Below are 576,716 nucleotides of genomic sequence, written 5' to 3'. Positions count from 1 at the left end.
AGTGCACTTTGGTACCGTTCTTTAAATTTAAATCGGAGAACTCTGTGAATAGTTCATTATTATTCGAGACGATGAGATAACTGGAAGTTGTTTTAACTAAGCAATCTTAATAAAAGAAGTCACGTATGCTTCTGAAGTGGCTGCTTGCTTTTTTTTAAATCATTCTTTCTCTCTTATACTACTCAAGACAGGAATCGCGTCTTATCAACAACGCGTTTATGTTTAACAGGTTACTTCGAGGGATTTGCCGAGTCTTAAGTACACTGTTATGTAGGATTAGCCAACGCTCAAATTCTCGCTGAAGGAGCGTTCTGACTCTTGCTGTCTGCCTTCTCAGAGCACCACTTATGCACTAGAACACTATTTGGGGTAGAGAAAGGGCGAGAATCAGAAAGGCAAAGGACTCCCGACCAGTCTTAAAGTGAAGCTGGCTGAACACGAAGACCTCGTGTTTATTACTATCTCCACTTTATATTTAACATCTTAACCAGTTTGGAAGTATATTTTGTATAAGAGAATCGTGTTTGATGGAAATAAAAATGGCATGAAAATAATCATTGTATAAAATGTTACCAAAAGTATTGGAACACCAATGACTAAGCGCATTTTATGTAAAAGGTTTTTTGACTCAAATAATCTAGACGGCAGTGCGGTAGCTCTGAGACTTGGTAATTTGGAATCTCCTCTTTTCGATCTTCTCTGGCTTAAAATCTCTCTACCTCATTGTGTCAAATTCATCTGTTGTCTCTACCGTTCTCCCTACTCCACTAATCACTTGGAACTCTTTGACTTCCTCTTTTTGCAACTTGACTTTCTCCAGTCCAACTTTCCTGACAGTGAGGTAATTTTCCTTGGTGATTTAATGTTCACAACTCCAGCTGGCTTCCGTTTTCTAGTCACACAGACCCAGCCGGTCGAGATGCTGTGGATTTTGAAATTATTAATGGCCTCGCACAGATTGTTCATTTACCTACAAGAATACCGGACAATCCTAACCATACAGCCAACACGATTGATCTTTTTCTCACAAAAAAACCCTTCTAAGTACACGGTCGAAGTTAGAGGTCCTTTAGGCACCTCAGATCACAACTTGGTGACTGTCTCTTCTCCAATGGAGCCTTTATCTCATGGCTATTCCCAACCTCGTATTGTTTGGCATTACAAGAATGCAAAATGGGATGACCTGCTAGATTTCTTTTCTTCTTTTCCTTGGTCGGATTACTGTTTCAAAAATTTTGATGTTAACGTTTGCTGATATCGTGTCAGTGAAATTAATCTTTCAGGAATGGAATCCTTTATCCCATACTCCACTTTAAAATCTCGTCCTTTATCTAACCCTTGGTTTTCCAATAAATGTGCTAAGGCTGTTCAAGAGAAGAACGTTGCATATAGTAATTGGCTTGTTTCTGATTCTTCAGTTTCATTTTCTGCCTACACCAAAGGTCGCAACAATTGTAAAGCAGTTATTAATCAGTCCAAACTAGAGTTTGAACAGGCTAAGAGTAGAAAACTTGCTTCTAACCCTAATGGTAGCCGAGCATTCTGGTCTCTTGCCAAAGCTATTGGCCGTAACTTTTGCCCATCTCTGCTCCCACCTCTGTCAAAACCAGATGGTTCTATTGACACTTCAGCCAAGGATAAAGCTAATCTACTAGCATCCCATTTTATTTCCAACCCATGTATTATTGATCTTGGTAAAACACTTCCCACCATTCCCAACATGCTCCATTGTCTCCTGTGGTCTTCCGTCAAAACGATGTCAGAAGGATTTTGACGAATCGTGATGCTAAGAAATTTCCAAGTGCTGATGGTATTTCTCCACTTGTTCTCAAAACCTGTGCTCCTCAGCTTGCTTCTGTTGTTTGCCGCCTTTTTTCCACTTTTTTATTCCAAAAGGTGTTTTTTCCTTCAGCTTAGAAATTTGTTCATATCCAGCCAGTTCCTTAAAAGGGTAACAAATCCCTCCCATCCAGTTATCGTCCCATTGCAATTACTTCTACTCTTTCTAAAGTAATGGAAAAATCAATCAACCGCCAACTCTTAAACTACCTAGAAACCTTCCGTCTGATCAACGATCGCCAGTATGGATTCCGTCAGCGTCGATCCACTGGTGATATTCTGGCTTATGTTACCCATTTATGGAAAATTCAGTGGAAAAGTTCGGTGAAACACAAGCAGTTGCTCTTGACATCTCAAAGGCTTTTGATCGTGTTTGACATAAAGGTCTTCTAAACAAGCTTCCATCTTATGGTTTGCCAACTATTTTTTGTAATTGGTTATCCAGTTTTCTCTCTGATCGCTCACTGAGGGTGATGGTAGATAGCTTTGTCTTCTAACTTCCACTAATGCTGGTGTCCCCCAAGGTTCAGTTCTTTCCCCCACTCTTTTCCTCTTGTATATTAATGACCATCTTCAAATTGACCGGAAATCCTATCCATAGTTTCGCCGATTATAGCACATTGCATTTCACTTTCCATTTTGAGACACCTTGCTCTACTAAATCAGCTTCAACTTCTCGAATATCCGCTACCAATTCCTTAAATGCCGATCTTCAGGTAATTCGCCAGTGGGGCAAAGACAACTCAGTTGATTTCAATCCTTCTAAAACTCAGTCTTTTTTTATATCTCGCAAAAATGATTCTTCTGCTCCTATGCTTATCTTTGGTGACACTCCAATTTCTAGGCAAAATGATATATCTCTTTTGGGGATTGCCCTGCCTTCTAATCCCTCTTGGCACAAGCACATTACAAATATTCCTTACTCTGCATCTAAAAAACTTGGTTTTCTCTTTCGCTCTCGGCGTTACTTTTCTTCCAAACAGCTGCTCACTCTGTATAAATCGCAAATCCGCCCTACCATGGAATACTGTTCCCACATCTGGGGTGGTGCCCCCAAACCTCTCTCAGGCTTCTAGATTCCATTCAGAAGGGGGCAGTTAGATTAATTAACGACTCGTCTCTAACAGAGTCTCTCCACTCTGTCTCGTAGACCTGCTGTTTCTGCTGAATGCCTTTTCTACAGATACTTCCATGGGCACTTTTCTTCTGAATTGGCTTCTATAATTCCCGCTCTCTCTTTCAAAACAGTCCAAACACGTGCCACCACCAGCCAACATCCATTTACTGTCCAACTTGAAACTCACAGAACCAACTTTTCATATTCCTCATTTATTCATTCAACTGCCGTTTTCTGGAACAACCTTCATTCATACATATTTCCTGAAAATTAAAGTCTACAGAAGTTCAAGTCCAATGTCAACAAATATCTTCTTTCGTCTTCTCAACCTCCAACCCATGCACTGCACTAAGTATTATAGGTTCTAATACCTCTCGTGTTTGGGGTTTTCATAAAAAAAAAAAGAAAAAAAAAAAAAAGCTCACTAGTATACGCTATCCTTCCAAAATTTGAAAAAAATTGTGGTCACCCTATAAAGGTGATTATCCCTAAATTCAATCAAACGAGTATGCTATAAAATGAGAACTGACAGAATTTAGAAGAGAGCTATATAGCTGTAAGACGGGAATTAAACTTTTCCAAGTCGATAACTGGAGCGGCCAATTACCCATTAACAAGACCAGTTGCATGTGAACGTTTGCCATTCTTTACATATTCCTGGAAACCTTAAACGAAATCAACAGAACTTCTCTAAGGTGAGTAGACGCGTGAACGTGACCGGATGGAGTCGTTGGGGGGGGGGGATTATCGTTTATATCTCCAATGAATCACTCTGTTTTAAGTAGGCTTATCAAAAGGACCATATGTTGTAGATAACTGGCCGATTACGAGAATCCTATCAGAAAGTGATAAAGAAAAGCTCTTGAAGTGACTGACAGCCAAAAGTTACACCGAACACAAACACTTCGAATGAAAAAAACCACAAGCCGTTTTAAAGTCTAATTTGAAAAGTCTGCCATGCGTTTCTTTAAAAAAAAAAAATGCCTCGATTTCTTCTTCCACATTCTTTCTTCACCTTTCTGAAATATGGCAATGGTGGCTGGAGTGAAGTTATCGCAGTAAGATGTCTTATACGATTCCAACTACACTGGATTAGCTTTTGTACCAAGATAATTGCGGCAACTGACAATGACGCCTTAAAATAAAAATAATGTGGATTTTTTTACTGGTATGATAATGAGAGCTTAATGATTCTCCGTTTGTCCCCGTTTAGAAAATCATAGGACTGCCAGTGGTCATTGTAATTTGTCCAAAGATTGAATAATAAGAGTTTTCTGAAGTAAATTCTTCCTTGAGACTGGCCCAGAAGATGTACAACAAAGTTTTCTTCGGATGTTATTAAAGGGCCATGAATCCTTGTCCTAAAATCGAATCACTACGGTTCCATAAAAGTTTGCTACACTATTGGGCCAAACCCGCGAGACCGACTAACTGGGCCACCGTATTATAAAAACCCATAAAAAAGTTCCTATCATCAGCCACGGAAGAACAGCAATGTACTGGACATACGGGGAAAGATATGTGATGAATCAGAACTCAGAACACACAAGAAATGTATTGGAAATCTTAGCTCGTAATCTTACCTTGTAAATCTGCTTACAAATTCTTATAAGACACGCAACGATTTCAGCCTTCAGAAGCAAACTATATAACTGGGAAATTCAAAAAGGTCCAGATTTCTTAATACAAGAAAACACTAAATTTAAATCATCGTGATTTAATTAGCCATAAGCATCTGGTATCTACTCCGATAGATCACCCTTTACTGACTCACCAAACAAGTTAGCAACCCTCAAAACCTTCGCACTTAAATATGCTTTCCGATAGGAAAAGTTGAAAGAAAACTGCTCCTGCACATTCAGCGGATCGAATATTACAACTTTGTGATCCCTAAAGAAACGGCAATTAAGATGGAATCCCTTCGAAAGAGCTTACTCATCCAATGGAACAAAAAAGAAATAAAATAAAATGGTAATGAAAATCATTTTCTGACGATAAAGTATTCTAATGAGGTCACCCTTTTCATATGAATCTCAAAGAGCCTTCCTGAAGTCATCCAATTATGAGAATGATCACTCGCTCGAGAGAATATCAAAACATTATCTTCTCATTAAATCTGCCATAACTGTCGATAGAAAGACCATTCTCCCAGAATGCATCGCAACAAAGTCAGCAGACGAAAAACAAATCTAACTAGCTGTGGTGCTGGTCCACAAACGGGCCCGTTCATCCAGACAAAAGGAACACCCGCCGTTTACTGCAGGAGTCCCCAAATTTCTGTGGGAGTTTCCTGCGCTGTTCTGCCATGACGTCATCGCAGACGAAGTTCACCCCGCAACCGAAGGCAGCTGGAGGTTAGCGGCGAGACACTTCTCCACACTCTGTCCGCAGTCGTGCTGCGATCATCGACCCGTCAACTGGTCCTCATCTTTCATTCTTCTCCGGAGACAGGGTGTAGCCTACCAGCCATCGTAATCGGCCGCAGATTTTAAGAGCAGACGTATGCAGCTCCCCAGGAGAACACTTGCCTATGACAGACCTTAATACGCAGCTATTGTGGCTCGCACGCCGTCCCTGCCAACTCCGTTAAGTTAGTTGCGCGTGTTCATTCTGCGCACTGACACTTTCGAGACATGACAGGTCCGCACATACTTCGCATTCCACCGAGATAAACACGCACGATTCGAGCACACAGCTGACACCGGCAAGGTCTTTACGAGACCCTTCTTGAAATTCTACCACCAAACATTCCCGCTTAGCAAAAAAAAAGAAATGGTAGAGATTTCCTTTGAGTTGGCTCCTGCGAAAATGAAACTTCGTACCACGTTTCCGGCATTTGCAATTAAGAAAGGTCAATAAACAATGCTCCGAAATTATTCACCGTTGAATTTTAGAACAAGAATAAATAGCGCTTCATAATTACTGAAGAATACGCAATTGGCAATATTTGTACAAAAGCGATTAGCAGGAATCTATCCGGGCCTGCAAATGTAGGTCATTGAAAGTCAGACAACGAGGAAGAATTGGTTAAAAGTGTTTACACTTTGGAATGTGTTCCTTTGTAATGTTCAGTTGCAATTGAATTTCAGTAATCCTTCATTTTTACTACTGAATTAGGTATCTAACTGAATTTTAGAATTAGGTATCTAAAAGCAACTTATAAATAAAAAAAAATAGTAAACTGCAGCCATTATCAACCCATTGCAAGAATGGAAGACTCCTCAACAATTCATGTTGAGGGAAATCTGCCACACTGGTCCAGTGCGGGTTGGCAGATCGACCGTATTTAGCAGTCAGGGGTTAAACACCCGGTCTACTCAAAAGAGCGTGTGCTACTGCACTCCCGCCCATAACCACTCGGCTACAAAGACACGCCGCTCTCGCTGACAAGTTGATACATCGGAATTTTCGTAGTGCCAATCGCAAGAAGACAACCCGAAAGACTGTCATCTTTCACAAAAAGTCATCTTACACGATGATATGATATTAAGAGTAGCAGATCTGAGGATTTAATTAACAAATACAGAGTAATGATTAGAAAAAGTCGCGAGTTAGAATCGAAATTGAAAGTGTTTGCAATTTTGCCCATGAGGAGAGCCTTGTCAATCATTACGGTTCTGGAGAGATTGTGCAAGGCTTATGGAGTAGAATTTTTCGCAGCGTGATCTGTTCTTGTTGAGAGAAGAGACTGTTTTTTACAGGAATGGGATACACTTGAATAGAAAGGGTGCATGAATATTTGTTGATGCTATAGAGGCAGTGATTATTAGGGTATCGATTTTATGAGGAAATTTATTTCCAAACCATCCCAGATGACAGGAAGTCCACTGCATTACCATTCAGAAGAGGCCTAATAAATTGCCCATGTCTGCATATATGCTATCCAATAATGGACACAATGTATACCTTGAGCATCTGGGAAATTCCAACGAAATCACTGCTATGTACGTGTCACGTGTCCAAGATGTGCGTTATCTACACAATGTTCAGACAGCACAAAGCTATCAGGGATCAGACGTCTTTTAAACTCCCATAAGACCAAACAAAACAAATCTTTCTCAAATTTTTGGGATAAAAAATAAAAATGCCCATACATGTCAGAGTTTGTCTTCGGCACCGGTATGACATTTAGGGAGAAGTGGAGGTGATGGGTTGAATGAGAGAAAGAGATAGGCATAAAGACATCAGTATATTGCGTGTGTTTTGGGGATGAAAAGCCAAAGGTTCCGGGAGATACGCCCACACCAAATATAAAAAAATGCTTCTCGTCCAGACGGAATGCTCCACCACACACAAGGGACACTTCGCCAAACAGTTTCTCTCTGTAAGAAAAAAAAAACTATTTTCTGCTGCAAGTTGGTTTTCAGAAGAAAAGTGGAACAAGCAAACACAATGCTGAGGCGCGGTGGAATTTCTCCGTCATGTTTGTAGTGCAAACATACTTCGGCCTTGGAATGTAACCAATCCAGCCCTCGTGTTGATGAGTCAGCAGCACGTGCCAGTAGGCTACTCCCAGCCCTGGAATAGCGCCAGGCTATCTTAGCGATTCGGAAATAACAGCAGAAATCCACCAATTATCCAATCCCACTTTTATTCTTCGGTTTTATTAACGAAACTGTGCCAATGAAGGATACACCTTCCACGTCAGAAACCCCCTGGTTCGTTCGCACATGACAGCAAAACTGCGTTTGTACAAGCTGACATACTTTATCAAATGGGCCCATTTGTTCGGCGGTCTGTTCTGACATTGCCAACAACGGCAGCCAAAGTGCCAGAAGTTCGGGGTTGAATTAACAAGGCAAGGTTGGCACTAATGATGCCGCGTTGAAAACATGGTTGACAAATGGGAACAGAGAAGGGACTGTCGTGGGAAGAAAAGGGGGCTGTCGATTGAGGTTCCGTTGGACAGCCTCAATGCTATGTGGGGGAGAGGGAACGGGAGCTAGAAAGGGCATTAACGAGCAACGAGTGCCTTTCTTTTACAGTCGCTGTCAGATGAGATGGAGATAACGAATGTATTATCGATGTGACTTAAATGAAAAATGTGCGTCCAATCAATCTTTTCGTAGACATCCGATTACCCACAAAGGCGGTAAAAAGCTTCGTGACTAAAGAAAACACGAAGATAATAACAGAAGCGCGTGCGTATTGATGCCATATCGGGACTATAAAGCGGGGATTACATTCGAGAAAAAAAAAGGTAAATAAAAGTTGTTCTTTTCTTTATGAAAAGAAAAGAAAAGTTATTCATGCATTTGATGTACTCGGCTGCATCAAATCCATTAGAGAAAAAACATTTGTGGCTTTTTTTTTTTTTTTTTGTAAAACAAACCGTAAATACTGCTCTCCGAAATGTATTGACCTTTCTTTTCTTTGTTTTCAGGGCAAGGAAAATACCGATCTGAAATTAAAACTTAGTCGATTACTAGATGAAATTGGGTCACCGAATAAGAGGATCGATGCCCTAGAGAAAAAAAAAAAAAAAAAATCAAGGAACTCAGAGGCTCAATGTATCAAGTGACTTGCCAGGTGACACCCTTCCCCCAACTCGAGATCCACTGCACTCCGTGAGATATTGTTATTAACAGAGTCCTAACATTATCCCCAGGGGCTCACATCTGGTGAGCATGGGCTTGGCACACCCAGGGTCCTGAGCTGGATATCATCATTCTTTTCTTTCTTCGTGATTCCCTTATACAGTACTTCTCTCTGTCTCTCTCAGGGTAACGCAGATTTTTTTTTTTTTTTTTTTGGCTGGTACAGCATAAGCCTCAGTCTTCCTTACACCATTATGGCTAAATGTTTAAACAAGTACATGAAGAAGTTTTTCATGAGTAAACACAAACCAGAAATATATATATATATATATAAATCGGTCAACTACTGAGTGCCGGGCACTCAGAATGAAGGGTTTGTAGTCACGAATTGTCGTTAGTGTGGTATCTCAAATAGAGAGCTTTATGGCTTAAAAACGTTTCTAGTACCCCGGCTTAGCCTAAAACTAAGGAACTAATGAAAACGTTGTCTATTTGAGTCTTTCCAGTTGTGAATGACAAGGGTGGGAGAAGCGACTGGCAGGTGAGGGCTGTGCAAATCTCCGCGCAGGCGCCTCCCCACCACCGGCGCCTCAACACTGGCTCTCTGAGTACCTCCTTGCCGGGACAACTCCAACTTTGAAAATTGTTAAAAATACTTCTAGTCGCAAAATTTATAAATTACCTTTATAGAATTATTAACTAACTATTTAGCAACCTTTTGTCACCAAAAGGAGAGTTACTTAGTACAAAGAAGCGCGCTATCGAAGTGCAATAAAAAATTGGTTTTTTGATTGTAACACAAAAAGTAAATGATAGATTTCAATAGAATAGTTTTCCCTTGATAAGCATCGAATAACGCATAACTAATTTTTGTACTGTATTGTACATTCATGTCGCTAGGTGGCTCCCAGACATACATCTCCACCTGTGTACTCTGTTGGGCAAAAGAAACTCAGTATTCTGACCGAAACAGTGTAAATGTGTATGTGTAGGCGTTGTGTAGTGTAGTGTAATGTGAAGTTATGTAACTTTTCCACCGGGGGGGGCAGCCCCCACGTGGGTAAATGCAACCCGGAGCTCATCCCTGGCACGTAAAGCCAGACCTGGGCCTAATAAATCTGCAGTGCAATTTAGCACTATAATCCCGCACCCACTAGCAGTAGTGCAAGGCTGGTGGGTGCCAGCAATCCTGCTCGCAGGCTGCCCAGACCTGGGAGAAAGCAAAAAAAAAAAAAAAAAAAAAAAATATATATATATATATATATATATAAAATAATAATAATCCCACATCAGCAAACTTAGCTAATGCCAGCAAAAAAAAAAATAATAAATAATAAAAAAATAAAATAATAAAATAAAATAAATAACAATAAGAAGTAAGAAAAAAATAATAATAAAATATCCCACGCAGGGGAATGTAATCCCGCATCAGCAAACTTAGCTGATGCCCAGCAAAAAAATAAAAAAAAAAAAAACACACAGCTAATATGGGACAGGAAAATTACTCACATTTTTCTGTCTGGCGCCGCCATTTTTAATTTTAAAAATATTTTAAAATTGTATTTTAAACCTACTCGTTGAGCTGTTTCCAACAGTTTATAATAAGCTATAGGTTGTCGACAACATTTTTTGTCCTCCCACATTTCTCATACGAATTTTTATTATTATAATTAAATCAGTTTATTGCCCAAGAAACCTTGGGTCACCCCGGGACGGCTCTGCGCCAGAAGAGTGTGAATATTTACAGACTAAGGTGCGAGGAACACAATGTACAATAAACAAGAGTACATGCGTGCTCGACCCGAGACATTTACAGGATTAAATATACAATAATACACAAAATATATGATTACATGAAGACAAAACGTTTGTCATATACAAATAGGCAAGTTAAAAAAAAAAAAAAAAAAAAAAAAACAGTCTGTCATGTCCAGGAGCAGGTGAGTATTATAAGTTCATTATCTGGTAGCAGTTCTTGAGGATTTCCTTCCTGTAGGGCTTGTCTTCACAGAACCTATCAGGGTGGATCCTAAATTTATTGAAGATCCGAAGACAATTGGCTGGAAACATGTTCCTCAGGGAATCAATGCTTGACAGCGTAAGACGTAGAGGGAGACAGGAGTCGGAGTGCTCCCCTCTTGCCCTCCTAGGGCCAGAGATTAATGTGGATACCGATGGAGCATCAATTCGCCTCGTTATAAGCCGTGCAAGCGTGAGGACATTTTTTGTCATGATGATATGTCTCCAGGGAGTGGTGCCCAGATTTGCTTGTAGGATAGATCTGGAGATAGTTACGGGGGTGGCTACCACCCTGTTCATCCATCTAAGCAACCAGTACTCTAAACTGAGATACTTCTGAAGGTATGAGGCAGGGGCAGATGACCAAATTTCTGAAGCATAGAGAGGAATCGGCGTAATACACCTCAGGATGTTCCGAACAAGCAGCGCTGGCTGATGCACACCAACGAGCTCTTCACGCACTGCCCAAAGAGCAGCGTACATCTTCTGCCTCATCCTGGCAAAGTGAGGCTGAAATGTGAGCCCAACGTCCCAGGTGAGGCCAAGACCAGTATGAGAGGTCACCTTTTTTGCACCGGTTCCCCACTAACAAAGATTTGGATATCATTTTTGACTTTCTTCTTGGTTATCGTCATTTTTGTCAACAACGATCAATATGGCGTTATGTTGGCCCACATGATGTACAAACCGATGCAAAATTTCAAGTCAATAGGTTGAGCGGTTCCAGAGATACAGTACAATGCTGGGACAGACGGACGGGCAGATAGACAACCGAGTGACGTCGTTAGACTACGGATCCTAAAAATAGATCGAATCCTTGCAGAACGTCTTAGATAATCCAGCTGATGTTGCTGATTAACTGAACAGGTATTTCGCATCGATCTTTACAGACTAAAGGCCATTCATACCGAGGACTGACTGAGAGATTGGGGCTGAGCAGCATGAAATTAGTGATACTGAAATTACACGACTGTTTAAGAAAAACTTTCGAAACTAGAGGCAAAGTAATGCTCCTGAAATTGATGGCATATAGCCAGTAATCTTGAAGGGGGAAGACAATGCATTCAACTATTAAGATTAATTAAAAAGACATCGTTTCACTCAGAGGAAATTCCTATAGATTGTAGAAGTGCGAAACATTTGGAACTCTGAGCGAAACACAGCATGGGAAATTCATGTTTGACAGAGTCACTGCTGAGCTGGATTTAGGAAATATAGTTTTCACATTTTTTTACCTGGATTTCAGCTCAGACTAATACTTACCTATATTTTAAACTCCTGTTTGTCACACGGTTTTAATCTTTCTGCTTTTACAAACACCAATGTCTTCTGATTGTCTAAGAACACAGGTAAGAAATTTGTTCCTCGTAGTTATCGGAGAAAGTCAACCTCTATTTGTGCAGATTAATGTTATATATAGCCAAAATCTTTAAGGCAGCTATTTTTTAAAAGTTAAGTTTATTTCTACTGCCTTCGTGGTTAGCATAGTTGGTAGGATCGCCGTCCTCCCCACACCGGGTAGAAAAGACCCGAGTTCGAGTCCCGTCGATGATGTGAGGAATTTTTAATGCACCTTTTTTCACAACGTGGCTGAGTTAGTGGGTCTCAGGATCGGGTAGCAAGGTTTTTTCTCCCGGAAACTCGGGTTTTTCGTCCAGTGAACAGAAAATCGACCACAGAACACACGCAATTTATAGACAGTATAAATGGAGCAAATTTAGGGACATCAGCCTTAGTCGCTGATGCCCCTAAAACCATAGTACTATACAGCCTTTCATCCAAGAATTTCTCTTTGATTTTATGTTTCGTAGATCTACATGTTCAATCTTGTCGCTCTATTTTTCAATTTATTCGTGTAAATCTGGACTTGGGTCGTCAGATCCCTATATTTTTAAATATTACTCATGCTTTTGATTCTGTTCATTTAGAGATTTTAAATAATACACTTTTATTGGGAGTGTCCTCGCATTTATCTCATCGGCCTGCGTTAGTAGTCACTGAAGGCATCCAGTCCTTTACATTTACTTCTTTGTGTGGTGTCCCTCAAGGTTTTTTGTTTGGACCTCTGTTAGTCTTTATTTACTTTAATGATCGATCCGCTCTATTTTAATCTGCTGATGTTGTGTGCTGATGATTTGAAAATGTATTATTAGTAGCTTCATTCGTTGTCTGATGTATGGCTGATGCAGTCTCTCTTAGCCAGTATTTCGAGCTGGATCCAAGAGAATAATATGACATTTAATCAGAGGAAATGCAAGTTATGTGGGTTTTACCTTAAGCCGTAGCAGATCATCGATACTATTTAATTATTTAGTTTCGGGAAGAGTCCATTGAATATGATATGTAACGTTAGGCGTCTTCTTTTAGACGGCACTCTATTTTGATGCTATACAAGCAATTTATCTTTCCTATACTAGATTACTGAGACGTTGCTTGGTTTCCCAACCAACAACATTTGTCTGAAAATGTTGATTGAACCCAAATTTCATTCGATAATTTTATTGAATCTCCCACTCGCTTTTTCAAGGTGAATTCTTTAGAGCCCAACTCGAGATTTCATTGTACATTTTCTTTGCCTCTTCTTCATATTAATTATTCTTCTCCTAGACTTTATTTCATTGTTTGTAGGCGCATCAGAAACTTAAGCCATATTGAGCCGTATATATAAATAAGAGCAGCAACTTCACCGTCCACTAATTAAGTCTACCTTTCACCACATTCATTCATTTCGCCAACTCCTTTCTGAGGTTTCGAAATTCCTCCACCGCCGTCTGCTAATTAGAAGTCTTCGAAACAACCTACCAAGACGCAGTCGCTCCTCTAACAGTAATCTATAATACAGTATGTTCCTTTAGACCCACAAAACATGGTCTAATTAATGCCCAGAAAAGATGGCAGAAGGAAAAACCTGAAGAAAAGGATGTGCCCGTTAGATCTGATGCGTGCAATAGTCTGCCTTTTTTGAAGCATCGCTTTATAAATCAGTATTTCGTTTTCGCATTTTATCGATAAAGTTGTGGTTACAGAGATAAGAAAAAATTATTTCACAATAATTTTCATGTGAAAGATTCCCCCCCCCAACTTCCCTTTTGACAAGAGAGTTGTTTATTGCATTTTAGGCGCGACTTAAGCTATATCGAGCTGTATATGATATGTCTGTAAATTGGGGTTGTTCTGTGGTCGATTTGCTGTTTACTGGATGAAAAAACCCGAGTTTCCAGAAGGGAAAACCATGCTACCCGAGCCTGAGACCGATTAACTCAGCTACGTTGTGAAAAACGGCCATTGAAAATTCCTCGAGTCATCGACAAGATTTGAAGTCAGGTCTTTTCCACCAGGTAGGAGGACGGAGATTCTACCGACTGTGCCACCCACGAGGGCTTGACAAGAAAGAGTTTACGCCTGAAATGTTAGAAGATCAACTGAAGTAAAGTAGCATAATTTATCTCAAACGCAACTGTAATTAACAGGCCGATCCTTACGGGAGGGAAGAACTCAGTTGATGTAATGCACCGCGCCCTAGATTGAAAAGGATCCCAAATCCCAACAAAGTATTAGTTTTCCTATTAGCCATAGAGTGCAAGAAAGCTTGGATAACTTGGCCACTTCGATCTCTCTCTAAAATGGAGTCATGTGATGTCTCAAAAAAATAAATAAATAAAATGAAAAAGAAATAAAAAAGTTGGTACCACTAAAACTCCTCAAAATTATTTTCCTTATCGAAAAAAAAAGAAAAACAACCCAAAAACATTCTGGTTAAAATGGGTTAATCTGTCTCTCTCTCTTCGAAACTCACTCCATCTGAGAAGTGCAGTATACAGGGTGTTTCAGTTAAACGTTTCAGAACTTCTAAGAGGGGTAGGGTACATCCTGACAACTCGAAATCATATAGCAATGTGGGGTCGGAAATGCTTTCCTGAAGCGGTGTTGTACACAGAAGCACCATAAAGAAAAGAGACCGTAAGTGAGAAATCGTTTTAATAATACATGAAAAGAAGCAAAAGGTACATGGATTAAAGTAAGTGTTCGAAGTTTCTTCCACGGGCTACAATGCACGCCTCACATCTCCGACGCATGGACATCCGAACATTCTGGAATACTCCAGGCGAATTTCGAATTTCTTCGGCAGCTACTGCGAAATAAAAATCAAGACATGATAGGTCGGGTGACCGAGCAGGCCAACGCACGGGACCACCACGTCCGATCCACTGTTGACCAAATGTGACATCCAGGTAGTTACGAACATCTCCGCTATAATGGGCAGGGGCTCCATCGTGTTGGAACCACATTGTCTGTTGCGTCGATGCAGAAATCTGTTCATCTCTCAAAAGTTGTGGCAATACTTGCTGCAGAAAGATCAAGTAGATAGGTCCGGTTAGACGACACGGTAACAGGTAAGGTCCGATGAGGTGATCTCCCATAATACCGGCCCATACATTGACCGAAAATCGAATCTGTGCTGCACGACGTCGTATTGCATGCGGGTTCTCGACCGCCCAGATATGGTCGTTATGCGTGTTGAAAATTCCTTCCCTTGTGAAGGATGCCACATCGGAAAACAACACTTCAGCAGGAAAAAGGGGATTTGTAGCACATTTTCCAAGGTACCACTGTGCGAAAGCAATACGAGGTGCATAATCCTCCGGTTGCTGTGTCTGGTCACGCTGCACGTGAAACGGATGCATGTCTTGTTCTCGGAGAATCCTCCAGACGCCGCAATGGGAAACCCCGACTGCGTTTGCTAGACTTCGTGTACTCGTTCTTGGATTCCCCTGTACATGCTGCAGCACATTCTGTTCGACGGCTGGAGTCCGTGCTGTTCTTACCCTGTCCCTGTCAGCTCTTTCAAATGAACCTCTCTCAGCTAACCTCTGGTGCAGTCTTGCAAAGAAATAATGACTGGGAATACGCCTCGTCGGATATCGTTCCGCGTACAAACGCTGTGCGGCTGGCCCACTACAATTTGCAACCCCGTACGCCAAATGCATATCGGCTAACTCTGCGTTCGTGTAATCATCCATCCTACTAACTTGGCGTTCTTGTTCAAGAAATTCGAAATTCGCCTGGAGTATTCCAGAATGTTTGGATGTCCATGCGTCGGAGATGTGAGGCGTGCATTGTAGCCCGTGGAAGAAACTTCGAACACTTACTTTAATCCATGTACCTTTTGCTTCTTTTCATGTATTATTAAAACGATTTCTCACTTACGGTCTCTTTTCTTTATGGTGCTTCTGTGTACAACACCGCTTCAGGAAAGCATTTCCGACCCCACATTGCTATATGATTTCGAGTTGTCAGGATGTACCCTACCCCTCTTAGAAGTTCTGAAACGTTTAACTGAAACACCCTGTATAGACAAAAACGCTTAGTATGTCAAGCTCCTCAGCATAGAACAATGTTCAATGAATGTGGTCTGTCACCGTCCAACGTAAGAAGCTGAAAGCGTTATTAAAACGTCTATAAACAGGCATACAAAATACGGTTAGCAAATGACCATCGAAGAATATGCAATGATTTTAACACACATAAGGTGACATTATGCATAACTGACTGACTTTGGAAAGGGCCGCATTACCGATTGACCATCAGAATACGGATGGTAGCAAACGTGGTAACGCAACCGTCTTCACCATGTCCGTCCATTCGTCAGCATGTAATAACTCGACTTACAGACAGTTAATGGAAATTTAGATTTGGTTCTTTTCGAAAGAAATGTCGAGCCATCCCAATTTTCAATTAAATCGGAACAACAAATTCTGCAATTATAATCCTTTTTCGCCCATATAACTGAAGCGCCGAATATTATGTTTTTTGCTGGGAGCTCATTGGAGGAATAAACGGGCAATATGGCGTCGTACTGCCCATTTATTCCAGAAATGAAAGATTAAAATCCAGGAAGAAAGAAATAAACAGCGTGACGAAAGCGTTAACGGTATACTAACCAAGTTGTTGTCCTCGTTTGGGGCCGCGACAGAAAGGAAGGACACGAGTCAAATAAATTTTTTTCAGCGAAGATTTTTACAGAAAAATATGTTCAATAAAAATGCGCAGATTATTAGATTGTACTCTATTCTTACCGTTGTTGTTGCGCAACTTCCATAACACGCTGCTCCCAGTCACTTTGGGCCGGGATAGAACTGGACGCTGAATGAAAATCGCGGCTTTAGATTTGTTTCTCCTGGAAATAGACTATTAGCGAAATTGCCGGTGGCCTCGATGATTTAAAGCCTCTCTGGCGCCGAACTACTTACAAAAGAGTTTTCATTAAATCTAAATAGCGGCAGGTGCCGCCAGCGAAATCCGGGTAACCCCACGAATACGAACAAATCTTTTCTGTTGAGCAGAAGCGAAATTTGTCTCCATCTTTCCTTTCCGCGCAGTGTCTTTTATGGTAACGTACCACACAGGAAAAGCCTTAACTTAAACTCGAAAATTGAACTGCCGGTTACAATGATTCTGGAGCCTACCCTCTAGCTCAAAGCTTTTCAAGCCGTGTTCTGTCATTCGTATTCTTCTCTAACCGTTGAAAACGGTTAGAGAAGCACTGTAAGGCCACAAAATCACTGTAGGCACTGTAGGCCACAAAATCTCTCTTTTTATCATGATTTTTTTTTTTTTTTTTTTTTTTTTTTTTTTTTAGCTAAATTCATCGTGGAAGCCTGAGAACCACTGTGCTGGGATAGGCTATTTGCACCAAGGATGGTTACCTTGATGCAAAGTTGAGTCAAAACTTTAAAATTTTAACTTAATAAAAAGTTTAAAATTGCGTTATCTTTAGGCATAATTTTAAAACGAACTTGACTGGAGTTATGACTTGGGAGTACAACTTCAAGCTTTTTATCTTGAAGAGGAGGAAAAGATAAAGACGAGCAAACATTTGAATTGTCCAAGAGTCATTCCCTTTTATAATAAGCTCAAAATATAATTTGGTTTTGGAGTGAATAAATCTCTTAGTCCTCTGGTAGTCAAATTTAGAACTAACTTTTTAGTTTTAGAGGTATTAAGTTTTAAAAATACCCTGCACGTAGAATCAATATGAGTTCTATGAGTTCAAAACAGGTTCCAGAAAACGATATCAATATTTATGCAGAAACATCAATTCTTGGGTTGAATTGAACTGATTTTACCGAGAAAATGGCCGCCAGCCAGAGAAGCTAATCTAGTCAGTACTGGCCATACGGCCCTCGTGGGTAACACAGTTGATCGAATCGCTGTCCACACCGAGAAGAAAAGACCTGAGTTCGAGTCCCATCGATGACGTTAAGAATTTTTATGGGCCTTTTCACAACGTGGCTAAGTTAGTCGGTCTCGGCTGAGGGTAGCATGTTTTTTTTCTCCCGGAAACTCGGGTTTTTCACCCAACTGATAGAAAATCGACCACAGAATACACGCAATTTACAGACAGCATATGCGAGGCAATATGGCCTTAGTCGCTAATGCTCCCAAAGCCGAACTATAACAACTGGCCAAACCTTTTGCATAGTTGTCAAGAAATCGCGAAACTGTGTTGAGGCTATATGTATTTAAATATATATTTCTTAGAAAAATCTTATCAGCTGGTCTGAAGACCAAACAGGACAGACTTTGGAGACGTAACTCCTGACAATCTCTTAATGATATACTCATTTTATTTTGCTGCTTAAATGTCCGATGAATTTGACTTGGTATTGAAATGAATAAAGCATACTGGAATTAAGTGTCGAAATTACTATTATCATTAAAAATACACTCAATGTCAGTAAAACTACCAATACCCTAAAAGCATAGATTAAGATTAATTTGTGAATGATTCGGTATATAAATGGTATAAAGTCAAAATTTATCAGTACTAATTACAACTCCCTCTGACTGACAGATTTTAATTTTTCCTCTATTGGTTAATTTTTACGTTAAACCCCTAGCATCATCGCTGTTATGGGCATTGCATCAGGCATCCATGTAACTATTCACTGATTGCAATAAAGATATTACATATGCTTACCATGGGGAGTCTTGATAACGAGTCAAAAAGTGCCTGATATTCCCGTGAGGAACATCTTTCCGCGCCTGGATTAAGTTCTCTTAAAACCGCTATGGTTTAAGCTAGTTGAGGTGTGGCTCTAAGATTCTATTCAATCATGACAAACGTTTAGGCCACCTTTATGGTTTCTGGAATATTGGGACAGGAGGTACCCATATATCGGCACCATATAAGATTGTCACAAGATCATTCTTTTAATGAAAATAATTTTGTGCTTTTTAAAGGGAACAAAATCTGTTTGCGAAGGCGGTTACAGAATATTTGGACAGTTGCAGCTATTTGGAAACACTAATGAACTCATTCCAGATATATAAAGAAAAATGGGATCATAGAATGCATTAACGGAAGCTCTGATCACAATTTATGTTTTAATTATATACAATCATCAGGGGAATGGCGAATATATCTTCAATGCACCATTCTCTGCCCGATGTTTTCTCCAGACGTTGGCTGAATCCCATACAGAGTTGTGCTAGTTGGAAGCAAAGGTCAAAGTTGGTGTGACATCGTAGCATGCGAGTTCATATACAACATGATCCCTACTTCCGCTGCCCTTTAAGTAATGACAGGGGTGGAGTAGGTGGTCGTGTTGCCTTCAAGGACACAAAGTTCTCTCCTCCTCTTAAGTCATCATTTACTTCATCACAGTCGTTTGTTAGCTATCTACTTCGTGTTTTTATGGTTGATTAAACCAACCGACCAACGCAGACAGACGGCTCGTCCATTGAACGTGCCTCGAAAACAGACGGCTTTCGTTGGTATATTGTTTCTCCCTTCCATTCCAGTGGGTGTTTTTTTTTTCCTTCCTACTATTAACCCAGTTTGTCGAATGTCGTCTCTCGGCACTTCCAAAGGGAAGATGCTACAAAAATCTGGGTTTAGAAGTCGTTCAACATGTTTCCAAGGTAACAGTTTTTATTCAGTTTAGTGCACAATGAGTATTTGTGGTCGGTTAGAAGAAACTTTTTATATGAGGCTATTTTTGGAAGGTGGATTCGTTTTTGAACAGCACTCCATACTTTGGCTGCATATTTCGTGGAGTCTATCTACAGCGTGGAGATATAATTTAATTACTTCGACGTTCGAGTTGCACAGGCTAAAAACTATTTGAAATAAAAACTGTTTGATACTGGTTCGTTTGCTATTTGGATCACAATTAACTGTTCCAGTAGAAACTAGTTGCTCTGCTTGATAAACATCATAAAGCCTTAAACGGAATTCTTTGCGAAAAAGTGTGAGCAGCAATAAGAAAAATCCAAAAGAAAAAAAGATATTCCAATGTAAACTGAAATACATAAAGCAACTGGAAGTAGATTGACTGTTTTGAATTAGATTCACAGAACTAAGGCCATGAGGGGCGATTGTGTTGAGATTGTAAATCTTACTTGACTTGAGATTGTAAATCGTAGGAAATGAGACAAGGGCAGGGCTGGTAGCTCTCAGTCACAGACGCTTTCAATAATTTTGGCCTCATCCGAATCGCTTATTATGTCATAAAAACTTGAGCCACAATTATTTAAAAATCATAGGATGTTCACAGAACTTACTCCACTAATTTCTAATTTCTCAAAGACCAATTAGAGGTTTCTTTAATCAAACTGCTGAGATATACCATTACAGACAGATTAATATCTTGTTATTTTCAGTCAGCCATTTTGAACTGCGAAATAACGTTTGCACAAGCCTTTATATTAACGCGAATAACACAAGACTAACTGCAGGTGGCGTCAGGGCCGGGACGTCATGGGTTGAAAGGGTGCACTGCACCCGGGCGTCAACGTTCAAGGGGCGCCTGAAACGTACATACACATGTGAAGAAAATTTTAAAGAGAGGCGCCAAATTGCGATTGGCACCCGGGCGCCACATATCCTAAGAAGGCCCCTGGGTGGTATAATAAGACTGGAAGTACGAGGTTATCAACAGATGTGAGCCACCTCACTGACGATTCGCAACTTTCCAATGCTTAAAAAACACATCAGTCTCAGAACAGTTTCATACACCGCTGTCAGGTAAAAAAAAAAAAAAACACATTTGCGACCACAGCTCATTTACATAAGTGTATCGTGATTACTATAATTAGGTTCATAGGCGTTTTCAGTTAATTTTTCAGTAGTTAAATAATAATAAAAAAAAAACTAATTATTATTTTTAGGCGCATTAGTGTATATGCGTAAAAAGACTCCGTCCATCCGTCCGCATGTAATAACGACTCCTATTGCATGGATTTTCATTGTTTTATATTTTGCTCTTTTAGAAACAATTTTCGAACTATATCGAAGTTCATTAAAAACAGGCCATATTTGCCCCTCTGCGTGTAATGACTCTACTCTCAGTGAATGGATTTTCATAAAATTTTATGTTCGGCTCTTTTTGTCAAACCTTCTCAGCTTTTATTAAAATTTCTCGCCAATAAAAATCGGTCAATTATGTATTATTTTTTTCTTACACGTCACGTAGAATATCCATATACCGTATATTATACCTAAAGTAGTGGATATTGGCACTCGTGGGTTGACACGAGGGACCAATATCCACTGGCGCGGGGAATTATGGGCTTTTTTCACTATATGGCTGAGTTAGTCGGTCGCCGGCGAGAGTAGCATGGTTTTTTCTTCCGTTTTGTTTTTTGATGTGAAAACATCTTTGGCGGTACCTATTAAATATTTCGGACTGAAGTAAAACCGATTGGTAACGAAAATGCGAGAAGTGACGTCACATCCTAAATAGGAAGCAACGCAAACGACGCCACTTCCTGAATGTTGCTAACTCAGTCACTAACGTCGATTCTGTAAACTAAGTAGCGGGATTGAGCATAAAACGTGTCATAACTTCGGTTCTAACAGTTCAATTTTAAAAATTTAAACGGTTTTCATTTTCTTTCATCCTCTTCTATCGAATTTTAAAAAAGTGTTGAAAATAAAATCTCAAGTTTATATTTCCTAAGGATGTTTTTATATAAAATAAAACATCAGAAACTACTCTTGCAGCCTGTGAGCACTGCTCAGAAAATTTCATATCTGACTGACGAGAAAAGATATGAAAAGTTCATAACTTTTCATTCTCCATTACTCAGAGTAGTAGGGGTAACTGGGGGTAATTGCCCAGTCAGATATGAAGTTTTCTGAGCAGTGATGACAGGCGGGAAGAGTAGCTCAGGGTGTCTTGTCAATGATATACAGGAATTTTGCTAGGAGGAATAAAGAGGTGATTATCCCCTTGTATAAGGCAATGGTCAGGCCACACCTTCAGTACTGTATACAGGTCTGGAGGCCTCATTTTAATAAGGATGTAGAGCTGTTGGAACGAGTACAGAGAAGGGCCACGAGATTGGTGAATAGAACAAAGGGTTGCTGTTACCAAGAAAGGCTTCAGTTCTGCAAATTGCAGCGTCTGGAGACTAGGCACCAGCGAGGTGATCTGATTGAGGTGTATAAAGCCTTGAATGGTTTGAGCATGCTCAATGCCGATGGGATTCTGCCTCTTGCTCAGAATAATCACCTGAGAGGGCATAAATTCAAATTGAGGAAAGACAGATGTAGGATAGACGTGAGGAAATTTGCCTTTAGCCAGCGGGTGTTTGGTTGGTGGAACAGACTTCCATTCCTTGTTGTGGAAGTTGATAACCTAAATAAATTCGAGAAAGAACTAGATAAACATTTGGAGTGAATGGATGGGTGAAATAGGAAGGGTTTTTTTTATTTGGCTGATGCTAAATAAGCTTGCTTTTCTGCATCATGCCTCTACTACTGCTAAAATCTTTCTTGCGTACAGGGTATAACAAGCTGGTTTTTTTTATTATCATTATAAATCATGAATTATTACAATTTGCGAGTGCCTGAAATGTAACGACTTTGTTTGTTTCCTTTTGATTTGTAACACCAAATAAACAAGCAGGTGTCGATAAATCACCAGTAAATCAAAGATACTGATGCAAATCGTGTGTGGGGGGGGGGTGTCACCGATGCTCTCCACAAATTCGAAATCAAGTCGCTCGCCATACTCCATAAAGATTTCTCCCGGCTTATTATCCGACTGGAAATGAGGTTATCTCCCACCGATTCGAGATGGGAAAGAAACGATCTCCGGTTTAACATTATTTTCCGTTTGGCAATAAAGAGTAACCGACGCGATCTTCTCCCATCAAACGCGAGAAAGATAAATTGCGTTCTTCAGACGCATTTCCGCGTGCAGCCAGCCGAGCCATAATAATCATCGCTCGTCCATCCGAATGCACTCTACGTGACTATCTCAACAAATCCAAGAAGGCCACCTTTCTCCGATGAATTTGTCTACCTGTAGGTCTTTCTTCGAGAAGCCGTCGCAAACAATCCGCTTTAAATTTCCGCCGACAAGTCTTCGGTCAACTGTTACTGACTCGGAAGACGCGAAACAGCGAACGAGAATTTTCGTAAGAGTGCGGTGGATCCAGGTCAAAATAAGAAACATCCACAGACGCCGAAGAAACGAGTTTTATCGCCCAATCGGTGTCCCTCTCGGTGGTCGTCCATCAAGGCGACCGTTATCGCCTGGTGTTCCGATATGACACGAAATAAGAGAGAAAAAGGTCAGAAGTGCGCTTTCATAGCCACCGCCTGCGATCGCCACACTTCGCCGAGCCATTCACCTCTCGGCATCAGCGGGAAGTCTTTTTCCACGTCCGTCATCGGCCTGCGGCGTTTCGAGACGTCAAATGTCAGGTGCCGTAATAACTGGTCGGGATAAATGACTTTCCCCCAACTAAGACGACGTCCACGAACTACGAGACTTAATTAAAGCGAGTTTCGTCCTTCAGAAGACGGCTCGGAGGAGGAGAAAGGGCACCCCGCGCAAAGGGGTAATGAGCTTCGAGGGTGGCTGATGATTTGGAGGTCAACGGCGAATGTATCGGGCGGCGAATAAAAGCTTAATGAGCACTGGCAGCGCGCAATCAGTCTTCGCCGGGTTAATGACAATAATTAAATATGTAAAACCGAAGCGTTAATTGGCGTGACACCTTGTCACGCGCGCTTTGTTCACCGTCTGCCTTTTAGGCATTCTCAAAAATAAGCCAATCGGATTAGTCCAAGTTTTCAAAATGGGGAAAATATTTTAGAAAAGCGGCGCATACTCGTAATGATTTCAGGATTTGAGGTAGGAAAATGCAAATCTCTGGACAAAACGAAACAATTATTAAAAACACGACCCGGCCATGATCTCATTAAAGTGGAAGAAGCATTGCATACGTATTCTTCCAGCTTCGTGCCACTCTCACATCGCACGTTCAGTACGCTTCTCAGTCTCTTTCTTCTGTCACGCAGTCATCTCGAAACTACAACGATTTAACTTACTAATTTGCATAAATTTAGAATATATTCGTCTTCAGAACTGCTAGCTCCATACTTAACGGGAGCTCACTCGCACAAACCATTACTGGTAGGAACTGCCACACGGGATACTTCTCAAATGCTCCTCATTCAAGAAACCAATGCTTGGCTTCAAGTTCATCAAATATCAGCGAAACAGCCGATATCTGATAAACTTCTTCAAAGCAGTTACCAATTGCACTGACCAACGCCACATCTTGATCCATCTTTGCAGCTCAACCCAAAAACATTCCAAGAGACTTCCTTGTTGTTGTTCTTCCACGTATATTTTCTGTAAATTGCGTGTGTATTCCGAGGTCAATTTTCTGTTTTCTGAATGGAAAACCCAAGTTTCTGGAGAATGCCTCGTAGGTAGCACAGTTGGTGCAAAAGAACTGGTTCAAAACAAGCAAAACAAAAGAACTGGTTCAAACAAAATTTTTATGGGTATTTTTCACATTGTGAAAAATGGGTATTTTTTATGGGTATTTTTCACATTGTGAAAAATACCCATAAAAATTTTTGATTCTCAGAAATTCCGGTTTTTGTCCAGCAAACAGATCACGCGTACTTTACAGACATTATATCCCGTAAGTTGCTGATGCGCCTAAAACTCTACAACTACAACATTCCAATGGACTCTCCCAACCAGTATCTGTAAGCCTAACTTTTTAAATCAGAGCTACCCCCGTTTAGAGTGGAAATGGAGTCCTCCTGCAAGGTCCATTTCCATAGAACTGGAAAAATGTAGGTAGCAAAGAACTGTCTAATAAAAGAATCGTTGTTGCATTCATAAAACGCCCCTTCTGCGGTGATATTTTTTGTGTTGGTGATATTATTACAAGGTTCTAAATATGGCTCGACTGAGTGGTTTGAAACTGTTTCAAATTCTTGGAATACATTTTATCACCTTTCTTTCCGAACGTTGCAATTTAAATTTATATCATGCAAAGTCGGTGCTCTCGTCCTCTCTTTGCATACATATTTTAAAACAGGGACTATGCAACTCGTGCAAATAATGCCCAAAAGAAAAATATTATCCAACCTACCGAGAAATAAAAAAAGAAAGGATGAATGTATAATGAAAAACGAAAGGCTCTTTTTATCTTTGGTAAACAGTTCATATCAGAAGTTCATCTAATTCCAATCCGCTTTTTCAGAGAGGCACCAAAGAAGTTAACCCGCAAATCTGAAGTGGAAGTCGGTTCAAGTACTTAAATTAGGCGTAATTAAATATTCTATTAGCGGTAATTGTTCTGCGGGATTTCTACAGTGAGGTCGCAGCCCACGTGCACGCAGAACAACCAAGGGCACCTTAGTCCAGTCGATTACACTGCCAAGTAAGAAGAATCGATAAGGCTTCTTCCTCCTACGAGAACAATTCCCTCAACTTTGCTAGGTTTCAGAATTAATGGGCATCCCAACAGCGGTTCTCTGTCATCTAGCGTCATCGCGATGACTTAACGAAGACTCCAATCTCGAAGGAAGCTTGCTGGAATGTTCCAGAAGTGTTCGACCCTTTGTACAGTTTGGAGGCAGCGGATGAAATTAATGAACTGCTCAGGAGAAATATTGGAGTGTTGGATATTTCGATATTCCAGCATCTTCTTCCATAACTTATAATTTAATAGAAACAAGATTTAGGTTACCTACAAGTAGAACTGCATATCTGGTTTTTCTCATTACTAACCAAGACGCAGGTGATCGTCTTAAGTGACACACGTATCAGTGCAAACTTCGTGCTCGCAACTCTGTTCTTTCTGCATTGCTGACGTACCCACACGGTAATAGGATATTCCAGGAAAGCAAAGACATCGACTGTACAAAATTAATATGAACGAGCACTCTAATACATATCAGAGAAATCTTCTCTAATTCTCCCCAGCCCGGGATCCAATCAAGTATTTGCTCGATGCTCGATTGGATCCGGTTCATCAAAGCTTTATCAAAGAGAGGCAATAGATTCCGAGAGATATAGACATTTACACGGCATCCTTAACAACGCCAAGAGCAAACTCTGTAGGCTCAATTCCAAGGAGGACTACACTTCTCCTTGCAGCTAATAAACGTATTATCTAATACTTTATTAATAAAGTGTATCTATTCTATGTTACCAAAAGTATTTGTCACGTTGAAAGAAATGGAAAATAAGCTTCATCAGTTCCACTTAATTTTGTCACGATTTGGTTTAACCAAGGCGCGACTCTTTAAGAACAAAGAAGTGCGCAGATGCTCCCATGAAGTCAATTGTACAAACACCGGCATAAAGAATAGAGAAACTTTTAGATTACTAATAGTAAAATAAGCAAAGCGCTCTTGTCTCAAAACAAATACGAGTCTTTGGAAACCTTGAAATCCGGAAAATGGAAATGGAAACCTTGTTCCATTTCCATTTTCCGGATCATTTCAACTTTCTCCAACTGGAAGACCGGATTTAATCCTGCTTGGCGAGCGCGTGCAGTCCCTTTGAAGTTGATGGACGATGCTGTGAGAGTCTATTACGTTTTCTGAAGATAATAACAACGTTGTAAAGCAAAAACTTTAAATGCGGGTAAATAAGTCTCCTTAGTCTATACTACCATTACGTGAGACGCCTCCGCCCACCACATACGTTTCTTAAACCTGTTAACTTAAGTGGCTTTTAAGGCTGTTCTCAGTAATTCCATTCCGCTGTCTGGTCTTGCAGTAACATTTGTGAAAAATCGCCAAAATGCGAGCAATTACTTGAAAAGCTTGGCAACACCATAATATAGAAGTGGGAAGTATTCCATGTTCCCCCTCATTCTCACAAAAAGTCAATAGAAATGATAACCAGTACCAAAAGAAAAGAAAACAGTTGGTGCAGCAAGGGTTATTTATAGCTTTCAGCTCATTAAACTTGCACTTGTAATTTCTCTCAGATACGTCCTTAAATTTGTCATGGCTGGAGCTATCGCTAATTTTGTCACACTCAAATATATGCGAGTGGTATATACACGTTCACCTTCTGTGAACATTGTCTGAAAGTTCGTGACAACATTGGGGTGTGCACATTATTAAAGCATTTCATTCTAAAATGATAAGCACGTAGAAGCCCTCGCGGGTAGCAAGTGGATATAATCGCCATTCTTCCACACCGGATGGAAAGCACCTCAGTTCGAATCCCGTCAATAAAGCGAAGAATTTTTGGGACCTTTTTCGCAACGTTGTTGAGTTAGCTTGTCTCAGACCAAGGCAGAACGGCGTTTTCCTCCCTAAAATTCGGGTTTTTCGTCCAGCAACAAGATAAATCTACCAACCACACAACACACGCAATTTACAGTCATTATACAGTATAACAGATACCGGCAAACAGTTTTTTTCCAATGGAAAGGACAACTCAAAAAGTTAATAAATTTCCACATGGGCATGGAGGGTTTACAGTTTCACGCCAAGTGTTTTCTAGGATTTGAGGAGTCACGGAAGCGATTGCATCAGTGATTCGTTCGCGAAGTTCATCCAGATTTGCACTGGGCGTAACATATACTCAATCCTTCACATCCCCTAGAAAAAAGTTCAGTAGGGTTACAACCGATGAGCGAGGGGACCAGGGAATTGGCGCTCCCCGTCCAATCCATCGGCCTGGAAAATCTCACTGAGAAATTTTATCACAGTCAAAACCCAATAACGAGGAGAGCCATCTTGATGAACCATAATGCTCGGTTGATGTTGTGCCATTCTTAAAATGCCTCTAGCATTTGCAGCTCTTGGTGACATTTCAATCAGAGAGATTGATTATTTTAAGGACCGCACATCCTTGTTTTACATACGGTAGTTTCAACAAAGTAAAATGGGCCAATCAACTGGTTATGCGAAAGGGCGCATCAACACACACACACAATTTTGGGGAATCTCGTTCATGCTGCCAAAGACATGGGGGATTTCGCTCCCTCAATCCTGCAGTTGACCTTACCGGACAGGTAGAAGATGGACCAGTCACTAAATACAACTTTGTTCAAGAAGTCGACATTTTCAATCCCATTGAGCATATCCACAGTTTAATGATTATTGTGAGGCACAACTGTTATTAGCACTAAGGATCGTGTACACGATGCTATATAAAACTCTTTGAGGCTCTTGCAAATGACATAAACATGACCGGGGTTCAAGCCCGCCCTTGACTGCTATATACGGTTCTCTTTCTTGTATTCTCTCTATCTTGTAAACTCCTGTGACCGTGTGGTCATCCCGGAATATAAACAGAAAATCAATAATTTATGGACACCCTGTAAATGTACAAAAAAATACTTTGCAACAAAAATCCTTTGTAATTACAAACCCAGAAAATAAATGAAACGAAAATGATAACCTGCAATATGAGACTGGCGTCGTGGCTTTAGTTTTCTAAAAATGCGCTTGTTTTAGTGATAGCACATGATGGGGTTCGATTACCTTCGCCTGAGACCGACCAACTCAGCCACGTTGTGAAAAAGTCCATAAAATTCCTCACGTAATCGACGGGTTCGAACTTAGGTCTTTTCCAACCAGTGTGACGAGGACAGAGATCCTATCAACTGCAAGGAGTAGTGCGAGTTTTCACTGATTCATACTCCTACGCATTAGAAATTAAGTAGGGCAGGACTCGTGGGGTTTTGTCAATGATATGCACAATTTTTTCTAGCAGGGATAAGGAGGTTATTATCCCATTGTACAAGGCAATGGTCAGAAGACATGTTGAGTACTGCATACAGGTCTGGAGGCCTCATTTTAGAGAATGTAGAGTTGACAGAATGGATACAGAGAAGGGCAACGAGATTAGTGAGGAGAACAAAGAGTTGCTCTTACCAAGAAAGGCTTAAATTTTGCAAATTGCAGCGTCTGGAGATTAGGCACCTGCGAGATGATCTGATTGAGGTGTTTAAGGCTTTCAATGGATTGAGCAAGCTCGGTGCTAATAGGATTCTTCCATTTGCTCAGACGAAACACATGAGGAGACACAAAGTCAAATTTAGGAGGTACAGTTCCAGGATAGATGTGTGGAAGTTTGCCTTTAGCCAGCGGGTAGTTGATTGGTGGAACAAACTTAAATAAATTCAAGGGAGAAAGTGACACAGTACTGGAGGGAATGAATAGATGAAATGGGAGGGGTCTTTTTTTATTTCTTGGCTGATGCTGTATAAGCTTGCTTTCTTGCATAATTTGCCACTGTTGATGCTAATATTAAAAGAAAGCATGACTCGAAAACAAAAGTTATATAAAATGTGGTTTTATGAGAAGAAACTATTTGCAGAGAGATAAAAAGTCGCTTCCTTCTTCGTAAATTATTTTCTGCATAGGGGATCTGTATTTTCACGAAAGTACAAAGAATTCGCAAAAAACTAGATAAAACTGGGGCCCTTAAAGTGAAAAAGGAAGTTAAGATGAAGTGAAGAGAGTAAAGCGAAAAACTAAGGATTCAGAATTTCACAACCAATTTTTGTTTGCCCACACTAAAGCATTGCGATTGAGTTAAAATGTGAACATTTGCCGCTTTTCGATCCACCATCGCTGAAATTGGGTCTCTCCACGTGAATCGCACATTTTAAGAGTTCACTTCAAGCGATGGCTTTGCCGGTTTTTCCAAGGGATTGTTTCTTTTGAACACTGGCGGTGAAGCAGCTGGTACTGACGAAGAGTGGTGCGATCCACTTGCCCGGAGATTATGAAAGCAAAAAACGCCCGGGTCATTTTTATCATTCACCGACAATATTTCGTCCGCAAACGGTAAAAATAGAGACGCGAATGGCAAGCGATGAATAGAAGAGTGTTGCTTATATTATACAAATGAGGTGCATGCTGTGCGGAAGGAGGAGATTTGAAATACAGTCTCTTTTATCTGTTTTCGATTTTTACGTGTCATTGTTTCTTCTTTTTTCGGATTAATTATGACAAAGTACTGACTCCAGAAGAGAAGTGAAAAAGAAAACGTCTTCGGGCCCGTTTATGCGATCCTGGAATAGAGTTTTCTGGAAAGTATCTCCCAGTTGGTTCTCTCACTTAATTATCTACCACGGAGAACTTTGGCCTTATCTCCTTGACCAGAGAAACAGAAATATTATTTCATTCCTTATTTGCCATGAAGAGTGGCATTAATCAGGTGACTTCTTAGTGGCAGATGTACAGTAATAAATATGATCTTTATTTATACCCTTCACGCTAGGGGTTAACAAGTGGCAGAGATATCATCTCGCTGGAAATATAATATAGGATAAATAACATAGAGCAGATTGCATTTAGTTAAAAATAATAATAAATCAAATTAAAATAACACCGGATAGCTTTCTTCCATTCAAGTTTCCCTGAAATTCTTGCCGAGCTGGAGAGATCTCACATCGGTAGATGGTTGTAGAACACTCGTGCAGATCTAGGATGAGCCATCTATACTTTTTGTCATCTACGATTTTGCACAGGTAGGCATCCAAGGACTGGGCTAGATGGAAATTCTGAACTAACTAAACTAACTATTATTTTAAGGCCACCCGAATAATGAAATTCATCTGCCGTGCTGTGTCTGTTAATTGCGTGTATTCTGCGGTCGATTTGTCTATTTTGCTGGACGAAAAACCTTGCTATCTACGCCTGAGACCGACTAACTCAGCCAAGGAGTGAAAAAAGTCCATTAAACTTCCTCTCGCCGTCGACGGGATTAGAACCCAAGCCTTTCTCACTGTCACTGTCCTCCCCACACCAGGTGTGGGGAGGACAGTGACAATACCACTGTCCTACCCAGGCAGACTGAAGATTCTGAAAGACGAGGAACCGATCTTTAAAATGTAACATGTGGACATGTGTTCTCGTAAGGGGCTGCTCCTAGAACGTGAGCTCATCTCCGTCTCGTATCTCTGTAAAGAACAATATCACTACAAATGGGCCAGATGTCTGTGACGTAGGTTGTGCGTATTACGTGTGTTCTGTTCTGGCCTCTTGGCTACCCAGAAGCATCAGTCACCTGGACAGATGATTCTGGGTACTCGTCCACACCACGGGAAGATGGGCCAGTCCCAATGGAGCACGTACTGTCTCGATACGAGACTCTGAACCACCTGATGTTGCCAAAAGGTAGGCCAGATTTCTTTGGGGGCCCACTCCAGAGAAGGTGGAAAAATAAAAAATTCCAGTTGTGCGAAAAAAAGATGATAATAATAATAAATAAATAAAATCCCAGGTAAAAAATAAATAAAATCCCAGGTGAAAAATAAATAAAAATAACATTAAATTAAAAAAAATAATAAATAAATAAATAAATAAATAAATAAATAAATTTCCTGTGATAAAGAAAAAAAAAAAAAAAGAGAGAGAGAGCTGTCTGGCACCAGTGACAATCCAAGTCCCAGGTGTCAGAACAGAGCGCGAGTAAAAAAAAAAAAAAAAAAAAGCTAAATAAATGAAAAAAAATAATAATTAAAGAAATAATTTTAATCCCACACCCTGGCTACTGTGAAGAGGAAGATGTAAGTCGGGGTGCCAGCAGAGAAAGAGAGAGAGAGTAAAAAAAAAAAAAAAAAAAAAAAAATGGGAGAGTGGTTTTCTATTCTGCACGGGACAGAATGAGAAAGAAGAAAAAGTGAGCTAAGGCTGCTCCTAGTTCCAGAGCAGGCCCCGGAAACAGTGCAGAACACAGGTTAGAGGGGGGAAAAAATTGCACTGAAGTAACAGTCAGTAAACGTAGTGACTTTCAGTTGGCATTGGTAATTATTGGGATTTCCACGTTGGTGATTGGCTTGGCGATCAGTGTCTTCCTCCAGGCAAATACCTCAGCTGCGAAGGTCTGGAAGGCTTCGAGGTTATTCTAGGTACATATCAGTTAATGCAGATCTCCTGGGGGGGGGTATTTTTTTTTTTTTTAAATGTAACCTCAACGAAGCTTGTGAGTGGAGCGGAGTGCTGGTTGGGGGATCCGCCAGCACACGGGATCCCAAATATTGGGCGCTGAATTTCTTCCAGCGATCATTTTGATGGTGAAGATTCATTAACGCTGCGAATCTGGTTTAATTCAGTGCTTTGGCCATCGGTGTTGTGTGAAGTTGTGGTGGGAGATGACACTTCCAGGTAGCCCACTTCAGGAGCCGTATTCTGCGGCGTTCAATGGCCGAGCCCTGCGAGTAGGCCCACCTTTCGCCCGGATAAGGGCAGTCACCCAATACTTGTGGAACGCTTTCGTGAACTAGTTTTTCTAAACTAGAACGCTAGTTTTTCGTGAACTAGAACGCTTTCGTGAACTAGTGGACTCAATGCTTTGCATTGAGTCCACTAGTTCACGAAAGCGTTCCACAAGTATTTCCATCCACACTTGCTGCACCGCTGTCCACAGTTCCGTGGCATTCCTTTGGTGCAGGATCCAAAGCTCGAGCAGACCTTTCCACAGCATCACAAAAATGCTCCACAGGGTTCATGTCCGGTAAACGGGGAGGCCATTCCATGATGGTAAAATCTGTCGAATGCTCTTCAAACCGTGTTCTAGTCACCCCGGCTCAATGGGGAGGCACACTGTCCTGTTGAATGAGTCCACTACCCTGTGGGTGCATGAAGGGATGCAGTTGGTCTGCAAGAATGGACACGTAATCTGGACCGTTCAGAGATGCGTCTAGACGTACCAGAGGTCCCAACGTGTGCCAGTTGAACACCCCACACCATTACCGACAGTCCACCTGCCTGTTAACAGTTCCTTGTTAACATGACGGGTGCAGAGATTCGTGTGATTTCCGCAAGTTTTCGTCCGCTCGAAATAAAACGGGACTCATCGGACCAGTCTCCAATCATCCAAGGTCCAGTGCCGATGTTGTTTCCTCCGGTTGAGGCGTAGAGACATGTGTCGTGGTGTTAGCGATGGGACTCTGGTGGGCTCCCATAACCTGTTGCGGCTAATGATCGCCTGATGGTCTTGGTAGAGACGTTTCTCGAACTTCCCTCGTTGAAGTCGGCGGTGATTTGTGCCACTGTCGCTCTCCAGTTGGTTGTAACAATGCGAGACAGATGGCCACGTTCATCCACCACCTTTCTCAGGCTACAGCGCTGTCCACGATGAGATGTTATTCCGAAAATGGCGTATGATACTGTCGAACGGGGATAGTGCAATTCTGTACCACCTCCGCGATAGCGATCCATGCGTCGGGCACCCACTATCATCCGTCTTTCAAAGTCGGTTAACTCACGACATTTATCCATACTGAGATCGAATTACCGTCTACTTGAATACGGCGCCTCCGTAGCCAGGAGCAGCAGTGGTAGCACACGCTTCTTGATTAGACCGGGGTTCGAGCTCGTGCCCACCAAATGCGGAGGATGCGGAAAGGTCAGGGAATGACCACAGCATATCCCCGGGGAAATATGGCCTTAGTTGCTAATGCTCCTAAAAACCAAATAAGGAACAAACAAACGTGAATGCAGTGCATTATATACCTGCCAAGCGGTGGGTTCGTCCACTAGCGAGAGGGATGACAGCGTCGCGTTGCCTAGGAACCAGGTATTCCATAAATTCTGTCCTTTCAGTGTACTTTAGTTGTCCGATTTGAGCTTACAAAAGTAAAAATTGAATAAATTCTGAATTTCTGTTCTATAAGATGCTGGATCGGGTAATATGTAAATGGATCTAAACTTAGTGCATCAAAACAATAAAATTTTTTATTGTTTTTTTTTTTTCTGATACCTTTGATTAATTTCTAAAGTATTTCGGAGTTTAAAAAAAAGAAAACACTTTTGGTAAAGGAAAGTCTTGAAACATGTTTTAATGAAAATCTGATCAAGGAACTGCTGTACCAGGCACTGCAATTTGCAGAACGGAAGTCTTACGTGATAAAAGTACCCATCTGTTCCTCTGACCAATCTCGTTGCCCCTCTGTTCTCCATTCCAGCAGATTCCTACCTTTCTTAAAATGAAGCTTCGTAACCTTATCCCTATAAAGTACTCAAGATGCAACCTAACTACTGCCTTATACAATCACATCCTTGCCCCTGCTGGCAAAATTCCTGTATGTAATTGACAGAATCGCACAAGTGTAGACAGTGCAGCCTGTCTACACTGCTCAGAAAACTTCGTGTCAGATAATACAATTACAGTTTGACACGAAGGCTTCTTTCGTTCTCCACCAACTTGAGTGTGGTATCACTCAATTTGTATGTTATTCTAAGATTACTGCTGGCCATATGCATTTATCAACATTTATCCTTCCATCATCAATGTTAAATTTCAGATCCCTGCAACCAACCTTGGTAATGGTTGGTTGCAGGGATCTGATGGAGGCGGTATCGTGGTATGGGTTCGTTCATACCGTTAGAAGGCCGTGCTGTCCAATTATATTACCATGGCTCAAAACATTTTTGTAATTTCTTTTGGAGCTGATTTAAGAACATACATACATTGCATTCTTTTCAGTATACTCAATGATGAAAAATTCCTTTCGTGGTTATTTCAAATTTTGAAAATATCCACAAGATCATTTGGAGCCAAGTTCAATGAACCATACGAGCCAAGAGGATGACGGGTATGGATCATTGTTCCCAATTCCCCAGGGCGTTCGCATTTTGGCAATACAGTGTATAGAATTGTCTTCTGTCCTGTCACTGGGTTACAAAATATGAACTTTCTACCGGAAGATAAAGTAAAAATAACATTAAAAGTTAAATTATAAATAATTCCAACAAGATCCTCGTAATGTTTAATTATTACGAAGATATTAAAGGTTGTCTGTTGCCTACAACTGCTTAAAAAACTGCCTTCCTCTTCCAAATCTTTCATAACATTGTAAGGTCCAGCCATCAGATTACGCTGATTAGAAGGGGTAACGCCACCAGTTCCTGCAGTCTGACATTTTCTTCTGAGGTCGGCAACAAAAACAAGCCCGATGAAGACGTGCTGATGAAAATGATGAATGCTGCCAGGCAGAAATACTGCTCGTTTGTTTCTTCGGTGTGGGGATGTCTAGTGGGTGACGCTCGTGTACGATGCATGTATCTTCGGTGCGGCCCTGATTCAGTTTGAGAAATGAGGGAGGGAAGAAAAAACATTCTTATAATCTAATTGTCTGCCTCCTTAACTTTCGCATAGTAGCTGGCCTTCTACGACGCTTACATACAAAAAAAAAAAAAAAAAAAAGAAAGAATACGTAATTCAATTTGTCAGACACAAAAGGTCATGAATATTAACACTGGCAGCCCTGAACAAAGAAGGATATTCTGCACGCTTTTTCCTTTCAAAACAAACACGAGGCCTCAGTCTTTCCATAGAAGAGCATTCGCTTTCAATAACTATCAAAAATCTTCTGAAAGTCGAAAAGGCTGCCTTGATAAAAAAAAGAAAAAAGTGCTGACTTATTTCAGCGTACTTCGGAAGGAAAAAACGACTTAAATTCAAAAGTCTTTTCGATTCTGGCTGGGTGAGAGGGTCTCAAATGGAGATGAAAGTTTCCACCGGCCTAAGAACACACACAATGTATAATCCTGATTCATAGTCTTCTTCTTTGCTCCCCTCCCCTTGAAAGAGGGCATAGGGCAAACTTGAGTAGAAATAGTTCAAATCAAATACGTATATCCCTTCCAACGAAACATTCCTTGATGGCATTATTTACTCTGCCATTAGAAAATGGTTTCCCCTCAGACTTCAGCTACATTTCTTTCATGAAGTTGACGCACACCCAGGGTCCTGAGCTGGATATCATCATTCTCTCTCTCTCTCTCTCTCTCTCTCTCTCTCTCTCTCTCTCTCTCTCTCTCTCTCTCTCTCTCTCTCTCTCTCTTGGCTGGTACAGCAAAAGCCTCAAGGCTTCCTTGCACTATATGGCTAATTATAATAATAACGTTATTATGCCTGGATTCGTCTTCAAAGTCGACAGTTGAAGTTTCCGACTACCGTGAAAAACTAATTTATATTATAGAATACTACGCTATCTCTGAGGCGTGGGTGTTTCAAGTTGTATTTGCAAAGGGTCAAAGGTTGCATTTGTTGCTTTGAGTGTTACTAAGAAATCAGTGACTGATGAGGAAACACTCCTACATGCCCGCAACAACGGATATTTGCGGAGCAAATAAAGTGACGAAATCTGCCACAGCTTCCAAGTTTATGATCCGAATAGGTCAAAGATGAAGAGGGTTTAAAAGTTGTTAATACAAGAGACAACTGTTAACTGTAATTAGCAGTTAGGTATGAAGAAGCAATTTGTTCTACACAAATGCGAAACAAATTGTTTTTATACGATTTCATCGGAAGTATACTGTGTGTGTGTGTGTGTGTGTGTGTGTGTGTGTGTGTGTGTGTGTGTGTGTGTGTGTGTGTGTGTGTGTGTGTGTGTGTAAACTGAATGCATTCTGTAGTCGATTTGCCTGTGTGCTAGCCGAAAAACTCCGAGTTTTCAGGAAAAAAACCAATACAACTGTCGCTGAGACCAAGTAACTCAGCCACGTGTGAAAAAAAAAAAAAAAAAAAAAAAATCCCATAAAAATTCTGTGCGTCACTGACGGGATTAGAACTTAAACATTTTTGGGTTGTGGGGAGGACGGTGATTATATCCAGCGTGCTACTAGCAAGGTTCTTACTATTGTCAGCTGACTTAATGAAGACCTGAGAAAAACAGCCTCAGCAGACTGCCTGTCCCCTCTATTCCTCTTTTTTTATAATTTATGACAGTGGTCCGAGTTCCCTATAAGACGTCCGGGCCCGGAAAGCTGACCCATTTCTCTCATTCCGATGTTACCGGTCAAAGTTATCGCGATGGAGAAGAATTCAATTCCGGTTAACTCAATTTAAAATCGATAAAGGCGTTACATAACATATTTCTATTTACTTTCGCCGGAAGTGACTATGAATAAATAATCACTTTGGGCGATTTCAGCTTAAAAAAATTATAAAAATGGCAATCTTTTCGGGGTCGTCGAGTGGTATTTTATTATTATTATTTTTAATGCATTTTATGTTCACTTTTAACCTTTCCAACTGAAGTTAAATTGGAATTTTTTTTTTTTTATAAGTTCCTAATTCAAAGGACTGCAGGAGCGAGACTGTCAAAGATTACCACGGAATAAGGCTCACTACGGATCCCTCGTAATTGCAATATTTGTCGATAATTTGAGACTATAGGCAGTTGCCTCCATTGGCGTCACATAAATCCGACCTGGGTGCAGCGCGTGTGCTTTCGAACGACTTTTCGCTCATTTGCTGACAAGTAACTAAGACATCAATTAAGAAATGTGAAAAGAAGTCACAGATTCGATCTAATTCACTGATAACAAAGATTAATACGGAAATAAAATGTAACGACCACGCTAATCCCACAAATTAACAAAATTTTGACTTTCCCAAACATGCCAGATGGCGCTAATAGTTGCTTCTGGCACAGAGCCAACTTACAGGTTATTGTTGCTGCGAATTATAGCCATCGAAAAATAAGCGAGTTTAAATAAATATCAATATACAGTATTTATTTCGATATAAACAATAATATAAATAACATCGATATAAACTGATTATAAGCATCGGGAAAATATACTCGATCTAATTCGGATAAATCGAACCTCCATTCGTCGTCAAGTTACAAAAGGGGTGAAAAAATAAACCTTCTTTGAATAGTGAAAGAGCACTTAGTTCTTCAATCATTAACTTCGGGTATGTGGGAGGGAAAAGTCGTCTCGCGAACTGCCCTCACCATAAATAACGTGCGTTTCATTCCGACATTCTTCTTGCGCAACTGGAAGCGGTATTCGCTGGCTGGAGGCGGAGAAAATCCTCAAGTGTCGTCCTGTCTCATGATTTATTTGTCCTGGTTCCATTACGATGGCTTGTCGACATTCCTCTCGACGTTCAATCCTTTATCCTTTTAGCTGGTGCGATGACAAGTACATCAAAACTCCAATAGGGGCACCAATCTCAACTTCCAAGGACATTCTGCATCTGCAGCGACATAATGTCGACTGCCTCGCACGTTCGCCTATCCACTCATCAAGATAGAGATTTAAAAGAAAAAAAAAAAAAAAAGTTCACATGACCGTCTGTGGAAGCCCTCTATCCCCTTACGTTGTAACTTAACCAAACAAAAATTCCCAGATTCTCATAACACCCTTGAAATGACCTCCGCCAGTCGAAAGATCAAACAGCAGACGATCCATCATCCCTAGTAGCAGGCGATCTGGTTTTATTGTCCTCTCCATTGGCTCTACTTCGAAATGAAACTAGGTTTATGAATATTAACACATCATCTTCGGACACAGTGATGCCTGCTTAAGGCGCCACCTGGCGCACAGCTATTGACACACACATCAATATAATACAAAGAATTTTTGTATTCTTAAGAACTTCCCCCCCCCTTTTATTTGTTTTTGATTTTATAATTCGAATTCGATAGGAAGAAATAAATCTAATTAATCTGAAATTGCACGAAGATATTTTTTCTTTCGTGTTCTTTTCTATATGAAAAGAATGGGCATCTGATTCGCGATCAAGAAGAAGATCCCCGTTATTTTCGGGACGGGTAATGATCACGTGACACTGAAATATTTATGCACGGTCCCGAAACTCGACATAATGCCACTATCCGTAAAACATTGCAGCTGGTCGTGTTCACATCCACGTCTATATTTTATCCGCACTGACACTACTGATGGATGGCAACAAAGTGCGGAAGTGGCAGACGACGCATGCACTGGCACACGTGCGAACGAAAGGCTACGCGCGTTGGGCAGCTCGTCTGTCTACGCGTCTTCTGCGCTAACTGAACAAAATTGTTTAGAATTTTTTCCGAAATGTTAATAAGTCATAAAAATTTAAGGGAAAAAAAATCTATTTCTTTCTTTCTTATTATTTTTTTAAAGTTTAGTACAACGGCCCCTTTTCTTTAATTGATAAGTTTTCTCCCACCAAACAAAATTCTCTTTCTCTCGGTCTTGTTACTTCGAAAAAACAGTGCCAGAAAAAAAGAAAGAAAAAATAATACATTCTAGCGAAGTTAATTGACCTGTTCACCACTGCTGCGACAGTTTGCACGAATGTGTAAAAATAGCACTCGTCGCCATTGAAAGCATCAATAAAAGGTGACGGCGAACAGAAACCAATCGATTTTTAAAAATTCAAAATTCGCCGAGAAGATATGAAAGGTGAAGAAAAAAAAACCAGGAAATGCTAGGAATACAGTTCACGGTTCTTAAAGAAAAATACAAAGATTCGTTACTTTTAATACAATGCTTAGCACGCGGGTGTAGAATTCTGAAAGGAGTGGTCGAATACCAAGAAATTACAAACATATTTGCTGATTTTTTTATATATTAGGATTCATTCAAAGAGTTCTAACATGAAATGGTGAAAAATGCAATGAGAAGTTATTGTCTCAAGATGATGACAGGATGAATTTATTGCGATGTTGAATTTATTCCCGGTTACGAGGCAACAAATTCAACCGGAAAATCATTGATTGCATCTAATGAACGCAAAACTACGAATAAGTTTCCCGTGAATGCATATAATCGGCAATCCGTGACCTGTGATGGGCGAAGCATTGAGGAAAGCGTAAACCAGAAGCTGATGGCGATACGGAAAACAGTATCTCAATACTTAACCGGCGAACCGCAAGTTTTCACTGTATTTCGATATTAATAAGTTTCGATATGATAGTAAAATGCAGTTTTGAGAACTCACGATGTATTATGTTATTTGGGAGTCTCTCCTCTGTAACTCTGGCAGCCCAGAAGACTGGCAGCGTGTTCTTTTCGCCTCCACGTGTCCTTATTACTTGGATCTTCGTCAGCCTCTATCTGTTGTGTGTCAACCATTTTCTTCAGGCAACGAATCATCTCTCTTGGACTCCAAAAATCTTCTGCGTGATTCTGCACATAAAGCCTTCATCAGAAGTGGGCAACTCACCACTACTATTCCGGCCCCACCTTCAGTCCAGGCTATCTCCATTCCGTTATACCACCACTATCACCGTCTTTAGCTCAAGTAACCGTCTTCAACACCATCTGCGACTTGGACGGTTCCTAATCATAGTTGAAAAATGCTGAACGATATCACTGTGTCATGTCTTTTCCTTTCGTCCGTCTATCAAGTGTTTACTTTTAACTTTTTATTCTTCCTCCGTTTCCTGCTATTCTTTCTTCCACTGGTGTGGTTTTTTTTTTTTTTTTTGGTAATTTTCTATCAATATATATATATATATATATATTTTTTTTTTTTTAATGTTTTGGACATTCAGTACGTGACACTAGTTGTTTGCTCCCGTTCGCACTCAGTTCTTGCCGCCTCCTATTGGCATAGACGGGTACCAGGATGCACCTTCTTGACACCTGGTAAAAAAGTGGCCAGAAATAACTTAACATCATTTCGGGGCTTTCTGCAGAGTTTCTGTATCATCACAGTGTACCACGGCGAAGTTTAACAAGCGTTTGGGAGCAAACCTACATAAGACACTGTACACGTCTACATATTATTTGGGAGGGATCACGGGTTCCTGATTGGTCTGTTTTCGGTTATACATAGCATAGTCAAAACTTATTACGTGTATTGTATTATTTTAAAATTTTAAGCATTATCCACGGCATCAATTCATGGGTAATGCTTGAGAAAATTTTCTTTTAATATTTTTGTAGTTATATATGTCCTGGCTAAAAAAAAAAAAAAACACGATCGTTTTGCGAATGTGATGCGATTTCTACCCCTCCCTGTCCCCGATACTAAATTATGTTGAGGACCTTGTTAACAAGGAACCCTGAACTCTAAAGGGTGGAGAAATTAATGCAATATTAATGTAACTTTTTATGTAGTAAAAACAAATTCTTTTAGACAACCCAGGGGTTTACAAGATAGAGACTATCACTAAATTTAGCAGTCAGAACTAGAGTCAATACCCACACGTTTGACCGTGGCTTTTCCCTGGCCACTGAGAACGACACGTTCTTAGTTGATTAACAGGACCTTAAAATTCTTGGCGTGGCCCTGTTATTTCCAATATTTGATAAGAAAATTATATAAACTGAAGAAATTAAATATTTCTGTGCATTTGAAAGATAATTCTCTCTCCCGGTTGCGAGTAGGGCCGATTATCAGAATAAATACATTCGTCTGTTCATAATTTACTGCAGATTGCTAAGTACCACAAAGAATTTTGGTGGCAAACCATTTATTTATTTATTACTATCGATTTCTCACCGTGGTTAATCTAAGTGAATTTTGAGATGTTGTTTAATATCTTCGATTTTTGCTTCGGCTACAAAAGTCTTGTGGTCTCTAATATTCTTCTCCTCTCTACCATTGCCATTAAGGTCGCTGTGGACATACCAGAAGTCGGATAAAATTTCACTTGGGAAAAGATAATGACAATTACCATTTTCCCCAGTTATAACTTACAAAACACTGAATTCAGTTATGACATTAATGATTACCTTTTTCGTTCCTGGGCTAGATTTATTTACGGCAGGAATTTATATCACAGCCAATTAGAGGCGTTTCCACTAAACACCATTTTAGAGCAGACGATAAAAAAAAAAAAAAAAAAGCAGACGATTACCGCATCAAAAACTTAAGCCTAAGAGCAGACGGAAAAGAATTTACAAAAAAAATTAGAGAATGAATTATGAGAACACACACACCACAATCTGCTGTATAATTTATTACCTTTTTGTTAAACACATTTTGTAAACGTGTTAGATTACGAAGGCGAACATCGACGACATAAATATTTCAAGCAATCCGACAGAGACAAAAAAAAAAAAAAAAAAAGGAGAGAAACTACAAATGCTCGTATTTCTACCAATTAACTGCTGATGAATGACAGAGCTGGCACAATTGTGAAGCACGTGACATGTATATTTATGAATTGGAGTGCCGAATATCAGCGAGATCATTTATTAGATCTGATAAAGTATTTAATGCGAAGTTTTTGTTTTCTGAAGCCAGTCTTATTACTAAGCGTAATAAAATATTAAGTTGAATTTAAAAGCTCTCCCCGGCTGAAAGTCAAGACAATGAGTGAAAAATTGCTGGGGCTGTTATGGAAATTTAGAATCGAATTAATGAACAAAGAAAATTATGCCATAAAGCGACGCTTCATTTTATTATTTGTTAGTAATCGGCAAGAATTACGTCATTATAATTCTTTTAATCATTATTTTATTAATTGCCGTCTATTATATTCGATTATATTTGTTTATAATATTTTGACCATCACTGTATACACGCAGTTTCCATTATTATCAGAAATCTATATTTTCTGTAGCTCATGCGCGCGCAGACTGTCATTTATTTTGACCGAGCAGACATGAAACCGTTATTTACTTATTTTTGCAACTGGAAACTCGGCATGCACGCTGTTTATAAAACAGCGTGCCCACCAACTTTATACAACTTTGTGTACGTACAACAATTCTGCCTCAGCGCTGTCCATTAAACAGGCTCGAGCCTGTCGGCTTCACCCGAAGCAGTCGGTGGTTGCACCACAGTCTCCTCTTCGGCAGCTGTCAAAGTAATAAGCGCGAACTTAGTGAAGTGCATAGCGGTGTGAAGAGAGAGAAGGAAAAAGAAAAAAAACAAAATCTGACAGACAAAAGTGTTTAGGCAAAAAGATTTAATCCCATTACGCAGAAAAATAAAATGTCAAAGGTTACGTCACGCGGATGTTTACATGTTTGACGTTCTCAAATCAGACGCTCGTGCTACTTTTGCAAACGACATTAAACGTCACGTACGAATTAATTCCATCTAGCGGTCGTTATTATCGCTAATTAAGATAGAAAAAATTCTGTTGCGGATTCAGCAGTGGAGACTAACGTCCAATGCACTCCCCGTGGCACGTTTCTAACTACTGTATTACTTTTGACAATATCTCGATAACGGCTTCTACTTCAAAATACAAGGCAATCTCCTGATGATTTTATGTAACGTTCTGAAGAAAAGGCGCCTTATAATCTGTCATGACGATTTTATTGCCCATTACTCCATTTCTCAGGGAGGCGTTCTCTCCTCACTTTTATTTGCGGCAGCTCTGTAACCATTTTTTACTTCCCATAAAGACAACTTTATTACATATGCTGATGACCAGAAATTGTTCGTCAAATCTAAAGATCTACAACAAGTTAGGCAAACAAATCAACGAGTCAATAACACAATAAATGGACTGGAGTCCATTTATTGATGGACTCCAGATGAAAGACTGTATTGAACTACATTTAAACTCAAGCAAGCCTGCCTAGATGACAATTACAAAGCAAAAGAGCAGGAACAATATCTCTATGCTGGCAAGGGGATGCGAAGTTCGAAAGGTTAAATTCACGTACACCTTGGCCTAAAATGCGATGAGGATCCAGCATTCTCCGAAATTTGATTATATCAAAGCAAACACATGCAGAGCTCTGGGCTGCCCAACAGGAGTTAACCGGCATTAGAAACCCACATTTTGTTAAAAAGTAAAATCTTGAAATGTATACTTCCCATCCCACTGTATGCTTCACACATTTCGTCCTCTGCCCCACCGAACAACCTGTAAGCTTTCCTCAGTATTGAATACTGGCTCTTGAGATGATCGAACAGGATCTCGAATCACCCATTTATTATCTCTAGAGCCATCCTACTTTCTAATCTCAGTATTCCTCCCTGGAAACAGACAATTAATGCAGGAAACATTTTCACGTTAGCCCAACTGCTAACAGGAAGATTAGACACTCCCAGCATTGATGGTTTATTCTCATTGAGAAGCCCCCAGGAATGCTGAAACAAGACAATCCTCTTCAAAGCAACTTAAAACACCTGGACAGCCTAAGTCGCTTTTTTTCAGCAAACACGATATAACTCTTCAATCAACTAAGAACTGAACCGGGAAAGCTCTGTAACGACAACGCCTACAGGTTCCAGGTCTTTGACGCCTCCTATCGCCTCGTGCAACTTTAGTGCACAGCCACTCGTCTCAAAACTGCGTTTAACTTTTGATACCTTTTAACTATATATTCTCAGCAGTCTAGATGTCAAAATTTGAAACATTCTAATACACAATCACAGTTCCACATGTATTTCGAAATTTTGTATTCAACTTTTCAAGGGAACGTCCCGTGGACTTTAACCTTTTTGCTCACGGGGTCCGCTTCACACCTCAGAATGGAACTCACACCCTTCTAGCCAATGGCTGTCCCAGGAGTGTCTCAACAGAGAAATAAAATGATAATGATAATATTCGATCAACACTTAATACCAGCTAGCGTTCCTGCTACTCTCGTGCCCAACAGGCGCCTCAACAAACTGGATTTTATGTTTGTCTCACTGAAAGTGTCGTGATAATAACGTGCACGGTCGTGTGGCTCTGATACAGCCCGGCGGGATTAATTAAACGGAGTTGTAGGTAGTGTTCGATACAAGTGACACGATACGGAAATACCGTTGGCTTCCTGTACACATTTGTCGGCGCGAAACGCTACCTCGTGGCAGGAATAGCGGCCCAAAGGTTGTGTCAGGACGTCCGCCACCGTAAATAACGATAACAAGAACGGTGAGGTGGATTTAAGAAGTGTATATTCCCGGTCGCATTAAGTAAACGACGCCCACAGGAAAGGTTAGCCGTAACAAAGCCGCGGACTCTCCGATCGTCTGATTGTTCGCTGCACGAAGTAACGCATCTACGGCGCCGCTCTGCGCAACGTAGGAAGCTATAAAAGTTGCAAATCATTACGGTCCCGGTAATAAAACAAGGTTGACATGGAAACGAAGTACACAGCACGTGACAGCGGTACACGTGCTGTAAATATTCGTCCCAATCTTTGTTTGAACGCGGAATATGCATCGCCGAGCCATCATCGCTAAAATTCTCCGTATTTATGCGGCTGATTAAGTCTTCGGGGCCGCCAGTTTATCTTTAATAGCTTTTCCGCAGAGGTTTGCGAACAATGCGACGCTTTAATACATTCAAATCTTTCTGGAAGATCGCGTTTGGTACAATTGCATATCTTGCACAATATGACTTTACTTAAATCGGAACGTTTGGCGCATAGTAAACATTTTTCTTCATAACGTAATCGCGCTATCTAGAAATAAATCTCGGCCCTACGGAACTTTATTTTGCAACCACTTCTGCGGGAATCGGACCACGGTGGGAAAAGAACATAAGTCGTCTTTAAAAATAAAGAAATCCGCTCGCAAACTATTCGCAGTATTTAAAATTTCGACGTGTTGACGTGTGCGTGCATTATGTAACCGCCTATGATGAAAGACAACGTTTCCCAACTATCAAAAATCGTAAAGGAATAAAGCTTCCGGTTATAACCTCTACGAAATACGTTTTATCAATGGGGAGGATTAACGAGTCTATCATTACCTCACCTATATGATACCATCTCGTTTGGTGGCTATTATAGCTCACCCACGTTAGTTACTCCCATGGATGGCAATGCGCCAGGAATATTCCATTTTTCATTTCAGTAGTAGGCGAAATTTACACTCACGGTCTTGTGTTGTATGCACGTGGTTATACACTTGGAAAACTTATACAAGCTATTCTGGACCAGTTTGATTGCGCAGTGAAAATGTAAACAGTCAAGGTTTGTTACATTTTTGGTAAAAAAAAAAAAAAAAAAAATTAAAAGAACTGTGGTATTAGGGCCACCCGAGAACTGTCCACATTCTCTAAGCTGCTCACCCATCAGCTGATGCCCCATCGATAGAGGATATTATCTCACTTCCCAAAGCAAGCAACAGAAACCACCAGAACGGGAAACGTCCACTTAGAATGAAGTTCACTACCCTGGACTCCCTAAAAGGAATGTTCCCGTGTAACATGATCCAACACTTCAACACCTTCTCCCTAGACCCAAATAAGTTTGGAGAAAATAGAAGCCAAATTATGGACGAAATCCGGACCAAATCACCACAACTACTATAAAATCTGAGTTTTATTTATACCAGAAATGTAAATAATTTAATGCAAAAATATATTGTAAAAGCTAAAATTGCAATGACAATTACAGAAATGAAATGAAATGTAGGTCAAGCTGTGTGTAATATAATTACAATGTCAATTTAATATCAATTTTATTTTAAAGTTACTGCTATTAAGTAAATATAATTTACTAAGAATTTAGTAAATTATTTACTAAAAATTCAAAGAATTTTTAGCTACGAGAAACGATAACTTTCTGAAGAATTTTGCCATTTTATTGACCTAATTGTCATATGAAGCTTTATAGTCAGGCACACCCGTTATTTTATTTTTTAATTTACCATCAGTGGTAAAGGGAAGGGTTTTTGCTTTAGTAAAGGTGACTACAGTGGTCTCAGATAATATTTAAATTCTATACAGTGGAACCAACATTATGATACCATCAACCCCCAGAGCTTGATCATCAGGCTGATTCGGGGTTTTAGGAGCATTGGCGACTAAGGCTATGTTGCTACGTGTATAATGTCTGTAAATTGCTTGTCCATTTTCTGTTTGCTAGACGAAAAACCCGAGTTTCCGGGAGAAAAATCCATGCTACCCTCGTCTGAGACCGACTTACTCAGACACGTTGCGAAAAAGACCCATAAAAATTCCTCACATCATCGACGGGATTCTAACTTAGGTCTTTTCCACCAGGTGTTGGGAAGAAGGTGATCCTACCAACTGTGCTACCCACGAAGGCGATCATCAAGCAACCCAGAAGCCGGAATGCGCTGGTCCTACAGGAGCTAGTTGCTATCGACAACTCTATTGTCAGGGAAATATGTTGTGCAAAAATGATAGGTGGAATAGGACCAGGAGATGTCTGCAGAGGCAAAAGTTGGGCGTTGTAGAGTAGATGTCACCTTTTAAGGGCATAAAAGGTGATGTTGTTGTTGTAAACATTGGCACTAATGACATTAAGAGTAGGAGACCGCCGGAATTATTTAACAAGTAGAGGTCAATGTTTAAAAAAAGCCATGAGGTTAGGGTTGAATTTAAGTGTGTCTGCAATTCTGCCCAGACACGATAGGAGGGAGTATTTGATGAGAGCCCTGTCAATCAGTTCGGCCATGGAGAGCTGTGCAAGGCGCATGGGGTACAAATTTTCTCATCTTGGTGTGAGCTTGTTAACAAGAGAGACTGCTTTTACAGGAATGGGATACACTTAAATAGAAAGTGTGCAAGAATATTTGCTGATGCTATCGAGGCAGTGTTAGGTGGGTCGGAAAACTGCTAGATTGGGGCGATACAAGGACTAATAGATTAACAGTAGCCACTGGCAGAGGTGAAAGCGATTCTTGCACTGCTTCTATTGGAATGAGCAGCAGCCTGGAAAACAAGGTGCTGGGAATTTCAAGAACCGTTGGAGTCATCATGGAATGAGTAAATACATGGGCTGTGTTAGGGTAGCACAGAGCAAAAACAGGTGCATGTGTACTTTTTTTTTTTTTATGAAAATCCCAAACACGAAAGGTATCAAAACCTATAGTATTTAGTACCGTGCATGGGTTGAAGGAGAAGTATGGGGGGGGGGGGGATGCTGGAAACTTTGCTCTAGAGACTAAACATGGGTTTCACCACTTCAAGCCTCCAATAAGCAAAGTGGTGGTATTTCACAGGTGGATGAAAGTCATCAACCACCTATGTACACAAATGCTAGGAATATAGTAAATAAATTTGATGAATCTGAAGTGCTAGTCAAGGCATCAAATGAGGATACTGTTGAGATATCAGAGACGTGGTGTCACTCAGGCATAAGGGATGCAGAGTTTGAATATGGGGAGGAGTGCAACGTATACAGAAAGGAGAGACAGGATAGGAAGGGAGGAGCGGTTATGCTGTTAGTTAAGAGACACAAAATCTAAGGCAATGTATCTGGTTGACATTGGTGGACAATGCAATGTTAAGTCAGTTTGGTGTGAAATAATCACACTGGAAAAGCAAAAATGAGGGTAGGAGTGTGTTATAGTACTAATGACTCTGATGAGTACAATGAACAACTCTATACGGAGAAATAGTGGGTCAGGAAATCAGATTGTCTTATAATGGGGATTTTTAACTTCCTAGATATTGACTGGAACTTTCGGCTTGGTCACTCGCACACTAGCAAGACTTTTGTGAATTTGTTGGATGACTGTTTTCTATAGCAGCATGTTAGATAGACAACCAGAGGGAGTAATACTTTCGATCAGTTTATCAGCAGTGATTATTCATGGATTAAGAATCTGCAGATAAAAGAACCACTAAGTGGCAGTGACCACAGTGCATTGATGTGCGATTCATTTAAAGATGAAATCACCATCAAGGGGAAGGGATTTTGCTTTCGTAAAAGGTGCCTACAGTGGTCTCAGACAGTTTCTAACTGTATAGTGGGACAAACTCATGATGTTACCATCAGCAAATTCTAAATGGGGAAGCATTCAGGAATGTAATCGTAGAAGCTACTAGCTTTTCATACTTGAAGGGTATTTCTTCGTTGGTATAGGCCTATCAAGGTATAGGCCTAAATGGATGGCAGATGAACTAATGAGACTCGTAGCAGAGAAGAAAAATGCTTGGGATGCATATAAATTATCGGGCGACACAGAAGCCTTTGGTAGATATAAACTAGTCTGTAATTAAGATACAAACGAAGTCAGGCAAGCGAAGGCAAATCACGACAAATCTTTAGCGAAGGATGCAAAGGAAAATAGCAAAGACTTCTTTGCTTATGTAAACACTAGAAGAAAGCGGATGAATCAAATTGGTCCATTCGATATAGATGGCTTGAGTGTTGGTGATCTTGCTCAAGTTGCTGACGAACTGAATGAGTAATTTGCGTCTACATTCATACATGAGCACTTCTTTAGAGAAGGGTATGCTAGAAGTTTATCAAGCTCTAACAGGAAGCCAAATGATTTTGCAACTGAGAGGGAAATGGAAGAGAAATTGCTGAAGTTAAAGATAAGAAAGGAACATTTGGTGGATGGGATATATCCAGTTATATTAAGGAAAGCAGTAAACAAATCCTCAGCCATAATTATGAGAGCATCGTTGGATTCAAGGGAAGTCCCTGCGGACTGGGGATGTGTGAATGTATTCCCACTTCACAAAGCGGAATCAATGACAACGGTATCAAAAGCTTTGCTAAAATCGAAGTATATATCAGAATTTTTTTTGCATCCAGTTCCTTTGTGACCACATCGTAGTATCCACATCGATTAAAGTGGATAACCAAGATTTCCCCTTAACAAATCTATGCTATGTTTGAAGTACACTGGTGTGCAAAAATTAAGGACCAACACTATTTCTAAAGGTTACAACCACAAAATCAAACGAAACAGCCTGTGGCGATTTGCGTAACTGTGGCCGTTCAGTAGAAAGCTGGTGCACATGCAAAAACTTGAATCGTGATGAGAGGGCTCACATAAACAGATAAAAGCAACAGTTCAGCAGTTATGTGCAAATTACCGAATGGTGAGCACGATTGTTACAGACGTTCGATTGGTTTCATACAGTGCTACAGACAACGAAATGGCCAGTAGACAACGTCTGGATGACTATACCCGAGGTCGAATAATTGGGAAGCACACGGAAGGTCGAAGTGAGAGGAGTGTGGCTACAGAGTTCGGTATCGCCATAGCATCGTCTCACGTGCGTGGGCGTCTTCACAATGACAGGTACAGCTGTTCGAAGGACCAGTGGTGGTCGTCCACGAAAAACAACGCCCAATGATGACCGCTATATACTCCTACAGGCAAAGAGGGATCGACACCAGACAGCGGGATCCACTGCAAACCAGCTGCACAGGATATCGCGGTTTACTGGCCAGGCGACTCCACAAAGGTGGACTGTTTGCCCGACGGTGTGTCCCTTTAACACGTGCCCATCGGAGACACCGTTTCCTGTGGTGCATTGAACACAAGGACTGGACACCAGCGCAACTGGGTAAGGTTCTCTTTATTGATGAGTGTAGATTCAGTCTCAGCAGCGATTCTGGACGTCAGCTAATCTGGTGAAAGGTTGGCACGGTATCACCCCGCAAACATCACTGAAAGGGATCGATATGGCGGTCGAGGTGTTCTCGTCTGGGGAGGCGTTATCTTGAATGGACGTACACGCCTCCAGATACTGGAAGACAGTACTGTAACCGGTGCACGCTACTGTACTGAGGTAATCCTTCCCCATGTGTATCTGTTCAGAGGTGCCATTGTCCCCGAGTTCGTGTTTATGGATGATAACGCCACACCCTATCGCACTGCAGCTGTTGATATGCTTTTGAAAAGTGAGTACATTGTTCGTATGGATTGCCCTGCCCGATCTAAATCCCATCGAAAACATATGCGACGCTCTGGGGAGACGCCTAGCGGCACGTCCACACCCGCCAGAAAATGTTCACCAGCAGAAGATGGCGCTGACAAAGGACTAGAAGATGTTAACGTAAGAACTTGTCAACAACATTGTTCTAAGTATGGACAAGCGGTGCAAAGTGTGCATCGACATTAGGGGTGGCCATATCTCACTGAAGACCACCTCTTCCCTTTGTTCCATCTTTGGCAGTGATGCATCTGTATCATGGCAGCCAGTGCTATGTTGCCATTTTTGAATAAAGTCCCTCTGTACCGTTTTGTTTCCATCATCATTTCTGTACCTCACGAGGTTCCTTTGGTATGCTTTTCCCATATCCAGGCCACTCCTATGAGAAGCTACAGGTGAAAACCTGACCGGTCCTTAAGTTTTGCACACCAATGTATAGTATAATTGTGGCCTTGTCTAGATGATATTGCATTACTTTTTTTTTTTTTTAGCGACTCCATTATTTTCCTTGGAACAGAATTTAAACTAACAGGCCGCAATTACTCGTGTCACCTTGCATGTGAAGGGTGACACGAGTAATTACAGACCTAATAACTGTACATCCATTAGGAGTACAGTTATTATATAAGGGACAGACAACAGACAGAACACGCAGAGAGAGAGAGAGACGGACGGACGGACATGTGAAGCATATGTGCTAAAAATCGTTATTTGCTGACAGCACTGAAGTTAGGGTATTAAGCTTAGCCTGTTTTCTCTCTTCACAGGTATACGAGCTGTGACTGAAGAAGCAGAGGTTTCCACAATGAAAGATGATGCACAGAAAAGACTCAGTGGGCAGAAAAGTTAAGGGATGGTGTGAGTTGAAATCAACCAGAAATTAGGGGCAGTACTAAGGTCGAAAGCCTGTGCTAATCACATAGTAGTTAGAGACGATTTTCACATTTAGTTAACGAAAAACGTTTTCAAACAAGACCAGAATTGCAAACAGTTAACTAAGGACGTTGTCAGCCAATTTTTGGGAGAACACCGCTAAAAGAATTGTGTAATATATCTGGCATAGGTTCTCCTTATAAAGACCACCGTTAACAGCTACATATGAAAAAGCCCGGCTGTTATAAAGCTAAAAGGCGTAAAAACTGGGCTGTTCATAATTAGAAAGTTATCAAGTGGTGGGACGAATCCAAACTTTGCCCGTACTTTGATGATTCCACACACAGAGTTCGCAGGACAACCAATGAAGCGTTTTATCCAGTGTGCAAGGTGTAGTGGGTGGGTGGGTCAGCGACGCTTTGTCCACTTTAACAATAGACCAACTTTAACAGCAACTGAGCCTGACACTCGTCGATTGAGACATAACCTGTGTGTTCCTATATTTGACATAGTTTAGTTTTCCATCACACCTTTTAAAAAATTCTAAACAATTTTGGAATCGCGTTCATGCCCCGACTTGCACTGCCATTCTAAAATGGCTGCTATGGGTGGCAAAAGATCACTTAAAAGGTCATTGTTTGACGTGCGCTTCCACTCGAAGTACACGTCGCCTTATTGTCGTGATACAATTAGGACCCTCCGTTTTGATGAAAGGCCCCGCTACACAACACATCCATCAAGATAAGGTCACGTCTGAAGGTGGCTTTTATTTGCTCGCTGCGAACTAGCCGAGGTAGCGATGCCAAGAGAGCTCACGCTAAAATGCAATCGGTTTCGATGTTAGTTTAAGGATTGTTTCGTCTTTTGGCGATATAGCGTGAGGCACCAAAAGACTCACAAGTGGTAAACAAATGCCCCAAATGGTGAAAGCGGGTGACCGAATGACGCAGTGTTATTCAAATATCGATGGAATTTTGTTCTCGCCTCCAGTTTGTACTTTGAAGAATTTCTCCTACCCCCAGCAACAAAAAATGCAACTTTAACTCTAAACTAACGCAGTCAACAGCCGGCAAGATATGTGCTGAGATCGTTAGAATAAAGGGTTACTGTTCACTACTGACACAAGCACTTGAAAATGTTTTATGTTTTTTATATTGTGCATATTCCCTTCCTCCCCTTTTGATCTGAACAAAGCCACTGTTCATTCGAGCCTAAAACGTTGAAATGGTGATTCCGATATGTATGCACCTAACGGCATCTTCCATCTGCGCACTAAATTACTCGATCAACGAGACTACAGTTAGGAATTATTCTCATATTTAGTACTCAGTCAGGTAAGCTGTTGCGAGAAAAAAAACTGCATTACTTTTAGTCAGCTGAGCTGGCTGAGTTATTTCGGAATCGAAGCTGACCTTGCTTCTCTTTCTTTAACGAACAAAAGTCTGTCAGTCTCCGTGTGCGGGCTTCTTGCTTTAAATATCAGGAACTAGTCCGTTGCTAGGAGACAACAACATGTCGTCTGCTACGTTTCCAAAGGAAGCGCCGGCGTTTCAACAAAAAGCTTTTCATCCAAAATGCTGTTTAGTGTAAACAACAGAATAAAATGGTAAATATTTAACCTTGTATCGGCATAAAGGTAGCTAACAGGCTTGCAAGAGACTCTAAAATGGCCTCTGTTACCCTGGTAGAAGTATAATTCTTCTAATTTCAAGGTAAAATGAATTTAAAGAAAAAAAAAAACCCTTTTTTTTTAGCGGTTAACTCAGAATTAAAATCAATGAATATGATAATCATCGCGCATAACAATAAAGGGTTTCATTAATATTTAGTAAGACCAAGAGATGCAAAGAAGCAGGGTCTTTCTGCCTTAGCCCAATAATATATAATAATAATATCCATATATTTTCACAATACCAAAAGATAACCGGAATTAATGGGGGAATTCTGCTTTGAACTTAGCCTAACCTAACCTATCATCCGTATTGGCTTAGTTTACTGAACTCGAGGATAAACCCCTTTACTAATTTTAACAGCATATTAAAATTAGTAAAGGGGTTTACTAATTTTAATATGCTATTAAACCAGTACAAACCGATAGTCGATCCAGTTAATCGAGCCCAAGAAATATCTCATTCCATTCCAGTCCCCTTTGTTGAAACTGCTTTATCTTTGACCACATACGTTTTCTTTAGATAAAACCTATTTTATGGCATCTGTGGTCACTGCCTACTATCGTTCCCCACTCTCCATCAAGTTCTTTGATCATTTTTAACACTGTTTTGATCATTTTAGTACAATACAGGAATTTTTAATCAATACTGCATGATTTAAGGCAAACGAAAATCACAATGACTTGGACCCTCGCCTGTAGCATAGTGCATATAAGCCCGCTCTCCCTAAACCGGGTCGAAAAGATCCGGGTTTCGAATCCCTTCAATGCCGCGAGGAACTTTTATGGGCTTTTTTAAACGCGGCTGAGCTAGCTGGACTTGAGAGGGGGTTCACGAAAACCCGGTTTTTTGTCCAGTAAACCGACCACAGAACACAGATATTTTATAGGCATAATATATCTGGCGCAATATGGTGCAAGTCGCTGATGAACCTAAAAAAACCCTACAACAATTGCACAATATACGCAATTTATATACATGACACGAGATTTCAGTCTTTGCTATATCCCCTAATTTCAAAAAACCCATCCAAATTCGTAATGAATTCATAAGAATGTTCTCCTTTATTATACAATAATATTTTACATTTGTAGATTTTCAAACATGGTACCGAAAATTGGCAAGTAGATCAGAGTCTCTTATACACTCATTTGGCTTTGCACTAGCAATACCTACCTAATACCTGGTTGGTCTATCTTTTACCAATAACACAGCCTGTACACATACTGGCATGGACACCGCAAGGTGTCGGTAGTGCTACCCATGTGTTGCTCAATGTATCCAGTAATGCCCGCATATTGTCAGGTTGTTGGTCGTAGCACCGAACATCTTTTCTAGTTTGTCCCAACCATGCTCAATTGGGTGGAGAATTCATTGTCATGTTCTTGCAAATATTATCAACATGCTCGGCCTTGTGATATGGAGTGTTGTCTTGTTGACAGATGCCACAGTTGTCTGGATATACTGTCATTATGAAGGGGTGTAGTTGGTAGGCAATGATAGAAAGGTAAGCGTTCACATTGAGCCACTGATTAACGATGATAAGTGCACCCAGGGCATGTCACGAAAACAGTCCCCAAACCATAACACCATCGCTTCAAGCCTGCCAGAACTAACAGACATCCTGGTGTCATGGCTTTGCTTTCTCCAGTCTGAATGTGAATCGTGTTCATCAACCTGTAAAATTGGAAACGGGATTCATCAAACCAGAAGACATTTCCACATGTCGGTGTTCCACTGCTGGTGCTGATGTGCCATGAAAGGCGCAGTTCCTCGTGTCTCGGCCTATCACGGCCGTCAACTGCCATAGCTTATACGAGCTAATATCCAGCGCAAGGTCCACGTGGATATCTTCACAGTAGCACAATGGTTATAATCACCGTTCTTCCCACGCTGGGTGGAAAAGGCTCGGGGTTCGAATACCATCAATAACACGAAGAATTTTTACGGGCTTGTTTCACTCTGTAGCTAAATTTGTCGGTCTCAAGCGTAGGTAGCAAGGTAGAACACAAGCAATTTATGAACATATTACGCACTGGTATGTAAGTTCTTGGGTGTCCCTAATATAACATTTTTTTTTTTTTTTCCAAGTCCATTGATTACACGTGGCTGTCCCACGTGTGACCTTTGGTTGGTTGTTCGACCTCTGCTGAGCCAGTCACGGTACACTCGCGACTGGTGTCACACTGAAAGGGTGCACTTAACCAGGTTGGCTGAAGTCAAGATACTGGCTCCTAAAGTGGGCCAACAGGAAGCACAACCTTCCAGCTCTGATTCGTACCACGCAGCTTGCCAACTCTCTCGGGATTCCACGGCTTCCCACCTTAGTCGACGACCAACGCCTCCTAGCAACAGTCAAGATGATAACAGGCGTAATTGCTACACCTTCATTCTGAGATACCTGTGGCTGGAGGATCCCCCCTGCTGCCCTTAGGGCCAATCCCGAGCTCTACTCGCATTCAGCACGACTCCATCTCTCGGACAAGTTCCTCCCTCAGCAGATGTTCAAGCAAACCCAGGCACTTGACACCGACCTGAACAAATTCGCTGTTGACCGGACTTACCGGAAAAAAATTATGACTAGTAGGACTAATGAGCAATGACTGATGTGTACCTTGCATCTGTTCCTGTCTGATTGAGCTGGTGCTCTTATCTCGATGTTAAGTCAGCTCAATCAAACTTAACTCTCGTAAGGAGTTCTCTCCTTTGTATCAAAATGTTTTCATTTGTAAAATTACCTTTTTTTTGTAAATAATTGTTAGATTTTCCCGGAAGTTTCGGGAGGCTGTAAAAATGTAAACCCCTGGCTTTTTGGCCGTGAAGGGCATTAAAGATTATCTCTCTCTCTCTCTGGTACCTGCACGTTTTGCTCCTATGTTCATTCTTAATTTTGAAGTCGGAAAGATCTCGACGCCAACATATTCTTCCTCGCAGACAGTCAAAAATTGATCGCCACTTGTGCGAATTACAATCTTATATCAGTTATTCCCGACTTTGAGCTTTCACCAGACCAGACCACCCCGACACAAGGGAGTGTTATTAATACAAAGCCAACCCAGTGTATATTATGCATTTTTATAAAGTATCTACAGAGGTGTTTAGGTCTTAGTTTGCGCAAACAGGAGGATCCAACTGAAAAGTTCGATTTACTAATTGAACTGAATTTGCGTATAGATCAAGTAATTATCTGAATTTCTTGGGGCTGTATAAAATGAAATATAATTTGAATTAATTGAAATTTATTTTGATTTTAAAATGGGACTGTGTCATTTAGTTAGATTGTGCATGAATATTAAGGAAGTCTTAGGAACTTGTAAGGGTCTAATGGCTCAGAGACATTGTATTAGTCATTTGTTGTGGTGCAGAAGATTCATCCTGATGGAAGCGAACAAATCACAGTTAGGGGTTGCAAGAATTTTGAATGTGTAATCAAATTTTATGTCCCAATTGGGAAACAGCACCAAAAGACAGGAGATGTTGCCGTTTGTTTTTGTGCCAAAGAAACTAAGACTGTGAGACGTCAGTATATTGTGTCTCAAAATTGCGCCTATTCTGTGGTCAATCTTTGTTCTTCTGTATGATGAAAACCTGACTAATTGGGTCATGTTGTGAAAAAAAAGCTCAAAATTCCTTGTGTGGAAGGTGTTCGAACACAGGACAGTTCCACAGTGTGCAGAACAGCGATCATAGCCGATCTGTATACCCATTAAGTTAAAAGGGATCAGTTATGGAGGAGGCTGTAGTCTAATGGTCTGAGCAGACAAGTGTTCGAACTGGATTAGAAGGCACCAGTATGGCGTTCCAGGTGAAGATTTACTTTTGAAAAATAACTTTTTTTAATTACAGGTATTTGTTTCAGTTGCCAAATTTTCGCGTTCCAATTATTAAAATAATAAAATTCAAGCAATGGGGTTGGCACGAGCTTGGCCGGCGGATGACTGTTTAAGATGAGGATATTTCCCGACTGGGAAATACAAGTGTCTTCCACACCTGAATCCCACTAAGCAAATAACGGATGCTCTGGACAGATAAAACTCGGAGTCGTCAACGCCTCCAGAACTTTACATAAGTTACAAATTACTCTCGCGAATGAGTATGCTTTAAAATCGCCAGGATCCTTGAACACGCCCCAATATACAAAAGCGAACACCCGTTGTAAGATTTTCCCAAACTGCTGAGGAAAATCAAACCCTCCTATTACCGTCTACAATTTACTATGCTTCGTAATGGCACTTAATTAAATAGTCTCAACTATTCAGCATATAATTTGCATGACACATAAAGCAAGAATTTAGTCCAAATAAAAAGATGGCTGGCATTAGTTTTATCCTTAAAGGACTACTTCATTACTTCCGATTTCGTTCTCTTCTGAATCTCTTTTTTTATCGAGCTCCTTTCAGTTTTCGCTACATTAATCCAAATTAAGTGTATGTTCCCGAGATAAGGGCAGTTGAGTTAATTAGTCCTTCAACTTTCATTCCATTCCATCCCGTCCTATGAATATACGACATCAGCAGTGCTCTTCAACCGACACGATATTTTTATCCGCTCTTTTCGAAAAAAAAAAAAAAAAAAAAAGGCCAATAAAGGGACTCGGCATGCCTCCAACCATATGCAATATGCTTTTATCTACCATTAATGCTGACTCACTGCATATCGACGTGATATCTCGCCAGGAACTTTGCCAAATTACATCCACGCTAACGAATATCCCTTACTTTGCATTCGTCGAAGTCCTACAAATAGAACGTGGCACCCGCATGACTCTTCGATCATTCCAGCGAACAAAGACACCTGCTTATGTACAGGTATTGTCCCACCTCTCATCACCAAGCTTCAGACATAATGGCGATTTCCCCATGGCAACGAAAACCTCTCTCACCGGAATAATGATCAATTAATAACAAAATCTTTTGTAACGACTCATTAGCTTTCTAATGGTGCACTTAGGTATCGCCCTGTTGATATCAAGTAATACCGTGCCTCGTGATACGAAAGCAAGATACTGGAGGGAAGAAAAACTTTGTGAAACGTACCCTTGCTAGTGCCTGAAGATTATACGGTGACAGATCCGTCCAGTACCAGATTACACGGCAAGATTGATCCTTGGATAGTGGACTTCTACGGTCTTCAAATAAGTCAAAGTAAAGACAAATTTTTTAAAAAAAATGGGGGAGGGGATTTCAACTCACTTCCGATAAGGACTGCGTAGCCTTAATATTTGTTCTAGTACCCTGATCCCCAGAACTTTAGGATCGGCAATGTTCATCGATTCTTATATCGAGAGAAGCAATGCTTCTCTCGATATATCCCAGTGCCATAGAACTGAAAGAATGTACTTATCAAACTGACTATATATGACGCCTAGCGCGGGTTTTTGGCAGCGAGCTGCCATCTCAATGTGAACTACAAGAACCACCACAATCTCTCCTCCGGCCACAGTTGTAAGTAACGTAGCGGCATCATTTGGGCATTCTCTCCAAACCTCCATTCGACCGCCAGACAAGAACATTGATTTTGGCTCTTCCTTCCACGGGATCTCCTTCCATTGTTTCTGGGTCCATAAATGACGAGTAATACATTGCTAATATTTTTATGTAAAACATTAATAGTAAACTTAATCCTTTTGCTATAGACCTACTAGGCTGAAGAACGAGAGAGTATAAGTATCATTCAGGAATGCCGTTGATCTCTTATGTGATGTCATTGCAGCAACGAGTTGCATTAAGGGCAAATGGCACTTCCTTGTCGAAAGGCATTATAATCTTTTACTCGGTGCTACCACAAAAGGTTTTCGTTCGAACCCACCAGGAGAACTCCTCGCAGTGATTATAATCGCTGTCCTACTAAGTCGGATGGGAAAAGCATGAGTTCGAATCCCATCAATGACACGAGACGTTTTTAGGGCTTTTTTTCACAACGTGGCTAAGTTAGTTGGTCTCAGACGAGGTTTACACTGTTAAATTTGCTGAAGAATACAGGAATTATAAGCACAATATACTGACACCTCGCAGCCTTAGTTGCTTTGGCGCTTAACATATATGAATTCCATTTACCTGGAATTCATAAATACTTATTTTTTCCTGTGGCAACCCCTCGATTACACAGGAGTTACAACCTTTGCTTTTGCGTTAACTTGTAATAAGCAAACTGAATAAAATATTTTAAAAAGTTCTTATTATTCCATTTTTTTTTTTTTTTTTTTTTGGCTAAAAAAATTCACTTCCCTCCTCTTCTTGTTCAAATTGTTTTCATTGAGAAATTTAAAGGAAAAGATTTCTTGTCGGAACACATGAATGATTTTTCCGAGACTAATTTCAGGGAAAGCTTAGACGGAGGAGTCATTTTTAAATAACAGAACATCTCAAAGAACTGACTGCGATACATGTGAAACCCAATGGTGAGATTAATTAAACGCTAATGGGACACTAGAGAATGCCATAAAACAGTTCTGTCTTCTAGATGTTGAAAAAAAGGGAAGATCCTGAAATGGTTCTATTATTCTGGAAATATTCCAACTTATAATGAATGAAATCTTTTTTTTTTTTTTTTTTAGGCAGTAGTTCAAATCCAGACAGCTGGATATGTGCACATAAGGAACAGATATACATTGTAAAGTGCAGGAAACACCAAGCAAAAAATGTCAGTGGATTGATTCGCGGTAAGGCATCCATGGAATTCCGAAGCGGGTAAAGTTCTTCGTTCCCATGGTTTTAATTTGTTGGTATCTGTTCGAGGAGACTACTTTCACTTTCCGGTTGATTTTATGAAAAGATGGTAGGACAGTATATCATTCAAATTGATCCACACAAAAGGTTACATATTTTTTGAACAATGGATTGTAAAAGACTGCTAGTACCATTGAGTTGGTAACAAAAAAAAAAAGAAAAAGAAAAAAAGGCAAAGTCCCACATCACTGTGGGACATTTTTCCATGCGTGATGTGCTTTAAAGTAACAGCTTTGGCTGGCCAAAGCATGGAGGTAAGTTTCATAGCATGTCTCAGATGGATTCCATCAAAGACAAGTTTGATGACCTTGCAGCCAGATATTTGATTTCTAGCATTAACATTATTAGGGGCAAATGACGCAAGAAAGCTCGCTAATACAGCAAAAAAAAAAAGTCCCATTTTACCAACCACCCCCTCCAATAGTTTGTCTAGATATTCCTTTATCTATTCAAGCTATCCATTTTCACAACAGTTTGTTCCAGGAATCAACCACACACTGGATAAATGCAAACTTCCCCATATCTATTCTCCAACCGCTCCTACTCAATTCGAATTTATGCCCCCTCATGTGCATAGTCTGAGCAAGAGGAAGAATCCCAGCAGCATTGAGCTTGTTCAATCCATTCAAAGCCTTAAACACTTCGATCAGAGCCTCAAACATCTCAATCCCCCCCCCCCCCCTCACCAACCTCGTTGTCCTTCCCTGTATTCGTTTCAGCAGCTCTACATCCTTCCTAAAGTGAGGCCTCCAGACCTGTATGCAGTACATGAGGCCCGACCATTCTGTGAAGTTATCCATGCTGCATGATTCTCTATTAATACAACTATGCAGCGAGGGAAGGTGACTATCATACAAGTCATTCTCAAATTTTTGGGACTCGTGTGTATAAATCAAATAATAAAAAATTCGTAAAGGCAATAACTGCTAGCATACCTGCAAAGCAAAATTAAACACCATAAAGTATAAACAGATATGTCATTTTAGTTATAATTGGCATTGTAGAAAGTTTCTAGTACTTCACGATAACAGCTTTACTTAAGAGATAAATAGAAAAAAATAATTGGAAAGAAAAAGCCAACATTTAAATCGAAGACCAGAGCGAAAAGGCAAAAATAATGAGCACAGTTTTGTCTGTATAAAACATACGAGTGTGGACAACATTAATATCAAACACGAAAGACGCCTAAATGGAATAAAGTTAATGGGGTCATTGGAAGGCGTTTTGACAAACAAACATGAATATTGAAATGGAAAAGCCTTCTTGATTAGTAGTTATGCATTTAAAATTCATGATTTATAACAAAAAAAAAAGCAAAAAGCAACGACTTTTGTGTGCAAACAGAGAACATTTCATTTCTGCGCATCAGTCATGCTGCCAATTCATCCTTGCAATCAGCGCACGGCAATAATATCCTGTAGATGGATAGCTTATATGATATAAAAAGATGGATAGCTTATATGATATGTATATATAAAAAAAGAGAAATAATAATTGGCGGATTTCTATTGGTCCAATTTTAGTGAAATTTGGGAAGACTCGTCAAATCGTTCTGAGAGATCCAAATATAAAATTTCATGAAAATCCATTCACTGGGAGTCGAATATTACATGCGGACGGACGAACGGACATGGTGAAGACAATAGGCGTTTTACGCATATGTGGTAACGTGGAAATTATAAAATTAAGCGAATAGTGTGAACAGACAACAAAAGGTGGCTTAATCACATCACATCTTAAACATATTAGGCAAAAGAGGGGGAGGGAAATCGTGATTTTTGTTTTCTTCGATAGAAAAGGTCAAATTAAACCGATAACTCGGCAGCTGCCTGTGCCCACAAGATACAAAACTTTAATTTTATTCGCTAAGTTTTAATTCTAATAAATATTGGGCATTTCTCTACGAATGCAACGTTTTGAAACTTTATTCTGATGCATAGTTCTGTCCCTTTAAAATAAGCCCCTTTCTGCGCATACTTTAAACATACTAGTTCTTAACGATCCCTGCTAATAACTCACAAAAAAATAAATATTGAAGTTGGTTTTGAACATTCATCAAAAATTCATTACGGCTAATTTAAAAAAATAATAATAATCACTTGCCAATGAGGCCTTTGATCAGAACACCTCTTAATCTTACCTGATACTCTCGTTTTGTCCTAAATATTTCCTCAGGCCCAATTTCCACTTTAAGCTTGCCCAACATGTTAGGATATATGCGGTGACCAATTAATTATTCCAGTGGAACAGTAGCGCTACCGGTTTCTAAGCTGTTCGTGGATATAATGGGCACAATTGCCTAAATAAATAAGGTAAACTCGCTCCAATGAGGTGGAGGTGGCTTCAAAAAATAGAATATTACTTCCGCGTTTGTATTACTTTCCTTATTTGCTTACAGTTTTGGGCATGAACTTTACAATATTTCATAAATGTAGAACAGAGAATGCGAAGAGAAAATGAAAAGCAAGCTAGTAATTTAATAAATAAGCGATATCTAATTCAATATACTTTTAAAGCGATACAAAACTCGGTAAACTTCTGTTCATCCTATCTAGAGGAGTAGATATCTTTAATGACCAAGTGTAATTCAGAATTTAATTTTAAATTCCAATTTAAAACTCATTAACTATAGAACTGTGCTCGTGTTACGTACTATTAACTTCTCTTTCTATACAATTTTATATAACCGAAATATGTATCCTGAAACTGGATTTTGATACTGAAATCCAAAAAGTACCCATTTTATTTAATGATTGAGTTTGTTTGGGGTCTAATTGCAGAAGGTGACTTTTGCATACTAATAAGCTACACTGCTTGACAAATTTAACAGAAGAAAAGGATTTTCATAAATATTTTATTGTGAACAGTGTCGCCGCAGGCGAATATCTGATAGGCATCCTAGCATGCAAATTCCGAGTAAACAAGGGAAATCGATACACCACCTTACAGAGCCGCACATTATGCAAATTATTCATGCCTACAAAAACACGAGTTGCGGCAACAACACTTCATTCCCGTTTCTTTGGTTTGTTCAGTAGGATAGCCACATCTCCAGTACTCAGGAGGGTAAGTCATCGTTCAGATGATTCTTTGGGATGCGGGCCCTTGGATGACTTGGAGCCCTGACAAATGGGATACAGTTCTGTTCTCTCAAGAGCCCCCATTTTGCCTACATACAGAATCTATACGTTATTTCATCTGCAGACAACGAGGTACCATCCCTCCAACATCAGAGACACACGGTGGAGGTGGTGTTCTCGTGTGGGGCGAAATAATGATCAACGGCCGCACCCCTCCATGTTTTTGAACCCTCTGTGGGACTTTTTAGGGGTACGGTTGGTCCAGATTTTCTTTTCATGCACGACAACGCCGGGGCAGCATAAGCCTCAGGCTTCCTTGCACCACAACAACTTTAATATACGCTATTGGAGCTGGAATTACCGCGGCTGCTGGCACCAGACTTGCCCTCCAATAGATCCTCGTTAAAGGATTTAGAGTGTACTCATTCCAATTACGAGGCCTCAAAGTAAACGTGCCGGTCACCCAAGACACTCGGTGAAGAGAATCAAGGAAAACCGGCGAGATTGTTCAGGCCGGGCAGTAGCCACCGGGCGGTGGACCACCCGTCTGGAACTAAGATCCAACTACGAGCTTTTAACCGCAACAACTTTAATATACGCTATTGGAGCTGGAATTACCGCGGCTGCTGGCACCAGACTTGCCCTCCAATAGAACCTCGTTAAAGGATTTAGAGTGTACTCATTCCAATTACGAGGCCTCAAAGCAAACGTGCCGGTCACCCAAGACACTCGGTGAAGAGAATCAAGGAAAACCGGCGAGATTGTTCAGGCCGGGCAGTAGCCACCGGGCGGTGGACCACCCGTCTGGAACTGAGATCCAACTACGAGCTTTTAACCGCAACAACTTTAATATTATTCCTTGCACCATATGACTAATAATAAATCTTTCGTACTTACTAATATTCCACGTAATTATAAAGCACACAATTTGAGATAAAAATGTGTTTGATTTTATTTAAGTAAAATTTTAACAATAATGAAGTAATATCTATTCCAAATTATAAAAATTAGATAACATATAGCTTAACTACTGCGCATTTAGTTTAATTAAAAAGTTATTATAAATAATAATTAAAATTAACTTAAGTGTAGTTTTTAGTTCAGATAAAAATATTTGTTTTGTTTATTTTAAATTTTTCTTAATTTTTGAAGAAAGAATGATTTGGCCTAACCATCTCAATAAACAAAATGTCAAAAACAGTAGAATTTTCTGAACAAAACACAAAAGGTAAAATTGTAATTACTGAGCGTGTTAACGCTTTTAATTACCTTTTTTGTTATGAATGTTCTACAACAAACCACTCCATAAAAAATTCCATAAATAGATTAAAAATATATAAATAAAAAATTTCCATTTGCTTGAAAGTAACAGGTGTAATAAATATTACATTAAAACTTCGCTAGAAATAATAAATTAAAATATACACAAAACATTACTTGGATACTGGAAGAGAAAGATTATGAAGATCAGCATCAGCTGAACAGGGTTCATCTTTTCCATGCGTGCGGGAGGACGGTGATTATAACTTCTATGCTAACGCGTGGGCTTGATACCCCCTAATAGAATCAAATCCGGTATGGGACGAAGGAAAGGAGACTACGACACGAAACGAATCGTTTCCATAGTAACGTTCTAGGTTGTAGGTAAATAACGATAGGGAAAAATTATACTGTACTTGCATTTTTTCTGATGAAATTTGCTATTAAATATCGTTGAATTGCAAGGATTCAGTGAGCGCGCGCACACATACGCATTTGCGCTAGATCTTGAGATTTTTCTCTGGAGCTTCTCTTCCGGTTCCATGAAAGGGGATGTAACTTTAAAAGACTAGAAGTAGTGTTAGGGTAACGTACATAATCAGCGATAAATGTCTGTACAACTATATAATATCGGTGTAGATACACCACAGTTTACCCATAAGTTAAACTACACATGTAGTGTTAAGGCGTCGTTTTTTAATTGTATCTCATATTGTGGCTACCTTCACAACGAGATACCAGGTACTGCACTACTTCGAATAAGTAACGCTTCTCTAGTAGAGAAGACTGCCGTTATTTATTCTCAGTGCATACCAACACCCAGACGGTCACCGTTTCAAAGCTGTTGGCCTATCATCGGTGGGTGGGCAGGTACCCTGATAATGCAAACATGCCATCACAGTTGCGAAGTGGTTCCACACTTGTACAACACCACAAAATTCGTGGTTCATTGTTAACTATGCGCAGTTACATCGACTGCCATAAATATAAATTTTCTTTTTACATGAAATTGTAAACTCCACTTGTTTTGGGGAGTTTACAATGTACCAGAGTATGAAAATAAACGAAAAAAAATGATTTTTTTCCCTTCTCATTTCAAGACAAATCGGCCTTAGCAACTCACCAACACCTATATAACTTTTGTAAGGAATGTTTTGAATTCCTTCAATGTAAAACGCATGTACATGGTTCATCATCATCGGTTGCCAACCCATCTGGGATTGGCGATCAGCATCAGTTGTAAACATTATGAAATAATTGTTTCACAGTTTTGCCTGTCCATTCCTTCAAATTATCCAGCCATGATATTCTTATTCTTCTTCCTCTCACCATTAATTCTTTCAGTCAGAATGAAGTATACATTACTATCAGCATTTTCGAGATACTGTTCACTGAAACTAATCCAAAATAATGAACAATTCCCTTAATGTCCTCCCAGAGGTTCAGCCACTTCGTTAACAAAATGTTTTGCTAGCCTTTTTCTGTGCAAATGTTAAATTTTGTAAACAAAACTCAATTTGGGTAAATGAAAAAAAAAAAACAAAACACTGTCGGAGGCACTTTTTGAGATTGAGGCCCATTCCAATTTGAACAGGCAAAATACATATTAAAATTGTTGCCTGTTAGGTTATGTGAGTGGTAAGCGCCGGTGGTTCAATCACGCCATATTTGGGTTCCTGATTTTATTGCAACCCGGATCGTTAAAAATAGTAGATAATAATTAAAATTTCCTTTCAATTCTGAGGCGAATGTGTTCTTATTGCTACGTTGTTATGTTTTGTTAGGATATATAACTCTTGAAACTATTTAATATTTTTAATACTATAGACGTATTCTTCACACACTAGGTGGTAGCGGCCATTCCTACTACATCAGCTACTTAAAAAATAAATAAGATCACGATATCGACTATCACATTTTTTTTTACAAGTATATCTCTAGAATTTTAAATAAAATAAGTAAGTTATAAAATTATTATGACATAAAGCACATTAGATAATTACAGTAGTCACATAAATATGTGAAGTAAACTTAAAAGGCCCTCATGTTCCCCCTTCCTCCGATAGGCCTTGATTCTGTTTGCTAATTAACAGAATTTAAATAATCCACAAATCAACTGATTAATCGAAAAACACGTTTAAGAATAGTTAAATATGAATATATCATCTCAAATAAATAGAGAGCAAAAGAACAGAAGGTATCTCAAATTACTAATTACGAAAAAAAAAAAAAAGCTGGCGATCTGCTTTATCATCCTCAAAATGAACGTTAATATCATTAATCTTCAAATATAAAAATAAATATATAAATACAATACATATATTTCCACACCGAAGTTATCAAAAGCCAGGAGAATGATGTGATAAGAATAGTAAATGACAAGGGAATTTGTTTTAAAAAATAAAAGACATCTCACCATAAAATAGAAACTGATGGGTCAGCTCAATTACATCATCATCATCATCAAATTTTTCAGATGGATGTTATCCACTTATGTTGAGTGATAAATTGTTAATTCTAAAATAAATTGATGACTATAATGATGCACTATCATTACAGTGTCATTAACCACGAGTTGCTATAAATCTAATATTACTACAAAATAATTAATCGTCAATAATTCATAACTAAGGAGCTTCAAGAAAGGAAAATACTTGAAGTTAAAGCGAAATCTGTCAATATTCACACTGGTAAGCGAAATCACAAATTATTTATTTATGACTTCACTGTTTTCGTTGTTTAATTTTCTCTGAATGCTCAAATTCTGAAATAAAAAAAATCATATTGTTTTCTAATACTAAGTGTTCAGTAAATGTACGATTACTAAGTGTTCAGTAAAATAATGGCATGTTTATTTTTATCCATATCGTTCTGTGAAATAGCAACTGATGTGATGGTGATGTGATGTTGCTAAATAAAACGTAATATGTGCAGCACATATTAATTATAAATAATTAAAATCTATTTATAATTCATATAGATGCGATTAAGCTAAGTATCGTAAATAAATCTGAAAGGTAAACTACAAGGCCAAGGGCGAATTAAGCTCCAACTTTATGTATAAATTACACAAATTCACAAAGAAAAGAGCGCAATAAAAAAAAAGGCTCAAACAAATTTATGCAAAATAATCACAGGTGGCGCTATGTATGCTAATACTATTCAGCATATTTCATTATTGAGAATGAGAATTTATTTATACAATCATCACAATCATTTTGACAAGTATTTACAATGTAATTAAAATATTTACCATATCTGAAAATATCTATTGTGGCCGATTAATCACGTAAAGCACCAAAATAGTAATAGCAGTTTTAAGCATAAAAGAATATGTATTACCAATGGTTCAAATATATTTATATCCTTCAAATACATTCTAACTATATTCAGATATCCTCGGTTACGATTAATTATATTTAAATTAAATAAAATTGTAATAACTAGGCTGAATTAAAACGTGCATACCTAAATTTTAGATGCCTAAATCTTCAGTTTGTTGATCCTCCAGAAGAGACTTAGATCACGAAAAGAGCCATCACGAACGGCGTTCTTGTTATCTTGCCTTCCGTATTTGATTACAGCAACAGAGTTGAATAAACTTTAAGTGAACAAATAAATGTTGAAATTATAAGCAACGAAGAGGCATGAAGCTGCAGCCGCAGGAGTTGCATACGAGTAGTAACACCGTTGTCTGGTATATATGGCATACGTTTGTTATTTAATTTCCTTACAGTTAATTTCGTCAATGTAACAACACCAACAGCCCAACCTCCAAATCCAAACCTTCTCGGTCTCCTCTCTTCTCATCATTGCTCTCTAGCTTTAAGTAGTATTGCTCTTAATAGAGGGCGCTTTAGAAATGATTCTTTCAATCGGCGCGAGATGTCACTGTAATAGTGGTGAGGTAATTGTCACTGTTGTTCTTCGTGTTATAGCAGAGTCTTGTGGTTCCGGATTTGTCCTTTATTTTAGTGGTTTACGGGTTTAATAAGTTTCAGGTGTTCATTAAAAATGCCTTTATTCGGTGGTATTCCTCCTGCAGCATCATCTCAAGGTAAAGTAGTCAAAGAAATATACTGAGTCGTGTAAAGGATTTATTTAAAAACTAGTATGTATGTGTAACTTCACAAGGGGACTGTTTTGAAGAGATAAAGTTCACTGATGTATGCCAATAAAGGTATGTTTATTATAAAATTAGCCCCATTACTCGCTTCTCGTAGTTACTTCATACAGAAGTATGGAAAAATGTTAATTTGACAATACAGATTTGAATTTGTGAATGTACTTTTTTTTTTTTTCAGTGTAATTTTAATCCTAACTCAGCTCTAGCGATGTTCATATGTGAAGGTCCACACTATATGGCATTTAAAAATGAAGTTATCTAATTTATTTATAATGGCGTATCAGAAACATGACGTCAAAGGATGTTGACAGTTAATTCCTAGACACAAATCGGAAAGAACAAATAATCTATGTATAATTATCATTTTATTATCAGCGCATTTCACGAAACAGATATAAACAAACTGAAATAGCACAAACATGCTTGGTATGAAATTATGATGTTACCTAGCTTAATGAATCGGTGAATTGTCTTACATTCACCTTCCTTAAAGTATTTTGTTGCTATCTTAGTAATGAATGCATTTTGACTGTTGTACTACAAGAAGTTTTTTGTAAATTTAAAAGAAAAATGACATAGTCATATTGCCATAATGTGGCTTTATGTTTAAACTTATAGTATTAGTATGATGCCTGAGAAGCATATCAATTCCCTCCTACCCTCTTCTGTCATTATTCCTCTGAATTTAGGAGTGGGATCATAGGCTCACACATGCCTTCTGACTGACTGATCATCTCAAAATGAGTATTTTCTGTTTTATCGTCACTTTACTGCATAATTTCTTCTGCTGACTCAAATGAGTGCTTTATATATTTTTATAATTGCTTGAATGTGACAGATGCTAATAAGTTAACGTTCTCTGATAGGTGGGTGGAGGAATAAAGGAAGAGACCCTCTATAATTGGACCCAGTATGTGTATTTTTTCAAATTGTATGTCACTTCCCCATTCGTAAAAGGAAAACTGCAGTAAACGACAGAGAAGGATTAAAAAAAAGATATAGCACACAAAATTCCAATTTCAAATGATGAAGATTAGTAGAAAATTGTTGTTTTTGAGATTTGTAGTGCTATTGCCATTAGTAATTAGCCTAAATAATCTCATAAGTATTTAAACTGAATAGCTAAGTTAGGTTACCTAACATAGGTATGATATATGTGTGTGTGTATATATATATATATATATATATATATATATATATATATATATATATATATATTTTTTTTTTTGGACAGTAACACAAGGCCACCATAGCCTAGTGGTCAGGCACATGGGTTCATGAGGACACATGCCTTGAGCGACCAGGGTTCAAGCTCATGACTGCAGAATACGGTGCTGTATCATATTCTGTCTACCTTGTGAACTCCTCTGACTGTGTGGTCATCCCGGAGTATAAACAGAAAATTTATTTAGATGACCCAAAGAATCTTTGTGTCAACAAAAGATGAGCACATCTAGCTCTGCCCCCTGCTTCATACTAATTGTACGATCTATTCCTTTGCATAATTTTGTTTCTTTAGTTAAAACGAGCAGTACATTTCCTAATAAACAGTTTAGGGGTTTTCTTCACTCCCCCTTACCACTGTTGTTTAATTGGGAAACAAAATTGTGTGAAGGAATAAATCATTCAATCACTGCAAAGCAGTAAGAGCTAAACTTATCCATTGCTCTGTGTTGCAAAAATCCATAGGTAAGAGTCTTATTCTAAAGTTTAATCCTTTTTTTTTTTGTATGAAATCAATTAAAGAATTTAATTTGATCTATATCCATTACAGAACTATTCCTGGGATAATCTCTTTTGACTGAGCAAATCAGATTGGACCCCCTTACATAATGGATATAGGAAAATCACTGATCACTCAGCTGATGAATTGAATAGGTACTTTGCATTGATCTCTAAATCCTAAAAAAAAGAAAAAAAATCCCTAAAAGTCAAAAAATTATGCTACAAACCCAACCATTGAAAATCAGTAAAATGGTAATTACAAAGATTGAGTGTTACTGGAAAACGTTTTGAGCCCAAAGACAAGCAAGACAATTTTTTGACAATAGATGGCACATAACAAGCTATTTTAAGGGAGGTGGCAGGTGATTGAAACCATTAAGTTTAAATTATGATGCTTTCATTGGACTGAAGGGTGACTCCGTATATGGGTGAAACACCAATATATTGCTGGTTTGTTAAAGGTAGTTCTGAGAACAAAGTGAATAATACAGATTGGTTGGTCTGACTGAAGTGGTAGGAAAATAATGAAGGTGATGATTAAAAATGCAATACAGGTTCATCTAAATAGAAATGATTGATGCTGCTAAGGGGAAATCTTGTTTAAATAACATGATAAACTATTGACAATGTCATATATGAGTTGAATGCAGGATATAACTCTGATATTGTTTCTTTGGATCTGTGATCAAAGTATATTTCAGCTTAGATTATACTTAGATATTATTATATTTAAGTATAATATTTCAGCTTAGACATTACTATATAAACTGGAACATGTTGGGATCAGAGGTATGAATTGAATCATTTCCATCTTTAGATGGACGTGATGCAATTCATGGCCTTTAAGGCCATTGGCCGTATATAGCTAATGTGCAAGTTTTACTGTGTGTTAAAATAATGCCTTAATGCATTACTTTGTAAGAATTTTAGCTGGATTACTGGTTACTCTTTAGGGCTAGGTTAGAAATGGGGACCTCAGAGATTGGCACTGGATCTATTCCTGTTTCTGATTTAAATAATATTGATGAAAGGATGCAAAGCATAATATTAAAATTTGCAGATAATGCAAAGATTGGGAGAGTAGTAAATGAACAGTGACAGGGCTTCAAGCAACTTAGAAAGTGGTAGCTATGTTTTAATGTTTGAAAATGCAAGGATTTTTGTCTGTAAATGTTACCCTAGGAAATAACAACCCAAAAATAACTTATACATTTGGAGGAATTGAATTAAAAACAGTAGACGAAGAAAGGGATTTGGAGTTCACAATCCAGGCAGAGGTGTAGTATAATCTGTGCTATAAAGAGGTAGGGATGTATAATAGGGATTCCTTGTATAATTCCACTATACAAGGAATTGTGAAACCGCACTTGGAATCCACGTACAGGTATAGAGGTCACTTGCAAAAAAAGATGCAAATAATAAAAAGATACTTCTCAAAAAAAAAAAAAAGGTCCAAAGATGAATGTCTAATTATATTGACATTCATCTTTATATTAATGACTGCCTAATTATATTGATAATATAATATAAACTTTATTTGATGAATTATTTAATTGCTAATTAATTGATGAATAGTCTTCTGCCTGTGTATTCCACAGTGAGACATTTTCATGTACAGAAGTTTCACTTTATGTCCATTGTTCTTAAATAAATGCATAAAAATGACCAATGTTGAAGACTTCGGTGCAAATACGAATTCAATTAAATTTCTCCATCTTTTGTTTCAAAGAGAATAACTTGAATTTAAAAAATTAAAAAAAAACAGTTTATGAATGATTGGCCACATTTGAATGAAGATACCAATTAGTAGACCTTTCCTTTTTTGAAAATATAAGTTATCAAGCAGTTTCAGTGAATTTAGAACATTACTATGATATGCTTTGGTAGTTCCAACTATTTTAAGAAATTGTTCAGCCTAGTTCAAAGAAATTGGTAACATAGACAAGATATGGTATCAATATGATGAAGCAGCAACCATACAGCAAGGGAATGAGAATGAAGTGTGCACACAGTCTTTCTAGACGGGCTTATTTCTTTCTTTGGAGATTAGTATTTGCCATTAGTATAAGCAAGTCCTGGGCTTTTGCTGCTTCCCTCTTTGAATTTAGCTGAAGCTGTCATCCTCAACTACTAACAGAGGTAATTTATTCCAGTAATAACTCGCTGGCTAAAGGAAAACTGCTTACAATTCAGTCCAAACATCTTCACCTGTAATTTGAATTTATGGTTCCTAGTTTTAGTATAATTTATAACTGAAAATTTCACCTTCAATGATTTTGCTATTCCCCTCAGAGACTTGTAGACCTCAATCAGATCTCCTCTCAAGTGTGTAATTATCAAGATCTGTAGCTTGCATATTCAGTCTTTCTTTATATTTGGGGGTGCCCTTTTGCAGATCTTACCAAGCAGTTGCCTATTCTTTGGACCCTTTCAAGAAGCTTTGTCTTTTTTTTTTTTTTTTTTTTAGGTGCAGTCTTGCAGATGTGCCATTTCTGCCCTGATCTTATCACTTGACTTATTTTTATAAGGAATACCTCAAGAACTGTGTATTTAAATATGACAAAATGTTTTGTGTATATACTTATGATAAATTTCACTCAACATAATCAAAGGTCTCTAATATTGGAGGATGGCACATTTTATTTTTCACAATAAAATTCCAAAATATGAAAAATGGATATGTGCAAGTGATCTCCTGCATTCTTTCAGTGAAAAATTGTGTCAGTTGCTTCTGATGGATCCAGTGCATACAGGCTCCATCAGAAGCAACTGACACATTTTGACTGACATATTACATGTACATTTAGCATTAGCATTAGTAGAGGCATTTGATGCAAGAAAGCAAGCTTATGCAGCATCAGCCAAAAAAAAAAAAAAAAAAACCCACTTCCACTTCACCCCTCTGTTCGTTCAAAATACCTGTCAAAATACCATTTGAATAAAGATAACAGCATGAATAGTTATACATGACACTACTTTGCTCATTAATCATCAGTAGTACATTGACGAAATTTAGCATTAAAAAAAAATTTTTTTTAAATGCTAAATTTCGTTGTTCTGACTTTTGATCTGCATTATCATTTGTCACAATATGAAAAGTATTTTTACTGAGACATACGGTTGTAATTTAAAGAAGGCATCTTTCTCCAAGATGCCTTCTTTCAATACAACCAACTTTATGAAAATTAGGTTTAAATAAGCAATTTAAATAATGTTAAAGTAATGAGGAATGATCTCTTTTATTTAAAACTCCTTTTTTTTTTTTTTTTTTTTTTTAAGATATATGAATGGTATATAGTGTACATTCTAATGCCTGCCTAAATAACAATTTTTAATCAAAGAATGATTTGTCATTGTTAGCAATCTCTGTTGCACTGTTACAATTTAAAAAAAAAATTTTTTTTTGTAATTGTATAGTTTATTTATATATTTAGTATAATAAATAGCATCACAAAAAGCACAGTTTAAATTATTTCGGGCTTTTTTGGTAAAAAAAAAAAGCTAGAAAGAATTTAATCACTACATCAGTTTGTTACTGGCATTGCATTTTTGATGCACCTGGTTAAGATTAAACTAGATTATTGATGAGTCAGGATAAAAATTTTTACACATTTTTGATTCCAATCAGCTTCAGTACCTAAAGTAGAATGTTGACATTTCTGAATTCCTTGTTGAATTTTGTTCTTTGTTTTTATTCATTTTCACAGTGCTTATTAGCTTGGTACAATTTGTGATTTTCAGAACTCAGCTTCTGTACCAATTGCAGAGTTCAGTAAGGAATTCAGAAACACAAGTTGATCTAACTTAGTAGCTTGCCACGTTAGACTTAAAGTACTGCCTTGCATATGGATTTTTTTGAGACTACTAAACTTATAACTATATTACTGAGTCCTAACATTTAACAGCACATATCAAATACCTTTTTAATAAAGTCAAATTTTCAAAAATATTTTATCAAATTAAAGGTCAAAAATAAGGCTCTGATTTAACTTTCAGCAGTTAGTTTATTTAATCATAAATTCCCTTCCTGGTGACATGCCTTTTTATTTATTATTGCTCTTTTATTGTTCAATTTTTCAGCCAAAAGAGATCAAGGAATAGTTGGGGGGGGGGGGGGTCCTCCATCTGGATTTTATCATGTATACTTGAAATTAAAAAACACAACTCTTTTATCCTTTACTAGTTCAACTGTTTATAATATTCTGATTTTCACTGTCAGTTAGCCATTTGTATAAATTATTTATTATTTAATGTCCTATTTAAAAACGAACTGATTAAATATATCATAAACTCAATTTCTGGTTGAGATTTTTTTTGAATTATATATGGTTTGTCTTTGTGGATGCAAACCTTGAGACTAGTATCATGGAAAAACATATATCCAAGAATGGTTTAATAATGTATAATGAATTGTTATTTAATTTAGATATTAAGATTAATTATTGCAAAAATATGTAAAAATTTTATCATGACTTACCATTCAATCTCATATAATACTCATGTCAAGAAGTATATTTTTTGAAACTAACTTAGTATGCTGGTGCGTGTATATTACCACATCCTAATTAGGGATGCAGGACCTAATTTATTTGAAAACACTTTCCATATATTTCATAACATCACTCTTTTGTCTTACGGACATAACTAGAATATAATAATTTATATTTAGAAATGCATTCAAAAGTTCAAATATCAAGAAAATATAATAAATGTGCTGTAGATGGGAGAGTGCAAGGCATGGCACCCATATTGGATATGCTCATCTGGAAGTAGTGTACTATTATAATATCTTAAAGTAGTAATAGTAATATCTAGTAGTGTAATATCTTAAATATTTAGAAGTGAATGGGTGGGTTGCAGTTTGTATTTTTTACATATATATTGGTAAAATGCCAGTAATAGAATGGCATCAATGGAATGGCAATGGCATCATCTGTGTTCCAAATTCTGTGTGCTATCAAAATATTAAAACTGCATTTTCTACGCAGCAGACATACATTCATTTTAAAGAATAATAAATCAGTTGATCAATTCCTTTGAAAGCAGTTACATATGGAGTGAAAATATTCTTTTTTCTCTTTTATAAAGTTAAGCAAAAGACACACACACACAACAATTTGGCAAGTACAGACCATAGTTGCACATTAAAATTACCATCATGATTTAGCATTAGTGAAAGTTATACTAATTATTAAGTTAGGGCTTAAATGAATTATAAGGAGACATACTTTCTAATTCATTTAAGAATGTTTATACAGGCATACTTTGCACACTTTTGTTTGTTTTTTTTCTTCACCGATATGTATCAATTATCAGTGTGCAGTGTCGGATTAAGGCACGAGCTAGCAGTGCCCAGGGTACCATTCTTTAAGGGGCACAAAATTTTAAAAATCATGAAAAAAATATATATATATTTATTTCTAAAAATAAATAAATAAATAAATAAGGATATAAAAATATATATCATTAGTAAAGGGATGCCAAAAAATCTTTCTGCCTGGGGTGGGAAAATCCTTGGTCCGGGCCTGTCAGTGTATTGCTGAATTTAATTATTAAGTTGGAGAAATACAGTGAAGTATTGTGCTTCATTGTCTTTATGCCAATTGGAGAGAAAGTTAAACTTATAATTTTTATATTCTAAACTCTCAAGTTAGGAGTTGGTTGTAGTAGTAATATTAGCAGTGGCATGCAATGCAAGAAAGCGAGCTTATAAAGCATCACCCAAAAGGGAGAAAAAATTCCCACATCATCTGGCCAACCCTCCAACAATTTATCTTGCTCTTATTTAAATTTATTCAAACTACCCACTTCCACAACAACAGATGGGAGTTTGTTCCACCAATCAACCACTCGCTGGCTGAAGGCAAACATCTGCACATCTATCCAGAACCATCTTTTCTGATTTGAATTTATATCCCCTCGAGTGTAGTCTAAGCCATTAGCATTGAGCTTGCTCAATCCATTCAAAACCTTAAACACCTCAATAAAATCACCTCATAGGTGCCTAGTCTCAAGGTGCTGCAGTTTACAGAACTGAAGCCTCTCTTGGTAAGACCATCCTTTCGTTCCCTTCTACAGTCTTGTTGCCTTCTCTGCACCCATTCTAGCAGATCTACAACCTTCAAAATGCAGCCTAACCATTGCCTTGTACAATGGGATAATCACCTTCTTATCCCTGCTATCAGAGTTCATGTGCATCAGGAGTGGCCAACAAGTTGATTGTGGCTTTAATTTTGGTCGATCACAATGAATTTTAAATATATATAAAAAATAGATTAGTCAAAATCTAAATGTTATTATTATTATGCACTCCACTGCCTATTCTTATTACAAATCCGTTGAACCATCACGTGACTACTCTTGTCGCCATGCAGCCGCTAGGATTCTCCAATGAAAATTCACACAGTTACGTTGTGAAGAGCATAGTGTATGTGTCAAATTCTTATTTAGCTTACATAATATTAATAACTGGACAGTACTTATACGTTAATTTGATACCCTTTGATTTAAAATGAATGCTACAAAAAAAGAGTAAAATGTATCATTTTCATCAAGAGTGGGAACTAGAAGGCTTTTTTGTATGATAAAAGAAAAATGTTGTTTGATTTGCAATGCTTCCTTGGCTATACCCAAAAAAGGAAATTTAGAAAGTGCACTTCAATGCACTCCATGGTAAATACCAATCGGATTTTCTGCCTAATAGTGGCCTTAGAAAAGTGTTTACTGTGATGCAACGCATCGAAAAAATGAGTAAACATGTGAGCGAACAATTGCGTGCTCATACTACTAATTGTGTCCTTTTCTTTACAACTGGATGAATCTACAGACATCAGTGATACAGCTCAATTGCTCGTTTTTATTCATACGGTTTTTCAATGATTCTGCCACTAGAGAAGAACTGCTGGGTATGGTTTCATCAAAAGAAAGAACTAGAGGTCTTGATATATTTAATGCATTCAAAAATTTTATTGAAAAAATTAAATTACCCCTATTTAAACTCAGTTCAATAACAACAGAAGGAGGTAAAGCAATGACAGGACATCTTAACAGATTCCAAAAGGATGATGATTTTCCAGATTTTTTGAGTTACCACTGTATCATCCACCAACATGTGTTAGCCAGCAAAAGATTAAATACTAAGAGTGTTATGGACATAACTTCCAAAATCGCAAATTCCATCGGACGACAATTTCTTCAACGGAAACTTTTCAAAATGCAACTCGATGAAAATCAACCAGATCTGATATTACACACAGATGTGAGGTGGCTGAGTCAGAGTAAGTTTCTACAGAGATTTCGAAATTGGCTGAATGACATTAAAAAATTTGTTGATCAAAGGGGAGATTATCAGCAGCTACAAGGTACGGATTGGTTGTGTGATCTAGTTATTAGCATTAGTAGAGGCATATGATGCAAGAAAGCAAGCTTATGTAGCATCAGCCAAAAAAAAAAAAAAAAAAACATTTCGCACATCTATTCTACAACTATCTTTCCTCAATTTGAATTTATGCCCCCTCAGGTGTGGAATCTGAGCAAGAGGAAAAATCCCATCAGCATTGATCCTGCTGAAACCATTCAAAGCCTTATACTCCTCAATCTGATCACCTCTCATGTGCCTAGTCTCCAGATGCTGAAACTTGCAGAATTTAAGCCTTTCTTTGTAAGACCACCTGGAGTTAAAATATTACTTGAAATGGAAAATTATTACATTGCAAAACAATATCTTCCAAAAAAGCCAGATCATCAGAAAAAAAGACTTGGAAATATGTTTGCTGAGAAAAGTACCCAAATGTAAAAAAATGCAGTCAACTTTTAAATTCCTGTTTTCGTTTCACATATCTATGTGAATCAGCCTTTTCGTATTTGAAACAAACAAAGACTAAATTCTCTACTCTACAATGACAATCTCTCTACTTTTATGGACTTGCATAAAGAAGATTCTTTATGAATAAACTGTGACCTTATCACAGTATATCCCCGATTTTGAAACCTTGGCAGATGACATGAAGACACAAACTTCACATAAATTAAAAATTTAAATATGTATGAATTTAAAATAAGAATTCTGAATTGTATTTAATTTTTAAATTTATAAACAACATTTTTCAATATGCGTTGATTAACATTTTTAACCACGTGCAATGTAATTCTTGAGATGGTAGATCGCGGCACATTTCAAAGAAAAAAAGTAGATCGCATCACAAATTAAGTTGGCCACCCTTGCTGTACATCACTGACAAAACCTCATGAGCTCTCCTGGCAGCCTGTCTGCATTGCTGAAAGAACTTTATATCTAACTGCACAATTGCCCCCTGGTCTTTTTCATTTTCCACTACCATGACTGTAGTACCACACAGTTGGCTCTACAGTCTGGGATTACTGCTACCCATGTGCAGTATCTTGCATTTGTCAACCAACTACCATTTTTCAGCCCGTGTGTCTAATTTTTTTTAGACCTTGTGGCGGTAGCATTCCTCGATTACTGTCATTAACCACTCTTCCATTATTTTCTTTGCATTTCATAATTAAAATATCTATTAGTGTTGATCATGTGAATTTTAGTGTTCCTTTTGTATAGGTTTGACTTTTGATCTGAATCATTAACTGTGGTGAAATGCAAGAAGTAACGATGTAAAAAAAAAATCAGTTTTCTTTCTATTTGTGTACAAAATATACGAAACATCTTAGCCCACTCATATAACTTATTTGGAATGACCAACTTTAATAAAAAATAAATAAATAAAAATAATGAAGAACAAATAGTTTTATTGAACTATATACAAAGTATACCACTTGTTGTCTACTTATGTATTTTGTACCTGCAAAGGCAGTTGTGTAGTTGTTGGAACTTTGTTGTATTGCAGTAGAAAATATTTATATAGGTTCTTTCTCTCTCTCTCTCTCTCTCTCTCTCTCTCTCTCTCTCTCTCTCTCTCTCTCTCTCTCATTGTTATAATAACAGATGCAAGTTACAAAACACAGTTTTAAACTGTAAACTATTTTAGTCTTTATCACAAAAAACAAACTGGATAATGAACACTGTCCATCAGTGCAGTGCTGCTCATTGACTTTTTTTTTATATACCCACCCACCCATTTTAATATGTAAAACAGAAGATATACAGTAAAGGGATTTGCTTTCAAAATATTGAAAACTTATCAAAATTTAAGTCCTTATTTTTCAACATTCATATTAGAAATATGTGCATAGGACAGCTACAGAATTTTTTATTAAACTGTTGTGAAAGATTTTGATTTTTGAAATATTGATCAGAAAGAGAAAATGCAGCTGTGTTTATTTCCTAGCAAAAAATAGATGATGCTCTTTTCCCTTTTCTTTCAGTAGTCACATTCAGGGTACTTTAAGCTTAACTTTAAAATGAATGGATTGTATGTCCCTCCCCCAACATGTGGGACAAATACCTTTGGTTTCACTGTCTTTCCGTGTGCTTATTTAAAAACTGTGCAAGAAATCCGTATGTAGAAAGACAAAACTAAAAATTGGCAAGTTTTTAAACATTTTACAGTAGACCATATTATATATTTTCTATTTTATGAAATAAAATAGAAAACATGTAGTGTTAAAATAAAAACATTTACTAATTTCAGCAATTTTTGCAATTATAGCTATTGATGTGAATATACTTTTTTATTATTATTTTTAATAGATAATCGACCTGAACTCTACGAAGAAGTAAGACTGTACCGAACAGCTCGGGAGAGAGAGAAGTATGATTTTGATATATTTTATATAATTAAACAAAGAAATTTAATTGCAATTCATTATTTGTGATGGTCATTACCTTGTTTCATGTGCCATATATCTTTGATCTCCTGTCTTAGGTCCATGTACTTCCTGATTTTTTTTCCCTTGTGGGTTTCCTGGAGGTTGCCAGTGTTGGGAACTGCTATATCAATCAGATAGGTAGCCTTTTCCTTTTTGTCTATAACAGTTTTATGTCCAGTCTGTTGTGCAGGATTGTCTTATCCATTATTATGGGTTGGGGTCTCTAGTACGGCCTGGGGTTCTTACTTGTAATATGGTACACTTTCTTTGATCAACTGTTTCCTTGCTAGTCTCTGATGTATTATCGTGGCTACCTGGTCGTGTCTACAAGTGTACTCAGTCTGGGTGATCACCTTCCATCCTGCAGTGATGTGCTGGATCATTTCTGAGGCTATGTGGCTTTATCGACATGTGTTATCTGACACTCCGGGCTCCTTGGCAATATATTTTCACTCTGTAGTTACTGGTGTTGATTATCTGGTCTTGGATGGCAAGCACAAATCCTTCAGTCTCGGGGAAGAACATACCACTCGTGATCCATGCATTGGAATCCATTTTATCTATGTGGCCTTGATGGAGGTCATTGTAGTGTCTGCCATAGAGTGTCTTCTTTTCCCATCTTTCTAGCTTCATTTGTGCTGTCTGGGTGAAGGGAACTCCTCGCTTAGGTTGGGTGGGGTATACTTGTCTGTCTTCCTTATGGCCTGGTAGAATGCTGCTGTGTATTACTAAAAGTAATCCTTCAGGTTAGCTATCGCTGTTTTCAGTTGCTCGATGAGGTCTATCATGCCCCTTCCTCCCTCTTTCCAAGCTATTGTCAGTCTCTCCACAGCTGACTTCAGGTGGTGTTGGCGGCTCTTGGTCACCATTGTCCTTGTCCTTCTCATGATATCCTCCAGCTCGGTGTTAGTCCAATCTATGATCCCGAAGGAGTATGTTAGAACTGGGACTGCATAGGCGTTTATGGATTTAACGGTGTTCCCTCCATTCAGCTTTGCTTTCAGCAGGCTTCTGAGTCTCTGGTGGTATTTTTCAGTCAGGCAGGCCTTGATTTCCTTGCTGAGTCTGCTTCATCCCCAGGTATTTGTAGGTCTCTCCCTCTGTCATGGCTTCAATGTCTTTACCAGTCTGCAGCTGGTAGTTTCGGCTGACTAACTTCCCCTGATGCAATCCATGGGTCTTGCTTTTGTCTAGACCAAATTCCATCCTGATATAATTTCTGAATTCTTCGGTGATCCTTAGTAATTGCTGGAGTTGCTTCTTGGTTGCCACTTAGAGCTTGATATCATCCATGTACGTCAGATGGGTGAGGGTGTACAGGTTTTTCTTTCCTTCTTTGAGGTTATATCCATACTTTCTGCTGTTGAGCATGGTGGATAACGGGTTGAGTGCTAGACAGAACCACAGTGGGCTCAGGGCATTCCTGAAAGATTCCTCTCTTGATGGGGATCGGTCTGGTTGGTGATGTTATTGACCTTAATGGTGGTACTCCATTTTGCCATTGTCGCTTCTAGGAGGTTTGTCACTGTCAGATTGACTTTGTAGATCTTCAGTGTCTCTATTAGCCTGCCATGAGGCATGGAGTCGAAGGCCTTGCAGTAATCGATGTAGGCTGTGTACAGGTTGTGCCGCTTCTTGTAGGCTTGCTCTGTAACTGTGGAATCTATGGTTAATTGCTTCTTGCATCCTTTCTGCTGTTCAGCCATTATGTTCTCGACCTCCAAGTGGTCTGATATCTTCTTGGTTATGCAGCTGGTCAGGATCTTGTACAGTGTTCTCCCCAGAAAATTTTGCCAGCTGGGTGGCATTATGAAGTAGCCGTGTGGGGAAGTGTAATACTTTGCAATATTATAAAATTTTCTGTTATTTATAAATGTGACTTAAGCAATCCAGAGCAAAAATTAATTACATAATTTAACATTATATGCTCCTGTCGCAGTGATCTCAATCACATAGTATGTTTGAATTAATATTGATCGAGATCAGCGAGAATTGCTTAAATTTTAGCTGGGCGGTCAGGTAAATTCATCAGGTAGTGTGCCCATTCAGTAGGTGATCACCTTCCATCCTGCAGTGATGTGCTGGATCATTTCTGAGGCTAAAATTTCCTTCTCAGGAAATGATCATTTCTGATCATTTCCTGAGAAGAACACTGTTATACATCGTTGGGAAACAGGTGATTGGCCTGTATTTTAGTGGGTTTCTTGTATCTTGGTCTTTAGGCTTCAGATATATGATTCCTTGAGTGAGAAAATTTGGGATTGTCTATGGGTGCCTTATCATTTTGGTGAACTGCTCTGCTAAGTGCTTGTGTGTGCAAGTAAGCTTCTTGTACCAGTAATTGTGGACGTTATCTATTCCTGGTGTTTGCCAGTTATGGGAATTCCTGATTGACTGTTTTACTTCCTCCTCCCACTCTCTCTCATATCTTGTACGTCCTTGGCTTTCTTCAATTATAGTTTTATCCAGGGAGCTCGGCTGTTGTCTTACTTCACTGCTCCATATGTTTCCCCAGAACTCCTCGATTTCCATTTCCATCTTTCCCATCTTTTCCAAGGCTCCTATAGAAGGCTCTTTGGTCCTCATCAGAGATTCAGTTTATTTTCCTCTGGGAGCTCTCTTTATATCAGTGTAGTGACTTGCTGAGTGCAATTACTTTCTGCTTCAATGTGTCCAAGTGTTCTCCTATTCTCTGATTTTTAGTCACGTGTTTGCTGTCTTCCATTACTCCTAGTTGTGTTGCTGCTATGGCAGCACAGTATATAGCTGTGTGGATGGCCTCCAGTGTTGCACCATTGTTGTCGAGGTAACGTGATATTTGCCGATTGACGTGGTCTGTGGCTCTCCACAGGATTCTATTGTGCCTCTGCTTCAGTATCACATGGGTATTTGTGAGGTCCATTCGTTCGAGTTCTGTTAGGGCCTTCTTCCACTCATCTTCTATTCTGGATACCATGACCTTGTCTCTTTCCACTTCAGCTGCTCTTGGTTGCATTTCTTTTTGATCTGGTTCCGTGTTGTCCATATTCTTTGTTCTTTTTTGTAGTTTATTGCTCATGTCCTGCTTGATTTTTTCCAAGATTGCAGGAGCTATTGGATTCTTTGTGACGATGGTCCTCTGGTCTACTATTATTTGCTGTTCAGTGACCTGATCTGGGAATTGTTCTAACCACTTGGTATGTAGTCCGTGATGCAGTATGTACATTGTCGTATCAGTCTCTAGTTTTGTTATTTCATAGTATACGTGCATGATGTATGTATTCATTTCGATGCTCCACTTCATGTGTTGTTTTCTTCCTTCCTGGGTGGTCAGTTGCTCAGGAAGCACTTCCAGTTGGTGGGGCTGGATGGTCTTGCCCTTCTCTTGTGGTAGCCATACAGGAGACAGTGTCACTTGCTCCGCTGTCTTCCTCAAGAGACTTCTCCGACTTTTCGAAGTGACCCCTCTACCTAAGCCCTGAATGTGAGTGACTTTATCCTGCACCACACTTGATGCAGTATGAATATTATTTCTCTTTGACATCATTCATCTATGGAGGTGGACCTGTTTCGCTTTGGCTTATGTCCAGTGGTTGTTAGTGCTTGGGAGTGACACCAGACGGCACCACTATCTGCCTGAGCCATCACTCCAAAATAAACTAACAACTATTTATTCTCCTAAGGGAATTGCCCTTAATGGGGTGTTTTTACATACTGAGGCTTCAATTCAAACTAACAATTTTAACAAATGGAGATTAATATTAAAAAACATTTGATTATGTTTAAGATAACTATGTTCATTATTTACAAAATATATTGCACATTAATTTATACAATCATAATTTCTCCTCTAACAGCCACTGTGAGCTGGAGGCAATGTCTTCATGCTGACTAGATTATGATCTAATTTTGTTATGTTTACATAACCTATATCTGTAAATATACATTTTCAAAACTTTCTTTCCTGTATGCTTGACTTGTGCAGAGCTTTTCTGGATCATCATTAAGGTTATTGAACATCATTATTGTGTTTGACAAAAAAAAAACTTTGTTGACTGTCTAATTGATGACTAGATTATGTATACATGAAAGCAATTTGAAATTGTTCTTCTGTAACGCATCTTTGCTTTGTTCTTTGTGTCCAGTCTTCCTGTTGGGCACCTGTCAAGGTGTTTTGCCCAACTTCTAACTGGAAAGCCTTCCCCCCCTTCCCATTATCATTATTTGACTCCAAGGTGTGATTTCCTAATTGCTGTAGAGAATAGCCGTTGAGATCATGAAAGGCTTAGCTCTGATTCTATTGAGCCATCTGAAGAGCCACTATTTTAGGCTAAGAAAAGTTCTAATTTCTAAAGTCGTAACAGGCGGATCGCCTAATCCATGAAGGAAGACAAGACAAAAGTTCTAATGCTGCTTTTGGAGGCTGATGACTAGACTTGTGATATGTATAACACAATGGGTTCAATAGAGTCACAATTTTTATTATATTGCTTTATGATATTGGAGTTTTTTTTTTTTTTTTTTTATGCCAGTGAGTTCCTGTCTTGTGGTTCAGAGTCCCACATGAAGACATTTAGTGCTTCATTTCATTTGAGTCCCCAAGTCCACATGAGATTTTACTTTTTTGGAATAAGGTTCCATTCACCAATACTGATATATTGTTTTGGTTTTACTTGTTAGTAAAGACCATTTGTGCAGTCTTATTTTCATTAAAGTGTAATCCAATGTAGTACAATCCAGGTATCTTTTATCCTGTTATTTGCTTCTTTATTACAATACTCATTTGATTGCTGATCTAATAAAAATTCATAACATCCGCATAAGTGATTAACTGTTTGCAGTTTGCTGCTGAGAATGTCCCATTTATTGATGTGTGGTGTTCTTGTTTCCATTCGTCATTGTAATTTATCTATCCTGAAGAATATTTGTTAAAATTTCGAGATGTTTTTTGGCTTATGAGAAAAGTATGATAGTGATAGAAATATTGTTGTAGGCAGATGTGTTATCTTAAAATATATATCAGCTGCTTTCTGATTTAGTACTTTCTGGATTCATAGCAAGGTTTCCATTAAGTTTGTAATGGCCAACCTCTTGATTATGGAGTGCAAATATTCTGGTCCATGCCTAAAGCACTGTTGATTAATGGTGTTCACGATTATTTTTTCAAAGACTTTTTTGTAGTGAGCTTCTGATAGCAATTAATCTGAAATCTTTTACACATTTATGGTATTCAATTTTGTATCTTTGTTTCATGTTTGTCTTCATTATAGAGTCCAACTCAGTTTTTACATCTCTATGTTTTGGCATTAGCATACTAAATTCTTCTGTTATAATTGTATCTATACCTATACTTGGGTTTGAGATGAACCATATGAAAGGTTCACTTATATTTTCTTTACTATGCTCTGGTGGTAGATAAATTAGGCATAACTGGATTTTACCCTCCCTCTCGTGAACAAGACAATGGGAACTTATTTTCTGGGTGATAGCTATGTTTATTAGTTACCGCAAGATCATTTTTATATAAAATCATTATTCCCTCCTGTTTTTTGTTGCCTCTTCTCTTTCTAGTGAATTTATAATTTGACAGGTATGGCAAAGTGCCATGTTTCAACTAAGCAGGCATAACAGGATCATCTAGACAAGACTGCAGCAATAATTCAAACACAGCATGGGTTTGTTAAGGGAAAGTCTTGTCTCACAAATTTTATTGGTTATTATGATGTGGTCACAAAGGAACTGGATGCAAAAAATAATTTTGATATCATATACTTGGATTTCAGGAAAGCTTTTGACACTGTTGCGCATGGAAGACTACTGTACAAATTGGAACAGAATGGTATTAAGGGTAAATTGCTACAATGGATAAAAGGATGGTTAAGTGGGAGAAGACAGAGGGTGGTAATCAATGGGTGCTGCTCTTCGTGGACTAATGTTATTAGTGGAGTCCCACAGGGTTCGGTGTTGGGTCCACTGTTGTTTTGTGTATTTATCAATGATATTGATGAAGGTATATCAGGCTTAATGTCGAAGTTTGCAGATGACACAAAGGTTGGCAGGGTTGTTAATGACAGTAATGGCAGTGTGCTACTGCAACAGGATCTAGATAATTTGGGCAGATGGGCTAAGAAGTGGCAACTGAAGTTCAACCTTGACAAATGCAAAGTACTGCATATGGGTAGAAGTAACCCCAGAGAAACGTACCAGCTGTGTGGTACTACAGTTAAGGTGGTAGAAAATGAAAAAGACCTGGGAGTAATTGTGCAGTCAGATATGAAGTTTTCTGAGCAGTGCAGACAGGCTGCTAGGGCGGGTCATGGGGTTTTGTCAATGATATATAGGAATTTTGCTAGCAGGGAAAAGGAGGTGATTGTCCCTCTGTATAAGGCAATGGTCAGGCCACGCCTTGAGTACTGCGTACAGGTCTGGAGGCCTCATTTTAGGAAGGATGTAGATTTGCTTGAGCATGTACAGAGAAGAGCAACATGATTGGTGAGGGGAATGAAGGGATTCTCTTACCAAGAGAGGCTTAAGTTCTGCAAATTGCAGTGGCTGGAGACTAGGCACCTGCGCGGTGATCTGATTGAGATCTATAAGGCCTTGAATGGGTTGAGCACGCTGAATTCTGATGGGATCCTTTCACTTGTTCAGATTACCAACCTACGGGGACATAAGTTCAAATTAAGAAAGGACAGATGTAGAATAGATGTGCGGAAATTTGCCTTTAGCCAGCGGGTGGTTAATTGCTGGAACAAACTTCCATCTGTCGTTGTGGAAGTTAATAGGTTAAATAAATTTAAGGAGGAACTGGACAGGCATTTGGAGGGAATGGTGTGATTTTTTTTTTTTTTTTTTTTTGGCTGATGCTGCATAAGCTCCTACACTTGCTTTCTTGCATCATGTGCTACTACTACTACTACTATTCCCTGAGTTCAGCAGCAAACTTTCAAACTTTCTTTTGTCAGTTACTTGTATTTCTGTTAATTTTTCTTCTAATAATTTTTAGCCTCTGGCATTTTAAGATTTTATTTAAGATTCTTTAAGATAATTTTGTAAGATTTCTAAGATTATTTAAGATAATTTAAAGATTCTGCTCTCTTAGATAATTATTTTCCCTCTGATATTTCTCAAAGGATCTTATGCATCAGGAAGAAAGAGTTCTTTTAAGAGTTTCTCCATAGCTTTGGTTTGTTTCCATTTCCATGTTTTATATCTTTTCTCTGTTATTCATGCATTTCCAGTGGGAATTGTGTTATTTCTGTCTTGTATTCCTACCTCTAGTGTCTGACGTTCAACAGTTATCTTGGCATGCTTTAAACCCAAGGATCATGTTTTTAAGCTCAGTTATTCATCATCTACAGAGCCATTTCTAGGAGAAATGTCAGATCAGCATCACTGTACTCATCTTTATCTATTTTATTTCTTGTTCTTTTTTGACCCTCATTTTTGTTACTTTACAAAGGAACTTTTCTGTATACTGCGATTCAGCTAAAAAATGCCCAAAGGGAGAACAGCATTACAGCCTATGCATTTAATAATACAGTTATTTTCTTTCTGACACAGACTACATGTTAGTTTCTAATGTTTGTTTTTCCATTCTGTGTATAGATGTTTTTTACTCTTTCATATTAAAATTGTTAATTCCCATTGTGGAAAACAGCATCAGCAATCAGTTGCATACTGTCAACAAAGGTTTGGGTCAGCAGGCAATATGATTTGAGGTGGCTTAGTAGGGGCTGAGCTTACTATCTCCTTATTAGCATTAGTAAAAGCATATGATGCAAGGGGGGAAAAAAACCCTCCCATTTCACCCCTCCATTCGTTCCAAATGCCTGTCCAGCTCAGCCTTAAATTTATTTAGGCTATCAACTTCCACAACAAAAGATGGAAGTCTGTTCCACCAATCAACTACCCACTGGCTAAAGGCAAATTTCTGCACATTTATTCTACAGCTGTGTTTCCTCGATTTGAAACTGTGCTCCCTCAGGTTCTTAATGTGAGCAAGAGGAAGAATCCCATCAGCATTCAGCTTGCTCAACCCATTCAAGGATTATACACCTCGATCAGATCACCTCGCAGGTTCTCCAGGTGCTGCAGTTTGCAGAACTTAAGCCTTTCTTAGTAAATGCACCCCTTTGTTCCCCTCACCAATCTTGTTGCCCATCTTTGTACTCGTTCTTGCAACTATACATCCTTCCTAAAGTGAGGCGTTCAGACCTGTACACAGTACTCTAGGTGTGGCGGAACTATTGTCTTGTATAACAGGATAATCACCTCCTGTCCCTGCTAGAAAAATTCCTATATAATCATTGACAAGACACCATGACCTGTCCTGGCAGCCCATCTGCACTGCTCAGCGAACTTCATATTTGACTGCACAATAACCCCCAGGTCTTTTTCACTTTCCACTTCCCTGAGTGTAGTACCACACAGTTGGTACTTTTCTCTTCGGTTATTGCTACCCATATGCAGTATTTTGCGTGCCTGCCTGGCAACCCAAAGGTCGCGGGTTGGAACCTGCCTTGGGCTTGGATCAGAGTAAAAGGCAAAACCTTTGGGAGGTGCATTATGGCCACAGAAGCCGATGCGCCAACAACTAACACAAAAAAAAAAAAAAATGCAGTACTTTGCATTTGTCAATGTTAAACTTCAGTTGCCACTTCTCAGCCCATTTGCCCAACTTATCTAGATCCAGTTGGAGTAGCATACTGTCTTTACAACCCTGCCAACCTTTGTATCATCTGCAAACTTGGACATTAAACCTGATGTACCTTCATCAATATCATCAATAAATATACAAAACAACAATGGGCCCAACACCAAACTCTGGGAAACTCCACTAATAACATTTGTCCATGAAGAACAGTGTCATTGATTACCACTCTCTGTCATCTCCCACTCAACCATCCCTTTATCCATTGTAGCAACTTACCCTTAATGCCATACCTTTCCAATTTGTACAGCAGTCTTCCATGTGCAACAGTATCAAAAGCTTTCCTGAAATCCAAGTATATGATATCAAAATTATTTTTGGCATTCAATTCCTTTGTGACCACATCATAGTATCCAATCAAATTGGTCAGATAAGACCTCCCTTTAACAAACCCATGCTGTCTTAACTATTACTACAGTCTTGTCTAGATGATCCTGCAGTGCTTCTTTAACCAGTGATTCCATTGTTTTCCCCCAAACACAAGTTAAATTAACAGGTCTATAGTTACTTGTGTCATCTTTTGATGAACCCCCTTTATGAATTGGTGATACATTTGCACACCTCCAGTCCATGGGGACCTCCCCTGAGTCCAATGAACAGGGGTGGACTTTGGCTTAGGCAGACTAGGCAATTGCCTAGGGCCCGTAAAATGGTTTTATTATACATTTTTTCCTTATTTTATTTTAAATAAATTTATAATGTTCTGCTTGTTTCGTTCCGATCAATCAAAGCATCTTTGCACGCCGCTGTCTGATGAATCATCGTGTATACTGTGCCAGGTGCAATATTCATGATGATTCACCAGATAGCACTAGTCGCAAGTTGATTAGGTAGATTTAGTTACTTAATCAATGCCTCTGTTGTACATTGGTATGAACTATTTGATTTAAGTTGGCAACTTCAATAATAGAGTTCAAATGTATTTTTATATTTAATAATAGAAGACCTTTTTTAATCCATTCAACTGTGTCTTCCATTACAATTTCTGAAAGGTGGCAACCCGAGGTGGGTCCCGAAATGAAAATCTTGCCTAGGGCCCAATTTTTCCTTAGTCCGCCACTGCCAATGAAGCTCTCATAATTATGGCTAAGGGTTTGCTTACTTCCTTTGCTGCCTCCTTTAATATAACTGGATAGATCCCATCCACCCCAGGCCTTTCTTTTTGTTTAACTTGAACAATTTCTCCTCCACTTTGCTCTCAGTTATTACAAAATCACTTAGCTCCCTGTTAGAGTTTGATAAACTTCTGGCACTCCCCTCATTGAATGACTCCTCATGTGTGAATGTACTTGTTCAGTTTATCAGCTACCTGAGCATGATCATCAATAGTACCCATCTATGTTAAGTAGTCTAATCTGATTCATCCCTTTCCTTCTAGAGTTTACATAAGTAAAGAACTCTTTGCTGTTTTTCTTTGCATCCTTTGCCAAAGATCTCTCGTAATCTGCCGTCACCTGCCTAACCTAATTTGTGACTTGATTACAGACTAATTTATATCTGCCATAGGCTTCTGTGTCACCTGATACTTTATATACATCCCATACATTTTTCTTCTCTGCCACGAGCCTCATTAATTCATCTGACATCCATTTAGACCTAAACCTTGAACAGTATTTCTTAGTTGGAATGAAAAGCCTAGTAACCTCCAAAATTAAGTCCTTGAAGGCTTCCCATTTAGAATTCAACATTGGTAATATCATCAGTTTATGCCACTGTACAGAATTTAAAAACTGTCTGAGACCCCTGTAGTCACCTTTGCGAAAGCAAAAGCCCTTCCCTTTAGCCTTGATGGTAGTTACATCTTTAAGTAATTCCCACATCAGTACATTGTGATCACTGTCATCCAGTGGTTCCTTTATCTTCAAATTCTTAATGCATGAATAATCACTGCTGATAATCAGATCAAGAGTTACTCCCTCTGGTTGCCTCTCAAACATGCTGCTGTAGAAAACAGTCATCCAGTAAATCCACGGAAGTCTTGCTAGTGTGCGAGTGACCAATCCACAAGTTCCAGTCAATACCTGGAAAGTTAAAATCCCCATTATAAGACATTCTGATTTACTGGCCCACTCTATTTCTCTGCACAATTGCTCATTATACTCATCAGATTCACTAGGCCTATAAAAAAACACCTACTCTTATTTTTCCTTTCCCAGTGCTTATGTCACACCAAACAGATTTAACATGCATTGTCCACCAACATCAATTGGATGCACTTCCTTAGATTTTGTGTTTCTTAACTAACAGCATAACCCCTCCTCCCTTCCTGTCCTGTCTATCCTTCCTGTACACATTGTATTCCCCAAATTCCAATTCTGCACTGCTTATATCTGTGTGACACTGTCTCTGATATCCCAATGATAGCTACCTTTTATGTCTTGACTAGCACTTCAAACTCATCAAATTTATTAACTATACTCCTAGCATTGGTGTCATGCATCTGTTATTACTCTTAGTTACCCTAACACAGCCCATGTATTTACTTGTTCCACTATGACTCCCAGCAGTCTTGGAAATCTTCATTACCTTGCTTTCCAGGCTGCTGCTCATTCTAATAGAAGCAGTGCAAGAATCACTTTTGCCTCTGCTTGCCACCACTGTTACCCTTTTAGTTTGTGTATCCCCCCAAGCTAGCCGTTTTTTGACCCACCTAACACTGCCTCATTAGCATCAGCAAATATTCTTGCAAACTTATAGTTAGCTTTCTTTAAATCTATTCTTACATGTAGCCATTTAGAAATTGCATCTTGCTAAATTTGATAAAATATGATTTACTTGCTCAGTTTTTACCTTGTAATTATGCCTCTTTATTGGAGCCACCATCAAGCTATCAATTCATTAAATACTACAAATAAATATTACTAATTCCAGATTAGATTCCTAGATTACACTCATTCTATATTAAATTAAGCAGTAAAAAAATTGGAGTAGAAAATTAAGCTCTTTGCAAACTTCTGCTACCAGTGATATTCCCCAATCTCTTCTGAAAACCAAGCCTTTGCTAAAGTCTAAATAAACAGTGTCACAATTATTTCCTGTATTTAACATTGCGATAATGGTTTATCAGGTTAGTTAAACTGTGCTGCCATCACTTGAGGATACCATTTCTATCTAGATGATGCTGTTTTATATTGTTAATCATTGTTGCCACAAATTTCTTTACCATCAAAGTCAGAATATCCAGTCTGTAATTATCCATTTCATTCTTTGAACTGCATTGGTGCTCGTTCCATCTGACAGACACAGAGAGAGTCACACCCAAGTCCGACAATGCCTTCATAATTAACATTAATGAACAAAAGAACAGAGAATCCTTTCTTTTGTGGATGAGAAGTTTTCTATAAAATAATAAGGGAATGTAATTTCCATGTTGCTGATTTTACAGTGCTCAGATTCACTAGCAAACTTACTCTTTGCTGTAAAGAGACTCTCTTCTCTAAAGATTGATGTGAGGTATACAGTACCTATTTGACACATCAGCTGGGTTGCCAGTGGCTTTCCTGCAGCCATTATATAAGGAGCCAAACTGATTTATCCCCCCTCCTTTTTTTTTTTGTATTTCCATACACATAAAACTTCTTTTCTGCTCTTTTGGCTAGCAATTTCTCATATTCAGTCTTTTCCATACCCAGTCTCTAGCCATTTATTTTTTAAAAATAAAAATAAATTTACTATTACAGATATAATAGTTAGAACTATTATATGCTTCACTCTATAACTCCCATGCTGTCTTTTTTTTTTTTTTTTTTTTTTTTTTGTTCTATTAAAATAGCCAATTCCTAATTCATCTACTCAGAGGGTCTTGTGAGTGGATGAAGTAGTGTATTAAATGGAGAAGAAGTCTGCCCATTAAATCAACTTGCCTGTTAAACTTGAAAGAAATATTCTTTGATGTTGCCAAAATCTCATGATAAAATGCTGCACTCTATTGCACCACAAAATTCCAAGCTTTTCTGCACCAAACAATAAGCACAATATTTTACGCACTTATTGTGTGGAGTAGAAAATCTTTGAATTTTAATGGGTCATATAGTGGCAGTAAAAATGCTGACTAAAGCTTATTTGGAGTCTGAAAAGCTGTTGAGTATTCTCACTGGAAAACTGATGCCTGATGTACTCAGCAGGCCTATTGAAGATAATGGTGAGGAAAACTCTATCTACCTGTCACTCTACTTTATTGTGAAAATATTTTAGCTGGTGGATAATACCACCAGTGGTGTCAATGTGATTACACATTAACATCACTTCCACTCTCTTCAATAGTGTATTGATCATCTTTTGCTATTGTGACACACCCAAGTAAACTTTCCACCAAAGAACAACAGACTACCGGTTGAGCTTCCATGGAATATTTTGGTCTGGCCCTCACTTCAGCGTTCCACTTCATTCCATAGGGTTGAAATTGGGACTCTGAGCTGGCTATTCCAGCTTTTGTAGTTTCATAGCCATGAACCATTTTTGAACAGCAGTGATGGTATGGCTTTGTGCATTAGGACTGCCATAACCGTGTAGGCAAGCATGAGGGTACAAAAGTACATGTGCTGGAACAATCACTTTTTCAAGCTGCATGACTATGAAATATGGCAATGTTCTTATGTTCTCTCTGTGTGGTAAACTCATCTTACCTTATGTGGTTGCCCCAGATTATAAACTTACTTACTCCATGTTGTTTGGGCCATGAGGGTCCTTGACAGCTAAATTCCACAACTCTATCATGTGCAAGCTCCCTCCAGTTCACCTCTCCTCCAAAAATTACACTAATATCTTTCTTTATACCTTCCTTCCATCTCAGGGGTGGTTTGCCAGCTTTCCTTTTCCCAGTTGGGATTCCTGTAAGGATTTGCTGGATGTCTTTCATCATCAGTATAGATAGCATGTCCATCCCATTTCAATTTTCTAACCTTTATGATTTGAATTACGCTTCCACTTTCATATTTTTCCTTTAGTTCATTGTTATGTAGTCTTCTCCATTCTCCAGTGATATCATCATGTTTTGGTCCAAATATTGTGCTTAGAATTGTATTTTTGAATAATTTTAGTCTGTTCTCTGATTGTTTAGGGAGTGGCCAGGTTTCACAACCATAGGTTATGGTAGGTAATATTATCATTCTATAAATCTTTATTTTCAGGTTCCTAGATACTTAGTTTTGAAGTTAGGAGTTTCTGAACTTCAAAGCATATATTTCCATTTTGAATTCTAGAATTAATTTGTTCTGTGATGATATTGTTGCAATCATTCAGAATGCTTCCCAAGTACTTGAAGCATGACACTTCTAGACTGTTTGATTTCCAATGGTGATGTTGGGGTCCTCATTATTCTTATTTCTACTAAGTTTAAGGTATTTTGTTTTATTGTTTATTTTTAGGCCAATGAGATTAGCTTCTTTTTCTGACACTATTAAATTATGTGTATCATCACTGACCAGGCATGTCATCTGCATATGCAGTCTTGTGTAGTCCATTCAGATGCACTCCTTTTCCCTGTCTCTTCCATTTTTCTTATCACTTTTTTTCAAGGCCAAATTAAAGAGCAAGGGTAAAGTGCATCACCCTGTTTTAATTCTGTCATGATTTCAAAGGAATCCAATATTTAATTTTTTATTTTAACTTCTCCATTGTTTATCAGTTCTGTCATGCATATTTTTTTAATTTTATGGTGACTAATTTCTTGGGGATTCCAAATTTTAACATTGTATTCCAGAGTTCATTTCTTCTACTATCATATGTCTTACTGAAGTCATTAAAGAGCATGTGTATGTTCTGGTCATATTCATATTTTTTTCTCCACGAGTTGTGTGACTATAAAGATTTAATCAGTTGTGGAGTGGTTTTTCTTAAAACCAAATTGGTAGTCTTCTATCGTTTTTTTTTTTTTTTTTTTTTTGTGTTCGAAGTGCAGTCCGAACACATACCGCAAACAGTCAACATCGTTTTACCGACCAACTTCAAACTCGCAAAACCACTTTTCTTTTTCCTCACTTATTCATTCAACTTCCGTTTTCTGGAACAACCTTCCTTCATACATATTTTCTGAAAATTATGATCTGCAGAATGTCAATAAATATCATCTTTCATCTTCTCAACTATGCACGGTGCTAAGTACTATAGGTTCTACTACCTCTTATGTTTGGGATTTTCATTAAAAAAAAAGTTGGCCTTCGTAGTATGATATTTTACAGAATTTTCTATGAAGTGTTTAATAGATAAATCCCTCTGTAATTATTACAGTCTGCCCTAGATCCTTTCTTGTGAATGGGATATATTGTGATTTCTTTCCATTGGTCAGGTGATTGTTCTTTTCTCCAGATTTGTGTTATTAGGTTGTGAATGGCTTTATGCAGGTTTTCACTCCCTACCTTGAGTTCGGTAGGTATATTATTGCTTTCAGGTGCTTTGTGATTTTTCAGTTTGAGGATACTGGATTTTACTTCTTCTCCCAGAGTATAAAACAGAAAATGATTTTATATATCTTTATTTTTTTTATCCTGTTGAAAGAGACATAGGTCCATACAAAGAACTGCCACATCATAGGGAACAAGGGATTGTTCAAAATATTAAGGTAGATATCTGCATTTGTGCTCAATCACCCGAAGTATCAGGCCACAGCATGAGAAATAGCTGCACACCATAATCCACTCTCCTTCGAACTTTATTCTTAGCACAATGCACCCTGACAGCAGACATTCTCCAGGCATCCTCCAGGGTTGCATATATGATCAGAATAGGGTGTAGCAAGTCACTCTGTAGAACTAATTTCCACTACTTTATGGACCAGTTATGTTTGTTTTACCATGTAAGACAAGGCCACTAATTGAGGTTGATATTTTGGCTTTATGCACTCTCCCGTGAAAACTAAAGGTCTGTGGAGGTCTGTACAAACACAAATAATTGTGTTTGTACAGACCTCCACTACCGTTGATGCCTTAGGTTTCTACTATGTTTTGCAGGGGTGTCTGAAAGATTTTGTACTATCCTTCCAAGTATCCTTGTCATGTGGAGTAAGCTCCCATGGTCTTTCTGTCATTGCTGGATTGTGTAGTCTATCAGCAATTGCATGAATTGACAAGCCAAAAGTGTGACTTCTGACTATAGAATTCCTCACAAAATTAGTCACCTCAGCTCTATGTGACAAGAGCAACTAACTTGTGTGATTTGCATTCCTTTCTTTATTATTATTATTATTATTATTATTATTATTATTAGCCATATGGTGCAAGGAAGCCCAAGGCTGATGCTGCACCAGCCAAAGAAAAAAAAATCTGAATTACCCTGAGAGAGAGAGCACAAGAATCAGAAGTAGAAGGGAATCACCAAGAAAGAGAAGAATGATGATATCCAGCTCAAGACCCTGGGTGTGCCAAGCCCATACTCACCTGCTGTGAGCCCCTGGGGTTAAGAATAGTTCCCATGCCGGGAATTGAACCCGGGCCTCCTGGGTTGAGGGCCAGGTATCCTAACCACTAGACCGCATTATGTACTTATTTACTTGTTTATCCAGGAAGGACCAATGAACTTAGAATACAGGAGTGACAAAATATATATATATATATATATATTTTTTTTTTGGAGAATAACATCCCTCCAAACAGTATCCAGTGAACCCTAGTTCATTTTAAAATTTTATCCTGATGGTGTGTTTCCCTTTGCTCCATGAAGCAAATGGGAGGAAAACTCATTCAGTGAGCCAAATGTTAATCTACCCTCTCACCAGCCACTGAGAGGCAGATCAATACATCAGTTGCCATAATGTTAAAATAAATAAATAAAATAATCCTGGAAGGCCTCCGTTTTTTTTTTTTTCAAAACTATAATTTTATCATGACCAATATATCATATAATTAAAAAAAAAAAAAAAAAGAGCAACAGGCCATCTAGATTCACTTTGTTTAAAAAAAAATGTCAGTGACACTACAGTAGAGTTACACTGCTTGAACGATAAAGTGAACTGTGATTAAAAAACGAGGCACAAATACTGTCTCATGGTGATTGACATGTTAAAATTGTGCATGACAAAGCACTTTCATATACTGGCCATCCCATTTGGCACCAAGAAAAAAAATAGTTGTAGCTGTTGCTCTGTCCCAGGATGGGCTTTCTACGTGTGCTATCGCTGATAAAATAGGCTGCCACCAGTCAACAGTATCCCAGGTGCTGAAATTAAAGCGTGAAACCAGTGATGTGAAGAGAAGACCTGGATCAGGTCGTAAGAGAGTGACTATGCACTCTCTTACAATATTTGAAATGGCTATGCCTTTGTAATTGCCATGCTAGTGCTCCTGATCTAAAACTGGACTTTGAGATGGCCTCTGGTGTTGAAACAATGAACGAACTATCCAAAGATGGCTTTTGGAATGTGGTCTGCATGCCTATCAGCCCAAAAAGAAGCCTTTGTTGACCCAACAAATGAGGAAGAAACAACTCAAGCAAGTTGTTGGGCTAAAACGCATTTCGTGGACAAAAGAGCAATGGGACACTGTCATCTTTTCTGACAAATTGAAATTCGACCTGCATGGCTCAGATGGGAAGTGATATGTCAGAAGACAAAAATCGGAGGCATACCATCCTGACTGCATAACACTGACTATAAAGTTCCTCGCCGGTCAAATGGTCTGGGAATGCATAACAAGCAAAGGGGTGGGGCAAATTAAGTTTATTAATGGAACGGTGAATGTAGAAACCTACACTACTATCTTGGAGGAGTGCCTGAAACCCGTTATTAGGGATCACCACACAGACGTCCAAAACTGCATTTTTCAACAGGACTCAGCACCATGCCACACAGAAAAATTTGTAAGTTATATGCTATTTAGATTTAATGATGAGTTTGTCTTCTTGTCTCACAATGCTTAAAACATATACCAATGTTTTCCCTCATTTTTCTCCCTTAAGGTGCAGTCATACCTCAGAAAAGAAAATGGGATTACAGTGTTGGACTGTCCTGGCAACAGTCCAGATTTGAACCCTATTGAAAATTGCTGGTACATAATATCGTTTAAGATTGCTCAGAAGAAGCCAACAAGTAAGATTCAGCTGCAAGAGGGCATTATAAGGGTGTGGTACCACGAAATTGGGCAACCGTATGTCCAAAAGTTGATTAACTCTATGCTAGATCGTTGCAAGGCTGTAATTGCAGCTCAAGTAGGAATAACAAAATATTGAGGACTTATTTTGCTGATTTACAGAACATAATACTATTACATTAACTTGTCATTTCAGTTTGTACACATAAATGCAATAAAATGTATGTTTGGTTGTCATGATTGCCATTTGATGATTTCTCATATTTCCACGAAATTAATTACACATTTTACCCTTTGAGCAGATATTTATGGCAATTAGGTATATCAGGTGGAGTCTTTTTATTGGATTTCATTCACAGAGCTATATATCCCATCTAACAAATGCATTTAGAACATTTCTGCAACCCAAAATGTAATGCTAGATCGTTGCAAGGCTGTAATTGCAGCTCAAGTAGGAATAACAAAATATTGAGGACTTATTTTGCTGATTTACAGAACATAATACTATTACATTAACTTGTCATTTCAGTTTGTACACATAAATGCAATAAAATGTATGTTTGGTTGTCATGATTGCCATTTGATGATTTCTCATATTTCCACGAAATTAATTACACATTTTACCCTTTGAGCAGATATTTATGGCAATTAGGTATATCAGGTGGAGTCTTTTTATTGGATTTCATTCACGGAGCTATATATCCCATCTAACAAATGCATTTAGAACATTTCTGCAACCCAAAATGTAATGCAAAACACATTATTTGCAAAATTCACAAGTGATGCAGTTTTTTTGTCTGCCACTGTATATACATAATTACAAAGACTTGCATTTCACTGAGAACTGCAGGGACATCTTTGGCTGCTCATAATTCGGCAGTTTAATTTTGGTTCACAGTGAAATGTTTCACAAAATTTCCACATTACCTTTGAAAACAATGTATGGATTGCAGTTAAAACTTATTATCTTATGAATTAAGTGATCTAAATGACATGGATTTGCACATAAATTAACACACAGCATAGGTGTAATCATGAGGAGGCACGCTTAGGTTATACAGGAAAGGTGGGATGTGAAGAAAAAGAAAAAAATGGAGAAAAAAATTATATATAGGCAGAAGCTGCCTCAGTATTTCTATTAAATGTGGTAATTCAGATGAGGGATTCAAAACATTTTTATACCCTGTGAGAAATGAAGAATGAAACGGCAGTACAGTACAGGATATAGGACCTTTACTCAGCAGAAAATTTTTCTGGTTTCTTCAAGAAAGACAGTTGAAGGGATCATTCTGTAGTATGTTTGAGGAGGGACCATCTACATCTAATTAATTTTATAGTTATTAATGTTGGCATTTTAATTGGCGCCTCCGTAGCCAGGTGGGAAGGAGCAGCAGTGAGTAGCACACGCTTCTTGATTAGACCGGGGTTCGAGCCCGTCACCACCTACGGGAGATGCGGAAAGGTCAGGGAATGACCACCACATATCCCGGAGCAATATGGCCTTAGTTGCTCATGCTCCTAAAAAACCAAATAACAAATAACAGCATTTTAATTAAAGTTTATTATTTAAATCATATTATTTATGTTCTATTTGATTCAAACTCTGTTTTCAGTTTTAGTTCAATTTTTTTTTTCCTTTTCTCATACTTGTCTTAATATTATCTAAATTGAAATTTTTGCTACATTATGAATAAATACATTTTTTGAACTACAACTTAAATATTTATATATGAAATTCAAACTCTTCACTAAATCTGACTTCTTCCCTGTTACTCTAAATTACCAAGGATTTAATATAGATAATTTAATGTAGATTTAATGTCGATGAGCCAAAACATTATGACCACCTACCTAATATGATGTTTGTCCTCCACATGCAGCCAAAACAGCTTGTACCTGGCAAGGCATGGATGCTATAAGATTTCTAAATGTGTCTTGTGGTATCTAGTACCAAGACGTAACCAGCAGATCCTTTAACTCCTGTAAAGTCTGTGGTTGAGACACCGCAGATCGGAATTGCTGTTCCAACACAAATGTTCCAACACAAACCACAGATGCTCAATGGGATTGATGTCTGGAGTTGTTTTTTTTTGTTATTTGGTTTTTAGGAGCATTAGCAACTAAGGCCATATTGCTCCGGGAATATGCGGTGGTCATTCCCTGACCTTTCTGTATTTGGTGGTGACAGACTCGAACCCCGGTCTAATCAAGAAGCGTGTGCTACGCACTGCTGCTCTTTCCCACCTGGCTACGGATGCGCCTTGATGTCTGGAGAATTTGAAAGTCAGGACAATACTGGAAGTCTTCCTCATGTTCTGCAAAACAGTCTCGAACAACCGGGTGGTGTGGCATGGTGCATTATCCTGCTGAAAGACGACATCACCAGAGGGGAAGACCGTTGCCATGGGCGCCTCCATAGCCAGGTGGGAAGGAGCAGCAGTGCGTAGTACATGCCTCTTGATTAGACCGGGGTTCGAGTCCGTCACCACCAAATACGGAGGATGCGGAAAGGTCAGGGAATGACCACTGCATATCCCGGAGCAATATGGCCTTAGTTGCTAATGCTCCTAAAAACCAAAACAACAACCGTTGCCATGAAAGGGTGTACCTGGTAAGCAATGATGTTTAGGTAGATGGTAGATGTCATAGTGCCTGGCACATGGATGACTGGACCCAGGGTATCCCAGCAGAACATTGCCCAAAGCATGACATCACTGCCATCGGCTTGTTTTCGTCCCACAGTGCATCCAGATGCCATCACTTTCCCAGGTAAACGATGCACACGTACCCAGCCATCCACATGGTGCAACAGGAAACGTGATTCATTGGACCAGACGACCTTCTTCCAATCATTCAAGGTCCAGTTTCGATGCTCTCGTGCCCATTGTAGGCACTGTTGCTGGTGAACTGTGTTAGCATGGGCACTCGGAGCAACCTGTGGCTACACAGCCCCATTTTCAGCAGGGTTCAATGTACTGTGTGTTGTGACACATTACTCCCGTCACCAGTTCCAATTACCAGCAAGCTGTGCCACAGTCCTTCTGTTGTCACGTACCATTCGGGAGAGCCTTCGCTCTCACCTGGAGCATCAATGAGCCGTGGTTGTCCAACACCTCGCTGGCAGTAGGTACTGACCATCAGCATCCTACCAGCCGTGCCATTTCAGATATGCTCTGACCAAGTCGTGTGGCCATCACAATTTGGCCTTTGTCAAACTCACTTAAGTCTACTGCCTTTCCCATCTGAAGAACAAGAGTAACACTGATTAATGGAGCTCATATCAGGTGTTTTTTATACTGTGTTCCAACCCACACCGTAGTTCACCTGGAGTTGCTTTGATTTGCATAACGACTCGCTGGTCATAATGTTTTGGCTCATTGGTGTATAACCAGAAGGATAATTACATCACCTCCTATAGAGTTATTGCAGTCTCTACATTTAGTTTCAAGTGAAATAGAATTAAAATTAGATTTGTTCAATGAAGTATAATGTTTGAATAACATGTATACAGGTTATCTTGATCAAATTACTTGAAATGAAAGCATTTTACCTGTGTAAGCATCAGAATCTATCTACTACTAGAATTTGGAAATTATCTGTGAATGGATGTTTTCTCCTCTGCTTCTTCAATGATTGCAATCCTGCAGTTGTACCATCACAGAAAGTTACTTGGTCCTTTGGTGTTTTCATGGTGATGAAACTGCAGGATTACAATCATTGAAGAAGCAGAGGAGAAAACATCCAGGAATTGTATGATCGCTAGACTCTATTTGCTATGATATGCAATGAAGTGCTTTAATTTCAAGTAATTCAGCATGAGTGTGCATATATATTATTATTTTGTTTTATTTTAACTTATTTATTTTTTGTTTGTGTAGAGTTGTGTATATAAATACCTCCTTGGTTTCCAATTTCATAAAGAAAAGTCACAAACCAAAAATGCTTTTGGGAACCAGGAGCTAAAGTGGTAGGGACAAAAAAGGAAACAGCAGGAAGAATATATTAGAAAACAAAAGGCACTTTATCAGTCCAAAATAACAAAATACAGATTAACATGTATTTTATTATTTATTTTTTTTTTGAAAAAATAACTATCTGTCTAGGAAAGGCATTTTTAAGGGAAGATCAAGCATTAAAATTCTTTTGGAATGACATGTTATTAGATAAAATGTGAATTTAAGGTATTTGGTTAATTTTAGGTATGATAACATGGCAGATCTATATGCAGTCACAAATACGTTACAGTGCCTAGAGAAAGCTTACATTAAGGATTGTGTAACTCCAAAAGAGTAAGTAATGTAGAATATTTTTCTGTTTTGTAGAAGTTAAATTACTGTATTTTATTCCATTGTTAAGAGTGAATTTTAAAATTGTTGCGATAGTTATGTCATGCCCTGTTAATAAGTAATTAACAAGTAATAAGTAATTTCTTCTGAAATAGTTTCACGATTTGTCTTCCTCCTCCCGACTCCATGATATACGGCGCCTCCGTAGCCAGGTGGGAAGGAGCAGCAGTGCTTAGCACACGCTTCTTGATTAGACCGGGGTTCGAGCCCGTCACAACGAAATACGGAGGATGCGGAGAGGTCAGGGAATGACCACCGCATATCCCGGAGCAATATGGCCTTAGTTGCTAATGCTCCTAAAAACCAAATAACAACAACAACAACTCCATGATATAGTAGTAGTAGTGGCATGTGATGCAGGAAAGCAAGTGTATGAGCTTATGCAGCATCAGCCAAAAAGAAAAAGAAGAAAAAAAAAAAATAATAATCACACCATTCCATCCAAATGCCTGTCCAGTTCCTCCTTAAATTTATTCAACCTATCAACTTCCACAACAACAGATAGATATTTAGTTCCATGTGCTATGGTACGAGTGTCTCATTTCTTAATATTGTGCCCCATGGCCATGTTGACTGCTCTAAGTGTTAAAGACCCCCCCCCCCCCCCTTCTTCCAAACTTAAAAATTAGCTTGTCACTAAATATACTTTCATACTGGCTTTTGAAAGATTTTTTTTATTTATTTGATTTTTTCTATGATGTTTTATTATCTTTCTCAACAGTTAACAATATTTAAGATTTTTACTAAATATATTACCACTCTTATACCACATGAAATTAATAATATAGTTTATTAAGCTATTAGCATAAACTATTATACATTAAGGTAATGTTTCGGGTATCTTACCGATACCCATCATTAGACTGTACTGTTGGGGGAACAAAAATAGAAAGGGTTACAAATTTGAATACAATTACCAATATTACATTTACAATTATCAATATTATAATTATAATTACGATTTGCTAATAAGCGATGCTAAGTTTGAATTATTGTTACAATAGAACCAGATATTAAATTAAGTAAATACAAAAAGATTAAATTCTTACCTGCTGACAGATCCCGCATGCCGATGCTCCCTGAAATCTGATGTGCATACATCAGATTTCAAGGAGCATCGTTGGCAGCCGAGAGGCCTGCCAACAGTTAATTTATGTGAGAGATTAATTCCAATAGCCAACAGAATTGTGCCAGGATTTTTATCTTCGATTTGTGGATCTTGTATAGTGGACTCCTGAGGTGACCTTTGCTCTCCTACTCCGGGCATCATGGTTTGTTTGCAGGCTGGTTCTTGTGGTCTGGAAGGGGTTGTATGTGGGTTACTCCTCCAACAAGTGGCCTATTTTCTTTTCCTGATTTCTCATTTCTTTATTTTCTTTTTAAAAAAATGAAAATATTGCGGGTTGAACTTTGCTCCCCTTTTTCTGTTCATGACTGAGGTATCAAATATTTTTATGAGAAAAGCTTCTTTGAATTTCCTTCTGTTGTATTGCCTATCTGTAGAAAGGATTCTCATGTTCTTGAAATCCCAGGTGTCACCACACTGGAAAACATGGAGGACTGTGTCGGACTGTAGAACTTTCCCATATTGTACATCTTTTATGTGCTCTTTTATTCTGCATTGTAGATGTCTGTATGATTCACCTATGTATTTACCCCCACACCTATGGTCTATTTTATAGATAGGACCTCTAGGATTGTTGGGGTTGTTGAACTGTTGTTTTACCATCTGCTTCATGGATTCTGAACTTTTGAAGAAGGTGAAGACACCAAATTTTTTGGCTTCTTTAGTTATTTTAGTGCTGACCGATGGTATGTATGGAACATATGGATGTTCTCCTATCCTTGTTGGGTTGGAGCTGTGTCTTCTATGGCTTTTTTGATAACATGTACCGGAAATCCATTCTTCATGGCAAGCCTGGTTATTATTTGTATTTCCTGTTGTAGACTGCCTTCTTTACAGATTCTGTGAGCTCTTAGGATGAGAGACTTAGAATACCAATTTTTGTTGAGAAACGATGGCAGGATTTGTAATTTGTTTGTTATTTGGTTTTTAGGAGCATTAGCAACTAAGGCCATATTGCTCCGGGGACATGCGGTGGTCATTCCCTGATCTTTCCGCATCCTCCATATTTGGTGGCACAGGCTCGAACCCCGGTCTAATCAAGAAGCATGTGGTACGCACTGCTGCTCCTGGTTACAGAGGCACCAATTTGTAATTTAATATGATTCCAGTATCAGTGGGCTTCCTGTAAACTTTCATATGTAGCTCTGTGAGTTTTCTTGTGAACAGGATATCCAAAAAAGGAAGGTTGCCATTGTTTTCTATTTCCATTTTGAATTTGATTTTTTGATGGTGGTTGTTGAGAGTCTCAAAGAATTTATGTAGGTTCCAGATTGCTATATGATGTCATCAACATACCTGCTCTAGAATTTAGGTTTGTTTGTTACCTGGCTTACCTGACAGGTAAAAAAAAATAACCTGTCTATCAGCAGGTAAGAATTTAATCACTTTGTATTTACTTAATTTAATATCTGGTTCTATTGTTACAATAATTCAAACTTAGAATTGTTTATTTACAAATCATAATCATAATTGTAATTGTAATATGCATAATATTGGTAATTGTATTCAAATTTGTAACCTTTTCTATTTTTGTTCTCCCAACAGTACGGTCAGATGATGGGTATCGGTAAGATACCTGAAATGTTACCTTAATGTATAGTAGTTTAGGCAAATAGCTTAAAGCGAATAGCATATTATTAATTTCATGTGGTATAAGAGAGGTAATATATTTAGTAATAATTTTAATTGAAAACAACCACTTAATGTCCTTCCCTGACTATATTAGTTAACAATATTATTAGTCATTTAACAAGAGAATTAGTATTAGCAATGGCCACATGGTGTAAGGAAGCCTATGGGTTATGCTGCACCAGCCAAAAAAAAATAATAATAAATAAATAATAATAATAAAATAAAAATAGAAAAATTACCAAAAAATAAATAAAATAAAATAATAATAAGAAAATTTTTTTAAAAAAATATGAAGAAAATTGAAAAAGAATAATAATAATGATAATAAGAGAAAAGGAAATAGTAGTAGTAGTGGCATGTGGTGCAAGAAAGCAAGCATATGAGCTTATGCAGTATCAGCCAAAAAAAAAAAAAAAAATTACAAAACAATCCCCTCTAAATATTTGTCCAGTTCCTCCTTAAATCTATTTAACCTATCAACTTCCACAACAACAGATGGAAACCACCCGCTGGCTAAAGGCAAATTTCCGCACATCTATTCTACACCTGTCCTTCCTCAATTTCAATTTATGCCCCTTAGGTTCGTAATCTGAACAAGTGGAAGAATCCCATCAGAATTCAGCGTGCTCAACCCATTCAAGGCCTATTACACCTCAATCAGATCACCTCGAAGGTGCCTAGTCTCCAGCTGCTGCAATTTTCTTGTACACACTCAAGCAAATCTACATCCTTCCTAAAATGAGGCCTCAAGGCGTGGCCTGACCATTGCCTTATACAGAAGAACAATCACCTCCTTTTCCCTGCTAACAAAATTCCTGTATATCATTGACAACACCCCATGATCTGCCCTGGCAGCCTGTCTGCATTGCTCAGAAAACTTCATATCTGACTGCACAATTACTCCCAGATCTTTTTCATTTTCTACCTCCTTAAGTGTAGTACCACATAATTAGTATGTTTCTCTGGGGTTACTTCTACCCATATCCTTTTATCCATATGCAGTACTTTGCATTTTTCAATGTTAAACTTCAGTTGCCACTTCTCAGCCCATCTGCCCAAATTTTTTAGATCCTGTTGCAGTAACACACTGCCATTACTGTATCATCTTTTGTATCATCTGCAAACTTTGATACTAAGCCTGCTATACCTTCATCAATATCATTGATAAATATACAAAATAACAGTGGACACAACACCGAACCCTGTGGGACTCCACTAATAACATTGTTCCACGAAAAGCAGCACCCATTGATTACCACCCTCTGTCTTCTCCCACTCAACTATCCTTTTATCCATTGTAGCAACTTACCCTTAATACCTTTCTGCTCCAATTTGTACAGTAGTCTTACATGCGCAACAGTGTCAAAAGCTTTTCTGAAATCCAAGTATATGATATCAAAATTATTTTTGCGTCCAGTTCCTTTGTAACCACATCATAATAACCAATCAAATTTGTCAGACAAGACTTTCCCTTAACAAACCCATGCTGCATCTGAATTGTTGCTGCAGTCTTGTCTAAATGATCCTGCAATGCATCTTTAACCAGTGACTCCATTATTTTACCCGGAACAGAAGTTAAACTAACTGGTCTGTAATTACTCGTGTCACCCTTCAATACCCCTTTGTGAATTGGGGACACATTTGCACACCTCCAGTCCGTGGGGACCTCCCCTGAGTTCAAGGATGCTCTCATAATTATGGCTAAGGGTTTGTTTACTTCCTTTGCTGCCTCCTTTAATATAACTGGATAGATCCCATCCACCCCAGGTGCCTTTCTTATGTTTAATTTCAACAATTTCTCCTCCACTTTGCTCTCACTTATTACAAAATCATTAAGCACCCTGCTACAATTTGATAACCTTCTGCCATTTTCCTTCTTTAATAACTCCTCATGTGTGAATGTAGATGCAAAATACTCATTCAGTTTGTTTGCTATCTGAGCAGGGTCATCAACAGTCAAACTATCGATATCAAGTGGACCAATCAGATTCATCCCCTTCCTTTTAGAGCAGGCCTGGGCAAACTTTTTGGCTGAAGGGCCACATTAGAAATTCACAAAGAAGGCCGGGCCGCACGTAAATTCCTATTTTTAGATATACATATATTATTTGTTATCATGAAGAAGAAATACAACAAAAAATTATTCTCTAACAACCAAGAATTTAATGAGATGAATGGAACTGTTTTACATCTTTTACATAAAAAAATTATTCTCTAACAACCAAGAATTTAATGAGATGAATGGAACTGTTTTACATCTTTTACCATTTTTTTAATTTCGGGTGTTAATTTTGTAGTTGAGATTCTTAAAACTGCTTGTAAATGTTCATCGGTGATGCTTGATCGTAAACAATTTTTATTTAGATTCATGATGGAAAATGTTTGTTCACATATGTAAGTTGATCCAAAAATAACCAACATTTTTCGGGCAAAATCTTTAAGTTCGTCGAATTTGTCCGAATTAAGAGTATTGTAAAATTTACAGATTTCCTCACGACGGTGCAATTCTCTCAGATCGGTATCACACTGCAGATCTATAATCTGAAGCTGTAGTTCACTCGGTGCACTATCAATTTCTATTGAAAATGGGTCGCGCACTATTGCCAAACTTGTCTCAATTTTTCGGAAGTCGCCAAATCTTCGTGAAAAGTCGTCATTCAAAGCGCTGATAATTTCACAATATTTTTCAAATTTATTTTCTGGAATCTTCAGCAACTTCATGGTTGGAAAGTGGTCTACCTTGTTAATTAATAAATGTCGAAGGAACAACTGGAGTTTTAATTGAAATCCATTCAAACTTTTTACCATATCATGGGCGTATAAATTTTTCCCTTGTAACACGGTGTTGAAAGTATTTAAGTGTGTCACGATGTCCAGGGTAAACGCAAAATCACAAATCCAGTTATTATCAGTTAATTCGGGAAAGTCCATAATATTTTTCAGTTTTAAAAATAAATAAAAGGTTGTCATCTTTAAGATCCCATACTCGCCGAAGAACTTTTCCTAAGCTAAGCCATCGAATTTGGCTATGATAAGGAATATCTGTGTACTCGGATTCAATATCTTGAAGAAAATTAATAAATTGTCTGTGTTTCAGGCCCCTCGATCGTATTAAATTTACTAGTTTAATAATACAAGATGTGACATGTTCAACTTTTAACACATTTTTACATAATACTTGTTGATGTATAATACAATGAATTGTAATTAAATTATAATCAGGATAATTTTCACAAATTTTATCCTGAATTTTCTTTAACGCTCCAACATTTTTACCTGTCAAACTTGGTGCTCCGTCAGTTGTTACGCTTACCATTTTGTTCCATTGTAAATTATATCTTGTTAAGCATTTTTCAACTTTTTCAAATATATCAGCCCGTTGTTTGGTCTTTAAGAGATTCCATTGAAAGAAGCTCTTCAATAATTTCAAAATTAGAGGTACATCCACGTATGAAAATTAATAACTGCGCAGTATTCTTTTGGTCGTTACTTTCGTCGAGAGCTATCGAGTACCATGTTATGGATTCTAATACTGATAATAATTGTTCATTCAAATTTGTATCGATACATTCAATTCTTCTTACTATGGTTCGCCGAGATAAACTTATATTCTCAAATTTGTGTTTAATGTCAGGACATATAATTCCACAAGCTTCAGTCATACATTCTTTAATATAGTCTCCATCAGAAAAAGGCTTGTTGCTTTTTGCAATTATATGAGAAATAACAAAACTTGCCTCTACAGTAGCTTCTTGTTCCTTAGTTACCCGCGTAAACACATTTTGTTGTCTAGATAAATTTTGAATCAATCCATCAGCAGTTTTCTTTCTCGCTTCCGGAGTTAAATTGGCACCATATTCGGAATGTTTAGTAGTGAAATGTCTTTTAATGTTGTACTCTTTCAACACTGAGACACTCTCCCGGCAGATGAGACAAATAGGCTTATTATTTATGTTAACAAAAAAATATTTTGTGCTCCACTCTTCATTGAAGACACGATGCTCTTGTTGAATTTTTCGTTTTTTATTCATTTTTAAAAGGACGTAAATATTTTTATCGCTACTGGCACCAAAGATGATAACCGAAGATAACGCAAAAAACTAACTGCGGGATGACCGTCAGAGAAAACAGACTGGAACTGAGGGCAGTCAGCAGTTCTATCCTATTACTCCGCCACCTCAGCAAAGCTGTTGTCGTCATCACCAGTTGTCTGTTACTGTAGTTTCGCGCGGTTAGTTTATAATCGCAAATTATATTGTTATAAAAGGGCCCGTTGGAATTGGGACAGCATGCCGTTTAATCGGGGCAGGAGACCCCAGCACTGGAGATTACCCTACGATTGTCTCCGACGGTACCACATGGTTTGGTCGAAATTCTGGAGGTCACAACCATAAAACAATAAAAACAATTAGCAGTCACCTGTGTATTGGGCTTTTCTGTTAGTGAAATCTATCATAAACGGACAGTAAACTCGATCTTATTGAATTTGCGATAATAACGACAGCTGGAATTCTGTGGGTTATTATGGTGAAATGTGTTTACACTTCCATGAAATCTTCAATCATATAAAAAAATTAATTTTCAGATCTTCTCTTCATTCCTATTTTTAAATCTTTGTAACTCGTTACTCCGTTCTCACTTGCGCGTATCCTGTTACTTGCAATTTGTGTGTACCGTGTTCTTTGTTATTGATTGCTTATCTTTTTACTGTTTTAAATTTTAACCCCCACCCACAAATGTCAGTGAACAGAAATGTCAACTAGTTCGTATGTACATATTACAGTACGTATTAATTCTTCCGATTATCACGTATATTCTTCCGATTTTCACGTATCATTTAATTTTTTAATTAGTAAGGTAATAAAGGGTAAATTTGTGCTGTTTAATATAACTTTACTTTTATAACCTGTGGATAATATTCCTCCTATTTTCGCTAATTAGAATCGCTGTTTAATAGAATTAAAATTCAATTCACAAACGTGATCACAATGACCGGCGCTTACTGCACATTGTAATAGTGAACGGTACTTTACATGCTACCTATCAAATCACATTACGATGCTGACTCCATCGTAATGTGATTTGATTGTACAGTGAAACAATTGTAAAGGGGGAGTACATTGCATTTTTAACTATTTACGTGAAACTTCGGATAATTGGGGCAGCCGCTTAATCAAACCAAAATGCACTAGTCCCGATGTGTCCCAAATAACCGGAATGGACTGTACAAATTTATTTTTCAAAAAGGCGTCGCAAAGGGCATAAAATAAGTAAACGTTTTTCGAAAATACAATTAAAGCTCGCGGGCCGCACACAAATGTGCGGCGGGCCGCATGCGGCCCGCGGGCCATAGTTTGCCCGGGCCTGACGTAAAGGGTTTTTCTTCTGTAAATATCGATGCAAAGTAACTGTTGAGTTCATCTGCAATTTCAGCTAGGGTATCTAAAACTATCCCACAACCATTGCAAAAGGGTCCGATCTGGTTTGTCCTCTTCTTTGCATTTATATATGTGAAGAGTTCCTTATCCCCTCCCCTCTTTGCTCTCATTGTCAGTGATTTCTCATAATCTGCCTTTGCTAGCCTAACCTTTTTCTGTGGCACCATTACAGATCAATTTGTAGCTGTTATAGACTTCAGTACTTTTTATTGCTCTGTAACTTTTCCATGCTGTCTTTTTCTCCTTGAGTAATCTGGCAACTTCAATATTCATCCAACTTGGAATCCTCCTCGTGGAGTATATTTTTTTTAATGGTATATACGCATTCAAGGCTTCTGTGATTGTTTTAAATTATACCATAATTCAATTGTATACACTCTGTGTGATATCTACCCAGTTAATAGAGGCCATGTAGCATCTTAAGCCATCGTAATTTCCTTCCTGAAATTATAATCCATTCCTTTGCCTTTAACTATTGCTACTCTCTCTTCATTGTCCACTGTAGAAGTCTGTGATCACTTCCTGCTACTGGTTCCTGTACTGTCAGCCCTATGTCATCTGGTTTGTGGGTGAAGATGAGGTCTAGAGTATTCTTTTCTCCTAGTACTTTCCCTGACATATTGATACAAATAGCAATCATCTAGTTGATTTAAAAATTTTGTCCCCCATGTGGAGTTTCCATCCCATCTCCAATCAATTAGAAATAAATTAAAATCGCCCATAATGTGAGAGATTCATGCCTACTTGCCCATTCCATTTGCATGTAGAGGCTCTCATCATAATCTTCACAATCACCTGATCTGTAGATTACTCCCACTCTCATTATATAAACCTTTGTTTCCAAATATCTCACACCATACAGATTCTATACCAGCGTGCGAAACGTCTAAATCCAGGAAAGCTTTCATCGCACTCAGGCTTCTTCTGATAAGAAGCATGACCCCCCCACCACCACCCTTTTCTATCTTCCCTATCTTTCCTAAATACATTATACATACCGTAGTGAAACTCATCATCCCCTATCTCCAGGTGGCACCACATTTCCATAAGCCCTGTTATGTCAGCGTTACTTGTCATAACCAGCAGTTCGAATTCACTCATTTTATTGACGACACTTCTGACATTACTGTATAAACAATTAAGACTTAAGTGTTCTTGTATAGTTAACTACCCTGACACACATCCCTCAAAATTATTTAAGCTTACTTTGCTGGCATTAGCTGCCCTCTCATTTGAAACATTTCTGCCCTCAGAATATCTTGCTAATATGCTCTGTTGTGGTAACAAACAAGAACTCTTGAGGTATGTGCAAGCGTTAATTTGACCAATATTATCAGATAAACACATATCTATATGTTTATAGGTATAAACTAGCAAGTTTCCCCAGACCTTTAAGATATCCTCAATAATACTGGCAAAAACTCTGGCACCACCTTTGTTTAAATGTATCCCATCTCCAAAAAACAAGAGTCCTTCTACCTACAAGTGTGGGCTCAGCTGATAGAAATTTTCCCCCTAAAGCCTTACAGAGTCCTTCAAACCTTGAGTTAATAAAAAATTAAACTGCAAAAATTTTGTTGATCAACTAAAATTAAATCCTATTTTGAAAAATGCATAACCAATGGTAAAGAGCTGTTTTCGTGGCCTGCTGCCCATGACAACCCATTCAGCTCAACCTTCAACAATTTGTTTCTCCCTCCAAACCAATAAAGTTTATTGGTCTGGGGGAAGAATATTCAATTTTGCTGTCATTTAATGGAGTTTGTTCTGTTAACATTGCTATTACAGCAGATTTGTTTTCGGTAGTTTTCTTTTATTGAACAAATTATCTCTTTGCTCACATTAATATGTTGGAAAGTTCTCGCATTCTACCTCTTTCAAGTTGCAAAAAATTCAACGGAACAGTCTTTTACATAGGTTGGTGCTTTCTGTTCATACCTCAAGCATTTATGTTCTTAACTCTTTTGTATTATTACTGCATTAGCTATAACATAAAATCCCCTTTCCTCCTCATGGCATACTGCCTTATTGTGGTGAAGAGGTTTGCTTCACTCCTAGTAGTCACCTGTCTTTAACCTGTCACCATAATCCCCCTCTCCCTTTTTTGGAAGTGAAAAAGTAAAGTTATGCACAAGGGGCAGTCAAAAAGTAAGTTTACAAGGCATCTGGATTAGGGTTATTTATTATTGGGATTGGGGTTATTTATTACAACCCATAATATGAACAATGCAGGATAATTTTATCCTCATTCTATTACTTTCAGCATAGTCTCTGCAAAGGTTGAGATATCATGTAACAAGTTTTACTATTCCCTTTTGATAAAAGTTGGTGTCCTTTTCACTCAGCCATCACCTTGCTGCTGTTTCCACATTTTATCGCTTTGCCAGAAAAATATAAATTATTTGAAAATGTCAAATTGCTTGGAACTATTATCAATGTGTAGTATATACTATTTGTAATAGGTATGTTTGATATAGATATAGGCACTTGAAAATGTTACATGCCAACGAAAAATGTATAAGTAGCCATTTATATATATATAGTTTTTTTAGACACAAAACAGTATAACTCTTATTTTTAAGAAATACTTAGGGTTATTTTGGTGGACTACATTTATATTTATTCTATCTCAATCTGTATACAGTTGGACCTCTCTTTAACGAACTTCCATATAGCAAACTTTTTTGATTTCCCCTTGGTCATTACATTGAAAATAGTTTCCGTATAACAAATAAAATTTCCATGTAACGAATTAATTTCGAGAGACCTGGGTACGCATTGTTTGCACCTCTGGCCTTTAGGCAATAGAGCTGATGCTGTAGAAAGCACGAATTATAAGCTAAAAGAATTAAAAATTAATCACTTGAGCTTTTAATAGCTAAAGAGTTTAATTCTTAAGAGCATTCCAAAATTTAGTGTTGCCCGTAAAGCATTTACTGTACCAAGAAGTTGTGCTGGGAAACTGCTATCTATGTGTTCACAGCTATTGGCAAAGATTAAAGCATATTCTCGACATGGACATTGGCTCTGGTCAACCTGTTTTCTATTGCAATCGCCCTATTAGAGAATTGGGAGAGAGCGATTTTTCCTTTATCCCAGAAATTCATCTGTTGTTTCACAGAAATGAGTCATCCATACTTTCGCTAAATTTCACCTGTCCCTGTATGGTAGGTACAAGTGGTCCGTAAATCAGTTTTGTTTAAGAGGAACAAAACTGATTTAAGTTTTGTGGAAGTGCTTAATAGTGTAGATCAGTGTGTTAAAAAAAAAAAAAAAAAAAAGAAGAAATAGCTTTAAAATTTGGTATCCCTGCCAGTTTCAACCATTCTGAGTGTCAACCATTCTGAAAAACCGTGTTTCCATTCTCAAACTGTTTGAGGAAATGGGACCCAGTCGGAAGCGTGCGAAATTATGCTTGTATGAATATGTGGATGAAGCAGTTTTTAAGTGGTTGAACTTGATTCGAGACCAAAACATGCCGATATCAGGGCCATTAATAAAAGAAAAGGCTACGGAGTATGCATCTTTTCTGGAGCATAAAACTTTCCAAGCCAGTTCTGGTTGCCTGAACAAATTTAAAAAGTGTCATGGCTTACTCGAAAAAGTTATTTCTGGTAAAAGTGGGGTTGTAATTGAAGAAGACTGTGCCCATTGGAAAGAAACAGTTTTGAAAAAAAATTATGGAGAACTATGAGCCCAAAGACATATCAACGTTGATGAAACAGGTCTATTTTTTAAATGTTTGCTGAACAGGACACTGACTCTTAAAGGCACCAAATGTGTAGGTGGTAAAAATAGTAAGGAAGATAGTAAGTCTTGATTGGTGCAAATATGGCTGGTAATGAAAAACTGAAGCTTTTGGTAATAGGCAAAAGTAAACAACTCCGATGTTTCAAAGGAGTAAAGTTGTTAGAGTTGAACTACAACAGAAAAGCTTGGATGACAAGTGAAATTTTTGACAGTGGATTTTAAATTTCGATAGAAAGATGACGAAATAAAACAGAAAAATCATTTTGGTTGTCGACAACTGCACTGCCCACCTTCACTTGGTAATTTTGAAACTTACAAGTGTGAAGCTTGTTTCCTTCCCTCCAAATACCTCGTCTAAACTGCAGCCAATGGACCAAGGCATTATCAAGAATTTGAAAATGCACTACCGTAGGTGCATACTGAAAAAAAATTATACTGAGAATAGAAACCAACCAATCTATAGATTCTGTTATAGATTTGCGGACGTGCATATCAGAGTTGGCGAAAGTGTGGAGTCAAGATGTGACAGAAACAACGATTAAGAATTATTTCGCAAAAGGTTTCGCTAAAATGGTAATTAACAGCGATGAGAGGGATGAACTGCTACAAGACATTGAGCAATCTTGTGACGAACTCCAAGCAAGAGGTTTGATCAGTTCAGAAATTGTTCTTGAAGAATTTTTAGGAGTTGAAAATGATGTCATAGTAGCTGAATATCCAAGTGATTCCAACATTTTGGAGAGTATTCAAAGAACTAGTGACAATATCGACGATGAGTTGGATGAAATGAGGGCAATGAGTGCAATATTAAACCTTCCAAACATGAAATGTTGGCAGCATTTGAAACTTTGTGTCGAGGCCTTCAGTGTAAAGAAAATGTGCCAGAAAATATATTTGAGTGCTTAAACAAATGTGAACATTTTTATGAACGATGTACAGTAAAATCCAGTGTACAACAAAAAATAACCAAATATTTTATGACATTCTTAAAAGTGTACTAATATATTGTGCACATCATGTAAGTAATCATTTCTTAATATGTGTGTATTAATAAATTAATTGTTTTAAAATGTTAGAAAATGTATTAATTCCCACTTATTTCTGATTTATTTCCCATATTTCTGAGTTGAATTACAGCATTTTTCATTGTTGAAAAGGTCATATTGTGTAAGTGGAGGGATAAAAGAGAAGTTCTCACTATTTCTAACAAACACTTTGTTGAAATGGTCACGGTACATAACCGGAATGGAAAACTTTCAATAAAACCAAACATAATTTGGGATTACAATAGCGGAATGTCTGGCATAGATCGATCAGATCAAATGCTGTCATATTATTCAGTGCTAAGAAAAACCATCAGATGACCAAAAAAAAATTGCATTGCATATTTTAGAAATATATATACATAACACATACATCCTTTTCCGTCAAGTTACAGGTTCCACCATAAAATCTCTAAAATTAAGAGAAATATTCATTGAATCTTTGATTGGAGAAAAAATTCAAAACGTTCCAAAGAAGATTAGATCAGAACGCGACATTCATTATTTAGAGGCAATACCACCAACTGAAAAAAAAAAATACGCCCAACTAAGCTGTGTCAAATATGTACCAGATATAAAAAAACACCAAGAAACATGCTATTATTGTCCAGTGTGTCAAGAAAAGCCTGCTCTTTGTGTAGAGGAATATTTCAAGAAATGTCGTAAATAAACACTATAATATTATCGTGAATTTTAGTTATACACTTTTCTTTATGTATTTGTAAATAAAATATATATATATATATATATATATAATTTTTTTTTTTTTTTTTTTTTTTTGTGAATAAATTTTCTGTTTTCTGACGCCGTGGTTGATTTTTCATTCTTAGCCCAGAAGCTCACTATCCATCAGTTGCACATATTTGCTACAAATATACTCGTAGCTGCGCCTGAAAGGCAAGTCATACCAGTCTGAGTTAACTCGTAGGCAGCGTCCTGGGCCAGACTGCCAAATACGAATTAACTCGTAGTTGGCAGTCGACGTGTTAACCATTAAATATTTTTCTCCCCAATTTAAACACCCGTCTTTTCTTCACATAACTTTTGGTAAGGCTTTTACTGTAAATGCTCTGATGAATCTAAGCTGTTTTTGCTCGTTTGAATGTCTCTTGTTATTTTTGATTAAAAATTTTTATATCCATTGTATCTGTAGGTGAATATTTAAAAAAACTAATTTAAAAAATTTATTATACTAATCATATTAATAATATCTTTTGAAATTATAAAGTACATACTTTTATCAATTGAAATTTAAATGAGAATTTACTTTAGTTGATTTACTGAATAATTTATGATTTAGTAGAACCAAAAGATAGCATATGAGTCTGCAAAATATAAAATTAGCTAAATAAAATTTATATAGATAACAATAATTTAAAATGTGCCTTGTAAAAACATGCCCTAGAGTAGCATTTCTCAAACTGTGTTCCACAAAAAAATTGTAATTAATAATTAAAAAAAATAAAATTAATTAATTTTGCATATTTGTAGTGTACACCACTTTTATATCATAGTATTTAACATAAATTTTTTTTCGGTTAATATACTGGTATAGACTAATAATCAAATAGACCGCAGAACACTATTTTGGTGGGATTTGCATAGAGAAGTATGTGTAGAGGTAATGACACCTACAAAAAAAGTATCAATATAGTGATATAATATGCCATTCATATGCGATTTATCCTGGAGTACAAGGGTTGAAGGAGAGGAGGAAGCAAACCGTTATCATAACTAAATTCACTTCCTTGTATAAATTTTTTTTGATAATTATTAGTATTTTGAAATATTATTACTAAAATATGTGACCATAGATTTGTGGTTGAAAAAAGGAACTTTAAAACAAGAAGCAAAGTACTTCTAGTAGTGCAACTTGCTTGTTTGATGGACACAATATTGTCACACTTCAAAGTGAGGATAAACAATCGCAGTCTTTTGTTCCCCAGAAATCCGAAGTGAAAAAACAGGAACCAACTAATAAAAGACCAAAACGAAAGTATAATGACAGTTATTTCAGTTTTGGCTTTACATGTGTTGGAAATAAAGATGCTTCTGATGCACAGTGCGGGATATGTAATAAAATATTAGCAACTGTTCTTTGGCTCTCGCTAAACTTGTGTTTCGTAAGTGTTCCGTGAATATATTGTGAGATGAAAAGTGTTCCGTGACTAAAAAAAGTTTGGGAAATGCTGCCCTAAAGAACAAAAATATTTTTAGTGTAGAAAATCAATACATATGTACAGGTCATCCCACATCAGTTCAACAGAGATTTGGTAGTGATGCGATGGATTTCATTTAAACTTAGTGTCGTTAGTTACATAACTTAGTGTCGTTAGTTACATAACTTAGTGTCGTTAGTTACATAACTTAGTGTTGTTAGTTACATGGTTTTGTTACAGTCTGTGTTAAATAGTTTTGAGGGAAAAATTTATAATGGCAAGTAAATTTAGGTTTAACCTTGAAAAACTATTAAATGCTCTGATAGTTTAAAAGTAATGAATATGAAAAATGAGAAGGATGAATCTCTAACTTATTTCAATCAGAGTATTAATTTCTTATTTGCTGTTGAAAATATGATTGTGTTGGTTGCACTTGACAATCGCTGGTATAGACATACCAATAGTGGACAAAAAATTACACAGTCACCTGTGTAATTTTTTGTCCACTATTAATATCAATCAACATTATGCCATTATGATAACAGTTGAGCCTGTAATTCATTCAGCTTCCATAGATACTGTTGTGTTTTTACTTTCCATTCAAGTTAGTCTCATACGTTCTCTGTAGGATTTAAATCTGATGACTTTGCTGGTCAATTTAAAATACTCCTGGTTGGTATTTTAAGTAGGAGACCCACTTTGTAATGGTTAAAGCATCACTAATCCACCACCTTGCACACAGTCTGGATGAAATGACTTATGGCTTCTCCTATGAACTTTGTGCCTGGCACAGAGTCCACAGGAGAAGCAAAACTAGGATTCATCACATCACGTCTTTTTTAGTGGGACATACTCCAGAAGCTAAGAGAAAACCTGGAAGACAACAATGGAGATGGACAAATGAAATTCATGAGTTTATGGGTAGTAAATGGATGGCCATTGCACAAAACAGAGGAACTGGAAAGTTGCTGGAGAGGCCTTCATCCTGCAGTAGATTGAAAATGGCTGATGATGATGACTCCAGATATCCATGTTATGCAGTTCTCTTTATGATATTCTGTCAGATATTTTCTGACGTGGTCCTTGAATAATTGTTTGTGGAAATTCGTTTCTTGTTCTAAGTTGTTTTTCATAAACTAGACACAACATTCGTTGCTGATCACAATCACTTAGCACAATTCTGACGCTGATTTTGATCTCGTAATTCCTTAAAAAAAACTCTAAATGGACATGTAGATGTGTTATTGTTGTGTCTTAAGTAAGGTGGCTCCTAAATACTAGCTTAACTCTGCTTTAGTGGTCTGTAATGATATTGAATTGTGAAGTGGAAATGAGTAGTGTGTGTTGTTTACTTGTTACTGTTCACTCTAGTACCAGAAAGCAGCATCATGAGGAGGGCTGTATCCCAGTACCCATCTATGCCAGGAGGTGGCCCACAACCATGCACTTATTCACTAGTCTAATCTGTAGACCCTGCATTCTCGGGAATACAGAAGCCAGTCACCTGTGGATGTGGTACTAGCAGAAAAAAAAAGTAATAAATAATAAAAAAAGAGAAAATTGAAATAAAAATATAAAATTTTTATTTTATTTTTATTTTATTTTTATTTTAATTTTCTGAATCTTATTACTGTTCTGAATTTTATTACTGTTCTTTCTGGAAAACCAGCAAATTCAGCTACTTCTTTAACAGGATGACCTTTATACCTGCCAAATGCTCTCACTCCTTTTTTGCCACTCATATCTTTTCTATGTCCCATGTTTCATTGTGGAAACCCTTGCTTCTTCAGTCATGCCTGGTATATCCTGTAAATAGAGAAAACAGGTTAAGCTTAATACTCTAATTTCAGTGCTATAAGCAAATAATTGTAGGAGATGCACTGTTCAATCTGTTATATACCCTAAATACCACCGGTGACTAATTTTTTTTCCAGTATTTGTAATGTGTATATGCTCTATTTTCTGTTTGGTATCATATGTTATGTTTTGTTTTGTTTTTTTAAATATTTTCTCACTCTGTTGCTATATTGCATGTTTGCCCTAAGTGGATAAGTAGATATTAAATACTTTTTTTCCTTCTTAGGTATACAGCAGCCTGTTCTAAACTTTTAGTTCAATACAAAGCTGCCTTTAAACAAGTTCAAAGTGATGAATTTCCAACAGTTGAAGCTTTTATGAAGAAATTCAGGGTTTGTATTTTTAATTGTTTTTAAAATTATTTTTTTAATGTATTATGTCTTATATAGGGCAGCTCTTAGTTAGTTTAACTCCATTATGGTATACTGTGATGATATATGATGTAATACTAATGTCATATATCATATAGAACCAATGCTGATATAGAAATAATGTTGAATTAATGCCAGTGATATGGGACAAAGTATCATATTTACTATAATATAAGATGGCTTCTCTTATTAGTTCCAAAATTCATGCAAATTTTTTCCTACTTTAGAACTCTTACACAGCAACTATTTTATAATCAGTATTAATATCATAAAAATTTTCTATCCTTGTTGTTTTCTATATTAACTTTTCTGTCAGATAGAAATTAATAATTTATAATAATTAACTGTAAACTTCAGTTCCTAAACTATCAAAAGTAGCAGACTATTGCGGCATTTTAAAACTGCAGTTGGACATCATATGAGGTGGGAATTGAATCAACATAGGGAACAAACTATTGTGAAAAGAGCTGGTTTTTTCAGTTATTACTTCTTCCATAGCCCGTCACCACCAAATATGGAGGATGCAGAAAGGTCAGGAATGACCACCGCATATCCCGAAGCAATATGGCCTTAGTTGCTAATGCTCCTAAAAACCAAATAACAACAACAACTTCTTCCATTACCCTGACCAGTTGTTATTAATTAGTCAGCTGTAATCTAGCAATGGATTGTTATTTGAAAAAGCATTCTCTAATAGGGATTCTCCAGAGTAGATTTACGAACTATCCAGCTTTTTCTTCTTCTGTCATCTGTTCAGCCAGCATTTTAAAATTAAGGATATGTTCAGCATTTTCTTTCTGGAAAATGCATGGATACTCAGAGCTTACACACATTTAATTTCATGCACAGTTTTCAGCCAAAAGGAGTATTTGGCTATTTCTGTTGTTTGTCGTTGGACATCAGTAAAGCCATAAAGCTGATTTCCAGTCATGGTAACTTGAACTGTCGGAAGAAATAAAAGAAGGAATGTTTTATCGGAAACATTTTTGTTTTCTTTCATTTGAAGTTATGAAACTAGTTTATTTCTTAGTTAAAAACTGTTTGTTACTTGTTACATAAGCATTACATTTTTTTATTACATAGCTGGACTGTCCAGCTGCTATGGAACGCATCAAAGAAGACCGACCAATTACAATTAAGGATGATAAAGGCAACACTAGCAAGTGCATAGCTGATATTGTATCTGTAAGTGATTCAGTTCCTTTTTAAAAATTACAGTGAGCATTATAATGATAAATTCCAATTTAGTGAATTTTAAAACTTAACCTGAGAGTGGTGAAAATTTTGCTTAAGTATTTTATTTATAGTGCAAGACAGTATTTTAATTACAGTGAAAAATATTAGTCAATAGCAAGTTTTTTTCTCCTCTAAAAGCAGTGAAAGCAAAAATTCTCATTGTTAAATTCTGTAAAGTGCATAGGCATTGCTGATATTGTTATCCCATTGATATCCTTATGAAGGATATAAATAATAATAAAAAATATAAAATAATAATAAACATAAAATAAACTACCTATGTGTGTTTCTCTACTCACATAGGTACCTATCCATGTGACCTTTGAATTTTCCCAAGCTGTCAGCCTTAACAAGGAACAAACAGAGGCAACTTATTTCAATAATTAACAATTTGCTGGTTAAAAAGAAAACTTTCTACATCCAGTCTAAAAACCTCTTTCCCCTAGTTCTGGAATCATTTATAACAGTTAAAATTTCACCTTTATTCATTTTATATCCCCTCTAATAACCTTATAGACCTCCGTGAAATCCCCTCTAAGATACCTTGTTACCAAGTTTTGGTAACAAGGTACCTTAGAGGGGGATATAAAATATTCATACATATTCAAAGAGTCTCCTCATATGGGTGCTCTTTTATATGGATCTCACCAGGTGCATTACCCATCTTTGGACCCTTTCAAGAAGCTTTGTCTTGTTAAGGTGTGGTCTCCAGACTTGGACACAATATCCCCTATCTCAATAAGGAAATCAATAGAACAGTGTCATAACCCCAAATCCATTTATTCCTCTACCTTTTTCAACCCCACTAGTGTATAACTAGTGGGGCTTAGAGGGGAACAGGTATCCTGTGTGTTATCAGACACTCAGCCTAAAACACTGATGGATCCAATATCTCTCTATTACAGAAGATTTAGGAGAAGTCCGGTTGGCCTGCCTCCCTAAAATCCACTCATGCACACCTTCTCGATGGTAAGCCCTGTTACGTCACTTAGGTGGCAACGAACGTGTAGAGTGGTTCTCTTCAAGACGCCTGGTCAGCGTGAAGAGAAAAAGACCAAACCCTCCAGCAATGAGAGCACAACAATACAAATGGCCCTCAGTCCCCAGCAGCTTTCACTCTCCCTCTTACGGCAGCGAGAGGATCAGAGTGGAAGCAGAGGGTGCTAAGAATCTCTGGGTACGACCAGGCTGCCATGCACGGAAATTGAACTTGGCCTGTTATAACGTACGATCACTCATCGGTGAAGACAGGATATTAGAGCTGGAAAAGGAATTAGAAAATGTGAATTGGAATATCATCGGCTTGGCTGAAACAAGAAGAAATGAATCACTTATAAGTTTATCAAGTGGAAATCTGCTGTACACCAATGGAAACAGTGAAAGGAGTGAAGGTGGAGTTGGGTTTCTGGTCCATAAAGATTTTAAAAACAACATTTTGGAATTCAAAAGTACATCACCAAGGATGTCAAGACTAATACTCAAGATTTCTAAGAGGTACAAGCTAAAGATTATAATGATTTATGCACCAACATCGAGCCATGATGATGAAGAGGTTGAAGAAATGTACACCGAAATTGAGAGTCTTCTAGATGAGCAGAAAACCCACTACACTATTATTATGGGTGACTTCAATGCTAGGGTTGGAAAAAGGCAAAACAGCGCAGAAAGAGGAACTATAGGAAATTTTGGAATTGGTGAAAGAAATAAAAGAGGTGAAAGACTTGTGGAATTTGCAGAATCTCAAGGAATGTCAGTAATGAACACTTTTTTTCAAGAAAAGGGTGAACAGAAAGTGGACATGGAAGAGTCCAAATGGATTAACAACTAATGAAATCGACTTCATCCTCACTAACAGAAGATATATTGTGAATGATGTTACCGTCCTGAATAAGGTAAATGTTGGAAGTGATCACAGAATGGTAAGATGTACACTTGATATAGATGTAGGAAAGGAAAGGAAAAAACTGACTCGAGTAAATAATACAAAGGTCTTGGAAATAACAGAGGAGGAGAAAAAGCAGTATGTACTGGAACTTAAGAACAAGTTTGAGCTTCTGCAGACTGCTGAGGACCAAGATATCGACGAGGAATATTACAACTTTCTGAAAGTGATAAAGCCCAAGAAACCTATAGGGAAACAGAAATCCAAAGAAGAAAAAATTAGTCAAGAAACACTTGTCATGATGAACCAAAGACGACAAATGAAGAGAAAGAAACACACTGACAGGGAGAAAATTGAGTATACTGAGTTATGCAAAGCCATTAGAAAGAGACTCAGAGAGGACATAAGAAGATTTAACACAAGAAAAGTAGAACAAGCATTAAGGGAAAACAAAGGATTTAAATCAGCAGCCATGAGCAGTAATACAGAAAGACAAATGATACTGAAACTGAAGAATAGCGATGGTGTACTTATAAACAGCAGAGAAGGAATAATTCAAATAGCAGAAGACTACTATAGAGAATTATACAAGGAGCGAGGGAATGATACCAGCAGTGAGGAACATGGATTGCAAAGTAGCAACACATACGACATACCCGATATTCTTCCTGATGAGGTAGAACATGCATTGAAGAAAATGAAGAATCGGAAAGCCCCGGGGGAAGATGGAGTTACTGTAGAGTTGTTAAAATTGGGAGGAAGAGACATAACACAAAAACTGGCAAGGCTCTTCACAAAGTGCATTAGAAAAGGTGTGATGCCTGAGCAGTGGAATAATGCAATCATAGTTTTGCTGCATAAGAAAGGAGATAAATCAGAAATTGGAAATTATAGACCAATTAGCTTGTTATCCCATATCTACAAGTTGTTCACAAGGGTCATTACTAACAGATTAGAAAGAATACTTGATGAGAATCAACCGAAAGAGCAAGCTTGCTTTAGGACAGGATTCTCAACTATGGATCACCTTCACGTAATATCACAGCTAATGGAGAAAGCAAATGAATATAAAACACCATTATGCCTGGCATTTGTGGATTATGAAAAGGCATTTGACTCCATACAGCATAAGGCAATGTTTCGGGCACTGGAAAGACAAGGCATAGATACTCCATATATTATGATTTTGAAGAAAATATATGAGAGTGCTACATCCTTTATTAGACTAGACAAAGACAGTAGCAAATTTAAAATCGAGAAAGGAGTTCGACAAGGAGACACAATATCTCCGAAGCTGTTTACTGCTGCCCTTGAGGAAGCTTTCAGAAGATTAGACTGGTCGCAGAAAGGAGTCAAGGTGAACGGAGAGTACCTAAACCATTTACGATTTGCAGATGACATTGTGGTCATAAGCCACGATCCCAAAGAATTAGAGGAAAATCTTAATCAGTTATGCACAGTTAGTAAGGATTTTGGACTAAAGATGAATATGGCTAAAACAAAAGTAATGATGAACAAGTATGCCACGGAAAGGGAAATAATGATTGAAGGAGCAGTAATTGAAAAGGTGGAGTCATATACTTATCTGGGACAAGTTATTAGCTGTAATAATGATAAATGGCTGGAAGTCAAGAGAAGAATAAATTTTGGATGGATAGCATTCAGGAAATATAGTCACATACTGAAGGGCAATATCCCAGTTTGTCTGAAACGTAAAATAATGAATCAATGTATACTCCCCACCATGACTTATGGAAGTGAAACTTGGGCACTCACCAAAAGAATGGAAGAGAAGCTAAGAACTACACAGCGAAGAATGGAACGAATTATATTGGGAATTAGACTGTTAGATAAGAAGAGAAACACATGGATTAGGCAGCAAACTCAAGTAAAGGACATTCTTATCAAAACTAAAGAACTAAAATGGTCTTGGGCAGGACACATAGCTCGAAGACATGATGACAGATGGACTAAGAAAATAACAGAATAGTACCCAAGAGGAGCTAGAAGAAAACCTGGAAGACAAAGGCGGAGATGGATAGATGAAATTCATGAGTTTTTGAGTAATAAATGGATGGCCAGTGCTCAAAACAGAAGGAACTGGAAAGTTGCTGGAGAGGCCTTCATCCTGCAGTGGATTGAAAATGGCTGATGATGATGATGATGAGTGTATAACTTATTTTGTGGTTGCTATTCTCAAGTATAAGATCTTGCATTTTTCTGCATTGAAACATAGCTGCCACATTTCTTCAAGGATGTCAACTTGAAGCATATCCAACTCATCCTGAAGTGACACTGCTTGGCACTCATCATTAACCACTCTCCTAGTCTTCACATTGCCTGCAAATTTTGACACCATGCTCTCCGTCAATGTCTTTTATGAAAATTAAGAACAGTGGTTCAAAATTAAATCTTAGGAACCCCATTTCTAATTAGACCAATCTGAGGTGTAACTATTAATCACAACCCTCTGTCTCGTGCCCTGAAGTTCATCTTGGAATTGAATCAAATGCTCTTCTAAAATCCAAATCTTTAATAAAATCTTTAAATAAAATTTTAAAATTTAGACTAGAAAAAAAATTTAATGATTTAAGAAAATGCATATTCTTCTGGTGTATTATTCCAAACCTCATAATCAGATGACCATTGAAGTCACCTTACCCTGGCTATAGAGAAACCAATTTCGCAACTTGGTTTGGAAGATAGAATTAATAAAGGGGTAAAAAAACTTTATTGACAAAGAGAATATACAGGCGTACCTCGAATAACGAATAGGATGCGTTCCACGAAATTACTTCGTTAAGCGAAACTTCGTTTTCAGAGGTAAAAATACTATGGCCAGAATAGGGATACGTTCCTACCTAAAGAAAATGAAAAGCTTTTTTTTCGAACAAAGAAAAGTTTTATTAAATAAACAGTCAACTTACATACAAAGTGAAATCACATTTTAAAATATGAGTCCAAAGTTGATTGCTTATGCTTTTTTTCTCTTTCATTTAACAATTGCCTATACGGAGTTATTGCATTTAACACTGATCGCTTAACAATAAAACTTCTTCCTAAATCAGGATCATTTTCACTAAAAAAATTTAAAACGTTTTCAATGTCATTTAAGCACCTTTTTAAATCTTTGGTTGTTAACACTTTTTCGGCAGGAACTTCTTTAACTTCGTCTTCATTATCTTTGTCTTCGTTGCTAACAAGGTTTTCTAAATCTTCCACTGAAAAAACCATCATCTTCTGCATTCAATAAATTTCTAACATCCTCTTCATCGACATTTTCGAAACCTATTGATTGAGCCATCTGGATAACTTCATTTCTAATTTCTTGGATGCTATTGTCTTCTTCTAGTACAACTTCTGGCCATATTTTGCGCCAAACTCCATTTAAGCATTTCTTAGTGACTTCTTTCCAAGAACTATCAATGTTTTCAATTGCGTTTTTAATGGTGTAGTTTTTCCAAAAAGTTTTAACTGTCATTTCCTCTTTATCCTCTAGTTCATTTAAATTGCTTAATGTTCGACGCAGATAATAAGCTTTAAATGATGCTATTACTTCCTGATCCAATGGTTGAATCAGGGAAGTTGTGTTTGCTGGAAGAAACACAACTTTGACAGGAATGCGTGTCCAACGTGTTAAGATCAGTAGGATGTCCCGGAGCATTGTCTAACAACAAAAGAGCTTTTTCTTCAAAGTTGTTTTTTTCACAATACCGTTTTACTTCAGGACAAAAGTGGTTAACAAACCAATCAGTAAATAACTCCTTGGTAACCCACACTTTTCTATTTGCTTTCCATATTACAGGTAAATTCATTTTTATGTTACCTTTTAACGCCCTCGGATTTTCTGAATGGTAAACTAATAACAATTTTAATTTATAATCGCCAGAGGCATTTGATCCAAAGAGTAACGTTAAACAGTCTTTAGCTGCTTTGAACCCAGCAGCTGATTTTTCTTCAATAGAAATGAAGCTTTTTGTTGGTAGCCGTTTCCAGAACAAACCGCTTTCGTCAACACTGAACACCAAATTTGGTGGAAAATTTTCACGTTCAATTATTTCCTTTAGTTTTCTGGAAACTTATTTGCAGCTTTTCCTGTTAATTTTACACTATGAATCCTGGCCCGTTTTTTAAATTTCTCGAACCAACCACGAGAAGCCCCAAAGGTTTCCGTAATTTCTTCAATTTGTTTAGATTTCAGGTGATTAAACTGCAATATTTTTTTAATGTTAAATGGGGCTTGAAATTGCGGACTTCGTTATATCGAAGCTTCGTTATCAGAGGTAACGTTAACCGAGGTATGCCTGTATTCCTAATATGATCAAAAAAATACAGTTGACCTTCAATTTAATGGACTTGGAAAGGAAGAAAGGAAAGCATCCACTGAACCAAGCTTCCATCTTGGGACATATATTTCCAAACTGTTGGGAGGGGGGGGAGACACACCACCCAGCAAAACATTCATCAGTACCTGCAGCTCCATTTCCTCACTATACCCAGATACACCACACGGATGGTGCCGAAAATGTACAGTCTCTCTCTCTCTCTCTCTCTCTCTCTCTCTCTCTCTCTCTCTCTCTCTCTCTCTCTCTCTCTCTCTCTGTCTCTCTGTCTGTCAAGGTACTTCAGAAAATAAGAACTATATATTGTAATTATTTTGGTATTAAAAAATTGAAGAATTATGACATTATTTCCTCTAGAGGAAAAAGGGAATATTCAAAAATATATTTGTGCACATGAATGATAGAAAGAAATATAATGCTGATAGAAAAATATTTAAGGATTACCTGGATATGCAAAGTAAAGCTTAATAATAATTATGAGAAATAAAATTTGCTTCATTTACAATAATTATCTAGTATATTGAAAAAAACGTGAGTTATACATTACAGGATTTTACAATGTAAATAAAAATATATTAAAATTATTTTTTTTCAAAGTACTTATCCAGTTTTGTCTGAATTTTCTTTTTGTCATCAATTTTACTTGTAATGTCCAGAGCTACAACTTGTTTCATTAGGTCTTTGTTGTCCAAGTTCTTTTCAATGAATTGACAAATTTTTTGAAGACATACTTGGCCTCCTTAGCTGATACTTTTTCACAAACTTTCATCTAACCTTCTTCACTATCACTGTCAAATGAAAGCTCATTTCTTTGTATTAATTCACAATTTCCTCAGTTGTCATTTCTCCAAAAATAGGTTCTTCTTGATTGACTGCAAGAAATTTTTAGGAGCCATAGATGTACTCACAATTTGAAGATTATCCATGGCTATTTGCAACTCTTGGATAAGATTACCTTCTATTTCATCAAAATTAACTTTTTCAATAAGCTCAGTGTTTTTTTTTTTTTTTTTTTTGATTTGGTAGTTGTTGGCGCATCGGCTTCTGTGGCCATATTGCACCTCCCAAGGTTTTTGCAGTACTTTGATCCAAGCCCGAGGCGGGAATCGAACCCGCGACCTTTGGGTTGCCGGGCAGGTACTTTACCCACTCGGCTAGCCCGGTCGGCTAAGCTCAGTGTGAATCTAACAGTTACTTATTGTTCACGGTGAAACTTCATCCTATGAAAGTTTGATCATTATACAGTGCATCTTTCAAGGACAATTCAGGTGAATTATGGCTAAGGGCTTGCTTATTTCCTTTGCTGCCTCCCTTAATATATTTGTATAGATGCCATCCATTCCAAATGCCTTTTTTATGTTTAGTTTCAACAGTTTCACTTCTATCTTCCTCTCAGTTATTATAAAATCATTTAGATGTTATAGTTTGATAACCTTCTACCATCCCTAAAAAATTCCTAATGTGTGAACGTACATACAAATTACCTCTCCATTTTGTCAGCGACATCAAGTGGACTAATGTGATTCAATCCCTTCCTTCTACTGTTAATATAAGCTAAGAAGTCTTTGCTGTTTTTCTTTGCCAGAGACTTCTCATAATCTGCCTTGCCTAACCCTTTTTGTGACTTGATTACAGACTAGTTTATATCTACCACAGGCTTCTGTATCACCTGTTAATTTATATGCATCCCATGCATTTTTCTTCTCTGCCATGAGTCTCGATAGTTCATCTGACATCCATTTAGGTCTAAGCCTTGAACAATATTTCTTAGTTGTTATGAAAAGCTTCTATGATTACTTCCCTGAATGCTTCCCATTTAGAATTTGCTGATGGCAACATCATCACCGTGTTACTTGTTTTAACTGCTGGTTAAAACAAGTAACGCTGACATAATAGGGCTTACAGAAATGTGGTGCCACCCAGAAATATGGGATGAGTTTCAGTACGGCTTGTATAATGTATTTAGGAAGGATAAGGTAGATAGAAGGGGTGGTGGGGTAATGCTTCTTATCAGAAGCAGCCTGAGTGCAACGATAGCTTTTCCTGATTCAGACGTTTCACGTGCTAGTATAGAATCTGTATGGTGTTGAAGAAATGTACACCAAAATTGAGAGTCTTCTAGATGAGCAGAAAACCCACTACACTATTATTATGGGGGACTTCAATGCTAAGGTTGGAAAAAGACAAAACAGCGCAGAAAGGGGAACTATAGGAAATTTTGGAATTGGTGAAAGAAATGTAAGAGGCAAAAGACTTGTGGAATTTGCAGAATCTCAAGGATTGTCAGAAATGAACACTTTTTTTTTTCAAGAAAAGGGTGAACAGAAAGTGGACATGAGAGTCCAAATGGATTAACAACTAATGAAATCGACTTCATCCTCACTAACAGAAGATATATTGTGAATGATGTTACTGTCCTGAAGAAGGTAAATGTTGGAAGTGATCACAGAATGGTAAAATGTACACTTGATATAGATGTAGGAAAGGAAAAAACTGACTCGAGTAAATAATACAAAGGTCTTTGAGATAACAGAAGAGGAGAAAAAGCAGTATGTACTGGAACTTAAGAACAAGTTTGAGCTTCTGCAGACTGCTCAGGACCAAGATATCGACGAGAAATATTACAACTTTCTGAAAGTGATAAAACCCAAGAAACCTATAGGGAAAAAAAAATCCAAAGAAGAAAAAATTAGTCAAGGAACACTTGTTATGATGAACCGAAGGCAAAAAATGAAGAGCAAGATAAACACTGACAAGGAGTAAATTGAGTATACTGAGTTATGCAAAGCCATTAGAAAGAGACTCAAAGAGGACATAAGAAGATTTAACACAAGAAACGTAGAACAAGCATTAACTGAAAACAGACTCGAAGCATTATAATATTCTTTGCATATTATCAAAACGTGCAAAAACTGACATAGAAAACCTATTGACTTCTAGTTTGTATTAATGAAGGTAATTTCAATTTTATCTTCATAGAATTATAATAATTATCTCCTGGAGATGACCAAAAGGTGCGCTTTATTTGAGAGAATTGTTAGAATACTTTTTAATATTTGTTATGCTGTTAGCTTTTGGTTAATAAAACTTTAGAAGTTACATTACTAAAAGGTTTTACACCTTCTTGAGATCTATCTAATATTTTGCAAATCTTCATGGTCTTGAAACTCTTCCAAACCTTTTTCTTTACCTATCGTTTTCTTTCCTACAAAGTTGACAGTGCCGTTGCTCTTTCATAATTCTTGTATGTATTTTTCTTCAGAGAAATACACTACACTTTGATCTTAGCCGAAAGGCTGAAAAATTATACAGCGAATCTCTGAGATGCATAACATGTTACTCTCTGCATTTTCATTAATAGGTTATGCTTTGTCCTACTATTTTGAAAGTTGAGAGCCATATTTTTAAGAAAAATAAAATAATCACCAAGAAGTAAAAGCTAACTTAATTGCATAATGGATTTAAAGAAAAAAAGGAACTTTTAATTCAAAGTAATGAGCCTGTCGTTGTTGTTATTATTATTAACCAGTATTGGTAAAAGAGTTTCCTATAGAGTGGATTAGTGCTGGAATGGCAAAAGTTATAAAAGAAATTTTGGTGGAATATTGATATATTGATCTAAAATGTGAAAAAAAAAAAAGTATCAGTTTATTATAGAGATCAATTGCATTTATTACTTAGTAATCTTGAGATTACATTTTTATTTTTCTCTTTGCAGTTATTTATCACCATTATAGACAAACTGCGCTTAGAAATGAAAGCTGTAGATGAGGTAAGTAATAAGAGACTTTTCTGAATAAATAATTTATTTAACAAACATCTGGTAATGAATTTTAGAATTAAATAGATTTTTTTTCAGCCTGAGAGTTGTACTACTTGATAGAAGTCTTTAACATTCAACCATAGTTATGTGGATATATAGAGAATCTAGGCTTTGGTTTCAATTTGTGTATTTTGTATAACTTGATTTATGAAGCAACTTTTATTATCTGTACTTGAATTTATTTATTTATTTTTTTTTTGATTAAATTTTCTGCAGACCCTCAAACTTCACAAATTTGCTTCTATGTTGTGAATTCTTTCAGTTTTTAAATATTTATAAGAAATTGCAGGTGTTGTTTGAGAACTTCTAGGATCTCTGTGGTCACCCAGGGGTCCATAGACCACAGTTTGAGAAACACTAGATTATGTGAACATTTATATAGTGATAATCTGTTTATTGCTTTTGAGATATACAGTATACATAGTATAGGAACCATTATGATATCTAATATATGTACTGATGTAATATCATTACATCAATATTGTAATTCCTCCCAACTTGTGTCTAAGAGGGATTACATGTTAAATCAAAATGTTCAAAATGTGTGTTTAATTGATTATTTCATTATGACAGATGAGATATCAGATATATATTAACTTAACAAAATTGATTAAATTAGTTAATGTGGGTGACATTATTAAATTCACTTGAAACACCCTGCATATATTCATGAGAAGTTACTTTTCTCTTTCCTCGATTGCAGGTTGCAAAAACACATACACAAAAGGAGAAAATGTTTTGTATTTTGTCATTTAATTGTTTCCCCTCTTTCATTATGTATTTTTTTTTATCCTTATTGAGATGAGGGATTTTTTGTCTCATGGAAATTTCTGGTTTTTACAGACACAGCATATTGTAGTATACTGATGGCTATTGGCCTCAGTTGCTTGGCACTTAAATAACTTTGCCTTTCCTTTTTGGTGTGCTCTAAAGATCCAAGACCAACAAACAAGCTCTTTTTTTTTTTTTTTTTTTTTTTTTCATCAAGGAAATGGATGCCTCGCAGCAGGATGTGTTTCATGCTAGCTGCTCTTGTATTGCACATCATTTGTCTAGTTCAGTAGATCTTTTCTGGTTGTATTTCTTTTACTTTGTTCACTATGCCTGACTGATGAAAAGGGTGTCTAAAAAGTTCTCACAAATTGCTCTCCTGAAATTACTGTTACCTTTCTAATGATAATTGCTTCTCCCAAAAGTAATATTGATGTTCAAAAATTCTTCTAGACAAGGTTTCACTTTTCACAACTTTAATCTGTTTTTGTGGTTTGCTTGATCAGTTCTCATCAAGTAGTGGGCATTCTGGTATTTCTTGGTATTTTACTTCCCCATAAACTGTCATTACTGATCACTGCTGATATACATATATCCTCCTCCTGAGATAGTAACTCTTCCCCTCCAGGAGGAATCTGCTCGAACTTCAGGGATTGATTTCTTAAGTGATTTAAAAAAAAAGAAAGAAAGAAAAAAAAATTCATATCGACTTGGATACAGTTCCAGACAAGTAGGGGGGGATTAGTTATTTCTCAATTCGGTTGCTAATAACTGCAATCTGTTGACACATGTTGTGGTCTAGTTTTCACAAGTCTTCTTGGAGTTTGTACATAGCATTTGGTTGGTGTTATTAGGTTTACTGCATTTAACTGTGTGTTTTTACCAAAACGATGTGCAGTAAATTTTCAAATAAGGAATACACTGACATCCACTTCCAAGTAGAAGAGAGACAGTTTTGGGCAACTGTTATAAGAGCAAATACATATATATATATATACACAGTTATGCCCAGTTAATTTATTAAAGTACAAATAAAATAAAATATAAGTACAAAATTCAGTAGCTTTCGGAACACGTGTCCCTTTATCAACTGACAAATTTGAATACATTACAAGCAAAGTGTGGCACGTTACTCATGCGTCATTGTTGTAGCACGGACGTGTGCTGCCTTACGCCAGTGATCATCAATATATGTATTTGAAACTATGGACCCCAGTACTCCAGGCCCATTTGTCACTGTTATAAGAGCTTTATTGATGTTTACATTTTAAACTGGCGCCTCCGTAGCCAGGTGGGAAGGAGCAGCAGCAGTGCGTAGCACACGCTTCTTGATCAGACCGGGGTTCGAGCCCGTCACCACCAAATACGGAGGATGCGGAAAGGTCAGGAAATGACCACCGCATATTCCCGGAGCAATATGGCCTTAGTTTGCTAATGCTCCTAAAAACCAAAACAACAACAACAACAACAACAACAACATTTTAAACTAATTTTTCCAACTAATAGTAAGTTTTTAAGATGATTTTAAAACATTTTGGGAATTATAATTCTAAAATGTTTAACACTGTATTCTTACTTTTTCTTACAATTTCCATACACGATCAAAATCAGGGTGACGTTGATATGAACTTTTGTGCTTAAAATTACTCAAAGAATTAATCCCTAAAGTTTGGCTGACCCCTCCTGGGACACCATGTACCACTATACCTCAAGTTCTCCTGGAGGTATAATGGTTTTGACAATTGTAACTCATTTGGAGAGGTCTGGGTTTGAGTCTTGTCATAGGCTGGAGGAATTTCTAAAGGCTTCTTCAGTCAAAGCTATAGTTAGCTGATCTCTGGCAGAGGGAGTTGGGATAACTCATGGAGGAAACTGTGAGTTATTCTGGATTTTTCAGACCACACAACATTGAACTGTGAACATACATAGTATACAATGGCACAGTATTGTCTTAAGTTGCTAAAACCTTACAACAAACAGCTTTATTTACATTATTTAAATTTATTTATATGCATCTAATGCAACCCAACATCAGTAATAGCACCACTGGTAATAGCTAAATATAGTCAAAGCAGCTTTTGCACATGATAAAACCTCAAAGAACAACTTTATTTACATCATACATAATGTATTTCCAACCTGAATTCTACTTATATCCATGTAAGTGGTACATGTATCTTTAATATTTGGAATCTTAATGTAAACTTATTTTTATTGCAGGCATCTTAATGATCATGATCACTGAACAAAATCCAGTAGATTTGGCAGTATGCTATTATGAAAAGTAATATGAATTAGGCCTTCATAATAGATCCTGCCACCTACAGATCACACTCTTCTTAACTAAGAATCAAGTTTAGAGAATTCTCATTAGTGACTAATTTTAATGTTATTTTCATTTTATGCTGAAGAATGTTATTAGCTTTCAGACTCTTGCTTCTGTTTGCCTATTTCATTCCTTGGCTACATCCTATTTCTTTGTTTACAGTAATGTCCTCCTACACTGCATACAAAAAAATTATGTAATATTTCAGCTTCTTTTAAGGTGTTATTATTCTCTTTTTTTATTTGCTCTCTTCTAGTAAATAAATATTTTATCGCCTGGCAAAGTTATAAGAATCCTTAAAATGGCAGTTAAACAAATAAATACAGGCAGTTCCCACTTAACAAGTTATTTATTTATTTATTTTTTTTTTCAAGTATCAACAGAATCAAAAATATGAACATTAATTGCAATAAATAAATGCTAAACATTCATAAACTACTAGCAAGTGGTTTGGTTATACTGTATTGTATAACGTGTATAGTTATACAGTACAGTACTACTATGTGTGTGTTTGTTCAGGCAGACAAGAGTTAACATAAAGCAGTTACTATGCTGACCTTACAAAGAGTGGTTGTGTTGCTCTTCATTTTTGCGGTCTTTCGTTATTTCAAATTTATCCCCCTTATTAATGGAGATAAATTTGAAGGGTGTTTGGAATAAACTCTGTCCTCAGTTTATTGATAATTTTGAAGGATTTCAAGAACCAGCAGAGATCATACAAAATGAAACAGAAATGGTCATTAATATTACTAACCAATTGCAGCTTGAGGATGACTGAATTTCTGAAGATGACGACTCCTTGTGCTTCCAACAAACTAACAATGTCATAAACCATCATTGAGTGTACATTTGGTTGATGATGAACAAGAATAAACATTCTTTAAAATTTGTACAACATAAATAATTTCTTTCTTATTATAATTTGCTTGATTTTAAAGGCTATATTTTCATTTCTTTGGATAAATAAATCATTGTTTATATATAACTTATTGCTTTGTTGACCTTTATTTAACATTACTTTGGTCAAATTTCATTGTTGAGAATGTAACCCCTGTTTTGAACATTACGTCTATGGGAAATAAATTCTCACTTTACGAGTTTTTCTTCAAACAGGCCTCTGAGGTTGGGTATATTCATATTGTAGTTTTAAGTGTTTTTCACCAACCTTATGTAGAAATAAAACACAAAGAAAACGAAAACTGGAATCTTGATAACTATGTATTTATAATAAATAATATTTGCCTGTATTTACAATAAATTATATTTAACTTTACAACTAAAATATATGAAATATACATATAAAATATGCATTAAAATATACTGGGTTAAGAACAATAAAATACATTAAAATATACTAAATTAAAAGCGATAAAACCATAGCTTTCGAAGGCTCCTCCCTTCTTCTTCAGCGGTATTTTGGAGGTATTTAAATACAGCGGTATTTGAATACAGGCAAATATTATTTATTATAAATACATAGTTATCAAGATTCCAGTTTTCGTTTTCTTTGTGTTTTATTTCTACATAAGGTTGGTGAAAAACACTTAAAACTACAATATTTACGAGTTTTTGTTTTAAGAGCATGCACTAGGAACGAATTAACTTGTAAAGTCGGGAACTATCCATGTTATACAACCACATATAATTACAAAGTGTGTGTGTGAGAGAGAGAGAGAGAGAGAGAGAGAGAGAGAGAGAGAGAGAGAGAGAGAGAGAGAGAGATAATAAACGTTTTAATACATAAAGTCTACAAAAAATAATTGACTAATTTTATTTAACTCATTCCACAATCAATTCTTTTAACAATACCAGTGTTATTTAATTAGCAGAAGAGGGCACCATTTCAAGGTTAATAAAACTATCCAGTCTATTTATTTATTTTTTTCTTCCTCCTGATTAAGATAGGTACTCTACAGTGGTGGTGGTTGTCATAGCATCGGAACCACAGCTGCTCTTAACTCAGCTCATCTTCTGGATTTAATGGTTATTGAAATACTCTGTCCTTTCATTCATTGACATCCTGTGCAGTCACCACCAACAGGATCAATCATCAATGGCCGAAATTTGTTCAGTTTCATTTAGATTTTAAGTAGAATTTTTTGTGATTATCATACATTTGTTTTTATAAACAGCAAATGGCAAACAAAGTATTGTTTTGGCAGGTTTCTTCTTGTAGTTTGTGCTTTCTCAACTTTAGCACTTCTCATTAGTTCATAAGAAGAAGTGCAGCCTTAGCAGGTTGTACTGCCATCAGAATACCCTTTGCCCTTCAAAAGCAGATTGTCTCTTCTGTTAATTTGTTTTGCCTGCATTTCTTACCCTTATCCTTTCAACATATATTTTAATTATTTAAAGATTTTCATGTAATTTTGTATGTTTATTTAATTTCAAATTACATTCTAAATATTTTAATACAATAAAACAAATCCAGTATTTTGAGATATTGTGTGTGTGCATCACCTAAGTTTTAAATACTAAGTAAATAAATACTTTAAATACTTCGCTATTCATCAGCAGCAACAAATACCAGGATATACTGGGATGATAAAAGAACCAAGGTGGGATAAAAAAAAAACTTTTTTTTTTTTTTTTTTTTTGTTTCTGTTTTGTGTAGCAGGCTAAATTATATTTAATGTGAGATCTTTATTTTTTGGCAGCTACAACCAGAACTGCGAGAGCTTATTGAAACAATGAGTAGGCTGAATTTAATTCCTGCAGATTTTGAAGGAAAGACAAAAGTTAATGAATGGTAAGGAATTATAATTTATAGTTAATATTATTTAATCATTTATTTCTATAATAACTTTGGGATGTGACTTTCGTGCTACATTATAATTATTAGTTAAAGCTAAAAAACATTACACCCACTTTAGTGAGTGCATATTTTCTCTGTTATAGTGCAAAATGAATTGATTTTACAGAAAAATTAGACACATACCTTGTGCCACAGGTTCTTCAAATGCTAATATGTAAATATGTATTCATATGTAAATTTAAGTATTAAAAAGCAACAAATCAATTCTAATATAGGAAGTGTGTGTGTGTTTTTTGGTAGTTGTTGGCACATCAGCTTCTGTGGCCATAATGCACCTCCCAAGGTTTTTGCAGTACTTTGATCCAAGCCCGAGGCGGGATTCGAATGTGTGTGTGTGTGCTTGTGTGAACTAATGACTTGAACCATAAATGTACTGATGAGCTGTGTTCAGGAAATGTAACAGGAGAAAAATATTTAAGGAAGGTGTACATGGTGAAAGTCTCGTGGAGTAAATCTAAACTGTAAGAACTCTGCAAATCTTAATGGGGAGAGGAATGTTCTCAACTTGGCCAGCTCTGGTTTAGTAGGGAATTTGTTTTACAAAAATGAAATTCACTTGAACAGGGGTAGTGCAAGGGTTTTTGCTGATTTAATTGAGGAAGCTTTATGAGTCTGAGAAACTTAATTTAGAATGGGTGAGCATAGTCAAAATTACTTACACTTGACTGAGGCCTCATCAACAGTATTTGTGCACAACCTATAATGATCTCATGCACAGAAAGAACAACTGGAATAGGCACATTTTCATCAGTCACAGATCGCAGGATAAAAAATATATTTAAGCAGCTATAAAGGATGTATCAGGGTTGTAAAATTTAAAAAATATTTTTGTGTATATCAGGGTTTTACAATGCAAAAATTTTTTCTACAAGGGTGGTTCAATAAGCTGCAGAGGTGCTAGCCTGTTGATTCTTGGCACAGGTTTTAGTCCTTCTCTACATAGCCACTGCAGATTTACACATTTTTCCCATCGATGGATGAGGCTACGCATACTGTTTTTGTAGAAGTGGTGAGGTCTTTTAACCATGACTCTGTTGCAGAAATGAGTGTCTCGTTGTCAGGGAAGTGGGTCCCCCCGAAGAAATGATTTGAGGGAAGGAAACAAGAAGTCCGATGATGCAAGATCGGGTGAGTAGGCTGGATGGGGCAGTATTTCATATCCACAAGTGGCCTCTTGTGTTGTTGCAATTTCAGAAGTCTGACTGGTGCATTGTCTTGAAGAATTCTCACACCTTTGGACAGCATGCCACGCTTACATGTTTTGATTTTCTCCCGTAATTTTGTAAGTTGGCATAATAGGCACCTGTAATTGTTCTACCTTTCGACAGGTAATCAGTCATTATTACGCCTTTCTCATCCCAAAACACTGTCTGAAAGACCTTTCCTGCTGACGCTTGGACCCTTGCCTTCTTTTTTTTGGGGGGGGGGGGGGGAACCATGATGTTGCCATTCCATGGACTGCTTTTTACTTTCATCCTGAGTGATTAGATGAGAGAAAAAGTCTTCCTCATTTTTTTTTGGCACAGGGCTAACAACTCTTGTGATTTCTGTTGTCGATCAGCCTTCTGGAAACCAGTCAATAATTGGGGAATAAATAAACTTCCTTATTGCTGCTAAGTACGGTACATGTACCAGGAACAATAATTCTCATCACAGCGATATGGCCAGGAGTTTTACATTATATATGTGATTAAATTGGAAAAAAATTAGTTACATGGGAAATTGAGTTACACAAAATTAAACATGTAAAAATGAAATTATAATAATAGGAAAATATAAAGCAGAACTGAACGTAATAACCCAGTTTGGAGAGATTTATCCCAGTTCAACAGATGCAATCCACTCGAGGGGCATATGACGGTATTTGTAGTCGGTAGCCATTTTCTGTAGGTTGACTCCAAGACTGAACAGTGCCTGAATTTTGGGGATTGCCTGGGCAGGTAGGAACCGACTACACAGTTTCAACCAGTTGTATTTGAGGATTAGTATGGGGTCTGACCTCAAGGATGGCAGAGGATTGTGCCACTGACAGAAATCCCAGATGTTTGGGGCATTTATGACTCCTATGTACATTTTTAATGTAGTCAATAAACACCTGCTGTCAATTAACCTTGGGAGCCTGGGTACATTTAGCTGCTCAGCCATGTCAGTTGTTTTCAATTAAGGGGGGTCAGCGATGTTTATTTGTGGACCATTTCAGGGTCCACTATTCACACGAGAACACCGGTTTTTGAAGTGAGGGCAACGCAGATGCCCAAATTTCAACAGCATATAAAATAACCGGTTAAACAGTGGCTTGAAGATATCTGGTAGTAGTTGCGTCATCGTTGAAATGAAGTAAGTGTTGTTTTGCTCTCCAGCATGGGGTGTTAAATTGCTTCCAGAGGTATTCTGTATGAACATTAAATTTCAGCTTCGGATCAAAATAGACACCGAGGTCCTTATGGCAGGTAACCACTGGGATGAGAGTACCCAAAACTGATGGTTGAATTGCTGTTGGTTGCTGTTTCAATGAGTAAATCATTATTGCAGATTTTGAAGGGTTAAGGTTTAACCCAAACATCTTCAAGTAAGTTGAAAGAGCGGTCAGGTTCTCTGTGACTGAAGACGTAATTGCCATTGGGTTTGCAGACGGTGGGATTAAGGTAAGAAATTTTATATTGTCGGCATATATTAGAGCATCATCATGGAGTTGCATGAAAGGAATTAGAATGGCTGAGAAAAGAAGGCCAGACAGGACGCCATCTTGTAGGACTCCTCCTGCATTGATTTTTCTTGTAAAGTGGGTCTTCTTCATTGTGAGGTGGACACTTCTATTTCTCAATAAGGCAGTGAAGAAAGCTAGTAGGTCTCCATTAATCCTGAAGAAGAATTGGAGAAGACGGAGAAGGGCTGTGACGTCTAGGCTGTCAAAAGCAGCTTCAATATCGGCGTACACAATAGCTAATTCGGATTTAGTTTCGAAGGCTTGAAGAATTGATGTCTGTTGTTGTTATTTGGTTTTTAGGAGCGTTAGCAACTAAGGCCATATTGCTCCGGGGATATGCGGTGGTCATTCCCTGACCTTTCCGCATTCTCCATATTTGGTGGTCACAGGCTCGAACCCCGGTCTAATCAAGAAGTGTGTGCTATGCACTGCTGCTCCTGCCCACTTGGCTACGGAGGCACCAGTTGATCTCTGTGCAGCCGTGAGGTTTGTTATGGTGGATCTATTTGCGACTGCGAAATGGAACTATTTCGGTTTCTGTGGCATCAGCTGTTTGTTTAATGCTGGAAGGAGTACCTTTTCAAGAAGTTTGAGGAGGGTGGAAGACGTTGAGATTGGTCTGAAATCTTTTAGGCTTGTTGGCACTTTAACCTTAGGCAGTCGAGTCACAGAGTATTCATTCCATTGAGCAGGGCAAACTCATATGGAAAGAACAGAGTTGTAGATTGAGAGCAGTGCATCTAGGATGTAGGGGCTAAGGCACTTAATTATGAAATGATGTATCTTATCTCAGCCTGCGGTACTAGATGGATGTAGGGAGTTAATAGCATATATCAGTTGCTGTCTTGTGATGGAAATTATGAAAAGGTCATCAGTAGGAATCCATCTTGCACTCAATTTCCATCAATGGAGTTGGTCATGAAGGACTGTTTCAACAGAGCCCACACTAATCTTCACCTCCTGGGACAATTCACGCACAGATATCCGGCGATCTTCCATGATTAATGACTCCACTTTTCTGATCATGCTGTCATCAGTGGCTGAATGGGGAACGCTGGAATGGGCTCAGATTCTACCGATGTTCAACCACACCTAAACTGTCTATGCCTGTGCTTCACAATGCCATAGGAGTCAACTCGTGGATTTCTTTAGATTTCCCCTTCAAGAACAGATACCGGATTACATCTCTGGCTTCAACTTTGTCCACGATGCTACTTTGTCACACGTTCAGCTCTGTAAGAGAAAAACAAATTAAGACACAGGGCTGCAATTTTACACCTTTAGTACAGAGATATGTATGATGTTACACACAAAATATCATGACTCTGCGATATGTGGAAGTAGGTGAGGGCAATTCTTTATTGAACCACCCTTGTATATGGTAATGCTAGGAGTAAATCAAATTCAACAAATTTGAGCTTTCAATTCAGTCAACTAATGCTGATATAGTAGAGCTAATGGAGACATGTTGCAATCATCCAGAAATGGGGATGAAGGATTTCATTGTGATGAGTACGGGTGACCCCCCCACACTTAACGCTGATAATTCGTTCCGGAAAAACAGAACGCTAAGTGAATCCGCACTAAGTGAGCGCCGCATTCCCATAAGGTAACATATGTATTTGTAAGTTGCAGTCAGTGCCATAGGATATTTCCTAATCAATAATAAACGGTAGTGAAAAGATGCACAAACGTCAGTCAAAATATTTGATATTCAAATATTTGTACATATAAAATATTCTGCATTACATACGTATATAATTATGTAGTAACTACTTATGTATCAGAATTAAACTTAAAATTCCAATTAAAATCATGAATTTTAATTCATCTAAATTGATTTAATTTAATCATGAAAAATGTGCTTGGCCCTCTTTCTGGTAAAATAAAAGGGGTTTTAATTTAAAATCCCCTGCAGCATTACCACCCAACAATAAAGTCAACCAATCCTTCGCAGCTTTGAAACCTGGTATGTTCTTTTCTCCCTCAATATGAAACTTCTTTTAGGCATTCGTTTCCAAAAAAAGCCTGCTTCATCTATGTTAAAAACTTGTTGAGAGGTATAACACATAATACCGCTCTTCAATAATTTTAATAAGTTCTTTTTTGAAAGTTTCGGCTCCTTGATCTGCACTTGCGGCATCTCCCTGGATTTTAAATCTATTCAACCAGCCCTTACTAGTTTTAAATGGTGTCACTTTTTTTTTTTAGGTGAGCTTTCTTCAGATCGTCATATAGGCTAATCTCTTTTTTTTTTCTTTTTTTTTAATAATATTTAACTTAACTGAATTCTGCATTGGATATTACCTTCAATAAAATTAGTTAAAGTCTCTCCATTTCAATCCTAATAGCCAGCCTAGCCCTAGTTGCTTTCAGTGGAACAACTGCCTTTCCCGCTGATAAAATTAATTCTTTATTTTTATAATTGTTCTTATAGTTAAACCTGCCAGTCCTAAATTATGGCACACATCCACTTGTTGTTGATCAGAATCCATTCACTTCAAAACGTCTAATTTAATTTTCAAATTCGCGTCTTTTTCTTACATTTGTAGTCTTCATTCTGCGTCCAGACGTTGCTTTTTCATTCTTATCCGCCATTATTAACTCTTCGAAAATTTAATTGCGTTGGTTGCATTAATTATGATAAAATGTTCGAGTAAACTGTCCGTTACGCACAATGTCTAATACTGTACTGAGTGGTGACTAGACTTTGGATAAATGCATGTAACACAAATATTACAAGCAATATACTTGATAATTTTTTAAAATGTTGATCTCAGAACTACGTAAAAAGTCACTGTACTGCAATTAAATTAGCATGCAAGAAAATTTAACTGAGCCTGGGAAAATTCCTCAAGTCAGTGTGGGAAAACATTTGAATGCTGTTTTGCTATTCATTTTCAAGCTATCGACTCCATCAGATGAAACGTTTTCGTTAAATATGCCAAAAATGCAATCTGCGCTGGTAAAAGAGCATTATAGTGATGTGTGATAGTGTTATAGTTGGATACCGGTTTATAATATAGGAACAGCGTTATAGCGAATCAACGTAAAGCTAACCACGTTATAATGAGTGCCTGCTGTATAGTGTGTTCGGGACAGATAGAAAGGGTTAGAAGTGGGAGGCAGGGGGAATCATCATGATATGATTATTATCAGAGGCTCCCTGAAAACAAGCACTGCTCTCAGAGTCAGATCTGTGTACATTGAGTCTATGTGGTGAGATGACTGACTGGCATTAAAGGAAAGGTGATGGTGGGAGAATGTTACAGGCTAAATGATTCTGAGAAGTATAACAAAAATATCTTTAAGCACCTTGAATTCACAGCTAAGTGTGATTGCCTCATGGTCAACTTCATCTACCTCTTATTTACTGGAAATTGTGAACTGGAAATATGCCATACAGAAAGTTTTTGAACCATCTGGATGATTGTTATTTATTTCAACATGTTAGAGAAAGTTCAAGAGCCTAATATCCTCAACCTGGTTCTCACCGGTGATTCTAAATGAACAAAATCTTGACAGTGCAGGAACCAACAGTAGCTAGTGGTTCCTGCATGACTATGATGTCTTAATAGCAGTGTTCAAAGAGATTTCTGGAGTCAGTAGTAAAGGTGAGATCTTCAGTTTCAAGAGAGGGGACTTCAGTGAATTGAGGTATTTCTTGGGCTCTATTGACTAGAGAGAACTTTAAGCTAATGGATATGAGTTCATTATGGGAAATATTCAAAGGATATATCTTGAAAGCCATAAACACTTTCATTCCAGTAAGGAAGTTCCACCAGAGATCAATGACAATATATAGATGAAGGGTTTAATTGAAAGGAAGCTAAGGAAGGGTCAAGGAATTCTACTCTTTTATTTTTTTTCGTATGATTTAATAAAAAAAAAAATTCAATAAGTAAAAAAAAGTAATGAATCCCATAGGCCTCTTACTCAAAGTGTAAAAACCAGAGAAAGCCCAGCAGAAATGGCAGATGAGCTGACTTTCCAACAATATTTACAGGTTGAAAGACTGAATTACGGAGGAATGAAATTGAATCAGACTGTTGTAAAATAAGTGATATAATGCTCTTTGAAATGAGTCTAATTAAAAAAAAAAATTATTACTGAAGGTAAGAGTACATAAGGCTTCAGGGGTGGAGCATTGCAGTGTATATCCTGTTATATTAACACATTGACTGCCCAGGCTGATTTGGGTAAAGGGGTCTCAAACGGAACGCCAATTTGAGTTAAGCATGTTAAATTATGCAAAATCCAAATTAAAATATATATTCATCGCCAAAACTTGTAAAAAAAACTTATTGTTGTAAAAAAAAATTTCGCAAGTTATCTCGTAGTTGACATATGTAATGGAAAGTTCTTTGCGGCAGCCAACTACAAGTTAACACGATTAACTCAGGCATATTGTAACTTGCAGAATTCGCTGTATGTGAGTCAGCGCTGTGTGTAAATCCACAGTAATTTTTTGACACACTTTCGTGTAAGTTGTATTTAGTACTTTGTTATGTTGTTTATATAACATTTTTTTTTTTTTTTTTTTTTTTTTTTTTTTTACAAAAAAAAACAAAAAAAAACATAACAAAGATAAGAAGAGGCCACTAACAGAAGAAGTGCTTGAGCTCTATGCTGATATGAGTGACTCGGAATTTAGAGAGATTTTTGACAAGCCGTACAGTTCTGGTTCTGACAGTGACAATTATGAACCTTCTAACGATTCAAGTGAGGATAGCGAAGATGAAGCCAGCTCCCAGCCTGAAGATAATTCTAATTCTCCAGAGGCAAGTATGTCAAATAATGAAAATTTGTGGAATGAAATAGGGTCCTCCACAATTTATTGTTGAAGAGAATGTTGGTTTGAAAATGGGCACAACAGAATTTAGTGTACAAAAATTGGTAGACCTATATTTTTCAGGAAAATTTCTTACATTATTAGTCAAACTAATTTATTAATTTATAAGCTTTGCAAGAAATAGAAAAATGTGGACAATTGCAAAATTCTGCCAGTTCATCAAGATGGAAGGACACTGATATTTCAGAAATGAGTGTTTCTTGGACTTTTGTTACAAATGGGTCCTTATTCTTTTCCTTCAATAGGGCATTACTGGAGTACAAGTGCATTCTACAATGTTATGTTTTGGTGATCATTTATGAGTCAAAATAAATTTCAGTTGATATTACAATATTTTCACTTCGCAGATAATTCATTAAAATCTGCTGACAGGCTATACAAAGTAAGACCGATTTTGAATCATTTCAATAATGTTATGCGCAATAATTACGTACCGAATAGAAACATCTGTATTGACGAGTCGATGATGTTGTGGCGTGGGAGACTGAATTTCTGCCAGTGCATAAAAAATAAAAAGCACAAATAAAGAATCAAACTTTACGAACTGTGCGAGTCGAGCGGCCTTGTTATGAAAATAAAAATTTACTCCGGTAAATCAGAAGAAACTGAACAAAACATAGGTCATACTGCTGAAGTTGTGCTATACTTGCTTGAGAACTACTTAGACAAGGGATATGTATTGTATATGGACAATTTTTATAATTCCGTTGCTCTGACGAAATTATCTGCTCGAAAAACTTATGTATGTGGAACACTATGCACTAACAGAAAATAAAATCCAAAAGATTTGGTGATGCGAAAATTGAAGAAAGGGGAAATTGCATGGCAGCGAAATGGCCCTGTTGTAGTATGTAAGTGGAAGGATAAAAGAGAAGTTCTCACTATTTCTAACAAACACATTGTTGAAATGGGTCAAGGTGCACAACTGAAATGGAAAAATTTCGATAAAACCAAACATAATTTGAGATGGCACCTCCGTAGCCAAGTGGTTTTTTTTTTTTTTTTTTTTTGATTTGGTAGTTGTTGGCGCATCGGCTTCTGTGGCCATATTGCACCTCCCAAGGTTTTTGCAGTACTTTGATCCAAGCCCGAGGCGGGAATCGAACCCGCGACCTTTGGGTTGCCGGGCAGGTACTTTACCCACTCGGCTAGCCCGGTCGGCGTAGCCAGGTGGGCAGGAGCAGCAGTGCATAGCACACGCTTCTTGATTAGACCTGGGTTTTGAGCCCGTGACCACCAAATATGGAGGATGTGGAAAGGTCAGGAAATGACCACTGCATATCCACGGAGCAATATGGCCTTAGTTGTTAATGCTTCTAAAAAAAAAAACCAAATAACAAAATAATTCGAGATTGCAATAGCAAAATGTCCAGCATAGATCAATCAGATCAAATTCTCTCGTATTATTTAGTGCTAAGAAAAACCATCAGGTCAAAAATAATTGCATTACGTATTATAGAAATATATATAAATAGTGCATAGATCCTTTCTGTTAAGTTACGGGTTCCACCATAAAAATGTCTGAAATTCAGAGAAACGTTCATTGAATCTTGATTGGAGAAAAAAATTCTAAATCGTTCCAAAGAAGATTAGATCTGAACATGAAATTCATTATTTAGAGGCTATACAACCCAGGGGAAGATGAAGTTACTGTAGAGTTGTTAAAATTGGGAGGAAGAGACATGACACAAAAACTGGTAAGACTCTTCACAAAATGCATTAAAAAAGGTGTGACACCTAAGGAGTGGAATAATGCAATCATAGTTTTGCTGCATAAGAAAGGAGATAAATCAGAAATTGGAAATTATAGACCAATTAGCTGGTTATCCCACATCTACAAGTTGTTCACAAGGGTCATTACTAACAGTTTAGAAAAAATACCCTATGAGAATCAACCGAAAGAGTAAGCTGGCTTTAGGACAGGATTCTCAACTATGGATCACCTTCACGTAATATCACAGCTAATGGAGAAAGCAAATGAATATAAAACGCCATTATGCCTGGCATTTGTGGATTGTGAAAAGGCATTTGACTCCATACAGCATAAGGCAATGTTTCGGACACTGGAAAGGAGGCATAGGTACCCCATATATTATGATTTTGAAGAAAATATATGAGAATGCTACCTCCTTTATTAGACTAGACAAAGACAGTAGCAAATTTAAAATTGAGAAAGGGATTCGACAAGGAGACACAATATCTCCGAAGTTGTTTACTGCTGCCCTTGAGGAAGCTTTCAGAAGATTAGACTGGTTGCAGAAATGAGTCAATGTGAATGGAGAGTACTTAAACCATTTACGATTTGCAGATGACATTGTGGTCATAAGTCATGATCCCAAATAATTAGAGGAAAATCTTAATCAGTTATGCATGGTTAGTAAGGATTTTGGACTAAAGATGAATATTGGCTAAGACAAAAGTAATGATGAACAAGTATGCCACAGAAAGGGACATGATGATTGAAGGAGCAGCAATTGGAAAGGTGGAGCCATATACTTATCTGGGACAAGTTATTAGGTGTAATAATAATAAATGGCTGGAAGTCAAGAGAAGAATAAATTTTGGATGGATAGCATTCAGGAAATATAGTCACATACTGAGGAGCAATATCCCAGTTTGTCTGAAACGTAAAATAATGAACCAATGTATACTCCCCACCATGACTTATGGAAGTGAAACTTGGGCACTCACCAAAAAGAATAGAAGAGAAGCCGAGAACTACACAGCGAAGAATGGAACAAATTATATTGGGAATCAGACTGTTAAATAAGAAGAGGAACACGTGGATTAGGCAGCAAACTCAAGTAAAGGACATTCTTATCAAAACTAAAGAACTAAAATGGTCTTGGGCAGGACACATAGCTCGAAGACATTATGACAGATGGACTAAGAAAATAACAGAATGGTACCCAAGAGGAGCTAGAAGAAAACCTGGAAGACAACAGTGGAAATGGACAGATGAAATTCATGAGTTTGTGGGTAGTAAATGAATGTCCATTGCACAAAACAGAAGGAACTGGAAAGTTGCTGGACAGGCCTTCATCCTGCAGCAGTGGATTGAAAATGGCTGATGATGATGACCACCAACTGAAAAAAAAAACATGCCCGACTAAGCCGTGTGAGTATGTACAAGAAATAAAAAATGCAACATGCTATTAGTGTCCAGTGTGCCAAGTGAAGCCCCAGCTCTTTGTGTAGAAGAATGTTTCAAGAAATATCACAAATAAACTATTATTTTTGTGAGTTTTAGTAATACACTTTTCTTTATGTATTTGTGAATACAGTTGATCGTCGACTTACAACCGACTTCTGTTCTGACTGACAGGTCGTAAGTCGATCTGGTCATATGTCGGCCATATATTTATTAACAGTATTTTTTAACCTTTCTAATCTTTTTATCATCTTTATAATTTATTTTTATCATCTTTTATTTTTCATTTTAAATACAGTAATGTTTTTATCTTTTACTTAGTGATACTGTACATACCTTCGTTTCTACGCCTAGGCTATCTCTCTCTAGGAGGTTAAATTCAAACATTCTCTACATTTTAATGGGTTTATTATTTATACTGTTTATAAAAATACAAAACTACGATCTATAATTATATTGTACATAATGTGAAAAATAACTGTACATAATGTACTGTAAACACAAAAATACAATCTAAAATTAATGTAAAAATTAATACAAATGAAATTTACAAAATAAATTTTTAATCTTTGCTTGTGCTGGGTTGTGGATCATCAGGGTCATGTTCTTGGGTTGAGGTAGATGTTTTCTTGATGAGGAACATGCTGAGCTTTGTTTGAACAGTTTGTTTCTTTCTTTCTTCATATATCTCACGATAGCAACGCAAAGCATCTTGAATGATACGTTCAACCTTTGTAAATCGTTTGACATTAGGGTCCATTGCTTCGAAACTGGCGAGAGCTTTATTCAGTTGCGGAAAAGAATCTGATAAACCCTTCGCAGTGAATTTCTTTTCTGGTTCCTCTTCTTCTTTCTCTTCTTCCTCCCTCGCTTTTTCTTGTGCCACTCTCTGTGCTTCCAATTCAATCAACTCTTCATCCGAAAGTTCTTTTGTCTCACAATCTAGCAACTCTTCTACATCTTCTATTTCACATTCTAATTTAAGATTTTTTGCAATTTTAACTATTTTTTCTGTAATCACTTCCAGCTCCTCTCCTTTTTCAGATCCTTCAAATGTAGTATTTGCATAACATTTTAGACACTTTTTCCAAATTCCTGACATATAATTCTTTGTACACATTCCCATGCGGTTGAAATATTCTTGACAACTGAAGAATGTTGTACTGCTTCCAAATGTCTCGCAAAGATAAATCAGCATCAGAATCTATCACTTCGATGGCTTGTGTGAATGTCGTTCTGAGATAGTGAGCCTTGAATGCTGAAATAGCACCCTGATCCATGGGTTGAATAAGAGAGGTTGTGTTAGGTGACATAAAAACCACTCTAACATCATGATGAAGGTCATCCAGATAAGGGGGTGGCCAGGAGCATTGTCTATAACCAATAAAATCTTGAAAGGGATACCTCTCTCCGCACAATATTCACGAGCTTGGGGAATGAAGCAGTTCATGAACCAGTCTTCGAACAGTGCTTGAGTCATCCAAGCTTTAGGGTTTGAACGGTAGTAAATGGGCAGTTGATGTGCTTGAATGCACGAGAGTTTTCTGAATGATAAATGAGAAAAGGCTTCAGCTTAAAATCCGCGGCATTCCCACCAAGCAACAAAGTTAACCAATCCTTAAAAGCTTTGAATCCTGGCATCCTTTTTGCTTCTTGGTGTATGTACATACGATTAGACATGCGTTTCCATTGCAAACCGGTTTCATCTAAGTTGAATATTTGTTCCAGTAGATAACCTACTTCTTTGATTAAAGAGTTGAAACTATCAACGAATTTTTTGGCACCATCTTCATTTCCTGCTTCTCCTGTGACATGTACATTATGCAAAGCAAATCTTTTTTTAAAATGCTTAAACCACCCAGTACTAGCCTGAAAATCTTGTGCGTAATCGTCTCCGGCGCGTGATTTTAAACTCTGAAACAAACTTCTAGCCTTTGCTTGTACTGTGTGAAGACTCATGGGTGTATTTTTTTTTGTATTAAATCTTCCATCCATATAAACAACAATTTCTCCATTTCATGGATGGGTCCATGTCGTTGTTTGGTTAAAATTGTAGACTTAATAGGTGCAGAACCTTTCACAGCTTCCCGAATTCTTTCTTTGTCCTTAAGAATCGTCGATACCGTGGAATGTGATAACTTCAAGTCACGTGCTTTCTTTCTTTCCGCCTTCATACTGCTGGATAACTTTCATTTTACACTCTAAATCAATAGTTTTCCTTGACTTCTTAGGGCACACGCTTCTTGATTAGACCGGGGTTCGAGCCCATCACCACCAAATATGGAGGATGCGGAAAGGTCAGAGAATGACCACCGCATATCCCGGAGCAATATGGCCTTAGTTGCTAATGCTCCTAAAAACCAAATAACAATAACAACAACAATTGACTTCTTAGCTGGCATATATGTAGATGAAGGCATTTTCCTTTTACTAAACATTTTATGGGTACAGTATTTCAATAGAATTTGAATTAATACACCACACACACACACACACACACACACACACACACACACACACACACACACACACACACAACAGATGCTTGAAAGCGACTGAGTGTATGTGAGAGGGAAGTCTAGGAAAGTTTATCGTTCTCAATTCACCGCCAGCAATTAATCACTAGCAGTTTATCACATAAACAATTTATAGCCTACAAATATCGCCAGGCAATACTGTACATATAAAATCTATTTTTAACTTAAGTAGCATGTTTTAGGGGAGTGGGGAGTAGGGCGTGCCGATTAGGGAGGTACTTATAATTAATTATCCCAACCTGACTGATTCTGAAGATTGCATAAACATTCATTTTGAATTTTTGCAATGTACTATGACATACCTAATGTTATAATTAGTTTAGTTTAAAATTAACCAATTTTTATATTGTTTAAATAATGGATTTTTTGCTATTTTTGTGATACATGTAACTATGATTTATTATTAATTTATTATTTTTTTTTTGTGGTCGTAAGTCGACGACCAAATGTAAATTTTTTTTGTGAATAAATTTTCTCTTTTCTGATGCCGTCGTTGATTTTTCATTCTTATCCCAGAAGCCATAATCCATCAGTTGCACATATTTGCTACAAATATACTCGTAGCTGTACCTGAACGGCAAGTCATACCAGTCAGAGTTAACTCGTATGCGGCGTCCTGGGCCAGATTGCCAAATAGGAGTTAACTCATATTTGGCAGTCAACATGTTAAAAGAGGCTACATGTGGGTACATAAATCCTATGGGATTTATGTGAAGTCTGATTAAGGATATGATGCAGGACCATCTCAATATGAATGGTATCTTTAATGGCCACAGCACGGATTCACGAAGGACAAGTCTTGCCCAGTCAATTTGGTTAATTATTATGACTGTGTCATAACTAAATGCAAGAAATAACTTTGATTGGAATTTACCTTGATTTTAGTAAAGCTTTTGATATAGTTCTGAATGAAAGGCTATCATATAAACTAGAGCAAATTGGGATTGCAGTAAGATCCTTCACCGGATCAGCACTTGGCTAAAATATCAGACAGAGAGGCAACGTCTTCAGAGTGGAGCAGTGTAGTGGGTGAAATCCCTCTGTGATCAGTGTTGGGGAGGGCCCTTCCTGCTTCTAATTTGCCATAATGACATTGATGAGGGGGGGGGTGTGCAGAGAAGCTGTCAGAGTTTTCCAATGAGTTGAAAGTAGGAAGGATGGTTGATAACCAGAACTAGGGCATGATGCTTCAAAATAACTTGGATCAGATGCAGATGTCTGAAAAGACTAAAGTTTAAGGATTTGCACCTGACCAGAAAGAAGTAATAGAAATCCAGAGGTTACTTATAAACTAGGAGAAGAGTTGAAATTTGTTCCAAATAAAAAAGTTATGATACTTTCAGATATTTACCATTTAATGAAAAGAAGCAGGCAGGTTCTATGATCTGTCTGTGAAAAAAAAAAAAAAAAAAAAAAATTCCAGCATTACCCAGAGAGAGAGAGAGAGAGAGAGAGAGAGAGAGAGAGAGAGAGAGAGAGAGAGAGAGAGAGAGAGAGAGAGAGAGAGAGAGAGAGAGAGAGAGAGAGAGAGAGAATCACCAAGAAAGAGAAGACTCAAGACCCTAGGTTTGCCAAGCCCATACTCACCAGATGTGAGTCCCTGGGGTACCTGTGTATAGGACAAGAGTGAGACTACATGTGGAATATTGTAATCAGGTCAGAAGGGCAACCAAATTGATGAGAAATGCTAATTAACATCCATATGAAGACTGGCTTAGATGCAGTTTACAAAGCTTAACCCCTAAGTCTAATCTTGAACCACTTTTAACTGCTCTTCCCCCTAGAATATAAGTAACACTAATTTCTTTTCTTGGTAAAAAATATTACATTTAGAATCATTAAAGTTTAGTTGCCATTTTGAAGCAACATAGTCCAGTTCTAGTCATCACCTTATGACTTCACCTTAATCAGCAAGACCCGACTTTTACTGCTTCCCTTGTGTGTTACTGTCAATAAAGAAGTTTAGAAAGGGGAGGGGGGGAAAGGCTCCCCCTCCTGTTTTAGACAACACTAAAAGATGGGATTACTGTTATGATCCAATGAAGGATCTTGCCAGTAATGTCAATTTGCTCTAGTTTATATAACAGCCTTTCATGCAGAACTATACTGAAAACTTTGTTAAGCTAAATTACATTAAAGTTACTTCTTGCATCCAGTTGTTTTATGACGTCATAATAATTAACAGATTTTTTGGTGAAGATTGCTTCACAAATCAATTCTGTGTCCATTAAGGACACTTCTATTGAAATAATCCTGTTTCCTATCCTTAAACTACAGACTCTGCGATTTAACCCACTGCTAAGATTAAACTTCTTATCTTCTTTATAATTAGGATGATATTATGCTTCTCTAATCTAGGAAATTTTCCCAGAATTTCATGATCTAATTAATATTTAAAACAGGCTGAATACTTTACAGCCCTGGAGCCTTACATTCCCTCAACCTTGATAGCTTTTCTAATTAACTTTTCTCTGAGATCATTATATTACTTATTTCTCAGCAATCTGGCTTATTGTCACTGTTACCCCATGGTAACACCTGAATGGACTTTCAGCTGTAAATATCATTGCAGAATACCTATCGAACTCTAACTTGTCTTGCCACTTTGAAATTTATTTGCTTCTTCCACTCTGATGAAATAAGGGACTTTTCTGATTCATTCTCTTCTCTTCTCTTTTTGTATTCATGTATTAGTAGAACCCCCTTGCTAGTGATTTCTTAGCTTTTGCCTGTCTTACCATATCTTTAGTTACATATGTGCTTATAATACTTATGAGTATTATAAGCTAATGGACTGTTATTGTTGCATTCTTTTTTTTTTCTTTTGCCCAATTAGACCATAACCAAATAGTAATGGAGATAGGCAGCAATATAAAGACCTCAGTCCAATTTTAAACCGTACCAAATCCACATTATAATTCCAAGGGAGGAACCATTGGTCCTCCCTGGGAATTATAATGTGGACTTGAGAAGAAACATTGCTCGTATTGTTTCTTGTCAATTAAAAAGTGGTTAAACAAGTTTCTGACAGTGCAAAAGAAATCAACCTTGAACATTTTGACATTGAAATAATGGTGGAATACCAGCCAATCTCCAAACACTATATAAGAAATGAAAAGAGGACTCCTTATTAAAATCAAGGTTTCTCTCACCTTTTGCTACTCATCCTATGCCTCTTCAGTCCTATATAGTTATCCTCAAGCAATTTAATGATTTCTGCTTAATCCTCAGCTGTTGGCAGTCATTTCTTCTGATGGTGACTCCAAAAATCTAGTGGCCAGTACTTAGATGTACAGCCTATTTGTAATCATGCAGAGAAAAATTAACCAATCAAAACCCCACCACACCATACCTTTTGTATTTGCAATAGCAGTTTGTTTCTGTATATATTTTCCTTGTATCTTCGTATGAAAATGTGGACCTGAATGCAATAGTGGTCTAATGACCCATCCAAAATGCATCATTAGACCATTATTGTGCACTGCTACACAATTTTTAATTTTTTAGTAACAAAACCTAAGACATTTTTTTTTGCATGCTCTTCTTACTTTCATTATGTTAATTTACTAATGTTTCTTATTCTAGGTTACAAACTATGTCTGCCATGGCTGCATCTGATGAACTAACCGAAAGTCAAGTTCGACAACTAATCTTTGACTTGGAGTCCTCGTATAATGCTTTTAACAGGTTGCTGCATGAGGCTTAAAAATATATGAACAAGCTAAAGATAATGAAACATGCTCAATCATACACTAGCATGTAAATAATTTCAGCTTTTAAAAATATATTTACAGGCAAACATTCTAAATGTTTGCAATGATCTATACGTGACAGGTATTTGTAATTTAAAGGTCTCATAGCCACTTTCTTCATTAAACCATTTCGTATGTAAATCCTTTGGTTTAAAAACTGAAAACTTGCTGTTTTATATCTTATAAAGCAGCTACAGGAATACTGTCATTCTTTTTGGCATATATATCTATACATTACTTGGTTACAAATACCTTCTGCTGCTAGAATATTCAGTCTTTTTGATTTTTGACATTGGATTATCAGAACAGAGTTGTATTGTTAAAGGAAGATTTTATACCACTGAAAGTTAAGAAAATAAATGTCATATAGATTTAGCATTTTCTTGATGAAGTCTATTATTTTGCAGATTTTTTAAAATTAACTGAAATCATAAAAAAAAAAAAGTGGATTTTTAGTAATGATCATTAGTGCAAATACTGAAAATTAATTTGGAGGGGGGGAGGTAAATTACCACTGTCATGTTAATGAGATAACATATAATGCAATTTTTAAATGCACCACCTCCCACTGTTATACTATTTTTGTAAAAATAGCATGCTTACTGATATGAAATACCATATAAAAATAAGGATTCTTTTTCCCTTAATCCTGGAGTAGATGTGTCAAGAAAGAAAGTCACAGCTGTATGGGTTATGTTTTTCATTAAATTTTTTTGGAATAAAGGCAAGAAATAAATTTTAAATTGTGCACTTCGCAAGCCATGCATTAGTTTAACATTTGAAGGTATAGTGTACAATTCGCTAATGATTTTTTTTTTTTTATTGTATTAAATTTATCAATAAATAAGTGCAGTATATCTTTTTGAAAATAAAGCAATTTGAAATAAAGACAGTTTTTTTAATTAATTTTGTTTAATAAAGATGGCTGTCCCAAAAAATTACACAATCATACACATCTGCAGGCTTTGTATAACTGCTGTGAGTCATCATGGAACAAGTATATACATGGGCTGTGTTTGGGTAACTAAGAGTAAGAACAGGTGCATGTATACTTGCATGTACACCAGTGCTAGAAGTATAATAAATAAATTTGATGAATTTGAGGTGCTGGTCAAAACATCAAAGGCGGTTTTCTTGGGATATCAGAGACACGGTGTCACACAGATAAAGGAATGCAGAATTTGAATATGGGGAGTACAGAAAGGATAGACTGGGTAGGATGGAAGGAAGTTATGCTGTTAGTTAAGAAACGCATAAAATCTAAGGAAGTGCATCCAGTTTACATGGGTGGACAGCACAGTTTGGCATGACATAAGCACTGGAAAAGCAAAAATGAGAGTAGCAGTGTGTCATAGACCTAATAACTCTGAAAAGTACAATGAACAACTGTACAGAGAAATGGAGTGGGCCAGTAAATCAGAGAGTCTTATAATAGGGGATTTTAGCTTCCCAGATATTGACTAGAACTTGTGGGTGGTTTGTCACTCGCACACTAGCAAGGCTTTTTTGGATTTATTGGATGATTGTTTTCTAAAGCAGCAGGTTTGAAAGGCAACCAGAAGGAGCAATACTCTTGATCTGATTATCAGCAGTGATTTTTCATGCATTAAGCATCTGCAGATAAAAGAACCACTAGGTGGCAGTGATCACAGTATACTGATGTTGGGTTTTATTTAAAAATGTAACTACCATCACAAGTAAAGGGAAGAGTTTTTGCTTTCGTAAAGGCGACTACAGTGGTCTCAGACAGTTTTTAAATTCTGTACAGTGGGACTAACTGATGATGTTACCAACAGCAAATTCTAAACATGAAGCATTCAAGAAATTAATGTTGGAAGGTATTAGGCTTTTCATACCAACTAAGACATACTGTTCAAGGTTTAGACCCAAATGGATGTTAGATGAACTACTGAAATTCGTGGCAGATAAGAAAAATGCATGGAATGCATAGAAATTATCAAGCAACACAGAAGCTTATGGTAAATATAAGCTAGCCTGTAATCAAGTCACAAAGTGAAGACAGATCACAAGATATCTTTGGCAAAGGATGCAAAGAAAAACATCAAAGACTTCTTTACTTATGTAAACTCTAGAAGGAAGGGAATGATTCAGATTGGTCCACTTGATATTGATGGTTTCACTATTGATGATCCTGCTCAGGTTGCTGACAAACTGATTGAGTATTCTGCATCTACATTCACAGATGAGGAATTATGTAGGGAAGTAGAGGACAGAAGTTTATCAAACTCTAATAGAGAGCTAAATGATTTTATAATAACTGAGAGGAAAGTGGAGGAGAAATTGAAGTTAAATATAAGAAAGGCACCTGGGGTGGATAGGATTTATCCAATTATATTAAAGGAGGTAGCAAAGGAAGTAAACAAATCCTTAGCTATAATTATGAGAGCATCCTTGGATTCAGGGGAGATCCCCATGGAAAGAAAAAGTGCAAATGTATCTCCAATTCACAAAGGGTAACACGAGTAATTACAGACCTGTTAGTTTAACCTCTTTTCTGTAGAAATTAATGGATTCACTGGTTAAAGAAGCATTGCAGGATCATCTAGACAAGAGTGCAGTTATAGTTCAAACACCCCATGGGTTTCTTAAGGGGAAATTTTGCCTAACCAATTTGATTGAATAATATGATGTGGTCACAAAGGAACTGGATGAAAAAAATTTTGATATCACATACTTGGATTTCAGGAAAGCTTTTGATACTATTGCACATAAAAGGCTGCTGTACAAATCGGAGCAGTATGGGATTAAGAGAAAGTTGCTGCTATGGATAAAAGGATGGTTGAGTGGGAGAAGACAGAGAGTGATAATCAATGGACACTGCTCTTGTGGATTAATGTTATTAGTGGGGTCAAAAAAGGGTTCGGTGTTGGGACCATTGTTATTTTCTATATTTATCAATGATATTGATTCAGGTATAACAAGCTTAATGACCACATTTGCAGATGATACTAAGGTTGGCAGGGTTGTTCAAACATAAAATCAGTTATCCCTACAAAACCAGTAATCATGAGATAGAGTACAATAGGTTTCAGATTTGGGAGTATGGTTCTCTGCCAAGGGATACTTCGATATACATATCAATAAAACTACAGCAGAGGCCTCTAAATCTTTTGAACTACTTAAAGAATCTGCTTTGACTTTTCCAACATACAACTCATAAAAACAGCACGTATAATGATCATTAACCCGATACTTGAATATGTCTCACAGATCTGGAATCCTCGCACCAATATACTCGTAAAACAACTGGAACATATTCAGAAATCCATAGTTGGATTTTTAGTGTACAAGTCTAGGTTGGAAACTGACAAAATCTTATTATGAATGGTGCAGTCACTTTGAGAGTACCACTCTCCCAAATAAGGGCGCTGTAGCAGACTGCAAATTCCTGATGCATCTCGTGGCTGGAAAGCTTGGTGCCTCCAAGCTGCTCTACCTAATCAATTTTAGCTGCCCTCCAAGAGCTTTGAGAAGACACAATCTGCTGGCACCAGATCCACTCTGAACTGATAATCTAAAATTCAACTATTTCAATAGAACTGCAAGATTGCTCAATAAATCCAACATTGATATTCGAGCTGCAGATATCAATATCAAAAAAGAATTACAAAGGTTTTATAATCAAGAAACTAAAAAATTAGAATAATAAATGATTATGTAAATAAATAAAAATATATATTAACTATAAATAAATAAAATATATAATATGCTAATTATATTATTGAATATTATATTATATTCACTCTGAGTAAACTATAAATTCTGATCAAACAATAAAATATAATAACAAAGGTTTTGTTATTATGTTTTATTTCCCATCTTTGCCTAAATGCAAATTGCCTGTAATATAAGATATTCTATTGTATATGCTGTATTATATCCCATTTATTTATTGACTGTAAATACATCTGTACCACTGTTGTTATATTCCTCCTCTATGAGGCTCAGGCTGTTCTGGAGTAATAAAAAAATAACAGTAACAATGGTATGCTGCTGCAACAGGATCTGGAAAAGTTGGGCTGAGAAGTGGCAACTGAAGTTAAACATTGACAAATGCAAAGTACTGCATATGGGTAGCAGTAACCCCAGAGAAATGTACCAACTGTGTGGTTTTACACTCAGGGTAATGGAGAATGAAAAAGACCTGGGGGTAATGATATGAAGATATGAAGTTTTCTGAGCAGTGCAGACTGGCTGCAAGAGTAGTCATGGAGTCTTATCAGTGATATTCAGGAATTTTCTAGCAGGGATAAGGAGATGATTATCTCCTTGATAAGGCAATGGATGGGCCACACCTTGAGTACTGTATACAGGTCTGGAGGCCTCATTTTAGGAAGGATGTAGAGCTTCTGGAACAAGTACAGAGAAGGGCAACAAGACTGGTGAGAGGAACATATAGGGGTCCTCTTACCAAGAAAGTTCTGAAAATTGCAACAGTTTACTCAATCCATTCAAGTATTTAAACTCCTCAATCAGATCTCCCCGCAGGTGTCTGGTCTTAAGACACTACAATTTGCAAAACTAAAACCTTTTTAGGAAAGAGCACCCCTTTGTTCCCTTCACCACAGCAGATCTACATCCTTCCTAAAGTGAGGCTGTTTGTTATTTGGTTTTTAAGAGCATTAGCAACTAAGGCCATATTGCTCCGAGATATGCGGTGGTCATTCCCTGACCTTTCCGCATCCTCCGTATTTGGTGGTGACGGGCTCGAACCCCAGTCTAATCAAGATGCGTGTGCTACACACTGCTGCTCCTTCCCACCTGGCTAAGGAGGTGCCTAAAGTGAGGCCTCCAGACCTACATACAGTACTCAAGATGCACCTTAACCCCGTATAACAAAGGGATAATCACTTCTTTATCCCAGCTAGCAAAGTTTTGTTTATATTCCGCCATGACCACTGGGTCGGTGGAGTTTACAATAAATCATCAATACAAATGTTGATCATATTTAGCAGTCATGGGCTTGAACCCCTGTTCCACTCAAAGAGTGCGTGCAACACTCACGCTCCCGACCACTCGGCTACATCAGACCTATTGACAAAACCCCATGCACAATTATCCCCCAGTTAATTTTCATTTTCCACTACCCTGTTGTACTACATACCACACATTTGATAAGTTATTCTGGTGTTATTGCTACCCGTATGCAGTACCTTGCATTTGTCGATGTTAAACTTCAATTGCCATTTCTCAGCCCATCAACCCAAATTTCCTAATTACCTTCATCAATATCATTGATGAATATTGAAAACAACAATGGGCTCGGCACTGAACCATGGGGGGCTTGACTAATAACATTAGTCAAGAGCAGTGCCTACTGAAACTACTCTTTCTTCTTCCACTCAGCCCTTTATCCATAGCAGTAACTTATCCGTAATGCCACATTGCTCCAGTTTGTACAGCAGTCTTATGTGAAACAGTATCAAAAGCCTTCCTGAAATCCAAGTATACGATATCAAAATTATTTTCTGCATCCAGTTTCTAGGTCACTGGCATCATAGTAACCTAGGAGCAATATGGCTTTAGTTGCTAATGCTCCTAAAAACCAACAACAACATAGTAACCTATCAGATTGGTTGGACAAGACTGCCCCTGGATATATCCATGCTGTAACTGCAGTATAATTGATTGCATGCCTGTCCAAATGGTCCTGCATTTTTCCCTGGAACACGTTTAAGCTAACAGTTCTGTAATTATTCATATCACCTTTTGACCCTCCCCTTTATGAATTGGGGATACATTTGCATTTTTTTATGTCCATCCTCAATTTCTCTTCCACTTTCCTTTCAGTTATCAAAGTCATTTAGCTCCTTGTTAGAGTTTGATAAACTTCTGGCATCCCCTACTCTAAAGAATTCTTCATACTCATGCAGAAGAAAAATACTTATTCAACTTGTCCACAACCTAAGAAGGATCATCAACAATTAACCCATAGACATCAAGTGACCCAATATGATTCAATCCCTTCCTTCTACTGTTAATATAAGCATAGATGTCTTTGCTGTTTTTCTTTGCCAGAGACTTCTCATAATCTGCCATAGCTTGCCTAACCTCCTTCATGACTTGATTACGGAGTAATTTATATCTACAATAGGCTTCTGTATCACCTGATAATTTATATGCATCCCATGTACTTTTCTTCTGAGCCACTTGTCTCAATAGTTCTTCTGACATCCATTTAGGTCTAAGTCTTCAACAGTATTTCTTTCTTAGTGTGAAAAGCCTACTGGCTTCTTTGATTACTTCCCATTTACAATTTGCTGTTAGTAACATCATCAGTTGGCCCCACTGCACAGAATTTAAAAACTTTCTGAGACCCCTTTAGTCACCCTTACGAAACCAAAAGGCTTTCCCTTCACCCTTGATAGTAATGTCTTTAATTAAATCCAACATTAGTACACTGTGATTGCTGCCACTCAGTGGGTCTTTTACTTGCAGATTCTTAATGCATAAAGACTCACTGCTGATACCAGATCAAGAGCATTGCTTCCTCTTGTCTCTGCTATAGAAAACAATCATCCAAGAAATCCACAAAAGTCTTGCTAGTCTGTGACCAACCCACAAATTCCAGTTGGTATAAGGAAAGTTAAAATCCCCCATTATGAGGCATGCTGATTTGCTGGCCCACTCTATTTTTCTGTATAGCTGTTTGGTATACTCATCACAGTTATTATGCATATAACACACTCCAACTGTCAATTTTTTTTCTTGGCGCTTATGTTTATATCACACCAAGCTGACTGAACATTGCACTTGTCACCCAATCAGATGGATGAACTGCCTTAGATTTAATATTCTTCTTAACTAAGAGCATAACCCCTCCACCTCTCCTGTCTTGTCTGTCCTTCATGTATACATTTTACCCTCCATATTCAAATTCAGCATCTCTTACGTCTGAGTGACACCAATGTTCTACTATTCATACAATGCAGACATTGTATGAATAGTAGTAGTGGCATGTGGTGCAAGAAAGCATGTGTATGAGCTTATGCAGCATCAGCCAAAAAAAAAAAAAAAAATCACACCATTCCCTCAAAATACCTGTCCAGTTCCTCCTTAGATTTATTCAACCTATCAACTTCCACAATGACAGATGCAAGTTTGTTCCAGCAATTAATCACCCGCTGGCTAAAGGCAAATTTCCACACATCTATTCTACATCTGTCTTTTCTTAATTTGAATTGGCACTGAAGCCGTAATGTTCCCTAAACTGCAGGAATTGTCAGTTGAGAACTGAGAGGAAAATCTCCAAAAAAATTTTCAAGACTAGCAGCTGCTGTCCAATATGTAACCATAAAAATAAGCCAGTGTAATATGCAACCAGCTGTTCTCCACTGGTTATATCTGATAAAACGCAAAGCTGATTTCAGTAGGTAAACTTCAATGTTCATAAACTTGTTTGTAGAAAAATCTTAAAACAAAGATTTTCTTCACTCAGTGATGGAAAATTTCAACTATGTAACTGTCACTGTGTGTAAATACTATATCATTTTTAATAGTAACACAGTATTTTAAAAAATTTTAAATACTGTTACTATTGGGAAAAAAAAAAAAAAAAGACTAATTTTGTAAATGAAAATAAATCCTCCTGAGTAACTTTTGCCCAATATTTGCTAACAATGCAATTAAAACAGAAAATAACTGGTTATGGTTATTTTCTGCTTTCATTTCAATATACAGTAAACCCCCATGAATAGCGGGGGTTTACTGTATATTGAATTCGCGGCATTTCTCAGGATCTTAATTCCTGAGAAATTCTGCGAATACTGAGTTATGGCTCCCATAGTAATAAAGGGGTTCCATTCCAAAGTATGAAATATATAAGAAAAACTAGTCTAAAATTTTGTCTATGTATGTACCTTCATAATATTTCATTATGTACATAGACAGTACATAATGAAATGCAAGCATAAGGCATCGAAATGAAAATAAGAAACAATTTAATATTAAATGTAATATTTATTAGAAATTTCAAACAAATCTTTCAATCCAATGCCTTTGCTATAGCTAAAAAACTTATCCCGCCAGTTCTATCACAAGTTTCGCTAAAGTGTTGATAAAGGTGTTTTTGCCTTTTCACGAATGATGAAAAGGGGAATTTTATTTTGAGTTCGGTCTTCTATCCACAGATTTAAAGCTTTTTCCATTTTTTCTAATTTAACATCACGAGTTACAGAGCAAATTTTTGAAGCAATTAGCGCGTTTTCATGGACACTACAGCGGATTTTTTCTTCCGATTTTTTGATTGATCGTACCGTTGACTCATTGATTTTATATTGTTTTGCCACTGAGACACTTTCACCATTAGAAATTTTGTCTAATAACTCAATGTTATTCGCCAATGTCATCACCTTCTTTGATGTTTTCACATTCCCTTGTTATTCATAGCCATATTTTTGTACGGGTTAGAACTTGTCCAAATAAAGTCTGTTTTACACTGCAAAACGGTAGATTTATCACTTTTGTAAGCATATCAATTTATAAATTGATATGCTTATCAATTTATCAATATCAATTTATAAATTGATAAATTTAATTCAATTTATAAGCGTATAAATTAAAAACAAACGACGAAACTTCCCATGGCAAGCGCATAACACATACTGAACAAGGATTAGCGAGAAACATCCACACTCGCGATTTTGTCACCCCTCACCCCCCCACCCACTGAGCACTGTTTTGACCGGGAAAGATAATTTTAGCCACGCCCATGTTTTTTTATGGTGGAAAATGTTCACGGCACTTTAAAATTCACATTTTTTTAGGTTTCATTTTATATTAAATCAGCCACCGCGAATAGCGGGGGTTTACTGTATCCTAAATTACAAGACATTAAAATTTTTGTTTGACATTTAACACACTTGGATTATTTTGTTTTCAGTAAGTTTTTTTTTTTCACTCAAAAAACAGAGGTTGGTTGGTTGTTGGGTTTTATTGGCGCTATAATGGTTATAATGCGCCAAAACCAGGTGATATATAAAAATTTAAATTTCACTGACCTAATTACTCAGGTCACCATGTCAAGATAGAAAATAAAGGTATAAAATGTACAAAAGATAAATCAATAAAGAAATAACAATAACATGTCAATTTTAAATACAAGTAAAAACCTTTATTGATTTAAAATAGCTAAAAACAGCAGACACATTGTCATTGTCGGATAAAATCTGACTGAGTGTATACGGCTCAGTCAGATGATTAAAAGCAGTAAAACGGATATTCCTAAAATCTGGACAGTCAATTAAAATGTGTCTGATTGATAAAATTGTGCCACAGGACTCACACAGGAGGATCATCAGCCCTCAGCAAAAACGAATGAGTCAAATGACTATGCAGGTCCGGGCAAGAACAACTTCCTCCTTACGATTCCTGCACAGACTAGACTGCCACGGTTCAATTACAGGCTTTATACGATATCATTTATTCGTAGTCTGTCTATTCCACGAATCCTGCCATTAGGAGTGTATTATTTGCCTGTAGTCTGTATAGGGGACTGACAGGCAGCGATTATTACTGGGAATTGCTGATTTGGCTGCGGTGTCAGCCAAATCATTTCCCCTAATCCCAATGTGGCTGGGAATCCAGCAGAAGCGGATATCATTCACGTTAATGGAGAAAGTGAATCTTCTGCTGAATGCAAGACAGAACTGGATGAAAATTATATCTCACAGTTATTAAAGCCTGTAACACGCTGAGAGTATAAAATGAACCGTTGGTACTAGCATTTACTAATGTGATCCAAGGCTAACTCTATAGCGTGCAGCTCTGCAGTAAATATGCTGCATTCAGAGAGAATCTGCTCTGATGTAGTGATGTCCGTAAAGACAGCAGCAGATCCCACATATGATTCTGATTTCGAGCCGTCTGTGTAAACTGGTGCGAAGTCAGAATGTTCAGCTCGGTGTGCTGAATAAAGCTGCAGGTAGACAGATGATGGAGTGCCGACTTTCCCCAATTTCTAAGGGACAAGTCACATGCTGGAACATGAGCATGCCAGGGTGGAAGGGGGGTTGCTTTGGTGTTTGGGCAAACTTGTCTACCTTGATCTTAAGTTCTTTGAGTAGCTCTTGGAGACGAATACCAAAAGGACAATTGGCAGTCTTACGGGTGTTGTACAAATTTTCCCACCGTGGCTCAAAAACGAATGGCCACATAGGATGGTCTGGCAGGGATTTCAGTTTTAAAGTGTACTTTAGAGACAACTGCTTACGCCGTACGTTGAAGCGATAATGGTGGTTCGTTTGCTTCGACGTATAAGCTCTGAACAGGAGATATTCGATATGCTCCAATAGTGATACGGAGAGCCTGATGATGGACAGGATCCAGCCATCGAAGTAGCCTGTCTCTGGCTGAATTGTACACCAGGGACCCGTAATCTAGTCTGGGTCGTACAAGTGCACGGTAGATGCGTAGTAGGGTGCATCGAACCGCACTCCAAGATGTAGAGGAAAGAGAGCGCAGAATATTCAGGCCTCTCGTGCACTTTGTGCGGAGTTGACGGATATGATCCAGAAAGGTCAGCATTTTATCAAATACGAGTCCCAAGAATTTTGTGTCCGCTACTACTGGAATAGCATTTTGTCCGAGCCTTAATTCAGGTTCAGGATGAAGATTAAGCTTACGACAAAAATGTACGCAAACGGTCTTCTGCGGCGAGAACCTGAATCCATTAGACAATGCCCACGAATTTAAGCGATCAATGGCTTTTTGCAGTTGTCTTTCAATAACCCTCATGTTGCATGACTGACAAAATATGCTAAAGTCATGAACATAGAGGGCACTATTTACAGTTGGAGGAAGTTGTTCTGTGATGGAATTTACCTTGATGGCGAAGAGCGTGACACTTAAAACTAATCCTTGTGGTACTCCCTCCTCTTGGCTAAAGGAATGAGAGAGTGAGGATCCCACACGAACTTGGAAAGATCAATTGGCTAAAAAGTTTTTAATAAAAATGGGGAGATGCCCTCTAAGACCAAGGCTATGCAAATCTTTTAAGATGCCAAATCTCCAAGTTGTGTCATACGCTTTCTCCATGTCAAAGAACACAGACACCAAATGTTCACGTTTTAGGAAAGCATCCCAGATGGATGTTTCCAGTCTAATAAGATGGTCCAAAGTGGACCGGTTCCTTCGGAAGCCGCACTGGATGTTGTAGAGGTCACTTGATTCTAAATACCATATTAAACGAAAATTAACCATTCTCTCCAGGATTTTGCACAGACAGCTAGTCAGAGCAATAGGACAATAATTAGTAGTGAATTTTGGATCCTTTCCTGGCTTAGTAAAGGCAAGAACAATTGCCTTGCGCCAGGAATCCGGAAACTGCCCTTCAATAAAGATTCTGTTATATAGAAGGAGCAGATGACCCATAGATTTTGGTGAAAGATGCTTAATCATTTCATAATGGATGCCATCTGGACCAACAGCACTTGCTTTGGAAAGAATGAGAGCTCTTTTCAGTTCCTTTATAGTGAATGACCTGTTGTAGGGATAAACCCTCTTAAACTTAAAATTAAGTGCCTGTTTTTCGATTTTATATTTCAGGACCAGGAAATCTGCGGAACATGAAGATGTTGCAGAGATGTTAGAGAATGTTTCCCCAAGAGAATTGGCTATTGCAGTTGGATCTGCAATAGTGCATCCATTATAATCTAGGATCGAAAAATTGTGGGATGTATATTTTCCCTTCATTTTCCGGATTTTATCGCAAACCAACTTAGTACTAGTGGACTGAGTAATTGATGAAGTAAAATGGATCCACGATTCCTTTTAACTCTGACGGCGGATGTAGTGTGCTTTGGCTTTTGTGCATTTAAAGGCTATAAGGTTGGTTGTGGTAGGATATCGGTGGAATATCCCCCACGCTTTGTTTTGAGCCTTTTTTGCTGCTGTGCATTGTGAATTCCACCATGGTTTGGGAAATGGTGGAAACCGTACAGATGTTTTTGGGATGGCATTCACAGCTGCTTGGACGATATTTTCTGTGATATACGTTACTGCATCATTGATAGGCTCCTGACTGACGGTACTGAGGTCAAAATTTGCCTGATGCTGGAAGACAGTCCAGTCAGCCTGATCAGTCTTCCACCATGGTAACCTGAAAGGAAGACACAGTCTCACACTGTGTAACGAGGTTATCACAGGGAAGTGATCATTTCCGTATGGGTTCTCCTCCACTTCCCAAGTGAGTGAAAAGAGTAGAGAAGGGGAGCAGATAGAAAGATCAATGGCAGAAAACGTACGGATAGGCATGTGGAAGGTGTTTGTTCCAGTATTTAGAAGGGAAAGGTCATTCATTTAGCATATGCTCTATGACTCGTCCCCTCAAAAAACAGAGGATAAAAACAAAAAAAGTGTGGGGCAATGATGGTAAACCAGTGGAACACATAGGAAAATGTATTTGCATGGGGCTACTTACAGCAGAGAAAATTAAATGTAACTGTGAGAAAAATATGCAGCAACAAATTTTATGATAAAATAAAGGTATTTACTAATTTTAGTCAGTTTTTCTGTAGCACATGAAATTTGTTCTATTTTTGTTTCACAAGGTAGGTGAAGTGGCCGTTTCATCTGGAACCTCCAAATTTTCTTCAGATATACTCAGCAAGTCCTTTAACTCTAATTAGCCTCATCCTCAGGCCTGATTTAACCCCCAATACCTTGCAAGAAAAGCTTTTCCCTCGATTTCTCTATTAAAAATTTGAGAAATTTCCACTGTATAGGATCAAAATGATCCTAATATGCCCAAGACCTTGTAGAAGTGCCAAAGGGTTAACAGCCAATTAATCCATTTTGCTACTCACTGATTTAACATCTTGTAGTTCAGACAATATGCAGATGGCTCTTACGCAAACTCATGCTCCTTGGTTATTTGTGACAACTAACAGCCTGATAAACATACTTATATCCAATGATTACAATGTTTTAAAACCATCATAGGTAGTACAGTTGGTAGAATCGTCATCCTCCCCACACCGCGGTGTAAAAGGCCCCGTTAGTCCCGTTGTTGATGTGAGGAATTTTTGTGGGCCTTTTTCACCAAGTGGCTGAGTTAGTCAATCTCAGGTGAGGGTAGCATGGTTTTTTTCTCCTGGAAACTGGGGCTTTTCGTCAGGCTAAACAGAATATCAGCCACAGAACACACACAATTTACAGACAGTATATTATGAAGCAATACGGACTTAGTTGCTGAAAAAAAAATTAAAAAACTGTCTCCAAGTACATAAATGCTCTTTATTGATGTACTACAAAGAGAAAGATTACACATTGCAGTACAATACTTGATATAACATTTTTATGTTAGGAGCTTACATTTTGGGCCTGTGGGGGGATTCTTTATGAGCAGAAATCTCAAATGCTGAGATTTGATGTTTACCATTTATGCCATGAAAATTATCCTTTGCTCTTTCATGTTAGGGAGACTGTAGTCATAAAGTTGTTATGAAGTCTGTGTGAGGAGAAGTTTATAAATTTAGAGAGAATACACTTTTAATCAGAGTAGGGGGCACTGACACCCAAATTTTGGCACAAGGTAAGATTTTTGGAAAGATGTCAATAAAATTTGAAATTAGTGTGGGTCAATAAAATTTGAAATTTTATTGACCCACGACCAAATAAAATTTGAAATTTTATTGACCACACAAAATTTCAAATTTTATTGATTTATTGTCAATAAAATTTGAAATTTTATTGACAATAAATCAATAAAATTTGAAATTTGAAAAAAAAAAAGTTTTTTTTCTTTTTTTTTTTTTTTTCCCATACCTTCAGAAACAGTTTCCCAAATATCGATTTGGTGTAAAAAAAAAAAATTTGGTAATTGGTAATAGGCATTTGGTAATAGCATAATAGGCAATTGGTAATAGCATCTTTTCATTTCCATAGTTCTGCAGTTTCCTTCTAATTTCTTAAAATATTTGAAAAGAACTATAGATACTGAAGCTGATTATTATCTCTATTCAAATTTAAATAGAGACAACTAAGTCTCTATTTAAATTTGAAGCAAGAATAGCTTGATCTGAGAAAAATAGCTATTTAAATTTGTTATGCCGTCCTCCTTTTTAACTACATGTGTGTATGAAAAACATTTTAACTTACCCTTAAAGTCAAAATATCCAACAAGCTTGATGTTGTGTCAGATTTAAGACTACACCTCTCTTTTGTGGAGACGAAGTATTGTGTTCCTCAAAGAAAGCTCAAACTAGTTTTAACTAAATGGTTTTGATTTAAATTTTTTAGTTTTAAATTATTTTAACATTTAACAGTACAATGTACCTAACTACAGAAACTCAATTGAAAGTTATTTTAAAATATGCTACATACTGCATGTTTCAGAACATAGAATTTATTGTTTTCAATCCAAAAAAAGCTTAACCTGCTGTCTGGGTACACTTTGCAGTTGAGGCTTACCTAAGCCATGAGAAAATATTTAAAATGCATAAATAAACGGAAACTGTTATACTAATTTTATTGTTACAAAAAGATATGTACAGAGAAAGTTTTTCTATATAGTTACACTGTTTTAAATTCTACATATTCTCAACTTATGAATATAATATTCTTACAGAATACAGCGTAAATATTATTAAACTGTAACTATCAGATCTTTAAAAGTTCAGATTTTCTCACTTTTCATCAAGAACAGTCATGTCTAAGGAAAGGCATGTACATATGTGTAAATCAGCCTAATAAATAATAGACAGATAAAGCAAAATACTAAGGTGTAGTTGGGCACATTTCTTCCCCCCAATCACACAATCCTCAGTAAATGTACCAATATGCAGGATTATCCATTTGTTACACAACCCACTGATCAGTGTATGCAAAGGTAACCGTGGCAACAAAACATGTCATTGGAGTTAGATTTTTAGGCAGGCAGCAGAAGGCAGTTTCACTGAAACAGCAATGGTATTTTACGAGCAGTAACAAAACATGGTAAACTGCAGCCATTATCAATCCACTGCAGGATGGAAACCTCCTCAATGATTCATTTCTAGGGAAATGGACCATAATCCACTCCCACTCCTTACCACTCAGCTAGAGGCAGTATCCACAGCTGAGTGGTCAGAAGCAGGAGTGCAGTAGCACACGCTCTTTGAGTAGACCACAGTTCAAACCCATGACTGCTAAATGTGATTGATCTACCAACCCACGTTGGACCAGTGTGGCAGATTATGGTTCATTTCCCTTGACATGAATCATTAAGGAGGCTTCCATCTGCAGTGTATTGATAATGGCTGCAGTTTTACAAAACATGGTTTTCCTCAAGAAGAATGTTATGTCCATTTTGTCAAAAATTATCTGTGAAGTGCACTCAACAATAAGGTGTACACAAACAATCCACATACCCTAGATGAACTAAAGAAAACACTGCTGAACATACTGACTAAAAAATGTGAATGCATGTTTATAGGGCTATATTTATGCATAGATAAACAAGACAACTGACAATTGCTGGCTCCATTGCATTAATTAGCTTACCTTTTGAAATTAAGCACTTGTAAGACAGTTGCTTTACAACTATTTTGGCTGTGAAATCTTTTTGCAAATCTAAATTTTTCACAGAAATCCTAACATCCTGGAAAACAATAATAATTAATTAGTAATAAATATAAAAATGAAATTAAATTTTAAAAATCAATGGAACAATTGTATAACCTCTGAGATCCCTTTGTAAAACCTTAGGATTCTGCAGAACACATTTTGAAAACCACTACTGTGATAGTTCTGAATCTTAGATATTTTTAAATTCATTTAAAAATATCCAAGATATTTTTCCAATTTCCAAATAATATTTTTAAATGAATCTAAATATCCAAAAATATTTTTAAATGAATCTAAATATCCAAAAATATTTTTAAATTCATCTAAATGATGTTAATATATCTCAAAAACCATCGTCTCAGATTTTTTTTCTAAATTATCTTCCCCTCTCATTAAAAAAACAAACAGTAAAGACTGCAATATCATCTCTCACAGAACCCACTTTGATCTTGTTATGAAGACTTCTTTATACAAGTCAATTAAAGAAAATTTTAAATAAAAATAGCTATAATTAGTATTTCAAGTATTATTATTTAAAATTTTCTTTGGTGGACCTGTATATAGAAGTCTTCTCTATGCCAGCCACAGGTATTTTGCCTAAAGCCCATGGGTTTATAAATATGTGATGTCTACATGAGCACGGTAGACATTTCCAGCACATTCTGTAACAGTATTATGGTATTAGTCATTTAATGCAAAGAAGCCACAGGCTTTTGTTGCATCAAAAAATAGATAAAAAAATATAAATTATGCACCCTCCTCCTCATATAGAAAATCCAATTGGCCTTTGAATTTCTTCAAACTGCCAGCCTCAATTACCTGCAGAGGCGACTTGTTTCAGTAATCAATAACCCTCTGGCTAAAAGAAAACTTCCTACAATCTAGCCTAAACCTCTTCTCCTGTAATTTGAATTTATATTTATTTTGCTAACCCCTTATACACCTTAATCAGTTCTCTCCTTCTAAGTTGTCTTGTTATCAAGCTCTGCAGCCCACACAATCAAAGTCTTTCCAGCACATTCAACCTTTTACCAATCTCGCCTTGAAAGGCGTCCATCTTTGGACCCATTCAAGAAGCTCAATATCTTTTTTCGAACAAGGTCTCCATACTTAGACCAAGTATTCCTAATACAGCCTTACAATTACCTTATACAGTACGATTTTGACCTCCCTATCACTACAGGATATTGTTTGATAAATCATGAATAATACACCATGGGCATTTCCTTGCCACCTCATCTTTGCACTACTCAGAGAACGTCATATCTACCATGTTTTAACTCCCAGATCCCTTTCTTCCTCCACTGTTTTTAATTCGACCCCACCAAGTATATAAGTTATTTTGGGGTTGCTATTCCCAAAGTGTAACACCTTGCATTTTTGTGCATTAAAACATAGCTGCCACATTTTTGACCATCCTTGGAAGCCTGTTCAAGTCATCGCACTGATCATTAACAAATCTCCCAATCTTTACATTACATCATCTTGATATCTTGCTCTCTATTCCTTCATCAATGTTGTTTATGAAAATCAGAACAATGGTCCAAGAACCGATCCTTGGAGAACCCCACTTCTGACATAACATCCATTAATCATGACCCTATACCTTCTGCCCTGCAGCACTGTGATTGATCCATCTTAGAATGGTTCCAGTAATCCCAACATGTTCCAACTTATACAGTAACCTCTCATGAGTGACTGAGTCAAATGCCTTACTAAAATCCAAATAAACTATGTCAAAATTGTTCCCTACATCCGGCTCATGTATCAAAATAGCTTAACAGGTTAGTTAAACGTGATTTTCCATTAACAAAACCAGAATTCCATTTCTATCTAAACTTCCCTAGATTGCACACTAAATTACTGCCTCCAACATTTTTTTCCCTACCACTGAAATTAGACTAACCAGTCTGTAGTTACCAACTTCACTCTTAGAACTGCCTTTGTGTCTTGGCAATATGCTGGCACTTCTCCAATCCAAAGGAGTGAATCCCAAGTCTAATGATGCCCTCATAATTAACCTCAATGGTTGAACATTGTGGTTAATTTTGAGGGCATCATTAGACTTGGGATTCAGATCAGTATCCACAGTAGAGGAGTATTGATGATCCTTGTTATGGATTGAGTGGGAGAGTCTGTTGACTGATCATCTTGAGGGAAAAGTTTATCTAAAATCGTGGTGACAGTATCATGTCAGGTTGTGGTTTCAGAGTCGTTGTTAGTATGGAGTTATAGAGCACTTTATTGATTGGCACTTTATCTCTGCTGGGTTTATAGAGCAGAGATAAAGTGCCAACCAATGATATCTATAATTCCATACTAACCGATGACTCTGAAACCACAACCTGGCGTGATACTGTCACGACAATTCTGGATAAACTTTTCCCTCAGGATGATCAGTCCAAAGACTCTCCCACTCCTTCCATAACAAGAACCCTCACTCTTCAATATTCCTGTACTGTGGATACCGATCTGTTTACTGAACAATAGTTTCAAACAGCCTTAAATAATCAATGTACAAAAATGTCCTAGTCCTGACTTGCTGGAGAATTCTATCATTAAGAAGTTTGCAGAAACTTATCCTAACATCCTGTTAAATCTCTTCAACAAATGTCTTCTCTGCAGTACTTTTTTGACGTAACATCAATAAGAAAACCCAATAAACCCCCATCGGATCCCAGAGCCTTCCACCCCATTTCTCTCTAACAGAATTTGGAGAAACTCTACGAATGTCTACTTGTCTCAAAAATCTATGATCTCTTCCAAGCTCATGACCTCACCAGTATGGATTCGTTAAGGGCAAGTCTGGTGAAGATGCACTTCTTGCATTAAGAAATTACACCCAGAGTTCCACATCCAAACAAAAAATGGCCATCTTCATAGTCTTCAAAGGTACTTTTGACACTCTCTTGTGGGAAAGCACTCTCGCAAGTCTTCGGAACATCCCAAGCAGTCCGAGCCTACTTTGATCACAGATTTATACAGGTTACTTCAAAAACCTGCAGCATAACACGAACTGTCAATAGAGGGTGTCCTCGGGGTTCTGTTCTGGGGCCGCTCCTCTGGAACATTACACTGAATATATGGCTAACTACACATTTTGATTTTGCTGATCCATATGCATATGCCAATGATCTTGTCATTGTCTTCTCTGGCAACTCCAGGCAACAAATTCAAGACAGACCCTCTCTGGTCTTAAAGAATCTCATTGAATGGGCAACTGCAAACAACCTTAAAATTTCTCCATCCATAACCTGGCTCATGATTTTTAAAGGTCAACTAAATATTCATCATCCTCCTATCTTGAAAATAGCTAACAAGCAAATACCATATGTCAAGCACTTAAAATATCTTGGTGTGATCATTGATGACAGACTCGATTTTACTCTCCACATAAACCACCTGATAGATAAAATCACGAAATTGACTATGGCTATTGTTCAGATTACGAGAACTGACTGGGGGCTCGGACACAGAGTTCTCTTATATTACAAGACACTATTCATACCTATTGCAACCTTTGCTGCTCTGGTTTGGTATGACAGAAATAAGAACGTTAAACTGAAATCAAAATTACTCTTCTTGCAAAGATCCATGATTCTTACAATGCTCTGCACCTGTAGGACTGTCTCAACTGATGCCCTGCAGGTCATAGCTGGAGTACTACCTCTGGACTTGCACATTTTATATTGTGTCCTCTGTTACTTTCAAAAACATCAAACCTCCATAGAATTCTACAGAATACAAAATGATTTTCTTGCAAACACCAAAGCTGAAAAGGCCCAGATTTGGTCTGAATTAATAAAAATTTGGCAAGATCATTGGGACACAACCTCTAAAGGCAGAACTACATATAAATTTATACCTTTACTGCCAACAAGAAAAATTCCCTATGGTTCTCTCCAAACCTCTACACGTCATTTATCATAACTGGACATGGCTCTTTTAACTCCAAACTCTTTCAGTTCAGAATAAGTAATACTGATTCTTGCCTTTTCTCCAACTGGAGGACTGGAACCACCTGCTCTATCACTGCCCTTTGTACACTGACCTACAGAAATCCCTACACGACCATATAAACACCTTACCTGGCAACGAAAAACATCTAATAGAATCTGCTTCACCTCCTACGGGGCCTCCAGTGCCTTCAATAAGGTTGTTGTCAGCTTCAACAGTCAGCATATCTCAATGAGTGGTGTCTTACAAAACTGAAACCTTGTTACCTTGAACAGCTCTCAGAAGATCATCTTTTTGAAGATCCACCCCCACATTGATCCAGTTTTAGTTTTTTTTATATACTTTTATTTTCCCTCAGGCCTAGGCAATGTGAGGATTGCTGGCACCCACTGGTATTGCACTGCCTCCAGTGGGTGCAGGATTTGTCCAATCTTGGCAGTTCATCACTTATATATTTTCTTCTTCTTTTTCTTTTAAAGCCAGTACCCCAGTCTGGGAAACTGTGGGTAGGGTATGATTTTATCTGAATTTTTTCCTTTTATTTTATATTTACTATTATTATTTCATTTCTTTTTACTTTTATTTATAACTTTTTTTATTATCTTTATTTTATTTTACTTTCATTTTATTTATTTATTATTATTTTTACTATTATTATTTCATTTCTTTTTACTTTTATTTATAACTTTTTTTATTATCTTTATTTTATTTTACTTTCATTTTATTTATTTATTATTATTTTTTCTCTATGCTGATACCCTTACTTTGAGTAACTATGGGTACAGGATTTTGCTGGCACCCACTGGTATAGCACTACCTCTGGTGGGTGTGGGACTTTGCCCTCTTCAGGGCAGACAAAGATTGTAATGGTCTATCTCCACTTGGCTGAGGACATATCTAGTTATGGCTAGGGCTTACAATACCGATCAAAATCTTAATACCGGTATTTCTGTATTTTTAATTTATGAAACCGGGATACCGGTATTCCAAAAACAAACGTTTTTCCTCAATAAGTTTTGATGACAATTAGGTGCAATAAAGTAAGAAAAAAAAACAATACTGTAATTACTTGAAATCATGTTTTAAATAAACTTTTATTGAAAATATTCTGAAAAAAAATCATTAAAAATACAGTTATTCTAAAAACAAAAAAAATACATATTGTTACTGCAAAGTTTAGTTATTTTTAAGCATCCACTCTACCTGTCCGAATAAAGTGAGCTCTTAAGAAAAATAAGCAATCAATAATATGGTCGTTTAAAATGGATCTAATTTCTGCCACTAATCAAATACATACAGTATTTGATTAGTGGCAGAAAACACCCTTTCGGATTCCATTCTGGTACTGAGATAATCATAGGCGATCTCAGTCCATATTTTCTAAGCTTTGAACTTTTTTAGCAAAAATAGTTAAAAGTATTTTCCGACTCAAGTTCATCTTTTAAAATCTCATTGGAGTCAGGCAATTTCTTATTTTGGAAAGAATTTGCGGAACACTGATGTTCTGTTCCATGTTGGTCTTCCATGGTTGAATTATATTCATCATTTTCTGAAGGAGAAAGATGTTTTATTAAGCGAAGTATAATTTTCACTATAGTATCTTTACTGAGTCTGGGAGAGAGCAGAGAGTGGGGATAAGGAATAAAGAAGAGAGCAAAGAGTGCAGTTAAGGAATTCTTCACATATATAAATGCAAAGAACAGAAGGGCAAATCAGGTTGGACCCTTATGTAATGGACGTGGGATAGGATTAGATAACATGGCTGAAGTTGCAGATGAACTCAACTGTTACTTTGCATCAATATTTACATAAAAAAACCCTTTGTGTCAATGAGATATTATGGAAGTGAAGTTTAAAAAAAATGTAATTAATGATGTTGAAATTTCAAATGATTATTTAACGAGAACTTTTGCGCCTACAGGTGAGTAAGGCTCCTGTGGTTGATGGCATATACCCTATAATTTTAAAGGAAGCGGCAAGTGAGTGCATTGAACTATTAAGGCTAGTTATGAGAGCATCACTGGACTCGGGAGAGATTCCGTTGGATTGGTGTAAATTGGAACATAAAGGGGGTTCTAAGAGTGTAACGGGAAATTACCGACCGGCCAGTCTAACTTCAGTAGTAGGGAAACTTATGGAGGCAATGACCAAGGGTGGAATTCAGGATCATTTAGATGGAAATGGAATTCTGTAGGATACATAGCATGGTTTTGTAAAGGAAAAATTATGTTTAACAAATCTGATTAGCCATTTTGACAGGTCACTCGTGAGCTGGATTTAGGGAATAATTTTGGCATTGTTTATTTGGATTTCAGCAAAGCATTTGACTCAGTCCCACATGAGTGGTTACTTTATAAGTTGTAGCAGGCTGGAATCATAGGGAAAATCCTTAGATGGATAGCACGATGGCTTGAGGGGAACCAGGCAGAGGGTTGTGATAAATGGTTATTCCTCAGATTGGGTTAATGTAAGAAGTGGGGTTCCCCAAGGATCAGTATTGGGACCACTGTTGTTTTTGATTATCTTAAACAACATTTATGAAGGGATGGAGGGCTTGAGGTCTAAACTTGTTGATGATGTAAAGATCAGTAGAGTAGTTAATGATCGCCACCAAGCAGAGCTTCTTCAGAGTGACCTAGATAAACTTCTGGGATGGTCAGAAAAGTGGCAGCTATGCTTTAATTCAGCAAAATGCAAGGTCTTACACCTGGGGAACAGCAACCCCAAAATAACTTATACACTTGGTGGAGTTGAACTAAAGTCAGTAGTGGAGGAACGGGACTTGGGAGTTACGATACGATCAGACATGAAGTTGTCCGAGAATTGTGGACAGGTTGCAATGTTGCATGGTGTCCTATTGATGATTTATCGAACATTTGCTAGTAGAGATAACGACGTCATAATCACATAAAGGTGATTTTACAACGTTTATGTGATTAAATTATAAACAATTATTTTTTAAATATTAGTACCAAAAAACCGGTATTTTCTGTATCAATACCGGAAAAAAATTACTGGAATCCCGGTATTGTAAGCCCTAGTTGTGGCCCACCTCCTCATGGTGTAGATGGGACTGAGCACACTTTCCAGGTGGCAAAGAGATCAGAAACAACATATACTCTATGCAAACATAACACCACACACACATTTCTGGCCATTCTACAGAGTTTTGTATCATCACCGGGGCGAAGTTGAACTAATGTTTCTGGAGTCGCCGTACAGAAGATACTATACATGTACATGTTTCTGGCCACCTTCCTCAAATTACTAGGTAGATTCCATCAACTCCAGGAGGCTTACTTGCCTTTAAACTCAAAAGTTTTTTTCCTAATAAACAGTCATCTGTAATTTCAAATCGCTAATTTCATGTCTCTGCCTCACTCACACAGCCTCTCCTCAGCATAATGTGTCTTTCAATTCATCAATTCAATTTCAACCATCAATTTCGATTTAATTTATCTGGGTTATTTAAACTTTCCCACTCCCAGCACACAAGGGTCCAATCTCATTTGCTTTTTTGTTTGTATTCAAACACATGAAAAACTCCTTGTCTCCTTATTGAAAAACTCCACTGGCTAGGGGAGCAAAAATAATTTCATATCCCAAAGGTATAAGGAGTTTTTTTTTTCGCTCCACTAGCCAGTGTTTTCTCATACTCAGCCCTGGCCCCCCCAACCTTATGTGGTACTATTACAGATCAACACTTTGGCTGTTGTAAGCTTCAGTACTTTTCATTACTCTGTAACTTTCACATACTATCTTTTTCTGCTCTATTATACTGGTCAGCTCCACATTCACCCTCCTTGTGCTTTATTTTCCTAATGATATATGTGCATTCATGTCTTCTATGATTACTGCTTTAAAGGTATTCCATAATTCTATTTGCCCTCCTCCCTCTGCAATCCACCCAATTAACAGAAGCCATGTAGCACAAGGAGGATGTAGAACCTTAAACTGTCATAGCCTTTTTCTGAAATTGAAACCTGTGCCTTTACCTTTAATTAAAGCAACATCTTTCATCTTCCAACTAACAGTTGCATGATCATTACCTGCCAATGGGTCCTGTACCATAAGCCCTAGATATCTGATTTGTGATTAATGATGAAGTCTAGAGTATCCTTACCCATAGTATTTTCTCTAACATGCTGGTACAAATAATTATTATTATTATTAGCCATATGGTGCAAGGAAGCCTGAGGCTTATGCTGCACAAGCCAAAAAAAAAAAATTCCGCATTACCCTGTGAGAGAGAGAGAGAGAGAGAGAGAGAGAGAGAGAGTGAGGGAGGGAGAGAGAGAGAAAAGTAGAAGGAAATCACCAAGAAAGCAAGAAAGAGAAGAATGATGATATCCAGCTCAGGGCCCTGGGTTTGCCAAGCCCATACTCACCAGATGTGAGCCCCTGGGGTTAATAATAATCTAGCTTATTAAAAATTTTGTTCCCTACGATACTGGCAAAAACCCTTGCACTGCTACAAAATAAATTCTTCCTATCTGTAAGTATGGACCACACTGATAAAAATTCCTTCCCCAAAAGCCTTGCAGAGTACCTCAAGCCATGAGTTAATCTACAAGACTTTCAGCATATAATCCCTCCTACTGGTCAGAATTGCAGGCATACACATCCTGATCTAATTCATGACATTTTTTCAGCATGGTCCAATATTTATTCAACCAATCATTGGGTCATGTTCATTTAATATCATTAGTTCTCACATGAATAACAATGGTCTCTTCACCCTCCCTTAAAATCTTGTGTTGGCAATATCATCAATTGCTGCTCCTAGCAAACACACCCTGTTCTGGTCCACCTCTCTTTATTACAAAGAATGCTACCCATTTCCTTGACATGGGTAGCATTTTTTGGGATATGAATCAGGAATGCATCACTTGGCAGCTCATGAGATGTTTGAGTCCCCGACAAGCTCCCAGTTGTATTTGTTTCTAGAGCAAGCACTCATTTCTTCAGCGAGTCAAATTCTTCTAGTAATGCACCAAGTTCTAATTCAAGATTGGTACTTTAGAAAAGTTAAGAATTAAATTTGCAAATTATTGTAGAAATTAATTTCACAAAATTACCGAAATAAGATATAAATATTACAGAAATTAAATTTAAATAAATTTTAAACAAAAATTTTGTCTACTAGACACCTGATCTTAATCCCCCTTCAGTTAATCTGCCAGAGCCAACTTAAAACATAACTGCTCTCTTTGAGTGCCTACTAATAGAATCTTTAATTAAATTCTGTATTTGTTTTTAATAAAATTTTGTTGTACTGTATTTGCAAACTGAGTTGCATATTAATTAGTTCTCTACATACTAAAAAATAGCAAAGCTTCTATAAAAGTAACACTTCCTTTTTTTTTTTCTTAACTTGAAGTAGACTATACTTTCTGAAGTTAGATGTTTCATCATGGAGCTTCAAAAAGTATAGTCATCATGCATACTAAAGAAGAAGAGAACAGGAAGTGTTACATTATGGAAGAGACATGGGTGCTGGATGCATGCCCATCACCTTTTAAAACATTTTGTGTTTCTTAACTCTGAAAACCGATGTTAAGGTGATTAACCAGAAACAAAGATAACTCAGACAAGGCAGCAAACTGGTACAAAACTACAAGGTGCAAAAGATATTCTGAGTTTATGGATTTTTATTATGCCAAGCAGATGGGGCATAACCATACTACGGATACCAATCATTTGTAAAATTTATTGAATATTATATTAAGTAATTTACTACATTATAACTCAAAGCCCTTGGGCTTCATAAATTTTAGTAATAGTAACCCTGTATAGTAAATGTAATACTAAAAAAAATTGAATGGAATGCTTATTACCAACCAATCAGACTTCTAAGTTGCTTAGAGAAATGCCCAGAAATATAATAGGCAGAAACAGTAACTGGTAGCTACTGACTGGTACTCCATAGGCTAACATCAATCGACGACCACCAACAACCCTTTATTAAGATGGAGGGGTATATAAAAGGTTTAACTGTATAGAAAATTAAAATGTTTAAGTCAAACTAAATGCCGCAAGGCATCATATGTTCAAGAGTATGAATTATCTATATAATATCGGTGTAAATACACCATAGATAACTCTTAAACAAAAAAAAACTACGATAGTAGTGTGAAAAGGCATCATTTTATCTGTATCTCATATTGTGCACCTCCTTCATGAGTTGCCATGTACTGCACTACCTCGAATAAGTAGTGAAGCATTATTTATTCGAGGTAGTGCAATACATGGAAACTCGTTGTGAAGGAGGTGCACAATATGAAATACAGATAAAATTATGCCTTTTTACACTACTATTGTAGTTTTTTTTCGTTTAAGAGTTATCTATGGTGTATTTACACCGATATTATATGGAAAATTAAAATAAATCAAAATGCTTATTTGGCTAGCACAGCAGATAGAAACCCATGCTTAATGTCAGATACCATACCATGTCTTTCTTAGTCCTCAATCAAATCTTTCTCTCCAGTGGAGCCAATCACTAACTGCCACAAACTGTGCCAATGTTTATCTACCAGATATTTCTTTTATATGCGCACAATATCATCTCTGGACCTTCAACAAGCTAAAACTGAGCAAATGACTAAATTCAGTACCATGTAAGTTATGCTGTGTAATTTGTTTTTCATTTATTTCTATTGGTATTGTACATACAGTATATTCTTTTATTTCATATTTAATCTTGTTCTTTTTTTTTTTTATTTGCAGTGTGCACTCCTTTACCATGTTGTTGGATTCTGCCCTAGTGATCATGTGTCACTTCTTGTAAAATCCTTGGCCAAGGGTAGTAAGCCCTTTTTTGTCAAATTGCTAAATACTGCACCTTGTATATATATATAAAAGAGAAAAAAATATATATATATATATATATTTTTTTTGTTCATATTTCTATAATTAATGATTAGCTTCTCTATATACTATGCTTGAATTCTTGTCTTTAAATTTGTTTTGAGTTGCACATTCCAGTATTTCCTATGGAGCTGGTCTATATCAGATTCATTGCTGACAAAAAATTTATTTTTTCCCAATCTAAATTTAATCTTATACACTATAAACTTTTTATTTATATTAAATTAAATCTAGAGGCATCTGCTTGCTATGATTTTTGTTGATTTATTCTACTAAAATTTCATTACACCGTCTTTTTTTTTTTTTTTTTCATTTTCATTTTTTTCTAATGTAAACCAATTAAACATTTGTTTTTACTTTCACTTCTACCACATATTATAGTTACAAATGAATTTCAGTGGATAAAATTACTGTTAATTGTCAATGTTTATAAAGGTTACAGGGACATGAATGTCACATATATCCACACAGGGATATGAATGTCACATAGCTGGTTGACAGAAACACATAGTTCTCTATTTCTTCATCACTGGAAGTCTGCTCTGATCATATTTTTTTCTTTGTGTATTCGGGCCACATGGAAGATTCATATAGTGAGACTATTGCACAAAAATAACACAAAGTGAATATAATTCTAAAATATTCTCTTTCCCATCAAAGTAAAAAAATGAAGATTTGTTTTAGGTTTAAAGGAATGAGGGACAGTTTGCAACGATACAGATTTAACTGGGTTAATACTGTAAAAGAAATGCTCTGACAGATTCACTAAATACAACATAAATTCAGTTATCAAATGGGAATCACTACATACCTTTATTCATCTTAAAACTAATTCAATAAAACAGAACCTCTACTAGTACAGAACGACATATTTATGTAAACTGACATACAGTTGATATAACCTCCCAAATAAATACCCCAAACTGTTTATATACATAGCTACATGTACGTAATAAATATTTACATATAAATGCATTGCGAGGGCTATTCAAAAATGTGGCATGCACACTTTTCCTGCAAAAAGTTCTGAAATAACTGTAATCCAGAGAGCTAAAACAAAAAATATATACGAGAGGCCAACTTGGTGGCTACTAGGTAATTGGTAGGGCTCGCCTCCGATCTCTTCCATCGTGAAACCCATTGGGAAGATAACTGCTGCCAGGCAAAACAGCGCCATCGCTGCAAATCCAACCCACCGTGCATAAGGTACTACGTGAACATTCCACTGCGACATCACTAAAAGTATTATAGTTGCCGTAACACAGAAACATCCGATTATGATGCAAATCAACGACAGCATCCATTCTGGTTGAAGACTCGGAGCAAAACATAATTGAGGTCGACCGTGAATTGTCATGCAAGTGCGCATTAAACCTAATTTAGTGTCGCCACCAACATCGGAAACTATCCAGTCCGGTAAAATTAAACTTACTCCGGCAAAAATATCTGCAGCCAGGAACAGGGCTCCCGATATTACCGTTAATCTGTCCATTGCGCAAAACTTCAAAGAACGAGCTATCACATAACGCGCAACAATCACTTATTGACAACGAAACGTCAACTGGAAGAAAACGCCATTGGGCGCTGCTGCCACCTAGTGTCTACCAACTTGGATACAAAAAATACATTAAAAATAAATAATTTAAAAGATAATAATACTGTACTGTATTATTATTATTATTATTATTATTATTAGCCATATAGTGCAAGGAAGCCTGAGGCTTATGCTGCACCAGCCAAAAAAAAAAATTCTGAATTACCCTGAGAGAGAGAGCTAGAAGGGAATCACCAAGAAAAGAATGATGATATCCAGCTCAGGACGCACGGTGTGCCAAGCCTATACTCACCAGATGTGAGCCCCTGAGGTCAAATATACTGTACACTACTTCAAACTAGTATATCTATAAAAGTTTGTAAAAAAAAAAATTAATCACAAGACATAAAAAACTGTTAAGAACTAACTTACTTTAATAGAAACTAAAATGAATTGCTTCAGAACCATTTTTATTCCTAATGCAATTAAAAATCATAATTGGGGTTCCCAACCTCTAAAAATGTATCGTGGACACAGAGCCAGCCCAAGGGTTTCACGCGCCCTAGGTGAGACTTAAAATTTGTGCCCCAGTTGTATTCTGTACCATCCATCCATCACCCTGCCTACCTATCCCCCCCCCCGTCTGGGACTCCCAGGCTTGCCTGATATCCCCAGTAAGTGTCTTTTTCTGGTGGTACAGTGGTACCGTCACCGTCCTCCCCACACCGGGTGGAAAAGGCCCCAGTTCGAATCCCGTCGATGACTCGAGGAACTTTAATGGGTTTTTCACTCCGTGGCTGAGTTAGTCGGTCTCAGGCGCACATAGCAAGGTTTTTTCCGCCAGAAACTGGGGTTTTTCGTTCGTCCAGAAAAACAGACTAAAAACTCTGGGATATTAAGTGATCAACATGGGAAGAGAGATGAAGGTCAGATCGAAATAGGACACCTAAGTCCTTGAATGTATCAGTACTTGAAATTAGAGAGTTAAATAATCAGTAAAGATGGAAGGTCAAACTGCACGATTCAAGCTAAAGCGACACAATTTACATTTTAATGGGTTTAGAAACAAGTTCTTTTTATTCAGCCAGAATGAGAAGCAAGGTGGTAGATGACTCTGATCAACCGGTACAATACCACCACTTTGCTTATTGGAAGCTTGAAGTGGTGGAACCCATGTTTAGTCTACAGAGCTAAGTTCCGGTCAACCTTTCCCCATCTCTTCAATCATGCAGTATGATTGATGACTTTTGAGGTTATGATGAACATCGTGCCCTGCTCAATCAGCTTCAACTTTTCGAAAATCTGCTACCAATTCCTTAAATGCCGATCTCCAGGTAATTCTCCAATGGGGCAAAGACAACTCAGTTGATTTCAATCCTTCTAAAACTCAGTCTTGTCTAATATATCTCGCAAAAAGGATTCTTCTGCTCCTATGCTTATCTTTGGTGACACTCCGATTTCTAGGCAAAATGATATCTCTCTTTTGGGGATTACCCTGACTTCTAATCTCTCTTGGCACAAGAACATTACAAATATTGCTTCCTCTGCATCAAAAAAACTTGGTTTTCTCTTTCGCTCTTGGGTTTTCTTTTCTTCCAAACAGCTGTTCACTCTTTACAAATCGCAAATCCCCCCCTACCATGGAATATTGTTCCCACATCTGGGATGGTGCCCCTAAACCATTCATTCTCCCTCCCTAACTCCCTCTTCTGATTCTGTTCAGAAGAGGGAGTTAGGTTAATTAATGATTCAACCCTAACATAGTCTCTCCACTCGCTGTCTCATAGACGTACGGTTCATGCTGCATGCCTCTTCTAGAGATATTTCAATGGGCACTGTTTTTCTGAATTAGCTTCTATAATTCGCTCTCTCTCTTTCAAAACAGTCCGAACACTTGCCGCCACCAGCCAACATCCATTTACTGTCCAATTTCAAACTCACAGAACCAACTTTTCATCTTCCTCGTTTATTCCTTCAACTGCCGTTTTCTGGAACAACCTTCCTTCACACGTATTTCCTGAAAATTACAGTCTACAGAAGTTCAAGTCCAATGTCAACAAATATCTTCTTTCGTCTTCTCAACCTCCAACCCAAGCACAGTACTAAGTACTATAGGTTCTAATACCTCTCGTGTTTGGGGTTTACATAAATAAAAAAAATAATAAAAATAAAAATCATATCCATCATTTTGCTGAAGATTCCACATTTCAATTCACCTCCCAGTTTGAGAAACCTTGCCCTGCACAAACAGCTTCAACTTTTCCAATATCCACTACCTTAAAAGCTGATCTGCAGGTAATTCTCCAGTGGGGCAAAGATAACTTACTTGATTTCAGTCCTTATAAAACTGAGTTCGTCTTGTATCTTGCAAAAAGGATTCTTCTGGTTCTATGCTTATCTTCGATGACACTGTGATTTTTAGACAAGATCACTTATCTCGGTTAGAGATTACATGACTTCTAATCTCTCTTGATATAAGCACATCACAAATTTTGCTTCCTCTGCATATAAAAAAAAAAAGTTTTTTTCTTTCAAAAAAAAATTCTTTCAAACAGCCACTCACTCTGTACAAATCGGAAATCCGCCTTACCATGGAATATCGTTCCCACCAAAACCTCTCTCAGGCTTCTAGATTCCATTCAAAAGAGGGCAGTTAGGTTAATTAATGATATCTCTAACAAAGTCGCTCCACTCTATCTCATACACGTTCTATTTCTGTTGCATGTATTTTCTAAAGACACTACCATAGGAATGTCCTTCTGAATTGTCCTTCCAAAACAGCCCGAACACGTTCCGCAACCAGTCAACATCCTTTTACTGTTCAACTTTAAACTCACAGAATCAACTCTTCTTCTTCTTCATTTACCCCTTCAACTTCCATCTTCTGGAACAACCTCCCTTCATATGTATTTCTTGAATATTATAATCTGCAGAAATTCAAGTCTAATGTCAACAAGTATCTTCTTTCAGCTTCTCAACCTTCCACCGATGCACGATACTAAGTACTACAGGCCCTAATACCTCTCGTGCTTGAAATTTTCATAAAAAAAAAGTCTGACTCGATACTATGATGCAGTAAAAAAAAGAAATGGATGCAAAAAACAATTTTGATATATATACTTGTATTTCAGGAAGGCTTTTGATACTCTTGAACATAAAAGACTGCTGTACAAACTGGAGCAGTGTGGCATTAAGAGCAAGTTACTGCTATTAATATGAAGAAGACAGAAATTAGTTATCAATGGGAACTGTTCTTCTTGGAACAATGCTATTAGTGGAATCACTCAGGATTCAGTGCTGGGCCCGTGGTTTTGTTTTCAATATTTATTGATATACATCAAGGCATATATATCAGGCTTAATGTCTAAGTTTGCAGATGAATACGAAGGGGGCACGGTAGTCAATCACAGTAATCAGGGTATGCTAAAGCAATATGATCTAGATAAATTAGGCAGATGGACTGAGGAGTGGCAACTGAAGTTTAATATTGACTAATGTAAGATATTTATGGGGAGCAGCAATCCGAAATTAACTTATTGAGCTGTGTGGTATCAGGGTAGGCAGAAATGAAAAAGATCTGGGGATGGGGATAATTGTGCAGTCAGATATGAAGTTCTCTGAAGTGTGCACACAAGCTGCCAGGACAGCTCATCGGATTTTGACAATGATAATGAGGTGATTATCCCATTGTATAAAGCAGGGGACGGAAACCTACGGCCCGCCACCCAAAATCATCCAGCCAATAGTCCCAAAAAGAAATATCAAATCCACCCGACCCCCGGTGGTCCTATAAAATAATTCAAGTTTGTAATTCTATCTCAGGTCTGATGTATAACCGCAGTATTTTAATAAATTGTAATGATTTGGACGAGCCTGTATATAAATACACATATTTGTTTATAAGTCAAATAAATAAATAAATATCTAAATTAGAAATAAAAAAGAAACATTTAGATTTTTTATTTTAGAAGATTTGGGGAACAGTGTTGCTTTCATACATTTTTTTTTTTTTTTTGTTATAATTGGTTTTGATCTCCCATAGCTCAGACATTTTCTGTCTGTGCTACAGCGGCTGACGGCATCACAGCTCGTGTTGCATCAGCCACGCTTGGCGTGGAAGGAACTTGCATAGAAGCATCTGTCACTCTTTCACTTGTCATCTCCTTCACCTGTGTTTTGGCCTTCTCTTTAATTTCGTCTGTCGCTCTGCTCATCTACTGCTGCTCTTGCTACTTTGCGTCTTAATTTGGATTCCTCGAAATTGGGCGACTTTTGTCTTTCTTGCATGTCTTTCTTGTATTTTATACTTGTGGCATGGTGGCGTAATTTATAGCTAAACTGCGTTATCTTCTTCACTTACAATTATAATAGTTATAGCGATAGTAATGTTTAAATTTCTTTTTTTTTCTTCAACAAACCCCAATGGCAACAAAACGCGGGAAGGTGGATGTTGAGTTCCGAGTATTCCAAGACACTTGAACAGAAAAATAATTTTTTACGCAATACTTCGGCAATCCCATATGTTAATTTGCAATGAAAGTGTTGCCATGAATAAGGAATTCAACATCAAGCGGCACTATGAGACAAAACATCTGAAATTCAGTTAATTTAATAAGCAAGCAAGGATGAATTTCATAAACTTAAATTGAGCCTAGAAAAACAAAGTTTGGTATTCAAGAAACATTAGCATTAGTAAAGGCGCATGATGCAAGAAAGCAAGCTTATATAGCATCAGCCAAAAAAAAAATAATAATAAAAAATCTTCTAATTTGAATCATCCACTCGCTCCAAATGTTTGTCAAGTTCTGCCTTGAATCTACTTAAGCTATCAACTTCTACAACGAGAGATGGAAGTTTGTTCCAGTAATCAACCACCCGCAGCCTAAAGGCAAACTTCCGCACATCTCTCCTACAACTGTCTTTCCTCAATTTGAATTTATGCCCTCTAGCTGAGGAACAATCCCATCAGCATTGAGCATGCTCAAACCATTCAAGGCTTTATATACCTCAATCAGATCAACTCTCAGGGGCCTATTCTCCAGACACTGTAATTTGCAAAACTTGAGCCTTTCTTCGTAAGAGCAACCCTTTGTTTCATTCACTAATCTTGTTGCCCTTCTCCGCACTCGCTCCAGCAGCTCTGCATCCTTCCTAAAATGAGGCCTCCAGACCTCTATACAGTACTCAAGGTGTGGCCTAACCATTGCGTTATACCAGGGGGATAATCACCTCCTTATACCTGCTAGACAAAATTATATCATTGAAAAGACACCATGAGCTGCTGTTGCAGGCTGTCTGCACTGCTCAGAAATTTTTTTTCTGTTTATACTCCGGGACGACCAAATGATCAGAGGAGTTCACAAGATAGACAGAATACAAGAAACACCACCGTATTCAGCAGTCACGGGCTTGAACCCCGGTCACTCAAGGCACGTGTACTTATGCACCCATGCGCCTGACCACTAGGCATTTCACTGCACAATTACCCCCAGGTCTTTTTCATTCTCTACTACCCCGAGTGTAGTAACACACAGTTGATACGTTACTCTGAGGTTACTGCTTCCCATATGCCGTACTTTACATTTGTCAATGTTAAACTTCGTAAGAGCAACCCTTTGTTCCATTCACTAATCTTGTTTGCCCTTCTCTGCATTCGCTCCAGCAGCTCTACATACTTCCTAAAATGAGGCCTCCAGACCTGTATACAATCTCATGGGGATGAGTACTGTATACAGGTACTTATATTGAGACCTCTCAGCCTATCTGCTCAACTTTTCTAGATCCTGTTGCAGCAGCGTATTGTCATTAGTGTCATTAAAAACCCTGCCAACCTTCGTATCGTCTGCAAACTTGGACATTCAGCCTGATATACCATCATCAATATCATTAATAGATACAGAAAACAACAATGGAGCCAACACTGAACCCTGAGTAATTCCCCTAAAAACATTAGTCCACGAAAAGCAGTGTCCATTGATTACCACTCTCTGTCTTCTCCCACTCAACCACCCCTTTATCCATAGCAGCAATTTTCCTCCAATGCCAAACTGCTCCAATTTGTGCAGAAGTCTTCCATGTGCAACAGTGTAAAAAGCCTTTATAAGATCCAAGTATATAATATCAAAGTTATTCCCTGCATCCAGTTTCTTTGTGACCACATAATAGTATCCAATGAAATTGGTCAGAGACGACTTCCCCCTTAACAAAACTATGCTGTATCCGGGCTATAACTGAAGCCTTGTCTAGATGATCCTGCAGTGCTTCTTTAACCAGTGTCTCCATTAATTTCCCTGGAACAGAAGTTAAACTAACAGGTTTTTAATTACTTGTGTCGCCCTTTGATCCTCCTTTGTGAATTGAGGCCACATTTGCACATCTCCAGTCAATGGGTACCTCCCCCCAGCTATCATAATTATGGCTAAGGGTTTGCTCTTCCTTTGTTGCCTCCTTTAATATAACTGGATAGATCCAATCCACCCCAGATGCTTTTTCTTATGTTTATCTTCAAATTTTTCTCCACTTTGCTCTCAGTTATTTCAAAATCATCTAGCTCACTACCAGAGTTTAATTCACCTCTGACATTCCCCTCCCTGAATAACTCCTCATGTGTGAATGTAGATGCAAAATACTCAATACTCATTTAGTTTGTTAGCTACATGAGCAGGATCAACAACAGTTGAACCATCGATGTAAAGAAATGTTTGCTGTATTTCTTTGCATCTTTTGCCAAAGATTTCTAGTGAATTGCCTTTGCCGCGTTGAGTAAATCCCACTTCAGCAACCTGTGATCACTGCCACCTAGTGGTTCCTTTATCTGCAGATTCTTAATGCATGAAGAATCACTACTGATAATCAGATCAAGAGTGTTACTCTCTCTAGTTGCCTCTCGAACATGATGCTTTAGAAAACAATCATCGATAAATCCACAAAAGGCTTTCTAGTGTGTGAGTGACCAACCCACAAATTCCAGTCAATATATGGGAAATTAAAATCCCCCATTATAAGTCTCTCTCTGATTTACTGGCCCGCTCTATTTCCCTGTACAGTTGTTTATTATACTCATCAGAGTCATTAGGCCTATAACACACTCCTATTCTCAATTTTGATTTCCCAGTGCTTAGGTCACACCAAACTGACTCGACACTGCACTGTACTGTCCAGCCATGTCGACTGGCTTCACTTCCTTGGATTTTATGTGTTTATTAACTAGTAGCATAACCCCTCCTCCGTTCCTATCCTGTCTGTCCTTTCTGTACACATTGTACTCCCCAAATTCCAGTTCTGCATTCCTTATTTCTGTGTGACACCACGTCTCTGATATCCCAACAATATCTGCCTTTGATGTTTTGACCAACACCTGAAATTCATCAAATTTATTTACTAAACTCCCAGCATTGGTGTACACGCAAGTATACATACCCCTGTTCCTACCTATTCTTTAGCTACTCTAACACAGCCCATGTTTACTTGTACCGCAATGACTCCCAGCAGTCTCTGAAATCCCCTGCATCTTATTTTCCAGGCTTCTGCTAATTCCAATAGAAGCAGTGCAAGAATCACTTTCACGTCTGCCAGTGCCTACTGTTAATCTATTAGTCCATGTATCCCCCCAAGCTAGCAGTTTTCTGACCCACCTAACACTGCCTCGATAGCATCAGCAAATATTCTTGCTCCCTTTCTATTTAAGTGTAACCCATCACTGTAGATGCAATCTCTCCTGTTAACAAGAACAGATCAGTCTGAGAAAAATTCTACCCCTTGACCCTTGCACAATCTCTCCGGGGCTGAATTGATCGACAAGGCTCTCATCATATACTCCCTCCTGTTGTGTCTGGGCAGAATTGCAATCACCTTCAAATTCAATCCAAATTCACGGCTTTTTTTTTCAACAGTGTCTTGTACATGTAAGTATTCAGCCGGTCTTATACTCTTAATACCATTAGTGCCAACGTGTACAATATTACCTTTTGTGCCCTTAAAAGATAATATCTGCTCTACAATGCCATCAACCTTTGCCCCTGGTCCTTTTCCACCTATCCTTTTTGCACATGTTTCCCGTTTCCCTGACGGACAACTAGTTCCTGTGGGATCAGCGCATTCTGCCTTGGGGGTTTCCGCTGTGTTGCGTGATGTTCAAGTGCAAGCTCTGGCGTTGATGTGGGCAGCTGAGAGCTTGATAGGCCCCTCAATTTAGATCCTTCGAATGAATCCACCCTGTTCTTCAAGCTCTCATATAGGCCCATAACAACGCTGAGTTGTCGCCTGATTTCCTCACACTCCTTACATCGTGAACACACAAAGACATTCCCCTTGGAAATATCATGTCCCGTCCCTGATTTATCCACAAACATCAAACATCAAACACGAAATAACAAGCAGCACAGTTTAAAACGCTATGATTCAGAAGAGAACTGCTCCCTCAGTTCTCTTCTGAACCACAGCACTCCCATTAGCTTGAGCCTTTTGCTTTGCTGCCCTGGTCCGAGTTATGATTTCGATTCAATTTCAAATAAAATTTCAGTACAAAATTATAACCTTAAACTTATATCCGTATGCAGTTATAACACTGTATACAGGAACTTCCCGACTTACGTAAGGGTTGCGTTAGCGGAACGGTACATAAGTCGGAATTTCCCCCATGATTGTGCAGCACTCGCAACTGTGCTGGCTGAATTGATTGAATCAAAAAAAGAAATGTTCGACGAACATGTAAATAGAATTATTTATTGTATTTATTCAATTTTTTATCTCATGCGCAGGAAAAATTACAAAAGCGTGCAATGTAAAAAAATTTCAAAATTACAAAGTTACAAAAAAGAGGAGACAGGCATAACGTCAGTAAGTGTTACCGCTCGAACATCGTTGCCAGAATCGACACCTTCAGCTGATAAGTATGCCGCTGCGGAAGTTGAGGGCTGTGCAGATTTAGAAGGGGTCAGCCGCTCAACCTTACCAAAGAAAATATTAATAGTTGACTGGACGGTGGCTTTTTTCTTTTCATCGTAGATTTCTTTGTAGCAAGCGAGCATATCATTCAACCCTGTGTTAACTTTTAAGAATCGTTCGCTGTCAGGATCCATCTTCTCAAACTTCACCATTGCCGATGCAATTTCACGAAATGCCATTGCCATCTCTCTGGTGATGAAGCGTCTCGGCTCCTCATTTGGTTCTTCTTTGGCTTCGTCAGCACTTTCTTCTTTCACTATCGCTGCCTGCAAGACAATAAGTTCGTTAGATAATTCCTTCTCTTCTTCCTCTATTAACTCCTCCACGTCTTTGGCATCAACCTCCAACTGAAGTAGCTCTGCAACTTTTCCAATCTTATCTGTAACCTCTTCATGTGATTCGTCTTTTTCAAATCTTCGAAGCCTTTTACGTGCCGTGGGAATATTTTCTTCTGTGCGACATTTAAACAACTTTTAGCAATTTCCGCCCAAGCCTTATTAATGTTTAAGATGGCGTGGTAAATATTATAAGATTTCCAAAAGCCTCTTTATTTTAACGTAAACTTTTTTTCACCGTTTACTGCAGACAATGTTATGCGTAAATAGTATGCTTTTAAATTCGAAATAATACCCTGATCCATAGGTTGGATGAGTGAAGTCGTGTTGTCTTTACAATATGTTTCAACCTCGGGGAATGCAGCAGCATTTGAACCAATCCTCAAAGAGAGATATTGTTATCCATGCTCTCTGGTTCGATCGGAAATGCACGGGTAGGGTGGCTTTATTGATGCCCTTAAATGCGCGAGGATTTCTAGAATGGTACAAAAGCAGTGGTTTTAATCTGTAATCTTCCGCTGCATTAGCCCCAAGCAAGAGTGTGGCCCTATCTTTTGAAGCCTTGAAACCTGGCATTGTATTTTCCTCTTTGGCAATGTATGTTCGATCCGGCATTTTTTCCAATACAAAGCAGTCTCGTCAACGTTAAAAATTTGCTGCGTTGAACAGCTGCGTTCATCAATAATATTTTCCAACACATCACAAAATTTCTCTGCAGCTGCAGAATCGGCACTGGCGACTTCACCGTATACTTTAACGTTGTGGAAACCAGCGCGATGCTTGAACCTATTAAACCACCCGTTGCTTGCCACGAACTTGGGCTTGGGTTCGCCGTACTTATCCTTAATATCTTTATAAATACTTGTTGCTTTTGTTCAAATGGTCATTAGACTCAGGGGCACTCGCTTCTGAATCTGATTTTCCATCCATATTATTAACCGCTGTTCCATCTTCGATATAGCAAATTAACGCTGTTTTGTGATCACTGTTGATCTTAAGTGCATTAATCCTTTGACATGTTCCTTTATACGCGCACTGTCCGTTAAAATAGTATTCACTGTTGAAGAAGCGAGACCTAATTCCCTTGCAATAGATGACAAACTTTGTCCTGCTTCGTACTGCTTAATCATTTGAAAGCAGGTCTTTTCCACCCAATGTGGCGAGGACTGCGATTCTACCAACTGTGCTACACACAAGGCCCCCCCTTTACTTTTAGAGCCCCAGTGTGTATTTGAGTGTTATTGAATTAGTGTTAGAACTTTTTGATATTCTTCGTATCGAATATGATCCACAGCTGATTTTTCGGATTTTAGTTTGCATTACCCTTGACATCGTTAGAATTCTAGAAGATCCGTGGTATGATAAAGTTTCCCTAATATTCCCTAATAGTAAAATATTATTAATAATTAAAACCTTATGTTAATAACATGTTTAAGTCAAAACGTGAGTCAATGGTAAAAGTTTTCAAGTGTAAGCATTTAAGTATTTAAGATTTTCAAGTATTTAAGACTTGGTATTCTGACTTTTCAGTATCGTTTCTTTTTCCTTCCTTTTTTTTTTTTTTTTTTTTGTTTTACAATGAAAATGCTAAAAAAGATGCAGGGCAGCAGGCTAAATAAAATATAAAAAAGCAAATCACTGAGCAGGTTCGTGATAGTTGAAATCCGATGGCGAAAGGCCATGAGCTTCCATTCAGATATATATTATTTAAATATGCATTACAGTAAATATTACAGTCAGTAAAATAAGGTTAAAATATAAATCAGCATTGCTCTATCGAACCAATTGCTAGCCTGCATGAAAGCATTCGCCAGATAGATAGACACAAAACTCGACAGATGGTAATCGCATTTGAAGACCCGCTCTTTTAAATATCTCATTTCGGTTTAGATCTTTCATGTATACTTACAAAGCTTGTGGACTTGAAATTCAGACAACTGCTAATGGCAACTGACACACAGTTGCACCCCTTTTAGTCCGGTTGACATGACTCTAACGATCAGGCTTCTTTGAATTCTGCCATGACGTCATTCCACCGTAACCAGAACCCCTTTCGACGGAAATCTGCAACGTTCCCAGGAGAACATCGAAATATCGATATCCTAATGACAACTCCATACTGGACACCGTCATGGAAAGTAGTTGGTTGAAGCGTCTCCAAGTCTTTCAGCAAAGGACAAAAAAAAAAAAAAACAAAACGAAAATGACACCTCCACCACGAAATAAGGAACTTCTTTCGTGTTGATAGAAAGAGTCTATTTTTGTCATTCTGTCTTCGACGGCGTAATTAGTTTACTTCAGAAAAAGCATCCTGCAACTTCCTCGATCAGGTGCAATAATCTCGATTTTCAGCTTAATAAAACCCGGTTTTTGAAAATCCAACAAAAATGTAGCATTTCGCGATTTTCCTTTCGTTTTTAATGCATTAAATTTAACAAGTGATCACAGTCTGTGTACATGTGTTCAGCTGTACAAATATATATTTTTATATTTGCCATTTATATTTAAATTTATGATTTCATAATGCAAACTCTATAGCAGTTTTATAATTTTAAACTTATAACTGATACGTATACAAAGCACATATTTTTCGCTCCTGGGCTCGATAAGCTTTTTTTTTCACTCAGACCACAGTAAAACCTTTAATATCGTGATTTTCCCCACCGAACTTCAACAAACCAAGAAATAAAATAATAAAGAAATTAGTTGCTTTCAAGCAGCTGTAGCCTGCAAGATGCCTAGAAGATGCGAAGTGCATCCCATGGCAGTCTCTGACAACTGTGACATTGACTGGCTGTTGACCTGCTCACGAGATGGCTGATTCCAATCGCATACAAGACCTCATAGCATTAGCCGCCTAAAATCGCAAGGAATACGAAAACACCTTGATTCGACCATCAGAAAAGTAAACCGGTCTATAAAATCAGCTTAACCCAGCTAGACTAAGACAAATGGTTAACTACGTACATAGCTAGATTCTCAATGGGCAATAGCACTGATGAAGGCTAAATCTTCCAAATGACAGGATTCTTCAAACTATGTAAACGATCAAAATAACTATGCAGCAACTTATTTCAGCAAAGAAGGTATTTCCTCTATCTGCAGCAACCGGCACTTACGGAATCCCACAATTCATCATCAAATCACTCAACCAATACCTTCTCCACACGTTTATCACCAACAGTGTTGTCCCAACAGCACTTGCATGAAAATTGAATCCGAGGCTCTAACCTAAATTCTTCTCTTTCTTGGGTGATTCCTTTCTGCTTCTCTCTCTCTCTCTCTCTCTCTCTCTCTCTCTCTCAGGGTAACTCAGAAATTTTTTTTTGGCCGGTGCAGCATAAGCTTCAGTCTTCCTTGCACAATATGGATAATAATAATAAAAAAAAGACTCACTGATCCAGCTCACTATACGCCAATATCCTGTACATCAAGTCTGTCGAAGCTTCTCGAGAGAATTCCACTACCGATAAAAACTCATCAGATTCTTCCTAACAAACTAGAGATCATGACATGTTTCAAACAACAGTAAACTATGCTGTACTGCTTTTTGTTTTGGTTTTGATTTTATTGGCGCATTAGCAACTAAAGCTATAATGTGCCAAGACCAACTGTACTGCATTTCCAGGACATTCGCAATACTGTCTATCTGTAGAGCAATTTATGTTCACAACTAGATTCCTTATTCTGTATTTGTAACTGGATCACTTAAATTGGAATGTGTATCAGGATAAAGCACCAAAAATGGCCGCCGTAGCCGACTGGTCATGAGAAAGGGTACATGAGTACACGTGCTTTGAGTGACCTGGGTTCAAGCCCGTGACTGTTAAATACTGTGCTGTTTCTTGCATTCTTTTGTTCTCGTGAACTCCTCTAACCGTGTGGTCATCTCGGAGTATAAACAAAAAAATTATTAAATACACCCTGGTGTCGGTTTTTGGAATTTTTTCTGCCTTCCATTTCTGCATGCTCGAAATGTTCTCTATTCCAAATTTAATATCTGGCCATTTATCGGCACGCAGTTAAACAAAGGTTTACCCAACTCTTCTCGATATAAATATTCATACAGATAAATAATTATATCAAAAAGTGTTATATGACGGACGGTTAAACGTTTTAAAGCAGGAGCGAACTAGAGAAATCAAATAAATAAATAATAAGAAGTTCCTATATTATGATGCGTTTAATATTAATGCATAAACAGCAATGTTGAATTCAGAAATCAAATTAAAAATAATAATGAGATCGTGTGCCGAAACAGCTTAGAGGGAACCAAAAAGGGGAATGGCTATACATTCGGAACAGCCTGAGTTCGCGTGCCGAAACAGAAGGAAAGAAAAGGGGAGTGGCCACGCATTCGGAACAGCCTATGATGTGCGAGCTATTGTTTGTGGAGCACACGACTATCGAATTTCATGGAACTTTTACTTCCAGGACATACTTATTTATTATTACAGAAATACTGTAATAAGAATGTTCACTGGAGGTTAACGTACGTATTTATTAATGGAACATCAGCTTGCAAAACATTCTCGATTAATTCAGCCAGAGAAAGGCATTCGGAAATGTAAAAATGTCGCTAAAAAATTACAAAGTTAAGAATAGCCAAAATTTCCTTTCACCGGTTGAGTAACGAACCAAAATAGTCTGGAAAATGTTGTTGTAACGATTTCCTTCAAACAAGCGTTTGTTGACCATTCCAGAGATGCTGTCGTAATTACCCGAATCGACAAATGATTTTTTTGTTTATTATCGCGTGATATTCTCAGTTAAGAAACTAATAAATTTAGAAATTTAGAGTACAAATTTCAAGATATGAAATAAAAGTTTATATTTTGGTATTACTAGAATCAGTTCTGTCTTTCTTCTTTTATCAAAGCACGCGTTTTTTATAAAAAGGTGTTCAGAAAACATAATTTTCAAGATTGAGGATGATTTAACTGATTTCAAGGGCCTGCCCCAAGGTTTCCGGAAAATTGTGTAAAATGTGAAATTGTGGAAAATTGTGAGGAATCGGGAATGGTGATTAGGATTCGAAGAAATTTTTAATAAAAATAATAGAATATTTGGTAGGAAAACAGCAAAGAAACATAAGCTGTAATTAAAAAACTTAAAAGAGTGAATTTTCAAAACGAAATAAAACAGTTCCTTTAGTACATAAACTGAGTGGGCAATTTATTAGATGCACTACAAAATAACCGGTAGCTCCTCCTTTAGTCCATAAAACAGCCTGCATTCTAAGTAGCATAGACTCAACGAGCTGTAGAAAACGTACCACGTGGATGCTGGTCCATGTCTCAATAGCTGCTCACAGATTTTACAAATTGGTTGCGGACTCGAAAAGCTCATTTCATTTCATCACACAAGTGCTCAATTGGATCGAGATCTGTGACTGGGCAGACCACTGAAGAAGACTCAATTCACTCTCATATTCTTGGAACCAATTCTCTACAATGGGTTCTTCCAGCAGGGTAATGCGGCATCTCACAAAGAGATGGTGCGTTGTTATGCTGGAAGAATCCATTCTCAGAATGGATTCTTCCATTAACAGCTATGAAGGGACGTGTGTGCTGTTGGAAACAGTACACATCCCTTCCTGTGCCATCCAAATGCTACTCTATCTTCTCAAGGGTTGTAATGATCACCACTAAGACAATCCAGACCATTACAACGCCACCATCAGTCTACATTGTTAACACGTAGCAGGATGGATCCATGGACTCGCAGTTTTCGTTATATTCTAGTAATGTAGTCCTCTCAAAAGCGTGAAACAGTAGAAACCGGAATTCGTGAGACAGTCAACAATTTTACAATCCTCCACTGTCCAGTATTAACGTTCCTTAAATCACTCTAACCTTACGTTTTTGCCGACAGGAGTGGAATCTGTCTCTGTCAGCCTCTGTCTCGTCTCAATGAGCTATTTCCAGGCACAAGATCGCCGTCTCCATATCATGAAAAAAGGTAGAAGCATCTAATAAAGTGGTCAAGTGATGTATAGGCATGCCTGCTATAGGTATTGGTCTGCCATCTAGACATAAGATAAAAACATGACTTATTCATTTGTTGTTGTTGTAGGCTTTTAGGCGCACCAGCAACTTAGGTGATATTGCGTCGCTGCTCGACAAAATTTACAGAAAACGTAGAAAACGTGGTGTAACCCGTGCAGCTTGTGATGAAGCGGCACAAAATTTGGTATGGTGGTGTACCATTGAATAATAATGAAATGAAGAGACAGCCAGAAACTTCGATATAAGGGACATTTATAGGGGTTGTATAAGAATTACCAAAAAGGTCACATTACAGAAGTCGATACAAAATGCTCGAAAATATGGTGATGTGACACTAGTGCGGCGTATGATCCCTCCTTCCAATGGCTAAACAGATCTGATAAGGGTGAACCAGCTCGATATAAGGGTGTCTATAAGATTCTGTGGCAACAAGTTCCATTCTTCCGTAGACCTTAGCTCACCAAGTAACCGAGGAATTGGCTGTCGCCGTACAATGCGACTCAAAGGGTATTTCACACAGGTTCGATCGGATTTAAGTGTAGTGATCGTGCTGGCCACGGCAGTCGTTGAATATCTTCAGTTTCAAGATATTCATCCACCACTTGAGCTCTATGTACAGCGGCGTTGTCGCGCACGAAAAGAAAATCTGGGTACCGCACCCCATAAAAATCGCACACAGAGTTCGAGGATACGTTCTCAGTACTTCTGCGCAGTTACATTACCCCTATCAAAAACATGAAGAGGAGTGCAGCCGTTGGTCATTATTCCGTCCAACACGAGAACACTGCCTCCGCCGTAAGTCCCTTTCTCGGATATTGGAGGGTAGTATCGCAATTATTATAGCCTCCAAATGAAATAACGTCTAGAAACTGTTTGTAGGCTAAAACAGGATTCATCAGAGAACAGAAATGTACCCCATTTGTCAGGGCTCCAAGTCACATATTCATGGCATCAGTTTCGACGAGCTCTGTGGTGTCTGGGGTTAATGGGATACAAATCACTAGCTTCCTTGAGTAGAGTCCACTTAAAATGAGCCTTCTTAACATATTTGGGCTGGTAACTTCGGCTGGAAATGCCACAAATGTAAGGTATTTTATGTGTGTGTGTGTAAAATTCAAGGGTAACTTGGATTAGGTACTAGGAGTTAAAAGGTATTAGGAGTTAAAAGTGATTGAGAAATATTGATACCAGTTGGGTATTATGTTCTCCATGTGAGTAGAGGCCTCCAGGCACATATTGTCTTTTCAATAATTTGCTGCACCCTTTCATGCAGGGAGACGGGGGTTATAATTATAATTCCATTAATTGGTGAGTAGTGAAACTACACGTGTTTAGGTCTGAAAAGAGACAGCATTTTTTGAAGTTCTTCAAAAAAGGTTGATGAAACTATTTAAGGATGTGCAAGTGCATGTACCTGGTTGACAAAGACTGGAAACTGGGCATTGAAAGGGGGGGTGGATCTCATTGAGATATATAAGGTTTAAAGGAATGAATAAAATAAATGAGGGTGTTAGGTCGCCGTAGCCTAGTGGTCAGGCGCGCGGGTGCATAAGTACACGTACCTTGAGTGACCGGGGTTCAAGCCCGTGACTGCTGAATACGGTGCTGTTTCTTGTATTCTGTCTATCTAGTGAACTCCTCTGATCATTTGGTCGTCCCGGAGTATAAACAGAAAATTTATTTTATTTTTATATAAATATAATCTTTATTGTAAGGTTCCTAGGTACACGCAGGTACCCTACCTTTACAAACCCTTCACGGCACTAAGCCAGGGGTTTCCTTTTCTCACCGAGAGGAAAGACATGGACTAATGTCCATGTCTTTCCTCTCGGTGAGAAAAGATAGAAATAATGAACCTAAATATAAATTGGAGTGCCATTAGACTGAATGTTAGGAAGTACGCTTTGGCCAGTGAATAGCTGACCACTGGAAAAATTGCCTTCCTTGATCACTAAGTTTCAGAAAAGGAAAATTTCTGCTTAGGAAAATTTAAGGGGTTATCGGAAAAGTACTTATTGTCATCTGATAGGGCATAACAGCAATGGGGAATGTTATTTTTACTTTTGGCAGGTGCAGCAAAAGGTTGGTTTCCTTACAGCTTTTGGCATTCTAATATTATTTAATATTTTCTTGGCTACTGCCTGTCGATGGGCAACAGCAAGCGAGAATTTGGGAGGTGCCTGCTGCTGCTGCCTACGACGAACCTAAGAGGAGAGAAAATAAAGCATTCTTCCCCAGGTGAGGAGCGAACTCACACCCTCGGCATCGCTCAGAAGTACCGACTAATAAGTACCACGCGCTAACCAACTGAGCCACTGGGGATGGCAACTTTGACAGATATTACTAGTTTCATTGGCAAAAAGTTTTTTTCAGAAACACGTGAGCAGATGAAATGTCAGGGCGAGGAACTGCGAGCTGCCCTACAAGCGATTTTATTAATGTTTCATATTGATGCTGGTATGAAGTCTGCAGCCAACACTTGAGTAACTGGATTTCACAGGTCGATTTATGATCCATGCGGCTGCTTTGAGCATTTGGTGATCATATTCGTTCACTTTAAATGAAGGCGATTATTAGTAAAGTATTATAGCCACCTCCCCGATATTCAAACGAAGGGTAACTGCAATGCTATCTCTTCTTGTAAACATAGAAATATTATATACGTTATATATATAACAAATATAATATATATATACTATAAAAAAAGTTTTTTTCTAATGCTTCATTAATTTTTTTAGACAAGTGCGAGCCTTTTAAATCGTGAAGTCCAATGTGTCCGCTACGTACGCCTATTGAGATTGAGAAATCCCCTTCTGCATTTTCGATTCATGTTAATACCAGATACGAAATTACGGAATCGTTACTAGATATTCCTGCTAGCACAGAGAAAAACAAGAATTTTGAAATTCTTAGCCCCCTTGACAAATAAACACAGAAATAATGAAAGAAATGTGTTACGCTCACTTATTTTGTGTGGTATATATGCTGATATCGTCAGAGGATATTTATCGCGAAACATACAGAAGCACAGTTATGAAGTATGTCATTTAATAAAAATATATAAAAAATAAAAATAGTTGGTTATTTGATTATGTCTGTTACGCTACTGAGCTAGAAAAGGAATTAGAAAATTAAATTTTAAATTAAATTTTCTGTTTATACGGTCTGGAATATCATCGGTTTGGCTGAAACAAGAAGACGAAATGAATCACTTATAAGTTTATCAAATGGAAAACTGCTGTACATCAATGGAAACAGTGAAAGGAGCGAAGGTGGAGTCGGCTTTCTGCTCCATAATGATATAAAAAACAACATTTTGGAATTCAAGGGTAACAAGGCTAATCAGGATTTCTAAGAGATACAAGCTAAAGGTTATAATGATTTATGTACCAACATCGAGCCACGTTGATGAAGAGGTTGAAGAAATGTACGCCGAAATTGAGAGTCTTCTAAATCAACAGAAAACTCACAACACTATGATTATGGGGGACTTCAATGCTAAGGTTAGAAAAAAACAAAACAACACAGAAAGGGGAACTATAGGAAATTTTGGAATTGGTGAAAGAAATGAAAGACTTGGGGAATTTGCAGAATCTCGAGGAATGTCAATAATGAACACTTTTTTCAAGAAAAGGGTGAACAGAAAGTGGACATGGAAGAGCCCAAATGGATTAACAACTAATGAAATCGACTTCATCCTTACTAACAGAAGATATATCGTGAATGATGTTACCGTCCCGAACAAGGTAAATGTTGGAAGTGATCACAGAATGGTAAGATGCACTTTTGATATTGATGTAAGAAAAGAAAGGAAAAAACTGACTCGAGTCAATAATACGAAGGTCTTTGAGATAACAGAGGAGGAGAAAAAGCAGTATGTACTGGAACTTAAAAACAAGTTTGAGCTTCTGCAGACTGTTCAGGACCAAGATATCGACGAGGAATATTACAATTTTCTGAAAGTTACAAACCCGAAGAAACCTATAGGTAAAACGAAATCCAAATAAAAAAAAAATAGTCAAGAAATACTTGTCATGATGAACCGAAGACGACAAATGAAGACCAAGATAAACACTAACAAGGATAAAATTGAGTACACCAAGTCAGACAAAGCCATTAGAAAGAGACTAAGAGAGGACATACGAAGATTTAACATAAGAAAAGTAGAACAAGGATTAAGGAAAAACAAAGGACTTAAATCAGCAGCCATGAGCAGTAATACAGAAAGACAAATGATAATGAAACTGAAGAATAGCGATGAATAGAGATACTGATAAAGAGTAGAGAAGCCATAATTCAAATAGCAGAAGACTATATAGAGAATTATACAAGGAGCGAGGGAATGATGCCAGCAGCGGGGAAGATGGATCACAAATTAGTAACACATACGACATACACGATATCCTTCCTGATGAGATAGAACATGAGTTGAAGAAAATGAAGAATCAGAAAGCCCCGGGGAAGATGAAGTTACTGTAGAGTTGTTAAAATTGGAAGAGACATGACACAGAAACAGGCAAGACTCTTCACAAAATGCGTTAGAAAAGACGTGACGCTTAAGGAGTGGAATAATGCAATCATAGTTTTGCTGCATAAGAAAGGAGATAAATCATAAACTGGAAATTAATGACCAATTAGCTTGTTATCCCACATCTACAAGTTGTTCACAATGTTCATTACTAACAGATTAGAAAAAATTCTTGATCAGAATCAACCGAAAGAGCAAGCTGGCTTTAGGACAGGATTCTCAACTATGGATCACCTTCACGTAATATCACAGCTAATGGAGAAAGCAAATGAATATAAAACACCATTATGCCTGCCATTTGTGGATTATGAAAAGGCATCTGGCTCTATACAGCATAAGGTAATGTTCCAGGCACTGGAAAGAAAAGGCATAGATAACCCAAATATTATGATTTTGAAGAAAATATATGACAATGCTACCTCCTTTATTAGATTAGACAAAGACAGTAGCAATATTAAAATTGAGAAAAGAGTTCGACAACACAATATCGCCGAAGTTATTTACTGCTGCCCTTGAGGAAGCTTTCAGAAGATTAGACTGGTCGCAGAAATGAGTCAATGTGAATGGAAAGTACCTAAACCATTTACGATTTGCAGTGACATTGTGATCATAAGCCATGATCCCAAGAATTAGAGGAAAATCTTATAAACAGTTATGCAGAGTTAGTAAGGATTTTGGACTAAAGATGAATATGGCTAAAACAAAAGTAATGATGAACAAGTAATGATGAACAAAAGTAATGATGAAAGGGATATAATCATTGAAGAAGCAGTAATTTAAAAGGTGGATTCATACACTTATCTGGGACAAATCATTAGCTGTAATAATGATAAATGGCTGGAAGAATAATTTTTGGATGGATAGCATTCGCAAAACATAGTCACATACTGAGGAGCAATATTCCAATTTGTCTGAAACGTAAAATAATGAACCAATGTATACTCCCCACCATGACTTATGGAAGTGAAACTTGGGCACTCATCAAAAGAATGGAAGAGAAGCTGAGAACTACACAGCGAAGAATGGAACGAATTATATTAGGAGTCAGACTGTTAGATAAGAGAAACACATGGATTAGGCAGAAAACTCAAGTAAAGGACATTCTTATCATAACTAAAGAACTAAAATTGTCTTGGGTAGGACACACAGCTGGAAGACATGATGACAGATGGACTAAGAAAACAACAGAATGGTATCCAAGAGGAGCTAGAAGAAAACCTGAAAGACAACGACGGAGATGGACAGATGAAATTCACAAGTTCGTGGGTAGTAAATGGATGGCCATTGCGCAAAACAGAAGGAACTGTAAAGTTGCTGGAGAGGCCTTTATCCTGCAGTGGATTGAAAATGGCTGACGATGATGATGTTAGGCACCTGAGAGAAAAGGAAAGAAGAGCTCGTCGGGGATTTTAACCGTGTACTTCTCGTACCCAAGGAGAATCATATCCCTAGACCAACGAGCCCACACTATCATATACGTTGATACTTGTCTTTTGGCTATTGAATGATGTTTGCTCGACAACTGTCTAGAGAAGAAAATTTATTATAAAATTTGACTCTGGACTGCTGAGGCAAAAGTAAAGAAAAGAAAGAAAAAAGATAAGGGCTCGTCAGGCATATAAACCCGAGACCGCTCGCATCCAAAACTATAATCATACTAACCCTAGAGATGGGAACCTTTCTAGCACCAAGGGCGAATTGCAAGTGCAGAAGAACCTGTGGGGGGGGGGGGATCTTTGCTGAGAAAAATAATAAATCTTAAATTTTACAAATTCATAGGTATGCACGCGATCACACTAAGCAATATTAATTAAAATGTTATAATGCATTAATTAATAGCACAGTTATGATGCTTTAAATACCGAAACACCAAAGACGTCACAGATACGTTTTAATTTTAATGAAACTTCTGACCTTTTAGCATAATGGTTGGCTATGCTTCGCTTTGGAGAGCTCAGAGATGTTAAATGGCATTGATGATGATGCAGCAGGCGGTTTCAAATTTGACTGAGGAAAAATTTCGCCGGCGGGCCAGAGGTTCCCTACCGATGCGGGCCTAGATCAACGAGCCACACTGTCATATGTGCTGGGTGGTATCTTTTGGCTATTAGATTATGTTTGTTGGACAATTTTCTGGAGAAGAAAATTTATTGTAAAAGTTGTATTTGAGCTAATGAGACAAAAGTATAAAAAAGAAAATAAGGGCTCCTCTGGCATTTGAACTAGGGACATCTGGCAACCAAAGAAAGAATCATAGTAACCCTAGACCAACGAGCCACACTATCATAAGCGTTGGTTCTTGTCTTTTTGGCTACTGGATGATGTTTGTTGGACAATTTTATAGAGAAGTAAGATTAATATAAACGTTATCTGCGGACTCCTGAGGCAAAAATAAAGAAAAGAAAATAAGTGCTCGTCGGGGATTTGAACCCAGGACCTCTCACACCCAAAGCGAGAATCATACCCGTTGACCAAACAGAGAAGCACAGTAACCCTAGACCAACGAGCCACACTATCATAAGCATTGGTTCTTGTCTTTTTGGTTACTGGATGATGTTCGTTGACAATTTTATAGAGAAATAAAATTAATATAAACGCTATCTGCGGACTCCTGTGGCAAAAGTAAAGAAAAGAAAATAAGGACTCGTCGGGGATTTGAACTGGGGATCCCTCGCAACCGAAGCGACAATCGTACCGAAAAACCAACGAGCCATGTGCCTTGGTTCTTGTCTTTTGGGTATTAGATGGTGTTTTTTTGGACAATTCCCTGGAGAAGACAATTTATTATAAAAGTTGTGTGAAGCAAAAGTATAGAAAATAAAATAAAATAAGGGCTCTTTCGGCATTTGAACTAGAAACCTCTACCAACCAAAGAGAGAATCATAGTAACCCTAGACCAAGCGTTGGTTTTGTCTTTTTGGCTACTGGATAATGTTTGCTGGACAATTTTATAGAGAAGTAAAATTAATATAAACGTTATCTGCGGACTCCTGAGGCAAAAGTAAAGAAATGAAAATAAGGTCGCAGCGGGGATTTCAACCGGGGACCGCACCCAAAGCGAGAATCATACTCCCAGATCAACGAGACACGCTGTCATGTGCGTTCGTTCTTATCTTTTGGCTATTTGATGATGTTTGTTGGACAATTTGTTAGAGAACAAAGTTTATTATAAAAGTTGTCTTTGGACTGCTGAGGCAAAAGTATAGAAAATAAAATAAGCGCTCCTCTAGAATTTGAACTAGGGATCTCTCGCAACCAAAGAGAGAATCATAGTAAACCTAGACCAATGAGCCACACTATCATAAGCGTTGGTTCTTGTCTTTTTGGCTACCGAATGATGTTTGTTGGACAATTTTCTAGAGAAGTTAATATAAACGTTAATATAAATTAATATAAACGTTATCTGTGGGTTCCTGAGGCAAAAGTAAAAAAAAAATAATAATGACTCGACCGGGATTTGAAACCGGGACCTCTCGCGCCCAAAGCGAGAATCATACCCCTAGACCAACGAGCCACGCTGCCATGTGTCTTGGTTCTTGTCTTTTGGTTAATGTTTGTTTTGGCTTTTGGAAAATGTTTGTTGGACAATTTTCTTGGGAAGAAAATGTATTATAAAAGTTGTCTCTGGGCTGCTGAGGCAAAACTAGAGAAAAGAAAATAAGGGCTCTTCCGGCATTTGAACTAGGAACCTTTGGCAACCAAAGAGAGAATCACAGTAACCCTAGACCAACGAGCCACACGTTGGTCGAGGGTTACTATGATTGAGAACCTAGAACCAACTACCGAGAACCACATATGCGCTGGTTCTTGTCTTTTGACTATTGGATGATGTTTGTTCGACAACTTTCTAGAGAAGAAAAGTTATTATAAAATTTTACTCTGTGCTGCTGAGGCAAAAGTAAAGAAAATAAGAGCTCGTCCAGCATTTGAACACAGCGCCTCTTGCACCCAAAGCGAGAAACATGCCTCCTAGACGTAATGGAAGTTGATAGTTTAAATAAATTTAAGGAAGAACTGGACAAACCTTTGGAGCAAATGGATGGGTGAAATGGGAAGGGTTTTTTTTTTTTTTTTTTTTTGACTAATGCTGTATAAGGTTTCTTTCTTGCATCGTATGCTTCTACTAATGCTAGACCAACGAGCCACACTGTCATATGCATTGGTTCTTGTCTTTTGGCTACTGGATGATGCGCAGTGGCGTAGCCAGGGTCAACAGGTACAATGCACTCCCTGACGCTGAAATCTGGTATCGTGTGGCGCTTTTTAGCATTAGGGAACTGGCGCCTATTGAATGTACCTGCTGACAAAAAATCGTGGCTACGCTACTGGCAATGTTTCTTGAACACTTTTCAAGAAATGAAAAATTATAAAAGTTATCTCTGCGCTCGTGAGGTAAAAGTAAAGAAAATAACCATCCGTCGTGGATTTGAATCGGACATCTCCCACCCAAAGTGAGAATCACACACCCCTAAACTAACAAGCCACGCTGTCGTATGTGTTGGTTTTATCTTTTGGCTACTGGATAATCTTAGTTTGGCAATTTTATGGAGATGAAAAATTGTTATAAAAGTTGTCTCTGGGTTCCTGAACAAAACGTAAATAAATGAAAGGAAGGACTCGTTGTGGATATGAAACCGGGACCTCTTTCACCCAAAGAGAGAATCATACGCCTAGATCAAGGAGCCACGCCGTCATATGCGTTGATTCGGATCTTTCCCAAGAATGGATATTATATGTAGTGATATAATTACTGTAATAGTAAAAGCCATATAGTACAAGGAAGTCACAGACTTTTGGTTAACTGGCCGAAAAAAAAAAAAACATCTTCAGAGTACGCCAAAATGAAATTAGAAAATACTGTACCTAAATAATTATTTAGGGAATATTTGGGGAAGAGTACATGGGAGAGTGGATTTTATTTAATTTACAAATTTAAAAAAGGAAAAAAATGGCGTCCCTCCGATGCCACATTAGCAGCAGAGAACGTTAAAAAGGCTGAACATCGATTAACAAAACATGTGCTAAATTTCTCTAGTAGTTTGGCTGACATGAGCAGCCAAAACTAATAGAAAAAGAAAATGTTACTTTGAAGTAGCGGAATGAATAGCGTTAAAGAATATTTTCTTGCTAATTTTTCCAGTATTTATTTTCTTTTGTGCGTGAATCTTTGAAATTGAAGTAACAATGTCCCATTTTCAAAAAAGTGGGTAACCTGCTTTCTACATGTCCTTTCCCTAAGGATACAAACATGAGGTTGAAATGACATTAATCTTCTTACTGACTGTGGGCACGAACACTTAGAAAGCACGTTCAATTTTGGACAACCAGAACCAATAAATGACTTGTAAGAGAATGGGTATATATATACAATAAAATTGTCTGAACTGATTAGCATTGGTTTTAATTTTCAGCCATCGATGTTTCTGCTTTAATATCAAAGATTTGCATAATTTCCAATAATGGATTAATAGAGAAAAACAGGACTCAAATACTGTGGAGTGGTGTTACCAGAAGAAAAGTTAACACATTCAGTTTGTTATCTCAAAGATAATATGTCATTTTTCCGGACGTTTTGGCTGCTTATATTTTTGCTCACACTTTTGCTAATTGGTATTCATTTATAAAACATAATTAAAAGCTTTTTGATTTCTCATTCTGATATACTGAAAAAAAATTATTTCAATAAAATCTCTTCATATGCTCTTAATTCAATAAAGAACTGATGGTGTTCAACAAATTTGTTTACTCGAATTTTACAGAGCATTCAACTGTTTTTTGTATTCACGAACAAAAAAAATCATGAGGATTAGTAGTCGTAGTAGGGTTTTAGGAGCATAAGCGACTAAGGCCATATTGCTGCGTGTATACTGTCTGTAAACTGTGTGTGTGTTCTGGGTCGATTTTCTGTTTAGTGCACGAAAAACTCGAGTTTCCCGGAGGAAAAACAATGCTCCCTCGCCTAAGATCGACTAACTCAGCCACACTGTGAATAAGGCCCAAAAAATTCCTCATGTCATCGACGAGACTCGATGGTCTTTCCACACGGTGTGGGGAGGTTGGCGATCCTACCACCTATGCTACCCAAGAAGGGCCCATGAGTATTAATTCTTCACCAAAAAACTGGAACTTGAAAGCTTATATACATTTCCTCAATTCACACATAAAGACTGGCAACTCGTAGCCAGATGCACAAGGGTATACATGTATTAAGGTTTATGATTCCATTAACACATTTATAACCATAAAAATCAGCACGCGTTTTAAGGTTATATCCGTTATCAATTCAAAATTTTCACCTTTTTTATACTACCTTTATTTGCAATCTATTAACAGAATTATGAAAAATTATTTTTAATTAATTTTTTGAAAATAACACACTCTCTGCAGCAGTTCAGACATGTTTTTCATCATCTCTTATTCGGGAGTTTTGAATATTATTTCCCTTTGATTGACAGCACGCGAAATATCAATTGAAAAACCCGCAATGCTTGAACAATTGTACGCCAGCCAGATCCTTCTATGACACGAAATCAAAGAGCATAATGAACGAATGCACAGCAATAAAGTATTAAGAGTGCATGCTTCAATAATAGGAAAAATTGAATAATTCTTATGGACCTTTTTCACAATGGCCGAGTTATTCGGTCTCAGGCGAAGGTAACATGGTTTTTTTTCTCCTGGAAATTCGAATTTTTTGTAAAATAAGCAGAAAATCGACCACAGAACACACTCAATTTACAGACAGTATATAAGGAAAAATATGACCTTAGTCGCCGATGCTCCTAAAAAAGATCCTCCCTTGAAGACTAAAATTTATCCGTAATGATAATCAATAAAAACTTTTACAACCTAAACACTTTCATATGATGGAACTACATTATATCCGAATATCCTGCATTGGATTGTCACTTCACTGTCACTTAAAAATTACTTTACAGCTATTTGAGAAGTCTGAGAAAATGCCACCAATACTGAATCTGATTTTGTGTTTTTTCAACCACTGGACCAGACCCATTTCAACCAGTATAAATTAGTCTATCCTGAAACTTTTTCTCTATATTTAACTTTATTCAGAAAATGTTTCCCTAATAAAAAAGAATGAATTCCTTTCAGACTGGTATTGGGAGAACGTTCTCCATTCACTTGGTTCGTATACCGAAGCTCCTAAGGCAGTACGTAATCCCCAGAAAAAGTATTGCTGCGACAGAAGGAAAAACTTTCCTGAGAAAAATGTGGAATAAGCTCTTTCTTGTAATGTTTGAACTAAAGAAATTACATCCCTCGAGAAAACACGTATTTAGTTTGAAATATTTTAGCTGAGCATCTCTGCAGATTTTGTAAGATCCAGCTCTTTCATCAATAGCTCATTTATATAATTTTTGCATTTCACATACATTTTTAACCCGGAACAGTCACACCTGTTATATTCCTTACATCCAAAATCTGATGATGAAATTTTATTGAGTTGCTGGTGAGAAGATATATACCGATTTGGCTTTGAATTTGCAGCATCTATCTAATACGTTGTGGGGCCACCTTTTGCCCATAATACAACCCGTACACATCATGGCATGGACTCCACATGGTGTTGCAGGGTGTCCTATGGTAGTGTGCTACCCATGTGTTGCACATTACCATACCAACCTACACAAGGACGGTTATAGCACTGCATGTCCTTTTCCACTAAGTCCCAAACACACTCAATTATCTTGAGATTGTGTGATTTGGGTGGTGGCCATGGTGTGGGGTGGCCATGGAAGGACAGAGAATTCATTGTCGTGTTCTTGAAAACAGTGTAGCAGCCTGCTATAGTGTATTGTTTTGTTGATAGATGCCTGACTTGTCTGGAATCATGAAGGGAGTGTACATGGTTGGTGACGATGGATAGGAAAGCATTCCTGTCAATCAATTGATTAATGGTGTTCAGAGGACCCAGGGCATGCCACGAAAAACTGCAGAAACCATACCGACACCATGTCCAGTCTGCCGAACTGCAACAGTGCCATCCTGATATTGCTTTCTCCAAATGCAGATATACTCATCAGCATGATAGAACTGAAAAGGAATTTATCAGACCGGGTGACAGATTCAAACGTGTGATCCAGTATTGGTGCTGACGTGCAAGATGCACTTTCTTGTGTTTCCCATTGAGCATGGGTATCCGTGACGGACGTTGACTGCCATAGCTTGTACAAACTATTGTCCAGCATGTAGTCCGTGTGGTTATTTGTCTTTATATTCTTACACTGTAGTGGGTAGTTTTCTGGCCACTGTGATCCATTACTGCTGTTAGGACGAGACATGCAGTACTCACCATGGGTATCAATCACACGTCCCTTATGTGGCCTTTGTCTGGTTGTTCGGCTGCTGCTGAGACAATCATGGTAGACTCGTGACATCATAAAACAGGAGCACTTAACCATGTTGGCTTTTGTCCAGATACTGGTACCTGCACATCTCGCCCCTACAGTCATTCCAAATTCGAAGTCAAAATGACTTCGAATTTGAACTGTGAACAATGAACTGTTCTTCCTCTCAGATAATCAAAAACTGATCACCACGTATGAAAAGTACAATTTTATATATTATATCGTTCCTGACTTTGAGCCTTCACAGGGGAGAACAGCCCAGTCCATTCCTGCACGAGAAAATGTTACTAATGAAAGTCAACTCAGTGTAGATACATACGCAACGATCTTACAGTACACCTCATTATATACTTGACCCCATCATTACTCACGAATTAGATGACATCACAGGACTTAAAATAGAAGAACCACTGGCAGGTAGTGATCGCGTGTCGTCAGTTGGAAGATGAAGAAAGATGTTGCAGTAGTTAAAGGTAAAGGCATGGGTTTTAATTTCAGAAGAGGGGACTTTGACAATTTAAGGCATTATATGGCATCTATTAATTGGATGGATTGGAGATTGAGGACGAACACATTTGAATTATGGAATACCTTTAAAGAAAAAGTCACAGAAGCATAAATACATACATACCATTAAGGAATAATAATAATTATTATTCCTTAATAGTATGTATGCATTTATGATGAATAGATGAATAATTATGAATAATTATTCATCTATTAATTTTCTATCTCTAATTTATGTAATATTTTGACAAATTTCATCATAAGCTTCAGGTGCTCAGGATTTCGATGTGAACCCTCTAACTTTAATTCAGCTTTTGATGTAAAACCCTGGCTATTGGCCGTGAAGGGTCTTATTATTGCAATTCAATAAAAATTTAATGATAGAAAGGAGGTCATATAGAAATCTTGAGTCCCTAGGAGCCTTCTTGGGACTGAGATTGAGAGTCTGGTGCGGTTTAAGGGGAAACTAGATCTGTACCTGCTGGGAAACACTGAAATACACAGTGCATATTGAGACATTTTTTCCTGCCTTATGCATATTGTTGTTGTTGTTGTAGGGTCCTAGACGCATCAGCTACTTAGGCCACATTGCTCAGTGTATACTGTCTGTAAATTGCGTGTGTTTTCCGTGGTCAATTGTTTGCTGGACAAAACGTCTCCGGTAGAAAAAAATCATGCTAACTAGCCAGAGACCGACTAACTCAGCCACGTTGTAAAAAAAAAAAAAAAAAAACCATAAAAATTCCTCGCATCATTAAGGGGATTCGAACTGAGGTATTTTTCACCCGGTTTGGGGAGGACGGTGATTACATCAACTGCGCTACCATGAGGGTCTACCGGTTGCAGGAAAGCTTGACTTTCTTGCATCTTCAGACATTTGCTAACACAAATTAAAAAAAAAAAAAAACGAAATACGTATTTCGCATGCATTTTTTTAACCAACGCGAAAATGCTGTAGTACGCTTAAATTACCGGATTCGGGGCCAACCAAGTGTGAAGAAAAATACGATGCGCCTCCCGAACATTAAAACTGAAAATTAAACAAATTTCTGTCATGTGCAAATAATTCACTTCACTCAGATAATAAATACAAACTAAAAACATTAATTTTTACACATTTATTACCAAGAGATTATTAATTCCGGCTGTGGGAAAAGGTGTGGTGTATATTTTCAAGAAGAAAGTGTCCAGTTAAACTGCGCAATAAATTGACCTCGTTAACAGAAATGAGTTTAATAAATATTTAATTACCGAGCAACGAAGTTCAATTAAATTTAATTTTTCTCGCAAACAGCAATGTTGCTATTGCATATTTAAAAAGTTGCTCATGCATTGCTCGTCACTGAAACGAATCCCACCTGGAAAAATTAATGCACGAATTTAGCTGAGTATTATGACGTAGCGTGGGTGTAAACGATTAGTAAGTCAAGCTGATCCGTTTTACAAAAACTTGTGCAAACGTTAACAAGCAAAGAAAACGGTAAATGAATAAACATCCAAGAGTACGCGATGCCTTTAACTCAAGCGCAAGACGACGTTATGTAACTGATGGACTTTGAAAAGGATCGGATCACTGAAGTGTCACATCCTGGATGGGCAACATGGCAAATCGCTATTTGTGTGGGTCGTGATGACCGAACGGTTAGACATTCTTGACAAATATTGCTGCAAGGCGGTACTTGAACACGTCACCAGGATAACGATTGACTTGAACAAGTAGCATGAACGATTTTAGAAAGGGGATAACGGCATCGTAACCACCAGTGATGCATGGAGTACAACTTTATTCACGAAAACAAATTTTGCAGTAATGAAAGAACACATTCATCTCCACCGAAAAATCCAAGCGCAAACTAGATGATGGCCACTGCGCGTTTTGAGACGTGAAAGGTGTCATTCAAGCTGACTTCCTAGAAGAAGGCCGTACAATGATGTTAGTTACTACTTGCACAAATCTCTTTGAAACCAGCTTTAAAGGATCTTCTGTACAAATGTATTTGTTTCTTCACGAAAAAGCCCGTTCGCATACAGCTAATGCGACTGGAACACTAATGAGCTAGGGTGGGAAGATTTAAAAGAAAATCCAGATCAAATCTGAATCCTCCTATGCCCGTACACTCTTGTCATATTGATAGTAGTCATATGATAATAATGAAACTTTGTTGAAAACTAGTTTGTCCCTAGCTTTTGGAACTAACTAAACCTACAGAAAACCATGCACAGCAGTGGTGCTGTGCAGAAATGATGACTTTACAGTTCATGAAAATCTGCAGGACCCTGTACAATATTCTAAAACAATATAGCTAATGCCAACAAAGGAAAGTAACTTATGCACATTAATTTAGTCACTTAGAAAATTAAATGCAAAAGCCTGTAGAAAGATTAAACACTCTAGAGATTTTATTATTATTATTATTATTATTATTAGCCATATGGTACAAGGAAGCCTGAGGCTTATGCTGCACCTGCCAAAAAAAAAAAAAAAAATTCCCGGGTTGGCCTGACAGAGAGAGAGAGAAGTAGAAAGGAATCACCAAGAAAGAGAAGAATGATGATATCCAGCTCAGGACCCTGGGTTTGTCAAGCCCATACTCACCAGATGTGAGCCCCCGGGGTTATGTTCCTGAGATGTTACAATCGATTTTGTGTGCAAACAAAGGAACCTTTGTTCCTTAGGTTAGATCTGTTAATGTGACAGTAAATAATAACCCAAGAAGAAACGGTATGTTTACGAAGGCGCTGTTTATTCTAGAAGGACAGCAACAATTCAATTTTTTTCAACTGATATGAAGATCCTGTCTTCGATGAATAATGGATTGAACAAATTCAACATCTCTACGAGGATGACAAATACACACAACTGAGAAGATATGAACAGATTATCATATGCTTGATGAATATATTGTTTGAATATTCTATAATCCTCTGAAGAAAACTCCCTCCCTTCTACATGCACTGTTCTTTATCGTGATGTAAGAAAGAGATTTATGCTAGGTTTTTAAAGACCTAGAACAGTGCTGCAAGAAAACCGCCTTAAAGACTCCAACCCTTCCCTCGCAGTCCACAATGCTGTTTCCAGAGTGTCCGTACAAAAACACAAATGCTAAATTATGAACGACATACTTCAAGGATGTCTCGCCGGGAGGTCAAGTGGCATGCGCTTAAGTTGTGATTGGATAGATAAGTGCGTCTTTGTGTCGATGCTGTATTGTGGAAGTGCGTGCCCAAGGTCAAAAAGGACTCGCCTCCAAGCTGAGTAATGTTTTGTTAAGAAAGAATGCAGGAAGTCTTGCAGAGAGAAACAAACTACAATGTTAAACACCATAATATGTGTTGCAATGATAGGCACAAAATGCATTACAGATCAGTACTAAAAATAAAAGTCAAATAAACTCTTATATAGGGAAAATTTGAGTGTTTTAAATGAGTGGGTAGCGCTATAGTGGCTGTGCAACTTACCTACAATTTTGAAAGCTATGAGCTCGATTCCTTTCTGCACTGAGCTAATACATGCACTTTACACACAAGATATTTACTCCATGTTGCCTCGATGCTTACGCAAAAGAAACCAACCTTTCATTTTTAACAATTGTCGGTCTATCCTATGACAGAAAATTGGATAATATATTTCTCGAATTTTTTGCATCTCCATCACACAAAAATAAAATGAAAATACATAAAGCAAGATAAATAAAATAATGTTGATTTGTAAATGTCTTCTATTTTTACAAGGGTGTTCAACTCATTTTTAATTTAATTTATATATTCCACGTCCACTACGTTTCAACAGCTGTCTCTCTCTCTACAAGTAGCAGCAATAAACCAACTGTTGCTAGGGCGCCTCCGTAGCCAGGAGCAGCAGTGCGTAGCAAACGCTTCATTACACCGAGGTTCGAGCCCGTGACCACCAAATATGGATGATGCGGAAAGGTCAGGGAATGACCACCGCATAACCCCGAAGCAATATGGCCTTAGTTGCTAATGCTCCTAAAAACCAAATAACAAATAAACTGTAGCTAGAGCTGATCGAAGTTCTTCCAACCTCTATGGCTCTAACTTACCTTTTCAGTAGGACAATCATCTCTATTGCGCCTGATGGTATGTATGGCCTTGCTGTACATGCCATCAGGCACCTGTCATTTTGTCTTTTAATACATTGTTAAGTCCAAACATTTGAATGATGTTGATTGGTTATAGCTGGGTAAATAAGTTGGTTGTACATGTACTGGGTAAATAAGTTGGTTGTACATGTACTGGGTAAATAGGAGCATCGGTAAATAAGGCCATGTTGCTCATGTATTAACACTATGACCAATCAGGCCATGGCGGGGGCCTCACCCGAAGAGGGGCCTCATTTTCAGTGTAAATATTTTCTAAAGTAGTGATAAAAATTTCCAATAATAATAAACCAAGAAAACGTGTAATAGTTAAGTTTAAGTATGTGCATACTTAAACTTAACTCGTTAAATGTTTAAATTTTATTAATATATCTTTTTATTGTGCAATAAATAAATTAAAGGTTTCTGTTAAAATTGTCTTAATTTTTCAAATCAAAAAACATAAAACATTTTTGACCTCTTATTTTACATTTTTATCACGGAATTATTATTCACAATATACATATAAAAACCTATGTAGTATTTGTATTTATATGTATGTACAATACATATACAGGGTGATTCACTACCAGTGCGACAAACTTGCAGGAGGTGTAGGGGCCACAAAGACGAATCGGAATCACATAGCATTGCAGGGTCCGCAATGCCTTCGTCATGCGGTAGAGGACGTTGAACAGCGATCCCGCTGGAAGTCAGCATTTGCGAACCGTTTCTGTTGAAGAAACCAAGTAGCAAAAGTCCTCCGGAGTGGATAATCCGCAGGCTCCAATGATTGGACGTGTTGCAGATGGTATGAACTCATTTGGTTTGTTGACAGTATCCTCCATACAGTAGATTGGGAAATACCCAATCGTTGGCCTATCGCTCGAGTACTCGTACTCGGATTGCCTTCTGCAACACGTAAGACATTCTCCTCATTGTCTGGCATCCTCGTCGCACGCTCTCGATTCATGGTACCTCTCGTGAAAAAACCAGTCTCACGTAACCTTCTGTGCACACGTGCGAAAATCGTATGATGAGGAGCACGCCTGTGCGGGAAACGTTCCTGGTACAAGCGCAGAGCGGCGCGCCTGTTACAGTCCGCAGCTACATACGCGAGGTACATGTCGTCCAGTTCAATGTTTGAATACTCGTCCATCCTACTACCTCGGGAACCGGTTCGTAAATGCTGACTTCCAGCGGGATCGCTGTTCAACGTCCTCTACCGCATGACGAAGGCATTTCGGACCCTGCAATGCTATGTGATTCCGATTCGCCTTTGTGCCCCCTACACCTCCTGCAAGTTTGTCGCACTGTTAGTGAATCACCCTGTATACACTGAAAGTACAGAATTCATCTGATACCTGATTCTTGGGCAACGCGACGCTGTCAACCCTCTCGCACGTAGACGCTAATTCGATGTCAGTATGGATAAACGTAGCGAGTTTACCGACTTTGAAAGAGGGATAATAGTGGGTGCCCGACGCATGGGTTACTCTATCGCGGAGGTGGTACAGAAACTGCACTATCTCCTTCCGACAGCATCAAGAGTGTATTGGGAATATGCCATTTCCGGAATAATATCTCATCATGGACAGCGCTGTGGGCGGAAAAAACTGGTGGATGAATATGGCCATCGACATCTGGCTCGCATTGTGTCAGCCAACCGGAGAGCGACAGTGGCACAAAGCACTGCTGATTTCAACGAGGAAGGTGCTAGATACGTCTCCACCAAGACCATCAGGCGATCATTAGCCGCAATAGGTTATGGGAGCCGCCGACCCATCAGAGTCCCATTGCTAACACCACGACACAGGACTCGACGCCTCAACTGGGAGACAGAACATCAGCACTGGACCTTGGATGATTGGAGACGGGTTTCCTGGTCCGATGAGTCTCGTTTACAGTTATTTCGAGCGGACGAGAGGGTGCATATCTGGCGGAAACTGCAAGAAGCTATGCACGTGTCAGGTCAACAAGGAACTGTTCAGGCAGGTGGACAGTTGGTAATGGTCTGAGGCGTGTTCAACTGGTACACGTTGGGACCTCTGGTACGTCTATAAGCATCCCTGAACGGTCCAGGTTAAGTGTTCATCCTTGCAGACCATCTGCATCCCTTCATGGTTATCGTGCACCCACAGGGCAATGGATTCTTCCAGCAGGACAATGCGCCTCCCCAAGAGCCGTTGTGAATAGAACATGGTTTGAAGAGCATTCCGCAGAATTTATCGCCATGGAATGGCCCCATCGTTCACTGGGGAGGCTATTCCATGAACCCCGTGGAGCATCTTTGTAATGCTGTGGAAAGGTCTGTTCGAGCTTTGGATCCTCCACCCAGGAATGCGACCGAATTATGGACAGCGGTGCAGCAAACATGGGTGGAAATGCCTGTGGCATGATTTCTTGAACTAGTAGACTCAATGCCTCGCCGTGTGACTGCTCTTATCGGGGCAAAAGGTGGGCTACCCGTTACTAGGTGGGTATCCCATGATTTCTGTCCACTTAGTGTATAATAAATGGGCATCAAATTTAAATATGGCAGGGAAAAGGGCCTCAAATTTAAATATGGCAGGGGTCTATTTCATTTTAAATCTGGCCCTGGTTCTGAGGTCTACATTCTGTTTGCTGCACGAAAACCCGAGTTTCTGGGAGAAAAAAGCATGCTACCCTCGCCTGAGACCGACTAACTCAGCTGCGTTGTGAAAAAGACCTATTAAAATTCCTCCCGTCATCGACAGAGTTCGAACTCAGCTCTTTTCCACCCGGTGAAGAGAGGACGACGATTCTACCAACTGTGCTACCCACGAGGGCTTGAATGGTGTTGTAAATAGCGGTTTAATCTGTTTCCTGTGCAGATGATATCTCAATCCTAATAAGAGATGAACTACATACTTCAAATCAAAACAAGATTAAGATGTACAATATTCATTAAACTAGAGAGAGAGAATGGTTCAATAAATATCACGTTATTTTCAATCCCAGAAAATCAAGATACATGCTGTTCCCAAGGTTTAAGACCTTACACCTGGAAAACAGCAACCCCAAATTAACTTATACGCTTGGTGGAGTTAACTAAAGTCAGTAGTGGAAGAAAGGGGCTTTGGGAGTTACGATACGGTCAGACATGAAGTTCTCCAAGCATTGTAGACAGATTGCAAGGAAGGCCCATGGTGTCCTATCGATAATATATAGATAACCCCTGGCATTGCTGCTGTGAAGGGTCTATTGTATATACCATGTTTGTATACAATAAAGATTAAAAAGAACCATTGCTAGTAGAGATAAGGACGTCATTATCCCATTATATAAAGCTATTGTTAGACCACACTTGGAATACTGTGTTCAAGTGTGGAAACCGCACCTAAAAAAGACATCGAGCTTCTTGAAGAGGTCCAAAGACGAGTAACTCGCCTGGTGAGATCGACAAAAGGGCGTCCATGTGAGGAAAGACTTCGAATATGTGGGTTGCACAGCTTGGAAACTAGGCATCTCAGAGAAGACTTGGTTGAAGTGTTTAAGAGAGGAAAAAGTAAAATGAATGAGGGCGAAATTTTAACGGTTATAAATGATTCTAGAACTAGGGTCCATAATCTAAAGTTACGGGGGGAAGATGTTTAGACTTGATTGCAGGAAGTTTTATTTCAGCCAGCGAGTTATAAATTACTGGAACAAGTTACCTACATGGGTGGTTGAGGCTGACAGTTTGGGGAAATTGAAAGGTCAGCTGGATAGTAGTTACCTAAGGGAGAAGGGAAATGCATAGGTTGTCTATTTCCTTTTCTTTTATTATTTATTAATTATTTATTTTCTTTTATTTTATTATTATTATTTTACTCTTTTTTCTTTTTTTAGCTGGTGCAGCAGAAGCCTTAGGCTTCCTTGCACCATATAACCATTACTAATACATGGTTTTCAAGGCAAGAAACAAACCTCTTTAGGTGTGACTTTAAATTAAATTGCAAGAGCAAAGGGCAACGACCTGGAATGGTCAACGATACCAAATCATTTGAATGTGACTCGACAGTAAACTGATATGGAAAAAAACATATCATCACTATTAAAATCGAGATATCACTAGCAGGGATTCCCTTCCGTTCAGCCTGAACAAATTCTACGCCCCTCAGCAAGGCCGTTTTAATCCTGATTCAGCTACATTAATGAGAACACCCAGTCAGGAGAAAATTGCTAGATTTGATAATTATCATGATCCGTTTGATAAAGACCTCCAAGTCACTCAAAGTTCGACAGCATTTATATATATATATATATATAATCTTTATTGTATACAAACGTGGTATATACAATAGAACCTTCACAGCAGCAATGCCAAGGTTTGTTTCGTTTACCCAGGCAAAAACTTAAAGCATAGTAATTCTGGAGAAGATTAAGATGTGTTTTAAACGCATGTGTACTATTAATTTTTTCATATGCCTATCTGCACATTTGTAATTTCGCGAATTTAATGGTTTTTAAACTGGAAAATGGAGGCGGCTCATAACTTCATCTTTTTTTGTGTGTGTGTGTGTGTGTGTGTGTGTGTGTGTGTTCATCAAAGATGAAGAAAACTAGTTTACCTAAGAAAACAGTTTTAGTTCAAGTGTTATTAAATACTCCCACTGTATAAGAAATAATTCCGTTTTTTATATATATATTTAAATGCACAACACACTTTCCATAGCTTAATTTTCTAAGTAGAAATAAATTATTCCCGAATTATATTATAAAATACATATTTTTGGGGCCCACAGAAGGATTATTGCCTTATATAACAATATTCGCTCCTATTAACAAGATAATTTTATAATCACATTTTATCAAAAAAAGGATTATATTATTGTAACACAAATTATTTCGATGATTAATCACAAATTCTCATCGCCAGTACAACTGCATTATTTCATGTTGCTCAGGGTAGTTATTTAAAAAACGTTATGGATACTTTAAAACGTTATGGATACTTTAATAAGTAGAGATAAGAAATTGCTACAATCTTTATGTAATGGAAACCATTTAATATATCACAGACGCGATTATATCTACATTTTAAACTGAGCTGAAATTGATATCATTTGGGGAAATCTGGCTTTTTTCCCTTTTTTCTCCCTTGATGAATTTGTACTTTGAATTTATTAAATATCCAGAATTATTACTATAAATCAATTTCCCCCACTAAGAGTGGAATAATTGATTTATTTAAAAGGAAAAAAATAACATGGAATTCAAAAAATAATAGTGTTAATTGAATCTCTAATCTTCAAAAAGCGATCAGTTTCTTTATTCTCACCCTTTTTCTCTCCATTTAAAAATATAATTAATTAATTACGGTAGCTTGAGTGATATTACCTTAAATGATATTGTATTTGCAATATTATTTCAGTGAATTATATTGAAAATTTTTACGTAATACTTTGTTGAGACAACTTTAATACAATGTATTGTTTTCTCTCTATACATTAAAAATGATTTCCTCCTAATGATATTTATTCGAGTCAATTGGAGAAGAGGGCGAGGTATGTCACTAGAAATGCAATTAATTATTAACAACTGCCTCCATACCTTCACCAACCTCGTGCACATGCTTCACTGTCTAACATTTGATGTTCCATTGTAACGTTTTTTGTATATTAATGAATATTCTATATTTGTAAATACAGTAATTTAGTATTTTTTAAATATTTTAAATATTTGTATAGGAAATATTTCAGTTAAATATTTCAGTCCTGCTCTTTGGGATGCAACAATATTCCTCATGCATTATGGAACCCGAAGCAAAAGGCCTTTTCCTAAGTGACCTATGTAAACTCAGATAAATAATTACATTGTGATATTTATTCCACCTTGAGAATTCCGCGAGCTACAAATGCACAGGTAAATAATTACATAGGTTATTTCCTGATTAGATATCGATCATAGTGACAGGGTTTTTTTTTCTAGCGGCACCGAGGGTCTCCCCCAACTCCACGTTTTTATCATATTCTGTGTAGAATAGGATATTCTTCATAAGGCCAGGGTGTGTGTTAGTGTATGTGTTTTGTGAAGCATTAGTGTGGGTTGTATTGTTCCTCTGGCCACTTAGCCTTGGAGGCCTGTGGAGAGCCACTAACATCCCCAGTTTCCATTACCGCCCGGGGAGGTGGGCCAGGACATATTAGGAGAGAAGAGAAGAAAGGTCTGGTGGGACGAATCCTGGTGTAGCCTAGGCATCCAAGGAGAGTCCAGAAAAAAAAACAAAAAGAAAGAAAAAAAATTTTATTAGAAAAGAGATAAGTGTAAAGTATGTTATTGTCATACGGCACCAGGTAGTTTTTTTTTTTTTTTTTTTGTTTGGTAGTTATTGGCGCATCGGCTTCTATGGCCATAGTGCACCTCCCAAAGTTTTTTGCAGTACTTTGATCCAAGCCCGAGGCGGGATTCGAACCCGCAACCTTTGGGTTGCCAGGCAGGCGCTTTACCCACCCGGCTAGCCCGGTCGGCACAGCACCAGGGGTTCCCCCATCTCCGCGTTGCTTTCATTCTGAGTGCACCAGTTCACAGGCGCCTCCGTAGCCAGGGGGGCAGGAGCAGCAGTGCATAGCACACGCTTCTTGATTAGACCGGGGTTCGAGCCCGTGACCACCAAATACGGAGGATGCGGAAAGGTCAGAGAATGACCATCGCATACCCCGGAGCAATATGGCCTTAGTTGCTAATGCTCCTAAAAACAAAATAACAAACAAACAAACAACAACAAGCACCAATTCAATGAGAAATTCCAGAGATTTAAAAGTGTGCGGGAGTTGTTCATGTGTAGTGCCGTGTACCGTTTTTCATCTGGTCATTTAGCCGCTAGACCCTGCTGAGGCCACTTATGCCCCATGGAGGCAGACCAGCAACCCAGTAGACTCAGTTTTACTCTGGAAGGTCCTGCCGCTTACTTTCCTGAGATTTAGGTGGCTATGACCTATTAAAAAAAAAAAAAAAAAAAACAGTTAGGTTAGTGGCGATGCACACACATATACACTGATGAGCCAAAACATTATGACCAGCGAATCGTTATGCAAATAAAAGTAACTGCAGTTGAACTACGGCGCGCGCGCCGGTCGGGACACGGTATAAAAAACATCTGATACCGAGCTCCGTTAATCAGTGTTACTCTTGTTTTTCAGATGGGAAAGGCAGTGGACTTAAGATCCTTGAATGGCCCAACAATGGAAACGGACAAATCATGACTAGGACTCAACTGGACTGGAGAATATTAGTAGTGAACTGACCTGTGCAATGTTAGTAGTGAACTGAACTGTCCAATGTTAGTAGTGAACTGAACTATCCAATGTTAGTAGTGAACTGAACTGTAACAGCCGCTGGTCACCTTGTTTCTGGACGGACCTCTTAGAGAAGGCCACTTGACATCGAATGCTGCCCTGATCAGCTTGCAGCCTCGCTGCAGACATGCCATATTGGCAATCTGTGACGGTTCCCTTGTCTGGCCCTGCCATATCCTCCTCTCCTCGCCATCCCCTTTACTTCCTTCTGGCAGAGCATGGGCAAGCCCCACTAACATTCACTTGAGGTCTTCTTCCCTCTCGACCTCATTCTTCTGCCTTTCACCCCCCTCCCCCAGTCTCCAGTCTCCGGTATCGTCCAGTGTGGCTCATGTGTTCTGAATGTGCTCCTGCTTTTTGAGATATTTAATGCGTTCATTGACAACCCCCTTATGTGTAAATATGTTTTCCTAGAAGTTAAAGTTGTGGTGAGTTCATAGGTGATTTTTTGGTTGTTGGGACCGTGGGGTTGTGGAATTATTTGCATGAGATTATATTACAAACTGAGTAATTGATTTCATAGTGCTTATACATATATCACTGAAATCTCCCATAGAGATACCATTATCCCATAGACTTTGTATGGATGATAATGGCGACTTGAAATATTCCTTTTTTGAAATTAGTCATGGAGACGGAAAACATTTACTAGCGCCATCGCAGTATTTTGACTTAATATCGTTTGTTCATTAGTTTACTTAAGCCTTCTGCTGGATAACATTGTGGGCTTGTTTGGGCTATCATTTCTCAATCTTAAAGTTGATATTTATCCTCATCTATTGGTCCTTGGGACCCCGTTATTGGTAGGTGAGGATCTTATAAAAATACTTATTTTCAAGAATTTTTCTGGCGCCCTCAGGCTATTAGGGACTGAGATCTAGACACTGCTTTTCGAAGATTTCAGAACTTCCCTTCCACTTTCCATCCAGCTGGATAAGTGAAATACATATTAAACATAGACATATTGATATAACTCTGTCTTTAGGGTACTAATGAGTATCCTATTAGGATTGAGAAGACAAGTTTAGAACAAGAGGATAGACAATAGTCGTGTGGTTTTTTTTTTTTTTTTTTTTGCCTACACTTATCTGACATGGATACTGACTTGGACCATGACCAAGTTAGGATACTGACACAAGATATTGACATTGAGAATTCTTCTGGATCAGAGTCTACGGATTCATCTAAGAAAAAAAAGGGATGCAGGGGGAAGAAAACTCCCAAAACTCCTAGAATTACTCAAGCTCGAGGAGATAAAAACATTGTGGTGGAGAGTCCCTCTGTTTCGTTGGCTTCTGAGCCGCCGATGGTCATTGTCGATAGTAACTCGATTCCAACAGAATCTTCTGAAGATCTTTCTCTAACAGAGGGATTGGACCTGGGTGGGTCTTTGAATGCTTCAATTGTATATGCGACGGTTGCCAAAATCAGGAAAGCTCTGGGAGAGTTTCTATCAAAGGATTCTAGCAAGATAACTAAGTCTGCCTCTAACCGCATTCATAGTCTATGGGCGGATCTAGAGGCGGATCTGGCAGTTACCACCGCAATCTTAATTGACAATGAACGACTTAAGACCAAAGCATCTCAATTGGAAATCAGAGCAGGTCTTTTGGACAAGATGATACAGATCCAACGTGATCTACATCCTCATAAGACTTTTACGGAAGTTGTTCGTGGTGGGACAAAGCGAAATAGACAGACTCCTGAAATAACAGAGATTCCTCTGCTAACGTCTTCAGTGGAGGTGGCAGCTTCTTCGGGCAGACCAATTGCTGGTGAAGATAGGATGGATTCCGGAAGTGGGATCTCTGATTCCGAAAACATACTAATACTTAGGCCCTCAGCAGAATCTTCCCTGGCGTCTAGCCAGGATATCAGGAAGGCAGTTACTGAAGTGATTAAAAAAGATCACAAGGACATGAAAATCAAGGGTGTACGTCTTTTGAGAAATAAAGGTGTGTTGTTAGAGACAACAAATCCTGATGATGCCAAGAAGATCTCAAGTGCTTCTGCATTAAAAAAAGCAGGATTATCAATAGAAAAACCCAGATTGTCCGATCCTACAATTTTGATCTACGGTGTCCCGAAGGAATATTCTAAGGAGGATATTTTGGAGGATTTAATTAATAAAAATTTAAAAGACTTTGGTTTTAGCCAGGAGGAAGTTAAGAATGAGATTACATTCAGATTTAACTCTGGCACCGGAACCAGAGTGACCAATTGGGTTATTGGTTTCAGCCCACGCCTTATGGGACACGTGATTCAGAGTGACAAAATTTATCTAGGTTTCACGTCACATAGATTTCGTAAGTTTACACTTGTAAGCAAATGCTTCAGATGTCTAGGATATGGTCACAGTGCGCAGTTCTGTTCCCATAAAGCTGTATCTTGTGGCCACTGCGGGGGTGGAGGCCATGTTTTTTCTGACTGTATTCACAAGGAGGAACCACCACAGTGTGTTAATTGTAAACGTAGAGGTAGGGATTGTAATCACTCGGTCAGGGACAATAAATGCCCTGAGTATCTTAAAGCTGTTGAATTGACAGACCGAAGAACCAGACATGAATAATACAACGGTAATTGATTCAACAAGTGTTAACCTGCAATACGGCGAAATAAAAATTCTTCAGATTAATGGGCAAAGATCTCGTGCAGCGGCGGACGAGATTAGGAAAGCTGCTGATGATCTGGGGTTTGATATTGTATGCTTGCAAGAACCGTATTACTCTTCTCAGGTAGGGGGTTCAGCGTATAAAGTTATAGGATATCCAATTTCGGCAAGGATTATTGCCTCAAGTGACGATCGACCCAAGGCCGCCATAATTATCTTTAACAGTGAACTAGTAATAACAACTATATCAAGTGAATGTTCTGCTACCACAGTTTGTATCCTGGTTTCCTCCAGGGACCAGTCGTTTTATCTGGTTTCCCAGTATTTTCCTCCCTCAGAAGATATTCAGCCAGCCTTACACAGACTTGACAGGGTATGTAGCAGATTTTCAGCTAAAAACCTACTAATTACAGCAGATTTCAACGCTAAGTCTACACTTTGGAACAGCGGCTTTTCTGATGCTCGAGGCGAGCAGTTGGTGGATCTGATCTTGGATCATAATCTCTGTGTAAAGAACTTGCCAAATAAACCATATACATTCTCGACGACAAATGGTGAATCTAATATAGATGCTACTTTAACCTCCATTAATCTGGTGGATAGGGTGCAAAATTGGGACGTCAATCCGTATCTAATTAATAGTGACCATCGAGCAATCACCTTCTCGATTTTACCGGAGGATAGGCAAGTGAATATAACAATAAGGGATTTAAGGCGTTTTCGGATGGACAGGGTGAACTGGACCAAGTTTCGTGAATATCTGAATACAATTTTTAATGGAGATAACAAAGTAATCATTAACACCTTAACAGCAAAAGAATATGTTTTTCTGGTTCAATATCATTTATATCAAGCGATGGCCTACTCGACGAAAAGAAAACAGACAGGAAGAACTTCTGTCCCATGGTGGTCTTCGACACTAGTTGAATTGAGACAACAAACTCAACAAGCACGAAAAGCATACCAAAGGAATAGGCATCTATCGGACGCAGACACTCAGGCTTTGAAAAATGATTACAGAGACTTGAGGAAGAGGTACCATAAAGCAATTGCTGATAGCAGGCAAAATTGTTGGCAACGTCTGGTGAAGGAAACAGGAAATGCTGACCCTTGGGGTATAATCTATAAGCTTTCAAGAAATAAACTTTTGTGTGGTGAAATGTACAACACGATAATTAGAGAAAATCAAGAAACTTCGGACTGGGAATCTACAGTCGAAGGGATAGTGAGTAGCCTATTTCCGGAAGATTTGCCGTTTATGGACAGCCCTGATCAAGCGGAAATTAGACGCATTAATCGTGAATATAAGGGGACAACCGAAACTGCCATTTTTAATATGCTTGAGCTAGGTGCTGCAGTAGCTAAATTGAACCATAAAAAATGTCCTGGCATTGACCTCATTGAGAATCAAGTAATTGAAAAATTTTATGAATTCTTCCCTGAGATTTTATTAAACTTATTTAATAAATGCCTGCTAGAAGGGCTTTTCCCTCTCGAATGGAAGCTTGCGCTCTTAAAAATCTTGCATAAACCGGGAAAGCCAAAAACAAACCCCAGAGCATACAGGCCAATCTCTTTATTGGCAAATCTTGGCAAATTATTTGAAAGGATGATTGCCCCAAGGATTTTTAAATTATTTACAGAACATAATCTCTCCTCTGATTGCCAGTTTGGATTCAAAAAAGGACGTTCCACTGAGGACGCAATCTCAACCCTGCTGACTTACATTCAGGAGGCAAACAGCAAATATGTTCTTGCTGTTTTTATTGACTTTGAGGGCGCTTTCGATTCCCTTTGGTGGGAGAGTGCTCTCAGGTCACTGCAACTGGCAAAGTGTGATGACTACCTGTTCAGAGTCCTCAGATCTTACTTTAAGGATCGACAAATTAGAGTATGTGCAAAGCATTTATCATACACGACTACCGTTTCAAGAGGATGCCCTCAAGGTTCAGTCTTGGGACCTCTCTTTTGGAATGCAGTGCTAGACCAGTGGCTCACGAAGGATAGCGATGAGTTCATCAAAGTTGCATATGCAGATGACTTGGTGGTGGCGGTGCAGGGAGGATCAAGACAAATTCTCGAACAAAAAATTCAGTCAGTTTTGAATAATTTAGTGGCATGGGCGGGTTTGAATAAACTAAAGATTTCTGTCACCAAGACCAATTTCATGGTGTTTAAACACCACTTCGATTATGGAAGGCCGCCAAAGGTAACCCTATATGGTACTCAAATTCCATATGTACAGAACACCAAATATCTGGGTTTAACTTTAGATGATCGTCTCAGGTTTCATGTACATGTCACTAAAATCAATGAAAAAATCAAAAAATTCGTAGCTGCAGTTGTTAGAATTTCCCGCAAGGAATGGGGTTTATCCAAAAAAACTCTGGTATTGTACTACAAGACGATATTTCTTCCCATTGTAGATTATGGTGCTGGTATTTGGTTTGCGGCTGCTACCAAGGTTACAACTAAAGCCAAGCTTCTGTCCCTGCAACGTACAATGTTGCTTACAGTTATACGCGCTCCAAGGACAGTGTCGACAAATGCCTTACAGGTTATTGCAGGTACCATCCCCTTGGATTTACACATTATTTTCCGAGGTATTGTATATAACTTAAAGAAGGGAAGGGCGTTACAAATATTGAATATCACCTCTAATCCAAATAACAACATAAAGGAGGAAAAACGTAGAATTTGGGGCGAGCTTGTGAATTGCTGGCAGCAACGTTGGGATTTGAGTGAGTATGGAACCATTACAAGAGGCTTCATTCCAGCCGTAAGCTTTGCAATGGACAGGAGGGTGTCGTCTTGGTTTGCTCCCACCATGACAACGAGTTACTTAATCACTGGACATGGCTTAAGGGCCAAACTATTTGAAAGAGGATTAGAACCTGACCCCTACTGTTCGTGCGGTGAGGTGGAATCTTGGAGACATGTCATCCTTGAATGCGGACTGTATACTTCAGACAGGCAGGAATTACTAAATAGGTTGCCAAACCTCACGGAGAATAATTTACCTCTCTTGGTTCAGAGGTGGGACATCTTTGCTTTGCTTCAGGAATTCTCGGCCAAAGTTTTTAAAAGAAGACAGGAGCTAAGAAATCTATTGCAGGATACCAATTAAGGGAAGTGCTGCACATTTGACGACAGAACACTTTGTGTAATGTCATCTTTATAGGATGTTTCTTGTCTACAGCGAGATGATCTTCTGCTCCTGGATACCCAATTCAGGCTTGCATTTGTGGATGGACTCTAAAGTGGAGATAATGTTAATGTTAATGTTTCTAAGTGTTAAGTTAATGTAAGTGTATGTATTTGCTATTTGCATGTAAATAATCGTATAATGTTGCTTTTTTTTCAACAAGTGTACATTGTTCTTAGTTGGAAAATTTTTATTCTTATGTTTTATTTTATTTTTATTTTATTTTTATTTTTTATTTTATTTTTATTTTTATTTATTAATATTTTTTTTTTTTTTTTTCGCTGGCCTCCAAGTTTGGGCAGCCTTGGGGGCGGGATTGCTGGCACCTACCAGTATAGCACTACTTCCGGTAGGTGCAGGATTTGTGCATTACAGCACACATAGAGAATGGTGGATCCAGGTGTTAGTTAATCCCTGGTGGCAAAATGGCCTGACATAATGCTCTTTTTTTCAGGCCTGTCTTGCAGACGTTCTGAGCTTTCTCAGGAGTAAAAGGTGGAGATGGGCTTGTGTCTAGGAGCCACCCTTCATATCAGGACACACACAATCAATGTACAGAAAGACTACAGTATATATAAGAGCATGTATATAAATCTGTATATAAATATTGTATATAAATTGATTAATATTGTATGTAAATTGATTAAGATAACTTGAGAATGTATATACAGTTGTGTGTTAATAAATAAATAAATAAATAAAAAAGTCTCCAGTCTCCAATTATCTAAATTGATATACTATATCCTAAACCATGTTACTCATCTGAATGCTGATACAGTCCACTGAAATCTGGGGGCTGACTGTGTGCACAGAGTTGTGTGCTGGCTGCCACAAGGGCTTTGCCAGGGACTTATGGAATGTAAGGCAACAAAATTGGAGAGGGTGGTATGCAATGAGATTCACAGAAATAGTCTACAAAGTACTATTTCATGAATGTTGTAACCTGAATAGCATTCAGGCTAGTCTTGTCTATTATATCGATTAAACATCCAGATCTGTAAGTAGAAAAATATTATAAGTGTATAAGGGATAAATAAGATCAACATTCCATGCAAATGCAATAGTGTAATTCACACTGCTTAAACCTAGACAAGAATATTAAGAATGCTGGGTTCCTCCACTAGGCCAGGATTGAGCCCTGCGAGTGGAGGAGCGCCACCAGCAAACCCTGTAAAGACTTGGAATGATGGGGAAAATAGCAAGGGTGCTGGACTCTGCACTAGGACGGGATTGGGCCCCGTGGGTGCAGAGGCCCCGGCGGCAAACCCTGTCAAACCTTGTTTACTAAGGAAATAGTTGGGAGGGCTGGGCTCCCCCACTAGGACAGGATTGGGCCCTGCGAGTGTAAGGGGTCCCAGCCTCCTCAAATGTAACAAAACGACTGCTCTCGGTCAGGATTGAGCCCTGCGAGAGTTAGGTACTGTGTCAATCTACAGGTAAATTGTTACTCTGATCGGAGTAAAGTAGAATCTGGCTGCCTCCACGTGGCTAGGGATGGGAGCGGGGGATTTGGGCACATCTCGCCCTCGATCCCCTGCTGCTAAATGCCAGAAGCCAGCCACACACAACACAAAACAACACACTACACACACGGCCGACCGGGCTAGCCGAGGGGGTAAAGTACCTGCCCGGCAACCCAAAGGTCGCGGGTTCGATTCCCGCCTCGGGCTTGGATCAAAGTACTGCAAAAACCTTGGGAGGTGCAATATGGCCACAGAAGCCGATGCGCCAACAACTACCAAATCAAAAAAAAAAAAAAAACTACACACACTAAAATAACATTAGTTAAACCTCTAAATTTAAATTAACTGAAAACCAAACTTCTAAACTTAACGAATTTTGAGGAATCAATTTCCAAACTTTCAATCTTTATCCCCCCCTCTCTTTCCCCCCTCCTTTCCCTTCTCTACTTTCCTTCTTCTTCCCCATTAGAGAAATTATGAACAATCCTGCTGGCAAAATAAGCTTAAACAAACGGCGGATATAGGGGTAACCCTGGAAGCCGCCAGTAACTAACCAAAATACTTTGCAGTCTCCAGTCTCCTCCTCCTTCTATCTTAAAGCAAGCTATGTCCCACACACCTAAATTTAAATATGTCCAAATTAAATTTCTCCCACAATCTTGGCCTTTCATATTTAATCAACATCACCCAACGCAATCGATGTTAAAACAATTTTTTTTTTAAGTCCTAGCCACTGAAATCTCAGGAAATTAGATGGCAGGACCTGCCAGAGTAAACTTAAACTGCTAGGTACCTGGTCTGCCTCCAAGGGGCGAAAGTAGGGCAACGTTGGGCCTCAGCAGGGGCCCAGCGGCTAAATGGCCAGAAGAACAACGGTACACGACACCACACATTTCAAGATCCATACACTTTTAAATCTCTGGCCTTTCCAGTGAACTGGCACACTCACAATAAAAGCAACGCGGAGATGGGGGAACCCCTGGTGCCGTTAGACACTGAAAACACTTTGCACCTAAACATCATTGCTGACCAGGTACACCCTTTCATGTAGACATGTAGACATGTATAGTATCTTATGTGGGACGGCACCTGAACGTTAGTTCAACTCCGCCTCTGTGATGGTTACAGATCGCTGTAACAGGCCAGAAAAATGTGTAATGTTATGTTTGTGCAGTGTGCGTGTTGTTTGGTTGTTTCTGGCCTCTTTGTCACCAGGCAGGTGATCACCGGGAAAGCCTGCCCAATGTCCGTCTATACCACGGGGAGGTGGGCCACAACTATGCATGTAATGTGGCGGACCTCGAGTAGCTCGTACTGAATGCTCAAAACGAGTTCGGGATCGTTCAAAGACAAAAAAGAAATTTAATCAAATAAATAATAATAAGTAAAAAAAACAAAAAAAACATCCAAAGTCCACTGGTTAAGTGCAAGACTAGTGGATGCTACGATTCCGTACCTAGGGAGCCCGAACCCAGACACCAGCAAAATCCCGCCTCGAAAGAAGAGCAAGAGGTCAGGAAAAATAAATCCCGCACCCATAGGCATTGGGTGCCAGCAAAAAAAAAACAAAAAAAAATAGAATAAAAATAAATAAATAGATTCCCCTGAGCACTGTTCCATTAGAAATAACAACTGTGCATACCAACCCCTTGAAGACAGAGAACTCTTTTTACTGAACTGAATTGAAATCAGCCATCTACAACATCAGAATCAAAAAATGTCCGAGCCTCGACTTAGTTGAAAACATATTCATAATAAAACTTTTTGAAATAATGCCAGAAGTACTCATCAATTTATATAACAAATGCCTTATGGAAGGAATCTTTCCAGATGTATGGAAAAGTGCACTCATCAAAATTATACAAAAACCAGGAAAGCCAGCTTCTGACTCGAAAGCCTACAGACCAATTTCGTTGCTAGCAAATCTAGGAAAATTATTTGAAAGACTTCTTGCTCTATGAATTATAAACCTCTTTGAAAACAATAACCTAAATTCTCCCCGATAGTTCGGGTTTAAGAAGGGAAAATCCTGCCAAGATGCCCTTGTGGATCTCGTCCATCACATTGGGACCTCTCAGGTTAAATATGAATTAGCCATTTTTATTGACTTCGAGGGCGCTTTCGACTCCCTGTGGTGGGAAAGCGCCCTCGATAGACTCAAGGCCACTGTTCCACGTAATTAGAAGCTACTTTCAAGACAGATATATCAGTCATTTCAAAACAGCTGTCTCTAACAAGAAAAGTTTCCAGAGGGTGTCCACAAGGTTCTGTCTTGGGACCCATCATCTGGAATATAGTCCTAGACAGTTGGTTACTTAGCAGTTTTGATAAGACACACGCAATAGCATATGCCGACGATTTGACTCTCGTCGGCAATCTCGCTCGGATCTCGAATCTCTCGCCAACATGGTCCTCTCTGATCTCCTTTCTTGGGCAGCCACTAATAAACTGAGTATATCTCCTTCAAAGACCAAGATGATAACTTTCAGGGGAAAATTTGATTACGGTAGACCTCCGCTCATTAAAATTAATGGCCGTTCCATCCCAATGGTTCCACAGCTCAAATATCTCGGAGTTATTGTGGATGACCGATTAAATTTTGTGGCCAACGTCAACTATCTAACTTTAAAGATCAAAAAGTATAATAACACTCTAATCAGAATTACCAAGGCTGAATGGGGATTAAATAGCAAAACACTTTCTCTATATTACAACTCTGTTTTTGTCCCAATGGCCACGTAAGCCTCTGGAGCGTGGTTTCACAGGGCAACAAACATCAAATTTAAAGGTAAACTAATCACACTTCAAAGATCTATGCTCCTTTTCATGCTTCGCGCTTGCAGGACAGTATCCTCTGCTGCACTGCAGGTCTTGGGAGGTGTACTTCCAATGGACCTTCACCTCGTGTACAAAGGTCTCTACTACCGAATAAAACATAGAATTTCCATTGAAATTCTTGGCATAACTTGACGCAGCAGTGAAGGAAGAAAATTTCAGAATATGGAAAAATTTGATAAACATCTGGCAAACCAGATGGGATACCAGCCAAACCGGGAATGTGACACGAAACTTTATATCAGATGTTACCCGTGCCACAGGAAGAGATGTTAAGAAATGGTTCAGCCCTTGTCTGTACTCTTCATACTTAATCACTGGTCGCGGATCCCTAAATTCAAAATTATTTCAATTCGGCTTTGTCAACTCACAGCTTTGCTCCTGCGGGTCCGAGGAAACTTGGGCTCGTGTGATTTATCATTACTCCAACTACAATGACCAAAGATCAACAATAAAATCTTATCATAATAATTTTGCCGAGGGAAATAAAGCTATATTCGTAGAAAATCAAGAATCCTTTCAGACATTTCAAAGATTTGCACTAGAAGTATTCACAAAGAGAAAAGAGATGTTGGCTGCTCCATCTCCTGCTTCTTCTTCAGCTTGTCGGACCGCTGGCAAATACACTTGCGCTATCTACAACAAACTCTTAAACTTCCGACCACTACTTTACGTGAATGTTAACTGTACAATAGGCTTTTTTGCATTTATCTAGAAATGTATCCTAAACTTCAAACAATAGAGAAGAGGAGAAAAAAAAAAAAAACTTATGCTGATACTTGATTACGCTCTTGGACTCTATTGAAACAAATTATTAAATTAAAATCCGTTTATTAAAAAAAAAAAAAAAATAGCAAGTGTTTGCTTTCACCCCTTATACACAGCCGACCGGCTAGAAGGGTGTACAAAATGCAAGAATTGCAATTATATACAATATAAGAAGGGTGTACAAAAGCAAAAATTACAATTATTTACAGTATTTACAATATAAGAAGAGTGTACAAAAATGCACGAATACAATTATTTACAATATTTACACAAGTGCGTATATTTACAATATTCTTTACAAATTCACTCATTGTCAAGATTATAGTTGAAGTAAGCAGTGCGCTTCTGAGATGCTCTTCACTCTGTACTGCTTGCTTTCGGAGTATTTCACAGGGTCTATTGTCAATGAGTTGAAAAGGTTCACTGCGTTGTTTGGGAAGAAATTCTTCAGACAGCACAGGTTGGATAGTTTAGAATGCAAAGGTAAGTAGGGACTGTCATTACTGCGTCCAGCACGTGGAGTAGAGATAAGTCCTCGAAGACTGGGGGCGTCAATCACACCGGTAAGCATCTGAGAAAGAAGAAGAATATTCCTGGATGCAATGTGAACTCTCCAGGGAGTCATATTTAAGTTGGTATATAACACAGCCCTGGAGATGGTGAAAGCATTGCCCGTGACCCTGTTCATCCATCGCATTACCCAGTACTCGACTGCGAGGAATCTATTTATGTACGATGTCGGGGCAGAAGACCAGATTGGTGATGCATACAGTGCGATAGGTTGTAGGCATCGCTGAACGTATCCTCCGACTACATCTACGTTCAGTAACCCCGTCAGTTCTTGTCGAATTGCCCACATCGCCGAGAAAGTCTTAGTTTTCATGGTCGAGAAGTGGGTCTGAAAAGTGAGGCCCTCGTCCCAAGTCAAGCCGAGGTCGGTGTGAGACTTCACTTTCCTTATCTGCACTCCGTTGTGATAGGCTGTGATGTCATTTTTTATTCTCTTTTTTGTAAAGGTAAGTTGAGCTGACTTTGATGCATTTATTTCCAGACCTATTTGCAGTAGATATGCTACAAGGCTGTCGATCAGGACGGAGACTCGCTGATTGGTCAGGTGAGTTTGTTCAGCTTCTTTAGACGTTATGTATAATTTGAGGTCGTCTGCATACGATGAGAAATCAGTATACCTTGCGAGGAAGGGTTCAAGGGCAGCGGCGAACAGTACACAGGATAGGACACCTCCCTGTGGTACTCCTCTCGTTATACTGCACTCCTGTTGGAAGGATTTATAGCTGATGATGAGTTGTCTTGGTGTAAGGATGCGGTTGATGGTTTTTAGCAGGCTTCCAGTAATGCCAAAGTACTTTTCCAGAATGTTGATGAGAGCGGGAATTGAGAGCTTATCATAAGCAGATGAAATATCCAGGAAGATGACGTCTAGCTGAGATTTACTGTTGAGAGCAGTTTGAATTTTAAATAGGGTATCCAGTAGGTTTGTATATGTAGATCTTTTGGGGATCACGGTGTGCAGATGTTTCGGTCTATGAGAGAAGCATTGGGCGATCAGTGCTGATAAGATAGCTTTCTCAAACACTTTTAATAGAGAGCAACCCACTGAGATCGGTCTCAAGTCCTTAGGTTCCTTTCGGTTTCTTCTTTTGGGTATGGGTTGTACCCTGTAGTGATTCCACATTGTCGGGATTGATCCGGACTTCAATATGCGGTTAAAGATTACAAGAAGGGGCTCCACAATGAAGGCACTACACACTTTAACCATGAAGAGAGGGAAGCCGTCAGGACCAATTGTAGATTTATTAGGAAGTCTATTGATGGTATTTATAAGTTGTTGTTTTGTTAGCGTTATAGTTGAAAGGGGCTGTCTGGAGTGCATGATGAAATCACTTAGATTTGGGGTTTTTGGGTCTAATGGTAACTCGTTGAAAGTCGAAGATACCCATTCCTGAAATACCTTCTCATCGATATGGAAATCTTTGTTGCATTTGGATGTAATACGTTTCGAGCGGTTTATTCTGTTGAGTGCCAGCTGCCGGATTGCATTTCGTTTACATTTGAGGAAGGTTGCCCGCTCTTTCTTGTACATCTGGTAGTCAGCTGAGTTATGGTACTTTTTCCATATTCTGAATGCTTTTTGTTTCCTCTTGAATGCTATTTGGACTTCGGCATTGAACCATGTATTGGATCTATCAGAGAGTTTTAATTGTTTGGAAGCTCCTTGGGAGGCAATTTCAAGCAGCTGGTTAGCCAGGTTAGATGTAGCAGTGTCTATTGATTCCTGCTGTAGATCCTTCCAGTTTATTTCTATGAGACGCGCAAGGATGATCTCTGGGTTTAAATATTTGATGGAGAATACTGTTTTGGTAATCTTCTGGTTCTTGAGAGTTTCATCAGTGTTTGAGTTTACAGTGACGTTAAATTCAAACGTGATGGGAGAGTGATCGGAGGGGAAGCTGTGGTGTTCAGTGGTCAGACCTAGGTGTGGAAGATTGTGGAATAATAGATCCAGCATCTGATTTCCCCTGGTAGGAGGTGTGGTTTGGTGAAATAAGCCAAACGTGCCAATGGCTGATATGAGATCCTCAGTGGCCTCATCATGTCTAGGCGTAGGCATGTTGAAATCGCCTATAATGAAGGTGGGGATGTTGGGGACTAAGTTGGCTGCTATCCATGCTATCAGTTCATTTCGTGAATCTTCTGTGTGGTCAGGGGGTAGATATACAAGACAAATTTGTAGTTGTATGGTATCCTTTCTTAATGTGGCACATAGGGCTTCGAATTTATCTGATTTGGTCACCTGAAATCTGGACTGCTTGAAACTGGATGAGTACAGTAACGCAACACCTCCACCGCGTCTGCTATCCCTGGAATTATGGAGGCTGAGGTAATCAAGAGGCTGACCTATGACATCCAGTTGCCTTCCGTGAGATAACCAGGTTTCTGTCAAGCAGATGAACTGATATTCAGCTAGTAACATGATGGTTTGTAGGGGGTGTAGTTTATTGCTGATACTGCGTACATTTTGGTAGAAGCATTTAAGGGGAGTTATTGAGACAGGTTGGCATGAGGCTGACATTGGTTGCTATCCCTGTATTATTGTCGATCTTGTGCGGTAGGATGCGGAAGATGTCCGTTCTTTGTACATTTTTACTAGAGTTCCTGGCGGCCAGGTGCTGGTATCTAGCACTTTTAGTTCATCCTGTTTTTCACAAGTAATTGTGAATGAAGAATAGGAGGGATATCTTGTTTTCACAGGTCTCACAGCCACCTTGATCCCTATTTGTTCCTCAAAGAATTTAGATATATTTGCATCGGTTGTGGACGGTCCAAGTCTCGAAATGAAGATTTTCGATTTTGTTTGGACGGATGTTATATTGTACATTTTCTCCAATACGTTGGATTGGTTGACTGGTGTGGTTTTGTTGGGGTATGCTGGTGATGTTTCTTGAGTGGGACCGGTCCCCTGGGCTACCAATCTATTTACAGACCTATCTTGGTGAGAAGTTGGATTATTGATCGTTAATGACACTTCCGAAGGGGAATTAGGTCGCGATCGTTCGACGGGTGACTGCTGGGAGACAATATGTGCATAAGTGGGTTTTTTATTGGTGACACCACTCAAGCTTGAGTGTAGGCATGGAGCATTTTGAGACGCTTCATTGTGAGAAACGGTTGCTTGAGATATATAATCGATATCACACCTAGGTTCACAAGGGTGCTCTAATACAGGTAATTGACTCAATTCGATGGGGGTAGGCAGGTCGCTGTGTTTCCTATTAGTTAAAGATTGTTTTTCTTTAGTACTGCTGGTTTGAGGTTTAGTGGGTTTCTTCATGCTTTGATGACTATCACGATAAGCTGGTATCATGTATTCATTTGATGTAGCTCCTTTGACATTTCGATGGTTTTGTTCGATGACAGAAGGCTGGTTCACAACGGTGATCTTATTTCTAATTACTTCTGCCTTTAGTAGTTGTACTTCTTCAAGTAGGCTTGAATTTTGTGCTTTAATTTGCTTAATCTCATTAATGAGTGTATTCAGCTGACTGTTTATGAGAATCACATAATCATTACTTATCCGGGGGTAGTTTTCCACGTGTATCGAAGTTGTTGCCGTTTGGCAATATTTAGTGGCCGAGGTAGCTAAGTCATGCATAACTTCTTCAGGGTGGCATTCAATTGCCCTGTAGTGCAACAGAGAAGTGGAGACAGCATCGTCATCTGTGGGGGAATGATTGTCGCCCTCGGCGATTTGTACCTGTTCATCGGTAGTTTCAGGAGTGGTGCTTGTGCTAAGGTATGGTAGGATAGTGTTTTTTTCCTGTGCAGATGATATAGATTCAGTCGATGTGCAGGGTATCACATCATGTTGGGAAAGTGCCCTTAATCCCTCGTTGTCAGGTATTTCCTTGCATGAAACACAAGAAAAATTTCGTCTCCGTTGCTTATTCATCTTTTTTAGGTCGATTTTGAGGCATGACCCACAAAAGGTAGAACAGCATGTAACACAGATAATGCATAGCTCCGTGTTTAATTTGCATAATTTGCATTCGGCTATGGTAAAGACTTCATTCAATTCTGTCATGTTTGAATGTCTGTAGGAGAAAAAACAAATGCTCGTGTTTGAAGGTTTTAACAGGCTAAAACGACGGTATTTGGTTCGGCGAGTTGACACCGCTCTTAGGAATGCAGTTAATCCGTTTGCGTGGGACGTGAATCTCCGGGGGTTAGTGATTGACGTGTATCACTAGGGCAACTGACCTTGATTTGTAGCTGGCAGCGATAATACAGCTTGTTAGTGTCCGCTTATGAGATTCTGCAATATGAGAAAGAAAAAAAAAACTGCAAATAATAAATACCTGGGAGCCTTGATCGCCTTAAAGTTGATGTCTTCCTTTTCAGAGTCACTTGACGAGCATAACAACACTAAAATCACCGTATACACTTAGACATAACTACATTAATATTCATGATTATTGAGAGCAACGTACATGCGTGACCGTACCGATACTGCCGTGAGACTCTCGGCAGTATCGGACGGTAAGTGTGCTTAGTATTCAGCACACTTATCACGGTTATATTATAAAATGGATCTACTTACCTGACAGGACGTACCTCAGATAGAATACTTGCTATGATATTTCTCTTTTCCCAGAAGAACTAATTTCAAATCAGAATGACTTTTCGATAGGACTCATCCGACTGGACTACCTAAGGCCGCCGTAGCCTAGTGGTCAGGCGCGCGGGTGCATAAGTACACGTGCCTTGAGTGACCGGGGTTCAAGCCCGTGACTACTGAATACGGTGCTGTTTCTTGTATTCTGTCTATCTTGTGAACTCCTCTAACCGTTTGGTCGTCCCGGAGTATAAACAGAAAATTTATTTATTTTACCTGATTGGACTTTACTGGCTGCACTTACCTGACAATACGAACTTGCCTTCTCCTTCCAAGGATCGGAGTTTTTATTTTCTGTTTCTCCACAGCTCCTAAAGGGGCAGAAATTAGGGCCCCACGAGGCTAACTCTTTTGCAGGTCCCCAGGATTTTTGAGTCTCCTGTGGTACGGGATTGCTGGCATTCACTGCTTTCTCCATATGGAAGTAAGATTATTTTTTTTTATTATTTTATTATTTTATTTTTTTGCTAGCAACCCAAGGACTCATTACTGTCTGTGGGTGCAGGATTTTGCTGGTGCCTGTGGTTCGGCTCCCTAGGTACTGGATCGTAGCATCCACTATTCTTGCACTTAACTAGTGGACTTTGGATTTTTTTTTTTTTTTTTTTTTTTAATGTCATGCCAATGGTCTCCCCCTCTGGCGGTGCCATCTTTCAGCAGAATAATGCGCCATGTCACACCGCCCGGATTGTTCGAGACTGGTTCGCGGAACATGAGGAAGACTTCCAGGTATTGCTCTGGCCTCCAAATTCCCCGGACATCAATCCCATCGAGCATCTATGGTTTGTGTTGGAACAGCAACTCAGATCTGCGGCGTCTCAACCAGACCTTACAGGAATTAAAGGATCTGCTGGTTACGTGTTGGTACCAGTTACCACAAGACACATTTAGAAATCTTGTAGCGTTTTAGAAATCCTCGCCGAGTACGAGCTGTTTTGGCTGTACGTGGAGGACCAACATCATATAATAGTAATAGAGGCATGTGATGCAAGAAAGCAAGTGTATGAGCTTATGTAGCATCAGCCAAAAAAAAAAAAAAATTCACACAACCATTCCCTCTAAATGTTTGTCCAGTTCCTTCTTGAATTTATTTAAGCTATCAACTTCCACAACGACATATGGAAGTTTGTTCCAGCAATTAACCACCAGCTGTCTAAATGCAAATTTCCGTACATCTGTTCTACAACTGTCTTTCCTCAATTTGAATTTATGCCCTCTTAGGGTCGTAAGATGAGGATGGAAGAATCCCACCAGAATTCAGCGTGCTCAACCCATTCAAGGCCTTATACACCTCAATCAGATTACCTCGCAGGTGCCTAGTATCCAGCCGCTGCAATTTTCAGTACTTAAGCCTCTCTTGGTAAGAAGATCCCTTCATTCCCCTCACCAATCTTGTTGCCCTTCTCTGTACACGCTCAAGCAAATCTACATCCTTCCTAAAATAAGGCCTCCAGACCTGTACGCAGTACTCAAGGCGTGGCTGACCTGACCATCGCCTTATACAAAGGGATAATCACCTCCTTTTCCCTGCTAGCAAAATCCCTGTATATCATTGACAAAACCCCATGACCTGCTCTTGCAGCCTGTTGCAAGAGCAGGTCAAGTGTAATACCACACAGTTGGTTCGTTCCTCTGGGGTTACTTCTACCCATATGCAGTACTTTGCATTTGTCAATGTTAAACTTCAGTTACCACTTCTAAGCCCATCTGCCCAAATTTTCTAGATTCTGTATTAGGTAGGTAGTCATAATGTTTTGGCTCATTAGTGTATATACACATGTACAATTATATACAGTAAGGGAACCCCTGGTACAGGATGCCCATCCTGGTCCAGAGGGTGGGAGTTGAAAGTGGGTGGTGAGGTGAGCCACCACGCAAAAGGCGGTAGGGGCCACCCAGTGTGGGATAAGGAGACTCAACCACCCCGGGTGGTAGGAATAAAAGAACATAGGAAAGGAGTTTCTTATGGTGGAATGCTTTTTGCAGCTCTGTCCCACACTGGCCTGGGGATTACTCAAATGGCCATTGTCAGCACCCCACACCATTCCAGCTAGGAAAAGCTACAGCATGGTGTCAGCTTGGATAACCATGAGGGCCTGCATAGCCACTAGTCTGCCCAGTGAAGAGGCTAAGATAGAACATGCAATTAATAATAACTTTCATTCATTCAACATTCACAGAATTTTACTTTTTATAGTTTTTTCTTACACTTTCTATTTTATTTTATATATTAGATTAGATATCGATCGGTGCTTTTCGACAGGTGTGTCTTTTACGTAGAAAAGATATGACTTACTCCATCCTACCTCTACATATTCCGTAGAAAAGCAAGTGCGGGGATTGGAGAGCAAAGCGATCAGGGGGCGAAGCCTCCTAGTATATCATTATTATAAATTAGCCTATATTATTCTGAAGTATGCCCTTCTTCGTCTAACTCGAGCACGTCCATGGACGGAAGTGCTCAACTTATTTTAATAAGTGCAGACGATTAAATATAATAACGCAGTTGAGAGGCGCTCCTATTAACAAGAAAATTTTATAATCACATTTTATAAAAAAAATAGGATTTTGTTATAAATGAATGATGCTTTTATTTAATATTATATTTTATTATTTTTTAATTTTATTTTTATTTGCGTGAGAGTTATGTAGTGTGTTGCATAAAATTAGGTTTATCTAAATTGTGTCTGTAATAAAACAAATATAACAGTAAATGATTTTGCAGGTAATTTAATATAAATAAAAAATTCGCATATGCACGAACATATCAAAAATCAGTAGAAAGTGGGTCACGAGATGTTAATAAGAGCTCAATATCGATCGTTTTACTCGTATTGATATTTCCATATTGATACTTATACTACTATAGCTCCATCCGCGAGCTCAATTTTTCTGAACCATCTGAACACCGAAACGATTGATATTTCAATCGTTGTAGAAAACAAAGTTATAATGTCATTGAAAATAGGGAAACAATTGGCAGTTTAGAAACTCGTTTCAAACCTTTTATTTTGCTGTATACGCTTCATAGCGAATCTTGGAACGTGATCTGAAACAAGGTTCCCTGGAGTGCGTAAAAAAAATAGGTAAAAACGTGCTCACTGCTCTTCCTAGCGGTAGATTTATTTTTCTAATAAACGAGAAAGAGCGCAGGAAACCATGGATTTATGGCTAACGGTATATAAATAACAGGCAGCCATGGTAAATTAATATACATCACCATAGACAGGAAATGTTTCAATTTTTAATAATAAATAGGTTTAGCGTCAGTAATCAGAATACAAAATCTTTGTAATATCAAGTCTGAAAAACTCCCAAACACAGTACCAGGTATATTGGAATTCAACGTCGCTAAGATAACCACAGTTTCTGTTCCCGCAGAAACATTCCAGTAATCTGTTTTAACCACATGTTTATAATAAAACTACAGGGGCTTTCAATCTTGTTTCTATTTGGACAATTATATGCGAAAAATGGTAACATAGATGCCATTACTCTATGTCACGTGTTTTCTACAGACACGACCGACAGTGCCAATGAAGTGGGAGGAAGGGGTGATCTTATCGCTAACCCGCGGGATTACATGCCCCACCCCTTCACCCGTACCAAATGGATGATTCGAAAGCTAATTTGTTCTCTCCAGGCTACGAAGTGTGTTACGATATAAACTGTCGACCTCGTTATCGACAGTTCATTTCCTATGACAAAATAATTTACTTTGTATAACTTTCGATTGTTAATAACTGAATCTAATTGTTATTGAATAATATTTAATAAAATCTACGACACAATAGTACAGAGCATTATGCTCTATGGGGCAGAAACGTGGACAGTGAATAAAAGACAACAGGGAAATTGCTTGAAACAGAAATGGACTACTGGAGAAGAGCAGCAAGGAAATTAAGACTGGAGAAAAGAAGAGATGAACAGATTCGACGAAAGATAGAAGTGAAAACTGATATAATCCAGGTAAATGAAACAAAAAAGCTGAGGTGGTATGGACATTATTATTATTATTAGCCATATGGTGCAAGGAAGCCTGAGACTTACGCTGCACCAGCCAAAAAAAAAAAAAACTCCCGAGTTACCCTGAGAGAGAGAGAGAGAAAATCAGAAGTAGAAAGGAATCACCAAGAAAGAGAAGAATGGTGATATCCAGCTGGCGCCTCCGTAGCCAGGTGGGCAGGAGCAGCAGTGCATAGCACACGCTTCTTGATTAGACCGGGGTTCGAGCCCGTGACCACCGAATACGGAGGATGCGGAAAGGTCAGGGAATGACCACCACATATCCCCGGAGCAATATGGCCTTAGTTGCTAATGCTCCTAAAAAAACAAATAACAACAATAACGATATCCAGCTCAGGACCCTTGGTGTACCAAGCCTATACCCACCAGATGTGAGTCCCTTGGGGTTAAATACCAGAAGAATGGAGAAGGATAGACTTCCAAAAGTGATTATGAATTGGGTGGCCAGAAAGAAGGAAGAGAAGACCAAGGGAGGTGTGGATAGATGTAGTCCGTAAAGGCACGGAAAGGCGAGGACTGAGAGAGGAAGATACAGAAAACAGAACTGTAACGGAAAAGACTAGAACAATAAAAGTTTTTTTAGGTCGAGGAAAACCAATTGCGTAATGGAAAATTCCTAACGAAGAAGATTTAATAAAGTAATCGCTTTCTGAAGAGTAAGGAAAAATTCTCTCACAAATAATTTCCAAATACGAAGAGTGATGAGCGCCTTGCTGACTCATCAAGCTTTGAATTTAATTTCGTTTTTATCGGCAACCTTGAAAACAATCCAGTCGTGTCCATAAGAAGTTTAAACTTCAGAAGTAACTGACTGTCTGCCAATCAGTGATCGGCATTTCCACTGGCGTATTTTAATGGGTGGAGTACTTTATCGAGTGTGCAATTTTAAAGAGCATTATCGTCTCCGCTGCTTGTTACTACGAGGAAAATGTAACGGAACCACTGCGATGTCCGGCCGCAACAAAACTTAGAAAAACGATCGGACCATTCATAGCACGCTTTCAAACCTCTCGTCGCTCGCGCACACAACGACCTCTAGTGTTCATTACCCCGGCGCATGTCGTGACGTCACAATACGAATACCGCCGAAAAACACCGATGGAAATCTGTGGGGAATAGGCGGCTGCTCCGATCTTCCCGTGCGAGTTTGTTCCACGGCTTTTGTGTGGCAGGTTCGTGAGATGGCAGACAATCTTCTCACTCGGTAAGTTAGCGGTGGAGTGCCTCGAAGACTTGCAGGCAGTCGTCAAAGGAATAAGCAGATGATAGAAGAGCAAGAGTGTGTTCAGGTAAGAATTTGTTGCCCAAATATGCGGGTGGGTGGAGACTGACAACTGAAGAGACGAGTTGTCTAAGGGCGATGGCAGGCGCAACAGATACATCCCAAGTACGCGAACACTCGCGGAATCGGGCTGAAGTGACAGCACGCGGGCCGGGGAAGACTACTTTAGATAAAATCTTTCGACGTCAGAACGCATCAGAAATCAGAACGCAAAATGTTTGTTTATGTCGTCTGAAAACTCTCAAACGCCTGGTATGTCGGAGTTCAACATTGCTTGCTAAGTTAAACACAGTTTATATTCATGCAGAAACATTCCAATAAGGTGTTTTAGTCGCATTTTCTGTCTCAATTTCAGGTAATGAACACCTGAAATTAAGGATCGAATCTGAACTAGAGGATACATCTTTCGTTTGGTTGGCGGAATATTGAACGTAATAGATACACTACTATCGCAGACAAAACATTTTTATTCCCCAAGTTTAATTTCTTGCTGTATCACCAGAGACAATCCACACCGTGTTATTCAGTACAACTTGAGAGAATTTTTTGCAACTGATACGCATTTAAAACAACGTCAGAGGCTCACTTCCCCACCTCCCCTGGCTATCTTAAATGGATAGCGTACGCATTTCATATTAAAAAGTGTTGGGGGGAATCTTGAAGTAGCCTCTTTTGATATTTTACCCCATGATTGCGCGTGTACCTTTCGATTTGTGACAAACGAACGCAACTGGGTTGGTATATTTTGACCATATTTTCGTTAAAAATCAGCATAACGCACATTCATATTGCACAAAGTCGTTCTTATAAATTTGACTTCGGTTGTAAATATGTTGTTGTTATAAATAAATCATAATTTTATTAATTTCTACTTTAATAATTAAGGAAAACTCATCTAATTATACAAGTAATGTCCACTATTCATTTTATCATGAAATAATCTGACCGATTTCACTAAATTACGGTATTTATGATATTTTTAGAAACAGATTATTTTTAAAGTCATATTTTTCGTTTTAATATTTTTATAATTATGGTAACTGCTAGGTTTTTCAGAAATATTAAGAACAATCGTTATTTATTTTAATAACTTAATAAGCACATTTACTTATTGAAGTTATATAATTTGTGTAAAACTGCCTACTACTCTGATACGCATTCTGTTTGGGAGCTGGTAGGGTTGTTACAAAAGATTGGGGGGGGGGGGGTTAGTCAATATATTGTAGAAAGGAAATCTTAAATTTCTTGGCATGAATTCCCCCTAGAGTTTCAAAATCGCCAACCACTCATATGCTACGATCTAGAAAATTCGTAGCGAAAAAAAAAGGCAAAATTCGGTTAACACAGGAAGTTACATTGAAACAGGAATATAATTTAATGTAATAAGAAAAAGTACAAAATAAGTGTCATAAATAAAATAAAAAAACACATTAAAAGTTTTCCTCAAGAAATGTCCCCCAGGCCAGATTTACTGCACGTTTCCAAAACTGGCCAGACCCGTCCCTCTTCATAATTACCGATTGGGAAACAAAGCGTATGTTTGATCAAGTTTCTTCAAAGAAATAGTGAATCTACTGGCTTATCTAGCAGACACAAACCGACCTTAAAACACACTTTACACACACACGACACGCTGACGCCTCAATAGCATCATTGTCTTGAAACTACAGGAATCTTGCAACGTTAACTTATTTTAGCTCTTCAATATTTCAGTGACTGCATTCTTTCATTAAAAATGTATTTCGGTCACGTGTTTCTCGACAAAGATGGGAAAGCGGAAAGTAACGTGGGCTTTCGAATGAATATTGACCTACTTATTTCCTGGAATGATCTGAACATTCTTTATTATTACGGGAAATGATCAATGCTCAGCGCGCTCCTAGAAACGGGACAGTTTCTTAGCCGCAGTTAACGTGCAAACACAATGGACCCAAAATAGCTGTTGAACACCCTTTTGGCCCATTTCCTCTAGCTTTACAAACTTCGTTAGAACCTCTCTTCTCAATTTACGACACACCAAAAATAAAACAACAGAAGATGCAAAAATGAATTTTATTTCGCAGCAATTAATTTTTGGTACTAATTAATGCGGACATATACACAATTTATTTCATGAAGTCCACTTCACTCGGGCCATAAACGGAAAATTAATATCGAGATCTCGCAAGGCTGCACGTTTGTCGAAGAGGAAATAAGGTATCAGTGCATTTTATTTAATGTGTGTAGTTTGTCCCGTATTGCAATACGGGACAAACTCGATGTGAAGTGCCTCCATAATAAGCCATGAAACCACGAATTATTAGGTCTATTGACAAACAAACAACATTAGGCTTTGAATTTTAACAGTGCGACATTGTTTGACCACTGCCCAATACATATCCGGAAATGTAATGTTTGGCAGCTCTGTATGCGCAGTGTGTTGTGCAGAGAAGCCATATTTAATTCTCTAGGTCAAATTATTCTAAACAGGAAAACAAACCATGGTGAATCTTTATTCATACGAATCCTTCCGACTCACTGCGTGTATTATACTTCAATAATTAAAACTAACATTGATACATAATTTTAAAGGTTACGTTATGAATGACTTTTTTAAGTATATTCCAGACTGATATTATACAACTACAGATTAGCAATACGTCCAGTTATTTTCGAACTTATGCAATTCAGACTAATTCGACTTTTTTTTAACTCTAAGTATTAATTACTGTTTTTTCTGTGTTTACTGTCCAGGTGCACTGTTATTTTCATCCATTATTTCTACGAGTTTTTAACGAATGATGGATTCTCCTTTTTGGTGCTGCAAATTAAAAACAATTAAAAAACAGATTAAAAACAATTCGTTATTTTGGTCGACTTTCAACCGTTTCAAAAGTGAAATACAGTAATTGTAAACGCAAGCTCTGTACTCATACAGTAAAGACAGAATAATATTGCGTAGAGTTAGCATTCTTTTCTAAAACTATTTAATCCACGTTGAAATAAAACTCCGCTTATTTGCTAGAAAGTTTCACGTAATGATAATGGAGGCATGTGACGCAAGTAAACAAGCGTGTGAGCTTATGTATCATCAACAAAAAAAAAACTCATTTCATCCATCTACTCGCTCCAAATGTTTGTTTATTTCTGTCTTGAATCTATTTAAGTTATAAACTTCTACGACAGATAGAAGCTTGTTCCAGCAATCTACCACCCGCTGGCTAAAGGCAAATTTCCGCACATCCATCCTACAACTCTTTCCTCAATGTGAATTTATGGCCTCTCATGTTTGTAATCTGAGCAAACGGAAGAATCCCACCAGAATTCAACGTAATCAACCCATTCAAGGCCTTATACACCTCAATCAGATCACCTCGCAGGTGCCTAGTCTCCAGATGTTGCAATTTGCAGAACTTTCTTGGTAAGAGGATCCCCCTATTTTCCTCTCACCAGTCTTCCTAAAATGAGGCCTCCAGACCTGTACTCAAGGAGTAGCCTGACCATTGCCTTATATAAAGGGATAATAACCTCCTTTTCCCTACTAGCAAAATTCCTGTATATCTTTGACAATACCCCATGACCTGCTCTGGCAGCCCGTCTGCACAGCTCAGAAAATTTCATATCTGACTGCACAATTACTCCCAGGTCTTTTTCATTTTCTACAACCCTAAGAATAGTAGCACAAAGTTGGTACGTTTCTCTGGGGTTACTTCTACCCATATGCAGTAATTTGCATTTGTCCATGTTAAACTTCAGTGCCACCTCTCAGTCCACCTTCCCAACTTTTCCAAATCCTGTTGCAGCAGCATACTGTCAGTACTGTTATTAACAACCCTGCTAACCTTTGTATCATCTGCAAAGTTTGACATTAAGCTTGATATACCTTCATCAATATCATTGATAAATATACAAAACAACAGTGGGCCCAACACCGAACCCTGGGTGACTCCACTAATAACATTAGTCCACGAAGGGCAGCGCCCATTGATTAACACTGTCTTCTCCCACTCAACCACGTTCTGAAGTAAAGGACAAAAACAGAACTCGGGGGAAACTTTGAGCTATATAATCAATCCCAGATATTAACTGGAACTTGTGGGTTGGTCAATCGCGCACTAGCACGACTTTTATTGGATGATTGTTTTATACGGCAGCATCTGATTGTCAGCAGTGATTATTCGTGCATTAAGAATTTGTAGATAAAGGAACCACTAGGTGGCAGTAATCACAGTGTACTGATGTGGGATTTAGTTAAATAAAAAAAAATCTTTACTGTACAAGAAAGTTACAATATATGCCGGCCAGGGGCTTGACAAGGTTACGGGGTAATATAAAAACATCTATTACAAGTAGATGAGAATTAAACCATGACATTAAAATAAATTGAAACGTGGTATTAAAATATGCTATAGATCAATTAATATCCAAATATATAGTATCTATGAGTATACACATAGTTCTAAGGCAGACAGTACACAAAGGTTTGCACGTACATTTTCTACAAATTAACTACATAGCACACATCTGCTCATAAGTCAGCATATTTCACAGGCGTGCATTAAGTTGGTCTGTATACGGTTTCGCATTTTCTTGTGAAAGAGTTCTTCAGTGTAAATGCGAGGTGCCGTTCTGCTCCTCGTAGTAGATATCAGTCTGAGTCGACATCAGGGACCATACAACAGCGAAACAAATTCGGCCAGCGAACACCTGTAATTGCGATCAGAAGCGACTTTCTACTCCTATCATTAGCAGGTCTCCTATTACGGGAAGTACTTGGTCGTGTAGAAATCTGTCACCGATCTTCAGCCTGTTCCGCTGTAGCTGAAGAAAAGGAGTGGCTCATAGGGATGGAGGTCGAACATGCCACTGACAATACACTGGTGTTCAAAGAAAGTGCATCACCAAGGAATTTCACATTTCTAACCCTTTTTTGCGATGGTATGTTACATTAATGACTACATTACAAATAGAAATATAAAAAAGATATTTATTAATAGTTAAGGAAAAGCTAAATAATATTTGACAGGTGCTCTCAAAATATTCCAACCAGTTTTGGTAAACAAGACAATTATGGTTGAAATGTTATCAGAAGCCCTCAATTTGCTTCAGTTTATCATTTTAAATGGAAAACAAAATGAAAAGTTCACCAGATGCAAACTAATATTTAGTTGAACAGCCTCAGGCCCCGATGACAGCAGCACACCGACGAGGCATTGACAAGATCACTTTCTGAAGATAACTAACTGATAGTTCGTGGTTACAAACACGAATTATGAAGTTCACGAAATCTTTGGTTTCTTTCTGGCAACTGCAGATTCTACACGATGCCAACAGTTCTCTACAGGATTCAGATCCGAGCTATTTCCTAGATAGCTAACAGTTGTAATGGACCGTTCTTCCAACCATTTTTTCACCTATAACAAACGTAAACACATTACTGTCGAACCTCTAAAACAGAAATGAAGCTAAAGTAACTACAGAAGTGCCTACTTACACTTTTCGCCCGATGAGAAGGAGCAAAGTCGTCCTGAAAGACGCAGTTACTTGACAGGTTGAAATTGTGTCTAATTGTTGGCAGCAATTTGCCTTCCAATATAGCCAGGTATCCACTGGGATTTACAGAACCTTTTATTAACTGCAGGTGACCTACTCTGCGATACGAAATGCACCCCCATATCATTTGGCTGGTAGGGAATTTCACTGTAGACACCATACAGTCTCAATGGTATTCTTCACTACACCTACGGCGAATCGTTCGTCTCCCATTAGAGCCATGCAGGTTGAATTTCTTCTCATCCAAGAAAATAACTGACTTCCACTGCTCGGGGGTCCATTTGACATGCTCCTTACACCAAATTAAACGGGCCTTTTTCATTTTTTGTGTGAGGAGGGGCTTCTTAGGACGACGAGCTACAAGTCCATTTTTGAAGAGACATCTGACTGTTACTGCACTTGCTACCACTCCTGTATGTTCTTCCATTCTCGTTTCAGCTCAGACGAAGAAGCTTTACGGTTTTTAAGGCATAAGCGCTTCAAAATGCAGTCCTGTTTTGGCGTAGAGACTCGTTTGCGTCCGGTTCCTTTTTTCCTATCAGTAGAACCAGTATTCTTGAGTTTGGAAAGAAATCTACTCGCTGTCGACTGATTACAAGATACTCTATAAGCAATATGACGGGAAAAACATCCTTCCTCACGTAAAGCAACAATAGCACTCTTTCTTCGTGGCGTCAACTGCAAGTAACTCACCATCTTGATACAAGCAAGGAATGACTGCAACTCTTGCAGAGCGTGCTTATATAGTTGAACAGCTGATGCAATATTACGTCATAACCTACGCGTCGCAATCTTATCTGATGCAATCTTAAGAAATATTGCCATATATTTACGTTATTCGGACGAGAACTGCAATTTTTAGGGGTGATGCACTTTCTTTGAACACCAGTGTATGTCCCAGAAGTCAGGGGAGTTGGTTTTGTCAACCAGCATCTTGATAGTGGTCACAGTTCTCCTCATGCGAATTATTTGAGGCAGCCGTGGGATTTGAAGTTGATAGGCCATGGTGGTGGTCCTCTGTTGGGGAGGGGAAGGCGTTGTTTGTGGGTTTCCCACTTCCGTATCCAATATTTGCTAGCGAGGATAGGTTTCATGAGAAAAGGTGGCGCGGAGGCCGATATTTCAGAGACATTCAGAGCAGTGAAGTACACAACAGTTTGCAGATGTCTGATTGTAGTTTTTGCATCCGTATTATGAAGATGTTGACGGGCAATCCAGCGCATTCTGCTTATCTTGCGTAGAACAGATTCTGTGACAGTTGAACCTAAGCTTCGAGTCGAAAGTTACACCGAGATTTTTGTGTTTAGTTACACTTGGAATAATTGAGCCTTCCAGTGAGGATTGTATGAGTGTGAGACACTTCTTCAGAGAGAAAACCATAATAACAGATTTTTGTGGGTTCAGTTTAAGACCGAAATGGTTGAGATAATTAGAGCTATGATCTTGTTACAGATTTCCCTTGTCGACTCCTGTCGGCTGATGGCGGTATTTCCGTTAAGAACTTTATATCGTCGGCGTAAGTAATTACATCTCTCTGTTGCACACAAACGGAATAAACAGTAAATAATAGTCCCGATAAAACGCCACCTCGTGGCACGCCTGCATTCATGGGTCGGGAATAGGAGTTGCGATGAGTGAGGTGGTTCTATTCCAGGGGAGTGAGTGCAGAAAAACAAAAACGTCACCTTTTATCCGGAAGAAATTGGTCAGCAGATTCAGAAGGGCTGTAATATAATAAAGAGTTCTTCTATTTAGGCTATCAAAAGCAGCTTCAATATCTGCTCTGGACTCAAATTCATTTAGAATTGCCTTTTGGACTGCCAGAAGGTTGGAGACAGTTGATCTATTAGGGAAAACATAATGGAGTTGCTTTGTTGGTTGTGGAAGAAGATGGCGTGTTATGTGCGGAAGAAGGGTTTTTTCCAATAGCTTTAGGAGCGTGGATGCAGTGAATATCGGTCTGTAGTGCTTCGGCTGGCTTGGTACCTGAACTTTTGGTAGTGGGGCGAGAGCGTATTTGCTCAAGATGTCAGTACCATCAGGGCTAAAGGAAAGGGTTTTTACTTTCGTAAAGGTGACTACAGTGGTCTCAGGCAGTTTTTAAATTCCACACAGTGGGATCAACTGATGATGTTACCAACAGCAAATTCGAAATGGGAAGCATTCGATATCAAGCAGCACATGGTAGATATAAGCTAGTCTGTAATCAAGTTACAAAGAAGGTCAGGTAACCGAAGGCAAATTAGGATAAATCTTTGGCAAAGGATACAAATAAAAATAGCAAAGACTTTAATTCTATAAACTCTAGAAGGAAGGGGAAGAATCAGGTTGGTCCACTTGATATCGATGGTTCGACTGTTGATCATCCTGCTCAGATAGCTGAAAAACTGAACGAGTATTTTGAATCTACATTCACACATGAGGAATTCTGTAGGGAAGTGAAGGATAGAAGCTTATTAAATGATTTTATAATAATTGAGAGCAAAGTGGAGAAATTGTTGAAGTTAAATATAAGAAAGGCAGCTGGGTGGATGGGATCTATCCAGTTATATTAAAGGAGGCAGCAAAGGAAGCAAACCCTTAGCCATAATTATGAGAGTTTCCTTGGACTCAGAGAAGGTCCCCACGGACTGGAGATGTGCAAATGTATCCCCAATTCACGAAGGGGGACAGGAGTAATTAGAGACCAGTTAGTTTAACTTCTTAACCCGTTAGTTCTGGGTAAAATAATGGAGTCACTGGCTAAAGATAATGCATAAATGCTGCAGTCTTGTCTAGATTATCCTGCAATCTAGACAAGACTACAGCAATAATTCAGACATACATGGGTTTGTTAAGCGATAATCTTGTTGACAAATTTGATGGGATACTATGATGTGGTTACAAAGGAACTAGATGCAAAAAAATAATTTTGATATCATATACTTGGATTTCAGAAAAGCTTTTGATACTGTTGCACATAGAAGACTACTGTACAAATTGGAGCAGTATGGCTCCAATTTGTACAGTATGGCATGTATGTAGTATAATGCAGTATGGCAGCATTAAGGGAAATTGCTACAATGAATAAAAGGATGGTTGAGTGGGAGAAGACAGACTGGTAATCAATGGGCACTTCTGTGCGTGGACTAATGTTATTAGTGGGGTCCATCAATGTTCTGTTGGGCCTATTTTTGTTTTGTAGATTTATCAATGATATTGAGGTATATCATGCTTAATGTCCAAGTTTGCAGATTGGACATTGAGCAAAGGTTGGCAGGGTTGTTAATGACAATATGCTACTTCAAGTGGATCTAGAATAGTTGGACAGAAGGTCTGAGAAGTGGAAACTGAAGTTTAACATTGACAAATGCAAAGTGCTGCATATGGGTAGCAGTAATCCCAGAGAAACGTACCAAGTGGGTGGTACTATACTCAGGGTGACAGAGAATGAAAAATACCTGGGGTAATTGTGCAGTCGGATATGAAGTTTTCTGAGCAGTGCAGACAGGCTGCCAGAGCAGAATATGGGGTCTTGCCAATGATATACGGGAATTTTGTTAGAAAAGGTGATTGCCATTTGTTTAAGGCGATGATCGGGCCACGCCTTGAGTACTGCGTACAGGTATATAGGCCTCATTTTAGGAAGGACGTTGAGTTGCTACAACGAGTACAGAGAAGGGCAACAAGATTATTGAGGGGAACTAATGGGGTTCTCCTACCAAGAAAGGCTTCAAGTTCTGCAAATTGCAGCATCTGGAGACTAGGCCCCGAGGTGATCTGATTGAGGTGTATAATGCCTTGAATGGTTTGAGCAGGCTCAATGCTGATGGAATTCAGCATTGAGATTACGAAATGCTCAGATTACGAACCTGAGTGGGCATAAATTCAAATTGAGGAAAGACAGTTGCAGAACAGATGTGCGGAAATGTGCCTTTAGCCAGCGGGTAGATTGCTGGAACAAACTTCCATGTGTTGTTGTGGAAGTTGATAGCTTAAGTAAATTCAAGGAAGAACTGGACAAACGTTTAGAGCGAACGGATGAGTGAAATGGGGATTTTTTTTTGCTGATGTATATAAGCTTGCTTTCTTGCATCATATGCCTCTACTAATGCTATTCTGCATGAAAAAGTAACCGCGCAAGTAATAACTCAAATTTGGAACAACAGATGATCTGAATGAAAAAAATCCCAGCGGAAATGTAATATCTGTCAAGACTGCAAGAGGGCGTATTATTAAAATGACTTCTGCACGAGAAAAAAAAAAAATTTAACCGATTAAAAATGACTGTTTCAAAAAAAATTTATTACGAGCGACAGTATTCGGATGTCAGTATTACGCTAGTTACCAGTGGTTTTCAACCTGGGTGCCACATAATTTGGGTTTACGTTACTGAAACATTATTTTTTTAAAATTTATGTATTTTTTTCATTATAAAAAAGGTGTACGGTATCTTTAATTTTGTCACGATCTATTATTGATGTTTATTTAGTACCTCTATATAAAGAATAAAATTATTATATATATATATAATTTGTATTATGAATTGCAATTTTGTTTATAGTTATATTATTGTAATCACTATCGTAATATTTTACATATATATGCAGAGAGAGAAAGAGAGAATGGGATCCAGCAAGCAGAAAATTGAGTAGGGGTGCCACAAAATAAAATAAATTACTTAGGGATGCCGTTATTAAAAAAGATCGAAAACCACTGCGCTAGTACAATATTTACATCATGTTACGAAATTTTTCTGGACTCCTCGAAATTTAAAACATTTTATACCTTTTTTCTTCAAAAAAAAGTTTTTTCCAAGTATTTTTCGTATCCCGCTTTTTCAGGGACTTGACAGTTTGAATCAAGATGAACCCCAAATCCAAGAAAAGCGGTTTCCCCATTCGCAGCAAGAAAGATCATTAGCTTCATTAATCCTTCACCAGGATTCTCTGAACCCTAGGACCGAACCTTGGATTGAATTATGTGAGAAGTGTCGAATCACAAAGTATAGTAGAATATGCTACTACTGATATCAGTTTCCCTAAAAACTAAACCTTCTTTACATAGTCTGTCAGATCTGCTTCATTTATACTGTGGTCACCCTATACTCCATAATGCGACAAAAAATAAATTTGCAGAAAACGCGTAGACATTGAATTTTTAAATTAAGTTCAGTTTAACGCCTATTTTTTGATTCGGGATAACAACGGATTAAAGAAATTTTTTTTTTTTTTCGTTTCCCTTGGGAAGGGAAACAAAACTTTCGGTCTCTCATCCCATTAGAGTTCGCTATAATTGAGATACATCGCAGTAGTTTTGAAGAATCCATTAAAGCACAAATGCGGACTTTCCAATTATTCCTTTGAGCTATTCATAATGTAACAGCAGGCTTCATTCCTCCTCTGCTTCGTGTAACGAAATCCATGCCAAGTAGTCCACCTGTACTGTGAATTCAGATACAGACAAAAAATGGGTACATTACAGTTATTAATGCGCATCTTCTCAATTTGAAACTACATGAACCATCGCTATATCAATGTCAGAATGCAGGCATAATTGCCCAGTTTTTGTTGTCATGGTAACAATATTAATTGAAATTTCTTTGTGCTAATGGAGTTGCATCATTGAGTAACACGGTCATTAGATACGGCTAGCTAGAGGAAACTAGCCGTTCTCCAATTTAATTGAGAAAATAGTAAACTCTAAGACGAAATGCCTTTAAGAAACCGCCTAAAGATCTTGAACTTCTCACCGGACCATTTAGCTATGCATGATTCTCATTTCTGAATGGGAGAAAGCGTGTTTCCCCCCCCCCCCTAATACTTAACACTAAGAGCTTTTTCACTTGGTAGAAAAAATTTCAGTCACAAAAACAGACAAGTCCTTGTGATAACAATTTTCCTTATGTTGAATGAAATGAGGATGTATTGGATAAAACTTCCTTGCATAACACATTCCATATATACTATGTAAATAAGCATTAGGAGACATGATAATTATCAGTACTGGATTCAATTATTTTGTTTCAAATTTCGTCGGAGTTTGAGTCCATATTAATCAAAATAATTTATCTCGCCTCCGGCCGGAGTTTTCTAATTTTACAGCTCGCTGTGAAAGGCAGACCAGCCTTAAACACATAATTTACAAAACACGACGTCTATTGGGTCGAATTCCTTTGACAGTAGTCGAATCTATTTGGAGAAGTCGAAACCAACATTGAAACGGATGGAACAGTTTCCGATCCTCATTATTCTCAAATAGTAGTCTTCAATATGAGGGGCCAGAAAAGCAGTTTCTTTTTTGGAAATACATAAGACAAATTATTTTAAATTACATACAAAACAGTGGCGCTCACTTTGGATTAGCTATAATCGAATATTCAGAAATGCACTTACAACAAAACTATAGTTAGGTTTTTAACTTCATCCACAAATTGTCAATACCCAACGGTTTTCTTTAGGAAATCAGCCATCAGTATTTTTCCAGTTTTTTTGCTAATTTTCATTTTGGACAAATTCAAACCGATTCAACATTTCTTCAAATTATCCAAAGCTTTCGATTCAATTAATCATATACGTACACGTAGAAAATACACCCTCACATTAACTAACTCTTCTGTTGATATTCACCTGTATCTGCTGTCGTTAATATGCTATTTCCTTACTGGCCGAAATAGTTGGAATATTTTCAAATTTTTACTCGATTGCAATAGGCGTACCTCGAGGTTCCTCGCTGGGTCGCATTTCTATCACCTATATCAATAATCTGGCTTTCCATACGAATGCTTTTAGTCCATAACATAAACATTTTCAGAAGAATTTACCTCAGATTGCGTCCTTTTACAAGTTGCTGAAGACCACATCTCTTATTCATGCTCTGATAATCACTTGGGTATTATTATAGATAAACATTTTTCTCTGTTTAAAGCGGCCCTACCATTAGTTTCATGTACACAATTGTGCACAACTACTACAAAAGGCTACGGAGTAAAATTCAGATTAAACTCAGCTTTTAAACTTAGTTTAAAACTATTCATTAAATAGTTAGGAAAAAAATCTGTTTAAAGTTAATTCTGATAACACGTTACTTAAATGATACAAGGAAATAGTTTTACTTGTCGTAGAATTTACAGATATTGCATGATTCCATTAGAAAAAAAAACTGGAGTTTCACATATATAATTTGTTTTATGTAATAAACAGCTTCAATCCTGCTTTTCTACTTGGCGTTAGGGCTGCTTCTCTAAACAGGGAAAGCATAACTGTTATTTTTGCTGCCTTTATTTTCTGGCAAGGCAACAAACTTTAATTAGCCATAGAGTATTGAATTGAGATAATCATCCAAAATGTAATGCTCACATTCAAAAAAACATTTCCACAAAAGGAAGAAAAACACTCGATGCTATAAACTTTAACGTTTTTGCTCCTACACATAAAACAAGACCAATTAGTCGTCAAAATTTCTTTTCGGGCATTGAAAAGTAAAAAAAAAAAACTCAGAGGAAACGTCAGCACCTTAAATCACAAAAGCGCTGAAGGCGGGTTGTTGGAGCTTAAAAGAAATTTCGAGAAGGGACTTTTATTGGATGGGAACGCTTGCTGTTTGTTTTGATGACGTGAAAACCATTTCAGAAGATTGTAGAAAAGATCAATACACTGCGAATTCTTTGGATAGTATTCACTTTTTTTAACAATGAATTTTGATCAGAAAAAAAAAATGGGTGTTACCTTTTGGAAGGGGGTTTATCCTCGTAATATGAACAAAACACTAATCAAAAACATGAGATTTTATTGACTATTTTGATTTATATGCTTATATCGTAGTATGCACAGAAAATTGCCTCTTTTGCATAAATAAAATAGATTTTACTTTTTCGTATTCTTTTCAGATTTCTTCCAGAATGCTACAACCTAAATAATGAGTGAATGGATAAATCACCATGATCCTCTTCAGCATATTCTCAGTATCTTCGTTGTGGTGGTGACAGACAGTTTCGCAAATGACCTTCTTGAGTTACTCGACACCTCATGAAGTAGGTGTTTAAACAACTTCATTCATCGGGAGTCTAAAAATGTGATAAAATGACTGGCACAGATAAGACGGAGAAACTGGGACCACCTCCAGCTCCTCCGCACATAGTTCCACCAACAATGGCGGTATCTCCTCTCTTACCACCACCTCAACTACCAGGATTAGTAGTGGACTCTGTTCCCCCATACAGTTCTACTGTTCAGGGAGCATCTCCACCACAGATCCCTCTACCTCACTCACTGCCACCTCCACAGCCTAAGATGCATCGAGCGCACTCCCACTCAATGTCGTCCCTCCCTCCTGAGCCATTCATGATTATGAAAAGTAAGGCGCTGAACAGGAGAGTAACCATCAATGTTGGAGGTGTCAAGCACGAAGTTCTCTGGCGCACTTTGGAGCGTCTCCCTCATACAAGACTGGGCAGGTTAAGGGAATGCAACACACACGAAGCCATAATGGAACTGTGCGACGATTATAGTTTAGTTGACAATGAATATTTTTTCGATCGTCATCCACGCTCTTTTAGTGCAGTTCTCAATTTTTATCGTACTGGAAAGCTCCATCTGGTGGAAGAAATGTGTGTACTAGCATTTAGTGACGATTTAGAGTACTGGGGTGTAGATGAGCTGTACCTCGAATCATGTTGCCAACATAAATATCACCAAAGAAAGGAACACGTTCATGAAGAAATGAGAAAAGAAGCAGAATCACTGAGGCAAAGGGACGAGGAAGAATTTGGAGATGGAAGATTAGCTCAGTATCAAAAATTCCTTTGGGATCTACTCGAGAAACCTACGTCATCTCTGGCGGCTAGGGTGAGCTTTGGTTCTCTTTATATTTAATGTTTAACGGGAGTTCTCTTATACATTTTTAAATTCAAATTTAGTTATTAATTGTTAAATATTTTATTTCACTATTTGATCCACCACAATATGTATGTGAAATGCAAATATTTTTTCCTTGCGTTTCGAAAAATTCCTGAATTTTGATCGCTATCGATTTTCACATAAAATCGTAAATACAATTAAACTCCAAGTCGTTAAATTTATTACTGGTATTCATATAACTTTTGAATAAAATAACTTCTTTACTTTCTTTTCCAGAAAAATTATTTTGTTTTAAAAGTGTAAACCTTTTAAAATCAAACTTATTTGAATTATTACGTTATAATTGGAATAACTGGCGTATCGTCGGTTGCTGAAATATGAAATGATGTGGGTGGATTATTCCTCTAACAGAGGGCTTCATAATAAGTTTTTATTGCATGGGGAAGCCTAATTGTAATATAGTGATTTATTCCCATAAGACAATGCGCAATTATAAGCAGAGACTATCTGCTTTGTGCATTGCTGCTGTTTACATGGCCATATTGCTACCACCGGTTTGGATAATCTGTTTTAAACTCTATCAGTGATGTAGGGAACATAAGCATCCTGAAGCGCTGATCAATTTTCCAATTTCGGGACGAAACATCGATTCCCCCCGCTTTTTTTTTCTCAACCCACAAAGGAAAAATTACTCGGAAAATAAGTTAGTGACAAAAGTGCTTCTAACTGAAGTAATGGTTGCAAGTGAATGAAATTTGATATGGAGGTACATTTATTAAGTCTTAGATTTGAATCCTGCCAAAATAGGGGGAAATTTTTATAACCGGTTTTTAATACCAAAACTGAGTTAATTGGCCTGGCGAGCACTGATGGATTTTTCTTCCCGGAAATTACTACAGAATACAAGCAGTTTAGAGATGCTTGACTATACCTTGTTATCGACTAGCGTGCCATTAGAGCAGGATGGCCAGACGTCCCCGTTTTCCGGGAACAGTCCTCTGAACTACTTGAAACCGCAATGTTCCCGTTTTTTAGAATGTGTTTCCGGAATGTTCCCCTTTTGTAGAATATTTTCCTAGAAAAGCTGACTCAGAAGTCTATCCGCTTGCTAAGTGAATATTCTGCTCATTACATACTGATCTCACCGAAGTTGTGAACCAAGACAATTTCGGGTGAGGTCGGTAGTGTCTCTTACTACTAACCCTCATGGGTAGGATCACCCTCCTCCTCACAGCGCGTAGAAAAGTTCGAGTCCCGTCGGTGACGGAACTTTTATGGGTCTCTTTTTTGGCTGAGTTAGTCGGTCTCAGGCGAGGTAGCACGGTTTCCCCCCCCCCCCCGGAAACTCGGGTTTTTCGTCCAGCAAGCAGATTTCTCCTGGTGAGGCATGGGCCTGCCTCACTGACTTCTGGGGTTGCCTACTCTATCATCCCCATATTTCTGCCTTAACCCCCCCCCCAGCCTTCAATCTCCCACCCACTCTATCTTTATGCTAGTGAATGTCCCACACACACAAAAACTTAATGTAAAAATTCCCGTTCACCCATTCTTTAGGCCTTTATTATGCAAGCATTATCCTCCTCACCCAACGATCATCAAACCGACGATGATGGATATATGTATCGCATATATATGGATCTGTCTGTACGTACGTGCATATACAAGAGCGCGCGCGTTTTTTTTTTTTTTTTTTTTTTTAGGTCCTGGCCTCTGAAATCTCAGGAAATTAGGTGGTAGGACCTGGCAGATTGAAACTAAAACTACTGGGTTCCTGGTCTGCCTCCATGGGGCAACGTTGGGCCTCAGCAAGGGTCCAGCGGCTAAATGACCAGATGAACAACGGTACATGACACTACACATATACAATATCCATACACTTTTAAACCTCTGGCATTTCCAGCAAACTGGTACGCCCACAATGAAAGCAACGCGGAGATGGGGAAACCCCTGGTGCCGTCTGACACTAAATACACCTTACCTATTGGTAACTCTCTAGGAGGCTTCCGGATCAGCTAGTGTATAATCTTGCTACCTCTACTCCGCTAGATAGTGACTGGAGGGAGTCCGAGTAGTGTGTATGCAAGGGGCATTGTCTAGACCACGTTATGTCAAGGATCTGGGTATATTCTTACCATGTGTACGCCATATCCAAAAATTTCATTACTTCATACAGCATGCCACCCCGTACTTTTTCTTACTATTGAATACACTAACCCATGCACGGTACTAAGTACTGTAGGTTCTAATACCTCTCGTGTTTGGGGTTTTCATAAAAAAGAAAGTGGCTATGAGCAAAAGTTTGCTTCAAAAAGGAATCAATCTCATATTGAGGAACTTTACCACGAGTTGCCTCGGTACTGCGCTTGCATTTAAAATGTGAGCCAAAATCAAGGACTACATCACGATGGAAAGAAACAAAAATAAAATATCATCTTGACATTATGGAACGGTTACCAGATGTCACCACTTTCCAGGAAGCTTCCTGGGAATGTCCCCGATTTTGTGTGTCGGGAAAGCTAACTCACAAAACTGCAGATCATCATCACGCATTTGTTATTTTACCGGGTCAATCTGCACGTTAATTAACGAGCTCTATCGAAATGCCCAACGATAGCATATTTACTTAACACTACCTGGAGTTAAAAGACTCAATCTCTCTCTCTATCTACCCCATTCTGTATTTTTCCTCCTCCGGTGTAAATTTCCAGTGAAGTAACTTCTCTTGGTGATTTTAATATTCACAACCATAGTTGGCTCCAGATCTCTAGTTATAATGGCCCAACTAGTAGAAATGCCGAGGCTTTTGAGATTACAAATGGCTTATTTACCTACCAGAATAACAGATAATAATAACACCCACACAGCACTCTCGATCTTCTCACCAATTATGTACACGGTCAATATTAGTGGTCTTCTGGACATTTCAGATCGCAACTTGATGATGGTCGCTTCTCCAATGGAGCCTCTCAGTGAAATTATTCTTGTAGTGATGAAAACTTTATTAAACATTCTACTCTTAAATCCCGTCCCTTATCCAAACCTTGGTTTTCCAATAAAAGTGCTAACGATGTTCAAGATTCAAGATGCTGGATATCGTAATTGGCTACTATCGCAACTAATATTTTCTATAAGAGTTAACTCATTAGCCTTGAATTTCTTGACTTCACTTTGAGTGTTTTGGGACTGTAATTTTTTTTTAATTGCAATATGAAATTTTTACCAGAACACTCGAAGAAATTATGAACAAACGAACTAAACAACTATAATAATTGTAATCGATGGGTCAAACAGAAGAGAGAGAAATCGTGCCGCCGAAGTACGTAAACGGCCTTTAATCAGATAACGCCCGGGGGAGCAATTAATTACTGTAATACGACGTGAAATCTTTACACGCGATTAAGAACAACGGAAGCAATGGGTATCCAGAATTAGCTCCGTACTGGACTTGATTGATGATAGAGATAATAGTCAGTTTGGACTGATGGGAGTCCCGAGCATCAATCAATCCTCATGGCACTGTCATCCGTATGTTTGATAAATAATCGGCTAACAGATTCTTATCTTTCTGATTAACGAACAGTTCCACCACTCAGACTACTGAAATAGTTCACTCCAGGAAGACTAGGAGAGAAGATAATTTTACTTGTCTATCTGTTAGCAGTAAGAATCGCATGCAAATATCAGCTCATAACATGTCGAATCCTTTACCAAAGAAAGCTTTATACCTACCAACTAAACCACTTTAGATTTAACCAATATCCCTGTTCCAGCATCACACTATGCACTAATCGTTCATGCTGCATGCTTATCAGAATGGATAACAATCTGGCACTCTCAAACTAATGATAAACTCTTGCAGTTTAAGGATGGTCCGAAAATTTGGCGCTCCAGTGTTCGTACATGAAGACGAGAAGTAGCAGTCCTTTCAAGGGCAAGAATAGGTCATACTCATCTGACCCACCTTTATTTAATCACAAGAAGGAGACGATCCACCAGTGTCCACATTGTTCTCAAATTCTGACTGTTAAACACATTCTCATTGACTGTCTCTACTATAGACAAGACAGAACTTGAACCCTGCTATCACTGGTAAATCTTGATAAACCAATAACTTTAGAGAATCTCATTGACAACAAGGCAAATATTTCCGAATTTTTCAACTATCTCAAGCTAACTGGACTTTTTAATCACTTCTGATTTTATGAAAGTTTCATTTCCTTACATTAAGCGATCATAGAGAAATACGTTTCCACATCAGTATGCATACACCTAACCGAGCGCCTCACATTGCCCCCCACTGGGTTTGTCATGTTCTCGACTAAGGCAGTTGACTAAGCACCCTTTGACTCTTTCATACAGAGTGATCTTCAAGACCTACCCTCGCTATCCGATAAGAGTGCAGCTGACCTGACGGACCTGTACCGGAGCTCATTCCAATTAGCTGCATATCGCTCAGCGAAGAAAAAGACCATAAAGCCTAAAACTTGTGCCTGGTGGAACCGAGCTAACTGTACTTAGGAAAGAGGCACACAGAGCAGAGCACGTAAGGAGTACCAGCGTCATAGAAATCCCCCCCCCAAGACGTTGAAAACTGCACGCAGTCTACCTCACTAAAAAGAGAACACCTTTACCAAAGCGGTTGCCTACAGGAAAAGACAAACCTGGACGGACTTCCAAGGACTCAGGAAATTCTAACCCATGGGGACTCCTTTATAAAATCTCCAGAGGGAAGACATACATCCCGGATGTCTTTGGCTCGGTACAGCTTCGCGAACAGGAAACCGTAACCTGGCACGATTCGATCAGTGCCATAATTGATGAACTTTTCCCCACAGATGATCCAATGGAAGACCAACCTGAATATGCAGATATCAGATAACACCCCAAGATAACCTGAACATGCAGATAACACCCCAAGAACTTGAGACAGCAATGAACAGAATCAATCTGAATAAATGCCCTGGAATTGATCTTCTTGAGTATGCATTCATACAAAGGGTATTCAAACTGAAACCAGAGCACCTACTTCTCCTTTTTAACCGCTGCCTTACAGAATCTCTCTTCGCTGAACCCTGGAAAGTTGCTCTTCTCCGACTCATTCCGAAGCCTAACAAACTACCAACAGAACCTCGGTCACTCTGCCCCATTGCTCTCTTACCCAAACTTGGTAAAATTCTGGAACGACTCAGAGCCATAAAAATTGTAAGCATATTTCAAGACAAAGGACTTATCTCTCCTTCGCAATATGGATTCACACAAGGTCGCTCCTGTGAGGATGTACTCTCAGAAATGATACTCCATCTGGAGACCTCCAAGGCCAAGTACGAACTGGTCGTCTTTATAGACTTTGAGGGGTGCTTTTGACCGGGTATGGTGGGAGAGCGCTCTTGAGAAGCTGCGCTCTGCTGACTACCCACCACAATTCTACTGGTTAATCAGGAGCTACTTCACCGACAGAACTGCAGTATAGGCAAGACACAGGCAACTAACACGACCAATTTACAGAGGATGCCCACAGAGCTCCGTATTGGGCCCCTTAATCTGGAACCTGGTTCTTCAGGACTGGCTTCGCAGCAGCTTCGACAGTACCAAGATCACTGCATTCGCAGACAATCTCACCATCATCTTCTTGGGCCGCTCTCGGCGAGCCCTTGAGACCACTGCAAACCATGTTCTTGACGACCTTGCTGACTGGACTCAAACCAATCTGACAAAACTAATATGATGATCTTTGGAGGCAAACTCTACCTTCGAAGGCCCCCCCCCCCAGATTAAAATCCAAGGCACGCAGTTACCTCTTGTGACCCAAACCCGAGTCCTATGGGTCATCATTGACCATGGACTTACTTTCCTCCCTCATCTTCAGAATCTCAACATAAAAGTAAAACTTCTCAGCCTCAAAAGTCAGAATCTCCAGGAGTGACTGGGGATTTTCCAAGCGCACAATACTCCTTTACTACAAGGCGGTGTTCCTCCCTACTCAAGAAGTTAATTGTAAAATTAAACTGTTTCTACAGCGGCAGCACAAGTCATTGCAGGAGTTCTTCCACTGGATCTTTTAGTAGTTTATAGGGACTATGCTACAGAATACGGAGGAGGATTCCTGCAGAAATCCTAGGCATCCACCTTAACTTAGACGCGGACGTGAAAAGAGAAGATGGGACACAACCAACAAGGGACTAGTCACGAAAAACTTCATACCGGATGTTACCTTTGCCGTGGCAAAATCTGTTACGAAATGGTTTACTCTCAAGATGGAAACCTCCTACCTAGTCACAGGATTTCGGGCCCTCAATGAGAAATTGTTTCAATTTAGGCTTGCAGAGTCAGATCTCTGTTTCTGTGGAGCGAAGGAGAACTGGTCCCACCTACTCTTTGACTGTACAATATATGATGAATCCAGAGAACAGCTGAGGAACAACGTCCAGAGATTCTCTCCAACTGCAGTGGAACAACTAATTCAACACCAAGTAACCTTGCAGCATATGAAAATATATATTTTTTATTTTTCACATTAATTAAGTTACTATACACTACATAGTAAGTGCATTACGTTTCAAGGGCATTAATTAAATAGTAATAATCCATGATTTATAACAATGAATTGAGCACGCTGAATTCTGATGGGATCCTTCCACTTGTTCAGATTACGAACCTAAGGGGGCATAAATTCAAATTAAGAAAAGACAGAAGTAGAATAGATGTGCGGAAATTTGCCTTTAGCCAGCGGGTGGTTAATTGCTGGAACAAACTTCCATCTGTCGTTGTGGAAGTTGATAGGTTGAATAAATTTAAGGAGGAACTGGATTTTTTTTTTTTTGGCTGATGCTGAATACACTTGCTTTCCTGCATCACATGCCACTACTACTACAAAAAAAATATAACGGACTTTTATGCACAGACCTTGAAAATTGTTTCTGCGTCTGCGCTACATTATCCACTCATTCCTCCAACCGGCGCACGGCAACAAATATAATATTCAGTGCTATAGCTACAATATACGGTAAATATACAATATAATATGTGGATAGCCCATGTGATATGTATGAAAAAAGAAATTTCCGGATTTCAATTAGCCCAATTTTAATGAAATTTGAGAAGGCTCGACAAATCGTTGTAACAGAGAATAATAGAAAATTTCATGAAACTCCATTCACTGAAGTCGAATTTATATGCACACGAACGGACAAAGAAATAATAATTGTCGGATTTCTATTGGAAAGGCTCAACAAGCCTTTCTTAAAGGCTATTCTGAGTTGGCATACTTACCTAATGCCTCGCGGGGCCACCTTCTGTCCCTAGACAGCCCATATACGCTTGGCATGGACTCCACATGGTGTTTCAGGGTATCCTGCGCTAACGTTACCCATGCATTGTACAATGTGTCCAGTAATGGCCGCATATTATCAGGTAATTGGTCGTAGCATCGAATGTCCTTTCCCAGTTTGTTCCCACCATACTCATTGGGTTGATCGATTAAACTGGTCGGCCATGGGAGGACAGAGAATTCACTGTCGTGTTCCTGAAACCAGTCAGCAACCTACCACGACCTGCCATGACGCTTTGTCTTGTTGGCAGATGACAGAGTTGCCTCGATTCACTGCCATAATGAAGGGGTGCACTTGGTGCGCGATGACAGAAAGGAAGACGTTCCCATCAAGCCCCGTCACCACCAAATACGGAGGATGCGGAAAGGTCAGGGAATGACCACCGCATATCCCGGTGCAATATGGCCTTAGTTGCTAATGCTCCTAAAAACCAAATAACTAACTAACCCATCGAGCCGTTGATTAACGGTGATCAAAGGACCCAGAGCATTCCACGAAAACATTCCCAAACCGTTGAGCCAGTCCGGTAAACTCGTGACACCACAGAACGGGAGCACTTAACTATGTTGGCTGTTGACGACATAGTGGCACCTGCACGTCTTGCCCCCCACAATTATTCCATGTTCAGAGTTAGAAAGATCTCGATGTCGACCCACTCTTCCTCGCAGATACCCAAAAATTGATTGCTATATTTGCGAACTACATTCTTATATCAGCTGTTCCCGACTTTGAGCCTTCGCCAGCGTCACACACCAGTCCATTCCTATGGAGGGGGGGGGGTTAAAATGCAAAGCCAAGTCATGTAAAACTTCATGAAAATCCATCCACATTAGCATTAGTAGAGGCATTTGATGCAAGAAAGCAAGCTTATGCAGCATCAGCCAAAAAAAAAAAAAAAAAAAGTAACATAAATAAATAAAAATAACCACTTCCACTTCACCCCTCTGTTCGTTCGAAATACCTGTCCAGCTGAGCCTTAAACTTATTTAGGCTATGAACTTCCACGACAAGGGATGGAAGTCTGTTCCACCCACCAACCACCCGCTGGCTAAAGGCAAATTTCCGCACATCTATCCTACATCTGTCTTTCCTCAATTTGAATTTATGCCCTCTCAGGTGATTTTTCTGAGCTAGAGGAAGAATCCCATCAGCATTGAGCATGCTCAAACCATTCAAGGCTTTGTACACCTCTATCAGATCACCCCGCTGGTGCCTAGTTTCCAGACACTGTAATTTGCAAAACTTAAGCCTTTCTTCGTAAGAGAACCCCTTTGTCCCATTCACCAATCTAGTTGCCCTTCTCTGTACTCGTTCCAGCAGCTCTACATCCTTCCTGAAATGAGGCCTCCAGGCCTGTATACAGTACTCTAGGTGTGGCCTGACCATTGCCTTATACAAGGGAATAATCACCTCCTTATCCCTGCTAGAAAAATTCCTATATATCATTGACAATACACCATGAGCTACTCTTGCAGCTCGTCTGCACTGCTCAGAGAACTTCATATCTGCCTGCACCACCACCCCCAGGTCCCTTTCATTCTCTACCACTGTCAGTGTAGTACCACAGAGTTGATACGTTGCTCTGGGGTTGCTGTTTCCCATATGTAGTACTTTACATTTGTCAATGTTAAACTTCATTTGCCACCTCGAAGCCCATCTGCTCAACCTTTCCAAATCCTGTTGCAGCAGCATAGTGTCAGTAGTGTCCTTGACAACCCTGCCAACCTTCGTATCGTCTGCAAACTTGGACATTAAGCCTGATATACCATCATCAATATCATTTATAAATACAGAAAACAATAAAGGCCCCAATACTGAACCCTGAGGGACTCCACTAATAACATTAGTCCACGATGAGCAGTGTCCATTGATTACCACTCTCTGTCTTCTCCCCCTCAACCACCCCTTTATCCATAGCAGCAACTTGCCTCCAATGCCACACTGCTCCAATTTGTGCAGCAGTCTTCCATGTGCAACAGTATCAAAAGCCTTTCTAAGATCCAAGTATATAATATCAAAGTTATTCCCTGCATCCAGTTCTTTTGTGACTGCATCATAGTATCCAATCAAATTGGTCAGGCAAGACTTCCCCTTAACAAAACCATGCTGTGTCCTAGCTATAACTGAAGTCTTGTCTAGATGATCCTGCAGTGCTTCTTTCACCAGTGCCTCCATTAATTTTCCGGGAACAGAAGTTAAACTCACAGGTCTATAATTACTTGTGTCAGCCTTTGATCCCCCTTTGTGAATTGGGGTCACATTTGCACATCTCCAGTCAATGGGTACCTCCCCTGAGTCCAAGGAAGCTCTCATAATTATGGCTAAGGGTTTGCTTACCTCCTTTGCTGCCTCTTTTAATATAACTGGATAGATCCCATCCACCCCAGGTGCCTTTCTTGTGTTTATCTTCATCAATTTCTCCTCCACTTTGCTCTCAGTTATTACAAGATTCTCTAGCTTACTGCTAGAGTTGAATACACCTCTGGCATTCCCCTCGCTGAATAACTCCTCATGTGTGAATGTCGATGCAAAATATTCATTTAGTTTGTTAGCTACCCGAGCAGGGTCATCAACAGTTGACCCATCGATCTCAAGTGGACCAATCTGATTCATCCCCTTCCTTCTAGAGTTTACATAAGTAAAGAACTCTTTGCTGTTTTTCTTCGCATCCCTTGCCAAAGATCTCTCGTAATCTGCCTTCGCCTGCCTAACCTCCTTTGTAACTTGGTTACAGATCAACTTGTATCTATCATAGGCGTCCGTGTCACGTGTTAATTTGTATGTATCCCATGCATTTTTCTTCTCTGCCATATGCCTCATTAGTTCATCTGACAACCATTTAGGCCTAAACCTTGAACAATATTTCTTAGTTGGTATGTAAAGCCTAGTAGCTTCCACGATAAGTTCTTTGAATGCTTCCCATTTTGAATTTGCTGTTGGCAATATCATCAGTTGATCCCACTGTATAGAATTTAAATACTGTCTCAGTCCATTGTAGTCGCCTTTACGAAAGCAATACCCCTTCCCTTTACCCCTAATGGTAGTTACCTCTTTGAGTAACTCCCACTTCAGCACACTGTGATCACTGCCACCAAGTGGTTCATTTATCTGCAGATTCTTAATGCATGAAGAATCACTACTGATAATCAGATCAAGAGTATTACTCCCTCTAGTTGCCTCCCGAACATGCTGGTGTAAAAAACAATCATCCAATAAATCCACAAAAGCCCTGCTAGTGTGTGAGTGACCAGCCCCCAAATTCCAGTTAATATCTGGGAAATTAAAATCCCCCATTATAAGACTCTCTGATTTACTGGCCCACTCTATTTCTCCGAACAGTTTCTTATTATACTCATCAGAGTCATTAGGCCTATAGCACACTCCTACTCTCAATTTTGATCTCCCAATGCTTATGTCACACCAAATCACACATGGTGAAAACAACAGGCATATTATAAATATATGATAATGCGCCTAAAAGTGGGGTAAGTAGGGTATTCGAGAAAATACGGTATTACGCTATACAGTAGCATAGCAATGAAATCGAGGTTAAATATTCAGTTTCTAATCAATAAATAGCAAGTTTCATTGTTCGTTATTTTTTTTTTAATTTATTTCTGTTTTTCCACTTTAGAAAAAAATAATTCCTGTGGAATTAATTGAGGTGGCAAATCTATTACAAAATGAGGTCGCCACCGGAATATTCTAAAGTGTGTTCGACAGTGCTTGTTGGGTGACCGCCTCATATTACCATATTTATTAAACTAAGTTACGTTCGTTTAATATAATGTAAATATCCAAAATGAAAAACAACGTGACTTCTCCCCCTCGGGAGGGGGACTAGTCCACGAGTAATACTGCCTATATCCATGCTAAGCACGAATTAGAACGAAAATGGAGATACGACTAAGTATTATCGAACTAGCTATTTATCAACAGCGGCATAAATAGATGTGACTTGAGAGAAATAATTTTGGGGCGTACCTCAACTCCAAAGGTATGCCCTTTACAAAGCCGGAACTGTGGCATGCTAGCACGCCTACCAAGCTACGTCTTTATTGACCTGAGTTATTTCCACATGAAACAGAAGCCGTTTTGCGATATTTTCCTATATAGGCAGTTAAAACAGAAAGTTGGTGAGAAAATACAGGTCTATTGAGATAGAAAATCTTACTTTAACTAGTAGCCGGAAATGCAAGCACTTCTTTAGTTAATAAATCCCAGAATTTTCGGTTCTTGTTTTCGGCATTTTAGCTTTAAATGCCAGGGATATTTCCTGTCATGAGTAATCGAAGCATGTACTTTGTTGGCAGGTATAAAAATAAATTACTCTTTTTTTTTTTTTTTTTTTATCTTGTTTTCATGTGTTAGTCCCTTAAGTACAACTCAAGCTTCCGGTATTCATACAGCTAACACAAAAGCAATCAAACGTTACTGACAATCAACAGAATTAAAATTTAGTTCGTGTTTTTTTTTTTTTTTTTTTTTATATAATTTAGCGTAATTATACAAAGTGTTACAGCAATTTTGCTATGTTTTTGAATAATAATTAGGTATTTGCATAATAAGGAAGAAAACTGAGGTTTTCGCAGCAGCCGACATGATAGTTCTCACAGTAGACGCCATAACGAGCAGTAACGCCCTAGGCCGAAACACTGTACCATATGTTAATAATTTACGCAAAACTAGTGCATGCCTACCTTTTTCTTTTTTATTTTATGGTAAATATGAGGTATTGTTGTTCCTGTTCAGTCAAGTTCTTTAAGCATCGACACAGCTTTCCAGGTAGAGATGAGAAAATAAATCTACATTTATGGCACCATATCTTCGTTGTACATATTTACGTAACAAATAGAAAACTTCCGAAGTCCACCTATTGGTAAACTCTGGAAATATATTAATATTAAAAGTATCGTTTATAAATTAAATAATAAATAAACTACTCATTAATATAAATAGCAATTGTGTTAATTAATTCAATTATTAAATAGCAATAATTCTGTAGTATGAGTGTTCAAAATTAATAAAACAAATGTAACAATGTTTTAAAATATAAAGTAAAATTATTATTTTAAAAAGTACATGCATTGAAATACGAGCCAACTATAAAGTATTTTAAGTATCTTATTTAAATTTTAATAATTCAAATTACAAGAGGCCTTTTTTTTTTTAATAATAAGTAATTAAACTCGTCTAGCATCGGCCAGAAGAGTTGATGAATACAGTATTTGAATATTCAAATTATATTGCACGCAGTGAAATAATCGTATCATTAAAGTTGATAAAATATAAACATAAAATAACAAATCAAAATAATACAAAAGTATTAAACAAACACGAAATAATTATTTCTAAATTCTTTAAAGTAAATAAAATACGTAAATGGGCTAAGCTACTTGCATTTCACTACTTGAGTCCATGAAATTAATGGACTCAAGTAATGGAAAATGGACGGAGGTCTCGGGCGAGTGCATCAACAGCATTATGTTCAACTTGGCATTTGGGCAGAAAGAGTAGGAATTGCGAAAGATTCGGTTTGTATGTATAAATTTAATCAGGGAACAGTTCATTCACAGTCGTTGATACAAACCAAGTCAGATGGGTTCAAATTACGTAGTGTGGCAGGCCCATCATCTCCAAAGTAGAAGTTTCTAGAGGTCACTAGGTTTCATTTCCTATAACTATTATTCTCCGATGTCTGAGATTGGTGTTTAGTTTCATTATCACAATTGTATTAGCATTGAATATTTTGCTAATACATGCTGTACAATTGCGCTGTAGTTGAGGGTTGTTTTTGTGTTTGTTCTGATACTTTAATCATTGGAATTGAGAACTGGTTGAGAGAGAGAAGAGAAAATAGGTACATTTCTTGACAGCTATTCGCTTTAACCAAGTTTTCTGGAAGTGACGAGATTTTTCCGGAGTGAGATATGGAAAACGGCTCTGAAAGTAGTTTTTAAGAAGATAAACTGCCATCTCATCACCTTATTCATAGTGATAAGATGACCTCAGAATCGAGAAATCCCTCCCAAGAAATTCGCGATCAGAGCAGCCCAGGAGGAAAGGTAGAGCGTTATATACACGCAAGTTGGATGAATAAGGTAAAATCTTTCTGACTTGTAATTTCTACAAGTTTTTAAGCACTATCAGATATGATTCATATTGCTTTTTAATAGTTTGTGTCTCAATTTTTCATAAATTAGCCGAGCTTCCTTTACACATATTTTACGTTCAGTGAGAATTTAAATCCAAGGAAGTTTAGCGATTACTACGTTGAACGTATAAATTTTTTTTTTCTTTTTTTTTCTTTTTTTTTTCTCCGCTGAGATGCTGGAAGCAGTGAGAAACTGCAAATCGTCTTATTAGAGATGAAAAGTCCTCGCGAGTAGCACGGTAGGGGGGGGGGGGAGATACACGAAACCGTTGGGTTTTTTCTCCCCACTCCTGGAAGCAGTGAGAAACTGCAAATCGTCTTATTAGAGATGAAAAGTCCTCGCGAGTAGCACAGTAGGGGGGGGGAGATACACGAAACCGTTGGGTTTTTTCTCCCCACTCCATGGTTGAATTCATCAGTTTTAGAACAAGGATACTAGGTTTTTTTTTTTTTGTTCTGCAAAAACAAGGAAATCGACCACTGCACACGTGCGATTTACATAACAAGGGTAAATGAATTAGTTCTTGGGTGGCCTTAATAACAGTTTTTTTTCTTTTTTTTTTATTATATTAATATGTTAAACAATAGCAAAAGTTATTGTTAACAGTGGGATGGGATTTCTTATTGAATGCTGGTTTTTAACAGCAATTACACCGCTCTGCTGACGTTTATTCATGCAAGTTTGGCTGCTTCAACACTGACCATGCATATGGAATGATTTCCGGACCAGCAGTGCGAAGATACCGCATGAATTCGCTTCTAATTATGAGCTAAAGGTTGGAGTCTAGGCTTAATCTCCGTTAATTATTATCTAAAAACAAGCAAAGCAACTGAGGCGCACGTGATGGGAAGCTCCAGCTTGGCTCAGAGCGGTGTTGTCGTTTGCATGAGATGACTGCACTTTGGATACGCGTCGACAGCAACTTGTCTCCAGCTTCGCTCACAAGAAAATGAATAACCAATGAATCAGATCTCCACACCGCAATTTATGAAGGAATCCTTCAGAATCTAACATTCTGCGAACGGCTGTAGACAGTTGACAGGTTGACAGAAATTTCTCCGACCTCATTACATGTAGAACAGGTCTTGACTGACGTGCCTTAAGAGGATAAATTAATGTCATCGGTCACACAGAATCAATGTCATTTGTGTGTACGCCAGTCTGACCCATCTTCCACAGAGTGACACAATGCCGAAAATTTGACTTTACAAAGCTCCAGAATAATACTCACTGGCTGTACTTATCTAAGTAAAGTATGGTGGCAATTAGGCCTGGAAGATGCATGCTACTTTGCTTCATTGCATAAAGTCACTTGTTCAGAATAATAAAACATTGAAAGTCACTAAAAAATGCCATAATTTCGAATTCGTGTCGTGAGGCAATCCGAGTAATGGGACTATCCAATCGATATGGTTAATATGTAAACGAATCTTTAATGAAGTACCCACTCCCTTTGAAATAATGCATATGGAAGTCTTGGAAATCTGATTAAGTCTCATATTACTTTAAATTGCAAATTCAGTCCACTGAACATCGAAAACCCATTTCAAGTGGTCTGCATTGCGTGCGTGAGAAAACTCCTCTAATTCGTCTTCATATTACAGGCATACCTCGGTTAACGTTACCTCTGATAACGAAGCCTCGATATAACGAAGTCCGCAATTTCAAGCCCCATTTAACATAAAAAAATATTCCATTTTTGTTTAATCACCTGAAATCTAAACAAACTGAAGAAATTACGGAAACCTTTGGGGCTTCTCGTGGTTGGTTCGAGAAATTTAAAAAACGGGCCAGGATTCATAGTGTAAAATTAACAGGAAAAGCTGCAAATAAGTTTCCAGAAAAACTAAAGGAAATAATTAAACGTGAAAATTTTCCACCAAATTTGGTGTTCACTGTTGACGAAAGCGGTTTGTTCTGGAAACGGCTACCAACAAAAAGCTTCATTTCTATTGAAGAAAAATCAGCTGCTTGGTTCAAAACAGCCAAAGACCGTTTAACGTTACTCTTTGGATCAAATGCCTCTGGCGATTATAAATTAAAATTGTTATTAGTTTACCATTCAGAAAATCCGAGGGCGTTAAAAGGTAACATAAAAATGAATTTACCTGTAATATGGAAAGCAAATAGAAAAGCGTGGGTTACCAAGGAGTTATTTACTGATTGGTTTGTTAACCACTTTTGTCCTGGAGTAAAACAGTATTGTCAAAAAAACAAATTTGAAGAAAAAGCTCTTTTGTTGTTAGACAATGCTCCGGGACATCCTACTGATCTTAACACGTTGGACACATGCATTCCTGTCAAAGTTGTGTTTCTTCCAGCAAACACAACTTCCCTGATTCAACCATTGGATCAGGGAGTAATAGCATCATTTAAAGCTTATTATCTGCGTCGAACTTTAAGCAATTTAACTGAACTAGAGGATAAAGAGGAAATGACAGTTAAAACTTTTTGGAAAAACTACACCATTAAAAACGCAATAGAAAGCATTGATAGTTCTTGGAAAGAAGTCACTAAGAAATGCTTAAATGGAGTTTGGCGCAAAATATGGCCAGAAGTTGTACTAGAAGAAGAAAATAACATCCAAGAATTAGAAATGAAGTTATCCAGATGGCTCAATCAAATAGGTTTCGAAAATGTCGATGAAGAGGATGTTAGAAATTTATTGAATGCAGAAGATGATGGTTTTTCAGTGGAAGATTTAGAAAGCCTTGTTAGCAACGAAGACAAAGATAGTGAAGGCGAAGTTAAAGAAGTACCTGCCGAAAAAGTGTTAACAACCAAAGATTTAAAAAGGTGCTTAAATGATATTGAAAACGTTTTAAATTTTTTTAGTGAAAATGATCCTGACTTAGGAAGAAGTGTTATAGTTAAGCGATCAGTGTTAAATGCAATAACTCCGTACAGGCAATTGTTAAATGAAAGAGGAAAAAAGCATAAACAGTCAACTTCAACCTCATATTTTAAAATGTGATTTCACTTTGTATGTAAGTTGACTGTTTATTTAATAAAACTTTTCTTTGTTCGAAAAAAAGCTTTTCATTTTCTTTACGTAGGAACGTATCCCTATTCTGGCCATAGTATTTTTACCTCTGAAAACGAAGTTTCGCTTAACGAAGTAATTTCGTGGAACGCATCCTATTCGTTAATCGAGGTATGCCTGTATTAAGAATTTTTTTTTTGCATGATATGATGTACGATCATTAGATCGAATGCTTTGGTAATTAACCTTCGGAGAAATGTTAGTTGGTTGTTCTAGGGGTATCTTCATTGGTATATATCTTCGAACAAGCGTTCATAAAAATGAAGTAATCCATAACATATCACTAATATTGTCTTTAGGTTCTCGTAAATAATTAACTACTTATTTTACAACATACTTTTGATGTCTAACTGTAATATATGGTAACTTTAGAACAACCTAGCACTACTGATTGGATAGGTGCCCTCAACACGGTTTGGTGTGGAAAACCTGTTATGTAAATAAACTCGTACCGCGCATCCGTCCAGGTTTAAAGTATTTTAAAGCGATTCTAAGCAAAAATTTTATTATACTTGCTTTAATCGACACAAGCAGTAAATTATATGTTCTTTCGATTATAATTAAGAACAGAAAAATATAAATTGCTCCTTTTGGTGTGATTTGAATGACATGTATAGTATCTTATGTAGTGCCTTTATAGACTTATATATATCTGATCCCGCACTGACCAAAGGCACTGGCCTTTGGTCAGTGCCATTCCGTAGTTCAGTGAGAAGGCGTCTCCGGCGATCAAAACATGACGAGCAAATTCTTGCAGGGACTGAAAATTTTCTCTGGTGCTCAGGAAGTCCGGCTCATTTCCGGAGACAGTGATACGTACTAGTGGAGGAAAGAAGGTTCTGTCGAAGATCTAGGTATTGATGGCAGTGGTATAAAATATGTTCCCAGTCTTAGTGTGATTTGAATGAGTCATTTTCTCCTTAGATTGTGAGTTCATATCAAACTGTGAATCATGCTTAAAGAACGTTAATCAATAAATTTTAAAAGCCACCATTGATCTAAACTTGGGTATTGGCACTAATGATCCTACTGACAACTGAGAATGTCCATTATTCTATATGTACAAGGAATGATAAACAGCTATAGAAAAATATGGCGTTCACAATGACGAATGCGTTCAAACTTCTAATTTTACCTTTTCCATAAATAAGCGATTTCTGCTGGAGAAATCTTCTGTGATTTCTCCCGCTAATGCATGAATTGGCAAAACGTTACAGTGACAGGGAACAAAATGTCTTGACACTGTTCGACTCTGTGTCTAATGTTTTGCCATTTCATGTGTAGTGATGAGCGTCTTTCGTATAAACAATCTGGACTCATCTTCCTATTTTAATGTTTGTGGAAGACTTAAAAATGATCTAGCAAGTTAGAGCTTACACACGGACTGCGGAATAAAGTAAGCCGCCAAAAAATAAAAATAATAAAAATTTATGCCATCAACAACCAAAATACTTAGGATTGGGCTATAAACAAGTGTGGTTTTATAGGTAGGTTAAGTGACTAAAATGTGGGCAAGATGTTTTTGAAAAAGAAAGTACTCGTTATCGGTAAAATATAATTCTCACTTTTATTTGACTCGCCTTCGTGAATAGGCAAAAGGAAAGGAGCAGAGGAGTTCGTTACTTCCGTCTTTTCACTCTGCAGTGACATAAGAAGTTAAATTATTAGATTTGAATTTATTAAAATAGTTATGGGATACATCAAGGTGCTGCCAAACCTCATTGAAATAATTCATTTCAATTGGCTGTTACGAGGCAAGCATATTGTTTCTCTGGCTCTTAGCTAAGAGTCAGATCTTCAGAGTTAAGAGTATTTCATGGGTATAATATTAAAAAAAAAAAACCTGTCCTGTGATTTTTATAGCTGGGAGATTACTGGGTTTATATTTAATAATTTAAGCATAGTGCTTGCTTGAAAGAATTACAGTTAATGCTAAACTTTTCTTGTACCGAAAATGACTGGCGACATAGAATCTTGTTTATGCTAGATTCGAAATTCTGTTCTCTTCACAAGGTTCTACTGTCATTCCAATTTTATTCAAAAACGCAATCATATGAGCCGAGGGAAATTATTATAGAAAAGTTTGCTCTTTTAAAGGCTATATCATTTCGAGCGATACATTTCGTTGTGCCATAAAGGCATATATACAGCGAGATCGATAAGGCCAATTTATATGCATGGAACATAGTGTTGATTTGCTACAAAGAACAAGGTTCTGTGATAGTAGTGTGTCGAGAATTGGTTCGAATTTTTCGCAACATGACACGAAGGCTTGGCGCTAAAGGTCAAAGCAGGGAAATCATTAAGTCAGCGATTCGTGCTACAACTCACGATAGTTTGATTTGAGTCATTGAGCGTGTGCGTGTTTATAAAAGAATTTGTATTAATGTTATCGCTCTGTGGTGTATTTTATTGAAATTACAACATACTTGTATCCAAAGAACAGAACTGACAGACGCATGTCTGTTTTTACTGTCTGGTGACTGTCATCATGAAGTCATCTTAAATCTTGGATAGAATTAATTTTTTTTTTTTAAGACAAAATCAAACATTTGCTGTTTGTTTTGTCTTCAAATGCGTTATTTTGGTGACTAGCACTTAAATAGGCTCTTCTAAACATTTAACGATAACAGGCACTTTGTCATCAGGGAATGAGTGTCTAAATCCCCCTCCCGAACATGTATTATTACTGGAAAAATTGCAAGGATTTAGATAAACTTCCATCCTCCAGTTTATTTCAACGGTCACACTCTTTGACTAATCAAATTCTCGAATTCAACTCTACAAATTTCACTCCTTCAGTTTAAATTTTGCCGTGTTGTGTGTCTCGTGATTACGTGTAAAAATGCCCTCGCTATTTACTTTAGCGCCATTTATTTATCTACTTACTTTATCGCTATTTATTTTTTGTAACTTACTCTTTGTAATATCTTAACCAAACTCGTCACTCTTCTCTGTTCCTTCAACATTTTTCAGTTTCCACTTTTTCCTAAAGTGGAGTCTTTGCCAAAGTTCTTTCAATAATATTCAAGATGCGACTTAACCATAATATGATTCCATTATATTTTTATAATGGAATAATCGTCTCATTTTCGATATCGGAACTGTAAAATTACAATACAGAATTCCATGAGCTGTACTAGCAGCTTGCCTTCACTTTCCCTCAAAGAAGTCCTTTGTTATCAACTATCTTCAGTTCGGACGATGAAAAATGCACGCCCTTCCGTTATTCAATATTAAACCTCAGTCGCCATTTCTTAGCCTGTTCAAATAATTTATCTTAAATCTTTTTTAATTAGCATACCCTAATTTACTTTAATAAGATATCCTGCCCACTTTTGTATTAACAATTAAGAGAATAGTCTTCTCTTTTAGTGAAGTGTTAGTGCAATACATGGCAACTCGTTGTGAAGGAGGAACACAATATGAGATACAGATAAAATGATGCCCTTTTACACTACAAATGTAGTTTTTTGCCTTTAAGAGTGATCTATGGTGTGTTCACACCAATATTATATAGATTATTGGTACTCTTAAACCTATGATCACTGCATTGAGTTTAACTTGTACATTAACAATTAAGTTAGACATTAAACTTGAGATACCTACATTAATGAACATTGCAAATACCAAGGAAACGAGAACGAAACCCTATGAGGTTACACTCATAACATTAGTCCATGAAGAGCAATGGCCATTTATTATATAACTACTGTTTCCTACCATTTTACCATCCCTTTATCCATAATAGTAACTTGCTCCAATTTATAGCAGTTATTTATGTAGAACAGGGTTAGGGGATGATTTAAATCTAAGTAATGATGTAAAAATTATTTTTCGCATCTAATTTCTTTGTGACCACCGCATAGTACTTTGTAAAGTGCCTACCTAGCAATCCAAAAGGTCGCGGGTTCGAATCCCGCCTCGGGCTTGGATCAAAGTACTGCAGAAACCTTGGGAGGTGCATTATGGCCACAGAAACCGATGCGCCAAAAACTACCAAAAAAAAAAAAAAATAGTCAGATCTCCCTTTAACAAAGTCATTGTGTGATGATCAGATGATACACAAAGTCAAACTGATAGGTCTGTAGTCAGCTCATTTAGCCTTTGAGCTACCACTATGAATAGGACAAAGATTTGTAAATCTCTGATCTATAGGAACTTCACCTGAATCCAAGGATGATCTCATAATTTCATTAATTTTATTATAATAATCATTTCTTTCACTATACTTTAAGGTTTCAAAATGAAGTTCCAATTTTCGAAACTTCTCCTTTAACTTTTCACTAGAAGGCAGTAATGGAATGAGGGTGAGGCAGGCAGAACACCTTCTTCGGGCATAACAAAAGTCAGGGGAGTACCAATCCATACAAAAATATAGATTTTGGAGTTCTCCATTTTTTTCCTGGGGCGCAAAATACCAAGTCAGCGCTGCAATCAGGTATCAAGGCGTTTTTAAATATCGCTGTTTTTTTCCGTTAGTGCTTTTGGTATTAAAGCTTAAGGACTTATCCTTTTCGGATATTGCGTAAAAACATGTTTACCGAACATTTTTGCTGTAAGTTTTTTCATAAATATCGTAAAAATTAATTTCAAAAGTGGAAAACTTTGATATAATGTCAAGAACAGATCTTGCACTCGTACAAATTATAATGTATTGTAGAAACTACATTACATGACATAAGTATAAAACTATAAATTCTTCCCACCCCAGCAAGGTTTCTAATAATCCATCTATGCTCACTATGATGCTAATCGTCAGGATTTTCCCTTTGACTCTTTGGGCTATACTCAGTAGTGGTCTGTTTGTAATAGTAGTTTTTGCATATGCAATAGACTCTCGGAAATTTTGTAAATGTAAATACAGTATAAATGTAAATAAACTTACGAGTTTTTCTTTCATCTGTGAATTATCCGGAGGTTTCGATTATCTGTGAAAATTTATTTTCCGATCACTAGAATAATCGGGAGCTTCTGTTTTATATTTTTAGTGTTTATGCCAGGCTTTTGTGTTTAAATACTATATCTAATTAAATTTGGAAGAAATATTATGCATTCAATTTTGCTGCTAAATTTAGTAAAGCCCTGTTTTAAAAAAATCACTTATAAATATTTAATGGAGTGTTTTTGTACGTGCGTGTTTACTTTGATCGAGCAGAGTCTGTACATTGGTGTGACAGCACCATTTCGATGAGTTTATTCAGTTTATGAAAATGTCTATGAAAAAGGGTCATTGAACCATTTCGAATAATTATATGGTTTTTGCTTATACACCTAATGAAATAGTAATATAGACTAGCCAGGAAAGAAATGTTCTGGTAGGAGTTGGTGGGCTCTTCGTTTACCGGATGGATCGCTCTACTATTCGCATTAACATTTTTTTTCTTGGAATTTTTTTGTCTCTTCAAGGCATTAGTTTTCTTTAAACCCCTAAGGTCCCTTGGTAATTACATGGACTATCCTGGCTGTCTCTGTGATATCCCAGCTCTTTGACAATGATAAAAAAAAATCAACATCCAGTTGCTGAATATTTGATTTCGGATGAACAGTTGGAGATTTCATGGCTATGGGTAGGAGCGCTATGATAATATCGGTGTTCCAGTTGTTGCCATCCTAGGCTTCTGTTTTATACTGGCGGTCTTCAGTTTTTTTTTCGGACAGCGTCAAGAAAGTTTATAAACGTTACATACACTGGCCAGAAAAAAAAATAATAAAAAATATGAACCTTTGTATTAAGATAGTCACAAACAGAAGATATGCGAAATGCAACGAAAATTGTGTCGTGAGGGGATGACTGTTGCCTCTTTGAATATAACAACTGCGCAGGCTGTTCAACTGCAGTAATCTGAAGTCAGAATAGGGAAAAGGCGTGATCTATCAGACTTTTAAAAAGGTCTTATCGTGGGTGATTGTTTAGCAAAAGCCACGATTCAAGAACCGAAAAACATAACTGGTTTCTCAAAGGTTTTTTGCTGGAAAGCAAGCGGTTCTTCCATCTCAAAAGCGTAAATGTGGCAGAAAAACAATACTTCTAGAGCGAAGTCAACAATACTCCAAGGAGAACTGTACGGAAAAATAGGACATCAAAGTGTGCAGCAAATAACATATGAATCAACCAAGCCCAGAACTTCCCTATTTCAATTCACACCATGCGCAAGGATTTGAAGAAATTGGGTATTGGCCTGTTTATTCGGACGCCACTTTTTTCAAAGAAAAACAGAAAAATCCGCTTACAGTGGTACCGAGGATGTCGTGATTGGACAGTCGAACAATGGAAGAAAATAATGTGATCAGACGAATCACGAATCTTCTTTGCACGAGTGGTAGTCAGAGAGCGTGGCGAGAACCCCACGAAGCGATGAACCTGTTTGCCTCGTTAAGACAACACAAGCATCTAGAGGTGATATCATGGTATAGGGAAAATTTTGCTGGCATGGACTAGATCCGTTGATACCGATGACAGGTCGCATGTCATCCAGGGAGTACCTGAATCTTGTATCAGATCTATTACATTCTGCAAGTTGCACTTCCATCCCGAAGACGATGGTCACTTTATAGTGACAATACAACTGCGCATCGTGCTGTAATCGGTTCGGAGAATATGACACGGATTTCCACTATATTCCTGTCCCCCCGCATTCACCTGATCTCAATCATATTGAGAATGTGTGGGATATGCGAGAGAGAGAAAGAGCGCGCTAGCTAGCTGTTCGGCAAGAAGTCCTCTTCCTTCAACTTTGTCGCTGGAAGAATGGCGCACATTTTCTTTCTTTTTTTTTTTTTTTTTATGAAATAAAGGTGGCCCGCTTCGATACTGAATAAAGGTTCGTATGTTTATGGCCAGTGTGTATATTGCATAACTATGTAATTCTTCTCAGGATAAAGCTCAGTTTTAAAGATTTTAAAATCCTTATAAAATTTCCCCTCCTACATTACATTACGTTACGAAATTTTAGTGGAGAGGTAAATTTTTCTCGCTTTTTAATTATAATTTTCAAACGTATCGGAGATATGGTGCCTTGAGTACGAAATCACAATCCTTCCCTTAAATCTTCCACCAAAGCATTTTTTGCTGAATAGAAGGAAAACATAGAGATAAATCAAATATTTTTGGATTAAATGTGAACGTAAAACAAAAAATATTACTGCTCGTGACAGCAGATCATACAGAGCAACGGAATATTTGGGTGGGGCTTCCCTTCTTTCTCACTTCTACAAGACAGGCGTTGCTAATGAGCGCGTTTACGTGTGAAAGACTTGGACACGTTTATATTTTAGCGATAAAATTATTTGTCATAAACGCCACTAGCTGGAAGCTCAGATGAAAATTAAAGAAAGTGTTGGATTGCATTTTACAGTCAAAAGAATAATTGAAATCTTCGTTATTTCAATATGAATGAGGTGATATGTGATCCGATTTACTTCTTTCTGTGGGTGATCAAAATTAACTTTACTTAGCAACGAACTCAATGTTAAATTGTAACTCGAATCTCATCCAGTTTAGGTTACTTAAATATCACATATTTCTTTCTGGTATTTTTAGGTAATACTTTATCGTGGGAACGTTGTGATTGGACAGTGAAACCTGCCATATTGATTTATTAGTTCAAGTAAGAGATGGCAGAAAAAACTTGAGGAATATTGAGCGTGGAAATTATCTTTTGCCACCTCACAGTTCAACGTGAACTATACTCGCTTGTGATAGTATAATGTATTCGCTACCGTCACTTTTCTGCAGAGATCTGATTTCGAATTTGTCTGCCATACCACTCCTACAAGAGTCCATCTGTCATTTATCGATACTATGAGAGATCCTCCCGAGTCGCCAACGCATGCATCTTTTTGACCATCCTCGTTTCCGGTACGCATTATCTCTTTGTGTATCCTGATGTCAGTCCGTGCATCTGGTGCCACTCTTGGCACTCCTCATTGGATATGATTGGAAGATCGACTTTCTGGAGAAGTCTCGTGCCATACTCGGTACCTATTCCAGCATCTGTTTTACCCCACCCTGTAATGACTGCCCTCCATCCGTCGAACTCCCATCCTTTCTGAGGCAAACAGATTGGAAGAATATGATCTCCATACTGAACAGCCCTGTCCAGTTTCAACAGGATGACGTCATAACGGTCACGATTGTTTACTTGGTACAGAAATCTGCGGGATTTTTTGAAAGAAAATTTCAAATTCTAAACCTTTTGGACACAATTTTTAGGCTTTCTTCAACTGGGCTGTAATTAGTCAACCTCAAGAGGAGGGAGTAAGGTATTTCCTAGTGAGCTACTCTGGGGTTTTCATCCTGCATAACATGCAAATCATCCGGTCAGCAGACACTTACAAGGCGCGATATAAAGATTATTGAATTCTATATTAACCGGCGCATTATGACCAAATTAGTCAGTGAATCCGCAAATAACCACCCAAATTCAAGAACTGTAATGACAAGGATTAAAATTCGATAGATGTTCTGATTTTGGTAAATCAGGACATGACAAACTAATTTAAGAAAGTATTAGAAATCCTTAAACCCAATCTGCTGTTTAGGTTTAAGGAATTTCTGGATCCGAATTGTATGGTCATAATACTGATCACCAGATTAGGGAAATTTAAGATGAAAGAGTTATTCAAAATTACATCCATTATTGTAAAACTGTTTACTTTTCTGTGATAGAGGGACCGTGGAAGGTCTCACTTTAGCTTAGCAAGATGCTAGAGGGCTTTTATATTAAGCTATGTTTGTTATAAAACCAAATGCTGTGACTTGTGCAAAAGAAATGTGACTTACAATAACCGGCGAACACCAATGTTCCAGTTAGAATAAAGTACCAAACAATGTACACATGGCGTAATACTTATCTGGGTAAAAACTTTATCTGGTTTTATTAATACCTAATAAATATAAATCCCTACTTGTATTTAATAGCCAAGATGGGCACAGCGATTTCTTTCATTGTACTGTTTCTTCGTAAGGAAATGATTTATGCTACGTTATTATGGCACCGTCTTTCAAAGATTTCATTAGGATATTCCCTCATTTTTTAATCATAAAATTCTTTCTTTTATAAAGAAGTAATGCTGTCAACGAATGATTCATCTGTATTGCATGATTTACATTGTGTGGTTATGTTCTGACAGAGTGATAACAAATTAGCTGAGGTAGGAATGAAGACAAGGCCACAATGCTTCTAAGCGTATACAAGGAACTCCTTTCAGAATGTTTTTGAAAGTTTGTGTATGAGCTGGGAAGGAAAGCGGCAGGACTATAATTATTGCTTGGCAAGAGAAACGCGGATTCTAGAAAGATAACGATCAATATTCTTAATCAAAATATTTTTGGCCCATATTATGGGGATTTGAAACAGTTATTTTTAATTTCATTAAGAAATGCTCTTGATTTTCAAAAAGTTTTTTCCAAAATGTTAAGGTGATTGGATAAACCTTGACAAAAAATACATTTAATCTTATTTTTTGTGTAAATTATAAGTTTATGCTAATGTTTTCCAATTCGAGTACTGGTTCTACTTACGAAAGCGTAGAAAATAAATATATAAAGTATATATAGTAAACCAAACTTTTTACTAAAGTAAAATACGCGTACACTAATATCCTTTATCATATGACTCCATGAAGGAGTACAAACAGAAAAAAATAAATTTTTTAATCGCACATCTGTCTCTACATCTTAAATATTCTTAATAGAATAATCTTATAAATTAAAATTGTTTGTTTTTTTTTTACAAAAACAAGCGAGCGAACTTTAAATTTCTGGTTACAGCCAATGATCTAATAATAGTACTTAATATATTAAAGCCATAATTATAATTTATGAAGATAACTTGTTCATAAATTTATTCTTATAATTTACCCCACATATCCCGTATTTGCCGAAAAATAATTTAGTTTTAATCTCTTGTCGAAACTGTTTTTGCCTTTCTGCCCTGTTTTGATGGATTTATGGTCTGCTTTACTGCTGACAGACCATCATAGCTTTTAAAGCTGCATTATTAAAGAAATTAAGCAACACTGCCTGTTATTTAATTTCTTTTAGTGGAAGATGTCTATCCAAAGGAAATTCACCGGCGTATGAAAAATGCGGAATTGTACATCAATTACTGAATATTATCCCCCCGAGTGTACGAATCAGCAAGTAGTTGCTTTTAAGGAATTAAAACCCTAGAGGATCACCCGTGGTCCAGGATAAACTCTCACAATTGTTACAGAAAATTAAGAAAATTGCTTAATGGCCCCAACGCCATCTGGACAGTTCAGTGTACGACAATTAATGTGTCCAGCTAGTTGGATATCGGTCATGGGTGTGCTATCATCCATGACAGATTACAGTATAGGAAGGCTTGAGCAAAATAAATAATTCACAAGTGTCTCAATGAACAGAAGTGTTTGTTAAAAGGATTGGTGTCTGTGGCACCGAAAATGATATAGGAAATTATTTTTTCGGATCGCTGTGACTTTGGATTAGACTTTCAGTTAGAAAGCAAGCAACGCAGTGTGCGGTGGAAAAATAGTAGTCATCACAACGACTGAAGATATAAATTATATTTTCAAAAGCACTGGAAGATGACTGCTAATGCTGCGCCATTTTTTGCGGAATTGACACTGTCATCTTATAAAATTACGCAGGAATTTCTAATTGATCTGTGAGCTGCCATCAAAAACTAGAAACCCAGACTCTTGACTGATAATGCCATTTTGTGTTACGCCAATGGATGACAACACACAACTCAACACGCTATGGCAACCATACAGAAACTGCACGGAGAATTGGTTGAGAATTCTCGATATAGCCAGAACTTTGTCGCGTCGCGATTTTCATGTTTTTTGAACATTAAAAAATACGCTTGGGGGTCGCTCCCACATAGGTGACGAGGAGAAAGCAGATGTCAAACAGTGGTGCCAACAACTGCCAAAAGACCTTTCATGAGGAGAAGGTATCAAAATACTGTATTATACAGACAAGATACTTGCCCAACTGCGATGGATAATTTTTGTAAAATAAAATAACTAGTTATAAAAATAATTTTTGTTTTCATTTGACAATTTCTCGTATATTTATGTGATATCAGGTGGATCCCAAAAGGACATAAGCCGTTAGCATGGAAGCCTGGACATACTGTTAAAGGTGATGATTGGGATTTATCAGGCGCAGTACGATTTAAGCATTTGTGTTACAATATATTATAATATTACAAATAAGTGCTTAATTTTCGGAAGGCTGTCATGTATTCCTATTTACGTTTACCTCTCGGCTTTGATATTTTCAAAAAATCAGTTAGAATGAAAATACCTGTATATGAAATGAATACACTTATTCTTTAAGTTCTTTTAATTTTTTGCTGCTGCATTTTTACAGACCTATGAATATTTTTAGGGATATTTTCAATTTTTCTGAATTATCTGTATAATTTGCCGGATGGCAGCTCTAGTCATTATAACATTCGAAAAAAAAAAATCTAATTCGATGCAACTCTGAACGGGCACACTTACATGAATCGAGAAAAATAATCATGATATGCCTGTAGTTGCATTACATTCTCTTTTCAATAAAGCTCGAAAACAAATCTTCCCACAGAAGAGACGGCGTTTTCGTATAGGCATTGATCGCTGCCACAAGTCTGCGTTGTTACACTACATTACAAATGAATACCATCGCACAAGTACACCTCGAACATTAAATTCACTGTAGGCTATTGCCCTCTTAATGTATACAGCAGAAAGACTTGGCTAGTCTAATTTCAGTTACAGGGAGCCATTGGCATCACCGAAATAATCTCTAATAGTAATAATTTATAATTGATAACACAATTTAAATATCCAGTAATTTGAAATTTCAGACTCCTGATATGTCCCTAGAGACTTTTAATTAATGATTACAATAGTTTGAAGTAAATTCAAATGGGAAGACTAATGTTGATACTAAACTAAAATAATGGATATTAACATTACACATAACCGAGACAATACTTAAGAAAAAAAAAAATTCATCTAATGTGTTTGGTACATAGCATTACTGGTAGCGAATCTGGGCGCTTTTCTAATTGCCATAGCTAATAAGAGATTACGCCTTCCCTACTATGTGTCATCGTAAAGCATGAGAAATAAGTTGCTAATAAATAAGAATAGATTACATTGAGTATACCACGGTGGCATTGATAATTTATATACTGTGATATTCTACACCAATAGCCAGTTCAGAATATTGAGTTTGCACGCAGAGAACGGCTGATCGTATTCAGCAATGTGGCCAGAGCTTGGTTTATTAATTAATTTATTCGATAGATAGTTTATTAAAAATTGCATAAGGTTTTCACATGGCATCACAGTTAAACGTGGTTAGGATCGAAGATAATTTCTGTTCTTGAGAAAACTGCTTCAAATAAGCATCCATTTCTTGAGTCAAGAGAACGGCTTTTAATGATGGAACCAGTTGGAGACCGTGGAGTTCTTGTTCAGAGCTAAGGGATTGATCGTTTCTGGGGTGAAAAGCTCCCAAAAGCATGGCGCTCAAATGTGTCCCACAATAAACTTAACTGACGCGGGTTAACCCTTTATTATATTAGTCTACGTAGACTTGATTTCAATTTAAATTGCCATTTTTGTGGTCTTGTGAGAAATTTTCTTGTGCTGGAGCGAAAGGCCAATATTCGATGGTGAAGATTCCTTTTACAGATTCTTTGGCTGACGAAGTTCAAGTTTCTACAATGTAGAGAATTCCGGGGTTGACGATGACACATGTATATTGGTGCTATTTTAATTTTAAAGTGGGATAATGGCTGTAGCAGGTACTCGTTGTAAAGAAATCCTCTTACACGCACTCAATTATTAAAACATAATGCACAACAGAGCTTGAGCCAGGAGTTGATATGCGATATTCCTTCTGAATATCACATATCGATCAGCGAAGGGGCCTTTACGACATTTGGTGTTGTCGCATGTGCTAATCATCCTGGGCATGCCTGGGCAAGGATGATTAGCACATGCGACAACATGTTATTTGCAGAACCTAAATTTTCAGAACCTAAATTTGCACTTATATAGTACAATGTTCATTCAGGAGTAAATGTTTTATATGGTTTTTGCATTGTAACGAGGTATTTCAAGTTCCGCCGATCGTTTGAGGTCTACTTCTGTGGTGGCCTAGCAACAGATTCTTTAACGAAATCGTGGATCTTTTTGGTGGCCTTCCAGTTCTTGGCTTATCTTTTATGCTACCTTTAGCGAAAAGTTTTTGGTCCTCCTCACTGCGGAAGTGTATGTTTTGTACCAGCTTTTCTGCAAGTCGAATCGCAACTCTTCCAGTGTCTCTTCCCTTTTGTGGACTTTTGTAAATCAAGACAATTACAACCATCCCTTATTCCATGGCCCAATTGCTTGTATCATTCATTATTATGTTTACTAATCTGTAAAATAAAGTTAACTTAGATGTTGTATACACATTTCAAGGGGTCAAAAAGGGCGAGTTAACAAGATATTGTGCTCATCCTGTGAACAAAGCCAGCGTGTAACAGGAATACTGGCACTGACCCTTACTTATTTATTCGGCGTCATTTACTGTTTTACCAGAATTTACTCGGAAGGTCTTTGTTGATGTAACGCGACATTTATTTATAAAGCGCCCCTAAATTTTTTTTAGTGGCTGTCAATTATAATTGACAGCCACTAAAAAAAAATTCTCTCCGATAGAGAGAATTCGTCATAGAATTTGATGTCTTTATCCTCCAACTCTGATAATACAGTATATTATAAATAATTATTTATAGTATATTATTAGAGTTGGAGAATAAAGATATCAAATTCTACGATGAAATCGAAGAGAATTTTTTGGTGCGCATGCGTATGTTAATCTCAAATGGCTTCTGTGGGTGAAAGAATGAAACTTGATAAACGCTTCTAAATATTTAATAAAATAAGTTGACCCATCATACTGCCGGTAAGATTTAAAGCATTACCTTGCATATGGAATTTTTGTTTTAAAAAGACACTATACTTAAAACTATTGTACTTTTAACTCTTAACATTTACCAGCACACTCAATTATATTTAAAGTTTAATTTGTTAATAAAATCTTTTTGTACAGTGGTTTAATTTCAGTGTAGTATAGTTATTAGCAGCATCTTTCGTTAGGATACATTTATAAACTTCTGGACACGATAGTTTAGTTGTGAGTGCCCCTTGATGGAAATCTGAGTCTGACTTGCAGTGAATATTATTTTGGATAGTCAACTGTTTTTAAATATATTTTAGAAAGCGTGTTATAAACTTTAGGAATTTATATATGATTAGACATATATTAAACTTCTACAACACATGAAAAGTAGGCATTTTGCTTTACCTGGAGGAATGCCGGATTATGTGATTGACTTGTTTCTGATATTTGTGATCGATGTGAGTCGCAGAATTTGTATTTAGTGGCATAGTATTTAGGGTTAGGCGCCACATGTGGTTTCCCACATCTGCACCGTATGTACTCTGTGATGGAATGCAGAACTACTGCATAAGCCAGAAAACAGTGTAGTGTCTGATTTATGCAGTATTGTATTACGTTCTGTTGTTGTGTGTCTGGCTACTTGACGGCAGGGCCCCTAGTGGAACCCTACTTGCTCGCCACCACCACTGGGAGGTGAGCCAGGCTGTCTTCATACTCTGGCTGATCTCCGCCAGGGTTGCCTGAGCTTTCTGGACGGAGACCAAACAAACAAACAAAAAAAAAAAAAAAAAAGAGAAGATGGAACCGTCATTCCAACGTGGAAGATGTCCAGTTAGGTGTTCATTCAGTTCTGATAGTGGCCGGTGATGAGGGAAGAGCAGGTACGAGGAGAGATCATAGCGGTTTCAGGAACGTCTGGTGTGGATGTCTATGTTGTGGCATCAGCCGTATTTAGTATTAGCCATACGATGCAAGGCTGCACTAGTTGAAAAAAAAAATAATAAATAAATAAACCTGATGTAGGTGCTCATCCAGCCGATCTTTGAATTTCCCTAAGCTGTGAGCCTCAACCACGGGTGCAGAACAGTAATTAATAACTTGCTAGAAGAAAACTTGATACATTCCAGTCTAAACCTCTTTTCCCTGTCATTTGAATTTATAACCTCTACTTCTGAAATAATTTAACAGCGAATATTCCCCCCCCCCCAGCCACCTTATTTTCTCTTTTCAGAGCCTTATATACCGCAGTTTTAAGACCTCTAATGATCGTGGTTACTGAACTCAGTAAAGTTATTTAAGCGAACATTGAAGGGCGTCCTCTTTTGCCGAACTCACCAAGCAAGTAATCCCCCCCTTCTTTTGACCCTTTCAAAAAGTTTTTTTTTTTTTTTTTTTTTTTAGTACAGTCTCCTTAACTGGACAGTATTCCAAGTGCAGTGTCACAATTGCCGTATATAGTGGGATTGCAACCTCCCAATCTCTACAAGCAAACATTGGATAAATCATGGATAGGATACCAGGACCTTATCGCCCTTCTGAACTGCTCGGGGAACTTCATGTTCGCCTCTATATTAACGTGAAAATCCCCTTTGTTTACTGCTTTTAATTCACCCCCCCCCAAGTGTATAAATTATTTTGGGATTGCTGTTCTTCAAGTGTAGAAGAACTCTTTATTATATACAGAAGGTACATTGCTGTATGCAACTCCCTTCAAAAGAAATTAAAAGAAATTACACAACGTAATAAACAAAAACTGGTGATGGATCCATGGCAGTGATGAATAGGTCCCCGGGAGGAGGTTCTAATGTGCTGTGACGTGATCCTGGGAAGGAAGTCGACCGAGTACTTTCTGCCTATATTCCTTATCGACTGCGAATTTGTAGAGGTCGCCGTCCAAGGGCTGTATGTCTTGCAGCATTTGCACGGGTAGGAACCGATCAGATAGCTTTAACCGGTTTGGAATGGCCTGTAGGATTGGATTAGCCATAAGGCTTGGGACCGGGATCCTCCATCCGCAGTTAGCCCAGATTTCTGGATTTCTGGGCTAACTGGGCTATACTGAAATAATGCCGACCATCATTTTAATGGCAAAGACGAGTCTTCTCTCGTGAATGATGGCAGGAAGACGTTTGATGTTGAGAGCCGCCGCCATCTGGGTGGTCCTTGGTGCAGGGGGAAGCCGAAATTTCCATATGGCCCACTTCAGTAGCCAGAATTCCCCCACGAAAATCCGTCTAAGATGGGTCGTAGCAGTTGAAGTCCAGACTTCGGCGCCATAGAGTATAATGGGTATATAATCACCGCCCTCTCCACACCCGATTGAAAATATCTGCTTTCGAATCCTTCAATGATGGGCGCCTCCGTAGCCAGGTGGGCAGGAGCAACAGTGCATAACACACGCTTCTTGATTAGACCGGAGTTCGAGCCCGTGACCACCAAATACGGAGGATGCGGAAAGGTCAGGGAATGACCACCGCATATCCCCGGAGCAATATGGTCTTAGTTGCTAATGCTTCTAAAAACTAAATAACTTTCAATGATGTGGGCAATTTTTATGGGTTTTTCACGACTTTGGCTGAGTTAGTTGTTCTCAGACGAAGGTAGCATGGTTTTTCATCAAGCAAACCGATCACAGAACACATGCAATATACAAACTTAATATATACTTAAGTAAATGTGTGCATACAGCATAGGACTACGAATTAGAAATTCACCAATGAACGTTCAGTGTAGATAAACAATATTTTGTTCGTTGTGAACTCGAAAGTAGTTGAATGGCATCGATTTAATTGTATCTGATATCGTGACTACCTTCACAGCGAGTTGCCATGATATTGCGCTACCTCGAATAAGTAACGCTTCACTAATAGAGAAAACTATTGTTACTTGGCGAATACCACCACCACCCAGACAGCACCGTTTTAAGGCTTGTTGGTCTATCATCGGTGGGCAGGTAGATTCCCTGGTGTTAGGCCAACAAGCCTTGAAACGGTGCCGTCTGGGTGGTGGTATCTACCCTGAACGTTCATTTCGTATTCAGTAATTTCTCAGATTCATATCTTATAGCAAACAGAATCATAATATTAAAACTTAAAAATATGAAAGTCTGCGTAATGAATGTAATCTGCAGATCCATAATTATGAAATTATTTATAAAGGAAGTATATCGAAAGATTAAATTAATCAAATTTCAGAAAGAAACGATTGATATATAAGGGGGTATGTCCAGTGCTGATGTTTTTTGTTTTTGAATTAATTTAAATTGTTTCTACGATATACGATTTTCTTGTATTAACTTTTAGTTTCTAATTTCTGGTTAAAATCTCATTACTATTTCAGAAGGTTAAGGCGTAAAGATAAGCTAATGAATTTTCAGAAATATATGCATTATATATAAAGGCATGTGATAAAAGATCCAGCGCAATTTTCTTTATTTTTGAAATACAGGCAGTTCTCTCTTCAAGAGTTTTTTTTTCCCAAGTATCAACAAAATCGAAAATATGAGCATTAATTGCAAAAAAATGAATGTTAAACTTATGTTAATGAATATTAAAATACAAATACTTATGCAAGCAATCGTGAAATTTATAATTAAAAGAGAAGATTATCTTGGAAACAAACGCCTCTTGAAACATTTCTGAAGACGACTCCTTGTACAACAAACCAGCGAGTGCCGAGCCAATAATGAGTGATCAACGAGTGTGCATTTAGTCGATGATGATGGTGAAGAATAAACATCCTTTGACATTTATAAGTCGTAAATAATTTCTCTATTATTATAATTTTCTTGATTTTTATTATTATTATTATTATTATCCGTTTATTTCCATAAGGAAACCACCCCGGGACGGCAAAGTGCCAGGAGGGTGCTAAGTACAAATCAGGGTACGAGATACTACGTGCAGTGGGTTACATATACTGAACACGTAGTCTCGTCCCGAAATATTATATACACATTTTATGTTTAATATATATAGTATTTACACATTGATGATTCTGTACATACATTATACAACTGATATATTTACAATTCACTAATAATTCCATCTATAAATTACATATTTACATAACTGTTACAGAAGGTATATTTTTACAGTCAACAAATTATTATTGTTCTGAAAGCAGAAAGTTTCTCTTTTACTCTAAATTCTTTGGTACTTTGCAGCCGATTCATATTTTGGTAAGTCTGTACGAATCCTGGAAGATCTCTTTCCGGTATGTCGCATCCTCACACAGTTTTTCGGCATCTATGTGTAGTGAGTTAAATATTTTCGCTGCATTTGATGGGAAGAATCTTTGCAGGCTACTAAGATTGTTTCAGATTTTACAGGCTACGTTTTCATTTCTTTCGATAAATCAATCATTGTTTAAACATAAACTAATTAGTTAACTAATTTCATTGTTGAGAACATAACCCCTGTTTTTAACCTTATGTCTATGGGAAATAAATTCCCGCTTTACGAGTTTTCGCTTTACGAGCGTGCGCTAGGAACGAATTAACTCGTAAAATAGAGAACTACCTGTAATTTAAAATGTTATTAGAATATAAGATTACGTGGTTATTATGTTATTAGAATATAAGATTACGTGGTTATTATGTTATTAGAATATAAGATTAAGTAGTTCTGCACGTGCGTACCGCACGTGCAAAACTCTCTTAATCGCTGCCAAACGAACAATAATTCATTATCTTCTGAACTTCGCTGTTTTTTGAAATATATTCCATATTTATTTGGATATTTTCATCGTTAGTTGATCAATTACGAAAATTATAAAATATTCACGAGTACTTTACATACAGATAAAAGTAAACTTTATTACAACAGTATTCGAAAAGTTCATTTTTCGTGCGTGTTCTGCGGCTACCTAAAACGGAGGTTACTCAAACGTGCGGTGGAAATGGAAACCGCCGCCCTTTTTTACGCCGACAACACCTTGCTCATTTCCTGTCTTAACTAGATTGGGATGGATTCTACACTCCCGAAAGCATTTCTGTTTTCATACTCTCATTTATTCGGCCAACTCTGCTTTATCGATTTTCCTCTACCCTCCGGATCCACTCTTTCATTTTCATTGCGCCATCTCTCAACTACCCTACTTTGCCGCTTCGTAGTAAATAATTCAACGTTTCCAATGCGCATGCTCGTACGAGTTCTTGATACTCTTGCGCTCGTCTGGTTATTAGACTAACTCGAAACGCTCTTATGTACTGCGGACAGAACTTCCATGTTCTGCGAAAGCTCTGTCATAAATCTCTCATTGAATAAATGATGAGAACACAACAGAAGTGAATGTTTGCTCGCTGAGAGGGGAAGTACTGCGAGGACCGTAAAGGTTTCTCTCTTAAAATGTATTAACGAGCTATAGTGTACGAAGAGTGGAAAAGTGGTCGCATTAAGTTGGGACAACGCACAAAAGGGCTGCATGAATTTACTTTAATCCGCAGCCAGCATAAATGTAGAGGACTTTGGATGATAGCTTTTCAGTAATAAGTTCGGTTTGTTAAGAAAAAGAAAAAGTTAAAATAAATTTTGACCCATTTTGTTTCAAAAAATTATTCAAATTTCTGTTTACTTTTTAAATTATTGTGCCCGGGTCCCCCTTAAACTCTAGGGTCGCTATGTGTTTCATTGTGTGCTGTATTATGTACTTCTGGTAATATTGAAATGATTAATATTAACAAACAACTATACTGATATTTTTCATCAAAATATCCTCCAAGATTTTATTGCTTTATACAGACGTAGTATTCTGGCGATTAATTTTATAATAGTGTCGTGACTAACATTATTCCAGGCGATCTGCAAGGTTCTGTGAAGATGGGCTGGCTTGACGGTGTAGACGATCCCATAAAAACTATTTAGAGTTAAGTCAGGCGAGTAGGGTGGCCACGCCATAATTTGCAATACCTTTCCTGTTGTTAGTTGCTAGAAAGTCCCTGCACAGTCATTGTTTTGTTGTAATATAAAATTTCTTCCACAAAGTCGAAGTCTAGAGGATATTGCTTTATGTTCGAGAATGTTTTGTAGCCTTCTTTTCTTAAAATTCCTTCAATTCTGACGATGTCATCCACTCCAGAAAAACAGAAGCAACCTCCAGATCATGAGGGAACGACCATCGTGCTTGACTGTAGCCACTAAACATTTGGCATCATTTTGTTCTTCAGTTGATCGTCGCACAAACCTACGCTTGAATCCAAAAATATCAAATTTGTATTCATCCGTCCACAGTACGTTTTTCCACTCTTCAATTGTCCAATGTTGTTGGCCCTTTGCTCAATGCAACCGTTTATTCGATTTTAGGTTTTAAATAAGGGCTTTCAGACGAAGTTTTACAATAGATGAAGACAAGGGAGTTTCTCCGTTCCTATTGAACTCAGCTCTGGAATATTCTAGAAATTTCTTAAATATTTAAGTTTTTTGATTTTTATACATAATAGAAAATATTGTAATAGACTTTGGGAAACAAACTGGCCCTATTCTAATAAAAACTTGGAAAATTAAGAAAAATAAAATGCGGGATTTCAAACTTTTAGGTGGGAGTGTACACAACTTACAAACCGGATACGTTGATATTATTCAGCCTTAGATATTCTCTCGTACAAAAACGACAACAATCCTCCTGTTAGATGGGGATTACACTTGCAAAATATGAAATATGCGAGATCATCTCTTGCTAGGGGTTCTGTTGGGCTATAAACTTGTTATATTTTGGATGATTTGCCGGAACAGTTAAGACTTATGCTATCAACAGTAGGTCTCATTTAGGTCCCTTGTCATCAATCCTTGTAAAAAGTTAATTGATTGGTTAATCCACACCTTAGCAACTGCCACTCCGCAAGCTTCATTTGTTTCAACAGTATTTCCGTCTCCTCGGAGGAGGGCCAGATACTTATCCCTTATTTAGATGCCTCATTACGTATAAAAGAGTATATTCCTCTTTAGGGAACCACCTTTTTTATGTGTAGGTCAGTTTGTGGTAATTACCATACATGGAGTGCTTTATTGGAATGAATCGTTATTTAGAAGATTGTTTTGCTTCTTCCATCACAGAACAAGACGGAAGTTTTGTTGTTTTAAATAGCGCGTAGAGTAGTTAATGGTTGTTGTACCGACTTTGAAGGTTGTTGAACTGGTGGTGTAACGAGACAATACCTTGTCAACCCCTTGCAGTTGACGTTGTTACTGCACCATAAAGGCCGCTCGTAATCTTGAATAGAGTTGTTGCAGCCCAGTATTATCCGCTGCAAAAGATTTGTCTCTCATAGAGATTAGGTGACAAGAATTGACGACTTATAAAGCAACCCCCTTAGTTAAATGTGCGTGTTAAACTGGTGCAATAAAGATGAATTTCAGTGGATTTTCCTTGTCCCGCTTGTCTCTTAGACCTCATTACTGCGGCACACAGAGCAAATGTTGAAATATGACTTCCGGCTTTAAAAATGAGCTTAGCATCTTTCTCGCTTTCCTGCTAAGGAGATTCGGTAGACCGAGTAACTCGGCAATTCTAGTGTACTTTAACATGTTATACGAACTTCAGAGGCTTACTGGTAGAGGTGTGTTGATGTTTTCATATCGACGCTCATTGAAATAGAAATTCATTCGGATTGAAGAGTCTTATGACCACATCTTCTTTCTGGCAATTCATTTCCAGATTCCCTGGAGGTCAGACTGGAACGGCGCCTCCGTAGCCAGGTGGGAAGGAGCCGCAGTGCGTAGCACACGCTTCTTAATTAGACCGGGGTTCGAGTTCGTGACCACCAAATACGGAGGTTGCGGAAAGGTCAGGGAATGACCACCGCATATCCCCGGAGCAATATGGCCCTAGTTGCTAATGCTCCTAAAAACCAAATAACAAACAGACTGGAACCAGAATTTTATTATGGTGCCCTGTGTCACTCATAGGTAGCCAATAGGAATATTTCCAATGTACTCCTGTACTGATCGGAAGTCCAACAGGTTGGGCTTCCGATCTTCTGAAGGTAACACAACAACCCTTGAACGAACATGCAAAAGCTTGCGAGCGTTCTCCAGCGCAGTATTAAGAAGAAAAATCGTGTCCAACTGCGCCTTATTGAAAACCACTGCTCAATAAAATCCCCTTACAATTCGATTACGAATTTTCACTGAGAATGGGTTAAGTTCCGGAATGTAGATCACACGGAAGAGTCTATTTCATAAACTGTCTCCTAAAGACGAAAATCTGGACTAAGTATCTCCTTTAAGATTTTTCTCAAGTCGTTGTTGGGGGAACCTTATCCTGTTGGAACAGAATCAATTGCACGTATTTAAAGACTTTTAGCTGAAATAACTAATATTCGCACACGTAACTCCAAGTTGAACTCTTTAGTCCATGGTCAGTCGCCCTCCTCCTTATACGTGGGAGTATACAAAAACATCACTTCACTATTCATTAGTACAGCCGAGGGAAATTATTTAAAAATTTCCCCCGGGCAGTTCATTCTGTGGGTTGTGAATATTTTGTATGTGAATTCGGGATTAATATATGCAGCAGGTCTAGCCCACTCACCTACCTAGCTACGTCATGCATATATACTCCAGCATTAAAATCCTGTTGCCTGGATAATTGCAGAGTGGCTAATGAATATTGTATTGAATTACAGAGTAAACAAAAATTCCTTTAAAGTCGAAGGGAACTGCTGTAACAATTTGATGTAATAATAGCGTTGACATGAAAGCAGCTACCATTGGAGAGAAAATGATGGTCACAACGTTCGCTACACTAGATTTAGATGAAGGAAGACTTTAGAGGTGAGGTCTTGGCACCAATCCGTCGACTATAATATGTAATTAGTTCCAGTCGTAAAATGCCGTCTCCTTTTGTTCACACAAAGCACACATCAGAAGTTATTTGAAGCGGTTACGTTTGTTTTCAACAACTTTTTGGTTAGTGAAAGAAAGTTGCCCGAAAAAAAAAATCGAAATTTATGGGGCTTTTATACAAGTAGTGGTTATAACAGCAATTTCGGGAGTCAGTGGTTACAATCCATCCTGATAAATGTTGAAAAAAGCCAGAGTTCGAATCCCATTAATGACGTGTTTCGTACTTATGGGCTTTTTTCACAAAGTGGCCGAGTTAATCGGTCTTATGAGGTTTCATGTTTCTTTTTTTCCCCTACCCCTCCCGGAAACTAGTTTTTCGTCCACCAAATAGTCAAATAACTAACTTTTTTTCTTTTCTTTTCTTACGTGTTTGGAGCTGCTTTCCACTCCGTTGGAGACGAGTAATTCTTAGGAGATTTCTTCGGTTGCCTGTAGATAGTATCTCAGACGGAGGGAATATTTTTCCCAGAGAATTATTCGAGGTTTTTTTTCAGCTTGCAGAATAGATTTGCTCCAGATAGCTTAATACCTGCTTTTACTCAAAATTCGCATATAAAACGGGTCCTGATTATACTTGGTGAAACTGTTACTTTAATTGGGACTTTGTCCTCAACACTTGATGTACGTACTTCTGATGTCCTCAACATTTGATGTATGTATACTATATATTTCCAACTCATTCATCAATTAACCAAAGGTGTCCCAGATGGAGCAGTCGCTTTTAAGTATAATCGATGCGACCGCTCTGGTTTAATGTGTGCAGAAGGTGGCTAAGTACGTGTTCCCTAGACTGTACTACACAAGCATTTTAGCTTTGCTAGAATTTATAGGCCACTCCAGTTATGGTTATGGCAAAGTATAGGTTTTTGCATGCATCACTAACCTATAATTTTATTAGGAATGGGTAGGGTTTTAGGCGCATCAGGCCTGATGTGGCTGAGTGGTCAGAAGCGAGAGAGCAGCACATGCTGTTTGACTGGACCGTGACGGTTAAATATGACTAACGATAGTTTGCGTTATTCTAGCAACCCATCTTAGATTGGGGCTTCACTCGGCGGGGGAAAGACCTCTTCTCCTTTCCTCTCTTCATTTTATACAAGTTTTTCTTCCCTTCCTGGGAAACTCTTTCCCCAAGGAGTAAGGCGTGCAGATAGTAAGGGAGGCCTTGCCCTCCCACTGCCAGGGACGAGTACCTGGGGTTGGTCGTTCGCTGCTTCCAGAGGCCAAAACACAACATCACACTACAGAATACACACATAAGCTCAATTTTTCTTTCCTGTCACTTCTCCCATGTAGGATGAAAAACTCACTCTCCCCTCCCCCAGCATAGGATATTCCTATGCGGGATGAATTTTTTTTTTTTTTACACGACGTACACTAGCCTTACCTTGAGTCTAAAAACTGAACATCGCAACGAGGCGGAGGTGAACTTTTGTTCTAGGAGCCCCCCCCCCCCCACGATTAACTTCCCTGACCTGATACTCGTGCCGGATTATAAACATGAACAACTTAGGCTGTTGCGTCGTGTATAATGTCTGTAAATTGCGTATGTTCTGGTTCTGTGGTCAGTTTGCTGGACGAATAACCCGAGTTTCCGGGAGAAAAAACCATACCGTCGACTGAGACCGCATAACTCAGCCACGTTGTGAAAAAAATTTCCATAGAATTCCTCGCGTCATTGATGGGATTCGAACTCGGGTCTTTTCCACTCGGTGTGGAGGACGGTGATTTATATCAACTGTGCTAACCACGAGGGCCTATATTTTATCTAGAACTCAAAAAAGCATCCGGACACATGTTCGTTTCACATTAACGCACTGCCACTTATTTGAATAGTTGCGAGATAAGGTCAGAGAAGTTTAAATGATAGGGAGAATACACGAACATCACCATGTTTAGCAGCTAGGTGTGCTAGACACTGGTTCAAGTGTGCTGCTGTATCCTCGAATTTGACCACTGGGCTACGAAAGCCGATAAAATGTTCTGTTTATATTCAATAAGTCGGAAAAGTTTATAAAAAATTATTTTTAAGTACGTACTTTTTAAAAGATGTGTAGCGTGCATGCGGACACACAAAGTTCAGCGAGTCATGATCCTATTAACTGGCGAATGAATTTCCATAATTACTTCTCTTCCTGATTCGTTGAAAGGCCTCGACACGCCACGAGCTTGTGCATGACCATGAAAGTTTCCGCACTGAAAAGATCTGAGGAGTCTGTCTGCGAAGTGAATAGCTCGGAAAGGAAGTAAAGATTTTAACTAACTTCTTTCAGTACAGGGATTTAGCCTACATCCTCTAAGTCCTCATTATGCTGTTGTTCCACTCTTTCTACACGAGAGTTCGAATTTCTTTTGTGTACTTCATCTTAAAGTCATCGTTGGTATGGATATGGCAAAGAAATTATGAAAATTGTATTTAATAGCGTGCAAGCTTCTAGAAATTTTAAACTAGAACTAAATATCAAACGAGAAATTTCTAACGGCAATAATTTGAGGAGTAAGTGCTGCTAAGCAACCGTTAACATGTACATCACAGATGGACCGAGGAAAAACAACATAAACAATAAGCCATCTGTACACAATAAATATTCGAAATAATCAGTTTATAAATCGGAAACCAACGGTAAGACTAAAATTAAAACACCCAGCTCTACGAGGGTGGGGGGGGGTTAAAAAAAGATTTGTAGTAGTTGCGATAGAAGGTTGAAACAAACATTATGCATTACACTTTATCAACACAGTTACCAGACAAAATGCCACATTTTTGCCACCTCTCAATACACTTCCGCAGGCCAGTTTTGTAGAAGTCCTCTGGCTGTCCTTCAAACCGCGACTTGCCAGCAGAAATCATCTCATCAGCAGCAGCAAAGTGTTTTTCACGAAGAAAGGACTTCAGGGCAGGAAAGAGGAATAAATCTGAGAGGTGCATGAAGAAAGGACTTCGGGCAGGAAAGAGGAATAAATCTGAGACATGGACATGTGTATATGTAAGGGCGGCACCTAGAACGTTTGTTCAACTCCGCCTTGTGTCTCTGTGAAGATCAGAATCACTACAATTGGGCCAGATGTGTGTGACGTCGGTTTGTGTGTATTATGCGTGTGTTCTGTTGTTCTGTTCTGGCCACTTGGCTACCCAGAAGCATCAGTCACCTGGACACATGATTCTGGGTACTCGTCCACACCACGGGAAGGTGGGCCAGTCCCAATAAAATACGTACCTTTTCTAAACAGACTCTGACCCACCTGGTGTTGTCAGCAGGTTGGCCAGGAACCTCTGGGGGCCCATTCCAGAGGCAAGAGAGGAGAAATAAAAAAAAAAAAAAAAAAAAAAACTACCCGTGGTGCAGGTTATAAAAAAAAAGAAAAGTAAAAATAAAAAATAATAAAAAAGCTAGTGGTGCGTGCAAGTAATATAGTATAATAAAGTTAATACTGTACATTGTAATAAAGTGATATTTATGTATGAGAAATAAAAATAAAATAAAAATTGATAGTGTGGCAAATTGAGCAAAAAAAACGATAATAATTATATTAATAATAAAATAAAAAATAATAATAATAAAAATAATAAAAATAAAAAATAAAATATATAGAGAAAAAAAGTAATAATAAATAAATAATAATAAATGAAAATAAATAAAAATTTGAATTTAGCCTCTTCCCCTTCACAAGTGTGAAATGTAGGCTGTAGAATTGTTTGTCTGGTTTTGGTTGGCATTGGCATACAAGGTCTTTCGCCGGGTAAAAATGCCAGATGCAAAGGCCTGCAGGGAGGAAAGATTGTCTGGATTAGTTGATTCACATTGGTTGGGGAGAAGTTCAGAATGTCTCTCCGAAGTTGATCTCTGAGATCCTCGTACAAGTCACAGTCAAAAAGAAGGTGGTACCAATTTTCCTTGCCTCCACAAAAGCATAAGTCGGTAGCGAGAAGCCCCAGTTGGTACAGCTTTTCATTGAGGGAGCCGTGACCGGTCACCAAAAAGGACGTTTCAAGGCTGAGAGAGAACCAGGATCTTGCAGTTTTGGTCATCGCAAACTTTACCTCGGGGAGGAATCGTTTGGTTACTGTGCCTTGTGGCGACGTATTCCACCTGGTTTGCCAGATGTTCACCAGTTGGCTGTAACATCTTGTTTTTTCCCACTTCTCATCTGCAGTGAGATTAAGCTCAATATCCAGAATACAGGTTGGTATTTTCTTTCTGATTCTGAAGCAGAGACCACGGAAGATCGTAAACAAATTAAGCGGGAGAGTTCCCGCAATTACCTGAATAGCTGCCGTGGAGACTAAGTGTAAAGTGTGTTCGTGTCAAACGGCACTAGGGGTTTCCCCCATCTCCGCGTGGTTTTCTTTGTGGGTGTAACAGATCACTGTTAAGGCCAGAGATTTAAAAGTGTATGGGATTTGGAAGTATTGTGTTGTGTATCATTGTTCCTCTGGCCATTTAGCCGCTAGATCCCTGCTGGGGCCCAACGTTGCCCACACTCAGCCTCGTGGAGGCAGACCAGGTACACCCAGCATAATTATTTACTCTGGCAGGCCCTGCCACCTAATTTCCTGAGATTTCAGTGGCTAGGGCCTAAAAAAAAAAAAAATTTAAATAAATAAATAAAAAAATAATAATAAATAAAAATAATAATAATAATAACGCGATTTTAAGGGGTGGTTCGCTAATGAGGTTAAGTTTCGGAATTGATGCACGATTTGGCTGTTATAATTTGGAAGTTTAAGTTTTTGTCGTGTGGGGCGTACACTGTGATGTATAGAGAGAGAGAGAGAGAGAGAGAGAGAGAGAGTGGGGGGAAAGACTGAAGACTGGAGGGGAAAGACAGAAGTATGAGGCCAATAGGGTAGATGACCCCAGATATCAGTGTGTCATGCCCATGCCGCACCAGGAGAAGTAAACGGGGGGACGGTCCCGGCCCCTCCCCCCGCCAGGGTATGGAGAGAAAGTGAACCAGACTAGGTGTCCAACCCAGATCGCCAAAAGGCGAGGCAACAGCGTACCTGCTGTCACAGTCATGGTTTTTGGATGTTCAGTTCAGTGTCACTTCAGGTAGGTCTTGGTTCAGTCTCACTTGTCTCGTGTTCATCTTATGGGATCAGGAAGAGGAGTGATGACTCTGGTCAGTTTGTAGTACTGTTTTGATGTCAATTTAGGTAGTCATATTCGTTGAGAGCATCAGTCCTGGCCATTTGCACCAGGTCATGAATGGAGAGTTATCTTTGTTGGTAATTTCTTCTGATCGGTTGTAGTTATGCGGTATGTTCATGCTGTAGTCTTGAATGTCTCCTCCTTGGTTAGTTTCAATGGAGTTCTTCTATTCAGATGCTTCCATATTGTTGCGGATAGCGATTTCTGTTCTCCTTCTGTTAAAGATGTCCTGGGCGTAGCGGCTCAACGCGGTGTACTCGTCTTCCGAATCCAGGAGGTGATGCTCATTGTCTTTTGGTACAAACTTTATACTGGTGATGAGTACTGATCTTTGTTCCTCATAGCATTCACATTTGTGCATGATATGTTGCCACGTCTCCATATTGCCACAGGTGCAAGTTGGGTCCTCGGTCAGTCCGAATGCATTCAGTTTTGCGTTAAAGGGCCCATGGCCCGTCAGGAGGAAGGTGGTGTTCAGTCCTGTGTAGAACCATTTGGGAAATTTTGGATAGGTTTTGTCTACGTAGGGTATAAATTTCCGTGTGACTTCACCCTTGGTCGTCTCTTGCCATCTCCTTTGCCAAGTTTCTTTCAGGTGTTCCATGATTTTCTGTTTTTCCGTTCGGTGGTTGTTTGTAGGGTCCAGTGTAAAAGTGTCAAACGTGGGTGGTGTTCCCTTTGCCAGGTAGTATATCAACCCACATCTTGCCACCTCCAGGTCCAGAGGGAGAGTTCCCGCCAGGACCTGCAGCGCACAGGTACTCACTGTTACACGCCCTGGTGATGGTGAGGAGTATTTTTCGCTGTATTGTATCGAGGATTCTTTTATTTACTGCAGTTCTTGCTTTGAATACCATATTGGTGCTCCATAAGTAATTGCTGGGACGAAAATTGCTTTATAGTAGAGGGATAATGTTCTTTTGTTTAGTCCCCAGTCTCTGTGTGTTACTCTGACTACTAGTGCTGCATATTTTCTCAGCTTCTCCTTCAGATATAAGAGGTGTTGTTTAAAGGACAGGTTGGAATCTAGGATAATGCCTAGGTATTTCATTTGTTTTGCCAGTTTGATTGTGCTTCCCCTTACTTTTATCTGGGGCGGCCGTCTGATGTCGAGTGTTCCTCTCAGTAGAATTGAGTTCGTTTTGGTCGGGGAAATCTCCAGTGTATGCAGGTTTGCCCAGTCCTGGAGTACTTGCAGTGCATGGTTTCCACGGGCTTCTAACTGTGATCTAGAGCTCGCTGCCACCGTTAGGACGAGATCATCCGCGAAAGCTTGTGCGTTGACATCACCCAAGTCGAGTGCCAGGAATTAATCAAAAACAATGTTGCACAGGAGCGGCTCCAGGACAGATCCCTGCGGGTAGCCCCTGCGGACCGATCTTGTCAGGCTCCGGAACCAGGGCCATTACCCTGATTTTTCTATCTGAGAGGTAGGATCTAATGCAATTATATAAATTCATGGGGATTTTTGCCTTGCAGAGTCTGCCCAGGACGCTCGGCCACCAGAGGGCGTCGAACGCCCCGGCGAAGTCGACCGCAATTACCAGGAAGTACTTTTCATTACATTGTGCTGCGCTTTCTAGGAGGTTCCGAATTGCTTCAATCGTGGAGAGTCCGGGTTTGAACACATTGTCTGGGTGACTCTAGGTTAGCTTCTTTGGCTGAGTATTCTTCGATGTAGTATTCTCTCCAAGAGTTTACTTAGTGTTGATAGCAGCGCTATGGGACGGTAAGAGTTTGGTTGTTCAGGTGGTTTAGTTGGGTTTTTCAGGATGAGCTTGAGATGTGCTGTTTTCCAGCTAGTTGGGAAATGGCCCACTCTGAGGCAGCAGTTGAAGAGGTCCAGCAGGGGTTCCGGTATGTGCTCCACCGCCCTCTTAACGAGTTCTGGGTCCAAGACGTCAGGGCCAGGGCATTTCTTGTTGCGCATTTGTGTTGCAGCTTCCTGTAGCTCATCCATGTTAATTGGCGGCTCCATTTGTTGGGTGTTATAGGTCTCGTTTGCCTGTATGATAGCTTGTTGGTCTTCCGTGAGTATATTCGGTGGGTCTTTTATAATGGTGTTCAAAATGTTGGCCACCGAGTCGTCCCATGTTGTGGTGAGGGTGCGTTGCGGCGTTATAGTTGCTGTGGTTATTTCCCCCCTGGGGAGTTTATTTGTTGTGATCTCAACTAAAGGTAATGAGAATCCCTGGGGAGTGCCCCAGGGATTCTCATTACCTTTAGTTGAGACCAGTCGTTCCCAGGAGGACTTTTTACTTTTCTTTATACTCTCGGTATAAGTATTTCTCAGTACTGTATATTGGCGGCGCAGGTAAATGACCTCAGCGGGTGGCCACGACCTCCGTGCTCTCTGATATTCCTTCCTTTTTTGTTGGACTAATCTCCTTTGTCGTTGCAGCTCTGGGGTCCACCAGGGCATGGTCTTGCTCGAAAGCGTTTTTCTTTTTATGGCGACTTCAGCTGCCTTGGTTATAATGTTTATTATTTGTTGCAGTTCGTCTGGGTCCTCTCTTATTTCTTGGCCATCCTGTCTGGTTTGCCCAATTCTATCATGTTGGGCTCTACTAATAAGCTGTTCTCGGTAGAGTTCCCAATTGGCTTTGGATATTGCAAATCTGTTTAGCATCGTCCTTTCTGTTGTGGTTCTTGCTGTGGTTCTCTGTATCCGGTAGGTGATGTTACGGTGATCCGACGTGGTCCAAGCATTTCGCACTGTCCAGTCGGTCACGTGGGAATCGATATTTCTTGTGATTAGGGTGATGTCAATGGTCGCCTCCCAAAGTGTATTACAGAAGGTTGGGAGGCAGAAAGGTTGATTTTTAACCGTCAATATTGAGTTAGCCAGGAACTCTTCCAGTCTTTGGCCGTTTCTGGTGCCTTGCCGGTCCGGCGGGGCGCTGTGCCAGAGTGGGGATCGACAGTTGACGTCGGCACCTATTATGATCCTCTGTCCTGCTAGGGTAGTTTGGACATTCTGGAGATATGTAATGGCGAAGTCAATCTCGACGCCGGGTCTGCAGTAGAGAGAGACTGCATATAGGCAGCCGACAGCCGATTATATGTGCACATGCTGCCCATGGCGTGCATAACTGCGGGGACCTTGGTAACTGTTATTTCTGGGTTGCGGACTATAATTGCTGCCCACGGTGTCTTCGTCACTCTGTACTATTTTAAACCTGTGCGGGTATCCCCTAACCTTCATGTGAGTGTAGGGCTCTTGAATAAGGATGAGATCAGTATTGTCTTCTTCTGCTTTTAGGCATACTTGGGCGACCACTGCTTTCGCACGTTGCGCTTTTATTTGGTGATTTTTTTTTTAGCACGCCATCGTTATATTTTTTACGTTGCGTACCCATAATCGGTTCTGAGTTGATATATACACTTGAAGTTTTGATATGTCAGACATTTTGGATCTCTTATGGAATGCGTATGATCTAGCCTTAGTAGCTTGCAGTTGACGCATACAGGGTCTTTTGCTTTGTTTGGGCAGCTACTGAAGTTGTGCCCCTTTTCGGAGCAGTGGCCGCAGGTTGGTTCCATTTGATTACATGTGTGTGTCGTGTGCCCATATTTGCAGCACCTAAAACACTTTACTATAGCCACGTGTTCTCTGTACCTGTGGCTACTCCACTCTATATAAATTGATCGCTGTTCCCGCAGGACTTGCCAGGCCTCTGGGGCCAGCTCCACTACCCAGTTTCAGTTTCCGCTGCTTCTGGCCCTTGTTTTATACTTGGGCATTACCATTAGCTTTTCATCCCTCTCTGGTAGTCCTCTCTGTAGGTTTTGCCGAGGAGACTAAGTAAGTGTAAGTGTGTGTTGTTGTCTTACGGCACCAGGGGTTTCCCCCATCTCCGCGTTGCTTTCATTGTGGTGAACCAGTTCACTGGGAAATGCCAGAGATTTAAAAGTGTGTGGGAATTGTTCATGTGTTGTGTTCTGTACCGTTGTTCATCTGGTCATTTAGCCGTTGGACCCCTATTGAGGCCCAACGTTGTCCCACTTACGCCCCGTGGAGGCAGACCAGGAACCCAGTAGCTGTAGATTCACTCTGGCAGGTCCTGCCGCTTAATTTCCTGGGATTTCGGCGGCTAGGACCTTAAAAAAAAATAATAATAAATAAATAAAATAAAAAAAAAAAAAAATAATAATAATAATAAAAAACAAATAAAAAAAATATATATAAGTAAATAAAAAATCTGCGCTGGGGTAATGTCGCTTTGGTTTGCTAGGCCGAGTTTTGGGCGTAAGGTAATTTTATCATATTAAGTTTTTGACGTGTGGGGCTTTCGCTATGATGAAGGTAGAGAGGGGAGGGAGACCGAAGATTGGGGGGAAAAGACAGAAATATGGGGCCAATAGAGTAGATAGCCCCAGTTTTCAGTGGGGCATGCCCATGCCCCACCAGAGTAGAAGTTTGGGGGTGGAGGAGAAGGAACAAAAATTGTCCCCTCCCCCCAAGGAAGTGGGAATAATAGGTGAAGAGGGCGAGGGTGTCCTCTTCAGATCGCCATCAAGCTGTTTGCAACTGTGCTGCGTTTAGTCTGTTCTCTACTGTCTGTGCTGCATTCCCCCGTCCTTGCTTTTCTCTTCCGTGTGATCAGCACTCTTCTTGTCCAAGTACTGGTCCTCTGCAGGGTTTCAGTTTTTTTTGTCGCATTTGGCGCCGATTTTTGTCAATCTCTGTGTACGTTGCTGTAGATAGCTATTAGTGTTTTTCTCCTGGTGAATAAGTCTTGCGCATACTGGGAGAGTGCCCTATATTCATCCTCAGTGTCCAGGAAGTGGTGCTCCAGTCCTTTTGGGAAGTATCTTAACCTTGTTATTAGTAGCCCTCTGAGGTCTTCATAGTGTTGACAATCATAGACTATGTGGCTCCAGCTTTCACTTTCCCCACATATGCAGTTGGGGTCCTCAACGAGTCGGAAGCCAAACAGCTTCTCCTTGTAGGGTCCGTGTCCGGTTAATAGTGTTGTCATATGGTACCCTGGGAAGTACCACGGTGGCTGCTTTGGGTATATTTTCTGGAGGTCTGGTAGAAATCTTTTTGTTACTTCGCCTTTTGTAGTCTCTGTCCATCTTCTCTGCCAAAGATCTAGGAGGTGGGTCTGTAGCCTATTTTTTTCGTGTTTTAGGTTGCCCGCCGGGTCTGTCGTGTATCCTTGGTGGGTAGCGGCCACACCCCTGGCCAGCAAAAACAGTAGCCCTGCCTGAACTGCTTCCAGGTCCAGAGGGAGCGCTCCAGCAAGTACCTGCAAAGCTGGGGTACTTACCGTGCTGCAGGCGCGCGTTGTTGATATCAGTATGGTCCTTTGGGTCATTTCTAGTGTTCTTTTGTTGACTACCAGTGTCGTTTTTGGATACCACACCGCTGCAGCATAGGTGATTGCAGGCAGGAAGGTTGTTTTATAGTAAAGCATCAGTGCTTTTTTCTTGAGTCCCCAATCTTTCCTTGTGATTCTGGTTACCAGTCCAGAGTATCCTCTGATTTTTCTTCTGATGTATTTCAGATGCGGCTGGAACGTCAAGTTTTTATCTAGGATAACGCCCAGATACTTCAGTTGGCTCACAAATTTGATTGTTACATTGTTGATTTTAATTTGCGGGGGTCGTCGTAGTTGCAGAGTCCCCTTTAGCAGGATCGATGAGGTCTTGTCTGACGATATTTTCAGCTGGTTCTTTGATGCCCATTGCTGCAGCCGCTGCAGTGCCTGATTTGCCAGCGTCTCCAATTGGGCCCTGGAGTCCGCCTCCACCGTCAATGTCAAGTCGTCCGCGAAGGCGTGTACTGCCACAGAACCCAGGTCCGTAGTCAGGAATTCATCGAGGACCATTGTCCACAGAAGCGGCCCAAGCACCGACCCCTGCGGACATCCTCTGTGCACCTCTCTTGTTATTTTTTGATAGTGTACATTGATTTCCACTCTTCTTTGTGTTAAATAGCTTTCGATTACTTTGTAGAGGTTAAGAGGCACCTCAGCCTCCCTCAACCTTGCCAGGACGCTTGGCCACCAAAGTGAATCAAACGCCCCAGCAAAGTCAACAGAGATGAGCAGCAGATACTTTCGTCTACAATCCTGGAAAATCCTTAGCAAGTTTCCCAGTGCGTCCACGGTTGAGGATCCTGGTCTGAAGCCATACTGATTTCTGGCATGTAGGCCTGCCGCTGCATAGTGTTTTATAACTCTCACATGGAGTAATCTTTCAAACAATTTGCTTGCCACTGGGAGCAGTGCGATGGGTCGATATGAATCCGGAAATTCTGGATTTTTGGTAGGATTTTTCAGTATTAGTTTTAAATTTGCTGTTTTCCATGCAGTTGGGAAATGTCCTGTTTCCAAGCATCTATTGTATAGTGTTAGGAGTAGGTGCGGATTGTATTCCACGGTTTTCTTGAGTATTTCAGGCTCAATAAGATCGAGGCCCGGGCATTTTCTATTTCTGACCCTACTAGCGGCCACGCTGAGTTCATCCAGGGTGAAGGGGGGGCTCAATCGCCTGGTTTCTGTAGTTATCGTTTCTGTCACATGTCTGTTTCTGACCTGGCATAGTTAACATATTTGGTTTTTGATATATTGTGTCGAGTATGTTATTCATCGACTGCTCCCAGGTTGTGGTGAGATCTCCCTGCCGAGTCCTAGTGGTAGAAATCACCTCCCCCCTAGGCAGTCTATTGGTTGTTACTTTGTAGACAATGCCCCAGGGGTCATTGTTCCCTGCTGTGGAGACCAAGGACTCCCAAGAGCGTCTTTTACTTGTCTTTATGGCGTCAGTGTACCGGTTTCTTATTTGTCTATATATTTGCCTCAGGGCTTCAACCTCATTTGCTGGCCATGTTCTTCGGGCCCTCTGGAAGTCCTTCCTACTCTTGTTCATTTGTCGCCGGAGCATGGCAATGTCCAGGGTCCACCAGGGGACTGCGCCCAGTCGGGGGTGTTTCTTCCTGATAGTTTGGTTGCTGATATCTATCATCAATTTAGTAATTGCCTTCTGCAGTTCGTTCGGATTATTCTGTGGATCTAGGGACGGAGGTTTGTTGTTAACCGCTGTAGTTAGTAGCTCTTTGTATTGGGGCCAATCTGCCTTGGCAACTGCGTATCTGTGGGGTGTTTGTATATTTGCTGTTGTTCTTGGCAGCGTTCTTGTTACTTTGCAGGTGATGACTCGACGGTCCGAGGTGGTCCAAGCGTCTTCCACCCTCCAGTCGGTCACGTGGTTCGCCAGGTTCCTAGTTGCTAGGGTGATATCGATGGTGGCCTCCCAGAGGGTGTTGCAGAATGTTGGCAGATGGTGCGGTTGGTTCAGTACAACAAATTGTGATCCTATCAGATAGTTTTCGAGTTGCTGCCCATTTGTTGTTCCTCTTCTGTCGGCAGTAATGCTGTACCATAGTGGAGAGCGACAGTTTACATCCGCTCCTATAATTATTTTTTCATTCGGCAGAGTGTTTTGGAGACGGCGCAGGTAGTTGATTGTGGTCTCAATTTCCTGTCCTGGCCTGCTGTAAAGAGCCACTACAGACTCCGCTAGGTGGCGAAGGTCAGTGAGTTACTGAATGATGTGCTCCTAAAAATACTCAAATACCTAAGTTAACCTGAAAGGATCATAAATGAACTGCATATTGACAGAGAGCTTATGAGAAGTGGAATTCCATTAGTAGACGGAATCAGGATTCCGTCTACTAATGGAATCCTGAACAGGTAATATGTCTAATCTTGATTTTAAGCATTCATACTTCGCGTAATAGTTGAAAGGAACGGTTGGTTTATAGCGATTCAGTGCAGCGAAACATAGCAATATTCTGCTTAAGGCAATACGGCACTTAAGCTCTGGACAAGGTCAAACGGTGACAAAGTTAGGGATTAAAACCTCCCCCATTTCCACCTGCATATTTCATAGGCTAGTCATCGAAGGATAGAAGTGCCCTATCTTGTTGTACTAAAGACTACCTGCCTCGAAATTACTGAAATTCCGGCTCCATTTGCATTTCAGAATGACAGATTTCAGCGCATCAGCCGTGCCGCTTACTTGCTGCATATGTCTGACCAATGATGACTTCATAATTAAATGCGTTACTTGTCACAAAAACTATTGCAATAAGCCTGATTGTACTTCTGTAGATATTAAGAAATTAAACAAAACTAGAAAACGCAAGTTTGAATGTAACGCCTGTAGGCAACAAACAGGGAAAAATAATGAAGAATTACCTAATGAAGTCATTTGTGAAGATTCATGCACAGAACAGATTAACGACCTTGAACAAGCAACAAGAGAAATCCTCTCGCAGACTGACCTTGGAAATGGCATCTTGGGCCATCCTGAAGGATCAATTTTTGAAACCTTGGGATGCGATATTTGCCCGGAAGACTGCGAGCACTCTGAAGGGGGTTTCGCTAGACAGAGGAGCAATCATAGCCCGGATGAAAGGCAGGAAGAGAACCGTAAAGAATATGTCTCGCGTACGGAATTAAAGGATATCCTTGCAGACTGCATCAGCCCCTTTTCGATGCAGGCTGTGGAATACGCTGAAAACCTCGCGAGCAATTTCATCCCTGTACATAAAATGCTACAGGAACTGCAGGAAGAGAATTTTCTTCTCAAAGAACAAAACAGTAAAATATTGCACACCCTTAAACGACTGGAGGAAAAGCTAGGATGCTTTGAATCCGTCCTCGTTGCACAAGGTGGCTCAACGGCTCCCGTAACCGACGAAACTTGCTATGCGAGGCAGAGCTACCCAAAGAAAAGTAGAAGTGATATGCATGGATTGTACAGGAGGACAGAAAGCATTGAAAATCACAAACAGAAGACAAGAAAAGAATTGAATTCGGGGGAAAACATATCAGAAAGAATTGCAAAACTACAAGACAGCCAAATAATATGTGAATCTCAAGCCCAGCCGCGAACTGTCTGTTTGCAGCAGGACCTCGCAAGCAATAGCACCAAACCCAGTGAAACTTTAGGGGCAGCACAAGGAAATGGCTCCGCACATTCCACTAGGAAAAGTCGAAACCAAAATAAAGAAGCCTCAGAAATATTAGGACAACAGGAATCAACTGAAATGATTGGAGCATGCATGTATTCCAAGAGTACGAACTCCAGAGTTACATCTTCCCCCTCAAATCATGTTCCTGCAAACCCACTCACTTATGCGCACATCACTATGCTACCTAAAAAGCATAACACTTTTGAGGGTAGAAAAACCAGCCCATCCCAAAATTTCATGCCTACTCTCGCCGAGGACAGCCGACGACGTAATCCAGTTCACAGAGAAAGTATTAACGTGTCTTCCTGTAACACACCTGAAACAAACAAACGGTTTTCTAAAATGTACAACATTACTTCCGTTGCAACCAGAGAGCAAATTTTTGTATCAAGGCTGGGACCCACAACACAGCCCAGAAACATTAAAGCCATGTGTGAGGGCGAACATGGGATAACTGTGGAAGTCAAGCAAGTGAAAACACGACACCCAGCTTACTCCTCCTTTATAATCTCTTGTCCACCAGATAAAGCAACTCGCCTACAAGACGTAAGCGCCTGGCCAGTAGGTACCTTAGTCAAGCCCTACAGAGACAGATGGGCCAGACCACTGGTTAAAAATGATGCAAGGAATCGGGCTCAATAGCAATCAAGAAAACTACCCCCAGCTGGGAATGCAGAACATCACATCCACCTGTTTGTACAAAACGTGAGGAGCATCTCAAATAAGCTCCACACCCTACAAACGATGATGATGTACGAGGACCTGGATTTCATTTGCCTAATCGAAACCTGGTTGGGAAGTGGAAAACAGTTAGATCGGCTAACTGCGGCAGCAAACTGCAAATGTGTGGGAACCGGAAGAACAGATAGGCGAGGAGGGGGAGTTATAATTTGCTATCAAAATAAATACCAGCCTATAAGAGAACGAAAAACCAATTCAAATAATTTTGAAGGGATTTGCGTTACCTTTTCAAAAGAGCACGTGAAAATACAGTTATGCGTCATATACCTCCCACCTGAGCACACAACGGAGACAAGAAACGAACTCTATGCTTGGCTTGCTGCAAATCTAAAGCCATCAGTCGACACAATAATAGCGGGAGATTTTAATTTGCCTTTTCCGAAACACAGGGAGGCCAAGAAAGAGCTGGATGCGACATTGGGTGCATTGCACTTAACGCAGCTTCCGACACCAGTGACAAGGGGAATGCAGCAACTTGACCTGTTGTATCATAGTTCCTTAGACATAAGGCTAGCGCAAAACTGCATAAAATTTAAGTCGGACCACAATCCCATTGAAATAGAAGCAGCACTGAAGATACACAAATACATGCAGGGTAACCACACGAACTGGGAAAAGCAAAGTAAGTATCTTTTCTCCGTGAAGTATATTAATGCAGAGGTCATTCTCAGTCACCTGACTAGTTACAACTGGAATGACCTGCAAGAAAAGCCAGTAGATGAAGCTTTAGAAATGATCACTAAAAAGCTATACCAAACAGCATTGGAAGGAGCGGCAAAAGAAATCAAAATATCTGAGAGAACAAAAGAATGGTTCAACCCACAACTGAAAGCAAGTTTCCTCAGGAAGCAAAAACTGTATAGAAAATGGCAAAGAACGGGTCATCCTGCCGATCACATTCGTTATAAGAAAGAAAGAGCACATTTCATCAAAGCAAAATGACAGGCACACTGCAATGTTGTTCATAATAAACTAAAAAGAGCAAAAAGAATTACTAGCAATAGAAATAGCACAGAGAATATGACCGAATGCATTTTCAAGGAATGGGCTAATAACACTTTTAGTAACCTGCATGGACGGAATCAAATTGAGAACACTGATAATGGTAACAAAATTTTTGAATTCCTGAAAGATTTAACCAAGCGAAACCATTCGGCAATAGAGGAACCAACAAGACCTCCTTTGAGTGAAATACAAATCACCAAAGAGAGCGTAATGAAAGCAATCAACGATCTGCCCAATAAGGCCACTGTTGGACCAGACAAATTTCCAATGTTCATCCTTAAGATAAGTAGCCCATTTATAATAGATCTATTACTGCACATCTATCAGGAAATCATCAGGTCAGGAGCTTTCCCGCAAGCTTGGAAAAATTACATTGTAACCCCAATACCAAAGATTAAACACCCAAAATTGGCTAAGGATTACAGACCAATTTCTGTCAGTTGCACCCTACAGAAGGTATTCGAAAAAGCACTGCTTCCCACCATCAATCAACACTGCTTCAGCCATAGACCGCCACATTTGCACTCAGTTATTTCCGGTAGATCAACAATAACAAACTTACTGGAAACCCTTTTTCGCCTGCAGAAAGCACTAAATGAGAAAAAGCAAATGGATATTATTTTTTTGGATATCTCCGCAGCCTACGACAACGTCTCAATTCCAGCGCTCATTGCGATTTTAAAGAATTATTTTAATGTAAGAGGAAATTTGTTAACTATAATAACCAGCCTGCTAGAACATAGAAAATTTATTGTTAAGCACCAAAAGCTACAATCTTGCTTTACTATCTCGCGAGGAGTGCCACAAGGGGGAGTTCTTTCGGCTACTCTCTTCGCGGCCGCCCTGGAGCCGTTTCTTGCACGGTACTACAATTTTATAACATATGCTGACGATGTAAAATTCTTCATCACTTCCAAAGACCATGAATCAGCAGAAGGTATTTGTCAGATGGCAAATAGCACAATCAGAGAATTTGAGAGCTACCTGGATTGCATCGGGCTCCGTATTAATGCGCAGAAGTCTGCCCAAATGACCATAACTTGCAAGCAGAATAAAAATGACATCTCGATCTCCGTGAACGGGTCTAATGTGGTAAAAGTGCACTCTCACCTGGACCTGGGTCTTAAGTGGGATGACAGACGCACCTTTGCTCAACACTTCGCCCATATGAAGACAAAAATATTCGCCGCTTTATGGGCTACCAGACAGGAACTGGTAGGAATTAGGGATCCTCAGCTAGCGACCAAGTACATTTTAATGTGTGTCCTGCCAATTGCAATGTATGCCTCGCAAATCTGGTCTTCAGCTCCAGATTCACATTATAAGTCCGTCCTTGGGATCGAGTACTGGTTCTTGCGATGGCTTAACAGAGTTGCTGGCCACCCTTTTACTATCTCAAGGGCCATTCTCTACTCAAACCTTAACATCACACCCTGGATGCAGCGGACAATTAACAAGAACATACACACTCTCGCACAAATGCTCACAGGCAGAGTGGATGCTCCAGTCCTGGATAATATTCTAGTCAAACCGCGTGCCACTGCTAGACGTTGCGGAGAAGTAAATAATCCACTGCGTTCAGTCCTGAACAATCTTAGTAGCCTGCAAAGATTCTTCCCATCAAATGCAGCGAAAATATTTAACTCACTACACATAGATGCCGAAAAACTGTGTGAGGATGCGACATACCGGAAAGAGATCTTCCAGGATTCGTATAGACTTACCAAAATATGAATCGGCTGCAAAGTACCAAAGAGTTTAGAGTAAAAGAGAAACTTTCTGCTTTAAGAACAATAATAATTTGTTGACTGTAAAAATATACCTTCTGTAACAGTTATGTTAATATGTAATTTATAGATGGAATTATTAGTGAATTGTAAATATATCAGTTGTATAATGTATGTACAGAATCATCAATGTGTAAATACTGTATATATTAAACATAAAATGTGTATATAATATTTCGGGACGAGACTACGTGTTCAGTATATGTAACCCACTGCACGTAGTATCTCGTACCCTGATATGTACTTAGCACCCTCCTGGCACTTTGCCGTCCCGGGGTGGTTTCCTTATGGAAATAAACGGATAATAATAATAATATAGGGAGCCTAGTGCTGTAATGAGCTGGGCACAGGCAGCCCAGGTCGTGCACAGTTGAGTTACTTTTGTTGCAGTGATTTTGGTGTCCCTGACTATGACCGCTGCCCATGGGGTGTCCTCCTCCGTGTGGACGGCCTTATATTGCAGCGGATACCCCACCATCCGCTTTGCGTGAACGTATGGCTCCTGCAATATGATTATGTCGGTGTCCTCCTCATCGGCCCTGACCCGGATTTGGTCTGCCACTGTTTTGGCTCGTTGCGCGTTAGTCTGGATTATCTTAATCATTGCTATATTATACTTTTTATTTCTTGTCCCCATAATCGATTCTATTTTGGTATATGCTTTTGGCTTTAAGGTAGACTGGGCACTTCGGATCCTTGATTGAATGCGCGTGTTCTATTTTCATTGCCTTACAGTTTGCGCAGGTGGCTTCCTTGTCTTTGTGTGGACAGTCTTTAAAGGCGTGTCCCTTCTCTGTGCAGTGTCCACAAGTTGGAACTGTCTGGGTGCAGACATGCGTAGTGTGTCCGAACTTGCAGCATGTAAAGCATTTCGGAACCACCACCCGCTCCCGGAATCGGTAGCTGCCCCACTCAATATACCCTTGTTCTGTCCTTTAAGACTTGCCATGCTTCCGGTATAAGCTCCACACTCCAGTTGTTGTTTATTCCTCCTCTCGCCTTTATATGAAACTTTGTGGTTATTACTTCGTGTGTTTCTTTGTCTGGTATTTCCTTTTGCAGATTCCTGAGGTAGAGCTCTTCGGCCAGCTGGGCTGCTGTGACTTCTGGATTGACGTCATAGATTATTATTGACGGTCCCTTCCTTTTGGGCGGCTGGGCCGTTAATCCGAGAGCGTCTATTTTGGGGTTTTCTATGATACTTTGTATTTCTTGTCTAGTTTCGGTTTCAATTACTAGTCCTACGTCTCTCATTTTCCGTATTCCTTTTATTCTTGTATTTTTAAGGTCCTCCCTCATATTACTAATTACTTTTGTTTTTAATTCCTCACTAGAGGGGATCTTGCCAGTCTCCTTTGGTCGGAGTATCACCAGGTTTGGTGTTGGCAACAGTGTTTTCCTCTTCTGGTGCGTCTCTGCGGTTGGTTGGGTTTCCGTTGCTATTGGGATCCTCAGCGTTTCCGAGTATGTCGGGACGCACTGTGGCGTTTGTTTTGCCCCGCATTCTTTATGTGCTTGTAGCTGTGGTGTAGGAAGATTCGGTAGAGTGTCCAGCACCTTCTCAAGGATGGAGGTTCTTGTCTTAAGTTCCTCGTTAGTGGTTTTTAGTTTCTCGCTGTCGATAAGGAGGGCAGTGGTAATAGATTCAAGGGTGGCCCAGAGTTCTTGAACATAACTTGCCGCTTGTCTGTTGAATCGACTATTATCTTGATTAAGAAAGGTCACAAGATTCCTATGTAAAGCAGATATTATTTGATGGGTTGGAGAGTCTTCATCTATAGGTTTGTGAGTTGTAGGGTATGCAGAAGGTGTAGTTACTGTGACGGTTAGTTTTCTAGATTGGGGGAGGCCTTCTGCTTCAGTCTGATCCAATGCTCTGCGTGGTCTCTCTGGTTGTTTGGCAGAGGAGGTCTTAGGGGTCCCTGATGGGGTAGGAAGATTGGTTGATAGTTTGGCTGCAGATAATGTTCCAGGACTCTCTGCTAGATTAGGGGAGGGCCCTAAAGCTGCCTGGGAGGCAGGAGCACTTATAGCTGTTGGAGAGAGAGTGGTCTGTAATTTCCCAGTGCAGGGAGAGCTTGCCTGTGAAGGTTCCAGAGTAGGAGGGACAGGGGCTAGGCGAACTACTACTGGCGTTGAAGTGTTAAATTGAAACTTAGATGAGATCACAGGGTCAGATTCATCAAGAGGCACTTTGTTGAGAAATTCTAGTATGGTTTGAGGAGACCGGGGTGTTCTGGTTTTTGCTCTCCTCTTACTTTTCTGTTTCTTTTTCTTGGACTTATTGACTTTGGGAGGCTGGAGGCCAACTTGGTCTGAATCGTCTGCTACAGCATTCTCGTCAGCCGACGATGAGGATGTTTCTCTTGAGCTCATGTCTAAGGGTTGTATGGTTTGGGTCAAAGACCAATAAAGCTATAATAAAGCAATTGTAAGGGGTTGCTCCTGAGTAATTTGATTTCTTCTGAAAGGTCTATCGGAGGTTTAACGGGGTTGAAATTTTTTACGCCTCAAGAGGACTGAAAAAGCCGCCGAACGAAAGCGTCAGGCCCGCGTGATGATCTGAAGCCGCACATCAACGCCTCGAAAATCCCCGAGTTATCCCCAGAACACAAGTGGGGGGAAGAAGTAGCCAGCGGTGAGCGTGGCCCTAGAGAGAGGAACCGACGGCGTAGCCAACTGCTTTTGTTCTATAGTCGGGAATTGGAAGTACTGTATTGATAAAATCAGCCAAGAAATAAATAAAACATTACCTGAGGAAGATGCAGGCGATTTGGCATTATTACCGGACAGATCATCTTTAGAACATCTTTCTCGAAAATCAAAACAGTATAACCGCACAAATTATTAATTTTAATCGGAGCTCATTCGTAGGCTGCCACACACTATACGCGCACGAACTTGCTCCAAATCAAAACTATGTACGTATCGTATTCTCAGCAATATCCACTAGGCCTAACTGTCAACAATACGTGTTTGACTACAGCAAAGCGTTAGCAGAATGCTAAGCCTAAAGGGATTTTGAAGGTAATATGTTATAAATTTGAAGGTAATCTGTTAGTATTACACCATGCTAATCCCTAATAATAAAAATAAAAAAAATCACCTTTCTAGAATTTCGTTGCTTGCCCTAGTGGTAGCGCAGTTGGTAGAATCCCGCCCTCCCCACACTGGGTGAAAAAGACTTGAGTTTGAGACCCGTCGATGATGATGAGAGGAATTTTTATGGGCTTTTTTCACAACATGGCTGAGTTAGTCGTTCTCAGGCATGGTTTTTTTTTTTTTTTCTCTTCCTGAAAGTCCTGTTTTTCGTCGCATGCAATTTACAGACATACAGCTCAATATGGCCTAAGTTGCTGCTGCGCCTAAAACCCTACTACAATAACAACTTCGTTGCCTTTTTTTTGGGGGGGGGGTGATGATTGTGTATGCTTCCATTGTTTTGACATTTGTTTAGGTTCAGGATCATAGTTGATGGATCTAAGTTTAATCCATAAAAAAAAAAAAAACTTGTTCTTTCTGGCACGTCGACAACATTTCATGTGCCTACTGTGCCCTTTCCTTCTTCTGGTAAGGGGTCAGAAGTCTGGAAACCCATCTAGCAGACACTTTACTCATATGCAACGCTGATGGATGATGTTCTCCACAAACCTACACTAATTTGGAGCTCTGCAGCTAGTTCTTTGAGTTACCGCAATTTTTGCAACATCTGTTACAGCAGTTGTTGGGGTTCATGCACTGAGGTTCTTCCACATTGATTATTTTGGGTGTTTTCCCTTGCACAAAGAAGAACTAAATCGCTGATCTGCATTCCACTTTATCCATTGTGACACTTCACTTCATTCAGTGCTGCAAAGAAAAAGAAAATCAATTGTCAGATCGAAACCAAACTTTGTTTGATTACTATAGAAATTTCATGGTATCAAACAAAAAAAATTCATCTTTCTATCACAACTACTTCTGGGTGAATAAAAATCTTTTTTTACCCTTTCCTCCCCTCTTCCCCTCGTACATACCAGTTAATCGTCGACGAAAATCAATTGCAAATGAAATCAGACCGAGGCTGTTGCTTGGAAAAATGTTATCCTAATCTGTTGCAAATTTGGATTTGCAAAAGGATTGAAAAAGAATTTTAATTGAATTAAGGAAATTATTGTGCGTTATGCGGAACTGCTTCTTGCCCTGTACTCCTGCCTCCTAAATAAAGAATTACGCAGTTATATATTACGGTTATTATTATATTAAAACCACTCATACCACGTGAAAATTAAATATTATAGTTTATTAGGCTGTTCGCCTACATTACTATATATTAGGGTGACGTTTCGGGTATCTTACCGACACCCATCATCAGATCAAGCTATTGGGGGAACAGAAAATAGAAAGGGTTACAAATTTGAATGTTTTAGAATATTACAATTACCAATAATAAAATTTTCCCCCAACAGCTTGATCTGTTGATGGGTATCGGTAAGATACCCGAAACGTCACCCTAATGTAGGCGAACAGCCTAATAAACTATTATTAATTTTCACGTGATATAAGAGTGGTTTTAATATAATAATAACCTTAATGGAAAACAACCACGTAGCTGCTTCTCTAACTATATACGCAGTTATGTTGTTGCATAGCGACAAAAAATCGATCACTGAGGCCTGCGTAATCTGTCTTATATAGATTAGGCAAACAAAGTAAATAGAGAGTATAAATTATTCCCACTCTGTAGTTACCACCTCGGTTACATTTTGTTGTAACTATCTGCTTACATTATCCACATTTGTAATGTTGACAAGCTTCTGCTAGCTTTGAGTTGTGTGAAAACTCCTACTAGTTTAGTGTGAGAGACAGTCCTAATGAAGTTCGTGATTGTTTTCAGATCAAGACTACGAGGATTGTATTGATAAACTCGTGGGGGGGGGGGATCAGATCGAGTAATAGCGGTGGTTAAATGTCATTACGCAGAAGCGCCACAGATAGACGGAGGTGTGCTGTAGTGTTAGGCTGTTAGATGTAGCCCCGCGTAGTTTCGTTCTCAACTGAATGGGCACTACTGTCTAGGGATCTATTCAAACATCTAGTGCATCTCTTCAGACATCCATTAGATTTCTGGGGGCAATTATCTCCCATTTACGCTATATTATGCTTGCAAATCTTCAAAGCAGTTCACATATTGATTTTAAAATATTCCCTCCAAAGATCATTTTCCAGAATTATCCATTGTCAACGATTAAATCAAGAGGCCGCATATCTATGAATGAACTCCCCCCTCGCCTTAAGGGACGATACAACATTCCGAAGTACAAGAATCTTTTTCTATCTCCGCAAGATTTATCATCAGCCATTTTCAATCCACTGCAGGATTGAAATCCTCTTCAGCAACTTTCCCCCTTCTCCTGTTTTTTGCAATGGCAATCCATTTACTACCCACGAACTCGTGCATATCATTTGTCCATCTCCGTTGTTGTCTTCCAGGTTTTCTTTTAGCTCCTCTTGTGCACCATTCTCTTATTTTCTTCGTTCATCTGGTCTTCGACTGTGTCCTGCCGAAGACTATTTCAGTTCTTCAGTTTTGATAAGAATGTTCTTTATTTGTGTTTCCTGCCTAATGTACTGATGTGGGATTTACTTAAAGATTTAATTACCATCAGGGGTAAAGGAAAGGGTTTTTGCTTCCGTAAAGGTGAGTACAGTGGTCTCAGACAGTTTTTAAATTCTGTACAGTGGGATAAACTGACGATGTTACCAACAGTAAATTCTAAGTGGGAAGCATTCAAGGAATTAATCGTGGATGCTACTAAAAGTTTCATACTTATTAAGAAATATTGTTCAAGGTTTAGGCCTAAATGGTTATCAAATGAACTATGGGAGACTCGTGACAGAGAAGAAAAATGCATGGGATGCATATAAATTATCAAGCGACTCAGAAGCCTATGGCAGATATAAGCTAGTCTGTAATCGGGTCACAAAGGAGGTTCGGCAGGCGAAGGCAGATTACGAGAAATCTTTGTCAAAAGATGCTGAGAAAAACAGCAAGGATTTCTTTACTTATATAAACTCTAAAAGGAAAGGGATGCATCTGATTGGTCCACTTGATATCGATGGTTCGACTGTTGATGATCCTGCTCAATAGCAAACAAACTGAATTTTGCATCTACATTCACACGTGAGGAATTATTAAGGTTTAAAAATGGCAGAAGGTTATCAAATTGTAGCAGTGTGCTTAATGATTTTGTAATAACTGAGAGCAAAGTAGAGGAGAAATTGTTGAAGTTAAACACAAGAAAGGCGCCTGGGGTGGATGGGATCTATCCAGTTATTTTAAAGGAGGCGGCAAAGCAACTATGCAAACCCTTAGCCATAATTATGAGAGCATCCTTGGACTCAGGGGAGGTCCCCACGGACTGGAGATGTGAAAATGTATCCCCATTTCACAAAGGGGGATCGAAGGGGTGACACGAGTAATTACAGACCAGTTAGTTTAACTTCTGTTCCGGGTAAAATAATGGAGTCGCTGGTTAAAGATGCATTGCAGGATCATCTAGACAAGACTGCAGCAATAATTCAGACACAGCATAGGTTTCTTAAGGGAAAGTCTTCTCTGACAAATTTGATAGGATATTATGATGTGGTTACAAAGGAACTGGATGCGAAAAATAATTTTGATATCATCTATTTGGATTTCAGGAAAGCTTTTGACACTGTTGCGCATGGAAGACTATTGTACAAATTGGAGCAGAATGGTATTAAGGGTAAGTTGCTACAATGGATAAACGGATGGTTGAGTGGGAGAAGACGGAGGGTGGTAATTAATGGGTGCTGCTCTTCGTGGACTAAAGCTATTAGTGGAGTCCTACAGGGTTCGGTGTTGGATCCACTGTTGTTTTGTATATTTATCAATGATATTGATGAAGGTATATCGGGCTTAGTATCGAAGTTTGCAGATGATACAAAGGTTGGCAGGGTTGTTAATGACAGTGTGCTACTGCAACAGGATCTTGTGAAAATTTGGGAAGATGGGCTGAGAAGTGGCAACTGAAGTTTAGCATTGACAAATGCGAAGTACTGCATATGGGTAGAAGTAACCCCAGAGAAACGTACCAACTGTGTGGTACTGCACTTAGGGCGGTAGAAAATGAAAAAGACCTGGGAGCAATTGTGCAGTCAGATTTGAAGTTTTCTGAGCAATGCAGACAGGCTGCAAGAGCAGTTCATGGGGTTTTGTCAATGATATATAGGAATTTTGCTAGCAGGGAAAAGGAGGTGATTGTCCCTCTGTATAAGGCAATGGTCAGGCCACGCCTTGAGTACTGCGTACAGGTCTGGAGGCCTCATTTTAGGAAGGATGTAGATTTGCTTGAGCATGTACAGAGAAGAGCAACAAGATTGGTGAGGGGAATGAAGGGATCCTCTTACCAAGAGAGGCTTAAGTTCGGCAAATTGCAGTGGCTGGAGACTAGGCACCTGCGCGATGATATGATTGAAGTGTTTAAGGCCTTGAATGGATTGAGCACGTTCCTTCAATGATTATATCCCTTTCTGTGTCATTCTCCGCAAAATTATCAAGTTTATTTAAAGTTGACTGTGGCCACAACAGATTTTTAAACACGGACGAAAGCCCTATTATACGCAGAAATATTTAGCAATTACGAACAGACTGACTTTTTTATATATATATATATATGTATGTATGTATGTATGTAAGATACTTTACTTAGAATACACCTTCGATTATTTGAATTCTTTTATTACCCTTTTTCGCAGCTAGTATTATAGGTACACGTTTTGGTCGCCTTTTCAGAAAATATTGCCCAATGATCCCAAGAAAATGAAGTTATAATAAATTGTTTTAATGAGAACATTGATGCGCTACTTAGTCACAAGTTTCTTTTATTGGAACCTGTTAATTGTAATGCCGACGTCATAAATGTTTCAGAGACCCGAGGGAGGAGTTATTTGGCAGTGGTCGTAACGACCATGACAGCGGTCGGGGAAGAAAGCCTCAAGGCACGCGACTTAATCGGAATCATGTGATAGCTCACTGGACAGCCCCCGAAAGTAAAGTGTGAAGGAGATAAGATTAGTAGTGTTTACTTATGCCAATGTACCGCGATGGTCTTTGTCTTGAACAAACACTGCCATCAGAATTCTTTGGAATACACGATTTCTTTATCTGACAGAAACCAGGCTTTAACGTCCGTTTAGTTAGTATATCAACACGAGTGAAGAGCTTTTTTTTTCTTCTTTTTTTCTTTTTTTTTTTTTTTTTTTTTGTGCGTGTTAGAAATCTTCTCTTGGCCCTGAAGGGAGGAGAGAAAGACTGATTGATTGTTTAATTATTCTAATTTAACAGACCATCCATCTCTGAGAGACGAAATTTATCTTCTGTTCTTTCCAGTCGCGTATAAAAACAACTTAAGTCGTCAGTAGTGGTTAACGGACTGAAGTTTGAGTAAGGTCAATAATCTTTCATGAACTTACCGGTGCGCTGTCAGGAGAAAGAACACTTTTTTTTTTTCTTTTTTTTCCCTCAAGCTTAGCATCTTAGTCCTTTGCGAATTTTATTCATGTTCGTACACTACTAGTTGACATTGGTCCTGTTTATGTTTTCGGAATAAGTGTCGATTGCTGGGATGTCTTCATCTTGGATTTAGCATTTGTCCATATTGAATGCATAGCACCATCAATTAACATTCTGTGAACGATACTTTTTAATGTAAAACTGACATCGGAGCAATATGGCCTTAGTTGCTAATGCTCCTAAAAACCAAATAACAAACAAAACTGGCATTGAGGAAGATTGAGCTAGATCATTGAAACATTTCCATCGGAGTTGTGGCCTTCAGTCTTTAGAAAACGCGGAAATGGGCATTCAGTCTTTTTACATAGAAAGTAAAGGTATAAAGTAAGTGTCTGATGAATGGTGGCGCCTGGAACGTCAGTTCAACCCCACCATGTTTCGCTTGCGATGATAGAGGATATGCCAGCTTAAGGATTCTGACGATATGAGGATAGGTAGAAAACAAAACTAAAAAACATGAAAGAAACTATTTCAGGTTAAATTAGGGATTCAAATCGAAGGAAATTTTGTTTAGTGTTATAGAAGGAAAGGAAAGTTGTGGACTGATTCCGTGTCACTGTGGGGTAACTGATTTCTGCCAGCAATGGCAGGAACTAATTTTTAGTAGTGGGCGAACTCTAGCCGATCTCGTGTAAAACCATACTTTTCCATCCAAGCAGGCAAACTAAGCATAAATACACGATTTTTTTTTATATATATATATATACACGAAACAACCCAAACCCAGGGTGTCTGGAAGTAAACCTTGTGTATGCAAGGGGAAGGGTGACTGTTTTCTTCCTAATATTAATTTTATTAGTGTTTCCTTATTGCTATTACAGAACCAGTATTGTTTAACCTTTGACAACATCTCCCACCATTAAGGGCCGCAGGACAATCTATCTGCTCTTGTTATAATTCTATGCCATCAGGAGATCCAAGTAACGAGAATAATTTGTGTAGTGAATGGCCACATTATTAGGTACGCTTTCCCTTTTCATAAAATGGGGCACTCCGACCATGCAGTATAAAGTAGGTAGGCATATGTGTGTGGGGGGGATGCTGTATGTTTGCAATTTCTAAAGTGATCAGACGTCCCGGATTTCAGTCGTTTGCCCCGCATTGCAAAATGTCCCGGATTGGACATGTAGCCAATCCGGGACATAATGCAAACCATTTCAGTTATGTTTGCCAGGAACCAATGTTGCAACGGAAAGTTTTTTTCGGTAGTAAATAAGCTGTGGACGTCAAAAAAAAAAAAAAAAAAAAACTGACCGTAGAAACGCTGAAAGCAATACTACAAGTTAAGTGCAACTTTGTTAATTCTTGTGAAGAACTTGACAAAGAAATAGTAAATAATGAAGAATTATTAAGAAAAATTCACTCGGCGGAAAAAAATATTTAATTTCTCTTGTTTTTATTGTTAAAAGAAATATGTATTATTATTATTTCACAGAAAAAATCTAACTTTTTTTTTTCACCAAACAAAAATGAAAATCGATTAAAAACATGACCCATCAAATAAGCGTTTCCTACCCCCCTTCTAATTGCAATTATTTTTCTCAGTTCACATCGTTCATGCAACCTTCTGTTCGTTACGTAGCGTAACACGAGGGGTACCATATACTGAATTTCAGCCTTTGTGGGAGGAAAAAAAAAAAAAAATATCCATTATGTTAAATTAAATAAATAAAACATAAGCCAGTAGTATGGCTTATGTTTTATTTATTTAATTTAACATAATGGATGTATTTCAGCTTCATATGGAGGAATTGCATGCTGCTGCCTCTAATGAATGCTTAACTATTTCATTATAATTTAATTTTATTTAATATAATTCAATGATATCCAGGGGCTCACATCTGGTGAGAGTATGGACTTGGCAAACCCAGGGTCCTGAGCTGGAATTATGGCTAATTATAATAATAATAATATATATATATATATATATTTTTTTTTTTTTTTTTTTAAGTTTGATATCTTATTTTATAAGTTTAGTTCAAAGAAGTCAGTGTATTTAATTTGTATTTTGTATGTGAATATTTTTTTATATAAAAAAAATTTAAAAATGTATATATTGTTTATAGGGCGTTGAAGAATCTCCCCCTCCCTATATGTCCCGCATTGGAATGCTAAGGATCTGGTCACCTTGGCAATTTCGTACAATTTAGTGCATGACTGGGCAACACGAAAGATTTTAGTGACGCCGAACGCGGCGTGCTAGTTCGGGCCAGACGCGCCGGTATGCCGAGGTTTCACTTTAAACTGTTTTCGTGTATCGAGATTGGTCTAGTAATTGGTCGAAAACTGCTCATTTTGTTCAGCTTCATCGCAAGTTGCACGAGTTACACCACGTTTACTTCGTGTTCTGTTAATTTTGTCGAGCAGCGTATATGTATTGATATTTTCTATTTTCATTTTACCATTTCAAATGGTAAAGCTTGAGTATAATTGTTTGTGATTGTGCTTATTCTTCGGTCGATTTGCCGTGTGCTGTGCGAAAAACCCTAATTTCTGGAGATAAAAACAATTCATCCGTCGTCTAAGACCCACTACCTACACCACATAATATAAAAATAAAAAAAACAAGTTTCTCACATCATTGACCGAATTCAAACTAGACTTATTTCCACCCGGTGTAGGAGGACTGTGATTGTATTGGCTGAGGGCAGTCATATTCGTTCTCTGTTTAGGACAATTAATTATTTTTAGTGTATTTGAGCATATGTAGTGTGCAACATTGTGATTGCATGAGTACCAGGTTTCGCTTCTCTGACTTATGTTGATACAGAATCAATTTTTTTAAAAAACAGTTTATCTTCTAGAAAAACACTTCATAACTTGTTAGGTTCTAATTGTGCTGTTTTATTAAATTTGTAACCTGGAGAAAAAAAAAAAAAAACACTTGAAATGCATTATTATAAAATATTAGTGTTTAATTTGTGCTTACTGGTGTATATCATTTATTCTCTAAATGTCCACCTAGCGGCGAAATATGTAATGTATTCTAAAAAATATACCAAAATATTCATAAAACAACTTGTTTTGCTAAAATTATTCAAATATCATTGAAAAACAGTTTATTAATACTTCATTTGAGCTTCTTGAATATCGTGCTGGAGAATTATAAAAATATTAGAATAATATTTTGAAGTGAATTATCAGTGATCCATAAACGCTAATCGCAAAAAAAAACAATTGAACACGTGGTTTCTTTACATCCAAATAGGAACGAAGAAGAGTAAAGCTGTTATCTTCCTTCGGTAGACACGCGGTAAGGCACCGTTAACGAAAAATAAACTGCCTGTTCTGAAAATAGCAGTTTTTGGCGTGCCAATAAGACTTACTTACGAAATTTATTTACTTTATTTTTGTTTTTAGCTGTTTAAAGGCAACTTTGCGTGATATCATTTGTCTGCCATGTGGGTTTGTTATGGAAACAGAAAGGTCGGGGAATTAGTAGATTGCTATTTTGGTCCTCCAAACAAACTTGTGTTTTGAATATTTGGTGGCTATTGAACGTGGCCTTGTGACATCTCTTTGCGCTCAAACGGAAATTTTACTGTAGAAGGTAATATTCAAACAACCTTGCCAAGAAAAGAAAAATGAAGAAAGAAAAAACTGCATTCTCTCACTACAATTAGAAATATCCTAGTAATGATTAACTGGATGATTGGGAGCCAGCCCATTCACCTTTTCAGTTTCTTATCGTGTAATAACCTTAAATGTTTTGCGGTTCTTATGTTTGGGTTTATTTTACTACTTGTCTTACGATCCATACATTGCCTCTAACACGAAGACAGGTTTCGCAATAAAAGTTCAAGTGCCTGTAAAACTGCTGCTGAAAATGGAATTTGGGGCCTATCGAAGCACAGTGTTCCCTAAGTGGACCATTTATTGCAGAGATCTCTTTTAAGGAGACAGTAAAACTGCCATACTGTTATAAAAGACGTCACGAGATTGAACCACTGCAATAGGAAGAGACAAATATCCTCCACTTTCAGTAGGCTGGTCTTTCTTATCTCTCAACTAAAGAGAAAGTAAAATATCAATGAAACATCGGATACGCACACGTGGGAGATCATCGGAATGCATCAAAATACCACACTATTAAATCTATCCGTAAAATCGGTTATTCGTCTCCCTGGCAGCGTTCCAGTGGGTGTACTGCTACCAGATTTTCACGGGGTGCTGACGTGAGCCGAACAACCGACTCTCTGGAGCCAGATTGTAAGCATAGCCGCCCTTTCCACATTGTACTAGTCGGTGGTGTCTTCACACTACGAATTGCCCGCTTCTGCTATTTACTTTGTGTTTATAAATCGGAATTCTAGTTCCAAAGACTAGCTGTTCGCTTCTGCTTTGTTTTACTTTCTTGCTTCCCCCGAAACAGAGCCCAGCTGTCTTGCACATCTGGACTCATCTGCTTGCTCTGTGCTGCGCATCACCTAATTAAATCTCGCCACGCTTGTGCAGGTTTCGTGCGAAGTCACCTGGCTTCTTGCGTGCCTCTTCTGTATGTGGAAATCGGAATCCTATTTACAGGTTGGGAATAAATATTCAAGGTCATATATACTTCCGTCCAGCAGTTGATTCGAAACTTCCTATGGGGCAAAACGGGTTCCCGGATGTAAGATAAAGCTTGCAAATGGCTCCAGTCTAAATGTGTGCGTGCTTGCGACTGTTTTCCTTATTCACAAAAGCAACAGTCGCCAGTTCCTTTCGCAGAATCTACAAACAAGTGTGCTGCTACTACTACTGAACTAATTATCTCTCCCAAGTCTCCTATCCACACCTAAAATTTTATATCTAAACCCTGTTTTTTTATTCAATTAGTAGGATTCAGTTCTTAATTTATTTGTTACTGCTAAATCCGACGTTGCTACTCTTGCCATCTTTATTTTAGCGAATCTAGACATCCTCCGTGTAGATCCTTCCATGTGCGCCACTTATCATTCATTTGTAAAAGTCTGTGTTCGAGTCCCGTCGATGACTGGAGGAATTTCTAACGTACTCTTCAGTCGAGGCTGTAGTTGGGCAATCTCTAGCAGAGGGAGTATACCGAAAACCTTGGAATTCCGAGGTTTTCAGCATGCGCACAAGGAAGGATCCGATCTAAATTGTTCTTTTCTTCTTTACATTCATATTCGTTAAATTTGGTGACCTTTGTTCATACTCTGTTTCCTAGCGTAACCCTTTCTGTGTTAGTTTTATTACAGATCAACTTATAGTGTTGTAGACGTTGGTACTCTTTCATCACTATAGTATTCCCTTACCGTCTTTCTTTTACCAAAATGTCTGTATCTGGCACCCCTATGTTTGTCGAGACAACTGGAAATAGTTTTTTTTTTAATCCACATTGCACCTCCTTTATGTCTCCCTGTTTGCATTGTAAAATATGAGTCTCGTTTTTAAAGTATTTTTGAGATAGGCTTTTGATATATCACTAAAATTTAAGCAAATATATTTTTAAAAAATAGCTGGTGGCCCCAAATCAGGATATTTTTGTGGGATCCAAAATAGAAGTACTTCGGCTTTTAAATAAATGGTGGATTAACCTTTGGCGATGTCATTTGTTGAATATATCAGCTTTATTGGACCCACTTGTAATAATGACGCGAAAAGCTCTCGGTGACCAGAGAAAATCTCCCAGTAGTATTCCATCAGTTCCTATAGAATCATTATCCAAGAATGATCCGTTGACTTCTGCTTGGTGATCATCATTACACTTATCATCGGTAGATCGATTGGACAGCCTGAATTGATCTAAATTCAGGTTCTCCCTTTACGATTGACACATTCGAAGGATATATGTATAAGAATATTCGGTGTTGCCCATAGCCGGGAAGAAAGAACATGGCAATTACGTATTTGGATTTTTATTATGAGGCCGGAGTGTATAAGTAGCAAGCACATGGAAAATTGCAGACCTAAAACATTTTTCTGCTAAAAGTTTCAAGGTCTCGATGAACACCCGTTTTTGTTTTACTATTGGAGTTGTAAACATTCGTTGCCATGCAACAAATATAATAGGTTGTATATTCGATCTCGGCAGATGCATCAGGTTATGAAACAGTCTACTAAAGACCTATCCAGTAATACTGGTGTGTGTCTGCTTTATAGCTGCAAAAGTCGTTTCGTGTGGATAATTAAATTACTGTTTTTCGAAATGGGCTTTGATGTTCGCACGCATCATACAAGTTTTTTTTTAAGTATTCGGCATCCGCCTCCAAGTGGCTGTATGCATAGCAAGCGCACTACAAATATCAACATCGCAACCCATTGGATGCGACTTTTCGATGCCATATTAATTATGGCCTCCTCAGAGTGAGGTTGGGGTGCAGCCATCAGGAGTTCAGTACGGTATCCTGGGGTAGTTGCATGGATATGCAGTTCATGATAGTCCTATAATGAACTGTATGTGCATGCAACTACCCCAGGATATCGTACTGAACTGTAGCCAAAAAACTATTTCTTTTGCAAGCGTCTCTTGATATGGATGTTTCAGATACAGTTTTGTGGGATCCAAATTAGCAATTCTGGAGGAACGGAACCTAGTATACCAGTAGATAATGTTTCGATCCATAAGGATGAGTTAGAAGGCACTTTTTTTTTTTAGTTTTTGGGAAAAAACTACGTCGCGGAATTTTTATTTGCCGGCTCTGAGTTGGATCATGTGATCTTTACAAGTCCTGATCAGACCACGGCCAACATATTTCTCTCTTTCGCTCTGCAACTTACGACTGCTTTGAAGGAGTGGAGCAAGCTATGTTATATATTGACTCCTCATAGCCTTTGCTTCCTTCAAGTAAACGATACATCCTCTTGAGTAGACGTATGACAATTAGTGTGAATATTTTCTTTCATGTAAACAAGTCTTAATGCTATCAGTAGTTTTTGTAATGAATACAAGCATTTAAACATTCGTTGTATGAAGAGACAGCGATTAGGACACCCACATTAGTCGATAAATGCTCGGTCGTGCAAATCGGTCTTTCGTTCTTTGTTCATCGTAGCATGTTTAATCTCTTCCATTCGAAAATTGCTTCCACTGCCAAGTACCCAATGCTCCATCAAACTTTTATAAATATGTATAGCCCCTGAATTATAAGTATCGAGATCATCCTATTCTTCCTTCTCCTTGAATTGCAATTTTTTTTTCTTTATTACGAAGGGGTGTGCCACACTCTCCTAAATTTCCGCCATGGCCAAAGGGGGTTTGTCTTTCTACGAAATATAGTCCGTGGTAGACAGACTATTTATTGGTCTACTTATAATGATAAATTTTACGAAATATAGCCAATTAAGTAGTTATATAGTTCGGTTCATTTCTTTGGAGATCGGTATAAAAAAATGCGACTAGTTCATTCTTCTGCAAATGTGACCATTGGCATTGCAATGGCAGTTGTGACTGTTGTCAGTTTATTAATATATAAATAGACCGGCAAGTTATTTTAATTATTCTCACTTTCCAAAGCAGTCACAAGCTCAGGTCATCTACCTGGATTAATTGGTAACTTTTGGTACTGAGGTGGAAAGGTGTGGCACATAAAATCCTATCGATGAGCAGTGGAATTGTGGAATCTCAATCGTGTGCAGTCAGTTTAAATACTAATTTTCCATCGCCCAAATTTCAGATAGTTTCTAAGGTGTTATTATGCATCTTGTGGTCATGGAGAATACAAAACGTCCAAAGAGGAAGATGGGATTCCTCCAATAAGTGAATATTTTTGTTTAATATTAATGTTAAACTTGAAAGGCTGTTATATAAACTAGAGCAAATTGATTACTGATGCAATCCATTGTTTGAGTTAAGGATTGACTGAAAGATAGGGATAAATGGGAAATGGTTTTTCAGTGTATTAAGTGGTCCCTCGTGTTTGTAATCTTCCTTAACTACATCGATGGGGGCTCTTTAAGTTTGCTAATGATTTGAAAGTAAGAAGGGTGGTTGAAGACAAGAATCAAGTCTTGCTTCAAAATGACTTTGATCGGCTGCGAAAAATGGAAAAACTAAAGTCAATGCCCTTTTAAGATTGAGGTTGTGCATTTGGGGAAGGGGAAATCCTTGGGTTATGTATAAAGCCTGAAGCGGGGGGGGGATATTAAAATCGGTTTAGGAATGAAAAAGACTTAGGAATTCGAAATAGTCAGAAATGATTGATCTGTAATAATACCACACAGTGGTATTATTACAGATATAAAGATAGATAAAGTTTTCTGAACAATGCAGACAGGCTGCCAGGTCAGGTCATGGGTGTTGTCAATGATATACAGGAATTTTGCTAGTAGGGAAAAGGAGGTGGTTATCCCTTTGTATAAAAGGCAATGGTCAGGCCACTCCTTGAGTACTGCGTACAGGTCTGGCGGCCTCATTTTAGGAAGGATGTAGAGCTGATTGAGCGTGTACAAAGAAGGGCAACAAGATTGGTGAGGGAAACGAAGGGTCCTCTTACCAAGAAAGGCTTGAGTTCTGCAAATTGCACCGGCTGGAGACTAAACACCTGAGAGGTGATCTGATTGAGGTGTATAAAGCCTTGAATGGGTTGAGCACGCTGAATTCTGATGGTATTCTTGCGATTGCTTAGATTACGAACCTGAGGGGGCATAAATTCAAATTGAGGAAGGATGGTTGTAGAATACATGTGCGGAAATTTGCCTTTAGCCAGCGGGTGGTTAATTGCTGGAACGAACTTACATCTGTCGTTGTGGAAGTTGATAGCTTAGATAAATTCAAGGAGGAACTGAACAAACTTTTAGAGGGAATGGATGTGTGAAATCTGTTTTTTTTTCGGATGATGCTAGATAAGCTCAATAGCTTGCTTTCTTGCATCACATGCCTCTATTACTATTACCTCGCCTGAGACCGACTAACTCAGCCACGTTGTGAAAAAGACCCATAAAAATTCTTTGCGTCGTTGATGAGATTCGAACTCTGGTCTTTTCCACCCGTTGTGGGAAAGACTGTGATTATAATAACTTTGCTCCCACAAGGGTTTTGATTGGAGAAATGTCAATATATCGCCAATACATTAAAGTAGTTCTAAGAGTATTTGGTTCATTCCGCATGAGAGCTTACGGTATAAGCTGGAAAATGTTGGAATCTCAGGGGAAATCCTCAGAGTGTGATTCGTGGTTATTTTTGAGATTGGGCCTATGTAAGAAGTGGATTGCCCCGTGGATTGGTACTGAGACCATTGTTTTTCGTTTTCTTAAATGACATTGATTGAACAAATTATAATAGTTAAATTTGATGATCAGCGCCAAGCAAAGCTTCTTCGGGACAACTTAGACTTTACGGTTTGTCAGAAAAGTGGCAGCTATGTTTCTAAAACCTTTCAGTAAAATGCAAGGTTTTGCACTTGGTGAATAGCAAACCCCCAAGTAACTTACTTACTTGTTGGGATCGAACTAAAAACAGTAAGAAAGGGATCTGGGAGTATGGTACGGTCGGACATGGTGTTTTGTACGGTCATAATCGTACTGTATAATTATATGATCACACTTGGAATACTTTTAAGTGCTGTCTCCAGTTATGGAGACCGCACTTGAAAAAAGAAAAAAAAAAAGACCTTGATCTTGTTGAAAGGTATGCATCTGTCCTGATGAGATTGGCAAAGGAACGTCCTGATACAGAAATGCAGGCTGCAGAGCTCGGAAACTTGGGCACTTTAGAAGAGACTTGAAGAATTTATAAATGATTTTAGAATTAGGGATTAATTGATTCCACAGTGTTTCTGTTTCTAAATTTACTGTTTTTTTTTTTTGTTTTTTTTTTATGTAATCAGCTATTCATGGAAACTCCTAGCTTGTAGCCGTCGCGGGAGCTATATACTGCCACATGCTGTGTGTATATAATAAAGAGTTTTCCTTTGGAAGTAGGAAGAGGAATGTTATTGTCGATCTGTATAAGACGATGCTGAGACCACATTTAAAATCTTGTGTTCATGTGTGGAGGCTATACCTCAAGAAAGACGGAGCTTGTAGAGAGGGGGTTCAAATTGGGGAGACTAGTTTGTTGTGGGCGCTAATTGATGTCCATATGAAGAACTGCTTGAAAGATGGGGCCCGAAAATGGCAGACAATCTTTGGAGGATCTTAATTGAGGTGTACAGAACAGTGAAAGAGTTCAGTAAAATGAACGAGAGAGGAGGTACACTGTGCTGTCATTTTATTAGGTACACCTGTCTAGTAGCGTTTTGAGCCTCCTTTAGCCTTCAAAACAGCCTGAATTCATCTAGGCGTGGATTGAACAAGATGCTGAAAACGTTGTGCAGGAATGGAGTACAATGTAGACATGAGTGTCACGCAGTTCCTTGAGGTTCGACGGAGGTTTCGCCTGCAGCGAACAGCCCTTTCCAGCTCATCCCAAAGATTTCAATAGGATTGAGATCCGCACTGATGGGGACTGAACGGGCCACTGCAGCAAAGAATAGCCATTGTCATGTTTCTGGAACCATTCCATAGTGATTAGGGCTTTGTGCACCGGCTCATTATCCTGTTGAACCAACTGACTGGGGATAAACTGTCAACATGAACGGATGCACGTTGTCAGCAACGATGTTTAGGTACGATGTGGCATACAGACGTGAATCTGTGGGTATCAGTGGACCCAGTGTGTGCCAAGAAAACATTCCCCCCGCCATGACACTGTCCTCATCACCTTGCACGGTAGTCGTCAGACATGACGGGTCCATGGATTCATGTTGTTTTCGCCAAATTCTGAGTCTTCCATCAACATGATGCACCAGGAACTTCGACTCGTCAGACCAAGTAACTGTTTTCCAATCCTCGATAGTCCAATGCTGGCGTTGCTGGGCCCACAAGAGGCGTGCTCTCTTGTTCTTCATTGATAAGAAAGGTATGCGATTTGACCGTCGGCTGTTGTTATCCCATTCGCGACAAAGTGCGACTAGTGGTCCGTAGCGATATTTTGTTCTGCCTACCAAGGTTGTATTCGGACGTGATGTGCGACATTGTGGCCCGTCTGTTTGCTTTCACAATTGTAGCCATCCTCCTCTGACCTCTCTCATCAACAAGCGATTTTCTTGCAGAGGAGTGCCGTTGAAAGGATGTTTTCTGTTCGTTGCTACCATTCTCGATACACCCTTGAAACTGTGGTGTATGAAAAGTTCACGTTTCAGAAGTGCTTTGTCCAGCACGTCTTGTACCTACTACCATGCCACGTTCGAAGGCCGTCAGATCACTCCTTTTCCCCATTCTTGCTACAGTTTGTACGCTTATCTGATACTAGAAAGGTTCTGCTGCATTTTTATATCCACAACTGTGCCTTCCATCAACATGACTTGCAATGTTGTGGGACAAACCATTTGTGTGCGCAGCAGGGGTGTACCTAATAAAGTGGCAGCACAGTGTATATTTTCACTGGTAAGATAGACAAGAAACCAGAGGAGTAACAGAAGCTTGGATCTCACGAACTTTATCTTCCTGCAGCGTGTTGTAGATCAGTGCAATTAATTGCTTGCCACGGTAGCCGAGCAGGAAATCTGGTAAAATTCAAAGCAGATTTTGAATGGTCACTCCTTGGTGAACCTTCAAAATTGCAATTTGCTATGAACACCGGTTTCGGGCTTTCTCTAATGCTACCTGCCATAATGATGTTCAGCATTAAGGTCGTAGTTTAGTGTAAACACATCACAACAGGTAACTACTGTGTACTTTCGCTTAGACAACAGACCAAGAGGCCATTTTCGACTGTTAAATATTTTTCGATGCAGTAGCGAGTGAATTTTACGCTTCCGGCATCACCGACTGGTTCCCAGCTTAAAAACAGCGCTGGAAGCCCTTTATCAAATCAAGGGCACTCGATAATAAACGGATAATAATAATAATAATAATAATAATGTAGCGCTACAAGATAGGACCCATAATGTAATGGATACTGGAAGATTAATTGCTGCCGCAATCTTTCGATAAGCGGGGAAAGTTCGTGCTGTAATTTTCCATTCAGAAATTTTGTGACATTGGATTATTCCAGTGGAGCTGACGAGAAGTAGTTCAACTGAAAATAGGGGCCGTAAGTGGAGAGTTTATTGAAGTTTAGAATTTTAAAAGTCGAGCTTTACCGTTCCATGTGTATCTTCACGCGTCCTAAATGGCACATTCCATTTGATAAACAAATTTTCAAAATCTGAAGGAAAAGAAAATAAAGAGAATTTGTAATTTTAGGCTTGGATTCAAATCCTAAGCCATCGGAGAAATATTTGCTTGCACCTGTAGAAGCTGAGGGTTACGAAAGAGCTTGGTTGCTTTCACCTGTAAGTCACTTTGGATATGAAGGCATCAGTTCCCTCCCCTGGAGCGTTTTATTTATCGTCCCCAGTAACGACGATAGTTTTAAGTACTCTTAATTAAAATAACAGATTGCGCTATGCACTTGACCTTAAACCAATACCACTCATTCTCACCAACTTTAAATTTTTTCAGAATATCTACGATCCAGTCAAATTTTCCTCATTTGGATGCTGTTCTTCTGAACATACGGCACATCCCCTCTCAAATGTGCACTCAGAACAGACGTCTTGCATTCTGATCTAACCAGTTACAAGCAATTAATCATTGGTTTTTGATTACTGCGATTCATCTGATTTGGGAAAATAATCGGATCATCACGCAGAAACTACTCATTATGGATACGATGTGTTTTAATCCAACCTCCCTTTAAATTAGAAGACTAAAATTCTTTACTCGGGTGATAATCACTTTTGATCATTATAATTTTGAATTACAACCGTTTTACTGTTCTGATATTCACTAGCTCTACACCGACCTCCTAAAAGTATCGGGACGCCCATGTTTTCATAGTCCTGGACCATCCGGAATTGAAAAGTGACTCTCACCGGTATCACTCATTGATTAGTGAATTGTGACCAACCACATCCTTAATGCACTGTGTCACATAGATCTCAGTTAAAAAAAAACCGAAAAGCTTCGTGTGCTAGAGCAGTAGTAATTTGCATTTGGTCGTGCAAATCAAAGCGATAAAATAGCAGTTATGGGCAATAGTAAAGATATCATGGTGTTTCAAAAAAAAAAAAAAAAAAAAAAGGGCATTATTGTAGTAGCTCCTGCGTCGGGTGCTTCTATATCGGAAACGACGTGTCTTGTTTTTTGCTCACAACCCATTCTAGGTGTGCAAAGAATGGTGTAGAACAGGTTAAAAACCTCATCCTCCCGCCGACAGAATTATAAAGGATTACGCAAGGTGGATATTCGTAGCGAACATCCACCAACTGGGCGATAGTTGACATCTCAATACAATATGGGGAATGCAAAAACAGTGGGGCGCCACCGTAGCCAGGTGGGCAGGAGCAGCAGTGCATAGCACATGCTTCTTGATTAGACCGGGGTTCGAGCCCATCACCACCAAATACGGAGAATGCGGAAAGGTCAGGGAATGACCACTGCATATCCGTGGAGCAATATGGCCTTAGTTGCTAATGCTCCTAAAAACGAAATAACAACAGCAAAAACAATGTCTGAAATGGCGATGCACCGCATATTCAGACGTATGGGGTTCCAAAGCAGGCGACTCAAGAGATACCCTCTTCACACTGCTGATCATCGTCGACGGCGAATGCTGTGGTGTCAACTGCACGCTCGTTGGACGCTGGAGGACTAGAAACGAGTGTACTGGTCGGATGAGCCCGAATACCTACGGATCATCCGACACGCCAACAGACGCCTTAATGTGTGGTGCAAGCAACACGAGGCCGTGAACACATTGTGCATGGTGCTCCTTATCCAAGCAGGTGGCTGCGGATGCTTAATATTGGGTATGTTTTGCTGGTAAGAACTAAGTTTCCTGGTGCGTATGGACTAACGTTTCATTGATGAGGTCTACGGGCAGCTGTTAGAAGATCATGTGTATCCTGCCATGTTGCATATTTTCGGACAGAAACGGAATCTTCCAAGACGATAATGGCCCTCGTGGATAGCAGCACAGTTGGTAGAATTGCCGTCCTCCTCATTCCTGGTGGGAAAGAACTGAGTTCGAGTTCGATGACGGGAGGAATTTTTATGTACCCTTTTCATGACCTGGCTATTTTACTGTAGTCTGTCTCAAGCGAGGAGCTCATGGTTTTTCTCCCGAAAACTCGGGTTTTTAGTCCAGCAAACAGAAAATGGACTTCAGGACTCATGCAGTTTACAGGCAGTAAACACGGAACAATATGGCCTTAGTTGCTGACGCTCCTAAAACCCAATAACTGTACACACTTATCAGAACGCACACGTCGTGTAAAACCATGTGTGTTCTCATACTTTTTCGAGAGTAGTGTATACTCGACCGATTCCGTTTTCCATGCGATACCGTTAAGCAGTGCAAGCCAGATTGATATTTTTTTTTCATTTTTAATAAAAATGATTCAACATTTTTTTTGTTTAAAAAAAATAATAATAATAATATTACATGCTATTTTATTACATGTGCTATTCGGCAGTTCTTGCGCCCCCAATTTTTTCTTTTTTTTTTTTAATTCTGCGTGGAGTATACTGAAGCTTGACCAGTACTCATTAAATAGTAATTAAATTTATTTTTAAGGAAAAATGTGAAAATTAAAAAAACGTTGTTGTAGTTTAACCCCGTTATTTTAAACAAAGGAAATTTTTATTAATTCTATTGAATAAAAAATATAAATAAAATAGAAACGTGTAACTCTTATTCACTTCCATTTTCAGGTTTATAAATCAGTTAAGTGCCTCACTCTTAGGGACCTCTCCTTCCTTATATTCGCGATGTAATATACGGATGGTCCCTTTTGTAGGTAGTGTCAATAAGACCCGCGTGGACCGAGTTGTTTTAATAGGCGAACTTCCCTCGTACGAAACGCTGTGGCCTACTTTCTGCAACTTTCCATTTAGTATGTAACGTTACGTTTGTGATTCTCTTCGATGGGCACTTCGTGGCACTTCTGGCCGCCTCATACTTTTAGCGTTTATTAAAAAATGACCGCACTCTCCAAACATTACGTTGCCTGGCATACTTTTTAACGTAGTAACTTTCTGCGGTGTGTGGGAAAAGTCCCATTAAAAATTAAGAATCGGAAAAAAAAAAACTTTTGTTTTCCATCCAAGAGATGTTTTTCAGTTTCTTCCCCCCCGTTAGTGTTCAATAATCTACTTTCCAATTTTTCTTAATGTACTTATTAATGGAATGTTTGTAGTTGGTTAAAATGTTGGTTGAAAAATACAGTAAACAGAAAACTCTTTCTTTGATAGCCAAGCAAAATACAAGTGGGAAGTTTGTTTTAATCTACTTCTGCAAATGCATGTTTACTTAATGTCTTTGGATGATGAAAGTGGAATAGTAATGGAAATAGTTGGGCCTGTGTTAAAACTTCTTTGATAAATGAGTGGATGCGTCATCTAGTGGGTATTTTCTTGTAATCCAGGATTTTGGAGGATAGGGTTGATGATTTGGAATTCTGCTTAAAATATAGCGTGTTTGGCTGGCCCACTCAGATGCTGGTTTCGGACATCATTTTATTTTTGCACTCGGTAAAAAAAATAATAAAATAAAGAAGAAATAAGTTATTTCATTCGTGGGGAACGTACTTCTATTCAGGGACATGAAATAAAGATTTATACATAGAGACCCGTGCTTTTAGCAACATTTGACAGTTTGACATTTGACAATACGCTGGAGAAAGTGTGTGAATCAGAAACAAGCCCTAACATATTTGTATAAGAAATATCATACTCTTTTAAAGTGTCGAAAATTGCTTCACAACATGGTGGCATTCGCAGTCTCAAACAAATTATAAGATGGTAATATACTTTCTGGTCATAAGATGGCAACACTGTTTTAAATAAAACTGAAAATACGCAATGCCACTTTATCTGTTGTTTCATTTACTACTATTATTATGGGGTTTATTTTGATAATTTTTGATTTCTGCTTTAAGGCAAATTCGCAAATATTCCCTCCTTAAACTGTCCACAGGGAAGGTCCCCACAACCTTTTGCATGCGAGTTTGGGTTCAAAAAAGATTTGTATTCTTCCAGAAGTTGTTGTGATAGAAAGATTCTATAGCAACCACAAATTTTGGTTTCGATCTGACATTGGATTTTTTTTTTCTTTGTGACATTTCATTCACGGTTGCAATGGATAAAGTGGAATACAGATCCGTGATTCAGTTTCTCTTTCTGCAAGGGAAAACACTCAAAGCAATCCAGAAAGAAATGGTCGCTGTTTATGAAGAAGACTGCACAGGTTACAGTGTTCTTGCACATTTGATATAAACAATTCAAACTTGGAAGAACCTCAGTGCATCATGAAAAAATCCCAGAACATCCAGCAAATGCTGTAACAAAAGAGTGCTGCAAAAATTGAGGCATTAATCCTGGAAGATCGCCGTATAAACTAATAATGCTGTCAGTTTTTTTTTTTTTTTTTGGGGGGGGGGGATCAGTATGGTGTAATACTAACAGATTACCTTTAAAATGGCTGTACTGTGACGGCGAAGTATTATTCCAACCCCCTCGTAAAGGTACTGCTATAAAAGACTGGGAAGCTGTCAAAGACTGAAAAAAAGACTGGGAAGCTGTCAAAAGGTGTGCACCTGCTCCACGATAATGCAACCTTCTGGATACTATCTACAGGGAGCAAGTGGCGCCGAGAACTGAACAACAGCGAGAACTCTGCCACCAGAATAATAACTATTGATCCAGAAGCACAAGGCCCCCCCCCCCCCCTTCACCTTGGAAGAGCTGCAGCAGGCGGCATCAAGGATTAGAAACAAAGTGCCATGGCACAGACCAGATGGAACCTGAGATCGTCAAGCGAGTGGTTGAATTGGCACCCAACCTACTTCTGCACCTATATAACTGCTGTCTGAAAGCGGAATACTTCCCAAAACAGTGGAGCACAGCTAGTCTAAAATTAATCCTCAAAAATCCTGGCAAGAACCCTGAACAATCAGAATCATACAGGCCAATAGCGCTCCTAACCGTGGCAAGTAAACTTTATGAAAGACTCCTACACAAGCGACTACAGCAACACTATACAGCAGCGGACTTAAATGCACCAAACCAATATGGCTTCAAGCCTGGTTCCTCCACAACAGACGCCGTGAGGAATCTCCTCATTGCAGTGGAAGAATGCCAAAGCAAATACTTCCTGGCCATTTCGGTGGACTTTGCCGAGGCGTTCAACTCCCTCTGGTGGCCGAGCGTCCTTGCAGACTCCGACAGCCGCAAACTCCAACAAACCTCTTTCATGCCATCAGCTCCTACCTCTCACAGCGAAAGATAGAAGTCATAAACCCTTACCAAAGATTAGTCAGAGAAGTACACGGAGGATGCCCTCAAGGGTCAGTTTTTGGCCCACTGTTGTGGAATTTGGTCTTCGATGAATTCCTGCGTATCGACCTGGGAGACGTCAAGTCACAGGCATTCGCCGACGACCTAATATTGACAGTGGCGGCTAACTCCAGAGCTCAGTTGGAAATAGCAGCAAACAGAGCCCTCGTCACTCTTCAGGAATAGGCAGAAGCGAACTACCTGGTAATATCGCCCACCAAAACAACATCTATACTCCTCAGGGGAACCCTTGATCCAAGAAGACCCCCACAGATAAAAATAAACGGAGCCACAATCAGGTTCGCCACTGAAGTGAGATATCTTGGCATAATCCTCGACACAAAGCTCACGTTCAGGCCACACCTCATACAACTCAGAAAGAAAAAGTAGAAACTATGCTGCCATGGTAGCCCGAGTCACGCGACGACACTGGGGACTAAACGAAAGAACACTGGCTCTTTATTACAAAGTCACTTTTATCCCCATAATCACATACGCAGCTGCCATGTTCTACCACAAAATGACGACTCTAGCCAACAAAGGGATCCTGAACTCAATACAACGGTCAATATTGTTGAAAATAACGCGAGCTTGTAATGCAGTCAGCACAGATGCGCTCCAGGTTCTGGCGGGAGTCTTGCTGCTGGATCTGGAAATCATTAGATGTGGCCTGACATCTCACATAATGAAAGGGATTACCATTACCTTTTTGGGGCATACAATAGAACCAGAAAACCGAGAAAAACAACAGAGAGCACGATTGCAGGCACACCTGAAACAAACGTGGCAGACCTGGTCCACCTCGCACAAGCACGAGGTAACGAGGAAATTCATCCCGCTTGTAGAAAAAACCTACCCGAAGTCATCTGCGTGGCTCCACCCGGGGCCCTTTAATGACAAACTCGCCACTCTGGGTATACTCCAAGACCCAAACTGTCCTTGTGGAGAAAGAGAAAGCTGGGAGCATCTGATGTACCATCTGACAGTTTTGCCATATTCTCCAGCTGATATCTTTGGACATTTTTTGCTTTACCTTCAACTGGCATCCTTTCAAAGCACTCCTTAGCCCAGTGTCCGAATGTGGTTTCTTCCATTTCAGATTTAGCGGCCTTTTTGCTCACGATTCTTTTCGAATGTCGAAGCTTTCTAATAACCTCTTCGTAGCGTGAATGTCGTTTCTTTTTCAATAAAATGGCTCTTTTTTTTTTTTTCTTTCTTTTTTTCTTGTAGTCCGTGAAGTCTTCATTCAATCCTGATTTTTTTCCATCTCCTATAAGCCTTTTGCTTGGCCACAAACGCTGTTTTAAATACTCGTTGAACCACGGTTTAGTTTTGTCGGTGACCGTTACCTCTTTTGAGGCCCCCAGGTCAGCAATAAATAGGAACTCTTTCTCTATCAAGCTGGCAGCTTCTTCCACCGGTTTATTGTATAGAGCATTCCAGTTGTAGGTCTTGAGTTGTTTTAAAATAATCTCGGGTCTAATGAATTTAAGAGAGTATATCTTCTTGGTTTGACGAGTTTGCTCATCGATGCGTTGCTCACCTGCACTATTGGCTAGGGGAATTTCACAACATATTGGGTTGTGATCTGACTGGAATTTAGTTTTAGGGGTGACATTTTTTTTGTTTATCAGATTATGATATAATAAATCCAAATGCTGCTCTCCCCTAGTCGGAAGCGTATCAAGTAGGATCAGGCCTAAGGTTTCAAGCTTCTTCATACTTCTATAGTTCAAGCATGCTGTGTGCTTCAGAGAGGCTCTTCACTCTGTACTGCTTGCCTTCACACTATTGAATTGAAACAGTACTTCACACTGTTTAATTGAAAAGGGTAACTGTGTTGACAAAGGCGGAGATGGATAGATGAAATTCATGAGTTTGTGGGTAGTAAATGGATGGCCAGTGCTCAAAACAGAAGGAACTGGAAAGTTGCTGGAGAGGCCTTCATCCTGCAGTGGATTGAAAATGACTGACTATGATGAACTGTGTTGTTCGAAAAGAAGTTCTTTAGACAGCACAGGATGGACAGTGTATAATGCAATGGTAAGTAGGGATTGTCATTATTGCGTCCAGCACGTGGAGTACCGATGACTCCATGAAGACTGGGAGCGTCAGTCACACCAGTTAGCATTTGAGACAGAAGAAAAATATTCCTAGATGCTATGTGAACTTTCCAAGGAGTGATCTTTAGATTGGTATATAAAACAGCTCTGGAGATGATGATTGCGTAACCCCGTCAGTTCTTGTCGACCTTGACCCTGTTCATCCATCGCATTATTCAGGGTATTTTGATTTTATATATAATTTGAGGTCATCTGCATATGATGAGAAATCAATGTACCTTGCGAGGAAAAGTTCAAGGGCCGCGGCGAAAAACAAACCGAACAGGACACCTCCCTGTGGTGTTGCCTGTTTAACTGTACGAAAAACCTTTTTTCTTCAGACTTTGGCAATTACGATTTTCCCTGCACCCACTAGTATCGCACTCCCCAGGTAGGTATGGTTTCCCATCTCTTTTTGGACAGGCACCTTTTTGGATACAAAGATGCGAATAACACATCTTGTGGAACAAACGAAGAGGGTGCCTCTCTCTCTCTTCCTCTGGAATTAATTTACATTTCACACAGCCGTTGAGAAAATCTGTTGCAACCACTCGAAACACTCAGCGTGGAGGAGAACTCCGATTTAAATAAATGGATAACAATTTTGGAAGCACTTCTTCAGTAAATAATGAAGAACGAGCGAGTCATTCAAAAAATTAGTGCACAGCGCCCATCTGGATGTCGTTATTCCGTGTTGTGACAAGAACAGATATTGCGCACACGTGGTTCTAGTGCAGCGATAATTCTTCGAAGAGGTCTGTTTATGTTCGTTATATCGACGCTACATTCGAAGACATCAGCGGCGTGCAATTTCCAGAAGAAAAAGAATTCTACCACAGTTGCAAGCACGCTGCAGTGGAGCACTTTTTTGGATACAATAGCGTTTATCATGTGATTGTAGGAAATAACAGAAAGAGCAATGAGCACGCGATACAGAGTGGCAGCTGGCGCTGCTTCCCAGAACCAAATGGATCAATATCCACGCGTACTTGTGGAGGCTAAATCAACTCTGGGGTGGGCGGCTTTCTCTTGCAGAATAAAGACCGCCGTAGTGTGGTTAATACATTACCTGTTGCACGAGCCTATTGCGCCACTGAATGCCGCGCATTTAGAGGTCGTGCCCGTGTCAGTCATGTTCCTCAAGCGGCCATTCTAGTTCGTACGAAGCGTGCAGTGATTGCTGGGTGCAGCCAGGAATTTTGGATGTTGGCGAACTTCCTTGGCTGTTGAGAAATGAACTTGCAGTCGCGCATCTTTGGAATATTTCTAAAGTTTTCAACGGCAGAACTTGTTCGAATCTTTTGTTGTCCAATGGACACCTGAAGACGAAAGTTTGAGTGGAAGGAAGTCCACTTTGGATGACCATGAAACGAGAAGACATAACTCTTAGTCTAAGTGTAAAGTTAGCCCTGAATCTCGGCTTACACACCGATAGATGGTAATTGATGGCTTCTAAGCACGCAAAGGGAACATTTCATGTCTAATGTTCTCTGTGGCATCGCGCACTTAAAAAAAAAAAAAAAAAATCCCACACACACACCAGAGAAACGTTTTTTTTTCTGTGCGCGCCTACCTGCCGAAAGAAATCTGCCTTTCAAGAAGAACACAGCCCTGGACTGCTTAATAGTACGAAATGTCAAGGCTGTAGGGAAGATTTTAAAGTTAGTTTATTAAAGACACGTGATGTTGAAATTTAAATCCAGATAGTACAGCATATGATGAAGGAATTTTTTGCTTCACATTTCTGTATATTAAGATTTTAGATAATATCGGTATAGATACACCATAGTTAACCCATAAAAGAGAAGACTACTGTTATTTCTCTACTAGAGAAGCGAAGTAGTGCAATACCTTGTATCTCGTTGTGAAGGTAGACGCAATATGAGATATAATTAAAACGATACCTATAAAACTACATACGTAGTTTAATTTTATGGGTTAACTGTGCTGTATCTACACCGATATTATATAGTTAATTTAACCCGTGTGCAATTATGCCTTGTGCATTTAGTCTTTAAATTAAGATTTTAAGTGGCCCAACCAAGATGGTTGGGCCATTCATAATGCACATTAAAGTTACTTCTTTCCACAATAAACAAATGACTTCCTAATATATTTTAAAGGGTTTTTAAAAATATATTTTTCTAGACTTTTAGTTCACAGGGTATAAATAATTATTATAATAAAATTTATGGGCCCTGTAAAATGTTGGGTTTCAGTATTTAGGTCACGGTCATTCTGGAAGCGTTGGGATATCTTAATTTCATTTTATTATAAGTTTTTACCTTAAATTTGTAGACAATGTTATTTTTAATTTCGCTTTCCAACTCTAAAGAATCGCACGTACAATTTGCCTTCGATCTGACACACACTAACATTACTTACTGTCATAATAGACTGAATGTAGCTTATAATTTATGCCATTAGAAGTAAGTGAATTTATTTTGATTGCTATCTTAGTAAATAAAAATTTCGTTGGCTTTAAAGTTTTTCTCACCATCTTTTAAAATTACTAACTCAAAAATTAAAATTTCTTTTAAATGCTGCACTCACGTGACTGTAAGAACTCTACAAAAGGGATAATATGCTGGAAGGTGCATTGCTTGGAAGCACAGTACCGAAATCAAACGGTAGTCAATATGCTACCCTCCCATCCACCCACCCCACCATCTCTTCTACTACACTACTTAGGTACTCTTCCTCACGGTACAGCGCTTTTCATTTACTGTAATATGGTTTGGCAGTCAAGGCCAGAGATGTTGGAGAGTCTTGGGAAATCAGGGAGAAGTAAATTCCATCCTGTCAGTGACACTTAATTAATTGTTACTGTGACTGTCAGAAATAACTCGGTGTCCTTTCTTCTGTCCATTCTCTTTCTATTCTTTGGTGCTATTATGTAATTGGCGTTGGGCAGTAATAAATTTTGAAGCTAGCGAGTGGTAGCCAAATGGACTTGAAAAAAAATGGAAGTACTGTATTCTTCAAACCGGTATCAAAAACGCTCTTCATATGGGTGGTTCTTTTTAACGAAATCAAAGAAGTTATCTATGTTTGAACAGAAAAGGAGAATAGCTTAAGCAATTGCCACATTCAATCCTTGCACTTTATACTTCAAATAGTAATCTTTTCAGATTTTATAATGCCATCCTGTTCGAGCTTTTTATTCCGCTAAACATGGCGCACTATATAATTGAATTTACAATAAGGAACATTCTTACCATCTTCTGAAATATGAGTACTGTGAACCACTGGAGGTTTTTTTGGCCGGAAAGTTCGTTCTGTAGAGTATTAAATAAAGCTAATATGGTTAAACTAATAGCTTTCTTGCAGCCCAGCAGAACTAGTGTCGCCATTTTTTTTTTCACTAAATAGAAAAACCTGCTACGTTCATGGGATACAAAAGGAGCCACAACAGACATGTTGGTATTGTCAGAACGATGAGCATTTCTGAAAAGGCGCCATTGTGTCGATGGACGCTACAGAAAAGGCTCCAGATATCCATCTTTATCGTAATTCTGGTTTGAAGTTCAGCGCCAAGTTGACGGGATGAGTCTGCGAATTGTTCTGAGGGTTTGCTGATGCAATGACTCGCACCATCTCCTACGAATGCAAAGAAATCAAATCATCAACGAGCTGCCGATCTTCAGAACATCCGTTATCAGATGTCGCAGATATTGAAAAAGATTTTTAAAAATATCGTTAAAGGTTAAACAAATCATGGTTTGATTTGTTACTAGTATAAGATTGAAATGACCACAAAGTAAACTCTAGCTAGAAATGTTTTTTACAAAACAACTGTCTACAAGTCATCAGTTAACGTGTATTCTATGATCTTTTTGCCTGTTTTGCTGAATGAAGAGCTCATGTTACAACGCATGCCTTTGCTTGAATAGGGTCGAAGTCGAGCTACGTTTGTGTTATCTATGGAAGTCTGTTCCACCAGCCAGCGGGTGGTTGGTTGGTGGAACAAACTTCCATCCCTTGTCGTGGAAGTTGATAGCCTAAATAAGTTTAAGGCTCAGCTGGACAGGTATTTCGAACGAACAGAGGGGTGAAGTGGAAGTGGTTTTTTTTTTTTTTTTTTTTGGCTGATGCTGCATAAGCTTGCTTTCTTGCATCAAATGCCTCTGCTAATGCTAATACTATTTTGATTGATAGTAAATTTGCGAACGTAATAATGTTTTGCTCTCAACTGTAATTGGTCCTCTATTTCGAAATCATTTATTTTGTCGTTTATGGGCAAATACACCCTCACCCCGAGACAGCAATATCTGCTAGAAGGATGCTTCTTAATCCTGAAAAATTCAAATTAGGATAAATTGCGTAATGTTAAATATGCATAGCTGATTAACCTAAGACAAATCAGGCGAAATCTTCACATATGTATATATACACTGTAATCCTCCCTTCGGTGGTTAGCGTGGTATTTGAAGAGAGGATCCATGGACGTAGCCGGTAGGTACATAGTATCTGGGGAGTGGGCGTCACTTGTGGTTTCCCACAACTGCACCATAAGTACTCTTGTGAAGTATACATTACTCTGTAAAAGCCAGACAAAAGTATTGTGTGTTGTATGTGAGAAGTATTATGTTGGGTTCTATTGTTGTCTGGCTTTTGGTCGCAGGATCCCCAATGGAACCCCACGTTGCCCATACACACCACTACGAGGTAAGCCAGGCTGCCCATTATTCTCTGGCAGGTCCTGCAACCTAATTACTTGAGTTTTCTAGGAATACACAATTCCTGTGAGATATTCTCACAGGAATTGTGTATTATCTTCCATCCACGATTTCCGTGCTGAGTCAGCTAGTTGGGTTACCCTGTACCCTTAATGTGACCATGCAGTATTTCACTGTGCTGCTGATGCCTTAAGGCGGGGGATTGAAAAAAGGTCCTGATGAGGAGCCATCGAGGCCAGGCAGATGGCTGAATCAAGATTTTGTATTGAGTTATGTTGAATTTAATCTAAAAGATGAATAGGAAGGCCATTTTGTGGGCAATTGGGATATATCAACAGACAGGACCTTCGTCCGGTGTACTGCGGGGAGAGAAATTGCTACATGCTTGATTCAATGACTATATTGTATGTAGAATGTAGAAGCGACCTCAGGCGTTGGAATGCAGTATGGCATACGGGATTGACGGAGGGATTAAACACAATGAGGCCACGCGCCCCTGCCTTTTCTTCCTCGTAAATTAGCACACTTCATTTCATTATTCTGCTATTAATCCGTATCAAAGGTATCTATTATACTGCCATTTCTAGGTTTATGTCGCAATTCTTTTTTCACTTTGTTTCATTGCATTATTATCATCTTTATTTTGCTTAATTTCATTGCATTATTTTGGATTGACTTAACCATTTCTATATGAATTGTCTGCATTCTAGTAACATACTACATGGATAGAGTAGGTTAAACCTGATCCCGAGGCTTACGCTCTGTGTAGCCCTTTGAAACACAACGTAAGCCCAGTACATTCACAAATAACACACCACACAGAGCAAAACAGCATCTAATGCTTCCAGCCTGAACATAAAAATAAAATAATTTCGTGGTTTACCAGGCCGTTTTGTTTGGCAGATTCAGTCCCATTCCTCTTTCATTTGCATATGACGTCACTAACTGTTATCATTCCACGTTGGAAGTCTGTTGAACTATTGAGGTAATTCTGTTGAACGTTGTCATCTTGCATGCCCACTTTTGCAATTATCTGTCTAAAGCACAGCGTGCATATTTATAGCAGGTTCTGTGACGTGTCGCATGCATAGGACCTATTTCCCAATCCACGGAGGGGTGTCCGGATTACGGTCTGCGTCTCCTTACGCTACAACCGTTGTATTCTTATTATTTTAGATAAAAATTAGTTTACATTCGTTTCAGAAGTACGCTGATAACGTTTTTGGACCGAGTACGGGGAATAACTTTCTCATTGACAAAAAAGTAGTTAATTAGGCAAAACTTACATTTAGAAATCATAAAATATAAACCCATGTTCCCAAATATATTTCCATATTAAAAAAGCAAGAGCAGCAAAATGTGCAGACCACCGCACAATAAGCCTCGTGAAATCCAAAAAGGCCTCCATGAAAGTCCTCTTGAAGATGATTCTATGCAGAATTGAAAGCAAGATTCAAGAACAAATTGGAAAAGACCAGATGGGTTTTAAAAATGAGTTGACACAAGAGAAGCAATATTACTCTGAATATACTGGCAGAAAGAACAATTGAACACCAACAGAACCTATTTGTTTGCTTCATTGACTTTAACAAAGCATTCGATTACTTGAAACATAATATCCTTGTCCAGCTCATAAACAATCTAAACAACAGTCCCAAGGAATTAAGGATACTACGGTTACTATACCTTGAGCAAGAAGCGGCAGTCACTGTAGAGGGAGAAAACATACTAGGTACAAATCCAGAAAGGAGTGAGGCAAGGATGTGTGTTGGCTCCTACTGTTAATGGTTCAGTTATCAGTAACCTGCGATACTGCCCTCATTGCAACATCAGAGGAAAAGCTACAAACACTCCTCAACAAAGTGGTAACACCAGCAAACAGATAGGCTTAAACAGTTAATGTCAGAAAGACCAAAACCATGATCAAAAGCAAAAACACCTTGCCTGGAATTAAAGTACGCTGTGGCAAACCCCCCTCTTGAACAAGCGAGTAGCTTTAAATATCTAGGGAAGATCTTTACAAATAATAATGACTAAGGCACAGAAATTAGAAGAAGAATTGGTATGGTCAAAGAGGTATTTAAGAATCTTGACACGAAACTGGATTTCCAGAAAAGACGTCGAATGGTCAAATGCTACACATGGAGCGCTCTCCTATATGGATGCAAGACCTGGGTCATGCGGAAGGCAGTAAACTTGGAAGCCTTCGAGATGTGGACGCTCAGAAGAATGCTCAAAATTCCGTGGGCAGATCAGGTCACTAATGAGCAGGTCCTTAAGAGGGCAAGGACCACAAAGACACTACTAACTACAATTGCAAAGCGAAAGGCTGCCTACCTCGGGCATATTATGGGAGGCTCACAATATGACCTGCAGAGATTAATCCTGCAAGGTAAGATTAAAGGCAAAAGGAAGACAAAGAAAAAAAGTGGCTTGATAACATCAAAGAATGGACAGGAGTTCTTACGGCACAAGAACTACAGTATTTCACAAAGCAAGAGACAGTTGGCTGGAAAATGTTGGTCTCCCACATTGAAATTGAACACGGAACCTGAAGAATTCAACTTTATCATTGATTTTAAAATTTTCAGCTCAAATAGGACAAAATCCAGGTGACAAAACTTAAAAATAAACGAGATAATACCCTGGTGCTTTTAGATTTTTTTTGTACGACATGGCGAACGAGATCACGTGGTGGAGGAGTATCCTGCCCACCCCCCCACTCGCCACCCGAGTAATTCCAAGAAATGAGGAAACGTTCGAAGTTTTTTCTCGCATTTTGCCGACCTTCGGCTGTTGCTTTTCGTTGTGGCCGCATCCGCGCTCGGTTCGCGATTTCACTTAACGTAATAGAAAATGCGGTCAGTTTTGTAGATTGTCGTCTCGAGACTAAGTGGCCGTCAGCTAACCGAACAATTTAATTTATTACACGGACGCGAAATGTCTGTTTGCATCCCCCGGCAACACAGGCGAGCGCCGGTCGCTTCTCTTCTGTTGGTGGTGGGGGAAGGAGAACTTCGTACACACGCAGTACGTGCGCTATAAACGGAGAGTCTTGGAAAACATATAGTGATATGCCACGTCGTTGGAAGAGGCAAAAAAAAAAAAAGTTAGCTGATGCTAGTCTTAACCTGTGGAAGCCGGAAAAGCGCAGTGGATGCCGTTTTATTGGAACACTCTTTCACATAGACGCGCTAAAGTGGATACAGAATTTTCCTGCGGTTAGACCCTGTTTATTTTATATGGTTTCAGTTATAGCGTGCCGAAATCGTTTAAGTTCAATTCACGTGCGAAACCAGAACATTTTATTTTATTTTATTTTTTTTTTATTTTATTTTATTAATAAAAAGATACACAACAGGTAACCATTAACAGTGTATCTGAGATCAGATCAATAAACATAATAACAATAATATGAAATCTAACAGGACGATAAACATTGATATAGATTCAAACAATAAAAGCATATGTACAAAAGAGGATTGTATTAAGTTAAGTTACCGGTAAAACAAGTAATAATTAATCCGTTAGAGAATAGAAAAATAATATAACAAATAATAAGCTACAATAATTAGATGTGAGCTAGTCACTTTGCAGTTTAAGTGAAGAGGCAAACTTGTGGATGGAGTTCATCAGTGATTGGGAGTTGTCAAAGAAGTCAATGAGAGAGTCATTTGCTGATTTGCTGATTCTGTTCAGTGGACTGAACTTCATTAAGTCCGTGTTGGCAGAGTCAAGGCGAAACGGTGTAAGGTTCCTGACTTGTCTACGGGGAGCATTGAAGTTTATTTTACTCAGGATATCAGATGCTTCATAAATTCCAGTGATTACTTTGGCTAGGAGGGCGATGTCAGCAGTAACTCTTCTAGTGCACAGAGGCCTCAGATGAAAGTAATCACACAGCGATTCATAATACACTGAGTGATAGAATAGAGGATTGCGGTACGTAAGGTAACGGATAAAGTTTTTTTGGACTGCTTCAATTTTGTTAGTTAAAGTCTTTGTGTGAGGATTCCAGATGGGTGAACTGAATTCAAGGATTGGCAGAACAATAGTTTTATAAAGGATAACCGCATATCTGTAGTTTTTGAACTTGTATGTGTTCCGTTTGATGAATCCCAGTGTTTTGAATGCTTTGCTGGTGATTTTAAGGACATGGGCATCGAATTTAGCACTGCTGGAAAAGAGAATCCCTAAGTCGTTAACTTGGTCACACCTTTCGATGATCACAGAGTTAATACTATACTCCGTATTCATTAGTTGTGGAGATCTGCAAGATGAGAAAGAGATAACTTTGCACTTCGAGGGGTTAGCAGACAAGCCATTCAGAGATAGCCACAGAGAGAATTTATTGAGAGCACGTTGAAGTTGTTGAGAATCGGTAGTCTCCTTCACTGCTGAGTAGATCTTAAGATCATCTGCATAGAGAGCAACTTGAACATTGGAGGTGTAGATGAAAGAAGGAAGATCATTTACGAAAACAATGAAGAGAAGAGGACCTAAGGGAGAGCCTTGTGGTACTCCGCTTAGTGGTATAAAACAGTCTGAGTTCACTTGATCGATGATAACGCTCAAGGAACGATGCGTAATATAGCTGCGTAGCCATGAGAGCAAAGGGTCACGGATGCCATATATCTTAAGTTTTTCCAGAAGCTGTTCGTGCGGGACTTTATCAAATGCCTTAGATATGTCTGTGTAGACTGCATCAACTTGTAGGTGGTTATCAAGAGCTTCCGAGGTGTATTGCCAGAAAGGAAGTAAATTTGTGACTACTGACTTGCCACTGCAGAAACCATGTTGATTCTGATCGATGAAAGGCTTGAAGAATTCGAAGAGATGTTTGTGCACTGCTGTGTCGAAGAGTTTAGCCAGGCTGTTTTGCAAGGTTAAACATTGTAATGTTTTGTCAGACGTGCAGAACAGTGTTCTGTATTCGAGTGAAAACAACGAAGAAACACAATCTTAAATCATTCTAAACGGAGAGCCGGAACATTTATCTAGATTAAAACTTATTTTTTAAAGCTGTAATGAATGAGACCAAGACAACACCTAACAACAGATAAATAAGCTGCAAGAAATATGCTCTATTTCCACTAATCATGACCAGGACTTGACAAACATGGTCGCCATGACTACCAAGAAATCCAATTTGGCAACTATTGCTGTGGGCTTGGTATTGCACTCGCCCACAGCGCTGTCCACGATGAGCTGTTATTCCCTAAATGGCGTATTCCAGATATACTCTTGATGCTGTCTAACGGGGATAGTGCAATTTCTGTACCACCTCTGCGATAGTGACCCGAGCGCCCACTATCATCCCTCTTTCAAAGTCGGTTAACTCGCGACGTTTATCCATACTGACATCGAATTAGCGTCTACTTAAATGCAGTGATACAGTGTACCTATATACATGCCAAGCGGTGGGTTCGTCCACTAGCGAGAGGGGTGAAAGCGTAGCGTTGCCCAGGAATCAGGTATCACATGAATTCTGCCCTTTCAGTGTACTTAGACATGGAATAGTATTTGACACTAAACTTTTGTTTCATACTCACGTAAGCAAGTTTATGTTACAGAGCCGCCTGTCTTCGATGGATAAGTAAATAACACCTCACCTGTGTCAAGGAAGCCACGATATCAATAGTCTGTCCCTCTATGCTGGAGAAGCCGTTGCGTCAACAGCTACCACAATGAAGAAGCCAGTTCTTGCTGTGGAATTCTGGCTCCTTAAATGGGCCACCTGGAAAGCATATCTCCCACCAAGCCATAACTTTAACTACCTCAGTTGGGATGCAGCGCCTACCTGACATTCAGTATCAGGGACTAGTAGCGACAGCTGAAATGGTCAAAAACCAGATCCCAACTCGTCCTTGTGGGATTGTATTACTTGCAAAAACTGTAGACAATTCTGAAACCCTACGCAAAGCATCAGACTACTTCTATCAGATCGCATCCTCCCAAACCAAGTGCTAACTCAAGTACAGCACTTTCATGCCGACGAATAATTTTCAATAAAACTTGCAGGAAAGAAGTTTTAGCAGCTCACAAAGTGGTAAAAGTAATGGGGTGTGTTCCCTTCCTTACTACGAGCCAAGCACTCTTTTCTCATATACTTCTATCACTAATATCAGAACATTATGGAGATATCTTGTAAATAAATACCATAAAAGGTTTGGTTTGGTTTTTAATGGCGCATTGGCAGCTAAGGCCATAATGCGTCATAAAAGGAGCAACTACTTATCATCATGTGAGAAATAAATGTAACTTGTTAATTTTACTCTATTTTATAACTAGTGTATGCAGTTAATTAATTTTGATGTGAACTCTTGGCTTCTAACTGCGATGGGACAGTTGCAACATTAACTAATCCTGTATTGTAATGATTCTCTCTCTCTCTCTCAAGCAACGCTCTTTTAGCATATCCCTGTAAGACTCTGACTTAACAGGGATAGTCAGAATAGTTTCTTCTGTGTTTTAATACGGAAAAAATGCAAGATTTTACTTGAAAAATAGCAATCCCAAAATAATTTTCCCGCTTGGTGAAGTTGAATTAAAAACAGTAGAGAAGAAAGGGATTTGGGCGTTAGGACATCGATGAAGTTCTCCGAGTAGTATAGCAGGTAGCAAGGAAGGCTCATGGGTATCATCTCGACAGTTCATCGAAGATTCTCTTGTACAGAAATGGAAGTAATAATTCTACTGTATAAGGCTGTATACTTCTACTGTATAATTGTAAGACCACACTTGGAGTACTGCGTCCAAGTGTGGAGGCAGTACCTTAAAAAAATCAAACTTCTTACAAGGTTCCAAAGGCGGTTGAGATCTGCCAAAAGGGAGCCAGTCTGAGCAAAGACTTTGAATATATAGCCTGCAGAGCCTGGCAATCAGGCACCTTAGAGACAGACCTCATTGAGGTCTGTCTCTAAGGTGCCTGTAACGTTCTGAAAGGGGGGTAGTAACTGTCATAAACGATTCCAGAACTAGATATAATCATAACTACAGAGAAGGAGATTTAGAAGTTTTCTTTTGCTTTTGTTAATTACTGAAATAAGTTACCTCTGGGGGTAGTTGAGGCTGCCATCTTGGAAAAACAAGATTCAACTAACAGTTCCCCTATAAGATCCCTCGCAGTAGCACCGTTCTCCCTAGACCGGATTGAAAAGGTCTGGATTAGTAGTAATATGGAAAATAATGCAAGAAAGCAAGCTTATATAGCATCAGCCAAAGAGGGAAAAAAAAAAAAAAAAAAAAACAGTTCACCCATCCGTACCCTCCAAAAATTTGTCAAGTTCACCCTTGAATTTATAAGCCTGTTCTAACAATCAACCACCCACTGGCTGAAAGCAAACTTCCTCACGTCTATCCTGCAACCATCCTTCCTCAACTTCAATTTATGATCCTCTCATGTGTGGAGTCTCAGCAAGTGAAGTGGTAGAATATCATTAACATTCAGCTTACTCAATCCATTCAAGGCTTTAAACACCTTTATCAGATCTCCCCCCCCCTCCTTCCCAGGTGCCTGGTCTCGAAACGCTGCAATTTGCAGAACTGAAGCCTTTCTAGTTAAGAGCACCCTTTTTTCCCTTCGCTAATCTGGTTGCCCTTCTCTGCACCCATTACAGAAGATCTACATCGAATCACATCAATGACACGAGGAAGTTTTATGTGCATTTTCACATATCCCCCACAAAACACACGCAATTCACAGACAATGTATACGGCAAATATTGTCACAGATGCATCTAAAACCCTCCAACAACGACATTAACGTACGGGAAGAGGAAACATACGGGTGGTCCTCCTCCCACCTCTTTTTTTGCTGGTGTAGCAAAAGACTGACTTCTTTGCACCGTATTGCCTTAAACTAGTTCCTGTTTATAGCCGAAACGTCCAAACGTGAATACAGTATTACTATATGGAGAATTGTATTATTAATACACTATTAATAGTCATTTTCCCCCTCTTCTTTGGGTGACGTACATAAACTTAATACAGTATACGCTTCCGGTGGTCTCTTGCAAAAAAACAACAATCAGACCAGAGCTTTCACTGTCTCGTATGGATTTTAGTTGCGATTTTGTAATAAGAGGTGAATGCTTTTGTGTCCTTTATGTCATAATACGTTCTTTTGCGCTGAAAAAGCAGTTTCCAGCTTTGGAATGGGAGGAATGTCAAGCAGCATACAACGGACGTTCGTTGTCTGTCTTTGTTCGGCATTTTTCCCTATTTTGTGCAACAGGCATTTTATCAGAGGCATGGATAGCTTTCTCGCCCATCCATCATCGCGCATGCATTCCCACACCATCGAACTCACTATGAATGTTTTAAGCAATGTCAACGCTCCCTTACAGACCAGTTTCAGATTGGGTTCCCTTTACTTTGAAAAAAAAAAAAAAAAAAAAACCGTGAAGTTGGAGAGTGAAATGTTATGATAAATGGAAACTCTTAACGCAATGAATTTAACGCAAACAGAAGATTTCAGAGAAGCAGATAATTTATTTTTCTGTAGTTCAGTGTTGGTTGTTATGAAAATTGGGCACAGTTTCTAGTTCAGATCAACCAAACTACATTTATATATTTTTAACAATTACGCAAAACTTTTTCCATAAAACTTGAAGTCACGATATCACATAACGTGATAAATCCGAATATCATCAGAATATACGATTTTCAGCTCAAATCAGTTTAGGCATTTTTCCTCTAAAATGCAGTATATACGTTTTGAAAGATCCGAGGCAGTGGATTTGGTCCTCTGTGACAATGTAGTGGTTTAAAATGTTCTTGTTTATACTCCGGCACGACCACTAGGTCAGTGGAGTTTACAATAAATCAATCAATACAAATATTAATCGTATTTACGGGCTTGAACCCCGGTCCACTCAAAGAACGTGTGCTACTGCACTCGCGCTCTTGACGACTCGGCTACGTCAGCACTTGTCATTAATTTGGACAGTTTGGGTTCGAATCCTGTTACAGACTGGAGGAAGTCTTAAAGGCCTCTTCAATCCAGGTTGTAGTTAGTCAATCTCAAGAGGAGAGAGAGTATTTATTCATTTTCAGCATGCACAGCATGAAAATCGGCCCATGAACAGACACAATGGCTCGATGTGATAGGAGTTACTGATGCGCCAAGTCTGCTATTTGTCGATAGTGGGATTTATTACTGCAGGGTATGTCAAAAGTACTAGAAATTGTTAGCGCTGATCACATTTCCTATTAATTGCCTGAATTATGTAGAACTGGAGAGCCGCATTTTTAATAGTCATGACTGTGATTAATACAGACTCGAGGCAGTTCTTTCTAAACTTGTAATTCATATAATAATTATCTTATTAAGATATTTGATAGAATTTCATCAAGTACATGCTTTTCTTGATACCCTGTCTGTTATGACCGTGGTAGGTGCGTTATCCAATACTTAAGAAAAGAATCAAGTTAGGAATTATTTTATTATAACAGAACAGTTATTATAACGCTACAGCTCTCCCGCAATGTGCATCCAGAGATTATTAACAAAAATAATACTTGTGACAGGTCTGGGTATAACCATGAAACCTAGAGTTTCTCACTTGAACGAACCTTGATGATGATTATTATCTTAATAAATGAAATAAAAAGAAATTGAAATCAGGATGGAGGAGGAAACAAAATATATGAATGAATTGGAAATCGAAATCGGTCCCTTGTCTTTCCGTCTTAAGTTATAACAGTGGCGTGGCACTGCTATAACTTAAGAGCTTCTTTGATTGATTAAATTTTCTCTCTCAGTGCCAGCCTCCAGATTATCTCCTATGAACTGTCAATATTTGAAGAAATACTTGTCTAACAACCTGCATATAAATTGTTTGTGTCGATATGTTATGTTGGACATTATTTAAATGGTATACTGCATAACTGGAAAATTATTATAGAATGAACACCCATCTAGAAAAATTGCTGTCCAGGGTAAAAATCCTGTACTAAACTGATAAGTTAGTAGTTGTTGCGTAGGGAGGGACAGGTTGATCTTGTGATTATCTTATCTTCTATTCCCAAAGTATTGCACTTTTGATATTCATTGCCAAACATAGTTCTAAATTATATAAATAAGGTTTGTCCATTATCAGTTCCTAGGTTCTACAGAGGTAGCCTTGAAATCGTCCATATGGTTGCAAAGTTTGCTTGAGAGACGAGGAAGAGCTCGACAAGAAAAGTTTTAGTTAGCATTAACTTTAAAATACTAAGGGAAAGTAGATATACCAGAATAGAATAAAGCCTGTTGCCCTTGTACCACATTCTACAGTTGAGTCAACCCACCGTGGCTGTTCTACTAGAAAGTTACCGTTCCTTTTATTTTCCCTCGCGGGGTAGTCCACTGCCTATAAGTACCGTCCTTTCACTCCGGGTTGTAAATGCCCGGGTTCGAATCCCATCATTGACGCGAAAAATATTCATGGGCCTTTTTCACAACGTGTCTCAGTTAGGCGGGTTCAGGTTGCACTTTTTGTGTCCAGCAAATCGGTAATTTAACAGACATAAACATATATGGTGCAATACAGTCGCTGATGTGCGCCTAAATCTCTTTTCTTCAACATTCCTTTTCTTCTATCTCGTGCAGTGTCCAAAGAACAGCTGTCTGCAATATCCTATACCCTTTGTGGATAAAGGCTCGCCTCGTGCACGTATTTGCCTAATCGGATGTTAGGGTAGGATATATTCACAATCTGCATGGTCATTCACCTTAATCCCTTGACAGAAATCGATGTCCAACGATTTTAGGTTATCCGTTGCTCATAGTTGTGAACAACATACCGGAAGTGTTTGCCCTTAGTTTTTGTGTGATGCGGGAGATTTCATCACGCTGAACGTCCCGTCGACAGTAGTTTGTCTTCTTGAATTACGCGCATCAGCTGAGAATTCAGCGACCCTCTTCGTCAGCACTTAACTGTATGTGCTGGAATTTGATCCATCAATTTTAGTTACGCGCAAGAGTGAAGCCAGTTTACGTAATGTCATGTGGCGTCCCAAGTCCGTAGTTCGCTTTTAGTTTGTAACTCGAAAATTAATTAAAAGTGATTTATTTGAAAATGGCTCACTCACGTCCCAGAATAATTTTGCTCATCTCTGAGGGCTGTTTGAAAAGCAAGATAACGGACGTAATCCTAATTTTCAGATTATGATCAGACTATGTGATACTGCTCAAACAACTCATTTATTGGTCTGGACTTGACCTGTTCAAACAGCCATTATGGAAAAAAAGTTACGGAAAACCAAACTTTTTTTACCGACTTATTTTTACCTATTAAATACAGAATGGCAAGAAGGCAATGACCGCCCTTGCTAGATGGAGAGCAGCCCAGCTAGCTGACCAAGGTAAAGGACAGCAAGAAAGACGACTATACCTGGCATCAGAATGGAGTGACCATCCAAAAGCAGAAAATTGAAAAATGCAAATTATTTTTGCCTAACCAAAGTGGCTCAGAAGGGCATTTCCGATTTGTAACTTAACTGTCGGACATCACTATTTTAATCAATAACTATGTCGAATGAATACTTTTTCCATATTAATTGGATCAAAGTGAAAGTCAGTGAAATCCTTCCGCATTACCAAACTTTTGGACCAGGATTCGGCCAGTCTCGACTTTTACCCCTTCAAACTTTCATGCGTTTGGGCCTTCCAGACCTCATTTTATTACCTCACTTTTCAAGCTGTCCTCTTATTTCGGAGTGGCATTATGGGCACAATACTAGAGCAATGAAATTAAAAAATTACAAAACCTCCGATCTCTCCAAGGTATTCAGCGCTGAAAAGCAATCTCAAAAAGAAGTTAACAGAAATCACTTTGAAGCAGTGCTTTTTTATGTCATTAGAAACCGTACTAAATAAGGGTACGACATGTCGGTGTCCCATCATACTTCGGGTTAAGATGGGTTAAGCCGCGTTGACATTTAGCACAAGTATGGTTTCCCATCCTGTCATGATGTTTTGATTCTTTATTGTAAATTGAAGGAGACACTTCCCATGGAAACTAATAGTATTTTCAAATTGGTATGATGGTCGATGAATGCTTATCACTTATTCGGTTTAACCAAATACAAGTCGGCTTGCAACAGCAGGGAATGTTAGAAGGATGCATCCTTTTAAAACAAGAATTTATTTATCTTCTTCATCAGATGAAAACAGCTTATGGAATTCTTCGGGGGTTACTACTTGAGATTATCAATTTCTTACAGCAAACGCTTCCATATTTAGGCGTTGTTTACAAAGTAACCAATTTTTAGTAGAGGCAACAAAGCCTCCCATGTCACCTGTACCTGTAGGTTTTAAATTCATGACCTTTTGTAATTATTTATTCATTTTAACGGTATTAAACTCCTAGCATTTTTGCTCTAAGAGCATTGCATTAGTACTCTACGTAACACTATATTATTTCTGCGTATTGCAATAAAGATATTGCACATAAGAAGTTATTCAGGGAGCGGAATGCCAGAAGTTTATCAAACTATGGGAGGGAGCTAAATACTTTTGTAATAACTGAGAGCAAAGTGGAGGAGAAATTGCTGAAGTTAAACATAAGGAAGGCGCCTGGGGTGGATGGGAATCTATCCAGTTATATTAAAGGAGGCGGCAAAAGAAGTAAGCAAACTCTTAGCCATAATTATGAGAGCTTCCTTGGACTCAGGGGAGTTCCTCATGAACTGGAGATGTGCGGGTGTAACCCCAATTCACAAAGGGGGAACAAAGGGTGACACAAGTAATTACAGACCTGGTAGTTTAACTTCTGTTCCAGGAAAATTAATGGAGGCACTGGTTAAAGATGCATTGCAGGATCATCTAGACAAGACTGCAGTTCTAGTTCAGACACACCATGGAGCTTAGAGGGAAACAGGCATTCTGTGTGTTAGCAGACACTGGCGAATCCAATATCTTTATATTTCCGAAGATTTGGGAGAAGTCCAGTTGGCCTAAAATCCACTCGTGCACACCTCGATGGTAAGCTCTGTTACGTCACTTTGATGGCAACGAACGTGTAGAGTGATTCTCTTCAAGACGCTTGGTCAGCGTGGAGGATTTACTAACAGATTTACCTACATTACTAACAGATTAGAAAGAATACTTGATGAGAATCAATCGAAAGAGCAAGCTGGCTTTAGGACAGGATTCTCAACTATGTATCACCTTCACGTAATATCACAGCTAATGGAGAAAGAAAATGAATATAAAACACCATTATGCCTGGCATTTGTGGATTATGAAAAGGCATTTGACTCCATACAGCATAAGGCAATGTTTCGGCCACTGGAAAGACAAAGCGTAGACACCCCATATATTATGATTTTGAAGAAAATATCAGAACGCTACCTCCTTTATTAGACTAGACAAAGACAGTAGCAATATTAAAATTGAGAAAACAGTTCGAAAGGGGAGACAATATCTCCGACTTTATTTACTTGAGGAAACTGCCCTTGAGGAAACTTTCAGAAGATTAGACTGGTCGCAGTGAATGGAGAGTACCTAAACCATTTACGATTTGCAGATGACATTGTGGTCATAAGCCACGATCCCGAAGAATTAGAGGAAAATCTTAATCAGTTATGCAGAGTTAGTAAGGATTTTGGACTAAAGATGAATATGGCTAAAACAAAAGTAATGATGAACAAGTATGCCACAGAAAGGGATATAATCATTGAAGAAGTAGTAATTTAAAAGGTGGATTCATACACTTATCTGGGACAAGTCATTAGCTGTAATAATGATAAATGGCTGGAAGAATAAATTTTGGATGGATAGCATTCGGAAAATATAGTCACATACTGAAGAGCAATATCCCAGTTTGTCTGAAATGTAAAATAATGAACCAATGTATACTCCCCACCATGACTTATGGAAGTGAAACTTGGGCACTCACCAAAAGAGTGGAAGAGAAGCTGAGAACTACACAGCGAAGAATGGAACAAATTATATTGGAAATCAGACTGTTTGTTAGATAAGAAGAGGAACACGTGGATTAGGCAACAAACTCCAAGTACATTCTTATCAAAACTAAATAAATCTTTATTGTGAAATAAAATTACAGCACAATATCCCATCACGGCGACGAGCGCCAGGAGTTCACATATAGCAGTTAAAGAAAAGCAGAATAAGTACAGCGTAAAAATACAGATTACAAATTCAAAAAGAAATACAAATACAGCATAAAAACAGAGCTGAACACAAATACAACTTGGCAATGAATCAGGGTTCAAGGGCTTTGATAAAGTTGTGTCTGTCCTGCTCGTTACTTATTATTCTGTCGATGTCGGCGTCCACACAGTTCAGGATGGCGAGCATCTGCTTTGGGGAGAAATCTCTCAGTGAGTACAAGCCTGTTGTGGTGAGCCACAAGTTATTAACTTTATTGAAAGTACCTAGAACAGCGTCTACAAACGCCCTACAGGTAATTGCTGGTACCATGCCATTGGATTTATTTATTGTCTACAGAGGGTTTTGTACAAATTGAAAAAGGGTTTGTTGTTAACATTTTTGGATATCACAATCGATTTGGAGAATAATATTAAAGAAGAAAAAGACGAATATGGAATAAATTAATGGATTTATGGCAGACCAGATGGGAAAGTGGTGATGTTGGAGCTGTGACGAGGAAATATATTCCCCAGGTGAACTATGCATTGTCAAAAACCGTGGCATCTTGGTTTACGCCTTTATGTACACTTTTTTGTTAACAGGACACGGCTCACTTAGGACCAAATTATATGAGAGAGGATTGGAGACGGATCCGTTCTGTACATGTGGCGAGCAGGAGACTTGGATGCATGTAATTTTTTTATGTCGGGAGTATGAAGACCTACGGCAGATTTTGATGGCACATATTCCTCACTTATCATTTGATACAGCGCATTTACTTATTTCAAATCGTGATTGTTTTAATTCATTTCGGGAGTTTTCAGCTGCTGTTTTTGCAAGAAGAACTGTTCTCAGAGCCTTTCTTTGAGAGGCAAACTTGGTGAGTGGATTGTCTTCATCAAGTTTCACTATTTTTTTTTTTTTTTTTTTTTTCTACCTGTGCATAGCAGCTGGGGTGCTGGACCTGATTCATGGTGTTGGGTCTGGTGCTTTGGTTAGTTGTCTTTTGTGCTGAGATCATGAATACTCCCTTCTGGATTCTGGGGTGCTGGATCTGATTCATTGCGTTGGGTCTGGTGCTCTAAAGGTTCCATTATCCATGTCGTATAGTTGGAGATTTGCTGGATAGTATCTTGTACATGTGGAACAGCAACTGAGGAAATATTTAGTTGAACTGTGATTCTTGAAGTTTATAGTTGTGCCATCCAGACTATTGAATATTATTGTTGTTTTATTATATATATATATATATATATATATATACAGAGTGATTCACTACCAGTGCGACAAACTTGCAGGAGGTGTAGGGGGCACAAAGACGAATCGGAATCACATAGCATTGCAGGATCCGAAATGCCTTCGTCATGCAGTAGAGGACGTTGAACGGGAGGTCGCGTGATCAGCGATCCCGCTGTAATTGAGCACTTGCGAACCGGTTCCCGAGGCAGTAGGACGGACGAATATTCAAACGTTGAACTGGCCGACATGCACCTCGCGTATGGAGATACGGACTGTAACGGGCTCTGCGCTTGTACCAGAAACGTTTCCCGCACAGGCGTGCTCCTCATCATACGATTTTCGCACGTGTGCACAGAAAGTTACGTGAGACTGGTTGTTTCACGAGAGGTACCATGAATCGAGAGCGAACGAAGAGGACACCAGACAATGAGGAGAACGTCCTACGTCTCGCAGAAGGCAATCCGAGTACGAGTACTCAAGCGATAGGCCAACGATTGAGTATTTCCCAATCCACTGTATGGAGGATACTGTCAACAAATCAAATGAGTTCATACCATCTGCAACGCGTCCAATCATTGAAGCCTGCGGATTATCCACTCTGGAGGACTTTTGCTGCTTGGCTTCTTCAACAGAAACGGTTCGCAAATGCTGACTTCCAGCGGGATCGCTGTTCACGCGACCTCCCGTTCAACGTCCTCTACCGCATGATGAAGGCATTTCGGACCCTGCAGTGCTTTGTGATTCCGATTCGTCTTTGTGCCCCCTACACCTCCTGCAAGTTTGTCACACTGGTAGTGAATCACCCTGTGTGTATATATATATATATATATATATATATATTCTACTTGGATACATGAATATAGGTGGAGATGGACATCAGTCTGGGCACCACCACAGACTGTTATACCTAAATTAAAACTAAAAAACTGTGGGATCCTCCAAGAGCAAGCGTTCCAAATATTCGGATATATCTGGCCTATGATGAGTTTGGCTGTGAAGACCAGCCTCTTTTCCACGATCAGGAACTTCATCTTCGGGGATGTCAAGTGCTTGTGCCTTCGGGATGCGAGTGCTTCGTCTACCTCCCGCTACCACAACCATCAGCCACTGAAATCTCAGGAAATTAGGTGGCAGGACCTGCCAGATCTTAGTCTACTGGTGTTTCCCGATCTGCTTCCACAGGGCGAAAGTGGGGCAACGTTGGGCCTCAGTAGGGGTCCAGCGGCTAAATGACCAGATGAACATCGATACATACAATATCCATACACTTTTGAATCTTTGGCATTTCTAGTAAACTGGCACACCCATCACAATGCAACCAACGCGGAGATGGGGGAAACCCCTGGTGCCGCTTGACACTAAACACACTTTACCACAACCATCATCATAGTGGTTGTGGTAGCGGGAGGTAGACGAAGCTTGGTTATTGGCCCATTTCAATAACCAGTATTCAGCGGTATACACCCGCTTAAGGTTTGTAGGTGCAGCAGAGACCCATATATCTGCACCATAGGGAATGGCGGGTTAGATCGTGGAGGTGATAAACTTTTTAACAGTGATAGGATGTTGGACGTGTAGCAGCTGCTGCTTTGAGATCCACCGTAGACAAGAAAATTTGGTACTGATTTTGTTGATCTGGTTGACAAAGGACATCTTTTGATCAAACAGAATGCCAAGGTCTGTGTGCGAGGGTACGTTTGGTATTCATACCCCTGCAAGTGACAAGTTGAATAGTGTCGGCACGGATTTAAGGGAGAATATAACCTGAGCAGACTTCAGTGAGTTGATTTTTAGACTGAAGCCAGGTACAATTTAAGATCCTTAAGTTGGGAATTGATCCAGTTGCTGAGCTGAACGGGGTTGTCACCAGGGTTAATTTGTGTCAGCAGTTTGAGGTCATCGGCATAGCATAAGAGACCATTCATGGAGGCAATAATGGGCACGACGATAGCCATGAACAGGACACCAGATAGGACACCCCCCCCCCTGTGGTACTGCAGCAGTAATGTCGCAGGATAGGGTGTGTTGTTGCCAATGGAGAATAAGTATTCTATGACAGAGCAGAGAATCCAAAAAGGACAGCATATCACCTCGAATATGAAATTTCTCCTTAAGTAGGAGGAGCAAGGCCGGGATCGACACGGCATGCGCTTATGTCGAGATATGTGGTTGCCAGCTCAGCTCTTTGTTCGAATGCTGAGAAGATGCGTTCTGTGATGGCTGCCAAGTTAGTGATTGATGATTTTGCTACGATGGCATAGTGGATTTCAGGTGGTTTCGTCTGGAGGATTTAGTGGATGATTGTGAGTAGCAAAGCCTTTTCGAGAGTTTTTAACAGACAAGAGGCAACTAATGTGGGTCTGAACTGGCTGACGTTTGTGGCAAATTGTTTTTTAGGGATGGGGTACATTCTGTACTTATTCCATTGGGGTGGGAAATAATGCTCAGTGAGGCATCTGTTGTAGATCGAGAGAACTAAGGAACTAAAATGGTCTTAGGCAGGACGCATAGATCGAAGACATGATGACAGATGGTCTAAGAAAATAATAGAATGGTACCCAAGAGGAACTAGAAGAAAACCTGGAAAACAACGATGGAGATGGATAGATGAAATTCACGAGTTCGTTCGTGGGTAGTAAATGGATGGCCATTGCACAAAACAGAAGGAACTGGAAAGGCCTTCATCCTGCATCAATGGACACTGCCCTTTCTGAACTAATGTTATTAGTGGTGTTCCCCAGGTGTTCCTGTTTGGACCATTGTTGTTTTCTGTGTATTTATCAATGATATTGATGAAAGCATATCAGGCTTAATGTCCAAGTTTGTAGACGATACGAAAGTTGGCAGTGTTGTTAATGACAGTAATGGCAGTGTGCTACTGCAACAGGATCTAGAAAAAGTTGAGCAGATGGGCTGATAGGTGGCAACTGAAGTTTAACATTGAGAAACACTCGGGTGGTAGAGAATGAAAAAGACCTGGGGATTGTGCAGTCAGATAAGAAATTCTGAGCAGTGCAGACAGTCTCCAAGAGTAGCTCATGGTGTCTTGTTAGTGATATAATTTGCCTAGCAGGTATAATGAGGTGATTGTCCCTCTGTATAAGGCAATGGTCAGATCACACCTTGAGTACTGTATACAGGTCTGGAGGCCTCATTTTAGGAAGGATGTAGATCTGCTCGAACGAGTACAGAAAAGAGCAACTCGATTGGTGAATTGAACAAAGGGTTGCTCTTACGTCAACTTGAGTTCTGCAAATTGCAGTGTCTGGAGACTAGGCACGTGCGAGGTGATCTGATTGAGGTGTACACGGCCTTGAATAGTTTGAGCAAGGTCATTGCTGATTGGATTCTTCCTCTTGCCCAGAGTAGTCGCCTGACGGGGCATAAATTCAAATTAAGGAAAGATAGATGTGCGGAAATTTGCCTTTAGCCCGGTGGCTGATTGCTGGAACAGACTTCCATCTGTCGTAGAAGTTGACAGCTTAAATAAATTCAAGGCAGAACTAGACAAACATTTGTAGTTAATGGGAAGGAAGGTTTTTTTTTTTTTTTTTTTTTTTTTGGCTGATTCTATATAAGTCTGCTTTCTTGCATCATATGCCTGTAGTAATGCTAATGCCGATATCTGATACTATACGAACAAGTTAGTACAAAGCATCATTTTAGTTCTTAGTAAATCACCGAAGTAGGAGAAATGGCATCGTTTTTGTTACATCCCATATTGTGAACGCCTTCACAACGAGTTGCTGTTATTGCGCTACCTGGAATAAGAGCCCTCGTGTGTAGCACAGTTGATAGACTCCCCGTCCTCTCCTCACCGGGTGGAAAAGACCCGAGTTATAGTCCCGTCTATGACTTGAGAAATTTTAATGGCTCTCTTTTACAACGTGGCCGAGTTAGTGGGACCTAGGGAAGGGTATCATGGTTTTTTCTCCCGAAAACTGGTTTTTTAGTCCAGCAAACAGAAAATCAGAATACACGCAATTTACAGACAGTATACAGGAACAATATGGCCTTAGTCGCTGATACTCCTAAAACCTCGCTACAACTAATAACTCCTTGTGCCATTAAACAATATATTAAGCAGCGCTTTCATATCATATCATTATTAGCCATTGGTGCAAGGAAGCCTGAGACTTTTGTTGCCCCAGGCAAAAAAATATTTCTGAGTTAAGTAGAGAGAGAGAGAGAGAGAGAGAAAGAAATCACCAAGACAGAGAAGAATGATGATATCCAGCTCAGGATCAAGTCCATACTCACCAGATGTGAGACCCTGGGGTTATAGAGGAGGCTAAAGTTACATATTCTCGGATACCACCACCCAGACGGCACCGGTTCGAAGCTTGTTGCTGGGTAGGTATCGCGGTGATACAACGAGTGACAACCCAGTTATGAAGTTTAAAAGATAACTCCACAATATTAGAGATGCCAGATGGTGTGCGATAGTAAAGTACTAAAAAGTACTTTACTGTACTGTACAAGTAATTTCTAGCCTAACATATACTACCACTAGTTGGTTATCATTGAGACGGCCATGGATCGTTCGCCAGCGCACGGATGATACCGAAATAGCATCGGTCGTCTACCAGCGTGCTGATATAATACACAGCATCAGTATAATAGCCCCAATTTGGAGATATCAGAGAAATTTAAAGAATTTTGAAATTTAAAGAAGAATATGGTTTCGGAGTAGATGTCCGTTCTCTGAAGACACGATGTCCCGCCTACTCATCTTTTATAATAACATGCCTTCCATCACAAACAGAAAAAGTGTTGAATCTAAGATCCCTTTTATCAGGGGCTCTAGTAAAACGCTTCACGGACAGACCATCAAGGGAGTCCAAAATCTCCTCTCCACCGGCATAGCAATCAGATACCCTGCTATCTACACATACTACGTTCTCCTCTCGTCATAGAATCCCCAGATCCCAACTGTTCAGTGTTTACCTTCAGAATTGCAGGAGTATAATTAGCAACCTAAACCACTTCAGAGCAATCCAAGGCTCACATATTTACGACATTTACCTGCTCACTGAAACCTGGCTCTCCATAAATATTGATGATCAGGAGATTATAGATGGACAATATACAATCCATAGAAAGGACAGAGGATCTCGTGGAGGCGGAGTAGCTATTATACATTCTAACCATATACTCTGTGAAACTGCATCAAATTTCACAAATATTGAATCAGTATACTGCCTTCTTCATCTTGGCAAGTTAAAGGTTTTAATAGTATTGCTTTATTTTCCACCTCCCTTAACTAATATAGACCTCCAGTACTTGGAAAGCTCGCTGGAATCAATCTTCCCACTAATTCAATCTGCCGACATAGCAATGGTTTTGGGTGACTTTAACTGTCAAATGGCCAATTTAGAATCTTCTTCTCCATCACTGCAGACTAGGGCTCTCTTTAATATGCTTCACAGCTATGGTCTGGAACAAATTTGCAACTTTCCAACCAGAGAAAATGCCTACCTCGACCTAATATTTTCCTCTACTCATATAGATGTTCACACCGACAACCCCATATTTCACTCGGATCATTCACCAATTACTTTTGACATCACAGTGACTTCTCATAACTTCAAATGCAGCTCCCGTACTCCTCGATTCAATTTCAGAAAGGCTGACTGGCCTCTGCTCAACCTAGCTCTAAGAAACGTAGACAAGCAGCTCGCTGACGCTATGGATGACATCGATGTGCTCACCAACAACCTGATTAACTGTGTCCATTCAGTTATATCTGACATTGTTCCTCAATCCCATCTTACCGCACGCTCTACCTACCCGCACTGGTATAATAGTGAACTAATACGTAAAATTAAATCCAAAGAATTCTACAGAAACAAATATAAGCAAACAGGTGACAGTCAATACTATGAAATATTCAGCCAACTCCGCAAAGAAGTGAAAACTCTCATATTAAACTCCTACAACATGTATATAGAGTCAGTTCAGGATAGTCTGCTTACTCACAGAGATATCAAACCATTCTGGAATTTCATGAAGCATAAGAACATAACCAGTAGAAAGTTACAACTCCGAAACGCAGATGGAATTCTCTTATCTGACGAATTCAGTATTGCTCAAGAGTTTGCCAAACACTTTTCTAGAATTCAAACAAATGATACATTGAGACCTGCCTCATTTCCTGACTTCACACCTGTTAAAGATGATATCCTCATTAATCTCTTTATCACTGATGAAGATTTAAACTCGGCATTAAAAAGCATGAAAAATGACTACACTAGAGGCCCAGATGACATTCCAGGCCTATTTTGGAAAAGGACTGTCACTACATTGAAACCCCTCATACTGCGGATCTTCAACCTGTCTCTCAGGCTGGGGAAGTATCCTAATCACTTTAAGCAGGTCAATATAGTTCCTATTTTCAAAAAAGGTGATAAAAATGACGTATGCGATTACAGACCCATAACCTTGCAAAACAGCCTGGCTAAACTCTTCGACACAGCAGTGCACAAACATCTCTTCGAATTCTTCAAGCCTTTTATCGATCAGAATCAACATGGTTTCTGCAGTGGCAAGTCAGTAGTCACAAATTTACTTCCTTTCTGGCAATACACCTCTGAAGCTCTTGATAACCACCTACAAGTTGATGCAGTCTACACAGACATATCTAAGGCATTTGATAAAGTCCCGCACGAACAACTTCTGGAAAAACTTAAGCTGTATGGCATCCGTGACCCTTTGCTCTCATGGCTACGCAGCTATATTACGCATCGTTCCTTGAGCGTTATCATCGATCAAGTGAACTCAGACTGTTTTATACCACTAAGCGGAGTACCACAAGGCTCTCCCTTAGGTCCTCTTCTCTTCATTGTTTTCGTAAATGATCTTCCTTCTTTCATCTACACCTCCAATGTTCAAGTTGCTCTCTATGCAGATGATCTTAAGATCTACTCAGCAGTGAAGGAGACTACCGATTCTCAACAACTTCAATGTGCTCTCAATAAATTCTCTCTGTGGCTATCTCTGAATGGCTTGTCTGCTAACCCCTCGAAGTGCAAAGTTATCTCTTTCTCATCTTGCAGATCTCCACAACTAATGAATACGGAGTATAGTATTAACTCTGTGATCATCGAAAGGTGTGACCAAGTTAACGACTTAGGGATTCTCTTTTCCAGCAGTGCTAAATTCGATGCCCATGTCCTTAAAATCACCAGCAAAGCATTCAAAACACTGGGATTCATCAAACGGAACACATACAAGTTCAAAAACTACAGATATGCGGTTATCCTTTTAAAACTATTGTACTGCCAATCCTTGAATTCAGTTCCCCCATCTGGAATCCTCACACAAAGACTTTAACTAACAAAATTGAAGCAGTCCAAAAAAACTTTATCCGTTACCTTACGTACCGCAATCCTCTATTCTATCACTCAGTGTATTATGAATCGTTGTGTGATTACTTTCATCTAAGGCCTCTGTGCACTAGAAGAGTTACTGCTGACATCGCCCTCCTAGCCAAAGTAATCACTGGAATTTATGAAGCATCTGATATCCTGAGTAAAATAAACTTCAATGCTCCCTGTAGACAAGTCAGGAACCTTACACCGTTTCGCCTTGACTCTGCCAACACGGACTTAATGAAGTTCAGTCCACTGAACAGAATCAGCAAATCAGCAAATGACTCTCGCATTGACTTCTTTGACAACTCCCAATCACTGATGAACTCCATCCACAAGTTTGCCTCTTCACTTAAACTGCAAAGTGACTAGCTCACATCTAATTATTGTAGCTTATTATTTGTTATATTATTTTTCTATTCTCTAACGGATTAATTATTACTTGTTTTACCGGTAACTTAACTTAATACAATCCTCTTTTGTACATATGCTTTATTGTTTGAATTTGTATCAATGTTTATCGTCCTGTAGGATTTCACATTATTGTTATTATGTTTATTGATCTGATCTCAGATACACTGTTAATGGTTACCTGTTGTGTATCTTTTTATTAATAAAATAAAATAAAAAATAAAAATAAAAAATAAAATGAGGATATGCCATATTTCATTGAAACAGCAAATACAGATCAATACAATACCCCCAATTTGGAAGATATTTCGGTTCATTAGTTCATATATCAAAGAAACCGCTATATCGTACTAAAGCTGATCTTGATTAGAGGATAAGTCTTTCTCACGAGGAAATATTTAACTGCTTCACCTCACCACAGAAAGTCGACTTTACATTCACTACATAAAATCCATTCAGGATCAGTCAAGAACTTTGTTCCAACAGCAACATATGCAGCTGATGTACCCATCACATAGCGATGGTTAAGCTGTAATCAAGAATAGCACTGCTCAGGAACTGGAACGCAATCCATATACAAGTCCATGCAGTATTTGAATGAACAGAGATGTAGCATCCTTTCGTTAAGTACTAAGGAATACGCAGCTCAGTAGAAGACCGCTATGAACAAACAACTTCAAGAAGCAAAGCAACGATTCAACCATCGCTATCACAAGTGGTGATCTAATTCACCGCAGGAGCCTCCATTTCTCCTTCATGAACCCAGCCACCCGGAGACGACAGGTGTGCGTCAAGGGTGATGGATCACAAATTCAAAGTAAAGTCTGGCCCCTAAATGCTGCTCCTACTTCCACATTGAGATCGATTTCATAGTTGGCTCTTCGGTTCATATGCGCTGCTTGAAAAATTTAACAGAACATGTAGAAAACGTGGTGTAATTCGTGCAGCTTGCGATGAAGCGAGGTAAAATTTGGTATGATGTACCATAAATTAACGAAATGAGGAGAAAGCCAGAAACTTCGGACAGGTATAGGGGACATTTATAGAGGTTGTATAAGAATTACCAAAAAGGTCACATTACACAAGTCGATACAAGATGTTCGAAAAAAGGTCACATGACATTAATACGCCGTATGATCCCCTCCAACGGCTAAACAGCCCTGACATCGGTGAACCATGCTCGATATAATGGTGTCTAAGGTTCTGTGGCAACAAATACCATTCTTCCTTAGCTCATCAAGTGACCGAAGAGTTGGCTGCGGCGGGCAATCCGGTGTACAAGGGCGTCCCACAGATGTTCAGTCGGATTTAAGTCCGATAATCGTACTGGCCACGGCAGTCGTTGGATATCTTCAGTTTCAAGATATTCATTCCTCCACCACTTGAGCTCTGTGCAGTGGCGTTGTCGTGCAAGAAAAAATCTGGGCCAACCGCACCCCTAAAAAGTCACACTTAGGGTTCGAGGATCTTTTCTCTGTATTGCCTCTGCACAGTTACAGTTAGCTTATGCTGATGATTTAGTTATCCTGGTGTGTGGTGAATCCCGCCGGATGCTTGAAGATCGTACAGCTGCTGTTTTAGGTCAGTTGTTGAATTGGTCTTTTCAGCATAAGCTTGAGGTCTCAGCTGAAAAATATGTGGCAGTTCTCTTGAGGGGACGCCTCAGCGGGACTCGCCCTCCTTTATGTCGTTCTGGTGACTTCTCGCTTAGAGTGGTTAAGAATACTAGATACCTGGGTGTTGTCCTTGGTGAGCGGCTTTCGATGGTAGCACATGCTGCCTATGTCAGAGACAAGGTTAAGCGGTTATATGCCAAGCTCCGGCGAGTTACGCGTGTCGAATGGGGTATAAAGGGGTGTGCCCTCCACCTTCTTTATGATAACATCTTTACCCCGATTTTGACTTACGCTGCTGGGGCTTGGGGAGGGTGTATTGAACATTCTCATGTACGTAGAATCTTGTCTTCGGCACAGAGGTTTGCTCTTTTGGGCATAACGCGGGCTTGTAGAACTGTGTCCACGGATGCTTTGTGCGTCCTTGCAGGGAAAATGCCTGCAGAGTTAGTAGTGGCGCAGTTTGCGTTGCGATATGCTCTTAAGCGGGGAATTACCAGAGTGATTTTTGGCGTCCGGTCATGCCCGGTGGGGCAGCTGGTTGTTTTCCCTGGTATAACAGCAGAACGGGGGAGAATCAATGATGAGTTGAGTGCTATATGGCAGTGCCAATGGACAAACTCTGAGAAAGGTCGACATTTGTATGCCTTTATGCCCTCGGTCCATATTGTGCGTAGGGAGCGATGCTCCTGGCTCCGGTTTGGGTTTGCAGCTGCTGCTGTGCTTACGGGGCATGGCCTGAGGTCAAGGCTGTTTCGTTTGGGATTGTCCCTTACGGAGTTCTGTGAGTGTGGAGAATCTGAGACTGGCCTTCACATCTTGCTGTATTGTCCTTTATATGAGGACTTGAGAGCGAGGTTGGACTTTGGGACGCTCGCTCTCATTGAAGGAAATTTAAGTTATATTTTTGTAAATAATGAACTTCTTTGTTCCTTCTTAAATTTTGCAAAATTGGCTTATAGTCGCTGCCGGGCGATGCCCGGGTGGTAGTAGTGACCTACCTCCTCGTGGTGGGGACGGCAACTTGTGGTGTGTGATGTGATTGCCCATCCCCACTGCAAGGCTAAATGGTCGAATAATAGTTTAATTTTGTTGATTTTGAGTTGACTATATTGGTTTTTATTTTAAGTTAAGACTGATGTATTGATGAGAATTGGTTGCATATGGATGAAAATCCGGGTGGCAACTGAGATGGAAGCTCACTCAAATGAAATGAAATGAAATGAAAATGAAATGCACAGTTACAGTACCTATCAAAAAATATGAAAAGGGGTGTGGCCGTGGATCATTATTCCGCCTCCATCGTAAGTGTCCCTTTCTCTGATGCTGGAGAGATGGTACCCATTCCTCATTGCCTCCAGATGAAATAACGTGTAGAATCTGTTTGTAAGCAAAAATGGGACTCATCAGAACAGAATTGTACCCTATTTGTCAGGGTTCGAAGTCACATATTCATTGCACCAGTTTCGACGAGCTATACGTTGATTTGGTGTTAACGGGATTTAAGGTATTCTTGTTTTTTGAGGCTGCCTTCAGAGTTTTCCCTATGTGCCGCAGTAGCGTCTGAAAAACAAACATGCCAAAGTTGGCAAGTGTGAATAAGTGTTGGTGTGTAAAGTTTACGTGGTGTTATCTTGAGTGCCGGTGTCTGGCAACTTCGCAGCCAGGGAATAGCGAACACCTGGTCCGCTGCCCCCATGACTCCCATCCCATGCCACGTGGAGACGGGGTAGGTATCACCAACAGGCAAAGACTCTTAGAGGGATAACAAGAAAATTTGTTATCCCAATAAATAAGGAAAAATGAAAAGGAAGGAACATAGCGTGAGAAGTAGAAGTAAGGAATGGATGAGAAAGAGGAAAAGCAAGGGGATGAAAGAAATAGGCATTCCCAGAAGAGGAAGAAAGCAAGAGTTTCAAGAATATATAAATAAGACGCTATTGGACAAAACTTACATAATTCAGTAAGGCCACACAATCAGACCAAAATACAAAACCAGACCAAAACCAGAATACAAACCACAGCACTTTGTATTAGTAGTGGAAAATCATGAAAGGAAGTAAGCTTATACAGCATGAGCAAAAAAAAAGAAAAGAAGGAAAAAATTCACCTGTATATCCCCACCTCCAACAAATTGTCTAATCCTTCCTTAAATTTATTCAAGCTTCCCACTTCTACATAGAAATTTGTTCCAGTAATCAATCGCCCTCTGACTGAAAGAAAATTTGTGCACATCCGTCCTGCAGCCATTGTTTATCAATTTAAATTTATGTCCCTTTATGGGTGCCATCCTAGAAAAAGTAAGGATGTCAGTCAGCATTCAGGTTACTCAATCGATTTAAATCCTTAAACATTTCAATTAACTCTCCACTTAGGTACTTAGTTTCCAGATGTTGCAATTGGCAGAACTGAAGTCTTTCGTGATAAGCGTACGCTTTGTGCCCCTGACTAATCGTATGCTTCTCCTTGCGCTCATTCCAACAGATCTGCAACTTTCCTACAACGAGGCATTTTTCACCTCATTTTAGAAAATAATCATCTTGTCCCTGAAAAATTATCAATGATATACAAAATTTTATTTCTGTATATCATTGACACAACATCATGAGCTGTCCTAGCAGCCTGTTTGCACTGCTTAGAGAACTTTGTTGAGCTGTACAATTACTCCTAGGTCTTTCATTCTCTACTGAGAGTAGTACCACTCTATTGGTATATTATTTTGATATTACTGCTATCCATCTGCCTTTCATTTATTAATATTAGCCAATTTCTTAGCCAATCTGTCTAATTTTTCTAACAGTTATATAAGACAACGATCAAAAAGCTCAGTTGGAAGTGACATTTTGCATATTATTGTGAAAAGAGCTGTACTAACTTTCGGAGAAGTTAATAAAAAGAAAAAGAGCATTGCAAACGCAATTACTAACAGTTGAGGTTTGCATTCTCTCCAACGTTTTAGACATTTTCAATAAGAATTACGTTGTAAACCAGAAACTGATGGGTTTCATGTTCCAACCTTCTTGTTGTAAAACAGAAGAAATACTGGCACAAGACATTCTTCGCTATGTATCTTCAACCGTTGGGTTATGAATGGATGAATTAGCTTCTGCAATATAGTTTGTGTTCTGAGAAACAACGCTATGCTGCAGTCCAAGTGTGACGAACAGAATTGATCTCAACATTGCGAGAGGATTAATCAAGCAGCTATTTAAACTTATCGTCCAGATTCAGATGTCAAGATCACAGATGCGTAAACTGTATTTGATATACAGTATTATACAAGTTTTCGGTTTGTGGTTCCAGTTCCTTCGCGCTAATGTTCTCCAGCACTGTCCAAGAAGGAAGGCTTGGAATCGAGTGCGATGCTTTCCCATCTGTCACTGTCATTGAATAAGATAAAGGAATGAATAAATGAAACGTTACAACTAAGAATTAGTAATAAGCGTGTTGTTTATTGTAGGAAAGGTGTTTCTTGGCATTTCTTATTTTTGTTTAGCAGCGTTCCCTGTGTGGTCCGGACGAGTTCTTGATTTTGTAACCTCGTGACACATCGTGACATTCTTTCCCCGGGGGTTAAACAACACGAAACGAAGCGTAAAGAAACCCAGGCCGACAATGTGTGTCACAGCATGAAAGAAAACATGCACGCTCAGACATTCGTGTGAGGCACTGGTCCAAGTCTAGTACTGTACCACATGCAGCGCCTCGGATGCATTCTTACGACTCGGTTCTGAGTAGCAGCACGAAGTTAACGACTTCGGAACGTCCGTCATTCCTTTGGCATGAACGCATCCAGAGCTGCCGGATCTTATTGTGGGAAGGATAACAAGTTGCTTTACTGTATGTAAAAGTATGCTTCGAATACCGAAGTACGACGTCCTGAAGATTCCTTCTTCCTTAGCACCTGTTATTTTTTTCACACTCATCTTGCGTCACTCCTTTATCGACTAAATCAGCTTAGCGCGAAACCTGTGAATATTATTTTCAGCCATAGTTGGCACCTGCCACTCTTCATAAGCAATCACTCCTGGCTTTTGTTTTTCACTTAATAGCAACCCCTCTAATCTACACACACACGTCTTTCAAGCCTGTAAACAAAGAGTATTTTGTCCAAAGAATAAAGGCATACTGTAATATATATATTTTATTGTACAATTTATGTATTAATTTCACTTGTATGTGGATATGTATGTATGGTTTCAACTAAATATTTTGTTTCCACGTAATTGGCGCTATATTTATTTTACTATTTAAATTAAATTTAAAAATTTCTTTTTACAAAACGTTTTTAGAATGCAAGTTTTGCAGCAGTTTTTATTTCGGTGGTCAACACGAACATGTTCCCCTTGCACAGCAACGCACTTTCCCAAATGTGCTCAGGTTCTTATATCACCCATAAAACTCGTCCTTTTTTGCAATCCACTCCCTCACTGCACCCATCATTTCTTTGTCCAAGTGAAATACATGTCCACGAATGTACTCCTTTGGTTTTGTAAATAGGAAGACATCAATCAGTAGGTTCAGTTCCGGTGTTTTAAGGATTTCTTCCTTCTGATGTTTTCCCAAGGTTGGAATTCAGAATTCTCCTCAGTGCAGGTGAAAGTCTAAAAGTTGTGAAAATGCCAGTATATTGATTCCATGCTCATTTTCACAACTTTTAGACTTTCACCCATAGGTGAAAGTCTAAAAGTTGTGAAAATGAGCATGGAATCAATATACTGGCAGTTGATAATTAAGAAGTTGAACCTGCTCGTGTGTGGCAGCATTTGGTGAACTGGAAGATAAAATGTAATGAACCGTCATTTCGCTATCTATGGACAGGATTTTCAGTCAGGAGGTAGAGTGGCTGAAAGAACAGAACCTTGGGCTACTCCAGCATTATTGAAAAATTGGAGTTATCTACTGTAATCTGCATGAGAAAACTGCTACTATTTGCAAAAATGGGAAAGAAAAGAAAGACAGATACAGAAAATGTACTCTTCCTTAGGAGACCTTCATGAAAACACGCGTGGTTCTCTGAATATTCACGCACGATCAGAAGCTCAGAAATGTCAGAGCAACTGCTGTAGCTACATCGAAATTTTCAATTGAATTTGTCCAAAGGTGAGTAAAGTCCAGCTATCACCCAATGAATCGATACTGAGAGAATAACATTGGCAATCTTATTCTGTCAGTAGCGAATCGTTGATCAGATGGAAGGTTTCGCGGTAGTATAGGAGTTGGTATTTGATGGATTTCTTCATTACAAGAAAGGGTAGGGGTAAGTGCCATGAGTAGATAATTTTAACACAATGATATGTTCTTTTTAGAGATTGGCTCGATGTAAGCAAGGTCCATAGATGGCGAAATGACGGTTCATTACATTGAATTGTAGCCATTTGTTGAATAGTATGATTGCAACAATACAAGTATTTGTATTGTTACAAACCATACTATCATGTCGTATCATGTTACTCTGTCATGCTTTGTTTCAAATTACACACGTGCAGTGCTAACGAGATCTGCAAGAAACGACAGTATCCACGCATAATGCGCTATCGAAACTGATTGGCTCAGGATCTCAACGGGTACAAGCGCGAGATGGTAACGCTGCACATTCCATTTAGCAATGAGGAAACAGATACTGTTAGAGATGAAATATGTCAAGATCTGCGACGACAATGAAGAGCTAATACTTGGACATTCGCAAAACGATTGAAATATGTTTGACGATGTGTCAAGACAACGACGACGGTGAGCCTGACGAAGCATGCGGTAATGACCTGCATAGCCTTGTAACGCGACCGCGAGAAGACCCCTTTCTAAACTTTTGCAATCATCCAAACAGCGAGATGAATGAGGATCTAAAACTCGCTACGTCAACCGACTAGGCGCATTTGCAAAGAAACGCGAAACTTTGATGACCAACAAGGACTTCTGCAACTTAATGAGAATGACCAATGACAAGCAAAAGATTCTACTCATACATGTAATTTGGAGTCTGTTATCTCCCAATCGAGAACCGATTCAAATATTCTTGACTGTCCAAGCTGGTTGCAGAAAAACGTTTGATTCGTCTCTTGATGGAAATACTGTATACAACCGCTTGAGTAATACAGACGGATAGTGAACGCCTACATTACATGCGCTTCAACTGTTAAGGCTGAAGTGCATGTAATGTAATGATCTTGGATGTGCTCAAAGCTGGCATAAACCAGCTTTGAGCACATCCAAGATCACCTCCCATGATCCTTTGCGCGATCTCCTCTCCCGACTCGGGTTTTTTTTTGTTATGAAATGTACATGACGTCATTTCCGCGTCGCAAAATCGTGACGAATTGATTTTACTACCATCCGAAATTTAGTAGGTGCTGCCAAAGATGTTTACACATCAAAAACACTATTGCAATAAGAGAGTATACGAATGCGATAATGCACGGACCAACTCAAGAGCATAGGTTTTGAGAACAAATAGAGAACGCCATGGAGACTTCTTGACACATTATTTTAGTCTCTGTTGAAAATCCAAAAGCATCATTGAATGGAAGGTATTTGGTAAATATTTACGAAGTTCTCGATGTAAGAGATAAAGGGAAATTAAGATGCTACTGAGTCTTTATTGTTAGATGAAGGTCCACAGGATTAAAAAAAAAAAAGCTGTTGACCTCAAATGAGAGTGAGGCCAGTAGCTTTGGTCAGAGAACAAAAGGCTAGACTACTATTTAGACAAGGATCAAGTTTCCGAATTTAGCCTTTTTCAAAAAATCTAGTTTCGACTTAACTTCTTTACAACTATTGCAATCTTTAGTGTAAGCACAAAATGAAACTATAGATTCATCAGCCTGGAAAGCAAGGTGTCCAAGATTTCAGGATCTGTTGTTAGTCATCATGGAACAAATAAATACACGGGATGTGTTAGGATAACTAAGAGTAAGAAGAGATGCTTGCCTGCACACTGATGTTAGGAGCATTGTAAATAAATTTGAAGTACTGATTAAGTCTTAAATGCAGACATTGTAGGAATAGCGAAGATATGATGTCACTCACAATGTATAGTGTGTTCGCGTCAAACGGCACCAGGGGTTTTCCCCATTGCTTTCAATGTGGGTGTAGTACAGTTCACTGCTAAGGCCAGAGGTTTAAAAGTGTATGGATATTGTATATGTGTAGTTGTATATCGTTGTTCATCTGACCATTTAATTTGGGCCCCTGCTGGGGTTCAACGTTGCCCACAGCCCCGTGGAGGCAGACCAGGTACCCAGCAGTTTGAGTTTTACTCTGGCAGCTCTTCCCACCTAATTTCCGTGGCTGGGACCTAAAAAAAATAATTTAATTAATAATAAATAAATAAATAAAATAAATAAATAAAAAAATCTCGCTTGGTGGGGGTTAAGACAATTGAAGTAGAAAAGCCAAATGGTTATTGTGAACGCAATTAAATTTGGTCATTATTACATTTTGCAATTTATGTGGAGCGTACGCTATCGTATTAGGTAGAGTGGGGGGAGACGGAAGGTTGAAAGACAGAAACATGGGGACGATAGAGAAGGAGACCACAGATAAAGCGAAGTGTAAAGTGTATTTTGTGTCAAACGGCACCAGGAGTTTCCTCCATCTCCGCGTTGCTTTCCTTTTAGGTGTACCTCACTGGGAAGGCCAGAGATTTAAAAGTGTATGGATTTTCTAAGTGTAGTGTTATATATCGTTGTTCTAGCCTGGTGAGGTGAGGGAGCGGTCTTTCTGCCCCCTCCCCACCCACCCCCCTCTTTTCCCTCTGGTACTCTGGCAGGTCTTGCCACCTAGTTTCTTAAGATTTCAGTGGCTAGGACCTAAGAGGGAAAAAAAAAAAAGATCGAGAAGTGATTGCGTGGGGGTAGCGCTAGAATTGAGAAGCCCAAAATTGTTTGTGGGCGAAAATAATTGGGCTGTAATTGAATTTAGATGTGTGCAGCTTTTGCTTACGTGCATGTAGAGCGGGGGGAGACTGAAGGCTGGGGGGGCGATAAACAGAAGAATGGAGTCGATATGGAGGGTGACTCCAGGATTCAGTAGGGCATGGGCATGCCCCACCAGAAGGGTGAGTATAGGTGGCGAGGAGATAGGTATGTATACATTAATCTAAATTCACCTAATTTTACTGTCTGTAATATCCAAACCGGAATTTCCACAGGCTTAGGGGGAAAAAAAAAAACCTTAGGTAACCAGTGCCTTTCCCAAGGCACATGGAGTGCACGGGTCTACTACACTGTGTGTGCTAACAGCACAAAATCCCGCTCCCAATGGTAGAAGTGCTAGACTAAAAATAAATACAGTATATAATAATAAATAAAGAGGGGGAAAAAAATCTCCAAGCTCGCATGAGCAAAATTCCGCACCAGCTGCTTTCCCCGGTTCCAGCAAAAAAAAAAAAAAAAAAAAAACTAGTTTGTTACCGATAGAGTACAGAAACTGTAGAACAAGCTCACGGTCTGCACACAATACAGGAAAAAAAAAAAAAAAAAAAGCGTGCGGAGGAGGAAGCCTTTGTACAAAATTCTTGTAAGGCGAAAAAGTAATGTTGGAGTGAACATTAACAAAGTTTCAGACCCTCTACCAAAATTTGGTATGAAAGATCTTAATGTACATCTATACTCTTCATAAATGGAACAGTCATATAGTACATGATCCCATGTTTCTAGCATACCACAAATACAATGGTTGTTCAACTACGCCCAGTTGGAATAACTTATTTTTTAATGAGCCATGACCATTGATTACACTGGTCATGGCTCATTAAAAGGTGGTAGAGTGTGTTTAGTATCAAATGGCACCAGGGGTTTTCCCCATCTCCGCGTAGTATACATTGTAGGTGTGAAACAGAACACTGTCAATGCCAGAGGTTTAAAGGTGTATGGATCTTGTATATGTGTAGTGTCGTGTACCGTTGTTCCTCTGGTCATTTGGCTGCTGGGCCCCTAATGGGACCTAACGTTGCCCACACTCCGGCCCGTGGATGTAGACCAGGTACACGAGTATTATAGTTATTTACTCTTTAATACTCTGTCTCCTCCGCCCGTCAGGGAGGGGAGGAAAAAGTGGACCAGGCAATGGCGCCGGCTCAGATCGCCAATAAGACTAGTGTGCAGAGCGGCTGTGCAGTTTCCTCAGTCGGTGGAATGTCATTTCTGGGACATTGTCCCGTCCGAGGTTTACAAAAATCCAATTTATTTTGTAGCTATTCATGGGTTAGGGCCCGTCCGAGGTTATATAGTCCAGTTAGTTGTGTGTGCATTTGTGATTTTATTTTGGTCCTTCTGCTATGAGATCCCTGCAGGTTTGATTTGTTCTGGTGATCCTTAGCGGTGTCAAATTGTTTTTCATATTATGGGCAGCTTTGGTGGGTACTTGCATTCTCTTCATTGCGTTGGTTGCGGCTGAGGGAAGGTCCTTCTTCTGCTTAAGAGGTTCTGAGCGAATTTGACGCTTAGTAGCTCTCTTCTTCCAGGATGAAGTGAAGTGTTCCTGGTTTTGCAGTGTGAGTCGAGGTTTAGTGATGAGCTAGCAGCGATAGATCTTCATACAGGTTGCAGTGATATATGAGGTGTTCCCATGTTTCTGTTTGGCCGCAGTGGCAGAGAGGAGTGCGTCACCGAGTCGGAAGTCTGATAACTTGTGTCTGAATGCACCGTGTCCAGTGTGCAGATATGTGGCCAGGAGTCCTGGAGAGAGCCAGTGTGGGTATTTTGTATATACTGTCTGAATTGTCGACACGAATTTTCCGGGTGATTTCAACTTTGACTGAGTTTTCCCAGCGGGTTTGTCAGCTCTGGAGATGCAGTGTGAGTCGCTTCTTTTCCATTTTAGGGTCATTGGCTAAGTCAATCGTGTAGTTCAGACAGGTGGACGTATTTCCTTTGGTGAGGTGGTGGAGGAGTCCGCGACGAACGATCTCCAGGTCCGGGGGGAGGGTACCCATAAGGACCTGCAGCACGTGAGTACTGACCGTCTTGCAGGCTCTGCAGATCATTAGCAGGGTATATCTTTGTATCGCTCGAGTTTTTTCTTCTGTTGACCGCGGTGGTCGCTTTGTGGTACCAGACTCTGGAGGCATATGAAATGGCTGGCACATGTACTGTCGTGTAGAAGAGGGTGAGGGTCCTTACGGGCGGCAAAGAGTGTAGAATAGTTTCTGATTTTATTCCTGACGTATGTCAGATGTGGTGTGAAGGATAGATTCCTATCGAACATGATTCCCAGATGTTTTAATTCCATTGCAAGTTTGACGGTTTTTCCCTGGACTTTGATTTGGGGAGGCTTCCTAATATCTAGGGTCCCCGTGAGTAGGATTGGACATGTCTTGGTTGGAGAAATTGTGAGGTTGTTGCCAGCCCCAGTCTTGCAAGATAGTGACCGCTCTATTTGCGGAGTTCTCTAATTGTGCTCGGGTGTCCTCAGCAAGCATCAGAATAGATCGTCTGTATATGCCTGGGACGTTTTCAAGGTTGAGATTTAGGAAGCCGTCTAGGACGACATTCCAAAGAAGAGGGTTCAGAACGGAACCCCTGTGGCATCCTCGGTGTATCGATCGTGATATGGAGTAGTGACTGACCTGTCTGAGATGTATGTACTGATGCATTTGTATAGATTCGCTGGCAGGTTAGCCTCCCGAGGACGCATGGTCACCAGAGGGTGTCAAACGCCCCAGCAAAATCTATTGCGATTACGAAGTACTTTCGATTGGTTGTGGTTGCGGCGTTAACAGTATTTCCTAAAGCATCTACAGTGGAGTGTCCTTTTCTAAACCCGAATTGATTTCTGGATTGAAGTCTGGGTTTCCCTCTCGTTTCGTATAAGGTGTTCCATCAGTTTGCTCAGTACAGACAGTAAGGCTATGGGTCTGTAGGACCCCGGGAGGTCCTGCCGCTTTGTTGGATTTTTCAGGTGTATGGGAAATAGTCTTCTTTTAGGCACTGGTTAAATAAGTTTTGTATTTTTTCTGGGACAGTCTCAACTGCCTTTTTACGATTTCCTGTTTCTTAGTTAAGGTCTTAAATCTATTGAGTAAGCTGAATGTTAATGGTATTCTTCCTCTTGCTGAGACTACACACAGGAGGGCAAATAAATTCAATTTGAGGTAGGATGGGTTGATTGCAGAAGTTTGGCCAACGTTGTTGACTGTTGGGGCAGATTTCCATCTGTTGTTGTGGAAGTGGATTAGTTGAATAAATTCAAGGAAAAACTAGACAAAGTGTTGGAGGGAATGGATGGGTGAAGTGTGTTTTTTTTTTTTTTTTTTGCCTGATGCTATATAAGCTTGCTTTCTTGCATAATTTTCTACTACTGTTGCTTCTGTACCTGATTCATTTATAAGTGGTTTACCATCTGCTGCATTCTTAACCTGAATTACCTTAGAACGTTTTTGGAAAACCATGGTTTAGATAAGGACGAGAGTCCTTTTTTAACCTATGCAAGGTTTCGAGGGTAGAGTGGAATAAAAAAAAATGATCCCTACAAGAATAATTTCACTGATACTATTAGAGAAAATATTTAGGATCCAAAAGAATTTGAATAGTGGCCCATCCAAGGAAAATAGAAGTAGAAATCACGTATATCATCCGTATCTCATGGCAAATGACACCGAGCAGAAAATGGCTTTCTGACAGGTTCCATTGAAGAAAAAGTGGCCATCACCAAGTTGTGATCTGCTGTGATCTGGGTACACCAACCCATTGGGCCACTGTGTAGTTTGAATGGTTGTGAGGAAGGAAAGACTACCTTTTGACTTTATTCTTCTAGCTGTGAATGGTCCTCCATTCACAGCTAGCAGAATAGAAGTAGTGTTATTACATCTAGTCGAATTGGATGCCTCTTAGAGAATTTCAGGTCCCATTCTAGTGGCCGACCTGCGAAAATCATTCTTATAGCTTACCCTCGAACAACATTGGATCTTTCCTTGATGATACTCAACCTTAAAAAAACATAACCCATACTACATGTTATAAGAAATTGGGAGGTACTGGATGTTTGCAGAAACCAAATATAATTTTAACCACTTCAAGCCTGCAGTACGGATCAGTCAGGAACCAGATTGATCAGTCATCGGACAACTGGTATGGCCTAGTGTCGGGTTTCTCTGAGGTATAGACGCCTTGACTTCCGCTTACATTGATTGTCATTTGGGTAGTCATCTTCAGCTCACGAGACATTCATAGTATTTTTAGACCTAGCAAATGGGGAGATACAAAATTACTAACAGGCAAACCAGCTTGAAGATGAGACTGTAAAGCAGAGAGGATTTTGTTGTCGTAGTACTTGAAGAAATTCGATGTACCTTGACTCGCAAGTGACACCTGACCACAAGTTTTTATCAAAGTTTGTAACTCCCAAGTGCTGGAAGAATGTCCACAAGAAACTTTAAAGAAACTTTTCGAATTTCTCCACTTTGTTTTCAACAGACAGCTGTGGCTTACAAAAAATCTCTGAAGAAGAAAAAGAAAAGACAACTGTTATTACAGTGATACCATCAGTGAAGGTCTTGTATAATAATTGCTACACAGAATTTCAGGATTGTATTATGCATCTAGTTCATTCTCGAACTTTGAACTACTTTAATTATTTGTGTATGTGTGTACATATGCAAATAATTAGTCTGATATATTGTCTAACGGTGCGTACGTGTGTATGCGCGCGCACCATATAAGATTCTTGGACAAAGCCATAAGTAATATTCCTCTACTGTGTGCTATAATAGTGTCTAACTATTGTATGCAAAACCCTGCAATGCGGGTTTCTCCTGGGAGGGAACCCTCCGCCGAGAACAGGTAGTTCATCCCACGCCTGACATCCTGTCAGGAATACAGGGATTACAATAAACTAAAACAAATGCAAATAATTATTGCAATTAATGTAAATCGTGCAAATAATTATTTTATTTAAGGATAATTTTAAGTTTAATTTCGACCGAAGCCTAGTTAAATGTAGTAGCTAATTCCTTTTCCTTTGAGTTTGTCTACGTAGGCGTTACTGTAAAGGAGCTGTTTAGCAGCTCGTGTTGGAGCGAGAGGAATTCTGGGTAACAAATGAGTTCGGCACTCAGAAAGAATGCCGTAGTCTGGCTCCAAGGCAGCTGTAACCGCAGTGAGAATATGCGATGCTAACCAAAAATAATTCAATTCGTTCTAGGCCTAAAGAGAACGTGATAACCTGTTGAATGCAGACTTAATTAGATACTGTCACCACCCCAATTGTTTCCAAGTCCCCCTACCCACCTGATTCTCTACATGTACTTGCTTTCCTAGCACCATTCACTGCGTGCAGTGGAACTCAAGTTGGCTGATGTTCCATCAAACTAAATGCGTTGTTGTCAAGGCAACGCAAGCGTGACGTATATAAACAGTCGCATGAGGTTTGTGACCTTTTAATTTATCAATAGTATGTTCCTACAAACTGCACTGGATTTCGGTAGGAGCCTGAATATGGCGAAACTAAATTAAAAGGAGAAACCAATTCGGTATCCACAGAAATCATAGCTGTTAATATTCCATATTCCAACTTTGAGTTTGTTGGAAACCCATAATTTGGGATGGTCCTTTGATATTCTGGACTGATCTGCAAGAAGGGGAAAGTATTACTGATTTTGTGAAATATAAAAAAAAAAAAAAAAAAAACTTTGTACGTTCCAAGTCGACGGGTGTCGAATTTTCCCAAATTGTGCAATTTGTGGCAATGTTTCTCAACCTTGTCCCTTTAGCGACAGTTTTTTTTGGGGGCAAAAGAAATCTGCTATCCTTTTTCGACCATAGAATATTTTGTTTCATCTATGCTGCTAGCTGTATCCCATAGAATTGCCTACTCACATGTGACGCCTTACTCGCAACATCTCTCTTAACCAGTTGGATCAACTCTGTTGCAGTATTTGCAGCTTCCAAACTTGTAAGGATCTCATCAAGATCCAGAGCCTGGTGGAACACGAGCCTAACTGTCCTGTTTAAATTAAAGCAAACTCTGCACAGGAAATGGAAACTATCAAATGATAAACAAGACAGAATTAACTATTCATTTGCCTGAGCAAGATTTAATAGGGAAAAATCTAAAGCAGTCAACTGCTACATGAAAGATAAACTTGACAAGGGAAAGCTAACCCGGTGTAGGCATAGAAATGATACATATCAGCGAATAGACGGTGAAGCTTGGATTGACCACATCAGTAGATTCTCCAAAATACATCACCAGTCGCAGGTCGTGGAGGTTGAGTGGGTTCAGTTGGTTGATAATGAGCTGGAGTCAGTTATTATATTAACTCACCTTGAGTGAGCATTAACTCACTCAAGGCCTCTAAGACAGCTGGAGTAGATTGGTTGCTTTTTTTTTGCTCACTTTATGGTAAAGTGTCTCAGCCCATACCTAATTGAACCACTGCAAGCTATTTATAACTCTATACTTTTTAATAGAATTTTCCCTGAAAACTGAAATAGTTTTCCAGGAAAAACTGATCAACGCAGTTAGCAGGAGCCCTTCAACTACGCAAGCTGCGATCCTACATCGGAGAAAGAAGGCTGCTGTTCACCATCATGATGGCCACCGGTAAAATTACAGAGCCGAACTTCTGGGATCACTGCTCTTGGCTCATTCCTCCTCCTCATCTTCCGTCTTTAGCACAGCTGCTAGCAAACCCTAACCGGCAGATTCCTGCCAAAGCAAATGCTGCCCTCACTGAAAGCCATCGACGGGGACCTCCAAGAAGTGGTCAACAATAAAAAATACAAGAAGGGAATCCTCGTCGAACTGAAAATGTAAAACTGTGCTTTTTTGCCTTCCAATAATCTGATGTAACTTATGTTTTTCTCATGTGTATGTCTTTTGTAAACCACCACAATGCCGTTACGGGACTAATTGCATGTATATCATGTTGCAATTAAAGATTCTATTCTTTTCTAAGTATGCTTTCATCCCTATGCCAAAAATTTTAAATTCTAAACACATGGAGCACTATAGGCCTATATTGCATCTACACTCTGGAAAATACTGGAGAAAGTTCTACTCCCAAAGTTCACGCATCAGAACCTGGCCAGTCAGCTTCAACAAATTCATTATACTGCATCTAACAGGTCAACTAATACGAACCACCTTACAGTGCAGACCGCGATACTGAACGCTTTCCAAGCCGGAAATGAAGTTGCAAAAATATATGCTGATATAAAGGCCGCCATTGATAGTCTCAATGAACATGCCCTACAACGTCTGCTACAGCACGCCTTCCAAATAAAAGGAAACCTGCTGAAGTTCCTGCAGCCCCTACTAACCTGTGCAACCATTTATTTTCATCCAGACAGTCAGATCCTCAAGCGAACTTGTGGAACTGCATGGACATTAGCATTAGTAGAGGCATTTGATGCAAGAAAGCAAGCTTATGCAGCATCAGCCAAAAAAAAAAAATAAATAAATAAAAAATAACCACTTCCACTTCACCCCTCTGTTCGTTCGAAATACTTGTCCAGCTGAGCCTTAAACTTATTTAGGCTATCAACTTCCACCACAAGGGATGGAAGTCTGTTCCACCTACCAACCACCCACTGGCTAATGGCAAATTTCCTCACGTCTATCCTACATCCGTCTTTCCTCAATTTGAATTTATGCCCTCTCAGGTGATTATTCTGAGCAAGAGGAAGAATCCCATCAGCATTGAGCATGTTCAAACCATTCATTTCTAAGCAAGGCTTAGAATTTAAGCCTTTCTAAGAAAGGCTTAAATTTTGCAAATTACACTGTCTGGAGACTAGCCACCAGCGAGGTGATCTGATAGAGGCTAGTCTCCAGACAGTGTAATTTGCAAAATTTAAGCCTTTCTTCGTAAGAGCACCTCTTTGTTCCATTCACTAATCTTGTTGCGCTTCTCTGTACTCGTTTCAGCATCTCTACATCCTTCTTGAAATGAGGCCTCCAGGCCTGTATACAGTACTCTAGGTGTGGCCTGACCATTGCCTTATACAAGGGAATAATCACGTCCTTATCCCTGCTAGAAAAATTCCTATATATCATCGACAATACACCATGAGCTACTCTTCCAGCCCGTCTGCACTACTCAGAAAACTTCATATATCTGCCTGCGCAACCACCCCAGGTCCCTTTCATTCTCTACCACTGTCCGTGTAGTACCACAGAGTTGATGCGTTGCTTTGGGGTTGCTGTTTCCATGTAGTACCTTTACATTTGTGAATGTTAAACTTCATTTGCCACCTCTCAGCCAATCTGCTCAACCTTTCCAGATCCTGTTGCAGTAGCATAGTGTCAGTAGTGTCCTTGACAACCCTGCCAACCTTTGTATCGTTTGCAAACTTGGACATTAAGCTTGATCTACCATCATCGATATCATTTATAAATACAGAAAATAATAATGGACCCAATACTGAACCCTGAGGAACTCCACTAATAACATTAGTCCACGATGAGCAGTGTCCATTGATTACCACTCTGTCTTCTCCCCCTCAACCATCCCTTTATCCATAGCAGCAATTTACCTCCAATGCCACGCTGCTCCAATTTGTGCAGCAGTCTTCCATGTGCAACAGTATCAGAAGCCTTTCTAAGATCCAAGTATATAATATCAAAGTTATTCCCTGCATCCAGTTCTTTTGTGACTACATCATAGTATCCAATCAAATTGGTCAGGCAAGACTTCCCCTTAACAAAACCATGCTGTGTCCGAGCTATAACTGAAGTCTTGTCTAGATGATCCTGCACTGCTTCTTTAACCAGTGCCTCCATTAATTTTCCGGGAACAGAAGTAAAACTAACGGGTCTATAATTACTTGTGTCGCCCTTTGATCCTCCTTTGTGAATTGGGGTCACATTTGCACATCTCCAGTCCATGGGTACTTCCCCTGAGTCCAAGGAAGCTCTCATAATTATGGCTAAGGGTTTGCTTACTTCCTTTGCTGCCTCCTTTAATATAACTGGATTGATCCCATCCACCCCAGGTGTCTTTCTTGTATTTATCTTCAACAATTTCTCCTCCACTTTACTCTCAGTTATTACAAGATTCTCTAGCTTACTGCCAGAGTTGAATACACCTCTGGCATTCCCCTCGCTGAATAACTGCTCATGAGTGAATGTCGATGCAAAATATTCATTTAGTTTGTTAGCTACAATAACAGGATCATCAACAGTTGAGCCATCGATATCAAGTGGACCAATCTGATTCACCCCCTTCCTTCTAGAGTTTACATAAGTAAAGAATTCTTTGCCGTTTTTCTTTGCGTCCCTTGCCAAAGATTTCTCGTAATCTGCCTTCGCCTGCCTAACATCCTTTGTAGCTTGGTTACAGATCAACTTGTATATCATAGGCTTCTGTGTCACGTGTTAATTTGTATGTATGCCATGCATTTTTCTTCTCTGCCATATGCCTCATTAGTTCATCTGACATCCATTTAGGCCTAAACCTTGAACAATATTTCTTAGTTGGTATGTAAAGCCTAGTAGCTTCCAAGATAAGTTCTTTGAATGCTTCCCATTTTGAATTTGCTGTTGGTAACATCATCAGTTGATCCCACTGTATAGAATTTAAATACTGTTTCAGTCCATCGTAGTCGCCTTTACGGAAGCAATAACCCTTCCCTTTACCCCTAATGGTAGTTACCTCTTTGAGTAAATCCCACTTCAGCACACTGTGATCACTGCCACCTAGTGGTTCATTTATCTGCAGATTCTTAATGCATGAAGAATCACTGCTGATAATCAAATCAAGAGTATTACTCCCTCTAGTTGCCTCCCGAACATGCTGATGTAGAAAACAATCATCCAATAAATCCACAAAAGCCTTGCTAGTGTGTGAGTGACCAGCCCCCAAATTCCAGTCAATATCTGGGAAATTAAAAGCCCCCATTATAAGACTCTCTAATTTACTGGCCCACTCTATTTCCCTGTACAGTTTCTTATTATACTCATCAGAGTCATTAGGCCTATAACACACTCCTACTCTCAATTTTGATCTCCCAATGCTTATGTCACACCAAACTGACTCAACACTGCACTGTTCAGCAATGTCGACTGGCTTCACTTCCTTGGATTTTATGTATTTCTTAACTAATGGCATAACCCCTCCTCCCTTCCTATCCTGTCTATCCTTTCTGTACACATTGTACTCCCCAAATTCCAGTTTTGCATTCCTTATATCCGTGTGACACCACGTCTCTGAAATCCTCACAATTGATGTTTTGATGTTTTGAGCAATACCTCAAATTCATCAAGGCAGATCTCGTAACTACCATTATAAAATTAAATAAATATCAATGAAAGTTAACTTTAAAAAACTATATCTATGATACTATTAAAATCACACTGTTACAGGAAAACCTATAACAAAAAAACCCAACAATATCTAAATAAATCAAATATTTAAAAGCACTAATCCACAGTAATTCACTTAACTGAGGAGCCCTGACGAAGCGCGTCCGCTCACCTCGAATGCCAACACTGGAATTAATTGACACTATTCCAAAGGTGTTTTTCCTTCTGCTTGGAAATTTGCTCATATCTAGCCAGTTCCTAAAAAGGGTGACAAAGCCCTCCCGTTCCAATTATCTTTCCAATGCAATTACTTTTACTCTTTCTAAAGTAATTGAGAAATCAATTAACCGCCAACTCTTAAACTACCTAGAGACCTTCCGTTTGATCAACGATCGCCAGAATTGGATTCCGTCAGTGTCGATCCACTGGTGATATGTTTCCCATTTATGGACTAATTCAATGGAAAAGTATGATGAAACACAAGCAGTTGTTCTAGACATCTCAAAGGCTTTCGATCGTGTTTGGCATAAAGGTCTTCTGAACAAGCTTCCATCTTATGGTTTGACAAATGTTTTTTTGTAATTGGTTATCCAGTTTTCTCTCTGATCGCTCACTGAGGGTGATCGTAGATGGCTCTCTGTCTTCTAACTTCTCCACTAATGCCGGTGTCCCCCAAGGTTCAGTTCTTTCCTCCACTCTTTTCCTCTTGTATATTAATGACCTTCTTCCATTGACTGGAAATCCTATCCATAGTTTTGCCGATGATAGCACATTACTTTCCATTTTGAGAAATCTTGCCCTGCTCCCAACATTTTCTACTTCTTGAAAATCTGCTACCAATTCCTTAAATGCCAATCTCCAGGTAATTCTCCAGTGGGGAAAAGATAACTTAGTTGGTTTCAACCCTTCTAAAACTCAGTCTTGTCTTATATCTCGCAAAAAGGATTCTTCTCCTCCTATGCTTATCTTTAGTGGCACTCCGATTTCTAGGCAAAATGATATATCTCTTTTGGGGATTAACCTGACTTCTAATCTCTCTTGGCACAAGCACATTACAAATATTGCTTCCTCTGCATTTAAAAAACTTGGTTTTCTCTTTCGCTCTCGGCGTTACTTTTCTTCCAAACAACTGCTCACTCTGTATAAATCGCAAATCCGCCCTGCCATGGAATATTGTTCCCACATCTGGGGTGGTTCTTTCATAACCTCTCTCAGGCTTCTTGATTCCATTCAGAAGAGGGCAGTTAGGTTAATTAATGATTCATCTCTAACAGAGTCTCTCCACTCGCTGTCTCATAGACGTACTGTTTCTTCTGTATGCCTTTTCTACAGCTACTTTCATGGGCACTGTTCTTCTGAATTGGCTTCTATAATTCCCGCTCTCTCTTTCAAAACAGTCCGAAAACGTGCCGCCAACATCCATTTATTGTCCAACTCCAAACTCACAGAACCAACTTTTCATCTTCCTCGTTTATTCATTCAAGTGCCGTTTTCTGGAACAACCTTCCTTCATACGTATTTCCTGAAAATTACTGTCTACAGAAGTTCAAGTCCAATGTCAACAAATATCTTCTTTCGTCTTCTCAACCTCCAACCCAAGCACAGTACCAAGTACTATAGGTTATAATACCTCGTGTTTGGGGTTTACATAAAAAAAAAAAAAATGTATACACATACGCAGATAATATTAAGATATTGACGACCAATCAACCGGCCTTGTCTAACAGTGTAGTACGTGACTAGATCAATCATAAGATTATGGTGCTATTAATATACTTAGAAAAATTTGGCCTTACCCTAAATCCACAGAAGACTGTATTGCTGTTGTACTCTCTCAAAAAATCACCTACACTCGTGCATCCAGAACTAAATGGGAACCTATCCCAATTGGCACAACTCAGAGATCTGGGAATAATATATGACACCAAACTTACATTCACGGCCCTGTTGACGTGGTTTTAAAGAGATTAAACTATCTACATTGGATAACCAAGCAACACCTCTTGCATGTGAAACAAACAGCGACAACCGCAAGATATACACTGTGCTACCACTTTATTAGTTACACCCCTGCTGTGCACACAAATGGTTTGTCCCACAACGTTGCAAGTCACATGACCACAGTGGATATAAATCAAGCAGAACAACCTTTCTAGTATCAGTTAAGCGTACAAACCGTAGCAAGAATGGAGAAAAGGAGTGACCTAACGGACTTCGAACGTGGCATGGTAGTAGGTGCAAGACGTGCTGGACAATGCATCTCTGAAACGGCAGTTCTGAAATTTTCACACACCACAATTTCAAGGGTGTATCGAGAATGGTGCAACGAACAGAAAACATCCTCTGAACGGCACTCCTGTGGAAGAAAATCGCTTGTGAGAGAGGTCGAAGGAGGATGGCTAAAATTGTGCAAGCAAGCAGACGGGCCCCAATGTCGCACATCACGTCACAATACAACCTTGATGCGCAGAACAAAATATCGCAACGGACCACTAGTCGCACTTTGTCGCGAATAGACTACAACAGCTGACAGCCACATCGCGTACCTTTTGTTATCAATGAAGAACAGGAGTGCACGCCTTCTGTGGGTACAGCAACACCAGCACTGGACTATCGAGGATTGGAAAACAGTTGCTTGGTCTTACAAATCAAGTTCCTGGTGCATCATGTTGCTGAAAGGCTCAGAATTTGGCGAAGACAACATGAATGCACGGACCCGTCATGTCTGACGACTACCGTGCAAGGTGGTGGGGGTAGTGTTATGGTGTGGGGAATTAATATATTTATTGCAGGCAGTGAATGGTTACATGATTGCCTGATGCAATAATACCCATAGCAGCGACAATGCTAGAAGTTTAACATAAAATTGATCAAACAGGAAAAATTACATAAAACGTATAATTACATATAAAATTAACATTAACATGGGAAATGAAAGAAGATGAAAAGACGATGGCAGTCACTCGGCTGAAGATGAAAGCTGTTCCCTGATGATGCGTCTTCTGTACGATATGTCTTCTATGAACTTTTTGCAGTCCACACCCATCTCCTGAACGTTGTGGAGCATCTCCATGGGCAGGAATCTATCCCCTATCCTGAGCTTCCACGCCACAGACTGCAGAGGAAGGGAGGGCTCTTAAGGGAATGTTTTCTTGGCACACGTTTGGTCCATTGATACCCATAGATTCACGAATGCCACATCGTTGCTGACCAAGTGCATCCGTTCATGTTGACAGTTTATCCTCAGTCAGTTGGTTACTTCCAGCAGAATAATGCGCCGGTGCACAAAGCCCGAATCACTATGGAATGGTTCCAGGAGCATGACAATGACTTTTCTTTGCTGCAGTGGCCCGCTCAGTCCACGGATCTCAATCCTATTGGACATCTTTGGGATGAGCTGGAAAGGGCTGTTCGCTGCAGGCCTACACCTCCGTCGAATCTCAAGGAATTGTGTGACCCACTCACGTCTGCATGGTACTTCATTCCTGCACAACGTTTTCAGCATCTTGTTCAATCCATGCCCAGACGAATTCAGGCTGTTTTTAAGGCTAAAGGAGGCTCAACACGCTTCTAGGTAGGTGTACCTAATAAAGTGGCAGCACATGTATAAGAACAGTGTATTCGGCTATATTGTATGGTGCTGAATTGTGGGCGTTACCACCCCTACCCACATTCTTCAGTGTTCTTCTACACTGTCTCTAATCTCAACTCGCTGGATTTACAGTTAGTGATTTATATTTAATATTGTTTATATCTCCTTTTTGGTTTTTCTAGGAAAGCGAAAAAATGTCCGAAAAATTCACATAATTATTTGTATAAGTTTCAAGGTTACATTACCATACCGATTCCCAGAAAATGGTTATGATTCGCAGAGGAAAAACATTGATCCTGATATTTTGACCTTTAGGAAAAGAATAACTGTATACAATTCGATGTTTCATATTTGTTTTCATTTTTGAACGTAGTGCTGCTAAAGATATTGCTGAGCATAGGTAATCGATCTCTTTATATCGTTTAAGCTGATGGAACTCTCCCCCCCCTCCACCCAATGGCTCTTTTAAACAGCGCGCGCTCTTTGCTGAAAATTAAAGCATGCGATATGAAGGCTCAATTAAGATGCATTTCTTCATATAAATTTCTGAGCAAATGGTAAGGGATCCTCTGACTTTACAGACAACACCCACAGAAATCTCTTCTTACTACTGCTTGGCAGACTAGTCGATATTATATTTGAATCTTATACCCTACTTGTTTTTTTTTTTTGTTTTCATGTAAAACATGCGCATATTCATGCCGTTTCTGGGAGTGGAAACTCAATTAAAATGCATTTTCAGAATGGTCTTTTAGTGTGAACGAATATAACAAATGAATAGAAAGATGATCCGGTTTCAAGTTAAACGTTCTTGCCAGCTTCTGAGAAACTATAAGCATGCGAAATGGAAGAAAAGATGCGGTGCCTCTCCTCTTCGTGCATTTGATGATTGTATTTTTTTTTTTTTTTTTTTTTTTTTGTATGGTAGATGTGCTTCTGCATTTCATATCTGACCTGTATAATCTTACTTTTTTGTTTTCTAATCCCAGTGTTCTCGGCAAAAATTTGATCTCTTTCAGATCGAGTGCGACAATTGGTGAACTACGAAAAAAATAATGCCCTTGGCATTTTTTTTCTTAGTTAGTCCTAACTAACTAAGAAAAAAATAAGAATCTTGGCATCTTAAAATTTGGGTTCTTGCCAATTTCATGTTGCTTTTTTCTGTTTGTTACTTCTCCAAATTTCCAGTTAATCATTTTCCTTAGATACGTCATAAGGCATATACAGTATATGAGCAGAATACGTAGGACTTATGATGCGACTGAGAAATTTCTAAGTTGTACATGCCAGTTTGGTGGTACCACACTTAAGGTGCTGGAGAACGCAATAAATTCTTCCTGGTTGTTGTTGTTGGATTTTAGGAGCATTAGCAACTAAGGCCATGTTGCTCCGTATATATTGTCTGTAAATTGCTTGCGTTCTGAGGTCAATTTTCTGTTTGCTGGACGAAAAATCGAGTTTCCGGGAGAAAACGCCGTGTTACCCTCGCCTGAGACAAACTAACTCAGCCACGTTGTGAAAAAGGCTCGTAAAAATTGCTCCCGTTATCAACGGGACTCAAACTCGGGTCTTTCCCACCCGATGTGTGGAGGACGGCGTTCCTACCAACTGAGCTACCCATGAGCGCAATTCTTCCTGCAACAAGTTCTCTACGATTCTGGAATTGTTATACGTCGTATTATGCTGTTGAGAAAACTCATTACAGGTGGATATACACTTGAGTGGCCACTTTATTAGGTACATAGCTCCTTTTCGTGAAATGGAGTGCTGCTTCAGTAATAGCATCACATGTTCGTACTATGCGATATAAAGCCGGTGTGAAAATACGTACGATGCACCTTTTATATGTGTATACGAGAACTTATATAGAAATTACTGTTTTAGTAGTATTAGAATTTATGAGCAGTGGCTTCTGCCATTCCGTTTAAATGTGCCAAATTCAAAATTAAAAAAATGTTACCAATTTTAAAATAATTTAGCAAGAAATTTTGCCAAACTTGTACTTAACTGTCTTGGCTAATCGAAATACTTTGCACTTCCATAAGCCACGGTCACGTTGTAGCTTCTGGATAAGATAATATGTACCTTTTTTGGTTTATGATTATTTATTCTTTCTATCTTTTCTATGCTATCGTTGTAATTCATTTAACCTCATTATTACATAATATTATTATATCAATTTTTACTAACTCTTATAAGAATTGTTTGTTTATTCTATAAGTGTATTTTATTGTATGTATCTTATGGCCATTCTGGAGCAATAACTCAAATGACGATGACTGTATATACTTTAAGTTGAACTGTGCTTGGGTTCTGTTCTCAGATTGGCCGCTTTGCAACCAGGAACGCAGTAAACAAGAAAATTGATTTCTGGTTCCCATCCAAGATGCCGGCCACTGGCGTCGGTGTTAATCCGTGTCTGGGTAAACAAAATCCATGTGTAAATAAAATAAATGAAAAATATATTGTCTGCTACCAAGGTACTCAGCAGCACACTGATGCCAGAAAATGCGGTTCAGTGGAAAAAGATAATCTCTTACCAAAATCATTAAAAAAAAATAAATAAAAAAAATCCGTACGACCAACAGTGGTATCAGCATGTGTCGGTAGGTGGAGCTAAGAATAAAATAATAAACCTGACTGGAAGAAGCCACATATACGTAGGGATTCTGCACGTGTGTAATTCAGTGAGTTTTGAACGTAGTCGGCTCCAGATGGACGCGCCGGTATGTGGATATCTCCGAAACTGTAACCCTACTGGGGGATTTTACTTACGATTTTTTCTCTCTCTCTCTCTCTCTGCCTCCCTCCCCCGGCATAGCGAAATTGCTCCAGTAACCAAATAATATCCAGCCAAGAGTTGATGCGAGAAGCCAGCGAAGGTTGACGAGTCTTGTGCATGGTAACATAAAGACTAGTCAGTAAAATAGTAACACAGTATAATAATAGTTACCAAACTATCGGATAGTGAAAGATTAAATAGATGTCTGATCTGTTCCTGCTGTTTCACGTTTGATGACCAGAATATGACGGAAATAGCACGAGTCCATGGATCCATTGGGAGTGTTTTATTTGTGTACATTGGGCACCTTAATAGCAGAGGAGTAATGGTTGAATACCTACAGGTTATCTGGCTGGAAATTGTTTCTGACCAGACGCATCGCTTCATAGCTGTAGATATCGATCTGTGAATGGGTCTAACAGAATAATGCGCCATGTTCTGCCGGAATTCGTGGATAGATACCTAAGTTGTTGAGGAGGGAGTCTAATATCTATCTTATTATTATTATTACTATTTTATTTATTATTAGTATTTTTTTTTTTTATTTTTGGCATATGCAGCAAAATCCCAGGACTTCCTTACACCATACGGCTAATACTACACCAATTGTATAGAACTGGTTCCAGGAATGTCATAGTGAATTCATCCCATTGTTGTGGTCTCCCTAGTCACCAGTTCTTAATCCAGTTGAACCTACTTATGGAATGGGGTGGAACGAATTCTTCGGAATGGAGATCCGCGACCATCCAATTTGCAAAAACCTGAGAAGCAGTTGAGTATGCACGGAACAGCATTCTTGTTGTACGACCTGGGTGCGAAGCGATTATTAGTGATCTGTATAGTATGTGCAAAACGAATACATTCTTCTTGGTTATATTGCCAGGCTGCCCAACTTGGTTGTTGGGCAGCCTGGCAACAACCCAAGCTGCCCAAAACTGAGTGCCAGCAAAATAATAATAATAAATAAATAATAATAATAATAAATTAATAATATAATAATAATTAAACAAACAAAAAAATTCAATTAAATGTCTTACCACGTAGCCAAAGTAAACCAGGGAAAAAAAAAAAAATAAATACACAAACAACCTGCATTCCATTTATGGAAAAACACATTGCAATCCCGCACCAAGTAGTCAATACTATTAGTATTGACATCCTTAGCCAGCATCCTGCGGTCTAGTAACTCCTAGATTGCCAGCAAATAAACACACACACACACAAATAAGTAAATAACAATAAAAAATTAAGTAAAAAATTTAAAAAATATAAATAAAAATAAAAATTCTCCACAAGGCCAAATTAAACCAGGGAGGAAAAAAAAAAAAAAAAAAAAAAAAAGTAGCATGTCAAATGGACCCCCGAGCAGTGCAAGTCAGTTATTTTCTCTGATGAGAAGAAATTCAACCTGCATGGCTCTGATGGGAGACCATTAAAATAAAATGGGAGACAAACGATTCATGTAGACGTAGTAAAGAATACCATCGAGACTATGGTGTCTACAGTGAAATTCCCTACCAGCCAAATGATATGGGGTGCATTTCGTATCGCGGAGTAGGTCACCTGCAGTTTATAAAAGGTTTCAAAAGGTTTCGTAAATGCCAATGGCTATATTGGAAGGCAAATTGCTGCCAACCATTAGAGACCATTTCAACCTGCCAAGTAATTGCATCTTTCAGGACTACTCTACCCCTTGTCATCCGGCGAAAAGTGTAAGTAGGTACTTCTATAGTTACTTTCTGCATTAGAGGTTCGACAGTAATGTTTTTACATTTTTTACAGGTGAAAAAATGGTTGGAAGAACGGTCCATTACAACTGTTAGCTGGCCCGGAAACAGCCCGGCCGGACCTGAATCCTATAGAGAACTGTTGGCATCGTGTTGAATCTGCAGTTGCCAGAAAGAAACCAGAGACTCTTAACTTCATAATTTTCGTTTGGAACCACAAACTATCAGTTAATTATCTTCGGAAATTGGTCTTGTCAATACCTCGGCGGTGTGCTGCTGTCATCAGGGCCAGAGGCGGTTCAACTAAATATTAGTTTTCACCTGGTGAACTTTTCATTTTGTTTTCGATTTAAAATGATAAACTGAAGTAAACTGGGCTTCTGATAACATTTCAGCCATAATTGTCGTGATTACCAAAACTGTTGTATAAAGGTTGCAAATGTTCATTTTGGAATATTTTGCGAGAACTTGTCAAATATTACTTAGCTTTGCCTTAACTATTAATAAATATCTTTTGTTTATATTTATATTTTGTGATGCTAGTCATTAATGAAACATACCATCGCGAAAAAGGGTTAGAAATGTGAAATTCCTAGGTGACGCATTTTCTTTGAATACCAGTGCAGTGTACTTATGTCTCAAAAACGTTGGATTCAGCCCACAAAATACTTTTATTTAAATACTGTATAAACAAACATTTTGCTTTGTTGCACAGTATAATTAAGTCTTGTTTATTCAGTCAACAGTAAGACGATATGAATGCCGATAGTCATTCAAGATTCTCGTGGCATGATAGTTAATAGACAAGAAACATTTTCCAAAAAAGATAGAATATGCGATTTGCCTCATTTGCTGGATCTAGCAAATCAGACAAACTGCATTGAATAAGCACCATTTACAGAAGCGATACGCTGACGCCCAATCGTAGTTGTTATGTTGCGAAAACAAACACAGTAGTGGGACTGTATTGCGGTATTTGAATCTATTCGATGTTTTCTTATGAGAGATTCCACAATTATCATTTATAATTTATGGAATTTTCCTTATAAGAAATTCTTATATTCTGTTTGTTAATTTTTTTTTATGAGAGATCCTGCAAATGATGCAATTCTGGATGCAGAAGCTCGCAAAAATAAAACACTGTAGCTTCTGTTTTGATGAACTTATAATGATTTGTATGTTTTAAAAAATAATGAAGGAAATTTGCTGCACTCATTTTGAATAATTCAGTTCTGGAGAAAATTGATATTCCTACGTTGTAAACAACCTGCTTAAAATCGTTATTGCACCAACATTTCAAGAATCAGATTGCAAATTAGGTTCTTAAGAACTTTTTTCTTTTCATGAATAATTCAGTGCTGATTAGAGTTAATTGCACAGATTTTGTTTAGACAACATAAAATTAGAAACATAATAGTCAAAAACAGTGCAACTTCTTGCCAAGGTGCGATTATGCAGGAAAACCTATGTTGAGATATTGAAGTTGAGAAAAACACACCAGCAGCTTTTATAGCTAGCGAAGTACACTCTGATGCACCTTGACATTAAATCTACGGTTATAACTGTTAGATTCACGCTTTACTGCAACCATAGCAACGAATGGTAATCGGGAAGGAGCTGACAGCAATTATAAAGTCACTTCATTCATGCATGCTTGTAAACATCTAACACAAAAAAGAATAATATTTAAAAATATGCAAAGCTTGTTTATTGACAGGTGTCGCTGTTAATTAATGTTAGCGTAGTTGTCCCTTTTTCTACAATGGCGGCCGTCTTCAATAAATGGTATTTCTAAACTGGTGAGGTAGTTTGAGTTTAAGACTTTGCAATCTTTTGGCATTTATAAATGTTGGATTCGGGTTTGAACTTTATTTACGAGATGAAATAACGTTATTCGAAAGGAAAAAAATTAAATTGAGTGGCTTGAGATAAAGCAACAGTGAAATTATATAGCAGTCTTCTGTGCTCATAAATGGTTTATCACTTTACAAGTACTGAAATTCGTTGTTTTAAGAAATAATATATTACAGTGGAAAGTTTTCATTTCGATGTTCGTTTGATTGCAATTTGATTTCTCCGAAGGATAAAGGCGATTATAGATTATTGTAACTGAGGATTAAAAACAATAAAAATTCTAAAACTGGGAAAAGATCCAGACTATACTGAGATATTACCTTTCGATAGACAACCTGATTATTGTCGAGCAAGACAATAGTGTTTTTTTATTTTATTTTTTTATTTTTATAGAAGGATGTGACATAGGGAGGGAGGGTTTTTATTTATTTTATTTTTCTTAATATTTATTGTTGAAGTTCCAGAAATTTCCACACATCTGACTCTTTCTTCATATGAAAGACAGGTCTTCCACAATTTTGTCACCATCTACGAACCGTGTGTAGCAAATCAAATGAGCATCCATGTTACTGTCCTTCGCCTCATCTAGCTGTTACCCGAATTCCTTCACTCATTAGCTGATCGTTGAGGTCTTTGGTCATGTTGGATACTATCAGTCGTTGACCATATCCACTGCAGCCGGTAAAATTAGTTCTGCGATGGTGTGAGGCTTTTTACACTTCGCGACTCTATATGCCACCTTGTAGGATGCTAGCAAAGCATTGTTTTGGTATTGATGTTTGTTTAAAAATTGTACCTTTTTGTTCTTTCAAGTTTCTGGTAAAATAATCGCGGTATTTACTAGCTGTGTTAGGGTGATTGGTCTCTAAGTGGCGTTTTAGTTTACTTAAAAGCATGCCCTCTGGTGCCAAAACTTTCAGACGTAAACCATTCCGGACACTCTTCATGATTGACATCTACCGAAAGGTATAAGTATCATCATATTTCCGTTTCTTCACAATTTTGCCACTGGTCTGTGGTTCGCCATCCTTTCTTCACTCCCACACTTCTTATTAATGTTAAAGAATCTTTGCATTTTTATGCACAAGGACTAAAAGTCAATAAAACAATCAAAACAATTCACTGAATTTCGCTAGACCTTGCGGACACGTGATCAAAACACCCTTCAGTTATTTAAATAAATAATAAATAAATTTTCTGTTTATACTCCGGGACGATCAAACGGTCAGAGGAATTCACAAGCTAGACAGACAGAATACAAGAAACAGCACCGTATTGAGCAGTCACGGGTTTGAACCCCGCTGACGAACCCTGAGAGTCGACAGGTATTTATATACAAAATCGAAGAAATACAAAATCGTAGCCGAAAGTACAAGTAAACAAAAACATATCTCAAACTTTAGGAATGTAGCGCAATTTAATGTTGAAACTGTGAACTACCTCGAGTAGTTCGCGCGGTGTCCGACAGATGCCGAGTATCGCTGTGTTTCCCTCGAAAATTTAAATTGCAGGACCGTACCGAGCCATTTTAGTACCTGAGGCAAGGATGAAAAATTGCCCCTCCTCTAAAATATTAAAAAATATGACTTATTTAAATACATTTCTGGTACACCTTTTAATAAAAATAAATGGATGGCAAAATAAATAAAAACTGTTTAAAATGATTTTTATTCCCATGAGCAGTATTTATTTTAAATATATACCAGATTTATTTATGCGTCATTCATTTCAAAAATTAATCTTTCTTTTGGCCCCCTTTCAGCTTTTAACCTGAGGCAAGGGCCTCGTTCGCTTCACCATCGGCATGGCTCTGGTTAATTGAATCTTAATAGGCATGCGGTTCTGGGGGAGAGGGCGATGGTATCATCCTAGTTCCGCCACCGATTACATTCGGATCACTCACTCACTGAAAAATCGTTGGCAGTTCGGATGTGAAGTGCGGTTTCCTATTAGCGAATCCTACTCCAGGCAAAATATTTGATTGCTACTGCCAAAGAAAAGCTTGGTGAGGAAATCGGAGCTTTTTTTTTTTTTTTGTTGTTGTTGTGTGGTAAGTTATTTCAACAATTAATAATCATCCTTTGCTAAAAGAAAAATTTATTGTATCTATACTGTCCAGTCGAAACATTATGACCACTCCCCCATGGTTTAGCAATTGGATGTTCCTCCCCACCTGGTAGTGCCGTGGTGGGAACCAGTAAATGTTATGCTGCAAGTTTGTGGCATGGTGTTCATATGAAGTATCGACATGAGCAAGGGGCTGATCTGACCGATTTCGAAAAAGGATGATTGTCGGGTACCGGTTGAAGAGTAGTAGTTTACGGAAACTGCGAATTTTTTTAGCTGTTTGCAGAGTGCTGTAATTAAGGTGGACTGATAGTGAATGTAGACTGACACGTAAAGTTTGCAACTGAAAAAAAAAAAAAAAAATTGCCTATTCTGATGAATCACATTTCCTGCAATGCCGTGTGAACGGTAAATCAAGGGTACGGCAAAAAACTGTGGAGAGGAATCAATCTCCGATGTTCTAGTCAAACAAACAAACAAACAAACAGGCAGGTGGTAGCTGTGTCTACCAAGACATCCGTTTTACCAACAACGGATGTTTTCTTGGAAATCTCTCGAGCCCTCACACCTCTAGACTCCATTCGAAATGCTAAAAACTAGCTATCCATTGTGGCTAATCAGTCATAACTTCATGACTGTCTTTCCAGATGCACAGGTGTGTTCCAGCAGGATAATGCACCATGCAACGTTGCTGGTGCATTATTGTTTGAGAGTGGTTTGTCGAACACGACAGCGACTTCCAGCTGCTTCATGTGCAGCCAGTTTCATCGGATATGAATTCCATGCAACATTTTTTGGATTACGGGAATCGACAGATCTGACGTTCGGATTCTCGGACTATTGCAGATGTACGGGACGCCATCCTGGCGATATTGTACATACCCCCATGAGTAGGAGGTACATGTACATAGAGTCCATGCCTCGTCGTGTGGCGGCGGTAATGGCGCCAAAAAGAGGACCTAATCTACTGTTAGGTAGTGGTCATAATGTTTTGACAGGACAGTGTATTTTATTCATCTAATTAGGATCAACAATATGGCTTTGTAGGCTTTTTAATGACATGAGTGCTTAAACTTCACGTATTTTTCCGTCCTATTATTCATATATGGCTCCTGTTAATTTTTAGAATCGAAGACACCTACCGCCTGCCAGGTTCCGCAAATTGCGCTGCGGATGGTAAACAATCTTAAGATAATAATTTAAGGAAAGAAGGGGGGAGAAAATCTGCAAAATCGAGAAAACTTTGTAAAAGTAACGTTACATTCCTACCCCCTTCCTTAGCCATCGATTGGGCTCAATGTATATTCGACATTACTGTGCGTTGTTCCTGAGCTGTTTAAGTATCCATGATTGGAATCCTGCCAACATTAAGTACCGCTATCTTCCATTAACTCTTATGAACATTCACTTAAAACTGTGTAGTTCGCTGAATTTCAATTTCCTTAACGCCCCGTGGATAAAAGCAGTCATATTTTATGATAGTTTAAAAGTAATATCAGTGTGCGTTCGGATGGGTGGCTCATTTTCTATGTTAATGTCTATTAGCACAAAGCTGAATAATGACTGTTCAGACTCTTGGGCTTCAAATTCGTCATTGCCCGTACCTTTCAGCTTTGCCTTTTTATGCCTTTTCGTCTATATACGAATAGCGCCTTTTGCCTTCATGTCGTCCGTCCGTCCTTCCGCATGTTAGAACTCGATTTCAAGTGGAGGGATTTTCTCGACATCTTACATTTGTCTCCTTTAAAAAGATTTCTTGAACCATCCCAAATGTTCATTCAAGTCGAAAAAATAAAAATCCGGAAACTGTTATTTTATTTATTTTTTCATATCACATCAAGCTATCCATGTAACGAAGCACTGGATATTGTTTGTTGTGGTACTCTGATTTGAGGAATGAATGGGCAATATGGCGAATGCGCAGAAAATAAATGTTCCCTGCGTACATAAGTCAATGCTTTTTTTTTTTTTTTTTGTTGTTATCAGTTTTACTAAATATATAAATCATGACTTATTAATATTTGTTTATATTATCACAGCAGCCAAGTGATATATTTGTTATCTTTCGATTGTTAACATCCAGGAAGAAATACAGTACATTACAAAAAAAAAAAAAAAAAAAAAAAGTGACAGTGTACTGTGTATGATCTCAGTTATTGAAAGATTAGGATTTGAATCCTGTCGATGCAGTGGCGTAGCCAGGGTAAGATCAACAGGTACAATGTACCCCCGACATAGTGTGCATAGTGTTAGGATCGGGTGCCACCTGTGGTTCCCGCATCTGCGCCATATGTACACTGTGAAGAAATACAGAACACTGTAAATGCCAGAAAGTATAGTGTGTTGAATGTGTAGTATTGTCTTGGGTTCTGTTGTGTGTCCTGGCATTTGGCCACAGGACCCCAGATGGGACCTCACGTTGCCCGCACACACCACTAGGAGGTAGCCAGGCTGCCCATTATTCTCTAGCAGGTCTCCGTCAGGGTCGCCTGAGCTTCCTGAACGGAGACCAATTAAAAAAAAAATAATTAAAAAAATAATAAAATAAAGAAAAATAAAAAATAATAATAAAATAAAATAAAATAATAAAAGATAAATAAAAATATAATAATAAAAAATAAATTAAACAAATAAATTAAAAAAATAAAAAATATATAAAAAAAAAATAAAAAACCGATAATAATAATAATAAAATAATATTAATAAAAATAATAATAAATAAATAAATAAAATAAATGAAAATAAATAAATAAAAAATAAGGTAGAGTGCGGCAGTACAGGGTGTACGGAAGATGGGGGATGAAAGTAAGGGGATGTAGGTAAGGGCATCCCCTAAATTGACAGTGGAGCATATGCCCCACCAGGAGAAAAGGGGGAGGGGATAACTCTAGAAGGGTAGAAAAACCACTCAGCGAGAGTGCTGAGTGTGACTTATATTTTGCGGTGTACCCCCGACACCGAAATCTGGTATTGTGGCGCTTTTTAGATGGCAAATGGCGCCTTTTTTGTGAATGTATCTACTGACAAAAAAAATCCTGATTACGCCACTGTCGATGACTGCAAAACGTAGCCGAGTGGTCCAGAAGTCCACCCTTTTTTGAATGAATGGTTCAAGCTCGCGTGACTACTAAATGTTCTCGTGTTCTCTATCTTTTGAACTCCTTTGACCTTATGTAGTCGTCCCGGATAATAAACAGAAAATTTATTTTAAGGTCATTTCCATAAGAAGTATTCCAGAGACTTGCCGAGTTAGCGTCATTGTAATACACGTTAGGTTTCTGGAATACACTGCGTCTGTTTCACTATTTCTCAGGGAAAAAAAAAAAAAAAAAACACATCACCTAGGATACTGTACTGAGCAGCGGCATTTTCCCGTTTGTATCTTGGCTTTCTATGGAACTATAAATGGATGTGTAGGATTTTTTCCTAACTTTTTTTTCTATTTGTATTAGCAAGTAGAAAAAAGTAAAGACAAACCACTCAGAAAACAGAACTGGTAGACCACACACTTTTGCCTTGCTGCTAATCCAAACAGCGCTGGCAACATATTTATAATTCCCATCATTCTAAAATTCTTTGAAATTGAGAGAAATGTAATTTATGGCGAAAAAAATATATTTGGGCGCTTACATAAGAATACGCTTTTTACTTTCGCATTGTGAATGGTGACAAGGAACTATCATCTTCGGCAAAAGCGTGTTTTTGAGCACGTGCCGAAAACTTGGCGAAGGCGTTTGGCACCAGTCCAAAAGAACAAAGTGGAGGGGGGGGGAGTGCGAGACCTGGTGTTCATTTTCAAAACAAGGTACAGGGAAAGAAAATAACGAAGAGAAAAGAAATAAAAAAAGGTAGAATTTTTTAAAAGTTCTAAATACCTTGTTTTCACTTTACTCAATTTTTTTTTTTTTTTTTATCGTTTTATGTCTTTCTGTCGAATTAATTTCTGTAGCTTACAGCTCCCAATATACTAGTATGTTTGCACCTTATCAGGGACAAATTCTTGTAAATCGTTCTATAAATAGCATATAGATAAACTCAACTTGATCATGCGCTTGTCTGAACTGCACATATGTCGGGTTCGATTTTTGACTACCTTCAACATTGCTGCAATCTACGCCAGTCTACGTAAATTAAAAAAATAACTGGGAGGGAAAAGCATGGGCATTGCAATAAAAAATTTGAAAATAATCATTTGGGGAATTTTTTTGTTCACTGTGAAGATATATTCTAGAATTTCAGTTGTTTAAAGATTCCCACCTTGTTATCCGATTTTGTGATAGCTAATTGGTATCCTCATGGCTTCAATCTCTAAGGGCAGTCTTTGAAGCCATTGTCATGTTCAAAGTAACCTTGATGCATTGATAATCTTGATGTTCTTTAAAAAATTTTTTCTGTTTCTTCAGAAAAAAAATTTTTAAAGAAATTAAAAAAAAAAAAAACAGAAAAAATTTTTTAAAGAACATCAAGATTATCAATGCATCAAGGTTACTTTGAACATGACAATGGCTTCAAAGACTGCCCTTGGATATATATAATCCAAATGAATCGAATATTAGACAGCAGAAATAAGTGCAGAAATAAAAAAATAGGGATAGTAGCAGCAGGCAAAAATAGGCAAAAACCACAACATTTTGCTTATATTTAACTGTAATTTTATGTTTCAATAAAAAGAAATGAAAGTATGCCAGTAGCATGGCAAACCAGTAGAGTGAAGAAGAAGAATTTAGCATGCAAAATTAAGAATAGAGTACCGTTGGAGAAGCATTAGCATTAGTAGAGGCATATGATGCAAGAAAGCAAGCTTATGCAGCATCAGCCAAAAAAAAAAAAAAAAAACCCTTCCACTTCACCCCTCCGTTCGTTCGTTCAAAATACCTGTCCAGCTGAGCCTTAAATTTATTTAGGCTATCAACTTACACAACAAGGGATGGAGGTCTGTTCCACCAACCAACTACCCGCTGGCTAAAGGCAAATTTCCACACATCTATCCTACATCTGTCTTTCCTCAATTTGAATTTATGCCCTCTCATTAATCTGATTATTCTGAGCAAGAGGCAGTATCCCATCAGCATTGAGCATGCTCAAACCATTCAAGGCTTTGTACACCTCTATCAGATCACATCACCGGTGCCTAGTCTCCAGATACTGTAATTTGCAAAACTTAAGCCTTTCTTCGTTATTCATTCATTATTAATTTATTAATTCATTAAAAATTCATTATTAAATAATTTAGAAAATAGTCCAAAAAAGGAAAATTTAGCAGTGCTGCCTCCATTGCTAAGCAGCAGTTTCCGAATTGTGTGAAATATCACTATATGTAAATGTAAACAGCCAACAATACAGAAATAAGTAAAAATAGAGAAAAAGTAAAAATAAAAAGGAGAACATACCATAATATCGAATTGAATAGAAAAGACTGACCATTATGCCCCAATTATGTCTCAATTTTTCCATGGTAATTACACCTGACAGTTCAGCACCTCCACCTAATACACTGATAATAATATATATGTGTGTGTGTATATATATAAAGTTTGTAAAAGGCAAAAGAATATTAAGAATTAAGTTTGATAAAATTTGATTAGATGGAAGTGAAAAATACACAAAGTGCCAAGGATATTTGCTTTTAGGATATTAGCATTAATAAAAGCGTGTGATGCAAGAAAGCAAGCTTTTACAGCATCAGCCAAAAAAAAAAAAAAAAAAATCTCATTTCACCCATCCACTCTCTCCAAATGTTTGTTTAGCCCTGCCTTGAATCTATTTAACCTATCAACTTTTAAAATGACAGATGGAAGTTTGTTCCAGCAATCAACCACTCGCTGGCTAAAGGCAAACTTCCGTACATCTATCCTACAAATGTCTTTCCTCAATTTGAATTTATGCCCTCTCAGGCGATTATTGTGAGCTAGAGGAAGAATCCCATTAGCATTGAGCATGCTCAAACCATTCAAGGCTTTATATACCTCAATTAGATCACCTCGCAGGTGCCTATTTTCGAGACACTGTAATTTACAAAATTTAAGCCTTTCTTTGGAAGAGCAACCCTTTGTTCTATTCACTAATCTTGTTACCCTTCTCTGTACTCGTTCCAGTAGCTCCACATCCTTCTTAAAATGAGGCCTCCAGACCTGTAAACAGTACTCAAGGTGTGGCGTGACCATTGTCGTATACTTGGGGATGATCACCTCCTTATCTCTGCTAGAAAAATTTGTGTATATCATTGACAAGACACTGTGAGCTACTCTTGCAGACTGTCTGCACTGCTCAGAAAACTTCATATCTAACTCCACAGGACCTTTTCATTCTCTACCACTGTCAGTGTAGTACCACACAGTTGATATGTTACTCTGGGGTTCATCATCATCAGCCATTTGTAATCCACTGCAGGATGAAGGCCTCTCCAGCAACTTTCTGGTTCCTTCTGTTTGGTGCAATGGCCATACATTTACTATCCACAAACTTATGAATTTCATCTGTCCATCCCATTGTTGTCTTCCAGGTTTTCTTCTAGCTCCTCTTGGGTACCATTCTGTTATTTTCTTAGTCCATCTGTCATCATGTCTTCGAGCTATGTGTCCTGCACGAGACCATTTTAGTTCTTAAAGAATGTCCTTTACTTGAGTTTGCTGCCTAATCCACGTGTTTCTCTTCTTATCTAACAGTCCGATTCCTAGTATAATTCGTTCCAATTTTGGATGTGTAGTTCTCAGCTTCTCTTCCATTCTTTTGGCGAGTGCCCAAGTTTCACTTCCATAAGTCATTATTATTATTATTAGCTATATGATACAAGGAAGCCTGAGGCTTATGCTGCACCGGCCAAACAAAATCCCGAGTTACGAGAGAGAGAGAGAGAGAGAGAGGGAGGGAGGGGGGGGGGAATCGCCAAGAAAGAGAAGAATATCGTGCTCCTCAGTATGTGACTATATTTCCTGAATGCTGCTATCCATCCAAAATTTATTCTTCTCTTGACTTTCAACCATTTATCATTATTACAACTAATGACTTGTCTCATAAGTATATGCTACAGATAAGTCTCTATATGTCTCAGATAAGTATATTCTGCACTATACTACACTAAGCATAAGCTTAGTGTAGTATAGTGCATAATATAATATTGTCAATTAATCAGTAAATCTATTAATCTTGATAAACTTTATTGTCAATTAAATTGTATTTTTAACTCTATATATATAATGACTTAATCGTAACAAATAATTAATACATAACTATAGTGGTACACGTGATACGGAAGTTGTATAAAGGGAACTCGTAGAAAACACTAGATACCGAAAAAAAAAAAAAATATATATATAACATAACTGTTTTGGGATATAACTTAAGGATTTAATTTTTGTTTTGAAATTTTATTGAATTAAATCGGAATCATGACTCTGACCAGAGCAGCAAAGCAAAAGGCTCAAGCTAATGGGAGTGCTGTGGTTCAGGGGAGAACTGAGGGGGGCAGTTGCCCTCTGAATCACAGTCTTTTAAAATGCACTGTTTGCTTGATGTTTGCGGAGCAGTCGGGTACGGGACATGATACTGCCAAGGGGGATGTCTTTGTGTGTGCACGATGTAAGGAGTGCAAGGAAATCAGGCGACAACTCAGCGTTGTTATGGGCCTTTATGAGAGCTTGAAGGACAGGGTGGATGCCCTCGAAGGAAATAAATTGAGGGGCCCATCAAGCTCTCAGCTGCCTACATCAACGCCAGAGCTTGCACTTGGTCATCAGGCAACACAGAGGCAGCCCCCTAGGCAGAATGCGCTGGTCCCACAGGAACCAGTAGTTGTTGGTGACTCTATTGTCAGGGAAACGGGGAACATGCTTTGTAAAAAGGATAGGTGGAATAGGACCAGGGTATGTCTGCCAGGGGCAAATGTTGATGACGTTGTGCGGATATCATCTTTTAAGGGCACAAAAGGTGATATAGTTGTACACGTTGGCACTAATACAAAGGGTACTAGGAAAGTTTTGCAATACAGCTTTGTTTATTTAATTTTTTCAAAGTAATTTCCTCTACATTCAATACACCTCTCCATCCTCCGAAACCAATCTTTAAACCAGTTCTGCCAAGTTTCACTAGGGAGTAAAGCACACTCGTTGTCCCAAGCCCGTAGAAGGTCCTCATCACTGGAAAACCGCCTCCCTTTTAGCTTCATTTTCACATGCGGGAACAGTGCAAAGTCGCAGGGAGCAAGGTCTGGCCTGTAGGGAGGGTGCTCGAGAAGTTTCAGTCCTGTCGTGGTCAAATATTCGGTGCAGGCTTTGGCGCGGTGAGCTGGAGCATTATCGTGATGGAGGTACCAGGTGTCCATTCTTGACTTTGGCCGCAGGTTCTTCATAGATCCAATGACTTTAGGCAGGCATTGTTCAATATACCACTTAGCTGTGACTGTCTTCTGCGTGTCCAAAACGACACGTTCCACAATTCCACTCGATTTGAAAAATACAGCTATCATTTTCTTCTTTACAGATCGGGATTTTCTGACAATTACGGGTGTGTCGTCATCATCAAAGACCCAAACTTTGTTTTGAGCCTTGGTCGGCAGATCATAATAGTACAGCCAAGTCTCGTCACCTGTCACGATGTTGTTCACATACCGAGATTGTCCCTTATCAAACTTTTTTAACATCTCCCGGCACCAAGTCACACGTCGTGTCATCTGCTCTTCAGTCAGTTGATGCGGCACCCAGAGAGAACAAAGTTTCTTCATGTGCAAATGATCTTGCAGAATCGAACGAATTGCTGGTGCATTTAGGCCCAAAGTATCCTCTATCTGTTGGTAGGTCACTCGCCTGTTTTCGTCAAGCATTTTTCTCACAGCAGTAACGTTTTCCTCCATAACTGACGTTCGTGGCCTTCCCGGCCTCTCAGAATCCTCCAGAGTGAAATTTCCCCTTTGGAATTCTCTATACCACCTGAATATCGTTGTACGATGTGGACAATCATCATCTAGTGCAAGAGTCATTTCTTCTAAGCACTGGTCTATGGTTAAACCACGCACGAAATTATACCGCAAAACTGTCCTTATCTCATTTCGTGACCACGATGCCATCGCAAGCACTTTACACTCTCACTACTAATGAATAACTGAGCCCATCGACTTGGCTCGGCGGCTACTATGCACGTATGAACATGTCTCAACATGCAGCAACAAGCAGCTTCCTATGATTCGTTGTTGCGTCATATTGCAAAACTTTCCTAGTACCCTTTGTAATATTAAGAGTAGGAGACCGGCGGAATTAATTAGCAAGTACAGGTCAATGTTGAAAAAAAGCCGTGAATTAGGGTTGAATTTGAAAGTGTCTGCAATTCTGCCCAGACACGATAGGAGGGAGTATATGATGAGAGCCTTGTCGATCAATTCGGCCCTGGAGGGATTGTGCAAGGCTCAAGGGGTAGAATTTTTTTCAGCCTGGACTGTACTTGTTAACAGGAGAGATTGCTTCTACAGGGATGGGATACACTTAAATAGAAAGGGTGCAAGAATTTTTGCTGATGCTGTCGAGGCAGTGTTAGGTGGGTCGGAAAACTGCTAGTTGGGGGGGATACAAGGACTAATAGATTAACAGTAGCCACTGGCAGAGGTGGAAGTGATTCTTGTACTACTTCTATTGAAATGAGCAGAAGCCTGAAAAACAAGATGCAGGATATTTCAGAGACTGCTGGGAGTCATTGCGGTACAAGTAAACACATGGGTTGTGTTAGGGTAGCTAAGAATAGAAACAGGTGCATGTATACCTGCGTGTACACCAATGCTAGGAGTTTGGTAAATGAATTTGAGGTATTGCTCAAAACATCAAAGGCAGATATTGTTGGGATATCAGAGACGTGGTGTCACACAGATATAAGTAATGCAGAACTGGAATTTGGGGAATACAATGTGTATAGAAAGGATAGACAGGACAGGAGGGGAGGAGGGGTTATGCTATTAATTAAGAAACACATAAGGTCCAAGGAAGTGAAGCCAGTCGACATCGATGGACAGGGCAGTGTCGAGTCAGTTTGGTGTGACATAAGCATAGGAAAATCAAAATTGAGACTAGGAGTGTGCTATAGGCCTAATGACTCTGATGAGTATAATAAGATATTGTACAGGGAAATAGAGGGGGCCAGTAAATCAGAGAGTCTTATAATGGGGAATTTTAATTTCCCAGATATTGACTGGAATTTGTGGTTTGGTCACTCGCACACTAGCAAGGCTTTTGTGGATTTATTGGATGATTGTTTTCTACATCAGCATGTTCGTGAGGCAACAAGAGGGAGCAATACTCTTGATCTGATTATCAGTAGTGATTCTTCATGCATTAAGAATCTGCAGATAAAGGAACCACTAGGTGGCAGTGATCACAGTGTGTTGAAGTGGGATTTACTCAAGGAGGTAACTACCATCAGAGGTAAAGGGAAGGGTTTTTGTTTTCGTAAAGGCGACTATGATGGTCTGAGACAGTATTTAAATTCTATACAGTGGGACAAACTGATGATGTTACCAACAGCAAACTCAAAATGGGAAGCATTCAAGGAACTAATCTTGGAGGCTACCAGGCTTTACATACCAACTAAGAAATATTGTTCAAGGTTTAGGCCTAAATGGTTGTCAGATGAACTAATGAGGCATGTGGCAGAGAAGAAAAATGCATGGGATACATACAAATTAATGGGTGACATGGAAGCCTATGATAGATATAAGTTGGTCTGTAACCAAGTCACAAAGGAGATTAGGCAGGCAAAGGCAGACTACGAAAAATCCTTGGCAAAGGATGCAAAGAAAAACAGAAAAGAGTTCTTTACATATTTAAACTCGAGAAGGAAAGGGATGAATTAGATTGGTCCACTGGATATTGATGGTTCAACAGTTGAGGATCCTGCTCAGGTGGCTAACAATCTAAACGAGTATTTTGCATCTACATTCACGCATGACGAGTTATTCAGGAAGAAGAATGATGTAGGTAAAGTAAACATTGGCAGTGAGCTGGATGATTTTGTAATAACTGAGAGGAAAGTGGAGGAGAGATTGTTGAGGATAAACATAACAAAGGCACCTGGAGTGGATGGGATCTATCCAGTTATATTAAAGGAGGCAGCAAAGGAAGTAAGCAAACCCCTAGCCATAATTATGAGAGCTTCTTTGGACTCGGGGGAGGTACCCATAGACTGGAGATGTGCAAATGTAACCCCAATTCACAAAGGAGGATCAAAGGCTGACACAAGTAATTATAGACCTGTTAGTTTAACTTCTGTTCCAGGTAAGTTAATGGAGGCACTGGTTAAAGAAGCACTGCAGGATCATCTAGACAAGAATTCAGTTATAGCTCAGACGCAGCATGGTTTTGTTAAGGGCAGGTCTTGCCTGACCAATTTGATTGGATACTATGATGTAGTCACAAAAGAACTGGATGCAGGGAATAACTTTGATATTATATATTTGGATCTTAGAAAGGCTTTTGATACTGTTGCACATGGAAGACTACTGCACAAATTGGAGCAGTGTGGCATTGGAGGCAAATTGCTGCTATGGATAAGGGGATGGTTGAGTGGCAGAAGACAGAGAGTGGCAATCAATGGACACTGCTCAACGTGGACTAATGTTATTAGTGGAGTTCCTCAGGGTTCAGTGTTGGGTCCATTGTTGTTTTCGGTGTTTATGAATGATATTGATGATGGGATATCAAGTTTAATGTCCAAGTTTGCAGATGATACAAAGGTTGGCAGGGTTGTTAAGGACACTACTGACGCTATGCTGCTGCAACAGGATCTGGAAAAGTTGAACAGATGGGCTGAGAGGTGGCAAATGAAGTTTAACATTGACAAATGTAAAGTACTACATATGGGAAACAGTAACCCCAGAGCAACGTATCAACTCTGCGATACTACACTGACAGTGGTGGAGAATGAAAAGGACCTGGGGGTAATTGTGCAGGCAGATATGAAGTTCTCTGAGCAGTGCAGACGAGCTGCAAGAGTAGCTCATGGTGTGTTGTCAATGATATACAGGAATTTTTCTAGCAGGGATAAGGAGGTGATTATTCCCTTGTATAAGGCAATGGTTAGGCCACATCTTGAGTACTGTATACAGGTCTGGAGGCCTCATTTCAAGAAGGATGTAGAGCTGCTGGAACGAGTACAGAGAAGGGCAACAAGATTAGTGAACAAAGGGTTGCTCTTACGAAGAAAGGCTTAAGTTTTGCAAATTACAGAGTCTGGAGACTAGGCACCGGCGAGGTGATCTGATAGAGGTGTATAAGGCTTTGAATGTTTTGAGCATGCTCAATGCCAATGGGATTCTTCATCTTGCTCAGAATAATCACCTCAGAGGGCATAAATTCAAATTGAGGAAGTTCGGATGTCGGATAGATGTGCGGAAATTTGCCTTTGGCCAGCGGGTGGTTGGTTGGTGGAACCGACTTCCATCACTTATTGTTGAAGTTGATAGCCTAAACAAATTTAAGGCTCAACTGGACAGGTATTTCGAACGAACGGAGGGGTGAAATGGGAGTGGGTTTTTTTTTTTTTTTTTTTTTTGGCTGATGCTGAATAAGCTTGCTTTCTTGCATCATATGCCTCTGCTAATGCTAATGCTATGACTCCACCTTTTCAATTACTGCTCCTTCAATCATTATATCCCTTTCTGTGGCGTACTTGTTCATTAATACTTTTGTTTTAGCCATATTCATCTTTAGTCCAAAATCTTTACCAACTCTGCATAACTGATTAAGGTTTTCCTCTAATTCTTTGGGATCGTGGCTTATGACTACAATGATATCTTGTAAATGGTTTAGGTACTCTCCATTCACATTGACTCCTTTCTGCAACAAGTCTAATCTTCTGAAAGCTTCCTCAATGGGAGTAATAAACAACTTCGGAGATATTGTGCCTCCCATTTCGAACTCCTTTCTCAATTTTAATATTGCAACTGTCTCTGTCTAGTCTAATAAAGGAAGTAGCATTCTCATATATTTTCTTCAAAATCATAATATATGGGGTATCTATGCCTTTTCTTTCCAGTGCCTGAAACATTGCCTTATGCTGTATAGAGTCAGATGCCTTTTCATTACCCCCAGGGGCTCACATCTGGTGAGTATGGGCTTGGCACACCCAGGGTCCTGAGCTGGATATCATCATCATTCTATTTCTGACACCCGCCCCCCCACTCTCTCTCTCTCTCTCTCTCTCTCTCTCTCTCTCTCTCAGGGGTAACTCAATTTTTTTTTGGCTGGTGCAGCAAAAGCCTCAAGCTTCCTTGCACCATATGGTAATAATAATAATAATAATAATAATCCACAAATCCAGGCATAATGGTGTTTTATATTCATTTGCTTTCTCCATTAGCTGTGATATTAAGTGACGGTGATCTATAGGTGAGAATCCTGTCCTAAAGCCACCTTGCTCTTTCGGTTGATTCTCATCATGTATTCTTTCTAATCTGTTAGTAATGACCCTTGTGAACAACTTGTAGATGCGGGATAACTGGCTAATTGGTCTATAATTTCCAATTTATCCCCTTTCTTATGCAGCAAAACTATGACTGCATTATTCCACTCCTTAGGCATCACACCTTTTCTAATGCATTTTGTGAAGAGTGTTGCCAGTTTGTGTCATGTCTCTTCCTCCCAATTTTAACAATTCTACAGTAACTTCATCTTCCCCAGGGGCTTTCTGAATCTTCATTTTCTTCAACGCATGCTCTACCTCATCAGGAAGCTTATCAGGTATGTTATATGTGTTACTAATTTGTGATCCATCGTCCCCATTGCTGGCATCATTCCCTCGCTTCTGCTATTTGAATTATGTACACCATCGCTATGTACACTTTCTTCAGTTTCAGTATCATTTGTCTTTCTGTATTACTGCTCATGGCTGCTGATTTAAATCCTTTGTTTTCCCTTAATGCTTGTTCTATGTTTCTTGTGTTAAATTTTCTTATGTTCTCTCTGAGTTTCTTTCTAATGGCTTTGCATAATTCAGTATACTCAATGTTCTCTTTGTCAGTGTTTTTCTTGCTCTTCATTTGTCATATTCGGTTAATCATGGCAAGTGTTTCTTGACTAATTTTTTGACTGCTGACGAGGCTACTAGGAGACGGTCGTGTTCAAAGCCGCTAAGTGGATTTTTCTTATTTATTGATTTAAAATTATTGTTTTTCTAAAACTTTTGATTTAAATTTAGTAGTATAACATTATTTTGTGATTTTCTGATTAATTTGGTGTATTTATTCTTTACTCGGCCTTGTAATTGCATAAAAGTATCGGTAAGGGTATCCACATGTTTGCAACTCCGCTGAACGAGAAGTTCTTTAACCATATTTAGCCGCTTGATTGAATATTTTTTACATCGAATTATTTCTGTAAGTAGCTTATAGACCTTGTAAGGATCGTTAGTTTATTCTGAATTGAGACAGCGAGATTTGAAAGTTAATTAATACTTAAGTGTCCGTAGATATAAAGTTCGTAAGTTCCCGCCTTTGTGATACGATAGTTATATACCGTACTAGATAGCGTTAGTTGAACTTTGTTAGCAGTTAAATTGTACTTTTAAATAAATACATATAATGACTTAGATTACAAACGTAACATAATTAATTATATTTGACATAATTCATAACATAATTAATTATAATTAATAAATTAATAGAATCATGACTCAGACCAGAGCAGCAAAGCAAAAGGCTCAAGCTAATGGAAGTGCTGTGGCTCAGAGCAGAACTGAGGGGGGACAGTTGTCCTCTGACTCACAGCCTTATAAAATGCACTGTTTGCTTGATGTTTGCAGAGCAATCGTGTACAGGACATGATACTGCCATGGGGGATGTCTGTGTGTGCGCGCGATGCAAGGAGTGTATCGATATCAGGCAACAACTCCGCGTTCTTGTGGGCCTATACGAGAGCTTGAAGGACAGGGTGGATGCCCTCGAAGAAACTAAATTGAGGGGCCCATCAAGCTCTCAGCTGCCCACATCAATGCCAGAGCTTGCACTTGGGCATCACGTGACACAGAGGCAACCCCCAAGACAGAATGCGCTGGTCCCGAAGGAACTAGTAGTTGTTGGTGACTCTATTGTCAGGGAAACGGGGAACAGGCTTTGAAAAAGGATAGGTGGAACAGGACCAGGGTATGTCTGCCAGGGGCAAAGGTTGATAACGTTGTAGAGCGAATATCATCTTTTAAGGGCACAAAAGGTGATATGGTTGTACACGTTGGCACTAATGATATTAAGAGTAGGAGACCGGCAGAATTACTTAACAAGTACAGGTCACTGTTGAACAAAAGCCGAGAATTAGGGTTGAATTTGAAAGTGTCTGCAATTCTGCCCAGACACGATAGGAGGGAGTATATGATGAGAGCCTTGTCGATCAATTCGGCCCTGGAAAGATTGTGCAAGGCTCAAGGGGTAGAATTTTTTTTCAGCCTGGATTGTACTTGTTAACAGGAGAGATTGCTTCTACAGGGATGGGATACACTTAAATAGAAAGGGTGCAAGAATATTTGCTGATGCTGTCGAGGCAGTGTTAGGTGGGTCGGAAAACTGCTAGCTTGGGGGGGGGAGACAAAGACCAATAGATTGACAGTAGCCACTGGCAGAGGTGAAAGAGATTCTTGCACTGCTTCTATTAGAATGAGCAGAAGCCTGGAAAACAAGATGCGTGATATTTCAGAGACTGCTGGGAGCCATTGCGGTACAAGTAAACACATGGGTTGTGTTAGGGTAGCTAAGAATAGAAACAGGTGCAGGTATACTTGCGTGTACACCAATGCTAGGAGTTTAGTAAACAAATTTGATGAATTTGAGGTATTGCTCAAAACATCAAAGGCAAATATTGTTGGGATATCAGAGATGTGGTGTCACACAGATATAAGGGATGCAGAACTGCAATTTGGGGAGTACAACGTCTACAGAAAGGATAGACAGGATAGGAAGGGGGGAGGGGTTATGCTATTAGTTAAGAAACATAAAAACCAAGGAAGTGAAGCCAGTCGACATCCTGGACAGTGCAGTGTTGAGTCAGTTTGGTGTGACATAAGCATTGGGAGATCAAAATTGAGAGTAGGAGTGTGCTATAGGCCTAATGACTCTGATGAGTATAATAAGAAACTGTACAGGGAAATAGAGTGGGCCAGTAAATCAGAGAGTCTTATAATGAGAGATTTTAATTTCCCAGATATTGACTGGAATTTGGGGGCTGGTCACTCACACACTAGCAGGGCTTTTGTGGATTTATTGGATGATTGTTTTCTACATCAGTATGTTCAGGAGACAACTAGAGGGAGTAATACTCTTGATTTGATTATCAGTAGTGATTCTTCATGCATTAAGAATCTGCAGATAAATGAACCACTAGGTGGCAGTGATCACAGTGTTCTGACGTGTGATTTACTGAAAGAGATGACTACCATTAGGGGTAAAGGGAAGGGTTATTGCTTCCGTAAAGGCGACTACGATGGACTGAGACAGTATTTAAATTCTATACAGTGGGACCAACTGATGATGTTACCAACAGCAAATTCAAAATGGGAAGCATTCAAAGAACTTATCTTGGAAGCTACTAGGCTTTACATACCAACTAAGAAATATTGTTCAAGGTTTAGGCCAAAATGGATGTCAGATGAACTAATGAGGCATATGGCAGAGAAGAAAAATGCATGGGATACTTACAAATTAACACATGACACAGAAGCCTATGATAGATACAAGTTGATATGCAACCAAGTTACAAAGGAGGTTAGGCAGGCGAAGGCAGATTACGAGAAATCCTTGGCAAGGGATGCAAAGAAAAACAGCAAAGAGTTCTTTACTTATGTAAACTCAAGAAGGAAGGGGATGAATCAGATTGGTCCACTTGATATTGATGGGTCAACTGTTGATGATCCTGCTCAGGTAGCTAACAAACTAAATGAATATTTTGCATCGACATTCACACATGAGGAGTTATTCAGCGAGGGGAATGCCAGAGGTGTATTCAACTCTAGCAGTAAGCTACAGAATCTTGAAATAACTGGGAGTAAAGTGGAGGAGAAATTGTTGAAGATAAACACAAGAAAGGCACCCGGGGTGGATGGGATCTATCCAGTTATATTAAAGGAGGCAGCAAAGGAAGTAAGCAAACCCTTAGCCATAATTATGAGAGCTTCCTTGGACTCAGGGGAGGTACCCATAGACTGGAAATGTGCAAATGTGACCCCAATTCACAAAGGAGGATCAAAGGCTGACACAAGTAATTATAGACCTGTGAGCTTAACTTCTGTTCCAGGAAAATTAATGGAGGCACTGGTTAAAGAAGCACTGCAGGATCATTTAGACAAGACTTCAGTTATAGCTCGGACACAGCATGGTTTTGTTGCCTGACCAAATTGATTGGATACTATGATGCAGTCACAAAAGAACTGGATGCAGGGAATAGCTTTGATATTATATACTTGGATCTTAGATAGGCTTTTGATACTGGTGCACATGGAAGACTGCTACACAAATTGGAGCAGTGTGACATTGGAGGCAAATTACTGCTATGGATAAAGGGGTGGTTGAGGGGGAGAAGACAGAGAGTGGTAATCAATGGTCACTGCTCATCGTGGACTAATGTTATTAGTGGAGTCCCTCAGGGCTCAGTGTTGGGTCCATTATTGTTTTCTGTATTTATAAATGATATTGATGATGGTATATCAAGCTTAATGTCCAAGTTTGCAGACGATACAAAGGTTGGCAGGGTTGTCAAGGACACTACTGACACTATGCTGCTGCAACAGGATCTGGAAAGGTTGAGCAGATGGGCTGAGAGGTGGCAAATGAAGTTTAACATTGACAAATGTAAAGTACTACACATGGGAAACAGCAACCCCAGAGCAACATATCAACTCTGTGGTACTACACTGACAGTGGTAGAGAATGAAAGGGACTTGGGGGTGGTTGTGCAGGCAGATATGAAGTTCTCTGAGCAGTGCAGACGGGCTGCAAGAGTAGCTCATGGAGTATTGTCAATGATATACAGGAATTTTTCCAGCAGGGATAAGGAGATGATTATTCCCTTGTATAAGGGAATGGTTAGGCCACACCTAGAGTACTGTATACAGGTCTGGAGGCCTCATTTAAAGAAGGATGTAGAGCTGCTGGAACGAGTACAGAGAAGGGCAACAAGATTAGTGAATGGAACAAAGGGGTGCTCTTACGAAGAAAGGCTTAAGTTTTGCAAATTACGGTGTCTCGAGATTAGGCACCAGTGAGGTGATCTGATAGAGGTGTATAAAGCGTTGAATGGTTTGAGCATGCTCAATGCTGATGGGATTCTTCCTCTAGCTCAGAATAATCACCTGAGACGGCATAAATTCAAATTGAGGAAAGACAGATGTAGGATAGATGTGCGGAAATTTGCCTTTAGCCAGCGGGTGGTTGGTTGGTGGAACAGACTTCCATCCCCTGTCGTGGAGGTTGATAGCCTAAATAAGTTAAGGCTCAGCTGGACAGGTATTTTGAACAAACAGAGGGGTGAAGTGGAAGTGGGTTTTTTTTTTTTTTTTTTTTTTTTGCTGATGCTGAATAAGCTTGCTTTCTTGCATCAAATGCCTCTACTAATGCTAATGCTAATTTTTTTTCTTTGGAGTTCGTTTTACCTACAGGTTTCTTGGGCTTTATCACTTTCAGAAAGTTGTAATATTCCTCGTCAATACCTTGGTCCTGAGCAGTCTGCAGAAGCTCAAACTTGTTCTTAAATTCCAGTGCATACTGCTTTTTCTCCTCTTCTGTTATCTCAGATTTTGTATTATTTACTCGAGTCAGTTTTTTCCTTTCTTTACTTACATCTATATCAAGTGTGCATCTTACCATTCTGTGATCACTTCCAACATTTACCTTGTTCCGGACAGTAACATCATTTACGATATATCTTCTGTTAGTAAGGATGAAGTCCACTTGATATCGACGGTATCAAGTGGACCAATCTGATTCATCCCCTTCCTTCTAGAGTTTACATAAGAACTCTTTGCTGTTTTTCTTTGCATCCTTGGCCAAAGATTTCTTGTAATCTGCCTTTGCCTGCCTAACCTCCTTTGTGACTTGGTTACAGACCAGCTTATATTTATCATAGGCTTCAGTGTCACCTGTTAATTTATATGTATCTCATGCATTTTTATTCTCTGCCTCATGTCTCATTACTTCATCTGACCTCCATTTAGGCCTAAACCTTGAACAGTATTTTTTAGTTGGTATGAAAAGCTTAGTAGCTTCCAAAATTAATTCTTTGAATGCTTTCCATTTTGAATTTGCTGTTGGTAACATTATCAGTTGGTCCCACCGTGTAGAATTTAAATACTGTCTCAAACCACTGTAGTCATCCTTTACAAAAGCAAAAACCCTTCCCTTTACCCCTAATGGTAGTTACCTCTTTCAGTAAATCGCACGTCAGAACACTGTGATCACTGCCACCTAGTGGTTCCTTTATCTGTAGATTCTTAATGCATGAAGAATCACCATTGATAATCAGATCAAGAGTATTACACCCTCTAGTTGCCTCTTGTCAATGCTGCTGTAGAAAACAATCATCCAATAAATCCACAAAAGCCTTGCTAGCGTGTGAGTGATCAATCCGCAAATTCCAGTCAATATATATATAATTAGGTCTATAACACACTCCTCTCAATTTTGCTTTTTCGGTGCTTTTGTCACACTAGACTGACTCGACACTGGTCTGTTCACCTATATCGACTGGCTGTACTTTCTTGGATTTTGTGTTTCTTAACTAATAGCATAACCCCTCCACCCTTCCTATCCTGTCTATCCATCCTGTACACATTGTACTCCCCAAATTCCATTTCTGCATTGCTTATATCTGTATGACACCACATCTCTGATATCCCAACAAATCTGCCTTTGATGTTCTAAGCAATACCTCAAATTCATCAAATTTATTTACCAAACTCCTAGCATTGGTGTACATGCAAATATACATGTACCTGTTCCTATTCTTAGCTACCCTAACTCAACTTTCTTTTTCCATGTGTTTACTTGTACCGCAATGACTCCCAGCACTCTCTGAAATACCCTGCATCTTGTTTTCCAGGCTGCTGCTCATTCCAACAGAAGCAGTGCAAGAATCACTTTCACCTCTGCCAGTGGCTACTGTTAATCTATTAGTCCGTGTATCCTCCCAAGCTAGCAGTTTTCTGACCCACCTATCACTGCCTCAATAGCATTGGCAAATATTCTTGCATCCTTTCTATTTAAGTGTATCCCATCCCTGTAGAAGCAGTCTTTCCTGTTAACAAGCACAGACCAGGCTGAGAAAAATTCTATCCCTTGAGCCTTGCACAATTTCTCCAGGGCCGAATTGATCGACAAGACTCTCATCATATGCTCCCTCCTATCATGTCTGGGCAGAATTGCAGACACTTTGAAATTCAACCCTAACTCACCACTTTTTTTTCAACATTGACCTCTACTTGTTAAGTAATTCTGCTGGTCTCCTACTCTTAATATCATTATTTGCCAATGTGTACAACAATATCACCTTTTGTGCCCTGTACAATGTAATCAGCCTTTACCCCTGGCAGATATACCCTGGTCCTGTTCCACCTATCCCTTTTGCACAATATATTCCCTGTTACCTTGACAATAGAGTTATCGACAACAACTAGTTCATATGAGACCAGTGCATTCTGCCTTGGGGATTGCCAATGTGTTGTGTGATCAAGCTCTGGCATTGATGTGGGCAGCTGAGAGTTTGATGGGCCCCTCAATTTAAATCCTTCGAGGGCATCTACCCTGTGCTTCAAGCTCTCATATAGGCCCATAAAAAAAAGCTGAGTTGGCACCCGATTTCCTCACACTCCTTATATCATGCACACACAAAGAGATTCCCCTTGGCAATATCATGTCCTGTTCCTGATTGCTTTACTAACATAAAACAACTAGTACATTTCGAAAGGCTGTGATTCAGAGGGCAACTGCCCTCCTCAGTTCCCCCCTGAGCCACAGAACTCCCATATATTAACTTTTAGTATATTAACATTCTTTTGCTTTTACAAACTTACTATTTCTTTTTTCTACTATCCTTATCCTTCTAGTCCTTGGCACTCTCTGTGCATTTTTCACCTCCATCTATGCAAATTTTATCAAACTTATTTATTCTTACACACACACACACACACACACACACACACACACACACACACACACACACACACACACACACACACACACACATTATTATGTATACCCTGTTTAATCATACAATAGCATTAACGCCACACAATCACAACATTATCACAACTGAAAATTTAAATAAAGTACACAGGCTTAAAAGTAGCGTTTAAGAACACACACACGCACACCATGGTAAAGAGAGAGACCTCTCTCCTGGTAGGCACTCCCGTAGGCAGGTGGGAAGGAGCAGCAGTGCGTAGCACACTCTTCTTGATTAGACTGGGGTTCGAGCCCATCACCACCAAATACGGAGGATGTGGAAAGGTCAGGAATGACCACTGCATATTCACAGAGCAATATGGCCTTAGTTGCTAATGCTCTTAACAACAAACGTACATCTCTCCTGGTACTTGTTTCCCTTTCCACTCAATTTAAGAATCGTGTTGTTTCCAGGACTTCCTGTGCAAGTCTCAGAATACACTGGAATATCGTTCTGGATTGTCACATTCATTATTGATGATGCCACATATACAGTATATGGGACTGTGTGTACAGAGTCATGCATAAACTCCTTTCCCATTGTCATCAAGATAAAAAAAAAAAAAAAAACTTGAAGCAGTAGTCCTAACCTAAGTAACCAAGTCCAGCCAGATTCACACTGTAATTAAACTTTATTACAAGAATGGATACAGAGAACTTCAAGCTTCAGATTGTATCAAAGACAGAAAATGTCTCAAGGCCTTCTTGTTCGAGAACTGTATTAAATATCGTAAGGTGCGTTAATGAAGTTTACTCTACTCCCAAGAATAGAAATGGTCATCCATCAGATCACAAGAAGTGATTCACAGGATTGATGTACACAACTCTTAAATGTAAATGTTTAACTGGAAGGTTTGAAGACTGATAGGAGAATGCCCTATCATGATTTTTTATTACAAAACAAATAGACACGTGGAGATTTGGTTGTCAATAAAGATTGGCAAAAAATTTACCTTTTATTTTTCTAAATTAATCACTTTGTGCTCCTGGTGGTGAGATTTTATTTATATTTTTTTATAGTAAAAAAAAAAAAAAAAAAACACCCACAATTTATTTATTGGTTACAATGTGAAAAATCACTTTTATTTGAGTATTAATTGTTAAATTTGAGAAAGGATATTATAACCACTCTATATTTAAAGTATTAGTTATTAGCCATGTAGTTCAAGGAAGCCATCCCTTTTGCTGCACTGACAAAAAATAAATAAATAAATAAATAAATATATGTGTATAAAATGAATTACTAAATAAAAATAAACAATAGATCTATAAAAAAATAAAAAGAAAATAAATAACCCATGTTTCCTTCTTTCTGTAGATAACTAGCTGTATGCTTGATGACAAAACACACACACACACACTGGTGTTCAAAGAAAGTGCATCACCTAGGAATTTCACATTTCTAACCCTTTTTCATGATGTGACGTTACATTAATGACTAGCATCACAAATAGAAATATAAACAAAAGATATTTATTAATATTTAAGGCAAAGCTAAATAATATTTGACAAGTGCTCTCAAAATATTCCAAAATGAGCATTTGCAACCTTTATACAACAGTTTTGGTAAACACGACATTTATGGCTGCAATGTTATCAGAAGCCCTCAATTTGCTTCAGTTTATCATTTTGGCACCTCCGTAACCAGGTGGGCAGGAGCAGCAGTGCATAGCACACGCTTCTTAATTAGACTGGGATTCGAGCCTGTGACCACCAAATGCGGAGGATGCAGAAAGGTCAGGGAATGACCGCCGCATATCCCTGGAGCAATATGGCCTTAGTTGCTAATGCTCCTAAAAACCAAATAACAAACAACAACAAAGAGTTTATCATTTTAAATGGAAAACAAAATGAAAAGTTCACCAGCTGCAAACTAATATTCAGTTGAACCGCCTCTGGCCCTGATGACAGCAGAACACCATCAAAGCATTGACAAGATCAATTTCTGAAGATAATTAACTGAGAGTTCGTGGTTCCAAACACGAATTTCTGAAGTTCACGAAGGGTCTTTGGTTTCTTTCTGGCAACTGCAGATTCCACACGATGCCAATAGTTCTCTATAGAATTCAGGTCCAGGCTGTTTCCTGGCCAGCTAACAATTGTAATGGACTGTTCTTCCAACCATTTTTGCACCTGTAACAAATGTAAACACATTACTGTCGAACCTCTATTGCAGAAATGAAGCTCAAGTAATTACAGAAGTGCCTACTTACACTTTTCACTCTTTGACAAGGCGCAGAGTATTCCTGAAAGATGCAGTTACTTGGCAGGTTTAAATGGTCTCTAATGGTTGGCAGCAATTTGCTTTCCAATATAGTCAGGTATCCATTGGCATTTACGGAACCTTTTATAAACTGCAGGTGACCTACTCTGCGATACGAAATGCACCTCCATATCATTTGGCTGGTAGGGAATTTCACTGTAGACACCATTCAGTCTGGATGGTATTCTTCACAGTGTCTATATCGAATCATTTATCTCCCATCAGAGCCATGCAGGTTGAATTTCTTCTCATCCAAGAAAATAACTGAATTCCACTGCTCGGGGGTCCATTTGACTTGTTCCTTACACCAAATTAATCGGGCCTTTTTCATTTTTTGTGTGAGAAGGGGCTTCTTAGGACTACGGGCTAAAAGTCCATTTTTGATGAGGCGTCTTCTGATTACTGCACTTGCTACCACTCCTATATGTTCTTCCCATTCTGTTTTCAGCTCAGACGAAGAAGCTTTATGGTTTTTAAGGCATCAGTGCTTCAAAACGCGGTCGGTCCTGTTTTGGCATAGAAATTCGTTTGCATCTGGTTCCCTTTTTCCTATCAGCAGAACCAGTATTCTTGAGTTTGGAAAGAAATCTACTCACTGTTGTCTGATTACAAGACATTCTATAAGCAATATGACAGGAAGAGCATCCTTCCTCACGTAAAGCAATAATAGCACTCTTTCTTCGTGGTGTCAACTGCACATAACTTTGCCATCTTGACACAAGCAAGGAATGACTGCATCTCTTGCAGAGCATGCTTATATAGCTGAAAGTAACAGCTGATGCAATATTATGTCATCACTTATGCATGTCAATCTTATCTGATGCAATCTGTGGGAAATTTGCTGTATACTTATGTTATTCGGATGACAATTACAATTTTAATGGGTGATGCACTTTCTTTGAACACCAGTGTATATATCCATTTGATTTCACTATTGGAGGGGATGGATAGGTGAAATTTTTTTTTTTTTTTGGCTGATGCTGTATAAGCTTGCTTTCTTCCATCATTTTCCACTACTAATACTAAAAAAGAGCAAGTTTTTGAAATTTTTCCAAATCTGTTTAAGTATTTCTATTGATGCATGTTTAATTAACTTTGTAATGGTTTTTTTTTTTTTTTTTTTTTTAATTTAATTATTATTTATTTTATATGTTGCAAAACCAGAACATTTATTGGTCTTGGGATGATGGAACAAGATCCCATTTTCGGCATCTATATATATATTTTTTTTTTTTTTTTAACAAGAAGAATCCGACGTGATGACTGGGATAAATTTGTTAAATCTTTAGAACAAGATATCACGGGCCCACAGATAAGTGGTTTTAAAATTTTTAAGAAATTGAAACTAGACACAAATGATCAAATAAAAACCAACTCCATCTCTCAAGCAGAATGGAAGCAACACTATTCCAATCTATGGTATAACCCTGGCACTAGGGATTGAAAGATGAATCTGTGGTAATAACTGAAGTTGAAGAAAATATAGCAATGGAATAACTAGAGTTAATATTACAAAAATCAAAAACAGAAAAAGCCCAGGCATTGACAATTTGAATGTAGAACTATTTAAATATGGTGGCACCTTACTAAAAAATGCACTACTAAAATTATTTAACATCATATCGCATAAGCAACAGATACCCAAAGATTGGAAAACAGGAATAGTAATCAATTTACACAAAAAAGGTTCCAGAAATAACCCTAATAACTACAGAGGGATAACGCTGCTATCGATTGCTTCAAAGCTATGCTTTAATATAGTAAAGAATAAACTTAATAAATACAGTGAACAATTCTTAGAAGAAGAACAATGTGGGTTCACAAAAGAGAGAAGCGCAATAGATGCCATTTTCTCATTACAACAAATTTTGGAGAAAAGAAGAGAATTCAATCTACCAACATTTCTGCTGTTTATTCATTATGAAAAAGCATTGTCATCATCATCAGCCATTTTCAATCCACTGCAGGATGAAGGCCTCTCCAGCAACTTTACAGTTCCTTCTGCTTTGTGCAATGGCCATCCATTTACTACCCACAAACTCGTGAATTTCATCTATCCATCTCTGCCATTGTCTTCCAGGTTTTCTTCTAGCTCCTCTTGGGTACCATTCTGTTAATAGTCCCAAGACCATTTTAGTTCTTTAGTTTTGATAAGAATGTCCTTTACTTGAGTTTGCTGCCTAATCCATGTGTTTCTCTTGTCTAACAGTCTGATTCCCAATATAATTCGTTCCATTCTTCGCTGTGTAGTTCTCAACTTCTCTTCCATTCTTTTGGTGAGTGCCCAAGCTTCACTTCCATAAGTCGTGGTGGGGAGTATACATTGGTTCATTATTTTATGTTTCAGACAAACTGGGATATTGCTCTGCAGTATGTGACTATATTTCCTGAATGCTATCCATCTAAAATTTATTCTTCTCTTGACTTCCAGCCATTTATCATTATTACAGCTAATAACTTGTCCCAGATAAGTATATGACCCCCACCTTTTCAACTACTGCTCCTTCAATCATTATGCCCCTTTCTGTGGCATACTTGTTCGTCATTACTTTTGTTTTAGCCATATTCATCTTTAGTCCAAAATCCTTACCAACTATGCATAACTGATTAAAATTTTCCTCTAATTCTTTGGGATTGCGGCTTATGACCACAGTGTCATCTGCAAATCGTAGATGGTTTAGGTACCCTCCATTCACATTGACTCCTTTCTGCGACCAGTCTAATCTTCTGAAAACTTCCTCAAGGGCAGCAGTAAAATAGCTTCGAAGATATTGTGTCTCCTTGTCGAACTCTTTTCTTGATTTTAAATTTGCTACTGTCTTTGTCTAGTCTAATAAAGGAGGTAGCGTTCTCATATATTTTCTTCAAAATCATAATATATGTGGGGTATCTATGCCTTGTCTTTCCAGTGCCCGAAACATTGCTTTATGCTGTATGGAGTCAAATGCCTTTTCATAATCCACAAATTAGATAGTATGAATCAGAGCTGTAATACTCGATACGTTCTACATTGATATTAATATTTGTAAAATAATAAGAGGAGTTTACCTCAATATAGTATGTAGAAGACTTCCGTATGACACTCTCCAGAAATTAAAATGAAAAAATCGAAAACTGACAGAGTAAAAAATAAATAATTAAAAACCAATGTAACACAATTTAAATCAATTTAACACAATTAAAAATCAATTTAATGCAATTAAAAAGAATAACGAAAATATTCAAAATGATTTTCCTTCCTTATATTTTGGGCCGCTTATCTTAGTGTTGATTTAAATCCTGTCTAGGAAGGAAAATCGTTTTGAATATTTTTGTTAGATTCTTTTTAATTGTGTTAAATTGGTTTTTAATTATTTATTTTTTACTCTAATGTAAGTTTTCGTTTTAATTTCGGGAGAGTATCATATGGAAATGTTCTAAGTTATAATTGAGGTAAACTCCCCTTATTATTTTACAAATAATCCACAAATACCAGGCATAATGGTGTTTTTTATTCATTTGCTTTCTCCATTAGCTGTGATATTATGTGAAGGTGATCCATTGTTGAGAATCCTGTCCTAAAGCCAGCTTTCTCTTTCGGTTGATTCTCATCAAGTATTCTTTCTAATCTGTTAGTAAATAACTCTTGTGAACAACTTGGAGATGTGGGATAACAAGGTAATTGGTCTATAATTTCTAATTTTTGATTTATCTCCTTTCTTATGCAGCAAAACTATGATTGCATTATTCCACTGCTTAGGCGTCACACCTTTTCTAATGCATTTTGTGAAGAGCCTTGCCAGTTTTTGTGTTATGTCTCTTCCTCCCAATTTTAACAACTCTACAGTAACTTCATCTTCCACTGGGGCTTTCTGATTCTTCATTTTCTTCAACGCCTGTTCTACCTTATCAGGAAGAATATCGGGTATGTCATACGTGTTGCTAATTTGCGATCCATCTTCTCCACTGCTGGCATCATTCCCTTGCTCCTTGTATAATTCTCTATAGTAGTCTTCTGCTATTTGAATTATGCCTTCTCTGCTATTTATAAGTACAACATCGCTATTCTTCAGTTTTAGTGTCATTTGTCTTTCTGTATTACTGCTCATGGCTGCTGATTTAAGTCCTCTGTTTTCCCTTAATGCTTGTTCTAAATTTTTTGTGTTAAATCTTCTTATATCCTCCGAGCTTCTTTCTAATGGCTTTGCATAACTCAGTATACTCAATTTTCTCCTTGTCAGTGTTTATCTTGCTCTTCATTTGTTGCCTTCGGTTCATCATAACAAGTGTTTCTTGACTAATTTTTTCTTCTTTGGATTTCTTTTTCCCTATAGGTTTCTTGGGCTTATCACTTTCAGAAAATTGTAATATTCCTCGTTGATATCTTGGTCCTGTGCAGTCTGTAGTTAGTACATACTGCTCTTTCTCCTCTTCTCTTATCTCAAAGACCTTTGTATTATTTACTCGAGTCAGTTTTTTCCTTTCCTACATCTATATCAAGTGTGCATCTTTCCATTCTGTTATCACTTCCAACATTTACCTTATTCAGGATTGTAACATCATTCACGATATATCTTCTGTTAGTGAGGATGAAGTCAATTTCATTAGTTGTTAATCCATTTGGACTCTTCCATGTCCACTTTCTGTTCACTCTTTTCTTGAAAAAGTGTTCATTACTGACAATCCTTGAGATTCTGTAAATTCCACTAGTCTTTCACCTCTTTCATTTCTTTCACCAATTCCAAAATTTCCTATAGATGTAGATTTACTTGAGCGTGTACAGAGAAGGGCAACAAGATTGGTGAGGGGAATGAAGGGATCCTCTTATCAAGAGAGGCTTAAGTTCTGCAAATTGCAGTGGCTGGAGACTAGGCACCTGCGTGGTGATCTGATTGAGGTGTATAAGGCCTTGAATGGGTTCAGCACGCTGAATTCTGATGGGATCCTTCCACTTATTCAGATTATGAACCTAAGGGGGCATAAATTCAAATTAAGAAAGGACAGATGTAGACTAGATGTGCGGAAATTTGCCTTTAGCCAGCGGGTGGTTAATTGCTGGAACAAACTTCCATTTGTCGTTGTGGAAGTTGATAGGTTGAATAAATTTAAGGAGGAACTGGACAGGCATTTGGAGGGAATGGTGTGATATTTTTTTTTTTTTTTTTGGCTGATGCTGCATAAGCTCATACATTTGCTTTCTTGCATCACATGCCACTACTACTACTGTAGTTTCCCTTTCTGTGCTGTTTTGGCCTTTTCCAACCTTAGCATTGAAATCCCCCATAATAATAGTGTAGTGGGTTTTCTGCTCATCTAGAAGACTCAATTTCGGTGTACAATGAAAAAGCATATGACAATGTAAACCATGAAAAACTTTGTCAGATTCTACGTGAAGAAAATATCCCACCCCAATTCTGGAAAGCAATGGAAAGCTTATATAAAAACTCAAGTCGTAAAATATTCTAATGGTCAACTCTCAGACCCAATCAAACAAGGATGTGGAGTATCGCCAAATTCATTTAATATCTACATCAATAAAATTATTAAAGAATGGAAACAAACAATTAACCAATTAACAACGGAATACAGTTGAACAACAGGAATAAAATCCAAACTATATTATATGCTGATAAATACACGTTATAATTGCAAACTCCAAAGATGAACTATAGATAGCAGCAAATGAACTGAATAAAATAGATAAAAAGTACGAGATGAAAATCTCCACCTCAAAAACAAAATCAATGGGATTATGTGGAAAAAACATACAGTCCAAATTGTTATTGATGACAAAATAATAAACAAACATCTGACTTCACCTATTTGGGAAATTTAATATCAGATGAAGGGAAAGACATCGACACTAAACTACAAAAATATAATAAAATGAATGGAACGATTAAACGCCACTTTGGAAAACAAATGGCAACTGAAACAAAATTACGACTGCACAACACACTTCAAAATCAGCCCTCTTCTACAGCTGTGAGACTGGCTCATAAATAAGATGCATACAAACCAGAAGCAGCACAGATGAGATTTTTAAGACCATTAGGCTTTACAAGACTAGACCACCAAAGAAATTTAGATATCCACGAGAAATTAAAAGTAGATAACATAGTAAATAACTTAAAATGATACCAGAAAAAATGGATCAGCCACCTAGAAAAAATGATACCAGAAAAAATGGATCAGTCACCTAGAAAAAATGAACCCAGACCAGATCCCAAAATTAGCCTTTAATTACAAACCTATAGGCAAGAGAGATGTGGGTCGACCAAGACAACGATGGCGAGATCAAGACCACCTCCAAGAGCTACAATGAAACAGGTCTTAAAAGACCTAAGCTGGACCAAGTTCATGATGATGATTTTTTTTTTTTATCTTTCAATGTAATATTCTTTATCATTCAATTAGTAGAAAAATAATCCTTTTGTTTATTAATTCTCATTAAATGTTTCTTTATTAAATTTACATATTTTTGCTGCTGGTGTGTTAGGATAATTTCAGGCTAACCTCATCTGCCAATCCTCAAAGTTTTTTTTTTTTTTTATATACCTGGCTGAAATGTGTAGCTGCAATTGAAACATTTTGATTTGTGCTAATATCTTAAAACAAAACATGACATGACATTCATATTCAGAATTAACTATAATTGAATTAGTTTTTCTCCTAGATACACTGCAGTTTTAAAGGTTATGTTGCTCTCCTTAATGGTTTGTATGTTTTTGATTTTTTTTCTTTTCCTTCAACATTTTTTTTTTTAAAATGAACTCATAATCTGTACTTTGAATAAATCTGAGAGCTTAACTTATTGGAATTGAAGGTGATCAAGTCAAATTTTTGTAGCCTTTAAATACAGAAGCCATGTTTTTAACACAGCATTTTGATGCAAAAACATCTATGGCAGCAATCGATTGGTAATGAAATTTTCTTACTGTAATGGAACTGATGCAATCGATTGTTAACAATTTTTTTACGGAAGTGACGCAATTGACGTCACTTTCTAAATGGTGCTGATGATGCTAATTCAATCTAACGTTGATTCATTAAAGTAAGTTCATGCTAAGATATGGAAGTGACATCACTTCTTAAAGGATGCCAACTCAGTCACTAATGTTGATTTGGTAGAGTAAGTAGCAGGTAGTAATATTATGCAAGAATAAAATGCAGACTTTAATAAAATCTGCTTCTCGAGATTTTGATCAACATCAACCTTCTAAATAGTGTAAGTAAGTTTTGATCAAACCATTCAAAAATTTAAATGGTTTTACTCTAGTGCTGCCATAGATGTTTTCACATAACATCTTTCGTATGTACGGGATATACACGTTGCCTTTTTATTTTATAGACGGACTAACATTGCTTATTATATGACTTTTCGCATATCTAACATGAATATTGTTTACACAGATTTGACCTGTGCTCATAATTGTAACAACTGATTGCTACTGAGATTTATTAGATATTATTTAATCTTTAGGGCTGGACACACTATCTCTTTAGATAGATTAAAGAAGTCTAAAACAGAAAAACTTTCTTTATAAAGCTATTTCTTTTTCAATTCAAAAAATTATGCGATTATTTCAGAGGATCTGTGATTGGATTTGGTTGACCACAGTAGCTTACTGTACATGTAGCAGACCAGTGCAATTCACTGCCCCCCTCAGTCAGTGGGGACCCCCAGAAGTCTCTAATCTTGTATTGATCCAATGAAAGAGTGCAAACAAATGTGGAATGCTACTTAAAATGAGATTTAGTGGTTTAATCACTTTCTCTAAAATTTATTATAATGTTTTCCTGGAGTAAAAAATTAAAAAGATGCCTTTCTTTGAAACCAGCCTGGAGATGAAGCTCCAGGTCTGGTTTCAAAAAAATAACAGCTTCATTTTCCAACCTAATAAAGGATTGTGAATTCACTGAATATCCCAGAAGATCTTGTGATGCTATTGATTGGTCAAGTTAATAATTCCTTAATTGAGGTCACCAAGAGTATTGGTCATTTTGTTTGTTAGGAGCATAAGGGTTTGCTTAAAGCAAGAAGGGGGCACCTACTTAGCCTCCCTCATGTAGAAGCACTTATTAAAACAAAAGTTTGCAAAAGAAACAAACATCAAATGCATATAAAATTTGCTAACTTGGTAAAGTTAATTGAGAGAGAGAATCTTTATTGCAACCTAATAAAAAGATGTTACAGAGAATTTAATGTTTCAACTGACCTGTCATTGCATGCAGGCCAGGGGTTAACAATGCCAAGACATAAAATGTTGAAGTAAACAAAAAAAAAAAAAACTCAGTCCAACTAATGTCATTGCATGAAAAGCACCTTTCTATATCTTTTATCACATGCGAATTTGTTAAGATCAGCATCAAGATTGTAGACGTGGGAGAGCATCTGAAAAGGGAGGAATCAATCTGTCAGGAAAAGTCTCAAATTCCGGGCAGCCAGTCTAGGGGTGGCCGCAAGGCAGAGATAGGGATTTTCCAAGCAGCATGTATACCATAATGATGGCTCGGAGATAAATCCCACAACCATTTTGACTGTGACAACCAACCTTTTGGGAATCAATAAGCTTGGAGAAATGGGGAACCCCCATTGCATTTGCTAATGCTGTTGTTCTGTCTTGTGGCGGCAGGTTAGATTTTCAATTGGTCCATTTCATTAGCCAATATTCAGATGCAATGAGAGGCTTTTTAGTTGTTTGGGTGGCTGAGGCCCAGACTTCCGACGCCTACCATAAAGGTAGGTAGATAATTGTTCCGATGAATTTCTTGATTATTTTGGGGTCTTGAATGTGCAGCAAATTGTTTTGTTGTCCAACGAAGACTCTAAGCCCATGAGGCAAGTTTATCCAGCTGCATATTGAAATGGAGTTTAGGGTCAAACATTACACCTAAGTCATAATTACTCATGATGGGGAATTTTTGTGTCCAACTGCTGTACTCTGTGATAACTTAAGCTCTGTAGTGCAGTGGTCTTCAACCGCCCACTGTGTTTTCATACCTCTTTCAACTAAATTGAATCTTTATCATCTTATTCAAAAAATCAAATTTCTCTGCCCATAACAACAAAGGAGAAAGTAATGGCTATATGTAGTGATCAACTTTAATCTATAGTTTATTGCGACTGAGTGACATATTTTTCATTGTACCTCTTGAGTCCAGTTAGTTCCCAAAATATGAACTTAAAGTTTGAGATTCCCCGAATTTTAGGGTTGGTGATACAGTAGTTATTCCTCCAGATATAAGCAGTCTTAATCTTGATTGGTCTTGTATTTATAGGTCATATTATTACAGTATTACATACACTAAGGTTATAAACTGCTGCTTCAGGATAAAAGACTTTTGTAATTTCTTTATAATGATGTTCATAATGAATCAAACAGCAATTAAACTTCACAGAGAACTAATCATCATCATTGTATCACTGTTTAATTATACCTTGTTGATTATTTAATGATCCTAATGGACCTAACATCAGTTAAACTTTACAGAGAACTAATCACCATTGCATGTCTGTTTAATGGCATCTTGTTTAAGTGTAACTGTTCTAACTACAGTTGATTGGTTTTTTATTAGTGTTTTTGATATTAATAAGTTTATATTATGCACCCATGCTAATGTGTGATGTTTAGTGATGTTGTCTTATCACTGTCTCTCTTCCTGTCTCTTCTCTTCCATGCTTAACTCTGACCTCTGTGCTTGTCACCAAGTGGTGGAAATGGGCAGTGTGACGACCGCATCCTGCAGTGCTGCCAGTTCTGCATGTCTAACCAGTGTCCAACATAGGGGTGGCACAGCAAGGATTTTGCATGTGGAAGCGTTCCTAACTGTCATCTCTACAGAAGCTCAACAGCACCGCGAAGCTAAGCTACACCATTCTCTCTCCTCCTCTTGTTTTTTCCCTGAACTACCATCCTACCACTTCCTTTGTTTAATTTTGTTTTGTTGCCTTCCACGCTTTTGATAAATTTAGCCCCCTTGTTGCACCTGGTTTACTTTGGTTGTTTATTTTGATTAATCCACCATCCTTTGTATTGTTATTGCATGCACTTTGTGACTGTTATTATTTTAAAAAATTTTTTCAAAGCATTTTATTTTGTAGCCTTTTGTGTTGTAGTTACCCAGTAGTGCCCTAATTTTTCATATTTTCCAGGTAGTAGCTGTGCTGTCTATATTATTCATTATACTTTCGACAATCGCACTGACTCTCAATACATTGCCATCATTGCAAGAGCATCAAGATAAAGATGGGCCCCCTGGAGATAACCATAAATTGGCTATGGTGGAAGCAGTGTGCATAACTTGGTTCACATTAGAATACCTTCTCAGGTTCATTTCTGCACCAAATAAGTGGAAATTTTTTAAAGGGGGATTAAATATAATAGATTTGCTGGCAATCCTCCCATACTTTGTATCCTTGTTTTTAATAGAATCCAAAAAACATACCGATCAGTTTCATGACGTAAGAAGGGTAGTGCAGATTTTTAGGATAATGCGAATACTTAGGATCCTCAAACTTGCTAGACATTCAACAGGCCTTCAGAGCTTGGGATTTACACTAAAAAATAGCTACAAAGAACTTGGCTTGCTGATGCTATTTTTAGCTATTGGTATAATGATATTTTCTAGTTTAGCCTACTTTGCAGAAAAAGATGAGACAAATACATTGTTCAGAAGCATCCCAGAAACATTTTGGTGGGCAAGTATTACAATGACAACAGTTGGCTATGGTGATATTTACCCAACTACTCCACTGGGGAAGGTTGTTGGAACAGTTTGCTGTATCTGTGGTGTGCTGGTGATTGCACTGCCCATTCCCATTATTGTCAACAATTTTGCTGAGTTTTACAAGAACCAAATGCGTCGAGAAAAAGCCTTGAAGAGGAAGGAAGCGCTAGAGAGGGCTAAAAGAGAAGGAAGCATCGTATCCTTCCACCATGTCAACTTGCGAGATGCCTTTGTAAAAAGTATGGATTTAATAGATGTCCTTGTAGACACTGGTCACAATGTAAGCCAGGTAAGAATATTTCTTTCATTTAGTGAGATGTATGGATCTCAACTTCCAATAATTATATGATTTATTGAAAATTAACTTTTAATAATAAGTATCAATTTTCATAATATGCTGAATTTCAATTCGAATTTAACTTGGTTACTAGTAATGAATGTTTATTCAGATGTAAGGTAAGTTTGTCTGTGTAAAGTAGTGGTGCCTTTTCAAGCTAAACTTTCTCTTTTCCTCCAATAGGTATTAAAGAAACAATAATACTGGGTATCCATTAAGTTTCAAGGTGTTTTATGGATGCTAAGACAAGTTAATGTAACTGTAGACATGTGATTTGCAGTAAATGTCTCAATTTCATTGCTGATATTGGTATACCTCGATGTGGACATCCTTGGTGGTTTGTTATGTCAGGATTTTTCTTTGGGGAAGCTGAAGATCAGAGCCACTGTTTTGAGCTGCTGCAGAAATTACCCACTTGCTTCCTTTTTTTGTTTTGATTGTTGCTTTAGAGGAAGGACTGAAGCCTAGCATCACTCTTTCCCCAGTTAGTGCACTCCTACTCTGTGCTAACAAGGATGCCCATATTGAGGTATATTAAGGAAAGCACTGTAAATTTGAAAAGCTTACTACACAGCAAAAAACTGCATGCTTATAGTTGCATTTGTACACCGATGAGCCAAAACATTATGACTAGAAAGTCTTTATGCAAATCGAAGCAACTGTAGGTGAACTACGGCACATGCGTGGGTTTGGGACACAGTATAAAAAATCGCCTGATACTGAGCTCCATTAATCAGTATTACTCTTGTTCTTCAGATGGGAAAGGCAGCGGACTTAAGCAAGTTTGACAAAGGCCAAATTGTAATGGCCAGACAACTGGGTCAGAGCATATCCGAAATGGCACGGCTGGTGGGGGTGCTCTTGGTCAGCAGTGGTTAGTACCTACTGAAAGTGGCCTGAGGAGGGAAAACCCACGAACCGCCGGCGAGGTGTTGGACAACCATGGCTTATCGATGCTCGAGGTGAGCAAAGGTGCCAGATGGTATGTGGCAACAGAAGAGCGACTCTGGCACAACTCGCTGGTAATTGGAATGCTGGTGATGGGAGTAATGTGTCATAATACACAATACATTGAACCCTGCTGAAAATGGAGCTGCATAGCCGCAGGCTGCTCAGAGTGCCCATGCTAACCACGGCTCACCAGCGACAGCACCTAAAATGGGCATGCGAGCATCAAAACTGGACCTTGAGTGATTGGAATAAGGTAGTCTGGTCTGATGAATCACATTTCCTGTTGCACCATGTGGACAGCCGGGTATGTGTGCATTGTTTACCTGGGGAAAATGCTTTGCTTTGGGTGATGTTCTGCTGGTATACCCTGGGTCCAGTCAGCCCTGTGCTGGGCACTCTGACATCTACCACCTACCTAAACATCATTGCTGACCATATACACCCTTTCATGGCAACGGTCTTCCCCTCTGGTGGTGCCATCTTTCAGCAGGATAATGTGCCATGCCACACTGCCCGGATTGTTTGAGACTGGTTTGTGGAACTTGAGGAAGACTTACAGGTATTGCCCTGGCCTCCAAATTTCCCAGATATTAATCCCATCGAGCATCTATGGTTTGTGTTGGAACAGCAACTCTGATCTGCAGCATCTCAACCACAGACCTTACAGGAGTTAAAGGATATGCTTGTTATGTGTTGGTACCAGATACCACAAGACACATTTAGAAATCTTGTAGCATCCATGCCTTGCTGGGTATGAGCTGTTTTGGCTGCATGTGGAGGACCAACATCATATTAGGTAGGTGGTCATAATGTTTTGGCTCATCAGTGTGTATCTACAGTATCTATCAAAAACTGATTATGGACACTGTCTACTTTTGTGTCAAAGAAAAAAACACTGTTATTTTTTGCTTGGCCAAATCGTAAATTATCTGCCACTTTGACCAACACTTGTTCATTACTGATATCACAATAAAAAAACACATTGCCAACAGAGGGCATAACTATTATTTTTGGGTACCTATGCAAGTAAAAATTTCCTAGCCCTACCTGTTTTTGTTGTTTTAGCCATTTCATGCAGCATCTCTTAAGCAAATAGGTAAGGCTTACAGCTGAATACAATAAAGCCTTGAAGAATTTTTTGATTATTTTGGCCAATGAAATTTTTCATTAGCATCATTTGCAGATGACTTAACTTTTAATAATAAGTATCAATTTTCATATTATGCTGAATTTCAATTCGAATTTAACTTTGTTAATAGTAATGAATGTTTATATAATGAGTCTGATGGAAAGCATTGTGATTAGTTTATATATCAAAATTATGAAATTAAATGCAATAAGTTTATTGAATAAAATACTGCTTTTTTGATGGACACTAATTTGATTTAAACAAGGTTTTTGTTTTGTACCTTGATTCAACTAAGAGAAACAGTTTTAATTTTTTTTTTTTCACCAGCATGAGTGTGACATGGGCAGTAATTCTGCAGTCATGTATGCCTATGTTTATAGGCTCTTCTACAGGCTTTGCAAAATAAGCATGGTGATCTAATTTTTTGGCTATATTTCTTAAAATGTAAAACGTGGGAGCAGGCTGAAAGTAATACCTTTCAGTTCATAACCTCAGTATTAGGTGGCACAATAAGTTGCAGAAAGGTTCTGTATGTAGCTAATAGTTTCTATCTAGTACATGCACAATAACATATACAAGTTGCACATTTTAAATGGAATCTTTGAACAGCTGTTTCAAACAAGGTACAGTTCTTGAGTTTTTGAGTGTCAAAAATTTCAAAAAGGGACCACAATAATTTCAGTCTGGTACATTGAGACATTGGATAAGTTCATCCTAAATCCATTTTCATATTATTAAACTGTGATTATTGCCAGTAATGTGGTTTTTATGAACTGACTCTTATATGTTAAATAATAAATATTTCCTTTTGTTTCCTATTTTGTTTTCTCATATTTTCTTATTATATTCATAAATATGTATAATCTGTATATTTATATTTATGCATATTATGCATAAATATCCCAGTGGCTCACATCTGATGAGTATGGGCTTGGCACACCCAGGCTCCTGAGCTGGATATCATCATTCTTTTTTTTTTTGTTGGTGATTCCCTTCTACTTCTGTCTGTCTGTCTGTCTCTCTCTCTCTCTCTCTCTCTCTCTCTCTCTCTCTCTCTCTCTCTCTCTCAGGGTAATTCAGAAATTTTTTTTTTTTTTTTGCTGGTGCATCATAAGCCTCAGGCTTCCTTGCACCATAAGGCTAATAATAATATAAATATACAGATTTGTTTGTAACATATACATATGTTGTAAATATTAAATAATAATAAAAAAATATACACATATACTACATGTACCTCTGAAGTTTACATTCTTCCCCCCTGGTGCATGTACGTTTTACTCCCTGGTGCCAACACTCAGGATTCAACACTGTTTCTAAGGTAGCACAAAAGGAAGGAAAGCTTTGAACCTAACAGTTAATATACCCATATGGTACCTCATTGATAGATACTTCAATAATAATTTAGAACAAAATACCTCTTGGAGAACAGTTATAGGAAAATCTAGAACTGGAATAATTCTTAAATTAGATTGGTGGGGGAGGGGGGAGGTTAAAACTCTATGTTGCAGTATTCCTATGAAATTGGCTAATTAGAAATCTTAGTACTTATACAAATCATAGATTTAAAAAAATTAAATTTTGAATAAAATCTATAAATTGACATGGAGATATCTTAATCATCTGTCCTGGTAATCACCTGAAAGTATTCTTAATCATTTATCCTCGGTGTAAAATCATGTTTGGTGCCTCCATCCACTTGGTCCACTCCTCACTGATGAATGCTTTGTGGTTTATTAAGTGAGATGCCCTTTGGCTGTAGTTGGCTAAGGCCTTCTGGAGTTACAACTTACTCCATGTTTAATATAGCAACCTTCCCTTTTGTGACCTCTATTACATGTAATCTGAACTGATCACACACTGAAAGAGCTAGTGTTTTCAGAAGTAAACTGAATGTTTTGACTGGGTTTTCTTTAGCCACATTTACAGATAGAAACTTTGCTACTTACTGTACACCTATACATCTTCAGACCATAAGGTGCATGGGAATTTTTGGTATTTTCCATAGTGGGGGGAAGAAGACATCTTATAGTCGAAAAATACAAGTTTGTTTATTTATTTATTTATTTATTCAGTCAGTGTACACTGAAAAGACTTCACTCTTGAATGATCACTGGAGGGTGTACATTGTAAATATACACTAATATAATTATTATTCACATTAAAAATTTAAGAAGGATGTAGAGTTGCTAGAACGAGTACAGAGAAGGGCAGTGAGATTGGTGAGGGTGAGGTGCCTAGTCTCTAGGTGCTGCAATTTGCAGAATCTAGTCTCTAGGCACCTGCAAGGTGATCTGATTGAGGTGTATAAGGCCTTGAATGGTTTGAGCAGGCTCAAACCATTCAAGGCCTTATACACCTCAATCAGATCACAAACCTGAGGAGGCATAAACTCAAATTGATGAAAGACAGTTGTAGAATAGATGTGTGGAAATATGTCTTTAGACAGTGGGTAGTTGATTGCGGGAACAAACTTCCATCTGTCATTATAGAAGTTGATAGTTTAAATAAATTCAAGGAAGAAGTGGACAAATTTTGGAGTGAATGGATGGATGAAATGGGAAATTTTTTTTTTTTTTTTTTTTTTTGGCTGAGGCTGTATAAGCTTGTTTTCTTGCATCATATGCTAATGCTAATTATTATTTAACATGTGCAAACATGCCTCTCCATATATTACAAGGCCTTGAAAGAGGTAAAAAATAATATATATCATTATAACTGTGTTGGGAGATAAGTTAGGGTTATAAATTGAAATTTTATTTAAATTAAAAGTAATCATGACTCAGACCAGAGCAGCAAAACAAAAGGCTCAAGCTAATGGAAGTGCTGTGGCTCAGAGGAGAATTGAGGGGGGGGGCAGTTGCCTTTTGAATCACAGCCTTCTAAAATGCACAACTTGCATGATGTTTGTGGAGCATTCAGGTACGGGACATGATATTGCCATGGGGATGTCTTTGTGTGTGCACGACGCAAGGAGTGTATCGAAATCAGGCAACAACTCAGCGTTCTTATGGGCCTCTATGAGAGCTTGAAGGACAGGGTGGATGCCCTCGAAGGAACTAAATTGAGGGGCCCATCAAGCTCTCAGCTGCCCACATCAATGCCAGAGCTTGCACTTGGTCATCGTGAAACACAGCGGCAACCCCCAAGGCAGAATGCGCTGGTCCCAAAGGAACTAGTAGTTGTTGGTGACTATTGTCAGGGAAACGGGGAACATGCTTTGTAAAGAGGATAGGTGGAACAGGACCAGGGTATGTCTGCCAGGGGCAAAGGTTGATGACGTAGAGTAGATATCATCTTTTAAGGGCACAAAAGGTGATATAGTTGTACACGTTGGCACTAATGATATCAAGAGTAGGAGACCAGCAGAATTGCTTAACAAGTACAGGTCACTGTTGAAAAAAAGCCGTGAAATAGGGTTGAATTTGAAAGTGTCTGCAATTATGCCCAGACACGATAGGAGGGAGTATATGATGAGAGCCTTGTCGATCAATTCGGCCCTGGAAAGATTGTGCAAGGCTCAAGGGGTAGAATTTTTTTTCAGCCTGGACTGTACTTGTTAACAGGAGAGATTGCTTCTACAGGGATGGAATACACTTAAATAGAAAGGGTGCAAGAATATTTGCTGATGCTATCGAGGCAGTGTTAGGTGGGTCGGAAAACTGCTAGCTTGGAGGGATACAAAGACGAATAGATTAACAGTAGCCACTGGCAGAGGTGAAAGAGATTCTTGCACTGCTTCTATTGGAATGAGCAGAAGCCTGAAAAACAACATTCAGGATATTTCAGAGAGTGCTGGGAGTCATTGCGGTACAAGTAAACACATGGGTTGTGTTAGGGTAGCTAAGAATAGAAATAGGTGCATGTATACTTGCGTGTACACCAATGCTAGGAGTTAAGTAAATAAATTTGATGAATTTGAGGTATTGCTCAAAACATCGAAGGCAGATATTGTTGGGATATCAGAGACTTGGTGTCACACAGATATAAGGAATGCAGAACTGGAATTTGGGGAGTACGTCTACAGAAAGGATAGACTGGATAGGAAGGGAGGAGGGGTTATGCTATTAGTTAAGAAATACGTAAAATCCAAGGAAGTGAAGCCAGTGGACATTGCTGGACAGTGCAGTGTCGAGTCAGTTTGGTGTGACATAAGCATTGGGAGATCAAAATTGAGAGTAGAAGTGTGCTATAGGCCTAATGACTCTGATGAGTATAATAAGAAACTGTACAGGGAAATAGAGTGGGCCAGTAAATCAGAGAGTCTTATAATGAGAGATTTTAATTTCCCAGATATTGACTGGACTTTGGGGGCTGGTCACTCACGCACTAGCAAGGCTTTAGTGGATTTATTGGATGATTGTTTTCTACATCAGCATGTTCGGGAGTCAACTAGAGGGAGGAATACTCTTGATTTGATTATCAGCAGTGATTCTTCATGCATTAAGAATCTGCAGATAAATGAACCACTAGGTGGCAGTGATCACAGTGTGCTGAAGTGGGATTTACTCAGAGGTAACTACCATTAGAGGTAAAGGGAATGGTTATTGCTTTCATAAAGGCTACTTCGATGGACTGAGACAGTATTTAAATTCTATTCAGTGTGACAAACTGATGATGTTACCAACAGCAAATGCAAAATGGGAAGCATTCAAAATACTTATCTTGGAAGCTACTAGGCTTTACATACCAACTAAGAAATATTGTTCAAGATTTAGGCCTAAATGGATCTCAGATGAACTGATGAGGCATATGGCAGAGAAGAAACATGCATGGGATACATACAAATTAACACATGACACAGAAGCCGATGATAGATACAAGTTGATCTGTAACCAAGTTACAAAGGAGGTTAGGCAGGCGAAGGCAGAGTACGAGGAATCTTTGGCAAGGGATGCAAAGAAAAACAGCAAAGAGTTCTTTACTTATGTAAACTCTAGAAGGAAGGGGATGAATCAGATTGGTCCACTTGATATTGATGGGTCAACTGTTGATGATCCTGCTCAGGTAGCTAACAAAATAAATGAATATTTTGCATCGACATTCACACATGAGGAGTTATTTAGCGAGGGGAAAGCGAGGGGTGTATTCAACTCTAGCAGTAAGCTAGAGAATCTTGTAATAAGTGAGAGTAAAGTGGAGGATAAACTGTTGAAGATAAAGACAAGAAAGCCACGTGGCGTGGATGGGATCTATCTAGTTATTAGCATTAGTAGAGGCATTTGATGCAAGAAAGCAAGCTTATGCAGCATCAGAAAAAAAAAAAAAAAAAAACCCACTTCCACTTCACCCCTCTGTTCGTTCAAAATACCTGTCCAGCTGAGCCTTAAACTTATTTAGGCTATCAACTTCCACTACAAGGGATGGAAGTCTGTTCCACCAACGAACAACCCGCTGGCTAAAGGCAAATTTAAGGTTATATTAAAGGTTATATTAAAGGAGGCAGCAGAAGAAGTAAGCAAACCCTTAGCCATAATTATGAGAGCTTCCTTGGACTCAGGCGAGGTACCCACAGACTGGAGATGTGCAAATGTGACCCCCAATTCACAAAGGAGGATCAAAGGCTGACACAAGCAATTATAGACCTGCGAGTTTAACTTTTGTTCTAGGAAAATTAGTGGAGGCATTGGTTAAAGAAGCACTGCAGGATCATTTAGACAAGACTTCAGTTATAGCTCGGACACAGCATGGTTTTGTTAAGGGGAAGTCTTGCCTGACCAATTTGATTGGATACTATGATGCAGTCACAAAGGAACTGGATGCAGGGAATAACTTTGATATTATATACTTGGATCTTAGAAAGGCTTTTGATACTGTTGCACATGGAAGACTGCTGCACAAATTGGAGCAGTGTGACATTGGAGGCAAATTGCTGCTGTGGATAAAGGGGTGGCTGAGGGGGAGAAGACAGAGAGTGGTAATCAATGGACACTGCTCATCATGGACTAATGTTATTAGTGGAGTCCCTCAGGGCTCAGTGCTGGGTCCATTATTGTTTTCTGTATTCATAAATAATATTGATGATGGTATATCAAGCTTAATGTCGAAGTTTGCAGACGATACAAAGGTAGGCAGGGTTGTCAAGGACACTACTGACACTATGCTGCTGCAACAGGATCTGGAAAGGTTGAGCAGATGGGCTGAGAGGTGACAAATGAAGTTTAACATTGACAAATGTAAAGTACTATACATGGGAAACAGCAACCCCAGAGCAACGTATCAACTCTGTGGTACTACACTAACAGTGGTAGAGAATGAAAGGGACCTGGGGGTGGTGTGCAGGCAGATATGAAGTTCTCTGAGCAGTGCAGACGGGTGCAAGAGTAGCTCATGGTGTATTGTCAATGATATATAGGAATTTTTCTAGCAGGAATAAGGAGGTGATTATTCCCTTGTATAAGGCAATGGTCAGGCCACACCTACAGTACTGTATACAGGTCTGGAGGCCTCATTTCAAGAAGGATGTAGAGCTGCTGGAACAAGTACAGAGAAGGGCAACAAGATTAGTGAATGGAACAAAGGGGTGCTCTTACGAAGAAAGGCTTAAGTTTTACAAATTGTGTCTGGAGACTATACACCGGCGAAGTTTGTTTGTTTATTTGGTTTTTAGGAGCATTAGCAACTAAGGCCATATTGCTCCGGGATATGCGGTGATCATTCCCTAACCTTTCCGCATCCTCCGTATTTGGTGGTGACAGGATCGAATCCCGGTCTAATCAAGAAGCGTGTGCTACGCCGTGCTGCTCCTTCCCACCTGGCTACGGAGGCGCCACCAACGAGGTGATCTGAAAGAGATGTATAAAGCATTGAATGGTTTGAGCATGCTCAATGCTGATGGGATTCTTCCTCTCACTCAGAATAATCACCTGAGAGGGCATAAATTCAAATTGAGGAAAGATAGATGTGCGGAAATTTGCCTTTAGCCAGCGAGTGGTTGGTTGGTGGAACAGACTTCCATCCCTTGTCGTGGAAGTTGATAGCCTAAATAAGTGTAATGTTCAGCTGGACAGGTATTTTGAAAGAACAGAGGGGTGAAGTGGAAGTGGTTTTTTTTTTTTTTTTTGGCTGATGCTGCATAAGCTTGCTTTCTTGCATCAAATGCCTCTACTAATGCTAATAATCACATCACAAGTGTCCCTGCAGAGGATATCACACCTACTTACAAAGACCAATAGATTGACAGTAGCCACTGGCAGAGGTGAAAGAGATTCTTGCACTGCTTCTATTAGAATGAGCAGAAGCCTGAAAAACAAGATGCATGGTATTTCAGAGACTTCTGGGAGCCATTGCGGTACAAGTAAACACATGGATTGTGTTAGGGTAGCTAAGTATAGAAACAGGTGCAGGTATACTTGCGTGTACACCAATGCTAGGAGTTTAGTAAAGAAATTTGATGAATTTGTGGTATTGCTCAAAACATCGAAGGCAGATATTGTTGGGATATCAGAGACGTTGTGTCACACAGATATAAGGGATGCAGAACTGCAATTTGGGGAGTACAACGTCTACAGAAAGGATAGGAAGGGGGGAGGGGTTATGCTATTAGTTAAGAAACACATAAAAACCATGGAAGTGAAGCCAGTCGACATCGCTGGACAGTGCAGTGTTGAGTCAGTTTGGTGTGACATAAGCATTGGGAGATCAAAATTGAGAGTAGGAGTGTGCTATAGGCCTAATGACTCTGATGAGTATAATAAGGAACTGTACAGGGAAATAGAGTGGGCCAGTAAATCAGAGAGTCTTATAATGGGAGATTTTAATTTCCCAGATATTGACTGGAATTTGGGGGCTGGTTACTCACACACTAGCAGGGCTTTTGTGGATTTATTGGATGATTGTTTTCTACATCAGCATGTTCGTGAGGCAACTAGAGGGAGTAATACTCTTGATTTGATTATCAGCAGTGATTCTTCATGCATTAAGAATCTGCAGATAAATGAACCACTAGGTGGCAGTGATCACAGTGTGCTGAAGTGGGATTTACTTAAAGAGGTAATTACCATTAGGGGTAAAGGGAAGGGTTATTGCTTCCGTAAAGGCGGCTACGATGGACTGAGACAGTATTTAAATTCTATACAGTGGGACCAACTGATGATGTTACCAACAGCAAATTCAAAATGGGAAGCATTCAAAGAACTTATCTTGGAAGCTACTAGGCTTTACATACCAACTAAGAAATATTGTTCAATGTTTAGGCCAAAATGGATGTCAGATGAACTAATGAGGCATATGGCAGAGAAGAAAAATGCATGGGATACTTACAAATTAACACATGACACAGAAGCCTATGATAGATACAAGTTGATATGCAACCAAGTTACAAAGGAGGTTAGGCAGGCGAAGGCAGATTACGAGAAATCCTTGGCAAGGGATGCAAAGAAAAACAGCAAAGAGTTCTTTACTTATGTAAACTCTAGAAGGAAGGGGATGAATAAGATTGGTCCACTTGATATTGATGATCCTGCTCAGGTAGCTAACAAACTAAATGAATATTTTGCATCGACATTCACACATGAGGAGTTATTCAGCGAGGGGAATGCCAGAGGCGTATTCAACTCTAGCAGTAAGCTACAGAATCTTGAAATAACTGGGAGTAAAGTGGAGGAGAAACTGTTGAAGATAAACACAAGAAAGGCACCCGGGGTGGATGGGATCTATCCAGTTATATTAAAGGAGGCAACAAAGGAAGTAAGCAAACCCCTAGCCATAATTATGAGAGCTTCTTTGGACTCAGGGGAGGTACCCATAGACTGGAAATGTGCAAATGTGACCCCAATTCACAAAGGAGGATCAAAGGCTGACACAAGTAATTATAGACCTGTGAGCTTAACTTCTGTTCCAGGAAAATTAATGGAGGCACTGGTTAAAGAAGCACTGCAGGATCATTTAGACAAGACTTCAGTTATAGCTCAGACACAGCATGGTTTTGTTAAGGGGAAGTCTTGCCTGACCAACTTGATTGGATACTATGATGCAGTCACAAAAGAACTGGATGCAGGGAATAACTTTGATATTATATACTTGGATCTTAGAAAGGCTTTTGATACTGTTGCACATGGAAGACTGCTACACAAATTGGAGCAGTGTGACACTGGAGGCAAATTGCTGCTATGGATAAAGGGGTGGTTGAGGGGGAGAAGACAGAGAGTGGTAATCAATGGAAACTGCTCTTCGTGGACTAATGTTATTAGTGGAGTCCCTCAGGGCTCAGTGTTGGGTCCATTATTGTTTTCTGTATTTATAAATGATATTGATGATGGTATATCAAGCTTAATGTCCAAGTTTGCAGATGATACAAAGGTTGGCAGGGTTGTCAAGGACACTACTGACACTATGCTGCTGCAACAGGATCTGGAAAGGTTGAGCAGATGGGCTGAGAGGTGGCAAATGAAGTTTAACATTGACAAATGTAAAGTACTACACATGGGAAACAGCAACCCCAGAGCAATGTATCAACTCTGTGGTACTACACTGACAGCGGTAGAGAATGAAAGGACTTGGGGGTGGTTGTGCAAGCAGATATGAAGTTCTCTGAGCAGTGCAGACGGGCGGCAAGAGTAGCTCATGGAGTATTGTCAATGATATACAGGAATTTTTCCAGCAGGGATAAGGAGGTGATTATTCCATTGTATAAGGCAATGGTCAGGCCACACCTAGAGTACTGTATACAGGTCTGGAGGCCTCATTTCAAGAAGGATGTAGAGCTGCTGGAATGAGTACAGAGAAGGGCAACAAGATTAGTGAATGGAACAAAGGGGTGCTCTTACGAAGAAAGGCTTAAGTTTTGCAAATTACAGTGTCTGGAGACTAGGCACCAGCGAGGTGATCTGATAGAGGTGTATAAAGCCTTGAATGGTTTAAGCATGCTCAATGCTGATGGGATTCTTCCTCTAGCTCAGAAAAATCACCTGAGAGGGCATAAATTCAAATTGAGGAAAGACAGATGTAGGATAGACGTGCGGAAATTTGCCTTTAGCCAGTGGGTGGTTGGTTGGTGGAACAGACTTCCATCCCTTGTGGTGGAGGTTGATAGCCTAAATAAGTTTAAGGCTCAGCTGGACAGGTATTTTGAACGAACAGAGGGGAGAAGTGGAAGTGGTTTTTTTTTTTTTTTGGCTGATGCTGCATAAGCTTGCTTTCTTGCATCAAATGCCTCTACTAATGCTAATGCTACTGTTTAAGTGGAATATATGTTTCTGACTGGCAATTTAACAATTCTGTTCAGGAGTGTGGTGGGGGGGTAATGCAGTAGGGGAATTTGCCACCAAGCACTGGCAAATGCTCCCTACCTTGTGACTCCCCTTGCCAAAGGGGTAAATAAATAAATGGGGCACCAGATGGCCCTATTTATTTATATTATATAAATAAATACCATATTATGAACACACAACTTGCCACTGTTTTAACAGGTTATATGCATGAAAAAGTGATGAACAACAAATACCATCCAGATGCAAAAATTGATAATTAATGTTTTGTATATAAAAACCAAAGTAGGCACAATTTGTGTTGTGGTTGCTAACAGTAGAGTAATCTACTTCTTTCATGATTAATGCCATTACACAATGCTGGGCCCATTGTTGTTTTTAATATTTATCAATGATATTGATAAAGGTATATCAGGCATAATGTCTAAGTTTGCAGATGATACAAAGTTGGCAGGGTGGCTAATGAAAGTCATTAGAGTGAGCTAATGCAACAAGATCTAGGAAAATTGGGTTGATGGGCCGAGAAATGGCAGTTGAAGTTATTATTATTAGCTATATGGTGCAAGGAAGCCTGAGGCTTATTGTTGCACCAGCCAAAAAAAAAAATTCTTGAGTTATCCTGAGAGAGAGAGAGAGAGAGAGAGTGAGAGTGTCAAAAGTAGAAGGGAATCGCCAAGAAAAAGAAGAATGATTATATCCAGCTCAGGACTCTGGTGTGCCAAAAGCCCATACTAACCATATGTGAGCCCATGGGGTTGACATTGACAAATGCATGGTATTGCAGATGGGTAGCAGTAACACCAGAGTAACTTATCAACTGTGTGGTAGTAGAGAATGAAAAAAGACCTGGGGGTAATTGTGCAGTCAGACATGAAAGTCTCTGAAATAATCTGACATGCTACCATGAGAGCTCATGGGGGTTTTGTCAATGATATGCAGAAAATTTGCTAGCAGGGATGAGGAGGTAATTATCTCTTTATATAAGGCCACATCATGAGTACTGTACAGGTCTGGAGTCCTCTCTTGAGGATGTAGATCTGCTGGAATGGGGGCAAATAAGGGCAACTTGATTGGTGAAGGGAACAAAAGGGTGCTGTTACCTAGATAGGCTTCAGTTATGTAAATTTCAGGAACTCGAGATTAGTCATATGTGGAATGATTTGATTGAGGTGTTTAAAGCCTTGAATGGATTGAGAAAGATGATATTCTTCCACATGCTGAGAATACACATGAGTGGGCATAAATTCAAGTTGAGGAAGGATGATTGCAGGATAGATGTGTGGAAGTTTGCCTTCAGCCAGTGGGTGGTTGATTGTTGGAACAGGTTCCATTTGTTGTTGTGGAAGTGGATGGGTTGAATAAATTCAAGGGAGAATTAGACAAATTCTTGGAGGGTACAGATGGGTGAACCTTTTTTTTTTTTTTTTTTTTTGACTGATGCTATATTAGCTTGTCTTCTTGCATCATTTGTCCCTATTATTACTACTACTACACGAGGAAATGTTGGGCATGTTGCTCATTATAACAGCATTTCCCAACCTTTTTTAATAGCTTGGCTTACCAAGTAATTTCTTTTGTCTTCCCCAACCTTCTCCCCCATCCACACACATTGTCTATACATACATAAGCTTTGAAAAAGTCACCTATGTATTTTAATCATTCAAGTATATGTATTATTATAAATTAACATTTCTGAGCCCACCTAAAATCCCTTCATGATCAGTGGTTATATTACATTGCTGTAAAAGACAGTATGTTTCATGACCTTATGCTTATGTCTCCCCCTTAATTTTCAGCTGGTACTGATTTATACTGAGCTGGTATTTATTTGAACAACTTGTTTTCAAAATAACTTAGGTGTTGATGTGCATTCTGCATTTGTGTAACAAATTAACAATTCTGGATTTTCATATCTTTGTTTGCCATTTTAAGGAATCCAAATATTGTATATGGATTTTTTGCGCCTGTTAGTTTAAAATTCCTGCAGTTTTCATTTAAAATTGAAACACTAGGTGACACTGTAAAAAGAAATTAAGGATGCTATTCTGAGGTAAGTATAACTTTTTTCTATTTTTCTCTTTAAATTATTTTATTAGTTTTGTGAGGAATTTAAATTGATGCATTTAAGAATGTTGGCTTAATTCTTTTATGAGCAATAAATTGGTTAATTAGAATCTACAGGATGCGTACTTTCAGGTTCTCTTATGTAGCATTTCTTTTAATATAATAATTATAGTCATGTAAGCGATGGCTTATGTGGCTATTCTATGGACTCATGAAAGACCATACAGTATAATCTTGATTATTCAAAATAACTGGGTCGAAGGTATTTTGGATAGTAGTGTATTTTTTTTTCCCCTCCTGATAATAGATTTTAAATGCGCTGTCTATAAGAAAAAAAGGGAAGCAGCAGAAAAAAAATTATTGGCAGAAAATTACACTGATTTTCATTTATGATTTACAAATTTAAATTCTGTACAGTTAAAATAATTGCCACTGTTTTTCTGGTTGAAAGATGTCAGTCTTTTTTTTTGCTGCAAGATTCTATATTTTATTCAAACATTTGATTTGCATATGATTCCTCTTGTGATTTGACCCATCTAGTAGTGATCTGAAGGCCATTAAACACTTCACTGGTTGCTTGCTTCCATGGTATATATTCATTATAATGTCTCCTCTTCAATTTCTGCCTGATTCTGATTAATGGAGATAATGGTGAAACTACAACTGTCAAAAAGTGACAACCTGTAGCTGATGTGCAATTTCATTCATAATGCTTTTTTTAATGAGGAATCACGTGTTTTCATGATAGTTTTGTTTCACACATGTAATGTTAATTTTTTTTTTTTTGAAGGAAATTGGGGGGGGGGGGGTTGGAATAAATGAAAAGATTTCGAAAAAACTTCAAATAATTGAAAAATTTTCAGTAACTGGTATTCAGTAACCAGAATTCTATTGTACTGTCAAAATGATGAAAGATATCCAGACTGATTTCATCACCAGATTCAATCAAGATGTTCCAGGAAAGATGACATTATTTGCTGGAAGAAGCTGTTTGAAACCAGTTCCAATGGATAGATCGAGGTGGGGAGGACTATCAATAAAGGCACTCCAGTGTGAGAGCATAACTGCATTTGTAGAATGTTCACCAAAGAAATTGTTTTGTAAATGGTAACAGGAACTTGGAGTTTTTGTTTATAATAAGAGATCACATGATGGGGAAAAAAGGCTTGAAAGCATTATTGCCCTGCATTTGTGAATGTATTAAGTAGTGTTGACCTGCAGAAATGGTGTGAAGTCTGTGAATGAAATATTCACAGACTTTACATCATTTCTGCAGGTCAACCCTACTTAATACATTCTAGCATGGTTAAAATCCTTGCATGAAGAACAGTGATTTTTCTCTGACAAATGTGCAACTTACCATAGTGCAAAACATTTACTTCTGATGTAAGCAGAACCCACATTTCATTAAGGAACTAGTAAAACCTATTGTATATAATGCAGTGGACTGCAATGCTTTGTTTGCTGCATGTGTTCTTTACATATTTGAGGTCTCTGTCAACCAAGTAAATACTTCAAAATGTTGTGCACCTGGTTTGTGCACATTATTTTAACATGATGGCACCTCATCCCATTATGCCATCCCCATTAGAGAATTCCTAAATTAAGTGTTCCAAGAGAGGTATATTGGCAGTGGATTACAACATTTTCCTGTGCCTGTTGAGTTGCCATTCTGAGGTCATCATGTGACAGTGCTTTATGGAGATTCATGAAACATAAAAACATCACAGCAACGTTACCATTAGACTCTATTGGTAATTCTATCCAATTTGCTTTTCATGTAGGGGTCAAAATGTAAAATTTTGCAAAATACAATATTAGTTAAAAAAGATATCTTGAATAAAAGAGCATAGCCAATATTACCAATTTGTAGGACAAATTGGAATGACGTTGTGATTCATCCTATGCATCAGTCTATCCTGTGCTCCAGTCAATTTCAAGACTTTTCTTTTTTTTTTAAGCACCATAATGCTGACAATACTATGTTTAGTCTCACATGACACTTGAAGACATCCTCTGCTAATTACAGTGATAATTCTCACACAGATACCTTAGAGTAATTGAAAACAAGTTTTTTGAACACCCTGCAAAAAGTTAAATAAAATTAATAAGCATTGTAATCGGTAAAAGATCAAACTTCAGTACACTCCAAGCATAATTGAAAAAACTGAATACTTTTTTCAAATATTAAAGTTACTCTGTGGCCTGTCAGGCTATGCGGTATATCATATGTACTATAACCTGGCTGTAGTATATCATATGCAATACTACAGTCAGGTTAAGATACATCATCACCTCTTTCACATCTCCATTGTGGCTGGGTGGCATCAGTGCTTCCCCAGTCCAAGAAGAGCATCCTGGAGTCAAACGAGGAGCTAGGAGCTCACTAACATTTGTAATGGGTGGGCTGATTCACCTGTATGTAGCCTTTTTTTTTGGTATAACAGAATATACCTTACCTTATCTTCCCTCAGCCTCCGTAGCCTTTTTGATAGGCTCTTTCCAAGATTGTTATATTACTTATTTTGCAGCTGTCTGGTTTCTTATCACTGTTTCCCCATGGTCCAAATGTTCTCCCAAATGTTAATATCATTACAAAGTACCTATTCAACTTAATCTACTATTTCTATGACTACATGATTTTCTCTTTTTTGTATTCAGATATGAATAGAACTCCTTGTCTTCCCCCCCCCCCAATTCTGAGCTTGTTTTTTTTTTCTGTTTGCCTGTAATTTTCCAGACTTGGCCTCTCGAACCCTATCTCATTTACCACATATGCTTTGCTTGGCCTCTCTTACCTTATCTCATTTAATTACATATGCTTATACAGTATTTAGTAATTTGTACTAAAAAAAAGTACAGGGTAGTTTGAATAATTTGACGTGCATTTATATAGAAGGCAGCAGGACAAAATATGACGAAAATAAAGTTTAAAAAAATATATGTATATCGCAAAAATAATTGAATATAATGAATTCAAATCAAGCAGAACATAAGTAATTAAATTTTTTTTTTTAAACAACAAACTATGGATTAATGTGTTAAACATTAACAATAAATTTAATCATATGTAGAAAGTCCTTTCCCAATTGTGTGAGTGTATGTGAGTGAGCAAGTTTTTTGGGTTTTTTATTTTTTTATTTTTTTAAAGAAATCATGAATTCTCTCTTAGCACAAGATTTTTTTGAATTTTTTAATGAGAGTATCAAGGCTGCTTTCGGCTTTGTATATTTTAATTTTTTTTCTTTACTTTCTAATTCACTTTCTAAGATTTTCATAGCAAAACAGTTTCTAATTTTGTATTTTAGAATTAGAAAATCTGTTGCTCAACTTCAAAAACAATGATAGTTGCACATACTCCTTTTCAAAACAAAATTTCTGATATGCTACTTATAGTTAAAAATTGTTTGGCCACTAATGGGGAGGCAACCATTTTTGTTTTAGACCAACACTGTGATTTCGGTTTTGGTGTAAACTGTCCACACACACAACAAAAAATCAATTCATACAGCTACTGTAATGTTGTTTCTCCATATTGATTGTCAGAAATTTTTAAAAGAATTTTCCACTAAATGCTTTTTATATCAAAATCCCTTAATGCCATTAAATGTTTTGTCCCTCTGTGCAGCAAAGTTTATTTTCAGTCTTCTATTTGTTTCTGGAATCTATTTTTTATTTGTGTAATTTTTAATTTGTTTATTTAATTTAGGCTATAACTTTGTGATATTATAATACTGTATATTAATTATTCTCAGCATGTTTATGGGGATGGTATGATGTGTGTGTATAAACCACAAGGAAATTTATATGGTAACATCTGTTTTGCTAATCAAATTTTTATGTTCTTATTTATATTGAAGAAAGTAAATTTGCATTTTTCTAAGTTTAATTCTGAATTAATTGTCATTGATTTCATAAGGGGGATGCTGCTAGCCTTGGTGAGGACTCAAATAGGTTTAACACTGGCACAGGCTGTTACAAAAATCATGACCATAGTCTCCAGGAAGGATGCATGAATAAACGTAAGGATTCTCATCAGGCCCAGTCTCTTCCACCTGGAGTTATCAATCCCAGTTCAAACAACCTACTGGATATCTCAAATACAGAACCACCAGAGCTTAGAGAGAATGTGAAGACAGGAAATTCTGATACTGCTTCTCCAAGAGGTTCACCTGTAAGTTATGTAGAATGCCATTTCTCAGTGCATGTTTTTTTTTTTTGTATCCCTTTTTCTCATATTTAAATATTTAATGTGATCTTGTTTTATTTAAAATCAGATTATGTTCTGCCTTTTTTATCAGTTGGTGAATAAATAATACCTGGTTTCTTGCACATGGGTAAAAATGTGCAAGTGGACCACTTGCACATTTTCAAACATGTAAGCTTTTTACCTGTGGTTTAAATTAGTTTAGTAAAGTGTTATCCCTTGAGACAATTTTTCTGACTTTGTTGTTTTTTCTAATGTTTTTTTGTTAAAGTGTATTGATGAATTCTCATTAAATTTCACATTTCCTTGTTTCTATTTAATGCTAAATTCTCTTGTATTGTATAGAATGAAACACCTTTCTTGATATCCTGATTTTATTGTTGCACATTGTCTAGCACAACCCTCATACTACATAATATATGTTATATTTTTTGCAATTATGATAATACTCCTTACATCACGTAGGTACATTTTTTTAAAATGTTTTTGCCTGCTGGGCACGCAAAACCATTTCAAACTAATTGATAATATTTAGTTAATGCATACTGCTGAAAGGAATATACACCATGCTCATATTAAAGGAGACTTAGATTTCTAGACAAGAACATGTTTTCTTAAATTAACTCCTTTATCATAATCATCTGAAAAGTATTTTTTCCACTAGGTCAAGTAAAAGATTTATGAATGTAATGTTTTTTTCTTTTTTGAAGAGAATAAATTAGTGTTTTCTTTTTTTGCTTTTGGAGTGTTTTCTTTTGAGAAACTTAACTCTTTACAAAAAAAAAAAAAAAAAAACACCCACATTATTATTATTATTATTATTATTATTATTATTATTATTAGCCATATGGTACAAGGAAGCCTGAGGCTTATGCTGCACCAGCCAAAAATAAAAAAAAAAAAAATTCCCCGAGTTACCCCCTGAGAGAGAGAGAGAGAGAGAGAGAGAGAGAGAGAGAGAGAGAGAGAGAGAGAGAGAAAAGTATAAAGGAATCACCAAGAAAGAGAAGAATGATGATATCCAGCTCAGGACCCTGGGTTTGCCAAGCCCATACTCACCAGATGTGAGCCCCTTTGCTTAATCAGCTGCATATAAAATGATAATTCTTTTCATATCATCATTTGGTTGTGTATGTTGCTGGTGTTGTTATTTGATAGAGCAATTAACAACACCAGCATAAAGAGAAGAAAGCAGTACACAACAAAATGATGGTAAGAAGAGGATCAGCCTTCCAAATATAGAGGAATTAATTGAAAACTTCAAAATGCACAGAAAAATAGCAAAAATTATATTCAAAATGATGAATTTGAGGACAAAAAAAGAAAACAGAATAAGAATACTGACTATAAAATAATAAAGGCAAATTGATACAAATCAGCTGTAAGCCAGATTTTGTTGATGCTGAATAAGTCTCATTTATTCAGTAGCAACCAGATTTGGTGATAATTTACTGTTCACGGAAAGTTGCTTATATTGTAAAATCTGTAAACTTATTTTTCAATATAATCTATCCTCTGTGCTTATATAAAAAATACAACAGTCAGAGAAGAAACATCTACAGGAACATACTTCCTTGATCCTCTGTTCCTGTGTAGAGGATCAAGGAAGATAATTTCAGTGACACATTCTTAAAATTAATGCTTGTTATAAGCAAGGGAATGTAAGTTAATGAGATTTGCAACGTTTTCAGTGATTATATTTGAGATGAACAACAAAGTCAATGATATTATAAGTACAACAAATGTACTTATAATATCATTTTAATAAAGTAATTAGTTAAGGTGAGGGGTGGGAAATTAATATTTTTGTTTCATAGGGCACCTCTGTAGCCAGGTGGGAAGGAGCAGCAGTGCATAGCACACGCTTCTTGATTAGACTGGGGTTCGAGCCCATCACCACCAAATATGGAGGATGTGGAAAGGTCAAGGGAATGACCACCGCATATTCCCGGAGCAATATGGCCTTAGTTGCTAATGCTCCTAAAAACCAAATAACAAACAAACAATTTTGTTTCATAACATTCATAAGAATTACTATAATCTGTTAGGTGCAGTTTTCTGAAGCCCTTTGGTTAAGGTTACTGATATTAACAAATAAACAACATTACTTGAATAAATAAATAACAATAATTATGATAAGAGAAGAGCAATTAACATAAATTTGCAGAAATGTTATGCAATTGTTTATCACAAATAGTGTTGCTGCTATGGATTACCTACATTTATCTGGCCCCGAGTGCCAAGCGAGTGACTAAAGCGATTCTATAGTGATTTGAAAGCGATTTTCTTAAAAGAGCGATTGATTGTAGTTGAACGTTAGTTTCTAATTTCCAAAGTTATATAATTTTGCTCTTCTAAAGTAAAGAAGTCAGCTTACTCAACAGAAAGGAAAGCCACCTTTCTTCTTGTATATAAAACTAATCTATTAACGCACTAACACTAACATCCTTATCGCTTGGTCACTGGTGGCACCGCTCCTGCCTCCACGTGGCGGGGCTGGAAGCCTGGGAGGAGAAATCCACTCTCCCGGGACTAAAAGGAGCAACTATGGACAACACAAAACAGCCCTACTATGGATCTCTTGATCCAGATTCAAGTAGACATGACGACCATGATAATTTGAATAAATCCCATGCTAAGAGACAAAAAAAAGAAGGGACAGATTTTTCTGCTCCTCTCTTCTTAATATTACATTCCTCCACAGACCAACCATTGAGTAAACTCTCCCCATTTTTGATTCAGAAATGTCTCGAAAATGTGGCTGGGCCTCCAAAAATGGTTCGGCGACTAAGATCTGGAGACCTATTAGTGGAGATGAGTGAATACAGACATGCTGAAAGACTCTTGAAAATATCTACCTTTGGTGGAATTCCCACAAAGGTTACCCCACATGCCACCTTGAACTCCTCTAAAGGGGTAATATCTGAATGGGATCTTCTAAATGTATCAGAGGATGAACTTGTCTCCGAATTAAGTAACCAAAATGTAGTTCAGGCAAAAAGAATTGTCATCAAAAAAGATGGAGAGCCTGTCCCTACACGAACAGTCATATTGACATTTAAGTCACCAAATCTCCCCGCAACTATAAAAGCTGGATATCTCAGATGCCATGTTCGACCGTACATTCCCAACCCAGTTCGGTGCTTTAAGTGCCAAAAATTCGGTCATTCGCAAACTGTGTGCAGAGGTATAGTCACTTGTGCTTCTTGTGGTTCAAAAGAACACACACATACGGACTGTAATAATGAAACCCAAAACTGTCCTAACTGCCAGGGAAATCATTCTGCCTTCTCTAAGGATTGTATCCAATGGAAAAGAGAGAAGAACATTCAGAGATATAAAATAGAGAACAAAGTGTCATATCAAGAGGCAAAGAAACACTTTGCAATCCCTACTAAATCATCTACATACGCCTCAGTTACTCAACAGCTACGCACAATATCAACTCAGACTGACTGCTCCGTCCCTCCAAATATCTCTATATCTGGTTGGGCGAAATCAATACTTACTTCATTAAAAGAACAATCTCCATCCAAATATGCAACCCAAGAAGTAAATACTCCGGTAACAATACCTCCAGATAAGAATCCTAATCAGCAACCGAAAGTACAAACTAAGAGCTCTGAAAGAACTGATACGCACACATTCAGATCTGATACCATGGACACTGATGAAAAAGCGGATGAAGATGACACATTTCTTGAAATTCATCCAGAAGGTGACATTGACACAAGCAGACCAGTCTTCTCAAAGAAGGATAAAGGAAAAATTGACAGGCGTAAGCAAACTACCTCACGGAAGTTAGCAGACACTAGCTAAAACCAAACAATGGATACAATTATTCAATGGAATTGTCGTGGGCTCCGTGCTAATTTTGACGATTTTTACGATCTCCTATCTGAATACAAGCCTGTTGCCGTATGCATTCAAGAAACAAATCTCACAAATGCAATATCTATGAAAATTAAGAATTACAATATGTATAGAAAAGATAGAAACTCATCTAATTTAGCTCATGGAGGAGTAGCACTCATAGTGAACTCTTCGGTGCCCTCTAGACCTATCCCCCTGCAAACATCTTTAGAGGCTATTGCTGTCCGTGTCACTTTCGGAATCACAATAACATTAGTTTCATTGTATCTATCACCAAATCATACATGCACCTTTGCTGATTTAGATAATTTAGTAATGCAAATACCTGCCCCCTTTTGTATTATGGGTGACTGGAATGGCCATCACCCGCTATGGGGTTCTCAACATCTTGACTCCAGAGGACAGATAATTGAAAAAATTTTAGACAAACATAACCTGACAATTTTAAACACTGGTGCTCACACATATGTGCATTTACCATCTGGCTCAACCTCCGCTATTGATCTTTCTATATGCTCTCCAGTGATATTTCCTCTCATAGACTGGACCGTTACTAATAACCCTCGCGGTAGCGATCACTTTCCTATCATCTGTACTTTCTGTATAAGTTCTACTCCTCAGAGTAACATTAGGACAACCTGGAAATTTGCTAAGGCGAACTGGATTAAATACCAAGAAATAGCTCACTTAGATGCTATCTTCATAGCAACCCACACAATTGACTCTGCAGTAAGCTACATTACAGATACAATAATGAAAGCATCCGAGACTGCTATACCAAAATCATCATCCAAAATCCGGCTTCATCCAAAAATGTGGTGGAACGAAGCATGCAACAGCGCTAAAAAAGAAAGGAACAAATATTGGAATATTTTTCGAAAACATCCAACCACAGCTAACCTCCTACAGTTTAAGAGAGTCAGAGCTAAAGCTCGTCATATAAGACGGGAGAGTAAAAAAGAAGCATGGGCGCATTATGCCTCCACCATAAACAGATCCACGGATACTTCCACAATATGGAAAAAAATCAAAAGAATTAATGGTAAATACTCGCAGACAACTTCTCCTATTCTACTTGTAAAAGGGAAAGAAATCTCTGAACCTACAGAAATTGCCAATGCCTTAGGTACTACGTTTGAAACGCTTTCAGCTGTTGCCACATATGAACCTGCATTTCAATTGCTAAAATCCCAGACAGAAAAATACAAACTAAATTTTAATACTGCCATCCTTCATTCTTATAATCTGCCTCTGACCATGAATGAATTGCGTAATGCACTTGCACGGGTGAAAAACAGTGCTCCAGGTCCCGACGGAATTTATTACACCATGATCTGTCATCTAAGTGAGGAATCATTAACTGTACTCTTACAACTGTATAACAGAATTTTCTTAGAGGAGTATTATCCTGCTAGCTGGTGCCATTCTTATGTGCTAGCTTTCCCGAAACCGGGAAAAGACCACACAGATCCCAAAAATTACCGTCCTATCTCTCTAACCAGTTGTCTGGGAAAAACATTGGAAAAAATAATTAACGCCAGACTGACATGGTTATTAGAGACTCAAAACATTTTAAGCCCAAGTCAGTATGGTTTCCGGAGAAAAAGATGTACGCTTGATCTCATTATCAAGGCCGAAACAAATATCCGGAATGCGTTCTTGAGAAATGAACACCTAGTTATGGTATGTGTTGACATCGAAAAGGCCTTCGATACAACTTGGCGATATGGGATTCTTCAGGACTTGCATAAATTTGGACTTCGGGGTCATCTCCCAAAATTTATTAAGAACTTTCTAGGCAATAGATCCTTTCAAGTCCGTTTCCACTCTTCATTATCTCGAGTATATGTACAAGAAGAGGGAGTTCCCCAAGGATCAGTGTTGAGCACCACACTCTTTGCCATTAGGATTGATTCTATTACCAAGTGCATACCTCACACAGTTGACGCATACTTGTACGCTGACGATCTTGCCATGTCATGTCATTCTCAAAATATGAGACTTATTGAAAGACAACTACAAAGCACCATTAACAAAATAGTCTCTTGGGCCAAAAATAATGGATATCGGCTTTCAAAACCAAAAACGACTGCTGTACACTTCTGTCACAAACGTTCTTTACATCCGGATCCAGACCTTCATTTGGATTCTCATTGTATTACTTTCCAACCTAGTATTAGATTTCTTGGTGTAATATTTGATAAAAAATTAAACTTCCTGGAACATATAAAACATATTCGTACAAGTTGTCTTAGAAAACTAAATCTTCTCAGAGTAATTTCTTCTATGTCATGGGGTGCAGATCGTTACGTGCTGTTACATCTATACCGCTCACTAATCAGATCCCGGTTAGACTATGGGTCTCCTGCATATGACTCAGCCAGGCCAAGTGTATTGAAATGGCTTGACCCTGTACATCACAGTGCATTAAGAGTTGCACTGGGGGCTTTTCGCACATCACCAATCTTAAGCCTGTATACCGAAGCCTATGAACCACCGTTACACCTTAGGCGTGAAACTCTACTACTAAATTATGCAGCCAAAATCAGCAGTCTCCCACATCATCCCATGTGGCAATACCTCTTCACGCCAAAATGGAGAGAAATCTATCAAACTAAACGGCGTTACAACAAACCATCTGGCATTAGGCTTGAAGCTTTGATCACAAGCTGGGGCCTGATGTTTTCTAACACCCTCCAGGATACTAGCATGGAAACGCAGCCATAGCTTCCCATGGCTCCTGTAAATATTGATAGACATTTTCAGCAATGGGGAAAGAATAGCTTCTCCGAAATCAACATTAGACAAATACATATGGCTCACTCTACAGAGTTTAGCAGCTTCATTCAGCTATACACAGATGGATCCAAAACTGGTAATAAAGTTGGCACAGCTGTAGTACTACCAAATGCCACCATCTCCAGACAGCTCCCACCAGAATGCAGTAATTATACCTCAGAGTTATATGGTATTCTACTAGCCCTAGAGAATATAAACGAAGCCTCGTACGCTAAATCCATCATTTATACGGACTCGTTGAGTGCTGTTAATGCTCTACAGTGTAAATCCTTCCCTAGTCATCCTCTGATACAGAAAATTTTAGCACAGTTATTAGCACTTCATGGACGTGGACAGCTCGTAATATTTTGCTGGATCCCTGGACACGTTGGAATCGTAGGAAACGAGCAGGCAGATTTAGCCGCTAAAATTGTTACAAATGAGATACCATCAAATTTCAGGACTCCATATATTGATCAAAAGTCTTTTATCAAACAGACATATAAAGAAGTGTGGACACGCTTGTGGAAAGATCAGAAAAATAATAAACTTTTTGAAATCAAGAGAGAACCCAAGCAATGGCAATCCAGCATGAGAAGAAACAGAAAGGAAGAAACTATTTTAGCCAGATTACGCATTGGTCATACTTTCCTCACTCATAGCTATCTACTAACAAACAGTGACCCTCCACAATGCAGTAATTGTTTATGCCCACTAACAGTAAAGCATATCATCATCGAATGCCCGCAATATCAAAAAGAACGGAAAACAGCTTTTTCCTCTAATTTTCATAATTACAATCATTTAACACTGCAGTGTGTTCTAGGAGATCGAGAGAACATAGATGACATTTTTCTTTTTCTAAAATTTATTAATAAATATCACCTTATCTGAACTGCTATCTCCTGTAAGAAAAACGAAGGAAATATCAGACAGTAATTAGTGCATTATAGCCTAAGTTGCTGATGCACCAATAAATCTAACAAACAAACAACAACAACAACAACCTACATTTATCTACACAAAACATGACACTGATTTGTATTGTGTAGGGGAGGGGAGGGGAGGGGGGTTCTCAGACTTTGTGATACCATGACCTTTAAAATGACTGAATTTGTGCCTCCCTCCCCTCATAAATAAAACTGATTTCTCTTGGTTTTAGTTTCACAAGAAATACTACACACATGCTTAATAAAATTTTTATCTGTATATCAAATAAAACAGTAATAGAACTTTACAACTTAATAAAAGAAAACTATTGCACATGGGGAGGTGGGAATTACATTCAAACCCAAGGCAAAATTTAAAAAAAAAAATTTGCCTCCCTCAAAGTTGCTTTTGACTCCTAAAGGGGTCATGACCCACAGATTGAGGGCTCTGATGTTAGGGTTTGTTGGTATTATATATTTGTTATATATTATATATTTGTAAGAATGCAAGTTCAGCCAATCTACACAGCTGGATTTGGAAAAGATTGTTATCAGCAAGAATGGATATAAGGTGTTCTGTAATTTCTCTGTCATTGATACAGAGAATTAGTCAAAAAGAAATTATCAGAGATTTCTTTTGACCATTTTCATTAGATACATGACATGAACTGTATCCATTCTTATGGGGAAAGGGTTTCATTTAAAACTAGGTACTAGTTGATAGGCATGCTATTCTTGTATCTACACCTACCAACTTTTCTGGTTTTTCCTACATTTCTGAAAGTTGTGTGTCAAAGTTTTACAGAAAATTTGCTTTTCCTATTTCAGTTAGTATTAGTGTTGGCAAAATTATTGCAACAAAGCAAACTTTATACAGCACATCAGCAAAAAAAAAAAAAAAAAAAAAACACCAACCCTTCATTTGCCTAGCCCTTGTAGTAATTTGTCCAATCCTACCTCCATAATACTGGATGGAAGCTTATTCCAACAATGATTTTTCCCTTTGATTGATGACAGACTTCTGCACATCTATTTTGCAAACATTTGTCCTCTGGTGCATGCTACCTGAGAAAGAGTAATGATGCCACCACCTGCATTTTGTGTACTCAGCCACTCTTCTTAATCATTAAATACTTCAGTTAGGTCTTTATGTAGATTTTTAGTTTGTTCAGAAGTTGCAATTTACAGACATCAAGTCTTTCTTGGTAAGACTACCCTTTTGTATCCTTCAACTAATCTTGCTTGACTTTGCACCCTTTCCAACAGATGTGTTCTTCTTAAAATAAGATTTCTAAATTAGTATACAGTAATTCAGTATGTAGTCTAACCTTATGTAACTGGATCATTGACTGAAGTCCATGAGCTGTCCCAGCATCCTGTCTGTATTGCTCTGAGAACGTGTTTTTTTTTTTTTTTTTTTTTTGTGACATGCTCATAATGAAAAAGGAATAAAATGATCTTGTATTGCTTTTTTACACTAAGAACTCCATAATTTTTCCTGGCACACAAGTCAGACTTATAGGTACATAATTACTCACTTCACCCTTTGAACCCCCCCCCCCTTTGTAATAATGAGAGGGAGAGTTGCAAATCTCCCTCCTGTAGAGACTTTCTCTGACTTCAAGGAGCTCTCATTATTGTATCTAAGAGTTTGATTATGTCTTTTACTGCTTCTTTTTATATAATTCGATTGATTCCATCAGCAACAAATGACTTGTTTATGTTTTGGCCATGAAAATATTTTATCCTGTTTCCATTCAGGTATTATAAAATAATTTAAACTCCCAGTCCCTTTGCTATCCTTATCTCTGAACTTCATGTGTCAACGTAAATGCAGAATATTTTAGTTCATTAGCAGCCGAAACATGGTCATTGACACTTGCCATTTATATCAAGTGACTAATGTAGTTTATCCCTTTCCTTCTGGGATTAAAGCATAATAAAAGAATTCATAAATTCATTACTACTTTTCTTTGTGCTGTTAGCTCAAAGTAATCATAGACACTACTAAGCCATATGCTTTTCTATACCAACAAAGAGATATTGTTCAAGCTTTAGATCAAAAATGGATCTTGCAGAGCTTAAGTGGGAGGGAGGGAAGAAAGACTCATCAGTTCATATTTTAAATTATCAGGGAACACAATCCTACATTAATTACAGCATAGTCTGTAATCAAGTTAGCCACATGGTGCAAGGAAGCCTATGGCTTAACATATATATTAAAATAAATAAAATAAAATAAAAATAAAAAACAATAAATAAATAAAATAAAAAATAATAATAAAAATAAGAAGAACACTTTTAAAAAATAAATAATAAGAGAAAATGAAATAGACAACCTATGCTTTCCTTCCTCCCGTAGGTAATTATCCAGCTGACCTTTGAATTTTCCTAAACTGTCAGCCTCTACCACCCATGTAAGTAACTTATTCCAGTAATTTATAATTTGCTGGCTAAAATAAAACTTCCTGCAATCCAGTCTAAATATCTTTCCCCCTATAACAGATAACAAATTTTCTTTGATTTTTGGGAACAGTTTTAGATTTTTTGAAATGCAAATTGCAATGGATTGAAAAAAAATAAATATTTAAAAATGTATTTTTTACACTTTTTTATTTTCAAAAAAAAATCGGACAAATTAAAAAAAAAAAAAAAAACATTTTGGACATTTAAATATGAATCTGTTAGTCACTTCCATTTTTCTATTTAAAGGACAATAAGCACTTGAAATTTGAATGTTGCTAACTCTTTATCCCAGGTTCAGAATTAATAATTTTTCAAGAACATTTTATGTAAGACTGATATCTAGAGAACATCCACAACAGTTCTTTAAATAACTACAAACAGTCTATTTTGCTATTCCTTATGCAGCAGAATTTTTATAGTTTTTTTTTTTAGCTTTGACAGTATCCAGCCACTATGGCTGTAAAGGAGGGAACCTGCCAAGTTCTTGAAATCAGTTACTATGAAAAATCTGTAAAAATCACTTAAAAAACCATATCAAGTAAAAATTTGTATATATGAAGGAACATAGAAAAAATTTCCGATTTTTGATCATTGATTTATGTGGGATCATTATTTTGGAGGGGACACCGGTCGGGAGTCTCCAAACTGCTACAGGATTAAAGTTTTTATTTATTTATTTTTTGTCATTATTTTTATCAGATAGATAAATAATCGTAATAACTAAGGCAAGAAATCATCTTATATAATAATTAAACATAGACTAACAGACTACCTAAGTTCAGTAGATATGATAATTACACTTAGAACATACTACCTAACTTTAGTAGTAGTAGTCACAACTGTTTGGTTACAAACAGTTGTGGCTACTTTTATTATTATTTTTTTTATGTAAACCCCAAACATGAGAGGAATTAGAACCTATAGTACCTAGTACCGTGCTTGGATTGGAGGTTGAGAAGACAAAAGAAGATATTTGTTGACATTGGACTTGAACCTCTGTAGACTGCAATTTTCAGGAAATATGCAAGAAGGAAGGTTGTTCCAGAAAACGGCAGTTGAATGAATAAACAAGGAAGATAAAAATATGGTTCTGTGAGTTTGAAGTTGGACAGTAAATGGATGTTGGCTGGTGGCGGCACATGTTCGGACTGTTTTGAAAGAGAGAGCAGGAATTATAGAAGCTAATTCAGAAGAACAGTGCCCATGGAAGTATCTGTAGAAGAGGCATGCAGCAGAAACAGTATGTCTATGAGACAGTGAGTGGAGAGACTCTCTGTTAGAGATGAATCATTAATTAACCTAACTCCCTCTTCTGAACAGAATCAAGAAGCCTGAGAATGGTTTAGGGGCACCATCCCAGATGTGGGAACAATATTCCATGGTAGGGCAGATTTGCGATTTGTAAAGAGTCAACAGCTGTTCGGAAGAAAAGTAACGCTGAGAGCGAAAGAGAAAACTAAGTTGTTTTTTATGCAAAGGAAGCAATATTTGTAATGTGCTTGTGCCAAGAGAGATTAGAAGTCAGGGTAGAAGAAGAAGAACTCTTTATTGCATACGTAATCCCCAAAAGAGATATATCATTTTGCCTAGAAATCGGAGTGTCACCAAAGATAAGCATAGGAGCAGAAGAATCCTTTTTGTGAGATATAAGACAAGACTGAGTTTTGAAGGATTGAAATCAACTAAGTTGTCTTTGCCCCATTGGAGAATTACCTGGAGATCAGCATTTAAGGAATTGGTAGCAGATTTTTGAGAAGTTCAAGCTGATTCACTAGGACAAGGTTTCTCAAAATGGAAAGTGGAATGCAATGTGCTCTCATCGGCAAAACTATGGATAGGATTTCCAGTCAATGGGAGAAGGTAATATACAACAGGAAAAGAGTGGGGAAAAGAACTGAACTTTGGGGGACACCGGCATTAGTGGAGAAGTTTGAAGACAGAGAGCCATCTACCATCACCCTCAGTGAACGATCAGAGAGAAAACTGGATAACCAATTACAAAAAACAGTTGGCAAACCATAAGATGGAAGCTTGTTTAGAAGACTTTTATGCTAAACACGATCGAAAGCTTTTGAGATGTCAAGAGCAACTGCTTGTGTTTCCCCGAACTTTTCCATTGAATTAGTCCATAAATGGTAACATAAGCCAGAATATCACCAGTGGATCGACACTGACGGAATCCATACTGGCAATCGTTGATCAGACGGAAGGTTTCTAGGTAGTTTAAGAGTTGGCGGTTAATTGATTCCTCCATTACTTTAGAAAGTGTAGAAGTAATTACAATGGGACGATAATTGGATAGGAAGGACTTGTCACCCTTTTTAGAAACTGGCTGGATATGAGCAAATTTCCAAGCAGAAGGAAAAACACCTTTGGAATAAGAAATTGAAAAAAGGCGGCAAAGGACAGGAGTAAGTTCAAGAGCACGGGTTTTGAGAACAAGTTGAGAAATACCATTGGGACCTGCAGCTTTCTTAGCATCAAGATTTGTCAAAATCCTTCTGACATCCTTTTGATGGAAGACCACAAGAGGCATTGAATGCAATGTGTTGGGAATGGTGGGATGGGTTTACCAAGATCATTAATACACAAGTTGGAATAAAAATGGGATGCTAGTAGGTCAGCTTTATCCTTGGCTGAAGTGACAACAGAACCATCTGGTTTGGACAGAGGTGGGAGCAAAGATGGGCAAAAGTTGTGGCCAATAGCTTTGGCAAGAGACCAGAATGCTCGGCTACCATTAGGGCAAGAAGTAAGTTTTCTACTCTTAGCCTGTTCAAACTCTAGTTTGGACTGATTAATAACTGCTTTACAATTGTTGCGAGCTTTGGTGTAGGCAGAAAATGAAACTGAAGAATTAGAAACAAACCAATTACGATATGCAACGTTCTTCTCTCGAATAGCCTTAGCACATTTATTGGAAAACCAAGGTTTAGATAAAGGATGAGATATTAAAGTGGAGTGTGGGATAAAGGATTCCATTCCTGAATAATTTCACTGACACGATCTGATCAAACGTTGACATCAAAAGTTTTGAAACAATAATCCGACCAAGGAAAAGAATTCTCGCAGGTCATCCCATTTTGCATTCTTGTAATGCCAAATAATATGAGGTTGGGAACAGCCACGAGATAAAGGCTCCATTGGAGAAGAGACAGTCACCAAGTTGTGATCTCAGGTACCTAAAGGACCACTTCGACCGTGTACTTAGTCCCCAATTCACCAAGCGGGCTCAAAGGGTGACACAAATAATTATAGACCTGTTAGTTTAACTTTTGTTCTGGGGAAAATAATGGAGTCACTGGTTAAAGAATCACCTAGACAAGACTATAGTAATAGTTAAGACACGGCATGGGTTTGTTAGGGGAAAGTCTTGTCTGACCAATTTGATTGGATACTATGATGTGGTCACAAAGGAACTGGATGCAAAAAATAATTTTGATATCATATACTTGGATTTCAGGAAAGTATTTGGTACTGTTGCACATGGAAGACTGCTTTACAGATTGGAGCAGTATGGGATTAAGGGCAGGTTGCTGCAATGGATAAAGGAATGGTTGAGCGGGAGAAGGCAGAGAGTGGTAATAAATGAACACTGCTGTACGTGGATTAATATTATTAGTGAAGTTTCCCAGGGTTCGGTATGGGGCCCATTGTTGTTTTGTGTATTTATCAAAGATATAGGCGCCTCTGTAGCCAGGTGGGAAAGAGCAGCAGTGCGTAGCACACGCTTTTTGATTAGACCGGGGTTCGAGCCCGTCACCACCAAATACGGAGGATGCGGAAAAGTCAGGGAATGACCACCGCATATCCCGGAGCAATATGGCCTTAGTTGCTAATGCTCCCAAAAAAAAAAAAAAAAAAAAATCAAAGATATCGATGAAGGTAAATCAGGCTTAATGTCCAAGTTTGCAGATGATGCAAAGGTTGGCAGGGTTGTTAATGACAGTAAACACAGTGCTACTGCAACATGATCTAGAAAAGTTAGGCAGATGCACTGAGAAGTGGCAACTGAAGTCTAACATTGACAAATGCAAAGTAATGCACATGGGTAGCAAATAACTGACAAGGCGAAAAATTGAGCCTGCAGCTGTTCAGGACCAAGATATCGACAAGGAATACTACAACTTTTTGAAAGTGATAAAGCCCAAGAAACCTATAGGTAAAAAGAAATCCAAAGAAGAAAAAATTAGTCAAGAAACACTTGTTATGATGAATCGAAGGCAACAAATGAAGAGCAAGATAAATACTGACAAGGATGAAATTAAGTATACTGAGTTATGCAAAGCCATTAAAAAGAGACTCAGAAAGGACATAAGAAGGTTAAACACAAGAAAAATAGAACAAGCATTAAGGGAAAACAAAATTTAAATTGGCAGCCGTGAGCAGTAATACAGAAAGAGAAATTATGCTGAAACTGAAGAATAGCAAGGGTTTACTTAATAGCAGAGAAGGCATTATTCAAATAGCAAAACACTACTATAGAGAATTATACAAGGAGCGAGGGAATGATGCCAGCAGTGGGGAAGATGGATCACAAATTAGTAACACATACGACATAATATCCTTCCTGATGAGGTAGAACATGCGTTTAAGAAAATGAAGAATCAGAAAGCCCCAGTGGAAGATAAATTTACTGTAGAGTTATTAAAATTGGAAGGAAGAGACATGACACAGAAACTGGCAAGACTCTTCACAAAATGCATTAGAAAAGGCATGATGCCTAAGGAGTGGAATAATGCAATCATAGTTTTGCTGCATAAGAAAGGAAATAAATCAGAATTTGGAAATAATAGACCAGTTAGCACATCTACAAGTTGTTCACAATGGTCATTACTAACAGATAAGAAAGAATACTTGAAGAGAATCCACCAAAAGAGCAAGCTGCTTTAGGACAGGATTCTCAACTATGGATCACCTTCACGTAATATCACAGCTAATGGAGAAAACAAATGAATATAAAACACCATTATGCCTGGCATTTTTGGATTATGAAAAGGCATCTGACTCCATACAACATAAGGCAATGTTTCGTGCACTGGAAAGACAAGGCATAGATACCCCATACATCATGATTTCGAATAAAATATACAAGGATGCCACCTCCTTTATTAGACTAGACAAAGACGGTAGAAAATTTAAAATTCAGAAAGGAGTTCGACAAGGAGATGCAATATATCCGAAGTTGTTTACTGCTGCCCTTGAGGAAGATTTCAGAAATTTACACTGGTTGCAGAAAGGAGTTAATGTGAATGGAGAGTACCTAAACCATTTACAATTTGCAGATGACATTGTAGTCATAAGCCACGATCCCAAAGAAGTAGAGGAAAATCTTAATCAGTTATGCAGAGTTAGTACGAATTTCAGAATAAAGATTGAATATGGCTAAAACAAAAGTAAGGATGAACAAGTATGCCACAGAAAGGGATATAATCATTGAAGGAGCAGTAATTGAAAAGGTGGATTCATATACTTATTTGGGAAAAGTCATTAGCCGTAATAATGATAAATGGCTGGAAGTGAAGAGAAGAATAAATTTTGGATGGATATCATTTAGGAAATATAGTCACATACTAAGGATCAATATCCCAATTTGTCTGAAACGTAAAATAATGAACCAATGTATACCCCCCCCCACCATGACTTATGGAAGTGAAACTTGGGTGCTCACCAAAAGAATGGAAGAAAAGCTGAGAACTACACAGCAAAGAATGGAACGAATTATATTAGGAATCAGATTTGTTAGATAAGAAGAGAAACACTTTAGGTAGCAAACACAAATAAAGAAAATTCTTATCAAAATTAAAGAACTCAAATGGTCTTCAGCAGGACACATAGCTCGAAGATATGATGACAGATGGACTAAGAAAATAACAGAATGGTACCCAAGAGAAAACCAGGAAGACAAAGATGGAGATGGACAGATGAAATTCATGATTTCATGGGTGGTAAATGGATGGCCATTGCACAAAAAAGTGGAAAGTTGCTGGAGAGGCCTTCATCCTGTAGTGGATTGAAAATGGATGATGATGATAATCCAAAGAGAAACTTACCAACTGTGTGGTACTACACTCAAGGTGGTGGTGAATGAAAAAGACCTGGGTGTAATTGTGCAGTCAGATATGAAGTTCTCTGAGCAGTGCAGACTGGTTGCCAGAGCAGGTCATGGAGTTTTGTCAATGATATATAGGAATTTTGTTAGCAGACACAAGGTGATTATCCTCTTGTATAAGGCAGTGGTCAGGCCAATCTTGAGTACTGCATACAGGTCTGGAGGCCTCATTTCAGAAATTATGTAGAGTTGCTAAAAAGAATACAGAGAAGATTGGTGAAAGGAACAAAGGGGTGCTCTTACCAAGAGAGGCTTAAGTTCTGCAAGTTGTAGCATCTGGAGACTAGGCACCTGCGAGATGTATAAGGCCTTGAATGGTTTGAGCCCGTTCAATGCTGATGGGATACTTCTGTTTGCTCAGATGAAGAACCTGAGGGGGCATAGATTCAAATTGAGGAAAGACAGTTGTAGGATGGATTTGCAGAAGTTTGCCTTTAGGCAGATAGTTGATTGCTGGAACAGACTTCCATCTGTTGTTGTGGAAGTTGATAGCTTTAATAAATTTAAGGCTGAACTAGACAAATGTTTGAGTGACCGGAAATGGAAAGAGGTTGTTTTTTTTTTTTTTTTAATGGCTAATGCTATATAAGCTTACTTTCTTGCATCATATACCTCAACTAATGCCAATACTAACTTCCACAACAACAGATGGAAGTCTGTTCCAGCAATCAACTACCTGCTAGCTAAAGACACACTTCTGCACATCTTTTCTGCAACTGTCTTTCCTTAGTTTGAATCTATGCTCCCCCTCAGTTTCATAATCTGAGCATGCAGAAGAATCCCATCTTCATTGAGCCTGCTCAAAACATTCAAAGCCTTATACATCTCAATCAGATCACCTCACAGGTACTTAGTCTCCAGATGTTGCAACTTTCAGAACTTAAGCCTTTCTTGGTAAAGCCAAACCCTTTGTTCTTCTCACCAATCTTGTTATACTTCTTTGTACTCATTCTAGCAACTCTACATCCTTCCTAAAATGAGGCCTCCACACATGTACTCAAGTTGTGGCCAGACCATTGCTTTTATACAAGGGAATAATCACCTTGTCTCTGCTAGCAAAATTCCTATATATATTATTATTATTATTATTATTATTATTAGCTATATGGTGCAAGAAAGCTTGAGGCTTATGCTGCACCAGCCAAAAAAAAAAAAATTCCTGAACCACCTGAGAGAGAGAGAGAGAGAGAGAGAGAGAGAGAGAGAGAGAGAGAGAGAGAGAGAGACACAGAGGCAGAAGAGAGAGAGAGAGAGAGAGACACAGAGAGAGAGAGAGAGAGGAGAGAGAGAGAGAGAGAGAGAGAGAGAGAGAGAGAGAGAGAGAGAGAAGGGAATCACCAAGAAAGAGAAGAATGATGATATCCAGCTCAGGACCCTGGGTGTGCCATGCCCATAATCACAGATGTGAGCCCTGGGTGAAAAAGCCAACTACACCCGGTATTCCCAGGTGGTCACCCTCCCAAGTACTGACCGGGCCTAACGCTGCTTAACTTCGGTGATCGGACGAGAACCGGTGTATTCAGCCTAGTATGATAGTTGGCTCATTGACAAGAGGCTCCATGACCTGCTCTAGTAGCCCATCTGCACTGTCCAGAGAACTTCATATCTGATGCATAATTACCCTCCTGTATTTTTCATTCAGCACTTCCGTGAGTGTAGTACCACACAGTTGGTATGTTTCTCTTGGGTTTCTGCTACCCATATACAGTACTTTGCATTTGTCAATGTTAAACTTCAATTGCCAATTGTCAGCCCATCTGCCTAAGTTTTCTAGATCCTGTGCAGTAGCATTACTATCTTTAGTGTCATTAACAATCTTGCTATCCTTTGTATCATCTGCAAACTTCAACATTGAGCCTGATATACCTTAATCAGTATCATTGATAAATCGAGATGAAGTTATATCAGGCTTAATGTCCCAAATTCATGATGGTGGGACTGTTAGTAATCCTGGGCATAACCTCCATATACAAGCACACTGGGTGACCACCAGGTATGATCCAACATAAGCAGGGGACGAGGTGTGGTGCCCACACCACATACTAGGTGGTAGATGACTCTCATCAATCAGTGCAATGCCCCCACTTTGCTTATTGGAGGCTTGAGGTGGTGGAACCCATGTATGTTTAGTCTCCAATCAAGTTCCGGTCAACCCTTCCCCATCTCTTCTATCATGCAGTATGACTGATGCCTTTTGAGGTTATGATGAACATCATAGGAAGATCTAATCTTCCTTACATTTCGAGGATACAGCTCTCTAAAACGGTGTTTGAAGGCCAGGCTCTGGTTAGTACACCAGACCAAACCTATTGGTAACTGTTTAGGAGGCTTCCAAATCAGCTAGTAATTAGCATTAGTAGAGGCATATGATGCAAGAAAGCAAGCTTATGCAGCATCAGCCAAAAAAAAAACAAAATAAAACCACTCCCATTTCACCTCTCCGTTCGTTCGAAATACCTGTCCAGCTGAGCCTTAAATTTATTTAGGCTATCAACTTCCACAACAAGGGATGGAAGTCTGTTCCACCAACCAACTGCCCGCTGGCTAAACGCAAATTTCCGCACATCTATCCTACATCTGTTTTTCCTCAATTTGAATTTATTCCCTTTCAGGTGATTATTCTGAGCAAAAGGAATAATCCCATTGGCATTGAGCATGCTCAAACCATTCAAGGTTTTATACACCTCTTTCAGATCACCTTGTTGGTGGCACCTCCGTAGCCAGGTGGGAAGGAGCAGCAGGGCGTAGCACACGCTTCTTGATTAGACCGGGATTCAAGCCTGTCACCACCAAATACGGAGGATGCGGAAAGGTTAGGGAATGACCACCGCATATCCCGGAGCAATATGGCCTTAGTTGCTAATACTCCTAAAAACCAAATAAATAAACAAACTTCGCCGGTGCATAGTCTCTAGACAATTTGTAAAACTTAAGCCGTTCTTCGTTAGAGCAACCCTTTGTTCCATACACTAATCTTGTTGCCCTTCTCTGTACTCGTTCCAGCAGCTCTACATCCTTCTTGAAGTGAGGCCTCCAGACCTGTATACAGTACTCAAGGCGTGGCCTGACCATTGCATTATACAAGGGAATAATCATTTCCTTATCCCTGCTAGAAAATTTCCTGTATATCATTGACAAGACACCATGAGCTACTCTTGCAGCCCACCCACATTGCTCAGAGAACTTCATATCTGCCTGCACAATTACCCACAGGTACTTTTCGTTCTCTACCACTGTCAGTGTAGTACCACAGAGTTTATATTTTGCTCTGGGATTACTGTTTCCCATATGTAGTACTTTACATTTGTCAATGTTAAACTTCATTTGCCACCTTTCAGCCCATCTGCTCAACCCTTCCTTCCGGATCCTGTTGCAGCAGCATAGTGTCAGTAGTGTCCTTAACAACCCTGCCAACCTTTGTATTGTCTGCAAACTTGGACATTAAACTAGATATACGATCATCAATATTATTTATAAATACAGAAAATAATAATGGACCCAACACGAACCCTGAGGGACTCCACTAATAACATTCGTCCACAATGAGCAGTGTCCATTGATTACCAATCTGTCTTCTCCCTCTCAACCATTCCTTTATCCATAGCAGCAATTTGCCTCCAATGCCACACTGCTCCAATTTATGCAGCAAGTCTTCCATGTGCAACAGTATCAAAAGCCTTTCTAAGATCCAAATATATAATATCAAAGTTATTCCCTGCATCCAGTTCTTTTGTGACTGCATCATAGTATCCAATCAAATTGGTCAGGCAAGACTTTCCCTTAACAAAACCATGCTGTGTCTGAGCTATAACTGATGTCTTGTCTAGATGATCCTGCAGTGCTTCTTTAACCAGTGCCTCCATTAATTTTCCTGGAACAGAAGTTAAACTCACAGGTCTATAACTACTTGTGTCAGCCTTTGATTCTCCTTTGTGATTGGAGTCACATTTGCAATCTCCAGTCTATGGGTACCTCCCCTGAGTCCAACGAAGCTCTCATAATTATGGCTAAGGGTTTGCTTACTTCCTTTGCTGCCTCCTTTAATATAACTGGATAGATCCCATTCACCCCGGGTGCCTTTTTTATGTTTATGCTCAACAATTTCTCCTCCACTTTCCTCTCAGTTATTACAAAATCATCCAGCTCACTGCCAGAGTTTACTTCACCTCTGGCATTCCCCTTCCTGAATAACTCCTCATGTGTGAATGTAGATGCAAAATACTCGTTTAGTTTATTAGCCACCTGAGCACGATCCTCAACTGTTGAATCATCAATATCAAGTGGACCAATCTGATTGATCCCTTTCCTTCCAGAGTTTACATTGGTAAAGAACTCTTTTCTGTTTTTCTTTGCGTCCTTTGCCAAGGATTTCTCATAAACTGCCTTTACCTGCCTAATCTTCTTTGTGACTTCGTTACAGACCAGCTTATATCTATCTTAGGCTTCCATGTCACCCATTAATTTATATGTATCTCATGCATTTTTCTTCTCTGCCATGTCTCATTAGTTCATCTGACATCCATTTAGACCTAAACCTTGAACAATATTTCTTAGTTGGTATGTAAAACCTAGTAGCTTCCAAGATAAGTTCTTTGAATGCTTTCCATTTTGAATTTGCTGTTGGTAACATCATCAGTTGGTCGCACTGTATAGAATTTAAATACTATCTCAAACCATCGTAGTCACCTTTACAAAAGTAAAAACCCTTCCCTTTACCCCTGATGGTAGTTACCTCTTTGAGTAAATCCCACTTCAGCACACTGTGATCACTGCCACCTAGTGGTTCCTTTATCTGCAGATTCTTAATGCATGAAGAATCACTACTTATAATCAAATCAAGAATATTACTCACTCTAGTTGCTGGCGCCTCCGTAGCCTGGTGGGCATGAGCAGCAGTGCGTAGCACACGCTTTTTGATTAGACCGGGGTTCGAGCCTGTGACCAGCAAATATGGAGGATGCGGAAAGTCAGGTAATGACCACCGCATATCCCCGGAGCAATATGGCCTTAGTTGCTAATGCTCCTAAAAACCAAATAACAACAACCCTCTAGTTGCCTCCTGAACATACTGATGTAGAAAACAATCACCCAATAAATCCACAATAAAGCCTAACTAGTGAGTGAGTGACCAACCCACAAATTCCACTCAATATCTGGAAAATTAAAATCCCCCATTATAAGACTCTCTGATTTACTGGCCCACTCTATTTCCCTGTACAGTTTCTTATATATACTCATCAGTGTCATTAGGCCTATAGCACACTCCTACTCTCAATTTTGATCTCCCAATGCTTATGTCACACCAAACTGGCTCTACACTGCACTGTCCATGATGTCGACTGGCTTAACTTCCTTGGATTTTGTTTCTTAACTAATAGCATAACCCCTCCTCCCTTCCTATCCTGGCTATCCTTTATTTACACATTGTACTCCCCAAATTCCAGTTCTGCATTCCTTATATCTGTGTGACACCACGTCTCTGATATCCCAACAATACCTGCCTTTGCTGTTTTGAGCAATACCTAAAATTCATCAAATTTATTTACCAAACTCCTAGCATTGGTGTACACACAAGTATACATGCACCTTTTCCTATTCTTAGCTACCCTAACACAACCCATGTGTTTACTTGTACCGCAGTGACACCCAGCAGTCTCTGAAATACCCTGCATCTTGTTTTCCAGGCTGCTGCTTATTCCAATAGAAGCAGTGCAAGAATCACTTTCATCTCTGCCAGTGGCTACTGTTAATCTAGTAGTCCTTGTGTAATTGGCGCCTCCATAGCCAGGTGGGAAGGAGCAGCAGTGCTTAGCACTCACTTCTTGAGACCAATCTGAAAAAAATTCTACACCTTAAGCCTTGCACAATCTTTCCAGGGCCGAATTGATCGACAAGGCTCTCATCATATACTCCCTCCTATCGTGTCTGGGCAGAATTGCAGACACTTTCAAATTCAACCCTAATTCACGGCTTTTTTTCAACATTGACCTGTACTTGTTAAGTAATTCTGCCGGTCTCCTACTCTTAATATCATTACTGCCAACATGTACAACTATATCACCTTTTGTGCCCTCAAAAGGTGATATCCGCTCTACAATGTCATCAACCTTTGCTCCTGGCAGACATACCCTTGTCCTGTTCCACCTATCCTTTTTACAAAGCATGTTCCCCGTTTCCCTGACAATAGAGTCACCAACAACTACTATTTCCTGTGGGACCAGCGCATTCTGCCTTGGGGGTTGCTGCTGTGTTGCATGATGACCAAGTGCAAGCTCTGGCGTTGATGTGGGCAGCTGAGAGCTTTATGGGCCCCTCAATTTAGATCCTTCGAGGGCATCCACCCTGTCCTGCAAGATCTCATACAGGCCCATAACAATGCTGAGTTGTCGCCTAATTTCCTTACGCTCCTTACATCATGCACACACAAAGACATCCCCCATGGCATTATCATGTCGCATACCCGATTGCTCCACAAACATCAAGCAAGCAGTGCATTTTAAAAGGCTGTGATTCAGAGGGCAACTGCCCCCCTCAATTCTTCTCTGAGCCACAGCACTCCCATTAGCTTGAGCTTTTTGCTTTGCTCCTCTGGTCTGAGTCATGATTTCGATTTAATTTCAATAAAATTTCAATTTCAGTACAAAATTGTAAGCCGAAACTTGTATCCCAACACAGCTATAACGCTATATATATTTTTCAGTATCGAGTATTATATACGAGTTCCGTTTATATAACTTCCATATCAAGTTATGTGTTAATTAATTACGTTACGTTTGTAATCTAAGTCGTTATATGTATTTAGTTAAAAAGTACAATTTAATTGACAATGAAATTTAACAAGATTAATAGATTTTACTGATTAATTGACAATATTATATTACATACTATACTAAGCTTATGCTATCTAGTTCGGGATATAACAATGCAGATATATCGCATAACAATGGCGGGAAGTTACGGATGGTAAATCTACGGACACTTAAGTATAAATTAACTTCCAAATCTCGCTGTCTCAATTCAGAATAAACTAAGGATCCTGACTGGGTCTATAAGCTACTTATAGAAAATAATTATTTAATATAACAATTGGTCAATAAAGTGGCTAAATATGGCTAAAAAACTTCTCGTTCAGCGGAGCTGCAACTTGTAACACGTGGATTTGATACCCTTACCAATACTAAGTTAATACCTACAAAATCTCTATCTAAGTTAAACTGTAAACTTAGTATCGTAACTAGGAATATAAACCTACTTTAGAAAATAAGTTAATATGTCAATTTAAGCTAATAAAAAAAGAAAAAACTTCTCTATTCCAGGAGCAGTAAAAACTTCACCTGTACAAGGCTACTCTCATGCTCGATGTTTTGTAGCAAGTGTATAATCTTGCTACCTCTACTCTGCCAGATAGTGACTGGAGGGAGTCCGAGTAGTGTGTATGCGGGGGAGCATGGTCGAGGCCACGTTATGTCAAGGATCTGGGTATATTCTTACCATGTGTATGCCATATCCAAACATTTCATTACCTCATACAGCATGTCCCACCCACTTTTTCTTACTATTGAATACACCATGAATTGTCAAACTAATAGAGCAAGCTTATCTGCGAAAAGATCCAAACCTCCCAAGCACTTCCTAATTCATTCCACAAATATACGTGGTCTCAATTCTAATCTTAATGATGTCCATTTCCATTTGCAGTCTGCCAAACCCCATGTAATTTTTCTGACAGAATCTCAGTTATCATTTGATTCAACTACTGCTCATCTCAGTTGCCCAAATTATTCGCTGTATGATTCCTTTCGCCTCAAAGGTGGTACATGTGCATGTGTCCGTTCCAATATTCCCTGTCAGAGACTTGGTAATTTGGAATCTCCTCTCTTCAGTCTTCTCTGGCTTAAAATCTCTTTACCTCATTGTGTCAAATTGATCTGTTGTCTCTACCGTTCTCCCAACTCCACTAATCACTTGGAGCTCTTTGACTTTCCTCTCTTTGCAGCTTGAATTTCTCCAGTCCAACTTTCCTGACAGTGAGGTAATTTTCCTTGGTGATTTTAATGTTCACAACTCCAGCTAGCTTCCGTTTTCTAGTCACACCGCCCAGCTGGTGGAGATGCTGACGCTTTTGCAATTTCTAATGATCTTGCACAGATTGTTTGTTTACCTACAAGAATAATCCCAGGGGCTAACATCTGGTGAGTATGGGCTTGGCAAACCCAGGGTCCTGAGCTGGATATCATCATTCTTCTCTTTCTTGGTGATTCCTTTCTACTTCTCTCTTGGCGCCTCCGTTGCCAGGTGGGAAGGAGCAGCAGCAGTGCGTACACACGCTTCTTGATTAGACCGGGGTTCAAGCCCGTCACCACCAAATACGGAGGATGCGGAAAGGTCAGGGAATGACCACTGCACCGGAGCAATATGGCCTTAGTTGCTAATGCTCCTAAAAACCAAAATAACAACAACTTCTCTCTCTCTCTCTCTCTCAGGGAAACTCGGAAGTTTTTTTTTTTTTTTTTTTGGCTGGTGCAGCATAAGCCTCAGGCTTCCTTGTACCATATGGCTAATAATAATAATAATAAATCCCGGGCAATCCCAACCATACAGCCAACACGCTTGATCTTTTTCTCACAAAGAACTCTTCAAAGTACACGGTCAGAGTGAGTGGTCCTTTAGGTACCTCAGATCACAACTTCTTAATGATTGTCTCTTCTCCAATGGAGCCTTTATCTCGTGGCTATTCCCAACCTTGTATTTGCTTGGCATTACAAGAATGCAAAATGGGATGACCAGCGAGACTTCTTTTCTTCTTTTCCTTGGTTGTATTACTATTTCAAAACTTCTGATGTCAACGTTTGATCAGATCGTGTCAGTGAAATTATTCTTGTAGGAATGGAATCCTTTATTCTACACTCCACTTTAAAATCACGTCCTTTATCTAAACCTTGGTTTTCCAATAAATGTGTTAAGCCTTTTCAAGAGAAGAACATTGCTTATCGTAATTGGCTTGTTTCCAATTCTTCAGTTTCATTTTCTGTCTACACCACCAAATCACCAAAGCTCGCAACAGTTGTAAAGTGATCATTAATCAGTTCAAACTAGATTTTGAACAGGCTAACAGTAGAAAACTTGCTTCTTGCCCTAATGTTAGCCGAGCATTCTGGTCTCTTGCCAAAGCTATTGGCTGCAAATTTTGCTCATCCCTGCTCCCACTTCTGTCAAAACCATATGGTTCTGTTGTCACTTCAGCCAAGGATAAAGCGGACCTGTTAGCATCCCATTTTTCTTCCAACTCATGTATTAATGATCTTGGTAAATCACCTCCCACCATTTCCAGCACACTCCATTTAATGCCTCCTGTTGTCTTCTGTCAAAAGGATGTCAGAAGTATTTTGACGAATCTTGATGCTAAGTAAGCTCCATTTCTTGATGGTATTTCTCCACTTGTTCTCAAAACCTGTGCTCCTGAACTTACTCCTATTCTTTGCCACCTTTTTTCACTTTCTTATTCCAAAGGTGCTTTTCCTTCTGCTTGGAAATTTACTCATATCCAGCCAGTTCCTAAAAAGGGTGACAAGGCCCTCCCATCCAATTATTGTCCCATTGTAATTACTTCTACTCTTTCTAAAGGAATGGAGAAATCAATTAACTGCCAACTCTTAAACTACCTAGAAACCTTCCGTCTGATCAATGATCACCAGAATGGATTCCGTCAGTGTCAATCCACTGGTGATATTCTGGCTTATGTTACCCATATATGGACAAATTGAATGGAAAAGTTTGGTGAGATACAAGCAGTTGCTCTTGACATCTCAAAGGTTTTCGATTGTGTGTGGCATAAAGGTCTTTTAAACAGTCTTCCATCTTATGGTGTGTCAACTAATTTTTGTAATTGGTTCCAGTTTTCTCTCTGATCGTTCACTGAGGGTGATAGTAGATGGCTCTCTGTCTTCTAACTTCTCCACTAATACTGGTGTCCCCCCAAGGTTCAATTCTTTCCCCCCAATCTTTTCCTCTTGTATTTTAATTACTTTCTTCCATTGACTGGAAATCCTATCCATAGTTTTGCCAATTTGCATCATTTGCATTCCACTTTCCATTTTGAAAAACCTTCCCCTGCTCAATCAGCTTCAACTTCTCAAATATCTGCTACCAATTCCTTAACTGCTGATCTCCAAGTAATTCTCCAGTGGGGCAAAGACAACTTAGTTGATTTCAGTCCTTCTAAAACTTAGTCTTGTCTTATATCTTGCAAAAAGGATTCTTCTGCTCTTATGCTTATCTTTGGTGACACTCTGATTTCTAGGTAAGATGATGTATCTCTTTTGGGTATTACCCTGACTTCTAATGCTAATCTCTCTTGGCATAAGCACATTACAAATATCGCTTCCTCTGCATCTAAGAAACTTGGTTTTCTCTTTTACTCTCGGCGTTACTTTTCTTCACTTTGTACAAATCCCAAATCTGCCCTAGCATGGAATATTGTTCCCACAACCGGGGCGGTACCCCCCAAAACCTCTCTCAGGCTTCAAGATTCCATTCAGAAGTGGGCAGTTAGGTTAATTAATGACTCCTCTCTAACAGTCTCTCCACTCTTTGTCTCATAGACATACTGTTTCTGCTGAATGCCTTTTCTACAGATACCTCTTTGGGCACTGTTCTTCTGAATTGGCTTCTATAATTCCCTCTCTCTCTCTTTCAAAACATTGCGAACATATGCTGCCACCAGCCAACATCCATTTACTGTCCAATTTCAAACTCACAGAACCATATTTTTATCTTCCTTGTTTATTCATTCAACTGCCGTTTTCTGGAACAACCTTCCTTCACATGTATTACACTCTATAGAAGTTCAAGTCTAATGTCAACAAATATCATCTTTCGTCTTCTCAACTTCCAACCCAAGCAATAAGTGCTATAGATTCTAATACCTCGTGTTTGGAGTTTTCATTAAAAAAAAAAAAAAAAAAAAAAAAAAGGTATATTTAGGAAGGTTGACTGAAAAAGAGTCAGGGACCTCGAACTAGCAATTAACGTGCAATAGATACTAAGCCTGTTAAAATCCGTGCTGCCACCGCAGAATTAATTTCTAATCATTTTCTCTTTTGTTCCCTCACTGTACAAGTCTGAACTGTGTTCTACCATTGAATATCTTTCCCACGTTTGGGGTAAGTGCCTTAAGAACCTCTCTTGAAATAATTATCTCTATCCAGAAGACAGCTGGATGGAGTTTAATCAGTGTTCTATTTCTCACATTTTCTCCACTCCTTATTATACAGACATATAAACTTTGATGTATTTATATTTTCATGGGCATGAATTCTTCTCAGCTGGCATCTGGAATGCTATCTTCATCTAAACTAGTTTGAAAACATTCCTAGTTCAGCTTCATTAAATTTTTTTTTTTTTTGTATCATTTATTCTCTGTACTTCTCTGAAAGAATCTTCTTATGTATTTTTGAGGATTACAATCTATAGATATTCAATTAGTTTCAACAAGTTTCTTCACCACTCTTCAGCCTGTCTAGAGCAGTGATCTATCTGTAGACCAAAATACTCACTTACTGGCGTTCGGTAGATTTCAGCAGTCTGTCATCTTTTGGTTCATCATATAAAAACCCAATAAATAAGTAGCTAAAAACTATGATGTTAGAGATAAGGATTGGAGTGAGGAAGAGTTTTTTTATCTGTAAGTGGGTAGATGTCAGTTCTGTTGGGCTTGACACAAGAACCAGATAATTTCTTCTTTCACTAAGTATGGGCACTTTTAGGATGTTACAAAAAACACTAATAAAGTTACTTTCTTCATTTGTTTTTTTAGATTATTAATAAACATGCTTACGTCAATAATAATAATAAATTTCCTATAGATTTCCATCTGTAGGAAAGCAACTTTCAATTACTGTACCTTCAACTTTGTAGCATTTACTATTTTTGTACCTTGCAACTTTGTAGCATTTACTATTTTATCATAGTTTTGTGCATGAATTTCCAAGGGATGGAAACTGTGGATAACTCTTTAATGCATGAGCGAGGCAAACAGTAGTACAGTGGTTGACATGCGGCCAGAATTACGGACATTGCAGCTTTGAGCCTGTGCACTACCACAAAAATGCACAGCCTGTTGTAAGTGTGATGCTGAAAATTTAGTAATTCAATATGTATGCAGTCATGATGAATTTTTAAACTCTCCTGCGTTTGGCCCTCCAGAGAATAAATGGTAATTTATTTTCCTGCCATTAAACCATGCCATTAAATGAAAGCCAAGTTTAATCCCAGATTAAACTTGGCTTTCATTTTTCATAATTAAAAGTTGTAATAATACCATCGGCTGTCCTGACAAGTTCTATTCTCAATTTTTTTTTTTTTTTTTTTTTAAGGATACCTAATGAATTTATAAAGTAAACAAAAGACTTCTCTTATCTTTCTATTTCCTTGCCCAATTCGGCAGCATTTGTGATTGTTATCTTGTAGGGGAAAAAATTTCCTAAATGGTGTCTATATGCTACTCTTAATGCATGTTAAGGCAATCCACAGTAAAATCAGGCATTGAGACCCATATTGCATCCAAATAATTTTTGATGTAGTACTTGTCTCAATGCCTGATATTTGCACATGATGGTAATTAGCTTTACTGATTTGCTCTTTGCTTAGAAAATAATCTTTATAATGTTGGAGGTGCAGGGGAATTTATGGGTAAAATATAACACAGTACTGTGTAGAATAAAAATGTTTTGCTTGCATTTGCAACAAATTTTGTATGCTACAATAATAGCAAAATATCAAATTGCATTTTATCTATTTCACAAATCAAAGCAAACTTTTGGTTTACTATTTGTCTTCCCATTTTTGTCTCTGTGCATTCCTTGTATTGTTGAAACCTTAAGTCCCAAAATTTAGCATTTACTGTTTGCACTTCACTGTTTATTTCCAGCTTTCACTTTCACTAATAGTAATTATAACAACAACATGGACACTTTGCACCACCTTTCATTTTCGTCATAACAAAAGCACATCACTAGCACCACTATTTTCAGAGGATTTCCCAGATTTAAAGCAAAAAATCCAAAATTGGTTGATCATTTCCAGAGTTACTGGTGATTTTTTCCAGTATTTGTAGAAGTGTAGTTGGTATAGAGTGGTCAAGTAACTAAACATATGTAAATGGTTGGACATAAACATATTAATTTACTTAAAAGAAAATTTTGCTACAGAGTCTCTATTTCAACTATGTATATTTCTCAAAATGTTATTCCTCTGAATCGAGAAGGGAGGTTGTTAATCTAGGGAATGTATATCCCTAGAATATCTGCTGACGAGGCCACTAGTGACGGTCGTGTTCCAAGCCGCTAAGTGGATTTTTTTTATTTATTGATTTGAAATTATTGTTTTTCTAAAACTTTTGATTTAAATTTAGTAGTATAACATTATTTTGTGATTTTTTGATTAATTTGGTGTATTTATTCTTTACTCGGCCTTGTAAAAGTATCGGTAAGGGTTTCCACGTGTTCGTAACTACCGCTACCGTTATTAACTTTCCCGCCATTGTGATACCGTACTAGATAGCGTTAGTTGAACTTCGTTAGCAGTTAAATTGTACGTTTAAATAAATACATATAACGACTTAGATTACAAACGTAATATAATTAATAACATAACATAATTAATTAATAAATTAATAGAATCATGACTCAAACCAGAGCAGCAAAGCAAAAGGCTCAAGCTAATGGTAGAGCTGTGGCTCAGAGCAGAACTGAGGGGGGCAGTTGTCCTCTGACTCACAGCCTTATAAAATGCACTGTTTGCTTGATGTTTGCAGAGCAATCGGGTACGGGACATGATACTGCCAAGGGGGATGTCTTTGTGTGTGCGCGATGCAAGGAGTGTATCGATATCAGGCAACAACTCGGCGTTCTTATGGGCCTATATGAGAGCTTGAAGGACAGGGTGGATGCCCTCGAAGAAACTAAATTGAGGGGCCCATCAAGCTCTCAGCTGCCCACATCAACGCCAGAGCTTGCACTTGGGCATCGCGTGACACAGAGACAACCCCCAAGGCAGAATGCGCTGGTCCCGAAGGAACTAGTAGTTGTTGGTGACTCTATTGTCAGGGAAACGGGGAACATGCTTTGTAAAAAAGATAGGTGGAACAGGACCAGGGTATGTCTGCCAGGGGCAAAGGTTGATGACGTTGTAGAGCGAATATCATCTTTTAAGGGCACAAAAGGTGATATAGTTGTACACGTTGGCACTAATAATATTAAGAGTAGGAGACCGGCAGAATTACTTAACAAGTACAGGTCACTGTTGAACAAAAGCCGAGAATTAGGGTTGAATTTGAAAGTGTCTGCAATTCTGCCCAGACACGATAGGAGGGAGTATATGATGAGAGCCTTGTCGATCAATTCGGCCCTGGAAAGATTGTGCAAGGCTCAAGGGGTAGAATTTTTTTCAGCCTGGACTGTATTTGTTAACAGGAGAGATTGCTTCTACAGGGATGGGATACACTTAAATAGAAAGGGTGCAAGAATATTTGCTGATGCTATTGAGGCAGTGTTAGGTGGGTCGGAAAACTGCTAGCTTGGGGGGAGACAAAGACCAATAGATTGACAGTAGCCACTGGCAGAGGTGAAAGAGATTCTTGCACTGCTTCTATTAGAATGAGCAGAAGCCTGAAAAACAAGATGCATGGTATTTCAGAGACTGCTGGGAGCCATTGCGGTACAAGTAAACACATGGGTTGTGTTAGGGTAGCTAAGAATAGAAACAGGTGCAGGTATACTTGCGTGTACACCAATGCTAGGAGTTTAGTAAATAAATTTGATGAATTTACAAGGTATTGCTCAAAACATCGAAGGCAGATATTGTTGGGATATCAGAGACGTGGTGTCACACAGATATAAGGGATGCGGAACTGCAATTTGGGGAGTACAACATCTACAGAAAGGATAGACAGGATAGGAAGGGGGGAGGTGTTATGCTATTAGTTAAGAAACACATAAAAACCAAGGAAGTGAAGCTAGTCGACATCGCTGGACAGTGCAGTGTGGAGTCAGTTTGGTGTGACATAAACATTGGGAGATCAAAATTGAGAGTAGGAGTGTGCTATAGGCCTAATGACTCTGATGAGTATAATAAGGAACTGTACAGGGAAATAGAGTGGGCCAGTAAATCAGAGTGTCTTATAATGGGAGATTTTAATTTCCCAGATATTGACTGGAATTTGGGGGCTGGATACTCACACACTAGCAGGGCTTTTGTGGATTTATTGGATGATTGTTTTCTACATCAGCATGTTCTGGAGGCAACTAGAGGGAGTAATACTCTTGATTTGATTATCAGCAGTGATTCTTCATGCATTCAGAATCTGCAGATAAATGAACCACTAGGTGGCAGTGATCACAGTGTGCTGAAGTGGGATTTACTCAAAGAGGTAACTACCATTAGGGGTAAAGGGAAGGGTTATTGCTTCCGTAAAGGCGACTACGATGGACTGAGACAGTATTTAAATTCTATACAGTGGGACCAACTGATGATGTTACCAACAGCAAATTCAAAATGGGAAGCATTCAAAGAACTTATCTTGGAAGCTACTAGGCTTTATATACCAACTAAGAAATATTGTTCAAGGTTTAGGCCAAAATGGATGTCAGATGAACTAATGAGGCATATGGCAGAGAAGAAAAATGCATGGGATACTTACAAATTAACACATGACACAGAAGCCTATGATAGATACAAGTTGATATGCAACCAAGTTACAAAGGAGGTTAGGCAGGCGAAGGCAGATTACGAGAAATCCTTGGCAAGGGATGCAAAGGAAAACAGCAAAGAGTTCTTTACTTATGTAAACTCTAGAAGGAAAGGGATGAATCAGATTGGTCCACTTGATATTGATGGGTCAACTGTTGATGATCCTGCTCAGGTAGCTAACAAACTAAATGAATATTTTGCATCGACATTCACACATGAGGAGTTATTCAGCGAGGGGAATGCTAGAGGTGTATTCAACTCTAGCAGTAAGCTACAGAATCTTGAAATAACTGGGAGTAAAGTGGAGGAGAAACTGTTGAAGATAAACACAAGAAAGGCACCCGGTGTGGATGGGATCTATCCAGTTATATTAAAGGAGGCAGCAAAGGAAGTAAGCAAACCCTTAGCCATAATTATGAGAGCTTCCTTGGACTCAGGGGAGGTACCCATGTGCAAATGTGACCCCAATTCACAAAGGAGGATCAAAGGCTGACATAAGTAATTATAGACCTGTGAGCTTAACTTCTGTTCCAGGAAAATTAATGGAGGCACTGGTTAAAGAAGCACTGCACGATCATTTAGACAAGACTTCAGTTATAGCTCAGACACAGCATGGTTTTGTTAAGGGGAAGTCTTGCCTGACCAACTTGATTGGATACTATGATGCAGTCACAAAAGAACTGGATGCAGGGAATAACTTTGATATTATATACTTGGATCTTAGAAAGGCTTTTGATACTGTTGCACATGGAAGACTGCTACACAAATTGGAGCAGTGTGACATTGGAGGCAAATTGCTGCTATGGATAAAGGGGTGGTTGAGGGGGAGAAGACAGAGAGTGGTAATCAATGGACACTGCTCATCGTGGACTAATGTTATTAGTGGGGTCCCTCAGGGCTCAGTGTTGGGTCCATTATTGTTTTCTGTATTTATAAATGATATTGATGATGGTATATCGGGATTAATGTCCAAGTTTGCAGACGATACAAAGGTTGGCAGGGTTGTCAAGGACACTACTGACACTATGCTGCTGCAACAGGATCTGGAAAGGTTGAGCAGATGGGCTGAGAGGTGGCAAATGAAGTTTAACATTGATAAATGTAAAGTACTACACATGGGAAACAGCAACCCCAGAGCAACGTATCAACTCTGTGGTACAACACTGACAGTGGTAGAGAATGAAAGGTACTTGGGGGTGGTTGTGCAGGCAGATATGAAGTTCTCTGAGCAGTGCAGACGGGCTGCAAGAGTAGCTCATGGAGTATTGTCAATGATATACAGGAATTTTTCCAGCAGGGATAAGGAGGTGATTATTCCATTGTATAAGGCAATGGTCAGGCCACACCTAGAGTACTGTATACAGGTCTGGAGGCCTCATTTCAAGAAGGATGTAGAGCTGCTGGAACGAGTACAGAGAAGGGCAACAAGATTAGTGAATGGAACAAAGGGGTGCTCTTACGAAGAAAGGCTTAAGTTTTGCAAATTACAGTGTCTGGAGACTAGGCACCAGCGAGGTGATCTGATAGAGGTGTATAAAGCCTTGAATGGTTTAAGCATGCTCAATGCTGATGGGATTCTTCCTCTAGCTCAGAATAATCACCTGAGAGGGCATAAATTCAAATTGAGGAAAGACAGATGTAGGATAGACGTGCGGAAATTTGCCTTTAGCCAGCGGATGGTTGGTTGGTGGAACAGACTTCCATCCCTTGTGGTGGAGGTTGATAGCCTAAATAAGTTTAAGGCTCAGCTGGACAGGTATTTTGAACGAACAGAGGGGTGAAGTGGAAGTGGTTTTTTTGTTTTTTTTTTTTTTTGGCTGATGCTGCATAAGCTTGCTTTCTTGCATCAAATGCCTCTACTAATGCTAATAACAGCTTGTGATTTCAGCACTGAAATTATGAAAAGTGAAGAAAACTGATCTTAGAACACATTCATCATGTCTGTTTGGATTGCTATTTTAGTTGTGTAACATCTTAAAAAAGCTTATGTAGTTTTTTTTAAGGTTAATATTTAAATTATGTGGAAGCCATTCTGCATGGTGATTTGATGTTGATGCATTACAAAAGTATAAAGTTACACTGTTTGAATTGATTCAGGAGTGAAGTGTGGTTTGATAAAATGGTGAAAAGTAATTAAAAATGACCTTTAAAAATGAAAAATATGATGAAAATGACCTTTAAGCAGAAATGTTTAAGGGTCTGTAATTTATACAACAGTTCATAGAAGATGAGATAAAAGCAATTTTTGTTATTCTGGTTCATAGTACTGCATATTAAGAGTGTGCCCCCCCCCCCCCAGGCAGACAAATTTTCCTTACATAATTCTGTGGCTTGGTTATAAAATGACAGTGTCAGATTTTATGTATACTGTGTTTATAGTTTGATTGAACTATATTTTTTTATATATCTTCTTTATTAGAAAAATAATAAGAGGAGTTTACCTCAATATAGCGCGTAGAACACTTCTGTATGATACCCTCCAGAAATTAAAACGGAAAAAAACGAAAAAATCGACAACTTACTGGTACATTAGAGTAAAATATAAATAATTAAATAAACAATTTAACACAATTCAAATCAATATAAAACAATTAAAAATCAAATTAACGCAATTAAAAGAATCAAATGAAAATATTCAAAACGATTTTCCTTCCTGAAGCTGACAATGCTTTTCGACCGTATGTCGTGATCACAGGAATGAAAATTGCCGAATCGGGTTAAACCTGATACTTAAATAGGGATTATTTGTCTTCGCGCATGCGCGTAAAGGTCCACGCATCGGAGATCAAATATGGCCGCCAAACATTAACCGAATTCTCGTGTAATTTAATTTCAACGGTTTCTGCAATTAATAGTCACGTATAATTACGTTGAACGTTAAGTATTTTGGCCTCGTTAAATAAAAAAGTATGTTTTTCGTTAATAGCACGAAAGGCTAATTCTGACGCTGCTGAACGAGAAGCGCGAACTGAGGCTTCGTGTTGATTTACACAAATATTAAGAGAAAATCGGGTCGAACCCTGATAAGACGAGTCGCAATCACCGCAAGAAATGTTGTATACCAGATCATTAATTTGTGTTGCGAACGCTGAAAGAACCGAGCGATTGTTCAGTATAGTGTGTAACTTCCGTATTGGCCTAGCTACAATTTTAAATTCGGTATCTTTAAAGAATCTGTTAAGCTGTTTATGCCACTGTTCAACATATGGGACAGAAATAAAGTATTTTTTGATATTACTATTGTTGATTGGTTTAGTATGTCAGCTAGTTCACGAACACCCCCTCACCCAGTATCCAACGAACCGACATATCAACAGGTTACAAATCTTTCCTCGTGTACACTATCGCAGGACCAGATTTCGCTTTTATCCAAAGGACTAAATTATAATTTACCACCTCGAAAATTATCCGAATTTAAAATTGTAGCTAAGCCAATAATGGAAGTTACACACTATACTGAACAATCGCTCGGTTCTTTCCACGTTTGCAACACACACACACACACACAAAGTGAAATATGGCAAAAATATTAGCTCCATCTGATACATACATACAGCGTACATCACTTTATTTAAACCTCTGTGTGGGAGCCCTTTTGGCACGGTGTGTGTGAAAGAGACTGCTCTCTCTCTCTAGAAGAATATTTACAGCTCCTTTAAGAATTGTCTTTCACTCTAAAATAAAATGAGATTTCATTTAAAGAAACATTTTTCTCTACAATATTTGTAAAGAAAAACAGCAATTAAAGAAATGGCAGTCACACTGGGAATAAAATTAATAAATAATAAGTAGCATTATAAAAAATGAAACAAAAGTGCCACAGAGCCACCTTTAACTAGAAAATTTTCTAGTTAAAGAAAAAGAAAAAGGCTTCATTAGAAAAAGGCTTCTAATGTTATTGTGTTCTGTAAATTTATCGGCAAAATAAATGAATTATGTATGAACAGAGGATCACATTACCTTCACTGGTCTTATTATAAAAGTGTACATTGAATTTGTATAAATTTTAATGGGTTGCATTCTGGTGTTTTTGAATATGTTTGCTTTCATATATACATTTTACTTTAAGCTGTTTTTCTCTTTTAAACTTTGATGACCAAAAAAGTTGAACATTTAGTTTTTTCTTGTGTCATATTGGCATATCAAATCAAAAACACCAAACATTAATATCACTTACATGGTCAGTATTAAAAAAAAAAAGAAAAAAAAATAAATAAATAACTTTAACTGAATTTAAGATTTGCTTAATAAGCACCTATTTATTTTCTTTTGGTGATGTGCAAATGGTTTGGGTGTTTCTAGGTAGCATGCAACCGCAGTGCCCCCTACTAGATATTCCCCTTGAAGGGGGGGAATGAAACAAGTATCATCTTGAAGGTATTGTACTGAAATTTTTCCTGCCTGTCTGCTGCTTCTCTGCACCTTGCTACCTAATCTGTCCCTCTCACATACTAATTCAGAGGAAATTTGAGACTGTTCATGTTTCCTGCTTATTAAATAAGTAGTTTAGCTAATGGTGCACGTACACTGCCATACAGATGCTTGCACTACACCTTGCTAAGTTAAATTCATAAAATATAAAAAACTAACAGTAGTTCTACTAAAGTGACAGAATGTCAGCATTAACTTAGATATGCCTCTTTCTTTCTTTTGGAGAGTTACTTGAAAACAAGGAACTCTAGTTTTCAAAATAATTTTGTTGATTTATTAAATGATTGTAAAATTTTCTATTATTGCAGGTTGTTACATCAAAAGAAGTAGTACTTAAATTTTAGAACATGGTATCTGTGCCTATTTATTATTATTATTTTATTATTTTTTTCGTCAACATGTAAAAACTGTAAGAGTCAGGAACAGAGACTTTCATTAAAAATTAAATTTTTGTTGTTTCTGTTTCATTTGCATATTATGCTTTTTATAAATAAGTTTTGGATATCAAATGTGTTCTTCTTTATTCATAAGTTATACCTTATTCCGGTTTAAAGAAATTATAAACAAAGCAGCTCATAAAAAATATTAATTCCTTTCTTGATTTTTTTAATGAAAGTAACACTGGTGTTACTTTCATTTAAAAAATGAACTACACCAATATAAAAAAAAAAAAAGTGTCAAAGTTGCCCTGGAGTCTTGGATTTCAAAAGTTTCACGTATTTGAAATGTAGAGCTTGAAAGGGCATGACTAATGCAAAAAACAATTTGCTAAAAAACACACAAAAAAAATGTTGAAACAGTTTTCTGAAAAACACACTATACTCCTGTAATAAAAACTATTTAAAACATTAACAAAATAATAAACATATAGCTGTTTACAATTTCATCCTAGAAAGTAGAAATGCAAAGAACTGGGGAAAAATAAGAGGTGTGGAACCTTGGGAATCTAGACATGTGAACACATGAGACTGCTCCAGTTATGTGCTGCATTGGCTTTTGGCAAGTGAATGTGCCCATTATTGTTAATGGTGTCATTCTTTGCTCTGTTTTTGGGAGATTTCTTTGTGTATTCCTGATAATAGTGAGCCCAGGCTTAGCCTCTATTTACCAGAGTTGTTCTGAAATAGTTGGCCCCGTTGGGGGCTACTGTCACTCTCTCTATTTCTGATGGCAATATTTATGAAATTTCTTGGATATGAAAACATCCATAAAGTCCTGTAATTTCTCATAATAGCTCTCTAGTATATAGGATAATAATACTTGGCTAGGTTTAGGGGTCTTGGCTACAATGCTGGTAACAGGGTATGGTCTAAGAAAGAGATTAGTAGAATTAGGTAATTGAGAATAATATGTTATGCATATTTGTAAAATAATAAGAGGAGTTTACCTCAATATAGTACGTAGAACACTTCCGTATGATACTCGCCAGAAATTAAAACAGAAAAAATGAAAAAATCGACAACTTACTGGTACGTTAGAGTAAAATATAAATAATTAAATAATTAAAAACCAATTTAACACAATTCAAATCAATTTAACGCAATTAAAAAGAATCTAACGAAAATATTCAAAACAATTTTCCTTCCTGAAGCTGACAACGCTTTTCGACCGTATGTTGTGATCACAGGAATGAAAATTACCAAATAGGGTTCAACCCTATTCGGTAATTTGATGAAGGTAAATCAGGCTTAGTGTTGAAGTTTGCAGATGATACAAACGTTAGCAGGGTTGTTAATAACAGTAATGGCAGTATGCTACTGCAACAAGATCTAGAAAAGATCTACAAAATTTGGGCAGATGGGCTTGAGAAGTGGCAGCTGAAGTTTATTGTTAACAGATACAAAGTACTGCATATGGGTAGAAGTAACCCGAGAGGAACGTACCAACTGTGTGATACTACACTTAGGATGATAGAAAATGAAAAAGACCTGGGAGTAATTGTGCAGTCAGATATGAAATTTTCTGAGCAATGCAGACAGGCTGCAAGAACAGGTCATGAGGTTTTGTCAATGATATACAGGAATTTTGCTAGCTGGGAAATGGAGGTGATTATCCCTTTGTAGAAGGCAATGGTTAGGCCATGCCTTGAGTACTGCATACAGGTCTGGAGGCTTCATTTTAGGAAGGATGTAGATTTGCTTGAGCGTGTATAGAGAAGGGCAACAAGATTGGTGAGGGGAATGAAGGGATCCTCTTACCAAGAGAGGCTTAAGTTCTGCAAATTGCTGCAGCTGGAAATTAGGCACCTGCGAGGTGATCTGATTGAGGTGTATAAGGCCTTGAATGGGTTGAGCACTGAATTCTGATAGGATTCTTCCACATGCTCAGTTTATAAACCTAAGGGGGCAATTCAAGGAGGAACTGGACAAACATTTAGAGGGAATGGTTGCGTGAAATTTTTTTTTATTTTGGCTGATGCTACATAAGCTCATACTCTTGCTTTCTTGAATCACATGCCTCTATTACGATCAGAAACGCTTTCATCAGAAATGACCCCCTAGTTATGGTAAGTTTGTTTGCCATGTTGTATCAAAGGCCTTAGAGAAGGCCTTTGATACAACATGGCATTTTGATATCCTACAGGATCTTCACACCTTTGGACTATAAGGCAGGCTTCCCTTGTTTATTCAGAGCTTTCTCCAGGGCAAAACCTTTCAGGTTAGTCATCTAAATGTTCTTTCTATAATCCATATCCACGAGGAGGGGGTCCCTCAGGGATCTATTTTGAGTCCTACTCTATTTTTATAAGAATAAACAATATTATCCATGATATTCCAAGCACAGTGAATTATGTCACTATGCAGATGATCTCGTGCCAAGGGAAAAATATGAATTCTATCGAGAGACAGCTTCAGATCTAAATTAACAAAATTGAGCTGGGATGTCTCGCAATGGCTACTGCTTATCAGCACAAAAATCCAACTATTCATTTTTCTTAAAAAACAAAAGATCCACCCTGAGCCTGAATTAAAACCTAAAAATTTCGCCATACCTCTTTCGAATAGTATCAGATTTCTTGGCTTAATCCTGGATAATAAATTAAACTTCTTACAACATATCACATATCTGAGAATGATTTGCTTGAAAAAATTAAATATCCTCAGAGTACTATCTTCATCAACATGGGGTGTTGTCAGATACACTCTGCTTTGGCTATATCAGGTATTAATTGTATCTCGCTTGGATTACGTAGTTTCAGTCTACAACTCTGCCAGGAAAGTGTACTAATTTGGCTAGACACTATCCATCACAGTGCTTTGAGAACTATTTTAGGAGCATTCAGCACATCCCCTGTACAGAGTCTATATATAGAGGCATACGAACCTCCACTCCACCTTCGGAGGAAAATGTTGCTACTCAACTATGCAGCAAAAATATGGAGCCTTCCCTTTCATCCTATCTTGCCATACAATGGACCACCTTTTATCATACTGACTACAAATCAGTCATAAAAAAATGTGTGGAGAGCAATGGTTGCAAATCTAGTGGGCTCAGAGTGGCAGTAAGCTGCTTCAATTTAAACAGGAGCCTAAGTTTATCAGAACAAACCTAATGGAAGCAAGCCAATTGGGATAAGGCTGCTACAGTTACAGCTGGAATTTAGATATGGGTAATATCTTTCAGGAAATAAGCACACAGACCCTCCATGGTCTGTGATTTCTCATTCTAACAATGGGGGCAAAAACAAGCAGCAGATCTCACCATCAGGAAACTCCATGCTGCTCATGTAGCTAAAAATTCTTGATGGTTTCAAATATTTACCTATGGCTCAAAAACAAGTACAACAGTGGGTGCAGCGGCAGTTACTTTATTTTTTTTAGTTCTGTGTCCCTTGCAAAGGAATGCAGCATCTATTCTGCTGAACTGTGGTTGATTAAAATAGCTCTGGATCACGTGATTAATCCGTCCAGTAAGCAAACTATGATGTACTCTGATTCTCTAAGTGCAATAACAGTATTGAAAAATTCATCCAAGCCAATCCACCACGTATTCAAGCAAATCAGATCCCAGATAATTGCGTTACAAGCTAATAACCAATCAGTCACTTTCTGTTGGATACGAGGTCATGTAGTAATCAAAGGAAATGAATATGCACATCAAGCTGCTAAACATCCAATCACTGCAAGCTCTCCTAACTACCAAATGCCATATACAGACTACAAATCAGTTGTAAAAAAATGTGTGAAGAGCAATAGTTGTAAATCTGGCAGGCTCAGGGTGACAATAAGCTGCTTCAATTTAAACAGGAACCTAAGTTGTGGCCATCAAACATGTGATCAAATAGGCAAGAGGAGATGATCCTGGCTAGGATGCATATTGGGCACACGCATTTAACCCACATTAATCTACTCATGGGGGGAAGATCCGCCTATTTGTGCACATTGTCTGTCTACACTTACCGTGAAGCATATTCTAATAGATTGCAGCCATTATAATAATTATCGAAACGATTTTTACATTTGCAAGAATCTTTAACGTTACCTCATCTAATTGGAGACTATGCAAATCTAGCCAAGTTCTTTGTTTTCTTGAAGCAGACAGGATTATTTAACAGATGTTAACTGGTAATTGCACTACGGAATAGAATCGGGCACAATATGGCCTTAGTAACCCTAAGTTTACATGTTGTTTAATGGCTTGTGCCATTAAACAACATATCTAGGTGTTAGATGACTCTCATTCTAGGTGGTAGATGACTCTCGTCAACCGGTGAAATACCACCACTTTGCTTATTGGAGGCTTGAAGTGGTGGAACCCATGTTTAGTCTCTAGAGCTAAGTTCCGGCCAACCCTTCCCTATCTCTTCCATCATGCAGTATGATTGATGATTTTTGAGGTTATGATGAATATAGTGGCGAGATCCAATATTCCTTACATTTCGAGGGTACAGCTCTAAAATGGTGTTCGCAGGCCGGCCGCTAGATAGTACACCAGACCAAACCTATTGGTAACTCTCTAGGAGGCTTCTGGATCAGCTAGTGTATAATCTTGCTACCTCTACTCTGCCAGATAGTGACTGGAGGGAGACCAAGTAGTGTGTATATGCGGGGAGCATTGTCGAGGCCACGTTATGTCAAGGATCTGGGTATATTCTTACCACATGTACGCCATATCCAAAAATTTCATTACTTCATACAACATGTCCCACCCACTTTTTCTTACTATTGAATACACCATGAATTGTCAAAATAATAGAGCAAGCTTATCTGCGAAAAGATCTAAACCTCCCAAATACTTCCTAATTCATTTCACAAATATACGTGGTCTCAATTCCAATCTCAACGATGTCCATTTCCACTTGCAGTCTTCCAAACCCCATGTACTTTTTCTGACTGAATCTCAGTTATCAGTTGATTCAACTACTGCTCATCTCAGATGTCCAAATTATTTGCTATATGATTCCTTTCGCCTCAAAGGTGGTACTTGTGCATATGTCCGTTCTGATATTCCCTGTCAGAGACTTGGCAATTTGGAATCTCCTCTCTTTGATCTTCTCTGGCTTAAAATCTCTCTATCTCATTGTGTAAAATTCATCTGTTGTCTCTACCATTCTCCCAACTCCACTAATCACTTGGAGCTCTTTGACTTCCTCTCTTTGCAACTTGACTTTCTCCAGTCCAGCTTTCCTAACAGTGAGGTAATTTTCCTTGGTGATTTTAATGTTCACAACTCCAGCTGGCTTCCGTTTTCTAGTCACACCGACCCAGCAGGTAGAGATGCTGAGGCTTTTGCAATTACTAATGACCTAGCACAGATTTTTCATTTACCTACAAGAATACCGGACAATCCTAATCATACAGCCAATACGCTTGATCTTTTTCTCACAAACAACCCTTCTAAGTACAAGGTTGAAGTGAGAGCTCCTTTAGGCACTTCAGATCACAACTTGGTGATTGTCTCTTCTCCAATGGAACCTTTATCTCATGGCTATTCCGAACCTCGTATTGTTTGGCATTACAAGAATGCAAAATGGGATGACCTGCGAGACTTCTTTTCTTCTTTTCCTTGGTCTGATTACTGTTTCAAAACTTCTGATGTCAACGTTTGCTCAGATCGTATCAGTGAAATTATTCTTGCAGGAATGGAATCCTTTATCCCACACTCCACTTTAAAATCTCGTCCTTTATCTAAACCTTGGTTTTCCAATAAATGTGCTAAGGCTGTCCAAGAGAAGAATGTTGCATATCGTAATTGGCTTGTTTCTAATTCTTCAGTTTCATTTTCTGCCTACACCAAAGCTCGCAACAATTGTAAAGCAGTTATTAATCAGTCCAAACTAGAGTTTGAACAGGCTAAGAGTAGAAAACTTGCTTCTTGCCCTAATGGTAGCCGAGCATTCTAGTCTCTTGCCAAAGCTATTGGCCGCAACTTTTGCCCATCTCTGCTCCCACCTCTGTCCAAACCAGATGGTTCTGTTGTCACTTCAGCCAAGGATAAAGCTGACCTGGTAGCATCCCATTTTTCTTCGAGCTCATGTATTAATGATCTTGGTAAAACACCTCCCACCATTCCTAACACGCTCCATTCAATGCCTCCTGTGGTCTTCCGTCAAAAGGATATCAGAAGGATTTTGATGAATCTTGATGCTAAGAAAGCTCCAGGTCCTTATGGTATTTCTCCACTTGGTCTCAAAACCTGTGCTCCTGAACTTACTCCTATTCTTTGCCGCCTTTTTTCACTTTCTTATTCCAAAAGTGTTTTTCCTTCTGCTTGGAAATTTGCTCATATCCAGCCAGTTCCTAAAAAGGGTGACAAATCCCTCTCATCCAATTATCGTCCCATTGCAATTACTTCTACTCTTTCTAAAGTAATGGAGAAATCAATTAACCGCCAACTCTTAAACTACCTAGAAACCTTCCGTCTGATCAACGATCGCCAGTATGGATTCCGTCAGTGTCGATCCACTGGTGATATTCTGGCTTATGTTACCCATTTATGGACTAATTCAATGGAAAGGTTCGGTGAAACACAAGTAGTTGCTCTTGACATCTCAAAGGCTTTTGATCGTGTTTGGCATAAAGGTCTTCTAAACAAGCTTCCATCTTATGGTTTGCCAACTGTTTTTAGTAATTGGTTATCCAGTTTTCTCTCTGATCGCTCACTGAGGGTGATGGTAGATGGCTCTTTGTCTTCTAACTTCTCCACTAATGCCGGTGTCCCCCAAAGTTCAGTTCTTTTCCCCACTCTTTTCCTGTTGTATATTACCTTCTCCCATTGACTGGAAATCCTATCCATAGTTTTGCCGATGATAGCACATTGCATTCAACTTTCCATTTTGAGAAACCTTGTCCAGCTCAATCAGCTTCAAGTTCTCGAAAATCTGCTACCAATTCTTTAAATGCCAATCTTCAGGTAATTCTCCAGTGGGGCAAAGACAACTTAGTTGATTTCAACCCTTGTAAAACTCAGTCTTGTCTTATATCTCGCAAAAAGGATTCTTCTGCTCCTATGCTTATCTTTAGTGACACTCCGATTTCTAGGCAAAATGATATCTCTTTTGGGGATTACCCTGACTTATAATCTCTCTTGGCACAAGCACATTACAAATATTGCTTCCTCTGCATCTAAAAATCTTGGTTTTCTCTTTCGCTCTCGGCGTTACTTTTCTTCCAAACAGCTGCTCACTCTGTATAAATCGCAAATCCGCCCTGCCATGGAATATTGTTCCCTCATCTGGGATGGTGCCCCCAAAACCTCTCTCAGGCTTCTTGATTCCATTCAGAAGAGGGCAGTTAGGTTAATTAATGATTCATCTCTAACAGAGTCTCTCCACTCGCTTTCTCATAGACGCAGTGTTTCTGCTGCATGCCTCTTCTACAGATACTTCCATGGGCACTGTTCTTCTGAATTGGCTTCTATAATTCCCGCTCTCTCTTTCAAAACAGTCCGAACACGTGCTGCCACCAGCCAACATCCATTTACTGTCCAACTTCAAACCCACAGAACCAACTTTTCATCTTCCTCATTTATTCATTCAACTGCTGTTTTCTGGAACAACCTTCCTTCATACGTATTTCCTGAAAATTACAATCTACAGAATTTCAAGTCCAATATCAACAAATATCTTCTTTCGTCTTCTCAACCTCCAACTCAAGCACTGTACTAAGTACTATAGGTTCTAATACCTCTCGTGTTTGGGGTTCTCATAAAAAAAAAAAAAAAAAAAATATCAGCCAACCAACCAACAGTGCCCCACAAACACACATACTACTCAGACTCTTTACAGTCATTATCTGTTAGAGTAGAGGCAGCGAGATTATATACAGGAACTCCCCGACTTACATAAGAGTTGCGTCCTGCAGAAATCTTCGTAAGTCGGAATTTCCCCCATGCTTGTGCAGCACTCACCACTGTGCTCGCTGAATTCATTGAATCAAAAAATAAATGTTCAACAAACATGTAAATAGAATTATTTTTGTATTTATTCAATTTTTTATTTCATGCGCATGAAAAATTACAAAAGAGCTCAATTTAAAAAAAAAATTTCAAAATTATAAAATTACAAAAAATAGAGGAGACAGGCATAATGTCATTAAGTATTACCTCTTGAGCATTGTTGCCAGAATCGACGTATGCTGCTGCGGAGGTTGAGGGCTGTGGAGATTTAGAAGGGGTCAGCCACTCAACCTTACGAAAGAACATATTAATGGTTGACTGGATGGTGGCTTTTTTCTTTTCATCATAGATTTCTTTGTAGCAAGCATATCATTCATCCTGCAGTTAACTTTTAAGAATCGTTCGCTGTCAGGATCCATCTTCTCAAGCCTTGCCATTGCCATTGCAATTTCATGAAATGCCATTGCCATTGCCATCTCTCTGGTGATGAAGCATCTTGGCTCCTCATTTGGTTCATCTTGAGCTTCGTCAGCATTTTCTTCTTTCACTATTGATGCCTGCAAGTCAATAAGTTCTTTTTTAGATAATTCCTTCTCTTCTTTCTCTGTTAACGCCTCCATTTCTATGGCCTCAACCTCCAACTGAAATAGCTCTGCAACCTTTACAATCTTATCTGTAAACTCTTCATATGATTCGTCATTTTCAAATCCTTCAATGTGCCGTGAGCATATTTTCTTCCATGCACCATGCTATTTAAACAACTTTTAGTAATTTCCACCCAGGCCTTATTAATGTTTAAGATGTTGTAATAAATATTGTAAGATTTCCAAGTCACTTTGAGGGTGGATGCCCTCGAAGGATTTAAATTGAAGGGGCCCATCAAGCTCTCAGCTGCCCACATCAATGCCAGAGCTTGCACTTGAACATCACACAACACAGTGACAACCCACAAGGCAGAATGTGCTGGTCCAAAAGGAACTAGTTGTTGTAGGTGACTCTATTGTCAGAGAAACGGGGAACATATTGTGCAAAAAGGATAGATGGAACAGGACCAGGGTATGTCTGCCAGGGACAAGGATTTATGATGTTGTAGGGCATATATCATCCTTTAAGGGCACAAAGGGTGATATTGTTGTACATGTTGGCATTAATGATATTAAGAGTAGGAGACTGGCAGAATTAACGAGTACAAGACAATGTTGGAAAAAAGCCGTGAGTTAGGGTTGAATTTGAAAGTGTCTGCAATTCTGCCCAGACAGGAAGGAGTATATGAGCCTTGTCGATCAATTTGGCCCTGGTGAGATTGTGCAAGGCTCAAGGGTAGAATTTTTCTCAGCCTTTTCTGTGCTTGTTAACAGGAGAGACTGCTTCTACAGGAATGGGATACACTTAAATAGAAAGGCTGCAAGAATATTTTCTGATGCTATTGAGGCAGAGTTAGGTAGGTCGGAAAACTGCTAGCTTGGGGGGATACATGGACTAATAGATTAACAGTAGCCGCTGGCAGAGGTAAAAGTGATTCTTGCCCTACTTCTATTGAAATGCAATTGAGCAGCAGCCTGGAAAGCAAGGCAATAGGAATTTCCAGGACAGCTGGGAGTCATAGTGTAACAAGTAAATACATGGGCTGTGTTAGGGTAACTAAGAGTAGAAACAGGTGCATATATACTTGCAGGTACACCAGTGCTAGGAGTATAGTTAATAATTTTGATGAGTTTGAAGTGCTAGTCAAGACATCAAAGGCTGATATTGTTGGGATATCAGAGACATGGTGTCACACAGACATAAGAAGTGCAGAACTGGAATTTGGGGAGTACAATGTGTACAGAAAGGATAGACATGACAATAAGGGAGGAGGGGTTATGCTGTAAGTTAAGAAACACAAAATCCTAAGGAAGTGCATCCAATGGATGTTGGAGGACAATGCAATGTTGAGTCTGTTTGATGTGACATAACCACTGGGAAAGGAAAAATGAGAGTAGGTGTGTGTTATAGGCCTAATGAATCTGATGAGTATAATGAGCAATTGTGCAGAGAAATAGTAGGCCAGTAAATTAGATTGTCTTATAATGGGGGATTTTAATTTCCCGGATATTGAGTAGAATTTGTGGGTTGGTCACTCACACACTAGCAAGGCTTTTGTGGATTTATTGGATGATTTTTTTTTCTACAGCAGCATGTTCGGGAGGCAACTAGCGGGAGTAATACTCTTGATCTGATTATCAGTAATGATTCTTCATGCATCAAGAATCTGCAGATAAAGGAACCACTAGGTGGTAGTGATCACAGTGTGCTGAAGTGGGATTTACTCAAAGAGGTACTACCATCAAGGGTAAAGGGAAGGATTTGTGCTTTCGTAAAGGTGACTACAATGGTCTGAGACAATATTTAAATTCTATACAGTGGTACCAACTAATGATGTTACCAACAGCAAATTCAAAATGGGAAGCATTCAAAGAATTAATCTTGGAAGCTACTAGGCTTTTCATACCAATAAAGAAATATTGTTCAAGATTTAGGCCTAAATTGATGTCAGATGAACTAATTAGACATGTGACAGAGAAGAAAAATGCATGGGATACATATAAATGAATAGGTGACGTGAAAGCCTATGATAGATATAAGCTGGTCTGTAGCCAAGTCACAAAGGAGGTTAGGCAGGTGAAGACAGAGTGTGAGAAATCTTTGGCAAAGGATGCAATGAAAAACAGCAACGTTCTTTACACATGTAAACTCTAGAAGGAAGGGGATGAATCAGATTAGTCCACTTGATATCGATGGTTAAACTGTTGATGACCCTGCTCAGGTAGCTAACAAACTAAAGAAATATTTTGCATCTACATCCACACATGGAGTTATTCAGAGAGGGAATGCCAGAGGTGTATTCAACTCTTGCAGTAAGCTAGATAATCTTGTAATAAGTGAGAGTAAAGTGGAGGAGAAATTGTTGAAGATAAACACAAGAAAGGCACCTGGGTGGATGGAATCTATCCAGTTTTATTAAAGGAGTTGGCAGAGGAAGTATGCAAACCCTTAGCCATAATTATGAGAGCTTCCCTGGACTCAGGGGAGGTACCCATGGACTGGAGATGTGCAAATGTGACCCCAATCCACAAAGCAGGATCAAAGGGAGACGAAGGTAATTACAGATCTGTTAGTTTAACTTCTGTTCCAGGGAAATTAATGGAGGCACTGGTTAAAGAAGCATTGCAGGATCATCTAGACAAGACTTCAGTTATAGCTCGGACACAGCATGGGTTTGTTAAGGAGAAGTCTTGTCTGACTAATTTGATTGGAAACTATGTAGTCACAAAGGAACTGGATGCAAAGAACAACTTTGATATCGTGTATTTGGATCTTAGAAAAGCCTTTGATACTGTTGCACATGGAAGACTGCTGCACAAATTGGAGCAGTGTGGCATTGGAGGCAAATTGCTGCTATGTATAAAGGGATGGTTGAGTGGGAGAAGACAAAAAGAAGTAATCAATGGACACTGCTCTTCGTGGACTAATGTTATTAGTGGAGTTCCTCAGGGTTCGATGTTGGGTCCATTGTTGTTTTCTGTATTTATAAATGATATTGATGATGGTATATCAGGCTTAATATCCAAATTTTCAGACAATTTGAAGGTTATGGTTGTTAATGACACTAATGAAAGTACACTGCTGCAACAGGATCTAGAAAAGTTGAGCAGATGGGCTGAGAGGTGGCAAATGAAGTTTAGCATTGACAAATGTAAGTACTACATATGGGAAGCAGTAACCCAGAGTAACGTATCAACTCTCTGGTACCACACTGACAGTGGTAGAGAATGAAAAGAATCTGGGGGTAATTGTGCAAGCAGATATGAAGTTTTCTGAGCAGTGCAGACTGTCTGCAAGAGTAGCTCATGGTTGTCTTGTCAATGATATACAGGAATTTTTCTAGCAGGGATAAGGTGGTGAATATCCCCTTGTATAAGGCAATGGTCAGACCACACCTTGAGTACTATTTATATGTCTGGCGGCCTCATTTTAAGGATTTAGAGCTGTTGGAATGAGTACAGAGAAGGGCAAGAAGATTAGTGAATAGAACAAAGGGCTGCTCTTACGAAGAAAGGCTTAAGTTTTGAAAATTACAGTGTCTGGAGACTACACACCTGGGAGGTGATCTGATTGAAGTGTGTAAAGCCTTGAATGGTTTGGGCATGTTCAATGCTGATGGGATTATTTCTCTTGCTCAGAATAATCGCTTGAGAGGGTATAAATTCAAATTGAGGAAAGACGGTTGTAAGATAGATGTGCGGAAGTTTGCCTTTAGCCAGTGGGTGGTTGATTGGTGGAACAGACTTCCATCCCTTGTTGTGGAAGTTGATAGCCTAAATAAATTTAAGGCTCAGCTGGACAGGTATTTTGAACGAACGGAGGGGTGAAGTGGAAGGGTTTTTTTTTTTTTTTTTTTTTTTGGCTGATGCTATATAAGCTTGCTTCTTGCATCATTTGCCTTTGCTAATGCTACTGCAGACAATGCCTCTGCAAATGTTGTGCATAACTGTTGTGCAAATGTTGTGCATAGACTGCTACACAAATTGGAGCAGTGTGACATTGGAGGCAAATTGCTGCTATGGATAAAGGGGTGGTTGAGGGGGAGAAGACAGAGAGTGGTAATCAATGGACACTGCTCATCGTGGACTGATGTTATTAGTGGAGTCCCTCAGGGCTCAGTGTTGGGGCCATTATTGTTTTCTGTATTTATAAATGATATTGATGATGGTATATCGGGCTTAATGTCCAAGTTTGCAGACGATACAAAGGTTGGCAGGGTTGTCAAGGACACTACTGACACTATGCTGCTGCAACAGGATCTGGAAAGGTTGAGCAGATGGGCTGAGAGGTGGCAAATGAAGTTTAACATTGATAAATGTAAAGTACTACACATGGGAAACAGCAACCCCAGAGCAACGTATCAACTCTGTGGTACTACACTGACAGTGGTAGAGAATGAAAGGGACTTGGGGGTGGTTGTGCAGGCAGATATGAAGTTCTCTGAGCAGTGCAGATGGGCTGCAAGAGTAGCTCATGGAGTATTGTCAATGATATACAGGAATTTTTCCAGCAGGGATAAGGAGGTGATTATTCCATTGTATAAGGCGATGGTCAGGCCACACCTAGAGTACTGTATACAGGTCTGGAGACCTCATTTCAAGAAGGATGTAGAGCTGCTGGAACGAGTACAGAGAAGGGCAACAAGATTAGTGAATGGAACAAAGGGGTGCTCTTACGAAGAAAGGCTTAAGTTTTGCAAATTACAGTGTCTGGAGACTAGGCACCAGCGAGGTGATCTGATAGAGGTGTATAAAGCCTTGAATGGTTTAAGCATGCTCAATGCTGATGGGATTCTTCCTCTAGCTCAGAAAAATCACCTGAGAGGGCATAAATTCAAATTGAGGAAAGACAGATGTAGGATAGACGTGCGGAAATTTGCCTTTAGCCAGCGGGTGGTTGGTTGGTGGAACAGACTTCCATCCCTTGTGGTGGAGGTTGATAGCCTAAATAAGTTTAAGGCTCAGCTGGACAGGTATTTTGAACGAACAGAGGGGTGAATTGGAAGTGGGTTTTTTTTTTTTTTTTTTTTTTTTGGCTGATGCTGCATAAGCTTGCTTTCTTGCATCAAATGCCTATGCTAATGCTAATAAATAGTATGCTTTTAAATTCGAAAAAAACACCCTAATCCATAGGTTAGATGAGTGAAGTCTTGTTTGGCAGTAGAAATATGACTCTCACATTCAAATTGAATTTATCTGTATGTGTAGGATGTCCAGAGGCATTATCTAATAGAAGCAAAATCTTCAAAGGAACGTCATTGTCTTTACAATAATTTTCGACCTCTGGAATGAAGCAGCATTTAAACCAAACCTCAAAGAGAGATATTGTTATCCATGTGCTCTGGTTCAATTGGAAATGCATAGGTAGGGTTGGTTTATTGATGCCCTTAAATGCATGAGGATTTCCAGAATGGTACACAAGCAGTGGTTTTAATCTGTAATCTCCTGCAGCGTTAGGGCCACGCTCTTGCTCAGGGCTATCTTTTGATGCCTTGAAACCTGGCATTGTATTTTTATCTTTGGCAATGTATGTTTGATCCGGCATTTTTTTTTTGCGATACAGAGCAGTCTCATCAACGTTAAAAATTTGCTGCATTGAATAGCTGCATTCATCAATAATATTTTCCAACACATCACAAAATTTCTCTGCAGCTGCAGAATTGGCTCTGGCGACTTCACTGCATACTCTAACGTTGTGGAAACCAGCACTTGAGTGGTCATTAGGCTCATGGGCGCTCGCTTCTGAATCTGATTTTCCATCCATATTATTAACAGCTGTTCCATCTTTGATATATGGTACCTGAATGCTTTTGTGATCACTGTTGATCTTAAATGCATTGATTAAACCTGTTCTTTTATATGCACACTGTCCCTTAAAATAGTATTCACTGTTGAAGCAGCGAGACCTAATTTCCTTGTAATATATGGCAAATTTTGTCCTGCTTTGTACTTCTTAATCATTTTAATCTTCACTTCTAAATCAATTTTGTTTTGTTTTCTGGCACCACCACCACTTGCACTTTTCGTTGGTTGCTTTCATCATTGTAATACGTAAATAGGAACGAAGAGAAGTTTCTCAAAATTTGTTTTTTATATGATTGAAGGTTTCAGTGTGAGGGGGAACACATTTCACTATAATAGCATAAAAACCCACACAATTGCAGTTATTGGTATTATCGAAAATGCAACAAGATAGAGTTTACTATCCTTTTATTATTGGATGCACTAACAGAAAAGCCCAATAAACTGGAAAGTGCAAATTGTTTTTATTTTTTGGTCATGACTTTCAGAAACATGCTTTAGAAAAATATCAGAAAGGCGTTCAAAATTGATTCTTATAATTGGAACATATGATAACAATGAAAGTGTAGTGCAATTTCCATATAACTGTAATTGGGTGGGTTTTTATGCTATTATAGTGAAATGTGTTCCCCTTCACTGAAACCTTCAATCATAAAAAACAAATTTTGAGAAACTTCTCTTCGTTTCTATTTACGTATTACATATGACCTTTTAGAGAGATAAAAACATAGTTTTTTGTTTAAGTTTTATGTTTTATGGTGTTAAACACACCATAGGTTTACACCTATGGTGTGTTTACACCAATATTATATAGATTATTATACTCTTAAAGATATGATGCCTTGTTGCATTTAATTTTACTTAAATATTATCCCGTACACCTTCTGGCATCTCTCATATTGTGGGATTATCTTCACAACTGGATTGACATGTCTGCAATATCTGCCCACCCACTGATGAGAGGTCATCTAGTCTTGAAACGGTCACCAGGGGAGCTTGATATTCACGGAATTTCTGAGAATAGGTAGCAACAGTCTACTCTATTGGGGAAGTGTTGCCTATTCGAGGAATTTGAGTTTTTGAGTGGTGTGAGTTGAAGGAGTTACTGCCCCTTTCATTCTTCTACACCGTTTCTTTTCTTTTTCCATCCTACTATAACTTTCCCTCTACTTTTTGCTTTTCTAAGTCTAATAGGGACAAGTGGATAGTAGAATTATTATCCCACACACATATACAAACAGGTCTTGAAACGGTGTCATCTGGGTGGTGGTGCCCACTGAAAATAGTGCAATTCACGGCAACTCGTAAAGGAAGAGCACAAAAACTACTAATGTAGTTTTTTGTTTAAGAGTTGTCTATGGTGTATTTACACCAGTATTATACAGGGTGTCTCAAAAATATTGGTACAAACATTTAGTGGAGGTAGGTAACATCTAAAGGAATGTGAATTGCATAGGAACCCATAACCGGAAACATCACCATAAGTTGGTAGACGGCGCTGTTCATCAGTTCGCAACAGGGAAAATTTCTGGTTTACTTATTCAAGCAGTAGTCACCGCACGAAGAGCATGCATCGATATATGAACTGTGAGCTGGCATCCATGCACCTAGTGTATGGATTAGCAGAGGACAATGGACAAGCTGCTGAACGAATTTATGGATTCCCAGACAGACATGTACCAGACCACCATTTGTTTGCACGTGTGCATCAAAATTTAGCATTAGCATTAGCATTAGTAGAGGCATTTGATGCAAGAAAGCAAGCTTATGCAGCATCAGCCAAAAAAAAAAAAAGAAAAAAAAAAAAAAAAAAGTAACATAAATAAATAAAAATAACCACTTCCACTTCACCCCTCTGTTCGTTCGAAATACCTGTCCAGCTGAGCCTTAAACTTATTTAGACTATCAACTTCCACGACAAGGGATGGAAGTCTGTTCCACCCACCAACCACCCGCTGGCTAAAGGCAAATTTCCGCACATCTATCCTACATCTGTCTTTCCTCAATTTGAATTTATGCCCTCTCAGGTGATTTTTCTGAGCTAGAGGAAGAATCCCATCAGCATTGAGCATGCTCAAACCATTCAAGGCTTTGTACACCTCTATCAGATCACCCCGCTGGTGCCTAGTTTCCAGACACTGTAATTTGCAAAACTTAAGCCTTTCTTCGTAAGAGAACCCCTTTGTCCCATTCACCAATCTAGTTGCCCTTCTCTGTACTCGTTCCAGCAGCTCTACATCCTTCCTGAAATGAGGCCTCCAGGCCTGTATACAGTACTCTAGGTGTGGCCTGACCATTGCCTTATACAAGGGAATAATCACCTCCTTATCCCTGCTAGAAAAATTCCTATATATCATTGACAATACACCATGAGCTACTCTTGCAGCTCGTCTGCACTGCTCAGAGAACTTCATATCTGCCTGCACCACCACCCCCAGGTCCCTTTCATTCTCTACCACTGTCAGTGTAGTACCACAGAGTTGATACGTTGCTCTGGGGTTGCCGTTTCCCATATGTAGTACTTTACATTTGTCAATGTTAAACTTCATTTGCCACCTCGAAGCCCATCTGCTCAACCTTTCCAGATCCTGTTGCAGCAGCATAGCATCAGTAGTGTCCTTAACAACCCTGCCAACCTTTGTATCGTCTGCAAACTTGGACATTAAGCTTGATATACCATCATCAATATCATTTATAAATACAGAAAACAATAAAGGCCCCAATACTGAACCCTGAGGGACTCCACTAATAACATTAGTCCACGATGAGCAGTGTCCATTGATTACCACTCTCTGTCTTCTCCCCCTCAACCACCCCTTTATCCATAGCAGCAACTTGCCTCCAATGCCACACTGCTCCAATTTGTGCAGCAGTCTTCCATGTGCAACAGTATCAAAAGCCTTTCTAAGATCCAAGTATATAATATCAAAGTTATTCCCTGCATCCAGTTCTTTTGTGACTGCATCATAGTATCCAATCAAATTGGTCAGGCAAGACTTCCCCTTAACAAAACCATGCTGTGTCCTAGCTATAACTGAAGTCTTGTCTAGATGATCCTGCAGTGCTTCTTTCACCAGTGCCTCCATTAATTTTCCGGGAACAGAAGTTAAACTCACAGGTCTATAATTACTTGTGTCAGCCTTTGATCCCCCTTTGTGAATTGGGGTCACATTTGCACATCTCCAGTCAATGGGTACCTCCCCTGAGTCCAAGGAAGCTCTCATAATTATGGCTAAGGGTTTGCTTACCTCCTTTGCTGCCTCCTTTAATATAACTGGATAGATCCCATCCACCCCAGGTGCCTTTCTTGTGTTTATCTTCAACAATTTCTCCTCCACTTTGCTCTCAGTTATTACAAGATTCTCTAGCTTACTGCTAGATTTGAATACACCTCTGGCATTCCCCTCGCTGAATAACTCCTCATGTGTGAATGTCGATGCAAAATATTCATTTAGTTTGTTAGCTACCCGAGCAGGGTCATCAACAGTTGACCCATCGATCTCAAGTGGACCAATCTGATTCATCCCCTTCCTTCTAGAGTTTACATAAGTAAAGAACTCTTTGCTGTTTTTCTACGCATCCCTTGCCAAGGATCTCTCGTAATCTGCCTTCGCCTGCCTAACCTCCTTTGTAACTTGGTTACAGATCAACTTGTATCTATCATAGGCGTCCGTGTCACGTGTTAATTTGTATGTATCCCATGCATTTTTCTTCTCTGCCATATGCCTCATTAGTTCATCTGACAACCATTTAGGCCTAAACCTTGAACAATATTTCTTAGTTGGTATGTAAAGCCTAGTAGCTTCCACGATAAGTTCTTTGAATGCTTCCCATTTTGAACTTGCTGTTGGCAATATCATCAGTTGATCCCACTGTATAGAATTTAAATATTGTCTCAGTCCATTGTAGTCGCCTTTACGAAAGCAATACCCCTTCCCTTTACCCCTAATGGTAGTTACCTCTTTGAGTAACTCCCACTTCAGCACACTGTGATCACTGCCACCAAGTGGTTCATTTATCTGCAGATTCTTAATGCATGAAGAATCACTACTGATAATCAAATCAAGAGTATTACTCCCTCTAGTTGCCTCCCGAACATGCTGATGTAGAAAACAATCATCCAATAAATCCACAAAAGCCTTGCTACTGTGTGAGTGACCAGCCCCCAAATTCCAGTCAATATCTGGGAAATTAAAATCCCCCATTATAAGACTCTCTGATTTACTGGCCCACTCTATTTCTCCGAACAGTTTCTTATTATACTCATCAGAGTCATTAGGCCTATAGCACACTCCTACTCTCAATTTTGATCTCCCAATGCTTATGTCACACCAAACTGACTCGACACTGCACTGTCCAGCGATGTCGACTGGCTTCACTTCCTTGGATTTTATGTGTTTTTTAACTAATAGCATAACCCCTCCTCCCTTCCTATCCTGTCTATCCTTTCTGTAGACATTGTACTCCCCAAATTCCAGTTCTGCATTTCTTATATCTGTGTGACACCACGTCTCTGAAATCCCCACAATATCTGCCTTTGATGTTTTGAGCAATACCTCAAATTCATCAAATTTATTTACTAAACTCCTAGCATTGGTGTACACACAAGTATACATGCACCTGTTCTTTTTCTTAGCTACCCTAACACAACCCATGTGTTTACTTGTACCCCAATGATTCCCAGCAGTCTCTGAAATATCCTGCATCTTATTTTCCAGGCTGCGGCTCATTCCAATAGAAGCAGTGCAAGAATCACTTTCACCTCTGCCAGTGGCTACTGTTAATCTATTAGTCCTTGTATCCCCCCAATCTAGCAGTTTTCCGACCCACCTAACATTGCCTCGATAGCATCAGCAAACATTCTTGCACCCTTTCTATTTAAGTGTATCCCATCCCTGTAGAAGCAGTCTCTCCTGTTAACAAGTAATTTGTGCGATTATGGGTCATTTAGAGGTAACAGGAGTAGAGCGGGCAAACCACGTTTGACACGAAGCATTCCGTAGCCGAGTGGTCAGGAGCGGGAGTGCAGTAGCACACGCTCTTTGAGTAGACCGGGGTTCAAGCCCCTGACTGCTGAATACGGTCGATCTGCCAACCCACACTGGACAAGCGTGGCAGATTGTCCAGTGTGGGTTGGCACTGGACAAGCGTGGCAGATTATGGTCCATTTTCCCTCAGCATGAATTGTTGAGGAGGCTTCCATCCTGCAGTGGATTGATAATGGCTGCACTTTACCTTTTTTTACCTGCCATGGAAGAAAGTGTGTTGAATGCCGTCCAGAATAATCCTATTAGTGCTGTTGCCTCTGCCTTACGAGTGTCTCGTTGCAGTGTACAGCGTGTCTGGCGGGATGATTCCTTACACCCCTTTCATCCCCAAAGGGTTCGGTTACTGCTCCCCCAAGATCATCCTGCATGTGTGGCTTTTGCGCAGTGGTTTCTCCAAGAAAGTGTTCAAGACTTGAATTTTCCAACCTATGTTTTGTTCACGGATAAGGCTTATTTCACTTGGGAAGGCTTATTCAATCAGCACAATGCTCATGTGTGGGCTCACGACAACCCACGTGGTGTGCGCCCCCATGCGGCACAACATCGCTTCGCAATAAATGTGTGAGCAGGTATGGTCGGTGACTTCTTAGTCGGCCCATACCTGTTACCATCCCGCATGAACTGGGCGCCTCTGTAGCCAGGTGGGAAGGAGCATTAATGAATAACATTAATGCAGCTTGGGAGGAAATGTCAGTGAACTGTTTGAATGGAGTGTGGTGCAAACTTCTCCCAGAATTTATGCACGACTTCACAGAATTAGAGCCAGTTTAGACCAGAAGATGTTAGCAGGCTGGTGCATGAGGCAGGATTGGATGAGGTTACATCTGAAGATTTAACAGAGCTGTTGAACAACCATGGACAGCAGCTTTCAATGAAGACTTGGAAGAATTGGCTAAAGAACTAAGCCAACAGAAGGAGGAGGAGAAAGAAAAAGATTATTATTAGCATATGGTGTAAGGAAGCCTGAGGCTTATGCTGCACCAGCCAAAAAAAATTTCTTGAATTACCGTGTGTGTGTGTGTGTGTCAGAAGTAGAAGGGAATCACCAAGAAACAAGAGAATGATGTCCAGCTCAGGACCCTGGGTGTGCCAAGCCCATCAGTGTTGAATCCAAGGGGTTTCATCCCTGTTACCCCCTTGTAATCCCCCCCCAGTGAAAAATAGTAATTTTTATTTTATAAAACATGAATTCAATAAATTTATGTCAAATAAACATAACACAAAAAATCACATCAACTAATGTGGTACTTGTTAGGTGGTACGCGACAAAAATAAATCACTGAAATTCAAAAGACACAAAATTTTCAAAATAATTAAATGGGCAATATTTCTGGCTGCACAAATTGTAACTAAAAGCCACTATTTCAAGTGTCCTCATTCGTTTTATGGTTTTCAGATTCCCTTTATTTTTACACGAACCATCTCTTAATAGTGTTTGAAACAAATGGTCGACTTGCGACAAAATTTTTTGTTTTAATTCTTTTTTAATTTTAATTCTTAATTTTTATTTTTCTGATTCTTAATTTTTAATTGTTTTTAATTCTTTGTTTGTATATCGCAAACAAATATCGCTGTTTCCCCATTATTGGTTCCTGGCAGATGCTATTGTAATTATAGTGTCTGGCGGCTTTCAGGGACAGGACTAAATGATGTCCAGGCAGAGGGAGGAGTCTACTGTAGCCAGTAATTCAATCTTTGGCAGTTTCACTTTATGGTTTTTGCATTCCCTTTATTTTTATTTTATTATTTATTTATTTATTTTTTTTTTTCACATCAGGAGTCTACTTGTGGCTAATTCTTCCTTTGTATACCACAAACAAGAATTGTCTGGTCGCAGCCTATAAACAATACATTTCATAACTTTTTATTATAATGCATGTGTACTGTAATATTGCATGGTTCATGAAGATAAGCTTAGAGGGCTCGAATGAGTTATCAGAAAAATTAATAAATGAAGTTTTGTTGCTGTTTGTTATTTGGTTTTTAGGAGCATTAGCAACTAAGGGCATATTGCTCTGGAGATATGCGGTGATCATTCCCCGACCTTTCTGCATTCTCAGTATTTGGTGGGCACGGCCTTGAACCCCGGTCTAATCAAGAAGCGTGTGCTATGCTTTGCTTTGCTACTCCTGCCCACCTGGCTACGGAGGCGCCAATAATAAATGAAGTGATTGATACACACGCGAAGAATAAGATTATTACAATACAGTACATGCATGCGTGATTATAATTTGTATAATTTTTATTTTGCGAATTTTAATCAGTGATTTTCATATTATTAAACTGATTATTGTCAGTAATGTGGTTTTTGTGAACTGACTATTAGTATTTAGATGTTAAATAATAAATATTTCCTTTTGTTTCGTATTATGTTTCCTCATATTCTCTTATTATAACATTCATAAATATGCATAATCTGTATATTTATATTTATGCATATATATGTATATTTATTATATATAATATATATATATATATATTTATATTCAACACTGCAAGCCCATACTTCATTAGATGAGAGTCCCTGGAGAGTCTCCTTTAAAATCTATGAATACAAGCAATACAGTGCATCCTTTCAGCCATAGAGATCCCTCACTGATGAGCTTTGTGAGATTGACCATAACTGGGAACAAAGTTCAAAAGTAAAAAGGAGTGTAATTGTATTCATTGGCCCTTATTCTGAGATTCTCAAAGAAAGAGGAAATCTCTATAGTGAACACTGCATTCTTTCTTCAAAAGGGGGGAAGGAATTGTCAATCAGGGACTTCATCAGAGAAATAAAATCTCTGCATTACGTCACTGTCAAAAAAGAAGGCAGAGGCCTTACAGTGCCATGTAAAAAAAACTTTTGGTCTGGGCTTTGAACATATCAAAATAAATGTACAAAATTTAATTTTTTTATTTAATTATAGTTTGGTTATTTTATACTGTATTACGTTTAATTTATGTATAAAACTGCTGTTTTTATTCATAGCATTCATTTCAGATCTTTAAATATAATAATATTATATTACTTACGTTAATTTTTTTGAGAAGGGCCTGGAATGTAACTCATTGACTTCTCATTGACTTACATTATATAATTACAGTAGAACTTTGATTGTCCATCACCCTATTTACCGTCAGTCTCTGTTAACTGTCACTTAACCCCGCGGTGCCTCCATAGCCAGGTGGGCAGGAGTGGCAGTGCATAGCACACGCTTCTTGATTACACCGGGGTTCGAGCCCATGACCACCAAATAAGGATGCAGAAAGGTCAGGGAATGACCACCGCATATCCCCGGAGCAATATGGCCTTAGTTGCTAATGCTCCTAAAAACCAAATAACAACAACTTAACCCCACTATGCCGTAATGCATTGTGATATTGGTGCCATGTGTCACTCAGTCTTTGTTTACAACACACTGTATACGGTTGTACTTTAACCTCTTGTTTTATATACAAATTTGTATTAATAATTTTTATTTAGTAAACCCATTGAAATGACAGAGAAACATAAGAGAGTAGTGTTGGGATTATCACAAAAAATTAAATAATCAATCATCTAAGAAAAGGTGAAAGTGCTTCAAGTATAGCATCGGTTTATGGAATAAGAAGGACAACAGTAAATGATATAAAGTGTGGTGTTGAAAATGGAAACAACTGACGGTAATGTTAAAAGTCGTAAAACAATGAAGCTTGCTAAAAATGAACAATTGGATACTGCAATGTTTTAATGGTTTGTTCAAAAACATAGCCAAAGAATTCCATTGTCGTGACCTATAATAATCGAAAAAGCCATTGAAATCAATAAAAAAACTAGGCGGAGATCCTTCATTCAAGACTAGCATCAGATGGTTGGACAAATTTAAGTTTCACCATGGTATTCAACAGTTGTCGATCGAGGGTGAGAAGCTAAATGCAGATAGCGCAACAATTTCTGTTTATCATGAAAAACTACAGAAGGAAATAGCTGATCGAAGTTTGGTTAAAGACCAAATATACAATTGTGATGAGACTGGCCTTAATTGGAAGGCACTACCTCAAAAGACACTGGCCTCAATGACTGAACATATGGCCCTGAGATATAAAATGCAAAAAGATTGCATCACTGTAATGGTATATGCTAATGCCAGCAGTAGTCATAAATTGCCTTTGGTTGTTATTGGAAAACCAAAAAGGCCTAGATCATTTAAAAATATTAATTTAAATTAAGCTTTGCCAGTTAAATATTAAATTGGATTAGTTAAATTTCTCACAAAACAACATGTGGATGAGCCAAGATTATATATATACAAAGGGTACTAGGAAAGTTTTGCAATACAGCTTTGTTTATTTAGTTTTTTCAAAGTAATTTCCTCTACATTCAATACACCTCTCCATCCTCCGAAACCAATCTTTAAACCAGTTCTGCCAAGTTTCACTAGGGAGTAAAGCACACTCGTTGTCCCAAGCCCGTAGAAGGTCCTCATCACTGGAAAACCGCCTCCCTTTTAGCTTCATTTTCACATGCGGGAACAGTGCAAAGTCGCAGGGAGCAAGGTCTGGACTGTAGGGAGGGTGCTCGAGAAGTTTCAGTCCTGTCGTGGTCAAATATTCGGTGCAGGCTTTGGCGCGGTGAGCTGCAGCATTATCGTGATGGAGGTACCAGGTGTCCATTCTTGACTTTGGCCGCAGGTTCTTCATAGATCCAATGACTTTAGGCAGGCATTGTTCAGCATACCACTTAGCTGTGACTGTCTTCTGCGTGTCCAAAACGGCACGTTCCACAATTCCACTCGATTTGAAAAATACAGCTATAATTTTCTTCTTTACAGATCGGGATTTTCTGACAATTACGGGTGTGTCGTCATCATCAAAGACCCAAACTTTGTTTTGAGCCTTGGTCGGCAGATCGTAATAGTACAGCCAAGTCTCGTCACCTGTCACGATGTTGTTCACATACCGAGATTGTCCCTTATCAAACTTTTTTAACATCTCCCGGCACCAAGTCACACGTCGTGTCATCTGCTCTTCAGTCAGTTGATGCGGCACCCAGAGAGAACAAAGTTTCTTCACGTGCAAATGATCTTGCAGAATCGAACGAATTGCTGGTGCATTTAGGCCCAAAGTATCCTCTACCTGTTGGTAGGTCACTCGCCTGTTTTCGTCAAGCATTTTCCTCACAGCAGTAACGTTTTCCTCCGTAACTGACGTTCGTGGCCTTCCCGGCCTCTCAGAATCCTCCAGAGTGAAATTTCCCCTTTGGAATTCTCTATACCACCTGAATTTCGTTGTACGATGTGGACAATCATCATCTAGTGCAAGAGTCATTTCTTCTAAGCACTGGTCTATGGTTAAACCACGCACAAAATTATACCGCAAAACTGTCCTTATCTCATTTCGTGACCACGATGCCATCGCAAGCACTTTACACTCTCACTACTAATGAATAACTGAGCCCATCGACTTGGCGCGGCGGCTACTATGCACATATGAACATGTCTCAACATGCAGCAACAAGCAGCTTCCTGTGATTCATTGTTGCGTCATATTGCAAAACTTTCCTAGTACCCTTTGTATATATATATATATCATGATTGGTTTCATAAAATATTTGTACCATGTGTAAATATCACATTTGGCATCAAAAATTTTACCACAATGGGCAATACGCCTACTCATCCCATACACGTGTACGATTTAAATTATAATGTGACCGGGGATACTGCTAAATTATTATATAATTGGCATTATTTTAAATTTATATGGATTCATTATTATTAATTGGATTTAATTGAACTCTAAATTATTTGGGGACCTGCAGCTACGGTTTTTTGTTACCTTTACTTTCCCCTCCTCGTTGATTTAATTTATGTTAATTTTATGTTAACTTTTGCTCTACAGTTTTGCCATGCTACTGGCTTATGTATTATTTTTATATGAATTTTATATATATATATATATATGTATATAGATCTTCATAGGCAGTGGTGGATTTTCTAAAGGGAGGGACTGAAGCAGTTTTTGGGGACAATCAAGATTTTCTGGAGGGGGTGCTTAAGCAGTGTTACAGGGAATCATTAAGCTTTTAATGATCATGTAGCAGTCAATGTACCATTATTTGATTTCTGTACCTCCACCATGTTACTTATATCCACATTGTCAAAGCCAATTTCATTTGCCAGTTCCACAATCTGTGGCGCCTCCGTAGCCAGGTGGGCAGGAGTAGCAGTGCGTAGCACACGCTTCCTGATTAGACCGGGGTTCGAGCCCGTGACCACCAAATACGGAGGATGCGGAAAGGTCAGGGAATGACCACTGCATATCCCTGGAGCAATATGGCCTTAGTTGCTAATGCTCCTAAAAACCAAATAACAAACAATCCACAATCTATAACTGAATTTTGGGAAAGCTGGCATGTTTCAGCCCTTGCTTGGGACTGCTGGTGCACATAAGTCAGTTTACCATTATTCAATTTCTGTACCTCCACCAAGTTACTTATATCCAAATTATCAAAGCCAATTTCATTTGCCAGTTCTACAATCTGTAACTGAATTTTGGGAAAGCTGGCATGATTCTGAACACATGATGCATTCCGGCCATAAATTCAGCCACATACCATTCATTCCCGCTCTCCTCATTTATTGTAGGCTTTCTCTCATGATTTTGCAGCATTCATGTATGATTTTCTTCATATTTTATCTCCTCCAGAATTCTTGAACTGAATGCTGTCTTGGGATCAATTGCCAGTGGAAATAATAGGCTCTGAGTGTTCCCCCCCCCCCTGTTTTTAAATGATGTGTGTTGTCATACAGAGCTTCAGTGTTAATAGGGTGGCCAGGTGTATTGTCAAAAATGAGCAAAGCCCCATTATTGAGATTTTGTTCTTTGTGATACTTCTTGATGAAAGAAAAGAAGTAAAAGTTTTTAAAATTTAGAATTAAAAATTACGTTATATAGAAATGATAAAATTCAGAATTATATAAATCAGAGAGTTCCTGTATGTAGAACTGATGTAGACAAATTCCAAAGGTAGTTCTACTTTTAAAAGATGAACCCCAGCATGAGAAAGCTGCTGTTATTCCTTTTGGTGCAGCTGTTTATCTCAAACCATCCCCCAGGGGCTCACATCTGGTGAGTATGGACTTGGCACACCCAGGGTCCTGAGCTGGATATCATCATTCTTCTCTTTCTTGGTGATTCCTTTCTACTTCTGATTTTCTCTCTCAGGGTAGCTCGGGAATTTTTTTTTTTTTTTTTGGCTAGAGCAGCATAAGCGTTAGGCTTCCTTGCACCATGTGGATAATAATAAAATAACAACCCAGGAACTTGGACCTCCTCACTAATTTCATCTTTCCTCCAAGCAGTGAATTAGATACACAATGATATTTTCATGATCTGAGAACACATTGTGGATCCCAAAATCTTGACCTAGAATCCTTCAGAATTATGATTTGCACCGAAGGTTAGAAAGAAGTATAGACTTTTCTTGCTACTTTCCAATCTGTAACACGAGAAGCACTAATGAACTATAACAAACGAAACACCTGCAGCTGTTATATAATTTAACTTAAATGTTAAATTATATTTCCATGAACTTTAATATAAAAAGTATCTCAGTTATAATCATAATGTGTTATCTGTATATTATCTCATCTTATAAGCCAATGGTCGGGCCACACCTTGAGTACTGTGTACAGCATTAGCATTAGCATTAGTAGAGGCATTTGATGCAAGAAAGCTAGCTTATGCAGCATCAGCCAAAAAAAAAAAAAAAAAAAAAAAACCACTTCCACTTCACCCCTCTGTTCGTTCAAAATACCTGTCCAGCTGAGCCTTAAACTTATTTAAGCTATCAACCTCCACTACAAGGGATGGAAGTCTGTTCCACCAGCCAACCACCCGCTGGCTAAAGGCAAATTTCTGCACGTCTATCCTACATCTGTCTTTCCTCAATTTGAATTTATGCCCTCTCACGTGATTATTCTGAGCTAGAGGAAGAATCCCATCAGCATTGAGCATGCTCAAACCATTCAAGGCTTTATACACCTCTATCAGATCACCTCGCTGGTGCCTAGTCTCCAGACACTGTAATTTGCAAAACTTAAGCCTTTCTTCGTAAGAGCACCCCTTTGTTTCATTCACTAATCTTGTTGCCCTTCTCTGTACTCGTTCCAGCAGCTCTACATCCTTCTTGAAATGAGGCCTCCAGACCTGTATACAGTACTCTAGGTGTGGCCTGACCATTGCCCTATACAATGGAATAATCACCTCCTTATCCCTGCTGGAAAAATTCCTGTATATCATTGACAATACTCCATGAGCTACTCTTGCAGCCCATCTGCACTGCTCAGAGAACTTCATATCTGCCTGCACAACCACCCCCAAGTCCCTTTCATTCTCTACCACTGTCAGTGTAGTACCACAGAGTTGATACGTTGCTCTGGGGTTGCTGTTTCCCATGTGTAGTACTTTACATTTGTCAATGTTAAACTTCATTTGCCACCTCTCAGCCCATCTGCTCAACCTTTCCAGATCCTGTTGCAGCAGCATAGTGTCAGTAGTGTCCTTGACAACCCTGCCAACCTTTGTATCGTCTGCAAACTTGGACATTAAGCTTGATATACCATCATCAATATCATTTATAAATACAGAAAACAATAATGGACCCAACACTGAGCCCTGAGGGACTCCACTAATAACATTAGTCCACGATGAGCAGTGTCCATTGATTACCACTCTCTGTCTTCTCCCCCTCAACCACCCCTTTATCCATAGCAGCAATTTGCCTCCAATGTCACACTGCTCCTATTTGTGTAGCAGTCTTCCATGTGCAACAGTATCAAAAGCCTTTCTAAGATCCAAGTATATAATATCAAAGCTATTCCCTGCATCCAGTTCTTTTGTGACTGCATCATAATATCCAATCAAATTGGTCAGGCAAGACTTCCCCTTAACAAAACCATGCTGTGTCCGAGCTATAACTGAAGTCTTGTCTAAATGATCCTGCAGTGCTTCTTTAACCAGTGCCTCCATTAATTTTCCTGGAACAGAAGTTAAGCTCACAGGTCTATAATTACTTGTGTCAGCCTTTGATCCTCCTTTGTGAATTGGGGTCACATTTGCACATTTCCAGTCTATGGGTACCTCCCCTGAGTCCAAGGAAGCTCTCATAATTATGGCTAAGGGTTTGCTTACTTCCTTTGCTGCCTCCTTTAATATAACTGGATAGATCCCATCCACCCCGAGTGCCTTTCTTGTGTTTATCTTCAACAGTTTCTCCTCCACTTTACTCCCAGTTATTTCAAGATTCTATAGCTTACTGCTAGAGTAGAATACACCTCTGGCATTCCCCTCGCTGAATAACTCCTCATGTGTGAATGTCGATGCAAAATATTCATTTAGTTTGTTAGCTACCTGAGTATCTCAGTTATAATCATAATGTGTTATGATTATAACTTCCTTTGCTGCCTCCTTTAATATAACTGGATAGATCCCATCCACCCCGAGTGCCTTTCTTGTGTTTATCTTCAACAGTTTCTCCTCCACTTTACTCCCAGTTATTTCAAGATTCTATAGCTTACTGCTAGAGTAGAATACACCTCTGGCATTCCCCTCGCTGAATAACTCCTCATGTGTGAATGTCGATGCAAAATATTCATTTAGTTTGTTAGCTACCTGAGTATCTCAGTTATAATCATAATGTGTTATCTGTATATTATCTCATCTTATAAGCCAATGGTCAGGCCACACCTTGAGTACTGTGTACAGGTCTGGAAGCCTCATTTTAGGAAGGATATAGAGTTGCCAGAATGAGTACAGAGAAGGGCAACAAGACTGGTGAAAGGAACAAAGGGGTGCTCTTATGAAGAAAGGCATAAGTTCTGAAAATTGCAGGTTCTGGAGATTAGGCACCTGCAAGGCGATCTGATTGAGGTGTATAAGGCCTTGAATGGATTGAGCAGGCTCAGTGCTGATGGGATTCTTCCTCTTGCTCAGAATAATCGCCTGAGAGGGCATAAATTCAAACTGAGGAAAGACAGTTGTAGAATAGATGTGTGGAAGTTTTCCTTTAGCCAGCGGGTAGTTGATTGCTGGAACAAACTTACATCTGTTGTTGTGGAAGTTGATAGCATAAATAAATTCAAGGCAGAACGAGACAAACATTTGGAATGAATGGAGCAGTGAAATGGGAATGTTTTTTTTTTTTTTTGGCTGATGCTGTATAAGCTTTTTCTTGCATCATGTGCCTCTACTAATGCTAATATCATTCCAGTCATACATCAGAATGATGCATGTAGCAAAAAAGAAAAAAAAAAAAATACTTTGTAATCATACAACAAAATTAAACAGTCAGAATGAGTGTTTAATTTTGATTGTTCAGGGACATATAAACACAGGAACCACTATTTTGATAATGAAACACACCAATTTAATTTAGACAATTTAATTAATAACTGCACTTACAATATCCTTTTGGTACACTGTTTCCTTCTGTGTATGAATAATTAAAAATTTATTTGGATATCTAATAATGTTAAACCCTCCAATTCCAACTTGCTGAATACAAAGGAGGCAAAAGAAAATGAGGAGACAGGGAAGAATTCAACCTAAAACAAGAGGTCAGAGGTAATATTCTCGATTGGATACTGATTCCCCCCCCCCAGGATTCAAATAGTCCCTCTTTCCTTCAAGCCATTCAGAGAGAGAGAGAGAGAGAGAGAGAGAGAGAAAGAAAGATTGGAAATGTGGCTTGTTCTTCTTCTTTTAAAAGTTTTATTTTAAAATATTTCTTTAATTTTAAAAGAAAGATTAAATTTGTGATAGAATGGAAAGAAAACAAAACCCTTCCATGGACATTACATATTTTAAATTATCATGGCAATCATTCCTTGTCAGTATTACATCCATAATGGAAAGCTTGACTCCCCCCCCCCAGAACACTTAGTATATGCACCTGGCAATCGAAGTGAAATAAAAATAAAATAAAAAAAAAGATTACAAATTTAAAATATATTTTTTGAAAATTTATTATCCTCATTGCATTGGGAGCCACATTAAAAATATTAACACTTCATAATTATATTAAATAACCTTAACAAAAATGTTAAATTTGCAGTGTAAAGAGAAGGAAACAAAAACCCTCCATTCCTAGACACTGATATTTGCATCAGCAACAAGCTCAATACCTCTGTCTTTGGAAAACTCACTGACATTTTATCCATTTTAAATTATCACTCCTCACCAATAAAGGCAGATATAATAAAAAGCATGATCCTTAGAGCACTACTTGCACATCTGATTATTGAGAACAACAGCTGAATAATACATATAAACCAGAACCAATACCCTGAAAATGTGATTAAGAAAACTAATTGGAAGAAAACTATTGACAGTTTTTACTCTCCTTCCCCTCAGATTGGCCCCAGTTCATATTTCCTTTCCATCTAAGGTTGGGGGAAATGGTATCAATAAACTAGCAAAGAAGCATAATGTTTGTTTACTGAGAATAGAAATTTGAAACCAGTATCTTAATTCCTTCCTTCCTCTTCTCACTCACAGTACGAGAGATGTGGAGGTTTGACTGTGGTCATGGGAAATATTACATAGGACAAATGCTTCAGAAGCTCCAAATCTGGATTGATGAAAACAGTCAACACACACACAATTGACAATGTCACCCAAAGTGATGTTGCACATTATGCCATCTGTGGTGTCCATGCTGTCTTCTTCTCATATCTTAAAGTGCAAACTGTTGCATACCAGCAACAATTAGCAATTTGGTGATCCTGCTGATTTTTCTTGAAGAAGAGACATCAGCAGGATCACCATCCCCCCCCTTCCTGAACTCTTTCATAGTGACCCTGATGGATCCCACAATAGACATCTATCCAGACAATAAGTTACCTGTAACTTTTCTGATGATGAGATCTGGCAAGGGTACTGAAATGTCACCTTTGTATCAAATTTTCTTCCTGCTCTTGTTCTCTTTTTCTTCTTTGTGTCCAGCAAGTTAACCACCAGACAATTCTGAATTATATAGGTATCTTCAACAAGTTTTTTAACTATTTATCTGCAGAAGAAAGAACCACCGTGCTCCAACATGTTTGGAGTATTGTAATATACAATTATGAATTAATGAAATTGTCTAAATAATGTTCACACAACACAGTATAGCATTTATCAAAATTAAACTATCATGCCATGTATAAGGATAGTTACTAACTGCAACAAATGATGATTAACATCTCTATCATTATTTGAAAAAGAATTTTTTTTTTTGCATAGAAAATCAAACTGAAGTACATAATGGTAAGAAAAAATTTAAATTAAAAAATATCAAAGTTAACAAGCAAAAGCCACACTCGCTCAATGAAATACCTTGGCATGAATTCATCTGCTGCCTGAAATGACATAAATCCCCCTCACACCACCCATGGGTGAATACCAAACACCTACTAAGAGAGAAAAAAAATTTATAGATTAAACAGCAATCAATTTTAAATAATAATAAAATTGCATTATAAAATATAAGAATGTAATATTTTGATTTCTTGTGCTAATTTTCTTTTCGATTTTTGTTTGGAATATAAAATGATGAAATTGTTATGATTTTATTACCAATGTCAGGGCTGATAGTTTTTATTCCTTTGTAGGATTTTAATACTTTTCTAGAACAAGATTTTCTGTCACCTTATGATTCTTCTACATATATTGAAATGAAAACTCTTAAACAGTGGGATGCAGGAAGTATGAACAGTTCAGATACTTATGCAACTTGTAATACTTACTTTGCTGCCTCCCAGGGAGATCTAGCAGATGAACCGTATGTTGCATCTCATATTTCAGATCAGAGTGTAACTCCTGAAAATGATTTGCGAGGAGATATTGCTGTTGAACCACCTTCATCTCTTAGTCCTCCTAATTCACAGGCAGCACAAAGCACTTTGTCTATTGGGAGTCTACAGGAGCTTGCAGCAAAAGCATTAAATGTCATTAGTGCCTGTTCTCTTCCACAAACAGAGATGCAACCAAGTGCAGTCAGTAGCTTACCATTTATAACGAAGCCTCAAGATTTAAAATCAAGATACTTTGATAAAGTAGATTTTTGTAAAAATGCTTACTTACCACTTGATTCATCTGATTGTACTACCACTGTACCTAGCCAAAGAAATGATGAAACAGTAAATAACACATCTGCAAGATCTACAGTTGGAATTGGATCATCTTTGTGCTGCAAAGGTAACATTTGTAGTTATTAATGCCTTTCTTTTTGTTATCTTTATTAATAAAACAAGTTATCATGTTAAATACAATTTAAATTTGTCTATATTGAATTTGCTTTTGTTAATGTCTACGTGATAAATCTCAGTTTTTATAGATCTCATTTAACTGGATATCTTATTTTCTAGGCAGCTTACTCATAATTGGGGGCCGACCGGGCTAGCCGAGTGGGTAAAGTACCTGCCCGGCAACCCAAAGGTCGTGGGTTCGATTCCCGCCTCGGGCTTGGATCAAAGTACTGCAAAAACCTTGTGAGGTGCAATATGGCCACAGAAGCTGATGCGCCAACAACTACCAAATCAAAAAAAAAAAAAAAAAAAAATCATAATTGGGGATAATCACTTGCAACTGATGTCAGTGATCCTAGAGCACAATGGATAATCAGATCAGATCACACTGCAAATGGATAATCAGTTGCAGATCTGACAGGAAATATTCTCGGGGAAACCCCTTGCAAAAACCTCTGTAATAACATAATTTTCTTTTCCCCCAGAGTTTCTGGCCTTAAAAGAGAAAAGTGAGAAACAGGCATTAAACTTTTCCTCAAGAGGAAAAATTTTTTCTTTGAACTTTACAAGCCCTTCACCTAAAAAGTATTAGGAGAAACACTCTTTCTCTTATGGGCAAGTACTACTGGGCCATGATATCCACTATGAAATAATAAAACATCTAACACAATCTAAGGCTAGTCTAATTATTTAATAGAATCTTTATTGACAAAAATTTATAGATTATTAGATAAACAAAATAAAAAAGATTATAAATTAAAATATATTTTTTGAAAATTTATTATCCTCATTGCATTGGGAGCCACATTAAAGATATTAACACTTTTCATAATTATATTAATAACCTTAACAAAAATGTTAAATTTGCAATGTAAAGAGAAGGAAACAAAAACCTTCCATTCCTAGACACTGGGATTAGTGAGCTCTACATACCACCACCCAGACGGCACTGTTTCAGGGCTTCGGTGGGTGGGTGGGTGGGTAGATACCCACCCACAGAAGAAGGGCCAAATAGCCCTGAAACGGTGCCGTCTAGGTGGTGGTATCCACTGAGAATAAGTAACAACAGTCTTCTCCTTCGGGTGAAGCGTTACTTACTCGAAGTAGTGCAATGTCATGGCAACTCGTCATGGAGGTATTCACAATATGAGATGTAACTTAAACGATGGTGCTATTGCAAATTTGCTATTGCAATAGCTGTGTATAAATGATGCAATTGCACTAAAATACATAGTCTAAAATTAGGTTTTTAATGCATATAAAACTTCATCTTTATGAAGTGAAATATTCAGTTACATACTTGGATTAGATGGGATTAAAAGTATGTTTGATAATGTATATTGCCATTAAAAATTTGTTTTTTTTAATCAATATCTGGGTTCTTTTATTATTATATTAAATTTCACAAAAGTGGCCTGCTTTAAAACAATGCTTATTTTCTTTGTTTAGAGAGAGAGAGAGAGAGAGAGAGAATCTTGCTTTTTTTTTATTTATTAAATTGGTTTCCATTATTTTTAAATTTATCAAACTGAAATTATTAACATAATTTAAAAATTTTTCAAATTAAAATTAAGTTTTTTGTCACTAAAACGTTATGAGAAGGGTATCTTGCTTGTGTAACTCAGTTTCCTTTTTATATTGATGCTTATTACATAATTAATGACCAGTCAAAAATTGAAACTATACTTCATATGGTCATCGCTCTAATAGATATTTTAATTTTTAAGGTTTTTGCTTTTTTTCATGCATGTGTAAAATGTATACATAAATACACTGATCGACAAAATTAACAGAACATGCAGAAAACATGGCGTTACTTGTGCATTGTGCAGCTTGTGATAAAGCAGGACAAAATTTGGCATGGTGGTGTGCTATAGAATAACAATGAAATGAGTAGACAGCAAGAAAAGGGACAGGTATAAGGGGCATTTATAGAGATTGTATAAGAATTACCAAAAATGTCACATTACAGAAGTCAATACAAGATGCTCAAAAATATGGTCACATGACATCAGTATGGCATACAATCCCCTCCAGTGGCTAAACAAGGCTGACAGCTATGAACCATGCTTGATTTGAGGTGTCTACAAAGTTCTGTGGCAACAAATCCCATTCTTCCACAGCACAGACCTTATCTGACCGAGGAATTTGTTGTCAGCGTGCAATGTGACACTCAAGGGCATCCCACACATATTCAATCAGATTTAAGTATGGTGATCATGCTGGCCATAGCAGTCATTGGATATCTTCAGTTTCAAGATATTCCTCCACCACTTGAGCTCTATGTGCAGTGACGTATTCATGCATGAAAAGAAAATCTGCACTCCTAAAAAGTTGCACATAGGATTCGAGGATCTGTTCTCGGTACCTCTGTGCAGTTACAGTACCCCTATTAAAAATATGATGAGGGGTGCAGCCATTGATCATTATGACAACACCACCTCCACCATTGTTGGGGCTCCAAGTCACATGTTCATGGCAGTTTTTACAAGCTCTGCGGTGGTTTTTGGGTTAAAACATTTCCAACCACATTTCCAGTTGGAAATGTTTTCACCTGTGGCCACAGCAGCTTTCAAGAGACAGTTACTGACAAGACATCATAGGGTTCTATCTTGCTGCTGGAGCCAGATAGTGGTCTGTTCTGATTGATGTAGCCCTTGGGTGACCATGGCGAGCTTTTCTTATAATGGTTCCTTTCTCCTGAAACTGATTTTGTAGTGCCAAGTAGCACTGCATGACATGTTATGCCAACATGCCACACCTCCACCTGTGACTACCTGGCTTCAAGTTGTCCAACAGCTTTCCATCTCAAAGAATCATCTAAACAACGATGACTTACCATCCTGAGTGCTGTAGATGTGGCTATCCCAATGAGCAAGCCAAAAAAATGGGAATGAAGTGATGTGGTTGCAACCAGTGTTTTTATAGGCATAAATAATTTGCATAATGTGCAGCTCTGTTAGGTAGTAGATTGATTTGTATTGGATACTCAGAATTTGCATACCAGGATGCCTATTATGTCAAATATTCATTTTCGGTGCACTGTTCACAATAAAATATTCGTATAAAACATTTTTTTCTGTTAATTTTGTCGAGCAGTGTTAAGATTAGTAATAAACTTAAAACTTATTAAAAACCATGTAAATTTGTTTGCATTTAAGTTTTGTTATTCTTGCAGGAAATTGTAAATGCAAATTTGATTATTCTAATTTTTTTTTTAGATAAAGGTACAGTTTTAAAAATTTGTACAGTGCTTTGGCTGTTGGGGAACTCTCTTGTGGCATGAATCTGATTGTTTGAAGGATATTTTGCTTAATAATACTAAATACTTTACATAGTTGCTTTTTTTTTTGTTATCCTTTTTTGATCATGAAAGGTTACATTAGTGTGGATTACTAGAAAAAATTATGCTTTGGAGAATTTTATGTAGTCTTTAAAAAGAGTATCATGTTTGTTCTGACAGATCTGTAAAAAAAATCTAAGCTATATGATAGAAATGGATTTTAATTCAATGAACACATGCACCCAAAGAATTTTTCTGGAAATGTATGCAGTTAACCCAGGTCAAATCAAATAGTTTTTTTGTTTCAACTTGATGTGGACCAAATGCTTACCAGCATATTATTTAGAGATGCAAAAGCTGCTTGTCTCACAACTGCAGTAGAGCTATTTATACTAACTTGATTATCTATCCCTCTCAAAATAGATGGCATCTCTAATGCAACATAATTGACCTTGAAACTGGGAAAGGCTTTTTTACCTTAAAAGAAAGAAAGAAAGAAAGAAAAAAAAAAAACTTATAAAAATCAATAAGCAATCACTTTTTGCAAAAAGATAGATGTGTGGGCCAGATTCACGATTTTTTTAAAAGTCTGCTTCTTAAAAAGTCATATTTGAGGGTCCTCTGAGTATGCAGGGCCTGCCATTCTCCAAGAAGAATTATCAAACCTAAAATATCTTCAGTAATAGTAGGATCCACTGTTACTGAAGATGCTACTAAAAGGTAAACCCTCCCCCTTTTCCCCAAACATTATAGTATCTTATGTAGTTATGGTTACTGATCCCAGAATTACAAAATTGTCAAAAGTCCAAGTGTGAGGCTCTTGGCTGAAAAATAATTAATATGCATCTTCTCCCCCCCCCCCATTTCTTCTGCCCTCAGTCCACAGGAAGGTTTCCATTTGTGCATACAACTTTATTCCAAAAAGGTTAAGTGAATATAAAAAAGACTTTATTCAGGAAGAGGGTTTTTCCCATTGGATCAAGCATTATGCACAACTGAAAGGCCACCCTTAAAGCATCTAAACTTACAAATATAGAAACTAATGACTCTTGCTCTGTCAGTCTTTTTTTCTTATCTGATCTCTTTTCCAACTCACAACAGAAGCTTATTTGATCCCAAATGAAGACATATGAATTTTCAGAGTGTCGTGTCACAGATCCCCAAATGCTAGGAGATGAAGACCAGGCAGGCCCCCATCTAATGGGAAAGAGGTTTCTTCAGACTAGTGGTACTAAGGTTAGCAAGGATGTGGATAAGCAAAAATTCTTTGAAGAAAATTTCTACCCTCAAGACCTTTGAACTTCTAAATAATGAGCAGTGCTCTCTCTCTCTCTCTCTCTCTCTCTCTCTCTCTCTCTCTCTCTCTCTCTCTCTCTCTCACACACACATCACACAATCAGGTGATTTCCTTTAAGGATTTTTCTCATTTTGCCAGCTTCCTTAGTTTTCAGTCTAAGTGCACTTGTTCAACAAACTATTACATTTCCATAAAAGATGTGTGTTGTCCCATTTCTAAGATGTGTTCTTTAGATGTGTGTTGTCCCATTTCTAACACAATTGAGGGTGCTATTAATTCCTGCAGATAGTGTAGGGCATTTTAATGGGTTGAAATAACTGATAATTATAGAAAATTATTTCACTTGCCCACAAAAGTAGTAAAACATTTATGCTGCAATTGCACCCACTAATCTTAGGGTAATCAGTAAGTGTGTACTTACAAAATTGAAAACAGTTGTATCATTTTGAAAGCCATCTGTTGGATCTACTACAGACAGAGAAGCCCAGAAAATGGATTTCAAAACTTGGTATCATTTTTAATTTTATATGTGCAGTATATTAAATTATTATCTTTTGATTAGTAGATGGAAAATTCATAATTAAAAAAGTTCTCTACTGTTACAGAGAAAATGTGATAATTTGATATCTGTAATTATCATTTTTTTTTTTTTAAACAAAATCTGTATGTATCAAGTTGAATTTAAAACAGTGTGTTACTACAGCTTGACCTGGACGGTTGAAATTTGCACATAGATAGTTTTTAAGTAAAAATATTGCTTTGTGGCAGTCAGCATTTTGGAAGACATCATGAGCTTTTCCAAATTTTTCCAATAAGTATAGTTTGACATGTATGCGATTCTAGTTTCTTAGTACTTTCAACTTATTTTAATGAGTGTTACAGTCTTTCTCTCATCTTAATTTTGCTTTTTTCTAATAGTTTTCCATGTTATATATATATATATCTTTCTTTTGTCAACTATGTCATAACCATTTAAGAAATGTTTTGGGCTTCGCTTTTGTGTCACAGCCAGTGTATTAATTCTACCACCCCCCATTTTTCATAGTTCTGGATGTCAGTATAGTATGGAGATCTCTGAAATAAGCACTGCTGTTCATCATTTTGAAAAAAAAAAAAAAAAAAAAATTCTGCTAAATTACTTATTCCTTTGTGCCTGCCGCTTACTCAGTGCAGTTGTCATACTTGCTGCAGTAGTTTTTAAAATAATTGGTAAAAAAAAGTTTCTGTATCTTTTTTTTCTTGATGATCATGCATCAGCATTTATTTATTGTATGGGAAAAAAAATACACATAAATGAATACATATAACAAAAAAGGAAGGCAGCATTAAAAGAGAAACTCATATATTTACAACTGTATATCCAAATTAATAACATATTCAATTGATGCCGGAGTCAGTATCAGGAACTCTTCCAGTTTTCCACAAAATGCTCTCAGGATACAATCTTGAGTAATATGTTGCACAGTCTGTCTATCAGCACCACAGTCACATCGTGAAGTATAACTCTTATACTCCACGATGCATCATCAACTTTTCTGTTAATTTTGTATGCTCTGAAAATCTACATTTAATTAAGGTTTTAGCTGCTGTTTCTCTTTTGCTGACACAACATATTGCAATAGAATCAGTTATAAACTCATAACATTATTATCAATGAAAGCAAACTTCTTCAGAAAACAGATTTGTTATTAGACTGTTACAACAAAACCTGAATCCAATCTGACTGGTCAAAAGTCTATAACATATGACAAAGAATGGCAGCTTCTTCCACCAGTCAAATTTATGTTGCAACAGAGTGCACCCAATAGTTTAGGTGGCCACAGAAATTATACTGTACCTTTACAAAAAGACATTGTTAGATATTAATGGTTACAGGGTGGCTTGTAATGGTAATTTTAAATTCTATTTTTTAAATTAGGGAGGAATGAAAATCGCAGTTCACTTTTTGGAAAATCTCTGGAACAAGTGTCAGCTCAAAAGAGTCCTGAAAGTCCACGTAAAAAATCCATTTTAAAGAAAATGAATTGTAATATCCATAAAGATGAAACTGTAGGTCTTCTCTGTGATTCATCACTTTGTAGTAAAGAAGATGATTTGTCTCCAACCAGTATTACTCCTACAGAAACTTCAAGTTCTTCCATATCTCCACTTGGAAAATGTATAAATACTCCTCCTTTAACTAGGAAAATATCTAAGCAACCACTGAAAGCAATTGGACCAAAGTTAGGAATAAAACCCCCTTCTCAACCAATTAAATTTGTAGGAATTGATGATCAAAGAAGCAAAACTGGTTCCACCACTATAGAAAATGGATTACTTCCTTCACCTCAGATAACTAGTTATCCTCACTCAGCACAGTCTGATTCAAAAGAAGCCAATATGGGAGATGATGGTCCTTGTTTAGTATCTCAGCCACAAACCCAAAAGGAAGAATCTCTAAGACACTGTACAGATAATTCCAAGCTGTCTGGCGAGAGAGCACATTCCAGTATTGATATGCTTTGTGAAAATGATGATAGAAACAAGATATTAGACCATGAACCGTCTCACTCACCTCTTAACAGGACAGCAGTAAGTTCAGAATCTTCTTGCTCTACTGTATGTACAAAAACTTTGCCTTAACTGGAGAGACTCAGGTTAACAATAACAGTGAAAATTTTAAGAATACAGAGGGAATGGAGGACTCAAAAATTGTCATCAGCACTATAAATGATGGGAGGGTAGGAAATGGAAACACTAATAAAGACAGTTCCAAAGTATAACTGGTCTAGTGTGGTGTGTGAGGTATGTTGTTTCTTGCATTATAGGTAATTATTTTTATTGTTTCTTTAGAATTTGCATGAATAGTAATTTAATCCAATCCTTCCTCTCCCCAGATTACCAGACCCTCTCTTGGGATAAACAGTTCATATGTATTACATTATTATGAGAATGTATTCTATATATTTTATACATACAGTAAATAAAATCTAATATTCATGGACAAATTACATATATATATATATATATATATATAAGATGATCGAAAAGCGACTAAATTAATATTCGAGATTTCTTGCAATTAACACTTGCAGAAACCTCTCTGAGGGTAACTCTCATTTTGTCTTTTTTGTCAGCTCGTTTCATCTTAAACTAAGCAATAAACACTTATCTAGTGAGCAAATCAAACTTCTAAATTTTGGAATGAAATTTTCCATCCTACCACAAAAACCTCCCATCATGGAGCTTGCCATGGGAGTAAAGGCATCTCTGACACGTCTTCCTGAAGAAACTGCGAATGAGATTCTCTTTAAGACTGGTTCCATTCTACAATGTGCCTGCCACATTGGCTCTAACCTCAACTGTCGTCAACTCGCAGCTCTTCATTCACTCAGACGATACCATAGTCATTCTGCCTGCTGATAAAGGACGTTGCACTGTAGTTATGAATCTATCTGAATAAGGAAATGAATTGTAGTATCCCTCTCCCTTCTACTCAGTCCCGACATTTATGAACCAGTGCATGATCCTCCTATCAAAGTCTTGGAGTGGTTGGAATCTAGAGTCAATAAGTTGATTAATGGCTGGTTTAAATCTAAAACAATCTCAAAAACCACGTCGGCAGCTGCATGTGACAGGATGTCAGCTTCCCCAATTTTACAGGCTTCCTGAGGTACACAAGCCAGGCATCCCTCTAAGACCTATTGTCTCATGCTGCAACTCACCAGCATACAAGCTTTCTAAGTATATCGCCCGACTGTTGACACTTCTTGTAGGAAATACCACCTGTACCGCTTCCAACAGTGAGGAATTCTTGCACCTCGTCAAAGACATCACCATCAGTTCCGGTGCACAAGCTATCACATGTACAAGGTGCCTTTTAAATAGTGATTCCACCTTGCCTAACAGAATCTCACTATCAATGGAGAATGTTTGTATGGCTCTCGATCTGTTCTTGTCCGGCAGTGTGGTCATCTTTGGCAACTCCCTCTTTAAGCAAATGGCACAGCCATGGGTGCGCCGGTCAGCTCTGTCAATACAAACATTGCGATGGAAGAACTAGAAGACCACATATTCTTGAACCTACCAGTCCCCATCACCCTCTAGTGTTGGCATGTAGACAATTGTCTTTGCAGTTATCCCCCGAGGTTCAGAAGCCCAGCTATTACAACATCTCAACTCCCTATCACCCTTCATCCAGTTTACAATCAAATTGGAATGAAACAACACCCTCTCCTTTCTGGATGTTCTGGTGCAATGTGCAGGCTCATGTCTGAAAACTTTCGTCTACCGAAAACCCATGTGTGGTGGCCAGTTTACTAACTACAGGTCAGTGCATGCCCCGGGCCACTTACTCAGTGCCGCACGTGCCCTACTCACCCGTGCTTACACCCATTCCAAACTGTGGCTATCTTGCTTACGACAAATGTGATTTTCAGGCTTGTGAGCTTGTCACATGCCCTAGCCCCCTCCCCCATCCCCGTATGATGAGACGATCTTTAATGCCTACATCTCTCATATTACCTAGGCATTTCAGAACATCTTTCTAAGATTCTAAGATCTGGTATGTGGGTACCAGATAAAGTGCTTGCAGCTTCCTGGTAGAAAATTACAATCTCTCGTCTCGAGAGTGAAAACACCCATCCCTACTTTTTAAAAAGCGGCTCTATATAACGCATCATGTGCCACAATTGTGGCAGCTGCTATATGGGGAGAAACTGCCAGGAGACTCCAGGACCGCATCTCAGATTATGAGAGGGCCATCCGGACTGCTGACTTCGAGCATTCTGCAGTTGCAGAACACTATTGGTCCATGCATATAGATGTGCATGGACCAATTATAGATGTGTGGAAATTTGTCTGTAACCAGTGGTGTGGTTGATCAGTGGAACAGACTTCCATCTTTTGTTGTGGAAGTTGATAGCCTAAATAAATTTAAGGCTGCACTGGACAGGCATTTGGAACAAATGGGAGGGGTTATTTTTGGCTGATGCTGCATAAGCTTGCTTTCTTGCATTGTATACCTCTACTAATGCTAATGCAGCATGACCTAAATCTGCGGCGTGATACTGAAGTCATTGACCACTCGCATCACTGCCATCAATGGTTGTGGCTCGAGTCACTTCATATATCTGGTTGCCATGGTGTCCTCAATTGCAACAGAGGTGTGTGCATGCACCCAATCATGGAGGCGGTTGTCTTACAATATGATAAGAATTGGCATACACCTCATGCATATACCCTACATTTGCAACAACAATTATCCAGTTCTGCCCAGTGAATATTCCCAGCATCATGTGCACCAACCTCATGCACATTCTTTGTTTGTCTAGCATGACCAGACCTGGCACATTCTTCATTCCATTGTAACGTTTTTATTTTTATGTGTTTTACAGCTGAGGAAGCACACAGAAGCTTTCGAGACCCATAGTCTCGAAAGCTTCTGTGCTCATTTTATATTATTATATTTTACTTGTATTACCCCATTTTTAGTTTTCAATAAACCTTCATTACTGTTTTCCAGATGGACAATACATTTACTTTATTAGTATGGAACCTGGAACAAGAGGCCCCTTCACTTCCCAAGTATTGTTTGTCTCTGAACTAATATTTGGAAATGAGGCTTACTAGCTATTCAGATAAATCATCTTTGAAGTACTCTTGTTGATGCTGTATACACCAATTCCATTGCTTCTGCATTTTCTGGAAGCATTCCTGATAGAATGCTTTATGAATTGTAAATAGTTCCTGTGTCATATTCTGAATAATTTCTTCAGTCACTGAAAATCTGCATCTTTTCAAGGAGTTCTTAAGCTTATTACAAAGCAAAAAAAAAAAAAAAAAAAAAAAATCACAGGGAGCAAGATTCAGTGAGCATGGCAGGTGAGGACCACAGGTGGTGGAGTGCTTTGCAAAAAATTCTTGAGTGGAAAGTACGAAGTATCCAGAGGTGCTGTTACAAATATTTATTCCTCCCTCAAGCTCTTTTTATCTGGCTGTTTTCTCTGAGCAGCATCACACAATCAGTAGAATGGTTTGTAGTATTTCTTGTTCACTGTTTGAGCATGTGGAACAAATTTGGTATTTCTCTTATTGCCATATGGGTCAAAAAGTATGATTAGCATGATCTTTACATTTGATTGACATCGGCTTTATATTTTTTTGGGCCTTGTAGAAGACAGTCTTCCATTGCAAATACCTGGCCTTCTGGGTTGTATTCAATACACCCAACAATTCATCATCACTAATAATGGAAGAAACAGAGTATGAGTCAGCAGCAGCAGCACATTGATGAAAATCCTGACATGGAAGAACTCACTGCTCACTACTTCCTGTGATTTTCATTAAGGATGCTTGGCCGAAATGCTTTGCATTTTCAAATCTTGTGTTAAAATTAATTGACATATACCATAAGAAATAGTAATTTCACTAGAACTTTGCAGATAGTTAAATGTTGCTCACTCCTGATCAGATCACAAACATAAGATTGAATCATTGGTTTTTTTTTAAGTTACAGGGTGTCCAGCTCAGGAATATCTTTGATGGACAAATGGTTCTCTTTAAACTTTGTGAACCACTGAAAATTCATAGAATAATGCGTAGCATCTTCTCTGGAAGCTGTTTTTTAGCATTTTGTGAGTTAGCTTCTCATACCTGAGAGAATGTCTGTGACATGCCTCAAGAATCAATATAAAACAGTTATGCCCTCAAACCATTATTTTTACTGATTCTTTAAGCACTGATGTACCCTTCAGTGTAAACTTAAACTCCCTTACAGTCATCCCTAACTGCAATAAATTTGAATAAAATTAGTGCAGCTTCATATGAACAGGCAGAAAATAATCTGCTGGATACCTGGGCATTTTGGAATTGCAGTAAATGAACAGACTTTGTTATAAAGAATGCTAATCTCGTATCATGAGACCTCCAGATACCTTACAACAGTGTTTCTCAACTTTTCCATTGTTGTGGCACATTTTTAAAGATGCTAAAATTTTTTGGCACGCTACAATCACTATTATAGTCATATATATAATATATATTTATAATAGTGTGTGTGTGTGTGTTTTGTAGAGTCCGAAAACATGGAAAAGAGAAGTACACAGAGTGCCTGAATTAAAAGGGGTTTAAAGGAAAGTAGAAAAAGGAAGTAAAGTAGTAGAGAAAAAGTGAAAGAATTTTAAAAACCTAGTGCAATAATGAAATGGGACTATGGAAGAAAACAATATATGAAAAATTAATAATTACCAAATAAATAATAAAGAGATATCACTGTATTCAGATATGGGAGGGCAGTTTTTGAAAAGAAGATCGAATATAGGGATGGCAAATATGCAGAATCTGAGTACAGTAAAAGAAAAAATAATACATGGCCAGACATTTCATCGTGGGACTGCTCCTGACCGTATCAGGCACTGTGTTTCCAAACTTGTCTATAGTACAAGAAAAGGGAAAAAGCAAATATGCAGCCCCTATCTTAATACTATCAGACAAGGTAGTCCCTACACAGGGTTAGTCCCTGGGTTAGAAATGTAAATAAAGTACAATAATACAAATATACAAAGGTGTGTATGGAGAGTGTTTTGGAGCATTTGACATATGATCCCTTAATAAAATTTCCCTATTTTTTTCTCAACTTATGTATATTCGCAAACTGTAAGTTATTTCTGTTGGGTATATTTAATAATACACTTATTTGTTTTAAATGCTTTTCAATGTTCTCTTCAGAACATACATGAATTGCATGAAATTTAAAAGAAAATATGTAAAAAATTAACATCTTTAAATATAAAAACAAACAAATATACAATTATAACATTTTAATCAGAGATGGTTGGGTTTGATGGAAGCACACAGTTTTTTAATACAAGAATTTATTGTGGTAAGGATTACTCTCAGCTTTTCTACTGACTTTAATCTCTTTTTATTTAATCTTGTTTAAAGTAGAAAACCCTGTTTCGCTGCAGGAAGTGGAAAATAGCAATAAAATTCTAATTGCCTTTTCCGAAATTCATGGATATTCATGTTGAATTTTGCTAATATTAGCACTATTAAAGTGAACTTCCAGCGAGCGATTGGTCACTACTCAATTGGTCAATTCTTCCTCGTGCAGATTAAGTTCTAACATCGGAAGGTTTCTAGCAAATGGGCCTTTTACCCACAAATATTTTTTTGGTATCAAGGGATAGAAAGTAATGCTAAATTTTTGTCTTTAACACAGCTCTAATGGTTTCACTTATTACATTAATTATTTTAGTATGATTCGTTTTAGCAATCAAGGGAAACATAAATTTTTTTCATTTACATATTTTTTACATATATACTGGTGTGCAAAGAAAGTGCATAACCCCTTAAAATTGTAATTGTCATCCAAATAATGTAAGTATATGGCAGTATTTCTTAGATTGCATCAGATAAGATTGACGGTGATGACGTAATATTGCATCAGCTGTTACTTTCAGCTATATAAGCACGCTCTGCAAGAGTTGCAGTCATTCCTTGCTTGTGTCAGGATGGCAAGTTACATGCAGATGACACCATGAAGAAAGAGTGCTATTGTTGCTTTACGCGAGGAAGGATGTTCTTCCTGTCATATTGCTTATAGAATGTCTTGTAATCAGTCGACAGTGAGTAGATTTCTTTCCAAACTCAAGAATACTGGTTCTGCTAATAGGAAAAAAGTAACTGGACACAAACGAGTCTCTACACCAAAACAGGACCAACCGCATTTTGAAGCGCTTATGCCTTAAAAACCATAAAGCTTCTTTGTCTGAGCTGAAAAGAGAATGGGAAGAACATACAGGAGTGGTAGCAAGTGCAGTAACAGTCAGAAGATGCCTCTTCAAAAATGGACTTGTAGTCCGTCGTCCTAAGAAGCACCTCCTCAGACAAAAAATGAAAAAGGTCCGAATAATTTGGTGTAAGGAGCATGTCAAATGGAACCCCAAGCAGTGGAAGTCAGTTATTTTCTCAGATGAGAAGAAATTCAACCTGCATGGCTCTGGTGGGAGACAAACGATTTGCCGTAGACGTGGTGAAGAATACCATCCAGACTGTATGGTGTCTGCAGTGAAATTCCCTACTAGCCAAATGATATGGGGGTGCATTTCATATTGCGGAGTAAGCCACCTGCAGTTAATAAAAGGTTCCGTAAATGCCAATGGATGCCTGGCTATATTGGAAGACAAATTTCTGCCAACCATTAGAGATCATTTCAACCTGCCAAGTAACTGCATCTTTCAGGACGACTCTGCTCCTTGTTATTGGGCGAAAAGTGTAAGTAGGCACTTCTGTGGTTACTTTAGCTTCATTTCTGTATTAGAGGTTCGACAGTAATGTGTTTACATTTGTTACAGGTGAAAAAAATGGTTGGAAGAACAGTCCATTAAAACTGTTAGCTGTGCAGGAAACAGCCCAGCCGGACCTGAATCCTATAGAGAACTGTTGGCATCGTGTGGAATCTGCCATTGCCAGAAAGAAACCAAAGACCCTTCATGAACTTCATAATTCATGTTTGGAACCACAAACTATCAGCTGATTATCTTCAGAAATTGATCTTGTCAATTCCACGACGGTGTGCTGCTGTCATCAGTGCCAGAAGCGGTTCAACTAAATATTAGTTTGCATCTGGCGAACTTTTCGTTGTGTTTTCCATTTTAAATGATAAACTGAAGCAAATTGAGGGCTTCTGATAACATTTCAACCATAATTGTATTTACCAAAACTGTTGTATAAAGGTTGCAAATGCTCATTTTGGAATACTTTGAGAGCACCTGTCAAATATTACTTAGCTTTGCCTTAACTATTAACAAATATCTTTTGTTTATATTTCTATTTGTGATGCTAGTCATTAATGTAACATACCATCGCAAAAAAGGATTAGAAATGTGAAATTCCTAGGTGATGCACTTTCTTTGAACACCAGTGTACTGAACTTTTTAAATCAAACAACTTGTCAGTAGAAGTACATTTTCCTATGGGTCTTGCATACTGACATCTAATTCATTAAGCTGCATGAATAAATCTGCTAGAAAAGCTAATTTACAACACCAAATTATCACTTAAATAATCACAAAATTTTGATTGCTCCAGTGAAAAAAATATGAGCATTTCCCTCACCCAACTCGAATGCACATATTTTTGAGCATTCGAGTAACTTTGATAGCAACCAAACCTCAGTATGCATCATAATTGACCAATATCAAGGGTCAATATCAATGATTTTGACATACCAATGGTCAATATTTGAATTGTGTCGTTTTACAAATCCTTTTAGTGCTCCTGTCATCGCAGTATCATCGGTACAAATGCCAACGCATGATTTCCATAATATACCACACTTTTGTAAATAATTATTCATTACTCTGAAAATATCTTGACTAGTTGTTTCATTGAATTCGTCACAATAAAAACATAATAATTGTGTCGTTTTCGATAAACCTGACAAATGCTTTTAATTGGGCTTTCCTGCTAATATCTGTAGAATTATCTACTTACAATATAAACAGTTGCCCAAAATTATTAATATTTTGAACAACTTGTTCTTCAATATAATCGGACATTTCTTTTATATGCATGCGAATGTGCTGTTCGAAAGTGGTACAGTCATTCTTTTTTCAGCTTCCTCTCCAAAAATACTTTTCACGATTATCTGACATCACTGGTAAAATCAGAATTTCTGCAATCAGGTGGGTTTTTTTTTTTTTTTTTGCCACCAGTTCGGCTACTAAAAAGCTGACTTTTTGCACTTCATCAGTTATTTTAGCCATATTATAAAAATCTGTACCTTGTTTTCTAGTAGAGGCCAGCAGTCTTTTAAAATATCGTCCGGTTTTGGACGATAAATTCTCGTGTTTCACAGAAAAACGACGCTGCAATTTACTCTGCACCATTGATTCATTCGACAGTTTTAAACTACACGCCACATAAAGGTTGAGGACAATCTTGGGTGCCAGCATATGAAAATCCCATCCCCAAATAATCATCATCATATTTATGATAATGTTTTCTTCTTTTTTGATGTTGATGGTTGCTCATTTTTGTCATTTTCTTCATGCTCGTTTTTATCAGTTTGCCTCTTCTGATTTCCTTTCACTAAAAATTTATCCATCACTAATAATTTCTAAAAAAAAATTAAAGTTATTTCGAGAATGTACTATTAGTTAATTTAAAATACCTGTTCTATACGAATTAACTGAATATGACGTTTTAGAGATAAAAAAGTACTTTTAAAACACAAAGGAAATTTCTTATTATGCAGCTTACAAGTTGTACTTTTACAACTGAAGGGTGCCTGGGGGAGACCCTCAAGTGATAAGAATGGCCAAATAAAGGTGAACTGATCTAGTACTGGGAATCAAAATGTGACATCACATTGACAGCTGGAAGGGGCTGGGATCAGTGCAGCATAAATAAACAAATTTTTTATTTGAATTAATTTTTATTATAAAACTTGGATTTATTATTTTTTTATTTGCATTTTCCGTGGCACACCTGAAGCATATGCGCGGCACACAGGTTGAGAAACACTGCCTTACAATGATTTCACACACCCCTTATTCAACATTCCAGTAGATAAAAATTGTTCCATATTAAGAATAAGCACAAGAAGTGACTGTCAAGCCTAAGTGGGAATAGCAAGGAAGTTACACTTGCCAGATTATGGATTAGGCATACTCTAATTCTACTCACATAGAATGTCTTGTAATCAGTCGACAGTGAGTAGATTTCTTTCCAAACTCAAGAATACTGGTTCTGCTAATAGGAAAAAAGGAACTGGACACAAACAAGTCTCTACACCAAAACAGGACCAACCAGCAACCATCAAACCCAATTTGCAGTATGCCCATTATACTTAAGAGAATGATAAATAGCATTATCTTCTCATCTCTGTGCCCATAATCAACTAACATTTCAGCAAATTATGGGAGATCAACAAGATACTGATAACCTTTTTTCATCTTAAATGATAAACAAATATCTTTTCTGAATCCATCTGTTTAACAGATCAAACCTATTCTATCTAAGACTAGATAGAATAGGTTTGATCTATAGATGCAGAATAGTTTGAGAATAGATGCATTATGGCCTTCATTGTTATTGCACCAGTAAATCAAACAACAAAAGTTGCCTGTGTAAAATCTTGAAGAAATCGGTAAACAATAGATTATAAGTACCTGTGGTGGGGGAAGAGCAACCTCCTGAATAATACATAAGACAAAACTGATTCAATATGAATGGTCTAACAGACCATTCAGTGAAAATATAAGCCAATATTTGAGATGCCGGCATATATTTTTAAAACAACTTCCTCCAGTTGTAAATACTACTTTGTTGATGACTTTATCATATTTTCCCAGTTGTGCAACGTGAGGGACATTAGAATTAGTAGAGGCAGATGATGCAAGAAAGTAAGCTTATACAGCATCAGTCAAAAAAAAAAAAAAAATTCCTATTTCACCCATCCATTTGCTCCAAACGTTTGTCCAGTTCTTCCTTGAATTTATTTAAGTTATCAACTTCCGCAGCAGATGGAAGTTTGTTCCAGCAATCAACCACCCACTGCCAAAGGGAAACTTCCACACTTCTATTCTACAACTGTCTTTCCTCAATTTGAATTTAAGCCCCCCAGGTGTGTAATCTGAGCAAGAGGAAGAATCCCATCAGCATTGATCTTGTTCAAACCATTCAAAGCCTTATACACCTCAATCAAGTCACCTAAAAGGTGGATGCTTCAATTTGCAGAACTTAAGCCCTTCTTAGTAAGAGCAACTCTTTGTTCCCCTCATCAATCTCGTATTGGGTCATTGAAAGACAACTGCAACAAGCCATTTATTGCCTAAACTCCTGGGTACTGGCCATTGGATTCGTGTTCTCACCACAGGAGACATTCGTGCACTTTTTTATGCGAAAACATCTATGGAGGCACTGGAATAAAATCGATTGGTAATGAAATTTTCTTACGAAAATGATATCACTTCCTACTAGGTGAAACGGAAATGATGCAAATGACGTCACTTCCTAAAACCGTTTAAAAATTTAAATGGTTTTGATTCTAGAATGTAACAATAAAACAATCACTTGAACAAACAATAATCACTTCTTGCAGTAGTTTTTGGTTATGACATCATACTAGTCTACAAATGGATTTCGCTAACTATTGAATTGTAAACATACCAAATCTAATGTCAGTTAACAACCTATATGAATATTTCAAAGATATTTGAATTTTATTCCTTCCTTTTGGTCTCTGTCGGTTCAGCAATGATGTATAAGTGTGAAACGTGTACATCATAACAGAAACAGAGACCCTGCTTATTGTGGTGGCTCCTACAGTTTTGGCTGCTGACCCTTTGAAGAAGTAGTTAGCATTAGTAGAGGCATATGATGCAAGAAAGCAAGCTTATTCAGCATCAGCCAAAAAAAAAAAAAAAAACCCACTCCCATTTCACCCCTCCGTTCGTTCGAAATACCTGTCCAGTTGAGCTTTAAATTTGTTTAGGCTATCAACTTCAACAACAAGTGATGGAAGTCGGTTCCACCAACCAACCACCCGCTGGCCAAAGGCAAATTTCCGCACATCTATCCGACATCCGTCCTTCCTCAATTTGAATTTATGCCCTCTGAGGTGATTATTCTGAGCAAGATGAAGAATCCCATTGGCATTGAGCATGCTCAAACCATTCAAAGCCTTATACATCTCTATCAGATCACCTCGCCGGTGCCTAGTCTCCAGACTCTGTAATTTGCAAAACTTAAGCCTGTCTTCGTAAGAGCAACCCTTTGTTCCATTCACTAATCTTGTTGCCCTACTCTGTACCCGTTCCAGCAGCTCTACATCCTTCTTGAAATGAGGCCTCCAGACCTGTATACAGTACTCAAGATGTGGCCTAACCATTGCCTTATACAGGGGAATAATCACCTCCTTATCCCTGCTAGAAACATTCCTGTATATCATTGACAAGACACCATGAGCTACTCTTGCAGCTCGTCTGCACTGCTCAGAGAACTTCATATCTGCCTGCACAATTATCCCCAGGTCCTTTTCATTCTCCACCACTGTCATTGTAGTACCGCAGAGTTAGCATTAGCATTAGTAGAGGCATTTGATGCAAGAAAGCAAGCTTATGCAGCATCAGCCAAAAAAAAAAAAAAAAAAAAAAACCACTTCCACTTCACCCCTCTGTTCGTTCAAAATACCTGTCCAGCTGAGCCTTAAACTTATTTAGGCTATCAACCTCCACCACAAGGGATGGAAGTCTGTTCCACCAACCAACCACCCGCTGGCTAAAGACAAATTTCCGCACGTCTATCCTACATCTGTCTTTCCTCAATTTGAATTTATGCCCTCTCAGGTGATTATTCTGAGCTAGAGGAAGAATCCCATCAGCATTGAGCATGCTTAAACCATTCAAGGCTTTATACACCTCTATCAGATCACCTCGCTGGTGCCTAGTCTCCAGACACTGTAATTTGCAAAACTTAAGCCTTTCTTCATAAGAGCACCCCTTTGTTCCATTCACTAATCTTGTTGCCCTTCTCTGTACTCGTTCCAGCAGCTCTACATCCTTCTTGAAATGAGGCCTCCAGACCTGTATACAGTACTCTAGGTGTGGCCTGACTATCGCCTTATACAATGGAATAATCACCTCCTTATCCCTGCTGGAAAAATTCGTGTATATCATTGACAATACTCCTTGAGCTACTCTTGCAGCCCGTCTGCACTGCTCAGAGAACTTCATATCTGCCTGCACAACCACCCCCAAGTCCCTTTCATTCTCTACCACTGTCAGTGTTGTACCACAGAGTTGATACGTTGCTCTGGGGTTGCTGTTTCCCATGTGTAGTACTTTACATTTGTCAATGTTAAACTTCATTTGCCACCTCTCAGCCCATCTGCTCAACCTTTCCAGATCCTGTTGCAGCAGCATAGTGTCAGTAGTGTCCTTGACAACCCTGCCAACCTTTGTATTGTCTGCAAACTTGGACATTAATCCCGATATACCATCATCAATATCATTTATAAATACAGAAAACAATAATGGACCCAACACTGAGCCCTGAGGGACTCCACTAATAACATCAGTCCACGATGAGCAGTGTCCATTGATTACCACTCTCTGTCTTCTCCCCCTCAACCACCCCTTTATCCATAGCAGCAATTTGCCTCCAATGTCACACTGCTCCAATTTGTGTAGCAGTCTTCCATGTGCAACAGTATCAAAAGCCTTTCTAAGATCCAAGTATATAATATCAAAGTTATTCCCTGCATCCAGTTCTTTTGTGACTGCATCATAGTATCCAATCAAGTTGGTCAGGCAAGACTTCCCCTTAACAAAACCATGCTGTGTCTGAGCTATAACTGAAGTCTTGTCTAAATGATCCTGCAGTGCGTCTTTAACCAGTGCCTCCATTAATTTTCCTGGAACAGAAGTTAAGCTCACAGGTCTATAATTACTTGTGTCAGCCTTTGATCCTCCTTTGTGAATTGGGGTCACATTTGCACATTTCCAGTCTATGGGTACCTCCCCTGAGTCCAAGGAAGCTCTCATAATTATGGCTAAGGGTTTGCTTACTTCCTTTGCTGCCTCCTTTAATATAACTGGATAGATCCCATCCACCCCGGGTGCCTTTCTTGTGTTTATCTTCAACAGTTTCTCCTCCACTTTACTCCCAGTTATTTCAAGATTCTGTAACTTACTGCTAGAGTTGAATACACCTCTGGCATTCCCCTCGCTGAATAACTCCTCATGTGTGAATGTCGATGCAAAATATTCATTTAGTTTGTTAGCCACCTGAGCAGGATCATCAACACTTGACCCATCAATATCAAGTGGACCAATCTGATTCATCCCTTTCCTTCTAGAGTTTACATAAGTAAAGAACTCTTTGCTGTTTTTCTTTGCATCCCTTGCCAAGGATTTCTCGTAATCTGCCTTCGCCTGCCTAACCTCCTTTGTAACTTGGTTGCATATCAACTTGTATCTATCATAGGCTTCTGTGTCATGTGTTAATTTGTAAGTATCCCATGCATTTTTCTTCTCTGCCATATGCCTCATTAGTTCATCTGACATCCATTTTGGCCTAAACCTTGAACAATATTTCTTAGTTGGTATGTAAAGCCTAGTAGCTTCCAAGATAAGTTCTTTGAATGCTTCCCATTTTGAATTTGCTGTTGGTAACATCATCAGTTGGTCCCACTGTATAGAATTTAAATACTGTCTCAGTCCATCGTAGTCGCCTTTACAGAAGCAATAACCCTTCCCTTTACCCCTAATGGTAGTTACCTCTTTGAGTAAATCCCACTTCAGCACACTGTGATCACTGCCACCTAGTGGTTCATTTATCTGCAGATTCTTAATGCATGAAGAATCACTGCTGATAATCAAATCAAGAGTATTACTCCCTCTAGTTGTCTCCCGAACATGCTGATGTAGAAAACAATCATCCAATAAATCCACAAAAGCCCTGCTAGTGTGTGAGTATCCAGCCCCCAAATTCCAGTCAATATCTGGGAAATTAAAATCTCCCATTATAAGACACTCTGATTTACTGGCCCACTCTATTTCCCTGTACAGTTCCTTATTATACTCATCAGAGTCATTAGGCCTATAGCACACTCCTACTCTCAATTTTGATCTCCCAATGTTTATGTCACACCAAACTGACTCCACACTGCACTGTCCAGCGATATCGACTGGCTTCACTTCCTTGGTTTTTATGTGTTTCTTAACTAATAGCATAACACCTCCCCCCTTCCTATCCTGTCTATCCTTTCTGTAGACGTTGTACTCCCCAAATTGCAGTTCCGCATCCCTTATATCTGTGTGACACCACGTCTCTGATATCCCAACAATATCTGCCTTCGATGTTTTGAGCAATACCTCAAATTCATCAAATTTATTTACTAAACTCCTAGCATTGGTGTACACGCAAGTATACCTGCACCTGTTTTTATTCTTAGCTACCCTAACACAACCCATGTGTTTACTTGTACCACAATGGCTCCCAGCAGTCTCTGAAATACCATGCATCTTGTTTTTCAGGCTTCTGCTCATTCTAATAGAAGCAGTGCAAGAATCTCTTTCACCTCTGCCAGTGGCTACTGTCAATCTATTGGTCTTTGTCTCCCCCCAAGCTAGCAGTTTTCCGACCCACCTAACACTGCCTCGATAGCATCAGCAAATATTCTTGCACCCTTTCTATTTAAGTGTATCCCATCCCTGTAGATGCAATCTCTCCTGTTAACAAGTACAGTCCAGGCTGAAAAAAATTCTACCCCTTGAGCCTTGCACAATCTTTCCAGGGCCGAATTGATCGACAAGGCTCTCATCATATACTCCCTCCTATCGTGTCTGGGCAGAATTGCAGACACTTTCAAATTCAACCCTAATTCTCGGCTTTTGTTCAACAGTGACCTGTACTTGTTAAGTAATTCTGCCGGTCTCCTACTCTTAATATTATTAGTGCCAACGTGTACAACTATATCACCTTTTGTGCCCTTAAAAGATGATATTCGCTCTACAACGTCATCAACCTTTGCCCCTGGCAGACATACCCTGGTCCTGTTCCACCTATCTTTTTTACAAAGCATGTTCCCCGTTTCCCTGACAATAGAGTCACCAACAACTACTAGTTCCTTCGGGACCAGTGCATTCTGCCTTGGGGGTTGTCTCTGTGTCACGCGATGCCCAAGTGCAAGCTCTGGCGTTGATGTGGGCAGCTGAGAGCTTGATGGGCCCCTCAATTTAGTTTCTTTGAGGGCATCCACCCTGTCCTTCAAGCTCTCATATAGGCCCAAAAGAACGCCGAGTTGTTGCCTGATATCGATACACTCCTTGCATCGCGCACACACAAAGACATCCCCCTTGGCAGTATCATGTCCCGTACCCGATTGCTCTGCAAACATCAAGCAAACAGTGCATTTTATAAGGCTGTGAGTCAGAGGACAACTGCCCCCCTCAGTTCTGCTCTGAGCCACAGCACTTCCATTAGCTTGAGCCTTTTGCTTTGCTGCTCTGGTCTGAGTCATGATTCTATTAATTTATTAATTAATTATGTTATGTTATTAATTATATTACGTTTGTAATCTAAGTCGTTATATGTATTTATTTAAACGTACAATTTAACTGCTAACGAAGTTCAACTAACGCTATCTAGTACGGTATATAACCTACGGTATATCTAGTACGGTATCACAATGGCGGGAAAGTTGATACGTTGCTCTGGGGTTACTGTTTCCCATATGTAGTACTTTACATTTGTCAATGTTAAACTTCATTTGCCACCTCTCAGCCCATCTGTTCAACCTTTCCAGATCCTGATGCAGCAGCATAGCGTCAGTAGTGTCCTTAACAACCCTGCCAACCTTTGTATCATCTGCAAACTTGGACATTAAACTTGATATCCCATCATCAATATCATTCATAAACACTGAAAACAACACTGACCCAACACTGAACCCTGAGGAACTCCACTAATAACATTAGTCCACGTTGAGCAGTGTCCATTGATTACCGCTCTCTGTCTTCTGCCACTCAACCATCCCCTTATCCATAGCAGCAATTTGCCTCCAATGCCACACTGCTCCAATTTGTGCAGCAGTCTTCCATGTGCAACAGTATCAAAAGCCTTTCTAAGATCCAAATATATAATATCAAAGTTATTCCCTGCATCCAGTTCTTTTGTGACTACATCATAGTATCCAATCAAATTGGTCAGGCAAGACCTGCCGTTAACAAAACTATGCTGCGTCTGAGCTATAACTGAATTCTTGTCTAGATGATCCTGCAGTGCTTCTTTAACCAGTGCCTCCATTAACTTACCTGGAACAGAAGTTAAACTAACAGGTCTATAATTACTTGTGTCAGCCTTTGATCCTCCTTTGTGAATTGGGGTCACATTTGCACATCTCCAGTCTATGGGTACCTCCCCTGAGTCCAAAGAAGCTCTCATAATTATGGCTAGGGGTTTGCTTACCTCCCTTGCTGCCTCCTTTAATATAACTGGATAGATCCCATCCACCCCAGGTGCCTTTTTTATGTTTATCCTCAACAATCTCTCCTCCACTTTCCTCTCAGTTATTACAAAATCATCCAGCTCACTGCCAATGTTTACTTTACCTACATCATTCTCCTTCCTGAATAACTCCTCATGCGTGAATGTAGATGCAAAACACTCGTTTAGATTGTTAGCCACCTGAGCAGGATCCTCAACTGTTGAACCATCAATATCCAGTGGACCAATCTGATTCATCCCTTTCCTTCTCGAATTTAAATATGTAAAGAACTCTTTTCTGTTTTTCTTTGCATCCTTTTCCAAGGATTTTTCGTAGTCTGCCTTTGCCTGCCTAATCTCCTTTGTGACTTGGTTACAGACCAACTTATATCTATCATAGGCTTCCATGTCATCCATTAATTTGTATGTATCCCATGCATTTTTCTTCTCTGCCACATGTCTCATTAGTTCATCTGACAACCATTTAGGCCTAAACCTTGAACAATATTTCTTAGTTGGTATGTAAGCCTGGTAGCCTCCAAGATTAGTTCCTTGAATGCTTCCCATTTTGAGTTTGCTGTTGGTAACATCATCAGTTGGTCCCACTGTATAGAATTTAAATACTGTCTCAGACCATCATAGTTGCCTTTACGAAAACAAAAACCCTTCCCTTTACCTCTGATGGTAGTTACCTCCTTGAGTAAATCCCACTTCAGCACACTGTGATCACTGCCACCTAGTGGTTCATTTATCTGCAGATTCTTAATGCATGAAGAATCACTACTGATAATCAGATCAAGAGTATTGCTCCCTCTTGTTGCCTCACGAACATGCTGATGTAGAAAACAATCATCCAATAAATCCACAAAAGCCTTGCTAGTGTGCGAGTGACCAACCCACAAATTCCAGTCAATATCTGGGAAATTAAAATCCCCCATTATAAGACTCTCTGATTTACTGGCCCACTCTATTTCCCTGTACAATATCTTATTATACTCCTCAGAGTCATTAGGCCTATAGCACACTCCTACTCTCAATTTTGATTTCCCTATGCTTATGTCACACCAAACTGACTCGACACTGCCCTGTCCATCGATGTCGACTGGCTTCACTTCCTTGGACTTTATGTGTTTCTTAATTAATAGCATAACCCCTCCTCCCCTCCTGTCCTGTCTATCCTTTCTATACACATTGTATTCCCCAAATTCCAGTTCCACATTACTTATATCTGTGTGACACCACGTCTCTGATATCCCAACAATATCTGCCTTTGATGTTTTGAGCAATACTTCAAATTCATCAAATTTATTTACCAAACTCCTAGCATTGGTGTACACGCAGGTATACATGCACCTGTTTCTATTCTTAGCTACCCTAACACAACCCATGTGTTTACTTGTACCGCAATGACTCCCAGCAGTCTCTGAAATATCCTGCATCTTGTTTTTCAGGCTTCTGCTCATTTCAATAGAAGCAGTGCAAGAATCACTTCCACCTCTGCCAGTGGCTACTGTTAATCTATTAGTCCTTGTATCCCCCCAACTAGCAGTTTTCCGACCCACCTAACATTGCCTCGACAGCATCAGCAAAAATTCTTGCACCCTTTCTATTTAAGTGTATCCCATCCCTGTAGAAGCAATCTCTCCTGTTAACAAGTACAGTCCAGGCTGAAAAAAAGTCTACCCCTTGAGCCTTGCATAATCCCTCCAGGGCCGAATTGATCGACAAGGCTCTCATCATATACTCCCTCCTATCGTGTCTGGGCAGAATTGCAGACACTTTCAAATTCAACCCTAATTCACCGCTTTTTTTCAACAGTGACCTGTACTTGCTAAGTAATTCCGCCGGTCTCCTACTCTTAATATCATTAGTGCCAACGTGTACAACTATATCACCTTTTGTGCCCTTAAAAGATGATATCCGCTCTACAACGTCATCAACCTTTGCCCCTGGCAGACATACCCTGGTCCTATTCCACCTATCCTTTTTACAAAGCATGTTCCACGTTTCCCTGACAATAGAGTCACCAACAACTACTAGTTCCTGTGGGACCAGCGCATTCTGCCTAGGGGGCTGCCTCTGTGTTGCCTGATGACCAAGTGCAAGCTCTGGCGTTGATGTGGGCAGCTGAGAGCTTGATGGGCCCCTCAATTCATTTCCTTCGAGGGCATCCACCCTGTCCTTCAAGCTCTCATAAAGGCCCATAACAACGCTGAGTTGTCGCCTGATTTCCTTGCACTCCTTACATCGTGCACACACAAAGACATCCCCCTTGGCAGTATCGTGTCCCGTACCCGACTGCTCCGCAAACATCAAGCAAACAGTGCATTTTAAAAGACTGTGATTCAGAGGGCAACTGACCCCCTCAGTTCTCCCCTGAACCACAGCACTCCCATTAGCTTGAGCCTTTTGCTTTGCTGCTCTGGTCAGAGTCATGATTCCGATTTAATTCAATAAAATTTCAAAACAAAAATTAAATCCTTAAGTTATATCCCAAAACAGTTATAACGCTATATTTATTTTTCGGTATCTAGTGTTTTCTACGAGTTCCCTTTATACAACTTCCGTATCACGTGTACCACTATAGTTATGTATTAATTATTTGTTACGATTAAGTCGTTATATATATATAGAGTTAAAAATACAATTTAATTGACAATAAAGTTTATCAAGATTAATAGATTTACTGATTAATTGACAATATTATATTGTGCACTATACTACACTACGCTTATGCTATCGTGTAAAAATGGCGGGAATTCTCGAACGGTACTTCTACGGACTCGTAAGTATTGATTAGCTTCCAAATCTCGCTATCTCAATTTAGAATAAACTAAGGATCCTGACTAGGTCTATAATCTACTTATAGAAGATAATTTGATATAACAATTTGTTAATAAATGGACTAAATTTGGTTAAAAAAAAAAGACCTCTTGTTCAATTTGTGACACGTGGATTTGATACCGTTACCGATACTAAGTAATATCTACAAAATCTCTGTCTAAGTTAAACTTTAAACTAAGTATCGTAACTAGGAATATAAAGCTACTCTAGAAAATAAGTTAATATGACAATTTAAACTAATAAATCAGAAAATTAATCAGGAAAAACTTCTCTGTTTCAAGAGCTTCAAGGAGCTACGTCCGCAAAGTCTAACCTCGCACCCAGACTCAAAGACGTAGTTAAAGTCCTAAGACCCACTACGTTAGGTACCATCGTTATTATCATTATTATTTTTATGTTAATCTAATTTAATTTCGGGTTATCTGCTTTTATCTTGCTGGCATTCTCAATTGTTCTATGGTGATTACAATTGACAGGTCAGCACCCCTACCCAATACACTAAAAATAAACATTTGTCTATATTTCATTATGGTTGATGGTATTTCTACTATAACTAGTGCCCTGGATCCATAACACAGTTTAATACCTTTTCTTGCTTGCTTAGTTGTTCAGTAATGTGTTTAAAATCCTGTTATTTTTATCAATATTTGTAATTGTAAATTGTAAACAATATTTGTAATTTGGCATTCGAGGTGAGCGGACGCGCTTTGTCAGGGCTCCTCAGCTAAGTGGATTGGATTACTATTGTTTAATGCTTTTAAATATTTGATTTATTTAGATATTGTTGGATTATTTTGTTATAGGTTTTCCTGTAATAGTTTGATTTTAATAATATTATAGATATTTTTACAACTCACACAGAAATAGCCGATGGCGATTTACGGGTGAGTCATGATTTAATCCATTGTGTAACCTGTGGAATGTTTTCCAAGGTCAACCTGGTGAGTAATCCTAGCTCATCTGGGGATTCTTTTATTTGTGATCGATGTAAGGAGTGCACCGATCTTAAATTACAATTTGGTGCACTGATGGAACAGTTTGGGTCCCTGAAAAAAACGGGTGCTTGCCCTCGAGAATAATGCATCTGGGAGCACGACAAGGACTCAAGACTCCAGCAATCTACTAAGTGATGCACACCCGATTCTGGCCTCAAAACAGAAAAACCAAGTGCAAACTACTCTGGTTAAAAAGGACATTGTTTTATTAGTAGACTCCATTGTCAGGGAAACGAGGAATATTTTTTGTAATAAGGATAGGTGGAATAGAACCAGGGTATGTCTGCCGGGAGCAACTATTAATGATGATGTCACCAACAGATTGTCAGATTTTAAGGGGGGGTAAAGAGAATATTATTATTCATGTGGAGACTAATGACATTAAACATTCACGACCTGACGATTTGTTGGAAAAATACAGGACCATGCTGAGGAAATGCCGCGAGCTAGGCCACAATGTCTATGTGTCTGCATTGCCCAGACACGATAGGGAGGATTATATGTTAAAAGCCTTGTGGATTAACTGAAAACTTGAAGGACTCTGCAAGGCTTTAGGGGGGGAAATTTCTATCAGCATGGCCCACACTTGTAGGTAGGTAGAAAGAATTTGTTCTGTAGAGCGGGATACACTTAAACAAAAGTGGTGCAAAAGTTTTTGCCAGTACTTAAAGGTTCAGGGAAACTGCTAGTTAGGTGGGGGGAGGTAATACTGACACGCATTTATCTGATAATATTGGTCAAAGTAACTCTTGCACATACCGCAAGAGTTCTTATCTGTTTTTTTTTTTTTTTTTATGAAAACCCCAAACACAAAAGATATAAAAACCTATAGTACTTAGTACCGTGCATGGATTGAAGGAGAAGTATGGGGGGGGGATGCCGGAAACTTTGCTCTAGAGACTAAACATGGGTTTCACCACTTCAAGCCTCCAATAAGCAAAGTGTTGGTATTTCACCGGTTGATGATAGTCATCTACCACCTCCCAACTGGACATATTATCTGGATGTTCTGGGGGCAGAAACGTTTCAAGTGAGCGGGTAGCTAATGCCAGGGAAGAGAGCCTAAAAAACATCAAGGGTTGTTAAATATACAAGAACAGTAAGTCAATAACATTACTATATAAACAATTAAGTTTATATAGTAATGTTAGAAGTGTCGTCAATAAAATGAGTGAATTCAAACTTCTGGTTAAAACAAGTAACGCGGACATAATAGGGCTTACGGAGACATGGTGCCACCTGGAAATTGGGGATGATGAGTTTCAGTACATCTTGTATAATGTATTTAGGAAGGATAGGGTAGACAGAAGGGGTAGTGGGGTAATGCTTCTTATCAGAAGCAGCCTGAGTGCGACGATAGCGTTCCCGGATTCAGCCGTTTCACATGCTAGTATAGAATCTGTATGGTGTGAGATAGTTAGAAACAAAGGTATAATGAGAGTAGGAGTAATCTACAGAACAGGTGATTGTGAAGATTATGACGAAAGACTTTACATGCAAATGGAATGGGCAAGTAAGCGTCAATGTCTTATTTGCCTTATTTACTCCAATCAATTGGAGTAAATGGGAAGGAAACTCAACATGGGGAACAAAATTTTTAAATCAACTAGATGACTGTTATTTGTATCAACATGTCAGGAAAAGTACTAGAGAAAAGAATATCCTAGACCTCATCATCACCCATGAATCAGAACATAACAGGGCTGTAAGTAGAGGAACCAGTAGCAGGAAGTGATCACGGAGTTCTATGGTGGATGATGATGATAATGAGAGAGGTAGCAGCAGTAAAAGGCAAAGGAATGGGTTTTAATTTCAGAAAAGGAAATTACGATGCCTTAAGGTACTACATGGCCTCTATTAACTGGATAGATATCGCACAGAGAATGAATACAATTGAACTGTGGTATGCTTTTAAAACATTAATCACAGATGCCTTAAATGCGTATTTACCATTAAAAAAATACTCCACAAGGAGGGTTCCAAGTTGGATGAATAGTGAAGTTGCCACATTACTTGAGCAGAAAAAGGTGGCATGGAAAGGTTACAGGGAAATAAAAAATACTGAAGCCTATAACAGCTACAAGGTGATCTGTAATAGAGCCACAGAAAAGGTTCAACGGGCAAAGGCAGTTTATGAGAAATCACTAGCAAACAGAGCAAAGAGGGGGGTTGGGTTAAGGAATTCTTCACATATATAAATGCCAAGAAGAGCAGGACAAACCAGATCGGACCTTTACGTAAGGGAAAGGGGATAGTATTAAATACACCAGCTGCCATTGCAGATGAACTCAACGGTTATTTTGCATCGATATTTACAAATGAAAAATCTTTTTACGGCAATGGGAAATTGTGGGAGTGAAGTTGAAAAATATGTAATTAATGATATTGAAATTTCCCAAGATTATTTAATGAAAAAACTTTCGAGCCTACAGACCAGTAAGGCTCCTGGAGTTGATGGAATATACCCTATAATCTTAAGAGAGGCGGCAAGCGAGTGCATTGAACCATTGAGGCTAATTATGCGAGCATCACTAGACTCTGGGGAGATTCCCTTGGATTGGAAAAGTGCCAATGTATCTCCCATACATAAGGGGTGGCTCTAAGAGTGAAGTGAGAAATTATCGACCTATCAGTCTGACTTCAGTGGTAGGGAAAATCATGGAGGCAATGATCAAGGGTGGAATTCAGGATCATTTGGATCGAATTGAAATTCTCAAGGATACTCAGTATGGTTTTGTGAAGGGAAAATCATGTTTAACAAATCTGGTTTGCTATTTTGAAAGGGTCACTCACGAGCTGGATTTAGGGAATAATTTTGACATTGTTTATTTAGATTTCAGCAAAGCTTTTGACTCAGTCCCACATGAGCAGTTGCTTTATAAGCTGGAACAGGTTGGAATCACTGGGAAAATCCTTAGATGGATAGTAGGATGGCTTCAGGGTAGGAGGCAGAGGGTTGTGATAAATGGCTATTCCTCAGATTGGGTTGATGTAAGAAGTGGGGTTCCCCAAGGATCAGTATTAGGACCACTGTTGTTTTTAATTTTCATAAACGACATCGATGAAGGCATAGAAGGCGTGATGTCTAAATTTGCAGATGTTAAAATTGGTAGAGTAGTTAATGATCACTGTCAAGCTGAGCTTCTTCAGAGAGACCTAGAGAGACTTCAGGAATGGTCAGAAAAATGGCAACTATCCTTTAATCCAATAAAGTGTAAGGTATTACACCTGGGAAACAGTAATCCGAAAATAACTTATTCACTTGGTGGAGTTCAACTAAACCCCAGTACTGGAGGAAAGGGACTTGGGTGTTACGATACGGTCAGGCATGAAATTCTCTGAGTATTGTAAACAGGTTGCAAGGAAGGTACATGGTGTCCTATCGATGATCTATCAAACTTTTGCAAGTAGAGAGATAGGGACGTGATAATCCCATTATATAAGGCTTTTGTTAGACCACACTTGGAATACTGTGTTCAAGTATGGAGACAGCACCTAAAGAAAGACATTGAGCTTCTTAAAAGGGTGCAAAGATGGGTAACTTGCCTGGTGAGGTCAGCAAAAGGGCGTTCTTATGAAGAAAGACTTGGAATATGTGGGTTGCGGAGTTTGGAAACTAGACACCTTAGAGGAGATTTGATTGAGGTGTTTAAGGCTCTGAGAGGCATCAGTAAAATGAATGAGAATGAAATTTTCAAGATTATAAATGATGCTAGAACTGGGGGACATAAATTCAAGTTACGGGGGAAATGTTTAGATTGGACTGCAGGAAGTTTTATTTTAGCCAGCGAGGAATAAGTTGCCTACATGGGTGGTAGAGGCTGACAGTTTGGGGAAATTCAAAGGTCATCTGGATAGTACCTTCGGGTGACGAGATGCGCAAAAGATGATTGGTTTAATTTCCTTTTCTTTTATTAATTGCTATTATTATTTTATTTATTATTTTTTTTATCAGTTTTATTCGGTTTTTTTTGGCTGGTGCAGCATAAGCCATAGGCTTTCTTGCACCATGTGGCCATTACTAATACTAAAAATGAATAAGAGAAGTTTACCTCAGTATGGTACGTAGAACACTTCTGTGTGATACTCTTCAGAAATTAAAATGAAAACAATTAAAAAATTGGAACAATTCCAAGGAAATTGTTTCATGTCAATAGACTTGTTTCCTATTCTTTCATAATTGGATTCTTAACTATGCTACCATTGGATACATCAACTGGTACTTTTTTCTTGAATTCATTTACTATTCTTTCCACAGTGAATTCACACCTGATACTACCTGTGGATGTATCTATTTTATATACATGGAATTATTTTCTGTTCTTCCATACTATAGTTTTTTGCTTGGAATTGTTTCATATATATGGACTTATTTCCTGTTCTTTTATAATTGGATCCTTTATTAAATACACCACCTTTGGATCTAAAGTCACCACGTTACTGATATCTAGGGATTTGAATTAGTTCTTTATTCCTTGGATGTATTTTCTTACAAAATTGGATTCTTTATAAATTGGACTATAGATTTTAATTATTAATCTATTTATATCTCAAAACATTTGATGATTCTTGTTTTCTATACTCTTATACGTTTACAATCATTCCCTTATATGAGACTATTCAGCTTAATATAAAGTAGCCCCATCATTTTGGTCTAACGTGTACATGTTTTTTAGCCAACTTATTGTACAACACTATCTATTAACAGTAATGTGTTTATTTTTATAATTTTGTGACTTTATCACGATAAATTTTTCACATACTATTCCCGCCGCATTTCTTTTTCCAACACTAATTTTAAATTATCTCCATACACTTCTATTCTAAATACGACAGTGGAGATCACTATTTTCCCACTGTTTTGCATTTCTTTTCAGCTTACTATTAAGTCCGCTACGCTGCTATAAACTTTATTATGTAGATATATTGCTAATGTGATTGAAGTTTGCGTGCATTCTGAATATGTATGCTTCATCTTCCCGCTTTTTCCTTTTACTAAGTATGTATTTTTTCCTGCCAGCTTATTTCCATTACACATTTCTTGAAATACTCCAGGTATCGTTCACTTTTACTTTATTATACTTTTGGTTTCGTTTTAGATTCGTTTCTCGGCATGTTTCGACACGCATATTTTTCATTTCAATACAAGCATTTGGTATTAGCTCCCTTTTATGTTAACGTTTACAAATGCCAGAGCCCTTACTTAAGGTTGGGCTTCACAACCCCAGCAAGCTTAGTGTTATTTAATAACTTTTTCTTTGCTTTTTATCTTTCTGCTGTCTATTTGTACTGTATTTCCCATTCATAAAACTGTTAGTGTACACGGGGGTGATATGAACGTTTCTACTATCCTACTTCTCTATTTTTCTTCTGTATTTATTTAAAATACTCCTTTTTCCCTTCCCCATCCTCAGTTTAATACCTCACCCTATACCATGTGCTGTTTGTTATTTGGTTTTTTTTAGGAGCATTAGCAACTAAGGCCATATTGCTCCGGGATATGCGGTGGTCATTCCTTGACCTTTCCGCATACTCCGTATTTGGTGGTGACGGGCTCGAACCCCGGTCTAATCAAGAAGCATGTGCTACGCACTGCTGCTCCTTCCCACCTGGCTACGGAGGCGCCCTATACCATGTGCTTGTTCCAAATTTATTTATTGAATCATTTGAATCTTATCTATACATAATTAAATCCTACACCACATATTTATATTAACCATATTTATTCTAACTTGATCCTTTATTTTCCTAAATAAATTACACTGCATTGGGACTACCATATCCATACTGTATTAGAATATGCTAATTTCATTTTCATTGCTTTTTGGCTTTTCACTTTTCTTCTACTACTATGGACAAGTATAGAAATGCAGTTCCTGATACATAGTCAGGTGTAGTTCCCTGATGAAATACTTGATCATATATCAATATTTATTTATTTCAGCTGACATCAGCTCAAGCATATTTGCCTTACCTATATTTGACCATTTTCTAAATATATTTTCCCCCCATATTTGATGACAGCTATAACACTATCATTTTATTTTCATTTTAATTGCTTTTTATTTTATTAGTATTTTGATGTACTAATTTTACTTTAAAGTTCTCACACTTTCTGTTGGCTTGGTAATTCAGCCCATAATTTTCTTAATTCATCATAACCTTTAGGATATTAACATTCTTTCACAAATCTACTACACTTCTTTTTCTACTTTCCTCACCCTTCTAATTACTGGCACTTTGTGTAACTTTCACATCCATTTATGCTTACTTTATTCAATGTATTAATACAAACTTATATATACCCTTGCATCCTTTAATGCTACTTTGCGTTTTTAGATGCATCTGTCATACCTGATTTATTAATCTTTTATTCACTGAAACCAAACAGAATACCTCTTCATCATATGTAACTTTTTAAAGCAAAAATAACCAGGTATTTAAAATTAAACATTTTAATAGTATTGATTTGTGTTTATTTGTAAGCAAATTTCAATTTTTAGGCCGCGAGGTGTGTTTTTTTTTTTTTTTTTTTTTTGTTATTTGATTCCACTAATTATAGGCAATGTTTATCACTCTAGATGTAAAGCACAGACTTAGCAAGAATAAGTGACTGCCGGAGTAAAGCGAAGATTTTATTGGAGCTGATAATTGTGACTTCTCTGATCCAAATTATGTAAGCACAGTTTGGATTTGTCAGATGAACACCTGCTCATTGCTTCTGGAGATGGCTCTAAATATTAAGTGATTTGTATTTGGAGCTAGCGTACAACTGGTACATAAAGGTTTATTACCTGAAGATTTACTACAGACAGTTTAATCATGCGTGGAAGTAAAACAAAATGCCTAAACCTTACAAGTCTCTCTTCCAATATTTGTAAATGAAACAAAGAAATATTGCTGTATTTTGTATTCCATGATACAGAGTTGTATGTAGTCATTAATTTTATCATAGGAACAAAAGTGTGAATGAACTGACCAAGAGCATTGAAACTCAGTGTTGAAGATCTGAGATGTAACCTCAAGCTGCATACTGTTAAAACCCCAAATGCCTATATTTTATGTATATGAAGTGTAATAACGTTACAAATATCTTTATCTTGTACAGCGTGCATTTTAATCTTATATGGCACACTGACATATGTCAGTTCTCCTTTCACAGATAATTATATGCTCAATATTACCAGGTGATTTCATTCTTAAGTTGTTCTAAAGCTTGACCACTGCATATAATGCACGTATTTTGAGGTAAATACACAAGAGAATAGCTTCTGTCTCTTTATGTATATTTTGGTGTTTTTGTGTACTGTTAAGAATTGAATCTTATAAAACGTAGGAAGATTTGCACAGCAGGTACTTAAATGACAGTTTCCTCCTACAAAAAAAAAAGGAAAAAAGTCCTCCAAGCAAGCAGTTCTCAGATGAGCTGGATACGCACAAGAAAATGAATGCATGGATGAGTACGTCCTGTCACAGTGCCTTCTGTGCAAGTTTCCATTCATTCAAATTAATTAATCTTTTTCTTTTCTCATTTGAAATATTTCCAACAACAGTAAATTGGTGGTCTACTATAACATTGTACTCTGCTAGAACATTTTACATGTGTAAGTAGCAAATTAAAGATACATTACCATTGTAACTCAAACAAAGTCACGTGCATTCTTTGATCTTGATGATATTTGACTTCTACCACCTGACAGGATTGTACTGTTTCGTACCATGCAAATTGTGCGTGAAGGATTGTGTGTGTACTCTAAGTACTATTTGTTTGGAGAACTGCGTGACTTGGAGGACTCCCATTCTTCACAGAGTGCAGCGTGACATCTGATTGAAAAATCTGGCTTGCACAACAGTTAACAATAAGGCTTTGGAGCCTGGAAAATTCAAAATCTATTATAAAATGTATAAAAATATTTTATATAAATTTTTTTAGTTCTAATTTTGGATTATTTTTTTACTGCAGAACCCTTTTTTAATGTTTGTAATTGCTTACTATGTATCTCTACAGTTTTATTTCTCACAATAGCTTTAACTCTAATCTAATCCAAAGTGCTCCAGAAGAATTCATTCCACCTATTTGTTTCATATTAATTTTAATTACGATTTTTCAGCCTTTAAAAAATCAACTGATAAAATAACTTTATTTGTATAAAGGCAGCTATATGCAGTATGTGTACAAATGTGATGTGAGTAAAGTGCAACTTAACATCTGTTTTACGAAGATTATCAAGAAATACTCCCTCACTATGGTGCTCTCTTCAAATTCTAGTTGTTTTAACTTTTGGATTGTTGCTTTGTGTGCAAAGGATATTTTTAAATGGGCTTTCTGAACATTTATGTGAGCAGCTGCTGTGAACAATGCGAGTGCATTAGCACTTGAACATAGCTCAAATTTCTCATTTTATCACATCATTGTTGCCTTCACAGAGTTATTTTAATGACAGTGATATTTTAAAACTACACCACTGCTGGATTTTTTTTTCCACATTTACAACAAAAGTTTGTCTTACTTTGAACTATATTTCAACCAGTAATTAAGTGTAATACAAGTTATTAAAATCATGTAGTTAGAGGCTTTTTGTATTTCTGATTCATTGAATTTTTTTCTTTAACGTAAGTCATTACCATAATAAATTATACTCTGCAAGTATTCAAAATAGACACTTGGTTAACTGTCTTTGATAAAACCCAGTCACAAAATATTTGTCGGATTTATGTATTTAGCAGTGATTTAGTGTGTGCAGTTCCCACCACCACCCAACACTTTGAAGTGAATAGTAATATATAGCATATTATTTAAAAAAAAAAACTATCCTGGTTCTGTGTATTATTATATCTTTATTGTTGCTCATGCTCTGGAAGAAGTTCTGATCAAAAGAGACTACTTTTTGAATAAAAATTTGCACATTGCAATAATTTTATAAGCAGTCCCCTATAATGGCAGTTCCTCTGATGATATGCAAATGTCCCAAATTTCTTGCCACCACTGGAAGTCTTCAATTGGCCTGTTTCATTCTGTTGGAATATCATCAAATCTTTGTCCTTTCAACTTCATTTTCAGTTTGGAGAGAGAGAGAGAGAGAGAGAGAGAGAGAGAGAGAGAGAGAGAGAGAGAGAGAGAGAGAATCATATGAAACAGTCTGGTGTATATTATGGAGAGTGAAATTCTAGATGAAATTTTATTGGGCCGAGAGTTCTTGAATGGAGGGTGTGGTGTGTGTGCAGGAGCATTGTCATAGTGGAGAAACCAGCCACCATCTAAATTTTTATCTACAAATCTAAACTTCTTTGTAATTACGTTCGCTGCCTGATCATTCTGAACATATTCATAATGAATGAAACCTGAATGTAAAAAAGGAAAAAGTGCCTTTGGCACTTATTTGAGTTAAGTGACTAATGAGATAGTCTGTCAGTCATCATATTTCAGCAGCAGTGTGAAGTTTGGGATTGATGGCTGACATTTCAGTTTCTTTTTTTGTTTATTTTATGTGTGATATTTCAGTTATCCTTTGCTTACTCAGATGGTTCTGGTGCTCCCAACATCTGTGTAGCCATAAAAATTTTTAATTAATTTTATTTTAGCCACATTGGGCAGTAACAATGACGTGAAATTTCTTTCATGTCATTATAAATTCTTTGCGATTTCTGTTTTTGCTTATTAGGATTCCCTCAGCATTTGATGTATAGTTCTCTGTTGAAATTTGATATTTCACACTATTTTATTTTAAGCTACTCCCTTATTTGTTTCTAAATTTTGTAACTAAAAAAAAAAAAAAATCTCATGCATCTTGTAAAATTTTTTTACAAGATGCATGAGAACTGAGCAAAACAAATATATAAATGGAGAACAAAACAGTTGATAGTGTGTGTAGCCTGGCATATGCTGTCACTGGTGCTTCTTTTTTTTGTTCTTTCTCCATTTATATTTTTTGTTCAGTTCTCATACACCTTGTACACCACTCTTTCATTTCAAATTTGAGCTCTGTCATTATTATTTTTTTGGAAAGAATAAATTTGGCTTCAGTTGGGATGATTGGAATTTTTAACTGGTTCTGTAAAAATTGTCTGGCATGATCTAAAGGAGAGCTGAAGTTCATCAATTTCTCAGATAGTTAAACGCTGATCAGAATGAATTTTTGCAAACTTTAGCAACCCTTTCATTACTTTTTTTGAGATTGAAGGTTTACCTGAGGTATGTTCGTGTGAGATGGCACCTGGGATTTCTCCCATCTCCGCCTGTGTGTGTGTTAGAAAGTTAAAATTATAGTTTACCTGAGCGTGATTAATCTTTGAGAGATATTTGACCATTTTGAAAACATTTTCATCTGCTGATAAACAAAAACTTTACTTAAACAAGCATCACCAAATGCAATTCTTTAATGGTTGGATAATTACCACTCCATTTTTCCCCGTTCTTCACACCCATAAATGTTTGTGTGTCGTGTGTCTCAAAATTGTGCACATTTCACTTTCATATCCATTACACACATATGAGTAGTTATTCATTACATTACATCTCATAGAGGCTAAAGACACATATGAACTTCAACATATTTCTTGCTACTGGTTTGATAGTGTGAGAAGTGGCTTGAATCAGTAATGTGTTGACATCTCCCCTATACTTAAACAAGTATAGGGGAGATTCATCTTGGCCCTCCTCTACCTCCACTGTTTCTTTTGAAATAAATAGTCTCAACTTTTTAATCAGACCTCATAACTGGAGTTTTTACTACTGGATGCTATTATTAATGAAGGATATAGCTTGAGACATTTGCTGTTAATATCCTATTAACAAAACATTGTTCAGTGAATTAGTAAAGCATTATGTACATTGATGGCATATTTAGTTAGTAATACATGAATACCAACAAACCTGTTTTAGTAAGATCCATGTTCAAATTAAAATGTGTGATATCTCATTAGAAAACCTGAAATGCACAGGGGTCACTATGACAGAACATGTAGGAAAAATTAGTTCCAACCATGAAAACAACAGGTGGTATGGATGGAATTATTCCACTGTGCATTAGAGAAGGAATCAAGTAGCACCATAGCAAGTTATTTATGTGGGTCCTACTAAAATGTTTATTTACCACTTGCTTTCCAAAAAGAGGCAGTTCTGATCTGTGGATTATAACTGCCTCTTCTTGTAAGTAATACAGAAGTCTCTTGCCAATGTGTTCATCTGTTTTTTTTTTTTCATAAACAGAAGGGGCTACCGTCTTAAATGATGTAAAGGGGCTTTACATCATTTGAGCAGTCATATTTTTGTAACATGCGCTATCCTTTATATAAAGTGATTGATGTAGCTTTTACAGCCAGCTCTTTGAACCAGAGAGGTGGCAAATAAACCAGATGAGTGAATATATTAACTATTTTGTGCATGAAGGTATGCAGTATAGAACATCTCTTATAGGCACATCACATAATATACGAGTATATACTAATATAATGTACTTGGCAGTGATATTGTGTGATGTACTTATGATGTCAATTTATTCACAAGTACATATCATCATTGTATGTAGGGATGGGAAACAATGACTATTATGGGTTTCCCAATCCACATAATTCAGCTGATTAAGCTACTGTACCGGGAAAGGAACTGTGAGAATGAACATGGGAAACATGGACTTTTTCACAATAGGTAACAATGTCAAGTAGGGCTATATTTTGTCACCTCACTTTTTTAATCTTTATGCCGTAGATATCATGCGTGAAGCTTTGGAACATTTAGAGACTGGCATCAAAATTGGAGGACTGAAGATAAACAACCTTCGTTAATGCAGATGATACTGCGCTAATTTGTAATTCTAAAGATCATCTTAAAGAAACTCTGAGGAGGGTATGTGAAGAAAGTAAGAAAAAGGATTGTTTCCGAATCTGTGTAAAACTAAAATTATGGTGATTGGTGATAATCTCAGTTCTAGTAAAGTGAAGGTTAATGGACAAGATATCAAAGAAGTTGATGAATTTGATTACTTAGGGTCAAGAATAAATAAAAATAGTGACTGCTCAAATGATGTAAAGAGATGACAGGCAATTGCTAAATTTTGGTCGCTGATCTCATAAAATTATGGAGAGATCATGAACTGCCTCTAAAGACGAAACTGAGAATCACTGATTCGTTAATTTTTCCAGTTACCACTTATGGATGTAAAGGATGGAATCTCAAAAGAGTTGACAGGAAGAAAATTGAGGCATGTGAAATGTAGTGTTAGCATTAGTAGAGGCATAGCCGAGTGGTCATGAGCAGGAGTGCAGTAGCACACGCTCTTTGAGTAGACCAGGGTTCAAGCCCCTGACTGCTGAATATGGTCGATCTGCCAACCCACACTGGACCAGCGTCGGCAGATTATGGTCCATTTCCCTCAGCATGAATTGTTGAGGAGGCTTCCATCCTACAGTGGGTTGATAATGGCTGCACTTTACTTTACTTTTTTATGATGCAAGAAAGCAAGCTTATGCAGCATCAGCCAAGAAAAAAAAAAAAAAAAAAACCACTCCCATTTCACCCTTCCGTTCATTCGAAATACTTGTTCCAGCTCAGCCTTAAATATATTTAAGCTATAAACTTCCACAACACAGTATGGAAGTCTGTTCCACCACCCAACTACCCGCTGGCTAAAGGCAAACTTCCACACATCTATCCTACATCTGTCTTTCCTCAGTTTGAATGCCCTCTCAGGTGATTATTCTGAGCAAGAGGAAGAGTCCCATCAGAATTGAGCATGCTCAAACCATTCAAGGCTTTATACACCTCAATCAGATCACCTCGCAGGTGCCTAGTCTCCAGACACTGTAATTTGCAAAATTTAAGCCTTTCTTCGTAAGAGCAACCCTTTGTTCCATTCACTAATCTTGTTGCACTTCTCTGTACTTGTTCCAACAGCTCTACATCCTTCTTAAAATGAGGCCTCCAGACCTGTATACAGTACTCAAGGTGTGGCCTCACCATTGCCTTATACAAGGGGATAATCACCTCCTTATCCCTGCTAGAAAAATTCCTGTATATCATTCACAAGACACTATGAGCTACTCTTGCAGACTGTCTGCACTGCTCAGAAAACTACATATCTGCCTGCACAATTACCCCGGTCCTTTTCGTTCTCTACCACTGTCAGTGTAGTACCACAGAGTTTATACGCCACTCTGGGGTTACTGCTTCCCATATGTAGTACTTTGACAAATGTAATGTTAAACTTCAGTTGCCACCTCTCAGCCTATCTGCTCAACTTTTCTAGATCTTGTTGCAGTAGTGTGCTATCATTAGTGTCATTAACAACACTGCCAACCTTCATATCATCTGCAAACTTGGACATTAAGCCTGATATACTATGATCAATATCATTTATAAATACAGAAAACAATGGACCCAACACTGAACCCTGATGGACTCCACTAATAGCATTACTCCACAAAAAGCAGTGTCCATTGATTACCACTTCTCCCACTCAACCATCCCTTTATCCATAGCAGCAATCTGCCTCCAATGCCACACTGCTCCAATTTGTGGAGCAGTCTTTCATGTGCAACATTATCAAAGGTCTTTCTAAGATCCAAATATATGATATCCAAATTATTCTTTGCATCCAGTTCCTTTGTGACAACATGATAGTATTCAATCACATTAGTCACACAAAACTTCCCCTTAACAAACCCATGCTGTGTCCAAGCTATAACTGAAGTCTTGTCCAGATGATCCTGCAGTGCTTCTTTAACCAGTGCCTCCATTAATTTTCTGGAACAGAAGTTAAACTCACAGGTCTATAATTACTTGTGTCAGCCTTGGGGTCACATTTATACATCTCCAGTCCATGGGTACCTCCTCTGAGTCCAAAGAAGCTTTCATAATTATGGATAAGGGTTTGCTTACTTACTTTGCTGCCTCCTTTAATATAACTGGATAGATCCCATCCACCCCGGGTGCCTTTTTTATGTTTATCTTCAACAATTTCTTCTCCACTTTCCTCTCAGTTATTACAAAATCATCTAGCACACTCACATAGTTTAACTCACCTCTGGCATTCCAGTCCCTGAATAACTCCTCATGGGTGAATGTAGATGCAAAATACTCATTCAGTTTGTTAGCCACCTGAGCAGGATCATCAACAGTTGAACCATCAATCCAGTGGACCAATCTGATTAATCCCTTTCCTTCTGGAGTTTACATAGGTAAAGAACTCTTTGCATCCTTTGCCAAGAATTTCTCATAATCTGCCTTTGCCTTCCCAACCTCCTTTGTGACTTGGTTACAGACCAGCTTATATCTATCATAGGCTTCCATGTCACTCATTAATTTATATGTATCTCATGCATTTTTCTTCTCTGCCATATGTCTCATTAGTTCATCTGACATCCATTTAGGCCTAAACCTTGAACAATATTTCTTAGTTTGTATGAAAGGGGTTACTTTTCATACCTAATAGCTTTCAAAATTAATTCTTTGAATGCTTCCCATTTTGAACTTGCTGTTGGTAACATCATCAGTCGTTCCCACCGTATAGAATTTAAATACTGTCTCAGACCACTGTAGTTGCCTTTACGAAAGCAAAAACCTTCCATTTACCCTTGATGGTAGTTACCTCTTTGAGTAAATCCCACTTCAGCACACTGTGATCACTGCAACCTAGTGGTTCCTTTATCTGCAGATTCTTAATGCATGAAGAATCACTACTGATAATCAGATCAAGAGTGTATTACTCCCTCTAGTTGCCTCCCGAACATGCTGATGTAGAAAACAATCATCCAATAAATTCACAACAGCCTTGCTAGTGTGTGAGTGACCATCCCACAAATTCCAGTCATTATCTGGGAAATTAAAATCCCCCATTATAAGACTCTCTGATTTACTGGCCCACTCTATTTCCCTGTACAGTTTCGTATTATACTCATCAGAGTCATTAGGCCTATAACGCACTCCTACTCCCAATTTTGATCTCCCAATGCTTATGTCACACCAAACTGACTGCAAACTGCACTGTCCAGCGATGTTGACTGGCTTAACTTCCTTGGATTTTGTTTCTTAACTAATAGCATAACCCCTCCTCCCTTCCTATCTATCCTTTCTTTACACATTTTACTCCCCAAATACCACACTTAAGGTGGTAGAAAATGAAAAAGACCTGGGAGTAATTGTGCAGGCAGATATGAAGTTTTCTGAGCAATGCAGACAGGCTGCCAGGGCAGATCATGGGGTTTTGTCAATGAGTTATTGGAATTTTGCTAGCAGGGAAAAGGAGGTGATTATCCCTCCGTATAAGGCAATGGTCAGGCCACGCCTTGAGTACTGCGTACAGGTCTGGAGGCCTCATTTTAGGAAGGGTGTAGATTTACTTAAGTGTGTACAGAGAAGGGCAACAAGATTGGTGAGGGGAATGAAGGGATCCTCTTATCAAGAGAGGCTTAAGTTCTGCAAATTGCAGTGGCTGGAGACGAGGCGCCTGCATGGTGATCTGATTGAGGTGTATAAGGCCTTGAATGGGTTGAGCACGCTGAATTCTGATGGGATCCTTCCACTTGTTCAGATTAAGAACCTAAGGGGGCATAAATTCAAATTAAGAAAAGATAGATGTAGAATAGATGTGCCGAAATTTGCCTTTAGCCAGCGCGTGGTTAATTGCCGGAACAAACTTCCATCTGTCGTTGTGGAAGTTGATAGGTTGAATAAATTTAAGTAGGAACTGGACAGGCATTTGGAGGGAATGGTGTGGCTGAATTCTGATGGGATCCTTCCACTTGTTCAGATTACGAACCTAAGGGGGCATAAATTCAAATTAAGAAAAGATAGATGTAGAATAGATGTGCGGAAATTTGCCTTTAGCCAGCGGGTGGTTTATCGCTGGAACAAACTTCCATCTGTCATTGTGGAAGTTGATAGGTTAAATAAATTTAAGGAGGAACTGGACAGGCATTTGGAGGGAATGGTGTGTTTTTTTTTTTTTTTGGCTGACGCTGCATAAGCTCATACATTTGCTTTCTTGCATCACATGCCACTACTACTACTATATCTTACTTGGGTCGAAGAACAAATGAGTGGGTATTGAATAAAATTGGAAGGCGTAAAATTCTTCTTCATAGCATTAACAAAAGAAAACTCAAGTTTTTTTTTTTTTTTTTTTGGTCACATAGTATGAAGGGAAAACTTTGAAGAATATAATGGAAGTTAAAAACAGGGGAAGAGGTGCAGAGGAAGACCTGCAAATAAGTGGAAGGATGGGATCAGTGAACTTCTGGGCATGACACTTTGCGATGTTGCTCATATAGCACACGATTGATGCAATTGGAGAAATTTGTTGGTGTCCACAACAGCTCCTCAGGGAGCTATGTGACTGGAAGAAGATGTAGGGATGGCACTAAACCAGCTTATACCAGTTGGGATCTTAGGTGAGTCATAAATTGGTAACCTTGACAAACAGTGCTTTTTTATGTGCCACCTCTAGGATGTTATTACATCCTCTATGGACATCCTATGCACCCAACTATTTTGTTTATATGGATGAGCTATGTCTGATTTTATGGAAGATTGCCATGATATATCTAGTGCTTGAGATGGTGTTAGCAGATTATTAACAGGATTGGATTGGAAAGGAAAGATCCCCTAAGAAAATAAGTTTTTGTTTGTACCTGTTTGGTGACCTTAGTGAGGCACCGGAGGCTGTAGAATTCAAGTATTTTCCTCAGTATCTTCTTAGTTTGGTGTGATCCTAATTAGTAACAAAAAACTAGACACTGTAGTTTGATGGTGACCAGAAATTTTCTCATACTGAAGCCAAGAGAAATAATAGTCTTATTGTTGTGATCTTCGTATAAAAGTCTTCCAGTTCTCCATTACAATTTTTTTCCCCCATACAACATTCAGTTTTTGATGTAGTACATGAAGTGTCACTTTGTTGTTGTAAAGACAATAGTTTTAACAAAAAATATTCTAACATCATAAATGATAAATCACATTATTATTATTCCTTTAATTGTTGAATGGGCATATTCTTGCATAATGTCAATTTTAGTATTCCTCAATTTGCTTTTATTTTTGATTCGCATCATCATGTTAGAATTGAATTGTTAGGCATAAAGAATAATAAAATAACAGGCAGTCACTAAAACTGAGGAAAGGTGCTTTTCAGCAGTTGGCATGAATAAATCTGGATTGTTTTTTAATCACAAACTGAACTTTAAATTACATGAAAAAATTTATAAGTTCTTACATATAACTCAAAAGTAAGATGCATTTTTTGAAAACAATGTGTATAAAGATGAATAAAACTAAAATGAAATAGAGCACTTGATTTGTTTTTTCAATTAAGTGCAAAAGCAATTGCTACTATTATTCACTTTATAGCCATTTACTTTAGTATTTTATCACACATCACCTTTCTTAGTTCATCTTTTTTTTTTTTTATGTGAACCCCAAACACGAGAGGTATTAGAACCTATAGTACTTAGTACCGTGCTTGGGATGGAGGTTGAGAAGACGAAAGAAGATATTTGTTAACACTGGACTTGAACTTCTGTAGATTGTAATTTTCAGGAAATGCGTATGAAGGTTGTTCCAGAAAACGGCAGTTGAATGAATAAATGAGGAAGATGAAAAGTTGGTTCTGTGGGTTTGAAGTTGGACAGTAAATGGATGTTGGCTGGTAGCGGCACATGGTCAGACTGTTTCGAAAGAGAGAGCGGGAATTATAGAAGCCAATTCAGAAGAACAGTGCCCATGGAAGTATCTGTAGAAGAGGCATGCAGCAGAAACAGTGCGTCTATGAGAAAGCGAGTGGAGAGACTCTGTTAGAGATGAATCATTAATTAACCTAACTGCCCTCTTCTGAATGGAATCAAGAAGCCTGAAAGAGGTTTTGGGGGCACTACCCCAGACGGAACAATATTCCATGGCAGGGCGGATTTGTGATTTATATAGAGTGAGCAGCTGTTTGGAAGAAAAGTAACGCCGAGAGCGAAAGAGAAAACCAAGTTTTTTAGATGCAGAGGAAGCAATATTTGTAATGTGCTTGTGCCAAGAGAGATTAGAAGTCAGGGTAATCCTCAAAAGAGATATATCATTTTGCCTAGAAATCGGAGTGTCACTAAAGATAAGCATAGGAGCAGAAGAATCCTTTTTGCGAGATATAAGACAAGACTGAGTTTTAGAAGGGTTGAAATCAACTAACTTGTCTTTGCCCTACTGGAGAATTACCTGAAGATCGGCATTTAAGGAATTGGTAGCAGATTTTCGAGAAGTTGAAGCTGATTGAGCAGGACAAGGTTTCTCAAAATGTAAAGTTGAGTGCAATGTGCTATCATTGGCAAAACAATGGATAGGATTTCCAGTCAATGGAAGAAGGTCATTGATATACAAGAGGAAAAGAGTGGGGGAAAGAACTGAACCTTGGGGGACACCGGCATTAGTGGAGAAGTTAGAAGACAGAGAGCCATCTACCATCACCCTCAGTGAGCGATCAGAGAGAAAACTGGATAACCAATTACTAAAAACAGTTGGCAAATCATAAGATGGAAGCTTGTTTAGAAGACCTTTATGCCAAACACGATCAAAAGCCTTTGAGATGTCAAGAGCAACTACTTGCGTTTCACCGAACCTTTCCATTGAATTAGTCTATAAATGGGTAACATAAGCCAGAATATCACCAGTGGATTGACACTGACGGAATCCATACTGGCGATCGTTGATCAGACAGAAGGTTTCCAGGTAGTTTAAGAGTTGGCGGTTAACTGATTTCTCCATTACTTTAGAAAGAGTAGAAGTAATGCAATGGGACGATAATTGGATGGGAGGGATTTGTCACCCTTTTTAGGAACTGGCTGAATATGAGCAAATTTCCAAGCAGAAGGAAAAACACTTTTGGAATAAGAAAGTGAAAAAAGGTGGCAAAGAATTGGAGTAAATTCAGGAGCACAGGTTTTGAGAACAAGTGGAGAAATAACATCAGGACCTGGAGCTTTCTTAGCATCAAGGTTCGTCAAAATCCTTCTGACGTCCTTTTGACGGAACACCACAGGAGGCATTGAATGGAGTGTGTTGGGAATGGTGGGAGGTGTTTTATCAAGATCATTAATACATGAGCTGGAAGAAAAATGGGATGCTAGCAGGTCAGCTTTATCCTTGGTTGAAGTGACAACAGAACCATCTGGTTTGGGCAGAGATGGGCAAAAGTTGCGGCCAATAGCTTTGGCAAGAAACCAGAATGCTCGGCTACCATTAGGGCAAGAAGCAAGTTTTCTACTCTTAGCCTGTTCAAAGTCTACTTTGGACTGATCAATAACTGCTTTACAATTGTTGCGAGCTTTGGTGTAGGCACAAAATGAAACTGAAGAATTAGAAACAAGCCAATTACGATATGCAACATTCTTTTCTTGAACAGCCTTAGCACATTTATTGGAAAACCAAGGTTTAGATAAAGGATGAGATTTTAAAGTGGAGTGAGGGATAAAGGATTCCATTCCTGCAAGATTAATTTCACTGACACGATCTGAGCAAACGTTGACATCAGAAGTTTTGAAACAGTAATCCGACCAAGGAAAAGAAGAAAAGAAGTCTCGCAGGTCATCCCATTTTGCATTTTTGTAATGCCAAACAACACGAGGTTGGGAATAGCCATGAGATAAAGGTTCCATTGGAGAAGAGACAATCACCAAGTTGTGATCTGAAGTGCCTAAAGGACCTCTCACTTCGACCGTGTACTTAGAAGGGTTGTTTGTGAGAAAAAGATCAAGCGTATTGCTGTATGATTAGGATTGTCCGGTATTCTCATAGGTAAATGAACAATCTGTGCTAGGTCATTAGTAATTGCAAAAGCCTCAGCATCTCAACCTGCTGGGTCGGTATGACTAGAAAACGGAAGCCAGCTGGAGTTGTGAACATTAAAATCACCAAGGAAAATTACCTCACTGTTAGGAAAGTTGGACCGGAGAAAGTCAAGTTGCAAAGAGAGGAAGTCAAAGGGCTCCAAGTGATTAGTGGAGTTGGGAGAACGGTAGAGACAACAGATGAATTTGACACAATGAGGTAGAGAGATTTTAAGCCAGAGAAGATCAAAGAGAGGAGATTCCAAATTTCCAAGTCTCTGACAGGGAATATCAGAATGGACATATGCACAAGTACCACCTTTGAGGCGAAAGGAATCATACAGCGAATAATTTGGGCATCTGAGATGAGCATCTCATCTTTCTTTTGAGTTATATGTAAGTATTTATACCATAGTATGAATCAGAGCTGTAATGCTCAATACATTCTACGTTGATATCAATATTTGTAAAATAATAAGAGAAGTTTATCTTAATATAGTACGTATTGTTATTTGCTTTTTAGGACCATTAGCAATTAAGGCCATATTGCTCCGGGAATATGCGGTGGTCATTCTCTGACCTTTCCGCATCCTCCATATTTGGTGGTGACGGGCTCGAATCCCGGTCTAATCAAGCACTGCTGCTCCTTCCCACCTGGCTACGGAGGCACCGTATATATAGTACGTAGAACATATGATACTCTTCAGAAATTAAAATGAAAAAATCGAAAAACTTACATTAGAGGAACATAATTCCAAATAGCAAATGCTTAATGTATGGTACTCACCTTATACAATCTGCAATAGTTATTAGGGTGAATTGATGGCTAAATTTTGGGTTGAATAATTTAAATTAATAAATTAAAAAGCGAGATAAAAATAAATTAATTTAATTTGACGGAATTTAAAATAAGTGCAAGGAGGCAGAAGTGCACAACTCCGTCCCTGGTGGTCATGAAGGATAATTAATTAAAAAACTAAGTAATATAAAACTGATAAGGCCAAAAGTCATAACGATGGACTTTCGTTTAGTTAAAAACGTCTTCAGTTGGCAAAGTTGAGTAGAGAGTGAGCGCGTGCTGTATTTAAAAGAAATATCTATGCTCCCATGATGCTCTTTGGAACACGTGGGAATCTCAAATGTGAGAGATTCCAGACCCGGGAAAGATTGAAGGGGAGTTTTGCATTTATGATGTTAAGTTTAAAGTGGTGACGGAACCATTCAATAATTCAATATTACTTAAGAGTTTTTTAATTCCTTCATGACAACCATTGATGGAGTTGTGCACTTCTGCCTCCTTGCGCTTATTTTAAATTCTGTCAAATTAAATTAATTTATTTTTTATCTCGTTATTAAAAAACTCTTATTACTTAAGAGTTTTTTAATTCCTTCATGACAACCATTGATGGAGTTGTGTACTTCTGCCTCCTTGCGCTTATTTTAAATTCTGTCAAATTAAATTAATTTATTTTTTATCTCGCTTTTTAATTTATTAATTTAAATTATTCAACCCAAAATTTAGCCATCAATTCACCCTTATGACTATTGCAGATTGTATAAGGTGAGTACTGTACATTAAGCATTTGGAATTTAGTCTAACAATCACGGTATTTTAAGAATTCTATAATTTCTCATATTAGAGGAATAAATAATTTAAAAAATAAAATAAATTGCAAAACGATTTTCTTTCCTGAAGCTGACAATGCTTTTCATTGCTGTGATCACAACATATGTTGTGATCACACATATCCTGTGATCACAACATATCAACAGATCAACATATCCTGTGATCACAACATATGTTGTGATCACAGGAATGAAAATTACCAAATAGGGGTGAGTATGAAACTTAAATAGGGATTATTTGTCTTCGCGCATGTGCCCACGAATCAGAGATGAGATATGGCCGACGAACATTAACAGAATTTTTGTGTAATTTAATTTCTACGGTTTCTGCAATTAATAGTCGCATATAATTACGTTGGATACTAAGTATTTTGGCCTCATTAAATAAAAAAGTATGTTTTTCATTAAAGACATGAAAGGCTAATTCTGATGCTGCTGAACGAGAAGCACGAACTAAGGCTGCATGTTGATTAACACGAATATTCAAAAGAAAACGCATGAAACCCTGGTAAGACGAGTCACAATCACCGCAAGGAATGTTATATAATAGATCATTAATTTGTGTTGTGAATGAGGAAAGGACTGCGATTGTTCAGTATAGTGTGTAATTTCCATATTGGCCTGGCCACAATTTTAAATTCGGTATCTTTAAAGAATCTGTTAAGCTGTTTGTGCCACTGTTCAACATATGGGACAGAAATAAAGTATTTTTTTGATATTACTATTGTTGATTGGTGTAGTATTCTTTAAATTCTTTTATTTAATTTTCTTATTTTTAATTGCGTTAAATTGATTTTTAATTATTTTTTAAATTATTCGTTACTCTAATGTAAGTTTTTCGATTTTTTCGTTTTAATTTCTGGAGAGTATCATACGGAAGTGTTCTACGTACTATATTGAGGTGAACTTCTCTTATTATTTTACAAGTATTTATACCAGGAATTTACAATGGACTGATATTGAGCCCCTGAGGGTGGGGTCAGTCCTCTTAAGGGGGGAGGGGTCTGATACATGCCAAGGAGCTGTGGTTTGATGTGCAAATTATATAATATATAATTTCTTGCATGCACTGACCAAGTGAAAAGAACTTTAATACTAAGCGAGGAGTACTAAGCACAGTAAAACATAAAATGGAAACTAACACAAGGCACGGTATTCAAGAGATATCATATATTAAATTTAACACAAACAAAGAACACAAAATAATATATGATTTTAAAATATAACTATGAATGCTGGCCTTGTTAATTTTCAGTTTTAGCAATTTGGTATTTGAATTTCTTTCTAGGCAACAGAACTGTAATCCAACATATGAGATGTTCATTTCTTGTGATACATGAGCATCTTGCTGTTAGACAATGAGTAATGGCTGCCAGCAGTTAGCATTAGTAGAGGCATTTGATGCAAGAAAGCAAGCTTATGCAGCATCAGCCAAAAAAAAAAAAAAAAAAAAAACCACTTCCACTTCACCCCTCTGTTCGTTCAAAATACCTGTCCAGCTGAGCCTTAAACTTATTTAGGCTATCAACCTTCAAGACAAGGGATGGAAGTCTGTTCCACCAACCAACCACCCGCTGGCTAAAGGCAAATTTCCACACGTCTATCCTACATCTGTCTTTCCTCAATTTGAATTTATGCCCTCTCAGGTGATTATTCTGAGCGAGAGGAAGAATCCTATCAGCATTGAGCATGCTCAAACCATTCAAGGCCTTATACACCTCTATCAGATCACCTCGCCGGTGATCTGATAGAGGTCACACACCAGACACTGTAATTTGCAAAACTTAAGCCTTTCTTCATAAGAGCACCCCTTTGTTCCATTCACTAATCTTGTTGCCCTTCTCTGTACTTGTTCCAGCAGCTCTACATCCTTCTTGAAATGAGGCCTTCAGACCTGTTGAATGACAGATCTGTCACAGTTAAACTCATAATGTTACAATGTGAACAGTTCATGCATCGGCCCCGGGTGCCAAGCGATTGTGACTGAGCGATTTCTCTGTGCTATTACTGCGATTTCTCAAAAGTGATTTATAGTTATTTTGAGTTCTTCACGTTAATAAATCTATTCATTTAAAAACAGCTCTTGTAACAAAAACACTTGTACAGAGCAAGAAAGGAAAGGCACCTTTCTTTATTTCTTCTAGTTTACTACTAACCACTTACTACTTTTCGCTTGGTCACACCAGGCACTGCTCCTGCCTCCCCGTGGCGGGGCCGGTAACCTTGGCAGAAAAGTTCATCTGCCAGGGGCTAAGAGGAGCCAACATGGAACAAAGTATGTTTCCAACTCTAGAGCCGTCGAGCTGTCGGCCAAACACAGAAAATGACCATGATTCGTCGCAAGCAAAGAGGTTGAAAACCAATCCCTCGGCGACAGACTTACCTGCATTCTTAATCATGCACTCGCTATCTGACCAGCCTCTCAGTAAGCTATCCCCTTTTTTAATCCAAAAACACCTGGAAAGTATTGCAGGGTCTCCCAAGACGGTTAAGAGACTGCAATCAGGGGACTTACTTATTGAAACTATAAATGGCAAACACTCTGAAAAATTACTTAAAAAGACAACTTTCGCTGGTATTCCAGTGAAAGTAACTCCACATGCAACCCTAAATACATCAAAGGGTGTAATATCTAGTTGGGACCTGATGAATGTGACGGAGGAAGAAATTAAAGAAGAGCTTCAGGAGCAAAATGTAATAGCTGTAAAAAGAATTATGATAAAAAAAGACAATATTCTCACACCTACCAGAAATATCATTCTTACATTCAACAGTCCAAGCCTAACCACATCAATAAAAGCTGGATATCTACTTTGCCGCACTCGTCCTTTCATACCCAATCCGTTGAGATGTTATAAATGCCAGAAGTATGGCCACTCTCAAACAACGTGCAGAAGCAACCCAGTTTGTCCCAACTGTGGATCCTCCGATCACATTCAAAGTGATTGTTCGGTGAAAGAAATGATCTGTCCCAACTGCAAAGGCAACCATCCGGCCTACTCTAAGACATGTGAGAGGTGGAAAACAGAGAAAAAAATTGTGAAATATAAAGTTGAAAACAGAGTTAGTTATCAGGAGGCTAGAAAATTAATTGCACCGAGTATACCTAACCGTACCTATGCCAATATTACAAAAAAATATCAAACCATTGCCACACAAACCGATGTTACCGTACCTTCAAACACTTCCATCTCTGACTGGGCTCGGGCTGTTCTCTCTCAGCAACAGTCCAGTGCCGTTAAGCACTCAGACCAAGCAAATAATACGCCTCTCACAATACCAGCAAAATCTCAATCTCCGCCAGTGAATGCCACTACAAATAATAATAGTTCGTCTTCGAAAAAGATTATCCAAGACAAATCGATGGAGGCAGAGTATCCATCCAAACAGGAAGATCCAATTCTGGAAATATTTGCTGAAGAAGAGATGGACACTGGTCGCCCTTCCTTTCCGAAAAGAGAAAAACCAAAGCCAGAACGCCATAAGACAGCCACGTCAGGTACAGCTTCTTCCTCTAAATTCAAATAATGTATAATATCTTGCAATGGAATTGCAGAGGCTTTCGTGGAAACATTGATGACATCCGTTATTTAATTAATCGCTACTCTCCAGTTGGTTTCTGCCTGCAAGAAACCTATTTAACTCCTCAAATTTCCATTTCCATCAAAAACTACTCGATCTATAGACGCGATCGGAACACATCCGATTCTGCTAGAGGTGGTGTAGCAATTTTAATTAGTACAAGGATTCCAGCTAAGCAAATTACTCTTCAAACCCAAATCGAAGCTGTCGCTGTGCGTCTAATTACTCAAACTGCATTAACTCTAGTCTCACTTTATCTCCCACCAAACCATGCTTACTCTTATAATGATCTTAAAGAACTTTTATTACAGCTACCCTCCCCTATCTGCCTGCTAGGGGACTTCAACGGCCACCACCCTTTATGGGGTTCATCTAAATTAGACAGACGCGGCCGACTGATTGAAACTTTACTGGAAAAAGAAAACCTCACTCTTCTTAACAGTGGCTCGCACACCCATATACAGTTACCCAATGGACAGACTTCTGCCATTGACCTATCGATTTGCTCCCCAATACTGTTTTCAGCTATGCAATGGTCCACCCTGGATGATCCCATGGGTAGTGATCACTTTCCAATTGTTTGTA

At 38.5% G+C, this 576,716-nt stretch overlaps 3 protein-coding genes and 1 non-coding gene across 6 annotated transcripts; 2 read left to right on the top strand and 2 right to left on the bottom strand.

The window, feature by feature from the left end:
• The first annotated feature begins 67,577 nt into the window (after positions 1-67,577).
• On the top strand, positions 67,578-153,353 carry Vps28 (vacuolar protein sorting 28). Of its 2 annotated transcripts, none has more exons than XM_090372147.1 (8): positions 67,578-67,711; positions 79,173-79,233; positions 101,203-101,292; positions 118,581-118,686; positions 119,809-119,910; positions 129,905-129,958; positions 135,764-135,855; positions 152,754-153,353. In XM_090372147.1, exons 1-8 carry the CDS (start codon positions 67,669-67,671, stop codon positions 152,872-152,874), a joined length of 669 nt encoding a protein of 222 aa, XP_090228273.1. In that variant the 5' UTR covers positions 67,578-67,668; the 3' UTR covers positions 152,875-153,353. The 2 variants fall into 2 exon arrangements, with proteins under 2 accessions (XP_090228273.1, XP_090228274.1); XM_090372148.1 differs by having other exon boundaries at positions 67,584-67,834.
• A 26,346-nt stretch (positions 153,354-179,699) lies between these two features.
• On the bottom strand, positions 179,700-180,888 carry LOC150087583 (uncharacterized protein C16orf52 homolog A). The gene has a single exon (XM_090372146.1). The coding sequence runs from the start codon at positions 180,801-180,803 to the stop codon at positions 180,300-180,302; it is 504 nt and encodes a 167-aa protein (XP_090228272.1). The 5' UTR covers positions 180,804-180,888; the 3' UTR covers positions 179,700-180,299.
• A 61,298-nt stretch (positions 180,889-242,186) lies between these two features.
• On the top strand, positions 242,187-559,698 carry LOC150087581 (uncharacterized). Of its 2 annotated transcripts, none has more exons than XM_090371262.1 (7): positions 242,187-242,324; positions 255,717-256,674; positions 434,902-435,765; positions 454,085-454,339; positions 523,097-523,682; positions 530,231-531,096; positions 557,708-559,698. In XM_090371262.1, exons 2-6 carry the CDS (start codon positions 255,910-255,912, stop codon positions 530,932-530,934), a joined length of 3,174 nt encoding a protein of 1,057 aa, XP_090227388.1. In that variant the 5' UTR covers positions 242,187-242,324; positions 255,717-255,909; the 3' UTR covers positions 530,935-531,096; positions 557,708-559,698. The 2 variants fall into 2 exon arrangements, with proteins under 2 accessions (XP_090227388.1, XP_090227389.1); XM_090371263.1 differs by having other exon boundaries at positions 530,231-531,119.
• LOC150087582 (5S ribosomal RNA) lies at positions 471,953-472,071 on the bottom strand. The gene has a single exon (XR_016546914.1). It is a non-coding gene; the product is annotated as a 5S ribosomal RNA (ribosomal RNA).
• Positions 559,699-576,716: the final 17,018 nt, after the last annotated feature.

Source organism: Mastigoproctus giganteus, chromosome 4 (assembly GCF_048544385.1).
Source record: "Mastigoproctus giganteus isolate SK-2022 chromosome 4, ASM4854438v1, whole genome shotgun sequence".
Taxonomy (NCBI): domain Eukaryota; kingdom Metazoa; phylum Arthropoda; class Arachnida; order Uropygi; family Thelyphonidae; genus Mastigoproctus; species Mastigoproctus giganteus.
The sequence above is the reverse complement of the archived record's forward strand: the minus strand, read 5'-3'. Positions and strand labels throughout refer to the sequence as shown.

Bases quoted from the DNA above. Each gene is read 5' to 3' on its own strand.
- LOC150087583 (XM_090372146.1), bottom strand. From the start codon at position 180,803: ATGGACAGATTAACGGTAATATCGGGAGCCCTGTTCCTGGCTGCAGAT.
- LOC150087581 (XM_090371262.1), top strand. From the start codon at position 255,910: ATGACTGGCACAGATAAGACGGAGAAACTGGGACCACCTCCAGCTCCT. The intron at 256,675-434,901 runs GTGAGCTTTGGT...CATATTTTCCAG, and splicing joins CGTCATCTCTGGCGGCTAGG to GTAGTAGCTGTGCTGTCTAT. The intron at 435,766-454,084 runs GTAAGAATATTT...TGATTTCATAAG, and splicing joins CTGGTCACAATGTAAGCCAG to GGGGATGCTGCTAGCCTTGG.
- Vps28 (XM_090372147.1), top strand. From the start codon at position 67,669: ATGCCTTTATTCGGTGGTATTCCTCCTGCAGCATCATCTCAAG. The intron at 67,712-79,172 runs GTAAAGTAGTCA...TATTTTTAATAG, and splicing joins TCCTGCAGCATCATCTCAAG to ATAATCGACCTGAACTCTAC. The intron at 118,687-119,808 runs GTTTGTATTTTT...TTTATTACATAG, and splicing joins CTTTTATGAAGAAATTCAGG to CTGGACTGTCCAGCTGCTAT.